The sequence below is a fragment of the Oryctolagus cuniculus genome, chromosome 14 (genome assembly GCF_051225735.1).
Source record: "Oryctolagus cuniculus isolate XC-2025 breed Fujian yellow rabbit chromosome 14, ASM5122573v1, whole genome shotgun sequence".
Classification (NCBI taxonomy): domain Eukaryota; kingdom Metazoa; phylum Chordata; class Mammalia; order Lagomorpha; family Leporidae; genus Oryctolagus; species Oryctolagus cuniculus.
Window position 1 is genome coordinate 43,297,683 of NC_142880.1, and position 569,871 is coordinate 43,867,553.

General features: G+C 44.2%; 2 protein-coding genes, 2 long non-coding RNA genes and 1 pseudogene across 11 annotated transcripts; 3 read left to right on the forward strand and 2 right to left on the reverse strand.

The window, feature by feature from the left end:
- Positions 1–77,739: 77,739 nt before the first annotated feature.
- Positions 77,740–452,989, forward strand: TRIO (trio Rho guanine nucleotide exchange factor). Of its 4 annotated transcripts, none has more exons than XM_070056594.2 (57): positions 77,740–78,413; positions 206,270–206,344; positions 222,850–222,964; positions 228,917–229,109; positions 231,430–231,942; positions 233,376–233,498; positions 237,706–237,897; positions 248,519–248,650; positions 262,608–262,838; positions 275,564–275,686; positions 290,111–290,302; positions 310,456–310,625; positions 311,586–311,760; positions 316,178–316,373; positions 317,078–317,244; positions 319,012–319,131; positions 320,792–320,983; positions 321,448–321,597; positions 324,581–324,695; positions 330,570–330,685; positions 333,992–334,114; positions 338,993–339,187; positions 339,284–339,399; positions 340,162–340,228; positions 340,842–340,951; positions 341,814–341,883; positions 343,156–343,245; positions 345,883–345,975; positions 347,983–348,094; positions 349,752–349,942; positions 351,886–351,987; positions 355,888–356,030; positions 356,603–356,702; positions 369,888–370,131; positions 405,823–406,115; positions 407,847–408,017; positions 410,616–410,711; positions 415,635–415,783; positions 417,741–417,807; positions 420,080–420,183; positions 421,124–421,193; positions 423,328–423,417; positions 424,002–424,094; positions 425,146–425,196; positions 425,458–425,535; positions 426,507–426,698; positions 430,268–430,445; positions 432,288–433,030; positions 436,563–436,810; positions 438,219–438,357; positions 439,139–439,166; positions 439,352–439,514; positions 439,763–439,884; positions 444,130–444,208; positions 446,654–446,854; positions 449,928–450,066; positions 450,678–452,989. In XM_070056594.2, exons 1-57 carry the CDS (start codon positions 78,257–78,259, stop codon positions 451,218–451,220), a joined length of 9,240 nt encoding a protein of 3,079 aa, XP_069912695.1. In that variant the 5' UTR covers positions 77,740–78,256; the 3' UTR covers positions 451,221–452,989. The 4 variants fall into 4 exon arrangements, with proteins under 4 accessions (XP_069912695.1, XP_069912696.1, XP_069912699.1 ...); XM_070056595.2 differs by having other exon boundaries at positions 438,219–438,345; XM_051853565.3 differs by lacking the exon at positions 77,740–78,413 and adding an exon at positions 79,207–79,362.
- On the reverse strand, positions 87,493–88,080 carry LOC149122309 (cytochrome c oxidase subunit 6A1, mitochondrial pseudogene; annotated as a pseudogene).
- Positions 97,244–100,928, reverse strand: LOC149122310 (uncharacterized). Its single transcript, XR_016220094.1, has 3 exons — positions 100,798–100,928; positions 97,998–98,086; positions 97,244–97,353 (listed from the first exon to the last, which is right to left on the reverse strand). It is a non-coding gene; the product is annotated as an uncharacterized LOC149122310 (long non-coding RNA).
- A 47,732-nt stretch (positions 452,990–500,721) lies between the features above and the next one.
- OTULINL (OTU deubiquitinase with linear linkage specificity like) lies at positions 500,722–530,289 on the forward strand. 5 transcript variants are annotated; one of them, XR_016220096.1, is made up of 10 exons: positions 500,722–500,896; positions 516,294–516,379; positions 521,315–521,474; positions 521,562–521,593; positions 521,701–521,792; positions 522,553–522,702; positions 526,619–526,747; positions 528,028–528,297; positions 528,726–528,861; positions 529,363–530,289. XR_016220096.1 is itself a non-coding variant. In XM_051853559.3 (9 exons), the coding sequence occupies exons 3-9, from the start codon at positions 521,395–521,397 to the stop codon at positions 529,534–529,536; spliced, it is 927 nt and encodes a 308-aa protein (XP_051709519.1). In that variant the 5' UTR covers positions 500,722–500,896; positions 516,166–516,379; positions 521,315–521,394; the 3' UTR covers positions 529,537–530,289. The 5 variants fall into 5 exon arrangements, 3 of the variants coding, with proteins under 3 accessions (XP_051709519.1, XP_051709518.1, XP_008260297.4); XR_016220095.1 differs by lacking the exon at positions 516,294–516,379; XM_051853559.3 differs by lacking the exon at positions 528,726–528,861 and having other exon boundaries at positions 516,166–516,379.
- A 2,865-nt stretch (positions 530,290–533,154) lies between these two features.
- On the forward strand, positions 533,155–537,846 carry LOC103349585 (uncharacterized). The gene is made up of 2 exons (XR_011381974.2): positions 533,155–535,583; positions 536,454–537,846. It is a non-coding gene; the product is annotated as an uncharacterized LOC103349585 (long non-coding RNA).
- Positions 537,847–569,871: the final 32,025 nt, after the last annotated feature.

Consider the following 569,871-nt stretch of genomic DNA (forward strand, 5'->3'; position numbering starts at 1 on the left):
GTGTACTTATTGGACCTCTGATATGAACTACTTATCTTTCTAGGCACTGGTGATACAGCACTGAGCAACAAATACATTCCCTGTGGAAAGCTCATATTCAAGCATAAACAAAACACATTAGATGGATAATAGCAAACTTTTACCAAGCAGATGCCCTGTGCCAAGCCTATTCTAAGCCAGGAGTTGTAAACTGCTCTTCGTGGGCCAAATATGGCCCACCACCTACTTCTGTAAATAAAGCCACTCATTTACATGTTATTTCAATGGCTGCTTTTGTGCTACATAAAAATTGAGACTGAGACCACATGACTCACAAGCCCTAAAGTATTTACTAGCTGGCCCTTGACAGGAAAGGTATGCTGACCCCTGCTCTAAGCATACCTTTGACAAAGATGCAATATATCTCAGCGCCAATTTTCTAGATGAGGAAGCTAAGGCACAGAACATGAAGTTAGCTTGTTCAAGGTCACACATATAAGAAATAAAGGAATCAGACCCATGGTACAAGGTGGCTATAAAACTCATGTTTTTACAAGCTGTGCCATTCTGCCTAGCCAGCCAAACCTAGGGTCATTTCATTACAACTGTAAACAGTGCAGAGAAGAAGTGAAGAGCCCTTCACTGAATTGCGAAGCTAGGGCTGAAATTTGAAGGACCTGGAAACGTTGGCTGGATGAAAATGGGACATAGTGCTGGCAAGGAACAGTAAATGAGGGCCTTGCAACAGTAAAGAGCTGGCCATTTGCAGAATAATGTAGTTGAGATGGATCTGGTTCTGGGCTGAGTTTCCAGGAAGAACTCCCTAGTGAAAATAGCAAGGACACCCCAGCATAGTGCCACCTGTGCACACACCTGCAGCAGTGAAATGGAGATTCTCTGTCCTCCTGCATTCCTGCCCTATGCAAAATCAAAGTCCCATGCTGGTGCATCCACCAAGGACTCTGAGTCATAGTTCTGCATCCTACCAGCAAAGGAGACCGGGAAATGTAGTCAGCTTTTGTTTCATGCCTGGGCTTCTAAGCTAGGGAGAAACCAAATGTGGAGAAGGTGTTCTAAGGTCCTGGGCTGCTTCAAAGGGCACAGACCTGCTACAGCAGATGGCAGGGGATTAGGGTTAGGGTCATCAGAAGGAAATACAAAAGGAGGGGTTGGTTGGAGAGGAAAATGGGGATTTGTTCTGGACCCATTGAATGTGCAGAGCCTGTGACATCCACGAGGTAGTTGGAGAGATCTTGTTTAATCCTTCAGGGGAATTTACAATTAGCATTCTGATCCCCTATCCATAGAATTACTCGGTAAGAAAGTGGGGAAAACAGGACACAATTCCAGGACATTTCGGCTCCAATGCCAAATTTAGCTCTAATTTTTTTGTGTGGCTCACAAACATTGCCTGCCAACTTTATCATTGTCCTTTTAGCATCTACCTAGCTTTGATTCATCATGAATATTTTTAATTCTGTTTTTAATATATTCTCATCACTCCCTAAGCTGACAAACACTGTGGAAGTCTCACCATTTGTCCCTGACAAACCCCAAGTTCATGCTAAGGTCACAAACGTGTGCTCCTTTGTTTCTGTGTAACTGGGTGGGGACAGTGTGCCCCATGAGAAGAGATCTTCTGAATAGTGCCCTTCAAAACAAAATGAGGGGGACATTGTTTATTTTGGCACTCCCCCTCCCCCAACATCCCCATTTATATGGTTCTTTCCACTTCTAGAGTCCCAATTTCTTTAAAAACTCAGTACATTTACTTGATACCAAAGTAGCTAGAAGCATTCTTAGGAAAGGTTGCAACTTTAATGTGCTGCCCCTTTTAAGGATTTGTATATCCACAAATATTAACTCATGAATGTAAGGATGCAATAGGAAAGACCGCTTTGGGGAATTCTGTTCCTTTTTCTTTCCTACTTTTGTTTTCTGTTCACCATTTAAATCACAACCAAACTTTCTCAGTCTTTCAAAGAATTTGGCCTGACAGCCTTATTCATGCTCAAGAGAGTCCATCCCACCAGACTTTTCTGTAGAAAAGTCAACTTGATTCTATAGTTTATATAAAAATGCAAATGATTTATCATTTAACCAAAACAGTTTAAAAAAAAAAAAGGAAAGAAATGGGAATACATTAAAGTGCCTGGATTTCAAGACTTACTACAAAGCCCTAGTTGTCAACACAATGCACATTGGCAAAGGATAGTTGTAAATGAATGGAAAAGGAGGGTCCAGATATAGGCTCACACATACATAGTCAGTTAATGTTCAACAAAGGTGCCAGGGTGATTCAGGGTGAAAGGTGAGGTTTTTTTTCAGCAAAGGCTGCGTGACCACCTAGATCTCATTTTAAAAAAAGAAAAAGACAAAAAGAAACTGTACCCTCACCTCACGCCATGTACAAAAACTAACTCAAAATGGATTACAGACCTAAATGTAAAAGCCAAAACTATCAGACACATAAAAACAAACAGAAGACAATCTGTGCAACTCTGGGGTAGACAAAAATGATTAGGACACAAAAAAACCACCAACCGTAAAGAAAATATTGATAAAGTGGGCCTCATCAAAACTGAAAGCTTTTGTTATTTGAAAGACAGTGTTAGGGCAATGAAAAGAAAAAATTACACCCCAGAATAAAAATATATGTGTTTCTGTCAATGGACTTGTACTGAGAACAAACAGAAAGGCTTGCAACTCAATCATAAGAAAACATATCCCTCAATAATATTTTTAATGGGCAAAATATTTCAACCAGCTTCATTAAAAAGGATATAAAAATTGCCAACAAGCACATGAAAAAATTCTCAACATCATTAGTCACCAGAAAAATGCAAATTGAAAGCACAATGAAATAGCACCACACACCCACCAGAATGGCTAAAATTAAAGAGACTGGTAATACCATACTGGCAAGGAAGTAGAGCGACTAAGGGTGTAAAACTGTGCTGTGGAAAACAGTTTGGCAGTTTCTTTAAAAGTTAAACACACACTTAACATATGACCCAGAAATTCTGCATCTAGTTATCTACCCAAGAAAAATGAAAACATATGTATTCAAAAGATTTACTATGAGCCTTCATATACAACTCTCTTCAGAGAAATTGTGTTACATCCCTACACTAAAATAGTTCTCAGAAAATTGACACGGTGATTTATGCAGCAACAGTGATGAGCCTTGGAAATGTTATTACTAGTGTCTCAGTAATTGTTTATGGTGCCCCTAAGCCAAAAGAAATACCATAACAGTTCCTTCTATGAAGTCATTGGGTCATAGTGGTTCCTATAGTGTTCAACAGATGTCTTTGTGTTTCTCTCACAAATGTAAAACATCCGTGGTACTGTGAGTTTGCTGTTAGTGTCTCAGGGCAATTTGGCATGATTTGGGACCATGCGGCTAAATTAATCAACAGTAACTGAAAGGAGAACTATGGTTGCCTGGGGCTGGGGAAAGGAAGATTTCAGAACTTTCTGGAATGATGGAATTTCCCTAAATTTTATTTGTGGCTAGGCATATGTATATTCACCAAAGTGTATGAGGTGTTCCTCAAAAAAGTTAATAGAAAAATGCATATTATGAAAAACTATGAGTGAATTTCAAAATTATTTTGCATCAAACTTTTCTTTTATTGCCACTTTTCCATGAACTTTTTTGAAATCCCCTCATCTACCTAGAATATATGCATTTATTGTATATAAATTATACCTCAATAAAAGTAAATTAAAGGTCAAAGATTCCTTTCCTTGGTATAAAAATATATTTTGTGTGTATATACCCATGTGAACATATACATACACACTCTTATTTCTGCCTGCTCATAAAATGACAGAACTAGACTTGGTTACTTTGTGATTAACCCTATTAATTGCCTCTTAGACTCAATTTTACTTTTTTGAAAGGCAGAGTGACAGAGAGAGACACACACACAGAGAGAGAGAGAGATAGAGAGAGGAAGAGATCTTCCATTCATCCACTGATCTACTCCCCAAATGTCTGCAACAGCTAGATCTGTGCCCAGCCAAAGGCCAGGAGCCAGGAACTCCAAACTGGGTGGCAGGGGCCCAATCCATTCCTTTTCCAAGACATGAACAGGAAGCTGGATTGGCTATGGAGTAACTGGGACTCAAATGTGCACTCCACCGAGGGGTGCTGGCATTGCAGGTGGCAGCTTAACCTGTTGTACCACCACACTGACTCCCTAGACTCGGTCTCTAACTCCCTTTTTCCTCTGCCCTTACTCTACTTCTGGCAATTGAAAATACTTTGGTTTTATGTGCTTGTTAAATGTCTCTTGTCTTGGATTTGTTGAGACTTGAAGTTTTGAGACATTTTATTATTATTAAATAATAATTTGAAAAACCTCCTATATGGCTATTCTAAATGATACTGTGTAATTAATGTTTTACAGTTGTGTTTTATGAAACTCGCCAATTCCTGAGATAGATATTATTATATATTATCTAGTATTAGCCATATTATACGGATCAATAAACTGAGGCTCAGAGAGATTCAGTGAGTTGATCTTGCACACAGGCACCAAGTAGAGACACTGGGACTTACATCTGGATAGGTCTATCAGAGGTGCTCAGAGCTACTATGCCTCCCTGACTCACTGCATGCTTCTGGTCTAATTATTTTAAGAGTAGAATCTTTCTGTGGGAAGCTATACCTCTTCCTATGGCAGCCTGGAGTGTACAGTGTGTATGGTGCCCCTCCATTTACTCCTGATGAGTGATGGGTAAGCAAAAATCCTGTTTGGATGTCCTTCTGATGTTACTCTTACAAAGTATGGTCCTGAAAGATTTTCCTGCATGGAAAAATCTAGAACCTTATACCTTTCTGAGTGCCCACTGTTAGACATCCTAATGCATTCTTTTTATCATTGTATTTTTAGCTGAATGATAACTACATTAAAACTATTTAAATAAGATCAACAATTTGCATTTTCATGTTGTGTAACCATTTCCTAAGAGTTTACCCCATGGCATCTTTCCAGTCACTATAAGACAACATTGAGTGGTCACTACTGCTGATTCCATGTCATCTGTTCCAATCCAGATGGTATATCTGTACCCCTTCCTCAGGCCATGATTCAGAGGTACACAAGTGACCCAGCCTATGCAATGAAACATGAAGAAACATCTTAAGGGAGATCCTAGAGAAGCCACAGGAAGGAGTCCCTTTTCCCTGGATGTGATCCTGTTGACTTAACACCTGGAATTACCACAGCTGTCTTGGTTTCACCCCCCAGCTACGGATGACAATGAATGAGGATGACAGAACTGAGAGTCAGAGGGCTCTCAGCCCTTCATGATTCTGTCAGCCTCCCTAGAGAACATGATGTCTCTAGCTCTCCTCTTAGGCAAGATAGCATAAACCAGTTTGATTTGTTTTTCTAAGAATCCTAATGCCTTTGCCCTACCTGGGACTCCAAGAGCTTAGTTGCTTTTTTCATATTGTTAGTATGACCACAGTGGAAACCAGAATCCCAGCCTCCTATCAGCTGGGTTGTCTTTCATTCTCCAGCTGTGAAAAATGGGCTGAGATGATTTTGCCTAGTTTGGCTTGATGAATATCAGCTGAATACTGAAAACACCTTTTTCTGGTTGTTGTAAAAGATGAAAATCTTTGCCAATTTTGAGGGATAATTCAGGAACATAAATGTCTGTTGATAAGATATAGATGTCTGCTTCAGTATAACTTTGTCAAATTAATTTTTATGATAACCTTAATTGTAGCTGAGGACATATGGTTTAATGCAATACATGCAATTGCATCATTGCCTTCAATATCCCTATATACTCAAGAAAAACTATAGCCTTTTTAAAAAAATTTGCGTGAGAAACTGCTGGGAAAGTTTTTTTTTTTTTTTTAATCATTCTTAAGTGCTAGGTAAACAAAATAGGAGAATCATTTCTTCCTACAATGCCAATAGCTAGTAAATGTGTGTTGAGTTTTTTTCTTATTTTGCTCAAGATTTGGGCTTTAACAACAGAAATGTTTGCAATAATTTTTGTCTTGCTAGAACTTCTTGTTCATCTTTGGAACATTTCCTACAAACACTAGTTTCATCTCACCTTGGACTCTAGAACTAGAAGGGAGCCTCAAACATCTGTCTGCCTTCCTTGTACCAGGTAGTCCTCCGCCTGAACTGAATCAATGCTCCTTATAAAGCTCCCTGAAGGTGCAGGCACACCTGCCTCAGACATGCCTTCTTAGCATGAGGAACTCAGCTTGAGCCTGACATAAATCTCACATTTTCCAACTTAAGGTCATTTCCTCTATTCTCTGTTTCCACAGTTTATCAGAGTTTGTGGACTTTGCCCAGGTGCCCCTAGCTGCCTGTCAGTGCTTTTGTTCAGATGTCTTCCAGCTCTCTGGGTGCCCACTGGCCACCCAGGCCTACCTGGTGACTCCCCCAGTTTCCTCTGATGGGAGTCTCTTTATGATTAGAGTGACCACCCATCCTGCTCTACTGAATGCCAGTTGTATATACAATTATTAAGAGCCGGCTTCACTGTCAACAGTGCTTGCTTTACTTAATAAATTACATAAATCCCTTACTTATGAAGTAAGTTTATGAAGATTCAGAGTGAACCCCCTGAATCTCCCAGCTGAAGGTAAGGTGCACTACTCTATGGCAATGACAGACAGTGCACCGTGCAAGATGGCCACCAACAACCACACGCGGCTTCTGAGCACCTGATATGGAGCCAGCCCTAACTGAAATGTGTAGAATGTATAAAATACACTTCAGATTTCAAGGATTTAGTACCAAAATAAAATGTAAAATATCTCAATGTTTATATTAAAATTATATTTAACTGTTGGGTAAAATAAAACATATCCATTAATGTATCACTAAAACTAAAACATTATTCAAATTAATTTGTTTTTAATGGAGCTATTGAAACAATTTTTAAAGTTTTTTTCATTTATTTTACTTTTTTGAAAAGCAGACAGTGCTACAGGGATCTCCCATCTACTGGTTCACTCCCCAAAAGCCTGCAATAGTGAGAGATAGGTCAGGCATTCTGAAATTATGACCACCTGACCTGTGGCCAGGTTAAAAAAGAACAGTGTGGGGGAGGGAATGGTGGCAGGGAGGGAAATAGCAACAATGAGAAGAAAGTGAAAGGAAACAAGAGGGCAGGGTTAGGCATTTAGCCTAAAAGTTAAGACACCTGTTTGCCACATTCCCACTTTGGTTTGACTCTGCTCAAGTTGTCAATCCAGGCTTCCTGCTTATGCACTCAATGGGAGGCAGCAGGTGATAACTTGCCACCGCCACCCACGTGGAAGACTTGGATTGCATTCCCAACACCTGGCTTCAGCCCCTGGCTATTGCAGCTATTTGGGGAGTGGACCAGTGGATGGGAGTGCTTACTCTCATTCTCTCAATCTCTCTCCCTCTTTAAAAAAATTAAAAAGAAATAAAGGAGGAAACAGGAAAAGAAAACAGGTTGGAAATGAGAGCGACGGAGACAGAAAGAGCAGAGAGGCAGGGAGGGAGAGCCTCAGCAGGCCCTCGAGTGGGTATCAGTTGGAGTAAGCAGTTCTAGTCACAGCTTGTCTTTAATATGGGAAGACCAGGCTTTGAACCCTTGTTCCCCTCCAAGGGAAATAGGCTACTTCCAGGAAGGGAGTATAACTCTGCATAAAGCAGCTCCCTCTGGCCTGAATCTATGAGCTCAGCAACTGGAGAAACGCAGGCTCTGCCTAGGAAAGTTGGCAAGTAACGTGTTTAATTAGCTAGCTTGCAGCCACAAGGCACCACTGTAGAGAATCACATGGCATCTGCAAAAAGATCATGCACTCAGATACACAGAGCAGCAATGACAGCAAAAGTGAGAAGCCTTAAAGTACTCATAGGAAAATGGGTCCATAGGTTGTGACATATTCAAGGGATACAACACTTTACTGCAGTTGTGAGGATTGGGCTAAATTTATAACCATCAGTGTGGGTAGGTCCCAAACACAGGGGCTACTTGACTTACAATGCATTTTCATCCTGATGAAGCCACTGTAAACTGAAGACAGAAAGCACTGTAAGTGGAAAACTCATGGAAGACACTTAAACTCCCAAACATCCTGGCTTAGCATCCAGCACACTGCAGAGTGTAGGAGGTTTCCCCTCATGATCACAGGCCAGCATTGCCAGAGAGTATCAGACCACATAATTCCAGCCTGGGATAAGATCCAAACTTGAAATTCCAAAAGGCGGCTTCAACTGAAGGTGCGCCACTCTCACACAATCAGAAGTAACAAAAATTCTGAGTCAAATTGTCCTTAAGTCAGGGATCATCTGTCTAACATTACTGGATTTTTTGGGAGTTTTTGGGAGGTACACACAGTAAACTGGTATTTATTTCATCTTAAATACAATGTAAAATGCATATTTATATGTGGGTCCTGCTGTAGGAACACATTTAGGAAAGTGGTGACTGTGGCAGGAAAACCTTAGCAGGGAAACTGTGAACACATGGAAACTTCAACATTATCCATAATAACCAATCTCTCGTTTAAAAAAAAAAAAAACTATGAAGCAAGATCCACAATGTCAGCATTTATTAGTTCTCTGTAGATGGTAGGTACACTAGTTTATGGGTTCTTAACTGAGAGTTTTTAACTCTTCAAGAGTGTTTAAGGCTAGCACTGTGGCATAGCAGGGTAAGTCACCACTGAGATGCTGGCATCCCATATGGGAATGCTAGTATTGATCCCAGCGCCCCTAGTTCTTATCCAGTTTCCTGATAATGCACACCCTGGAAGGCAGAAGGTGATGGGTCAGCTACTGGTAGAGTTCCTGTCTCCTGACTTTGGCCTGGTCCATCCAGCCTTGGCTGTTGTAGCCATCTGGAGAGTAAACCAGTGGATGGAAGCTTTCTTCTCTCTCTCTCTCTCTCTCTCTCTCTCTCTTCTTCCTCTTCTTCTTCTCTCTCTCTCTCCTCCCCCCTCCCTCACTCCCTCTCTCTCTCTCTTTCTTGCTGTTTTTCTGCCTTTAAATTGGTAAATGAAGTTTTTTAAAAAATAAAAGGACCCAATCTGAACTCTGAACTCTTGGCCTGGTAGCTTCATCAAGACAATAAAAGATCTCTGATGTGAAGAATCACGCTGAACCAAAGAATCCCTAGAATTCCCTGTTGCCAACCGTGCACACACACAGGCATGCACACAGCAGGCAGGCCCAGGCAGATGCTAGCTCTTTCAGTCTCTTGGTATGCCCAGGCACGTGCAGCCTGACGGAAGAGCTCAGAAATCTTCCAGGTCTTCCTGTAACAGATTAGTTGCAAAGTGTTTGTGAAAGCAAGGACCAACCATGATGTGAACCCCCCAGTCCTGAAAGGCTAAGACATGACTTGGCTGTCACTGATGGCAAATGGACAAGAGCGGATCCCAGACCTCAACCAGTAGGGCCCCCTTGACCTCCTATAGTCAGGGAAGCATAAGTTGCTCTTAGAATAAATTTCACAGATACCTTTAAACTTGGACTACCAGTTAAACATTATGCTGGAAGCTGAGATATAAAAATTAAAGCACTAACATTGGCCTCAAGGTGCTCACTTTTTAGCAAAACATCTGCTCATATACAACAGATTCTGAGGTGACACAAACAGAAGCTATTAACTTTGGTAGAGTACAGATAAAACACAACAAGAACAAGGGACATTGGGAAAGACTTCTCAGGGAAAAATGACATGAGCGAGGCATTAATGGGATGTGATTTCTCCTCATAAAAAAAGAAAAAGAAGGGGCTGGCGCCGCAGCTCAATAGGCTAATCCTCTGCCTGCAGCGCTGGCACACCGGGTTCTAGTCCCAGTCGGGGCGCCAGATTCTGTCCCAGTTGCTCCTCTTCCAGTCCAGCTCTCTGCTGTGACCCGGGAAGGCAGTGGAGGATGGCCCAGGTCCTTGGGCCCTGCACCCGCATGGGAGACCAGGAGGAAGCACCTGGCCCCTGGCTTCAGATCAGCGCAGCGTGCCAGCCACAACACACCGGCCGTAGCGGCCACTTGGGGGGGGTGAGCCAACTGAAAAAAGGAAGACCTTTCTCTCTGTCTCTGTCTCTCTCTCACTGTTTAACACTGCATGTCAAAAAAAAAAAAAAAGAAAGAAAGAAAAAAGAAAAGAAAAGAAAAGAAAAGAAGGAGCCAGTGCTGTAGCTCAGCATGTTAAGGCTGTGGCCTGCAGCACTGCCATCCCATAGGGGCACCAGTTTAAGTCTCAGATGTTCTACTTCCCATCCAGCTCTCTCCTAATGCTCCTGGGAAAGCAGCAGAGGATGGCCCAAGTTCTTGGGCCCATACACCCACGTGGGAGACCTAGAAGAGCCTCCTGGCTCCTAGCATCAGCCTGGCCCATCCCTGGCTGTTGAAGCCATTTGGGGAGTGAACCAGAGGATGAAAGATCTCTCTATGTCTCTCCTTCTCTCTCTCTGTCTCTCTTTCTCTCTCTCTGTAACTCTACCTTTCAAATAAATATATCTTTAAAAAAAAAAAAAAAACAACAACAAAGAACATTCTAGACACAGCAACCCACAGCAAATCCAGAGGCCTGAGTGTAACCGGACAATAGAGTGGTAAAGAGATGATGTGGGAAGGTGGGTTGGAGCCTACCAACAAAGGCACTTACGCTGTGTCAGGACAAGCAGGGTAGGATGAGCTGTAGTAGTGCCGGCCTCTTCATCTCTGTGGCTTACCGCATATGGCTTTCTCACTGACGCTAAGCCTGAGCTAGCGGGCAGCCCCCTCCCTGCAGAAACAGCTCCACATCACACCCTATTATTCTAGGGCTGCTAAAACAAAGAAGCACAAACTTGGTAGTTTAGAACCACAGGGATTTGTTGTCTCATAGTTCTGGAGGCTGGCAGCCTACAAGCAAGGTGTTGGCAGAGCTCCGTTCTCAGTCACTGGAGGGGGACCTCCCTTGCTTCTTCCAGCTTCTGATGTCCCCAACCATTCTTTGTCTTGTGGAAGCATCACTCCCATCTAATGCCTCCACATGGCCTCTTCCCTCTGTCTGTGTCCACGTTCCCCACTGCTTATGAGATTACAGCCCACTCTGTCAAGTTTATCTTAACCTGATTAACTCTGCAAAGACCCTATTTCCAAATAAGGCCATGTTCACAGACATGAGGGATTAGGATTTCAGTACAACTCTTAGGGGTCATAATTCATCCTACAGTGCGCGTGCACACACACACACACACACACACAGCCTTAAATGTCCCTACAGAAGAATAAGAGAGAGCTAGGGGCTACCATGGGTTGTTTGTAAGGACCAGCCCTGGAAATGACTTTTGTCACTCTTGTCCAACCATTGACCATTGACCAAAATCTGGCCCTGGTCTCAGCCAAAAATTGCAAGGGAGGCAAATAACTGTAGAAGAGTACATGGCTATTCAGTGAGCATCCAGTGATAACTGACCTCCGAGTTCAAGTTCCGGGAGCCCAGCATCAGGGCAACAGGATGCCGCAGAGTGTGGGAGGGAGAGGGGAAGGAGCTGAGTAGTGAGCAGCAGGAATGGAGAGATTAGAAGGAGCCACTTGGGAAGCTAGAACCATTCATATCTGTAGAAGTTCTAGAGCATCAGCATGGGTGTGCATTGCTAAGAAGGAAGAAGAGCTTCGAGGGCACCTTCAAGGGCAGAATGGGATGAGCAGACAGAAAAGAAGGAATGTTTCTGGCTTACAGTCCCTTCACATCAGACTGTGTTAAGAGTTTGAGCCAAGGGAATACATTTCACTTTGGAGGAACTCTTCTGGATATTTGCAGTTTCACAAAACTAAATCTCCAAAACCAGATCATTCTGCTAAAATTGCCTATGCCATAGACACCACCAGAGCTAATACAGACTTTCATGTAGCAAAGCCTGGAAAATAGACAAAGGGGCAAACTCAAACCAGAAGTGTCTCTTTGGGGACTTTTCCCTTTTGCAAGAGGGAGTCGCAGAGAAAGGAGTGGATTTCAGAAAACACACTGATGGGTTTGCGTTTCCACTCTGATGCCAGTCCTCCAGGATTGTGCCCAAAGTGTAACACTCCTCCCAGAAGAGAGAAAGAGGAGAGTCCTGGGTGAGTAAATGCCACCCCAGACCACAGCTGGAGGGCCAACTGCCCATGGCCTTGTGTTTGAGTTCCCTGCTCCCCACAAAAACTTCCTGCAGGACATCCCTGCCCTGCGAGGTCAACAGCTCTCCAGGAGAAGGGAGCTCCATCCTGCATGCAGCATGGCCACACTCTTTCCTGGGGGCACTAAGCATGCTTGCTTCCCATTCTACCGTGTGCCTTCAGTGAGCATCCGCCTGTTACTTAGGACTCTGGGGGTTTTTAAAAACATGATGCTGAAAGGAATCCTTTCAAGAGGAGTCTTGTGGCCCCTGAAAGCAGGCAAGGCTGTGGATCCCTTCCAGACACAAAGCTTCCTGGGAGGCAGGCAGCAGAGCACAGCTGTGTGCAAGGGCCTGTGGGCTGTGTGTGGCTGAGAGCTGGGCTCTGTGTGTGGTGGCTGCACGCTGGCATGCTCATTCTTTGTCTCCCAGTCATGCTGCAATCCTGAAAGTCAGCGTTCACCTCAGCATGGCATTGCCCGTAGTACAATTCTCTGTTTTCTCACTCCTGCCTGGTGGAAATGCAATGTGCTGAGCTCTGCTTCCTGAGACAAACTCTCACTTCCCCACCCACCCTGTTAAACACCATTTCCTATACTCACAAGAAGCCCCTGGAGTCAGAACAACAAGGCAAGTTTGGGAACTTCACTGTTGTACTCTGAACCCGTGGGAAATGATGGCTCAGCCAGAATGCTTGGCTCCTGTTTCCTCCCTGCTGCCCACACTTATACCTTCCTCCTCACTCCCCTTAGGCTCTGCTGGATCCACCCTCCAGAGCAGATCAAGGCCAGGAGCTCTTTTGCAGAATACAGCAGGGTTAGGTCAAGGCAAGCCAGAAGAAGAGCAGGATGGGCACCATTCGCTCCTTGAAAGCAGATTGGGCTCTGCCCTCTTCCACTCTAGACTTTCCAAAGTAAGGAGCCTTCTAATCTTTCTCAGGTGCTCTCCATCAGCTCAAACACTACAAAGTACCTTGTGGCTATTTGCTGAGTGGCTTGTGACCAACTGGATGCACTCAATATGCTTCGGATGACTTGGACACAGTTCACTGAAGACCGAGAAGGGAAACCTCACTTATCACAGAGCTCAGCAATGTGTGCACCTGCTGGTGAGAGCAGCCAAGTAGGCAGTTCTCTCCAGCATGGGCTGCTGGAGGACGCTGGAAATGCCCCATTAGGATCCATTCACCTCCACAGCTGCAGAAGTTCATAATGTATTTGAATCCCACACAAACATGCATGCAAGGTTAATGATTTTTAAGATTTGTTTTGACTTAGAATTCACCTGCTTAAAACTCTCCAGTGGTTCCTCACTGCATTGGTGAGAATACTTGAAATGCTGCAATCGTCCCTATCTTTATAGCAGCAGTCCTCAAATATTTTAATCTCAGAACTCATTTACCTTTGTAAAAGACACGGAGCACCTCCAAGAATTTCTGTGTATGCAGGCCATAGACAGAATGTCTAGCAACATTCACTATGTTAGAAATTTGAATTTATAATTTTTTAGTCATAAGCTCATTTTTAAAATAACAGTAAAACAAGTTTTAGTTTGATAATTTTTATTGTAGAAACAATAATGAAGCCATCATTTAGCATAATTAGCATAATAACAGTAATACAACTAACATTTCTGAAACATTTTTCAAAACAAAAATTTTAGCATTTTTACAACACTTAATTTAATTAATGTCTGACTTCATAGAAGGCAACTGGATTCTCATTTCTGCATTCAGTCTGCTGTGATACATTCGATCATTGAACCTGAAAAGAAGCTGGCTTCACACAGATATGCAGGAAGGGTGTTTAATCGACATTTCAAATAATTGTGGATACTCTCTTCTGGTACTTCACCAAGTCTGAGCATATGGTAATTTCTTAAAGGTTGATTGCCATGTGTAATCTAAAACCATATCATGACTATTTCAGACTCAATTACATTAAAACCCACTGCATTATTTTGTCCTTCAAATGGGCCTTTCGCATACACATGTGACTTTGTACCATTATACATTGGTCGCTTGGGAAATACGTGTTCAGTGAGTGAGGCAGATCTTCCAAATGCTGTCACAGTACACTTATACAACATAAAAAAAATCACATTTGTTAATATCACCACCCACATCATTAGAAAGTCTTTAAGTATTAGGAGACTATCAAACTAACCATGATACATACAAGTCTTCCAAAATTCTAGTTTTCATTTGGGAACTCAAATTTTATTATTGGCAACAAATAATGTCTATAGTGTCTCTTAAAGAGACAAGCTCACTTTGCTCATTTTTGAGAAAATGTCTGGCTAGTATCCAGTCTGAAGAGTCGTGATCTGATTGTCTGCCAGTCATTCTTTCAAGTAATGTTATGTTCCATGAAGAGTCAAATCCAGCTCACAGTGCAGGTGCTTTTCCCTGACACAACACTGGAGTTTGGGGTGCAGTAGAGTATTTTGTGTGTACATACTTCCTACTTCATCATGCAGAATTTTTTTCAAATCTGCTCAAGGCATGAGATTGAATAAAAATGCATCATTTTTCCAGCTTCATCAAGGACATTCTCAAGTGCAACTGGCAATTTTTTGTTCTGCAAGTGCAGATGGTGAAGAGCACCATAACTCCTAGTAGAACCTTCATTCATCTTTAAAGCTCCATTGTTCCTAACTATCTTTGTTTGCATTTTGACAGTGAAATAGTGAAAAGGGCAGATGCCATCTCATTAATACTATGAAAATCAATTTGAATTCTCATACTCCCTAAAAGGGTGTCTGGCAACAATGGAGTTCTGCAGACTGTGCTTTGAGAACTGTAGCCCTCCATGCTCTGACTTGTGCCTGCCTTTCAGCCTCCTCCCGATTCATAGCTCCCCTTGGGCTCCTCCAAGGGCAGGCTAGGAGACAAGGACTCAAATGGTTTGTTTGTTAGATGACCTCAGGAAGTGCTGGGAGAAGAGCAGGGATGATATGAAAAGGAGGAGGAAGGCAATGCACAACGTATTCATGAGCAGGTTATCGCTTCAGAAAACGGGAGCTCAATCCTGCAGGAGATGGAGCGCGACAATCCTCCCTGAAGGGTGAGAAAGTTGGGGACATTTATCCTCTAATTGTCATCACCATTGACCAAAGGCTACTCATGGAGACCTTCCCCACCCAGAAATTCCCATGATGCATACGCCAGAGAAATGGTCTCCTGGGGAGATGCAGATGCATGCTGTAGGATGCCAAAGCAGGCCCAGGATCAAGGAGCTCGGGAGGATTGGAGGAGCCACCAACAGCATCTGCTCCCTTGATTGTTCTCCCATCACACTCATCTTCACTCATGTGGCTCACAGTCCTCTGACATGCTGTTCCTTCTACTCTGAACCTTCTCTGGCCCAACTGTTGGCCTGGTCAAAGCCCTAGTGTTCTGCAGGTCTCAGCATGCATATCACTACCGACCCAGCATCCTAAAACAGGTTCCCCTGCAGTCACACTATGCACCCAGGTTTGCTTCTCTGAGAACCCTTCCATGGTTTGGAATCATATATTTGTATTGTTCTTTATCTGTTGTCTTCCTGCTCTCTCACACAGCATCTCTGTAGTGGGAGGATAAGGACCATGTCTCCATGTGTTTTCCAGGACTGTGTCTCCAACACCTGGAGCCTTCCTGGCACGTGGTACATACTCAGTCAACACCTGTCAAGTAGATGGATGGACAATAAGTCTCAAAGTACATAAATGGTAGAGAGCTAGAATCCCCAATGGCAATCATTCTTGAAAATCCACATAGTCTACTGATGATGCCCCTTCATAGCTGAAGATTGCGTCAAAGTGCCTGAAGGGATCATGATTTGTCCTATGTGAGATCACAGCCAGATGGCAAGTGTCAGGACTCAGTCTGCTCTTGCCTCCCACTTTCTCCCCAGCACACTGCAAATCTCTCTACTAGGATGCTGATCCTAAAAACACATGAGCCTGTGCACACATGATCCTAAAATGATAAGAGAAGAAATACCAGAGAGAGATGCTCATTGTGTCCTGCCAGATGCTGACAAATCCCATCATGGACTATAATTAATACTACACCTCCCATGGAAAGTGACAGTGAAATCCAGAATAAATATATGAGTGATGCATAAGAAAAGGCATGGGGTGCTGGAGGGAACTGTTCTTCTAAGATTTCACACAGATTACATTTTATTTTTTCAGCAAGCCACTAAGACTTTTTTTTGCACTGCTGTGTACAATTCCAGACAAATAGCATAAGCCAGAAGAAAAACTTCACAGAAGAAACCACACAAATCATCTCATGACACAGAATTCGTTTCTCTGTCTGTTAAAAATCTCAGATACCTTGTCAGTAGAGCAGGATTCTCCCTGATAAAATCTAATTCCCTTATATGATGGTTTTAAAACAACCACACTGCATGATGGACAGCAGGGTGCACAAACACCTCTTCAGGGTTATTAAGTCTGCTGCTTAGAAAATGCTAATTCCTCAAGGGCTTTTTCCAAACTCAGACCTGTAGGAGACTCAATCCCAAATTTAAATGCCCAGGTGCGCAATTTCATATGTGCTTTGAATAATGGTATCTGCTCTCAGAAAATCAAATAGAATTAGGAAAAGCAATTGCTTGTGGGGATTTTCATTTTGCATGAGTGACGTGAGATCACTCACACACACCATTTTAGCAATTCAGCTTTGTGGAGGCCTTTCCACAAATCCACCACAGAATGCAAAGTGTTCGTTTTCTTCCTTATACACTAGGTGAAGGATGTAGGTGTTCTGAAATACAAGCAGCATCCAGGTAAATGTGGTAGCCATTTTCTTAGTGGGAAATACATGTCTCTTTTTTCCTAACACGTGAGAGACAATATTTGATTGTACTTACACAGCGTCAGAGTTGTTGGGTCTAGGCCAAGGAAACCAAGTACTAAAACAAAATGCATTCAAGCATTATCAAAGAGAAGCCAACAAATATAAACATGGAAATGGAAAGAGAGTAGATGAAACACCAAAACCTGCTTTCAGGTTTCTTCAAATGTCAGGGACCCCAGTATCACAGAAGTAGCCTCCAAAGGCAGGCCATCATTGCAAGACTCCCAGCAACCAAGGAAATAAACACATGAAAAATCAACAGGGCTTGACTGCTGGCCAGAGGCAGCCCAGACCATACTGGGTGCCACTTTCCCTTTCATGGCTCTTGGATTGAAGTCTGCATTTGGCTGCCCAGGACCCACAAGAGATGTCAAATGAGCCCATGTCTTGGGCAGTGCAGGGCAAGATATCATGAGACTCTCTAAAGGGAGATTATCAAAGGCTAATAGGTGGGAGAGGCTCCTTTCTAAAGCAGCCTGGAGACTCGCTTCCCTTGTCAAGTGACACCCTGGCATCTGCCCACTGCCCACTTAAGCCTGGCCCAAGCTCCCAACCGCAACTGACAGTCTCTCTCCACTTCCACCACAGCCTACCATTTGGCTCCTTGGTCCTCCTTCCTAATCACTGCCCTCCCCTGATCCAGGATGCCGTGCCACCTAACTCACCTTACTTCTGTGTGGGCAGAAGCTGTATCTACCATAGCCATGGGGAATTCTGAGACCCAATGGGAGGGAACTCCCATCCATAAACCATAAACTCAGCCCAGAAATATTGCTAAGCCCCATAGTGCAAATTTAGCTCTCTCCCCACCTCTACAATCAGTAGTACTCCCAAAGCCAAGTCCTTGGTTGGAGCCTGTACATGTGCTCACAGCACAACTCAAAGCCTAACCCACTGCTCACTACTGGGGCCTGCCACACTTAATTCATATCAACTGCTTCAAGCCTCATATTAATGTTGTGCTCATTTTATTTTATTTTTTAAAGATTTATTTATTTCATTTACTTTAAAGGCAGAGTTACAGAGAGGCAGAGGTAGAGAGAGGTCTCCCATCCTCTGGTTCACTCTCTAGATGGCCACAATGGCAGGAGCTGTGCCGATCTGAAGCCAGGAGCCAGGAGCTTCTTCCAGGTCTCCCACTTGGGTGCAGGGGCCCAAGAACTTGGGCCATCTTCTACTGCTTTCTCAGGCCATGGTAGAGAGCTGGATTTGAAGAGGAGCAGCCGGGACTCGAACTGGCACCCATATGGGATGCTGGCATTGCAGGCAGTAGCTTTACCCACTACACTACAGCAGCAGCCTCTGTGCTCATTTTAAAGATGAGGAAATGGAAGCTGAGGAAGGGTGAGAAATGTGACAAACAACATAGCCAGAAAATGTCAAGGCTAGGATTCCACTGAGCAGGGTGTCTGGAGCCTAGGTGCCAGAGCTGGCCCCTAGAGAGAAGATAATGAGATGAGCAAACCGAAGAGTCAGATTTCTGGTTTATATCAGCCACAATTTCTTTTTGTGAAAAGTTCCAATTCCAGCTTGAATCACTCACTTAAATGATTAAGCAAGGATTAAGCACTTATGGCTTGAAGTTAAGCCATCAGAAAGTTAATCAGTTATATATGTGCTATATTATAGAACCATGAACAAGACATTAATTCAGAGAGGAGGTATCCATGAGCCCCTGAAGAACCTTCCCTCTTCCCAAGAATGGATGATTGGGGCTTGCAGTTGGCCTAGCTGTTAAGACACTACTTGGGACACCACATCCCATATCAGAGTGCCTGGGTTTGAGTCCCAACTTGGCTCCTGAATCCAGCTTCCTGCTAATGTGATCTGGGGAGGTAGCTCTGTCGCTCCCCCTCTTCGTGGAGGAACGACACAGGACCCTGCGCTGTTCTTTCGTCTGCTCGGCCCTCCCCGGGTTTGCTGCTGGTTCTTCCCGGGTTGGCTACTATCCCTTCCACCTCCGTGGAAGGGCAGTTCCCCCTGGCCACATTCCCCACTTCCGCAGGGGAGCGGCACACCGCCGGCCGGCTCTTCTCGGGGGCTGCACAGGTGTTCCTTCAGCTAGATGTTCCCCATAGATGTTCCTCATAGATGTTCCTGGTGCATGCCGTCTCTCTCCTCCTTTATAGTCCTCCTCCGCCAATCCCAACTCGGCTGCCCACACGCCGAGTACGCTGCTCTCCTCCAATCAGGAGCAAGTCCTACAGTTTATTAGTTGAACTGGAGGCAGCTGTGCGGAAGCTGTTTACTTCTCTCCCAGCGCCATATTGTGGGAGAGCAGATGCATAGAATAAGTCTTAATTCCAGTAACTCAGTCCAGTCCGGGCTGCTCCCCACAAGCTCAAGTAATCGAGTCCCTACTACCATGTGGGACCCCTGGATTGAGTTCCTAGCTACTGTCTTTAGCCTGGCTTTGCCCTGGCTCAGTCCCAGCTGTTATAGGCACTTAGAGGAAAAACCACTGTCCAAGAGACCTCATCTCTCTCTCTCTCCCTCTCTCTCACTGTCTCTTTGTGCCTCTAAAAGAAATAAATTTTTTATAAAAGAATCCATGGGTCCATGGTGCCTCAGGCCTGCACCATGAGTAGCTTGGGCCACTGCCCCTCACTTGTTTAGCAACAACTCCTCATCACCTTTCTTAGAGCAACATAATTAGTCATGAGCCATAGGGTCTTAGCTGGAGTGTTGCCTGTTTAAAAAGAAATGCTTGTGAAGAAAATGTAAAACTGCAGATGAACACAGCTGCTGCATAACTGGAGCCTGGGGACAAAGGAGATAGTCAAATTTCAGGTCAACAAATAATCTATTGAGTGCTCTGTTCATGTAACGACTCTAAGAGTTGCAGAAAGATCAGCTAGAAATACCCCTTTCTAAAAGGAGCTAAGACAAGTATATAAATGACAACAGTGCAAATTAAATGGATCATATGGTAACAATTGCAGATGAAGGATTGTGACCTAAAATGTGTCTCAGGGAACACCAAGAGGGAGTGGTCTCATATAGTTTGGGACTTGAGACTGGTCTGTGGTATTTTTAGCGACTTTTATGGGCACAGAAAGGGGGTTGTGTGCTTGAACTCTCTCTGTTCCAAACCAGGTTGCAAGTTCAAGTCCATACTCACCATCAGGGACATGGTTGAACAATGTTGATGGAGTCACCCTTCCCCTGGAATTCTCTGCTGTTCCTGGCTCTGTCCAATTACTTCTGTCTGCCTGGGGAGTTTGGGAAAGGGTACATCATTGCTACTAGAAGGGTACTGGCCTTGCAGAAACCTAAAAAAGTCAGCCTTTGTTAGAGAAGCCAGAAGCCCCAGGGAGGTGAGATGAAGAGAGGTGCTGTGTTTAACATCCATGGGCTGTAAACAGGATGCTCGCATAGAAAGGAGGGCAAGTGGAAGTTAGGAGAAAATCAATTCATCAATGACTAATCTATTTCCTACCCAGACTGCACCATGAAAGGACTGTTGTGTTAGAGGGAGGGTTGAAGAGATTAGGGGTACCTACTGTGTTCCTGACTGTGTACAGCTGCTTCTGTTCACTGAAGTTTGCAAGTGACATCTAGACAGACAAGGGAATGTACAGATTCTTCACTGTATTTGCTTGTGATTTTAAACAACAAACAAACATTGATAGGTGCTGTGCAATCTTTTTAATGTACAAAGATAACAGCAAATATGGGACTTAATGACTTCTCTGTCTCACTATTTATTTGCAGTTTCCTTCCTGGGGAAAAAAATCTTCCAGAAATAAAGAACAATTATGTGATATGATGTAACTGTTTTTGTTTTGTGCAGAATCTGCATCTTTCATGTTATAACAAATACTGTTTAAAGGATTTGACGTGGTCAGCTAATGAATCATGCAGCTTTTTCGCCGTAGTCACTTTTGCAAATTATATTTTATAATATCACCCACTTGGAACTCTTAGGTAAGAGTCAGTTGAACATGACAGTATCAAGTTCCTCAAGGCACTCATGATATTGTCACTAAACCTGAGTTACTGAGTGTATGGGCTACATTGCCTTCTGAATTGATATGATTCCTCTTGAAAGCAAAAGAATATATTAAACCAAGGTTCCTTGGAGAAATGGCTAATTCCAGGAATACAGCAAGAAAGTACATTAGGGGGGTGGTGCTGTGGCATAGAGGGTTAAGTCATCTCCTGAAGTGCCAACATCCCACATGGGCACCATTTCAAGTTGCAGCTGCTCCTCTGCTCCTATTCTGACCCATATCCCTGCTAATGTGTCTGGAAAAACAAAGGCAAGTCTGGGCTAGGCTGATGCCAGGAGACTGGAACTCCATCTAGGTCTCCTACGTGGATGGCAGGAGCCCAAGCACTAGGGCCTTCTTCCACTACTTTCCCCGGCATATTGGCTGAGAGCTGGATTGGAACTAGAGAACCAGGACACAAACTGCCACCCATAAGGGATGTGAGGGTGTTGCATGTGGCAGCTTAACCCATTGGGCCACAATGTTGGCACCAAGAGCAAATTCTGTAAGGAAAAAGCATCTAGAATAGAGAGTTGTGGCACAGTGGTTACAAGTTGATTTTGTAGCCATTAATTCTATTATGCAACCATGCCTGGATCATTCAGTAGATTAGCTTTGAGCTAAGCAGTGACAAATTTCTGGTAAAAGTAATGGCTACTGGGGCTGGCGCTATGGCATAGTGGGTAAAGCCGCTGCCTGCAGTGCCAGCATCCCATATGAGCACTGGTTCGATTCTTGACTGCTCCACTCCCAATCCAGCTCCCTGCTATGGCCTGGGAAAGCAGTAGAAGATGGTCCAAGTCTTTGGGCCCCTGCATCCACATGGGAGACCCAAAAGAAGCTCCTGGCTCCTAGCTCAGCACCAGCTGTCATGGCCAATTGGGAAGTGAACCAGCAGATGGAAGACCTCTCTCTCTCTCTCTCTCTCTCTCTCTCTCTCTCTCTCTCACCTCTGCCTCTCTGTAACTCTGCCTTTCAAATAAATAAATCTTCTTTTTAAAAAAAAGTAATGGCTACTATCAATTCTCCAATATGCTCCATCAATTCTCCAGTGCTCTCAATATCCATTCAAATGAGATGATTTGGTAAAGCAAAGATCTTAAAGAGCAAGAATTATAAAGTTAATGCTCCATCACTAATATGCTACTGCATGCATTCTCAGTGTAGGAAATTTCGTCTTATACTATAATTTGACTTTTTACTCCTTTACAATATTTTACAAATATTCATAAAGATTAACTCCCTAAAACACAAACATTTTGTAAAAAATGAATGTTTCCTCCTATGAGAGAAAGATTATTTGAAGAAATGTTTAAAATAGCTCTAGTGATATTGTCTACAAAGCTGAAAGCTTTTTTAAATTTCCTGTTCTCATCAAAGAGAGAAGGCAAAACTATGTACCATAAAGGGTGAGAAAACACTCCTGCTAAAAGAACAGTATGCCACACCTCTCCCACTACTTCTGAAAAGGTAAATAAAGGAGATATTAGCTAATTTCAGAACAATGAAGCCACAGCAAGTACTAAACAGATGTAATTTCTTTTTAACGGGTAGGTGGCATAGTCTCCTCTTATGCTCTCATGAAAAATAGATGTTCTTCTGCTATTTTATCTGATTAAAAAGAACCCCTGATCAAAAGATTGAAACAAAGCAGTTGATCAGGGGCTGGGGAAATTCTAAAGGATGTCCTGTCGCTTCCCATCCTGAATTTGTCTTGGCAGTATGTGCAGCAATTTCAACTTAATGATAAAGTTCTGATCCTGGTAAAAGACCTTGAGTTTTTTCTTAGTAAGACACAGGGTCATTTTGGCTTTTAAGAAAGGACGTCCATACTCGATTTTACAACCATTGCCAAGGAATACCATTTACCAAATGATGAAACTTCAAATGAGTTGAAAACCATATCAGAAGTGATGAGGCATCAAACATACATCTGCAGACTGCCCTGTGAAGCAAGGCAAGGGTCTCATTAAAAAATCAAAAATTCCTAATTATCCTACAAAAATTATTAGAAAAAAATCATCAACAAACCAGTGGAACTAATGTTAGACAAATTATTTTCAGAGTCCTTTGTCATCGAAGAAGTCATAAAAACATGTTTAAGAGGGAGAATTCATTATGCCATCTGGAATTCAGGTTTCTAGTTGCAAACCAATCTTTTTAGAGGAAAAAACCCACTGTGGTATGATGGATTAATAACAAAATATGAAATAGTATTTACATACATAATATGGAAAACAGATGCCCATATATAATATTCTGGTTATTATCATAGTTACCTAGAAAATGAATATAAGTGGTATGTGAATATAAGTGGTATGTGAATTTACAGACATTTTTGGACTCTAATAAATGCTGCATATTACATTTGTCATACACTATAAATGTGTGCAGGTTAAGGATCTACCCCTAACATTTTTAAGATTCTCTTCCCTGTTTGAATTATGATTTTTTTTATTTGACAGGTAGAGTTACAAACAGTGAGAGAGAGACAGAGAGAAAGGTCTTCCTTCCGTTGGTTCACCCCCCAAATGGCCGCTACGGCCAGCACTGAGCCAATCCGAAGCCAGGAGCCAGATGCCTCTTCCTGGTCTCCCATGCGGGTGCAGGGCCCAAGCACTTGGGCCATCCTCCACTGCCTTCCTGGGCCACAGCAGAGAGCTGGACTGGAAGAGGAGCAGCTGGGACTAGAACGCAGCACCCATATGGGATGGTGGCGCCGCAGGCAGAGGATTAACCAAGTGAGCCACAGCATCGGTCCCTGAATTTTGATTTTAAAATGGTGAGACATTGCACTTCCCTTATTTAAAGAGACAAGGCTGCATTCTCTACACTTCTAAGAACAGGTGTTGTTTTCTGAGCACTTCTTCCATGCCAGGCAGTAGGTTGAGATGGCAGAGCCAGGATTGAGCTGAGCAGTCTTCCTTCACAGCTCATTCACTTGAGCAAAATGACTGGAAGCATCTCAAACACACATCTAGAGCACGTGACTTCAGAGCTTTCCCCCTGCAATCTCTTCATATGCACGACTCTGGCTAGCAGTGAGAAAGTTTTATCCCTTTGCTATGGTTCCCATGTTTGTCCCCTCCAAAACTCACGTGCCAACAGGATTAAGACGTGAGATCTTTAAAGTGAAATGAATGCCATTGAAAAAGCACAAGTCCTCCCACCCTCTTTTATTTAAGAATTTTTTTTATATATTTCTTCGAGAGGTGGGGGTGGGTAGGAGGGAGAGAGCTCTCATCCACTGATTCACTCGCCAACACCCCACGACAGCTGGGACCAGACCAGAGCCAAAGCTGGAAGTCAGGAACTCACCCAGGTATACCATGTGGGTGGCAGGATGCTTCTTACTGCTGTCTCCCAGGGTTTCCATCTGCAGAAATTTGCAGTTGGGAGCGGGGGTTGGATATCAAACCCAAGCACTCCAAGGTGGGATGTGGGCATCCTAACTGGTGTCTTAGCTGCTGGACTAAAGCACCCACGCCACGGCCTCCTTTTGCCTCTTAATTTTCTTTCTGTTTGTTTGCTCTAAGATTTATTTGTTGGGACCAGCACTGTGGTGTAGTAGGTTACACCTCTGCATGTGGCATTGGCATCAATTAAAAAAAAAAAAAGATTTATTTGTTTATTTGAAAGTCAGAGTTACAGAGAGAGAGAGAGAGAGAGAGACAGAGAGAATCTTCTAGTCACTACTTCAATCCCCAAATGGCTGCAGTAGCCAGGGAGAAACCAGGCCTAAGCCAGGAGCCAGGAGCCTCTTCCAGGTCTCCCACGAGGGTGCAGGGGCCCAAGGACTTGAGCAATTCTGTATTGCTTTCCCTTTTTCAGCAGGGAGCTGGATTGGAAGTGGAGTAGCCAGGACACAAACTGGCGCCCATATGGGATGCGAGCATCACAGGTAGAGATTTTACCTACTATGCCAGAACGCCGGCCCTGCCTCCTATGCCTCTTACTTTTCTCACCGTCTCTTCCACATAATGTTTATAGCAGTATTATTTATAATAGCCAAAATGTGGAAACAATCTAAATGCCAATCAATTGATAAATTAAAATGTGAGGGTTTTTCCAATGAAATATTATCTGGCAATTAAAAAAAGAATGATACCCACTCCAATGGGTATCATTGAAAACATTTTGTTACGTACAAAAAGCCTGTCACAAAGATCATAAGTTATATGACTCCTCTGATGTGAAATGTCCAAAATCAACAAGTCCACAGGGGCAGAAAGTAGTAAGTGGCTTCCTGGGGCTAAGGTAGAGGGAAAGGAGAAGGAAAGGGTAGTTAAGATTAATACATATGTGGTTTATTTTTTAAAAATTATTTTCATTCATTTGAGAGATGAACCTGCAACCACTGAGATTGGGCCAGGATGAAGCCAGGAGATGAGAACTCAGACCAGGTCTCCCAGGTGGGTCCCAGGAAGCCAGCTACTTGAGCCATCACCACTGCATCCCAGGATCTGCATTAGCAGGAGCTGGTGTCAGGAGCTGGATCCAGGTGTCAAGCCCAGGCACTTCAACTCAGGATGCGTGCATCCTCACTGGCAGCTTAACTGATAGTCAAATGCCCACCCCGCAGTTTCTTTTTAAGGTGATAAAAATATTCTTTTTTTTTTTTTAAAGACTTACTTATTTAATTGAAAGGCAAAGTTACAGAGGGAGGGAGAGACATAGAGAGAGAGGTCTTCCATCCACTGGTTCATTCCCCAAATGCCCACAGCAGCTGGAGCTGGGCCAATCTGAAGCCAGGAGCCAGGAACTTCTTTCAGGTCTTCCACACAGGTGCAGGCACCCAAGCACCTGGGCCATCTTCCACTGCTTTCCCAGGTCATCAGCAGGGAGCTAGATTGGAAGTGGAGCAGCCGGAACCTGAAGCAAGGGCCATATAGGATGCTGGTGCCACAGGCAGAGGCTTAACTTACTACACCACAGTGCCATCCCTGAAAATATTCTTTTTTTAAAAGAAGCAAAAAAGATTTATTTATTCACTTAAAAGTTAGAGTTACAGAGAGAGGGAGAGACAGAGAGAGTAAGATCTTCCATCCACTGGTTCACTCCCCAGGTGGCTGATATGACCAAGGCTGGGCCTGGCCAAAGCTAGAAGCCAGGAGCTTCATCCAGGTCTCACACATGGGTGGCAGGGGGTCCAAGCATTTGAGGAATCCTCCACTACTTTTCCCAGACCATTTGCAGAGAGCTGGATAGAAGATAGAGCAGCCAAGACATGAACCCGTACCCATATGGGATGCTGGCTTCACAGGTGGAAACTTTACCCATTATATCACAACACTGTCCCCAGGGCAAGGAAACCATTCTCAAACTAGGTGCCAGTGATGATGGTATGACTGGGAATATGCTGAAACCCACTGTACCCTTTAAATTGGAGGGTTTTGTGGTATGTGAAATGCATCTCAATGAATTTTTTGAAAAATCATACTTATAACACAGGATCTATTAGAAAAAAAAAGCACAGTCTATCACAGAGCTTGATTTTCAAATCTCAGTTATTTTGGTAGCCACTGTGAGCTGACTACCAACCACCAGCCACCTTTTGCTTTGGAGAGAAGAACCCTAATTTTGTATAGTAAAGAAGCAACAGAGGGGCCAGTGCTGTGGCGCAACGGGTTAAAGCCTTGGCCTGAAGTGCCAGCATCCCATAAGGGTGCCAGTTCTATGGGTGCCAATTCTATGGGTGCCAGTCCTGGCTGCTCCTCTTCTGATCCATCTCTGCTATGACCTGGGATAGCAGTGGAGGATGACCCAAGTCCTTGGGCCCCTGCACCTGCATGGGAGACCAGGAAGAAGCTTCTGGCTCCTGACTTTGGATCGGTACAGCTCTGGCCATTGCAGCCATCTGGGGAGTGAACCAGCAGATGGAAGACCTCTCTCTGTGTCTCTACCTCTCTCTGTAACTCTCTATTTCAAATAAATAAAGTAAATATTTTTAAAAAAGAAGCAACAGTGTGACCCAACTGTTGAGTAGTAATTAATGTAACTCAAAACAGCATGGCAGGGCCGACACTGTGGGTTAAAGCCCTGGCCTGCAGTGCCAGCATCCCATATGGGCACCGGTTCAAGTCCTGGCTGCTCCGCTATCAATCCAGCTTCCTGCTAATGCACCTGGGAAAGCAGTGGAGGTTGGCCCAGGTCCTTGGGCCCCTGTACACACATGGGAGGCCCAGAAGAAGCTCCTAGCTCTTGGCTTCAGATTGACTCAGCTCCAGCCATTGTGGCCATTTGGGGAGTGAACCAGAAGATGGAAGACCTGTCTCTCTACCTCTCTCTCTGTAACTCTGTCCTTCGAATAAATGAAATAAATCTTAAAAAAAAAAAAATGGCATCTTCACTGTGACCCAGTCCCAGCCATTGATACAAAAGAGGAGTCTTTGGCTATTAGTCTTTGTGGGCTAAGAAGATGTGGATTAAAGGGGAAAACCCCCGTATGCCCTGACTTTAGACTTTACTGCATGAGGAAGTATAACTCTGGGTGCCTTGGTCAAGAGATAATTATGAGGACAGAGATGCTGTCCACCCCTTGCGTTAGCCATCCCTGAAACCACCTGCTTAGACTTCTCATTATCGATAAGCCCCATTGCTGCTTACTGCAGCTGATTGATACATTCTCTCTCTCTCTCTATTTTTTTTTTTTTGACAGGCAGAGTGGACAGTGAGAGAGAGAGAGAGAGAGAGAGAGAGAGAAAGGTCTTCCTTTTGCCGTTGGTTCACCCTCCAATGGGCGCTGCGGCTGGCGCGCTGCGGCCGGCGCACCATGTTGATCCGAAGGCAGGAGCCAGGTGCTTCTCCTCGTCTCCCATGCGGGTGCAGGGCCCAAGGACTTGGGCCATCCTCCACTGCACTCCCGGGCCACAGCAGAGAGCTGGCCTGGAAGAGGAGCAACCAGCAACCGGGACAGAATCTGGCGCCCCAATCAGGACTAGAACCCGGTGTGCCGGCGCCGCAAGGTGGAGGATTAGCCTAGTGAGCCACGGCACCAGCTCTCTCTCTCTCTCTCTCTCTCTCTCTCTCTCTCTCTCAAGATTTAATTATTTGGGGGCCAGTGCCACGGCCCAATAGGCTAATCCTCCACATAGCGGAGCCGGCACACCGGGTTCTAGTCCCGGTCGGAGCGCCAGATTCTGTCCCGGTTGCCTCTCTTCCAGGCCAGCTCTCTGCTGTGGCCAGGGAGTGCAGTGGAGGATGGCCCAGGTGCTTGGGCCCTGCACCCCATGGGAGACCAGGAAAAGCACCTGGCTCCTGCCATCGGATCAGCGCGGTGCGCCAGCTGCAGCGCACCGGCTGTGGCGGCCATTGGAGGGTGAACCAACGGCAAAGGAAGACCTTTCTCTCTGTCTCTCTCACTATCCACTCTGCCTGTCAAAAAAAAAAAAAGGATTTAATTATTTGAAAGTCAGATGGGTCTGGGCCAGAGCAAAGCCAGGAGCCAGGAGTTTCTTCCAGGTCCCCCACATGGGTGCAGGGACCCAAATACTTGAGCCATCTTCTGCTGCTTTTCCTAAGGCACATTAGCAGGTAGCTGGATCAGAATTGGAACAGCCAGAATTAGAACCACTGCCTGAATGGGATGCCGGCACTTCAGATGGTAGCTTTATCCACTACACCACAGTGCTGGCTCCAGTACATTTTCTCTTCAATGGACTGACTTGTAAATTCTCATAAAATTACATGCTCAGTCTTGTTCCAACATTCCTCTTTAGAAGACAAGGTGATATTAATCTGGAGTTTTTTAAAGACAAGCCTAGCACTTGTCAGTGAAGAGTATTAGAAGGCAGCACCTTGCTCAATGAGAGAAACAACCTCTTCTATGTGAAGTGAATTAGAAGGTTGCCCAGCCCTTATGTGGAAGCAGAAGTGGCAAGGTATCAAGTGGAGCCCTGACTAGGCAGTTCAGAAAATTCCAAATTCTACATGCTTTTTAATTTTTACACAAAGATCATAAACTCATTCTCACACAGAAGATGAATTCCAGCAGCTCTACTTCCAGATGTTAATATTTTATTATTTTGTTCCCTTGGGTTCAAACTAACAACCAGAAGTCAGCACTTAACTAGTTTTGCCTATTCTTTGTGAAAACTTTAATGGTATCTTACCATTCACCATGTAAAAAATTTGAGAAGTTATTTTAGAAGTGAGCAAGAAATAAATCATGGTACAAAAACAGATATAATAATTCTGAAAGAAAATCACCATTTTTCTTCTTTAAAGGTTTTGTCTTTGTAGAAACCAAGAAGTGCTTGGAAATACATATGATTGTTTACTGAGTCTGTAAAGCTATAGGCGTGGGATTTACACTTGCCTCATAATCGTTATATAAGTCTTTATATATATAATATATAACTGTTTTAAATATGATTTGACTTAAATTGTGCAAAATTTAGCTAGGAAACAATAATGCAATCTCAAATTGTGTTCAGGGCCTGAATTAACACTGTTACCATTGTTGTTGTTTAATGTTCACAAGGAGGAAATGAAGAACCATGTATCCAATGCAGCTATTTGATTTTGGCAACGACAGCATGAATTTGTGGTGCTTAAACTGGTCTGCTCCCTATGTCCAGCATAGCACGACGGAGGCTCTGTTTCAGATGGTTGTGTGAGGAGATGGGCCTCACCCCTCCCAGTCGATGGGAGGAGTAGGCCTCCAGCATTTCCCATTTCTGACCCCAGAGTCTGTGTTGCAAAGGCTAACTTCCAAGTACCAATAGCTGAGAGGTCCAGGTTCCTTCCTCCCGTATAACCGCATTCGTGGGTCAGAAGTCTGGTCCACAGTGCAACAGGCTGAGCATACAGGAGCTCCCTTTGCCCTTACTCTAGTTCACACACGGGTCAGAGGTCCACACCAAGACAGGCCAACTGAGAAGAACCAAGCCTAGCATCTCCGCCCAGCTCCTAAATCAGGGGAGTTACTCCGCTGTTCATGCCTTCAGCTCTGGAACCACCCAGGAGGAGGGGTTTACCCAAAAGATCTGATTTTATTTGAAACAAAACATGGGAAAGTTCATAGGTTCCTCCCAAAAACAATGGATATCTTGGTGGTAAGCAATTAAGAGGAAGCTAGAAGCTTCATGAGAGTGAAAAGTGAAATATAGGCCAACTTGTTTCCCAGAGAAAACCAGGGACAGAGAAGTTAACAACAGCATAACTGGGGTCAGAGCAAACTTCAAAGCCTGGCCTCAAAAACTACTCCTGGGGGCAGGTGTCCTGGCGCAGTGGGCTAAGCTGCTACTTGGGAGATCCACAGCCCATATGGCAGAACCAGTTCAAGCCTCAGCTCCTCTGCTTCTGATCCAGTTCTTGTAAATGCATCTGAGAATATAATTGCCCAAGTACTTAGGTCTCTTCCACCCATATGGGAAACCCACGGTGGAGTTCCAGGGTCCTGGCTTCTGCCTGGCCATGCTCTAATTGTTGTGGGCGTTTGAGGAATGAGCCAGTGGATGGAACATCTCCCTCTCTCTCTTTCAAATAAATACATAAATAAAACATTTTTAAGCATCTCAGTAAGGGGCCAGCGTGGTGACGCAGTAGGTTATCCTCTGCCTGTGGCGTCGGCATCCTATATGGGCACCGGTTCTAGTCTGGCTGCTCCTCTTCCAATCCAGCTCTCTGCTATGATGTGCGACAGCAGTAGAAGATGGCCCAAGTCCTTGGGCCCCTGCACCCATGTGGGATACTGGAAGAAGCTCCTGGCTCCTGGCTTCGGATGGGCGCAGCTCTGGCCGTTCGGGAAATGAACCAACAGAAGACCTTTCTCTCTGTCTCTCCCTCTCACTGTCTGAAAATCTCTCTCAAATAAATAAATAAAATTTTTTTAAAATCTCAGTAAAATATATGTCTTTAAAACAACCATCCCCCAAAAGAGGTCTGAATTTAATTGGATCAGACTGTGGAGCAATTTATGCTCCAGGCATTGTCAAAACAGTAAAGCAATCAGCAGGCAATTGTGGAGCCCAACAGTTAGGTGTGATACCAGTATAGGCAGACAGCTTAACTAAGCAATCAGGAGAAATGACAGAGACAGCCCTGGTAAAACTACTGTCACTCCAAGGTAACAATGTACATGTCCAAGGCTGTGCCCTCTCCCATCATAGGGTTCTCACTCCAGTGACATAGAACTCAACAAATATCTAGCCATGACACTTAACAAATAAACAACTACAACAAGCCCTGAGCCATCCAGAATTGCTACAAAACATTAACTACAAAGTTCTTATTTTCAACAAGGAATTGTCAGATATGTGAAGAATTAGGAAAGTGTAAGCCTGGTAAAATATAAGCAGCAAAAACTGCCTGTGAGAGGACCATGTGATACCCAGTCATTACAAACAGGCTCAAAGACCTACAGGAATCCATGCTTAAAGAAGTAAAGGAAAGTATGATGACAATGTTTTGTCAAACAGAAATTACCAATGAATGAATTACTTTTAAAAAGTTAAGTGAATACAAATTCTGGAGTTGAAAAGTACAACTTAAGTGGCCAGCACTGTGGCTCAGCAGGTTAACGCCCTGGCCTGCAGCATCAGTATCCCATATGGGCACCAGTTCGAGTGCTGGCTGCTCCACTTCCTATCCTGCTTCCTGTTAATGCACCTTGGAAAACATAAGAGGATGGCCCAAGTCCTTGGGCCCCTGCACCCACGTGGAAGGCCCAGAAGAGTGGCCACTGAGGGAGTGAAATAGCGGATGGAAGATCTCTCTCTCTCTCTATCTCTACCTCTCTCTGTAACTCTGCCTTTCAAATAAATAAAATGAATCTTTAAGAAAAGTACAACCTTAATGAAAAATTCATGACAGAGGCTCAACAGTAAATTTGAACTAGCAGAAAGAAGTATCAGTGAGCTTAGGGATAAGTCAATTTTTATTTATGCAATATTATGCAATATGAAGAAAAAAGAACAAAGCCTAGGAGAAATATGAGATGGCAACATACATACAATGGGAGTATGAGAAGAACAGAGGTGGGAGCAGGAAAAATACATTTTTTATATTTTATTTTGTTCATACATTCTGAAGAAATATTAGCTGAAAATATCCTACATTTGGTGGAAATCATCACATCTAGGAAGCTCAAGGAACGCCAACCAGGATAAAATCAGAGATCTGTACCCTGGCAGACACATCATGGTAAAAATGTTGCAAGACAAAAAAAGAGAAAAAGCTAGAGAGCAGCAAGAGAAAAAATGACTTGTCACATAAAAGGGGACCCCAATAATGTTACCAACCGACTTCTCATCAGAAACAAGGGAACTGAAGTCAGTGAGATGACATATCCACAGTGCTGAACAGAAGAACTGTCAACTGAATATGTAACATTCAGCAAAACTATCTCGCAAAACATGAAGGCAAAATAAAGACATCCCAGGATAAACAAAAACTGAGAGAATTCACTGCTAGCAGAAATACTAAAGGAAGTGCTTCAAGCTGAAAGATCCCCGATGGTAACTTGAATTTGCCACTCCCACTCCTGCCCTCATCCACCACACAGATAAACATAATTATGTCATTATAAAAGGCATTATAGGGATCAGCTTTTAGGCAAGTGGTTAAGCCGCCATGTGCCATATTGGAGTGGCTGGGTTAGATACCCGGCTCCTGTCCTGACTCCAGCTTCCTGCTAATGTGGACCCTGGAAGGCAGTGGAGATGGCTCAAATATTTGGATTCCTGCCACCCACATGGGAGACCTGGGTTGAGTTCCCAACTCCTGGCTTCAGCCACCCAGATCTAGCGAGTGAGCCAAAAGAAGAGAGCTCTCTCTTGCTGTCTGTCTCCTAAATGATAATAATTTTAAGATGAAAGTATATGTGCACATTTCTTCTCCTTTCTTCACTTAACAAACTTTAAAAGCAATTACAGAAAAATATTTTTTGTATCGTTGGATCTGAAACACATAGACTTTAGCATGTTTAGTAATAATAACAACATAAAAGAAGTAGCTGAGAGCAAAGTTGTGTTGGAGTAAGGAAATGACACCAGATAATAGCACAAACCCACAGAAACAAAGAACTAGAACCAATAAACAAGAAGGGAAATATAACAAACTCTATAAATATATCTAAAGATATACCTATTCCTTTTTCTCTAAGTTTCTTTAAAAGACATAAAATTAAGTAATAATTTTATTATTATATTATTAGGTTTTTAACATATATATAGAACATATGTGTGTATATATAAACACTATAAAATAATAATATCCCCCCAAAAAAGGGAAGAGGGACTAGGGCTATATGGAAGTAACATTTGTGTGTATCTAAGTGGAATTAAATTAGTACAAATCTGAAGCAGACTCTGAAAATTTAAGATGTTTATAGTAATCGCTAAAGAAATCAATTTTTACAACTCAAAACAATAGTAAAAGACTTATTTTTTAAAAAGATTTTTATTTATTTGAAAGGCAAAGTTTCAGGGCAGGAGGGGAGAGATAGAAAGAGAGAGAGATCTTCCATTCACTGGGTCACTCCCCCAAATGGCTGCAATGGCCTGGGCTGTGCCACACTGAAGCCAGGAGCGAAGAGCTTCTTCTGGGTCTCCCACATGGGTGCAGGGGCCCAAATACTTGGGCCATCTTTCACTGCTTTCCCAGGCACATTAGCAGGGAGCTGGATCAGAAGTGGAGCAGCAGGACTTGAACTTATACCCACATGGAATGCTGGAGGCTTCGCAAGCAGAGGTTTTACCCCACCACAATTATTGAAGGAATTAAAATGTTAAGCTAAAAATATTCTCTTAATGCGAAGGAAGGAAGGAAGGAAGGAAGGAAGGAAGGAAGGAAGGAGAGGAGAGGAGAGGAGAGGAGAGGAGAGGAGAGGAGAGGAGAGGAGAGGAGAGGAGAGGAGAGGAGAGGAGAGGAGAGGAGAGGAAACAGATTGCTACATCGCTGATACAAGTAGACTTTGAGCAACCCAAAGGCTAAAAAGTGAAAAGGAATTGAGAGGAGGGCTCCTAAAAAGATTCCAGTAACTTCAAGAATATGTTTATAGTAGAAGGAAAATACTTTTAGAGTTTACCCTTAAACCCTTTAAGGGTTTATCCACAATTTATTCTTTTTTTTTTTTTTCTACCAAGGGGATAATAAAACTACATACATTTCTCACATTTCTGACGGGTGAGCACTGGAGTGGAATTATGAGTTGGAAGTAAACAAAATAAACTCAAGAATCTGTGAGAATGTGCAGTCTCCGGGTTTGTCCACACAGGGCACAGAGGTCCCCTTCATGTGCATCCCATGTGTCTGGAGGCAAGCTGCTCTTTTCAGGAAAGAAAAAGAAACTGCGTCCTTTGGTGGAAAGTTTCACCAGTTCCAAGTCGGGTGGTTTCCTGAAGCTCTCGTGGTCCTGAGGAAAGGAAACAGGAGTCTCTAAGATCTGCCCAATGCCCTTGACGGGCACACTGACCTCGGCAGAGCTTTGGAACCTAAGAATGGAAAGTACCACGTTTCTCCCAGATGAGCCATAACCACAATCCCTTCTTGGAGTCATCAGGAAGGAATTTGCTTGATAACTGAACCTGCGGTCTCCAGGCTCCCTCAATTTTGTCAGTTTATTTTTAATTTCCATAAAAATCCCTAGTGTTCCTTATTTTCCTGTGGTAATTTAAACCTGTGAATGAAGATGAGCATTCTTTCTTAGCCAGTCTGTGTTGAGCTTTGTGTGCCTTGTAGATTTGGTTCTTTCATAAATTCTGGAAAATTCCCCAATCCCTATTTCTTTCTTTGAACATTTTCTTCACTTCCTTCTTCCATTTGCTCCTTCGGGAAACATAAGAAAGTGCCTCACTTAATCCACTAGGGTCTCTCTTTTGTTCCCTAAGTAAAATCACAATTCTTTATTAGAGCAGATTTATGCATTTATTTATTTTACTAAAGTAAACTGTGTTTTAGCTATTGGCACAAATTAGATATGACCAATTGAAAAGTACCTTGCCTTCCATACTAACTTTATATGCTTTATCAACTCTAATTTTAAGTAAACTTTATTACAGTATAATTTTTCAATGAAATTTATAAATTCTAAGTGGAAATGGATACATTCTGACCAATGTATTCATCCTTGTAGTCGATGCTCAACTTGAGATATAGAATATCACCCCAGAAAGTTTCTCACCTGAAGTCAATCAGCATCAACCGGGGCCAGTGTTGTAGTGTCGCCTGTTCCGCTGTGGCTTGCAATGCAGAATCCCATTATCATCAGCTGGAGTCCTGGCAATGGCACAGTTGATCCAGCTCCCTGCTAATGTGCCTGGGAAGGCAGCAGAAGATGGCCCAAGTAGAAGACCCTAATGGAGTTCCTGGGTCCAGGCTTTGGCCTGACCCAGATATGCTGTTGTGCCCATTTAGGGAATAAACCGGCAGATGGAAGCTGGCTCGCTCTCTCTAGCTCCCTCTTGCTCACTCGCTCTCTTTCTCCCTCTCTGCCTTTCAAATAAATATATCTTAAAAAAAAAAAAAAAGGCAACCACTTCTCCTTCTCTGATTTATGTCGATTTACCTTCCTTTGCCTGATCCAGAATCTCCATATATGAATAGAATCATATGATCTTCCCTCTTTTGCCTCTAGTTTCTCTTGTTCAGAATAATGTCTGGGAGGTTCATATTATTTTTGTTTTTTTAATATTGGTTGATTTGAAAGAGTGACACAGAGTAAGAGAGAAAGAGAGAGAGAAAAGATCTTTCACCTACTGGTTCACTCTCCAAATGTTCACAACAGGCAGGATGGGCCAGGCTACCCCAGGAGCCAACAACTCCATCCTGGTCTCCCACAAGGGTGACAGGGATGGAAATGCTTGAGCCATCTTCTGCTGGTTTCCCAGACTCATTAGCAGAAAGCAATATCAAAAGCAGAGAAGCCAGACCTGGAATCAGTACTCCAGTATGGGATGCCAACATTGCAAGTGGTGGTTTAACCCACTGTACCACAACAGCAGCCCCAATTCATCTTATTGTTGCATGAATCATTTGTTCATTCTTTTTTATAACTGAATAGCATTTCATCATCTAATTATACCACAATTTACTGTCTGCATACATTCCATACATATAAATCGTATAAACTGTCACATTTGTAAAATTGCACATATGATATGATAAACCAAAGATTTTGGTAGCCCTTAACTGGTTATTCTTACCCTACTCAGCAATACAGTCTCACTGCCAAGATCAGTCTTCCTCTCCTTGGATCATCTGTTACACTTTGTCCTAGTCCACTATTGGCCACGGTCCTTCTAGCCTCCCAGTTTTCTCTCATGCAACATCCCAATTTCTACTTTGCTTTATGGTTATCCATATACAGATCTAATGTCAGCTACTAGACTCTAAGCTGGATCCGAGATCAGGATCCAAGTAATACTTACCTTTGCCTGGTACACAGCACTTTACGAATGACTGACAGTGGGAAGTGCTCAGCAAACATCACTGAGTAGATAAGCAAGTGAATTGCTTCATTCAAAAGCAGCTTCAGCAGCTCCCCATCACTAAGCTTGTCATTCCAAATCTTGCACAACCTCGCCAGCTCCAACCTAGCTTCCTAGCTGTGTATCTGTGATTCTTCATACACAGTACCTCTACTCCAGTCAAATGCATCTATTTGTTGGCTTGCATGCCTCCTTTGTGAAGTCGTTCCTGCCTGAAATAACATACACACACCCTAACTATGTTTATTCTGAACAAGGGTTAGAATCTCAAGGTTTCTCTTTCCAGGGATCCATCCACACACCATTCAGTTACAGATTATGTCCAGTAGGGGGAGACGTCCCCATAATCTCCCATTAAATCCAAGGCCTTCCCATAGACATGGAGATTTTAGGGAAGGCTCATGTGCTGAAGGAGACCTCTCATAGATTCAAGAAATAATCAGCAGTCAGCATTCCCCTTCCTCTAATCATTCACAAACTATGAGAAATCTCCACTCACCTGAGCCCAGTTATTTACACCCAAATCCAAATAGCTAAAACCAATCCACCATTTTTAATCTCTGATCCTCATTAATTACAACAAAAATTAATAAAATGTGCTCATAGAAAGAGTGTGAAATCTGTTTCAGGAACCAGGAATGGAAAGTTAAATATCTTTCTTTTGTTAAACAAATTAGTTTTTTTTAAAATGTGCACTGCCCTCTTCCTTTATCTCCCCACTCCTTCCCTCCATTGAGGTTTTAAAAGTGTGTTTTGTAAGAGTTTACCACGTGGTAGTTATTTTTTATGTGCTAGGTTTAAGATGCATGGAATTTAGTTTGCCTTGAGTGCTAATCATTGGTTCACACTGGTCACAAAGCAGCCATGAACAGTCTCACACCAACAGTGTGGCACCCCAAGGGACAAAGAGCTGGGCCCACCTGTTCTCACCCTGGGGCAGGGATCTCACCAGGACTCTGTGAAGTTCAGTGTTTCCTCCACTTATCCACTAAAAATGCTAGAGAAGATCAGTGTCTCACAGAGGAGAAAGTGGTGAGAAATCAGGGGAACAGAGCCACAAAACAGACACCGGAATCTGACGCCTTGCACCTGTTTTCACACAGGATGTTATCTTCAAACACTGCTTATTGCTCTTCCTTGCAGTGTCAGCAATTGATGCTATCTTGGGGTGGGAGGAGTGTCAGCATTTAAGTCCCGCCTCTGCCTCTGATCCAGCTCCCTGCTAATGTGCTGGTGAGGCAGCAGATGATGTCCCAAGTACTTGGATCCCTGTCAGCCATGGAGGGAGACCCAGATGGAGTGCCTTTCTCCTGACTTCAGCCTGTCAGGAGCCAGCCCTGGCTTTTCCAAGTATTTGGGGAGTGAACAAGTAGATGGAAACTCTCTCTCTCTCTCTCTCTCTCTCTCTGCCTTTCTAACTAAAATAAATAAACAAGGTGAGGGGAGAGATGCTTTTTGCTATCTACTAAGAAAACAGCACAGAGATCAGGTCAGCTTGAACAAGGCTTCTCCAAGAAACCAGTCAGACCTTCAGCTCAAGACTGCCACATTGGCACCTTTTCAAAAGTACTTGTGAGAGGCGTCATCAAGGAAGAAAACCAGCTCCGCCCACCCTGCGGATTGCACGTGTCAGCACACATCCGGTTCGTTTCTCCTGGAATTATTTTTGGGTGGAGTAAGCAACCCAAACATGTTATTATACTAGGCAGTTATTTGTCCCTTGTATCCTCCAATTGTGCCTACAGCTTCCCTGCGATCAGATGTGCCATCAGATGTATATTTTAACAGCTATTCTCAGTGACAGTGCCTAATAACAATGATACCTGAGGCTTACAACACTGGTCATGGAGGATCTCAAAGCACTTGGCAAACATTCTTGACATTTCAACACTAAAGTAGTGTAGTGTGATTTCCTTAAGTTGGAGAACAGAAAGACAATTGACTTTATTTATTTTATTTTTTATTTTTTTTGACAGGCAGAGTGGACAGTGAGAGAGAGAGAGAGACAGAGAGAAAGGTCTTCCTTTGCCGTTGGTTCACCCTCCAATGGCCGCCGCGGCCAGCGCGCTGCAGCCGGCGCACCGCGCTGATCCGATGGCAGGAGCCAGGTACTTATCCTGGTCTCCCATGGGGTGCAGGGCCCAAGCACTTGGGCCATCCTCCACTGCACTCCCTGGCCACAGCAGAGAGCTGGCCTGGAAGAGGGGCAACCAGAACAGAATCCGGCGCCCCGACCGGGACTAGAACCTGGTGTGCCAGCGCCGCAAGGCGGAGGATTAGCCTAGTGAGCCGCGGCGCCGGCCCAACAATTGCCTTTTAAAACCTGTCTGGCAAGTTTGCTTTCCAGTCCTAACATTTTTAGTTTTGATCACACCTAATTTTGTAAATTAGCTTAAAAACCTCCAGGGAATAAGTTTATATAAATTCTAATTAAATAAAGTGATTTGACCTCATGAAAAGTCCTATGCTCATTCAGAGGCAGTACTAACTTTTCTGGCTTTCAACATGAAATTCATCTAAAAAACTTTCCTTAAAGCATCTCCAGGGGTGCAGGGTGTGACTTAAAAAGAAACAAATACAGAGGCTAACATTGCCTTCCCTGAACAAGCACTATTAAAAATTAAACCAGGAATGCAAGTTTGGGATGAAGTGGGAGGATGGGTGGGAGGCAACGAGGAAGGAAGAAGAAAGCAGAGAAAGGCTGTTCAAATATTTATGACTTTCACTTGAAATCAGAGAAAGATTCCCCACTTTCAAGACCTGAAGTGTCATGATAATTAGGCACTTCAGATATTTTATATTAAATCTGATGGGTTTTGACTTCAAAGGAACTCAGAGGGCAAAGCATCAGCTGACACAACCTTTCTCCCCTAGGAAGCATTCAGCCCTGCAGCAGGGGGTTCAGGCTACTCTTCCCCAAAGCAGTGCATCAGCCTAGGAGCACAGGTTCTCAACTCTAAAGTCATCAGTGAGATGTAAGTGGAACTTGTTGGAGAGGGCCACTGGCAAAGTTCCTCAAAGAAGACTATGAAAGGCCCTCTTGTGCTGTTCTACCCATTTCTCCTTCCTGCTCGAAATGTGAATATGATGGCTGGAGACAGAGCAGCCATTTCATATCTTGAGGTAGACCTTGAGAAGGGAAACTGGACTCTAAGGGTGGCGGAAGAAAGATCAAAGGCACCCTCACACTTGCATTCCTGATTACCACATGATGTCATCACCACCTTGAAGAGCCTAATGGGATCTCTGACATAATAGAAGCCTTCTTATTTGAGTTTTTCGTTGTTTATTCACTGACACAGGCAACTCAATGGCCCTTATGGCTTAACAAACCTCCTTTCTCTTTGAAACTGCCCTTGAGTCTTGAGGAAGCACAATCACTACAGCTGTCTTTGGCTTCCTCAGAAAAACTCACCAAGGCATCCAGAGAGCACCATGTACACCACAGATGGAAGTGTGAGTGGGGCCTTGGGCCCTGTGGTGCTAGCTGACCCTACTTTCATGGAACTCCTAGAGCAAGTAAAAATGTTTTTTCACATGCAGATATTGGCTAGTACAATCTGTGGTGGGTTTTGTGTGTGTGTGATTTTTTTTTTTTAGATTTATTTATTTATTTGAAAGGAATATTTACAGAGAGGTAGAGTCAAAGGTCTTCCATCCACTGGTTCACGCCCCCAGATGGCCACAACGGCCAGAGCTGATCTGAAGCCAGGAGCCAGGGAGCTTCTTCCAGGTCTCCCACACAGGTGCAGGGGCCCAAGCACTGGGGCCATCTTCCACTGCTTTCCCAGGCCATAACAGAGAGCTGGATCAGAAATGGAGCAGCCAGGACTCGAACCAGTACCGACCTAACACTGCAGGTGGTGGTTTTGCCTGCTACGCCACAGAGCCAGCCCCACCAATCTGTGGTTTTATAATCTTGCTACTTAATCTAGATATGTCGAACTTGCGACCCATGGGCCACTGTGGCAAATAATGAATCCCATGAACCATACTTCTTTCCACTGAGAGAAAGCCAAGGGGAAGAGGAAGAAAGAAGGAAAAGAAAAAAGAAGGAAGGGAAAAGCTCCACATTGAACAGAATGAAAAGCATGTTTCTGATCATAACACAAGAAGGAATGTAGGCAAACTGTGTGCTACCAGAGGAAAACAGTAACTGCATAATGCTTATTGTGACCCAGCTTGCTTTGCGCCATCATTGTTCCGAGTGCTTCACGTGTATGAACTCATCTGAGCCTCACACCAAGCCTCTGAAGCTGGTGTTACTACCATAACAGATGAAGAAAGTGAGTGGCAGAATGCTGAAGTGACTTGTCCAAACTCTCATGGTGCCTTCCTGGTGGAGTGAGGATGTGAAACCAGGTCTGCTAGACCCCTTCTCCCCCAATGTAAACAACTAACAACCACACCCTCCTGCTCCCAGCAGTTTAAATTGGGGGTGTCCCCCTATGACGCCGAGCGCCAGCATATGAAGATTAAGCTCCAGGAGGGAACGAGTATTTGCGTTTTGTACATTGCTCTATGCCCAGAGCCTAGAGCACTACTGGGCATGTAATTGGTACTTGAGTGATTTTTGAATGAATGAAGAAATGAATGAATGAGTCAAATGTCTCAGTACTCCCAGACTGGGGGGACGGGACTATGATTGTGAATGCTTTTTGGAATTGCCATGAGCGGTCCAGTCCAAGGAAAAACACACTCACGATAAAGCTGCATGGAATGTGCTACCTTCTGATACTAATAAATTGTTAGCATTCAGCCATAAACTACTCTCAATTACACTATTTCATTTAAACTTCATAACCACCTCAGAGGTTTTATTTCCACTTCATGAATAAGAAAACTGAGGCTCCAGTGACAGCGACAACCCAGTCTCATGCCCTCTCACCCACCCCTGCGCCGTGAGTATTTACCCAGGCCCCTGACCACTCATCTTCCACTGCCCCATGCCCTTCATGACTATGGTCCTGCATTTACAGCTATTCTTGGCCCACAACCCAACTTTTTTTTTTTTTCTTAGACAGGCAGAGTGGACAGTGTGAGAGAGAGAGACAGAGAGAAAGGTCTTCCTTTGCCGTTGGTTCACCCTCCATTGGCCACCACAGCTGGTGCGCTGCGGCTGGTGCACCGCGCTGATCTGAAGGCAGGAGCCAGGTGCTTCTCCTGGTCTCCCATGCGGGTGCTTGGGCCATCCTCCACTGCACTCCCGGGCCACAGCAGAGAGCTGGCCTGGAAGAGGGGCAACCGGGACAGAATCTGGCGCCCCAACTGGGACTAGAACCCGGTGTGCCGGCGCCGCAAGGTGGAGGATTAGCCTATTGAGCCGCGGTGCCGGCCTCCAACTTCTAAACTTGGTGTCCCAGATATTTACTGTGGAATAGCAAGGCACCAACAAACTTCACAACTTAAACAGCAACAATTTATTAACTCATAGTTCTGTGGGTTGACCAGGCTCAACCCAGTGGTTCTGACTCAACCCTCCTTGTGTGATACAGCATGACATCTTGGTGGCTGGTGCTGCTGTGATATGAAGGCTCGAGTAGGAGGCCCACTCACACGGCCTACAGCGCATGACCCCTCAGCTGGAGCTGTTGGCCTGCATGCGCCACTCTCTGTGTCCTGGGCTTCTCACGCCCATTTCTGGGGTTCCCGCAGAGCATTCCAGCAGCACAGAAGCTGCTGGGCCAGAGATGTCACAGCATTATTTTCTTCACATTGATCAAAGTAACCACGGGGCCCACCCGGATTTCGGGGTGTGGAGAAGTCAATTCCCCCTCTTGATGGCAGAGTGGGAAGGTCCTATGACCGTAAAGCACATGGGTTGGGAGAGATTGTTATTCCATTTTTGGAAAATATGATCCATGGCTTCATTATTAACCTGCAACTAAACCCTCCAGCTGTGGGTAAATTTCCATTTCCACCCAGCTATTCCGTGTTAATTGGGCACTGAATAATGTCCAACTTATTTTTTCAACTGTTGCCAAGGTTACATTTTGGGGCTAATTGTTATTACCTCATGCTTTTTTATACCTTCCAAGACTATTTTAATTCAAACAGGTATTTAAGCCCAATGATAAGAGAACTCATGGGGGTTAGTGCTTGGCTGAAACTACCACCATTTGATTGACATTCACAATAATCATATGCACCCCTTGCCAGTTCTCAGCCTCTCAGAAAGGACCAGACAAGAACACGTAATCAGATTAGTTCAAGTTCATCACAGTAATGAAAAGCTTCACTTTTTTAAGTTCATAGCATCTCTCAGTCCAACCTTTCCTTCTGAGAGTTCTCACCAGTCCCCATGTTCCAACCAAACCACGCTTCTCCCCTTACACTATCCAACCTTGTTTGCTTTACTTTCTCAACATTTGCCTCCCCCACCCCAGCTCAGATTACACTTCCACATCCCTGTTTGTTGAAATATTACTCTCCCATGGAAAGTTCCAACACACCTCCTATATATTGTCTTTCCTAATAATGTCCCTGCCTGACCAGTGTCCTTGCTCTCCTTCAAAACTTTGAAGCTCCTCCCTGCTTGGAGTCAAGTCCTGTTTGGGCTTGTCTAATTCCTTCCCATACCTTTGCATTCATTCCCTACACAACTCAGCACAGCACCTCCCACACGAAAAGCATTCCATGGATCTGCATGGAATTGGAGCCTCCAGGAATGTTCTCAATATGCTGCATTGCCTGTAGTGGCCCAGGCCTTGTTCACTCACAGGGAGCTTCATTCACTTTTATCCCTTCATCACTCACCAAGTCAACAAATAATGAGTAGGCTAAATCAGTCCATGTGTTAAACCAAGAGGATGTTTGGACATAGCTCTAGATTTTCACTAAATTGTTCTATTTCTACAACTGAAAGTATTTTACCAAAAGAAACAAGCATCACATGTCACATGCTTACTCCAATTCTGGCCCCTTACAGACTAAAACAGACATCCCTTGGAGCTAGACCAAACTGTCCACAAAGACCTGAATGCAGCTTGTGCAGGAAGATCCATTTTCCTATCTTCTTTATTTATTTAAGAGGCAGAAAGAGAGGGACAGACAGCGAGTGTTCCCATCCACTGGTTACTGCCCAAATGTCTGAAACATTCAGGAGCCAGAAACTCAACCCAGGTCACCCACATGGGTGTCAGGGACCAAAGTACTTGAACTCTCACCACTGGCTCTTAAGGTGTGATTAGCAGGAAACTGGATCAGAAGTAGAGGTGAGACGTGAATCCAAGCATTCAGATACATGGTGCTGGCATCCCAGTTGGCATGGTAACTGCTAGATTGAATGCCTATCTCTTTTTTTCCTTCTACTCAACATGCCCTTGGCAGGCCAGACCCTGGGAGGCCTGACAAATATCCTTCCAATCACATATACAAATTATGGACAGCATTGTTGACTCTTCATGATTCTGCTTTTGCTCCATCAATGCTGGGCCACAGAGACTCACCCATGCTTCTTATAGGACTGCCAACCTATCCCACTCTCTGAGTTAGTTTTTCTACTTTCTTATAGGTCTGTTTTTACACCAGGAGAAAAGATACAAGAGGAGTCCCAGTTCCTGATTCTCCAGAGAAACAGAATCAATAAGCTCAAATATAGATTCACTGGAGATTTGTTATAGAAATTGGCTCACATGGTTATGGAAGCCAAGGAGTCCCAGGACCTGCCAGTCACAAACTTTCAGGTCAAGATGGCTGGTGGTGAATTCAGTCTGAGTGCAAGTGCTCCAAAGCCCATGGAGGAGAGAAAATAGGTGGTCCCACTCCAGAAGAACACACAATGGAGAAAAGTAAAATCATTGAAACAGAAGCAAGAAAATGAATCACACTTCTGCTACCTTTTTGTTCTTTCCAGGCCCCAACAGAGGAAAGGATATTGTCCACAATGGTGAAGATGAGTTTTTTGTTTTTGTAAAATTCACTGATTCAAATACTAGTATTTTCCACCAACACTCTCACAATCACACCCAGAAATAATGTTTCAGCAGCTATGTGATACCCCTTAAGCCACTCAAGTTGGTGTGTGGAATTAACCATCAGAGGCAAAGACAGTCATAAGCAGTCAGTTTAGGGTGAGACTAAATATCCAAAGGTTTAGGGTAAGCCACAATATCACTCTTAAACTTCCCTTTCCTCCAGAGAATGTGGGGCTAATGAGAGCCCCTCTTCCATACAGTCGTGGAGAGTGTTCAGTGACAGAACATACTAATGCATTATAACTATGCCTTTTTTTAAAAAAAGATTTATTTGAAAGGCAGAGTGATGGGGGGGGTGGAGAGAGAGAGAGAGAAAGAGAGAGAGAGAGAGAGATCTTCCATCTGCTGGTTTATTCTCCAAGTTGTCACAACAGCCAGATTTGGGCCAGGTTGAAGCCAGGAGCAGAAACTCCACCCTGGTCTCCCACATGGGTGGCAGGGACCCAAGCACTTGGGCTCTATTCCACTGCCTTCTTTTGAACATTAATGGAGAACTGGATCAGAAGCAGAGTAGCCAGAACTTGAGACAGCAGTCGGATATGGGATGCTGCACACGTGGCAGCTTAACCCAGTGTGCCACAGCACCCTTGGGCATAGAAAGCAGTATGTAAGTGCTAGGTGTTCTTGTTAAGTGATTGTTTGGGGTCTGTTAGATAATTGGACTGGGTCACAGCAGACCAGACCAAAAACACAAAGGGAGTCACTCAAAATTCATCCAAACCAATACTAAGTTATCTAATCTGAGAAATTAGGAGACAGATAATAGCCAAATTAACCAAACAGACCAGTTGGCATGACAATGAAGTTCCCCTCTGCTTTAATCCTTACCAAAAAAAAAATAAAATAAAATAAAATAAAAGTAACCCAGTGTTAACTAACCAGTTACTGTTTGATTTTCCTATTCCTGCCTTATAAGGACAGTAACTCTGAAAGGCCCAATCCACTGTTGCTCTCTGCTTCTGCTTTCTTCAGCCCTTTTCTGCCTGTAAAACCAGCCTCCCCTGCTCAGCCCATTGGAATACTCATTCTGTTTTGTGGAATGAAATGTTGTCTGATTCTAGAGTTGCAAAGAAAGCCAACTAAGGCGCACAAACTACGTTGTGATAACGTCGTCTTTGAAAGGTCCTGTTCCTCAGACATAGACCCTGGGACAGAAATGGCAGGTGTGGTCTAATCCCGTGGGGAAACTCGCAAGTGTGGGGCTCCCTGGGACAGAGAATTCCCTGGCACTGCCAGCTCTCTTCCTGGAGCTCCAGTGGCCCAAGGGCAGTCCTTGGGGGTGGTGCACGGGAGGTGGGGAGGGGAGTGGGGGCAAACAGAGGGGAGAGTGGCAGGTGTGGACCTTGAAAGGCAAAAGCATACTGGAACCAGGGAGGGGTGAGCAGGCCTGCAGAGGGGGCTGAAGGGAGCAGCTGGAAGCCTTGCAGTGGCATCCCAGTTGTCACTTGCGAAACATTCCCAGGAATTCTCTTCTCAGACTGCTCTTTTGCTGCATACCCTCCATTCTCTGTTCCACATTCTGGCCCCTTTTACCATCTACAGTCTGTTCATTCATTCAGCAACTATTGACTGAGTCCTATTGTGTGCCAAGAACTACGTTTGGACCTGGAAATGCATCCTTGTTTAAAAAAAAAAAAAAAAAAAAAGCTGAGCCTTGGTGGAAATATCTGGTGGTGGCAAAGTCTACCACTTTTCAAAGTAGGCCTGAGTTTCCTAAGTAGCCAAAAGTCATATTATTTCCATGATAGCAATTTATACCCACAGTAAGCTGAAATTCTAAGTCATTTTCTTCAAAGTCAATTAAACGAGTCCCTCTGAGGCAATAATTTTCACAGGACTTTTTAAAAATTATACATTTTCTACATTACATGGGCATGTAATCACACTGCTAAAAACTTGGAAAACAGAAAAAAGGAAATTAGTCACCGATCCTTCCACTGGCTTACCACAACTACTGTTAGCATTTTCTCCCCATCTTTCTCTTGTGCCTGCTTTACTTTTTCTAGTTCTGGAGTCACTCACATATATTCATGTATTCCGTTCTCACTTCATATTTCACAATAGTCCCACAGTCCTTAGGAACAGTATGCCAATGACCACAGAATGTGCCTCTCTTTCCTTACCCCACTGCCTGTTATTGGTCCTTTGTTGTTGGCAGCCTTTTCACTATTACTCCTTGACTTGACTAAGAGAACAATTCCCCAAGGGGGGTGGGGGGTGGGCTCCACTTGTGTGTGAAGTGGTGAAGCCATCCTTGAAATGAGTCACCACTTCCCGGGTGCTCTTGCTGGGCAGCTGTGATCTGGACATAGCAGGCTGGTCACCTTGGGTCAAGAAAACAATACTCTGGCTGGCGCCGCGGCTCACTAGGCTAATCCTCCGCCTTACGGTGCCAGCACACCAGGTTCTAGTCCCGGTCGGGGTGCCGGATTCTGTCCCGGTTGCCCCTCTTCCAGGCCAGCTCTCTGCTGTGGCCAGGGAGTGCAGTGGAGGATGGCCCAAGTCCTTGGGCCCTGCACCCCATGGGAGACCAGGATAAGTACCTGGCTCCTGCCATCGGATCAGCGCGGTGCGCCGGCCGCAGCGTGCGGGCCGCGGCGGCCATTGGAGGGTGAACCAACGGCAAAGGAAGACCTTTCTCTCTGTCTCTCTCTTTCACTGTCCACTCTGCCTGTCAAAAAATAAAAAAAAAGAAAAATAAAGAAAACAATACTCTGAACACGGCGGTTTCCTATCTCACCTGCTTGAGGAGGCCTCCAACAGAGGCGTTCTTGGAATTTGGTTTTTATCTCCACCCGATGGCACCTTTTCATTCTCCCTTAACTTTCTCTGCAACCCTCCGAGGAAAAAGACACAGAGAGGCCAGTGACGTCCTTCGACCTGCCAAAGCTACTGAAGCCCAGGCCCCAGCTACCCACCAAGGGGCCCTCACTGCAGACTTCCGGGAAAGGCCCCCAGGGTCAAGCTGTCGCTGATGTTTCCGAAGGCTCCTCCAAGGCCACAGACATCTGCTAGACACGAATGAAGACGGAGACAGCTGGGAAAACCCATGAGGAAGGAAATCTCACTGTGACAGGAGCTGCCTCAAGCTCCTTTGAAAGCTGCGCTGAACCATTGTTCAGTCACAAAAGCCTCGAGTTGAAAGCTGCTGCTGATTCCGGGTCAGTCTCTCAGCCTGTGGAAGGAAAGGGACACAGAAGCGCCTGTGTCCCTGAGAGGGGCTGCCAGCGGCTGACGGAGCAGCTGAGAGGCCACAGCCAAGAGCCAGGGCTCTGTTTTGAAAGGGCCTGGCCCCAGGGGACCATGACAGCCACAGACAATGGGTGATTAGCTCTCTCTCTACCCGGCCTTGGCATTTACTCCCAGGTCCAGGACTCCCTGGAAACTGAGTAAACCGTAGGGAAAACTTTTCAGCAGCCACCTACAGGCACTCCTGGGGTGAACAAATTAGCCAAGAGTCTGACTTTGTTTGTGTCCCCTCTGTAAGGCCCGAGCCATGGAGAACATGTTTCAGGAGTCTTGAACTGGGCACATGTTTTCATGGTTGGATACGCTCCCTTTCTTTGATAAGTAGGAGTATTTGACATCAATATGCAGAATATTCAGGAGGAAGAGAGCACGAATTTGCTGGAGAGAGACAGGCATCGCAGGAATGTTAGAAAAGAAAAATCGTCCCCAGGCTCTGTCTACAGCTTTCCCTACAGTTTCTGCAGCTCGTCACATGTCTTCCCATGACAAGTGATACAGGCGCTGAAGTGGGCCACTAGGGCAAGAGAGCAAGTCTCGAAGTTGGCATGGAGAAGGGTCCAGTTCACGCTCTCCAGGTTTAAAATTGGGAATGACCTCATGCTTGATGATGGGCTAAGCCTAATGCTTTTTATTTTTATTTGGGGTTGAGGGAGAGGGCAGTTCCTAAAATAACGCCTCCTAAAAAGAGATGAGGGAAATCAGGTTGAAACAAACACTAACACATAAACCTTTCCCATACCGACTGTAGGTGGAAACCTCAGGCCCATGCATCTGAACACCGCCTCCAGGGAGAAGGAGCTAACAGCACCCCGAGGACCTCGTGATGAGGTCTAATCTGAAAGCAGAAGGCCACCTTAAGTGAAAGGAAGCTCTGGTGTCCACAACGTAAGAAATTACAAATGCACAGAGGACGCTTCACGTGGAAGAGTCTCGGAAGGCGTTTTTGATGTTTTGAGAGCGTGCTGTGGTGAAGTTACTTCTGCAACTGAGATGATGACATGTTTCTGGGCTGGCTGGCAGGCTGCAAACCCGCTGCTACTGCTCCCCCTTTCTCCACCGCTTCCAACCCTCCCAGTGCTAAAGCCAAGGGTGTCATCTCCAAGGGCCAGCCTGGCACCTGCCTGCCTGGGAGAGGGGCACCCGCAGATTCACAAGAACTGCCACACCCAAGGCCCATCCTTGCATGCCCCCTCAACCTGGCCTCCCAGAGAGCAAGCATGGCCCAGACAACCTATGCAGTGCCTGCAGCGCAAGTGTTCTCCTGAGGTACCCTATGGTACCATGCAGCCCCTATGGTGTATCATCAAGTCATTCTTATCTATCAACCCTACCTTTATACCTACTCTTAATGGCAGGACTTTATATATCGTTTAAGACTTCCTTGGGCTGGCGCCACAGCTCGCTAGGCTAATCCTCCGCCTTGCGGCGCCAGCACACTGGGTTCTAGTCCCAGTTGGGGTGCCGGATTCTGTCCCGGTTGCCCCTCTTCCTGTCTAGCTCTCTGCTATGGCCCAGGAGAGGAGTGGAGGATGGCCCAAGTGCTTGGGCCCTGCACCCCATGGGAGACCAGGAGAAGCACCTGGCTCCTGCCATCAGATCAGCGCGGTACGCTGGCCACAGCGCGCCAGCTGCGGCGGCCGTTGGAGGGTGAACCAACGGCAAAAGGAAGACCTTTCTCTCTGTCTCTCTCTCTCACTGTCCACTCTGCCTGTCAAAAAGAAAAAAAGACTTTCTTGGATCCAAAAGTTACCAAAGAGTGGACAGCTACTCATAGTACACTTTTTGCTGGGTAAAGAAAAGTCTGTGGTGTAGAACATTCAAGTAACATTCATAGAAAAGGTGGTAGGATCAACATGATTTGAGGTGGAGCCAAGGAAAACCCCAAGGTCCTTCAAATTCATTGGGAAGAACTGGATCTTCAAAAGGAAGAGCTTTTTGGAAAATGTCCTTTTTAGGATATCATTATTCCTTATTAGATTGCTTAGCTGTGCAGGGATTGAAGTTTTTGTCACTGATCAAAGAAGGTATGGGAGAAATAGTGTTTCCACATGGATGTGTCAGTCTCAGTATAACAGTTTTTTTTTTTTTTTTTTTGACAGGCAGAGTGGACAGTGAGAGAGAGAGACAGAGAGAAAGGTCTTCCTTTTGCCGTTGGTTCACCCTCCAATGGCCGCTGCGGCCCGCGCGCTGCGGCCGGCGCACCGCGCTGATCCGATGGCAGGAGCCAGGAGCCAGGTGCTTTTCCTGGTCTCCCATGGGGTGCAGGGCCCAAGCACCTGGGCCATCCTCCACTGCACTCCCTGGCCACAGCAGAGGGCTGGCCTGGAAGAGGGGCAACCGGGACAGAATCCGGCGCCCCGACCGGGACTAGAACCCGGTGTGCCGGCGCCGCTAGGTGGAGGATTAGCCTAGTGAGCCGCGGTGCCAGCCAACAGTTTTTTTTTTTAACTTTTATTTAATGAATATAAATTTCCAAAGTACAGCTTATGGATTACAATGGCTTTTCCCCCCCATAACTTCCCTCCCACCCGCAACCCTCCCCTCTCCCTCTCCCTCTCCCTCTCCCTCTCCCCTTCCTTTCACATCAAGATTCATTTTCAATTACCTTTATATACAGAAGATCAGTTTAGCATATATTAAGTAAAGCTTTCAACAGTTTGCACCCACACAGAAACACAAAGTGAAAAATACTGTTTGAGTACTAGTTATAGCATTAAATCACAATGTACAGCACATTAAGAACAGAGATCCTACATGAGGAGTAAATGCACAGTGACTCCTGTTGTTGACTTAACAAATTGACACTCTTGTTTATGGCATCAGTAATCACCCTAGGCTCTTGTCATGAGTTTCCAAGGCTATGGAAGCCTTTTGAGTTCACCGACTCTGATCATATTTAGACAAGGTCATAGTCAGAGTGGAAGTTCTCTCCTCCCTTCAGAGAAAGGTACCTCCTTCTTTGATGACCTGTTCTTTCCACTGGGATCTCACTTGCAGAGATCTTTCATTTAGGTGTTTTTGTTGTTGTTGTTGTTGTTTTTTGTTGGTTTTTTTTTTTTTTTTTTTTTTTTTTTTTTTTTGCCAGAGTGTCTTGGCTTTCCATGCCTGAAATACTCTCATGTGCTTTTCAGCTGGATCCGAATGCCTTAAGGGCTGATTCTGAGGCCAGAGTGCTGTTTAGGACATCTTCCATTCTATGAGTCTGCTGTGTATCCCACTTCCCATGTTGGATCGTTCTCTCCCTTTTTATAACATGTTTTATACCCTGCATTGGAAAGGAAAAGTTTTCTCACATCTGCAACAAGATTATCAAGTGACAGTGATCAATAAAAGCAGAACTGGCCTCCATCATGCCCTGTTAGCAGTTTGAATGTGTGCCATATGAAGCATGTGTTGGAAACTTAATCCTCAAGGCACTGGTGTTGGGAGGCAGGGCGTAATAGGAGGTATTTAGTCATGAGAATGCACTTTCTTGAGTGGCTTAACAGTGATTATGAGAGGACTTGAAGCTTTTAATCTTGCTCTCTCTCTCTCTCACTCCTTCTGCTTTCCACCACAAGATGTTGGAGTGGGGCTGGCACTGTGGAATAGTGGGTAAAAAAGCCACCACCTACAGTACCGGTATACCATATGGGAGCCGGTTCAAGTCCCGGCTGCTCCACTTCCAATCCAGCTCTCTGCTATGACCTGGGAAAGCAGTGGAAGATGGCCCAGGTCCTTGGAGCCCCTGCACCCATGTGGGAGACCTAGAAGAAGCTTCTGGCTCCTGGCTTTGGATCAGCGCAGCTCCAGCCATTGCGGCCAATTGGGGAGCAAACCAGCACATGGAAGACCTCTCTCTCTCTCTCTCTCTCTCTCTCTCCCCCTCTCTCTCTCTGCCTCTCCCCTCTCTGTGTAACTCTGACTTTCAAATAAATAAATAAATCTTAAAAAAAAAAGTTGTTGCAGCAAGAAGGCCCTCACCAGAAATATGCCTCTTGACCATGGACGTCAGCCTCCAGAACTAAAAGAAATAAGTTTATTCTCTTTATAAATTACCCAGTTCCAATAATTCTATTAGAGTAACTGAAACAGACATACTCCATAAGTACAATGATTTTTTTCTTGAAAGTCTTCCATTTCTTTTTTTTTTTAACTTTTATTTAATGAATATAAATTTCCAAAGTACGACTTATGGATTACAATGGCTTCCCCCCCATACCGTCCTTCCCACCCACAACCCTCCCCTTTCCCACTCCCTCTCCCCTTCCATTCACATCAAGATTCATTTTCGATTATTTTAATATACAGAAGATCAGCTTAATATACATCAAGTATGGATTTCAACAGTTTGCTCCCACACAGAAACATAAAGTGAAAAATAATAGATGATTTTTTTTTAAATGATGATGAAATCAGAGCAGACCTATTGTCATGTTTAATCCCAGTGAGAGTCAAGTTGGGAATTGATAATTTCTTTTTTTTTTTTTTTACAGAGGATCAGTTTAGTATGCATTAAGTAAGGATTTCAACAGTTTGCACCCCCATAGAAACACAAAGTGAAATATATTGTTTGAGTACTCGTTATAGCATTAGATCTCAATGTACAGCACATTAAGGATAGAGATCCTACATGAGGAGTAAGTGCACAGTGACTCCTGTTGTTGACTTTACCAATTGACACTCCTGTCTATGGCATCAGTAATCTCCCTATGCTCCAGTCATGAGTTTCCAAGGCTATGGAAGCCCTCTGAGTTCTCCGACTCTTATCTTGTTTAGACAAGGTCATAGTCAAAGTGGAGGTTCTCTCCTCCCTTCAGAGAAAGGTACCTCCTTCTTTGATGACCTGTTCTTTCCACTGGGATCTCACTCGCAGAGATCTTTTGCCAGAGTGTCTTGGCTTTCCATGCCTGAAATACTCTCATGAGCTTTTCAGCCAGCTCTGAATGCCTTTAGGGCTGATTCTGAGGCCAGAGTGCTATTTAGGACATCTGCCATTCTATGAGTCTGCTGAGTATCTCACTTCCCATGTTGGATCACTCTCCCCTTTATTTACTCCATTGGTTAGCGTTAGCAGGTACTAGACTTGTCTATGTGCTCCCTTTGACTCCCAGTCCCTCCACCATGACCAACTGTGAACTGAAACTGATCACCTGGAACAGTGAGATGGCATTGGTACATGCCACCTCGATGGGATTGAATTGGAATCCCCTGGTATGCTTCCAACTCCACCACTTGGGGCAAGTCAGCCTCAGCATGTCCATTTCTAACATATTTTTCTTTTAATAATAATCAGGCATATTGTCATATTGCCACCTAAAGTATTTACTTCATACAGGAAGTTCTCAGATTGTACCTTTTATTTTAAAAAAGATTTATTTATTTATTTGAAAAGCAAAGTTGCATAGAGAGAAGGGGAGAGAGAGAGAGAGTGAGAGAGAGAGAGAGAGAGAGATCTACGATTTGTTGGTTCCCTCCCCAAATGGCAGCAATAGCCAGGGCTGGGCCAAGGTGAAGCCAGGAGCCAGGAGCTTCATCCAGGTCTCCCATGTAGATGCTGCTTTCCTAGGCACATTAGCAAGGAGCTGGATTGGAAGTGGAGCAGCTGGGACTTGAATCAGTGCCCATATAGGATGCTGGCATCACAGGTAGCAGTTTACACACTACGCCACAAGGCTGGTCCCCAGATTGTAACTAATGAAATTCCAACCCTAGCGGCTGGCACTGTGGTGCAGTAGGCAGCACTGGCATCCCATACAGGTGCCAGTTCATGTCTTGGCTGCTCCTGTTCTGATCCAGCTCTCTGCTTATGGCCTGGGAAAGCGGTTAAGATGGCACAATTGCTTGGGCCCCTGCACCTGGCTCCTGGCTTCAGATTGGCCCAACTCTAGCTGTTAACAGCCATTTAGGGAGTGAACCAGCAGATGGAAGACCTTTCTCTCTGTCCTCTCTCTGTAACTCTAGCTCTCAACAAACTAAATAAAATCTCTAAAAAAAAAATCCAACCCTGAGTAAAGTACAGTCTTTGCCCTCAGCATTTATATTGTTTTCCAACTTTGAATAATCATTCCTGGTTTTCATTTTGTTTGTATTTCAATTGGGAGAAACTTGTTACTTTTTTAAAAGACCTGAGTTCAAATCAAAGCATCACTCTTAATGTGCCATAGCTGTTAATTAATTAACTGATAGTGTTCTGAGTGTACTCATTATCTGCAAGTCTGAAAAATAAAGCCAATCAGTTCAGCCACATCGGCGATGGTGTTTAAGTAAAATAGCTGTCAGCAGCCCTAGACTAGTCATGGACATGTGCCAAAACAAAATACTTAGAGTGGACAGTCTTTCCCTGTCCTGAAGCTAGCTTGCTGCATAATGGGAGAACAGGTATTGTTTAGTGCAGACTTAACTTTACCTAATTTAGGATGATTATTGCAATACAAATAGTTTTTTTATTTCTATCTTGCTGCCTTATAATCCAAAGAGAATGACCCTTTGATTGAGAGTGAATGACATTGTCCATCTGTTCCTCTTTTTTTTTTTAATAACATGAAACACTGTCAGATATTTATCAGCTGTGAGGCAGGCCCAAGAACAGCCTTGGCCAAACTCAGTAGTCCATCAGAGTCATCCTAAATTTTGCTGAAATGGCAAGGCCTCACACTCCTGAGTCAATCTTCATGTAGGCTACCCTGGGAGTGGTTATGGTCTCAGATAGGAGGAGGCAGGTCCTGAAGAGGGTGACAGCTGGAGGCTGTCTGCTGACAGTGCTGCCAGCAACTGGGGCAACACAGAGTCCACCATCGATGCATGTGAATACAGAGGCCATCATAACACACAATGATGAGAGTAGAATAGAGTTAAATACAGCGCCTATAGGGACAGCTAAGGAACTTAGTGTATACAGTTTGGGGGGGCGGTGAGGAAGCTTCTTGAGAAAGTCTCATATAACTGGGCTGTGAAGGGTACTGTGGGTTGCAGCAACAGTGCATGTAAAAAGAGATGCACACGCGAAAGGTCAAAAAGTATGGAGCTCAAGATGATGGAGGAGACAAGGAAAGGCTGCAGGGGAAATATGGATCAGGTGTTGCCTGCCATAGTGAAGATTCAAACCACTGAAGGAGTCTAAGCAAGGCAGTGGCATGAATCAAAGTGCACTTTGGAAGGGTTGTAGTCGTTGTAGTGTGGTGAATAAAGTGGAGGCTGTAACTCCAGGAGAAGCCTAAGGATTTTGAGTGTTGTAGTAACTCGGTTAAGAAATGATGGTGGCTTGTAGGGATGGAAGGATGTGGAAAGATGAAAAGGGTATTTAAGTGGTAATATCAAGAGAATCACAAGGCAGACAAGATGTAGGAGCTGTAGCTGAGGGAGAGGGCATGATGATGGCCAGATGTCTTGGTGAGTGATCATGGCACTCACTGAAATGGAGGCAGATTAGAGTGAAAAAAAGGGTGATAACTTAGATATGTTGAGTTTAGACACCTGCCAGTTGCCCACTGAGCAGCTGGCTGCTTTGTGCATCTGAAGCTCAGGTTTAGTGCAGTGATCCCTACACTAAAACCAATATCTATATTGGAAGAGACGTGTCAGACAGGGAAGAAGTTGCTTATATATTTATGTAAGCAGTAAGCAGAGATAGGGTCTAGAATTATCAGAATTAAGGAGGCATAGATGTTTAAGGAATGGTTGTAGGGAGAGGAGAAAAGAGTCTGTGAAGACTTGAAAATGTTAGGAGGAAACCAAGAATGTTTAGGGTAACACAAGCCAAGAGAAGAAAGCAATGATCAAGAGAGGTTGGTAAACCATACCAGGGTATGTGGGGGCTCAACAAATGTTTGCTGCTTTCCCTAATTGCACTCTAGACTGATTAAGAGAGAAGTAAGGGAGTAGACAGTTGGAGCACTGACCTAGCACCTTCATTACTGATAAAGTGATAATGGAGGCTTTGGCTTGAGTGTATGGCAGTAATGAGAGTAATGAGAGTCTTTCATGCTGAAACCTGGATTCCTTACTCGCCCTGGCACAAGCAGTGCTGGACCAAGGCAGACCTCCTCACATGAGGGAAGGAGGAAGGCAGGGCAGAATACCAGCTCCTCGTAGCTGCTGCTACCAACAGAAAAAGGGGGGAAGGGCAAGACTGCACCTGCCCAGTTCCTCCTCCCAAAAGCATCAAGAAGGTTAAGTTGACATCCATGGGAGGAAACACTAGGACTGGGGAACAAGTCCCCCCACCCCTCTCATTCACACACACACACACACACACATGTACATTGAGGACTGGGGAATGTCCTTTAGGTGATGCCGGTGATAGTGAGCGCCATAGAGTTGCAGGAAGGGGAGCTGGATTGTAGAGGGCTGCAGAGAGAAGCAGAGGTAAGGGAGGGAGGCAAGTTATGCAGCTCTTTCAAAGAGCTCTGTCATGAGGACCACTCCTTCAGGGTAGAGCTGGTGTCTGCAGAGGTCCACTTAATCCCACTCGCACATTTTAGGAATATCCAAGCTTGAGGAGCTGCAATAAGTTCCTGACAAACTTCCTAGGGAAAGACACAAGACATGAAAATGGGCATTGTGTGGACTGGGGCCAGCACACCAATGAGGAAACCACCTGAGGTCAAGTCAATAAAGAGTTGGGGAAGAGCACTGGGGACTAATGCACGTGTGTACCTTCCTGAGATGCTTCCTTGTACCACATTCATGGAAGGGGGAAAGAGGACACAGAGCCCTTCAGGATGAATTTAAACCAACCAACCAACCAACCAACCAAACAAGCAAACCAAATAATTGGACTGAATTGAAGACTATAGATTGGTCAAAATGCCATGCTAGCAAATAGACTCCCAAATTTCATGACTTCACAAAAATAAAAGTCCATCCATTTGTGTAATAGTCTGTTGCAAGTTGGGTGACTTTACCCTAGAACATGTGGCCAGTGAGGCTGATGTGAATGAGGAAGGGAAAATGAGATGCATATACCACAGCAGACAGAATAGAGTCACAGGGCCCCACTTGACTGCATGGGAGGCTGGGAATTGAAGTCTATGGGGCCTTCAAAGAGGATAAAAATGGATATGGTGAGAACCAAGTAGATTCACTTTAGAATGAAAATTTAGGGGCCAACGCTGTGGTGTAGTAGGTTAAGTCTCCACCTGTGGTGCCAGTATCCCATAGTGGTGCTGGTTTGAGTCCCAGCTGCTCCACTTCCAATCCAGCTCTCTGCTATGGCCTGGGAAAGCAGTGGAAGATGGCCCAAGTCCTTGGGCCCCTGCACCCATGTGGGAGACCTGGAAGAAGCTATGGGCTCCTGGCTTCAGATCGGCCCAGTTCTGGCCGTCTGGGGAGTGAACCAGCAGATGGAAGACCTCTCTCTCTCTCTCTCCCTCCCTCTCTCTCTCTCTTCCTCTCTGTAATGTTGCCTCTCAAATAAATAAATAAATAAATCTTTTAAAAAATGAAAATTTTACATAGATAAGCTGATTTACTTTTACTGGCCTTAAGGAGTTTTTTTTTTTTCCAGTAGGTATAAAGAAATCAACGCCCCCAAAGTGGGTATTATCCACAGTATAAGATCACTAGCAGCACCTTACTTTGCACAAAGGGTTCAGTGACTATCCCAATCAATTTAGCTAATACTTGGTAAAGTCTAACCTTGAACAGAGAGAGGGGGAAACAAAGAAGCAACAACAGAAGGCTTTTTCCCACCAAAGGCAAAAAACATTCTGGTTTTGCTCTCTGGCTCCAATTCTCCCACATCCTCTATTTTTGGCTGCTGGTCTGGAGGCCATAATCAGGGGCAAGGGAGAGAGAGGCTTAGAAAAGCAGGATGGTTGGTCTGGGTTAAAACTGGCTGCTAACAAGTCTTGTTTTGGTAGGTTTGACCTTGCTCTTTGACCTTTCTCTTTGGAAGGAAGGAATGTGGGTTCTCTGGGCTCTGAGCAGGGCTTCCAAAGCTGCTGAGACCTCCTCAGCGCCTGCTAATGTGGGAAACCTCCTTAAAACATTCTGTTGCATAATTGGAGAAAAGTAATTAAGGAAAAAGTTGAAAACGTCTTATGGGAAGCAAGAGCTTGACTAACATTCCTGCTTAAAAATAAACGATGAAAATCAAATTTTGAATTCATGATTTCAAACAGCATTCACTGAACATTTACTAAATTTGCAAAGCATTGTACCAGATACAGTGGAGGTTATAAGAAAAGAGTGGGCTACTCCAAGTTCTCAAGGAGCTGGTGGAAAACGCAGCTATTTACACGTTTCATTAAATTCTAAATGAAAAGGATGAGAAAAGGTAGCATGGATTTTACTCAGACCATCAAGTGCAGAGATCCTGTGGTCAGCACAGGTTTGGTGGAAGACTACAGGATAGGGTGTGCTCCTTGGCTGCACCTCATCTATCTGCCTATCTGCATAAATGGTGGAGGTCCTATACTGACCGGCTCTGGCATAGTGGCCAGATCCCACACCAGATATGGATAAAGGCCTTGGAACTGCAGGGTGCCTGGAACATCATCAGACAGTCTGGCGTGGGCTCCAGAATGTAGATTTAAAATAAAGGCCCCCCAAAGATCCTGAGGTTCGCAACATTGACAAGCTGGACTTTTAATGTCAGGCTGAGGAGTCTGAAGGTCATTCTGAAGGGCAGAGTGTGAGTCAAAGAGAAAGAATTCACAGTCTAACCTGTCCTTCGAGAAGCTCATCAGGCTTGGGATCAAACGGTTAGGGAAGACCAGAGTATGGAGAGAGGAATGGGCCTCTCCTCAGAGTCAGGTGCTATCTATCTTACCCCCATGTGATTTCCCCTAAATTTTCCTGGCCCCAGGCACCTGCAGAGACAAACTATGTCACCTGATGGTGAATATCGACCTTTCATTGGCTGGTTAGCCCATCACTGCAGTGCAGTCTCCCATGTTCTTTAAAGCAGCCCTCTGCCCCTAGTACTCAGGAAAGTTCCAGGGGTGTGCAGGTGCACCAAGCTTGGCGAGCCCTGCCTCTGTCCAGTGCACCTCACCTGCTGCCATGGTCCCTCCTGAAGCTCCACCCCTTGAGCAACCAGTCCATGCCCTTGGGAGGACAAACCCAGGCTGCGGGCTACAGTAGAGTGAGGACAGATGACCACTTTCTATTTGCGCTAAGAGTTCTCACACCCACACATATTGAACTCACCTGCGACAGATTTGGTGCTCGGCTCCCTCACTTTTCACTTATGATCCTCTCTGCCCTTGGAATCCAGGACTGCACCCAGGAGACCTCACTGCAGCTCATTCTCTTCTTTAACTCTTTAACCTCTTGGTCCAAGCTCATCACACCTGGACCTTTCTGCCCTGTGGGTGAGTTCTGGTACTGGAGGATTCTTAGATACTCTTTACCAGTAGGTTACCTCATGTTTGTCAGAAGTCTCTTAGCAGTGGGCACAGGTTGAGTTCACTTCCCAGGTTGTTTGTTAAATATTTAAAGTTCTCAGTGGTTCAGCAGATACACCTTGATTTAGCTAAGCCACTGGTGTGCTGAAATCCATATCATATGACTGTGTCACTGTAGGCATGAAGTTCTCTTGTCAAGCCTCTGTCTATACAAAATGGGAGTATTGAATTAGGTAATGTCTTTCAGCTATAAGAGTTTAAATGCCAAGACAAACTAGAAGGCCACTTCAATAGTCCACATGAGATGTACCTGGAAAGGGAGACATCAGAGAAGGTTATAGGAAGGTCACCTAACTGAATAATCGTAATAACCAATATCCACTGTGCCTTTACCATGTGCTAGACAGATCATATGAGGCTATTTACAATATCATGCAAAACTATATGATGTAGGAAATGCTGTTATTCTCATTTTACACATGAGGAAATGGAAGGTAAATTTCTTATGTTCTTACAGAGAAAGTAATTAGTTTTTTAAAAAATTTTATTTATTTATTTGAGAGGCAGAGTTACATACAGAGAGAGAGAGAGAGAGACAGAAAAAAGTCCTTCATCCTCTGGTTTGCTCCCCAAATGGCTGCAACAGCCTGAGCTGGACTGATCTGAAGCCAGGAGCCAGGAGCTTCTTCCAGGTCTCCCATGTAGGTACAGGGGCCCATGGACTTGGGCCATGCTCCACTGCTTTCCCAGGCCATTAGCAGAGAGCTGGATCGGAAAAGGAGCACTTGGGAAATGAACCAGTGCCCGTATGGGATGCCAGCGCCTCAGGCAGAGGCTTAGTCTACTAAGCCACAACACTAGCCCCAAGTAACTAAGGTAAAACTTGAACCTGACTCTCATTCTTAGTTACTAAGCTACACAGCCTCTCAAGATTTTGGTGAAAATGGGAAGAACCAGATCCTTGAAAGACAAGGTAGGTCCATGACAAAAAGGAAGATCAGAAAGAAGAGGAACTCTATTCCTTTGCTACAGTTGTGTCCAATTGGTTGGCCTATCTGTCTGTCTATCACCTAACTATCCATCCATCCATCCATTCCTAACCATCTTCAGGAAAGAACTCAAGGAAATCTAGGATAAACAGAGAAGTAAAACCTTTAAAAATAAAGATAGAAGAATAAAAGGGAAGTAGATTATTGTAAACTGATGGAAATATGCACATAAATTAATTCTGAGCATCTTGACTTCCAAGGTATAAAAAGAAACACAGAGAGTTGCATAGTTTGCATTAGCTCATAAAAGGAAGCACAACCATCTGTCAGCAGAGATACACTTTCCCTACTACCAATGTCTGAAACAGCTAACACATGGGTCTTTATTTAATAAAGGAAAATTAAATAACATAAGGCCAACATCTTCAATGCAAATGAGCTCCATAAAGGCAGTGTGCATATTGTTAAATTATCATTATTTCTGTAGGATTTCAGGGTAATATAATCTGGATAGGTTCTAAGGTAGTTTCTAGAGTTTGGATTGAAGATATCTAGCAATGTATGATCTTCTGCTACCCTGTTGTTCAATACAGTCTCATCTTCCACCTTATTATTAGCATAGCATTCATTTGACTTATCGTGGAAAAGAGAAACCATCAAAGAGTGAAGAGACAGAAAGGCTATACAATCAGGGGCCCAGGAAGATGGCAGTAATATGGAGATGGGTGTAGGGGAACAAGTGAATGAATGAAAGAATATGGCTTTTTGGCCAGTGCCGCAGCTCAATAGGCTAATCCTTCGCCTAGCGGCACCGGCACACCGGGTTCTAGTCCCGGTTGGGGCGCCGGATTCTGTCCCGGTTGCCCCTCTTCCAGGCCAGCTCTCTGCTGTGGCCCAGGAGTGCAGTGGAGGATGGCCCAAGTGCTTGGGCCCTGCACCCACATGGGAGACCAAGAGAAGCACCTGGCTCCTGCCTTCAGATCAGCGTGGTGTGCCGGCCGTGGCGGCCATTGGAGGGTGAACCAACAGCAAAGGAAGACCTTTCTCTCTGTCTCTCTCTCTCTCACTATCCACTCTGCCTGTCAAAAAAAAAAAAAAAAAAGGAAAGAAATTATATGGCTTTTTAAAAAATGTTTTTATTTGAGAGGCAGAAAGAGAGAGAGATGTACACACACAGAGACATGCACATACACACACACACAGAAGGAGAGACAGGGAGATGATAGGGGAAAGAGAGAGAGAAAGAGAGAATACCCATATACTGGTTCACTCCCCAAATGCCCAGAATGTCTGGGGATAGGACATAGCCAAATCTAGATTGAGCTGAGGATTCAATCCTGGTCTCCTGTGGGTGGCAGGAACCCAATTACTTGAGCCATCACCACTGCCTCCCAAGGTCTGCATTAGTAAAAAGCTGAAGAGCCAGAAATTGAACCCAGGTCCGCCAGTATGGGATGGGGGCATCCTAACCAGTATCTCAAGCACTAGGCCAAACACTTGTCTCCAGAAGTCCAGTTTCTCTTATCCTACAAAGAAAGTTTTCATCTTCATAGTTTATTAATAAGATTGTATATTCTTTTTATTGTGAGTCTTGGCCTTTGAACAAAAGCAACTAAACTCTGACCTAGGAACTTTCCTCTCATCAACCCACTGCAAGAAGGATTTCTCCCTTCTCTGAGTTTTCTTTTGGCATTTATTGTATCATCTGCTCATTTGAACATATACTCTGTTTTGTAATCATAATTGCCTTGTCAAGTGACTGGCCTTATCTTTCCAACTCTGTCTGGCCACTTAAGGGTTCCATGCACAGTGTCATGCTCAAAGAGGTGCCGAGTGTCTGTTGACTGGGCACAGAAGAGGTCTGGGTATTCAGTGCCCTGGATTGTCGCTTACAAGCTGTACATTCTCCTGGCTAAACCACTGTATCCAAAAATTCTATTAAGAGTCATTCCAAGAGTCATTTATTGGCTTCATATATTCCACAGCATTTGGGAATACACACTCCTCTCCTCCTTAGGTGGCATTATGCAACTCCTGTTATTTTGCAACTTCTTCAACACTGGAGTGAAGAGTGAACGCCACACCAGCTGCACACCCTTCACCAAACTGCAGAGCTCAGTGGAACAACTGACACTTATTTCTCCTTTAGGAAAATGGATGAAGGATCCCCATACACTTTCTGGCTATAGGAGGGAAGCTCCACACACTGCGGCTGGTCAAGGACAGCACATGCCACAGGAGATTCCCAGCTGGCCCTAGGAGGCCTGTCCTTTGATGCTGTTGAAGTACATGTTTGGCTCAAGTACATGATTGTTGCCATGTTTTGCCTACCGGGAGGAAATCTTGAAGATAGCTTCTGCTACCACATCAGTCCATTTCTGGCTATTTTGACCTTTTTATCTTTTATGTTAGGGCCTGAGAATTTCCTGAAATGTCATGACATTCTGCTGCCTTGCTTTGAATTAGCCACTGCTGTCACCTGATTGGATTTTTATTTACTCATATTTCAATAGCAAGATTGAGACATAATTCATATGCCATTCAATTCATCCATTTAAAATATGCAGTTCAATGCTTCTTAGTATATATATGGGGTTGTACAACCCTCACCACTATTTAATTTGAGAATAATTTTGCCCTTCTCATAGAAAGAATCTGTACCCATTAAGCATTATTCCCCTTTCTTCCCTCCGCAGTCCTTAACATCCATTAATCTATTTTCTATCTTGATAGGTTTGCCTATTCTCAAAATTTAATATTTATGAAACCATGCACTATGGTCTTTTGTGTTTGATTCTTTCACTTAGCATAATGCTTTCATGATTCATGCATGTTATAGTATGTGTCAATACTTCATTCCTTTTTATTATTGAACAGTATTCCATTGCATGGACATACAACATTTCCTTTTAAAAATATTTATCTTAATATACATATTTATGGGGTACAGTGTGACATTTCAATACATGTATGTTACATGTAATGATCAGATCAGGGTGACTAGTATATCTGTTATTTCAGATGTACACCATTTTATTTGTATTGAGAACACTCAAAATTCTCTATTTGCTATTTGAAATATTCAATGAATCAACATTTCTTTATATGCTTATCAGGTGAAAGATTTCCATATTGTTTCCATTTTTTGTTTATTATGAACCATGCTGCTATGAACACTTATAGGCTTTTTTAAAAATAAAGATTTATTTATTTATTTGAAAGGCAGAGTTGGAGAGAGAGGAGGAGAGACAGAGAGAGAGATCCTCCATCCACTGGTTCACTCTCCAGATGGCTGCAATGGCTGGAGCTGGGCTGATCCAAAGCCAGGAGTGAGGAGTTCTTCCAGGTCTCATATATGGGTGCATGGACCCAAGTTCTTGGGCCATCTTCCATTGCTTTCCCAGGCTTTTAGCAGAGAGCTGGATCAGAAGCGGAACAGCCAGGACATGAATTGGCACCCACATAGGATAGGTGTGGCAGGTGGCAGCTTTACCTGCTATGCCACAGTGCCAGCCCCACGTGCAGGCTTTTGTATAAACATATTTTCATATCTCTTGGGTAAACAGCTAAAAGTGGAATAGCTAGATCATACCGCAACTCTGTTAAACTTTGCAAGAACTTCCAAACTAATTTCTAAAGTGGCTGCACTATTTACATTCCCAACATCAATGAACAAGGCTTCCCGTTTCTCTACACCCTTGTTGCCTGTTACTGGTTCTCTTTATTTCAACAATTCTAGTGCACAGGGAATGGTATCTCAGTGTGGTTAGGCTTGAATTTCCCTGGTAGCTTTGATGTCAAGCATCTTTTCATGTATTATGGGTCACAGGTATATAATTTGTATGTCCTGAATTCTCTATCCAAAGTCTTAGGAATCAGATAGATTTCAGAATCCTCACTCTTTCTGAAGTTCGTTAACATTTTAAAAATTCTGGTGGGTGGACATTGTAGTTCAGCAATTAAGTTGCTGGTTGGGACATCAATATCCCATGTAAGAGAGCCTGATTCAAGTCCTGGATATTCTGCTTCCAATCCAGCTTCCTGCTAAGATGTACCCTGGGAGGCAACAGGTGATGGCTCAAGTGCTTGGTATCTGCCACCTACATGGGAGACCTAGATGGAGTTCTTGGTTCCTGACTTCACCGTGGCCCAGCTCTGGCTGTTGTAGGTACATAGGGAGTGAACCAATAGGTGGAAAACTCTTTCTCTCTCTCTCTTTCTTCTGAATAAATATAACGCTTAAGACTTTTTCAGACACGGAAAGATAACAGTGGGTATACTCTAAAATGCTTAATGCCCCCAATAGGCTCTGGAGTACCCAAAACCACATTCTCCAAGGTTTCTGCTACAAAAATACAATGCTTCAACTCAAATGGGATAAAACATACAGCTTCATGTGATGTGAAGTCAGTTTTTACCAGCCCATGAGCTACACAAAACTATCGGCTAGTAGAACCTTTGGATTTTGGAACTATAAAGAAGGGACTGAGCACCTGTATGTGGTCTTGGATTCCAGATAAGACTGGTTTGGGCAACCATCCCCGCTCCTCCATGATTCCCTGTCCTCTCTAGTGTGATTCCTCAGGGACCCTCCCCAGGCCCCGTGGGGAGCAGTTTGCAAGAACCTAAGCCACCTCTCCTCCCTGCTCCGGTTTTGCCTGCATCCTCCCCAGACCTGAGTGGTATTCTTAGCCTAGTCCCATGGTTGCCTCAGAAATGGTTGAGATCACCTTGTTTCAAAGAAAGAGGTGCAGCTGGCAGTGTTTTCAGGACAGTGAGGGAGCCAGGGTGCAGGAAGAGTTCCATACAGTGAGGTGGTAGTAGTAGTGTTAATTCCTACAGTAACTTCCAGATATCCATTGCACTCTCCAGAATCTTTAACTATAGTTGTAGAAGCAAAAAAAGATAGATAATCCAGCTGACGCTGAAATTTGGTAAATCAACAGTGTACAAAACAGGGCTATAAGGAGGGTGATTCAAACGCACAGCCATCCTCACTTTCGTTATTTCCTTTAAGTTGCTCCTGGTGTGAATCTCCCTGTTGGCCTCAGGGCCAGTCCGTATGAAAACACAAGTGATAAAAAGCTCATTAGCTCTCTCTAAACTGCTGACTATGAGCAACACAAGTTCTGTCCCAGGATATGGTAAGGGGCTGTCTGCCCTCTCCCCAGTCCTGTTCCTAGGCCATAGCCATTGGCTCAGTAAGAGTCTGTTGCATGCAACAAGGAAATCCATTCTCTTTCTAGTTAGGAGCTAATTTCCTTTCTGGTAAGGTGCTTTAGGCTAGAAATCCCCTGACTACTTCCAAGTGATCTCAGGAAGGGGATTGGTACATAGGCAGTGCTCAGTCTCCACCTCCCCACTCCCATTTGTTCCAGGGACTGGAGCAGGACTCACTGCCGCCATGCTGCCCAACTCCTTGCATCCAATCTCCATACCTTTAAAAATATTCATTTGTTTATTTGAAAGGCAAGTTGACAGAAAAACAGAGAGAAGGGAAAGAAGAGAGACAGAGAGAGAGAGAGAGAGAGACTCTTCCATCTGCTGGCTAACTCTCCAAATGCCCACAACAGCTAGGGCTGGGCCAGGTCAAAGCCGAGAGCCAGGAGGAAGTCCATTGGTGTCTCCTGCATGGGTGGCAGAGACTCAAGTACTTGAGCCATCATCTGTTGCCTCCCAGGGTGTGCTGAAATGAAATGGAGGTGGGACTCAATCTCAGGAATTCTTGTATGGGATGTGGTCATCCCGAGTGGTGGCTTCATCCATTGTGCCTCAATATTCTCCCTCTTTCCACATGGGAGTGAGTTCAGTCTAGTTTATATTAAAGAGATCCTGGGATCAAGTCCTGCTTCTGTTTCTGATCCAGCTTCCTGCTGATGTACAGGAGGCAACTGATGATGGCTCAGGTACTTGGGTCCCTGCCTCCACATGGGAAACCTGGTAGAGTTCCTGGCTCCTGGCTTTGGCCTGACCCAGTCCCAGCTATTGTGGGCCTTTGAACAATGAAACCTTTGATAGAAGTTTTCTCAGCCGGCGCCGTGGCTCAATAGGCTAATCCTCCACCTTGCGGCGCCGGCACACCGGGTTCTAGTCCCGGTCGGGGCGCCGGATTCTGTCCCGGTTGCCCCTCTTCCAGGCCAGCTCTCTGCTATGGCCAGGGAGTGCAGTGGAGGATGGCCCAGGTGCTTGGGCCCTGCACCCCATGGGAGACCAGGAAAAGCACCTGGATCCTGGCTCCTGCCAACAGATCAGCGCGGTGCGCCGGCTGCAGCGGCGGCCATTGGAGGGTGAACCAACGGCAAAGGAAGACCTTTCTCTCTCTGTCTCTCTCTCACTGTCCACTCTGCCTGTCAAAAATAAAAAATAAAAAATAAAAAAAAAAAAAAGAAGTTTTCTCTCTCTTCTCTCTGTTGCTCTGCTTTTCAAATAAATAAACATAAACACATAAACTTAAAAAATCAACATATAATAGTTGTGATCACAGGGTACAGTATTATAATTCATGTATATGATATATAATGATCAAATCTGGGTAATTAGCATTTCCATCTCTTCAAATGTTATCCTTTTTATGTATTAAGAACCCGGTCGGGGTGCCGGATTCTGTCCCGGTTGCCCCTCTTCCAGGCCAGCTCTCTGCTGTGGCCAGGGAGTGCAGTGGAGGATGGCCCAAGTACTTGGGCCCTGCACCCCATGGGAGACCAGGATAAGCACCTGGCTCCTGCCATCGGATCAGCGCGGTGCGCCGGCCGCAGCGGCCATTGGAGGGTGAACCAATGGCAAAGGAAGACCTTTCTCTCTGTCTCTCTCTTTCTCACTGTCCACTCTGCCTGTAAAAAAAAAAAAAACCTTCAAATTCTTCTCTAGTTTTTAAATGTATAAGGTATTACAGATTAGTTTCCCCAGTGTGCTACAGACTATTAGAACTAATTCCTCCATCTAACTGCACTTTGGTACCTGGGGTTCAACCTGTCCTGTCTCACTTCTTCCCTTCCTTCCTTGCTGTCGGAGGTTTCTTTTCTGCTCTCTACTCCTACATGACCAACTTTTTTGTCTCCACAGCATTTGTCTTTTTGTTCCTGACTTACTTCACTTACTATCACATCCTCAGTTATATTCCTCTTGCCACAAATGACTAGATTTCTTCCTTTTTTATGGCTGAATAATATTCTATGGTGTCTATATTCTGAGTTTTTATTCATTCATCTATTGATGGATTCTATACCTTTGTTTGTGTGAAAAGTGCTGGAACAAGCAGGGGGGTGCAGGTATCACTTGAATGTAATTGTTCCATTTGCTTTGGCTATATACCTAGTAGTGGGATTGATGGATCCTATGGTGGTTCTATTTTCAGTTTTTTGAGGAATTTCCACAGTTTCCCATAATGGGTATGCTAATTCACATCTCCACCAACAGGGTACAGGGTTCCCCTTTCTCTGTCTCCTCACCAGTGTTTGTCATTTTGGTAACAGCCATTCTTTCCTGTCCCTTGATAGAAAGAGGTAAGAGGTAGGTAGAGGAGGGGCTGGCGGGGCTGCCTGGTCTGACTGATGATGGCAAAGGCAGGCCTCAGACATGTGATCCATTTCCCCACTTCCCCTGCCTGGGTCACCCAGCTGGGCAGTGTCAGGGCCAGGATTGACAACCAGCTTTTGTTGGGGATTCTTTTCCCTCTGGAAAAGGTCTGCCCTGGTGCCTCCAGAAGAAGAAAGTCAACTACTCTGGGTTTGAGAGAAATCCAGTCCCCTAATTAGGTTGCCTTGTTGCTTCCTATAGTCCATGATTTTGCCCTGAGGCCATGTGATAGATGAACAAAAAGTAAAAAGAGTCTGGAGGTGCTTTCTAAGAGGTGATTTTCCTGTGGGGCCTATGTTCTGCCTTCTAGTCCCTGAAACCTGGCACGTGAGGGGGGTGGGGACAGGAGGTTCATAGGCAGGTCTCCTTTGCTTCTGAAGGAAGACCTTGGGTGTGGCTGCAGAAGGCTTGGGATCAGCTCTGGGGTGGTCAGCAGTGATGGGACTGGGTCCCATGGGGCAGACTCAGCATCACCTCCAATGCGGAATCCCTGTTCTCCTGGTTTTCTGTGCCTGGTGGGACCCCTGGGTGTGTGTGGCTGTCCTCAACTATCTTTTTTTTTTTTTTTAATATGTATTTATTTATTTGAAAGGCTGATTTACAGAGAGAGAGAGAGAGAGAGACCTTCCATCCCTTGGTTTATCCCTCCCTGCCGTGGCTAGAGCTGAAACCAGTAGCTTCATCTGGGTCTTCCATGTGGGTGCAGGGGCACAAGGATTGATTTGGGGCATCTTCTGCTGCTTTCTTGTAGCATTAGCAGGGAGCTGGGTTGGAAGAGGAGCAGCCGGGGCTCAAACCGGATGCTGGCACTGCAGGCCAGGGCTTAACCTGCTGTGCTGCAGCACCAGCCCCAGACTTCAAATATCCTACTAAGCCTTCTCCAAGAGAGATGACTGCAGTGGGGTTCTGGTGAAAACTTCACCTCCATTTTTCCAAAGCTTTTAACAAATTTCTGCTTTCTTTTTAAAAGATTAATTTGAAAGTCGTAGTTACAGAGAGAGATTTTCCATCTTCTCATTCACCCCCCAGATCGCTACAATGGCTAGGGCTAGGCCAGGCCACATCCAGGAGCCTGGAACCTGAAACTCCATCAGAATCTCTTGGATGACAGTGGCCCAAGCACTTGGGCCATCTACTGCTGCTTTCCCAGGCACATTAGCAGGGAGCTGGACTGAAAGTGGAGTAGCCAGGGCTCCAATAGGCATTCATATAGGATGCTGGTGATGCTGTTGGCAACTTAACCCATGGCACCATAACATCGGCCTCAAATTTCTGCTTTATTTTCTAATATTCTGATGAGTCCACATCATGTTCTACTTTCATTCTAAAACTACTTAGAATTTTTCCCATGTAGCAATCTACATCCACAATCTCATTCTGATTAAAAGACAGAGTCTTTGCAAGGTACCCAGGAGGTTTCACACAATGAAGTTCCCATTTCTCTCCATCTGCATTTCTTCCTTCTTTCCTTTCTTTCTCTCGCTCTCTTACTTTTTTTTTTTTTTTTTAGATTTATTTATTTATTTGAAAGGCAGAGTTACAGAGAGGCAGAGACAGAGAGAGAAAGAGATCTTCCATCCGCTGGTTCACTCTCCAAATGGCTGCAATGGCTGGAGCTGCAGATCTGAGGCCAGGAGCCAGGAGCTTCTTCCAAGTCTCCTACTTGGATGCAGGGGCCCAAGGACTTGGGCCATCTTCTACTGTTTCCCCAGGCCATAGCAGAGAGCTGGATCAGAAGTGGAGCAGCCAGGATCTGAACTGGTGTCCATATAGGATGCTGGCGCTGCAGGCCAGGGCTTTAACCTGCTGCGCCACAGTGCTTGCCCCTCCATCTGCATTTCTTACTTTTCCCCCTACCCACACCAGTGGCATGCCTCATGTTCTCCAAACAGCATTCTTTGGCTTTTGCCACAGGGCCTTTGCTTTTGCTGTTTCTGCTCCCTGAAGTCCCCTCCCTAGATATACTCTTTCATTTTCTCACCCTTTACTTATCTTTGGTCAAATGTCACATCTAGTGATATACTCTGCCCCAGATTTCTCCTCCCCTTTCCTGCCTTAGTCTCCTTAGTCTTTTGTATTGCACTTAATATGATTTGGCCATGACACCTTCTACTTACTTGTTAATTGTCTGTCATGACCCACCCTACAGGGAAGTAAGCTTTGCAAGGGCTAGGATTTTGGCTTGTTTTGTTCAGTCTTGTGACCTTACCACTTAAGGAGTGCCTGCCACAAACTAGGGGCTCAATAAATGTTTACACAATAAATAAATCAATACTGTAGAACAGCCCAAAGCTGGATGGTGGCATCTTCACATAACTCTCTGCGTGTAATGGGAGGTCTGAAGATTCACTGAATAGCCAGTAACCCTTACATATAAAAATCCTTACCACTTCTGCAAATGGACCAGAGTAGACCTTTCTTGGGTTCTGCAATGGACAGAAGCTGTGGAGCCAGCTCTGTGTAAAAGCAACAGAGGTGCTATTTTTATGGGTGCCTTATGTTAATCTTTTCCTTCTTCTATCCTGCATTACCCTGAGCTCAGCTAATCCACTAATCTTTTCTCCATGGTATTAAGAGGCAAAGGTTTAAGGTGTTAGCACTTCCAGAGTATCCGTTAAAGAGAAATCTTGAAGACCGAAAGTTGGTCAGGATCAGAATGAATGACTCTCATCAGGTAGAATTTTAGAGCCTGATTTTAGGAGCTGGAACAGAAAGTCAGGAGTCCTTAAGAAACAGGACTGGGCTATTGATCTGTTTGAAGACACGGCAGCAAATATAGATCTTTTCACTCTCCTATACACCTCTCCCATTTATGTACTAGCAACGAAACCTTGCAAATCCAAGTTTAAGTTCATTTCAAAGCCAAATCTACCTCTTTCTTGGTTCCACCCCACCACTCCCACCCCTGCCCAGTATTGGTTGGGTTTCCCTGCTACCAGATCAGGATCTTCATCAACTCCAACCTCAAATGCAAGCAAGCAAAGCACACACACACACACACACACACACACACATCTACGCTACCTATCCATCTCAAATGCTCCTGAATTCCACCCTCCCTCTTCCTTTCCTAGGTTCCTCCTACCCACTTCCCTCTTCCACCTCTCACTGAGTCCTCTCTGCTTGGTTTGTTTGCTCAGAGCTACTACATGGCTGGGAAAATACTGGTGTGAAGAAGCTCAGAGGAGTCTTTATGGGGAGGACATTTGGTTCTCTGGTTAAGATGTTGCTTGGGTGGCCGGCGCCGTGGCTCACTAGGCTAATCCTCCGCCTTGCGGCGCCGGCACATCGGGTTCTAGTCCCGGTCAGGGCACTGGATTCTGTCCCGGTTGCCCCTCTTCCAGGCCAGCTCTCTGCTGTGGCCAGGGAGTGCAGTGGAGGATGGCCCAAGTCCTTGGGCCCTGCACCCCATGGGAGACCAGGATAAGTACCTGGCTCCTGCCATCGGATCAGCGTGGTGCGCTGGCCACAGCGTGCCGGCCGCGGTGGCCATTGGAGGGTGAACCAACGGCAAAGGAAGACCTTTCTCTCTGTCTCTCTCTCTCTCACTGTTCACTCTGCCTGTCAAAAATAAATTAAAAAAAAAAAAAAAAAAGATGTTGCTTGGGATGCTGACATCCCATATTGAAGTGCCTGTGTTCAAGTTCCAGCTCTGTTCCCCATTCCAGCTTCCTGCTAATGTGCACCCTGGGAACAGCAGGTAACAGCTTAAGTATTTTGGTCCACACCACTCACATGGGAGACCTGGAATGAGTGCCCAGTTCCTTGGCTTTGGTCTGGCCCAGAACATGTTGTTGTAGGCATTTGGCAAGTGAACCAGCAGATGAAAAATCTCTCTGCCTTTCAAATAAATAAGAGAGTAGATTAACTTTTAAAAATGGCTCTTTGCCAAACAACACTGAGGGCCTCATACCTGTGAATAGGAACTCAGAATGGGGGTAAGGTTTTGGCCTTGTGGCTTAGGGGTCACCCCAAATCAAAGAAATCCAGTGTCATCATCTGGGCTTTAGGAGATGCCCTGGCCCCCCAGGGCATGCCCTTCTCTTCCAGATGCTCCCTAATCTGGCCCTGGCCCAGGACAAATAAAGGGCCCATGGAATATTTCAAGTTAGATCTATTCCTATTACTACACAATGTATGGCTTAAAGACTCCGCCTTTGATCTCAGTTTTTATATTCATCTTCTTGGTAAACTAGATCAAGTTTAGATGCTCCAGGTATTTTTATGTGTTTGAGTTCAATTTAGAGGCAGAGTTCCAACCTCCAGTCAGAGGTCAGGCCCCAAATCTCAAGCTAACATCTGGATATTTCCATGGTATGTTCTCATCCACATCTGTTTACTCCAACAGCCACTCAAGCCAGAATTCTCCATATTCCTCTGGATGCTTATTTTATCTAGAGCACCCATAAAATATTGTCCACAAAAACAATAATCTCTCCCTAGAATGACAGTTTCACTCAGAAATTTGTACTAGATAAGTATATTTGCTTCTGTATTAGTTGTCTAGGGCTGGTGTAACTATAAGTATTGGAAATGGGTGGCTTCTGAAAAAGAGAAATTTATGGACTCAGAGTTCTGGATGCTGGAAGTCTGACACCAAGATGCCTGCAGGGTCACGGTCCCTCTGAAACTTGTAAGGAAATCCCTTGCTTCCTCTTTGCTTCTAGCAGCAATCTTTGGTGTCCCTTGACTTTCAGATGCAAGGCTCTGATCTTCCATCTGCATGTGACATTTTCTCAGTGTGTCTCTTTGCCCTCACTTGGTTGTCTTCTTATAAGGACACCAGTCGTAATGGATACCAGCATGGCCTTTGTCTTAACTAATTACACCTGAAATGACCCTTTTCCAAAATACCATTTTAAGATACTGGAGGTTAGGATTTCAACAATTTTTTTTAAGGAGAGAGAGGTCACAATTCAACCTATAACAACTGGTAAATGAGTTAAGAAGCTATTTTTTATATTTTAAAATTACTACAGACCTATGTGGAGAAGAAAGGAATTCATGTGCATTTCTAAAAAAAAAAGCCAGGAATGTCAAAGACAGGTTCCTCCTATGGTGGCTGTTTGGGAAACCCCTCCCAGGCACTCACGCGCATAATTTTCACCTGCTTCTTCGCTTGCCTCCATCTTTGTGGTTTTGTTGGTAGTGAAGAGAAGCGCTGATGAAGAACAGTGACTGACAAATTAGGTGGGAGCAGTTTTGGCTGTATACAACCGAACACCCAACCTAGAGGATCATAACTAAATCAGATTCTTCTGATGGACCAAGCAGTCTGCAGGTGGGCTGCTCATGAAGCCTCCGTGCTGTGTGCTCTGTCCTCATCTAGGCAGTATCCCTTCACCTCCAGCATCTTGTGTGTGTTCCAGGGAGGACAGGACAAAGGCAAAAAGGCATGTGTATGCTGTCTGTCCCCTTTCCTGTAAGCCCTGCCCAACTCTTTCCACTTATATCTCATTGGCCAACACCTTGTCACAAGACCAGCTGGACTAGAAGACATGGCTTTGAAGCTGGACATGGGCTCTGGCTCAAAAGAGGGAAAGGATATTGAGTAGACAACTTGCAGATCTTGCTTCACACCACTGGGTCTGGTGAGGTTCTAGGAACATTGGAGGCACACCCACACTTGGGTTTTGATTGCAAAGGATCTCCCCCTGTTGTACAGATGACACTGAACACAAAGCATGTGAATAATATGATGCAGTACATGATCACATGCCCAAATGCCTGGTGCTATAGAATCCAGGGAAGGCAGAAAGTAATCTGAGTTATGTAGGAGCTTCACGAAAGGGGACGAAATTCGAGCTCAATTTTGAGGGTTGGGTAGGATCAACAGCAGCTGTCATGAAACCCTGTTTAGATCCCCCTACACATGCTCAGATGGCAGAAAGGAAAAAAAACCTGTGTGCAGCCTCTTTCTCTTACTGCAATCTGGGTGAGCTGCATGCACATCCCACACTCAGATACAAGTCTTCCATATCACTTTCTTGGCATAGACTCTACCAGAAGATGGGAGAACAGGCCAATATGTAGGTCTTGACCCTAGAGAGATCTTATTGCTGAAACACACAGCAACCTTTCCATGCCTACCCCATTCATCACCTCTCACATTCTTTTCAGGCCGACTCCTAACACCCAAGAACTTGGGGCCCCCAAGAATCTTCCAACATGAGTTATTAGCCTTTTGCAATGCCAGCTGCAAGGCACTGCCAATCTTTCTGTGGTTGCATGGTATTATTTGATCTGGTGTTCCCTGCCAGCAATTTTTAGCTTTTCAAATTCTCCACCTTTCTCCACCATTTTGCCAGCAGGGACGGGGCTCTGTACAATCACCATCTGCAAGGTGTGCTTATTATGTGAGGGATGCAGTGAGAAAGAAGGAAACCTGACCTCGGTTATAGAATTTTAAGAGACACTTCTAGAATGTATGGCACAAAAAAATAACTAAGGGGAAAAAGTTGTTGAATATTGAATTAAATCTCCCAAGAACAGAAAAGTTCTGTCAAAAACAACAGATTGGAAAGAAAGCATGACAAAACTGAAGCTTTCTTTATAGAGAGGCAGTAAGTATTGCTCAATTTGGGCAAAAGGAGATGGAACACATTAAGCCTGGATGTGTCTGAGGAAATAACCTGTGCCCAGCAGACTTGAGGGATCTGAGAGCAGAGATCCTGGTCTCGCTTTCTGGGGCTGGGCAGTGGAGGGGAGTGTGAGCCTCCAGTGAGCAGCTATTTTCCTGTGTGGCTGGGAGTAGATGGGGAGTTTGGGGAGCACTCACTGGCAGCAAACCTGGAGAGTTCTCATAGTTGGGTGAGGAGGAAGCAAAAGCAGAAGGCAAAGCCTTAGCAATTCCTGTAATCCATGCAGGATAAAGGGGCACTCATCTGCATTGGTGCCAGCATGAACCCATGATGAGCAAGGACCAGCTACAACTCCACTGTTCCCACTCTGTTGCCTCAAGGAGCTGGGAAACAACCCTGGGAAGAAGACAGGGGGAAAAGCATTCAACAGAGAAAACCCTCAGAGGATGGGTTTTCCCTGAACTGGGATTAAGTTTTGTTCCATGAGGGAGATAGGGGGCTGGGGATAGAAATTAACTGAGAAAGATATAAGGAAACTAAACATTGTTAGCACACCTGAGCAGGTCATCAGCTACTGTGTTGTAAACTGTTTTTCCATTTGCTGGTTCGCTCCTCAAATGGCCAGAATCCTGGAACTTCATCCTGTTTTCCCTGTGTGTGACAGGAGTCCAAGCACTTGGACCATCCTTTGCTGTTTCCCCAGGTGCATTAGCACAGAGCTGGATCAGAAGTGCAGCAGCAGGAACTCCAACCAGTGCTCATGTAAGATGCAGGCTGTGTGACTATGCCCAGACCCTGTAACCTTTTTTTTTTTTTCCTTTGAGATAAAGCACATCCATTAAAAAAACAAAAAAAAAAAACAAAAAAAAAAAAACAAAACAAAACTTTAGAAAACATTTTAGAATGGAAGGGCATTTATAAAAAACATTGTGAAAATAGCAGAGGATTTCTATACACTCCCACACAGTCCACCCTGTTGTCAGCATCTTTTCTTAGTTGGGAATATTTCTCACTATTAAGGAAGCAGCAATTGTCACTAACAAATCCATAATACTACTCAGATTTTCTGTTTTTACCTCATGTATTTTTTGGTTCCAGGATCACATCAAGGAACCACTTTTATATATATATATATATATATATATATATATATATATACAGAAGATCAGTTTAGTATACATTAAGTAAAGATTTCAACAGTTTGCACCCACATAGAAACACAAAGTGGAAAATACTGTTTGAGTACTCGTTATAGCATTAAATCACAATGTACAGCACATTAAGGACAGAGATCCTACATGAGGAGTAAGTGCACAGTGACTCCTGTTGTTGACTTTACAAATTGACACTCATCAAGGAACCATTTTGCAATTAGTTGCCGTGTCTCTTGGGGATCCACTTGGCTTGGGTAGTTTCCCAGACTCTCCTTATTTTTGATGACCTTGACAGTTTGAGGGAGTACTGGTCAGGTAATTTGTTGAATGTCTTTCAACTGGGATTCATCTGATGTCTTTCTCATAATGGGACTGAAGTTACAGTTTGGGAGAGGTAAGATGGCTTTGCTGGTGCATCTCATCAAGTGAACACACTACTAAATGATCCACCACTGTTTCTGATGTTCCCTGTGGCCACCAGGTTGAAGCAGTGCTTGGCAGGTTTCTCCAGGGGTTACTATGTCAGGCCCCAGTTAAGCGGATGGAGGTTCCCTTCCATCTCCTTGAGAGAAAAACGTCTGTATCTATTATTCAGAATTCTGCATGGGTGTTTCATCTCTTTTCTCCATTTAATAATTTATTGATATCAGTATTGGACTTGTGGGTATTTTTATTTTATAATTTCAGTTATAATCAAATAGTGCTTTATTTATTTTCTTGCTCCATTTGTTCCAGTTTTGGACTTTGGGAGCATTGGCGATGGGTTCCTGTATGCCTTTTTTTTTTTTTTGACAGGCAGAGTAGACAGTGAGAGAGAGAGACAGAGAGAAAGGTCTTCCTTTGCCGTTGGTTCACCCTCCAATGGCCGCCGCGGCCGGCGCACCGCGCTGATCCGATGGCAGGAGCCAGGAGCCAGGTGCTTTTCCTGGTCTCCCATGGGGTGCAGGGCCCAAGCACCTGGGCCATCCTCCACTGCACTCCCTGGCCACAGCAGAGAGCTGGCCTGGAAGAGGGGCAACCGGGACAGAATCCGGCGCCCCCACCGGGACTAGAACCTGGTGTGCCGGCGCCGCTAGGCGGAGGATTAGCCTAGTGAGCCGCGGCGCCGGCCCTCCTGTATGCCTTTGACACACTCTCATCATGGTTGTGATTGTTTTTTAAAATTATTTTTTAAAGGGCTTATTTTATTTGAAAGGCAGAGTTACAGAGAGAGGGGGAGACTGAGAGAGAAAGATCTTACATCTACTTGGTCAATCCCCAAATGGTTGCAAAGGCTGGGATAGGTCAGATAGAAACCAGGAGCCAAGAACTCCATTCTGATCTGTGGCTGGCAGGGGTCCAAGTACTTGGGCCGTCTTCTGCAGCTTTTCCTGGAGCATTAGCAGGGAGTTAGATCGGAAGCGGAATAGCCGGGACTCCAACCAGCATTCATATGGCATGAATGGTCCCTGCCGGGCCACAATGCAGGTCCTATTGTTGCTTTAAAAAAAAAAAGTGGGGGTGGGGGAGAGGCACTTCCTTATCTTCTGGCACCACAGGATGCTTTAGCTTCTGATTAAATCTTTCCGGTCCCAGTCCTAGAATCAGCCATTTCCCCAAGAAGCCCTGATTTCTTTTATTGGAGAATGGTATTTAAAACATGCGAGCGCTGGGCACGTTTGCCGCCACCCGGGCTGCTTCTACAGTGTACTGGCTGACACAGCAAGGAGACGGATGTATTTGTTCTGCCCTGCGTCGACACACACACACACACACACCCACCCCCATAAATCTGCTCAAGTACCCACCTGCAAGTGGCTAAGCCAGACGGGAGCTGGTATAATGTCTTCACCTCTCATCCAGTAGTACCACGTGGCTGGCTCTAGCCTCCTCCCCTTGCTCCTCTGTAACCTGCCACTCAACAGTGACAGGCGTGCCGGCGACCGTCCACCAACCTCTTATTTAATTGTTCGCATCCAGGCTACACATATTTTCTTCTACATCTCCGGTTCCTCTGCGTTTGCTCTTTAACCTCTGACCCCTCCCCCCTCCGGCACTCGGCCGTCGCCAGGGCACAGGCGCCTTGCACCTGCACGTTAGAGCAAGGACTGGTCTGACCTGGGTTTTCGTTACGGTCCCCATCCTTTCCCCTCACACATGTGGCGGGGTCAGGACTGGGGAGTTGGAAGTCCGAGAGGAGTCTCGTTTGACTGCCGAGGGGACTGGACAGATCGCCCACGTCGACGACCCCTCGGCTACCTCGGCGACTATTGCGGAGCCAGTGCCCGCGAGGCGCCGGAGCTGGTCCCCTCAGCGCTGTCCGGGCCAGTCACCCGCGGGCACGCCATCGAGAAGGGAATGGCCCCGGCGCTCGCGCCCAACTGGGGCGCCATGCGAGAACGGCCAGTCAGAGCTCTCCGGCCGCTTTCCGGCCCGGAGCTGCCCGGCTGACAGCACCGCCAGGCTGCGCACTCCGCGGCTGCCCGCCGGCCCCGCCCCTCCAGCAGGCCCCGCCCACCCGCCGAACCCATGCTCGGCCCCTGACGAGGCTCGCCGGAAATTCCCGAAGCCCCTCTTTTTCCTTCCTCTCCTTTCCCTGCTCTCCCTTTTCCTTTCACCCGGGTTCCCTCAGCCGTGATTTACCCCCTCCCCCTCCTTCCTTCCCCATTTGAAATCAAGATGGAGGCTCGTGGCTGCCGCCGGCGTCCGTGATCCCGGAGCTCCCGCCGGCCACGGGCCCCCCGCCTCGCGACTGCGTGTCCGGCGCGGCGCGCGCTGCTGCCCGCGCTCCGGCCGGCGCCGCCGAGGCCGTGGCTCCGCGCCCCCGCCGCGCGGTCGGCTCGCGACTCCCGGGTGGAGTCCTCGTCTATGTGGGCGCGCTCCTCGGGCCGAGCCGTCGCCGCCGCCGCCCGCCGCCGCCCCGGGGCTCTGCGTCCGCGCGCCGGGCGCGGGCAGCTGGGCGCTCGGCGCCGCCAGATCCGGCGCGGAACGGGCGGCGCTCGGCGCTAGGGGCGCGGGGCCTGAGGCGGGCGCGGCCGCGGGCGCTGCCGCAGCCATGAGCGGCAGCAGCGGCGGTGCCGCCGCCCCCGCCGCGTCCTCTGGCCCCGCCGCCGCGGCCAGCGCGGCCGGCTCGGGCTGCGGGGGCGGCGCCGGCGAGGGGGCTGAGGAGGCGGCCAAGGACCTGGCCGACATCGCGGCCTTCTTCCGATCCGGTGAGTGTTACCGCGGCCGGCCGCCTGCCCTGGCGGCGCTGCCCAGCGCGGTAGGCGGCCCCGGGCGCACCCGGTGCCTGCCCGCCCTCCGGGCCCCGCGCGCTCCCGCCCGGGCACTGCACCTTCGCGCCGGGACTCCAGATCCGACCCGCCCGGCGTCCTGCTCGCTGCCCACGCCGCCCCGCTCGCGGGCTCGCTTTCCTCGCTCCCTCCCCAGGTCCTGGGTTAAATCCCCCCTTTTCTGCCGGCGGCGGCGGCAGCTCCGCGAGCTGGGGCGCCGGCTCTTTGTCTCTTTTTGCGGGAGGGCCAGGGAGACGGCGGCGTGGACGGCGTGGGCGGAGGCCCCTGCCCTGGGGCCGAGCAGACCCGGTCAGGGTCACTCCGGGTCCGGGAAACCGGCGCTCCTCTGTGCGTGTGTCTGGCGAATTCAACCGGGTTCTCGTGCTCGGTCCTTGAGCCTGTCATCCCCGGCCTCAATCTACCCTTCTGTGAAATGGGGCAGCCGTGGTACCCCGTCACCTAGGGAGGGCGTCAGGGGGCTTGGTGAGCCATTGTCTCGGGGGCGGCCCGGGAGAGGCATGTGGGGCTTCGGGGGCCGAGGCTCGCGCGGCCCTGCGTGGGTGGCCCCGGGTCCGCCCAGGCGAGGAGGGGTGGCCGCGGGAGAGGCGAGCGCCGTGACCGGCTGCGGGAGGGGCGTGGGTGTGCGGCGCAGGGGGCGTGACAGGGCGTCCCCGGGATCCCGGCGGCGGCGCCGCCTCCAGCCCAGCGCAGATCCCGCGCGAGCGGGGCCCGCGGCCCCGCGCCCCCGCGCCCAGCCCCGTCTGCTCGCGCGTGCGGGCGTTTGCCGAGCGGCGGGAGGCGGCCGAGCTGTCCGCGGCCCGGAGCGCAGTCTCCGGCGGGGCGGGGAGGATGCAGAGCCGGCGCTGGAGAGCAGAGGAGGGCGCGCCAGGTCGGTACCGGGCGGTGCGGGGTGCTGGCCTTGGTCCCCGTAAGCGCGGCCGGGTCGGGGATCCCGAGGAGCCGGGAGGCGCGGGGGAGGTCGGCGGCTCGCGTTTCTTTCTCCGTGGCTTCTTTCAGAACCAGAGCTTAAGATCTGGGGAGAACCTCTCGGCACCCGGGGTGGCGAGGAGCAGCCGCAGGGGAGGGCAGTGTCGGAGGCAGAAGTTGCTGTGCGGGTGAAACCTAGTTCAGCGCTGGCTGCCCTGTCTTCTGGGTCTGCCAGGCGGGGTTATTTTCGACTCAGTTTTAACAGGTTGGTTGTGCCTAGGAGTGACACTCTTGGCTCTGCAGTGTCAGTTCAGGGTTAATAGACTTACCAGTGCTCCTCCGGAGAGGTCCCCGCAGAAAGCAAAGGTTTAGGACACCCTGGGCTCCTTGGAAGGAAAGCCTCTTTTTGCGTGTGTGCGACCAGCCTGGTAAGGCAACCCCGTCTTACCTCTTATAGCAGAACTGGGACGTATTTCCTTCATGCCCTGAAGCTAAAGTCTAGCCTGTCTCCTTTCTGTCTCTACCACCTGTCACAGAATAATAGAATCCGTGCAGAATTGAACTCCACTCTGTCAGAAAGGCTGTTGTGCCCCGGGAATGGAATTTTTGGTGCTCGTGAGACCGATTTTACCGATTTTATTCCAGCTCTATTATGCATACTACAGAATTTGCTTCCTTTTCTGCCAAGCGCCCCAGAAGACATCAGGTCGAACTGGACTGGCACAGAAAACTTGTTCCCTGTCTAGCGGCTCTTGAGGGGTTAGCATTTGCTCTTTCTTTGCCTAGGCCTGGCTGTACCTGTCCGCCCAGGCTCCTGTTAGCGTTCAGTTTGAGGCAGAACCAGGTAATGCTGCTCCCTGGCTTGGTGCTGACTTCACAGACTTCCCCTTTAGTTGTTTGATTTGGAACCAGGAGTGGGGCAGCCAGGTTTTTGGTAGGATCAGTTGCAGCGGCCCATCCCAGGGATAGAATGGAATCTCTTTTAAAAGTGCTTCTCCTGGGATGGGCTTGGGGCACAGAGGGTTCAACCACTGCCCAGACACCTGCATCCCCTGTCAGAGTGCTGATCGAGGCCCAGCCACCCTGCACTTTTGATCCAGCTTCTTGCTGATGGACCTGGGAAAGAAGTGCTGATGGCTCAAGTACTTGGGTTCCTGACACCCACCTGGGATACCCATTTGGCTTTCCTGGCTCCTGAGTTTGGCCTGGTCCAGGTGCAACTGTTGGAGGGTATTTGGGGAGCGAACAAGTGGATGGAAGTTCTCACTCTGCCTCTGCTCTCTCTCTGTCACTCTTTCAAATATATCTTAATTTTTTTTCCACTGCTCTGAATTCCTGTCCTAGATCTTGCTTCTAGCATCTAGGCCAGTGGTATCTAGCAGAGGGTGGAGAGGGGCTTTTCCCTTGGTGGGGTGTGGTGGGGAGGGGTTTGCACAGTCAGGACCAATCAATCAGGGGGACCCTGGGTGGGGAGTTCATCTGTGAGGGAAGCAACCAAAGGGACCCTCCTGGGCACTTTAGATTGAATGTGATGGCTGAGGAGAATGAAGCAACCAAATCTGTCCTACAGTCTTTTCTAAGATGTGGAAATGTGGAAAATAGGTTCTCTTTGATCAGGGTGTAAACATTTTTCCGGAGTGTTTTTAAACTAAGATGACATAGACAAAGGCTTTTTGATGGTTTTCTTTCTCTTCTCAGCTCTGACACCATGTTTGCTTGTCTGTCTTATTTTCTTCTTGTTATCCTTCTCATGGCTTCTGTAATCAACTTTATGTTCCTAGCCACAGGTTGAAAACTGGTACCCATGGTTGAATGAAAGGAAAAAAAAATTTGGCTTGTTAAAACTTTTTAGCAATTACAGCAGTTCAGAAGTAGAATGAGCTGCTGTGGATTTCTCCATTACTGCAGGTGTTCAAGGAGAGGCACTGCCCCTTGCCAAGGTTTGGAGTTGGTCGCTGGGGACTGAACACCTTCCCTGGAGAGGGGTCAAGAAGGTAGATGGTACTGGGGAATACTTCCCTTTCACTCTGCACTTTATTCCCCACTTTTCTTTGAATAGGTTAGGGCTCCGGAGCCATGGCTGCCCTTCTGAGGGCTCTGCGGTGTCCACCTTGCTCAAGGTCTCACCCTGTATGCTGTTGTCTCATTTTCCCCCAGGACCTCTGCACAGAAGCTCCCTATTCATTTCGATGATCCTGAACACCCATATACAGACCTGGAGCATAGCAGGCAGGCCAATTTGTGTTCAAGTGGCTGGAATTGAAATGTGTGTGACTGTGTGTTAAAGGGCAGCTAAGAGATTTTTTCTGCAAGTGTTAGTGAATTTTAGACTTCACTTTTCTCCTTTGTACAGAGCTCAGCACTGGAAAAGAGAAAGTAAATTTCTAGTTTTCAAAGCCAAAGGAGAAAAAAGGGAGAATCACAGAAATGAGCTAGTCCAGTTTTCTCAGTTTTATGGATGAGGAATCAGATTTCTAGGGAGGTTCCATTACTTACCCCCCCATCCTCACCCCCCCACCCCACCCCTGGAATGGGACCCAGGTAGAGGTGGGGTCAGGGCCAGGAAGCTTGCCCTGGATGCTCTTTCTCAGATGACTCTCATGGCCAGGATGTTGCTTACATTAGTTCTCAGCCCCACTGGGACCAATCACTTTTATTGCCAATCTATTTTGGGGCCCTGTTCTTGTGGCAATAAATCGTTCTTTCAGAGCTCCCTATTTAACCTTGCAGCCATGTGGGGGGAGGGGTGCTTACATAAATGCATTATTTTTAACCTGCCTGGCATGCGTTAGGTTGGCGTTAAATGAATGTGGAGAATAAAGGTTTATGCTTGTTCCGGAGCCATGATCTGCCATGCTGGGTTTCTTTCGTCATTAAATCTCGTTCTGGACTCGTGGCCACAAGCCCCTCTCTTTCCAAGCAATGTTGAAGAACATGGAGTCTGTTGCTTGGTGAGGGAGCGGCTTGGGACCTTCCTATGTGTTGATGTGAGGCTTTCCACCTGGAGTGCAAGGGGAGCTTTTCTTGCTGTTTGTGTTTCCATACGACTTAGGCGTGGGCCCCCAAGCTCACCATGCTATCTGTATCTGTTGCAGTCGGGACCTGGCGGCTCTGGACATTGTGAATACCAATAATAATGGCTGTGAGGTGTGTCTTCATTACCTTTGGTATTTTGAAAAGGGAGGCTGGAGAAAATGTGGTTTGTTGGTGAATGTAGGCTTCTCCTTCTTAGGTGGTACAGTCACACTCAGTTTTAGAGAAAAGCCAGATTTCTCAAACAACTCCTGTAAGTGACATTCAAAAAACCAAAGAATAATAGGAAAGTAATCATTGTAAACTGTCTTGACTGATGTAGGATATTGTATTTTCCTTTTTGCAGCTTAGCAATCTGGGACTCAAATGGAGATTTGTATGAGGCTATTTTAACTCTTTAAATAACTAACCCAGGATTTAAATGAGGTCAGTGCTGGGGTTCAAAATGGAGCATGTTTTAGATATGTTCTTGAAATGGATGTTAACAATATGTCATTAGGATGGTCTTTTTAGGCATTTTAAATGTGATAGATTTGGGATCTGTTCATAACTGAAAGTGAAAGATGTTTTGGAGCTTTATAATCAAAATAGGTTATATCTGATATCTATTTGATGACTCCTCTGAGAAAGTAAGTTTTAATCTCACATCCTTGGCAGAATTCCAGAGAAAAGTCAAACTCCTAATCAACAGCCACACTTGACCGCGTGTAAAATCACTTGTGTTGATGTGAATGAGCTGTGCTTTACTATAAAAAGAAGTTCCATCACCACTCTCTCCTCAGTTCTATAATGAATTAGGTTTGATTTCCTTAAGTGCATTGTCTTGACACATTTTTAATAGTGCCATTGGCAGGAGGTGGTAGCTACTGCATGGAAGTGGGGCAGTGGGTTTAGTGACTGTCAACTGGTCTCTGGTGGAAGGCAGTGGTCTATACTGACCACTTTTCCCTCATTTCTTCCTCTTCCAAGTTTCTGGTCCCGTAGGCTTAGGTGAACTGTTAGGGGTGATTCTGCATGGATATGCTGTGTTCCTTATCTTCTCACCCCCATTTAAGCTGATGGGGCCGCAATGGGAGCAAGGTATAAGCAGGTGTACATGGTGCAGCCACAGAGCTCTCTGGTCCTGTTCCAGATTCTGTTGACAGCTCCTCAGCAGGGCGGTGGGAAAGGGAATGAGCAGGCCCTGGGAGACTTCTCAGTGACCCTCGCATTTCTGACAGCAGTGTCATTCAGCTGGAGCCGTTCTGGGAATGCTCCCTGCTGAACCTCTGAACTGGGGGACAAGGAGCACACAGGAGTGGAAAAGGCCCTGGGAGGCCTTCTTGCTCCCCTGCCCTGTGCCTCCAGTACTGACTAGGGCTCCTCACTCACCCCAGGGTCTAGCCTCCGGAATTTAAAAGAAGTGGGGATTTCTGTCTGGTCTTCCCAGTGTGGTCTCCTAGCTTGTTGTGGATATTAAGCCTCACAGACAGACATGCTTGTTTATTGGAAATCTTGCTTTCACATTTAATGGTTAGTAAGTGCCTGATTACTGGTTTTCACTTCTTATTCACCAATGGAAACAATTTCCTTACTGAATAGTTGTGTTGTTACTTTAATTTCCTCTTTTTTGTTTCTTCTCCTTGTAAGGAAGTCCCTTGAAACCCAACTTTTAACAACCACTTGTCCCCTGGGAAAAATTATCTGTCAGTGAGGGATACAAAGTATGTGCAGAGGTGGGGGGAGTTGAGCTGCAGGAGTGGGAGGGTTCCTGAGGTTTCTCCCTGGGGCACCTGGGACGCCTTGGTAGTGAGCCGCCTATTTGGTCTGATGGCAGGTGTGCTATGGAAATGTAACACCTGCTTTTGATGATAAATGTACTTGAGTTTTAGATTCTTATTTTTATTTTAGTGAGCCACGTGTCTGTTCTTGCTGGTGAAGGTGAGGGAATAGAGCAAACCTGGTGTTGGGGAAGCATCACTTTGGGCATTGTCATAAATGAACACATTTTAGCCATTGATTGATACCAGAACATTGCATGAAAGTTAGCCAACACAAAGACTATGTTCTAGGTCTGTGGTGCATTAATTTAGCACTGTCCATGGGAGTTTATCAGGCTTGTTTCCTTGGTATGTGGCCCTCTTATGGATAGGTATGAATCGCACATGTTTTCCCATTTAAGAGGGTTTCTGGAATGGCTGTCCTCCCTCAGTTGCAGCAGAGACCTGTCTGCTGTGCTGTTCCATCATGGCCCTGCTGCTAGGAAAGGCTGGGGCCCTTTGCCATCTGTCTCCTTACCTGACTGCTCTTAGCACTAAAACAACAAAGGTGTGAGCAGGTAAATTGTAGTACATCCATGACAGCAGTCTCAAAAGGCTATCTATTGCATAGTTCCATTTCTATGTGATGTGTGACATTCACAAAAAGGTACAGCTGTAGTAACAGATCCGTGGCTGGTCTCCTGGAGTTGGGATGGGGAATGTGACCACAGAGGGATAATGGGAAGAGGAGATGGGGGACCATGGAGTTATTTTGTGTCCTGGTTGTGGTGCCGGTTACAGATGTTAAAGTTCATAGACCTATACACACACATAGACACAAATCAAAAAACCACAACAGTTAACTGTAGTTACTTTAAAATACAATATTAAAAAAGGCTGATAACAAACTGGAAGAAAATCATTCTTACAAAGAGTTACATATATGCACAGTTAACAAAAGCCTTTCTCAAATTAGCAAGAAAAATAGGCAAGCAGACAATCAGAGAAGTGTGAATGGCCAACAGAATACTCAGCCACACTACTAATCGGAGAAATTCAAATAAAAACAAAATACCTACAGAAACCGAAGCCAGTGTAAGTTGTTTCTCCAAGTAAACTGTAACAAAATTGAGTCATTTTGGAAAGATTTTTTTGTGGATTTGGGAGAGAGTAATAGTTGCTCAGTCTGCACTATGAGGTCTAAGCCTCCTATAACTGCTAAGGCTACTCTAGGGGAACCCTAAGACAGATAAGGGCAAATAAAATCTCTCCCTGTGATTCTGTGAAAAGTGTTCCCTTGGCAGTTCATTGGGTGCGTAAGTCAAGTCCACTGAGTTAAAACACTCATTCGGCATGGACAGTCACCATTTTTTTCTGCTGCAAAATATCCCATTTCAGTGATTTTTGCTGCTGTCCAAATAGAAAATGAAAAGCGCACATGCTCTGGTTCTGCAGTGGCTCAACAGTCCTGGTGTTAAACGAGGAATTTCCAGGGCTACGCTTCATTTGGTGGGAGGAGTGGTTCCTGCATTAGTTGCAGGGGCTGGGTGGTAGTGGTAGTGGTGGTCATTTGCCCTCAGCTCCTAGACCTTAACATATGTTGAGGACTCATGAATTAGTTTGTAAGGTATTAGTCTCCTCCCTATTTAAGACTCATAACCATAAAATAAACTCTTCTTCAGCTTGAGAGAAACATTTCACATAAATGTAGAAACCTCAGTATTTCAGACAGGGTTTGTGGGGTGTGTGTGTGTGTGTGTATGTATGAGTATGTATCTTGGAACAATCATAAAATAACCCACTTTGGAATTCGGTGGAGTAGGTAGTTTAGTGCAAGAAGAAATAGCCATATCGGAGACTAATATCTGAAATCTATATTAGAAGAGCTAATATTCCCTAGTATATATGAAGTAACATGTAAAGTGATATATCTTAGAGAAAAATGTTTTAATTGTAATTTGAAAATAATGCATATGAATTGTCCAAGGTGTTGGTGAGAACTGTGTATGTGTGTATATGAAAATTGTTTTCTTTGATTTCATTTCTCATGTCCATTTGACATTATCTCCATGGTCACAGATTCCTTTCTTTGCTGCTGTTCCGCTGAAGCTCGTGAGGGTGCTGCTGGGTCAAATGGATTCTGAAAGTTTTTCCTTATTTATCAGATGTGCTAGGATCTGAAGGAATACATAAAACATTTATTGTTTTTTAAAATTGTTTTTGGATAGCTGAACTGATAAGGGCCATAAAATACAATTTCTGTGATATTTATTCAGAAGCTCCCACACAGGTATTGGGAAACAACACTTTGATTAGAGTGTTATAAATACTTTCACTTAACCCTGTCTCCCTTACCCAATAAAATCTCTAAAGCTTGAATCACCTGTATTTTGACATCCAAATAACTGGAATAATTCCTTCATTAATCGCATGCTAAACAAATAGGTTTTTCTTGTGTGTAGGTAACATTTTAGAAATATAAGTTTATGACTATGAGAAATTTTTTTCAGCACTCACTTTCCTTTTGCGTCCCACATGATGGTGGCTGGCATGCCAGGAGGGAGCACTGATTGCTCGGAAATATAGCTTGTGCAGGATATGTCTCGTATTTTGATTTTAGTGTCTTTATGCCTTTGTCTCAATTTTGTTGCAACTTTCCTAATATATCTTGGGTCCAGGAGCCTACAGAATCATGTTAATTTGTTGGTTTTCAGGTCATACCTCTACCCTGTGTCAGTTCAGATCAGTATACCTTGATAAATTGCTGCTCCCCATGGAGAGGCCTCATTGTAGTCATTTAAATCCAGCATTTTGTTAGTTGTTGGTGTCTTTGTTTCCCAGCATTTAATCGCAAAATTTGCTTGATTGATTGTTGGGCATTTTTTCCATATGTCTTGGCATTTTTAGGTCCAATTTCAACTCTGCTGGTTGCTGATTTCGTAGTAGACTTGAGCCTGTTTGGGAGATGGGACCTAGGTCCTGAACCAAAGAGCTGGAAACTTCCGTGTTTGGGCCCATGCAGAACTGGGGTGTAAACCTGTAGATCTCCTGAGAAATGAGTGCGTCCAGAGGCAGTAACCTGCTTGTGGTTCATAGGAGGATACAGTATCTTTACTTCCTTTTCTCCAAAAGCCATTAATGCCATCCTCTTAAGGAAGTCTAGAAAAATCTTTCTCACAATTATTACTCAGACTACTGCCACCACTGGTTACCACCATTCAAGTGCCGGTGGCTACCAGGTACTGTGCAAGGTGTGTTATATACCTTTTTTGTTTGTTTAGTTTAAATTATTTATTTAAGCCATCTCCTGCCTTAAGCAAAGAGATGGAAGATCAGTATAATGGTCATCATTTGATACAAGTAAGGAAGGTGAGCTTAAGGTCCCAGACACCTTTCTGGTCTGCTTGTTGAGTGGTGGTCCAAACCAGAGCTGTGGTCCCCAGTGGCTATAAGGGTCCAGGTTCTCATTATTCATCTTCATAGGCAGTTGGAAGTAGATTCACATGAGGGTTATGGAATAGAGTATATTTCCCATTTACCCATGGAAAAGGCTTGGACCTGAAGTGGAGATGGGGGTAGGCTATGAACTTGGGTCCCTTGGGTCTCTTGTGCCTTTCGTGGTACGACTTCAGGTAGACATTTAGCATGCTCTCGCCCATGCCAGGGAGTGTGAGGAAGCAAGTGAGGGCCTTCCCTCTGTGAGCTGATCCCTCCTCGCCGTGGGTGCAGGTGGGACTGACCTAAAAGTCTAGAAACCCTGGACCCAGCTGCCGCCGCTGGCATTTTCCTCCTGGACCCTGTTGTATACTTTTATGGATGCAAATACCCATCAGCAGGTGGATGATGCTCTTTCGTGACACATGAGGATGTCAGTGTCAGTTCTCACTGAGGGTAAATGACCTGCCTTAGTGTGCTCTTTAAGGGCTGGACTTTACACCAAGTGCTGTCCAGTCACAAAGCTGTCCGGGCCTTTACCTCCCTAGTGGAGGGAGAGAATAGAAGTGGCTCTCTTCTCTTTACAGCATCCACAAGATTCTGCATTGTCATTTTAAAGTCTAAACTGAATGTGTATGTCCTTGTGTGTGGAGAATCAAAGCTATAATTTACAAGTCTCACACCAAATAAAAGTTGAGTGAAAGATTCCAGCATAGACCAAGTATTTTTCTTCTTTTGGTTTGGGCCCTGTAATTTAGTTTCTGTTCCTTTCCTCTTCTCACCTACTTAAAATTGGTGTTGCTTTTTACATAAATAACTCTAGTAGCCCCAGCTTTCCAGTTGAGGTGTGTTAGCTATGTTGAGATTTACTGGCTGGAAGCTGCCTCATAGCCTGGGGAGACATCCTGGCTGAAATGTGGGTCCTCTGTTTTCTTGGCTGCCTGGACTTGGACTTCGGTGCTGGGGTGGTAATTTAGGGGTGGGGTGGCAGTGTGGACAGGGTGGGCGTGGTTAGCCACCAGGGGAGCTGGGTCAACCCTCTGCTTTGTGTGACATTGTAACCATTCCCAGTCTTCCTCCCTCACAAAGGAAAGAATAGGCCTGGGGAGTGAGATTGCAGGAGGCTTTTGAGATGCTTTTTTGGGAATTGTTTTTTTTTTTTTTTTTTTAAAGGGGTACAGAACTCTTTATAGCTGCCTTGTTGCAGATATTCTTGTTGTTGCTATTGATGTTCATCAAAATGTGCAGGGGGTAATGTGATGCTTTACTTGGTTGAGAGCAGGGTTACTTCCCACTGTACTTTTTTTGTGAAATAACTGAGGCATGCATTCTGGACTTTTCTGTTTGTGGGGTCTGGTTCCCTTCACAATTGATAGCCGATTTTATGGGGTGCTTGCTTAAGTTTATACCACATACAGCATCTAAGCGTTAGTTCCCCTGCATCGTTTCTACACTGGGGACATGTTTTTGTTGTTCTGTGTGTCTGTGTGACTCCACATTTGCCGGAAGTCTTAGTATTTCAGTTAGAGGATGATTGACATGCTGGTTGCTTGAGGGCAAACATTATCTAACCAGAAGGTATATAAGGCCCTGTAAAAACTTAGAGGTTTCCATTTTTCTTGGTTTCAGGTTCTTTGATTTTTGTTTACTTTTTTTTTTTTGAAACTGTTTAAAATTTAAAAAAAAAAAAAAAAAAAGCAGAATTGGCCTGGCATTTGATGTACAGTTATGGGTTGCTTTGTCTTTTTTTTTTTTTTTTTTTTTTTGGGTAAGATTTATTTATTTATTTGAAAGGCAGAGTTACAGAGGCAGAGAGAGAGAGAGAGAAAGAGAGAGGTTGGTCTTCCATCTGCTGATTCACTCCCCAAATGGCTTCAATGGCTGGAGCTGAGCTGATCTGAAGCTAGGAGCTGGAACTTCTTCCAGGTCTCCCATGTGGGTGCAAGGGCCCATAAACTTGAGCCATCTTCTGCTGCATTCCCAGGTACATTAGCAGGAAGCTGGATCAGCCAGGACTCAAACCAGTGCTCATACGGGATGCCAGTGGCACTGCAGGTGGCGGCTTTACCTGTTTTGAGTGCCGGCCCCCCCCCTTTTTTTTTTTTAAACAAATAAACATAGTACAAAACTCAGATTCATATCAGCCTAGGTGAATTGTCATTTTACTCAGTGTTCCGCTATTGGTTCATGTCCTCATTGTTGACTACATTTAAATAATTTTATTTGCTTGTTTTTTGGAAGGGAAAGACTTTATTTTGGAAACCAGAAGTCATAACTCAAGCAGAAACACAGACTAGATCTCTGCTTGTTTCTATTTCACTATGTTGCTTTGTCTTCCTGTCACTCTTTCTGAATATAGATGCAGTGTACATATTATTTTTTATCTGAATCATTTGTGAGTGAGTTGCAGATGTGATGATGGTCTTTACCTCTAAATGGTTCAGTATGTATTTTCTAAGAGCCAGGATATGCTCTTACATAATAATCAAGATCAGGAAATTACTTTTGATATAATATCATTATATAAATCCACTGTCTTTAATAAAATTTCCCCAAATGTCCCAAAAATGTCCTTTTTGGCAATTAAAAAATTATCCAGGATCCCATTCAGGACCAATATTGCATTTCATTTTTGTGTCTCTGGTTTCCTTTAATTTGGAACATCTCTGTAGCCTGTCTCCCTTGTTAACATTGGGATTTTTGAAGGTCACAGGGCAGTTATTTTGAAGACTAGCCCTCAGTTCCATGATTCCTCACAATTAGATTTTGGCAGAGGGCAGTGTCCTCTATGAGCATTGCATCTGGGAATGTGTGATGCCTGCCAACCACTGCAGTGATCCTCAGATCAGTTGGTTCAGGTAGTGACTATCAGTCTGCACTGTATTTGTCTCTGTAATTAGGGTTTTGTGGGGAGACAGTTTGAGGTTTTGTAAAGTCCTCTTTCTCCATCCTTTCATTTGCTGTTTGTAGCATTCACTGATGATCTGTACCTTAATCACATTAATTGTGACTTTCCTAATTTCTTTCTTCCATTTTTTTTTTTAGGTGGCTTTCTATTGAAGGAGGAGCTTTTCCTTCTCAGTTTATTTATTTGTATGTGTAAGTCCTCTTGGTTCCCTGTTTTATGCAGTGAGTTAAAATTCCTTGCTATCATTATTTTGTTTGATGCGATGAAATTGAACAAGACCCTCTAAAATTTACCTTGAAATGTGGCCCCTTAAAGTTCCATAGAAATGCTATCCGGGGTGCCACATGCGCTACTGGAATTTGGGGTGCCTTATGATTTCACCACGGGCTTATTACTAAATCCCCGATATTAATAAGCCCAAGAGGGTTCTTGCCTAATATTTAGAGAAGAATTCTAAATACCGGCACAGATAAACGAGGCAGCATGGTACGTTTTAAGCTTTTATTTAGTGAGAAAGATGCATAGAAGGGTGAGAGCTTATTTGGGGGGAGAGAGGTGAATAGGGGTTCATACCAAGCACCAGGAACCAGCCAAGTGGAACAGCATCTAGGCCAGGAAGCCTAGAGCACATGGCCCAAAGGCCATGCACCCTGGAGGCACAGGGCTATAGCAAGCCTTGTCCTGGCAAGAGGCCAGGGAAGAAGAGCAGAGCTCAGGCACATTGTGCCCTAAGTTTTTAACCCACTTCAAAGGGGAGTGGTTAATTAACCTGATTGGCTGGTGGGCACCCCGGTGTGGCCAGGTAGGGGAATGAGGCCACACAGGGGCGTGGCAAAGGCATCAGGTAGGAGCATGAGGTCACACGGGGGCGTGGTCTTCCAGTTCACAAATCTGATCAATTTTAACCTGTATGTCTGCCTACTTCAAAATGATCTTAGGTTTGACTGGAGGTGGAGGTGGTGGATCCCTTCATGCTGGCTCCTTTATCTTTTGTGACCTATCTCCTTCCCTTCTTCCTTTTTCTCTTCCCATTTCCTCTCTTTGATTTGACCCAGCTCTGGGATCAGCCATTTATTTCTCTGGTTCATTTTAGAAGAGAACAGTATTTTGACACACAATCTGTGAACTAGGTGTGTTCATTACTACAGAGCTATTGCTGCTTCTAGACTGTCACAGTGGAGAAAGCTGGGAAATGCATGTGTGTATGTGTACATGCATGCGTGTATACAAGGATTACACATGTGTACACAGATTGATCACATTCTGCACCTGTCTAGTTCAATAAAAGCCATGTGTTTATGCCCATGCCTTCAGTTTCAGTCTTCTTTCCAGGTTTGTAATTCTCTTCTCTGACAGTGAAAAATCTGGCTTTCTTTATGTTCAACATCTTTACCTCTTGACACAGTTATTGAATATTCAGAAAGTACTTTCAGAATGCTAACCTCCATCTTCAAGTTTAAACTGTTCAGATCAGCAGTTAGTGGTCAGCTTCTGTTCAGCTCAGGGCCTTGTCAGTTAGTCATCCAAACAAAACAGATGAAGTCATGCTCTGCACTCCCCAGAGGCATGTTTAAGAAAAGAGCTGCCAGACTCCTTCAACAGCTTACTTTCTGCTGGTGTTGAAGCACAAAACTGAAAAACAGGGAGTTGCCAGAAGAGAGATGGCAGATTAATTTCTAATAGAGACTGTTTATGAGAATGACACTTGTTGTGGGAAAGGCAGGTTTATCATCTTCATCTCAACTTATTAATTGCTAAAGAGAAGCAATACAAAAGAAGGTGTTGAGCTAATAAGAACAAGGTATCTGCAGGTAAGACCTGGATGAACATGGGTGTGTGATCCATGATGATGGGCTGGGCCCAAGCTCCTCTCAGGAATCCAGTACATTCTTTGAGCAGGGAGGGAAAGAAGCCAAGTTCATATGTTGGGAGTAAGTCATGACTCATGACTTGAAAGAGTGTTGCTTGCTACCCTTCATTGACTAAGTATTTCTTCCCAGAAACCACCTGCAGTAAATTTAATGCAGCTATGTTTATGCTTCAGTACGGCATTTCTGGGAAGAGTGTGTGTGTGTGTGTGTGCACTTAGTTCCAGAAATCATGCAACAGTGGATGAGATCTCACGTTACTGGCAAAGTATTTGCCATTCTCTGTTTTTCTGCATTAAGTGATGACATGAAACCTGATTTGTGGAGACAGTCTCAGTTTCGTGTTGTGTTCTGTGCTTTGCATAAGTGTTCTCATAGTTACCTGATTGTGTTCTGGAAAGTTTGGTCTCTGTAATTCTAGAAGCCCTTCCTACTACTAGGCATTTTAGCAAGAAAGAAGAATCATAATTCATTTGTTAATGTTCTAAGAGGGAAGGCTTTTGACATTTAGAAAATTTGGAGAGTCATGACTCAGGGGAGTGGGAATGATTGCTAATGGGTCAGCTATGTTTGGGAAAGCTTTTGGGGTAATGGATGTGTTCTGGAATTAAGATATTGGTGATGGTTGCACAACTTTGAAAAGATAGTAAAATCATTGAATTTTACATCCTTGAAAGGGAGTGAATTTGTAGTGTGAAGTTGCATATCAATAAAAAAAGGAGAAAATCGTCATGGCTAGATTTGTAGTACATTCCAGATTATTCAGTTGCTTCCGTTATTTAGTGCTTACTGTGTACCAGCTGCTTGGTTTCCACTGCACCTACAAGGTAGGCAGTGATACTGCAGTTTTATACCTCAAAGAAATGGAGCTCAGAGTTTTTTTTTTTTTTTTTTTTTTTTTTTTTTTAAGATTTATTTATTTTATGTGAAATGCAGAGTTATATATAGAAGGGGGAGGGGAGAGAGAGAGATATCTTCCATTCTCTGGTTCACTCTGCAAATGGCCACAATGGCCAGAGCTGGGCTACATCGAAGCCAGGCCTTGCTACTGACCCAGTGGCTGTTAGGGACAGATGCTTGACTGACCACACTCACTGGTGCTTCAATAAAGGCTACTCAGAGCCTGACTGGAAGTAGGAGTTTGCTGATGGTTTCTTCTACCTGACAAGTATCACATACTGAGGTGTTTCACTCTACTTTGGGAGTTTTCTATGTCTGTGTTTTTGGTATCAGAGGATAATAATGAAATAGTTTTTACTTGAAGAAGGGATTGTGGATAAGATCTAATCAGGCTTCAGTTGTGATTTGATGGCATATTAGGAAATTTTGTAGGACACCTTGGATTAACTTTTTAATTTTTATTAACATGCTTTTTATTTATTTGAGAAGCATATCTTCTATCTGTTGGTTTACTCCCCAAATGTCTGCAACAGCCAGGGCTAGGTCAGGCTGAAATCAGGAGCCAGAAAATTCAATCCAGGTCTCACATTTGGTTGGTAAGGACCCCACCTACTTAAGCCATGACTGCTGCCTTCCAGGATGTGCATTAGCAGGAAACCGGTGTCAGGAGCCACAGCAGGACTTGGATCTAGGCATTCTGATAGGGACATGGGTTCAGCCACCATGCCAAACACTGTCCCTTGGGTGTTAACTTTTTAGGAAGTGTTAGTCAAAAGGAAAAGGCAGGACTTTGCTTCTTTACAGACTGTTTCAGAACTCGTGGGATATTTTGGGATAGTGAAGGGCATAGCTGAGAAAGTTGAAACTGATGATGATTTAGTTTTTTTAATGAGCATTCTGGGAAGTTGAAGGGAGAGGCAGCTTTCTGTCTAGATCCTGCTGAAAATGATCTTATATATTACAAATTGTAGCCAGTATTTTCCTGCTATGTTAGGTTTTGTATTCCTGACTATTGGAGGCACCTTTACTCACTAGAATATGGGTACTGAGACATACAGTACATTGTTAGACTAAAAAACAGGAGCTATTAATTTCGTACCACATACACTGATTTGCAAGGATTTTCACTGTGCCTCTCTTTTTAAAATTTTTTTTAAGATTTATTTATTTATTTGAAAGAGTTACACAGAGAAGGAGAGGGAGAGGGAGAGAGAGAGAGAGAGAGAGAGAGAGGTCTTCCATCCATTGGTTCACTCTCCAATTGGCCGCAATGGACGGAGCTGTGCCGATCCAGGAGCCAGGAGCTTCCTCCAGGTCTCCCACGTGGGTGCAGGGGCTCAAGGCGTTGGGCCATCTTCTGCTGCTTTCCCAGGCCATAGCAGAGAGCTGGATTGGAAATGGAGCAGCCTGGCGCCCATATGGGATCCCGGCACTGCAAGCGGCAGCTTTACCTGCTATGCCATACCGCTGACCCCAACTATGCCTGTTTTAGAACTGAGTTGACACTTCATAGCAAGTATTTTAGCTTCACTTGAAAGAAGATACCTCAAGAGGAAGACAAATTTGTTTGGCTTTGAAATTACTTTTGAATATAGTCCCTGAAAGAAATGAACTGCTGAAGACTTTGTGTTTTGCAGCATTTTGAAACCTTCTTCCCTGATTATGTACATTAAACACATGTGAAGCAGGCTGGGGTTTGCCTTCTGTATAGAATGTCTGCAAAGGGACTTGAGCCTCTGAGGGTAGTGCCTCCTGCTGTGTGGTGACCTTTTTTTATGATGTTTGGTCTGTCATCTTTATACTCATCTTTATGGCTCAGAATTAGCGCTTGAAGTAGTTTTCATCTTCAAAGGACTTTATGGGCATTATTTAATATACATGACACTGTGTGATGAATGAGTTGTTTATCCCTTGAGCCAAGTCAATATGCCAGGTGCCATGCAGCAAGCGAGGACACAAATAATACCACATCCAATGGGAGTTCATGGTCTAAAGAGGCAAGATGGTTAGGCAGATTCTCCTCTGGCCTCTATTAAAAATGTGTTAGGGAATAGTATAGAAATTAAAGTTATCAGAAGTGATCAACTACCCAGGTTGAAATTGTCTTCAAGGTGAAAATAAAATGAAGTTCATCTGAATTTTGAGATGTTCTTGAAAAGACAGTGTATCCGTTCCCATTTATCACATGTCACTTATCAATACGTGTGCTATTTCTGCTGTTACGGTGAAGATTTCAGTGAAGCCAGAGACAGAATCATTCTGAGTTCTCTTTCCCTGTTCATCCCTTTTTACCACTGAATTGCCTCTTTTAGTTTGCATGGTCTAGGTTGGTGCTTTGTAACCAGGGACATTCAGGAGCACCAGACACATTTCTGGCACTGTGGGTAGAACTGGATTCTAGTACTGTCTCCTTTGAGTTGAAATTATTCCTTCACTTGTGAGTGTCCGCTGCTGGGGCCTGCAGCCCAGCGCTGGCCCAGTGCAAGTTTCTATTAGAAGAAGCACAGTGAATGCTTGTGATTTGTGATTTAGGCCTGTGGTTGCTTAGCTTAGGCTGATAGAATCACCTGGGAAGTTTGTGTGTGTGTGTGTGTGATTGCTTTAAATATAGAATCTTCTAGAGATTCTGATTTAGTTGCTGTAGAATATGATCCTGGAACCTGTAGTTTGCAAAGGTCCTATTGGTAATTCAGATGCACAGCTAGTTTAGAAACCACACATGTTAGTTGTAGAGTATGGAACTATGGCCAGTGTTGAGTAAGGTGTGATAACTGCAGTTCATTCATTTTCTTATCTGGAGGTATGGAGAAAATTGATACAGTCCAGTTATGGAAGGGGACGTGCTTTGTGATGGAGAAGGTCCTGGCTCATTGAGGAGCCTTCTGCTATGTGAACAGACTGAAGGCACAATTGGCCCTCCAAATTCTCATTTGAAGTTACTGTGTTGCTATAGAGATGCTGTCTAGTGTTGAAGGAGATTAGAGAAATCACATCGTAAATTATCAGAGCAGATGGCATGTAATTTTAACACTCTCCTAGTCCATATTTTTATACTGATAGTTGAGAACACTGAAAATATCAGTTCCTACTTTGTTCTGTTACCTGTAAAGATGGCAGAGTTCATATACAGTAAGATATGTAGGTATGATAAATGCCACATACACAGTAAAAGGTGGTGGTTAAGTAAGGAGGGGGAGAATATTTGAAATATTTTAAGAATGACCTTTTTTTTAACTTTTATCTTAGAACCCAAATGTAATTTGTTACTTAAAACAATTGAAGGATCTATTTATTTATTTCAGAGTGACAGAGGTACAGAGAAAGCAAGCTAGGGCACTTCAGTCCTCTGATTCACTACCCAAATGCCACAACACCTGGAGATGGACCAGCCTAAAGCCAGGAGCCCAGAACTTCATCCAAGTCTCACATGCATAGCAAGGACCCAAGTACTTGGGCCTTCATATTCTGCCTCCCAGGCATAGGAAGCAGAGGAACTAGGACTGGAGCTGGCACTCTGATAGGGATTCAGGAGTCCCAAGCAGTGGTTCAACCCACTGTGTTATAATGCCACAATTGTTGTTTTTTTTTCTTTAAGTTCTACTTACAGATTTCATGCTCTCTTGTATTATTTTAATAACACCAATCTGTGATAACTTTTATCTACAAGGTTTACAGCAATTGAAATGAGAGATCACAGCTTTGCTCACAAAGGAGTACTTAAACATTATTTAAAATTTTTATTTTATTTTATTTGAAAGGCAGAGAGAAGGGAGAGAGAGATTGAGGATCTTTCATCTGCTGAGAGAAACACTGAGGTCTTCCATTTGCTGCTTCAATCCCCAAAATGCCCGCAAGAGTTGGGACTAGGCCAGGCTGATGCTAGAAGCTGGGAATTCTTTCCAGGACTCCCACTTGGGAGGCAGAGCCCCAAATACTTGAGTTATCACCTCTTTCCTCCCAGGGTGCACATGAGCAGGAAGCTGGAATTGGAAATGAAGCTGGAACTTTATTCAAGGCAGTCTGATACAGATGTCTCAAGGGTGTCTTGACTGCTGTGCCAAAGCCCAGTCCTGTTCACAAAGTATTATAAGATCATGAAGATAAAGGGTATTTTCCATATGGATACCTCTTTGCAATATTTTCTTTTCTCTTCTAGCCTGGCCTGGTAGTGAGGAACAACTGCTAAAGATGGTAAACACTGTAGGGCAGTTATTGCCTCTTGCGAGGTGCTGCAGCTTGACTGGAGTTCAGGAAAATTCAGACACACATGCAAACTGTTGCTTACTGTTTACTCTGTAGGTGGCCAGGGTGGCCATGCACTTGAAACACATCAAATTACTGAAATGATAATCCTATTGGTCTAATTTTAAAAATCTAATAAAAAGTTCTTTGGTGAGCATGTCACACCACACAGTAAAGTGGCTCCATCTCCTGGTCACTGTCTTGGAGCAAAGTAGATAAATATCAGATGGAATGAATGGGGATGAAATTGGCCCATTTTTGAAATGCATGGTTTGAGGAGGAGCTAGTTGTGAGGCAAGACAAAAGTATCTGCCCAAGAATCCTAGTGGTACCAGAGCAGAAGGGCTCGCTTATGCCCAGGCCCAGGACCTTGTTTTTCTGAGATTGTTTCTGACTACGGTGCCACCTGGATTTAGAGTCAGGGGTAGCTGTCCATGATCTTAATTCTCAGTAGGGAAGTATAAACTTTTACCTTTGACAGAGTTTTGTCCGTCTAAGCTAATCCGCTGGTCTGGATGCGCTGTCTTTTCCCGCCATCAGTCCCTTGTTTGTCAGTGACCTCTGTGGGAAGAATTTCCTCATTGAAATGTCTGTATGTTTAAGTCAAGTCCAGTTTTTCGCAGATAGGTCCTTTTGCCAATTGAGTTGTTTTAAAATCACCAGAGGCACATAAAGCCTGTGAGAAGCAGGGGCCTGGACCGCACAACGGCAGCAGAACGGATGTGCCTTTCCAGTTGGTCCTTGGGTGCACTGGTTGTGGAGCTGAGCCCTGCCGCTAAGTGAAGGAAGGGCTCTGTCAAGGAAACATGGGGATCCTTGCAGTCTCCTCCCACCTCGTGCTGCCCCTTTAAGATTCTCAGGAGCTAAGTTTTTCTTTTATTCTTCCTCTTGACACCCATCTTTCTTTCTGAGGTTCAGTGTTTCTGTGTACCCCTCCAAGGGACTCTCTCTTTTGGAGAGTGACTTGCCCAGCCCTTCCCAAACAGAGCCCCATCTGCTTGGAAGCAGGCTTAAAAATCCTATACATAGCAGTCATACAGCCCTCCTTCAGAGCGTTTTTAACTCTAACTGTGAAGCCTACAATTTATTTATTTACTTATTTGAAAGGCAGAGATCTTCCATCCACTGGTTTACTTCTCAAATGCCTCTAACAGTTGGGGCTGGGCCAGGCTGAAGCCAGGTGCCCAGAATTCAGACTTGAATTAGGCACTGGGCTATGGGATGCCGGCATCCCTGGTGGTGTCTTAACCACTGCGCCAAACCTACCCTCTAGTGGATCCTTCTTAACCTTGAGTTTCTGGGTTTCCCAGCCTCCAGAGATAGTGATGGCAACCCGAATGGAACCTCTGAGGGCTGCTTTGAGTGCATGCACTGAATCCAGATTTGCTGAATTAACGAACAGCTTTCTTTTCTAAATGAACTGGCCTTCTATTTTAACCTCCTACCCCTACCTGACTTCCATCCCTTTTCCTGCATTTCTCTTGTCTCTTCTTTAACAGTGCCACTTTTGGCCATTGTTCACCATTGCAAGGGACAGTCAGAGATAAGAATTTGATTTTAGAAGACGTCATATGGGGAGAGGCTCTTGGGTTCTTTGATCTATAACTTTAGTGTGAAGTTTCGAGTAGAGTGGTACCAGGGAGGTGCCCTCTTTTCCCTCTGCCCCAGGCCCCTGGGCCAAGCCCAGTCTTCCACATTCCCTTTCCTGTCTCTGCTCAGCTGCCTCTTTGCCTGATGGCATCTCCTGATTCTCTTTCTGCTTGACCTCACTCTGCTTGAATTCACCTCAGTTATATCTAATTTAAAATTTGCATGTGTGATGATTCTGATAAACTTGCTTAGCAAATAAACCTGATGGTTCTTATTTTGGTGGTCCTGGTAATTATTCCTAAAAAATAGATTTGGCTCACAGTTGTCCTACCATAATGTAATTTCTTCCTGATTTTTTTTGAGCTGTAATTTACATTGAGGCTTAATCTTACTTATATTGTGCACCCAGTGCCCAGCATACAGTCAGTGCTTGTAAATGTTTGCCGAATGAATGAACAAGTGATGGCTCCATGCACAAATGCAGTGGCCCGCTTTCATTTCTGTGGTAGGGGGCTGATGGCAGGCATTCACTGCTGAGTCAACAAACTTGGGCTGGATGCCTAGACATTTTTATGATGCAATGTATTCTCCAGGAGAAATCTGTGAGAGGATAGAAAGGAGAAAGGGAGACAATGAGTTCTTGCAGATGGGGAGTGGAGGTGTGTACATGCATATGCATGTTTGTGTGTACTCACAGGTATGTGCATTTGAAAGGCAGAGAGAGAGAGAAAGAGAGAGAGATCTCGAGATCTTCCATCCACTAGTTCCTTCCCTAAATGACTGCAATGACTGGGGCTGGACCAGGCCATATTCAGTAGTCTGGAACTTCATCCAAGTCTGCCATGTGGGTGGAAGGGGCTCTTCTTTGAGATTTAGGATCTAGTTGCTCAGGCTGAGGCTAGTGCGTGGTGTAGTGGGTAAAGTTGTCACCTGCAATGCTGGCATTCCATATAGGTGCCAGTTCTAGTCCTAGCTTCTTCAATTTCAATCCAGCTCCTTGCTAATGTGCCTGGGAAAACAGCATGAGGTGGCCAAAGTTCTTGGGCCCCTGCATCCAAGTGGGAGACCCCAGTGAAGCTCCTGGTTCCTGTCTTCCGTCTGACCCAGCCCTGGACATTCTGGTCATTTGGGAAATGAACCAGTGGATGGAAGATTTCTGTGTCTGTCTCCTCTCCCTCTCTTTCTGTATCTTTGCCTTTCAAATAAATAAATCTTTTTTAAGATCTAGTTGCCTCTGAACATTTTTATTTTAGTGAGTTGATTTCCTGACAAGTAGATTGTGGAAAAGTAACTTTGGAGGAAGATTGCATGGTAAGATTTTCTAAGCCCCTGCGGGTATTTTTATAGGAATGTTTTCTATAACCTGTTTAGAATGTTCTAGGCCCTTCTTTGTCTCCCCTTTTCTGTGTTTCACTTCCATTTTTGGTGCTTCTCCCCACCTACCACCCCTTCAAAGCTTTATTTACATGAACCTGAAAGAAGGCCACAGGGCCTTTTAAAATTATACACATCAGTATGAGGCCAACCCAGTTTTCATAAATAGGTCAACTTGTTTCTACAAAGTAGGATTTCAAAAACACTGTCTTCCTTTTAAGGAAAGATGACCATTGTTGAAATCTTAACCCTGCTGCTTGGGTTTGTCAGAATGCCAGCGTTAGAAAAGGCTGATTTCTGGGACCTACCTTGGAGGAACCAAAATGTGGCAAAGGCTTTATTGAGGGAGAGCCTTCCGAGGGCCAGACTTGGTGTGAGGCCTCAGATGGGTGGACTGAGAAGGCCTAGAAGGAGCTCCCGGTCTCCTAGAAGCAGCTGGATTCATTGTGGGCACCAAGAGGAGTCATTACTAGCAGCATTTGCCTCAAACAGGTAACAGATTTTTCTTCCCAGTGGAACACGTGCTCTTGCTTTACTTAAATGCTGAACATTGATTTCTTAGTTAACAGAGTGACTTAAATCCCCCTCTAAGTTCCTTTTGCTAATCATTGTGCTTTTTATCTGCTTATCTGAATCAAATAACAGTATTGCAATACTGAGTAGATTTTCCCACCATCATACATCAGGAAGGGAAGACATTAAGGTGAAATTTGCAAGGTCGTTCTTCAGAGTTATCTGAGAATAGATACTTTTAAAGAATGGTAGTAACTTCTGGCATCATTGGCAGAAAAGTTTCCAGAACTCTGTCTTCCTTTTGTGAAATTGAGAAGAATCCAGATTAGCCATGGAAACAGTGCTCACAGGTGTAAATATTTACAGCCTTACAACCAGGTGTGCCATCCCCAGATTAGTGCAGTTGTTCATGGGCCTTACAATCCACCAGAAGATGCACGCATTTAATTTTGTGTGCTGTTTACATAGGATAGTATAAGAAATACTCTTTATAGACAGTGAGAGAGACAGAGAGAAAGGTCTTCCTTCCGTTGGTTCACTCCCCTAATGGCCTCTATAGCTGGCACTGCACTGATCCGAAGCCAGGGGCTGGGTACTTCCTCCTGGTCTCCCATGCGGGTGCAGGGACCCAAGCACTTTGGCCATCCTCCACTGCCTTCCCGGGCCACAGCAGAGAGTTGGACTAGAAGAGGAGCAACTGGGACTAGAACTCCAGGGTGCCAGCGCAGCAGGTGGAGGATTAGCCAATTGAGCTACGGCACCGGCCGAAATACTCTTTTCTTAAAAGATTACTCTAAAGTCTTCCAAATAGAGAGGCTTCGCATAGGTGAACTAAATAGACTTTTTACACATATTGTACTCATGTTTTTAAGCATTTCCCAAATAAATCTGAACATTGACACCAGAATGGGACTTATGCCGCCTGTAGTATAAATCTGTTCATTTTTCCTTGTCATTGATTTTTCAGGAGGGTTGGTGTCCAAGTTCTTGTTTCTGTGTAAAAGAATAACTTGATTTTGGATTGTTTTGGGTTTTCTTTTATAGTGTTGGAAGTTTATGTGCATGTTTTCTTCCTCTTCCTCTGATCTGGAATTCTGCCCTTTTAGCTTCATTAGACTTCTTTGACTTGTTGATGGGTGCCATGGTTTGTGGGTTATGTTATCATTTACCATTTCAATTATTTAAATGACTTTTATTTATTTTCATTTTACTTGAAAGGTAGACAGAGATCTTCTGTCTGCTGCCTGCATCTTCCACCCCAGATGCCTGTAACAGCTGAGGCTGGGCCAGACTGAAGCCAGGAGCCAAGACCTTAGTTCAGGTCTCCTGCATGGGTAGCAGGGACCCAGGTACTTGAGGCATCACCTGCTGCCTGCCAGGATGCACATTAGCAGGAAGCTGGGTCTGAAGTAGAGGAGCTGGGACACAGATAAGGCACTGAGATGTTATGTGACTCTTGTGATGAGCGGACATCCCAGGTGGTGGCTTAACTTCTGAGCCAAATGCTTACCCTATTTAAATACTTGAATTCCTGTTACTACTTGAACATCTGTGGCTATCCTTTGTGTGTTAATTACTGATCTGTGTTTGGAATAACCTGTGTTGAAATTCAAGTATGTTGTTGGAAGTGTTACTAAGAAACACAGAAACCAAGTCTGCCTGGAGTATCTCTGGGGGTGGGGGTCAGAGGGGAAATTGTCATCCTTGTCCTTGGGGAGGGGAGGGCGCCTTGGAGCTGGGAGGCCTTGCCAGCTTTCCCACTCACCTCTGAAGTCAGTTTCCTCAGAGTGTCTCCTTGGAGAGTTAGTATTTTGACTGCTACTATGTGTTTTTTTTTTGCTTTATGCTTGAGTTATTTGAGTTGAACAGATGGTTTAAATTTGTGTTGGGCAGTAAGACATCTCGGTTTACTTTTTGTCACCTCCACTCCGTTCTTCATGGGCAACAAAACTGCCTCTTTTCTGTCTTTTAGATGTTCTTTGTCATGAGTTTTCTTTGAAAATGTGAGTTGTATTTTTAAGAAAGTGTTCTCACGTTTCCATTTCCTTTCCTTTTGAAGGACAGTGTCATTTCTGATGCTCACTGGTTGATATACAAAGTAGCTTCCCTTTGATTACAGGTGTAATTAATAGTGATTGATGTGATTTTGTTTCAAGCTGGAAAATTGGGATTGCTTTTCCAACTTTACCACGAAGTTCCAGAGATTGGCTTGTTCAGTTTCACAAATTCTTAATGGTTTCTCTTGTGGGTGATTATCATTCTCTGTTGTTTTATTCCACTGGACTGCTTGAGTTACCATAAAATGCATATTTATGTAATGCAGTATATTCCGAGCAGTAGTGATAATGAGGCAGTTTTAAAAACCTCTTAATTATGATTTCCCATATTGGATTTCATGAGTTCTTAAAGGGTATCCTGCAGAAGATGCAGCCTGTGAAAGATTAAATGCAGTGAGCAATTACTGATATTTTAGGATTACTTTGAAAATATTTGCAAATTGTTAGTACTTGAGTCAGTTGTACAGTTACATAGTGACCATGCTATAGAGTGACTTGGGCATTAGACAAAGTATTTTAGAAGGAATTTCTTTTAATTTTTTTTTATTAGAAGCAAATGGTAACCTGTCTTCATAGGCAATGACAAAGTCATTTAGAAGAGTTGGAGTCCAGGTGGTTTAAAGGAATGCAGATGAAATTGGGGAATAACAAGGCAAAGAAAGGAGCTAGGCTGTTTGCTGACTTAGAGAACTCATTGGTACTACTGGATGAATTTTCTGCATTTTATCCAAACCAGTTATTTCTGTTTTTGTAACAGATTTGGAAGGCTTTTTATTTTTAAGGTTTTCATTAGCCATAAAGGAAAGAATAATAGAAAAATTCTTTAATAGCTTTATAATGTGGATAATATTTACCTTTTTTTAATTAGTAAAAAAAAAACAAACTTCAGTTGAGAGGCTGTAGTAGTTTACATATACTGTGGTTAGAAAGCTTTGATACATGTGTTTTGCTTTCAGTAATCTTTAGTCACTGAACCCTTTACCCGTCAATTAAACTGTGATTTATAACAATCTTTGATGTTCATTCATGCATCAAAGCTAACATTTATTAAGTATCCACTATTTGCTAAGCAGTCACTAAAAGTAAAACTTATAAAGATGATTTCAGGTTCTTGAAGGAGGAAAAAAAATGCATAAATATATGTAGAATATATTTTATCACTTTATTCAATAATTACCATTGAAAATATTAAATAATTTAAGGACTATCTGTTTTTTTGTGTGTTTGTTTGTTTTTACAGGCAGAGTGGATAGTGAGAGAGAGAGAGAGAGAGAGAGAGAGAGACAGAGAGAAAGGTCTTCCTTTGCCGTTGGTTCACCCTCCAATGGCCGCCGCGGCCGGCACGCTGCGGCCGGCGCACTGCACTGATCCGAAGGCAGGAGCCAGGTGCTTCTCCTGGTCTCCCATGCGGGTGCAGGGCCCAAGCACTTGAGCCATCCTCCACTGCACTTCCGGGCCATAGCAGAGAGCTGGCCTGGAAGAGGGGCAACCAGCAACCGGGACAGAATCCGGCGCCCCGACCAGGACTAGAACCTGGTGTGCCGGCACCACAAGGCGGAGAATTAGCCTATTGAGCCGCGGCGCCGGAGGGACTGTTTTTAACAATAAATAATTTCCTGGTTACATGAGATAGGTAAAGATAGGATATTAGTAATTATAAATAATGAGAAATTATTGAAATTTGACCCTATTTCAGGATCTTAATTCTTAAATTCTGTCATCCAGTCTTATCCTAAAATCCAAATATCATGACGATATTGAGGGAGAATTGGATATTCTTACAGTCCTAGATTATTAAAGATACTAAGAATGTTTAAAGGAGCCCACCCAATGCTCAGCTGCCTAAGAGAACAAGTAAATACAACATCTGGTTTGTTACCACTTCAGTGTGCATGATCACAAAGAACTGATTTATATTCAGCAACAATTGTATGTACAGAAAATTATTGTTAAAGAAAAATATATTTTATGATCATTTACCAAAAACAGTGCCATTATAAGAAAAGCCTGTTGGCTAAGTCTCTCATTGATCATTATAAGTAGTTGGTACTTTTGACCCAACTTGCAGAAATGCAAATCTAAACTTTTTCTGTTTGAAAGACTCTAAAATTGTACCATTTGCAGTAATACTGGCAAATGAAACTTTGTAACATTTTATTGTAGACCATAAACTGAAAAGCCTAAGGTCAAATTTAGCCAACTCTAAATTATTTGGGATGATAAGAGCCAAAGGAAAAGTTCAGCCATTAACTGTTCTTATGTCTGTCACTTGGTGGAGGTACAGTAGAAATCACCACAGAGATGTAGGTGAACTACCACAGAATAATTTGTTTTTAAAAGATTTATTTATTTACTTGAAAGAAAGTTACAGAGTGAGGGAGAAACAGAGAGAGAGGTCTTTTGTTTGCTGATTTATTCCCAAAATAGCCACAATGACTGGAGCTGGACCTGTCTGACGCCAGGAGCCAGGAGCTAGGAGCTTCTTCTGGATCTCCCATGTGGGTGCAGGTGCCCAAACACTTGGGCCATTCTCTGCTGCTTTACTGGGCACATTAGCAGGGAGCCAGATTGGAAGTGGAGCAGCTGGGATTCAAACTGGTACTCATATGGGATGCTGGCACCACAGACGGTGGATTTCCCCGCTATGCCATAGTGCTAGCCCCACAGAATAATTTTTAGTAGATCATTAAGTAGTTGGGTATCTGAAGCTAGACTGTGTTTAAAGGATGATTTAGTTGTTCCTGGGTATTTTTCAGTCAGGCTTCTTCTCTGGTAAAACAAGAAATAGGGATGGGTTTGTGGTGGGGGAACAAGATAATTGGCCGTAAATAGATGTGTGGACTCGAGTAGACTTTCACCCATCTGGATTGTGGGCATTTCCATGCCAAGTTCTGCAGTTACACAATTATAAATGTACATACCTTACATTTTACAAAAGTAAGAAAAGATTTTTTTGTAAACAAGGTGTAATAGTCATGTTCCTCTAACTTGTGTTTTGAAGAAAAAAAAATCACACGTACAGAAAAGTTGAAATAATACAGTGAGCACTGCCTGCCATTTACTTAGTTAGCAACTGTTAACTTTTTGCCAACCAGTCTTCTTTCTTGTATTCATCATGATAATAACCATAGCACCATAAGCAAACTGTGAATTACTTTAAGTGAATGTCAGTCATGATTAAAAATGATCGTGCATATTTTTTCTTTTTTTTTTTTTTTTTTTGGACAGGTAGAGTGGACAGTGAGAGAGAGAGAGAGACAGAGAGAAAGTCTTCCTTTGCCATTGGTCACCCTCCAATGGCCGCTGCGGCCGGCTCATCGTGCTGATCCGAAGCCAGGAGCCAGGTGCTTTTCCTGGTCTCCCATGCGGGTGCAGGGCCCAAGTACTTGGGCCATCCTCCACTGCACTCCCGGGCCACAGCAGAGAGCTGGCCTGGAAGAGGGGCAACCGGGACAGAATCCGGCGCCCCGACCGGGACTGGAACCCGGTGTGCCGGCGCCACTAGGCGGAGGATTAGCCTATTGAGCCACGGCGCCGGCCCATATTTTTGTTTCAAGGATTGATTTTGAGCTTTAAAAATACATTAATAAATGGATAGCCAGGCAACATTTGCTTGTGAGAAGAAGGAAATGAAACAACTTTGGGAGTAGAAATGCATGGATAAAATCTATCATTGTTAAGTCCCAAGATAACTAAACGGTGAACAGAGAGAGATCCTTGATCACAGATGAAGTGACTCTTGTCTTCTGGGTGACAGCTACACTCAACTGGTGACTAAGTGTGCAGAATAAAGCTGCTTTTATTGAAGAACTGGTTTAATGGAGTATGATAGGCAAACAACAGTTAATGAAGCCAAAATACAACTGACTGGGCAGAAATGGGAGAAGCCACAATAAAGGAGCAATGATACCAGAGCTGAGTGATGTGACTACACAGAGAAGTGCAGAATTAGAGATGAAGCACTTCTCTGAGTCCCTGAGGGCAAGGGCATTTGAAGACCACTGGATTCAGTTAAGCAAATGGGTTTTAGACCAGAGTCAGTGGAGGGATAAGAAGGTTCCAGCCTTAAAGGGTGGGGATATTTTGGGAGTTGGAGTATTGATACAGCAAAATGCAATATATAGCAATGATGGGGGTTCTAAACTGAGGTTAAGTGTCACATTCTTGAGCCTGCTGAAGGTATCAAGGGACTCTGGGCGAACTGCCTTTGAGTGGGATCTAGAAGGATCAGCTGTGGCATGGAAGGTCTCCAGCCTGCATTTCTAGGAGGAAAGAGGTGGCCCACCTGTCAGTACCTCTAGTGGCTTCCAAACCTGTACGAGCAACAGACCCTTTTAAAAATACTTGTTTTAGGTACAGCCCCTCATTATGTATTGTTAGGAATGTTATGATCGCGTTGTGGCAGGACCTCTGCCTCCTGTCTCGTTGGCTCTTAGGAGAAACTGAAACATGCTTTGAATCACGGAGCAGTCATCTCACTGGTTATATCGACCATGCTCTTTCTTCCCTAGTTCTGTGAACCACTAGTAAAAATCACCTTCATTCAATAGAAGAAATCAAAGTACTACTTAGAGGATGTTAGGAGGATTATTAAGAATAGTTAGATAAGAGCTGGGAACATCATTCATTTCAGTAGGAACAAAATCGTAGAGCTCTGCATTTGTGACAAATTAAGAGACTAGCTTCATGCACTCACACTAATAGTGTAATTCTGGTTTTCTAGGTTTGCTTATTGCTAATTAAAATTATTACCTCTAATATAAAAGCTCTGAGGTCTGGTTTTGTTTTCCATATGTAAATTAGAAGATTTTGTGTTTATTATTCTTGTCCTGCTATAGTGGTCAGTATAATTATAGGGCCATATGCTAACTGTAAGTCTTGGTTGTGCTCTTAAAATAAAACATAATGCTGTCAAAATCACTAGCAGTGTACACCAAGGGTTCCAAGAGAGCTGATGTGTGGCTGTTGTAGGAAAGTAAGACAAAGGAGTATGTCAGCTGATATTTCAGCATCACTGAAGTGCAGATTCTTCATGTGCTTTTTAGAAGACTGCTATATAGTGCTGCTGATTTAAGGACAAATGAATTCCAGTTGCCATCAGTCTGTAGTTGTGGTTGTTAATGGTTCTTGTGTTGAATAGATATACACAGAGTTTGTCCCACACTTTTTGGTGCCTGAATGTATTCTCAATGCAGAGGGGCCACCTGGTTAATCTGAGGGAGGAAGGTGGTGTCACCTTGCTTCACCCAGAGGAACTGCTGTGAGTGGGACCTGCTTGCAGAATTGCTGTTTCCTGTTTTTCCCCAGGGATCTACTTTATGCCTGCCTGCCTGTTTGCCTGGGCAGATCTACCTTTCTTGGGAAGGTGAAGAAGGGATTGGCTAGCACTCTGAAAAGTTTCATATTTCTGAGGTCACATTTTGGGTCAAGTGTCCATCTGGTCAGCTGTTGGGGTATTCGAAGCACACATAGCGTTGCTTGGCTTTTATCCAGGAGAAGATTCTGCTGCAGAGTTGGTGGTACCCTGGTTAAGATTTTGTTTTTTGGTGACTTTCTTAGGACATTCCCTTCAACAATAGAGATCAAAAAGCCAAATAAATAGCAAAGTATTTAAAGTAAGGGATTTTAGTCTGGAGTCTAGACCTATGAATTTGGATGAGAATTAGTTAAAGACATCTTTATTTTCATGCATTGCTAACAAAATATATTATTTTCATCAATTAACAATGTAATGAAGTAGTTCTGGTAGTATCTCTGGATATTTTCAAATTATACGCATTAATGCAGAACTTTCAAAATATGCGTATTCATCACCACTTCAAAATTATGGTCATTCTTCCGTGTACAGCTACTTCAAAATCTCTTTGATTATTTTTAAAGCCATATTGGTTTTCTCTATACATTTTTCTCATTTATGCTCCTAGCAGTATGCTGAGAAGGGGTCCCTACATTACACAGACTGTCACAAGTTAGGAATATGCACTATTCCCAGAAAATTGCTATTTGGAATTGAGATTATGGTTTTTTACCTTATGTCTATCAGGATTCAAATGTGTTGTAGAAGTTTTCCAATTTCCTTCCCATTTTTCCACTCTTTATTTAGAACTCCCTTGTCCCATTCCACAATTCCTGTTTCATTTTATGTTTCAGTATCTAGAAATGAGTTCTACTTCTTGTTGTCCTTTGCACAAAATGTACACTTTAGAGCCGAAGATTACAGATTGTATAGTATTCAGATTTAGAGATATACTTGTGTAAAATTAGATCTTACAGCTCCCCTCAGGCTGCGGAGGTGCAGTGTGTTTGCAAGGCTGGGAATGAATGAGCCTGGGATAAAAGCTCACTTAAGTATGACTAGGCATTTTAAATAAAACAAATTTAACTCAGTAAAAATTATGCATATCTTCTAACCTCCTCTATGCTAGTGCAGCCCATTTCTACCACTGTGCTTTATAAAGCCTTATAGTACCCTCAGCAAAACCTGCTGGAGTCACTACTGTGCTGGGGTGGGAAGACATGCGTTATGATGGAAAGTTCATAAATTGTCACGCTCAGGACTAAGAGTGTCCTTTCCATCAAAAATTCTGAAGAATTTCTGGAGAGGAACCAGCATTGTAGCATATTGGGTTAAGCCAATGGCATCCCATATCAGAGTGTCATTTTGAGCCCCAGGTGCTCCACTTAACAGCCAGCTGCCTGCTAATGTGCCTGGTAAAGCAGTAGTTGTTGGCCCAAGTACGTGCGTCCCTGCTACCCATGTGGAAGACCCAGATGGAGTTCCCTGGCTCCTGGTTTCTACTTGGCCCCGCTCCAGATATTGTAGGCATTTGGGAGCGAACCAGCAGATGGAAGATCTGCCTCCTTTTCTCTTTTTGTCACTTTGCCTTTCAGATAAGTTAATAAGTAAATCTTAAAAAAAAAAAATTCTGGAGGTTCATACATTTTGGGATAACAAATATCAAACATAATTCTTTTTAAAAATTCATCCTATGCCAGTTCTTCATATAAAAGGGCCTAATGCCAGTTCATGCTTTAAAAATGATTTTAAAATTTAGAAACATTCAACTTTTCAAAAGTAATAGTTTTTGCTTATTGCCAAGTAAATGGAGAGAGCCCAGCTGTTTAATATTGCTTCTTTAAAGCATAGTCACTTGAACATTTGGCTTTAGCTTCTGTCTTTATGGCCATTGCATATGTTAGGCAAACATTTACAGAGTTGATTTTAGATAGTTCATTTGAGAATTGGAGTAATTGAGTATTTAACTTTTATAGAAATATTTTTAGATAATAACCATCCTGTTTACAGATACTTTATGCCCTATGATACACCCATTGGTTATGTCCCAGGGCCTCTGCCCTAAGGTTTTTAAGCAGTGGCACTCACAGTTTGAGAATCACAAGTATCCATGAAGCCAGTGTGGGACAGATGTTTTATTCTGGGATTCACTTGAGTTGAAAACAAATTAATATTCATGTTAAATACTTGAAGAAAACTTTTAGCTAAATTTATGAAGTGTAAGCCAAGCCAAGCTTATATTTCATAAATTTAAAGGCTTCATTTTTATTTATGTATCTATTTTTAAAGATTTATTTTTTATTTATTTGGAAGGCAGAGTTAGAGAGAGAAGGGGAAATTCAGAGATACAGAGATCTTCTATCCTCTGGTTCACTCCACAAATGGCCACAATGGCCAGGACTGGGCTAGGCCAAAGCCAGGAGCCAGGAGCTTCATCCAGGTCACCTATATGGGTGCAGGGGCCCAAGGACCCAGATCATCTTCTGCTGCTACCTCAGCAACATAAGCAGGGAGCTGGATCAGAAGTGGAGCAGCCAGGGTTCGAACTGGTGCCCATATGAGATGCCAGCATTACAGGTGGCTGCTTAACCCATTACGCCACAGTGCTGGCCCCTAAACATTTCATTTTAATTTGTCTTGGTAATAACTGGGGTATGAGCAGATATTGTGGACGTTTCCTGATTATTAGGAGAGGAAGAATCCAACTTGTCATCCTAGGCCCCTGGAAGTGTTTCTCCTGACTTCCTTATCCATTGGCAGCAGGAAGGAGCAGCTGCTTTGCGTCTTTATGCAAATAGACTTTCTTGGAATTTCCACAGGCGCATTATTGCAGATTAAAGAAACTAGCAACAACAACAAAACCCTAAAAGTAGCCTTTACCTTACCACAGCTTGGCTCTGTTTCTAATGTACTGCATGTGTTTTTATCAACATTGTCTACTTTTTTTATTTTAGGTGATTATTTTGTGTTTGTTTATTCTTCAATATCATAGACTACTGTTTGTTGAATGTATGGCTTATTTTTTTTTTTTTTTTTTTTTTTTTTTGACAGGCAGAGTGGACAGTGAGAGAGAGAGACAGAGAGAAAGGTCTTCCTTTTCCGTTGGTTCACCCCCCAGTGGCTGCTGCAGCCAGCGCATTGCGCTGATCCGAAGGCAGGAGCCAGGTGCTTCTCCTGGTCTCCCATGCGGGTGCAGGGCCCAAGCACTTGGGCCATCCTCCACTCCTCTCCTGGGCCATAGCAGAGAGCTAGACAGGAAGAGGAGCGACCGGGACAGAATCCGATGCCCTGACCGGGACTAGAACCCGGTGTACCGGCGCTGCAGGTGGAGGATTATCCTAGTGAGCCGCAGCGCCGGCTGCTATTCTTTCTTAAAAATGCCTCTTTTAAGTCAGGGATTGCCTTTAGCCCTTACTGTTGTAGGTTCACCCAACAGAAGTGAGTTGTGCGTGTGGTGCTGATACCAAATGGCCAGGGTTTTTGGAATGGTCATGAATTCTGGGATGCTGTCCAAAGAGAAAATGAATCATGTCCAAGTTTACTGATGTAGAGATGTTTGCTGATGTTCAACTTGAGGAGCTGGGACTGTTAGTCTTGGGTTTGGGCAAGGCTGTGGTGTTGGGAAGGTGACAGGTTGATGCTGAATTTTCTTGCTAATAGCCTGACATTTATTGTCTACACAGAGAAGCTCCTGAGAGTGAATGAGGGTATGTCTTGGGAGCATCCCATCAAGCCAGGATAGTATGGGAACTGGGCTTGTCATAGTTTTATAATCTTCAGTCTATAGAGGTGGGGAATCATGTGAAGATACTCTAACTCCTTTTGATAAATGTCTGTGGCTCATCCCTCACTTGGATAAAATGCTGTTCCATTCAATTCTGGACGTATGGAAGTAGGGACAATTGGCCAAGAGTGGTGGGGGAGTCAGAGCTTCTGTTAATAGTGTTCTGTTTAAAAGCAGACCTGCGCCGGTGGGTGCCATGGCTCAATAGGCTAATTCTCCGCCTAGTGGCGCCGGCACACCGGGTTCTAGTCCCGGTCGGGGCGCCGGATTCTGTCCTGGTTGCCCCCCTTCCAGGCCAGCTCTCTGCTATGGCCCAGGAGTGCAGTGGAGGATGGCCCAAGTGCTTGGGCCCTGCACCCCATGGGAGACCAGGAGAAGCACCTGGCTCCCGCTTTCGGATCAGCGCGGTGCGGCAGCCATTGGAGGGTGAACCAACAGCAAAGGAAGACCTTTCTCTCTCTCTCTCTTACTGTCCACTCTGCCTGTTAAAAAAAAAAAAAAAAAAAAGCAGACCTGCAGTGCAGTCAAAGAAACCCCCTCCTCTCAGTGCCTGTGGTGGCTGACTCACTCATTTTGTGTGTGAGCTAAGTGTGACTTGGAGCCCTGAATCAGGATTTGTCAGCACTGGGACCTGGCTTGCATCCTGACCTTCTTTAGAGAGCTCAGAAGGGGGTCTTTGTACCTCCCCTACCCCCACAGGATCGCCGAAGAGGGTGGTGAAATAGGCTTTTTCACTGTCTTCCGTTTGGCATGAAGGAATAGTTATTTTGGTCACAGTCCCCTCCTGCTCCTGGCCAGCAGGTCTACGTTCCTGCCCATCCCTGGAGTGGGCCTGCTGTTCCAGAATGAGGAATAAACCCTGTAGGGCCAGATCCCCTGAATAAAACTCTGTGTCAGAAGACCTGTTCTGTAATGGTTAATTGTTCTGTAATGCTATGCTGCACTTTAAAAACTATTACAATCTTTCAATAATGTTTTCTGCTCTTAATTCTTTGGTAGTGTAAGCACTTGAACAAATCAAAAGCAGTATGTTTTGAAACATCTTTTTTTCATAATGTGGATTTTTATACATATTTTAAATACACTTGATTTTCCAAGAGGTATTGGTAAATCAGTGACCAGCTGTAATCCGTGGCAAAGCCTATGTATTGCTTATATTCCCTGGTTTTCTGGCACAACTTCTTGAAATAACCTAGATAAAAGCTGGTTATGCTGATATTCCAGTCTATGTGGCCTGAATTTCCAGCAGATCGTTACATGCTGCCTGCAGCTTCCTATTCTCACTGGATTACAAAAAGATTATTTTGAAGCGAATGGGGCAAAAAAGGATAACTAGCTTTACCATTCTTTTTTTTTAAATTATGCTAAGAGTATTGTTCAATGAAAGCTGTCAGTATTTTATCTAACTAGGGCATGTTTGCTTTCTAAAAATGTAACCTAAATTGTACTTTTATAAGTCTATCATTTTTAGCTTTGAAAAAATTGTAAAGGTAGAATATGCATCAGAACTGTCTTAAATTTGGCTATGAAAATAAAAATAGTTTTAATTTTCCCTTGAAATTTATAATTTGAGCTAGCTTATTTTTCTGCATATGTTAAAATACTAAATTTTGTCCAGTGAAATCCTTCAGAAAGAAGGCGTAAAGAACATGCAAGAAAATGGTTTTAATACATATTTACTTTTAGAATTCTCCTTGGTTCTGTTAAATGGATTATAAAAACTCATCAACAATGTATTACAAGACTTTTTTTAAAATGAATTTTCTGTTTGCTCTGTTTCTCAGCCTCTTTGTAGACTAGCATGATACCCTTTTTATAATAAAAGATATGTAAGGGGTATGCAATGAATGTTGGATGTTTTCTATAGATGCCCTATTATTCTTAGTTGCCTTACAATGTAGCAGAAGAGTATTGAAAAGGAAAAGTCTTCCCAGATACTGGCCCAATTGAAATGTGTTAGTGCCTTTCTGGTTTTTTTGGTGTCTTTTGGAGCCAAAGTTGGAATGGGTTTTTCCCATACAGAGCAACCTGTGCCACTGGTTGTCTTCCTCCATCCCTGGGACTCAGCCTGCCCAGGCGATTCCTGAACCAGAATTCTTCAGTTTCTTGTCTCAGAATCTAGGGTGGGTCTCCGGCAGGCTACTAAAGCCTGTGGTGGGAGTGGGTGTTTCTGGAGGCGGGCTGTCTTATGTGACTGCTGCCAGCAAGACCACTTATCCACCACACATGTCTGCAGCTGCCCCTGGGCACTTACAAAGCTGGAACGCCATGATGAGGCCCTCTCAGAGCCCCCTAAAGTACCCTAGCCCCCCTTCTCATTTGCTCTTCGACCAGTGTTTGGTATGTAAAGACAGATTAGAGGATTGTGGCCGAGTTCAGAGTTTGAATGGATGGCAGGAGAAGTCGCTGGGCACAGTGGAAAAAAGAGATCAGAGGAGAGCGTTTCATGTTATGGCTGTGTTACTGAAGTGTTGCGTGGGGCTGCACTTGGCACGGGAACTGCTGTTTACCAAGCCTGCTTTGCCTGGTGAGAGAGAGAAGTCAGTGTCCAGGTTTCCAGCCCTGGGGAATCCACTCCTGAGCCTTTTCTGTGCATGATCTAATTGGATTCCCCACTGTTTCTGATGTATGGGGTTTGCTCTCCCATTATACAGGTGAACAAACTAAGGCATTCACCCTCTTAGTTTGCTGGTAATTTTTGGGGTCTGGGTCTGGCTCCAACTTTGAAGCTTATTGTGTTTAGTTTGGTATTGTATTTCTTTTTGAAGTTTGTGTTCCTTCCAGCTCAGCTTTCAAACTTGGAGTGTGTGTGGAGAGGTGTGATTGAGGTATATAAAACAACAAATAGAGACCTGGAGCTTCCAGCATGGTTAATATGGCACAGAAAGGAGAGGTCCTGAGAAGCAGGCAGACTGTTAGAGGGGGGAGTAGTGGTTCAGCCTGGGAATGGAAGGCAGTGCCTGAGGACCTAGTGCGGGGGACCCCCACTAGCCAGAGTGCATCTGTGCAGGCCCTGCGAGCTGGTTGGTGTGTATGATTGTCAGAGGGAGGCAGTGCCAGGCAAGGAACACAGGCAGTCTGCTAGGCTAGCACCATTTCTTAGTGATGCCCGTGACTACCCATTTTATCTATGTTTACCCTGAGGGGGACAAGGGAGGAGCGTGGGTCCATCGCCCCCGCATGGAGTCTGAGACACCAGTTGTATGACACATGTGAAGAATGCTGAAGTTGAACTCCTTTTTGGGAATTAGCTTATTGTTCTTCATGTGTATTAGTGGTGGCTGATATTGCCAGAAGTGTATTTTGGTCCATGAACTTTGGACTGTGTATAAATTTTTGTGATTACAGCCTTTTAGGGAAAGCTATCCAAGTTTGGCTTTGTTTCCAATAAGTAATGTGGTTTTCTCTTCCAGCCATATCTTTAACACTTTCTAGGGCTCATGGCAGTTATACAGTGTAAAGAGTTGGTAGCTGGAACAGGTGAGCTTAATTTTCATGAGAAAAGACTTTGGTAGGTCTTACGGCAACAGAAAAGGTGGGTAGAAATGATTGCTGGAGTCACTTTGTAGACTGCAGTACTTAGCAGTTTCTTTAGCCCCCAGAAGAGAGCACACTGGAGAACTGGGTCACCTTGTTCTTCGTTCCTCGGCTTAAAACTTCAGGGCTGTACATTGTCTCTTATCCCCTGAAATCATGCCAACACTATGTATATGTGGACATTTTCTGAGGCAAAGGTTGAAAGCGTTCATTATGACGATGGGGAAAGGCATTAAAAATGCCACAGGCTGAGGAGACACCTCGGCCTAGAAGGGGAAGAAATTCCTAAAGATAAGTATAACTGCTTATTGTGATCACCTTGTTCCTTATATTCAATCTCTTCCTTTATCCCAACATTATTAGAGCTTGAAGAGTCTTTCTGTAAAACTTTATCAGTTAATTCCAGCTTTGGCCGTTTGTACCAAGTGTGCACAATTGGAAAAGCTGTTTCCATTGAGCTTTTGGAAAAATGGAAGGTGGTGCCTCCTGGCCTAAGCTCTGTAATGCCCGGCTTTCCCCTGTCCTCTGTTGATGTCCACACTTCACTCGGATGTGGATCCTCCTTGCAGAACTCTTCAGAGTGCCCAGTACTCTTTTTTCCTCTTAATCTTTTTTTTTCTACCTAGGTTCTTTCTGACTTGTATTTAAGAATCTAATATTTTGAATATAAACATGACTTATAACATTTGTTGAATTTTATTTCCGTTCTTCCTGTTTAAATCCTTGGGCTTTTTTTTTTCCCCTCCACCCAACACAGTAATAATTTCTCTGAGCTCTGTGGCCTAAGGCTCAGGAGACATTCATCTGTGCAGTGTGTAGGGCCCCAGTGCTTCACTGTCTCTTGTCCTGTGTGTTGGGCTCAGTGACAGAGGGCTCTACCTTCATCAGATGACTTCCTGTTACTTCTTTAGGTCCTGTCTTTCACGGAGACAGCCCTTGGTCCCCCAGGTCTCCATATCAGTCCTTGGACTGCTTGACAGAGATGCTTCAACCTTGGGTCCCACAGGTACCTGACAGAAGCTGTTGTTAGAGTGTGACTGAATAGCTGTTTTAGAAAGGATTGGCATAGCAAATACAGTGGGTAGTTTCTTCTCACTTGCCATAGACATGGCCAAAAGGTCTCCCCTGTGATAATAGAGGCATGATTGGTAGTTTAAACATTGTGCTGCAATTGACTTGGGAATTGAAGTATAAAGATTACTTAGTAGTTTACATGTAGATGTTTGGTCTGTGAGGAAATTATCATTAAAAATGATAGTATTTGCAGGTACTTTATGTGCTTCTGCCTGATTAAACATGAGAACATGAGGTTTTTTTTTTTTTTTTTTTTTTGTATTTTGTTTCTTAAGTCATTACCTAGCCCTTCTGAGCTCACTCACTTTTTCCTGATGGGTGAGGTTAAGTGTGGATTTGAGTTTCTGTTGATGTTTTTCAGTCCTTCCCTGATGCTGTTAGAGAGTTGTTAAGGAAAATGGGACTGGATACTGCGAGAACCTTCTCTTTGCCCTGTACCTGGTTCTGGAGCAGGCATGGCAAACACAGGCCCCGATGTTCTTCCTGCCAGTCCTGGCTGCTGTGAGTTTGGACCTTTACCTCTCAGTCAAGGCTGTCTCCTAGTCCTTCTTGCAGGCCTCCAGGCTGTGCTGGGGTTGATGAGAGTGGGCCTCAAGGGTGATTGCCTCAGGGTTGATGAGAGTGGGCCTCCTTGCGTGAGCTGAGGATGTGAGGCGTATTCGGTAGGGTTCAGAGGTCTTCGCTCCCTCTTCTTTCTGTGGATTAACCTCTGTCATGCCCAGATTTGCTGCCACTCCCCTGGACTTTGTTTCAGGGAATTGGCAGTATTGCTGAAGCCAGCCTGATTCCCTCTGCTGGCAGCTGTTGCTCAGGTCCCCGAGCTGCTGTGGCTCTATGGTGTGTATAGGTGTGCAGTGTATCATGTGTGGTAGTCACTTTCTGTGACCAGATGGTGACTTGAACAGAGGTGTTCTCTCTCCCCTTCCTTTAATAGGTGTCTAGTAAATATAAGTAATGAGAGAATATGTCCTTAGAGACTTGTTTTTTTTTTTTTAATTGTTATTTATTTGAAAGAAAGGGAAGAAAGACAGTAACAGAGCTTCCATCTGCTACTTTACTCTCCAGACTCCTGCAACAGCTAGGAATGATGCCAAGTCAAAGCCAAGAGCCTAGAACTCCACACCTGGCTCCTGGCTTTGGATCAGCGCGGTGCACTGGCTGCAGCGGCCATTGGGGGGGTGAACCAATGTAAAAGGAAGACCTTTCTCTCTGTCTCTCTCTCTCACTGTCCACTCTGCCTGCCAAAAAAAAAAAAAAAAAGTTTTTAAAAAAGCTGTTTGAAGCGAAAAAATACTTTCAGAATAAGTAATACATCCACTAAAAGTTTAAAAAATTACTTGTTAAATATTTTTCTTTAACCCAAAACAAACAAAAATCCCTCCCTTAACAACAAAACTCATAATTATTTAAAAAGAGGAAAAAAATAAACTCTGCTACTTAACTGTCAGAGTCTCTCTTTTTCCTTCCTCCGTAATAGGCTTAGTTTCTTTCTTTCTTTCTTTTTTTTTTTTTTTTGGACAGGCAGAATTAGACAATGAAAGAGAGAAACAGAGAGAAAGGTCTTCCTTCTGTTGGTTCACCCCCCAGATGGCCGCCACAGTTGGCGCGCTGCACCTCTGAAGCCAGGAGCCAGGTGCTTCCTCCTGGTCTCCCATGTTGGTGCAGGGCCCAAGCACTTGGGCCATTCTCCACTGCACTCCTGGGCCACAGCAGAGAGCTGGGCTGGAAGAGGAGCCCCAACAGGGACTAGAACCCGGAGTACCAGTGCCACAGGCGGAGGATTAGCCTAGTGAGCTGCAGTGCTGGCCAATAGGCTTAGTTTCAAAACAGTCTCTACTTTCTGCCTGTCCTGTTTGCCATTGCCAGGAAGGCATGGACATGAGGACACTCGCCACATGTTACAGGATCTCTGAACATTGTTTGTTGGTGTCCTGGACTCCAGAGGGACACTGCCAATGAGGAATCATTGACTATTTTACATTGAATTTATTTTACTGGTAAACATTTGTTTTTCAAAAATATTATGCTAGAGAACATGGCTTCTAATGGAAAAATGGATCGCAGACTTAGAAAATATGCCGTTGTAATTCCAACTCTCTGATGTGGCTAATGGGTTTATTTAGGAGGACTGCCGATTGACTGCTTCTGCAGAGTTCCTAGGCTGAGAGAGAAGCTGTGCTGGAGGAAGCAGCCTGTTCAGATAGCTTGGTTCCATAACTACTGGAAGTACAGCAGTTTAGGGTTAGTGACTACATACCTTGCAGTTTATCCTGTGGAGATTTTGCAGCATTTTTGTTAAAAGAGCTTTGCTTGGTCACAGAGCTTCAGTACTGGAAGGTGCCTGTCCCTGTCCTGTAATCTACCACAGAGCTTGATAATTCTGTTGAAGATTTGAACTTGAGTCCCCCCCCCCTTTTTTTTAACATTGAAATTGTTTAACATTGAAAAAATTATAGTTCAGTGTGCCAGAAATGTTCACATTTGCTTTCTATTCTATTACAATTCAGGACTTCATTGGAGTTGGGTAGTCTTATTTCCCTTGCTAATTAATTATTTATATCCTCCTGTGATCAACACATGTACTTTTACAGAAAAGAATGCATGTTAGTCTCTTGTAAATGCTCCTGAATCAAAGTCTTAAAATACCTGTCTTATGGGCCGGCACTGTGGCTCACTAGCCTAATCCTCCACCTGCGGCGCCAGCACTCTGGGTTCTAGTCCTGGTTGGGGCGCCGGTTTTGTCCCGGTTGCTCTTCTTCCAGTCCTGCTCTCTGCTGTGACCCCAGAAGGCAGTGGAGGATGGCCCAAGTGCGTAGGCCCTGCACCCGCATGGGAGATCGGGAGGAAGCACCTGCCTCCTGGCTTTGGATTGGCACAGCGCGCTGGCCCTGGCAGTCATTTGGGGAGTGAACCAATGGAAGGAAGACCTTTCTCTCTGTCTCTCTCTCTCACTGTCTAACTCTGCCTGTCAAATAAATAAATAAAAAAGATACCTGTCTTATGGTGTTTCCTTTCAGTACATGTTGAATATGGGTGTTTTTGGTGTTTCAGGAAAAACATTAGGTTAGTGGGAGCAAGAGCCTGCACTTCTGGGTTCAGAGTTCACACAGAGTGTCAGTGGTTGTGGGCCCTTGCCGCCCTGAGGGGTTTTCACTCTGTTCTTCATGAATGCAGTCTTATTGTTCATGAATCACTTTTGCTGTTCTGAACCCTAACCCCAAATGGGACTTACCTTTTGAGCAGCCCCCTTTTGTTGAGCTTTGTATGGAGTGCAATACCTGTAACAGGCTGTGGGGGCATTGTCCCCACCTCTCTATGAGGTTCCACTCCAACCCTCCAGTCTCATGGACAAGCCAATGTTGTAGGTTGTGTTGGTTGTAGGTAGGCCCCCATATGGAGTAAGGCACATTATAATCCGTTTGTGTGATTATAACCCAGTAGCATTCGATGGTTCAACAGTTTTCTTTTAATAAGACTTGTTTATAACTTAAAATATTATTCATCTCTTGTTGACTGTTGGGTTCCACTTTGTGTGTGTGTGTGCACACACACAGAAAACACTTTAGGAGTCTTGGATATATTAGATTTTGTCCTATTGGTGAGTATGGTTAAATGACGTATACAGATGTTTGGAAGAAAGATCATTTATTTAAAACCATTTGTGATCTGGTCTTATCTGAACTTACTTGTGGTAAACTTGCCATGAGTTTAGTCATGATTTTAAAATTATGAACTGCTTCTGCTCCATGTGCTTAAGAGTTTTTGCCCAGCACATGGGATTTTTCTACCCAGGATTCCTGTGGTTTGACTTTCATGGCTGTGGTCTGTAGGTCACTGCCTATGAATTCCATTGATTTGAAAACTTACTCTGAAGATTTATCAGTGCTGTAGTGACTCCAGTATTGAATCTGTCTTCATCAGTATCTGAGAGTAACTACAGATACTGTAACTTTCTGAGATCTTTGTGTATCCTTCAATGAGGCTATTCATTTGGTGTTACTTTCTCTACCCTCCAGTATAAAGCTGTTAGTTAAATCTTCAATGTGTTTTACAATCTGTAGTATCCTGAGTCAATAAAATTAAAAAAAAAATGATTTGTTGAAGTGCTTTAGAGAAAAATTGAGCAGATTTTTAAAATGCAGCTTTGGAAATGATTCTTAGGCAAATGATCAGTAGAAGCCAGCGTGGGTGGGTGGGTGTAAGAGAGATTACAAGAGACAGACATGCTCAGGTGGCTGATTTCCCTAATATTTAAGTGGACTGCTCTGTCCCAAAGGCATTTTTAGTCATTTTTAGTCTGAATCATGAAACCTGGGCCTCTCTGCTTTGCCTGTCAAGTTAGGGTCCTTGTCCCCTCCTCTCCCTCTCTTTTCCTTTCCTTCCTTTTGTTTTTAGAAATCATTAGTGAGTTTTCACATATGAAACCAAAACCGTTATAGAGCATTAAAAGAGAACTTGGTCCTATGTGATTTGCCCAAATTGAGTCCTGACAACTGATCCATAGAGGCCCTTGGTTGTCCTGAATAGGGTGGGCATTCTGTGTGTGGTTGGCTAGCTCTGATGAACAACTGAAGGACATAACCATGTAAGGTTATTTAACATGTGGAAGCAACAACATTTGTGGGTCTCTGAGTGTGCTGCCAGACTCAGAGTGGCCACCAGAGCCTGGCAAGAGCCCCCTGCGCGTCTGTCTCCTGAACTCATGCAGAGATGGCTCCTTGGCTTAGGAGCAGGGAGAAATTAGGGTGACTGCTGTTCTCTGCCGTAATGCCTAGGAAGGGGGAAAGGGTGTGTATGTGAAAGAGAAATGGAAATAATGATTGAGAAAAACACAGGAGAAAGGCAACATTGGTGGGAAGGTGGTAGGTGAATGACTTCTGACATGTAGCTAGGAAAGTTGAAACATATTTGAAGTTGATTGATGAGAAGCAAGCCTCTTTGAATTTGAATAATTTATGATGTGAGTTTGTGTAGCAGAAACATGTAAATGAAATATTTTCTTACTGCCAATTGGAAAAAAAAAGATGTCTGTTTGGACTTTGCTTTTCTTTGGTCAGTTTTTAAGCCTTGCATTATCACTGAGTTTTATATTGTCTTGCCTGAAATTATGTGTGTGTGTCAAAGAGTTTGTGGCTAGCGATATAACTTTAATAAGAGATTTGTCTCTGATGTTTATTTGATTTGTTATATGGGTCTTGTCCAAAGCTGTTTTTTGAATTGAATTGCTTTTTACTACAGGGGATTTAATTTAACAGAAGGCGAGCTGGTGTTGCATTTGTATTTCACATACTGTGTTTGGAATACTTTGGATAGTCAATAGTCTACAGTGTGTACACCTGTAGACATGTCACTGCAGTGTTCAGATCTGTCTTGCTCCTCTTTCAAATGGGTTGGTTTCTCTCATTTGTAAAGTGAAATAGAAACCGTTACTTTCTTGGTGACTCATTCAAACTTCTCAAAACCTCCCTCAATGACCAGGACTGGTTAGGGGATGGGGAATGTGGAATTTTTTTCATCTTCCAATCGGAGAAGACTATTCAGCTCTTTTGAGCACCTCAATCTGTGAAGAACTGCTGGAAAGACTGATTCCTAGTTATGCCCTGGTAAGTATTTTCAGAATATTTTTCTAGGCAGCTTGGTACCACGGTTTTTTGAATAGCTTGTAAAACAGACTTTTAAGAGGTAGACCCAATTAGCACTCCCGAGTAGTGTTTAAACATTGACTAGATTCATGAGACTATGCTGGAAAATAAACTGCAAACTTGAGTCAAGTGAGGCATTTTAAACTGGCCCTCCGTCCTTACAACTACTTTTCCTGAGCTGGACACCCCCTGCTTCTCCCTGTTTTTCTTGCCTCATCACCAAGCCTTTGAGCTCTGGGCTGGTGTCCCTAATGCTCACATGTAGTCCTTTTTTAGAAATAAAAGTACCTGGCCTCTATGATACATAACCATGAGTCACCCAGTGGATATTAAAGAACTGCAAAAACAGGCTTCAAGATAGTTTTTCACTTGTTCCAGAGCATAGTCTAAATTTGGACTCATTTGAAAATGAAGTAAAAGGCCATCTCCTTGGTGCCCCAACGGAATGTTCTGGGTGATACTGTCTTTGAGCTGCCGAGGTGGGGGGCAGGTCGGCTTCACCTGGTCAGGGACTCAAACAGGGTTTGTGTGAGGGCACTTCTGAATGAGACAGGCTCTTGCTCCTGCATCAAGAACCAGTTTCTGATAGTGGAGAATCTTGAGCACAGTGCCCCATGATTGTGTCTTGTCAGTGTGAACTCTTACCCTGTTTTCATGGTGGATAAATCCAGACTTATTTAAAGTTCTATATTAACATTTAGTAACATGTGGGCAACTTTCAGTGTGAGTGCTTGGTCATATCAACGTGATAAAGGTAGGAAACTTGTAAGATGATGAGATGTTGGTCACAGCAGCCTCAAGTGATGAGTGAGAACTTGATGGTAGTATTTTATGGACTGTTGGTTTTGATCTGTCTTTCCTGTGGCTAATTGTATTGGTAAATACAACAAGTCAGTAAGTACTGGTGTGTGTCACATGCTTTTCTTCCCCCACTATCTCAAAATGTAGTGTATAATATTAACAAAATGTGCAAGTCTAATGCCTGGCCAGCAGTTAGCAGAGGCAATGAGGGCTTTAAAGAAAAAGCAAAAGTTACCAGTTGGTTTTGTTGTTTGTTTTGTTTGTTCTGTGTTTGGAACTCTAAGCTATAAAGAAAACTGCTGTTCCCCCCATGTTACTGTGGAATTGTAAACATTTGCAGAGTGGGCTCTGTTTGACTCAGTTGTATTCCCTGCAATCCGAAGCACGACAGCTGGTCTGTGACTCTGTCAGGCCATACCTTTGAATGCAGGTTTCTGAAAATCATTGTCCCAAGGAGTGTGCATGCAGTCACAACCATTCCAGTTAAATCTTTAGTTGTATTTCTTCTTTTATTAGGATTTTTGAATTTATGAGCAAAAGTGAACATTTGCACTAGGATTTGACATTTGAATCTTTGTCTGAAATACATTCCACATAGAATTCCAGTTGAGTAAAAGGTGACATGAATGTTCTATATTGATTGCTTTGAAGGATTTTTTTAAGTTGTATTTTATAAGGTCTCTTGATTATTAGAGTGATATATTTGTAAAACAATGACAGAATGACACATACTGGGGTCAAGAATTAATGAAACAGTAAAAGAAAGGCTTATGCCTTTCTCACAGGAGTAAATGTCTTATCATTTTTGTTTGTTCTGCTGCCAACCTAGTCCCCATTGAGTTGAGAGCAGACACTGTTAGATTTGCTGGTAGAAAGCATGGATTGTCTTTGCTTTTTTCATGATCATAACCTCACTTTCTCCTTGCCAACTGAGAAGTTAGCTTGGAACATCATCAAGATGGACTGGAACTTTTGGTCTGTTAATGCACATTTTGTAAAACATTTGTGTTTCATTTGTGATATCTACCAAGTTACCCAAAATAAAAGTTTTGAGAAACATTTTTGTGAAGAAGACATTTGTTGGAGTAAATATTTTGAGATGTTTAAGTGATCTTAGAAGAATCACAGTGCTAGCTAACTGTCCTTGAGCCAACTCAGCAACATGTACTACTTTCATTGACTGTATTACTTATTTAATAAATGTAATAATATCCCCATTTCACAGATAAGGAAGTACAAGTACAAAAAGATAGTACTAAATAGGTAGTACTAAGTAGCCCAAGATCTAGAATTAGTTAAGGGTTAGAATGGTTTGAAACTAGCTCTTAACCACTAAACTTGTTATTAAATAGCCACAAAGTTGTTAACTAAGTAACAGTAGACATGAGTATACATTATTAAAGAACTTATTGGCCGGCACCGCGGCTCACTAGGCTAATCCTCCACCTTGCGGCGCCGGCACACCGGGTTCTAGTCCCGGTCAGGGTGCTGGATTCTGTCCCGGTTGCCCCTCTTCCAGGCCAGCTCTCTGCTGTGGCCCGGGAGTGCAGTGGAGGATGGCCCAAGTGCTTGGGCCCTGCACCCCATGGGAGACCAGGATAAGTACCTGGCTCTTGCCATCGGATCAGCGCGGTGCGCCGGCTGCAGCGGCGGCCATTGGAGAGTGAACCAACGACAAAGGAAGACCTTTCTCTCTGTCTCTCTCTCTCACTGTCCACTCTGCCTGTAAAAAAAAAAAAAAAAAAAAAAAAAAAAAAAAAAAAAAAAAAAAACTTATTTATTTGAATGGCAGAGTGACAGAGAGAGAGGAAGGGAGGGGAAGAGACACATTCCATCTGCTGGTTCACTCCCCAGATGACTGCAACAGCTCTGTCTGGGCTGGGCCAGTCCAAAGACAGGAGCCAGGAACTCCATCCTGGTCTCCCAGGTAGGTGACAGGGGCCCAAGTACTTGGGCTATTTTTCTCTGCTTTTCCAGGCACATTTGCTGGAAGCTGGATTTGAAGCACAATAGCTGGGACTTGAACCAGCACTCCAATATGGGGTGCCTATGTTGTAAGTGGTATCTTAACTCACTAGGCCACAGTGACATCCACAGACATGAGTCAAAATTCATGCAATTTGATTTTTGTATGACTTTTAAAATTTAGGTAATTTTCCAGGCCTTAGAGTCTAATGTTATGAAATGTGCTTTTAATTTTGAATGATTATTATTTTCATCATTTTCCTGTGCAGCATTATTGGTAACCTATACACCAAGGCCATAAAGGACAGAGACAGGCCCAGCAGTTGTAACTTTGGGTTCTGTGCTGTTTTCCTCCTTCCCCCATTAGTACTTTCCCATTTTCCCACCATGAGGTGTCAGGTGTTTCTAGATTTGTCTTGTGGACCAAATGCTATGTTTCAATGTTGTTTATGCTTGAGATAGCCTTGGAACTTTTTGGTGGGGAGAACCTGGTGATGTAATTCCAGCCAGAATACCATGAAATGAATACTTTCATAAGCTGATGCACTTGTGTGCACTTTAAATATATTTTTAGCAGTTGAGCATTGGCTCATTATAAAAATGTTTTTCCATGAATAATTCTTTAATGTTGGTCTGGGATTTTTACTACAGATGTTACAAGTCTGGGTATGGTTTTCCCTTGAAAAAACTCATACAAATTCCTAGTTTGGTGTGAGAGTTGTGGAATCACATTACTTTTGAATTATACTTTTTCTATTTTTAGTGTTGGTGTTATTTCTTCATATTGTAGTAGTATTATAGAAATGTGTCTACATGTAAAACTAATCTATATTCAGCCCAAGCTTTAAGAAGATACTGACATGTGACTGCCCTTTACTTTGTAGTATGAGTCTGCTTTTGTGTATGTGCAGAGCTGCAATACCTATGGTTTGCTAAAGCATCTAACACCCTTCATGCTTTATTTATCATCAAATTTGGAATGAAGATTAGTAGCCCACGTATGAGTAAAATGTTTCAAAAATTTAATCACCTCCAAACTTCCCAGCATTTCTTTTGTTTTTAAACATTTATTTATTTTATTTCCACCTGCTGGTTTGATCCCCAGATGGCCTCAGTGTCTGGGGCTGGGCCAGGCTGGAGCCAGGAGCTTTATCCAGGTCTCTCATTTGGGTGGCAGAGACACAAACACTTGGGCCATCTCCTGCTGTTTTTCAAAGGGCATTAGCAAGGAACTGGATCAGAAGTGGAGCAACTGAGACTAAAACTGGCGCCAATGTGGGATGCTGGCATTGCAGGTAGCAACTTAACCCACTGCACCACAATGCCAGAGTATCTAGTGTTTCTGTTGGATTGCAGGAGGGTGATAGAAGGATTAATCCTGAAAAACAGAACAATAACAGGTCTTTTTTATCACAGTAAGTTTGTGGTATGGAGAATGTGTTGGGTAATTCTCATCTTAGGACCAAGGAGCTGGAGAAAGCACCTGTGAGTGTAGACCATTTTAATGCTCCTAGAAGTGTACTTTGTACTAAAGGGGGACCTGAGGAGCTGACCTTCTGAATGTCTTGAGAAGATTATAGGCATTGGGTATAGACCATTCAGTTGCCAGAACTAGTTTACATGGTAGATGGCAAATGGATATGGTGGAGAGAGAAAGTTACAGCTTCGAGTTTTAAAAAAGATTTTCTTCTAGTTAGGTTTGGGGGAGGCTATATTAGAACCCCTTGAATTAATAATTATTTCAAAATAAAAGGTTAACATGAAAAACAGATTTTATTTATTTGAAAGGCAGACAGACACTGATCTTCCACCCGCTGAATCACTTCCCAAATGGCCACAATAGCCAGGGCCGGCCCAGGCTGAAGCCAGGAGCCAGTAACTCCCTCTGGGTCTGTCAACATGGTGGCAGGAACTCCGATAGTTGAGCCATCATCTGATACTTCCCAGGCACATTAGCAAGAAGCTGGGTTGGTAGTGGAATTGCAGGGCCTTGAATTGGAGCTCTGGTATGGGGATGTGGGGATTGCAATTTGTGGCTTAACCTGCTGCGCCACAATGCTTGCCTCAGGTGTGATCTTACATAGACTACTAGCAGAGGGGAAAAGCCTGTTCCAAAGGGATTGCTTCCTTCATCCTCAGTGGCCGCGGCTAACATGTGACCCTACTGGGATACCTGATGAGAGCAAGGGCTGCCGGTGCACCATCCAGCAGAGCCATCCAGTAGAGGCAGATTCATCCAGTAGAGCAGAGTTGGTGATGCTTCTCTTCCTATAAGGCAATTTGAGTCTGACCAGTAGAGAGTGGATGGGCTCTGGGCTTGAGACTCTACAAACTCACCAGCTTCTTTGTTGGTAGGGGCTGGCATTTTACCAGCTCCTGCTTGGGTAAGTGATTCAGGCACTTGAAATTACAGTAGAAATGCTGTTCTAATTTGCTTCTCTGCCTGCCCTTATTTATTCATTTGAAGACTGAATCAGATGCCAGGGATAGTGAATTGTAGCACTTCTAATTCTTTGCAGATACCTGGCTCTTCCATGAAAAAAACTCACTAATGTCTTAAAAATCCTGGAGTGGTTGGCCTAGTCTACTCGAAGTGTCTCAGGACAGATTTACATACACACCCCTTCATTTGACACCTAAGGCCTTTAAAAGAAGCCAGATAACATTGTTGCATAGTCATTTAATCAGTTTGTATCCACACAAGTGATTCTAGGATTTCCCTCACACAGGAGGTAACAATACCCTTCCCCTGTGATTGACACCCATATCATTACTTAGGTAGCTCAGTAAAGGGGCAGAGAAAGCACCACAGCTTCTGTCTGCAGTCATGCTAGGAGCCTTCTTAGTCTTCTCGAAGGTTTCAGTAGGAAGGATGTGGGGGACACTGTTGCAGCCCAATGTGTTCATCATGACTGAGGCTGGATCCCTCCCAGTGGGATAATAAGGCTGGCATGTTAAAGTTTGATATTATTTATCAAAAGCCCAATTTGACCTTTTTGTTATCCATATCTATCTGGCATTCCATCTGGCACTCCATCTTCCCCAACTTTTAAATGGGTTTTCTGGGAATTCATAAGAATTCATTATTGCTCACAGAGAACTCTCTGGGCTTTCTTTGTACATTTAATGTTTAGTTATCATTGCTTTTAGAAAGGGCATGGCCACTGTCCTCTTCTCATGTTATCATTAATATTTAGAATAGAAGCTGTGAAATTTTCTTAGAGCAATGACTAAACTCATAGGTGAGTGATAGGGAAATTTGTTTTAATGATACAATGGCTAATGATCAGGACTTTGAGAAGTAAAGCAGTCAGGAAAGTTGCAGAAGATAAAGGTGATTATTAGTTCAGTTCTCATGGTTCCTTTTCTCCCTGAACCCATGGTGTTGCTCGTTCACCGTGAAACACTGTTTTGGTTGATTAGCCTTTTTGTGTTCAAGAACAACCTTAAATAAAATCGCTCATTTATTGTCCTCCCTCTCTCCAAACATATTAGAAGATGTTGTCATATCAAACATTTGAAAAAGTCAAAGGAAATTAGAGAGGGTAATACATCAGATCTTCAGGAGATAATATGTTGCACTGGCTTCATCGTAAAGAAGGGGAACATATGCGGGTACTTCAAAAAGTTCATGGAAAATGGAATTGAAAGATAAGTTCATTTTGCAGCAAAAATTTTGGAATCTGCATGGAGGGGCTTTTGATATGGGAAATATGTTTATTATTTTTGGTACTTATATAATATTTTAATCCTATTTTCTACAAACTTTTTGAAGTACCCTTATATTTAGTGTTGATAATAATAGTAGCTGGGGCAGGCACTGTTGCACGCACAACAGATGAAGCCACTGCTTGGTACACCTACATTCCATACTGGAGTGCCTGGGATCCAGTCCTCTGTTTCCAATCCAGTTTCCTGCTAATGCACTTGGGAGGCAGCAAATGATGACCCCAGTACTTAGGTTTCTGCCACCCACATGGGAGACCCAGATGGAGTTCCTGGCCCCTGGCTTTGGCTTGGCTCAGCTCTGGCTTTTGCAGCCATTTGGGGAGTGAACCAGCAGATGGAAGAGCTCTCTGTCTTTATGCCACTCTGCCTTTCAAATAAATAAGTGTATTTAAAAATACCATTAATTAATGACAGTGATGTTGACTTGAATTCATTGAGTGATATATACATCATCTTATTTGAATAGAATGGAAGTGTTTCAGTAATTTCTTGGCATCCTAGTGTAGGTCACCAAATAATTTGTTGTGCAAACCAGAATACTTTTAAGAATGGGGAGGGGTGCACTATTAATTACTATGCTGGGGCTACAAGTATAGATCAGAACACAGAGCAGAATATAGGAGGACCTTACTCACTGAACAGGTGTCAAAGTGTGCTTAATGAAGGACTCACATCAGTGCCCTGACTTTATCTGGGTTGCTATGAAATTGATTGAGTTCACATTCTGAATACCACATCCTCAGATTACCCATCCTCAGAGCCCAATTGGGACCACCCTTAAAATCAAAGTTCTTAAATTTTAGTGTGGTATCAGTTTATTTTCACAATTATTTACAAGTTGGAAAAGATCCCTTTGCAAGACACAGTTTATTTTGAAGATGAAGAACTGATTTTTGTTACAGAAAAATGCCACTTGCGGTATTGTTCTATTGTTAACAGCTGATGAGATTTGGAGAACTCTGGGTTGTCGCTCCCCCACTTGCGGAGGAACGACACCGGACCCTGCGCTGTTCTCTTTGCCCAGCCCTTCCCGGGTTTGCTGCCACCGCCCCCCCAACCTCCGCCTCCACGGAGGGGTGGCACCCCCGCTGCTTTCCCCGCTTCCGCAGAGGAGCGGCACACCGCTGGCCGGCTCTCTCAGGGGTTGCTCAGATTTTTCTCAGATGTTCCTGGTGCATGTTGTCTCTCTCCTCCTTTATAGTCCTCTTCCACCAATCCCAAACTCTGCTGGCGTTCTCTCCCCACGCGCTGAGCACGCTGCTCTCCTCCAATCAGGAGCAGGATCAGCTCCTGCAGCTTGTTAGTCGAATTGGTGAGGCAGCTGTGTGGAAGTTGCTTATTCTCTCTCAGTGCCATATGGTGGGAGATCAGATGCATAGAATTAGTCTTAGCAGTTCCAGTAATTTAGTCTAGTCTCGATTGCTCCCCACACTGGGTATTTTTGAAAGCTTTCTGTTGGTGGCTAGAATGAAGTGCACACCTTGCTGGAAGCGGTCTCAGAAATCTGTCAGTAATTGCTTCTATTATGAGAGTTCAGATTTGGAAAATTTGTTTAGAAAACTGCATTTCTCTGCAACTTTTATTAGTCATGTTTTGAATTATTGTTTAGGATGTGGGACATATTTTTGTTTAAAATATTCTTATACAGTCATTAAAATGATATATGTAGTAGAGAAATACTATAACAATACCGTGACACAAAGTAATGTTCCCTATGAATAAATGAAGCAGTTTACAAAACAGTTTCGTTATTTGCTTCCATGTTCTGTTTTAGGAAAAATGCACTTGTGGGCACATGTATGCAGATGAGAGTGCCCAGATTTGTTAATAAATTCAGTTGCTTATTTGAAGATTTGCAGAATTAATTTCCTTCTAATTGATGATGAATTGATTAAATTTTTTAAAGATTTACTTATTTATTTGAAAGGCAGTCCTGATTTCATATTTTAAAATATGCATAAACAGAAAATCTAGAGGCCATTGCTGCAACACAGAAGGCTTAGCCTCTGCCTGCAGCACCGGCATCCCATAAGGGCACTGGTTGGATTCTCAGCTGATCCACTTCCAATCCAGCTCCCTGCTAATGCACCTAGGAAAGCAGAGAAAAATGGCCCAAGTCCTTGGGCCCCTGCACTCATGTGGGAGACCTGGAAAAAGCTCCTGGTTCCTGGCTTTGGCCTGGGCCAGCCCTGGCCGTTCTGGCTATTTGGGGAGTGAACCAGCAGATGGAAGATCTTTTTCCTTCTCTGTCTCTGATTTTCTCTCTTTGTAGCTGCCTTTCAAATAAATAAATAAAAACGTTAAATAAAATAAAATATGAAACCATAAAAATTAACCTCTATCTATCCCTTCATAAAAGTGAAGATATGTGTTCAGAAACTGATTTGTTCTTTATGTTAAAGATAGTACTTTCAGATAATGGAATAATTCACTGTTGTCTCATTCTCATGGCCAAACCAACAGAGAAGTCACTATATGTCATGCAAAGAATGCTTTGTAAGCAGTTAGGAATTCATATGGTTGCCGAATGTTAATGTCCAGGTTCATCACTGACACTCAGCTCCCAGAGTGTGTCCCATTGGACAGGCTCCTTTTGATTACTTCCACATACATTTATTTGATTCATTGGTTTGAAACTAGTTAATAAGACCTCACATACATTATTTCAGCCTCCACAAATCTATACTTAATGGTGATGAGGATGCTGATGTTACTGAAAATAGTAGTGACTATTTACCGTGTGTTTTTATAGTAATGTGCCTGGTAAAGACCCAAACACCTATCTTCATAAGCTCCGTTTTGCACCGAAGAGCCTGTCTTATCTTCCTCAGGCCATCTCAGTATTCTCAGAAGGACGGTTTGCTCAGCAGTTCTTCTGTCTGTCCAGTCCCAGATTCAGCAGGCCCTCTTGAGGTTCAGGTTGAGCATATCTTCATCCCTGCATTGTCAAAGCCAGAAAGTACTACCTGTTATTTCTACCTATCGAAGTTCCTTGAAATATAAGTTTGTGTGTTAACTTCACGGCTTGTAATTTTACAAATGCATCTGATTCATATTGTTCCTGTTATACAGTTTGATGTCTCTATGTTTAAACAGGTGGAGGTAGTTTTTCTTTTGTATTTCTACTCTCCCTCTTTTCTCTTCAAAATTTGTATCTGGAAGTTGAAATAAGACATGTGTTATGTAATTTATTATTAGCAGTATAAAAAGGTTTTTTTCTCTTTAAATTTTATTTTGTTTTATTTTTTCCCCTAAAGAAAAATTTTATTTAAAGAATACAAACTTCATGCATTTCGTAAGTACAACTTTAGGAATACAGTGATTCTTCCCACCATACTCCCCTCCCCCCAACCCCCCCCCCCCCCACTTTCCCATGCATTTCGTAAGTACAACTTTAGGAATACAGTGATTCTTCCCACCATTCTCCCCCCCCCCACTTTCCCATGCATTTCATAAGTACAACTTTAGGAATACAGTGATTCTTCCCACCATATTCCCCCCCCCCCCATTCCCAATCCCATTCTCCACTAAGATCCACTTTCAATTAACTTTATACACAGAAGACCAACTCTTTTTTTTTTTTTTTTTTTTTGACAGAGTGGACAGTGAGAGAGAGAGACAGAGAGAAAGGTCTTCCTTTTGCCGTTGGTTCACCCTCCAATGGCCGCCGTGGCCAGCGTGCTGCGGCCAGCGCACCACGCTGATCCGATGGCAGGAGCCAGGTACTTATCCTGGTCTCCCATGCGGGTGCAGGGCCCAAGCACTTGGGCCATCCTTCACTGCACTCCCGGGCCACAGCAGAGAGCTGTCCTGGAAGAGGGGCAACCGGGACAGAATCCGGTTCCCTGACCGGGACTAGAACCCGGTGTGCCAGCGCCGCAAGGCGGAGGATTAGCCTAGTGAGCCGCAGTGCCGGCCAGAAGACCAACTCTTATACAATGTACAGTTCAACAGTTTGCATGAACAACAGCAACAACAAAAAAATAAAAAAACTGTTTCTCAACAGTAAAGACAAGGGCTGATCAAAGTCCTCGCATCTTAAAGTTAATTTCACTTTTTTTTTTTTTGAAACTTAATTAACTTTAAAGAAGCACCCAAGAATGATACATCTTTTGGGAGCACTTAGACATAATTATAATGCAACTCTTTGTGGACAGAGGTCCTGCATGGGAAATGACTCTTGTTATTAATTTAACAATTAATACTCTTATATATGATATCAGTGATAACCCAAAGCTCTTGATATGAGCTGCCTAGGGATGGAAGCCTTTTGAATCCACAATCTCTGTCAGTATTTAGCCAAGGCAAGGTGGAAGTTCTCTCCTACCTTCTGAGAAAAGTACCTCCTTCTTTGATGACCACTTTTTTCCACTGGGATCTCACCCACTAAGGTCCTTCATGTTGACATTGTTTTGCCACAGTGTCTTGGCTTTCCAGGCCTGAAATGCTCTCATGGACCAGAATGCTTTAAGGGCTGATTCTGAGTTCAGAATGCCATTTAAGCTATTGCCATTCATCCATGTAATTGTCCTTTAACGGATGCAGATCTCTTCCAAGATCATAGCTGCATTTAGTTGCATGTCTCTGCATGTCTTTTTTTTTTATTTAAAGAGTTTCTTATTTATTTGAAAGGCAGAGTTACAGAAGGGAAGGAGAGAGAGAGTGAGAGAAAGAGAGAAAGAAAAAGAGAAAGAAAGAAAGGGAGAGAGAAATAGAGAAAGCGAGAAAGAGAAAGCAAGAAAAAGAAAAAAAGCAAGAAAGGAAGGAAGGAAGAAAAGAAAGGAAGGAAGAAAGGAGGAAAAAGGAAAAGAAGGAAGGAAGGAAGAAAGAGGAAGGAAGAAAGGAATAAAGGAAGAAAGAAAGGAAAAAAGGAAGAAAGGAAGGAAGAAAGAGAGAGAGAAAGAGATTCTTACATTCGCTGGCTGATCTGAAGCCAACAGCTTGGAGCTTCTTCCAGGTGCACACACAGATTCAGGGGCCCAAGGACTTGGGCCATATTCTACTGCTTTCCCAGCCATAGCAGAGAGCTGGATTGGAAGTGGAGCAGCTGGGACTACAACCGGTGCCAAAATGGGATGCTGCCACTGCAGGCGACATCTTTACCCGCTGCACCACAGCGCAACCCCTCTGTATGTCTCTCTCTCTCTCTTTTTAAAGATTTATTTTATTCTTTTGAATGTTAGAGTTACACAGCAAGACGAGAAGCAGAGAGAAGGAGAGAGAGAGGTCTTCCATCCGTTGGTTCACTCCCCAGTTGGCCGCAACAGACGGAGCTGTGCCAATCTGAAGCCAGGAACCAGAAGCTTCTTCCGAGTCTCCCACGTCGTTGTAGGGGCCCAAGGACTTGAGCCATCTTCTGCTGCTTTCCCAGGCCATAGCAGAGATCCGTATTGGAAGTGGAGCAGCTGGGTCTCAAACCAGTGCCTATATGGGATGCTGGCGCTTCAGTCCAGGGTATTAACCCACTGCACCACAGTGCTGGCCCCAACTCTTTTTTTTTTTTTTTTTTTTTTTAAACTGTCAGGACCTTGACAGTTTGGAAGAACTCAAGTTAGTTAATTACAGCTAATTTGGATTAGTGTCCTGCATCCTTGTGGTCTTGTGGTTAGATTCAGAGTGCTAAAGAAGTGGTGGTGTATTCTTGGTGCATTTTATCAGGAGTCCCAGGACTGGTGACGTTAACTTTGGTTATTTTTAGTAGTTTGATTCTGCCATATAAAAAAGCTTTCCTTTCTCATCGACTTATTTGTTCCAGAATAAGTTCATTGATCCTTCTTTTATCCTACTAATTGTAATTTATTATTGTCATTTTCTTGTTCAAGTTATTCTAGGGTAGCCAGTGAGAGCCTGTTCATTCAAGTTTCAACTTGCCCTGAATACGTCTTGTCTGTTGTTTCTAATCATTTCCTTTTTGTCCATTTTATTTCCACGGGTGTGGGTGGTTTGTAGAATGATTGTTTTACTAGATTTTATTTATATACATTTCTAAAACTCTGAAGTTGGCATTATTTAAATGTTTATGATGATTGCCTTTGGTGTGTAAGACTACTGGTTAATCTATTTTTGTTTCTTTTAAATTGGCCATCTAGCATGTACTTCTGTCGGGGAAGAAAGTTCTTTTAAAACACAGCAGATTTCTTGTAATTGGAAATCGTGCAAATGTAAGCCTAACTGAAATTATCTTACATTTTTGCCCATTATTTGGGAGCATTCATGTTTTTTAGGACAGTTACATGTGACATGGGTCATTGACACTAAATCATTGTAATGACTTGAAATAATTACCTTTAGAAGTTAACAGGTCATAATAGCCTGCACATGTAACTCTTTCTTATGACTGAGTCATCTTTGCCCACAGTCACACACAGTAAATTTAGCAGACGGTCTAACTCTGAAGGTAGTGTTCTTAGACAACCCATAATGTGACTTTTCTCTGTGTCTGTTAAGTGCTTTGTAACTACAGGGTACAGGATGAGGTGTTAAAAGAGTCTTAAGTTTAAATTTACACATGCCATTCATTGAATGATATTTCTAAAGTTTATATCCAAAAGTTATCAAAGTCCTTTTGGCTATAGTTGATGATTAACTTCAAGTGACTTTAAATTGAGTTATTCATAGACCAAAGTTGTGAAATGCTGTGATAGGTCTCCTGCCTAGTAATTACATTGCTATACTGTAACTGTAAAATCATAGTTGGATTAAAAGACTGGAGGCCTGATTACTTTGTACTGGTAATTTAAATTTACAGACTTTCTCTGGAGTGAAGATTGCCGGAAGAAAGTCCACTTGCGCATCATTAAGTGGTCTCTGTAGAACACCAAGGAAGCCCTCCTGAACCCTCCAGCTCTCTTTGAGTTTCCTCTCCTGCCCTGTCAGAGCACCTTGTACTGGTTTGTTGCACCTACTGTGGCAGTAGTCACATAAAATATGATTTACTGAGGTGCTTTCCATCTGTCTTGTCCCAGCTGTGTCCTTAGTTCTGGCATGGTACCTTGCTCACAACAGGAGTGCATGGAAAATGAGAATGCCCTTTGCCCTGTCTTATAAAGGTAGGGCTCCTTTTGATTCCTTTCCCCTTCTTTTGTTTTCTAAGAAAATTTAACAGTTGGAGCTTTTGGATATAAGAAATAGAAACTGTCCTTAGCCAATTATAAGCATCTCAGATGGCAGCATTACACATGGGTAAAGAACCGTGAAGGATATGAGTGTCTTTTTTATTTTATTTTTTTAGATTTATTTATTTTATTTGAAAGTCAAAGTTACAGTGGTGGGGGAGGCAGGGGAAGAGAACTTTCATCCACTGGTTCACCCTCCAGGTGGCTACAACGGCCAAGACTGGGCCAGATGGAAGTGAGGAGCTTCTCCTGAATCTTCCATGTGAGTGACAGGGGCCCAAGCACTTGGGCCATCTTCTGCTGCTTTCTTAGGCCTTAGCAGGGAGCTGGATTGGAAGTGGAGCAGCCGTATGGGATGCAGGCATTACAGGAGGTGGCTTTACCTACTAAAATGCAACACCAGCCTTAGGATATGAGCTTTTATACCTTGTTTTCATCCTGCCTGGAAATTTAGCCCATCTCATTTTCCTGGCAAAAGACATAAGACTCCTGGGTCAGAGACAGAAGACTTTATTACCCATACCAGTAACTGCAGTCATGGTATCCGCTTTGTTGTTGTTGTTGCAGTTCAGGTAGCCCAGATTCCTACAGGGCAACACACAGAAGGACAGTTGACACAAACATAGTTGTGTTATAGGAAAGGAACCCCAGATGTAGGGTTCCCAGATCTTTTATATTGGACTGTAAGCATGTCTGCTTTTTGTTCTGAAGATACTATCTCATCTTCCAAGGTAAGCAAATCTGCCCATAGTTCTGGAAGAAGGAACCATCTCTGTCTCTAAGTCAGTTTGCTGAAAAAGTGTCTTTGTACTGATAGTCCATGGCCAAGACTTCTGCTTCTGCTTGAAGGATGCGGAAAATCAGAAGAGACCCCTGGAGAATTGCCCAGCAACAACTTGCGTTGTGAAAATTTAGAAAACAAATGAAGAATACGTCAGTCCAGTCCTACTACTATCACTGCTGATACTTTAAAATACACATTCAGTTTTATCTCCATAAATATAATGTTTGTATAAAGCATTCCACTTTATAACATGATTATTTTCACCTGCCACTGTGTCATGCTTACTCCCCTCTCTTTGGTGAAGTGTCTTTGCCCTTTCTTCTCTTCTTTTGGATTCTGCTCTCTATCTATCACTTAACCATGCAAAGTAAAGAATTGGAGTTTTAGAGATTGAGGGTGGAGATTTCAGATTCTGTGGTCTAGCCATTTCATTTAATGTATTCACTCTCTCATTTAACATAATCACATTTCACTAGAACCTTCTGGAAGCAATATAAAACCTTATTGTGGAACTTACATGGTGGGAATTTGGGGCATTGTAAGAAGTTGCTGAGCTACTACATTACTTGGGCAGTTCTCTTAACATTCACCATGAGTATGAGGACCTTTGCAGTGTCTAAACCTGGGGTCTTGATGTTGCCCAGCCAAACCCATAGTTGATTGTAGTGGACTGAACTCCAAGGCCCACTTTGGCTTAGAGCTGTAACATAAGAGACTTACAGATTCAGAATGGTCATCCTGGGGCTAATTGGCATAAAGTGCCATAGGAAGTACTTGCTCAAACAGGAGGTGGTTTTTAGAATTATTCATCCAATCAGATTCAAATCCTTGTGAATGGTAATGAGATAATTCCTTTCCAGATATGTACTTTCTTGCAATTTATTAAAAATGATTGAGGGCCGGCGCCGCAGCTCAATAGGGTAATCCTCCACCTGTGGCACCGGCACACCGGGTTCTAGTCCCAGTCAGGGCGCCGGATTCTGTCCTGGTTGCCCCTCTTCCAGGCCAGCTCTCTGCTGTGGCCCAGGAGTGCAGTGGAGGATGGCCCAAGTCCTTGGGCCCTGCACCCGCATGGGAGACCAGGATAAGTACCTGGCTCCTGCTTTCGGATCAGCGCGATGCGCCGGCCGCAGCGTGCTGGCCGCGGCGGCCATTGGAGGGTGAACCAAAGGCAAAAGGAAGACCTTTCTCTGTCTCTCTCTGTCTCTCTCTCTCACACTGTCCACTCTGCCTGTCAAAAAAAAAAAAAAAATCTTACCTTGAAGACTGTATCCTAAACCTCCTACTCAAAGTGTAAAGTACTCATATTTCTATAATCCATTAAAGGTAGTTGTGTGGCATTTATTTTAATAGACTTTACATTGCTTTAAAAGAAATTAAGTACTATTAGATTTTGGATTATGGCAGAATTGCTAATGTCTTTGAACAATATCTTTCTTTTGAGAGGCACAAAGATGTCTTGTGTTCAAGAAAATATTCTTTGTTGAATGATTTGATGTTATTAGTTCTGGACAAACTAAAAGGGTATGCAGGCCATCAAACAGTAAAACAAATTCTTGCCCTTGTACACAGAGAAGATGCTTGTTCTGTTGATGGCACTTCTGTGGCATTCTGAGTGCTCATGACTTTCTCTTTTCTCTTGCTTGTCACGTCTTCCCCTGTTACTCCAGAGCAGGAGATTTATAGAGTGATGGCATTTTCACTACCAGAGTTTGCAGGCCTTGAAGAGAGTCTGATTTCCAGATGGCATCTTGTGATGATTCTTTTCTAGGGTCTGCCACTCACTGGGCTAGACCCTGTTTTCTTAAGCTGGAGGTAGTGCTGTGCTTATGCTAAGACAGAGAGTTGGAGAGGAGGAATTGGAGCCAGGTCTGTCATCTATCAGGAAGAGTCAAGATAAGACTAGAAGAAGAGACTGTAGTCCGGCCTTGGAGGTTGGCTGTGACGGCATTGAGGGGTGGCCATGAAGTGCCTAAGGTATATGGTTTTGAGTAGGAGGCCCTGCTAAAGGAGTGCTGGCCGGGGGTCTAGGCATAGTTCTCTGCTGACAGCAGAGTCGTGGTAGCAGTGCCTTTGCCACTAGAAAGGGACTTGGACTCGGACAGGAGAACCAGCCATGATAACAGTATCCTCTGCGTGCCAGGCATTGTGTGCCAGGAGCTTAGCAGAGTGAGTCATTCCTTCAGATGGCCCTGCGTTGCCTGTGCCTGCTCTGAGGTCCTTCAGGCCTCCCTTCTGTTTAGGAAAGATGGTTCTTCCCTTCTCAGGGTCCTGCCTCGCTTCACCTTCCCATTAGCCCCATGCTTAGGTGACAACTTTATTGTCACTTGGACCTGGGGGACTTTTCTGACCCCTCAGATTAGGTAACTCACCCTTGGACACTTCACAGGTTCCTGTCCCTAATTGTTAATTGTGTTTGTCACTTAATACTAACTGTGCTGATTATTTAATTTCATTCCCCCCTATAAACCAGGTATATGCTTCTTGTGACAGGGATTAATTGTCTGTCACTCACATCTGTGCTCCTTGTGCCCAGTACGTGTTGGTGCTGTGGATTGGACTTAGTATTTTTCTGACGTGGAAATTAGAGAGCTGGACCTGGCGGTAGATGACATAAAGAACCTATAGCTGCACTGTTTCTGGGGCAGCAGATGTAAGTTTAATAAGGGAGAGCCTTAAGTGAAAATACCAGGTTTTTGGGTCCCTAATACAGAATAAAGTCACTCTTCAACTAAGAGTATTCCTCCATTTATTTTCTGCTAGTTCTCCTTTCTGGTGTTGGGTGATATTTTCAGTTCCAGTGTATGAGTGAATTATTCATTTAGTGGACTAATATTTCTTTTGTTAAACATTATTTTTTTGCTATTTTCAGAGTTAGCTGTTTACATGATATTTTAGAAAATCAGTATTCTTTCAAAAATGATTGTATCTAAAAACATTCTGGTCTTTTAATCTTTTTTAGAGTAAGAAGTGTCTGCTGCTGCTTTTACCTTATAACAAAAGTATAGTAGGAGTTAAAATTATACCTGAGTCATAGCAGTTTTATTTTTTAAACTAAAACACAATAGGACTTCTGACACTAAGCTGATTGGAGAATACATTGCATTTAAAGTATAGTACTTTGCTCAGGTTATACCCTGTAGTTTTTATTATTGTTTTTTGTTTGCTTTTATTTTTGGTTTTGTTTGAAAGACAGAGGGAGAGAGAGCATGCTCTATCCTCAGGTTTACTTAACAGCTGGTGGTGTGGGGAGGAAGGCAGGAGCCAGCGCAGTCCAGGTCTCCCAGCTGGATGATAGGAGTCTGATTACTTGAGCTGTCAGCACTGTCTCCTCACGGTCACATTAGCAGGAAACTGGAGTCCTTAGCTAGAGCCGGAACTGGAACCCAGATACTTGGATGTGGGATATGGATATCTTAACTGGTGACTGAACTGCTAGTTCAATACTCTTCCCCTGTTGTGTAGTTTTAAAGACTGCTTGACATTTAATTCTCATTTTTTCTTAAATGAATAAGTTGTTTGCAAATCCAAGGCCTACATTTGAATAAAAGCAAAAACATAGAAGTGATTGACAATCTGGCCCAGATATTCAAGTGGACCTTAAGTGGTTACCGTATTTACTTTGCTTTGACAATTTCAGGGAAAAAGGTAGAAAATGAAAGGGCTACATTCATGCTGTGAAAGTAGTATAGAGATAGCCCAGCAATTTTAGGCAATTCTAAGGACCGGTACTGTACCCACCTTGCTGTAATTTTTACATAGCATAGCTCCTTTTTAGCCACTTGTAAGTTTTATTTCTAATTTTATTTAGAATTTTTAAGAACTACTCAGTCAACTGAAATGTTTATGAGAAATTGTAAGCCCTCATTGTGTTGAGCCACTGAATTTTGGGGTAGTTTTTTTTTTTTTTAATTAATTTATTTTTTTATTTTTTGACAGGCAGAGTGGACAGTGAGAGAGAGAGACAGAGAGAAAGGTCTTCCTTTGCCGTTGGTTCACCCTCCAATGGCCGCTGCGGCTGGCGCGCTGTGGCCGGCGCGCTGCAGCTGGCGCACTGCGCTGATCTGATGGCAGGAGCCGGGTACTTATCCTGGTCTCCCATGGGGTGAAGGGCCCAAGTACTTGGGCCATCCTCCACTGCACTCCCGGGCCATAGCAGAGAGCTGGCCTGGAAGAGGGGCAACCGGGACAGAATCTGGCGCCCCAACCGGGACTAGAACCCGGTGTGCCGGCGCCGCAAGGTGGAGGATTACCCTAGTGAGCCGCGGCGCCGGCCCTTGGGGTAGTTTTTAATGTAAAAATTAGATACTCAATGGAGGCCCATGCTGTGGCGTAGCAGGTAAAGGCACTGCCTTCAGGGCTGGCATCCCATATGGGCTCTGGTTTGAGTCCCAGCTGTTCCACTTCTGATCCAGCTCTCTGCTATGGCCTGGAAAAGCAGTGGAAGATGGCCCAAGTTAAATAAATAAATCTTTTAAAAAAATTGGATACCCGACACACTAGATATCTTTTTTTTTTTTTTTTTAAGATTTATTTATTTACTTGAGAAGCAGAGTTACAGAAAGGCAGAGGCAGAGAGATAGAGAAGTCTTCCATTCCGCTGGTTCACTCCCCAAATGGCTGCAACGCTGGAGCTGGGCCAATCTGAAGCCAGGAGCCTCCTCCAGTCTCTCACATGGGCACAGGGGCCCAGGGACTTGGGCCATCTTCCACTGCTTTCCCAGGCCATAGCAGAGAGCTGGATCGGAAGTGGAGCAGCCAGGACTCAAATCGGCGTCCATATAGGATGCTGGCACTGCAGAGGGCATCTTTACCAACCATGCCACAGTGCTTCCCCTAGATAGCTTAATAACTTAAGAAAAAAACCAGAGTAACCAAGTTCAATTCTGTTCACCTGTACATGGCATTGAATAATTTACTTATTTTCCGAGTTCTAATCTGTTCTAGGGTAACTGTTGCTGCATGGAGGACTTTCTAGAGAAGGTATCACAGGCTGTATTTCAGACTGCCCTGTATATATATATATATGTGCAGTTTGAAATGAGAGATTTCCAGATGGCTTTGAGTTCTGGCTGCATTCCTGAAGTGTGCATTGAAAGTGGTATAGAGCATCCCAAGGTGATTATTTAGGGTAACCCAAGCCAGAGTTCTTTTGGTATCTTTGTAACAAAAATGCAAAGGAAAGAAAATATAAACAGATCCCTTCCTTGTTTTCAGAAACACTTCTCCAAATAACGCAAAGGCCTTCTAAATCTTACTTTGATTCTCAGTTTCTGTGGAGCCAGATGGGAAGGTGATTTCCAACAGAGCATGCTTTCTGGTCAGAGATTTCTGATTTAATACTAATGGAAGAAGCATATTCACACAGAGCTCTTAGGTTCCTCTGTGAGTTTTATTGCAGTTAACTTTTTATATTCTTAGAATAAAATGTAATAGATTCTAAGAATCTTTAACTTTGTGTGTGTGTGTGTGTGTGTGTGTGTGAACAAGGAAAATCAGGTGATGTTTGGTGTCCTCAAGCCTAGGAGTGAGCCCTTGCCATGTTTTTGTGACTTACCCCCTAGGACAGGCACATCCCTGCCCTCTGCAGTGAGCTGCCAAGGGACTGGTAGGCTTTTCTTTATTGTTTTGTTGTGGTTACCTTGCACCTCTGACAATGTTTGGTGCTTTTACAAAGCAAAAGCAACACTTGGAGGAAGAATTGCAGCTTTCTTTTTAGGACCTTGATGGATAGCTCACATATTTCTAGACTTTGATAAAAATATTTGACCCTGTCAATAGCTTTAGACTTTAAAAGCTTAAGCTTTGATTCTTGGGAATCGCTTGTTTGGAATTGCATGTCTTGTTTTAAGCCAAACAAGGGTCATCTATGGTTGTGCTGCTGTTACATCTCTCCTTGACTTCACTATAAAATATTGATTTTGAAAGCACCAACCTGTCTTTACTGCAGACGTAACTTAGTAGCGGCAAGGTGGGCACAAGGAGAGTGGGGTTCTGTGTTGCCAGCCTAAAGTGGGGTACATGAGAGGAAAGGGACCACATTTCTCCTTGTTCAGTGGCACAGAGGAGCAGTGTGACCTTACTTCTTTGCAGATTATTTTTTGTCTTCATGACTGTTGGCAGCTCGGTGAGAAGCAAGGTTCTGGTAGCCCAGTTTCTATGAGTGGACCAACTTTGTATGGTCAGTGTAGGTGGCATGTCATATGGCAAGTATATTTGAGTGCAGTAAAAAAAAAAATCTCTCCGTAGAGAAATGGATGACAGACTGATTATTTCAAACAAATACTTTGGAAAAATGGATGCCAGAAACCAGACTATAGTGTGTCACAGTCCGTTCTCAGCATCTGTGGTTCTGTGTTGCAGATTCAACCAACCATGGTCTGCAAATATTTTTGGGAAGATACATCTGTACTGAATATGGAAGTCTCTTTTTTGTCTTAATCCCTTAAACAATACATTAAAACAACTATTTACATGACATTGACACTATTTATTGTAAGTATAGCAATAATTTAATGTATATGGAAGGATATGCATATGTTATATGCAAATGCTACTTCACTTAAAATTTTTGTTTATATATTTATTTGAGGAACAGGGAGACACACAAAAACAGAGAGACAAAGAGAGAACTCCCATCCACTGATTCATTCTCCCAATGCATGTAACAGCTAGAGTGAAGCCAGGAGCTCAAATTGGGTTTCCCACATAGCAGGTAGGAACCCAATTACTTAGGCTATCTTCTGTTCCCTCCCTGGGTACACATTAGCAGCAATTTGGAATCTAGAGTGGAGCCAGGACTTGAACCCAGGCCCTGTGATAAGGGATGAGACAGCCTACGTGACAACTTGGCTGTTAGATCAAACACCTGCCTTATAGATTCTATAACCAATTCCTGCATGAGTCCTCAGGGGTGACTGTAGTCTGTGGAGTCCTGAACCCTATCTCTCATTGAAATGCCACTCATATTTTTGGGGACAAAAATGTTGTGTAACATGAAAGGTTAACCTGAGAGTATACTGCTGTAGTGACCCTGGCCTGGGAAAGTCACTTCACTTCTCTTTGCCTTGGTTTTCTCCCTATAAAATGGAGATAATAGGAATATTTGTTCCTAGGTTTGTTTTGCTGTTTCAGTAAATATTTGTAAAGTTAATATTTGTAATGTGCTTGGAATAGGTCCTGCTGCTGCATAAGCCCTATATACATGTTAGTAATAATACTTGCTAGGGGGCATCCATCAGACGTGAGGGAAACATAGGGACCATGGCATTGCTCCTTTTTCAGTTTTTCACTTCTGCTGTCTCTCCATGGCTGTAGTGACCACAGATGCCAGTGTTTGTGGTGCAAAGGGAAATGCCTACAGATTAAGGAGAGTGCAGGATTTTGTTGTCTTAAATCATCAGCTGTTACCAGAAAAGTTAAAACAACATGCTTGTGTCAACGGTAGCTACAGGGAGTGAGTGCTGTGGCCTGGGCCTGGGGTAGGGGGTTGAGATGGGGGAGCTGACTGAGCACACCTTTGCATATCTGCTTTGCTTTTTCTTTTGTGGATTGGAAGTTGTGTGGAAAATAGATCCGGATAAACAGGAGTTAAAAGTACATCAGCATAATGAAGCAGTTGTGACTTTGAGAAGTACTCACAGCAGGAAGCAGAAGCTACTCAGCTTTTGGTCTAACCTTATAGTAAATAAGCTGTGGGTTACCTCTGGTTGACAGTCAACCAATTATGTGTCATTGGTCAAGGATGGAAGCCTCTGGTGAGATTCAGAGTCTGACAGCTATAGTCTTAATTTGAGTTAATTTATGAAAAGCTGCATGCCACATTACATAATAATTTACTATTTTAAAAAAATTATTTGGCTACTGTATTGTTAAAAACACAACATATAAAAATCACTACTGTTCTAGAACAGACTAATTTTTCCATTTAAAATGTGCTGTTGGGAAGAAGGAACCTCTTTAAAAAACTAAGTGTTCGACTGAATTCATCTAGACTCTTGGTCTAGTTTTAAGGACTTTGTATTCTCTCAACTCATCCTGCAGCCAAATTCTCCAGCTGTGTGTCATTATCGGGAGTTCAGCTCAGCTCTTCTCTCATGAGACTCTGAGGACCTGGTAGCTCTGTTCTGCTATCCCCACTATTGTGACACTCTCATCACTTGACAATTAGCTGCCTTGTGCCTGAGATTTGTCATCCTGCTTTATCATATCTCTGTAAACTGTGCATGAGTAAAGTATATATTCATTGTCTGGGTGAACCAGATTAAAGCTCAGAATGTAGCACTTTTTAAAATTTATTTTATTTGAAAGAGTTACACAGAGAGAAGAGAGACAGAGAGAGAGAGAGAGAGAGGGAGAGAGATCATCCATCCGTTGGTTCACTCCCCAATTGGCTGCAACAGCTGGAGCTGCGCCGATCCGAAGCCAGGAGTCAGAATCTTCTTCCAGGTCTCCCACATGGGTGCAGGAGCCCAAGGACTTAGGCCATCTTCTGCTGCTTTCCCAGGCCATAGCAGAGATCTGGATCAGAAGTGGAGCAGCTGGGACTCGAACTGGTGCCCATATGGGATGCCAGCACTGCAGGCGGCAGCTTTACCACTGCATTACAGCGCTGGCTGCTGGGTCTCGAACTGGTACCCATATGGGATGCCAGCGCTTCAGGCCAGGGCGTTAATCCGCTGCGCCACAGCGCCGGCTCCAGAGTGTAGCATTTTAAAACCACTTTATTATATGTTATTCCTGTGTAATGCCAAAAAAGAAGGGCAAAAACCTTCCTGGAATATAACTGCCTATCTGCTATTTTGTTTTTTGACCACTTAGGCTTTTCTCTATTTGTATTTGTATATCTCAAATCACACATAAGCAGATATATACTTAATTATGCTTTACATATTTTTAAAATAGATCATTTTGCAAGGCTTGGGATAGTTTTTTTCTCCATTAAGGAACATATTATTGACACAGAACTTCTAGAAGAAAGCAAAGGAGAAAATCTTTGTGGTTTTGGGTTAAGCAAACAAATCATAAGTAACAAAAAGTTGATAAAGTGAGTATTAATGATTTTAAGTTTTGCTTTTCAAAATATGCCATTAAGAAAATTAAAATACAATTCATAGACCAGGAGAAAATATTTGTAAATAATATATCCAGATTTTATGTATCCGGAATAAATAAAGAACTTATACAACTCAGTAATAAGAAAACTACCAAATTTTATAAAAAATGAGTACAAGATTTGAATAGAAAATCTCTGAAGAAGGTTCATGGAGGGTAAATAAACACATCTAACAATGTTTGCTATTATTAGTCCTTAGGAGAGTACAAGTATGAAACATAGTAAAATATCACAACTTACCTCTTGGAGTCCCTATAATAATAAAAGACTGATGGGCTGGTGTTGTGGTGCACTGGGTTAAGCCATTGCCTGTGATGTCAGCTTCCCGTATGAGTGCCTGTTCAAGTCCTAGGTGTTCCACACCTGGTACAGCTCCATGCAAAACACCTGGAAAAGCAGTAAGCACTTGGGCTCCTGCCACCCATGTGGGAGGCCTGGATTGAGTTCCAGGCTTCTAGCTTCAGCCTGGCCAGCCCCAGTCAACCTAGTCAATTGGGAAAGTGAACCAGAGGATGGAAGATCTGTTCCCCCTCACCCCTTCCTTTCTCTTTGTGACTCTGTTTCAAGTAAACAAACCTTTTTTTTTTTTTAATTTATGCTGACAGGTGTTGATGAGAATATGGAGAAACTCAACCCTCATTAAAGTGCTGATGAGAATACAAATTTTCCAGTCACTTCGGAAAACAATTTGCAGTTTGTTTAAAAGTCCAACATAAACTTACCATATGAACCAGAAGTTCCACCCCTTGATACCTGTCTCAAAAGAAAAGGAAAATTGTGTCCACACAAAAAGACTTTTATAGTAATGTTCAGCAGTTTTACTCCTAATAGCCAAAAGTGATCTTGATATCCATCAAATAGAATGAATAAACAAGATGTGGTGTATCACGTCCATACAGTTTAATACTATTCAGCAATGAGGAACAACCTTCTGACATGTGTCACATCCTGGGTAAGCCTCAATAACATCATGCTGAGTCAAGAAGCCAGATATAATATACTAAGTATTGTGTGATTCCATTTCTGTGAAATTTCTACAGAAGTCAAAACTGCAGGTCATCCGTTCCCTTGTGCTAGGTACAGGAGAGAGGATTGGCTGCAAGTAGACACAAGGGGAATTTTGGGAGTGATGTGAGCCTTAAACTACAGTCAGCCTGAGGATGCTTCCTCACTTGAGTATGGAGTTGGATTGGAAGTGGAGCAGCCAGGACAGGAACTTGCGCCCTTAATGGGATGTTGGCACTGCAGGCGGTAGCCCCATCCGCTATGCCTCAATGCAGTCCCTTAAGCTCTGTTCTTTAGCCACAAGAACAACTCTTGGGTTGGTCGTCTTTTGTCTAAATTTGCATACAGACATCAACAGATTGTTATTAAGAAACAGAAATGCCTTTTAAATCAGTACTATGAAGGAAAAAACTCTGAGTGAAATAAGGTATAAGAAATATTTAAAAGTAAAAATAGTGGTTTGAATGTATTATTTTCACTGAATGTAGAATGCTGATAAAGGTTAGAACTGTAAATAGGTGGCTTGGAGCAGCTTCCATCCCTTCAAGTATCTTCAGCAGGTTTCTGAGGACCAGGCCTTCCAGCTCATGAAGGTGTGTTGATGGGTGCCTGGGTGGTTGACTCCCTCAGAAGTCACGCCCCAGCCCAGCCACCTGGGCTCCTGCTGCACCACCCTTCTCTGCACCTGATGAGTCTCCCTGTTGGCTCACTTGTTCATGACCTCAGGGTTGGAGTTGGACAAGGCTTTATCCCTAAGTGCCTGCTCTCCGTCGGCAATTCTCTGTTGAATGCTGGTTAGAGTGTATTTGCGGAGGGGAAACACTGCATGCAATTCTTGGAATGAAAAACAAATTATCAGGAAACACAGAAAAGTGCTTTTGTTATCTTTTTCTGTACTGTCAAATAAACTATTAATAATGTATCTTTTCTGCAAGAAGCAGCTTGATACTATCAGTCTGGTCCTTAGTCCTTGGCAGGAAAAGGAGAAACACCCTGTTCTTCCTAATTGGATACAGCCTTCAGATGTATTCTTTAGGACGTAACTAAGTGTTTAAACTGGAATGCACAGAAGTCAGTTACTTACACAGGAGGAAGAGCAAATCCATCTTTTGGCTAGAAGATTGCTATTAAAATAGAATATTAAAATGTTAAATATTTGGAAAAACGGCAGTTTTGAGTTGCATGTTCTAAAATGTTTTGCTTCCTAAAATATGCTCTTGTTTTAATGTGCTTATAATGCCACTTGAAAGATGACCTTCCTTCTTAAAATTATTTTTCAATGTTCTTGATCTTGTCCCTTGATTTGTGTTCCTCCTTCCATCTCCTTGAATGGAAACCAACTGCTGTTTCTGAGAGTTGTGTCTGCAGTTCTGAGAGTCCCCAAAGATGAGTCATTTGGGCACTGACTTGCAGAAGGTCCTGGCATGGCTTTTCCTTTCCCATCCAGACACACACACATGCTCAGCCATGTGCCTGTGTTGCTTTCATTGAGCCTCCATTTCTCAGGGATGTGGTATGTTTTACAAAACCTGTCTAAAGTTTAAATACCAGCCTGGGCAGATAACAATAGCAGGAGTGTCTGAGGAAGAGATTAAAATGAGAAATTAATTTTGGATGAAGATTATCTTTTACATAATTTTTACTGTATATAATTTTTAAAAAAGATTTATTTGTTTATTTGAAAGGCAGAGTTACAGAGATTCAGAGGCAGAGAGACGGAGAGAGGGAGAGAGAGCTTTTCCATCTGCCGGTTCACTCCCTAGATGGCTACAATAGCTGGAGCTACGCCAATCCAAAGCCAGGAGCCAGGAGCTTCTTCCAGGTCTCCCACATGGGTGCAGGGGCACTTGGGCCATCATTACTGCTTTTCCAGGCCATAGCAGAGAGCTGGATCAGAAGTGGAGCAGCTGGGACAAGAATCGGCGCCCATATGGGATGCCAGCACTGTAGGCGGCAGCTTTACCATTGCATTACAGCGCTGGCCACTACTGTATATAATTTTAAAAAGAACTACAATGCCTAATTCAATAATTAGTATGAAAAAGTGAATTTAGTTAAGTAATCTAGATTTTCTGTGCTTCTACATTGGACAAGAGAATTTGAAGTTTGTTTTACTAGCTTTTTAATTTTGGGATCTCAAATCTTTATAATTATTTTAAGCTAAATATTGTTAACTGGAAGGCATGAATCTTTCTTATATACTGTTAATTAAGAAAGTGATAATCCCTGCTAATATGTCTGGGAAAACAGCAGAAGATGATCCAAGTGCCTGGGCCCATGTGGGAGATCTGGACGGAGTTCTGGGCTCTTGTCTTCAGCCTGACGCAGCCCCAGCTTCTGCAGCCATTTAGGAGGTTGAACCAGTGAATAGAAGATCTCTGTGTCTCTCACTGACTGTTGTTCTAACTCTGGCTTTCAAATAAATAAATCTTTTTTTTTTTTTTTTTTTTGACAGGCAGAGTGGACAGTGAGAGAGAGAGACAGAGAGAGAAAGGTCTTCCTTTGCCGTTGGTTCACCCTCCAATGGCCGCCGCTGCAGCCGGCGCACCGCGCTGATCCGATGGCAGGAGCCAGGATCCAGGTGCTTTTCCTGGTCTCCCATGGGGTGCAGGGCCCAAGCACCTGGGCCATCCTCCACTGCACTCCCTGGCCATAGCAGAGAGCTGGCCTGGAAGAGGGGCAACCGGGACAGAATCCGGCACCCCGACCGGGACTAGAACCCGGTGTGCCGGCGCCGCAAGGTGGAGGATTAGCCTATTGAGCTACGGCGCCGGCCTTCAAATAAATAAATCTTAAAAGAGTGCTAAACTGTAGCTTTTGTTTTTACCACATTTCTTTTATAGTGAATTTGCTGTGAATATTTGCTGATATACCCTGTTAGTGCTTATAGCTATATAATGAGAAATCTTTATTATGACCTGGAAGCATATAACACTGTATCGTAAACTTTTGAATAGTAGTGAACATGCTTAGTGATAAAAACTTGCTCTTTTTCTCCCTTTGATTTTCTTTGTGTAGATCTCCATATTTTTTTCCTCCATGTGACCCTGAGGGTGTTATTTAACTTCTCTGAACTTTGATTTTCCATCTATAAAATAACTTTGTACTGAGTGATCTCTAAAGTCTCTTTAGTTTCATGATCTTATGATTTCCTGAAATATGTGATTTTGCTTGCGTGTTCAGCTCTTTAGTTGCAAATTCACCAGTGACACAGAGTACATATAAATGAGGAAGCCAGTTTCTGAGTTTTTGTTCTTTCTAACTAAACTGAGTTTTGAAAATAGAAGCTAGTAGTGAGACATGGTCATTGAGTTATGATGATTTGGTTATTTTTAATTTGTTCACATTTTAGTAAGGTCTTGTGTTCTGGAGCCATCTTTGAACCCCATCCCCTCCACACTGTGCCTTCTTTTTTGGTTTGTTTCTTTATTTTTTTTTAAGGAATACAATTTTACAATTTTCATAGTACAACTTTAGGAATATAGTTATTCTTCCCACCGTACCTGCCCTTCACCCACACTCCTACCCCTCTTCCTCCTCCCTTTCCCCTTGCCAGTCCCATTCTCTATTAAGATTAATTTTCAATTAACTTTGTACACAGAAGACCAACTCTATACTAAGTAAAGATTTCAACAATTTGCAACCACACCCACACAAAAGAACTGAGAACTAGTTTTACAGTTAACTCTCATAATACAACTCATTGGGGCAGAGGTCCTACGTGGGGAGTTAGTGCACAGTGACTTCTGTTGTTAATTTGATAATTAACACTCTTATCTAAGACATCAGTGACCACCTAAGGCTCTTGACATGAGCTTCCTAGGTTATGGAAGCCTTTTAAATCTTCAAACTCCTTCAGTATTTAGACAAAGTCATAAGCAAAGTGGAAGTTCTGTCCTCCATTTAGAGAAAAGTTCATCCTTCTTTGATGACCACTTCTTTCTGCTGGGGTTTCACAGAGACCCTTCACTTAGAACATTTTTTTCACTGTGTCTTGGCTTTTCATGCCTGAAATGCTCTCACTTGCTTTTCAGCCAGACCAGGAAGCCTTAAGGGCTGATTCTGAGGTCAGTGTTACTTAAAGCAATTGTCATTCTATGAGACACTGTGACTTCTTGATCTTGGACATCTTATTTCCCTTCTCTGTCCTTCAATTTTATCATCTGCACAAGATGTATCATACTGGTTTTTCCTCCTTACAGTTATCATGAGCATTCAGGGAGATAATTCACACCAAGCTTGGTTGGCTTCTTGGGTTGTGGTCAGCACTCTCTTGTGGTGGCAGCAAGTCTGCATGGACCACTTTCCTTCCCTAAGTTTGTCAGAGTCATGTCTGCCCACAGCATGTAGCCCTAATAAGTAGTTTGTGCAGACTCATACTTAACTGTTTTCTCTTAGGGAGTTTATGTATAGGCAAGATACCCCTAGAGTTGACACTTGTCTATCATTGTTAGTTTTGCCTGCCCATTTATTTATTTGCTTGTTTGAAAAAATAAGTGGTGTTTGAAACAGGTAGGTGGTTTTTATCTTCTTCCTTGAGCTGACTTCACCTTTGTTTTGACTGTTGGAGTTAGCTTTTGAGTACCCAGTCATCTGGAGAAGACTAAGTGGTTAATTGGAGTGTTGATTTATTTTATGTTTTATTTATTTTTTTAAAAAGTTTTTTTAGTCATTTATTTGAAAATCAGAGTTACATATAGAGAGGGAGAAATGGAGAGAGCAGAGGATCTTTGATCCGCTGATTTAGTCTCCAAATGGCCACAATGACCAGGGCTGGGCCAGACTGAAGCAGGAGCCAGGACTTTCATCCAGGTCTCCCAAGTGGATGCAATCCTCTGCTGCTTTCTCAGGCACATTAGCAGGGAGCTGGATTGGATATGGGACAGCCTGGACCTGAACTGGTGCCTATATGGGATGCTAGTGCTGCAGATGGTGGCCCAACCCACAGTGCCACAGTGCTGGCCCCTGATTTTTAATTTTTTTTTTAAATAAATGACTTTGCTCTAGTATTATCCTTACATTGCCAACATCAGTGTATCTTGTTCCTGTGCATATTGTAAACATCTGTACTGTGAATCTCAGTCATACCTTTTGGTTTTTTAAGATGCTCGGCATCATATTATTATTGTCTGAGTAATTCCATTTGGCAAGTGCTAATAGGACCAGCATTTTAAAAAAAGATTTATTTATTTTTTATAGAAAGCTTTTATTTAATAAATATAAATTTCACAGGTACAACTTTTGGATTATAGCAGTTCTTCCCCCCATACCCGCCCTCCCACCCCCAAACCGTCCCACCTCCTATTCCCTCTCCCATCCCATTCTTCATTAAGATTCATTTTTAATTATCTTTATATACAGGAGACCAACTCTATACTAAGTAAAGACTTCAACAAATTGCACCCACACAGACACACAAAGTATAAAGTACTGTTTGAATATTAGTTTTACCATTAATTCTCATAGTTAAACACATTAAGGACGGAGGTCCTATACGGGGAGCAAGTGCGTAGTGATTCCTGTTGTTGATTTAACATTTGAAACTTATTTATGTCAGTGATCACCCAGTGTGGGGAGCAGCCCGGACTGGACTGAGTTACTGGAATTAAGACTTATTCTATGCATCTGCTCTCCCACAATATGGCGCTGGGAGAGAAGAAAACAGCTTCTACACAGCTGCCTCCAGTTCAACCAATAAACTGTAGGACTTGCTCCTGATTGGAGGAGAGCAGCGTGCTCGGCGTGTGGGCGGCCGAGTTGGGATTGGCGGAGGAGGACTATAAAGGAGGAGAGAGACGGCATGCACGAGGAACATCTAAGGGGAACATCTAAGGGGAACACCTGTGCAGCCCCCGAGAGAGCCGGCCGGCAGTGTGCCGCTCCCCTGCGGAAGTGGGGAATGTGGCCAGGGGGAACTGCCCTTCCACGGAGGTGGAAGGGACAGTAGCCAACCCGGGAAGAACCAGCAGCAAACCCGGGGAGGGCCGAGCAGACGAAAGAACAGCGCAGGGTCCTGTGTCGTTCCTCCATGAAGACAGGGAGCAACATATTGGTGCCGTGACTTGGATATGAAGCCTAGGCAGGGTTTAGTGTCGTTCCTCCACGAAGAGGGGGAGCGACATAATGGTGCCGTGACTCGGATATGAAGCCTAGGCAGGACTTAGTGTCGTTCCTCCACAAAGAGGGGGAGCGACAACCCAGGCTTAAATATTTATTTATTTATTTATTTGAGATACAATTTCTTATTAAAAATATTTTTAATGAGCTGACTTTCAATAGGTAAGAGCCTACTTCTCAAAACAGGCTGGATTATGTGTTTAAAAATTTTATTTATTTGGAATCAGAGAGACAGAAAGATAGAGACAGAAATATCGCTCATCCCCTGGTTCATTTGCCAAGTATCCACAGCAGCGAACACTGAACTAGGTCAAAATCAGGAGCTAGGAACTCAATCCCAATCTCCCACATAGACATTAGGGACCCAAATAATTGAGACATCACCTGCTGCCTCCCAGAATTTACATTAGCAGGAAGCTGGAATTGGGAGTGGATTCAGGACTTGAGCCCAGGCACTCCAGTATGGGATGAGGACATCTGAAACAGCATCTTAACCTGTGTGGCAAACACCTGCCTCCCAGGTTGGATTTTATTTGAATTTTTAATTTTGTTTATTAATATAAAGAGAACAAATTTCATGTATTTTATATGAATAATTCTAAGAAGATAACTATACTTCCCTCCCTCCCTCCCTCTCTCCCTCAATACCCGTACTTCCTTTCTTTTTTTTCTCTTAATTTTTGCAAAAACACAATTTCAATCCATTCTGTAATCACTGGCTTAATGCACCACTAACCATGATATTCAATGAATCAAAAGTAGTAAGACCACAGTTCCACAGGAATATAAACAAGGGCTAAAAACAACAATCAAATCATAAGATGTCTGTTTTATTCCTATGCATTTTTTGGTATTCTATATTAACTACCACATATCAGAGAAAACACATGAAATTTATCTTTTGGGACTGGTTTATTGCACTAAAGATAATGGTTTCCAGTTGCATCCATTTTGTTGCAAAAGACAGGATTTCATCCTTTTTTATGGCTGAATAGTATTCCATAGTGTATAGATACTACATTTTCTTTATCCAGTCATCAGCTAACGGATACCTGGGTTGATTCCATGTCTTAGCTATTGTGAATTGAGCTGCAGTAGACATGGGGGTCTTGATAACTCTTTCATTTAATTTCATTTAATTTGGATAAATTCCCAGAGTGGGATGGCTGGGTCATATGGTAAATCTATTTTCAGTTTTCTGAGGCATTTCCAGGCTGTCTTCCATAATGGTTGTACTTGCTTACTTTCCCATTAGCAGTGTATTAGGGTACCTTTCCCCCAATATCTTTTCTACCAGTTATTTATTTTTATTATTTTTGGTGATACCATTCTAACTGGGATGAGGTGAAACTTCATTGTGGTTTTTATTTGTGTTTCTTCAATGGCTAGTGATCCTGAGCATTTTTTCATGTGCAAGTTGGATTTTAAAATGTAAATTCACTGTGGGGACATGTTTTCTCCTTAGCAGAAATCATCAACTTCATTTTTATTGATTTATTGATTTATTTATTTATTTTGACAGGCAGAGTTAGATAGTGAGAGAGAGAGAGAGAGAGAGAGAAAGGTCTTCCTTTTCCATTGGTTCACCCCTCAATGGCTACTGCGGCCAGCGCACCACGCTGCTCCAAAGCCAGGAGCCAGGTGCTTATCCTGGTCTCCCATGCGGGTGCAGGGCCCAAGCACTTGGGCCATCCTCCACTGCCTCCCCAGGCCACAGCAGAGAGCTGGACTGTAAGAGGAGCAACCGGAACAGAACCGGTGCCCCAACTGGGACTAGAACCCAGAGTACCGGCGCCTCAGGTGGAGGATTATCCTAGTGAGCCGCAGCACCGGCCTAGCTTCATATTTTAATAAAAGGTACTGGGCATTTTTCTCTTAGCAGAGACAAATAGAGTTTTACAAATGCAGAGGAATCAACAAGAAGCAAAGAACCCAGTGTACTAAGTGTGCAGAGGGCAAGTGTGGACTTGGACTGCTTTCTGCTGTGTGATCCAGGGCAACCTCGTGTCCTCTCTGTGCCTTAGATGGCAGCTGACTCATCTTGGCAGGTTGATCTAGTGAAGCTGATTGTGTAGAGATTAGGGTGGTACCTGGGACAGAATAAGTATCCAGTGATCATTAAAGTTAACGTCCTTAGTTTTGTTATGAGACCATACTGACCCACATAGAAGGCTGGTATTAAAACCACAGAAGAAATACTGTTCCAACATTCTAGTGCCATTTAACTTGAAGAAAAAAATCTCAAGTTTTTCAACAATTAGCATCCAAAGACCTGAGCTAACTGGATTTATGAGAGTCAGCTGTAACACAACATTGATTCTGAAATTAAATAAATAGGTAAATAAGAGTAGTTTGTAAGGGAAAAGAATATCTCAGTCAAGACTGAAAAAATAGGAGATGAGGGCAGGCAGGCTGTGTGTTTTGTGTGTGTTCTGGGCAGAGCTTTGCCTGGGTGTGACAGCAGCGGCGTATTTGACCCGGCACCTGCTCTCCGCTTGGCATGAGTTCCTGAATGCCTCACAAGGGCACACAACTGTTACAGCCAGAGTTCAAGCCTTGGGCCACGTGGGCTCCCTAGCCACCATCCGCCACTACCCTCTCTCCTGTTCTGCATTAGAGAGAACACCAATTAGTGCTAAAACCTGACAGGTTGTCACTTACAAAAACCAATGAACTTTCTGAGATCACTAAAATCCTGTAAACAGGACCTAAGCCATGAAGTAGGACCCTAAAGAGTGCAGCAGCACAGCTACAGCTTGGCATTCTTCTTGGTGTTAGAATTTTCAAGCCCACTGTGGCACTGCACAGCTGCCTCCCTGTTGCTTCGCACCTTCTTGATTAGTTTACATGATTTGAAAGTCAAATGCCTCCATTTCTGATGCTGTCGGAGGTGAAGTGAGGGACTCTCTTCTTGGTGTCTTTGGGACAAGGCTGCATTTTATGTAATTGCCCATAGGATTCTGAGGCAGATGTTTGTGAGACCACCTTGTTAGAAATATTGGCCTACCCTGTGCAGCATTTTTGATGTTAAATTTTGAACCTTGAAACTGTTCTGTGAGTTGATTCCCTGCTCCCCATTTTGCAAATAAGGATGCTACAGTCCCAGCTGATTAGATTCGTTGACTGTAGCATCCCAGAGATTGTAAGGGGAGGGCCTGGGCTCCAGTGCAGGTCAGTATGAGTTCCTCAAGCCCTACCTCCTTAGAGGGCAGCAGATGGCAACTATGGTACAAGGTACTTGTTCCTGATTGAGGTAGTCTCCCTAATTAGGGGAAATAAAAAAACAAAACAAACAAACAAACAAAAAAAACAGGATGTTTGAAGTGACAGCTGTAGAGAAAAGCCTTCAGTTTTGGGAACAAAGTATTTACTTCTGCTTTTGATACCTGTCCCCTCCTGAGTGCACCTGGAGATAGGGAACAGGATGATGGCCTCTATGAGTGCTGTGTGGGAAATTTAGTCCCAGCTCTATCCCCAGCTTTGGAGGCTTAGTCAGTGGCTTCTGTAGTTGGGCCCTGACTGCCTCCTTCATAAAATGAAAGGGTTATATAATGTCATCTATCCTTACAAGTTCTTCCAGATGTCAAATTCTGTGATTTTGTCTTTTGAAAAAGTAATATTTCCTGTCTCTTACCTCGACAGATACTGAGTGGCTAAACAAAACACATGCAAATCCTTTGAGCTCCTCCAGGAAAATGATGTAACAGAATCATAGCTAGCGCCTTCAGTGTATTTTAGATTGTGTGCTGGTGCTGCAGGTCTCAGGGCACACTGTGCGCTCTGAGAGGCCTCCCAGGAGCAAGCTCTGCTTTGGGTTAGCTGGTATGAATTGCATTACAGCCATTGCCTTGACCTCCTTGTCGTCAGAGGAAGGCTCTGGAACAGTAGCGCTTCTAGCTCCTTGGTGACCCTGTTTGGCCTCCAGTTAATCTCATTATGTAAAGAGAGGGAGAATGATTTTCTTTCAAAACTAGGCAATCCCTTCTGATAGTGTGTAGGCAGAAAGTCATATCCAGTGGGATTTGTGCAAACAAAAGGAAATCGCCACATTTCCCGGAAGCTGGGCTGGTGTGCAGCTGTGTATTTTGTGGCCTTGAAGAGGTACTTTATTTTTGACTTGAAGGTTATTGTCTTTCTCTGCCACATGTGCTTATTTCCCGTTTAAAATGTGTAACATTATTTTTAATTTCCCATCTAATTTTAGTCTTAATCTAACTTGGATTATAGAGGTACATGCCCTGTTAATATAATACTTTACAGATATTCGATGATTGGTATTCCCAAAGACTTGACTTGGATGCACAAGTGATTAAATTTGTTGTGCTCAATATCCTGAAAGGGTATGAAGTGAAAACTCAATGACACCTTCAGCTTAGCCATGTATGTGCTGTCTGAATCTTATTTCTAGCACTTCACTTTGTTTTCTAAGATTCACTTATTTATGTTGAAAATCAGAGTTAGAGAGAGAAAGAGAGCGAGAGAGAGCGAGAGATAATCTTCCATCCACTGGTTCATTCCCCAGATGGCCACAGCGGAGCAGGAACTTCATCCAGGTCTCCCATGTGTGTGGCAGGGTCCCAAATACTTGGGCCATCTTTTGCTGCTTTTCTCAGGGAGCTAGATCAGAAGTAAAGCAGCCGGGACTTGAATTGGCGGGACCCATATGGGATGACATTGCAGTTGGTGGCTTCACCTGCTATACAACAATTCCAGACCTTTCTTTTTTGTAGCCTCTAAGGTGAAGCAAAGCTGATCATTTACAAGCTAGTTGAGAATTTTAGGTTACTCCTGGAATAATAAGGAGATTTTCTCCTGGTTGAGAAGATATAACTGAGTCAACCTGTGGTCTTCTGGTGAAGATGGGACAAAGTAATGAAAGAATTTGCTAAAGGCTATCTGAGGGCAACACAGTTGGCATTAGTATCACCTTCTTGGGTCATTTTTATTTGATGCGGTTTCTTTTCTTTTCTTTTTCTTTTTTTTTTTTTTTTTTTGACAGGTAGAGTGGACAGTGAGAGAGAGAGACAGAGAGAAAGGTCTTCCTTTGCCATTGGTTCACCCTCCAATGGCCGCCGCGGCCGGCGCACTGCGCTGATCCGATGGCAGGAGCCAGGTACTTATCCTGGTCTCCCATGGGGTGCAGGGCCCAAGTACTTGGGCCATCTTCCACTGCACTCCTGGGCCACAGCAGAGAGCTAGCCTGGATGAGGAGCAACCGGGACAGAATCCGGCGCCCCGACCGGGACTAGAACCCGGTGTGCCGGCGCCGCAAGGTGGAGGATTAGCCTAGTGAGCTGTGGTGCCGGCTCGATTTGATGCGGTTTCTAAAAACTGCACAGTAATACTGGAAGGGTGAATGGTGATTTGCTTTCATGGATGAGTTATCAGGGATGATCCTGAGTTATTAGCAGTATATTTAAAATAAATACTAATAAAGAGAACCTTCCTATAGAACAGAGTAGAAGAACTCAGTAACTAAAGTATATTTCAGCTTTAAAAAATACATATATTTCATCTGAGAAAAATTATCTTTTAGTTTGTTTTTATGTAGCTAGGCATGGACATGGAAATTATGCATATAGAAGAATAACAATAAACTGAGAAATGGACCTAGCCACCAATTTTTTGGTAAAGGTTTAATTATTTATTTTTGAAAAAGAGTTGCAGAGAGAGAGTAGTATTCCATCTGCTGGTTCACTCCCCAAATGGCTGCCTTGGCTGGAGCTATGCTGATCCAAAGCCAGGAGCCAGGAGCTTCTTCCAGGTTTCCCACATGGATGTAGGGGGCCCAAGGATTTGGGCTGTCTTCTACTTCTTTTCCAGGCTATAGCAAAGAGCTGAACTGGAAGAGCCGGGACTTGAACCGGCACCTATATGGGATGGGATCAGAGTCCATATGGGATGCTGGCACTACATGCAGCAGCTTTAGCTGATATATTATAGCACTGTTTCCCAGTTTTCATGTTTTAAAATTTTAATTTACATATATAAGAGGGAATGAGAGAGAGAGAGAGAACTCCTACCTGAGTGTTTACTTTCCAAATGCCTGCAATGGCCAAGGCTGGCCTGGGGCAAAACCTGAAAACTGTGAACTCAGTTCTGGTCTCCCAAATGGGTGGCAGGAACCCAACTAACTTGAGAGATAGCCAGTGCCTCCCAGATCTGCATTGGCAGGAAGTTGAAGTCAGGAATTGGAGCTGGTCATTGAACCCAGGTACTCCGGTGTGGGAAGTGAGCATCTTAATTGCTAGGCTAAAGTTAGCTGCTCCTTCCTGTTTTAGAAAGCATAATGGAGATGACATGTGTCTTGTGACAGGACCTCATAGGCCGCCAAACACTGTGCTTCCTGAAGTTTTAAGGAATCAGGGTAGCATTGTAGGCTGTAACATCCTGACCAAAAGTGTTAATTGGCTGTTGTGTGGATCCAGGATGAGGTGAGTGATATAGACAGGAAGGAAGATATTTGATACAGTTCTGAAAAAAATAAATAAAAAGCAGATGGGATAAAATACTATGAAACCACAAACCAATTAAGTTCTTGTATTAGTTCCTATTGCTGCCCAACAACCACAGTCTCAGCTTAAAATAATATTCTCTGCTTATCTCACAGTTTCTTTAGGGCAGGTGTCTGCACACAGCATGGCTGTATTCTCTCTGGTCTCCAAAAGTCATCCATGTTGCCCTCTTACCTGGAGCTCAGAGTCCTCTTGAGGACCATTCCAGCTGTTGGCAGATATACTTCCTTGTGAGCACAGGGTTGAGGTCCTGTTTTCCTGCCTGGCTGTTGGCAGGGATGACTCTCATCTCCTAGAGGTCACTCTTGGGTTCTTGCCACATGGCCCATTGTACCAAAAGGCAGTTTGCTCTTTAGGAGTCAGCAGATCAGTCTGTCTGACACTTCATCCGCTTTTAAGGGCCCTGCCCAGGATAATCTCCCATTACCTGAACTCAGAGTCAGCTCATTAATGACCCAGTCACAGGAGTGGACGTTATATTTACTGGACCCACACATCTTCAAGAGGAGAGGATTATATGGGGGAATGCCACATAGGGTAGATGCCATGGGCCATGCTAGAGTTCTGCCTACCACAGTGCTCGGAACACATTGATCTGAATGGAAGGAAAAAGAGGGAAATGGAAGTCAGTGTTGAGTTCTTCAGTGTTGGAGCCCATACTTCATGTCCTTTTACCTCCATGTTGCTGAGCACAGTACATTTGACTGAGTGGGAGGAGTGGGTGTCTCAGTGATGGCAGCTGGTAAATGCAAGGGTCACACACAAGGATAAGGAGGTAGGCTTTGGGCAGAGTTCCTGTAGACTGTAGCTGGGTACCTCCTGATGGGTGAGTCGTTGTGACCAGCATGGAAGTTTCTAGTCTGTCTTATAATTTGATGATGGTGGTGCTGTTCCTGCCTGTCTGATCAGTGTCATAAAATTAGAGGAAGAGAACTTATAGTCCTTTTTTTCCTGTAAAATCCAAGCCTTGCCAGCCCCATGAGTGCAGTTGTGTTTTAAGAAGACTCTATGGAGGCCAGTGTTGTGGTGCAGAGGTGTTAAGCCAATGCCTATGATGCCAGCAACCCATATCAGATTGCCAGTTCAAGTCCTGGCTGCTCCACTTCCAATTCAGCTCCCTTTTAATGTGCCTGGGAAAGCAACAGAAGATGGCCTGTAAGTATTTGGGCCCCTGCCACCCAGTGGGAGACATGGACACTGTTCCAGGCTCCTGGCTTTGGCCCAGCCCTGTGACCATTTGGGGAGTGAACCAGTGGATGGAAGATTGTCTTTCTCTCTCTTTCTCTATCCCCCTCCCCCACCCCTTCAAATAAACAAATCTTTTTAAAGAAAAGAACCTGTGGGAGTTGAGAACTAGGGTGTTGCCAGCTTTATAGCGCTTTCTGTCACGTACAAGAGTCCTATGGGGGCTGGGACACAGCAGAATAATTTTATTTAAAAGCCTCAAGTTAAAAAACCAGGAATCTGATTGTCAATTCTGAAGCTAAGGGTAATTTAGATGTAAGAGTGTATATAAATAGCTTTCTTTTACATAATAAGGTTATTTTCCAAATTGTTTATAAGAGTCTGTGTCTATAAAATATGGAATTCCTGATAATCACAATGTCATAGTGTGATGAGACAGTGTCTTCTTTCTCTTCAGTGAGTAACCTGCTAGTCATTTGCCATGGTGGTCCAGTATTGTGAAAAACTGAGGCTCGCTGTTGAGGTGCCATGGGGAGTGGTTTGCAGATCTTCCCAGGGCTCAACCATGCATAGCTGAGTGACCAGGCTGGGGAGGGCAGTGGGTGGCCTCTGAAGCCCCCTCTTCTGGTATCTGTATTGCCCTGTGCTTAGTGTTAGAGTCATGAGGGGGAGTGCAGTGGCAAAGCTAAGTGTCCTCTGAACAGGAAAGATAATAGGAAATGTTTTAGTGAACTCACAGCTCCTGAGATGTGAGGAGTCCAGGCAGAGCATTAGGGAAAATGTGTAGAAATGGGAAATGCTGTGTAATTCTACAAACTTGTTTACTCTCAGGTTTGCTTTGTTTTGCACCCTTGGATCCTTGAGGTATTTCGTTGTGGTTGTTTGCCTCTTCATAGCCTTCTGGTGGTGCCTGGATAACAGCAGCTCAATCACTAATGCTAAGGGGTTGACACTGAGGTCACCACCTGGAAGTTTTCTAGCAGCAGTACAAAGTGGAGAAATAGCACACAGGACACATGACAGGGGTATCCTCCTGTGCCTTCTGAAAGTCAATCTGCCTAAGAGTAGCCGCTAGAGTGTAGTGTAGGCATCTGCCTGATTTGTGGTGGTTGAATGGAAGTTTATCTAAGTTTACTCCAGTTTTTGTATTTAATGTAGTCAGTGAGAAGAGGACTTTTCTTATCTGTTGTGATCTTGGGGCTATGTATATCTAAACTCTGTAGGAGATGGCTGATAACAGATAACCAGATGTTGGAAGAATTTGGTTAGGAGACTTGTGTGTAACAGACACAGTCCAGTCCTTGAGTTCATGATATACAAGAAAGTAAAGTGCCTTGTGTTGGCTGTAATGAAATCCTATTGGGAAGGTTAAGCCATCTGATAAGGATTAAACTGCTACTTAATTTAGATAGGAAATCTAAGCAAATAGCTTTGTGTTCCTCAATCCCAACTGAGAGGTTGTGGTATAGGAATAAAGTGAGTTTTTCTGTGTGATGGAAAAGTCTCTTAACAGTAAAATCTGAATCTAGTTTTGCTATTGTCATACTTGTTATATACTTGAAGTTCACAATGAGCACATTTCATTGTTAAAATCCAGCGGAGTATTCTGTAATAGAAATCTCTGAGATGTAACAAGGGGTCTTCAAAAATTTCATGGAAATGCTTATGATGAAAAGTAACATTCATGCATCTCAATATTTTGGGCACCAAAATAACCTTATTTAATTCAATTTTCCATGAGCTTTAAAAAACAAGTTTATTTATTTTATTTATTTGAAAGGCAAACCAACAGAGAGAGTAGGAAAGAGAGAGACCTTCCTTCTTCTGGTTTACTCCTCAAAAGGGTGCAACAGCTTGGTCTGGGTCAGGCTGAAACCAGGAGCCAGGAAGTCTGTCCTGGTCTCTCACATGGATAGCAGGGGCCCAGGCACGTGGAGCAACCACTGCTCCCTTTCCAAGCACAGTAGCAGGGAGCTGGATCAGAAGCAGAGCAGCTGGACTTGAATCAGCACTCTAATATGGGATGTTAGCAGCACCCATGTCACCACAACACCAGCCCCTCCATGAACTTTTTGAAGTCCTCTTGTATATCTGAGCTCTCTGAGCCCTATCTTAGAGTTTGTTGGAGGAAGGTTGTAGGGACCTGTGGTGGGAGGTGGCCAGTGACCTGGGCCCTGTCATGGTTTCTGGCCCCTTTCCCAGTGGAGGAAACCACACCCCTGCAACCTCCAGTAAAGAAAAACAAAGAAAAGATTTGTTTTCATTGCTGCCTGGTTAGGTTTTTGTTTGTGTTTCAGTGGAGTTTTCTACACCTAGAGCTTTCCTTCTGGCATGTTTTGCGGGGGGCGGGGGGGGGGGGCTGTATATCAAGGACAGAAATCCATTTGTAATAGCTGTGGCAATGAGAAAATGGGCCAGAGTTTGAGACATTTCCTGCTTGATGTTTCTGGTGTCGTCAACCTCATTGGTGAGCTTAAGCTATTTTTGAAGTGGACAGAATGATCATCTTCAGCAGCAAACATGGGAGAAAGTATCTCAGGCGTTTGGGAGTGTGTATAGGAGATGGGAGGACAAATGGTTTGGGAATGTTGGAGAGAAAGTACACAGCATAATTGAGGAGTACAAGACCATGAACTTGCTGGGCTTAAGAGCTGTTGAGGAGTAGACAAACCTCACTGTGCCTACCTCATTCTTGGCAGTCATGTGAACCTTTAAGGCTGGCACATTACATCACAGGGACTGACTGGGGATTTAAACAAATAATTTGCATAAGAAAGAGACATCATTTTTACTAATTCTTTAGAATGAAATTAATTTCTGCTTTATTGTATGACTTTATAAGAATTGGTAGGAAAAAAGCTTTTTCTCTTACTAATGTTGTTTGACTCTGTAACATTGTAATTGGTGGGATCAGACCATTCTCATTGTTGGTTGTGACAAACTAAAACGAGGCAGAGAATTTTAGATACGTGTTCACAAATTGAAAGACACTAAGATTTAGGGGTGTTTACGGAAGCTCAAACTATCCTGCTAATCTCATAGTATCTAAATTTATAATGTTTATGATGTATAGATTTTATATATTTAAAATGAAAATAGATATAAAACAAACTAAGAGTTGAAGCTCAGAAGCAGCCACGTGGTAGCCTGGAAGCAGCTTACATAAAGACAGACAGGGCTGCCTTCAGTGAAACTCTGTTGACCAATGCTGGCAGAGTCCCTGTGGCTGGCCAGTTCTCACTTGCCACTCCCTTCTGCAGGCTTGTTTTAAGTTTCCAGAGATGAGAAGTCTTTTTCTATACCGCTTTTGAATGAACTGAAAGTAGAATACTAGCAAATAGTCTCCAGAATCTATCATAGGAGTTTAATTCATGTTAAGGTTGGTATAATTTGCTCACCTTAGAACAGTACAGGTGATCATGCCCCTTCTGTTGGTGTTCCTTTGCATTACATTAGGAACACAGCTTTCAAGGCTGGAGCCAGGCAGATCTCCTGTTTGTTCATAGTAGTGGTAACTGTAAAACCCACCTCCCCTGTAGTGTTCAGTGTACTACTGTCCTGAAATGTAATTAACACATACTAGAAAAATAAAAATTTTGTTTTAACAAAGAAGGGAAATATAATTTATAAACATTGATGAATAAGGATACTTCAAATAATTAATGGGAAAGTGGAAATAAAATATTAGTTTATTTGGTGTGAAAACTTGAAATCCATGCATAGCTTTCTCATAATACACACTTTACACTAACATTCTGGAGACCCCTGGTTTCTGAATGCTTAGGTATGACTGTATACCAGAACAGTGGCACTGGAGGTGCTGCTTTGATGGGGTGGGGGGCATCTAATCTATAATCACCTAGTAACTTCCTTCCTTAATAATTTTTATTTAGGAAACAGATGAAGCAACAACCTGGGTTAAAGAGGTACAAACTCCTCCTCTAACCTCAGACAGTTACTGACCAATCTGTGGACTCTTGGCCAGCCTTTGGATCACACTTTGGGAACTCAACTATAAGAAAGGCATTGATGTTTTCAGCTGCTTGTCCCCACGGCCATGAGATCCACAGGGCCAGGCAGCTACCTCTGTGTCATATTGTGACTCAGCATGAGCTGCACTGCTGTTAGTGACATGATTTTCTGAAGTGGTTAATGGCCCTGGGTGCATTTCCAAACTGAAGTAGAAATTTCCTCCATTTATGTGTTAGTTGTTGTCCTGAAAAATGTACCATATAAGAACTGTGCCTCTGTATACTTGGTTTCTGTTTATATATAAAGTGTAATTAGGTCTAGGCTCAGGATTTTTCCTTGGTTGGGAGTGTCTGGTAGGACATTGGAAAGTCAGGCAGGATGATTACAGAGATGTGGAGGTCAAAAGAGGGGCCGTGGACCCATCACTGTGATTACTACTGATGCCCACACAGATTTCCAAACATGAAATAGGTCAAGGAACGCATAGGTAAGGATGGATGAGGAGTGCTCATCACCAGAATGGGATGAGCTGCAGAGAACTCATGAAAGCAGGTGATGCTGTGCCCTTGCTGCCTCAGAGCTTCTGAGTTGTCTCCTCGAGGAGTCTCTTCTGTTTATCTTTTATGTTTCCCTTTTCCATCCCGGATCCCTTTCCCCAGTGTTGCCCACTGTGGTCATCCCTCTTTTGTGTCATTCTCTAGGGTAGAATTTCTTGTCTTGTTCCAACATACTGTGAGTCTCAGTCATTTGTAAGGTATTTTGAAAAGAATATTTTACCAATTGTTAACTGAAGCACTGAAGTTTACAGATGTACCTTTTCATTGTGTGTGTAAAATTTTAAAAAGTTTGAATGAAAAAATTAATAACATTTTTATTTCAAAACATTTAATTTCTGCATTTATGCTGAGGCTTTTCCATGTACTCATGTATTTACATGTAGGTCTAATAAAAATGTATTTTTCTTTACTATTAGAAAGCAGCATATTTACTCAGAATGTGCCACCTTTTCTAATATCACTTGCTTGCTTCCTTTTTTTTTTTTTTTAAGCTTTGAAAGAAAGTGACTGAGTTTTGGCTCATGCTTAGTTAATTCTATGGATAGAATACCTTTCATTCCTTTTCACATAGGATAGTTTGAAAATTAAATTTGCAATATAGGGGCTGACATTGTGGTGTAGTGGGTTAAACTGTCACCTCTGATGCTGGCATTCGTTATGGTACCAGTTCTAATCCCAGCTGCTCCACTTCTGATCCAGCTCCTGCTAATGTGCCTGAAAAAGCAGCAAATACTTGGGCCCCCTGCACTCATATGGGAGACCTGGATGGAGTTCCAGGCTCCTGGCTTCCGACTGGCACAACTGCAGCTGTTGCAGTCATTTGGGAATTGAACCAGCAGATGGAGGATATCTCCCCACGTCCCCACCCTTCCTCTCCCCTTCTCTATACCTCTGCCTTTCAAACAAATAAATAAATTCTTTTTTTTTTTTGACAGGCAGAGTGGACAGTGAGAGAGAGAGAGAGAGAGAGAAAGGTCTTCCTTTGCCGTTGGTTCACCCTCCAATGGCCGCCGCGGCCGGTGCGCTGCGGCCGGCACATCGTGCTGATCCGAAGCCAGGAGCCAGGTGCTTCTCCTGGTCTCCCATGCGGGTACAGGGCCCAAGCACTTGGGCCATCCTCCACGGCACTCCCGGGCCATAGCAGAGAGCTGGCCTGGAAGGGGGGCAACCGGGACAGAATCCAGCGCCGCTACCGGGACTAGAACCCGGTGTGCCGGCGCTGCAAGGCGGAGGATTAGCCTATTGAGCCACGGCGCCAGCTTACATTCAGTATTACTGAGCAAGTCCATTTTGAAATGATGGATCTATGACAGTCAGCCCCCACTTTACCCCCACCTCCCCAGGCCGTAGGACAGGCTTTCTAGTGGTCCCTGGATGTGAGTTACTGAAGCTTTTGTTGAAAGGGGTTGGTGGCACTACTGCTGTGTCTGAAGCAAGAGACAAGACGATTTCATGAAGCAGTTTTGGCTATTTTCAACAAATGTTGCCAGTTGACTTTTATGGATTTTACAGTTCAGTACTAAAGAGTCATAATCACTGTTTTCTTAGTCCAGGGAGTAGACAGAGGCATTTTGTTCTTGCACCCTCCAGGCTGTCCATAAAGAGAAAAAATATTTCACTGGGTTAAGACTGAAAAACACCTCTTGCCCAGCCAACCTTTGTCCCCTGAGTGGATCTAATTCTAGGATCTCTGCCCCCATCATCTGGACTGAAAGCGTAGAATTGTTTGCCAGCTTCATTTTTACCTTTATGAGTTTAATTTAATAATGTGGTTAGAATACACAAAATATGCATGAATAAGATGAGTGACATAGTTATTTAAAACTTTGACTAAGCAGAATTAAAGACATTTTATTGTAGATGAGTGATCCATTCTGGTGCTGCCATTGTGGTGCAATGTGTTGAGCTGCCACTTGGACACCTGCATCTCATAATGGAGTGCTGGTTTCAGTCCCTGCTATTCTGCTTCTGATCCAGCTCCCTGCTAATTCACCTGGGAAAGCAGTAGATGATGGCGCAGATGCTTGGGTTCCTGCCACCCAGGTGGGAAACCTGGCTGGAGTTCCAGGCTTCTGGCTTTGTCCTTGCCCAGCCCTGGCTTTTTCAGGCCTTTGGGGAATTAACCATTGGATGGAAGTTCTCTCTCTCTCTCTCTCTGCCTTTCAAATAGATAGGGGAAAGACATCCTTTCTGATCTTGAGAACGTCCTGTATTTCCTTGGAGAATCTTTTATAGGCATCACAGTTGTTGAGTTTTTTCTTCCGATTCTTTCCTCGTATTCTCATAAGTCATTTGAGAGGAGAAAAGCAAATACTTGTTGAGAATTTATATGTATAAGATCATCCAGGTAAAGATTCTGGCCTTGCAGGTGCTGAAGTCTAGCAGAGAATATAATGACTTAATTATAGCAGCAGTGGCAACTTCTACATCTGGTCCATGATAAGAGCAATGCATGTAGGTGTTTCTTCAAGGGTTGGTTTTGTTACCTGTATTTTATAGCTCTAGAGACTGAAGATAAAGAGACAAGTGGTTGCTTAAGGTCATGTGGCTGGTAGAGGCAAGCTTGTCATTTTGCTTCTGTCTTTCTGGAGTTTGTACTTCCATTGTCCTTGGCTTCTCTGTTCCTTGACTGAGTCATGCACCTGCCTCAGCCTCTGCCTCTGCTGGATTCAATGAGCCTGCCTTCCATTCCCACCCTCTCACCCTCTTAGCTAAGTTATCCACATCATTTAAGTTGTATCTTAAATTTTATTTTGCAGACAGGCACTTCCTGGCCCCCATGACAACTCCAGTATTTACTGTGATTGCATTTGTAGTATTTATTGTTTTATATGTATCTGCTCTCCTGGACTGTGAGCTCCATGAGGGCAGGAACTGTCTCTCCGATCCAAGTACTAACTAGGCCCGACCCTATTTAGCTTCTGAGCTCAGATGAGATTGGGTGCGTTCAGATCAGAGTGGTGTGGCTGTAGACAGGAACTGTTTCTCATCATTGCCTAGCATGGTGCATGACACACAGTGGATGTACAAAAAATAGTTATTATTAAATGAAAAAATGAGCGAACATTCACACTTTTGTTCTGCATATTTGATGTTATATATGTTGCAGCCATTTGGGAATTGAACCAGCAAATGGAAGATATCTCCCCACCTCCCTGCCCTTCCATACATAAAGTGGAAATTGAGAAATGCTTCAAGAGAAAGATGAATCTTTCCAACTGTGGAAAACAAACTTTTAAAAAGTTGCACACTGAATCATAAAAAGAAAGCTTATATATTTTTAATGTGTGTGCTAGTTTATGTAATATACATATATAATATAAAATGTGGAAAGTAGAATAAAAAGTTGAATATATTTTGGTGCAAAATATTTTGAAATCCAGGTATAGTTTTTTCAAACTTCTTGAGGACTTCTTGTATACATGAATTTCAGGTTTTTTACACCAAAAATAACTTCTTTAAGTTCCATTTTCCATGAACTTTTTGAAGTATGCTGATATATATATATATATATATATATATATATATATTTGACAGGCAGAGTTAGACAGTGAGAGAGAGAGAGAGAAAGGTCTTCCTTCCGTTGGTTCACCCCTCAAATGGCCACTATGGCCCGCGCACTGTGCCGATCCAAAGCCAGGAGCCAGGTGCTTCCTCCTGGTCTCCCATGCGGGTACAGGGCCCAAGCACTTGGGCCATCCTCCACTGCCTTCCCAGGCCACAGCAGAGAGCTGGACTGGAAGAGGAGCAACCGGGACAGAACCGGTGCCCCGACTGGGACTAGAACCCAGTGTGCCGGCGCCGCAGGTGGAGGATTAGCCTAGTGAGCCGCAGCGCTGGCTGCTGATATGTTTTTAATGAAAAAAGTTAAAAGTATACATTCAACCAATTGGCATTAGCTGGCTAGGTAGGTCACCTGTTTAATACCTATCATGGTAGGAACCAAGCTAGTTTTAATTGAACTATTATTTCTCAGAGTGATAGTCCAAATGCTGTGGAGTGGTGGTAGCTTGACCCCCAAGGGGGAGGCAGTTTAAAGCTTTCTTCCAGAGTGTCAGAGGTCTTCCCGAGGAAAAAAACTTATCGTTCCAGGGATTCACAAAAATATTTTATTTAAAAAATTGTCCCAATTTAAAAATCTCATGTGTTTATTTTTTAGGGCTTAATTTCATAGTTAACTGCTTGCTAAAGTGAAGGTAATGAATATTTCTGTACATATCTTTCTGTTCAGTGGGTGGGCTCAGAAATAGTTAGAATATATGCACTTATTTCTCCAGAGTAGAATTTTTTTAAAAGATTTATTTATCTGTTTGAAGGCGGAGTTAGAGAGGGAGAGAGGAAGAGAGAGGGAGGGAGGGAGAGGGAGAGGGAGAGAGAGAAAGAGAGAGAGAAAGAGAGAGAGAAAGAGAGAGAGAAAGAGAGAGAGAAAGAGAAAGAGAAAGTCTTCCACCCACTGGTTCACTCTCCAGATGGCCACAACGGCCAGAGCTGTGCAATCGGAAGCCAGGAGCCAGGAGCCTCTCCTTGGTCTCCCACGTGAGTGCAGGGGCCCAAGCACTTGAACCATCCTCCATTGCTTTCCCAGGCAATAGCAGAGAGCTGGATTGGAAGAGGAGCAGCTGGGACTCAAACCGGTGCTCATATTGGATACTGGCACTGCAGGCAGTGACTTTACCCACTATGCCACAGTGCCAGCAGCCAGAGTAGTATGTGACAAAGGTATGAAACATTTACTTCTATTTTAGTTATTGTACATGCCAAAACTGTGTGCTTTTAGGAGAGAAGAAGTAATACCATATTTATTTAAAAGGACTTCTCCCACGGACCATATGTATGTTTCTGATAATCAATTGCAGGATAAAATTTTACATGCAATGTCATATTAACATTTTCAAACAACCTGTTTTTATCTAGCTTTATTAAGGTGTACTTCACAAAGCATGCAATCTGCCCATTTAAAGTGTACACTTAAGTGGCTTTTAGTATACTCATCCACATAGTTGTGTAACCAGCATCACAGTTAGTTTTGAACATTCTCAACAATGAAAAAACCCCAGTTATCCTTAGCCCTCATCCCACCTTTCTGTTTCTGTGGAGGTACCTACGAAACAACTTGTTTTCTCACCCTGAGAAAGGTATCACCAGAAAAGTTTCCTGGCCTTTCCTGTTGCATTACGTAGTAATCTGCTGCATCTTTATAAGCCCCTACATGGAATGGGACCTGCTTGGTCAGCATTAGAGTTACTTTTCCCTGTACAGTAGCTGAGAGGTGTTTTCCTGAAGGTACTAATGTGTTTTTCAGTGCAGTTGATTAAGGACAGGGACAGTGATACTGTGCGGGAGGTGGGGGGTGGGGCTCTAAAAGGTGTGGTATGATTGGGGTTCATAAGATATGGCTGTATGTTGCCTTGGATGTCAGAGAATGGGGACTAGTGAAGGCAGACTGCCCTGGCATGTGTGCCCACATGCTTTTGGACATGCAGTGTGCATACACCTGCTACTACCAGCTGTTGTTGGATGGAAATAACAGTTGTAGCCTTGACACAGATGGAGTGAACGTGGACCCAGTTAAATTTGAGGCATAAAACCTTCTGCATAGTTACTGGATTCATTGACTAGTGGGTGCTTAAAATGCCTTTACTGATGCCCAGACTTAGCTATTTCTTCTGCCTACCTCCAAATAGATCCTGTGATAGATAATTAATTGGTTGATAATATTGGTCAAGATTTGATGGCTAGATATGGGAAAGAGAAATGGGTTACAGGTTGAGCCAAACTTTCTTGCCTTGTTTTAATTTGGAGGTCACTGCTATCTGAAGTAGAATTCATTACCCAATAAATTCTTTTCTTTCTCTAAAATTTGCATGATCTATTGAACCAATTTACCTTAAAAAATGTTACTCTTCAGATGTTCTATAACCACTATCCCTATTCTGCTGGCCTGTAATGCATTTGAATGTGTGGGAAGAGACATCTAAGATACATTTCCCCTTTTAATTTTGTGTGAATTAAAGACTGATTATAATGGGGGCTGACACTGTGGCATAGCAGGGAAAGCCACTGCCTGTTGTGTTGGCATCCCATGTGGGCACTAGTTCAAGTCCTGGCTGTTCCACTTCTGATCCATCTCCCTGCTAATGTGCCTGGGAAACCAGTGGAAGGTGGCCCAAGTGCTTGGACCCCTGAACCCACATGGGAGACTCAGAAGAAGCTCCTGGCTCCTGACTTCAGATTGGCCCAGCTCTGGCTGTTGTAATCATTTGGGGAGTATACTAGCAGATGGGAGATTTCTCCCTCTCTCTTTCTCTCGCTCTCTCTCCCTCCCTCCCTCCTCCTCTCTCTAACTCTGCCTTTCAAATAAATAAATAAAAACTAATTATGTTCAGATGAAGTTAGACATATAGAAGAGATTTATACATGTGAAAATGAAGTCTATGTCAAATGTCTTGAAATAGTAGGAATGGAGTAGATTTCAGTAGAAATAAGAATTAAGAAAAGATAGAAGTGACTACTGCGTGCCAGGAAGGACTTTCTGCAGCTGAGAAGGTAATTAATTAGGTGGTGAAGATAAGCATCTCATTGTTTTCTTTGATGCCAGTTTGAACTTGGTCATTCGTTTGCTCATTACTTTAAAAAACATTTGAAATGTCAAAGATGGGGTCTCTTCCCTAGGCAGAATGGAGGGATAAGTAATGCAAAAGCCATAAAAATCTGCTGGCCCATCCTTGTGACCAGTCCTGCCACAATTCCTGCAGTTCTTAGTTGGGATGCCTGAGAACATTAGAGCTGTGGATCAGTTCAGACCCTTTCTTCTTTATGTTCTGTTTGTACTTAATTCCAGACTGTATTAAAGAAACCATTCAGTGTTCATAGTTTTAATGTCCATTTTTAAAAAACGAATTTGTATAGTACTCCTCTAAGTTAAAATTGTACAATGTAGGATCTAAATGGATGGTACTTTATAAATGGAAAATAATTTTCTAATGTTTTCTGTTTGATCTTAATAATATTGCACAGAGCAAAGAGGTACCTGATTTCATATGCTGTCTTTTTGGTACCTGGCTATCTTGTACCTGTGCAAGTTAATTCACTGCTGTAAATGTCTACTTTTCTCATAGAGAGTCAGTATAAAACAAGTACTTCATAGGATTGCCCCTGCTGTCACTGCAGTGTATGCTGACGCTGATGATTATGGTAATGATACTCTTGTTTTTGGGCTGGCTTTTCACACAAGGTGGTAAGAGGTTATACATAAGCCAAAATTATTGGCTGTAGACTTGAGATACAGAGCAGAATGCCCAGGTGTTTTGTATAACCATTCTTCAAAATATCAAATATTCAAATGCCAAGGGGCCCTGTGCTGTGGTACAGTAGGTTAATCCTTTGCTTGCTGAGCCAGCATCCCATATGGGCTCAGGTTCTAGTCCCAGCTGCTCCTTTTCCAATCCAGCTCTCTGCTGTGTCCTGGGAAAGCAGAAGATGGCCCAAGTGCTAGGGCACCTGCACCTGTGTGGGAGACCAGAAGAAGCTCCTAACTGCTGGCTTCAGATTGACACAGCTCTGTTGTGGCCATTTAGGGAGTGAGCCAGCAGAAGAAAGATCTTTCTCTCTGTCTATCCCTCTCACTAACTGTAAGTCTACCTCTCAAATAAATAAAATCTTAAAACAAAAAACCACGCGAAAAATAACAGAATATATAAGTGGTTTTCTGAAATATTACACATAAATACTTGTTTCTGATAGCAAGTGCAATAATTATGTTGTAATTGCAGGACCCCCCCCCCCCCCAGCTAATATCAGTGGTTTTCAAAATACAACTAGTTATTCTTCTGTACTTGTTGAAATGTACAGGATTAATGATTGCATGCAGCACTTCAGTCTAAGCTGTCAACTTTATGTATGAAGGAGTTTGAATCTTTGGTCTTTTAGTGAAAATAAATTTGAAAGTGTGACAGTGTGGGGGCCAGGGCATTCAGCCCACTCTCTCCAGTCCCTAGAGATGTCATTCACATGGCTGGTATTCATTGGCCACTGGTTTGGGAGTGATTGATTTCCTCTGGTGCTGCCACCCAGTTTTACAGTCTGAGGCAGGAGACTTACTAGCCTGCCAGGGCAGCTTAATTGCAGAACTGAATTCTGATCAGCTTGAGCCAACTCAAAAAGCCACATTGTTTCCACCATTGTCTGTGTTTCTGGAGCAGAGGGACAGCATAGAAACATGAATGGGGTACCAGATTCAATTCGACAAGAAAGAGTGGACAGAGACCATATAGAGTCCAAGCCTATTCATTTTTGATTACCAGTAAAGGCTGCGTGAAGTTTGAGACTGGCCTTGAAAGAAGAGTCGTTTCGGGGAAGGGAGCAGCAACACAGCAGAAGGAATAGTTGCTTGATTTCCATGTATTCACATATAATTTAGAAATTGAGGATGGGCCGGCGCCGCGGCTCACTAGGCTAATCCTCCGCCTTGCGGCGCCGGCACACCGGGTTCTAGTCCTGGTCAGGGCGCCGGATTCTGTCCCGGTTGCCCCTCTTCCAGGCCAGCCCTCTGCTGTGGCCAGGGAGTGCAGTGGAGGATGGCCCAGGTGCTTGGGCCCTGCACCCCATGGGAGACCAGGAAAAGCACCTGGCTCCTGGCTCCTGCCATCGGATCAGCGCGGTGCGCCGGTCGCAGCGCGCCGGCCGCGGCGGCCATTGGAGGGTGAACCAACGGCAAAAGGAAGACCTTTCTCTCTGTCTCTCTCTCTCACTGTCCACTCTGCCTGTCAAAAAAAAAAAAAAAAAAAAAAAAAAAAAAAAAAAAAAAAAAAGAAATTGAGGATGTCCCATTTTCCTCATCTAGAATGTTCCCTGGGTTTTCCTGTCTTTTTAAACTATTGCTTCTCAAACTCTACTTTGCTTTCCTTATTTTACAACCTAGGTATTGCTGTTTTTCAGGATTTTAGTTTATGACTAATAAGTTTTCAAATAATAATAAGATGGTTATGGGAACCCTATAGGTTTCTGGAATAAGGCTTTAGAAACTAAGTGAGGCATGAAGTTTATTTGCTTTTATGAATTCAATGTGCTTACATTGCTTTATTCTAACAGATAAGCTTACTCTAAAAATGGAGTAAGTTATCTACTAAACGCAGTTCAGTAGAGAGAGTCTTTCCAATTATCAGCTTCACAGTGGAGGTAATTGAAGAAATGGAGTTCTTGGTGGTGAAAATAGGGGGCTCTTAGTTGGGAAGGACTGATGTTTTCTTCGGTGAAAATCCCTGTAAAGTTGTAACTAAGATATTATGCCAGGCCGTTCTTCCCCTTTGACTTAATGATAGATTTTCATTCATCTCCGCCTGTCCCTTGCTGTGAACAGTTGCATTTAAGCATTATCAGCATTAAAAACATATTTGGAAGGAAATCCAAGCCAAGCATCTGTTAACCAGCGGGCCAGTTCCCAAAACCCTCTCAGCTGCAGGGGTGGGCATCCTTCCCTGTGTGGGGAGCATGGCCTGCTGTCGGCATTCTCTGGAGGGTCACTTCTGTTCCTGGACCCCTTGTTTGTGGTTCACTGAAGTTCCAAGTCACAGAAATCAAGACCTCAGTTACTGGTGTCTAATGAGATTCTGCAAATCTGCTAATTGGTTTCTATTTTTAAGGGTAATAAATCTGGATTTTCTACCTTACTGGCTTTAAAAAAATTTTTCCTTTTTACCGTTAGATGGGATTTCTTCTTCATTAAAGCTATTGCCAAAACCCATTTTGGAATATAATATAAGTATGTTAGAGATTTATATTATTTTCTTGTGGATTGTGAAAAAAGTTTTTAAGAGTAGTTTTTGGGTCCCTAGAGTGAGTGATTAAGGTACTAGTGGTAGCTTTTTAGGGAAATAGCATGGCATCTCCATGTGTTGAAAGAAGCAAAAATGCCACTTTGAGTCCCCTTTTTGTTATTTATCAGTGTTAGGACTGGGCATTTTAAAATTCTGATGTTGTTTTCGTGAGATTGTTGAAACAAATTGAGGGTTTTATTCAAAAAAGAATGCTTTCCAAATACCTTTCTTCCATATTAACCACAAATGTAGGCCTCTTTGATCATTTATATTCAAATTCATAGTTAGTGTGTCCATTGAGCATCATAAATTTGCCTTATATCATGAGAGTGAATTAAATGATACTGGTTTAGGGAAATTAGAAATTATGGAGTAAACTGAAGCTTTAATTTTTAAAAAAGATTTATTTTTATTTTAAAAGCAGAGAGAGCGAGAATCTTCCATCTGCTGGTTCATTCTCCAAATGACCACAACAGCTAGGTGGAGCCAGGGTCTCCCACATGGATTGCAGGGGCTCAGGTACTTGGGCCTTCTTCTGATGCCTTCCCAGGGCATCAGCAGGGAGCTGAAACACAAGTGGAGCAGACAAGACTTGTACTGGCACCCATATGGGATGCTGGCATTGCAGCTGGTAGCTTAACCCCTTACACCACAGTGCCAGCCCCAGCTTTCATACTCTAATCATCATTTGTTTAACTAATCTGTATACAGTAGGACAAGCTACTGAATCAGGCTTTTCAACATCAGATGTGTGGGAACAGTCAGAGAAGAATAGAATCAGCTGTTGGTCCCCACTTAATGTAGTAATGTGAAGTTCTTAGAACCTTTTGTTTCATTGAAATTTGATTCTACTATAAGCTAAATTTTATATTGTGGGTATAGACACATTTTCAGCTCTAAAATTCTGATTTTAGAATGTTTTGTGTTTTATGTCATCATTTTAAATAGCACAGTTTTGAAGAAGGCAAAACAGTTACAAGTCAAACATGAATTTGTTCACTTTGGATTCTTGTTTCTCTTCTCTTCCCTCAGACACTTTATAATTGGATTTGCTTCTAGTTTTACATGTTAGGATATGCCACTTATATTAGCAGGGCAGTCTGCTAATGCCAAAGATGGGGATGAATTATATTTTGCTGGAAGTGTGGAACATTTAGTTGTAGTAGTTCAATAATTTGAGTGCTATAATTTTTAACAAAATTAAAAGTAAATTATTTTATTCCAGTAGCACTGTCACTAATGGGACTTACCATGTACCAAGCACTGGTCCAAACTCTAATTCTCCTGCATTGCCAGTAGCCCAGCAAGCTATCTTACAGAAGTGGAAACTGAGTCACAGACAAATTGAGTAACTTATCTAAGCCACTCAGCCCCTAAGTAGCAAAGCCAGGCCTAGAATTCGAGGAGGGTGGTCATTCTCCTGTGCTGTTACTTTCTAGGTGTTCTGCTCTCCTTGATGTTTTTAGTTGACAGAAAGTTCTGTTACTTTAGTATGGTATTAAATATGAAAAAAAAAACATATAAAACATGCTAAATTGTCTTCTTAAGGTTTTGTTTGTTCACTTTCATTTCATTTGAAAAGCAGAGGGACAGAGTTTTATTTTTTGAAAGGCAGAGTTAGAGAAAGATTTCCCATCTGCTGGTTCACTCCTGAAATGCCAGCAACAGCTGGTCCTGGGGCTGGTCCAGGCTGAAACCAGGAGCCAGGAATTCCATCTGGGTCTTCCACATATGTGGCAGAAACCCAAGTGCTTTAAGCCATCATCTGTTGCCTCCCAACCAAATTAGCAGTAAGTCGGATTGGAGGTAGAGGTGGAGGTGGGACTTGATCTCAGTCACTCTGCTGTGGGATACGGACATCTCAAGTAGCAGCTTAACTGCCTGGACCACAATGCCCACCCCATGAAATCTTGTCAGCTCATTTTTTTTTTTTTTTTTAAAGATTTATTTATTTGAAAGACAGAGTTACAGAGAGAGGTAGAGACAGAGAGAAAGGTCTTTCATCCACTGCTTCACTCCCCAGATGGCCACAATAGCTGGAGCTGTGCCAATCCAAAGCCAGGAACTTTTTCCGGGTCTCCCACGTGGGTGCAGGGGCCCAAGGACGTGGGCCATCTACCACTGCTATCCCAGGCCATACTTCTGGATCAGAAGTAGAACAGCTGGGACTAAAACCGGCACCTCTATGGAATTCCGGCACTTCAGGCCAGGGCTTTAACCCGCTGTGCCACAGTGCCAGCTCCTTGTTAGTTCTTATGTTAAAAAATATTATTGGGGCTGGTGTTGCATAGTAGCCTGTGATGCCAGCATCCCATATGAGTGCCGGTTCATGTCCCTGCTTTTCCATTTCCAATCCAGTTTCCTGTTGATGTGCCTGGGAAAACAGCAAAAGATGACCCAAGTGGTTGGGGCCCTGCCACCCAAATTGGAGACTTGGATGAAGCTCCTGGCTTCGGCCTGGCCCAGCCCTGGCTGTTGTGGCCATTTGGGGAGTGAGCCAGAGGATGAGAGATCTCTCTTCCTCCCTCCCTCCCTCCCTCCCTGTCTCTCTATCTGTAACTGCCTTTCAAATAAATATGTAAATCTTTAAAAAAAAAGTATTATTAAAGTTGATAACTTTTCTTTATAGCTTTTCCTTAGGGAATCTTCATAAGAAGAAAAGTGTTATCTGCCAGGTATAGAGGTGTTCTTAGTTTTATTTTCATACTCTTTCACACAAATATGTATTTTGAGGAAATTATGTCTGTTTTCTGTTACTATATTGAAATGCCTGAGACACATTAACTATATTAAAAAAAAAAAGGTTTATTTAGGTCACAATTTTGGAGGTAAAAGTCCAAACAGCATATCCCTGGTTCTGGTGAGGGCCCTCAGGGCAGATCACAGTGGCAGTAGTGCATGTGAGAAAGAGAGATCGTGTTAGGAAACCAGAGAGAGCAATTCAGGGTTGGGGCCCACTCCTACCTCAACCTGCTCTCATAAGAACTAATTCAGGATCCAATGAAAAAGATCTTAATCCCTTCCAAGGGAGATGCCCACATAGGCCTTTTAGACTTCTCACTAGGTTCACCACCTCTCAGATCCTCATACTAGGGACTGAGCCTCTACCATAGGAACCCTTGGGAAACACAAGTCGTATCCAAACCATAGCAGATGGTAGCATTGATCTGTTATTCTCTTATTTGATTAAATTACTTCTGAGCTCTGCATTATTGAAGGATTAACCAGAATCAGGAAACGAAGTCTCACCTCCTGTCAGTGCCCTCTCTTCTGAGGAAGGTAAATGACAGGTGAATCCTGAAACAGGATGCTATTCAGTTCTGGCAGAGAGAACTTTCAAGATGACCCTGACAGTGGCTAGTGAGCCAGCGGGGACCATCCCTCTCCGCCTAGCCACACCAGTGGCAGAAAGCCAGCAGGTCCTGGCTGGAGCCCACCTTGTTGCTGAATGAGCAAGTGAAGAGTTGGGCACTGTTGCCACTGCCATTGTGCTTCTTTTCCTCCTGCTTCTGTCTCCTGTAGTCTTTGGGGGTGTGTTGGTCGCTCCCTGTTTCATCTTCATTCAAGCATATTCTTCCTCTAAATGTTTGGTCCATACCTTAGAAATGAGATGTGTTTTAAAAAGTTAAGCTTGATTAGAGGTTAGGTTATGTTCCCTGATGCTTATAAATATCCCCTCTCCTCACCAAGTAGTTTTTGACTTTATAATATGCTTGGTTGATTTTTAGGTTTGTGGTACTAGATTAAAATGAGTTTCCATATATCTACTCTTAATGATCACTTTTTACTACTTTTGAATTAATTAAAAAATGGTTTTTGGAAGTATATATTTCAAATGAGATACTAATGACTGAACATTGTGCCTTATGATGAAATCTGTGTCAGAAAATTTATTCAGCAGAAGGATGGAAGTTAAACTAGTGCTTTCCCAGTATTTTCTTTTCTCATACACTTATAAGGCAAACATGCCATGAAAATGATTAGATGCATTGAAAGACCATATTGAATTGTATGTGCTGGCAATATTTTCTTTTCCTGTGTATACTTTTCATTAGTTTTGGTCTAGTGTGATTAGTTTTGGGGGCAGGGATGCCTGAGCCTATAGCTTCCTAATTCATCAAATAGAGGGTATTTCTAGAAAAGTAGCAAAGGTCTCATCAGAGCTTTTACTTTCTGTTTAGCTAACCAGCTTTTGCAATAGCAATGCCATATGCAGGGCCATGCCTGGCAGAAGGGTTCCTCCCGGGTAGGAGTGACCTGGATCCTGAACCTGGGTTGTGCTGGTTGTGCTGTTCCACTGCTGCTGGGTTAAGGGGAAGCACCTGGGAATGCTATACTTTAGGTCTGTTATTTAAAATAAGGAAAGAAAACACCACAGGAGCATTTTGAGGTCCTTAGTGGGAACACTTTAACACAAGGATTGTTGTTTCGTTCAAGTGGGCTCTAATAGTGGTATTAACCTGTTTTTTGTAAAGATGTTTACAACATTGTGCATCTAAAGTTGCCAGTTTTAGGCATACACTATAAGGTATGATTTCATTTCAATTTACAGCATTCAACACAGAACTTCTGGTCTATGCTTCTATGTTGTTTGCGATAAACAGGGCAAATATTATAGAAAAGTCTGACCCACCACTTGAAGTTGTAGAGAATAGAGAAATCAAATGCTTTCCTTTAAGGCTCTTGGAGATGCTGGGGTTTCAGAGTGGTATATAGCATACTTACAGCACCATGGCCATTTTTTCTGAAATTATATTCTAGGATGTGATGAATCATTATCAATACTGGTTAGACCCTTAAGTCAGCACTAGAAATTGCTCTATGTTGTAATGTAGTTGAACTGTAGAACTAAGATTGTTAGAGAAAAGGAGCATTAATGATCACAAGAGCTTGGAAGTTCTGATGGGCTTATGGGACCACATTTTCTCATTGCCCTTGCCCCCATGTGACAAGAGGCAGCACCCTTCACCCTAGCCCTCAAACCCCACAGTGCTCTTTGTCATCTGCCTGGGGGGCACTGGGTCCCTGGGGGTTTAGGTGGAGGCATTGAGGATTGGGTGAAGCTCTCATAGGGAGGTTACAGTCGCTAGAACTGGGAGTACAGGGGAATGAGGTTTGGGACATTCAGGGGTCTTGGGCAGGAGTGGTGTATAAGGGCATCAGGGGAATGAGAGCCCAGGAACAGAGGATCTGAGATGGCCAAGGGGGGTGGGAGCTCCAACTGAGTTCTTTAGCTTTGGTAGCTATCCATGTAAAACTACAGCAAACAGGGAAATATTGTTGACATAAAGGCTGCCAAAAACCAATGAATATTTTGAGTCAGGGAGAAGATAGCATTTGCTGTGGTAAGCGTCTCTGATATTGTTCCTATGTGACTGTCTCACCATTCTCAACTTTGAACATGTATTCCCGTCTTGTGGTCTATCCATTTGTTCCCACTATTTAAATTAGGTTATTGTGAAAGCTCAGCTGCACCTGTTGAAATGCTGGCACAATTTCTTCATTAGTAAACCCCAGAAATTTGAGTCCTTCTTTCACTGAGGTTTCCTATTTCAACTGGAGCATTCTTTGCGAGTGTGTGATTGGATCAGGGTACAGTTTTCAAATTGTTCAGTCCTTTTCTGTAGCCACAAAGTTTCTTATTCAGGGAGTACTTGCAGTTCTTTTCGCTGCCCGCCTCCTCGTTTGAATTGAGAAAAGGCAGGCTTATATTATGTTTGAGGCAGCTGCAAACAGAAATCTTGTTTTCTTAAGAGCTGTGCTTGTCATTGCTTAATGATAGTGTATGTCAGACCAAGCTGGTGACAATTTTTAAATGAATTGGAGATGCCTCGGTGTGAAGAGCCTTCTGTGTGCGGGTCAGTGCCTGTATGCTCAGCATACTCTTCCTTATCGCATCTGTACCCTCAGTGCACTCACTGTGAAGCTCCGTCCACCTGTGCACACAGGACACTGAGAACAAGGGGCGATTTAGTAGAGCTCAGAGTGATTTACTCAAGCTAAACTAGCGGAGAATTGTCAGGTTAGCATTATGCTGATGTAGGAGGCCCTCCTGTTTCTGGCACTGATTGTCCTTAAGTGGCAGCCTATCACTAAAGTCATGCAGTCGGTTGACTGAATGAATGGGATGCAGGAAGGCATGACCAAGAATGGGTCTTGTTTGTCCCTGCCTAGCTGTACCTATTGATAACTTCCCAGGCAGGTCCCATAGCTGTCTGTTATTGTCTGGATGTTAGGACTCTTAGGCTCTAGGGATTAAGAGCCCAAACCACCAGTCTGCTCCAAAATGTAGCCTTTTCATCTATCCAAAGTACTGTCTTTTCAAGTTCAAACCCACCCCCCTTTTTTCTCCCAGACCATAGCAGAGAGCTGGCTCAGAAGAGGAGCAGCTGGGACTCAAACTGGCACCCATATGGGATGACCAGTGCCACAGTTGGAGGTGTATCCTACTGCACCACAGCACTTGCCCCTATTAAAGCTTTTTTTTTTTTAAAGCAATTCATTCTTATAGATTAACTCAGAAATTTAAGTTATATTGAAGAAATTCTTTATTATTTAAACTTGATTTTTGGAAAATTCATTGAATTTTGTGGAAGATTTCTTATGGGACTTTCATGCACACTTTATATGAGGATACTTCAAAAAGTTGGAAGAAAATCGAATTTAAAGATAGTTTATTTTGTTAAAATTTTTTTGAAGGGCCAGTGCTGTGGCATAGCAGGTAAAGCTGCCATCTTCAGTGCTGGCATCCTATACAAGTGCCAGTTCATGACTCAGCTGCTCCACTTCCAATCCAGCTCTCTGTTGTAGCCTGTGAAAGTGGTGGAGGATGGCCCAAGTGCTTGGGCCCCTGCATCCAAGTGGAAGCCCTGGAAGAAGCTCCTGGCTTCGGATCGACCCAGCTCTGGCCATTGCTGCCATTTGGGGGAATGAACCAGCAGATGGAAGACCCCTCTTTCTCTGGCTCTGCCTCTCTATAACTCTGCCTTTCAAATAAATAAATCTTCAAAAAATTTTTTGCAATCCATATATAGTTTTTTTCTTATTATGCAGTTTTCACCAACTTTTTAAATTGTCCTTGCATCTATAGCCTAAATAAGAAATTAAAATGCATCCCCCCCCCCACCACCGAGGCTTCATGATCTGAGTTTGACAGCACAATATTTTGACAATCAAGTTCATATGTTAAGATCTGTGGACCTAGACATATTAATTGGAAAGATGAACTATTTGCTGCCTTTTTGCCTTACTTTGTTTTTAGTTTATAAACATGGACATTTTTGGGGGCCGGCTCTGTGGTATAGTAGGTTAAACCTCTGCCTTAGGTGCCAGCATCCTATATGGGCACCAGTTTATGTTCCAGCTGTTCCTCTTCCGATCCAACTCTCTGCTATGGCCTAGGAAAGTAGAAAATGGCCCAGGTGCTTGGGCACCTGCACCCACATGAGAGACCTGGAAGAAGCTCCAGGACTCTGGCTTCAGATTAGCCTAACTCCAGCCTTTGTGGCCATTTGGAGAGTGAACCAGCAGATGGAAGACCTTTCCATCTGTCTTTCCTTCTCTCTGTCTATATCTCCACCTCTCAAGTAAATAAGTAAATAAATATTAAGCATGGGCATTTTTAATGGAGTTTGTACATCATTGGTGTATTAGGATTTCAAGGCTAGAAACTGGTAATATGCCAAGTTGAATTTCAAAGGGATTGTGCCTTCCAGCATTTAAAAAAGTTAGAAATAAAATGTCAAACCTTAGGTAACTTAAATTCTGTTTATAACCCTTTTGTTAAGACTGTTGCTGTTGTGAAGTTTGTTAGATGTATAATATCTACTAATTTGAAATGTGGCATTGATTAGGAAAGTAAAATCAACTTGAACCATTCATTAATGGTCAGTTTTATGTTACTGTATCCTTGTACTAGCTAGTATTGTAAGTAGGAGAATATAGGAGCCCTAAATCATGCCTGGAACAGAAGACAGCTTGGTGCTTGTGAGTCAGTCCTGAGGGTGAGCGCCTTGTTAGTGCCGTGCTGGGCTCTGCTCCTGAACAAATGTTCATCTTTAGAACTGGCGTTGTTGGATACTGTGGTGTAGGCATACCCAGCACTGTGCTCAGTGCTTGACATACGTTGTCTTTAATTTTCAGATTAAGCATGTAGATAAAAAATTCTTATCCCTATTTGATAGACAACAGCCCAGAAGTTCTAAGGACTATATTAACAGTACTCTTGTGATTTGGTTCCCAGCCTGGTAACTTCATGAAGGTAGTGATCTTTCTCACATGATTGAGCACCCCACAGAGATGAGGTGCACATGCAGCCCAGGTTTCTGTCCTGTGGTGTTGGCTCACAGGCTGGGAAGACAGTCTTAGGGATGCTGTCCTTGGCTAGCTGCAGGTCGGCCAGTTGATTGTTTCTCAGAGACAAGTGGTTTCTTTCTTTTTAAAGATTTATTTATTTATTTGAAAGTTAGAGTTAATAAAGAGGCAGAGAGAGGTCTTCCATCTGCTGGTTCACTCCCCAAATGGCTGCAACGGCTGGAGCTGAGCCAGTCCAAAGCTAGGAGCTTCCTCTGGGTCTCCCACACAGGTGCAGGGGTCCAAGGACTTAGGCCATCTTCTACTGCTTTCCCAGGCCATAGCAGAGAGCTGGATTGGAAGTGGAGTAGCTGGGACTTGAACCGGTGCCCATATGGGATGCTGGCACAGCAAGCAGCGACTTTACCCACTATGCCATAGCCCCACCCAATGCGTGGTTTCTTCCTAGAAGTCAGCAGACATGTGCAAGAGAGGTAGAAGTGGAGTCTGGCTGGTAAAGCAGATTTGGAAATGCTGAAAATGAACTCTGATTTGGTTGAATTCTGGGTTCTGAGAGAGACTGGGTGTGAAACCAAGATAGTCAACCACTGGTTGAGATTACCTGTTTGCTGACTACCCCCACTGTTTAGCAAATGCTAAATGTGATTCATTTTATAGGGAAAGAACATGGAGTTTGGGTATGAATACCCTCACACAGCATGGAAAGCTGAAGTAGGTCTGGAATGAAAATAAGTGTTCTGCTGATTTTTTCTTACCCACATAAAGACTGACTTTTCCATCTTTTTAGTTACAAAGTAGGGGGGAGGGGAAGACTGACACCCTTGATCATTATCTCAGCTTGGAGGATAGCTGAACTTTTGGGTTTCGGCAGAAGGAATTGCTGGTTGCCAGTGGACAGCATATTCATATGGTTCAGGCCTCATTTATTCCTTTATATGAGTTGAATTTGTGTATGTTGAGGTCAGATAGCTGGACAGACCTCTTAGCACAGATACTGTGTTGTTGAGGCTGGACAGTGAAGTTTAAGTCCCTGTAAAGGGCAGGTGTGTTTGCTCACAGGACACGTTTTGTAACAGGTTTCTTAGTGATGCAACTTCATTTTGAGCTGACTCTTGGCTTACTCATTTAGTAGAATCATTTTAAAAAGAGCAGAACTGTGAACATCCCGGACCCAGCAGCAGCAGACCTGCAGGAGGACTTGTTTAAAAACCTGTGTGCTTGAGCTGGGCTCCCTGACACTCCTGTGATTCATTTTATAGGGAAAGAACGTGGAGTTTGGGTATGAATCCCCTCGCCCAGCATGGAAAACTCAAGTAGATCTGGAATGAGAATGAGTGTTCTGCTGATTTTTTCTTACCTACAGAAAGACTTATTTTTCCATCTTTTTAGTTTTAGCAATTGTCATGTTAAGAAACAGGGACATAATGAATGTGAATTTACCAAAATCCAAGCTGCTTGATTGTATCTTCTTTGGGGCATGTTTTATTTTTGACACAAAGGAGAAGTAAGGACGATTTACACCCACAGAAGCTGCAGCGTCTGTAGCACAACTTTGTGGTGCTTAAGCCAGGGAGCACTTGCTCCTCCCACAGTCAGGCTTTGCACAAAGGAGATGATGTAATCTCTTTAGCGGTGGCCACGTGGCCAGCATGCCGTCACTGTCTTCATGCAGACACCTCTGCACTGCCAATGCTGTGTTGGCTCCAACGACTGTGCATTTGTAATTAAATTGTCTCCTCTGGCTGTGCCTGCTCCCCTGGCTAGGGACGTCCTTCACCTCAGAACACATGTGTGTTAATGAGGGCAGTGTGGCTTCGCCGCCAAATTGCACCTGTGACTTTTATGCACAGAAATAACCAGTGCAGCCTGTTATACAGAGATATGGAGACTGCATGCCCACATATTAACACTGGGGGTGGTGACACTCTGTTGCCATTAGCAACCACTTGCCTATTTGTTAGAGCAGTGAAATGATGGAAGCTCAGGCTGTTCATTCCTTCCTCTGCTTTCTTGTGAGATTTGAGAGTAGCCCAACCAAGTCCTGTACCGGGGAGAGGGATAAAGAAGATTGTACTGTGCATGGCTAGGCATAGACAGAAGACATTCTTTTCAACCCCCGATGCCACCTTTGGTTTTGCCTTCCTGTGTGGTCGTCATTCTGTTCTTTAGATTTAGGGTGGTCACAGCCGTATGACAGCTGCCAGGGATTGTGTCTGGATTGGCTTGGCACTAGAATCAACACTGTACTTGGATTTTTCTCATTGAATTCTCCATCAGTCTTCCAAAATATGGGAAGAAACTACAGCAAGAAGAGGAGGAACAGGTCTGCTCAAGCTGTTGTGCCTAAAAGGCCTCCCCAAATACTGGGCAGGGCTGGGGGAACACTTTGAATTTGATCGGTAATTTTTTTCCTTAGAGGAAGCACTGGGTTTGAACTTTCCTTCTCCTCAGGAGATGAAGCTGTTTTGGGTCCCTGGGTGTGTGAGGCCCTGGCCACTGAAGCTTAGTAAAGGGGAGGCAGCCTGGCTTTCTTGGGGTGTTATTTTAGTGATTAGTTGCTATTTCCTGAATTTTAGGGTTAATGATTTTTGAAGTAAAGGTGTCTTGATCAGTCAATGCAACAACCCTTTAGAAACCCAATGGGCCAGGCTTTGGGCTCCCTTCCTCTGGCAACCTCTCTGTTGTGTCAGGACTAATTTTGATTAGCACTTGCAGGCTGCACACAAAGGTGACAGAACATAACTCCGATATAATTAAGAGTCATAGTGCCTGAATCCCAGATTCTTAAAGTGCCTTTTCTTTGGAGAATTTGATGATGGTGGGAATTGGAAATGGCAGGGAGCAGCTGTCCTTATCGCCACCTTCACGCCTGGCCTTTGTGTCTCTTTGTCCCTCTCCATGGCCACATTCCATCCTGCGGTGCCAGAGGCCAGCAGCCTCTCTGAAAAAGGTCCCCTCTTTCTTCCTCAGGACAGTGTGGTCCTCCAGTTTCCTGAGTCCTTGCCACTGCAGAGGCTTTGGTGGTCTCTTTGTGTCACCTCACTGCTGTCCCAGGAAAGGGGACAGCTGGGTTCTTGAGTTCCCAAGGGTGGGGTGGCCTTAATTAACATACAGAGCAGTTGCCAAGGGAATCCGGGGGATCAGGGACAGGTTATTGGAGGAAAAACACATCTGTTTCCTCTCTAAAATCAGAAAGAAAGAAAGCCTTAGAAGAATTGAGATGTGGAAGGGGAGGAAATGAAGTGAGTTAGAACCTGGAAACTTTGGTTTTCTTGGTGGCGTAGGATGTGAAGGCTAAGGTAAGGTTGAGGGCTTGAGGAGTTTGGAAGAACTGCTGAGATTAAAGCGCCCCAGAGGGCTAGTTATCCTCTGCGCTTGACTCTTTGCTGTGTGTGTGGTTTTGTTTGTGGGGATGGTCCATCCAGACCCCCAATTGCATTTGGCCTACCAGGGAGATGACAGCAAAGCCTTTCCACATGACTGAAAGGGGCAACCTTTCAAAGAGGTCCTTCCTGGCCCATCATATCTTTAGCCTTAATCAGATCCTGGAAAATGAGACATTGAAATAAAAATGGTTAGGTTGGCTTTGTTTATACTTGTTTATATAGTGGGAAAAGGTTACTTATTGTGTAAACTTCTGGTAATTTTTGTGTTTTCAAGATTTTGTCTTGTAAAAAATTAGGCATCTTTTGTGCAAGACTTTTAGGAACATTTTCAGTATGCCAGTGCATTTGCTTTACACGTCATTTCTATTGACAGATGTGATTACTTTTCCTTCATGATAATTTTACTTAGATTCCTTTCTCACCATCTTTCCAGCCACAGACTAACTGAGCTCCCAGCTACTGTCTTGCTCATGGGCTCTCCACCTTCTGTATGATTTTTAGAGTGTTAGTTACTCGCTGAGAGCCAGGTGTTGTGACTGGCTTGCCCTGGGATGCCAGGGTGGTAGGACTGTTTCCTCAGGCTGCCTTGAGCTGCTTCAGGTGGTCTCACCTGCATTCCTGAGAACTTCACCTGTGTCCTGATGTGGGGCCTGTTCCAAGGTGCAGCTTTCAAATTGTGCTCTGTGCTTTCTGCTGCCACTCCTCTTAAAAAGATCAAAGGATGGCAGAGAAAACCCAAGAAACTATTAAAGCCATTTCTCAGACATTTTAAAAACTGACCCTTCAAGACCAGAGTTAATTTCTTCCAGTTGGATTGCTTATATAGGTTTTAAGTTATTTCTAAGCCAGACACAACACCCCTGGAGCAGGCTGACCCTGGCTGTTCCTGCAGCACATTACCAGGGAACAGAGGGAAAGTTGTGCAGTCTTCTCTGCCTTAGCCAAATTCCTTGAGTGTTGCTCATAGTGGGGAGTGGGAAGCTGCCATGGCTTACTCAAGACTCTGGGGCTCAAAGATGTGCCATGCTTATTGCCATCATTCACATTTGCTCAGTGAAACATCCTTTGTAGCAGCACAGTCTTTAGTCACTGGTGCAGATTATCCTGTTCGTACCATGTCTTTCAGCTGTAGTTAAGAGGAACTTACTGCAGAAAAGGAAATGCTGATTCCAGGGAGTTCTGCCTTCTCATGAGTGGTGTGTGTGTGCCTTGACCTCTTGGATGTGAGAAGAAAGTATCAAAACCTTTCTAAAAATATTTACTTATTTGCAGATGTCTGTCTGGAGGACATATGTGTCATTACTTAGATAATGTTCTAGTATAATAGTTCATTTTTAACTTAGAATTGAGGGATATGTAGCAAAATTCTTTAGTAATGGGATTCTTAATCAAAAGCATTTGAAGACTATTGACTTAGAGCAGCAGTTCTCAAAGCACAGTCGCAGAACCTTTGGGCTCCCCAAGATCTTTTCAGGGAATCTATGAATTAAAGCTCTTTTCACTGTAGGCAAATAAAGTCTTGGCTTTTTTTTTTTTTCATTGCCATTCTCTCTGAAATATGTATTGAGGTCTTCCAGAAGTGACCTGGCATGTAACATCACAACAGAATGAAGACAGAAGCATACATGGAAATTTAGATGTGTTCTATTAAGCCAGACACTAAAGGGAGTCTCAAAAATGTGAAACAATGCCAACATTGTTTCTTTCATTTTTTTAAAAAAATCAGTTGTGGTTCTGTTTTTTAAAATATTTATTATTTATTTCAACAGTAGAGTGAAAGGAGCGGGTGGAGAATGAGATCAAGAGAAAGAGAGATCTTCCATCTCCTGGTTCACTCCCCAAATGCTCGAAAAAGCTGGAGCTGAGAACTCACAATCTAGCTCTCCAATGTGAATGGCAGGAACTCAACTACTTTAGCCATCACTGGCTGTTTCCTAGGAAGTGCATCAGCAGAAAGCTAGAATACAAAGTGAAGCTAGGACTCAAACCCAGTTGCTTCAGTATGGGATGTGAGCATCCCAACCAGTAGATTAACCATTAGACCAAATGCCCACCCCTAAAAATATAGATATTTCTCATAAAAATATTTGTTATCGGATAATGGATTTATTGTAATTTTAGAAGTAGATATTCTGTTAAATTTTTCTCACTTATTTTCTAATTAAGTAAATATCTAGATTAGATCTCTAGATATTACCTGAGTAGAACGATAGATAATGGAGCCCACATAAAGCAAAGCCTTTGAGATCTTCAAGGATTTTTAAGTGTACAAAAAGTCTTTACCAGACCTTTGGGCACTGCTTGCTGTGTTGAGGCTGTGAGAGCTGTATCTGGGGAATACAGTCCAGTAAGGTGCCTGGGAAGGAGGATGCGGAATTGTGGGGAGTGCTGTGGGAGGAGTAGTGGCCTTCTAGGAGCAGGTAGAAAGACTATTAACTTCTGGTCTCCACTGTTCCCTCTGCCCTGTATGCTCCAACCTGTAGGACCAGTAGCATAGGTGGGTTATTATGAATTGAACAGTGTTTATGGGCTCCCCTAAACCAAAATAGCAATTTCCAGTGTTATTCTGTTCAAAAATCCATTCTTGAAATTGAGAAACAACGAACTTAGCAAGTTTTAGATCTGAGGCCATTGGAGGCTGACTTTATGCAGCAGTTCCTTCTTGGCCCTTACTTTCAGGGACTCTTAAAAATGGGAGGAACTGTTAGGGGAATTCAGTTGAGATAGAAATAGAAAGGGAAACATCTGGGATATCCTGTACTTTTGAGTCTCACATTTTTACAGTGAAATTAAAAAAAAAGAAATCTAGAATCTAGCTTACTATTCTGTTAGCTTAGAGAGTTTAGAGCCCAAAATTGACTTCAGATTGATCTCTTGTTCACTGATGTACTTGTTTTTCTTTGATTTTTCAAGTCATTTTGGTAAAAAGTAGCAAATGATTATATCCTTAAAACATAGACTCATTTTACATACAATATAGGCCTTAGAAAGGATGTTGTACAACCATTTAGGAAAACAGTTTACTATTAACTTATAAACTTGAAAAGGTTTGTAAACTGTGACCTAACAGTTATACTCCCAGGCATATCCCTGGGTCTAGACATACTGTGGCAGTGTGTTCTGAGATCTGGGGACAAGGTTGTTCATGGTCTCTTCATTTATTATTGCAAAAATGGGAGACAGTTCAAACATCCACTAAGATTACATAAATAAGTTTAGTGCAGTCAGAATGAACACTGCAGCAGTGAGACTGCACTGAGTAGGCACAGCATGCACACGAGTATAGACCAACTGTCCAAAAGGGGACAAGTGGCAGGTGACAGCAGGTGGTCTGATGGCATTTGGTAAATGAAGCAACACTTGTGTATTATGTAGCAACAGATTCATAAGTGACCAAACTAAAGAAAAGCAAGGGAGTGAATGGCTATCCTAAAAAGTCCGCATAGTGGTCACATCTAGAGTTAGGCATTGGGCTCCATTAAGAAGGTGCCTGGGGAAGACTCCTAAAGTATTAGCCATGTTCTGGTTCTTAAACAAGCTGGTGATGCCAAACATAGATGCACACCTTCATTTAGGTCGGTCCAGAATTCTCCTCCAAGTCTGAGGCCTATTTTGTTGAAGCTTTCATTTTAGTAGTTAAGAGAATTATAAGAATTGATTGAAAAGCCTTTTTGTTTTACCATAAAGTGAATAATTGAGTATTTAAAACCACCAGAGCCCTGAAAAGTTACTTACTATAACAGCAAGTACTCGGCACTCCTGTTTTGAGGTTTAGAAGGTGGTACGGTGTTTTGAATGCCGAGTTTACTGATGTCATGCTGTTAGCTTCCACAGAACCATCTGGTCTGGCTTTTACAAGGAGTAAAGAAGGTAAACTGAGTGTGGTTTTTCATCACTTAAAAAATTATTTTCTCATGAGGCCTGGTTTCAACAGAGGGACAGAGGGCGTGCTGCTGAAGGCAGTGTGTGTACTAAGGTCAACACCTTGTCTGTACAGGTTCAGCCAGCCTCTTGTTTGCTCTTTCTTGAGGCAGACTGGAAAGATCCTGTTTCTTTTGATCATCTGTTAAAATGAGAGATGATTGTCTATTGAGAAGGGTCACCAAAGGTGGAAGCAGACCATGTTTGTGCCGTTTGGCCTTAGGCCTGAGCCAGGGAGCTTCTCAGGGAGAGCACCACCTCCTGCTGTCTGAATAGAGGTTTCCCACAGGCAGGGCAGGTGCATGGGGAGGCATATGGGAACCAGGTGTCTTCTCCATGGGTTCCAAACAACTCACCTTGGCACCTCCACGAGACTCAGGGGACACCAGCAAGATCGAGGACCAGCTGCTGAAGCAACCGTAACAGTACCTGCTATTATCCCTCATATACCATCCTTCAGGAGAGGTGGAATTCTTAACACCATTTCACCAGCTCCTAAGAGAAGGCTCAGAAGGGAAAAGATGGCAGAGAGGGGGAAGGCCCCTTGAGGTTATTACAGTTTTTGTTGCCACCATTTTAGTGACAGGTAGTGGTCTCTTCCAAAAAATGAACTTTGTTCTGTTTAGGCAATTTTTGGGTTCATCTGTTTCCATGTTTAATTGTGTTCAGGTTTGCCTTTTCCACAGATAGGATCTAGGGTAAACAGGACTCCAGATAGGATCTAGGGTAAACAGGACTCCAGGAATGCTCAGATGCAAGTGGAGTTGGGACCAGGGATGTGCAACGAAGGGGCTGCTGATATAGAACGCTTTCTGACTTTTGAATTCCTTATGGTCTCTTAAATTATTTATAATCAATCCTGGGAGGAAAATTGCTGAGGTTAATTTACCAGGACAGAACTGATTTTTCAAAATCTATTTTTTGTGGCTTCTGATAACAACTACACATTTCAGTCATATTCTTTTTTAAAGGAAGATACATCCTTATAGAATGCAGGAAAATGAATAAAACTTTTACAAATCCAGGTATTTCAAGCACTTAGCCAAACTTGCCTGAAGTGTCCTTATTGCATTGCTAGTTTGTTACTGTTCATATGTTTGTGATATGCTTCCTATTGGATAAGTTTGGAACATAACAATTAGCTTAGAAAAAGAACAGATTTGTTAGTTTATAAGGCCTTCAGCTCAGAAGCTGTTTGGTTTTTACCTTCCTTGGATTTTGCAGGGCAAAAGCCTAAAGATGTAAACTTGAGAGAGAGTTTGACCTCCCATCCAGCTCCCTCCCCTCTCCAGTGTTCAGGAGGCTGTGTGTCTCCACCCTGCCCCGCTGCCAAAATCGACTCAGCCTCCTGCTCTTCATTAGTGGGATAGAGTTAGACTTACGCAGTCGGTGTTCCTTCTGTGGTAAAACAGAAGGTGAAACATTTTGTGGTAACTCAATTAGTTGTCCCCAGCCATTTGAAGACAGAGGATTACCCTGGCTGATGAGGGACTCCCTGACTGGCAGGGGTCAGTGCATCATGAGGATTCTTGGTGTATTCCTCTGAGCCTTTGCTGGCTTCTGTGACTGAGTTCCAGTGAACCAAGATGGGAAGCCCACTATGTGTGAGCTTGTCATTCCCCAGGGTCACCTGGGTCCCCCAAGCAGGACTTATTTCCTACTGGTGTTCCCTGAGATTCTCTGCATTTCTCTTGGCACTTCTGTCCTCTGCTTTGTACTTCTGCATCTTTCTTTCTTGGTCAGTGATAAGTGTAAAAACATCAAGAGGGATGGAGATGAGTCAGTCCATACATAGTAAGTAATTTTTACATCTGAAATTGTTTTTCAATCAGTAAAATTATTGGGCCTTATAAACTCATTTTAAACCAGGACTAAAATAAACTCTACTTTTTTTAAGTATGCAGAAGGGTAGGAGGAGAGGTTAGGTAGAAAATTGAAATGAATTTTTTGTTTTTTACATTAGCAGATGCATCACTTTTCTCAATCCTCTGTAATTTCTTACCTTTCAATTTAGGAACCCATCCACTTATTCTTCCCTCCCTCCCTTCCTTCCTGCTTAAAAATGGAGGTGAGCATGATTCTAAGCACCTGAGTTACAAAACATTAAACCATCAAAGTCAGGGAATCCTTAAAGATGTAGGTTGCCTGCATTGGTATAATCTTGAGACAGTTGGACAGGAACATTATCTGTGACCAAAATCAGGCTGGCTCTGCTCCTTGCATTGGAACCTACTGCCTAGTGTCATAGTCTGAGGGCTAACGTGCTTGCTGAACAGATAAATTTTTCCACCAAATAGGACCTAGAAGAAAACACTTAACTTAATTGTAGATTGCTTTCAGAATTCAGCCTAGAAACAGGGTACAAAGTACCACTTATTTTGAGTTGTCTTAATGGTAACATAACTGCTCCTACTAGGTTTTATACAGGATGCTTGGGTCTGTTGCCAGCCCTGATCAGCAGACCTCTGGAGGATGGCTCCGTTGGCTCCTGAGCAATCCTCAGTCCTCCTGGGTACAGCCAGTACATTCAGAGAGAAGGAACGAGGTTGTCGGTGCAATGCAGGTTAACTGAAGTAAGCAGGTGTGTAAAAGCCAGGAGGTTTCTAATGATAAGGCATCACAGTATTCATCTTTGAACATGTTACTTATTCTGTGCTTTGTGTTCTTAATACCTACAGCAAGGGTAGGACTTAGTTTTAGTGCCAGTAATTGTTACAATGTTTCAGTGACAAGTAATACTTTTAAATGAATTTGTCTATAATTAATAACAGCTATCTGTATATCTTTTATAAATATTTGTCAGATTTTTCTTGTGTACACAGAGTTAAGGCTGCTGTTTGGCTTAATGTGTCTTTTATTTTGTTTTAGATTATAAGCTTAAATCAGGAATGGGCCTTTTTGGGGGGGGAAATCTTTACGGCTTAGGAGAGCACTGTGTGTAAATATGTCCTTTTTTGAAAGCTAAGTTATTAAAAACACAGTTCTAAGCTTTGTCATGGATTGGCTGATAGAAATTTCAGCCAAATTCTTGGATATTATTAAAGATAACATCTTTCTAGTGAATTCTGTGTTGGAATTATGTCAATGCTTATTGAAGTAGAAATAACTTTTTAATTCTTCAGTTAAATTATGTTTCTTTTGTGGTGGTTGCCTTATATGATAAATTAATAAGGTTTAAATTTTTTTTAAAAGGTCTATTTATTTATTTGAAAGGCTGAGTTAGAGAGAGAGAAAGAGAGAGATTCTTCCATGTGCTGGTGTACTCCCCAAATGTCTGTAACAGCCAGAGCTGGGCTGATCTGAAGCCAGAAGCCAGGAGCATCTTCTGGGTTACTCAAGTAGGTGCAGGGGCCCAAGTACTTGGGCTATTTTCTACTGCTTTCCCAGGTGCATTAGCAGGGAGCTGGATTGAAAGTGGAGTAGCTGGGACTCAAACCATCACCCATATGGGTTGCTGGGGCCACAGGCAGCAGCTTTACCCTTTACGCCACAGGCTAGCCCCATAAGGGTTTCAAAATAATTGAAGATTTTTGAAGCAGAAATGGATCAGTATCCTAGCTGTGCTCAGTCTGTTAGGAGAAACTTTGATCTGCATATGAGATTTAATTTCTAAATACTATATTTTAATTTAGATATAGTTACTAGTCACTCAGTTTAATGGTTGCATATTAAGATACTCAACCTTGAGCTGTATTTCCCCAGGGAAAAGTAAAAGGGATGATAGGCATTTGTTGATGAGCCCATGAAGCCAGGGAGAAAGTCCCCTGTGGCTTCAGTGAATGATCCAGCACTTGCACCTCCCTCTCTGTACCCTCCCTATTTTCTCCCTGGATAGGAAGAAATACTCAGAATCAGGTCTTTGTTTTAGTGTGAGCAAGAGGTAAGACTACAGTAGGGGATGTTAATATGGAGATAAGCTGGAATAAACCAAAGTTTAAACCCAAATCTTGGTTCAGTCTGGACACTCATACACTAGTTACAAAACTTTGGCCCAGCCCTCCTTCTTTGTGTGTGTTCTAGGCTTTTCTTACTCCTGATCAGCACCAAGATTTTGTAGGTAAAGTTATACAAGGTGTCACTGTGACATGTGACACAGAGGCTTAACTTGTGTTCAGTTGATATATCAAGAAACACAGTCATATGAGTGTTCAGTAGACTGCCTCAGGTTGTACTTGTACAAGTCCCTTCTGGTGCCAAGGGACTTGAGACACCATTATGAGCAGACCTGCCCAAAGAACGAAAGGAAGATATTCAGTTTTATGTTGTGTGGACCTGAGCTACTTTGCTGGTTCTGACATGCCTGGTCTGTTTATAAAATATCATAATTAACATACTTTGATGTAACCTTCCATTCTTAGCTGAAAACACTACTGATTACAAAAGGGCAATGCTGTGAGGCATATTTAGAAACTTTTCCCTGAAGTTATTAGGATGCTGCCCTTTCCAGCAGAGAAATTTGTGTGTTTTCCCTCCTTCCTTTTCCTCTTTTCAATTACATTGTAAAACCTTAAGGTGAAACTTTTGTATATTATATATGTCACGTATATTATATATGTTACATATAATATATAATATATAATGAGAACATGTAAACATTATTCTGTGTAGTAGTTGGTTACTAGTTATACTAGACAGAGAAAGGATTTAGTCACTTCATTCGCTCGAAGGAGTTTGTGGGTTAGTTGTCTGCTTTGGCACCTGTTGCTAACTTCCTGCTAGATGGATACTGTGAGCTCAGAGCTCCACATTGTGGATGATCATTTAAAATTTATTGTGTGGGACAGATGCCCATGTCCCATATTGAAGTACCTGGGTTCAGTACTTGACTCTGACTTCAGCTTCCTGCTAACGTAGACTCTGAGAGGCAGTGGTGAAGTCTCAAGTATTTGAGCTCTTGCCATCCATGTGGGAATGCATTGAGTTCTTGGCTCCTGGCTTAGACTGCAGTGCAGTCTGGCCCTTGTGAACATTTGGAGAGTGAACCAGCACACCTGCCCCTCCCACCCCTCTTACCTCCTGTGTCTCTGTCTGCCTATAAATACCACCCCCCCACCCCAGTTGCATTGTGTGTCTCCAGGTCTGAGCATCTGGGTGTTGAGTTCTTGCTCTGCATTGTGGCAATCTGCAGCTCACTGACTTGGAACCACACACAGGACACAAAGCAGTCCCTGCTCATGGGGACATGACAAGTATTTGGATAATTACTGTACAGTGTGGTAAGGTTTGGGATTGTGGAAATACAGAATTCCGGGTATGTGATCTAGCAGTGGGGGACTCAGGAAGGTGAGGAAGTATGTAGGAGTTGTGTTGGGGATGGGGAGGGAAGAGGGTGTTTTAGGCAAGTGGAGGAGCAGCACATGTTGAAGGGAGTGTGTGTGTGAGAGAGAGAGAGATTGAAAGAATGAGCGAGCGCTCTGGCGAGTTTGTGAGGCTGCAGAGATTGCATCCTGAAGGTTACTGTGTCAGATCAGGGAGTTTGGACTTTATTTATTTGAGGTTACTGAGAAGCCACTGACAACTTTTGCAGGAGTGAAATGATGAGATGCTTGTTTTAGAAAGATCTTTCTGGGGACAGTGGCAGAATGGATTAGAGGGAATCCTGAACACCAGTTAAGAAATGGCAGGAACAGTCCACATGAGAGAGATGCTGGCTGGGGTAGTGTGGGGTAGGAAGTTGAACCATGAAGTCCATGGAGTGCAGGTTGTGAGAGGGTGAAGGGCAGAAGTGTGGATTCTGGGTTTGGACTGGAGTGGATGGTTTGCCAGGCAGGTACTGCTCTGGTACCCACACAGTAGGGAGAAGATTTGGGGTTTAGAAATGAGGGTTAGAAACTCAGAGGAGCAGGGCCAACACTGCGTAGTGGGCTGCTGCCTGCAGTGCAGGCATTCCATATGGGTGCCGGTTCGAGTCCTGGCTGCTCCACTTCCAATCCGGCTCTCTGCTATGGCCTGGGAAAGCAGTAGGAGATGTTCCAAGTCCTTGGGCCCCTGCACCCACGTGGGAGACCTGGAAGAAGCTCCAGCCAGCTTCAGATCAGCCCAGCTCCTGCCACTGGAGTGAACCATTGGATAAAATTCTCTCCCTCTCTCCCTCTCCCCCTCTCCCCCTCTCCCCCTCTCCCCCCTCCCTCTCCGCCTCTGCCTCTGCCTCTGTAACTCTGCCCTTCAAATAAATAAATAAATCTGAGAGAAAGAAACCCAGAGGTTTATTTAAAAAAAAAAAAAAAAAAAAACTCAGAGGAGCATGGCTGCCCCATAGGCATGCAGGGCCCTCTTCTCAGTGCTCTTTGTTCTGGTGATGCAAGGTTTCCTGCCTGTCAGGAGGCAGGAATAACCCAGTCTCCATTACCTTCTCTGTTCTGTGTTTTTCTCTCTGCTTCTGCTGAAGCTGTTTGGCTTCTCTTCTGCCCTTGGCCTGCTATGGACATCTCTCTCTTCCACACTGCACAATCCTTCACCTGTCAGAACATTGTCTATTCTTACACCCCTGGCCCTTGTTTTTGAGACCCAGTGGCTGTGCATACCACATAGCTGACCCCCCAGGATGTTGCTTTACCACACAGACTGAGTTCCACAAGGGCTCTCCATGACACTCCTGCCCCTTGCGGGGCTAATCCATGTTCTCTGAGTGCAGTTTTTAACCTTCCTCTGAAGTTGACAGCTTATCTACCCCCCTATTCCTTACATAATAACCAAAAATGATACTATGTAAAGGAAAAGTAGAATTAATAACTTTATTTTCCAGAACCTTTTACAGAATATGATTGTGCCCTGTAGTTTTATAAAAATGAATGTAGCCACGAATTTTTTTCTTTTCTGATTTCACAGAGGTTAAAGGTGTGAAAATATTTGAAATGTTTGGTATTGTGATTTAACAGGATTTTTAGGTTAGTCAACCTTTATTGATTTGCTAGATTATGACATCATTTGGCTACAATGATCAAATTATGTCAGCTGTATCACTCATTCATCTGATTAAAACTAAATTTCTAAACAGTTTCCTGAGAGACTTCTTATGCAGAACAGGTCTTTGTAGTAGGTCAGCATCACAGAACCCTGTATATGCACATAAATGCATGTGCCTGTGTGTATGTGTATGTAGACTAGGGTGGGGGTGATCAGGGTCCCAGAATACCCAGCCTTGGGGAGCTTCACCAACAGACAAATGTGTATGTGTTCTTTATTCTGGCACAAGACAAACAGGAGGTTAACTTTCCTCTGTAAATAGCTGCTGGTCCCTGGGGATGCAAAGATGATACATGATTCCTCTTTGATTTTTGGGATTATAACAAGGTAATCTCCTTTTGTATTAGCACTACTTTGATTATTGAAGTATCCCCTTCTGTTGGTTTATTATGCTTTTTAACTAACTTGCAGTTCACAGTTAATGAAGGTTTAAATTTTAAAAACATTTATTTTAATAGATATGTATTAACTTAAAAACATTTTGGTTACAATCTTTTTGGTTATTTTAGCTTGTTCTTGGTATTCTGTTGATAAGACATTAAAAGCCAAAGCTGTTTTAAGTTGAAATTCCTTTACTGCCCTGCAAACATATGCTACCATTTCTTTCTTAAAAGTAAGACTGTTGGTTCTTAAATCATGTGAAGTAATAATTAATCCATCAGAAGGTTATTATAGCCATAAAGGTTATAAGTAAAAGTTAAAATGCTATGCCATGAAACCTATCCATATTCTTGTGTGATGGTGAACATGTGTATATTCCTCATATAAGTACTTTATTCATTTTATATGTGTGTTATAAGTGCATGTTATGGTTATATATTTATATAAAAATAATACAAGCATTGCAATATGTTTATTTTTTAAAACACATAGTAGTAAAAATGACAGTTATAGCCTTGACTCTATAACCTTGCATCACTCCTCCCTTTATCATGTTTGTAGAAGATCAAGGCTAAAGTTCTTCCTTCCCACGCATCCCTCGTCTCCATGCTTGCACAACTGAAGAGCTTCACAGTGCGAACCCGGAGCAGCCGGGTGCTGCCGCTCCCAAGCGTTGAGCAGAATCCTGCGGGCTGCATCGAAGCGCCGACCTGAGAGGGTGACGTCACCCCTCTGCGCCTGCGCATGCAGGGCGCGGGCCATGCGAGGGCGGCGCCGGCACCTTGGTTGCAGATTTATCGCCTGGCTCTTTGTGCTTTGAGTGCGTGTGTGCTCCGTTTCCCCAAATTAGCTAATGAGTACAATTTGGTAATTACCACCAAGACAGTACTGGTAGGAAGCCAGCTTACTGTCTACTGTTTTTTCTGGTTTCAAAGCACTTTCCTTTTTCATGAACACATTTTTATTACTGCTGCAACCTGTGTTTTTCTAAGTATAGGTCCCCCCCCCCCCCTTCAGTCTCTCTTTGGAACAGTCTCTCATTAGTAAATAGTTAAATGTGGCAGCTGACAGCCCCGTGAGAGCTCGGAGTGCGTGCAAGGGGCACGGTGGTCTGCGGAGGTGAGACAGGCAGCGTGGGCAGCGCAGAGTGCTGCTCTAACACCGTTTTCACTAAGAAACCCACGTGACGAGTTTATCTGAGCATTATGTGCAATTTCAAATTACTACTGCCTGCCTGGGACAGATGTGGATTAAAACACTAACCTGTATATTAGCTTAACATTTAAACCTTTAATTTATTTTTAAAGTCGTCTGATTTTTTTTTTTTTTCCACTTCTGTAAAACAGACCTTTGGGATGATATGTAGCCTGAAGCCTTTTCTCATGGTGAAAATATTTCTATGGCACTTTGTTTCCTTTTAAATAAGTGTGTATGTGTGTGTGTGTGTGTGTGTGTGTGATATCTTTTTTCTTTTAAATGTAATACCATGGAAATGACTAAAATGAGTGACCATTCTGATCCTTGTGACTAAATTAGAAAGGTATTTGTCACCATAGCAATGCAGCATCTCCTTGGAGAGTCTCAGGAAAAAAAATGAGTAATTGATTTGACCAGTAGGGTATTAGTAGTTGAAGTTCCAGACCATTGATTCAACCAAAAGGTTTCCACTGCTGAATAACTCCTCTTAGGGCAGAAAGGTTGGTTTTCTTTTCTTTCTTTTTTTTTTTTTAATAAGTATAAATCATAACAGTTTTTACAAATCTAAAATAGAAAATGCCAAAGAATTTGGGAGTGCTTAAGTGGGGGTCAGGGGCAAAAGATTGGAGTAGTTGGTTTGTTCGTTCACTCATTCATTTCTCTACCTTGCCATTCCATATTAATTGAACACCCTGTGCATTAACCTGTCATAGGCTTCTGGAATACAGCTTGGAACAAAACAGACGTGTCCTCTGGCAAATTGGTTAATTTGGAGAGATTAAGACAGTCCACTTGATGGGCAACACAATGTTTATTGTCTTAGGAAATTGGATGTTGTAGTGCAGTGAGTTAAGCCATTACTTGAGGTGCTCCTATCTCATAACCAGGTGTCTGGTTCCAGTCCCGGCTGCTTGCTCAGCCTCCGATCCAGCTTCCTCCTGGTACCTTGGAAGGCAGAGGATGATGACTGGAATATTTGGGTCTCTGCCGCCAGGTGGGAGACTCTGGTGTAGTTCTTAGCTCCTGGTTCCAGATGGCTTAGGCATTTAGGGAGTGAATCAGCAGGTGGAAGATATCTCTGTCTGTCTCTCTGTCACTCTGCCTTTCAGGAATGATTTGAGAGCAGGGGCTTAACATTCTCAGATTAACATGCTACTTCATATTATTGTATATGCTGACTTTGGGGTTGGGATGTTTTTAATATAAATATACTGAAATCTTCAAATTTATTTCTTTTAGGGAAAGGTGATTTCGTGTGTGTGTGTGTGTGTGTTGACACATTTCTTTTCAGTTAATAATTATAGAAATCCTATTTTTTAGAATCCAAGTCTGATTTCCCCAATAGCATTTTACAAATATTGGTATAAAGATCTGAAGAGTAATGGCAGATATTATCTGTGAGTGTTCAAAACACATTCACTGTAGCCTTGACTAACTCCATTCTGTGCTGTGCTCATTGTCCCCTGAAGCTAGCATTTCATTAAAATCTTCACTGGTTTCTCCATCTCATGTAGTGAAATTTATTTTCAATTATAAAAGAATTCACTCTTTCTGCATGCTTTACTATGAGCTCTATATAATTAAAAATTTTGCAATTAAGAAAATGGGTACAGCTAAATATTCCCTATTGTTGGTTGTTTACTGTTATCTCCTTTCAAGTTGCCCTTTTTTCTACCCTTTGTCTGCATCCTCTTCTAATTTTACCAACATTCTCTTTCTGGCACCTGCATCTACCTATTAATATAATGATAACCCCACTTGGAATCACTTAGATGCCTGGTCTGTGGCCCAAAGGCAAGGTTTGGAACCTTGGAAGCAACTCTCCAAGATGCAGTTCACTGTTCTTTAACTTCTGTGTGCTCATGGGCAGAGTGAGTGCTTCCAGGCAACAGTCATGCAGAGCACCATGTGCTTGCTGTCGTTCTAACAGGAACCACAGCTAGATCCTTTAATGCAGAACCCAGAAAGCATTAGGAGTTGAGTCTTATCTGCTGTGTAATCTGAAATCACTGGAATAGCACAGAAGCCATTTATTTTTAACTTTGAAAAACATTTTTTATAGCCACATATTCTGTTTTATAAATAACTCTCCAGGGCATGGAACAGAACCTGCCTTTTTAATCTGAGGAACTTTCATGGTGGGGTTCTTCCTGCTTTTCATCGAAAGTTACATGATATATTTAATCTGGTTTTAGTATTTAAATGTGCTTACTGAGTCCTCTGCTTATTGGCTAAGTTTTTTAAACTTAGGTGACCATTATAGCCACAAATTCTAATTTTTTTGTGTGCCTTTATATTTCTGCTATCTTTTTTGTATTTTAGAAGTTTTATTGACAATTTAAATCAAGTTACATCTCTTTTATTGTGCTAGATTCAACAAAAACATTGCATTGAAACTGTTGAGAATTTATGTTCTAGTCCATATTTGGACATATTTATGTCACCATAAAAAAGCAACACCTTTCCATACTAATTTGTCATTGATCCATGCCTTTCCTGCTCTAAAAAGACTGTTACTTGATTTGGAGAGGAAATTGAAGAACTGGTAGGCTAGAAGAACTTCAGATGTAAGAGAGCAAAGGTAAGGCCACATGTGTCTGTGGCTCATAGAGGGCATAGAAAATTGAGGTTTTCATCGTTAAGTTTTGTTTTCAAGTAAGTATGATAGCCTTCCTGAAAGGTGGCTTGCAGTATGGCAACCCTAACTTGGGTCATCCACCATCATGGGTATCAGTAAAGAGGAATGATTCACAAAGTCAGCTGTGATAATCAAGAATAGTTTTGGAATTCTTGTGACTCAAGCCACATACTAACGGTACTATGATTAGGACATTCTTTTTGGTCAGAGTTGTGTAACTCACAGATGGAATTCTGTTTCTGCAGTGTAGGAGCCTAGGACTGCAGTTAGTGATGACTGTTCTCTGGCCAGGGCACATGTAGGCATGGACTTGTGTGAATCACATGTATTTTTGTCATCTGAGCAAGAAAAGAGGAATCTTTTCAAATACCTGTAGATTTGATACCTTATGTATCTATAGCTTCTAGTATTTCTATTATGTCTCCTCCTCATTTGTCATAATCCTATAGCACTTTCTGCTATTTATTTATTTTTATTTATTTATTATTATTTTTTTTGACAAGCAGAGTGGACAGTGAGAGATAGAGAGAAAGGTCTTCATTTACCATTGGTTCACCCTCCAACGGCCGTTGCGCCCGGTGCACTGCCCTGATCCGAAGCCAAGAGCCAGGTGCTTCTCCAGGTCTCCCATGCGGGTGCATGGCCCAAGCACTTGGGCCATCCTCCACTGCACTCCTGAGCCACAGCAGAGAGATGGACTGGAAGAGGGGCATCTGGGACAGAATCTGGCGCCCCGACCGGGACTAGAACCCTGTGTGCTGGCACCACAGGCAGAGGATTAGCCTATTGAGCTGCGGTGCCGGCCACTTTCTGCTATTTATAAAACTTCCCATAGGGGTGGTGAAGATTTTTTTTAAGATTTATTTTTATTTATTTGAAAGGCAGAGTTAGAGAGGAGGAGAAAGAGAGAGAGAGAGAGAGAGAGAGAGAGAGAGAGAGATCTTCTATCTGCTATTTATTCCTCAGATGGCTGTAACAGCCAGGGCTGGGACAGGCCACAGCCAGGAGCCCAGAGCTTCTACCAGGTCTTCCACATGGATGTAGGTGTCGCTCCCCGTCTTTGTGGAGGAACGACACAGGACCCTGCGTTGTTCTTTCGTCTGCTCGGCCCTCCCTGGGTTTGCTGCTGGTTCTTCCCGGGTTGGCTACCGTCCCTTCCACCTCCGTGGAAGGGCGGTTCCCCCTAGCCACTTTCCCCACTTCCGCAGGGGAGCGGCACACCGCCGACCGGCTCTCTCGGGGGCTGCACAGGTGTTCCTCTTAGATGTTCCTGGTGCATGCCGTCTCTCTCCTCCTTTATAGTCCTCTTCCACCAATCCCAACTCTGCTACCCACACGCCGAGTACGCTGCTCTCCTCCAATCAGGAGCAGGTCCTGCTGTTTATTGGTTGAACTGGAGGCAGCTGTGCGGAAGCTGTTTACTTCTCTCCCAGCGCCATATTGTGGGAGAGCAGATGCATAGAATAAGTCTTAATTCCAGTAACTTAGTCTAGTCCGAGTTGCTCCCCACAGTAGGGGTCCAGAGACTTGGACCATCTTTCTCTGCTTTCCCAGGTGCATTAGCAGGGAGCTGGATCAGAACTGGAGCAGCCAGGTCTTGAACTAGCCCCTATGTGGAATGCTAGTGTAGTAGAGGCTTGACCCACTATGCCACAATGCCAGCTCCAGGAGTGAGTGCTTAACCTAGAAGTTAAGACACCTGATTCTTACATCAGAGTACTTGGGTTTGATTCCATGCCCAGTTTCTGACTCTAGCTTCCTGCTAATGTGCACCCTGAGAGGCAGTTGTGATAGCTCAAGTAATTGGTTTTCTGCTATTTTCCTCAGTGATTATATCGTGTTCCTGTCTCTTAGCATCGGCCCCAGCACAGCCCCATCTATTGTGGCCATTTAGGTACTAAACCATATATGAAAGTTCACTCTCTTCCCAAATAAATAAATAAAATTTCCATAATATGCCTTGTTTTATAGGTATTTCTTTTTATTTTATTTTAGATTTATCTTATTTATTTGAAAGAGTTACAAAGAGAGAGAGATCTATCATAAACCAGCTCACTCCCCAAATGACTGCAGTGGCCAGGCCGAAGCCAGAAGCCAAGAACCTCATCTGGATATCCCACACGCTTATAGGAACCCAAGGATTTGGGCTATCTTCTACCTTCCCAGTGCATTGGAAGGGAGCTGGATTGGGAGTGAAGCAGCCAGAACTCAACTCGGTGCCCAAATAGGATGCCTGTGTTGCAGGTGGCAGCTTAACCTGTCATGCCATAGCCCCTATAGGCGTTTATGGGTCTTTGAGGGCCTCTGAGGAGCATTTTTCCTCTGCATTTAACAAGTGCCATTCATCTCAGATGAAATCAGCATGGACTCAGTCTTTGTAGGCACATCCAGTGAATTATCATGACTGACGGTGAATTGGTGAGACTGGATTGCCTCCATTCAAGAGTTTTGAAGGAACTTGAGGATGAAATTGCAGAATTCCTGGCTCAGACGTTTGGCCTTTTATAAATAGCTACTGATTTCAAAGCTTGGTGGGTTGCCAGTGCAAAGCATGGTGCATTGGAAAGGAAGTGGCCTGGTGATCTGAGCTTTCTCGAGTGCATCTGTAACCTGACAAGGCACTGCCACTCAGCACTGCAGAACCTCAGGGCCTTCAACAGAATGTGTTTTGCTGCAAAGTCTGTGATAATTGTCAGCGTCATAGTTAAATCTCATTAAACTGGGTTCTTTGTACACATAAAGGAAAGATTTACTTAAATCACACCATTACCTCACTAATTCTTTGCTTCTATGAATGATATGACATAGAGATTGGATTCTGTTATATTCTTCCCAGAGGTATTGATTTTACTGTTTATTTGTTTGCTTTAGCAGACAACTACTGATCCCAAACTACAAACTCTGTGGTATGAGCAGCAACTAGAATCTTGGTTCAGATGGTTAATCCATTAGCCCGGCTGCTGGAGCTTGCCGTGCATTTTCAGGCTTGGGGGATAGCAGAGATTTGGGCCAAGGTGATACACAAAATATGAGTCTCTTTTTCATTTCCAAGATTTCTCCTCTCCGTTTCAGCTGTTGAGGTAGCCTTGAGTGTGTCTTGCTTTTTCAACAACTCCATGTTGTTAACCTCAGCCTACAGCCCTAACAACAGCAAGTATACCCAGTATTATTTCCTTTTTCCAGGACTGTCTCCTTGCTTTTGGTCACTTTCCAGTGCTTTGAGAGGGTCATTGTGTTATCTGGGGTGAGGCTGGTGCAGGGGAAACTGCTTAGTGACACCAGGAGTAGATGACCACTGGTTTACTTTCAGTACTTTTCTTACTTTCTCACTCTGAGTTTATTTGTTGAATTTGTTGTGTTACCAAGCTCACAGTTAGGATGCTTTTCTTATACTATTTTGGGAAAAATAAAACAAAAACAAAAAAACCAGAAGAATGGGGATAGGGAAGTAGTCATTTATTTTTTTCTCTAGAGTTTGTTCTGCTGACAATAGTTTGGATGAGTGTCCCTGCATCTCTGTTAGAGGCCTTCAAGAGAAATATTGTCACTTAATTATGAGTATGAACATTTTTGAACCCAGATTCCCTTATAGATAATTAGCTTGGTGAACTGGACAGAACTTGATTGGGCTGCAAGAATTCTGTGTGCATAGGTGGACATTGACTTGGCCAAAATTGCCTGCTGCATGCTTTCTTTCCCACTGTAGTCCTGCTTGGTCTTCTGAGATATTGTGGGGCTTGGGGAGAGTTTGGTATTTGGTAAGAACAGGTCCTTGGCCACCGTGGAAGGTGGAGCAATACCCGACTGTCTTACCACATCAGCAATGATATTCCTCCTGGGGGCTTGACCCAGAAAGCCTAGAAGGAGAGATCCAAAGAGAGTGGTGGCCAGTCGCTGGCTATTTATAATCCCTTCCCTGTACTCAACTTCTGCTTATTTTTAACCACACTCTGAAGGCTGATAGGAGGAGGCATTGAGCTCCCCCTAGAGGGTTTAATGTGCCACAAATAGCAGTTTTCACAAAGCAGTGTTGCCGTTTTCTTTGCCAGTGTCTAAATTAATCTGCAAGATTAAAATGAAGATTTGGTAAATGATCTGGACTGATTTCATATCCTGTTTTGTTGAGAATGAATCTTTGTGGCTAGAAATGGCTGGGAGCCTTTTGGGGACACCAGGCTGTGCGTTTGTGCATACCTCATCACTCAGCACTAAAATAAAAGAGTTCTGTGATGAGAGACTGTTCTTCATAAGCTCTTAACGTTTTCATGTGGTGAGTCAGTCATTTAAGCTGACTGAATGGGTGTGAAGAAAGTTGGTGTGTTGGCATCTGATAGAATGGTTAAGAAATCCAGTGTCACTCAAGCAACTCAGTAATTTTATTTTCTCCTTATATTTTTCAGGGTTTCGAAAAAATGATGAAATGAAAGCTATGGATGTGTTGCCAATTCTGAAGGAAAAAGTTGCATACCTTTCAGGTAAACTTTCTAATCTGCTTTATCTTCCTGCTGCGACACAGTGTCAGAGTTTGACATACTATACCAGCTCCTCTGCCACCACATAGAACATTTCATTAGATTTTACCTGCTTTATTGTTATGGCATTTTCCTGACAAGTTGGTGTCTAGTCATAAGTTAGGTAGATTTGGTGATGAAAATGTGTCACTCATTCAGCATTTAGCTATTTTGCACTAATGAGTTAAGTAAAACAATTGGCTTTTAGAATTCAATCATCTTAAGCAAAGATGGTGAACATATGACCGAATATGATTGTGCCCTGCCTCTTGTCCTGTAGTTCCTGTTGCCTCCTCTCTGGGGAGGGGAAGAAGCCTGCTTACCTTTGAGTAAGCCCCTGCTTAGGGGCTGTCTGGTCCTGGGGTTACCAGAACCCATGCATGAACCATAAAGTCCTAGAGGTAGCAACAAAGCTGAGTCCTTACTTCCTTGTAAAACCCACGCGTGGACCCTGTTCCTTTGCAGCACAGACACAGGTAGCCATGGGCTGTGGGGCACCTACCTACCTACTCCTCCTCTGTGCACAGGCACTTGGGTTTAGGCCTCACTTTCGGCTCCCTCCTTTAGAACTCCCACCCACAAGTGCACAAGCACACACAGCTACTGGTATTAATGACACCTTTTGGGCATGAGTCCACTGATTCCAAAACAAAGGTTTACAGAACTTTCCGCTGTGTTTTAGCAGGAAGTAAATCTATAGATTGCCCCATGCTTTTAGACAGTCTTCCTAGATGTGTTTCCCTTGATAAATTTTTATCTCTCTCAGGCGGGCATAATATTACTGATCTGACGCATCCTCTTGAACACATTTCATCTTAATTTGTAACACTGTTAGCTGCTTTTATATGTTTTATATGTCCTTTGGGCATGGGTTACTGGTATATATTTAGGATGTCGTTTCCTAGGTGTTTTGCTAATCTTGATATGCTTCTTGTCCAGCAGTGTTTCTTGGCCCCTAGCAAATAATATTTGATGAATTTGCAGAAGTAAATCTAATTTGCCACACATTTGGAAGGTAACTAGTATAATAGAAGAGTCTAAGAAGTACATGATAAGAAGAAAGTGCTTTAAATTATTGGAAATGCATGGTAAAGATTAAAAAAATAAATAACCTCCTGCCTTATAACATACTGAGTTGTTTTTTGTTTTAAGATTTATTTATTTGAAAGACAGAGTACAGAGAGGCAGAAGCAGAGAGAGACAGATATTCCATCTGCTGATCCACTCACCAAATGGCCACAATGGCCAGAGCTGGGCCCATCTGAAGCTGGGAGCCTGGAGCCTCCTCCGGGTCTCCCACATGGGTGCAGGGGCACCAAGACTTGGGCCATCTTCTACTGCTTTCCCAGGCCACAGCAGAAAGCTAGATTATAAGTGGAGCAGCCAGAACTCAGAACTGGCACTCACATCAGATGCCAGCACTGTAGGTGTGGCTTTACCCAGTACGCCACAGCTTCAGCCTGATACACTGAGTTTTAAAAGTACATTTATTTGTTGTTTTGTAATCATTTACTCGCAAACTGTGTAATAGGGACTTGTGTCAATATTGTGAACTCCTGATTTCATGGTTTATGATAAATTTAAAGTTAATATCATTAGAAAGCTCTACTTTTACATATTAGAATTTTCTGTAAGGAAGGCTTAAAAAATGCTGATTCCACATGTTTATCAATTTTTAAAAAAAAGATTTATTTATTTATTTGAAAGAGTTACACAGAGAGGAGAGGCAGAGTAAGAGAAAGGGAGAGAGAAAAAGAGAGAGGTCTTCCATCCGCTGATTGACTCCCCAACTGGCCACAATGGCTGGAGCTGTGCTGATCCAAAGCCAGGAGCCAGGAGCTTCTTCTGGGTCTCCCATGCGGGTGCAGGGGTCCAAGGACTTTGGCCATCTTCCACTGCTTTCCCAGGCCATAGCAGAGAGCTGGATCAGAAGTGGAGCAGCCAGTCTTCAACTGGCGCCCATATGGGATGCTGGCATTGCAGGAGCTGTCACAGCGCCGGTCCTGTTTATCAGTTTTTATTTTAATGTTGGGTCTGTGATGAGAGCACCATTCCTTCCATTTCCTCTTGTGTTTCTAAACCTCTTGTTCTATTTCTTAATGTGAGCACTTGTAGAAGAACACATAAAGAGAAGTGAAGGTTAAATTTGCTATTTTTTATTTGTGTCCATTCTTTTATTAGGCAGTAATACAGGCTTTATTAGCAATAATATTTTAATCTGTCACAACTAAAACTCTCTACATCCTAACTAACCAGAGAAATAAAATCAGTCTTTCACAGTTTTTCATACATCTTTTAAAAACCTTAAATTTTGCAGAGTTAATTAGAGTTGGATACCTTTGATGGGAAGGGAAGTTTTTCAGTTGCTGCAAATTAAAATGCAACTGTTTTAAAATACTAGTAATAGTAGTATTCCACCAGCTGTATTGGCCATGTGATGTGAGTAGATGCTGCCACACTTCTGTTCTCTTGCCTCATTTACCACCAGAATTGGCAAGCTGAATTAGCATGAGCTCATTACTGATTATCTTAGGCTTATTGTTGTCTTCATTAGGAATGGAAAAGGAGGGAAAAAACATAAAATTAAGAAGAAATTGATTACATGGGTTTTTTTTGAAAAAAGTTATGAAGAAATTCATTATTTGGTTTTTTTTGAGAGGTAATTTTTAACCTCTGACTCCATTTTTCTTTGTCTTTATTATTAAGATATAATTCACATAACATAGAATCTGCCTTTGCAGAATGTGTTGACTGAGTGGATTTTAGCATATTTACAAGGTTGCACAGCCATCACTCCTAATTCCAGAATGCTTCATTACCTGTCAGAGAACCCCATACCTGCTCCCCCTTCCCCCAGCCCAGGAAACCACTAATGCGCTTTCTGCTCTGACCTCATTTAGAGAACACTGGGGTACCTTTAGAAAGCTCTCCATGGGAATGGCTTGTAGTAATTAAATCTGAGTGGAATAGCAGATCAAAAGATTCGTGATTCTAAGAGATATCTGTTAGGTGAAGATGTCTTAAAAAAACAGAATTGCTTCAATTTAATATTACTAATCCTTTGTTCCACCTCTAGGTATTTTAAAAAGTAATCTTTGCAGTTAAGATAACAACAGACTAATTCTTCCATTTAGTATGCATTGGATGAGGTTAGATGGCACCTCTGACGCCATGATTGAAGCCCGAGGATGCTATGGTTTGAATGTGTCTTCTCCTGTGTGAACCTCTGGGATGGTGGTGAGGATTGGAGCTGTTAAGGGGTGGTTGGGTGATGAGGGCTCTTCTATTGTGAAGGGCATTAAGCTGCTTTAAAGGAGCTTCACACTGCCCTTTCTTCCGTGTGAGAAGGACACTGCATTCTTGTCTTCTCTCTGGAGGATGCAAGCCTCCCTAGGGAATGGAGCCTGCCAGTGCCTTGACCTTGCGCTTCCAGCCTCCAGCACCATGGCAAATACATTATCCAATCTGTGGTATCCTGTTACGGCAGCATGAATGGGCTAAGAGGGTCAGTAATACAAGTGTCCTGAGGTTTGCATTCAATAGCAGTTGTATATAATGTCCACTACTACATGTGGTCCTATGCTACAAAGGTTTGGGTCAGACAGAACTCCAAAACAACCACCAGAATTCAGAACACTGTCATTTTTGGGAAACAGTTTTTGGAGGCACATTTGAGCATGCAGAAGGAAAGAGAGCATTGTGAGGATTTCCTTAGCCCTAGCTCACTTTAGAAGTCTTGGTTCTTCTACCCTCCTGCTTACTCTTCTTTGCTCTGGATAATTTTGAAGTAAATTCCAGATCCTATGCCATTTCTTTTATAAGTATTTGGAATATATCTCAAAAAGATTTAAAAAAAAACTCACAATACCATTAACAGTACCAAGATATTGTGTAGTGGCTCTTTAATATCATAAAAAGCCAGTCAATATTCACATTTCACTACTTAGCTCTCTCTTTTTTTAAAAACAGGTTATCATTGCACTTGATTGAGATGGTTGATAAGTCTCTTTTTTCCCCAAAGAAACCTTTTATTTAATGAATACAAATTTCATAAGTACAACTTTAGGAATATAGTTATTCTTCCCACCATACCCACCCTGTCATCCATACTTCCACCTTTCTTCCTCCCTCCCTCTCCCTTTCCCAGTCCCATTTTCCATTAAGATTCATTTTCAATAACTTTGTGCATAGAAGACCAACTCTATACTAAGCAAAGATTTCAACATTTTACACACATACATACATACCCCACTTATTTGAGAACAAGTTGTACAGTTAACTCTCATAATACTACTCATTAAGGACAGAGGTCCTGCATGGGAAATTAGTGCACAGTGACTCTTGTTAATTTAACAATTAACACTCTTATGTATGATGTCAGTGGTCTTCCAAGGCTCTTGACATGAGCTGCCTAGGCAATGGAAGCCTTTTGAATCCACAAACTCCATCAGTATTTAGACAAGGCCGTAAGCAAAGTGGTAGTTCTCTCTTCCCTTCAGAGAAAAGTACATCCTTCTTTGATGGCCACTTCCTTCCACTGGGGTCTCACTCACAGAGATCTTTCATGTAGGACATTTTTTTTGCTGCAGTGTCTTGGCTTTCCATGCCTGAAATGCGCTCATGGGCTTTTCAGCCAGACCAGGGAGACTTAAAGGATTCTGAGGTCAGAGTGCTACTTAAAGTGATTGTCATTCTGTAAGTCTGCTGTGTGGACTGTTTCCCAGGTTAGAACATTGTCTCCTTTTAAATTCTATATATTATTATTACCAGACGCTTGATCCTATTTATATCATCACTTTAACACTTAATCCTATCTATATATTCACTTTAACACTTAAGATGGCATTTTTACCACCAAGCTTAATGGGATTTAGGGTCCCATGGAAAGTTTTTAATCTGCACACTTAGAAGTAAGTTTGGGGCTGGCGCTGTGGTGTAGCAGGTGAGGCAGCCATCTGCAATACTGGCATCCCATATGGGCGCCGGTTCGAGTCCCGCCAGCTCCACTTCCAATCCAGCTCTCTGCTATGGCCTGGGAAAGCAGTGGAAGATGACCCAAGTTGTTGGGCCCCTGCATGCATGTGGGAGACCCAGAGGAAGCTCCTAGCTTTGGATCAGTGCAGCTGCAGCTGTTGTGGCCATCTGGGGAGTGAACCAGAGGATGGAAGACCTCCCTCTTTCTCTCTGCCTCTGCGTCTCTGTAACTCTGCCTTTCAAATAAATAAATAAATATTTTTTTTAAAAAGAAGTCTGTAAGAATGTATGCAGAACTATACAGCTTTACAGTCGACTCTTCCTCCTTGCTGTTGTTAGATGAGGAAGCCAATTATTTTCTGTAGATTACCCTATGTTCTGATTTTTACTGTTTATGTCCCTGGGTGGTCATTTAACATGCACTGAGTAGCTCCTGAACACTCTTAAAGTTTGATCAGACTGGGCTTAACTTCCAGGGAATGGGGTAGAGTATGAATGGGCAGTGTTTTTTGCCTCTGGCGGGGAGTGTTACTGGGAGAGTCTGGCTGTCTTTTTTTACCACATGAAGCAGTTACTCATGGTCATTGCTCAGATCTGGTATTTTATTAGGGCTGTAAAATGGTGATAATCTATTTATATCCTTTTTCTGTCATTTATTGACTTGGGTATTTGATGGAGAAAAATGCCCCCTTCTCACTTCCTTAGTTACTCTGAGAATACGGTTAGTGTAGGCAAAGCAAGATAACTGATGTACTCTTATCCTTTACAGACCAGTGAAAAGTGACCACTAAGTTTTTTTTTTAATATATCATTTAAAACTCATGCTTTTAAATATATCTAAAGTGTTTTGATTCATTGCACACTTTTTTCTCTTTGGAGATTAAGATTTTTCTGATCTCTGGCCAATGAACACTTCTTCAAATTGGTTCCTGAGTCCTTTGGGGCACCATAGTAATCCAACTTCCTTGTTTGCTGTTGTGACAAAATATTTCAGGACTATAGTTTATGTGTCCTGCTCCCTATCTGAAACCAGCATTTCTGTAAAAAAAAAAAGTGAGGAACTTTTTTTCTGCCATAGGCTGTTTGGATATTTATAATATCATTTGTAGGCGATATAAAATTATCAACTTAAAAAATTATCTGGCTGTAGATTTATTGAATTTCAAGGACTGCCTGTGGTTTCCCTGGTGGGACCAGACCAGATGATTTTGTGGGCCTTATATGGCCTGGAGGCTGGATGTTCCCCAGCCCTGCTCTAAAGAGACCTGGTTCTTTTGAATGAGAAATGGTGCAGGTTGCTAGGGATGCACATTGTTTCTGTGCCTCTGCAGTGGGCAGATTGACAGTATGTATAAGAGGAAACTTCAAAAAAATCTGTGAGAAATGGAATTAAAAGACAAGTTTATTATACAAAAAGTTTTGAAATCCATGCATATAAAGAAAATGTGTATTCTGCAAACATTATAGGTTTCAAGAATTTTGCACCAAAATAGTTTACTTTTTAATTTCATTTTTCCATAAGACTTTTTGAAGTACTTTTCTGTTGGTGTTATATGATGTGTGTGTGTGTGTGTGTGTGTGTGTATGTAAGATTTATTTATTTATTTGAAAGTGACAGTTAGAGGGATCTTCTATTTGCTTGTTCATTCCACAGTTGGCTGTAATGGCCAGAGCAGAGGCAGGCCACAGCCAGGAGCCAGGGGCTTCATCTAGGTCTCTCACATGGGTGGCAGGGGCCAAATGCTTGGGCCATCTTCCCTGCTTTTCCCTAGGCCACTCTTAGGAAGCTGAATCAGAAGTGGAACAGCTGAAATATCAGTCATTGCCCATGTAAGATGCTGGCATCACAGACTGCAGCTTTATCCACTTTGCCACAACGCTGGCCCCATACACTTTTTTAAATGAGAACTGATACCAGGACTTCATCTAAAATTTACAGTTCAAATTTAGAATTTATAGCTATTTTATTGTAAATCTTTGGTTTTATATTTTATCTTTTTCCTTAAGCTACAAATCTTAATTTCTATTCTTCGCAATGTAATTATTAACTTGGAATATTAATGTTATTATCATGGTATAGTTATAAAATATAATTTATATAGATACAAATGTGTGTGGTTTTTTGAGAGGACATCTGGGTGTATATCTTCACTCGGGTCATACAGTCTTAGTAGTAAATGTTAAAGCCACATGAAACAATTTCTCTCCATGTGCTACCAATATGGAACTCGGGTTCATTGGTTTCATGTTGCTTTACATTTTTAAGGTTTTTTTTTGTTGAGATTTATTTATTTATTTGAAAGGCAGAGTTACACAGAGAAGGAGAGGCAGAGAGAGAGAGAGAGACACAGAGAGAGAGAGAGAAAGAGAGAGGAAGGGAGGCATCTTCTATCCGCTGGTTCACTCCCCAGTTGGCCACAACGGCTGGAGCTGCACCGATCCGAAGCCAGGAGCTAGGAGCTTTTTCTGGGTCTCCCATGTGGGTGCAGGGGCCCAAGCACTTGGGCCATCTTCCACTGCTTTCCCAGGCCACAGCAGAGAGCTGGATGGGAAGTGGAACAGCTGGGACATGAACCAGCACCCATACGGGATGCCAGCACTGCAGGCAGCAGCTTTACCTGCTATACCACAGCGCTGGCCCCTACATTTTTAAGGTTTTTAAGAAAAAAAAAATTCCCTAATTTTGCTTCAGTATTAAGTAAAACACACTACTCTAGGATAGTAACAGAAAAAATTAAAAGATATGGTTAAAATTAAAAGGTATGGTTTAAAAAAGTAGTTTCTATTCTTGTGTTCTCTACCCTGTGCCTTCCTTCTCCTTTAGTAAACCTTTATTATAAATAAAAAAAGTTTCTGGTTTATTTCTTTTGCTTTTAAAAGGTGAGCAACTCTGTTGATTGATTTATCTGCTTTTTTTTGGCTATGAATTATTTATTTCCTGGGAAATTCCATCCATCACTGAATAAAAGATATCCAACATCTAACTCCAGAATCAATTTCAAACCCAGAAATCACATTCCTTTTATCTCTCATTTTAAATACTTCCACGTGCCTACTTCATTCAATAAATCTCCTTTTATACAAAGAATTTCAAAATAGAATGACCAGTCACTGGTTAGATGTGAGCTATGTAACCTGGGAGAATTTCCTATGCCCATCAATCTGTTGGGGTCTTTATACTCTCTGTAAAATTTCAGTTGAGTTGTTTTTTTAAGCTGTGTTGGTTCTTTGGCCCATTTAACCTCTAACTCTGACTCAGTTTTGGAAACATGGGACTGGAGTTCGGATGTTCCTCCTAAGTCGCAGTCCAATTGTTGCAGACAGGCAAAAGATAGAGGTTTCAGATTGTTCTTAACAGCCTCTCAAAAGCAGAAACCTGGGGTGTGCATTTGGTCTGATCCCACATCAGAGAACTTGGGTTCAAATCCCAGCTCTGGCTCCTGATTCCAGTACTCAGCTAACGTGGACCCTGGAGGCAGTGGTGGTAGCCCAAGTAATTGAGTTCCTGCCACCCACTATTGAGTTCCTAGTTCCCAGCTTCAGCCCAGCCTAGTCCAAGCTTTTGCAGGCATTCGGGAAGCGAACCAGCAAATGTGAGCTCTCTCTGTGTGTCTCTCTGCTTCTCAAAATAAATACTTTTTTAAAAAGTAAAAAACACAAAGCTGCAAACTCCGATTACTAGCCAGTGACTTCCCAGCTTAAATTCACTCCATATACTTGCCTCAGATTATGCCACAAAGTAGAAAAACTAAAATATACTCAGATTGTAACAAATGCTGCTTTCATTTGAAATCTAGATACTTGAAACTAAAAAACTATTTTGGTTATTTTCTATTTTCCCCTTTTCTCTGACTTTGCTGGCATAATTGTAAATGCTTACAACCAGTGAGCTTTCAGATGAGTGGAGTTCATTGGATAGTAGGGTACCATTGTCTTGGTTTTAGTTTAGTTAATGTATTTGCAAATGACTCACGATATTTGGGATAGACCCAATCCCTTTAAAACACAGATTAAATGACAGTGTATGACAACTATCTGTGTACTCAGTCAGGTTAGGTCATGGCACTGTGTGCGGGTGGTGAGTGGGGGAAATCTGTCACAATGCCTTCTGGAAAGTTTTTCCCCCTTCTGTACCTTCTAGCACATGAGCTAAAATGAGCAAGCATCAGCTCCTTTTGGATACGGTCAGCATCTAAGTCCAGGAGCACATGTGTTCACGCTCTTCTGCACAGGGCTGGTCTATGGGTTTTGTCATTGCAGAGGACCAAATGTCCATCCCATGCTTTAGGGAGATGTTGTGGAGGACACAAGCCAAGATGAAATGACTGGACTTCTTTGGCAAGTACTGCAGTGCCCTCTTGGGGCCATCCAGGCAGTGGAAGTGGGAGCAGCAGGATCAGAAGGTTTTCTTGATAACCATGTGCGTTGTAGAATGGGCCATATTATAGCAATATTTGCCTGATGTTTCAGGAATATGAAGTGGGGTCATGAGCCAGGTGCAGAGAAAGAAGGAGCTGTCACCAGGAATCTAGCTATCTTTCTGCATCCCAGCTTCAAACTGACTATTAGAGAAGACTGCTGCAGCCCAGCCTAGTCCTGTGGACTGCCTGGCCAGTTCATCTCCATGGTCGTCAGTGCCCCTCTGATGTCACACACCATCAGCAAGTTTAAAGAATGCAGATCATTGTGGTTCATGTAGGAGAGGTCTTCGGCATTGGGTGCCTTGATTGCCACATGGATACAGTCAACTACTCCTGTTACCCCTGGCATCCCTGCGAGCTGGTAGAATTCATCCTTCAGAGCTTTCACAGAGGCTTCATCAGCTGGAAAGCAAATGAACTGTGAGGTCCTTTCCAGAAGCCTTTCGGCAACATTGACAATGCAACGACTCATAGAGAATCATAGACTGATTCCAATAGCATCTCCCATCCAAGTCTGGAAGGACCCTGAGGCATGAAAGCCCAGTGCTGCATGGATCTGTGTTTTTGGGCTAATAACCCTGGATCGCTGAATAGATCTAGAAAGACTTGCTCCCAAGAGCCGTACTAAGTAATAAATGAACTGCTGAGGAAAACCATACATGGACATCAAGTATTCACCAGTAACATTATCCAGCTTAAAACAGCCCACTGTCCAGTGACCTCGGCCATAGAGCAAGAGATCAGAGTCCAGCACCATTATGGGTTTAGCCATGGAACACATGAGTGTAGTCTCTCCTATCTGCTACTTTTTCTGAACTCTTCCCAATGAAGATGTTGGTGCAAGAAGGTATTTAAGGTATTTAACTACCAGTTAAATGGTTCTGGCATTTATAAACCTCTCTGAGGATGCTGGGTTACCAGCCAACTCTTACCCATCTACTTTCATGCCCCCTTCTGTGAGGCATAATGTATTCCGTACCATTTTCTCAACCTTGTTGAGCTCATGTCAGAGACTGTTGTAGCCCTCAGCACACATAGTCCTGGCTTCTTTTCATGAAGTTGCGTATTACTCTGCTGTGTAAATAGAACACAGTTCACTGTTGATGGACATTTATGTTCCTCTTTTATAGTAGCATTTTAGGGAGCAAGATGAAAACCCACCCTTAATAACTGAGGCTGTGGACAATAAGGTGGGGTTTGGTACATGGAGATTTCCTGTCATAACTGACTGCTAACCTTAGTTCTTTTTTTTTTTTTTAACTTTTATTTAATGAATATAAATTTCCAAAGTATGGCTTATGGATTACAATGGCTTCCCCCCCATAACATCCCTCCCACCCGCAACCCTCCCCTTTCCCACTCCCTCTCCCCTTCCATTCATATCAAGATTCATTTTCGATTATCTTTACATACAGAAGATCAGCTTAGTATACATTAAGGATTTCAACAGTTTGCTCCCACACAGAAACATAAAGTGAAAAATAATAGATGATTTTTTAAATGATGATGAAATCAGATCAGACCTATTGTCATGTTTAATCCCAGTGAGAGTCAAGTTGGGAATTGCTAATTTATTTATTTATTTTTTTTACAGAAGATCAGTTTAGTATACATTAAGTAAAGATTTCAACAGTTTGCACCCCCATAGAAACACAAAGTGAAATATACTGTTTGAGTACTCGTTATAGCATTAAGTCTCAATGTACAGCACGCTAAGGACAGAGATCCTACATGAGGAGTAAGTGCACAGTGACTCCTGTTGTTGACTTAACAAATTGACACTCTTGTTTATGGCATCAGTAATCTCCCTATGCACCAGTCATGAGTTTCCAAGGCTATGGAAGCCTTTTGAGTTCTCCGACTCTTATCTTGTTTAGACAAGGTCATAGTCAAAGTGGAGGTTCTCTCCTCCCTTCAGAGAAAGGTACCTCCTTCTTTGAAGACCTGTTCTTTCCACTGGGATCTCACTCACAGAGATCTTTCATTTAGGTTTTTTTTTTTTTTTTCTTTTTTTTTTGCCAGAGTGTCTTGGCTTTCCATGCCTATGTGCTTTTCAGCCGGATCCGAATGGCTTTAGGGCTGATTCTGAGGCCAGAGTGCTGTTTAACCTTAGTTCTTTTTGTTTCCATTTTGCCAAGTGCTGCACCTTGTGGGAAGGGAACAGGGTACTTTCTGTCCATCTTTCACGTTCTCCTTAGCATCTAGCGCAGTGTGAGACACCAGACTGAGAAGCAGGGCCTGCTGGGGCCTTCCCATCAGGCCATCAAGAGTTCTTTTGGCATCTTCATGAGAAACATTCTGTGAGCCAATTTCTGGTTCTCAGGACCAGGCAAAGAGGAGAGCACATGAAAGAATGGGCTGGCCAGGTGTTTGGTTACTCTTGGAGTGGAAGGCTGGTGGGCATCCTCCTGACATAGTTGTATTATTTGATTGCACTCTTAGTAGACAATAGGCATCATTTCTCTCCAGAGCTTTCATCCGTAAGAGGTGCTTTTCATGGTCAGTGGGAGATGGACTGTGCCTGAAGGGTTGTTAGGAATAGTTCTTGGTGGTGCTTTACTCCACACACTGACCCTGGGGCCACAGAGAGAAAAGTAGAATTGGTGCATTAAAATCTTCATTGTACTCCTCAAAGTGCCTTCCTGCAAGTTCATTCTAACTAGAAGAAAGGTAGAGTTCTTAATTCATTCAAAGAAAAAGAGGTGACTGGATCAGACAGGGCCACATGGCTCAAGAAAGTCATCTGAAGCTTTCCATTTATTTAAGAGGAGGGAAATGGGGGTGGCACAGCAGTAACGATGCCCACCTCCAATATGGGACTGCCTGGGTTTGAATCCCAGCTCCCCTTCCAATTTCAGCTTTCTGTTGATGTACTTTCTGGGAGGTAGCAGGTGGCAGCTCAAGTAGTTGGGTTCCTGCCACTCATGTGAGAGACTCAATTAGAGCTCCTAGCTCTGGGCTTTGACTTAGGCCAGCCCTGTCCTTGCAGACATTTTGCTGAGAGAGAGAATACATTTCTACCTTTCAAATAAATCTTAAAAAATTACCAAGAGAAATGAGATAATTGGTTTTAAGACATCAATGTCAAAATAGGCATTTGTGGCCATAATGTAGGTCCTTTTCAGCCTTCTTTCTATTATCAAAATAAGCCTCAGTTCATTCAGTATCTGGTTTATTAGAATACTCATCAAGCACTTCCATGTTGAAGTTAACAAATACATAATAGTAGGTATTTTAGTTAATGTTTGGACTATGGAAGAAGAATGCATTCAGCAAATATTGAGTGCCTTTTACATACCAGTCTCCTAGTTGGCATTGAGGGAGAGCACAAGAGGACTTCAAAGAATTCATGGAAGAAGGAAATCATAAGTTTATTTTGGTATAAAACATTTTGAAATTAGTTTTTCAAAATAGACATTTTACATGAATTTTTGGAGGACCTCCTCATATACTAACATCAACAAATGAAACCAAAGTGCCTGCTCTAACAGAGCTTACTTTCTAAGCAGAGGAAACAGGCACACAAAAAGAATATATAAATTATATCATTTTCTAGTTGTTGAGAAGTGTTTTAGAGAAATAAAATGGGCTATTGAAGAGGGAATGTAGAAGTGATGCAATATTTATATGAATTGAGAGAGACAGAGCAAAAGGTCTTCCTTCCGTTGGTTCACCCCCAAAATGGCCGCTACAGCCGGGGTGTTGCGCTGATCCGAAGCCAGGAGTCAGGTGCTTCCTCCTGGTCTCCCATGCGGGTGCAGGGCCCAAGCACTTGGGCCATCCTCCACTGCCTTCCCGGGCCACAGCAGAGAGCTGGACTGGAAGAGGGGCAGCTGGGACAGAACCGGCGCCCCAACCAGGACTAGAACCCGGTGTGCTGGCGCCGCAGGCAGAGGATTAGCCTAGTGAGCCACGGTGCTGGCCGAAGAGAGCAACCTTTACCCTCCCCACACTGGCTCACTCCACAAGTACCTGCAACAGATGGGGCTGGACTAGGGCCAAAGCAGGGCACCAGGTCACAGTACAGATCTCCCATATGGATAGTAGGTACCCCCACCATCACTGCTGCCTCCCAAATTCTGTATTAGCAGGAAGCTAGACTCAGGAGCCAGAGGCAGATATCCATCCCAGGCACTCTAATTTGGGATGTTGTCTTAACTAATGTCATAACTGCTAGCTCATCCCTCTTCCTGCTTTTTCATCAAGGCAGCATTTGGCTAGGGGATAATTTTACTGAGCTGTGTTAGAATATAGATACAGGGGCCAGCACTGTGGCTCACTTGGCTAATTCTCTGCCTGCAGCGCTGGCACCCCGGGTTCCAGTCTCAGTTGGGGCGCCGAGTACTAGTCCCAGTTGCTTCTTTTCCAGTCCAGCTCTCTGCTGTGGCCTGGGAGGGCAGTGGAGGATGGCCCAAGTGTTTGGGTCCCTGCACCCACATGGGAAACCAAGAGGAAGTACCCAGCTCCTGGCTTCGGATTGGCGCAGCACCGGCCATGGCGGCCATTAAGGGGAGTGAACCAACGGAAGGAAGACCTTTCTGTCTGTCTCTTTCTCACTGTCTATAACTCTCTCTCTGTCTCTGTCTCTCACTGTCTAACTCTGCCTGGCAAAAAATAAATTAAAAGAATATAGATATAGAAGATAGAATATATAGAATATGTATAGAAGATAGAGGTCACATGCCTAGATTTCTTGTAACATTGGCAGGTAAGGAAATGCATTTCCTGCCCTTTTCTTTGCATTTTGGAAACCAAGATGCTGAGTTTCCCATCTATGAAACTGGGCTGACTTCTATCTTAACTGCCTCACTGTGAGGCTAGGGTTTGACATCAGATACACATGGGCAGGATGTCTAACATGGCTCATTGGCATTTCATTTTTCCTGTGGAATCAAACATGATGTTGCATTTCAGAAACATTTGTTCTTCAGAATGGTTGTCCAGAAAAAATGTTGGTCTTGTCTTTTCCAAAACTGGGAAATGCTTTAATCCAAAAATCATATACTATAGTTTTTTAAGAAATCAAGGTGTCTATAATATGTCTATAATTTGTATTGATCTATGGTTTTTTTTAATAAAAGAGATCGACTCTTAGAATAAAAGATCTTGGAAAATGGGAAATATTGAAACCATTGTTTGTCTTGGAGAAAATAGTATTCTAAAAAAAATGGAATAATTTAGCATAATTTCCATTATCCTAAAAATAGCACTAGATATTTAAGATGACGACTGGCGCTGATCTAACAGCCATTATGGCAATACTGATTATTATTTTTAATTGTACTTTTCATTGAGAAACATTGCCTCCAACAAAGGCCTTCAAAGCCCATTATTTAATTTTCAGACATTTGTGTTACTTAAACAAAAACCTCAAACTCAAGACCTTAGTGTGAAAGATTACATTGGTCCTTGTCGGACAAAGGGATTGGCTGTGAGAATATGGCATAAGTACCTTTTCATTATTTTAGCTCTCAGAGGCTACATGTCTTTGTACATAAGCTGGAGTGTAAAGCTCATTAACATAAGAGTTGTTGTAAGGACCACATCATAAGGTAAATGTGGAGCACATGCTACCTACCTGTATCTATCTATTGGTTCCTATGACTTTTCCCATTTTATACTTGAATTACTGGATTTACAAACGATTTAAGACTTGACTAAATTGTATAACTGGCCAGTACTCATGGAATGTTTTTAGTAGTTGCAATCAGACTTAGGTTTCAGTACTGTTTAGAATGTGAGGGTGTACTCAGTCATTGTAGGAAACTGTAAAATCTGTATTGGTAAAATATGTTTCTAAATTACTAGCTTTCCTGCATTTTTTTTGTTTTCCTAAAGGAAATAATTTTTTTAAAGATTTATTTATTTATTTGAAAGACAAAGTTAGAGAGAGGCAGAGAGAGAGGTCTTCCATCCACTGGTTTACTCCCGGATGGCGACAATGACACGCCAGAGCTGTGCCGATCTGAAACCAGGAGCCAGGAGCTTTTTCCGGGTCTTGAATGTAGGTGACTTGGACCACCTTCTACTGCTTTCCCAGGCCATAGCAGACAGCTGGAACGAAGTGGAGCAGCTGGAACTTGAACACTGCAGACAGCAGCTTTTACTGCTGAGCCACACCACTGGCCCTGTTTGTTTCTTTAGTTGCTTGCTTTTCTGTTTTTATCTTTCCTGACAATTTTTCATGCACAAAAGATAATTGAGCTTTATACTATTGCTTGAATTCTGAGATCCAAGTAACATGGTCAGAGTTGTAAAAGTACTTCAGATGTCCACTTGAAAAGGTGAAATTTTCTTTCTGTATTTTCCTGAGAGTCCTGATGACAGTAATAAATGTGAGTTTTGCAAAAAGTGTTCAATGATCCCAGGCTGACTTCATTAGCACTTTATGTATGTGTAAAGTTTGAAAAACACTCTTTTTTTCCTCTTAAGACTGAGAACTCAGGGCTGGCGCCGGCATCCCATATGGGCACCGGGTTCTCCTGGTTGCTCCTCTTCCAGTCCAACTCTCTGCTGTGGCCTGGGAAGGCAGTGGAGGATGGCCCAAGTGCTTGGGCCCCTGCACCCACATGGGAGACCAGGCTCCTGGCTTCAGATCAGCACAGCGCCAGCTGTAGCAGCCATTGGTTGGGTGAACCAATGGAAGGAAAACCTTTCTCTCTATCTCTCTCACTAACTCTGCCTGTAAAAAAAAAAAAAAAAAAAAAAAGAAAGAAAAAGAAAAGACTGAGAACTCGGTATACAAAGCACAGTGTACCTGGAATTATATATATATATATATATTATATATATTTTTTTATCGCCAAACATGAAATGGAAGAGTTTATTCCAACATGTTGGAAGAAAAAGGCATGTGGCTTGCACAATTCAGATTTCCTTTGAATCCCTTGGGGGATAAATAACCTCACCCTATCTCAGATGAAAGAATTCTTGCCTTTGGATAGCCCTTCCTTCCTGACTGTGTAGCTGGTTTAAGTGGGGTTTCTGCAGAGTGAGTTGACAATGGTGCTAGACTTCTGATGGCATGTCCCAGCTTGCCTGTTTCTTAGTGTGTTCCCAATATTTTCATTTTAGGTGGTAGAGATAAACGTGGAGGTCCCATCTTAACATTCCCGGCACGCAGCAATCATGACAGAATACGACAGGAGGATCTCAGGAGACTCATTTCATATCTAGCCTGTATTCCTAGGTAAGTTCTGTGTTGCTTATGATTTGTCACTTTTTTCTTAAAGAGATGTGCTAATGTATTCTTTAGAAAACAGCTGAATGGAAGCCTACATTCCAAGCCAACAAAGCAGTCAACTATGATCTTTGTCCTTATTTCCATTTTATTGTCTAGTTTAAAACATACTGGGTGCAGGGACAAGAAGGCAGGTGTTTTGTAGGGAAGCGCTTTGTGTGTTAATGGTGAAGTTGAGATACTCACTAAGCTGGGATTTTAGGATGTGAAGCCTAAGTTAGAAATCAAGCAGAGTAATTGCTGGTATTTCTGATAAAAGACAGTGGACTGAATGATCAGACATGAGGTACTGTTTTTGATAATAGATTACTGTCTCTGTGCTGAGTTTCTCTTGATTTGTAGCATGAAGTAGGTGGGGCATCAGAGGTCCTTATTGGCTTACACACTGGCATCAAATTTGAGACTACATTAGTGATAGTCTGGGAGATTTTTAGTGTGAATGCTGAAGAACACCAAGATCAAGCAATGTTTCATTTTCCAGAGAGACCTCAAGGAGAGGAGCAGTGCATCCTTGGCACGATCTTATTTAGACAAAGTCATAGTCAAAGTGGAAGTTCTCTCTTCCCTTCAGAGAAAGGTACCTCCTCCTTTGATGGCCCGTTCTTTCCACTGGGATCTCGCAGAGATCTTTCATTTAGGTGTTTTTTTTTTTTTTCCCCCAGAGCGTCATGGCTTTCCATGCCTTAAAATACCCTCATGGGCTCTTCAGCCAGATCGGAATGCCTTAAGGGCTGATTCTGAGGTCAGAGTGCTGTTTAGGACATCTGCCATTCTATGAGTCTGCTGTGTATCCCACTTCCCATGTTGGATCGTTCTCTCCTTTTTAATTCTATCAGTTAGTATTTTCAGACACTAGTCTTATTTATGTGATCCCTTTGACTCTTAGACCTATCATTATGATCAATTGTGAACTGAAACTGGAAGATCAGCTTTTGTTCTGGCTGCTTTGACCTGCTGAGGTATCCCTGGATTTTTCTGTGAGGATATCCTTTACAAGGAAGGAAGTTTGCCTTTTCCTCTGATTCTGGTGTTTTCTTGGGCTGCTGAACTATTGGAACCATAGATTTAGAAAGGAATTGAGAAGGTTTTTTTTTAAGCACTCACCAGCCTTTATGAATAGCAGTCTCTTTTATGGTTACTGCTTACCAAGTTTGGGTGTGTCACATTCTGTGCTGATGATGGAAAAAGAAATAGGGAAATACATAGGACAATGTAAAAATTTAAAAAATCCCTGCCAACTGAACTGATATTTGTCATATAGTTTGATTTTAAAAAAATGAATTTGGTATTCAGGTGACTTAAAAAAAAATTTAGAATACTATATACACATGTAACTGTGAGAGCTTGCCTTCTGTTTTTGAAACAGTGCTTGCCCAGCCTCAGCATTGGTCAGATTCTGCCAGTCTTGTTTTTCTCTCATTTTCCCCTGGAATATTTTATAACAAATCCCAAGATAAAAGTTTGCTCATAAACACTCAAGTATGTAGGATGTTCCTTCATTGACTGAACAGTCACTTCATCTCGTTACCTAGACTTGCTTTTGTATTTACAGTTTCAGATGCCGGTTTGCTTGTCCTTGGTTCATGAGCAAGTGAGAGAGGTGGAGTTAAGTTGCAAATGATGCATTGGCTAAATGGTAATGGAGACGGTTTCATGGGGGTTCAGAGAGAAGTAGAGATAAAATGAGTCCCCTTGCTGCCCACCCATGGTCCTGCAGGTTCGCATTCTCTAGGCAGCCCTCAGCAGACCTGTGCTGTTTGGTTTTAGTCAAATGATAGGGTCAGAAACAGCAGCAGCCAGTTAATGGTGTGTGGTGTGTTTTTGGACAAGCTCTGTTTGTGTGTAATTTGTGAATCAGATTGCTTGTTGTGGTTTCAGAGTAGTATAAACCCAGCTTCCCAGTGGGATTTATGACCTGGGGGTCTGTGAGATCTTTTTATCTGTCCATTACTCCGGACCTTCTACCTCCTTTCCAGATTTGAAGGTTGCCCTCTGGCTGTCCCACAGCCAAGTGGTCACAGGGCTCTGCATTCCATTTGCTACCAAACAAAAGTGTGCTATGGGAGCATGGGGCTCAGAGTCAGATTATCTGGGACCTGGAATGAGTTAATTACCTTTATTGGTTTTCTGGTCTATGAAATGTGATGATAATCTGTGCATTGTGGTATCCTTGAGAATATTGAGTGAGGTTATTTATGTGCTTCTGCTCATCTCAGAAGGCATACAGTAGTTTCCTTCTTTCTGTTCATTCTTCTCCTTTCCTTCAGTTGCTTCCTTGTGCATGCTTTCTAGAGGTAGGTTTCCCTGTTTTCTTGTACATGCCCTGCCGACTGTCTGTGCCTCTCATGGTTGAACATAGTGAAACCTGAATAGCTATGAGTAGTTTAGGTATTAAGCTTGGGTCACCTCCCCCTTCCTTTTTAAAAAACAAACATGCACATGAACAGCTGGAGGAATAGGGTGATTAATCCATTGGCTTAATTTGCAAAGAAACATTCTATTCTCTGTTTAGCAGAAACAAGTCATGGCAGCAGTTTTTGATGCTATCATTGGAATTCCTGCTGTGATGGAAACAGCAAGGCTTGAAATGTCTTTAGGTAGTTACTACTCTATCTGCTTGGATTATATTTTATGCTAATTATGTTCTAAAACATGTTGCCTTCTTTAGAATGATTTATAGTAGTAGCTAACTGAATAAACCACTCTGAGGCTATTGTCACTAATGAAATAATGTGAGGTTTCTAGTTGATTCATGAACATTGCCATAGAAAGGTACTTTTTTTTTTTTTTTAAGATTTATTTATTTTTATTTGAAAGTCAGATTTACACAGAGAGAGGAGAGGCAGAAAGAGAGAGAGGCCTTCCATCGATGGTTCTTTCCCCAGTGGCCGCAGCGGCCGGAACTGCACTGATCCAAAGCCAGGAGCCTGGAGCTTCTTCCGGGTCTCCCACGAGGGTGCAGGGGCCCAAGGACTTGGGCCGTCTTTCACTGCTATCCCAGGCCATAGTAGAGAGCTGGATCGGAAGAGGAGCAGCCGGGACTAGAACCGTTGCCCATACAGGATGCCGGTGCTTCTGGCCAGGGCATTAACCCACTGCGCCACAATTCCGGCCCCGAAGGTACTTTCTTCATTCAGGAACTCAGGACAGTAGACTTCCTCTTTATTGGAGACTGTGTAGAGAAGAGGATTTCAGTTTTATGTAGATTTTCTTGATCTCACCAATGACATGAGGTTCTTAGTTTATACAACTAAAATAGCCAGGCAGTCAGTCACATTTTCCAAAGAGGCACCCTGTTTCCTTCCTGTCTTCCAGGTAGAGTAGAGGCTTGGAGGCCTTCTCCTGTAGGCAGCTGAACATGTTCATTAGCTACTCACAAAAAGGAGCCAGCTTCAGGGCTGTTTGTAAGTCCCTGCTCTGTTCATAGTGATGGCTTTTAGCTTGATGAAGACAGATGGCTGAAAGGCTGTGCACTCGCAGCCCAGCGCATGTGCTGTTTTCCTTACTGGGCGGTGACAGTTTGATCCTGGAGGAAGAATTAGTTAATCCTCCTGTAAACCACGGGAACCAAGCACATTTTTTTGGTTTTGTTGCTTTACCTCTCATTCATGTTGTTAAGCCTGGGGTCATCTGGGATCTCTTTTAAGCCCCTTTTAAAGCAGGGGGTCTTTGTAGTTTGTGGAGGAAAACATGGGAATTTTGTCTTGATGTGGTGAAGACTGATGCTGAAAGTGCATGCTACCATACAGTGACTAATAAAACAAACAAAACACAGTGCTTCAGTTTTATAGTGTGGCTGTGGTATAGGGTGGCAGAATGTCTGGGTCTGGGGTAGAAGGTGCATCTTTGCAGCCCTGGAGTTTCTGTGGAGTAGACTCTTGCAGGGTCACAAACCCCATTAGAGCCCAAGAAAGTCCAGAATACTTAATTTCCAGGATTTGAGAGACTTTAGAAGACATGTCATCCCTGTTGACTCTAGGTTTGTGAAGGAGGACGGCAAACAAAGGATGTCCCTGCCTGTGATGTTACCTGGTTTGTGGTCTAGGACCTTCTTGGGATGGGGAGATGTAGTAGCACAAAGTGTGGCACATTTGGGCCAAATGTTAGCTCATTTTCAGTTTTGCATTCATATGGAGGTAGTCAGAAGTTAGTTTTCCACTTTTGAGTGGTAAGCTGGGCTGCTGCATCAGTTGGTTTTCCCTCCATGGCCTTAGCACCATGTTCCTATCCCTGTGAGCTGCTTATCTGGTAGGGGTTTATGCCACAGAGATTTTGGGATCTTTATGTAATGCCCCTTCTCATATTGATGTCAGTGTCACTTTATATCAGTGAAACTTGGAATGCCACCTACTCTGATGTTGGGACTCAAGATAAGGAAGAGAATGGGATATGTGAGAAAAGTGGGAGGAATAGTAGGGAGCAAACATAAAAATTGGTTTTAATTTTGACTTGACTTTTTAAGAGAAAATACTAAGTCAAGAAAACATGATACTGGTTTTAATTTTGACTTTATTTTTCTTTCTAATATTACTTAGTGATTATAATTAATGTTCTGGGTTTTTAAAATGTGGTATTAATATAAAGATTTAATGAAGTACATAAATATAATTCTAAGAATATAATGATACTTCCTTCACACTCTTTTTCCCTCCCTCCCTTCCTTCTTTCTTTTCTTTTTGAGAGAAGTGTTCTGGGTTTTTAGTGGAAGCTGATTTTTCAGGATGATTTCCTGAAGGAGAAAAGTGTCAAATGTCTCACCCATTGTGGCAATGTGTTCACACTAAGTGAAAACTTCACATTCTCATTGAGTACTCATAAGATCCTAAGTTTATTTCCAGAGACCTTGCAGGCATTCACACCTGGTTAGTGTCTGGCGCTGGCATCAACAGCCTGGACTGTTGGAGCCCACCATAACAGTGCAGGTGACAGTTGTTCCTTAGCTGCAGGGCCTGTTTGACAGCCAGCACAAAACGTCCACCTGTATTGTTGATGTTACCACCTAGTAAGACTGTATTTAAGAACGTCTTGACTCTTGTTGTGTATATATATATATATATATTTTTTTTTTTGCCAAAGTGCCTTGCATGTACTTTCCATATATACAGAGGTTGAATGTTAATAGGATTAGACATGAAGAGAAGAATACAAAGCCTCGTAACACCATCTTAATTTGTGCCAAGGGCCAGTCATTGCTTGTGCATCAGTATAACTAAGTTAAAAAGGTCAATCCAGTCTTTGTACCACTCTGAGACTAGATTTGCCCCCAAAGAGCTCCCATGAGAGCTCCTAGTGTAGCTAGACTGCCCTTGGAGACTTACTGAAATAGCATAAGAGCCAAGGGCGCGATAAAGGGAACAAAATAGGACATTGGAAAACTCTTACCATGTCAGCTTCATAAGGGGGGGGGTCGTTTTCAGAGCTTGTGTTTCTGGGAATCCTGGGGTAACGGCTGTCCTCACATGGGCTCTGCCTCCCCCAGGGGCTCAGTGCTCCAGTGTTCCCCAGAGACCTTTCCCCTTGGTACCTATGGGCAAGAATGTTCATTCAGGCAATACCCCAGAGAGCAGAGAAATGGGCACAGTGGATATCATTTTGCCCAGGACAGGGTACAAAAACCATAAAAACAGAATTAAAATTATAAAGCCTTTTGAAGTTCAGCCCTGTTTAGATACATCTGTGTTCTTGAATGCTTCTATTCCCAGCCCAGTTCTGTTCCTTTATGGCATGAGGGAGTGGGGGTTGAAGCAGAGCTGGCAGGAGCCTCTGGCTGTCTGCTTCTCAATGTCAGGGGTGTCTGTGCTCCTTCCCACATGTCAGGCTGGGGAGGGGAGTGGAGTCCCACCCTCCCTGGGACTCTGGTGGACAGAGCCTGTCCTCAGCCTGTGTGTTCTTGCTCCGCAGTGAGGAGGTATGCAAGCGAGGCTTCACAGTGATCGTGGACATGCGTGGGTCCAAGTGGGACTCAATCAAGCCCCTGCTGAAGATTCTGCAGGAGTCCTTCCCCTGCTGCATCCACGTCGCCCTCATCATCAAGCCAGACAACTTCTGGCAGAAACAGAGGACAAATTTTGGCAGTTCTAAATTTGAATTTGAGGTAACTTCCCCTGCGTGGCCATACTCGCTAAGCCAGTAGTTGTGGTTTATTAAAAGCTGTTGTAGCCTCATCATTTTAGGCTGCCAATAGATTTTTAAATAGGAACTGAATATCTTATGCACATATGACATGTGAAATCAGTTGTGCAGAACATGATACGGTTGTGTTCCTTATCCAAGTGGGTTGTCTTATGCAAGGGGGTTGGGCTTTATTTCTCTTGGTGGGGGAGATGGGGCTGTGGAGTTGGGGGTGTCTGCCTTAGGGAGAGGCATGTTTCTTGAACTTCACCTGATGGAACAGCTTCACCAGCCAGCACACAAGTGGTTTTGCCTGGCTCCAGATTCATCCTTGTGTCTCAGTCCTGGGATGAGAAAGCAGCATTTGGGAAGAACACCCAACTTCAGATTTCCTGAGGAAAAAATAGGGTGACACAAAGGCCTATCTACCACTGATTATGGGGAGAGTGGTGTGAAATTTGTGTGTCATTTGTTTCATATCTCTTGTTTATGAAATGTTTTCCCACATTGTGCTACTTGGATTTCTAAATCCCTTTCCATGGTACTGATTTCTCTATCTGAAATCTGAATTTGGTTTTAACTTAAATTTGAAGCTACACATTAGGTTTAGGTGAAAGATGAAACCAGTAAGTCTTTTTGTCACACACAGTAAGAAGTGATTTTGGAGGACAGTTTGTTGGGCCTTAGTGATTTTTTTTGATGCAGAATTTTGAAGTGATTTAATTACATATTTTAAGTAAAAGTAATGGTTTGGCAATATAGTTCATGCAAGTTTTCTTGTCTAGTTTCACCGTCTCCCTCTGGGCACATAAAGATACCTATACCTGTCTCCTGTTGTTGCCAGCCTCCCCAACAGTTACTGAGTCCAACAGGTGTGATAATAATGAGCTTACAGGAGCATTGCTGGCAACAACACTGGGTTAGGAGCCAGCCTGTCTTTTTTTAACCCTGCTGCTTTTTGCTGTTTCTTATGCCAGACAACTCAGAGATGCCAGTGTTAGGTTTCTATAAGGCTGAAGGTGACGGAGGCCAAACCAGCCCTTCTCTGTTTTGTCTTTTTTATTTACTTTTATTTTTGCATTTGGTTACCTGTCCCATGTTTTACTTGAAGCATCATACTAGTATTAATCTGTTTTATATTTTGTAGGGCAAAATTTCCTGTTTAGACTGTAACTGACTAAAACTTTGTTCCTGTTAAATTAGAAAGTAGGGCAGATCATGTCCAACATTAATGCTGCTCACAGGCACAGCAGATTATTACAATGAGTAAAATATTACTTGTGACTTCAGCACTGTGGAAAGAGACTTTGCCAGCTTCCTTGCTAACCCATGGATCTTTTTTTTTTTTTAATTTTTAAAAAGATTTTATTTATTTAAGAAGCAGAGTTATACAGATGGAGAGACACAGAGAAAGGTTTTCTATCTGCTGGTTCACTCCCTAAATGGCTGCAGTGGCCAGAGCTAGGCCTATCCAAGGCCAGAAGCTGGGAACTTCTATCAGGTCTCCCAAGTGGGTGCAGGGTCCAATCACTTGGGTCATCTCCCACTGCTTTCGCAGTCCTGAAGCAGAAAGCTGGATCAAAAGAGGAGCAGCTGGGATGCTGGAGCTACAGGTGGAGGCTAACTACTATGCCATAGCACCGATCCCAACCCTTGGATGTTTATTAAATTTTTAAGAAGTCTCATTTACTATGACCTGTTAACTTAATGGGAAGTGGAGAAAGCACAAGATAAATAATATGGGTGATCTTGTAGGAGTTGCAATTATCATTTAATAAGCAGCATACAAGTAAGTCTGTGTATAAGGAGGTAGTACTAAAAAGAATTTTGAAGCCCTTGAGCAGACTGTTAGTGTGACAGCAGATAGTAGGGAGCCTCTCAGAGTGTTCTGTTGGGAATGTGATGATGGAATGTCATGGACAGAGGAAAGACGGTGTAGAAGGATGCATTGATGAAAGTAAAATTTCTGAATTGTCTGCTCTGAATTTGCAGTTTAACATATTCTCTGCTTTGATGCACCTGAGAGAGTAGGTTAATATTCATGGTCTTGGAAAGAAAACTAATTCTTTTACCTCTTGTGAAATACACATGACTCTAACATGTATGTGTTACTGTCCTGGATTTCTCTTTCTTTGTGTTCATAATGCTTATTTCATCTACATTCATTTTTAAGGGGCCAGAACCAGGTATGTTGTGTTTCCTATGAATAGATTAACTGTGAGAATCTGACTAAACACTGCATATTGCATTATGGTAAGACCCGCTAAGACTGGCTCATCTCATATGTGATTTTTTTCCTTAAGACAAGCATGGTCTCTTTAGAAGGCCTCACCAAAGTAGTTGACCCTTCTCAGCTCACTCCCGAGTTTGATGGCTGCCTGGAATACAACCATGAGGAATGGATTGAAATCAGAGTTGCTTTTGAAGACTATATTAGCAATGCAACCCACATGCTCTCCCGACTAGAGGAACTTCAGGACATGCTAGCCAAGAAGGAGTTGCCTCAGGATTTAGAGGGGGCACGTAATATGATTGAAGAACATTCCCAGTTGAAAAAGAAGGTGATTAAGGCCCCCATTGAGGACTTGGATTTGGAGGGGCAGAAGCTGCTTCAGAGGATTCAGAGCAGTGATAGCTTTCCCAAAAAGAACTCGGGGTCAGGCAACGCAGACCTGCAGAACCTCTTGCCCAAGGTGTCCACCATGCTGGACCGGCTGCATTCGACCCGGCAGCATCTGCATCAGATGTGGCACGTGAGGAAACTGAAGCTGGACCAGTGCTTTCAGCTAAGGCTGTTTGAACAGGATGCTGAGAAGGTAAAGGGGGGAGATGAGTGGGACATGGAGGGAAGCTTCTGAGTCAGGGGCTCTGTGTGGACAGGTGAAGGAAAGAGAGAGTGGGTGGAGACTGGCTGGCCTCCACCCACTGCGTTTGCTCTAAACAAGCAAGAGCCACTTCAGAGATAGCACTTCTTTCTGGTTTGCAGCTTTTATCATTGTGGAGAATGGTGCTACTTTAGAAATTTCAAGTTTAAATTACTGTTGACTTGGTCCAGATAGACAAGATGCCTGACAATATTGTGAGATTGTGTTATTGAAAACAATACAGTGTGTATGAATTTTGCACATTCCTGCTTTTTTACTTTTACAAATCCAGTGACAGAACACTATTCAGATCCATTATGTTTTAAAAATAAAAGGTAAGTATGCATTAAAAATAATATATTCTTTCTGAGCAGTACAGGCAGTAGTTATGTGTGTCTTGTACTCATCTGCACTGGACTAACCAGCTGGTCAAAGTGAATTCTTGTCAGTTACTGGCTAATTCACTTTTAGAGTGTGAAAACAGGGCACTTGCAAACAAGAAAGCATCGCAAACTTGAACTTGGGCTAATTTTAAATTCTTAATTTGAGCTCATTGATTGTACATGTACAGAAGAATCTTTTGTAAAGTAAAAAGCTGCATTAGGGATCTTTGACATAAAAGGACCTATTGAAAGATGAAAATCCATGATTATTATTTGGTAAGCTTTAAACATATCTGTCAGTGTACTTTTGTCTTAAGTAGTACATTGTCAATGACGTTAGACAAATTTTCCTTCTAGTTACTAGAAAATCAGGTTACTGTCTCTGGGATTCTGGTTCAAGTCATGGTAACAAAGCTGATTGATAGTTCTATTTCCTTAATAGACATCCTTATCTAAGTACCATTGTTATTGAACTTTAATATGTGTGTGTGTGTATCATTGTTAAATTTTTCCCCAAGTTCCTTTTATTTTTATAGTAAATTTTATTGTTTGCATTTTCACAGGCTTCTGTATACCTTTTGCATTAAAAAGCATAACATTTCAGTCAACTGGTGTTGCTGTCAGTGTTCTGTAGTCAGAGCAAAACCCATCCAGAGGCCTGTAAATCCCTGGTATCACTGAACAGGCCTTAAATATGAGTAGTTTGGCAAATGAAGCTGTTTAGCTTACGGGGCGGCTGGGTTGAGAGTTACCAAGCAGTCCTAGGGATTTGATTCTTAAATCCTCCTCTATAAGAGGACCACTAGGTAAGATTTTCTTGTACATTTTGCAAGTTCAGAACTGCTGGCCTTTTAGAAGTAAAGACTGTTCCACGCGTAATCCCTGAGACATCAGAAAGGGAGGGAATCACTCTTTTTTGGGATGGCCATCCATCATTCTCTTTCTGGAGTGATGCTAACTTGTTTTGTTTTGTTTTGTTTTGTTTTGTTTTCCTTCTGGTAGATGTTTGACTGGATCACACACAACAAAGGCCTGTTTTTAAACAGCTACACGGAGATCGGGACCAGCCATCCTCATGCTATGGAGCTTCAGACACAGCACAATCACTTTGCCATGAATTGTATGGTAAGAGAGCATCAGAGCAGTGCCCCTGTCTGGGAGCTGTGGCAGCTGATGGGAGGCATAAGTGGATCAGGCAGGGTGCTTGGAGTCCTGACTGCAGCAGTGTAGCTCTGTGTGTAGGGAGTTCTCTACTGTTTGAAGATCTGTGCAGCTTGTTTGAAACTGAACAAATATATATTTTTTTAATTTTATTTATTTGAAAGACAGAGTTACAGAGAGAGATAGAGCCAGAGAGAGAGATGTCTTCCTTCCGCTGGTTTGCTCCCCCAGTGACCCCAGTGGCCACAGCTGAGCTGATCCAAAGCCAAAGCCAGGAGCTAGGAGCTTCTTCCGGATCTCACTAGGGTGCAGGGGCCCAAGACCTTGGGCCATCTTCTTTTTTTTTTTTTTTTTTTTTTTTTTTAATAGGCAGAGTGGACAGTGAGAGAGAGAGAGAGAAAGGTCTTCCTTTTTGCCGTTGGTTCACCCTCCAATGGCCGCCACGGCCGGTGCGCTACGGCCGGCGCATCGCGCTGATCTGAAGCCAGGAGCCAGGTGCTTCTCCTGGTCTCCCATGCGGGTACAGGGCCCAAGGACTTGGGCCATCCTCCACTGTACTCCCAGGCCACAGCAGAGAGCTGGCCTGGAAGAGGGGCAACCGGGACAGAATCCGGCACCCCGACCGGGACTAGAACCCGGTGTGCCGGCGCCGCAGGCAGAGGATTAGCCTATTGAGCCGCGGTGCTGGCCGGACCATCTTCTATTATTTTCCCAGGCATAGCAGAGAGCTGGATTGAAGAGGAGCAGCCAGGACTCAAACTGTCACCCATATGGGATGCCAGCACTGCAGGCTGGGACTTTAACCTTCTGTACCACAGCACCGGTTTTTAAAAAGCAAACCACCTGATCAGTGAAGCCTGAACCTGTTCATCCTGGAGGTTTGGTGCCACCTCCTGGGCTTGATTTCACAGGGGATTGCAGGGGCTCTAGGAAGGCCTTCTTGGCTCACAGTGAGTCTCTGTAATGGCCCTGCTCTTTTGCTTACACCATGCATGACCACAAAAGAGGCCAGCTGCTGTTTACCCCAAGGGCACACTCCAATTCTCCTAAAACAGATTTCCTTCCCTGTTGAATGGCAGCATGGGAGTCCTTCAGTTGGGCTTGGAACCCCCAGCCATCTGAGGCTGATGCATCTGATACCTTCAGGTTTCAGGATTCTGTAGACCAGGCAGGGTTGCCCTAAGACTGCATGCGAGACAAAATCAACAAAACAACATTGGATCTTTGAATGGCACTTCTGTCACATTTTTAGTTAATGTTACTAAAATAAAAGCGTATGTTGGTTCTAGAGGACATGTGCTTCTTTAGACAGTCAAGGTTCTGGAAAGTTCCTTTTCAGGGACAAGCAATTTTGTTTTGGATTCTAAGCCATCCTTGTGATAATGAACTGCTTTTAGGCCTTGTGACATGTTACGAGCACTGAAGCAGTAGAGTGGGGTCAATATCAACTGTACATGGTGTTGCATTGGTTATTGGCTCTGTCCCTGTAAAGTAGTAAACACTCTGCATGCTGCATAGTGAGTGCTCAGTAAATGCTGTGATTATTTTATCAGCGTGGTTTACAATATAATTAAAGCAGGTAAGAAAGCCTTAAAATTATGGGTAATGTCATTTTTTTTAGATTATCTGTATTTTCTTTCTGTAATATACTATCATTTTTCTAAGTTAAAATTTTCATTTGAGAATGTGAGCTCTGTAGTGTGCTAGGTGAGGGCTGCTGAGGGGGCTTTTCATGTCCACCCTTGTTCTGAACATTTCCATTAATTCTTAGTATCCATTTATTTATGTAGAGTGATGCCTATCAACCTTCAGCCCTTTTCTTGCTATCTGTAGTTTTTTGAAGATTTTTTTTAAAATAAAAATACTAAATATGAAAAGTTGACAGTCTTTAAAAAAGCATTTTAAGGAATACCAACAATTATGCTGTTTCTGCTATATCAGACATTTATAAAAGCTCTGATGGTAAGAATCTGTGATTGTTACTTTTCACGTAGAGGACTGTATATTCTATATTCATGTACAGGCTGTTTATTTAGGTTGTGTGCCACCATACTCCTTTGTGTGTGCTGCTAGTGACTGGTATAGTCTGTTTGGAATATAAAAGTATCTCAGGAAATTGTGACTCTAACACTTAAAAACTGAAGTATAAATGAGTACAGTCAGTGGTTCCCCCAGTAGAGCCATCCAAAAACACACTGTTTTCCAGATCCTAACAAAGAGTGTCTTCTGGTGCTTTTTATAACAGAGCTTTTGGATTGCTGTTTCCTCTTTAAGGATACAGAGACAGCAAAATTAGCAAATCTAGTCACCATCCACTTTACTAGGAGGGGCAAAAAAGAGAAAGTGCAGGAGAATGTATAGGCATTGCTTTTAACTTAAAGGACACAGGTAGAGCATGAGTACCACAAAAGTCACTGGGGTCTTCTCAGATGATCTCGATCTTGACTGTCACAGCCTCTCAAAAGGGCCCTCTCCCCTGCTACTTCCAGACGTGTGACGTCTGTTTGCTGACTGTAGCCTTCAGATAGAGTCCAGTAAAGTAACATAGACTCATTCTGTAGCTCCTTAATCCCTGACTAGTATAGCTTCCATTTCTGATTTGGGTTGGAAATAGAGGGAAAGGGTGAATAAAAGAATGTGCAAAGAAACAGTAGACAGGTGAGTTCTTCAGAAGGTTCACTTGGATGAACTGCAGACCCCTCGACACCCCAGGCAGTGAGGAAACTGTTCCAAGGTCCATATTTGGGAGAAAGATCCAGGGAGGAAGAGAGGGAAGGGAGGAAAATGTAGAAGAGGTTGGACAGATCGGGTAAAACTAGATTAGGGGCAAGATTGGAGGGGCCAGAGACATGTATGTGATGTTGGGAGACCCATTGAGAGGAACTATGTAGGGACAATATCACAAAAATAATGAATGCAAGTGTATGAAGAACAAGAGGATCTGTTGAAGGTGTGCAACCTCCCCACTCCTCTACTGCCTTAGCCCATTTTCCACTGCTGTAATGAAAAACCTTTATAAAGAAAAGAGGTTTGTTTAGCACGGAGTTCTGGAGGATCCTGCCTCAGCTGAACTCTGGTGAGGGCTTTGTTGTAGGACAGCATGATAGGCAGGAGAATATATGAGGGTGAGAGATCATCACGTGGCAGGCAGGAAGCAGAGAACAACTCCAGGGGACAGTCTAGTTCTTTCAAAACAAGTTGTTTTGAAAGAGGTAACAAGGGCCCCACGAGAACTACATCTGTTCTTAGGGCCATGTCTCACCTTTACCTTCTCACTCATTACCTTCACCAGGCCCAGCCTACTAAAGGTCCCACCACCTCTCAAATGGCTGCATTGGAACACATGAACCCTTGGGATCCAATCACATGCAAACCATCCCAGCCACCTGAGATAGAAAACTGAGCCTTAGAGGAGATTGGAATAGGACAAGGAAATGCCACAGTGAAAAAGTGTTTTTCAGAAAGATTGGTAGTTTTGTTGCTGTTTACTGAAAGCTTCCTGTCTTTGTGTGTGTGTGTATGTGTGTGTGTGTGTGTTGCAGTAAACTGGTAGACTTGAAGATAGGAATTTCAACAGGGTAAAAAAGCTTTATTTAAAATTTGAATACAGCATTGTTATGTTTCTACCTCAGTTCATTTTCCTGGGAGAAAGTGGGTCCATTTACAGAAGATTTTTTATTGGCACCAAAAAAAATGACTTGGGCTCTTGTAGAAAGGAGAGCTTGTTTTCACACAAATAGCCTTTGGTTGCTAAGTACATATTTTTCAGTTTCTGGGTTCTAGCTAAAACTGAAACGCCGGGTCCCTTCAGTTCTGCGTGACTGCCTGTCAGTTGGCTTGCCATCTGGACCCTTTTCAGTTTTTGAAGCCAAGAAGTGAGTAATAGTATATTTGTGTGTACCCACTTGTGTATTTGATTGCTTTGTGCTTAACAATTATGCCTTTCAGCTAGTTGATTTGTAATTTTATAATTTTAAAAATAGAAATTGGAGCCAATACCCAGTTTCTGGAAATCCAAGGAGTGAACATGTAGATTAGGGTATATCAGGTGATTCTACTGTTAACAACATGATGACTTTTACTAGACTGTGTTTTGCAAAGAGCAGTCCAGATTTCTTAGAAAGGAGCCCCCTTGTGCTTTCCCCTAACACAGGCTCTTCCATTCTTGCAGAACGTGTATGTAAATATAAACCGCATCATGTCGGTGGCAAACCGCCTTGTGGAGTCCGGCCACTATGCCTCTCAGCAGATTAAGCAGATTGCCAATCAGCTTGAGCAGGAGTGGAAGGCGTTTGCGGCTGCACTGGATGAGCGGAGCACCTTGCTGGACATGTCCTCCATTTTCCACCAGAAGGCTGAAAAGGTTAGTACTTGGAACCTGCAGCCCAGAATGGGGTAACCAGAGTGTCTCCTCCCTTAGGAATCTTTGTATGTACCAAATCCTTGGAGAGCTTTCGTGTCACACTTACTATGAGCTCTGAAGTCCTTCAGCTCTGCGTTCCAATCCCAGCTGGCTTACTCTTATTTATGAAACCTTAGGCAAGTTATTTAACTCTTTCTATTCTTTCATTTTTTTATTTGTAAAGTAGAGATAACAGCATCTGCTTGAGAGGGTTGGTTTATTATATAAACAGCATTTGTGTTGGGTGCATATAATGTATACAGAGTCATGCTTGCAACCAGAAATGTTTCAGATTTTGCAGTTTTTCAGATTCTGGAGTATTTGTGTGGACTTTACAGATCAAGGATCCCTAATCTAAAATCCAAAACTTCGAGTGCCTCTATGATCTCAAAAGTTTAGGGTTGCTCAGTCTGGACTTATGAATGGTGGTTACTATTCTTTCTCCACTCCTCCTCCTCTCTCTTACCCCTTCCTTATCATCACTTCCCTTTATTATTCCTGTTAGGATGCTTAGATTGAGGAACAGAACCAATGGAATGCCTGCCTGTGGTTTAGCACAGGGGCTTGCTGAGGTTTAGTCACTTCTGGCTGTATAACAGCATCAGCTGGGGTGCTCTGGGGTTTGCCTGGCCTCCCATCATAGTTATAACACGTATGCCCCTGCTCCTCAATGGCAGTGAGAGAAGGCAGAGATGAAGACAGTATCCTCACCTGTCGCTCCCCCTCTTCGTGGAGGAACGACACTAAACCCTGCGCTGTTCTTTCATCTGCTCGGCCCTCCCCGGGTTTGCTGCTGGTTCTTCCCGGGTTGGCTACTATCCCTTCCACCTCCGTGGAAGGGCAGTTCCCCCTGGCCACATTCCCCACTTCCGCAGGGGAGCGGCACACCGCCGGCCGGCTTTCTCTGGGGGCTGCACAGGTGTTCCTTCAGCTAGATGTTCCCCTTAGATGTTCCCTATAGATGTTCCTGGTGCGTGCCGTCTCTCTCCTCCTTTATAGTCCTCTTCCGCCAATCCTAACTCGGCTGCCCACACGCCGAGTACGCTGCTCTCCAATCAGGAGCAAGTCCTACAGTTAATTGGTTGAACTGGAGGCAGCTGTGCGGAAGCTGTTTACTTCTCTCCCAGCGCCATATTGTGGGAGAGCAGATGCATAGAATAAGTCTTAATTCCAGTAACTCAGTCTAGTCCGGGTTGCTCCCCACACTCACCCATCACTGGATGTCAGGGAAATGTTTCCAGCAGGCCCAGCATACCTCCCTCGGTTCCCACTGGCCAGGCTTGGGCTCTGTGCCCATGTCCACTGCAGTGGAAGGAAAAGGGCAGATCTGGCCCTTCAACCTCTCCAGCCACAGGCAAGTCTCAACCAGCAAGGGTTAAGGTGGAAAGTGGCTTCTGGGCAGGCAGTTTGAGTGTCTGTTCACAGTTGTTAAGTTATCTATATGGATCCTGACTTCCCGTGGATTCCTTCTGCTGGTGTATTGTTTCAGAGCATCTTGTTTACCAGGTACAGTATGTTATATGCCTGTAACACTCCCCACACCTCCACACACCTCTGCTCAAACTCCTTGCTTAAACCAGTAGTGCAGGCAGCAAGGGATGTGCTTGTGACTCAGACTGCATGGCGGAATGCCTGTCAGATGTGGAGAGAGCACAAGGACTTTTGACTGCTAGCAGCATATGTATGTATGAATGAGGCAAATGGTTGCTTTATTTAAAGGGAAAGATCTTTAGTCTAACTTTCTTAGGGATGGTTTTAGGGGGTGCAAATCTGCGTTCATAAGGATTTACACTTCCAAAAGGCAGTAGAATCTGTATAATTTGGAAGCAATCTCTAATAAAAGTAAGTCAGAGGCCCTGTGTACCTGGAATTTCAGCAAGGCATTCAGAGTGTTGCACAAGATGCAGATTAGCAGCAATATCAGCTTTAGAAACCTTTAAAGTGTGAAGCATGAAAGGAAACTGAGCAGAATATAAAGAGAAAAGAGTCGTAATAGCATCACATAAAGGACTTGAGCTTTTCAGTGGTAAGGATACTTCTACTCACCAACCTTATGCATTGGTCTAATTTCATCATAAAAGACAAAAACCCAAACATGAAACAATTTTTTAACAGAACCCTTCCTTATAGTTCCTTTTTTTTCTTTTATTTATTTATTTATTTATTTAGGCAGGCAGAGTGGACAGTGAGAGAGAGAGACAGAGAGAAAGGTCTTCCTTTACTGTTGGTTCACCTTCCAATGGCCGCTGCGGCTGGCGCGCTGCGGCCGGCACACCGCGCTGATCCGAAGTCAGGATCCAGGTGCTTCTCCTGGTCTCCCAGGTGGGTGCAGGGCCCAAGGACTTGGGCCATCCTCCACTGCACTCCCGGGCCACAGCAGAGAGCTGGCCTGGAAGAGGGGCAACCGGGACAGAATCTGGTGTGCCAGTGCCGCAGGCAGAGGATTAGCCTATTGAGCCGCGGTGCCAGCCCAACAGTTACTTTTTTAACAGAACCTGTTCTCAGTATAGCACTGTCTTCATGACTCTGTCCACCTCTGATCCTATTGTATTACCGTTCAGAGTATGATGTACTTAATCATTTGACGTTGTTGTCAGTGGAAAGATGAGCTGTGTACCTGTACATGTGTGTCTTCTGTAATGGTAAAATGGGAGACGTGTGAATTGGTAGTGGACCCAGAGCAGTACAAGACAATAGGAATCAATCTGATGCAGGACAGCCTTGAGTGAAAGGCGGACTTAAGCATAACCCAGAAGGAAAACCACTTTCACAGACATGACGGGATTCAGAATTATAAATAAACCCAGAGGACTACTTGCTGCTCTGATGTGCCTGAAAATCATTTAGAAATGTGGGTGCCATGGGGCATTTCACTTCCAATGTGTTATTATCAAGAATCTCAAACATGTAGCAAACAAAGTTGAAAGAGCCCAAGGTGTTTTTATTTGGATAACATGAATGGTGTAATTTATGTTTTTGAAGGAAGCTGAAGTAGATGAATACATCAGTGAACAGCATTTCATGGGCTCCTGAATACTGTAAAGGTGCCTGGGGTTTCTCCACACACGAAGTGGCCAGAGACGCTGAATAGGAGTTTACAGAGAAGGAGTCCTGCACATGTTCTAGGCATGCACCTGGACACAGAAATGTGCAGAAAGTGTTTCCTTACTCAGAAATGTATATGTCTCCTGGCTCGCTGAACAGAAGCAAGATCCTTGGATTCTAATGCTTGGAAGCAGATCTTGTCTTCTGACGTCACTTCCTCTTCCAGGAGAACAGTCACGGGAGGAGCACAGTTTCATTCCCATTAGAGTAGTCACAGGAAGAGCTCTTTCTAAATCCTTTGCCTTCTGGTTATGCTTAATCCCAGCTCCATCTGGGAAGGCAACTCAGATGTCAAAACTTAGGTTTCCATTTTAGCCACCTGTCTGGACCCCATCCAGAGTTGCCATGAGGGATTTAAACCTGATTATGGGAACATCAGGCTCAATTATGTGAGCTCACAACTGATGGTCTTACTAATGGAAGCAGCCTTCTCTGCAAGGGTTCAACTGCCAGCCTTGTACCTCCATCTCTATGGATGTTTTTATGTTAGTGTTTGCTTATGACTTTAGAAACATAAAGCTTGGGGATAAAACAGAGGAGAAAGATATGTCACAGCTCTGAGACCTTCCAAAGATGGCAGCGCCATTCTCTCTCACGCTTTCATCTCCCCCATGTTCTCTCACCCCCAGTTTAGGATGAGAATATCAGTTTGCAAATAGCGGTTAAGAGATTTCACTCTTGGCCATTTCACTGGTAATCCTTTTATACTAAGAAGCTTTCACAATGCAAGTTATTAGCATATTTTTGTAACAATAAAGAACTAAAGTGACTTGATATCTCTGTACCTTAAAATCTCCAGTTTTTTCTGTTAAAAGCAATAAAGTAGAGCTGTACTGTCCAAGGTAGTAGCCAATCACCATCTCTGGCTATTGAAACTACTCGAGGTTAAAAAAATTTCATTAATAATTAAATAATTTTAAAAGATAAAATTAAAACCAGTTCCTTACAGCATCCACATTTCCTATGCTCAGCAATAACAGGTGGCCAGCAGCTACTGCAATAGACAGCAAGGACACATTTGTGTCACTCGGCATCTGGGCTGCTCATAGAGGCACTTCACTGTGAGTCAGAACCATGACCACCTATTTTATCTATGACTCCAACGGCTTCTGTACTTTGAGAACCCCAAATAAAATGGCATCTAGTGTTTGTATAGCTATTTTAACATTTATAGAGCTCTTTAACATGGAATCTTATTTCATCCTCAAATCAGCCTAGTGGGGGCCGACCTTGCGGCAGAACTGGTTAAGCTGCCTCTGTGATGCCAGCTGTGGGGAGCAACTCGGACTAGACTAAGTTACTGGAATTAAGACTTATTCTATGCATCTGCTCTCCCACAATATGGTGCTGGGAGAGGAGAAAACAGCTTCTACACAGCTGCCTCCAGTTCAGCCAATAAACTGTAGGACTTGCTCCTGATTGGAGGAGAGCAGCGTACTTGGCGTGTGGGCAGCCGAGTTGGGATTGGCGGAAGAGGACTATAAAGGAGGAGAGAGACGGCATGCACCAGGAACATCTAAGGGGAACATCTGAGGGAACACCTGTGCAGCCCCCGAGAGAGCCGGCCGGTGGTGTGCCGCTCCCCTGCGGAAGTGGGGAAAGTGGCCAGGGGGAACCGCCCTTCCACGGAGGTGGAAGGGACGGTAGCCAACCCGGGAAGAACCAGCAGCAAACCCGGGGAGGGCCGAGCAGATGAAAGAACAGCGCAGGGTTTAGTGTCGTTCCTCCACGAAGAGGGGGAGCGACACCAGCATCTCATATGGGCACCAGTTCACATGCCAGCTGCACCACTTCCAATCCAGCTTCTGGTTAATGCTCCTGGGAAAGCATTAACCAGAAGAGGATGGCCTAAGCGCTTGAGACCCTGCTGCCCACTTGGGGTACCCATATGAAACTCTTGGCCCCTGGCTTCAGCCTGGCATTGCCCTGGTCATTGCAGCCATTTGGGGAGTGAATTAGTGGATGGAAGATCTCTCTCTCTTTTCCTCTATCTCTCTGTGTCTCTCCGTCTTTCTGTAAATCTGAATTTCAAATAAATAAATCTTACAAAAAGTAATTCCCTGGCCAGCGCCATGGCTCACTAGGCTAATCCTCCACCTGTGGCACCGGCACACCGGGTTCTAGTCCCGGTCGGGGCACTGGATTCTGTCCCGGTTGCCCTTTTTCCAGTCCAGCTCTCTGCTGTGGCCCAGGAGTACCTTGGAGGATGGCCCAAGTCCTTGGGCCCTGCACCCACATGGGAGACCAGGAGGAAGCACCTGGCTCCTGGCTTTGGATTGGCATAGTGCCACCGGCTGTAGTGGCCATTTGTGGGGGTGAACCAACGGAAGGAAGACCTTTCTCTCTCTCACTCTCTCACTCTCACTCTCTCACTCTCTCTCACTGTCTAACTCTGCCTGTCCAAAAAAAAAAAAAAAAAAAAAAGTAATCCCCTGGGGATAGATAGGGCTAGTGCTATTACGCTCTAACTGGGAACTGATAGGATCTTTTACTGAGGTCTATGACTGTGTCATTCAGTTTCTGATATAATAACAAGCCACTTTGCATTTATGTTAATATTGTTAGGAAAATTTACTTTCCATAAATTTTAGAAGTAATATTTACTATCAGTATGCCTTATAGGTGATAGCTGTCATTTGGACAATTTTATCGTAGTTTGAAAATTCATAGCAAAATAAGAATGCTATGGTATTTCCTTTGACTCTCTAAGACATGTAGCACATGTGTAATCATTCCCATTTTAACCTTATTTCACTTTATACTTTGGACTATGCCTTTGATAAAAGCTTTTGTGAACAAATTCTTAACTTTTGATAAAAATAAAAATGTGGGAAAGGAATTGGGATTAAAAAATATATGCCCCAACAAGAAGACAAGTTTGATTACTGAGATTGATCATTGACACATTTTGGCTCAAATTGAATCTTTCTTTGAGTTTCTCTATTGGGGATGTCAGAGCTGCTTTCTTGCTTCACAAGTGGAGATGCTTCATCCAGCAGGTGATTTCCCTGGACAGAGGAGGGGCCCAGGAGAGGGAGAGGCATGGTGAAAGAACAAAAGTAGGGTAATACTTTCTAGAAATGGGAAAGAAGATGATTAAAAGTAAAAACGAACTCTGAAGGTTGAAGTCCTGTGTGTGTGTGTGTGTGTGTGTATGAGAGAGAGAAAGAAATTTTTCAGCCAATGTCAGTTTTTCCAAAGAGGATAAAATATTTCTATATAAATATATTATATATATATATATATTATATATAAATATATAAATATATTTCTATATATGTTAAAATTTGTATTTTACGAAGTTTCTATTTTCTAATTACCTGTGCAGTGCTAAAGGTTTGTCATGTGTTGGGGTGAGAGATGATGGGTACAAGTGAAATTCACCAGCCCAGAACATTCCAGGAATTGGCAGGTCAAGTGGCTCCCAGACTGGAGCCTCCTACCCCCAAAGCAAATTGAGATTAGTGGAGTAGTTGAATATGAAAAGTAGTCTGCTAATCAATCATCCTCTTTTTAAAACATTTTTTAAAAAGAGTTACTTATTTATTTGAGAGACAGTTACAGAGAGAGAGAGCGCTACCATCTGCTGGTTTACTCCCCAGATGGCCACAGTGGCCAAGGCTGGGTCAGGCCAAAGCGTAGCCTGGATCTCCATCTGAGTTTCTCTTGTGGGTACAGTGGCCCAAGCAGTTAGGCCATCCTCTGGTGCTTTCCCAGGCACATTAGCAGGGAGCTGGATCTGAAGTGGAGCAACCAGGACTGGAACTGCAGGCTGTATGGTATGCATGTGACTTAGTGCACTATGCCATGGTGTTGGCCCCCTCAGGTTCTCTTTAAAGCAGCATCCCTCATCTGCTCATCTCAGTTTTGCAAACTGACTAACCCAAACTACTTTTTTTTTTTTTAAAGATTTATTTGTTTACTTGAAAGTCAGGGTTACACAGAGAAGGAGAGGCAGAAATAGAGAAAGAGAGAGGGAGGGAGGGAGGTCTTCCATCCACTGATTCACTCCCCAGTTGGCCACAACAGCCAGAGCTGTGCTGATCCAAAGCCAGGAGCCAGGAACTTCTTCTGGATCTCCCATGTGGGTGCAGAGGCCCAAACACTTGTGCCATTTTCTGCTGCTTTCCCAGGCCACATCAGAGAGCTGGATCAGAAGTAGAGCAACAGGGTCTCGAACTGGTGCCCATATGGGATGCTGGCACTGCAGGTGGTGTCTTTACCCGCTAAGCCACAGTGCCAGCCCCACCCAAACTACTTTTATCTTTCATTTAGCAGTGTTTTAAAAAAGGAAATCGCTATTCTTCCTAGCATCAAATCCCCAGTTCTGAAGCAGGCACTTGGTCTGAACTCAGAAAGCAAAGTTTAATATTCTTTGACTCTTCTATCTTTGTTCTCATTCTAGCCAGATGCTATATGTTCATCTATTTATTTCCCGAGTTTTTAAAGCATCAGACACTTAAGTGGGATGCTCTGATCTCATTAGGCTATATTAGCCATCTTTTGACATTGCTGTTTACTGTGTTATCAGGCTCTGTGATAGATATATGCCCCCCAGTGAAGGTGATCTGGGTTCTTGTCTCACATTGAAGAAGAATTTCCACGTGGATAGGGACAGTGAACAAAAGCAAGATTTATTGTAGTGGGAAGCCTCCTGCTGCAGGAGTCAGGAAAAGAGGCTTCCAGGAGGGAGTTGCTCCAGGAAACTTGCCAGTGCTGGGTCTTTTCATACAAAAAAGTGGCTACCTAGATGTAACCCATCAGGGGAGAAACAGAATAACAGCTAACAATCAGAGGGCTGGGATAACAGCCAGTCAGAGGCAAGGAAAAAAAAAAAAACATCAGAGGAGTGGGGATTTGTAATCTTGTCTAACTTGCTCATGATAAAAAACCTAAATGTTGCTACAGGCAGCCTCTGGGAGGAGGCAAGCACCTTGTCCACTTTTAACCTGCTGTGCCACAACGCCAATAGCAGCCCCACTTTGTCCACTCTGTTACAGAGAGACTCTGTCCTTTTTCTCATTCCAACAGGGACCTGACCTAACTGCCAGTACATCTAACTCCTCACATTGCCATCCCAAACTATCAAAGGGGTGTGTTTGTGTAGGTGTTGGAGGGTTTGGAAGATGTGTATTCTAGAGCGGTTTGGGAAAAGACATACCAGCCCCCCAGTCAGAATGCATGTTATCATTTTAAAAGGCTTTCAGAGGTTCTCTTACATAGGTATTTTAATTTGACACCAAACCTGAGATAAGGATGCATTTTCCTTGTGGAATTCATTTTACCACCCTCTTCTCTGCTGGGTCTTTGAGTGAAGATTGCTGCACTGGTGGCAATGAGTCTAGACTTTTTTGCTCATCCCTTCAGAGCAGTCAAGGCATGTGGCTTGCCCTTTGGTGTCTAGTGTTGTACCTTATAAATAAAGGACTGAGAAACAGTGCTTGAGCACAAGTCCTCATAGCACACAGGCTGGGGTTATTTCTGTCTTTGGGCTATGTTAACCCAGTGAATTTAGATGGGCAGAATCCCCTTTCCTTATGATTTCTATGTGGCAAGCCATCTTTCCTGTATATTTAGACCAGACTACAGTTTTTCCAAATGTGTTTGATCAGTACCCTCTAAGGACTAAGTCACTCACTTCTAATTATAGGCATGTGTGTGATTTTGATACAGTGATAGATTATAGTCTGACACCTGTGCTCATTATAGTATGAAATACTGTATAGCTAACACCCATTTTCACGTTGTTCTATAAGAAGCTTTTTTATCTCTTTTTAGGAATGTGTTGTGACTTTTCTTTGTTTTGCAATGGCCACTGTCCAGGAGAAGCATTTAATTGCTGAGGTGGACCTAATGATTTATTAATAATGATTGTTAACCTCTGTCAATTCACATTTGAAAAAGGTTCACTGTAATTTAATAATCCATGTTAAATGCAAGAATCAAAGAAGATAGAGTGAAATAGAGCTTAAGAACTCTTAGAGTCATCCAACTGACCTAATTGACATTTATAGAACACTGTACCCAAGAAATACTTAGAAATATGCATTAGTGGCCTTGTATGTATGTATGTGAGCAGAGGAGAGGTGTAGGTAATTGTGTTAGTACTTACATCACCTTGAGGGTGTCTGGAAGACATCATAAAAGAGGACAATATAAATACCTGGAGCTTATGGTGGTTTAGTCCTATTTGAAGTCATTGCTATCAAGTGGTACTTAATGCCATATGAATTGGATTCAAGTCCAGAGACTTGCATGCAAGTATTTTTCTGAACCAATACTTTAATAATAAAGTTATTTACATAGTTATTATTTGGGTGACTGGTCTATTTTAAGGTCCTAAAAACACCAGAAGTAACTGGGAGAATGTTCTCATTAAACATTGAAAGAATTAGCACACTGCTGTCTGGAATTTTAAGTAGCCATTTTCTGTAATCTCTACTGTGTAGACTCGAGAAGAACTGAGGTGAAAAAGGCTAAAGTCCAGGGAAATGTATTACATCTATCTGGAATAATTGAATTAGCTTCTTTAATTGGGCCTCCTGTGCTTGCCTTTGACACTTAACCGTGATTTATTCTGGATTTGGATAGGATCTCCCTAGGAAATTTGGCAGTGATTTGTCAGCTATTGATGAGTCCCCGTGTTGTGGGTGGTAATGAAGACTTGAAGCCAGCTTGGAATGGCTAACAGCAGCCAGAAGCCTGGCTGGTGTGGTTCAGAGTCATCTCGTTCGCATACAGATTGGGAAAGACCTCAAAGATTCCGATGATGCCTGTAGCCACTACTCATAAGCCTTTGCTCAGGTTCACAGCTGAGGAGCTTAGCTTCTGTTCCATGGTTTACTTTTAATTTCTATGTGAATTTCTGTTTGAAAGGGTAGGAAAATGGGCTGGCTTCTCTTCCTAATGTTAGGTAAATGATTTCAGATACCTCAGTCCTTGCATTAACATTTTAATGTAAGAGGGAAGAAGTAAGGCTGGGAAGCAGCTCCCCAGCAAGCTACATCCTCAGAGACCTGATGCTGAGCTGTGGTTGAACTAACAGGGATGTGTGCAGTGACGTTTATGCTTGCATTGCTGGAGCGGGGGCAGCTAGAAATGTGGCTTCAGAGATGGGCTGGGAAGACTTAGGAGGATACCCACACAATGAAGACAGTGTTGCTACAGAGGTTAGCCAGCCCAAGGTTAGACTAACCCAGGGTTAGACTGGGCCACAGTCCCCTGAGGCTTTCATATCAAAGCAGGTTCCTAGGCCCCAGGCCAACCCTGCCAGAACCTAATCTTTGAGGGTGGGATGGGCAATCTAACAATCAAGTTTGAGAATTGACTATTGTTGCTACCTGGTATGGATGCTTGACATTCTTAGACTCTCCCTTACTTCCTGAATTTCAAACCCATGTTTAAAAAATACCCACTTTTCAATGTAAGTTGTCCTTGGTAGAAATATCTTTTTTTTCCCCTTTTTCTAACCTTCAAGTATATGAGCAACGTGGACTCGTGGTGCAAAGCCTGCGGTGAGGTCGACCTGCCCTCAGAGCTGCAGGACCTAGAAGATGCCATTCATCACCACCAGGGCATATACGAGCACATCACTCTCGCCTACTCAGAGGTATGGGGCTGTTCTACTTGAATTATAAGGAAGCTGTACTTCTGAGTCACAGCACTGGAAACTTGAAAAGTTTGTAGATAAAACTGCAATTTAACCATTTAACATTTAAACTCCCATGTGTGTATTGAATGAAGCAGAGGGGTGGGCAGCCAGCGTACTTTTCATGGCCCTGTGACATTTGTAGATTTCCTTCAGAATGCTTATATTTTCATCTGCAAAAATGAAATTCCAATCTTGTTGACATATCTTTAGGGGTCCTATATTTTGTGTGCTCTTCAGTCTAGTTGAATTCAGCTTATTCTTCCTGAATGGAACTTTTTAGGAAACAGAGGAAGTGTACTTTAGCCTCCTGGTCTGGATTGCAGGGAACACGCTGGTTTTTAAGCATGTTGCAGAAACCTCAGTGTAGCATTTTATTTATGATTTTAGGGTATGTTACATTACTTAATGCACCCCTGTTTTATTTTCTGCTACCTCCTCTATGCCAGGCCCAGCTGTCAGGACTTTGTGTCATAACTCACTTAATGCTCACAACTTGGAAGCACATCCTGTATGGTCTCTGCCATCACAAGTGAGGAAACCGAAGCTCAGAGATGAAGGGAGGTGTGCCAGGGCAGCAGTTGGCGGAGCAGGATGTGAGCCCCAGTGGGCAGCTCCACCCTTTCAGTCACTGCTCAGCTGCTTCTGTGCCATGCCAGTGGTAGCCATGGTGGTGACCACAGCTACAAATGAGTTGACAGTTGTCATTTCTGCCCATGTCATGTTCATGTGGCCCTGCAGACCAGTCTACCTCTATGGTAATGGTTACATTCCTGGAGGTGAGAAGGGGCTGGGCGGGAGTTCTGTGTGGAACTTTCCCCTGAAGTTTCCTTTTTTTCTCTTTTAATAGGAAGCATCTGTAACATTTCATGTTGATATGAGCAGTAACTATGAGACTGCAGTTAAGGGTACTTTTGTTTCTTTTTATTTTTTTTTTTTAAGATTTGTTTATTTATTTGAAAGGCAGAATTGGGGGTGGGATGGGGGAGAAATCGTCCATCCACTGGTTCATGCCCTAAATGGCCACAATTGCCAAGGCTGTATCAGACTGAAGCCAGGAGCCTGGAACTTCTTCCAGGAATTTCACATGGGTGGCAAGGGCCTAAGCACTTGGGCCATCCTCCGCTGCTTTCTGAGGCACCTTAGCAGGGAGCTGGAGCAGAAGTGGAGCAGCTGGGTCTTGAAGCAGTGCTCATATGGGATGCCAGCGTTGAGGTGGCAGCCTAACCCACTACACCACAACTCTGCCTCCAAGGGTACTTTTCAAAGCACCTAGCAGAGGGCTGGGTGTTAATAAAGGCATAATGTATTCGAATCTAAATCTCCTTGCCCTGAACCATCTCCACACTTGTCAAAGCTGTGGGGAGAATTAGCCATTTGCATTTCAGTCTGGCAGTTCCTGTCGAGCTTCACTGAGCATCTGTCACTCTGATGTTGTTGGCCCCGGGTCTCCTGACCCTCTGGTGTCCATGTATGTGCTACACTGCTGTATTTGTTCAGAACATGCTCAGTCCTTCCTCCCCATGTACATGGATATCTAATTATCTGTTCCCCAAGTCACTTTTTTTTGCCTGACAAGACTCCTTTTCTTCCAGCACTGTTTTACATAGCTTATGGAATTTAGAAGGTTCTTGATTTTGCATCTACTGTTTCTTAACTAATTTGGTTATCTAGTTTATTAGAAACTGTTGAAGTGATAGCCTTTTCCATTGTAGCCTGAAATGGAACAGATTTGTAATATTTTTTTATCACATTGATTCACGATGACTATGTGATCCTTAAGTTCCTTCTCCTAGTGCACCCTCTCTTTGCATTGTCCAATTTGACATAATATGAAAAGTGAACAACCTTATTATTTTCTCAGGTAATGGGGCCTTCACTCATCTACTTACCGAATCCTTTTCTCCGGGGCTGCTTTTTGCACATCCTTGCCAGGCCAAGAAGGGACTGAGTAGCCTTTATTCACAAGGTTATTGGCAAGAACTGGATTACAGTTCCTGTGGGACCAACCGAGAAAATGCTTGACTTACATTGGAATTACCTTGACCTGACTGGTGTCATCTCAGACCCTGCTGGCCTGTCCAGCCTGCTGGTGGACCTTGGCACTTCTGACTAAGCACATAATCTCTGATTATCCACTGCATTCTGTAAAGATGAGCATTTTGATGTGGGAACTTATGTTTACCTATGGTATAGCTGCGCTTAATTTACATTGATATTAATAATTGAAAGTAACTTGATGAGAAGTAACCACCTCCTAGGCTGAAATCTTTGACCACCAATTTTTAGCCTAAGGACTGAGCCATACACCCTAGGAGATAATAATTTGAACTGGATGAATTGAAATGATTTTCTGTAGAACATAATTAATTTCTTGCCTTTTAAATTACTTTAATTTTTAAATAGTTGCAGACCTACAGAAAAGTGATAAAATAGTACAGGAAACTCTCACATTCCTTTACCAGAATTTCTGAATTTTTAACGCTTTTCATGTTTGCTTCATCCTCTGTCCTACCCACAAGATCCCTTTCATATCCCCACAACTGCTCCAACAGGACCCTTTCCTGCTCATGGATGCTGTCCAGCACCTTGCATTACAGTTTGTCAACATATCTTGCCAGTCTCCTTCCAACCAGGACATTCGTAGTCTTTCCTCATCTGACCCCTCACAGCCTTCATCTCCACTGAGGATTTTTTCCCATCAGCTACCACACAGACTGCTGGAGAGGATCACCTCCTCCTATCATTCCTTCTTTACATGCATTTGGTGGCTTTCCTCCATAAAGAGTTTTATTTCTTTTCTCCCTTATTTGTTTATTACTGTATAGATTATGAAATCTTACCATATTCATTGGGATTATTTACTGAGACTCTAATTTGATGCCTGTGCTCTTGATATGTCCTTACCATCTTTTAGGTGCTGCTTTACCTTCTGATGTAACAAGATTGTCCAGGCTCAGCTGGTACTATTGCCCACTCCTGGGATCAGCTGTCTCACAGTGAGATGGTTCCTTGCAGTGCAGTATGGCATTCACAAATTGAGTCCTGGGTGCTCAGAATGTATTGTTTGCTTGTGAAGTGTCAATGCCTCTAGGCTCTCTAAGCAGAGTCAGGAAGCATTTATATGGATGTGTACCCACCCACCCATCTACCTGTCTGCCCACTGCATCTGCCCACCCAGTGATCCATTCTTCTAGTTATATATCCATCCATCGATCCACCCACACATTGGCCTACTTACCCATCCATCCATCCATCCACACATCCATCCTTGTACATACACACCTGCTGTATCTGTCTCAACAAATTTTTTAAAAAGATTTTATTTATTTGAGAGGTAGTTGCATCCTTGTACATACACACCTGCTGTATCTGTCTCTACAAATTTTTTTAAAAGATTTTATTTATTTATTTGAGAGGTAGAGTTACAGACAGTGAGAGAGAGAGAGACAAAGAGAAAGGGCTTCCATCCACTGATTCACTCCCCAAATGGTTCCAGCAGCTGGAGCTGTGCCTATCCAAAGCCAGGAACCAGGAGCTTCTTGCGGGTCTCCCATGCAGATGCAGGGACCCAAGTGTCTGGGCCATCTTCTGCTTTCCCAGGCCATAGCAGAGAGCTGGATTGGAAGAGAAGCTGCTGGGACTAGAACCTGCACCCACATGGGATTCCGGTGCCGCAGCCAGAAGATTAACCTACTGAGCCACAGCGCCACCCCCTATACATATTTTTAAAACATACGTGTTCATATTGGTTCTTCTATTTATTCCAGTATCTCTGGCATTTCCAATGTTTCATTTCCATGTTTATAAATCCTTTCTCAGACAACAAAAAGCTTGGCTTCCTTTGTCTGAACTTCCTTGCGCAATAGGCAGATTTTGCCGTCTTCCAACCATTCTGTCTGGTTCTTCTGCCCCTCAGGCCTCTCCTTCTCATTTTTTCAAGCCAGGAGAGGAGCTCGGGAGAGAAGACAGGAGGGAAAGACTGCTTTGATTTTCTAATTTTTTTTTCTTTCCGTAAACCAGTGTTTTTCTTTCTTTCTTTCTTTCTTTTTTTAAAGATTTATTTATTTATTTGAAAGAGTTATATAGAGTGGTAGAGAGAAAGAGAGAGAAAGAGGTCTTCCATCTGCTGGTTCACTCCCCAAATGGTCGCAACAGCCAGAGCTGAGCCGATCTGAAGCCAGGAGCCAAGAGCTTCCTTTGGGTCTCCCATGTGGGTGCAGGGGCCCAACGACTTAGGCCATCTTCCACTGCTTTCCCAGGACATAGCAGAGAGCTGGATAGGAAGTGAACTTGAACTGCTGCCAATATGGGATGCCAGCACTGCAGGCTGGGGCTGTACCCCACTGTGCCACAGCGCCGGGCCCATGCATGTTTTTCGAACTTGAGTGTGCCAGTTGAAAATACCCTTAGCCCTAGAGACATTGCATCTCCATTTTCAGCAGCTTCCCTAGCAGCCCAGGGACTGTGTGTGCTGCAGGTACTTACCAAGCACACACGGAGAAACTCCTATCCTGTTTCTGAAGAGTGTGGCCAGCGGAAGTCTTGTTCATCCCCCAGATGCTGAGCACTGCTGTGCTGTGGACCTCATTGTGGATGCAGGCTCAATTTGGGGGACTAGAATCTAAACAGGTCTTGCTCTTCCTTTCCCTGCCTTCTTCCTTCCCCTTCCTTCCCTTTCCACCCTTGCTTGCCTTTTTCCGCAGTTCTTTTTCTGTGAACCATGTCTATAGTTCCTGTTCTCTGTCGACATACATTTGCTGTGGGAGATCTGCCCAGCATTTTGTTTTTCAAGACACATACACCTGCCTTACTATTTTAATTAGACCTGTTCTGCGTTGCTGCTTTTGGTGTTTTAGCAACAGGCACATACCTGTGCGTTGTAAACGTGTGCTTGCTTCAGCTTGCCAGGTTTGGGGCCAACACTGTAGTTCACAGGAGCATGACGCTATGTGCAGATGCCTGACATGAGATGCAGGTTTAGAATCGGTATGCAGAGTATTCTTTTTTCACATTTTAAGTAAGCCATCCTGTCGACTCATTTCTCCATAAACTAAATCTCTACATGCTTGTGTTGCATTATTGGAAATGTGAGGGAAACTGCATAGTATGCATACATTGCAGCCTTGGAACAGGAGGAAGAGGCTACCACATGGCCTTGACTTGGTTTCTGCGCCAGTTTCTCAGTATCACAAATGTGCTGTTTAGTGTGTCCATCCACAGGGCCTCTGAAAGTGACTGATTTGCTGCCTGTGAAGTTGGTTGATCTCCTTTGTAAGGCACTGTATTAATGAATGATAGTATGATCAGTGTTATTAGCATGAAAAGAAGCAATCAGCAAAATAAATCTCTTGGATAGGAAACTCACTGAGACCCTCTCTCTGACATGTGTGGAGCTCAGCTGCCTACTGCGGAGTCAATCACTTGTTTCCAAGCCTCACTGAGGGCACGATGCTGGCACCTGCCACAGTCATCTTCTGCCACAGCACCAGGGCAGCTATCCCAGCAGCAGCTCTCTCTTCCTAACCCCAAACTCAGCTTCAGCCTTGCAAGTGCTTGATATAGAGGAGCAACGAAAGTCAAGCTGGAGTGCATTCCACAGAACGCTGTTGTTAGGCGCACACACCTGACTCACTGCGGTGGGCTGCCCCAGCACTTTCTTGACTTGGACTTGTTTCCCAAGTGAAGTATCCAAGTGTCAAACAAGATTAGATTGATCTGGTTTTGAGCAGGAATCTGAATAGCTGAATCAGGTTCGTCCTGAAAAGAGTCAGTCTCCCCTCTACTGGGTGGCTTCGCGGGGCGGCGCAGACGCCAGCTGCCAGGATCCAAGGCGCTGCTCTTCAGGAAGGATTCTTGGTGTCTTCTTGCACCATTCATGTCTGGTTTGATTTCCTTCCTCAGAGGCAAAGGTGACATCTGAGCCAGTGGCTGAAGAGTATCAGGCTGGGTGCTCACCTGCCAGCCTTTCCTTTCTTTTCTGCTGTGTTGACTCAAGGACAATTTCAGCAAGAATTGGAGGATGGTGACGTCACTCCCGGGCTTCCTGTGGAGGTCTGTGCTCTGAGGTCACGTGGTTAAAGCCTGCTGAGATTGACGCAAGCACTGCTGGCTTTGAGGCAGTGCAGCTAGTGCAGTTCCTTTCATAAGAGTTTGAGGGACTGCCATTTCTAATGATAAGCCAGGTGACTTTGTGTATGTCCCTGATTTTGTTACATCTTGGGAATATCCTTTCCCAGGACTTTTATGTCATTGTTGTATCCATAGGTCATATTTATCTGTTTGGACAGCTGTTGCTTTTGCTGTGTTGAGCAATGATGTCCAGATACTATTTGCTTTTCTTCCATCTGAATGACATTCTTACTTTGTTCAGTGAAGAATATTCCTACTAAAGACTATTAGGTCTAATCTCATTTAATGTCAAATGTAGACATGCAGGTACCAGAAGTATGAATAAGCAAGTCTCTCTGAAATCTTAAGGAACTTTTCTTTTTTAGGGTGGCATGCAAAAATCCAAGTCTCAAATCTTATGTGTAGTTTTGATTAAAAGTAAACATTGAAGAACCAGGCTAAGGAAGGTCTCTGCATGAGGCACCAGCATCTCATATCATAGTGTCTGAATTCCAGTTCTGGTTCCACTTCCAGGTGTAGGTTCCTGCTAGTGCAACCTGGGAGACAGCAGGTGATGATTCATGTCCTTGTTACTGCCATCATATGGGAGACCTGTGAGTTCCTGGCTCTTGGCTTTGGCCTTGACAGTTGCAGGCATTTGGGGAAAGAACCAACAGATGGAGGCTCTCTCTGTTGTTCTCACTGTTTGCCTTTCAGTTACAAATGAAAATAAAATTTTTTAAAAAATGAATTGGGGAGCCAGCGCTGTGGTGTAGTGGGTAAAGCTGTTGCCTGCTGTGCCGGGTTCGAGTCCTAGCTGCTCCACTTCCGATCCAGCTCTCTGCTGTGGCCTGGGAAAGCAGTAGAAGATGGCCCAAGTCCTTGGACCCCTGCACCTGAATGGGAGACCTGGAGGAAGCTCCTGGCTCCTGGCTTTGGATTGGCGCAGCTCTGGCTGTTGCGGCCAATTGGGGAGTGAACCAGTGGATGGAAGACCTCTCTCTCTTTACCTCTCCTTCTCTCTCTCTGTGTGTAACTCCGACTTTCAAATAAATAAATAAATCTTTAAAAAATAAAAAATGAACTGGGCCATTGTTGTAGATGTTAAACAGTTAAGTTTCCTCATAAAGATTAAGGAGAAACATACATTTGATATGGTGAAATTTTAAGTCTATCTTTAGCTAATATTTTTCCTTTAGTTGGTACCTGTATTTTTTTCTCAATTTATCTAGATAATAAAGCATATTAATTCATGTATTTATAAAATCTGATTCTTTATAAGCTGTAATTTTGATTGCAAGTCTCCCAGTCCTATATTCCAGGAAAAATAAATACCAGGCTGAAAAATTAGCTGATTTTATTAATAAATTATGGAAAATAATTTTTATAATGAAGTTTCTTTTTATCCCTTTGTGGGACAGAGTTTGCCTGGAAGCTAGAAAAATTGTATTCAACAATATTGAAATCAGTGCATGTACCTGATTCTTAAGGTAAAGAAATCCAAAACTATATCACATACCATAAACTCGTGTTACTTGTTTAACTTCTTAAACTATGTATTAATTTTTTTGATATTATAAACTTTATAATAATCTTCATTGATTTTCTTCTGATTATTTTTCACCTAAAAATCTTCATTTATGTACAATAGAACAACTTGTCTTTTTAGAATTATAGCATGTTTTAGCTAGTATTAGAGAAAGACATTTTGCTAAAACTTAATAAAATATGCATTGCATCCTTCATATTTATATATATGTATATATATATATATATATATATGTATACATACATACACATACTTTGCTTAACAGAAGCTTTCCTGAAATAAAGTAGAATCATTTCTGAAAGGGGTGTATTGGTGAATGTGCGATAGGTCCCATGATGCTTGGTTTTAGTGCATGCAAGAGCTGTTTTCTTTTTTTAAAGAATGATTTATTTATTTGAGTTACCTAACAGAAGGAGAGAGAGAGAGGAAAAAGAAAGATCTTCCATCTGCTAGTTCACTCCTCAGATGGCTGCAGTGTCCAGGAGCTTCTTCTAGGTCTCCCATGTGGGTAGCAGAGGCCCAGACCATTTTCAGCTGCTTTTTCCAGGCCAGTAGCAGGAAGCTGGGTTGGAAGTGGAGCAGCCAGCCAGAATACGAACTGGCAGTCATATAAGATGCCAACATTGCAAATAGTGACTTAACCCACTACACCGTGGTGCCAGCCCCATCAGCTCTTTTTTTAACCAGGCTCTTTACTGCTACTGTCACTGCTGTTGTAGTCATCACTTAAATGACAGTGGCAGTACAGACATTAATCCTTGGTGATAAAGTCCCGGAAAGTCAGCTTTGCTTTCTGTGTGTATGTGTGTGTGTGTGTGTTTATCTATCTATATGCATATATAAATATGTAAATGTATATGTATATATGTAAGATTTATTTTTTTATTTGAAAGTGTTAACAGAGAGAAGGAGGGAGAGAGAGAATGAGAGTGAGAGAGAGAGAGAGAATCTTCCATATATATGGCTGCAGGAGTTAGGAGCTTCATCTGGGGGCTGGTGCTGTGGTGTAGAAGGTTAAGCCTCCACCTGCAGCTCCAGTATCCCATATGGGCTCCTGGCTTCAGCCTGGCCCAGCCCCAGCTATTGTGGCCATTTGGGGAGTGAACCAGCAGATGGAAGATATCTCTCTCTCTCTCTCTCTCTCTCTCTCTCTCTGTATCTGTGCTTTTCAAGTAAATAAATAAATCTTAAAAAAAAAAAAAAAAAAGAGCTTCATCTGGATCTCCTATGTAATGGGCCCAAGCACTTGGACCATCTTGTACTTCTTAACCCATGCCAATAGCAGGGAGCTGGGTTGGAAGTGGAGCAGCTAGGACAGGAACTGGTGCCTATATGGGTTGCCTGCATTGCAGATGGCAACTTTACTCAGTATGCCACGCACTAATGCCATGTCCCCTTATGTTAACGTGGTTGTTCATTCACTAACGTAGCAAGTGCTCCCTACCACCCACTTCCCCCATGAGGGAGTATGAGTCTAAATCCAGTCAGGATATGTGTTCTTGAGATCTGTTAAGCAGATACTGAAGAAAAGAGGGGCTGGTGCTGTGGCAGAGCAGGTAAAGCTGCTGTCTTCAGTGCCTGCATCCCACATGGGCATTGGTTTTAGTCCCAGCTGCTCCACTTCCAATCCAGCTCCCTGCTGATGCTCCTAGGAAAGCAGCAGAAGATGGTCCAAGTCCTTGTGCCCCTGTACCCCCATGGGAGACCCGGAAGAAGCTCCTGGCTTCAGATCAGCCCAGCTCTGGCTGTTGCAATCATTTGGGGTGGTGACCAGCAGGTGGAAGATTCTCTCTCTGTCTCTGCCTCTGCCTCTCTGTAACTCTGCCTTTCAAATAAAAAAATAAATCTTAAAAAAAGAGGGTCATTGAGATAGTGCTTCTCAGTAGAATTTGAACAGTGTCACATGGATGCCTTTTAAAAACTTGGTGAGGGCTAGGAACCCATTTTTTATTTTGCATTGATGGTTTAAGTTACAAAACAATGATAGACTGACTTTCTGCCTGTGTAAAAGAAGTCTAAAGGCTTGCATTTCAGGGCTTTATGGTAGCTCTCTTATTAAGAGAATCTCTAGATTCTTCTTTCTGTGTATGTTGCCTTTGTTAGCAGGCAGGCTGTTGTTTTTCAAGTTGCCTCAATCTCATCAATGGTTGCTGAAGCTACAGCCATCTCATCCAAGTTCTTGACATCAGATAGGGGCTAGGGGAGGAGTGAACATATTTCCAACTTAGTATCCTGACAGCTTTCCTGTAATTTCCATTCAGCATTTTTTACCTGTGTACATTCGCACTCTCATATAAGCAAGGCTGGAAAATGCAGCTTTGTAGCCTGGAGCTCTGCTGTTCCTGGCTTTAGGGGTTTAGTTGTCAAGGAGCTGTGAGTGGACTTGGTGGGGACAGCAGTCAGTTTCTGCCACCTCTTCTGATTTGTATCTTCCTGACAAATCTTGACTAAGTCTTATTGTCTGGTGTGCCTTGTGGGTATTATAAGGAGTAAAACTTTGTGGGGATATTTATAAGTACTCTTCCTGGAGTCTGTACAATATGAAATGCGTAACTCGGATCAGTGATTCTCAGTTCTAAGAGGTGCAGCGCATTCTCCATTGTGCAATAGATTTTATGATCCTGAAACAGAATGTATAGGTAGTTTAATCTATGTTCACATATAATTTTTACATGAACATGTAAGTCATGGACTGCAGCAATGTATTTATGAAAAAATACATGTCAGTCCATAAAGTCTCAAGTACATCTACACCAGAAAATAAAGTAGGAGATACTCAAACGCTGGCCATATATGTAATACCCCTGTGAACATAGCAATTGTAGATGTACTGTAGACCTGTGTTATATTGACAACACAAATGCCAAGAATGGCATCATTATGGCAAATTTCCAAAGAAAACCAAGCTCTGACTTCCCATGATTGACATGGTCATTGCATTCCTGAAAAAAAAATCAGTGATGTTTACAGTAGGCAAAAAAACAAAAAAAAGTTGTGTTTATATGTTAAATATAGCTTAGCACAGATGATTAGAGGATTCAAGACAGTTCTTCTTTATGTGGTAATATCCTGCTCATTTCAGAGCGCCAGGCCTCTTTTCATTTCATCACAATGAATCCCTTCTGCAAATTGGTCATTGTGCCTCCCCCACAAAAAAAATCGTTTTATTAACAGTCCCCACACAAAATCAGCGACTTCAGGGGCAAATGGGAGCCTGTGTTTTAGAGAACTATTTTTTTTAAAGATTTATTTATTTATTTGAAAGAGTTACACAGAGAAGGAGAGGCATAGAGAGAGGTCTTCCATCAGCTGGTTCATTCCCCAGATGGACGCAGTGGCCGGAGCTATGCCGATCCGAAGCCAGGAGCCAGGAGCTTCTTCTGGGTCTCCCATGTGGATGCAGGGGCCCAAGGACTTGGGCCATCTTCTACTGCTTTCCCAGGCCACAGCAGAGAGCTGGATCGGAAGTGGAACACCTGGGTGTCGAACTGGCGCCCATATGGGATTCCTGAGCTTAAAGCCAGGGTGTTAACCTGCTGCGCCACAGCGCTGGCCCCTAGAGAACTCTTGAGTTTCCCATCTTTGAGCGTACTTTGTTTTAGCTGAACTAACTCAGTGGTAACTTGATACTTTTTTTATACTACTATATTTGATTTTGTCAGCTGACCTTGTTTCATCTTGAATTAGATGAGTTTTAAACTTAGAAGCCTTCAAAAGAGATTACCAAACCTTCCAATAAATTCTCAAAATCAGATGTTGAAAAATGAACGTCATGTGGTGTGGCAGGTTAAGATACTGCTTGGGACACCTGTACCCACATGAGAGTGCTGGTTCAAGGCCTGAACTTCCATCCCAGCTCCCTGCTAATGCACACCCTAGGGGGCAGCAGATGATGGCTCCAGTTCTTGGGCCCCTCACACACACATCCAGGAGACCAGAACTTCTTGGCTTTGACCTGGCCCTAGCCCTGCCTGTAGCAGGCATTTGGGGAGTGAATTGGAAAATGGAAGATCTCTCTCTGACTCTGTCTCTGTCTCTGTCTCTGGTTCTCTCTTTCTCTCTCTCTCTCTCTCTCTCTCTCTCTCTCTGTGTGTGTGTGTGTGCGTTCTGCTTTTCAATTAGATAAAAGTAAATTCACTTTTCTTTAAGAAAAAAAAAAACAATATGTTGCATTCCAGCAAAATTACAGTCCATAAGAAGATTAAAGGAAAAGTTGGCCAGCACCGCGGCTCACTAGGCTAATCCTCTGCTTGCGGTGCTGGGACCCTGGGTTCTAGTCCTGGTTGGGGCACCGGGTACTAGTCCCGGTTGCTCCTCTTCCAGTCCAGCTCTCTGCTGTGGCTGTCTAGGCTATGGAAGCCCCTTGAGTTCACCAACTCTGAACTTGTTTAGTCAAGGCTGTATCACAGTGGAGTTTCCTTCCTCCCTTCAGAGAAAGGCGCCTCCCTCCTTGATGGCCTGTTCCTTCTGCTGAGGTCTTGTTCACCAGGATCTTTCATTTAGGTTGTTTTTGCCACCATGTCATGGCTTTCCATGGGCCTTTTAGTGAGATCCAAATGCCCCAAGGGTTGATAATGAGGCTGGAGTGCTGTTTGGGACGTTTGCCATTCTATGAGTCTGCTGTGTGTCCTGCTTCCCCCGCAGGATCATTCTCTCCCTTTTAATACTATCCTTCATTATTTGCATACATTGGTCTTATTTGTGAAATCTCTTCGGCACTTACCCTATCTTTTTGATCAGTTATGTACTTATACTTATCACTTTACCAAGTGTGCTGGCATTGTGTACATGCCTCCTTGGTCAGATTGAGTTGAAATCCCCTGGCACATTTCTAGCTCTACCATTGGAGGTAAGTCCGAGTGAGCATGTGCCAACCTATATATCTCCTCCCTCTCTTATTCCCACTCCTATATTTAAAAGAGATAACTTTTCTGCTAATTTTAAGCGCCTAAAAATGATTGTGCATTGATTACAGAGTTCAACCAGTGGTATTAAGTAGAACAAACAGAGCAACAACAACAAAAAATACTAAAAGGAATAAAATAGTAAGTTGTTCCTCAACAGTCTAGACAAGGGCTGATCATGTCATTGTCTCTCATAGTGTCCATTTCACTTCAATGGGTTTCCTTTTAGATGCTCATTTAGTTGCCATAAAATGATAGTATCTTAATTACATGTACTTTTTAAAGTCAGTGTATGAAATAAATCAACATTTTAAATTTCATTTTTTTAAAGATTTATTTATTTTACTTGAAAGTCACAGTTACACTGAGAGAGGAGAGGCGGCGGTGGCGGGGGGTGGGGGGTGGGTTTCCATCCATTGGTTCACTCCTCAGATGGCTGCAACAGCAGGAGCTGCGTCAATCTGAAGCCAGGATCCAGGAGCTTCTTCCGGGTCTCCCACATGGGTGCGGGGTCCCAAGAACTTGGGCCATCTTCCACTGCTTTCCTAGGCCATAGCAGAGAGCTGGATCAAAAGTGGAGCATCCAGGTCTCGAACTAGTGTTCATATGGGATGCCGGCACTGCAGGCACTACAGGCAGCAGCTTTAGCCACTACGCCAGAGCGTCGGCCCCTTAAATTTCCTTGTAATATTGTGAAGTAAAATTGTGGCCCATCCAAATCAAAAAGTTCATATTCCTTGCCTAGATTGTTGACTTTTTTTTAAATGGAGGCTTTAAGATTCAGTGCTAAAATTGTGCTCATCTGTTATAGTCTAACGTGATACCTCAAACGAAAATTATTAGTTTTAAAGTTTAATTTGTAGATATCCTAACATTGCAATTTATATTAGCTAATTTATGTCATTTAAGACAAATGGACACATACTTATATTAGTTCTTTTTCCATTACCATAATGAAATAACTGAGGCTGGGTCATTTGTAAAGTAAAAGGTTTATTTAGCTCATGATTTTGGAGTTTCAAAGGCATAAGGCCAGCATCAACCTGGCTCTGGTGAAGGCTCATGGCAGGTGCCATGAGGTCAGGAGTGCCTGCAAGAGGGAAAGATACCAGGTCAAGACAAGAAGTCGGAGCTTGACCAGGTCCCATGAGCTCTCTTAATGCTTTCCCTTCCAAGGCTGTGCCCTGCCCCCACTGATCTAATGATTGACCCATCTTCACAGCGCCAGACTGAGGACCAAGCTTCTAGAACATGAACCTTTTGGGGGACACTCTCAAACCATATTCACACTGTGGCAGCACAGCCAAGACAAAGCCATAAGTCTGGAATAATCACACATTTATTTTGTGGGCAGGTGAGTCAAGATGGGAAGTCACTCCTTGACAAGCTCCAGCGGCCCTTGACTCCTGGCAGCTCTGATTCCCTAACTGCCTCTGCCAACTACTCCAAGGCTGTGCACCACGTTTTGGATGTCATCCACGAGGTGCTGCATCACCAGCGGCAGCTCGAGAACATCTGGCAGCACCGCAAGGTCCGGCTCCACCAGAGGCTGCAGCTCTGCGTTTTCCAGCAGGATGTCCAGCAGGTGAGTTTTGTGTTGTGCCCTTCATGCGAGGTGGCTGGAGGCAAATTCAAAGATCATGGTGAGTGCTGTGCCGTTGAAATACTTGTGCAGTGAGTGAGCCTCAGACAAGAATGGAGCTCCCTTGCTGACTATGACTGAAAGAAGGCTCTGAGAATGTGTGTTTAGGATGCACAGCCATTAACTCCTGTGCGGTGAACATTTGAGAAGATGGGGGACACAGGGTACCCTGAGTGCCTGAGGTGATGGAGGAACCACGTGGGAGAGGCTGTGCATTTTGTTCTCACAGGTCATTCCCAGGTATATTTATTTGTGGGGAGGATGCTGGTGATACTTCTACCAGTGTGTTAGAATTTCAGATTTTTGTGCTTTCCATTTGCTTCATGAGCTACTCATGCTCCTCTCCCTAGCTGTTGGACCACAGTCTGTGGTACATAGTAGGAACTTAATCATTAATCATTATCTCACTGATGAAAAGTAGACTTTAATGTCTATTTCTTTCTTTTTAAGGGTTTTTATTGAAAGGCAGAGTTATAGAGAGATGGATAGAGACATCTTCCATCTCTGGTTCATTCCCCAAATGGCCACAGAAGTTAGGGTTGGACCAGGCCAAAGTAGGAGCCCGGAACTCCATCCTGGCCTCTCACATGAGTACAGAGGCCCAAGATTTGGAGCATCCTCTGCTGCTTTCCCAGGTGCATTAGCAGGGAGCTGATTCGGAAGTGGAGCATCTGAGACTTGAACCATCCCCCATATGGGATGCTGGTGTCTTAGGTGGTGGCTTAACTCATTGTGTCACAGCACAGACGCCAATGTTTGTTTATTTCTAAGCAGTTGACATCTCTCTTGCTGCCATTGTTGTTGACAGAAATAAGAGCAAATATGAATGAATTTTCCCATATTTTTCCTTATTGTACAATGGGATTTTAAGGATAAAAGCTGTTGGGAGCATAGAATGCATGACATAACCTTAGTAACAAATAAGGCGGTAGTCATTTTTTTGCCCAAAATAGAGGAAAAACAGGGGCCAGCATTATAGTGCAATGAGCTAAGCCCATATTGGAGTACCATTTCCAGTCCCAGTTACTACACTTTTTATCGAGATCCCTGATAATGCACATGGGAAGGCAGCGGAAGATAGCTCAAGTACTTGGGGCCCCTGGCACCTATGTGGAAAACCAGGATGGAATTCCTGGCTCGGGACTTCAACTTGGACCAGCCCTGGCTGTTGCAACCATTTGAGGAGTGAATCAATCGGTGGAAGGTCTCTCTTTCCTGTCTCTTTTGCTCTCTGCTCCCCCTCCCACCCCACACTTTCATTGCTCTTCTAAATAAAAAAACAAATCTTAATAAAGAAAACAAAAAGAAAAGCAAAGGAATGTGCAGGGTGATGTTGCTGGAGATCTGAGATTCTGGACTCTGCAGGGAAGGAAGCCCCCGACACCTAGGAAGTTGGCCTGGAGCCACAGTGATGTGTCTGTTGCAGAACCCTCTCTGCTCCAGGCATCGTTGAGCCTGTGCATTGTTGAGGCATGTGGCTCTAAGATTTCCATCTCCCTGAGAGTCGTCTGGAGGTGAGGGGCTGGGATTTGGAGACTCAAACTGTTTCCTGATGAGTGCAAGCTTCTGCATGTGTCATTGACCAAAGGTCTTCACTTAGTGTGACTCTGGTAAGTTCAGAATATCTTTAGTGATTTTGTACCTTTTAATTTATTCTTTGACTTTGAGTTTATATTTTCAGTCCTAGGAAGGTTACATATACAGAGTGCCTGAGGAACGATCATTTTGGTAGGATTCATGCTTCTTCACAGTGTTCTTTAGTCCAAGGGAGGAAGACAGAGCAGGGAGAGGGGAGGGTGGAGCCAATGCTGAGGAGTCCTGAAGAGGACGATTTATAAGGTAGGAAGCTCAGATGCTTATTCTCTTTTCATTGTCTCCAACTTTTATAGACCACTAGATGTTAATAGTTTACATGTAATTATTAACCTACCTCATGTCCCTTGGTTCCTTGAACCAAGATTCATTACACCTGTGGACTGATAACACTTTCTAAGGAACAACTCATTTCCTTACCTGAGGGAGCGGTGGTGTGGGTTACCCTCACCTCATTTCACAAGGCTCTTTGGGGGCATTTACAAAGAAGCCATTGGACTGTATAGGTGTGCAGGTTGAGGAGAGGCATGTGAAAAGAAGTCCTTTGGGGAGTTCAGCCACCTGATTTGGCACTAAGTTTTTTGCTTGCATTTGAAAACAGCAAACGTCATGTAGAAGGGTTGTTATAATTATGAAACCAGTTCTTTAAGCCAGGTTTTTTTCCCCTCAAGAACAGGATATTGCATTGGCGGTCAGCAGGAGAAAGTGTTTCGCAATATACACACTGCATATATTGCCCTATGGACATTCCATAGAAAATACTGTTCATTAAGGCTCATGTTTTAGTTAATGATCTGGAATGATTTGAACTTTGAATGCAAACAAGGGACTCTAGGTTGGCTTGACTTGTGAAGCAAGGAACAAAGCTCGATGCGATTAACCAAAGAAACACTCCGACAATAGGAAATCATAACCATACACGTGCTTCTGCAGTTCAAGAAATTAATAACACATAGGGGAATTTTTGCCATGTTAAGTGTAGAGTAGGAGAATTAAGATGAGAATAAATGAGGAAAAACATTACTTTTTGGCTCCTGCCATCGGATCAGCGTGGTGCGTCGGCCGCAGCGCGGCGGCCGCGGCGGCCATTGGAGGGTGCACCAACGGCAAAGGAAGACCTTTCTCTCTGTCTCTCTCTCTCACTGTCCACTCTGCCTGTCAAAAAAAAAAAAAAAAAAAAAAAAAGAAAAGAAAAAGAAAAACCTTACTTTTGAAGGGCATTACCAGCACAAGATAAAATTGTAAAAACAAAAACGGTCTAAATCCACCAGAACATAATGAGCAATTAGATAAACCATAAGTATTTTTCGTTCGATTGTTTGGGATGATGAAAAAGAATCCTGTAAATATTGTTGAAAGAGAAGGGAGTGAGCAACTTGCTGAACAATAGGTGTGGGATGGTTACAGCTTTATGAAAACAACCCTCCAAAAGTGTGTGCTGTTTGTTGAGCAATACTTGAAAGAACGTGTGCTGTTAACAGCACACCCCTGAAGAGCAGAGCGTGGGAGAGTGGCATAGGGAGTTTGAGTTCTAAAAACATGTTTAATTTAAGGTTGTTTTTTTTTCTTCATAAAGCATGACCATTTCGTAATTTCCGTATGGAAGGTATCAGGGATGTTAGTAGGGGTGTGGTGGCATGGTCTCACTACTATTGCAGAGTGCTTACCACCTGTCTGAGGTAAGCCCTGGTGGTGTGTGGGGAGACCACTTAAGATGGCCCTGTGTTGGCTGCTGGCAAATACTGGCTTTAGCCATTGTTAACTTAGAATACAAACTCTGTGTCACATCTCCTGATGATCATATAATGTCTTTGCATTGCCTTAGGTTTGTTTCACCATTTTGTTGAGTTAATAAATGGGTGATTGCATCATGCTAAGTGGTTCTGTATACTAGTTTAGCATATACATTAGTGTTCTGTAAGAAAAAGCTTTTTGTTATTCGTGTTCAAATGGGGTAATATGAGGGGGTCTTCAAAGAGTTTGTGAAAGGTATGTATCGTGAAAGAATCTTTTCACGGATTTCACCTATTTTCCTCCCACCAAAATAAACTTACCGTTCAGTTCCATCTTACCTGAACTTTTTGAAGCTCCCTCCTGGTGGTAGGAGGAGTCCAAAGCAGCATGCAGTTGGACTTGTTTTTCTTCCTTCTCTCCCAGTCCCCATCAGTTTGCCTGGGTCTTGGATTGTTGGGGGTCAGTTACTCCAGCAGTAAATCTGCTTTGCTGTAGCAGACTGGCACCCCTGAGAGAAGTCCCTTGGGCAGGAGACCTTCTTCTCAAAAGGCCACCCATTTTCCCCAGCAGCCCTTGTGTGTAAATGGCACCCAAGGAAGGATCTCTTGGGAGAACTCCCTCTGGGAATGAACAAACAAATCTAGTCTTCTCAGATTCTTCTTGTCCACACATCCTTCTTCATTTCAGAATATCCTAATTGAATGTGTGATGCTCTGAGAGTACTGAAGGAAATATGTTGAACAGTGTCAAGTTCCTTTTGAGGAATTCATAATCTAGTAAGAGCATATTTTTTAAGCAGATGGTTTAGTAGCTCAATAAAATAGAACATAACCATGCTCAGATGTAGCATGCATGTCTTTGGTTATTGTCAGATGTAATTTTGCTAAGGAATAAATTTGAATCATGCCTCTTAAGGTGCTGTCAGCCGTCAGGTGATCAGTGAAGCCAGCTGCCATATCCGTGTAACCTACGTACCTTCTGTACAGCATAGCTGTTGCAGTGATTTTTGTAAAGTGGGTGTTCCTAACTACTTTGTATTCTTTTCAAATGGCAAGGGACGTGTACTCAAGGCAAAGTTAAAAGGTTAGTTTCAGTGCAGGGAGGTTTTGGAAGTGTGGTGAAACCCTTAGTAAAGCTTTTGGTCGTTTAAATGCAAAACCAGGGTTTTTGTGCTAAGTTTCAGTTGTAGGAGGGAAGTCAGGAGATGCCTAAAAAGGAAAGAAAACAGGGCTCTGTTCCATAGAGAAACTATTTGAGTTTGACCTTGGGTCCCAGGCTGCTGCCCTTCAAGACAGTAAAAACCTATTCTCTAGGATGCTTGACTCACAAGTTCTAGGTTAGTACTGTCTACATTAGACTGAGTTTTTAAGAGAATTTTGGATTCCTGAGTTTCCTCTGCTCATTTTTGAGTGGGGGAATTTTTCTCATCCCACTCAACGGGATCATTAGGGAGCCCTAGCTAGTTAACTCCCTCTCCTGTTTACATTCCCACACTTGTGGTTTTGATTGTGCCTCCTGATAAGACTGCTGCAGGACTTGGAATTAGGGAACATAGGAGCCCTGGAGGGAGGGAGGAAGGGACTGACTTGGCTTGGGAGTGGGAGGATGCTGGGATCAGAGGGCAGTTGGAAGTACTCCTAATTTCCCTCCACAAAGGAGAAGCTACGCTGTGATCCAGTAACTTAGGGACCAGAACAGAAGGCTCAGGAAGTTAAACAGTGGAAAGATGAAGAGTCGGAAAAGCAAAAAGTATCCCCACCAGCTCATAATGGATGTTAAAAAAAAAAAAAAAATGTAGAGTGTAACCTTGGGCCAGGAAGATAAGAGCACTTAGGACCAGAGCAAATGAGAGTGAACAGGGAGCTGAGGCCCAGCAAGCCTTTGAGGAGGCCAAGGGACAGGAGTGGGCAAAGCCAAGGAGTTTGGGGGCTTCCTTAGATTGAGCACCAGCGCATGGCCAGGGTCACCTAGAATGACAATGCCTAGGGATTAGCTGGAAAGGGAATACTGTAAGCATGTTTGCATCCATGCATGTGTATATTGTTTGTGAGCCCATATATGTGCATAAACATATAAATAAATATTTATGTAGCTCGATGACTAGATATAAAGCTATACATAATAGATTCCCAGATAATATTGAAGCCATTTTTCTTGTCAGTATTTCCGAAATTAATAAGCTGCGTGGGTTCTCGCCACGAATTCAGAGAAGAATTCTGAATACTGGCTCAAATAAACCAGACAACATGGTAAGTTTTAAGGATTTTATTCAGTCAGAGAAATGCATAGGAGAGTGAGAGCTATATCTGAGGGAGAAAGGGAAGTCTAGATCCATACTAAGCAGAGAGCAGGCCAGGAGCCGCAATAGTAAGCAAATGCTTATGAGCAGCTACAAGCAGCTTAGCATGGGTGATGAAGCGAAGGCAGAGAGAGATTTTGGGGCGCTCCTTGCATTTTATATACTTTCCAAAGGGGAGTGGTAACATAGTCTAGTGGGCAGGTGAGCATTCAGGGGAGATCAGGTAGGGGGCATGAGATCACACAGGGAATGTGGTGGAGGGCGTGGTCTCCAGCTTACAGACCTAATAGGTTTTATTCTGTCTGCCTGCCTATATCAACATCTGGACATTTGAAGAGTTTTTGGACAGCTTTGGGCTATTTTATGCTTACTTCCAAACTAAGAATGCAAAAAATATCATTTTTTAAAGTTTGGAACATTACTGAAAAAAGCTAACTAGTGATGAGAGAGGGTTGGTTTAGCTCAGGGTTAATAAGAATATCCAAGATGAGACTCTGCAAATAATAACTTTCTGCCCCGCCCACCACCCCTCATTAAGCCACTGTGTTTTTGTGAAGAGATTTCACATATATATGTATATAATTAAACCTGGAGTAATAAACAGGAGAACTGGTGAATTATATTTGTTTTAGAAGTAAAGTGTGTGGGGCCAGTGCTGTGGCATAGCGGGTAAAGCCACTGGTTCAAGTCCTGGCTGCTCCGCTTTTGATCCAGCTCTCTGCTATGGCCTGGGAAAGCAGTGAAAGATGGTCCAAGTCTATGTGCCCCTGCACCTGCATGGGAGACCTGGAGGAAGCTCCTGGCTCCTAGCTTTGGGTTGGTGCAGCTCCGGCCATTGTGGCCATCTGGGGAGTGAACCAGCAGATGGAAGACCTCTCTGTCTCTCTGCCTCTGCCTCTCTATAAATCTGCCTTTCAAATAAATATATAAATCTTTAAAAAAAAAAAAAGTAAAGTAGATGGGTAGATGATGTGAAGTTGGAAGGCGTGTCTTCCTCATTATGAACCCCTCTCTGATTTCTTACACCCCCTTCCTGTCCAGGAAGTGTGCATGGAGCGATTGCCTGGCGTTTCCCATTCCCTTAGTTGAGCAGAACCAGCTCTCATGTGCAGGGCATGGCGGGGGTCTGCATCATACCCTTGTTGTGCGTGACTTACCTCAGGTATTGTTTAAATGACTTGCCCCCAGTTGTGAGCACTGGGCTTGATATGCTATGGCATGTTTTAGAAACTATTCTTTCTGTATTAAAAATCAGTGTGTATTTTAAGAGCAGACTTAATTCTGATTTTGAAATATAATGAATGAAGAAACACAGAGTTTGGGGTGCTAGCGGGGAGAAAGAAAGGGTGATGGAGTGAGTATCTTACTGTAGGTCCTCAAGAGTCCACAGATGGGGCTTGAATTCTGCTTCTGAGAGGTTTCATTTTATATATATATATATATATATAAAGTCAGAGTCACAGAGAGGTAGGGACAGAGTGAGAGAGGTCTTCCATCCGCTGGTTCACTTCCCAGATGGCCGCAACGACCGGAGCTAAGCTGATCCAAAGCCAGGAGCTTCCTCCTGGTCTCCCACGTGGGTGCAGGGGCCCAAGGACGTGGGCCATCCTCCACTGCTATCCCAGGCCATAGCAGAGAGCTGGATTGGAAGAGGAGCAGCCAGGACTAGAACCAGCATCCAGATGGGATGCTGGCGCCGCAGGCCAGGGCTTTAACCCGCTGCACCACAGCGCCGGCCCCCGAGGTTTCACTTTTAAGAGTTATGTCTTGCACATCATAGAATTTGGAGTCAGAGCCCCTCATCTTCCAGGTAATAAAACTAAGCCTTGGATAAGATGAAGAAGTTGGCTCAAGTTCCAAGAAGCTTCATTGTGTTTGCTAGTTCACCGTCCTGGATGCTGAACTACTGATGAGTTAATCAAAGAGTAAGGTGAATTTGATGCTCAAGAAGTATATCTGGAAGTATATCAGGTAGAAGTATATCAGGTAGAAAAGGGCTTTTTCTGAAGCTGCAGCTGCCTCTGTGCAGGAAGTAGCTGCTTAAGAAGAGCGGTGGTGTTTGTTTTGTTTTTTAATGTCTTCAGAGGATTTTGGTCTTCTAGGAATTGATCAGTGAGAAGTGCTTGCCCGTGCTGACCCCTGGCCCAGCTCTTCACAGCTGCCTTGAGTTTAGCTTGCCTCTCAGTACAGGGATCAGTAGCTTGGCATGAATAATGTGATTTCAGACCCTAAAAACTTGGCCTTTGCTAGAAAGGGAAGACCATGACGCAGACACTGGTTTTAGCAGCTCTAGGAAAAAGAGTATCAGCCAGCTTGAGATGGGATGAGTATATGGATTCCAGTAATTTAAACTCGTTTGTAATTTTTAACTTCATAGGTAAATTCCATTAATGTGTAGCACAATATTGAATAGCCTTCAGCAATGCTAAACACCAGCTAGCCTTTGATAAAAATTAACAGCAAGTGAAAATTATCCTCCTTTTTTTGGTCACCTACTTATAGATAGCCATAAAATTAAAAAAAATTGTTCCTTTTTTGAGAAAGATAGCTCATACTCACTGGATCACTCCTCAGATGAATACAACAGCTGAGGCTGGGCTGGCCAGAGCCTAGAACTCAGTGCAGCTTTCCCACATGGGTGGCAGGGACCCAAGTAGTTAAGCGGTACCTACTGCCTTCCACAGTGTACATTGGCAGGAAGCTGGAAATGGGAATGGAGGTAGGACTTGAAACCAGATGCTCCAATATAGAAATGAGTGTGCCAAGTGGCATCCTAACTGCTAGGCCAAATATGACTGCTCCTGTTTACCAAATTTGAAATGATATTGCTTTGTCAAATGTCTTGATCCATTTACTGTTGCTATAACAGAATGAGCCTGAAAGTGGTTAATTATAAAGAAAGGAGGTTTATTTTGGTTCATGGATTCAAAGGCTGGGAAGTCCAAGAGTATGATATTGGCATTTACTTGGCTTTTAAAATTTTTTTTAGAATGATTATTTATTGTATTTGAAAGGCAGAGTGACAGAAAGAGATCTTCTGTCTGCTAATTCACTCCCCAAATGTCTGCAACTGCTGGGGTTGGTCTAGGCCTAGGCTAAAGTCAGGAGCCAGAAACTATCCTTGTCGCCCATGTAGGTGGCAGGGCTCAAGTATGTGAGCCATCTTTCACTACCTTCCCAGGCATATTAACAGGGAGCTGGGTTGGAAGTATATCAGCCAGAACTCAAGTCAGCACTCCAGAATGGGATGCCAGTGTCACAAGCTGAGACTTAACCAACTGCAACCCACTGCTTCACAACACCAGCCCCTTCCTTACTTTCCAGTGAGGACCTCTTGCTGCTTCATCTTGTGGAAGAAAGCAGAAAGGCAAGCAGATGTTAGTGAAGGAGACAAAATGTGAGGGGCAGCCTCCTCCAACTGCAAAACCTTCAGAGGGAACTACTGCATCCACAAAGGCATCGATCCCTCTTAGTGACCTAACCGCCTCTTAAGCACCCCAGCATCTCTCAATATTGTTACATTGGGAATCAAGTTACAGAAGGGGTTTTGTAAATCCCCAAATGCCATTGGTTTCAGAGTCAGAAGCTCTTGACATGCAACACTCACACATAGATTTCCAGATTGGTTTCTGTAGTGACTTAAATAAGAGGCATTGGTGTTTGAACAAGAAAGAAACTAAAAATATATGAAACCAGATGATTGATTTTGATTTCACAGAGAATGCAGGGTAGGAAGGAAGGAAATTTATGTTATACAACAGGAAAAAAATTTGATTTGTATAAAAAGAACAAATTTAAAATATTTTAGAGTGTTATGTTTAGTTTTTATTTGCTTTATGTATTTATTAAACTGATTTTAGACTCAAAAGAGCAATTGTTTTCAATTTTGTGGCTATAAAATGTGACTTATAAGGAGCTCTTAATATGACATAAACATGCATAACTTACTATGTATTGTCTCTTAAAATGGTCACTACCCCCAGCGCCTGGAATGTGGTATAGCAAATTAAGCCTCTGTCTGCAGTGCCTGCATCCCATATGGGTGCCAGTTTGAGTCCTGGCTGTTCCATTTCTGATCCAAGTCCTTGAGCCCCTACACCCACATGGCAGACTCAGATGAAGCTCTTGGCTGCTGGCTTCATCCTGGTCCAGCCCTGGCCATTGCGGCCATTTGGGGAGTGAACCAGTGGATGGAAGATTCGTTCTCTGATTCAAAGGTTGAGACATTTTCTTTAGGAGAAGAAGAGGACCTGTGCTTTATAATATATACTAAGGGGCTGTCATGCACGCAACTCAGGGGCTTTCCATCTGCCTTGAAGTGAGGTGGCAAATGCAGCAGTGCCTTAAAGAGCATCTTTCTCTCCAGAAAAATGGTGAAATAGTCCACTAAGCTCACTGGCTCAAAAGCAGTGAAATATTTTTCAAGGTGATTAAAATAAGATGGAAGCCTGCCTTGGATTCTTGTTTATGGGTGGGGTCAGCACAGGTGCTAAGATGCTGTGCACAGATGATGATTGAATACTCACCACTCCCCGTGATGTTCCCCACTGAGCAGGGAGTCAGGAGGACTGAGGAACTTGCCCAAAAGCACACAGCCAGATCTTGTGTCTGTGTGGAGGGGTCTGGCAATGAAGGGGTTGAGTGAAAGAGCTCTTAGAAAGAGAGTCAGGAGAACTAAGTGATGGAGGAAGCTGAGTTACAGAATATAGATGGACCCACTAATAGTTTCCTTGTTTTGCTAATAATGATTGGGAGGGAGAGTGTATTGCTAGAAAGATTCAGAAATGAAATATAGTTATAAAGCAGATATGTGGCCATGGTCTGAGCACCTTTGGCCAGGCTTTGCCCCCTCCCCACAGTGCCCACACTTCTGATCTCAGCTGCTACCAATTCTACATGACTTTGCGGAGGACCGTAGGTTTGTAAAGGATCACAACAACTTTATTTTTGCCTAATAACCAACTTTGCTAATGCAGAAAGGATATTCAGGCCAGCCTTCAGCTTGAGAGTCACTGGTTTGGGTCAATGGAGAACAGGTTGAGTCTGGCCCAGCCAGCTGCCTCTCTTTTCTCTGGTACCTGTCAGCATATCTCTCTGTAGTGTAGCTACTAAAGAGCAAACGATGCTTGCTTAGCAGTGAACCACAAGTTAACAAGTTGTTTTATTTTATCATTAGTGGAATGCTATAACTGGTCTACTGCCCTGTAGATCCATCTTTCCTGGGCATGTGCTTTTATTCCAAAACTGTTTAGATCTGTTTACTTAGGTATCCTGATGTGGACTCTTGTGTTTCTGTCCCTCAGAATCCAAAAGTTGAAATGTAATCCACAATGTGGTGGTACTAAGAAGCGGGGTTTTAGAGAGATGACTAGATCTCGAGGCCTCAGCTTCATGAATGGAATTAGTGCCCTCATAGAAGAGGCCTGAGGTAGCTTGTTCCATCTTCCACCCTGGAGGATGTATAAAAGGCTGTCTGGGATGAGCAAGCCCTCACCAGACAGCACACCTTCCAGCACCTTGATCTTGGACTTGCCAGCCTCTGGGAATTGTAAGCAGTAAATTTGTGTTGTTGATTAATTACTGATCCTGTGGTATTTTTTTATGGCAGCTGGAATGGACTAAGGTGGTATCATGGTTGCAAACATGCAGAATATGAATGAACCTTCAGTATGTTAGCAGCATATTAACAGCTATATTTAAATATTTAAATAACTTCTTTAGAAATTTTTAATAGGCGCCGAGTTCTAGTCCCAGCTGCTCCTCTTCCAGTCCAGTTCTCTGCTGTGGCCTGGGAAGGCAGTGGAGGATGGCCCAGGTGCTTGGGCGCTTGCACCTGCATGGGAGACCTGGAGGAGGCACCTGGCTCCTGGCTTCAGATCAGCCTAGCTCCCGCCATAGCGGCCATTTGGGGGGTGAACCTACGGAAGGAAGACCTTTCTCTCTGTCTCTCTCTCTCACTAACTCCATCTGTCAAAAAAAAAAAAGTTTTTAGTTGAAGACAGCACTGACCTAGTTTGTTGCTGTTTTTCCCCTTTCCATCAAAGAGAGACAGAGCGTACATTGGATATAGTGTAAATGTTTTGTTAGATATTGGCAGTGTTCTCTGTTTTCTTAAGTACTTGAACCAGTGAACCACTGAGTTGCAACTGTGAACTTTAAAACATCAGATTGCACTCACTTGTTTTACTCTTTTTCCCCACTGAATTGGATTTCAGCTACCAAGAACTTTTAAATCATTACACTCATGGAATGCTTAGCTTTTGCAACATTGTAGTTTATGGGATAAATTACCTTCAAAGACCAGGATGGAGATGTATTAAATGTTTATTTCTTAGCTTTATGTTTTGCTTGTGTGTTTTCATTATTCTGAAGAAGAGATACAAAAAAATTAATGCCGTAGTTAAATTTAAAATGCCTGAGTTGTGAAGCATTGAACCTGATTAAAAGTTAAAGTGGTGCCCTGACTCAATCACCAGCACCTTTCATAAAAGTCCATCAGCTTGGTGGCTCAATTGTGCATAAAATGAGGCAAGATTTAATTTAATGATTATTACATGTAACATTTGTACACAGAAAGATGTACACTTTCTTAAAAAAGATTCATGTAGTTGTCTCTCTGCCTCTCTTTTTCTCTCTGTGTAACTCTGACTTTCAAATAAAATAAATCTTTTAAAAAATTTTTAAAAAAGACTCATGTATTTGAAAGAGTGACAGAAAAGTGGGGAGAAAGTGAGATCCATCTTCCATCCTGTGGTTAATCCCTAAATGGCCATAATACACAGATTTGGGCCAGGCTAAAACCAGAAGCAAGGAACTCCGTTTGGTCTCCCATTTTGGTGGCAGGAGTCCGAACACTTGGGCCATCTTCCACTGCCTTCCCAAGTGCATTAACAATAAGCTGGATCTAAAGTGGAGGAGCTGAGACCCAAACCCGCACTCCAATATGGGATGCCAAAGTCCCAAGTGTCTTCATTGGACAGAGCTAGACACCGCACAAGGCAGGACATTGTTTTATGGCCTATGTGGGTATGTTTCATTGTAGGTGCTGGACTGGATCGAGAACCATGGAGAGGCGTTCCTGAGCAAACATACAGGTGTAGGGAAATCTCTTCATCGGGCCAGAGCTTTGCAGAAGCGTCATGAAGATTTTGAAGAAGTAGCACAGGTAAAACAATAACTTTCATTGTTTTCTCCCCTAAAGATCTGTGTGACTGCTTTTGAATTAAAATGTTAACTGCAACTGAGGTGAGTTTGTCTTAGCTGGAAGTGTTTGAGGTGACTCAGATAAAGTCAAATACTCAGATTCCAGAGTGAAATTGTCATTGCGTAGGCAGAAACATGATTTAGTCCATTGACTCTTTTGTAAAATATGGTGTTCAGGAATCAGAAATACATCTTGGATGCTTTTGTCATATTTATTGTACCAGTGTCTGCTGACTAGTTTGTGGAATTTCAAATCATATTCAGAGAATAGCAGTCCTTCTTGCATGTCTTTAAAGATGGGACAGCATTTGTTGTCCTGTTTCATTTCAATTAAATGTGTTTCCTTAGGGACCAGGAACTTCTAGTCTAGTTTGTTTAGAGCCTTGGATTTGTGGAGTTTGAACACTGGCTATAATCAAAGAAGGAGGCACCTTTCTCTGAAGGGAGGAAGGAAACTCCACTGTGATATGGCCTTGACTAAACAAGTTCAGAGTTGGTGAACTCAAGGGGCTTCCATAGCCTTGACAGCTCGTGGCAAGAGCCTCGGGTGATTACTGACATCATAAATAAGGGTGTCAATTGCTAAATCAACAACAGGAGTCACTGGGCACATGCTCCCCATGTAGGGTCTCTGTCCTTAGTGTGTTTTACTATGAGAGTTTAAGACAACACTACTAGTCCAACAATACTCTATATCTTGTGCGGTTATGTGAGTGCAGTCTGTTGAAATCTTTGCTTAGTATATACTAAGTTGATCTTCTGTATATAAGGATAATTGAAAATGAAACTCGATGAAGGGTGGGATGGGAGAGGGAGTGGGAGAGGGGAGGGCTGGGGGAGGGAGAGAGGTTACGGGGGGGAAGCCACAATAATACAAAAGTTGCACTTTGTAAATTCACATTTATTAAATTAAAAAAATGGAAAAAAAAACATTGGCTGTATTATAAGTGTGTGACTTTGGATACATTAAAAGTGCTCTAAAGTTAACTTTCTGATCTGAAAAATCCTACACACAACACAAAGAGGGAAAGATGAAGGGTGAGAGAGAGAAAAAGAGAACCAGAGTAAAAGAGAACCAAAAGGGAGGCAGAGAAAAGGAAACCATCTAAGTAGGACAAAACCAATCTCACCTTATGGTAAACTGAGGAACATAAAAAAAAATTCTTAAGAACACAGAAATTATAAAATGACACCGTGAGAATGACTATTTGAAGAAAAACCTGTGTTTCATCAGTAATGATAGATTTCAGAAAACAGTGGAATGGAGAATGAGGGAGGGTAACTCTAAACCTTGAATTCTGTACCTAGCTCAACTGTCATTCAATAGTGAGGATAAACTGTAGACCAAAACCGAGACTATTTCATCAGAAAAACTGAAGTGTTTACTAAGAATAATTAAGTGTCCCATGTAATTTACACTCTACAAGAACAGAGGCTTTGTTTAATCCTGTATCACTAGCATGTAGGGCAATGTCTGGCATATTTTAAGTATTTGGCAAAATTTTTCCATGAATTAATTCAATGAATAAAATGGGGGTATGACAAGAAAGGACTGGAATTAACAAGAGCAAAGAAATTGGGACATATGGCTGTAGATAAAGGACTGACCAATTAAACTTTGAGAGGTAGCTAAAACAAATGAAAACCACAGTGCCAGCTGCCCTGCTGTGAGAGGGAGAAGTGTGTTCTGAAGAGGATGGCAGGAGCCACTGTGTCCATCCTGGATGAATAAGTCAGCTGTGCCTGTTAACATTTCTGAATGTCCACTGAAAGTACAGATAGAAAACATTGCTTCCAAATAAATTTAAAAGGTAGAGAAATATAAAAAACCAGGAATCAAAGCCGCTAAAATGGATCTGGAGGAAGCAAAAGAAATAACAAAAATCATGGTAGAAATCACAAAGTAAATAATCTGTCCAAAAATATCAGTAATTACAGTAAATGGAAAGTAGATTATACTCATCAAAAACAGATTCTCAGTTTGAATAGCTCTTAAAGCTATGCTATTTGTTGGTTTTAAAGGGTATACCTAAAGCATAGATACCCAAGAAGTTTGAAAGTACGTTAAATATTAGAAAATGATCCACCAGGAAAATATTGAACAAAAGAAAGTTGGTAAAAGAATATTAATACTAGAGCATAGACTTGAAAACATGAAAAGTTTATCATAAAAAGAAGAGTTATCAATATAGCTCTAACAACGTAGCCTCATAATCTGTTTTAAAAATGTGCGTTAAACCATGACTTTGTGATCAGTACATTTTACGTGATGAAAGGTTCAATTGCACACTAAAATATGGGCTGGAATTATAGGATAATAAGCAAATTACACTTAAGTCTGATTCCATGAAAATTCCTGTAAACAATGACATTCCTTGAATATCTTCATTTTGTAAAGTAAAAATGCAAGTCTCAACCTTGTGCTTTATCAGTCTCAAGAAACGAGTAGGGAAGATTGAATTCCACAGCTTTGGCACATTCACTTCATTTATCTTTGGGGCCCTTCTCTTGTTCACATTACATGTGGCCTCTCTATGTTCACTTGCTAGGAAATATTTTGCCTTCCTGTAGCAGAAAAAAATGTGGGAAATGTGCTCTTATCTCTCCTTCACTTTTTTCCTAAGATAAACTGATGCTGTAATTACTGTGATTTGAGGATGAATGTGGAATTTGGGTTATATGACCAAAGATTTAAGGCACCAAAGAATTTAGAGGCAGAACTGCAAACAGCCAAGCTCTGGAGATGTGGAGGCTCTTGCCTTGGGCAGCATATTTAAAATGACTACCAGTGGGGTCACCCTCACCTCTGCCTCACACATTTCTGTGCATCTTCTAATGTGACGGACCAAAGTAATGAAGTCCCCTCCTTCCAGTTCCTGTGGTCCTGTCCATTCTAAATGAAGACAGTGTCTTCTGTGGTTGATCTTCCCCTGTCATCTCATGTCTAACACAGCCTCAAGTCTTAGACAATCATCAGCTGTCAGCAAGCTCTCAGCAAATAGCAAGAGTAGGGAACAGTCTTTCCTGGAAACATTTCTGCCTTCAGGTTTGGGGGCAGGCAAAGAGTAATGTAGTACCTGCTCCGTGGTCATCTTTTAAATACCTGCTCCTTCTGCTACTCCTCTGAGTTTCAGTCCTTTCTCATTGCTCTTGCTCATTGTCCCTGGGATTCAAAGGAATGCCTGACTCTTGCCCAAATTCCAAGTGCTTTAGCCCTAATCTGAACTGTGCATCAAAGTTATAAACACATTTTGTTCATTTGACCAATCTGTGCACCTTTTATCTAGTTTTTCAAAGAATCATCTATTATGTGTCAGATATTCTGCCAGGCAAGGGGAGCCACAGCATGTGGCTGTAAACCTGGACCTCCTTAGCAGGCATGGCTAGCTGTCAGGGGGCTTTCCAGTGTAGTTCTTGACATTTAAGCCAAGACATGACTATTAATAAAACCCAGCAAGTGTCAAAGGAAGAAGAGGATTTTAGAAGTGAGCAATGGGGGCAACAGGTGGGACCTGAGCAGCAGGACGTGTGGCCTGCAAGGCAAGTATGTGGATCTGGTCTTCCAGGGCTAGGACCTGCATGGACACTAGGCTCTCCCCCTCTGTACCACTCTCCCCTGCAAGTCTCCATCAGGTGTGCACCCCAGCATGTGGCTTTGCCTGTGATCTCTTGATGTCTCACCTCAGCACCACCTCTTTCCCTACCCTCTCCTCAAATCCAGTGGCTGATGCTGGTCCCATCAGTTATAACCTCTTTGCCCAGCATCTTCAACTTCTCCCTCATGTACTTCTTTCCCTTCTGGCATTGAATGCCCACAGGCCCACTCCTCTCTCTCCCTGATGAATGTGACTTGCTTCTGTTATATTTTTGAGACAGTTATTGGTTTCAGAAGCAGCCACTGCTGACTTTAGACCTCTCTTTTGGAGCTGCCAGGCAGACCTAGATGCTTTGCTTGGAGGAGACATTCAGCGATTAGTTGTTGTTAATGGGGACCTGGGACCCAGTTGTTAATATAATACCCCTCTTCTTGCCAGCATCCCATACGGGCTCCAGTTTGAGCCTTGGCTGCCCCACTTCCAATCCAACTCCCTGCTAATGTGCCTTGGAAAGCAGTGGAAGACAGCACAAGTGCTTAGGCCCCTGCACCCACATGGGAGTCCTGGAAGAAGCTCCTGGCTCCTGGCTTTGTCCTGGCCCAGCCCTAGCTATAGTGTGACCCAGTGGATGGAAGATGGATCTCTTTCTCCTTCTCTCTCTGAATTTATGCCTTTCAAATAAGTAAATAAAATCTTTAAGAAAAAGATTTATTTTGAAAAGTGGAGTGACAGAGAGATGGGGAGAGAAACAGAAGGAGACAGACCTTCTATCAACTGGTTCACTCCCCACGTGGCTATAACAGCTCAGGGATCACCCAGGTTTAAGCCAGGAGCCAAGAACTCCATGCAGGTCTCTTGTATGGGTGGCAGGTGCCCAAGCACTAGGGCCATGTTCCTCTGACTTCCCAGGCACATTAGCAGGGAGCTGAATAGGAAATGGAGCAGCTGGAACTTGAATCTGCACTCTGATACAGGATGCCAATGTCCTAAGTGTTGGTTTAACCCATTGTACCACAACACTAGCCCCCATTTCAGACTCATTCTAAAAGGATTTGGCTCTGCCACAAAAATGACACCATCAGGTATTGTAAACAGAGGGACCGCCCTGTAGGAGAGGAAATAACCATAATTAAATGTGGTAAGGTAGCCATGGAGCTATGAGACATGAAGAAATATGGTGGACTCTTTCTCTGCCACTCAACCTTGTTTAATCTGAGCTCTCTAGTAACATTTTTAAAAAAAGATTTATTTTATTTATTTGAAGGGTAGAATTACAAAGAGAGGTAGGGACAGAGAGGTCTTCCATCCACTAGTTCATTCCACAAATGGTCACAATGGCTGGGGCTGGGCCAGGCCAAAGCCAGGAGCCAGGAGCTTCTTCCAGGTCTACCACATGAGTGTAGGGGACCAAACACTTGGGCCATCCTTCACTGCTTTCAGGCACATTAGCAGGGAGCTGCATTGGAAATAGAGCAGCCGGGACTTGAACCAGCACACATATGAGATGCCAGCACTGCAGGCCAGAACTTTAACCCCCTGTACCACAGCACCAGCCCCTCTAGTAACATTTTCAGCCAGAAGAATCATGGCTGTTAGGGGGCTCCATAAGGAACCTGGCTTTATGAAGACCACATGTAGTTAGGTATAGTCTGCATGGACTGTAAAAGTGCACTATGCATTTTTCACTTCCTTCCTGCAAGCCCTCTAGCCCTTCATAAAGAAGACAGGACTGGAGTTTTACTTTAGCCCACAAGGATGGGGCCCACCAAGATCAATGAATTACCTTGGCCACCTTCCCCCTTCTGCCCTCCCTACTTTTGCCTGCCTTCTGTCATAACAAGTTGCAGTAGACATCCTCCTGGCAAGTGTCAGTCTTCCTATTTTAGAATTTTTTTCTGGAGGGGCAGAATAGTCTTTGGAGACACCTCATAAATGGAAACAGAGGGATCTTTAGTGCTTACTGAGGGGAGGGGTCTTACTTAATTTTCTGTAATGTATTCACAAAGGTACAACAAAGTTTGACACAAATTTCTTTTTCTTTTTACTTATAAGTTATTTCTGGATTGATCAATTTGTTCTGGGGATTGTGTTTTGAAGCTTCCTTTATAAAATTAGTTATAAATTGTTTTCAGTTTAGAGATATTAAATAAGCAGTTTACTTAACAAAATTTTTCTAGGTGTAGTGTTGTGGTGTGGTGGGTTAAGTTGCTGCCAGCATCCGGTATAGGCTATGGTTTCTCTCCCAACTGCTCCACTTCTGATCCGGCTCCCTGCTAATGGCCTGGGAAAAGCAGTGGAAGATGGCCCAAGTTTTTGAGCCCCTTCCACCCACGTTGGGTGAAGCTCCTGGCTCCTGACTTCAGCTTAGGCAGCCTAGGCTGTTGCGGCCATTTGGGGAGTGAACTGGTAGATACAAGATCTCTCTCTCTCTCTCTCTCTCTCTCTCTCTCTCTCTCTCTCTCTCTCTCTTTCTGTGTGTGTGTGTGTGTGTGTGTGTCTCCTTCTCTGTAACTCTTTTAAATAAATGAATCTTGAAAAAATAAAATTTAGTGAACTTCTTTAAAATAGTAAGCTGTGGCATGCTGAAGTAACGTAACAGATTCAAAAAGGAAGTGGTGAAAGTCTATGGTTGAATTCATAGAAAATGTGCTAAACACAGATTTGCTATATAAAACAATCCTAGTGTTCTGGGAAGGAGGAACCCAGAGGAACGTCATGTTTACTTGGTGAATGTGAGCCCTGCAGCACAGCATAACTTCTGCAGGCATGAGGCCTTGCTCCAGGGCCTAGATTTCAGGATTCATTTCAGACACAACTGTAGCCACTAAGAAAGCTCTTGAATCATTTTTGCACCCAATTATAGAGCTGAGAACTACCTTGTGACTAATCTGAAGGTCCATTCCTTTATCCTGTACAGTGATGTGTGTAGATGGAGCCTACTGAATAAATCCATGCTGATCGACTTAAAGTGTGATGTGTGTAGCATAGTGCATTTTCATGTAGTAGCAAAAAAAAAAAAAAAAAAAAAAAAAAAAAAAAAAAAAAACAACTTAAAGCAAATGATTAGTGCAAAGAAGATGTTCTTTAACAATGATTGTTTACTTTCAAATAGTTACCTAAGTTAAAATTCCTTTTTACCTTTAAAAAGCTGTGATTACAACAGTTAGTAAGCCCAGAAAATTCTGGTTCATGGAAGAAATTGGCTTAGGGAGTACAGTAGATCCCTTAAATTTTGCCAGTAAATCTCTGGCAAGAACATCTTTCCACATGCCCTGGTTTTTGCATGCTTAAACTGCCTTTTATTCTCTGGGACTCAAATTACCACCCAAAGATGTAGCCTTTTGTGAAGTTACTCTCCATGAAAGCGTTTCTGTCAACCACTTTTTATATGAGCCAAGTAATTATCTTGCTTTCTTGGACAGAAGAATGTGTTCTTTAGGAAAGCAGGAGACCTTACATTCGTTTGAGAAATGCTCCAGAAGATAAGCTGGCCCTCTAACTCCCTGGTCTCTGAACTCATTCATCTTTTGCAAGGAGGAGTCTATATCCCACCACATGCACCTACGGAAATCTTCCCCGTTGTTAGCACACTCTTCATTTCTGTATTACAGATCCTAGAGCCATGCATATATACAGCAGGCTGCCAGTTAAGTTTTTAACATAAGTCATGTTGTTTTTTAGTCTAAATAAATTGATAGTGGAAGATTCAGGGCAAATTATTTGCTACCAAGAATTTCCTTTAGGTTGATGTGAATTTAACAGATACCATCAAATTCTCTCTCCTGCTTTTTTGTTTTCCTTATTAAAAGCACTTCTAAAACTTAGTAATATGACTCCACTGTTTTATGATTGTCTGACCAGAAGCAAGGTACTTGATTTCTATGAGCCTCAGTTTTTCCTAGTTGTAAAATAATATCTACTATCTCTCCTTATCAGGTTGCAATCATAAGAATACATATGAAAATATCTGACACTTTGCAGGTACTCAGGATGCCAAGTCCCTAGCCTAGAACATTTGGATCATTCACATTGTCCAGATACCTCGATGAATACTAACCTTGTGTTTTCAGACTACCCAACAGCATGTGGGAATCACTCCAGGAGGTGTTGCAGGTGCTTTACCTCTGACCCACCCTACCTTGCTGGACCCCCATGCGCCCCTCAGAATGAACGTGTATCCATGGTAAATGCTTACATACATAGATAGTAGGCAGTATGTTGCTGGACCCAAATCTGTTGTTCACGTGTTCAATTTTACCATGCTGTACCTAAGCTGAAGTTGTCACCTCTGTTACGTGTATGTGAATACTGTGTTTTCTCTTCATGGATGAAAAGATAATCTGAGAATTTCTGTGTCTTTTAATTGACAATTCAGATGATCTTGGGCTTTTAATTTGTACTGTGGAATTGGCTATCATTCATTTTCATGACATTTATTGATTTATTTGAGGGAGACACAGAAATCCCATCTACTGGCTTATACCCCCCACGTTCCCTCAGTGGCCCCCTGGCTGAGGCTCTCCCAACCAGGAGCCAGGAACCTAATCCAGGTTTCCTGATTGGGCAACTGGTACCTGACCACATGAACCATCACCTGCCGTCTCCCAGGGTGCTGGGATTGGGAGCAGAGCCAGGGCTTGAACCAAGGCACTCCAGTATGGGATGGGTATAACCAAGTAGCCTGTTAACTGCCAGTTCTGCCTTCCCCCATTACATTTCTACCATGTTAAGATGCTTGGTTGTTTCTTATTTACAGGCTTTGATTTGCTTGTTGTCATTTTACTATGAGAAATAGAACAGAAATAAATTTTCAGCCCTATCAGTGTTTGTCTTTCCTATCTGCTTCAAGATCCTCTAGGTTCTAAATGTAGCCTCTGGCTGTCACTGGTAAGAAATACTCTCCAGATAAATAGTATTTCCCTGAGTCCTCCTAGTTAGGTGGTTTTAATCACTCAATAAAAAGGAGACTATCAGGATCCCTACCTTGGCCAGGCCCTTGCCTTATCTTCCTTAGCCCTCCTGGCAAGGATGACTCCCACCCCTCAGACAAGGAAATGGGCCTAGAGAGAGAAGCCTGAGGCACTGTCTAGTTTCTTCAGACTTTAAAGTATGCTTTTACCTGAAAACCCTCCTGCCCCAAGTCAAGTGACTAAGTTTCCCCTTCTAAGAGAAATCCTGGCCCAGGCATGGGCTGTTTTAACCATCTTAGCTCCACTGGCTGACTCAGGCAAGTTACTTTACCTCTCTGTGTGTCAGTTTCCTCTGCTGTGGAATGGGAATGAAGTAGCAGCCATGTGATAGGGCTATTGTGAGGCATAGAGCAAGTGCTCAAAAGTTAGCATGTTTGATCAGCAGGGTTTAGTAGCAGCATGTGCAAATCTCTGTTCTTCATTGCAGAGTCCAGGTTAGGCCTGTTCTTGGGAAAGCCTGGCCCGGGGTCAGGCATGCAGGTGCTGACACACCCCACTAGCACCTGGCACTGTGCTGAGGGAAGCCCCTGGCACTTTTGTGTTACTTCATTTTCTTTCTTTCTTTTTTTTTTTTTTTTTAAGGTTTGTCCATTTATTATGGCCAATTCATTTTTTTCTTTTCAATTTGTTCAGGTGAATTAATTAAAGGCATTTCATATATACAGATTTAGGAGCCTAGTAATATTTTTCACCCTACCCTCCCTCCTGCCCATGCTTCTGCTACTTCATTTTCTTTAAGTGTAAGATAAGAAGTGGGATGCACCCCATGGGAGACCAGGAGAAGCACCTGGCTCCTGCCATCGGATCAGCATGGTGCGCCGGTTGCAGCGCGCCGGCCGTGGCGGCCATTGGAGGGTGAACCAACGGCAAAAGGAAGACCTTCCTCTCTGTCTCTCTCTCTCACTGTCCACTCTGCCTGTCAAAAAAAAAAAAAAAAGTTAAAAAAAAAGAAGTGGTATGCATAATTGCTGTTTAGTGCCCCAGGCCATTTAAAAATGTGAGTGTTCCTTGGGGCATTTATGTTGTAAATGTCTTTGTGTGGCATCAGAGAGACGGGGAAACTTTCAGAAATGTCGGGGAAGCTGTCATCTGAAGATTGTGTATGCTACGTGGGAAGCAGAGGACTGCAAAGCTATGGTGATAGTCAGTGTGTGTCCACAGCACTCTGCTCTGCACACAGCCCCTCCACTGTTGGCTCTGAGGCCCTTATGTGTCCATCTTGGGGACACAGACTGGGACTCTGAGGTGAGGCTCTGAGGGGAGCTGGGTCTCCATAACTCATCATCTTGGTAGAGTCACCTTGGGGAACTTGGGGAACCTTGGTGGCCAAGTGTTTGTACAACTCCATCCTGACCCTAGCAGGCAGGAGAAGCCTCTCCTGGGGCCGGAGGCCATGCTTCTCCAGGTTGCCCCGAGTGCTAGCCCAGGAGGGGAAGGTCTGGATGAGATGTGCTGGAAATGGTCAAGTATTGTTTATATGTGAAAACTCATTTTCAAATCTGTTCCATCCTTCAGTCCATCTATCCACACACAAGGATACTTCAAAAAGTTTGTGGAAAATGGACTCAAAACTTGGGTACAAAAATGTTTTGAAGTTCAAGCATTTTTTAAATATGCGTTTTCCATGAACTTTTTGAAAACAGCTTATAAACTTATACACTTATACATACATATGTACACATGTATTTTAAAATAAATATTGTTTTTTAGGATAATCTTAGATTGAAAGAAAAACTTCAAGGATAATATAGAGAGTTCCTGTATCTTATCCCAAGTTTGCTCTATAAATATCTTTTATTAATATGGTGAATTTGTTGTAATTAGTGAACCAGTATTGTCTTATTAACTACAGTCCATCCACTGTCCAGAATTCCTTAGTCTTTCCCTGACATCCCTTTTCTCTTCCAGGACCTCATACTGCATTTAGTTGACCTATCCCCTTAGCTTTCTCTTGACTTGGAGACTATCTTCATTATTTTTTTATTCTAAATGGCATTCTGTCCTTCCTACCATGTTCTCATCCCTGGTCTGTGGAGGAAGGGTACACCACATGGACTGGGGCCTGCTCTGTGCATTATCTGATTTACCAACCACCTTGACTCACCTATAAGGTGGGCTAGTCGCGAGCAGGGGAGGCTCAGAGGGTGAGCCTACCCATAGTCACAGAGCTCAGTGACAAAACGTGTTGCAGTGCTGGCTCTGCCAGTGTCCCCTGGCCATCACTCAGGCACTGTGGTGGTTTGATACAGCTCTGGATCTTCAGGTCCCAACTCTGAGGGCTTCTTATCACCACAGCCCCTGCTGACAAGTTGCCAGACTGCATGGTGGGGGACAGGCCTGGAGTTGCACAGGTTGGAGGGTGGACATGTATTTGCCCTGGAGCATTGATAACAGATGTTTATAGGACATTGCCTTGCTGTCACAGATGCCTTTGAAGTGGGAAATTTTTCTGTTTGCTCTATGCAAGAGTTACTGTTACATATTATGTTAAGGTCTCACAAGCCCTTTAATTGTGCTTTTTTTTTATTTTATTTTTTTATTTTTTGACAGGCAGAGTGGACAGAGAGAGACAGAGAGGAAGGTCTTCCTTTTTCCGTTGGTTCACCCCTCAGTGGCCGCTGTGGCCAGCGCATTGCGCTGATGCGAAGGCAGGAGCCAGGTGCTTCTCCTGGTCTCCCATGCGGGTGCAGACCCCAAGGACTTGGGCCATCCTCCACTGCACTCCCGGGCCACAGCAGAGAACTGGACAGGAAGAGGAGCGACCGGAACAGAATCCGGCGCCCCGACTGGGACTAGAACCTGGTGTGCCAGCGCCGCAGGCGGAGGATTAGCCTAGTGAGCTGCGGCGCTAGCCTAATTGTGCTTTTAAGGTCTATACCCAGACTAGGAAACAGCTATACTTTTCTGGCTATTTCAAATAATTTGATTCCAAATAATATATAAATGTATATATGGATATCTACTTTTCAAGTCTGGTTGTTGTTAATTAAGAAATTTTGAGGGATTCTTTGACATCTCCTCATACATTTATAAAGAGTTTTGAAAGATCTTTTGCTAATTATGCACTCAGTATCATGCTGAATGTTTCAGAACTTTCTCATGAGATATTGGATAGCACCAGAAGAGAAGTCTACTGCAAATGGTTCTCGAGATTGACAGGGAGGAAAAGTGAACTGTGTGCCTTGTTTCCCAGGTGACCAGGGCCCTGTGATGCACTGTTTCATAGCCCAACAGGCCTACGTGTCAGAGAGACCTGGATTTGAATCTACTTCTACCACCCGCAAGCTTTGTCGCCTAGGGTTAACAACGGCCCTCTAGCCCTCATTTTTTTACCTGTAAAATAGGCTGTGGTAAAATGGTCTAGTACAAGAAGGCCACTTGGATGACAACACACAGTGCAATGATCTTTTCACACCCCGGGGGATGGGGTGAGGCAAGGGCTGGCTTTCAGCCTGTGGTGGTGGGAGGAGCAGACTGATGGTAAAATCCTCAGTAGACATACAGCCCCTTACCAGCTGCACCTGATGTATGCCACTTGCTCTAGGTATTAGTGCCCTTCTTATTACTATATCAAAATACCTGAGGCAACCTGCCTTATCTAGGGGTTTGTTTTAGTTCATCTGGAGGTGCAAGGTCTAGGGCTTCATCTAGCAATGGCCCTCTTACCAGCAGAGCCCTGAGGTGGCACCGAACATGATGTGGCGAGAGACAGGGAGTGCCTGTATCTGCTCTGTAAACGTGAATCCTTACCACCGTTATTGAGTCACTCTCTCCTGTCATGCTGTGTTCAGTTATTTTTTAATTTGTTGGAAGTACAGCACAAGAACTTCTCCTTGAACCTTTTCCGTTAGTGTATATTTCCTACCAAGAAAGGACATTATCCTGTGGAAACTTAATGCTGCTATTGAAGTCAGAAAACTGACATTGACACACCTACTAACTAGGCCCTGTAATGCCCTTTATAGCAAAGGCTGTCATTCAGAATCACCTGTGCTACTTCATTGTCACAGTTCTCAGTGTCCCTGAGCAGTGCCTTGGTTTGCCCTTGACCACAGTCTGCCACTGGGCACGATTTCAGAGTGGCCAATGTAGTAGCCTGTCAGGTGACTCATGACTTTCATCTGTGTTATTACTTGTGTGTTCACTTTGGTCCTGGGTTAATGTGCCTGCTAGGCTTCTCTCCTTTTTAACTGAAAAGTACTTTGTGGGGAGGTACTTATTCATCTGTGTCAGCATCCATGCTGATTTTGTTGTATTCAGCCGATGACTATGTGACACCCCTCATTCCCTGTGATGCTGATTTTGTCCCTGATGTGGTCAGGGAGCCTCCTCAGACTGGCTTCTATGTCCTGACCTGTCCACATTGTCCTTGAGCACTTCTTTACTCTGGGGACAGTAAGATGTTTCAGGCTCCTGTCATCCTCAGTCCCACCCCAGGCCTGTAGGTAGCCATTCCTCCATGGAGCCCTGATTGCTTTGAGAGGAGGGAGATGCTGAGAAGTAAAAATCTGCTTTGGGGCCAGTGCTTCTCCCCAGCCCTTTCTGCACATGGAGGGAAGGAGAGGAATGTGAGCGAGCATACTGTGCATGCATACTCATTTATGTCTGCCTGGGGAAGACTATTACCTCCAGTTTCAACTCAAGTGTCCCCTTTTCTGTACTTATAATAATTCCCTTCTCTGAAATGAAAAATCCAGATCTCATTATCCTTAATGTGTTGACTTAGTTAATTAAGTCCTTTGGATATACCCCATCTCCAGACTTGGAGGCCACCCCCTTCCCAGGTGGACTCTCATCATTCGTGTTTGGTTGAACCTTCACTTCTCGTACCAGGCTGCCCAGTGCAAGGGCACCCTCATCACCTTACTTGGCTCTGACTCCCCATGGGGGCACTCTGTCACACGTGTGGCCGCCTCCCATCCTCATGGAAGAAACACCTACCCTGCTCGGCTTCTGGGCTTAGTTGAGGAGGAGAAGGCAGCTCACATTGTTTTTTAAGGGGGAATAGGCTGTTCTGCTGCTGCACTGACTCCTGCAGCCTGTCTGAGCAATCCCCCCTCCAGATCAGAAACTGTCCTCACTGGCAGTTTCCTATAACACTATCGAGTCCCTAAAGCATTTCTGTTTATTTGAGGAGCCCATTTGTAGTGTCAGATTTATGAAGAATAAAATATCACTTTTAAAATATCTTAGATACATATTTGCACTTAACTTTCAGCTCTTTGAAACTCTGTGTACGTTTTAGCCATTACAGATTCTTTTCCTTTTTCTTAAAAAAAAAAAAAAAAGTGTGCTCCTAAACAGAAAAAAGATAAGCACAGAAGCACCAATATTCATAGAAACATGAAAAGAGACAGCAACTTAAATTTGCTTGGAACTTCACCTTTAATTTGCAGGGAATGAGTTATGAGAGCAGTGTCTCATACTGAAAGACACAGGACGGAGACTTTCCACCCTGTCTTAAAACCAGGAGAAAAGTGAAGCGGGCATTTGTGGCTATAGACTGTCTCCTGGCTTCTCCTTGGCAAAAATCCAAAAGTCTTTTCTGAGTCACAAGACAGCAACTGCCTGTAAATACCACCGTCCTTTCAGATGTCGGTGCTTTGCCGTGAGGGCCAAGGATCGACTATCTAAAATGATAATGGAAAAGGCTGCTGACAGGGATGGGTAGGACTCCTAATATCATCTCTGCCAATCATATTTTTTCTGTTGGTTTATGTGAATGGTCAGAAATAGCATCAGCTGACTCCGTGTCACTGTGCATTGTGACTGTGCGATCTGTTTCTCACCTTCTGCTTCTCTGGATGTTCTCTTATGCAGAACACATACACCAATGCAGACAAATTACTAGAAGCAGCAGAACAGCTGGCTCAGACCGGGGAATGTGATCCAGAAGAGATCTACCAAGCTGCTCACCAGCTTGAAGACCGGATACAAGATTTTGTTCGACGAGTTGAGCAACGCAAGATCCTACTGGACATGTCGGTGTCCTTTCACACCCATGTGAAAGAGGTAGGCACGAGGAGGCAAAAGCATAATTGTTGTCTGGAAAGATCTTTGGATTCCTCGGAAGGAATTTGAATTTGGTTGTGAGAAAGTGGACCAGATTGGCAAGTCACGAGATGTAGCCTGGTGTGGATAGTTAAGAAGCGAGCTTCTTGTGCCAGCCCTCCTTGTCATATGACTGTGTGCTGCCTTTGCAGGGGTGGCTACAGGAGAGGACTCATGAGGGCTGGGGAAAAGAAACTGAATGAGATCCCTTCAACTTTGAATGAGATCCCTTTAATTTTGGAGAATTTGAGCATGCTCAGTTAGCATAAACAAGGGACCAGCATGTGGTAGTCAGAGTTGTGAGGTTTCTGTCTGGTAGTAGCCTGTCATGTGGCTGAGTCATGTTGCCTTCTGACTTTGTTAGGTCACTCTCACATACTTAAAAAAGTGAGTATTATGTACTGCTGAATCTGAATGCCCCAAGGCCAACATAGTACAAGTAATATTGATGCTAATATATGAAGTATGTTCTCGTTAAAGAACTTTCTCATGGTGAGAGAAAGTGTGTTATTCGCTGTATGAAAAATGGGTAGATACTAAATATGCCTTATATATATTTGTATATGCTTTTCTTGGTAGAAATCGTAGAAAGTTATGTTAAAGTAGAGAGAGAAAAAGAGAGATCTTCCATCTGCTGGTTCCCTCCCCAGATGGCCACAATGGGCCAGTGCTAGACCAGGCCGAAATCAGAAGCCAGGAGCTTCATCCAGTCTCCTAATGTGGGTGGCAGGGGCCCAAAACACCTGGGCTATCCTCAGCTGCTTTTCACAGTCCATTAACAGGGAACTGGATCAAAAGAGGAGCAGCCGGGACTCAAATTGGCAGCCATATAGGATGCCAGCATCATAGGAAGTGATTTTACCTGCTGTGCCACAACGCTGGTTCCTGATTAGTTTTTAAAGCAAAATTAAAAGTGAGACACGGAGCGGGAGGGGGGGGGGGCCGATCTGTGGCGTAGCGGGTAAGGGCACTGGTTCGAGTCACGGCTATCCCACTTCCAATCCAGCTCTCTGGGAAAGTGATGGAGAATGGCCCAGGTTCTTGAACCCCCGAACCCATCTGGGAGATCCTGAAGAGGCTCCTGGCTCCTGACTTCAGATTGGTGCAGCTCTGACTGTTGTGGCTGTCTAGGGAGTGGGCCAGCAGATAGAACCTTCTCTCTCTCTCTGCCTCTGACTCACTGTAGCTCTTTCAAATAAATCTTTAAACAACAAAAAAAGTGAGGCAAAGGACTAAGGGGAAGAAATAATTCTATTCTCATGAGTGCATGAAGTCACTAATATATCAGATGAATGAAAACTTTCTAAGAGATATACATTATCTGAATCAGTTCTTAAGCAGATCATACTATTTTTAAAGACTTTATTTATTTTAGAGGTAGGGTTACAGATAGAGGGGGAAAAAGGGAGAGAGAGAAAGAGACGGGGTGGGGGGGCGGGGAGAGAGCTTCCATCTGCTGGTTCACTGCCCAAATTGCTGCAATGGCTGGAGCTGGGCCAGGCTGAAGCCAGGAGCTAGGAGCCAGGAGCTTTTTCCGGGTCTCCCATGTGGGTGCAGGGGCCCAAGCACTTAGGCCATCTTCTGCTGCTTTCCCAGGTCCCTGCAGAGAGCTAGATCTGAAAAGGGGCACCTGGAACACAAATCAGCACCTATAAGGGATGCTGTACCACAGATGGAGGCATAGCCCCCTGTACCACAGCACTGGCCCCAGCAGATAATACAACTTAAAATTACATGGTGGAAGATAGAAATGGAAGCACTTCTGTTTAGGTAAATTCGCGAAGCTTTTTAGAGGTACCCAGTACACAAGTCATTCTTCTTCATGGCCAGATGGCGTAGTGTTCCTGTGTCTTCCTCTGAGTGTGATGGTTGTCCTCTCATCTTGCAGTAAATTTCTGGCTCTCTGATGAACAAGTGAAACAAAGGCGATCCCAAAATAACTCATGTTAAACAGGTCCTGGATCAAGGTGATGTCCACTTTCTGATAGCTTAGGGGTCTCTCTAGGAATTTGGAACAAGGTTGGTGCTTGGAAGTCTCATTGCAGACCTTTCATTTACACTGCAAACCAAGACCTCTGGACTCTTAACTGTCCAGAGGACAGAGGATGGAATAGAGGTCACCTGCTCTGGGGAAGAGAGAAGAGACATTCTCATAGTGAACAGATGCTTTGTGCCCTGAGGTTAGATGCAGCAGGTTGTTGGTAGAGATCTCAGCCTCAGCTTCTCCTCAAACTTAGATTTGGATGCATTCTAGGGCCCTGTTTCCTCTAGAAAGAATCATATAATGCTTAGCCTACTTTCAAAAAGCTTCCCTACTAATTCTTTGTCCTATTTTTTCACAGCGTCTTTGACTATTTAGAAGGAATCTTGATTGGCCCAACATGACTTTTGGCTTTATTTTGGGAAGATTATTATTCCCCTACATTTTGTCTTCCATCTCTTACTCTTACTGTTCCTTGCAGTGTTATTCATGGCATTTACTCACATTTGTCTGATTACTGTCTGCCCTCCTTCCCATTTACATGCACTTTTTCACTTGTTTTTCATTCACTTATTCTGGTTTTTTTTTTTTTTTTTTTTTTTTTTTGGACAGGCAGAGTGGACAGTGAGAGAGACAGACAGAAAGAAAGGTCTTCCTTTGCTGTTGGTTCACCCTCCAATGGCCGCCGCTGCTGGCGCGCTGCAGCTGGCGCACCACGCTGATCCGATGGCAGGAGCCAGGTACTTCTCCTGGTCTCCCATGGGGTGCAAGGCCCAAGTATTTGGGGCCATCCTCCACTGCACTCCCTGGCCACAGCAGAGAGCTGGCCTGGAAGAGGGGCAACCGGGACAGAATCCGGCGCCCCGACTGGGACTAGAATCCGGTGTGCCGGCGCCGCAAGGCGGTGGTGGATTAGCCTAGTGAGCCACAGTGCTGGCCGCATTCACTTATTCTTTTCTCTCATTCCTTCCAAAGTGCTTTCCAAGTCCAATGTCATGTGCAAGAAGGTGATACCAAAATGAATGACCAAAGGAGCAACATGTACCTGTTCTTTTGCATGTCTCACGTTGTAGACCTCTGTATTTTGTTTCTCTGGATAGATTTGAAGTTTCTGGAAGGCTGGGACCTTCCTCATTCCCACAGATTAGCCCACCCCCAGAACTTAGTAGATGCTCCGTAAAAGCCAGTGGAATAAAAAGTGTTTATTTCTTGCACATCATTCTGAGATTTAGTGATAGATTTAGTGTTTGGATGTCATTTCCATTTTCAAATATAGCAAAACCAAAATTATTTCCATCCATTCTCACTCATTCAACATCATTCTCAATGTTGGGACCTGGGTTAATTTGTAATTACTTTTGCAGTTTTTGGGTTATCTGAGGCAACCAGGTGGTAACATGGAACTCTGGCCACAGTTTGCTTCTGGACCTGGCTCAGGGGCCTTGCATTGATTTTTGTTCTCAGAATCCATGGTTTCCTAGGAAAGCTCACTCCCCTTTGAGTTGGGCTGTGACTCTTGCCGGGTTAAGTGAAGAAGCCTTTTGATTCTGCTTTTGCAAACTTAGAGATGGAACTGGGACAGGTTTTTGTTTTGAGTAATGCCTGGAAAAAGAGGAACTTTTCATTTTATTCAGAATTTAAAACTAAAGGCCTCCCAACCACCTGGAGATTTTTATTTATTTATTCAATTATTTATCAGCAAAGCAGTGTGACTTGATTTTTTATGCCTGACAGTTGAGCAGTCAGACTTCTTTCTTGGTTGGGGCCTGTGCTCAGCCTTCCTAGGGACAGCAGGGAAAGAGCCAGCAGGCACCTTTTACTGGGTCCAGGGTGGCGGGGGTGGGCTTGTTAGAGCCAGTGCTCCTGTTAGCTGTCAAGGCTTCTCAACAGCAGGTGGAGCTTTCTGAGCTGCCGTCTGTCTGCACTTGCTGCCTTTGCTGCAGGAGTATGCTGAAGGTAGATCCGGTGGTTTCTCAAGCAACCACCCTTTCACAGACACACATTTCTTCTCTCTTCTTGTGGAGCTGGAGAACTCACTGGGCATCTGATGATTAAACCAAAACAGAAACACCGGCTAAAGGTACCTAGGGCTCATTGTGTAGATAGCTATCCTCCAGTGAATTATAATTATTTGAGGTTGCAGAGCAGAACCTGTTTGGGAAGCCTGGCTTCCTTCCCTGGTGTATTCACGGAGAATGTGAGTCTCTCTGTTCTTCAGAAAAATAACTGCAGGCCATAGAACACTGTTGTCTGAGTTATCCCAGCTTCTCTCAAGCATCTGATTCTTCAAGATCCCTGTGTCTCCTGTGAGAGTTCTCAGAAATTTGGTTCTCAGCTTCTGAGCCTTTCTTCTCCTTCTCAAGGATATTTTGAAGAGAAGTCATCTGCCTAAATTCTCCCCAGTGACAACTTTCTTCAATTTATTTCATTCTTATATGTACCCATCTACATAACTACAAAAATTAGTGCCATAGCTTTAAATGTATTCCCAGCTTTTAGAAAAACCTTTTGTATTAAAACTAAAGTTGCCACCACCCCCCCCCCCCCCACAGAAATGAACAAGGAGGTGCCAGGAACCTTCACCCAGTCTCCTGCACTGGCAACATCTTCTATGACGGTGGTAACTGTCAAACCAGGAAGAAGGCTGTGCTACAACCCACAGAGCTGATTCATTCCAATTTTACTCAGTTTAAGTTCACCTATGTGTGCACATACATAGTTAGTTCCATGTGCTTTCATCACTTTTAGGTTCATGTAACACCAACATTTTTTTTTTTTAATTTATTTATTTATTTGGAAGAGTTACACAGAGGAAAGGCAGAGAGAGGGAGAGAGAGAGAAGGAAGTCTTCCAACCGATCGTTCACTCCCCAGTTGACTGCAACGGCCGGAGCTGTACCAGTCCAAAGCCAGGAGCCAGGAGCTTCCTCCAGGTCTCCCACACGGGTGCAGGGGCCCAAGGACTTGGGCCATCTTCTGCTTTCCCAGGACACACCAGAGAGCTGCATCGGAAGTGGAGTAGCTGGGTCTCAAACTGGTGCCCATATGGGATGCTGGCACTCCAGACCAGGGCGTTAACCCGCAGCGCCATAGCGCAGGCCCCACCAACACTTTCAAAATACAGACTTCTACAGAATTATCTTATCACCACAAAGCTCCATTGTACTATATTCTTATAGTCCTATACATGCCCTACCCCATCTCTAACCCCTGGCAACCACTGCTCTGTTGTTCCATGTCTATTATTTTATTTCAGAAGTGTTACATAAATGAAATCATATGCTCTGTAACTTTTGAGATTGGCGTTTTTTACTCAGCATGATTTCCTTGAGATCTGTCCACTTTTGTGCATGTGTGACTTGTTCTTTCCTCCTTAATGCTGACCAGTATTTCATAACATTGATGCAACATTGTTTGCTTAACCATTTATCCATTGAAAGCCATATCAGTTCTTGGCTATCATAAGAAAGAAAAGCTATGAACAATCATGTTAGGGGGTTTTGTTTAACAAAAGCTTTCATTCCTTCAGGATAAATGCCCAAGAATGTCATTGTGCTTGGTCTTTGGTTAAGTACATGTTTAGTTTTAAAAGAAACTTCCCAACTGTTTTCCAGAATGAGTATGCTGTGTTATACTACCACCAGTGATGCATGCATTATCTCTAGTGTTTTTCTGTTTTTTTAAAGATTTATTTATTTGAAAGACAAAGTTACAGAGAGAGAAGGTGAGACAGATATAGAGAGGTGTTCTATCTGCTGTTCACTCGTCAAATGTCCACAACAGCAAGAACTGAGCCAGCCTGAAGCCAGGAGCCAGCAACTCCATCTAGGTCTCCCACATGGGTTGCAGGGGCCCAAGTAATTGGGCCGTTTTCCTCTGCTTTCCCAGGTACATTGTCAGGGAGCTGGATCAGAAGGGGAGCAGACAGGGTTTGAACCAGTGCTCATATAGGGCACCAGTGTTGCAGGCTGTGGCTTAACCTGCTGTGTCACAATGCCAGCATCTCCATTGTTTTAACATCTCAGAAATCCAGGATTTCTTTAAGAAATTTGTCAATGAGCAAAGTTAATCTCCAATGCCTGGTATTTTAGGGTAGAAAGTTTATATAATCAAATCATAGTAATTCACGTTTACCATTACTTTCCATAGGTGCATTCTTTAGTGTATCAGATTCTCTATGTGCATCTTAAACTTTTATCTGATGTAGGTACAAATGAATGATTGGCAACAAGCAAGTAAAGCCAAAGGATTGTGAAATTGCAGAACCATCTATTGCATCATAGCCCTTGTGTGACTGAGCATTGGATTTGACTGGGGCATCACTTGCCTCCTGCTCCTGTAGCACTGTGTCTTTATATGGACTGTGGTTTCTGGTTTGGCATACTGATAAAAAAATGTGGAACCACCCATATATGTAGTTATTTATAATTTCTTTCCATAAGAATATAAACTATTAAAATCAGTGAGAACATATGTATAGTATAACATATCCCCTTAACTGGCTGGGTGAGCTGCAACAGGTTACTCTGAAGTACGTAAGCATGTACAACTACAAAATGGGATAAGAAAGTCTCTAAGGGATGTGAGATAGTTAAGAAATGGCAGATATGAAGCAGTTACCATAATGCTTTTCCTGTAGTTGCTGCCAATAAATGACTCTCTTTTTCCTCCTGACCCCTATTTTAACTTACTCAATATAGATAAAATAATACAAATTTGAAAATAAGTTGTAAAAATGTAACTATGTAGTTGAATCTGGTCTGTGACTCATTAGTTTTTTGTTTTTTTAAAAAGCAAAGAGAGAGAAAAATACATATATCCCATCTATTAATTCACTCCCCAAAGGCCTACAAAGGCCAGAACTGGCCCAGGTGATAACCAGGAACCAGGAAATGAGTCTGGGTCTCCCACATGAGTGTCCTGCTGCTTCCCCGCGTATACATGCAGGAAGCTGGAATTGGGAGCAGAGCTGGGACTTGAACCCTAGTATTCAAACATGGGATGCAGTTGCTTAAATGGGCATTTTAACCAATAGACCAAATGCCCACCCCTGCCTCACTAATCACCTAAGATTAACTGCTTAATCTACTTCTGTTGCCTTTTCTCAGTCATGTGACTCTGTTCTTAACAAAATTGAAAACCTATCTTGGTATTTACACAAGCCAGTTCTGTCTCCACCCTCAGTCACTCAGAGCAAAGCCATCTGTTAGAATCCTTACTTGTGGGCTGGTGCCACAGCTCGCTTGTCTAATCCTCCGCCTGCGGCGCCGGCACCCCAGGTTCTAGTCCCGGTTGGGGTGCCGGATTCTGTCCCGGTTGCCCCTCTTCCAGTCCAGCTCTCTGCTGTGGCCCGGGAGAGCAGTGGAGGATGGCCCAAGTCCTTGGGTCCTGCACCCTCATGGGAGACCAGGAAGAAGCACCTGGCTCCTGGTTTCGGATCGGCACAGTGCGCTGGCTGTGGCGGCCATTTTGGGGGTAAACCAACAGCAAAAGGAAGACCTTTCTCTCTCTAACTCTGTCTGTCCAAAAAAAAAAAAAGAATCCTTACTTGTGGTTCCATTCATATTGGCATAAATTATTTTATACGTATAAATAAATACTGTCAATCCTAGCAAGAACTTAAAAATAAATGAATATTTTTTCCTCCACCAAATAAATAGGTATGAATATTTTGTGTTGATTAGTAGGAAAACTGTGATGTTATGTTGTTACACAAAAGGAAAGTCCTTTTGTAAAAGTAATTTATATTAGAGGTTGGCATTATTGTGCAGTGGGTTAAGCCACCACCTATGACACTGGCATCCCATGTTGGAGCACATGAAATTTCTGTTTGTTTTCAGGTAGAGAAAATTTATATGTCCAAGAGAGAAATTAGAAATAATTGTAGAAAATCATAGAGCACTCTAACTTATTTCATACATTATAGTTACTTAGTGTATGATTATTGGATGAATGAGTTTCATATATTTTCATTTTTAACTCAGGATTACAATAGGGATTGAAAATATATTGTTGTTCATTGACTCCATATTTTATAGTTTCTTTGTTGAAAGATCATCTCTAAAAGGAGATTCCCAAATATATCTTTATCTGTTTGATTAGTGTGGTATAAAAGGTGAGATTCTTCAACACAAGGTTGAGAATTGCAGTTATAGACCTTAAAATGCACAAATGGAAATGGATATACCTAGATAGTCTTGTTTACTTATTTATGTTTCTTTTTAAAGGACATTTTAATAGTCTTGATATTTTGATACAAGACTTCATTTTATTATGAAGGAATCACGGTCTTGGTCCATTGGAAGGAATTAAACTATTTGGGTGTCTTCCTCACTTGTATTGTTTGTGTTGATTGTTGCTCTCACCAGCCATTTATTAGCTAGAGTTTTACCTGGACACTTTGAAAGCGTCATATAAGTTAGACTTGTAGAGACTGATAAGGCTTTTCGGGTTCTATAATGTCTGATTTCTCTTACTTTTTAAAAGTAGAATATTCAGGCTGGTGCCGCAGCTCAATAGGCTAATCCTCCGCCTGCGGCGCTGGCATCCTGAGTTCTAGTCCCCGTCAGGGTACCGGATTCTGTCCTGGTTGCTCCTCTTCCAGTCCAGCTCTCTGCTGTGGCCCGGGAGTGCAGTGGAGGATGGCCCAAGTCCTTGGGCCCTGCACCCACATGGGAGACCAGGAGAAACACCTGGCTCCTGGCTTTGGATCAGTGTGGTGCGCCGGCGGCAGCGCACTGGCCACAGCAGCCATTGAGGGGTGAACTAATGGAAAAGGAAGACCTTTCTCTATGTCTGTCTCTCTCACTGTCCACTCTGCCTGTCCAAAAAAGAAAAAAAAGTAGAATATTCAGAAAGAAAAGATCAGGAAGGAACTGGCCTTCTTTGTTTGGGCCTGCAGATGGCAGTGGGCCAGCAGAAAGTAGACTTAGCCACCCTCCTGCTGCTGCTGGCTCTCCCCTGGGAGGCTGTTCTTGTATGTGGCTTCAGGGAGTCCACAGCCAAAATTGGTGAAGGTTTTATAGGAGAGGACTCATGTCTTCTAAGTGTGTTGTATTTATTTAATAATTTTTACTCAATAGGCAAAGAGACAGATTCAGAAAGAGAGAAATCTTCCATCTACTGGTTTACTACCCAAAAATGCCCACAGCAACAAAGGCTAGACCAGGCCAAAGCCAGAAGCCTGAAACCTGATTTGGATTTGCCACATGGGTGGCAGGGACCAAATACTTGTGCCATCATTACCTGCTGCCTCCCATGCTACACATTAGCAAGAAGCTGGAATCAGAAGCAGAGCTGGGACTCAAATCCAGGCACCCTTGATATAGAATACAAGTGTCCCAAGTGGTGTCTTAACTGCTGAGCCAACGCCTGCCCCTGACATGTACACCTTTCAGGGACTATGAGAAATGAAAGATACCAGAGGCTGCTTTAGTGAAAGGATAGATTTCACCATGCTCAATTGAGATTGGTCTTAAGTACAAGTGTAGAGAAGCTGATTTTTAAACTGCTAGTAAAGAAAGAAGTGAATGAACATGTTACAATGTGCTAACTGTATTTCATTCCTTATTAGGTTTCTGGTTTGATAAAAGGCATCTAGTGCAATTAGTGGGTGCGTATTTGACCAAGGCTTTCACTACTTAGTGTGTAGGCAAGACAGGAAAATGCAGGCTGTCTGTTAGTGCAGTTACTAGAATTAGATGGTTGATTGCCTATAAAAAAAATCAGCTTGGGTATGAGGGCAAGGCCAAGGCTCTTCATATCCCCTGGTACTGCTCTTTGAGCCAAATGCAGCAGAAAGAAAGTATCCAATAGTAAGAGACTGCTTATGTGCAGTATTTGAACAAGGGACTGATTGCCAGTTCTGAGCTATGGCATGTCAGATTTGCTGGCTAAGGGGATGTCAGAGATGACAGACTAGTCATCATCCTAGGTGGGCAGGAGGCCCAATGGGGCAGGATGCATAATCATGTGGTCTCACCTTCTGTATAGAGAAGCCCTGCAGCCACATCTTGGCACTTACTCCTACCCATTTGCAACTTTTGTCCATAGGTGGCAACTAGAGGCACTGCTCCTCCCCGTTCAGGCTTCCTGAATGCTTTGTAATGTTGACTGTCACAAAGAGGGGGCAGACTTGGTACCATAACAGAAGTCATCATTGCTGCGTTAAAACCCTTGCAAGTGAGACTGTCAGTGGAATGTTGCAGACCTGTCTGCACACAGAAGACTTGTCGCTCCCCCTCTTCGTGGAGGAACGACACAGGACCCTGCGCTGTTCTTTCGTCTGCTCGGCCCTCCCCGGGTTTGCTGCTGGTTCTTCCCGGGTTGGCTACCGTCCCTTCCACCTCCGTGGAAGGGCGGTTCCCCCTAGCCACTTTCCCCACTTCCGCAGGAGAGTGGCACACCGCCGGCCGGCTCTCTCGGGGGCTGCACAGGTGTTCCTTCAGATAGATGTTCCTGGTGCATGTTGTCTCTCTCCTCCTTTATAGTCCTCTTCCACCAATCCCAACTCTGCTACCCACACGCCGAGTACGCTGCTCTCCTCCAATCAGGAGCAAGTCCTACAGTTTATTGGTTGAACTGGAGGCAGCTGTGTAGAAGCTGTTTCTCCTTTCTCAGCGCCATATTGTGGGAGAGCAGATGCATAGAATAAGTCTTAATTCCAGTAACTTAGTCTAGTACGAGTTGCTCCCCACAAAGACTGCCATTGGCTGGGCTGATGGGGATGGCCTGTGTCCCCAACTCTAGGGGAGGGTCTGTCAAATGTGTCCACGGTAGAATTGGGATCGCAGCAGATATCAGCAGGAATAAGTTAAAATTTATCACAGAAATTTCACACAGGTTTTAATACATCATTTTGTTTTGAATTATAACAGAATAAGGTCACATGGGTGGCAGTAGCATGTGTTTTAACAAAGAAATGATGTTACATAGGTTAATTGACATGTCACACCCACAAGTAACTCTCTGGTCTGTTATTAAGGATAAGGCTTGTGACAAAGGGAAGCAGTCATCTTGTTCTCTGCCTGTTGTTTGGATCACCTGGTACTGCATTCGGCCCCCACATTGAGACACAAAAGGGGTGCTGAGTGCTCTGATGTCAAAGGAGCTCCAGGTCATGCCGTGCCTGTGGAGTTCACAGAGTAAAATGTTAGCCTAGGAAATGCCAGGCAGACTGCAGGGGCATATGCACCCTCTTCAGGGACCCAGAGGTGTGGTGAGAGGAATTGTACTCTGATGAGCTGCCAAGTGTTCCAGGGACACTAGAGGGTGGTCATTCTCCACATGACCCAGTGACATACAGCAACTTTTCCTGAACCTGGCACCACTTCCAAGTAGCAACTCTTGCTGAAGACAGTGTCTAACCCAATGGGGTTGTGGGGGAATGAAAGGAAATCAGAAATTCCTAATGTCAAACCGTTTTAAGCAGTGTTGGACTTTATGTAAATCTGAATAGTGGGAAGTCCCTCTCACTTCCACACTAATCTTTAGCTCTGTGTCAGTCACATCGTGTCTCTTGTCTCTTCCTGTGTCACATAGTCCTCACCTTATCCTTCTCCTTACTTATGCAACTCTGCAGGGCGTCCATCTCACATGCTAGTAGGTCACATGCTGCCCCCTCCTCACAGGTGGAGCTGCCATGAACACAGCTCATCATTTCAGGCAGGATGTGCTGTGCACGTGGCAACAGTTCCCTCTTTGTCCTTGTTTGCTGCACCTGAAACTGAACCATATCTTAGTCACACAGTGGTTGCCCTCCAAGATTCCACTTACAGGTTGCTAGATTGAAACTGCCCACTTCTGCCTCTGGCTTGCAGCAGCTACGGGCAACTGTGGCTTTGATACTTCCTGTGCTGGACTTGACTGTGTGCCCATCACCATGTACCTGAGTGCAAAAGTAGGGAAACGGGTACCGACTATGTAGCTTCTGTTACACGGGGCTTGTGATAAGTAGCACTTCCTTATGTCAGTGGTCGTCTTCACTGGAGTTTCAGATTGGCTTTACGACTTAGGAAAGATAGCATTTCATACAGGAGAAACTGAAGATAGAGCCTACCTACCATGTATTCCCCAAAGTCAAATGTGGGATAGAGACCACGTCCTGTCCCCCCAGCCCCCTGCCACAGTGAGTGTGTGTGCTTCTCCTTACATATCCTACCTTTAGATGGACATCACCTTGTATCCTGCATTCAAACTGAATCAGATCTTCGCCCTCAGGAGCACAGAGGGGTCACACCCACAGCCTTTGCCAGGTCTCAGGGTTCTGATCCTAATATGCGCTTAATCAGCTAGAAGCTTGCTGCTTTCCAGGGTCCCATAGCCCCAGTGAGTTCTTCCCCAGGTGGTGAGGAAGGGGCTTGCTCTTCTTGATGCATTTTTAAAAGCTTCAGATGGAATCCTGTGGAGGAGGGGCTGCGGCAAGGCATGGTTGTCCTCTTTGATCAGACCGTGCATGATAGGACCCTCCCATGTCTTTATCACAAGGGTTGACTCCACAGAAGCCTATTTCGGTCGCTAAACCAGCCTTCTCTGTGGATCCTTCTCCATGAACCAGGTGTATACATGCCAGCAACCCAGTTATGAGCTGTTCAGTTTCTCCTGCAGAGAATGCTCTGGACATCTCCAAGCTGAGACTGTTAGCAACAGCTCAGATGGCCTGTAGGGGGCAGCATTGCTTAAGCCTGTGGCTGCCTGACCAGCCCATGGATCTCAAAACTGGAATCCAGGTTCCTGCTTCTTCTCTTGCCATTGGGCAAGGATTTATCATTATATTGTAAGTCAGCCACATGCACAGAAGTTTTAGGTTGTTGTTTTGTTTCTTGCCCTTATTTTGTGGTAAGAAATTTACAGACATCCCAGAGACTTTCTTGTTTCTTTGTTCAGGGATATTTTAGGCATTCCATATACCCTTTTACATGTTTAAAAATATACTCTGATTGAATCATGTTGCATTCTGATGTTTGTTGCTTCATCCCCAGTTGACATTGGAAATGACTTTTATGACTCTTTTTCTCCAAATCAAATGAGAAAATTTCCTGTAGGAGCATACGAATTGTACACTGGCAAAGAAGTTACAGGCATCAGGCACCATGGTTTTAATATAAATAGCCTTGCCTCTTCTGCCTCATTTGGTTTTTTCCTTTGTTATTTGCTTGATCCCAAGACCATTTCCTATGTAGTCTCCCCCCGCCTTGTGACTCTTTCCTGGTTTCTCGGGCCAGCCAGGTGGGCTGAATGAATTCTGCCGAGGATGTTACTGGTTGCAGAGGGGAGGGCAGTTGCCAGAGCAAGTCTTCATGCGTTCTTTCCCTCCATTTAGTATAGAATTAAAAAGCTGGGAAACAATTTGCAAAGAGGCATAAACTTCTATTAGACAGAAAAGGAACTTATATTTGCTTGGCAAGTGACAGAAAAAGTGTCTGGTCTGAGAGGAGACCAGGCAGAGTGCCTGAGCGGGACAATAGCTTTTAGGAAGTGTCCTGGGATTTTAAGTCATTACTGTCTGTTCATTGGGTCATTCTGTGGGGATGCCATTGGACAGGTATTTCATATACTGTACTTGATTGGCTTGGGCTCATGGAGATAGCAGGGATCTCCTGGAGATGGCCTATCTCCCCCTTAGGGGCTGAGTCCCCTCTTCTGCTAGGAGTCAGTCTGGGTGGAAGATTGCAGCTAACTTGAAGGCATGATTTAAAAGACAAGGGTCACACAAGATAGCTGGGATCTCCTAGAGTCAGTCCAACTCTCCTCAGGGGCTCAGCCCCTTCTGCCAGCGCTTGGTTAAAGATTGCAACCACCCTGGAGGTGTGTTTTAAAGCCACAAGGTCACACATACAGCACAAGAAGCTACAGTGGGGGAGATGCCAACTGGTCTAGAGACAGGCTTTCCAGCCACAGCTGGCAGCCCACTTGTGAAGGACATTCTGCCTATGTCTGAGGGGCCCATATGCCCCCAGCCCCACTGGACAGCCTCAGGGGACACATGTTGGAATGTCTAGGATGTCCTGGGGAGAAGGTAGTTAAAAATAATAATAATAATACCAGATAGAATGGAAACGGTTTGACCCCAAAATCTTCATGCTACTTCCCTAAAACCTGACAGAAGCATTTTCTATAGAATCCAGATGGACTGCTTCTGATACCTTTTTCTCATACTCTGCTGTTTCTAGGAGTAAAAGGGCTTAAATGTGGTATGATGTTAAGTTTACCAGACTAAGTGACATATATTGAACAACTGGTAGGAACCTGGATATGTTGTGAAAAATACCTTGAGAAAGAAGGTTCTTAAACTTTGTAATATTTCTGTTTGTAAGATTTCTTAGAACAAATATATTATAATAGTAGCTGCCACATATTTATTTCTTTACTCTATGTGTCTATCATCCTGCTTAATCTTCAGAGCAACTTTTTAGGCAGGCATTGTCACCATGCCTATTTTAGAGATGTAAAAACAGAAATGGGGCCAGCATTGTGGCATAGCAGGTAAAGCCGCTGCCTGCGATGCCATATGAATACCGGTTTGAGTCCTGGCTGCTGCACTTCAAATCTAGCTATCTGCTAATGCACCTGGGAAAGCAGAGGAAGATGGCCCAAGTAGTTGTGCCCCTGCACCCACATGGGAGACCTGGAAAAAGCTCCCATCTCCTGACTTGGGCCTGGCCCAGCCCAGGCCATTTGTGGTCGTCTGGGGTATAAACCAGCATATGGAAGATCTTTCTCTGTCTCTCCTTCTCTGTCTGTAACTCTGCCTTTCAAATAAATAAATAAATATGTAAAAAAATTTTTTGAGACATGCATCGAAATAAATGACTCATCAGGGCTAGAATGTTATCAGAATTTGAATCCAAGCATTTTTGCTTCAGAACCTACACTCTTTTTTTTTTTTTTTTTTTTTAACATTTATTTATTTTACTTGAAAGAGTTGCATGGGGGGTAGGGTGGGGGGAGAAGTCTTCTATCCACTGGTTCACTCCCCAATTGGCTGCAACAGCTGTAGCTGTGCTGATCTGAAGCCAGGAGCCAGGAGCTTCTTCCAGGTCTCCCACGTGGGTACAGGGGCCCAAAGACTTGGGCCATCTTCTACTGCTTTCCCAGGCCATAGCAGAGAGCTGGATGGGAAATGGAGCAGCCGGGACTCGAACCGGCGTCCATATGGAGGTAGACCCACAACTACACATTGGCCATCACATGAGTTATAAGAGTTACCTTTGGTCTTCTCTTCAGTAGTATGTAAAGATGAGTTAACATGGTTTCATAACTTAAATGGTATTTTTGTCAAATGTGCTGGAAAAGCAGAGTTTTGCAGACATCTCCACCCAGACAGGCAGCCTGCCCTTTCCTGCCCTGCAGGCAAGGGTCCTAACTTGAGTCTGCTCAAGGCTCACGTTCCTTTTCCTGGGTTCCAGTAAAAAGGTGGGGGGTGGGGTAGGGGTGGGCACAGCCTCATCAGGCAAGGATGCAGTTGAATCTTGGGAGAAGGGAGTGAAGGAAACGGTTTTTGTATTGTTTCCCAGCAACATAAAGGCAGTTGCAAAGGGCTACTTTTTTTTTTTTTTTTTTTTTTTTTTTTTTTTTTTTTTTTACAGGCAGAGTGGACAGTGAGAGAGAAAGAGACAGAGAGAAAGGTCTTCCTTTGCCGTTGGTTCACCCTCCAGTGGCCGCCGCGGCCGGCGCGCTGCGGCCGGCGCACCGCGCTGATCCGATGGCAGGAACCAGGAGCCAGGTGCTTTTCCTGGTCTCCCATGGGGTGCAGGGCCCAAGCACCTGGGCCATCCTCCACTGCACTCCCTGGCCACAGCAGAGAGCTGTCCTGGAAGAAGGGCAACTGGGACAGAATCCGGCGCCCCAACCGGGACTAGAACCCGGTGTGCCGGGGCCGCTAGGCGGAGGATTAGCCTAGTGAGCCGCGGCGCCGGCCGCAAAGGGCTACTTTTTCACATATGTTCCTCTAGGAGATCAGTCAGCCAGAGGCAGGGCTGAATGGCCACATGCTGTGGAAGGAGTTTTTCTTAATGGGAAGCTAGTGGGTGGCTCTTGCGTGTGTCGAATCACCTGCTTTCACCCTGCCCCCTGGCATGTGGAAGGCAGGTTACCATGTTAAGTAGAAAAGTGACTGATGAGGTGATATGTCAGGGATGTTTTTGGTTAAATATTTTACTCTTAATATATTCTGTTAAAATATTACAGTCTTCTTTTGGTAAATTATTCATTATTATCAGAGCAGCCTAACTGACGGGTATTTGGTTTCAATCAGTGAGTCTTGCCTACTCTGTCAATTTTAGTCCATCCCTGTAATTAGGGTAATTAACATGTGTCTAGAGCCCTCCTACTGCTCCTCTTTCATCTACTCCTATTAGGAGCTCCTTGTGGAAGTGTTGAGGCTCTCAGGATCAGTGTTCTAGAAACTGAGCATTAGAGAAGTTAAGTAATCTCCTGGGTCACAGAGCTAATACTTTCCCCAGTGCTTCTCAGGTCCACAGAGCCTTACTCCATGTCATAGTACTGGTACTGCTGTGCCGTGTGACTGACGCACCTGTCCGAATGCTGGTACTACTGTTCAGTTTGACTCACTGCATATGTCAGAATGCTGGTATTGCTCTCCAGTGTAACCTAGAGCAATGGAATATTTCTCATGGGAGATGTTTGAGTAAGTTGGAAGTATTCAGAACGTCATGATGCTATCATCCTTCCTGTTATTATGAATGTCACTGCCGTGCTCAGGAGAATTTAGAGGAAAGTTAAAAAAAAAAAAAAAAAAAAAAAAACAACCCAGGAAAGAAAGAATGGATCTTGCTGATTATCAGCCCTTTACAAATCGTGCAGAGCATCAGCCAGTATTTGGTGACTTGTACAGCATCTTCCACGGTGAGGTAAAATAGACACCACATGTACCAGTTCCTGGTCTGTGCCTCTCACTGTGTTACTCCAGGACCTGGGGCCTCCTTTACTCAGCGAGAGGTTGACCAGTAAAATTAATCCATAGAACTCATAGAACCTGGGCAAAAATAAGTCCTTTGCCAGCACTTTTCATATTTTTAGATTGACCTGCCATATTTAAAATGTTTGTTGACCTGCAAATAACAATAAAAGTGTGTTTTTATGTGTTTAGATTTGCTCAGTGAATAAACTATAGTGTGAAATTGATGTTTCAAGGTTTTCTGTATTAAAAAGTAGAAGCAAGTTCTTTGTGCATATTTGGGAGAAATAAAAGCCACATAATGATACTGTGTTTTCAGCTAAAGATTCGCTTAGTAATGAAAGCACTCTGAAAAGCTTAGATTGGCTTTAGTCATTAGAGAATTGCAAATTGAAATTACAGTCAGATATTACTCGTTTAAAATGGCTAAAGTTAAAAAAACTGACCGGTCCAATTATTGGTGAGGATGTAGAATAGAGAATAGAATTCTCATACATGGTAGGAATGTAAAAAATGGTAGCGCACTTTGGAAAAGATTGGCAATTTCTTAAAAAGTTAAACACATACCCAGAATAAGATCTAGCAACTCTTCACCTAGGTATTTCCCTAAAAGAAAATGTAACTTCATCAGAGACTGTGCACAAATGTACATAGAAGCTTTATTTGTAAGGGTCCCAAACTGGAAATTAGTCAAAAGCCCATTAGCTGATTAATGGGCAAATTATGGTTTATACATACAGGGGTATGCTTTCAACAATAAAAGGAACAAGCTATTGATATACACAATAGCCTAGATGAATCTTGGAGTAATTTGTCTGAAAGAAGTCAGACAGGGGCCAGTATTGCAATGTAGTGGGTAAAGCTACCTCTTGTGACACAGGCATTTCACATGGGTGCTGGTTTATGTCCTGGCCTCTCCACTTCTGATCTAGCTACTTGCTAATGACCTGGAAAAGCAGCAAAGGATGGCTCAAATGCTTGGGACCCTGCACCCATTTGGAAAACCTGGAAGAAGTTCCTGGCTACTGGCTTCAGGCCAGCCCAGCCCTGGCTATTGCAGTCATTGGAGGAGTAAACCAGTGGATGAAAGACCTTTCTCTTCCCCTCTTTTTCTAATGACTAAAGCCAATCTAAGCTTTTCAGAGTGCTTTCATTACTAAGCGAATCTTTAGCTGAAAACACAGTATCATTTTCTTTTTTTGTGTATGTGACAACTTTTTCCAGGGTTCTCGTTGCTTTTATGGGGAAGTAAATTTTTAAAAAATATTTATTTTACTTGAAAGGTGGAATTACAGAAAGGGAGAGGCAGAGGGAGAGAGAGAAAGACAGAAAAAGATCTTCCATCCTCTAGTTCACTCCCAAAATGGCCACCATGGCTAGAGCTGGGCCAGTTGGAAGCCACGAGCCTCTTCCGGGTCTCCCATGTGGGCGCAGGGTCCCAAGGACTTGGGCCATCTTTCACTGTTTTCCCAGGCACATTAGCAGGGAGCTGGATCAGAAGTGGAGCATCTGGAACTTAAACCCATATGGGATGCCGGTGCTGCAGGCGGCAGCTTAACCTGCTGGCCACAGCACTGGCCCCTCGAACTCTGACTTTCAAGTACATAATAATTTTTAAAATATGTATTTATTTGAGAGGCAAAGTTACAGAGAAAGGAGTGGGGCAGCCAGGACTCAAACCGGCACACACAGGCTTAATCTACACCACAGTGCTAGCCCCTAAATAAATCTTTAAAAAGTCAGATAAAAAGAGCGTACATCTGGTATGATTCAGTTTCCATACATCTTTTTAAATGTGCAAGCTAATGTCTAGTGACTAAAAGCAGATCAGTGACCCCAGGGTGGGAGGATGACAGAGAGCCTAGGCAAGCTTTTGGAGTGAGGGAGCTGCCCACCATCTCCATAACTGTGAACTTTTCAGGAGTTCAGACATAGGCTTCAAAAGATTGTGGAAAATGCACATTATCCTTTAATTCTGAATTTCTGTGGACTTTTGGAGGCATACATCCAAACTTACTACAGTAGACACTTTATTTTTTTTTTAAGATTTATTTATTTATTTATTTATTTATTCGAGAGGCAGAATTATAGACAGAGAAAGAGAGAAACAGGGAGATCTTCCATCTACTGGTTCACTCCCCAAATGGCCGGAACTGGGTGGATCCAAAGCCAGGAGCCAGGAGCATCTTCTGGGTCTCCCACATGGGTGCAGGGGCCCAAGCACTTGGGCCATCTTCCACTGCATTCCCAGGCACATTAGCAGATAGCTGGATTGGAAGAGGAAGTGCAGTTTCAACTTAAGGACCCTAAAGGTGAGGACTGTTGGCCAAAATGTCAAGGAGGAGATCCCTTGATGGGAGCAGCTCTCTTAATAGGCACTTGCAAGATGACATTTCCATCCCCTAGGAAGCTGGAAGCATTTTCTCCGCGTACAGACCACTGCCAGCCACCAGGGTCCATTCAGTTTCATTAATTGCTCTTTTTCAGTTCCCTGAATGGTACCCCAGAGATCTTAAGGAGTTAATGGACTTCCAGGAAGCGGGCAGGGCTCTTTCCCTGGCTCCTGCGAGGCCTGAAGTAGACCTTGCTTCTCCTCTGCCACACTGTCTGTTTTCTCCTAGGCCTCTGGTGATGTTTCACGGTCGTGGCGGTGAAGGAGTGTCAGTGTTTTCAGTGCTGAGGGGGGACACACTCTCCTTGGAAGGACTGGGCTATGCTGGCTGTCTCTGGGGGGGCTGGCTTGGGTGTGATTGCATCAGGGTACCACCTCTGGGTCTTCCTGGGCTTGGAACTGAGTTTTTTTCACCATGTTGCACGCTTCCTTCTGTTCTGAGTGTTGTAAATCACAGTTTGCTGATTAATAATGGATTGTAGTGTCTCTGCTAAAAATAAACTGAAACTCTCTCCCTACTGACTGAGATTCAGAAGATGTTCCTGTTGCCTGAGGGGGTCCTGTCCTATTTCCATCTCGCTCCGGATAGTGCCTCGGAGGAAGGGGAAAGACCGGCTTCCCTTCCCTTTCCTCCTCCTCTTTTGTGACCGTCCCTCCGCCTGGTTGCCTGTTTATTTTTCTCCACTCAGCAGCCGGGCTGTCGGGCTGTTTAGGATGCTTCTCCCTCCTCCCTCTCTGCCTGCCTTCCCTTCCTGCCGTGCCTCCCTCTCTCTCTGGGAGCAGCCGCCTGGCGCCCCGGCTCACAGTGCCCTCTCCCCTGCCCAGCTGTGGACATGGCTGGAGGAGCTGCAGAAGGAGCTGCTGGACGACGTGTACGCCGAGTCAGTGGAGGCCGTGCAGGACCTCATCAAGCGCTTCGGGCAGCAGCAGCAGACCACCCTGCAGGTGACGGTCAACGTGATCAAGGAAGGCGAGGACCTCATCCAGCAGCTGAGGTGGGAACATGGACCTCCTGAGGACCTGCTGGGTGTGACCCCCTTGCTGTACCTCTGCCCCGGGGTGGGAGGCAGCCCTCCTTTCCTGCCTCTCTCCCTTCTCCCTCTTCCCTTACAGTGTTTTTAACTCCATAGTTTTTCTCACCACAACCTTGATTAATAAACCTCAGAATCTAGCTTTTGTCAATGCTTCCTCTTAACACTTTTAACCTTGAAAATTTATTGTAAACAAATTAATTGGAACCTCCTGGGGTTGGGTCCTGAGGTGCTGAGGCACCTGCCTGGCTAGCGGATGGTACAGGCCATCTCTCAGAGACCAGGCCAGGATGTGGTGGGACACTCATCCTAGAGTGCTCCTCTGGCTGCGGCTATTTGGGATGCTTTTGTTGCCTGCGTAAGCAGATTCCTTCTACTAGGTTGCGGGTACCATTTACATAAATTTAATCCCCAAACCTATCATTCAGAGGGCAGTTTATCAAATGATTGACAGATAACCATGCCTAAGGTTACCTTTGGTAAAAGAGAGCCAGGCAGAAGTGTCTTAATCAAGACTTAAGTGATTGCACCAAAGTTTAATCTCATAACCAATGTGTGACTGCAGTTGTACTAAATGGGTTTTGTCTGTTTTCTCTACTTAAGGAGAAAAGTGACTAAAATTAAACTCTAGTAAGTAATGACCTGTAATTATTAGGCTTCTTGCACAAGTGAAGTACAGAAAATGCCAAAGGAATTCTTCAGTGCGTCCTCAGATGGACAGCACGCCGTGCTTAGAGGAAGAGCCTAAATTGTTTTGCCGGAGGGGCAGCAGTTTCCATTTCTGAGACAAAGTCCAACTTCCTGCCAGCTCTCTTCCTCCTGAAGACTTGAGTTGCTGGATCTGCTGTCTGACAATGTGTGACTTTCTCACTCAATTCCTGTTTGTCTTGTTAAAATCCCGTTTCCCTCATGTGCCCTCCTCAGGGACTCCGCCATCTCCAGTAACAAGACCCCCCACAACAGCTCCATCAGCCACATCGAGACGGTGTTGCAGCAGCTGGACGAGGCGCAGGCGCAGATGGAGGAGCTCTTCCAGGAGCGCAAGGTCAAGCTTGAGCTCTTCCTGCAGCTGCGCGTGTTCGAGAGGGACGCCATTGACGTGAGTCCCCCACACCCCCAGCCTCCCTAGAAGGGTTGAGGGGAGAAGAATCAAGAAGGCCCAGGTGCGCTCAGAGCTTCCTCAGCATGGACTCTGAGGTGGGATCCTGCTGTGGAGGCAGCACAAGGGCAACAGCTTCAGTGGCAGGAGTGGAGCAGAGTGAGGGCTGAGAGTGTGATGGAAGACGGGGCTCTTAGAAAGCGGGCCTTGGTCTGGTGCGCCTCCACCTTCCTTGGGTGGCTGCATAGCACTGTCCTGTCCTGATGCAGAGACAGGAACAAAAGGCACTGAGCCCTCCTCCTCCCTGCCCCCCTTTTCCTCTCTCTCCCCACCTCTCCACTTCCTCCCTTTCTCTTTCCATCCCCCTCTCTCCTGTTCTTCCCACCAGGAGAGTGGCTAAGCTGAGCCTGTAGGGATAACATTCTAGACGGTAGGAAACCCCACAGAGGTGCTCTCCCATTATCTAAATTCTGACCTTTGCTTCTCATATGTGAGCAGGAGTAGGAAGTACAGGCCTCCTTTTATTTTTCTTCAACATAAAGAGAGTGGTTCTGAGATGAGTGCTAGGGAAGATTAGGTCTTTTTTAATTTTACATAGTGCACGCAAAGGTAAGTATAATTGGATGAGACTGAATCTGTGAAACACGAAACCAGAACTCTCTTGGGCGTGTGTGAGATGGCATGCTGGTGGCCATGAGTGACCGTAGGCCTGCTTGGAGCACCTCTGAGTGGAATCTGCAGAGCGCACCCTCTCAACACTCATTACTTGTCCTGGTTTTGAACTTGCCAACAGTGCTTAGAGGACATCAGGCAGGCCCTGACTCTCAAGTGCCACAAAAATCAGGGTTGACAGGGCTGGGCATTGACTGCCCTGGATAACTTGATTCAGGGGGACTTTGCTTGTGGTAGCCCTGTTGCTCTTCCCAGCCTGACCGCATACTCCACCTGCATGGCATGTGGGACAGGGGCAGCACAGGGCTGGCCGTTCTAGGCACCTTTGGTTGACTGCCAGTCTAGACTTCCAGCACTGTTTGCATTACAGGAAGACCTTCTTGATTCTTCTCATTGTCATCCTCAGTTAAAAACAACAAAGAAGTTACCTCCTCAATACAGTGCCTTATTGAGTTCTGTCAAGAGTCTTGACCTTTGGATCTGCTTGAAGGCAAGGAGATAAAAGGCACACCTACTAGTCCCTGCCCACCAGGGACCGACAAGGCCTGAGCCTACACCCAGCTTGAAGCAGTGGCACAGTATAAACAGGAGACTTTGCAGGCCTGCTTTCTCCTCTGACGTCAAATGACTTGATTTTGTAAAACTTAGCTGCTCACTGAGTATTTTCAGTTAAGAAGCACAGCAATCAGAAGCATAATTGAAGTTCTTCCAGGACATTTGCATTAATGATACTTTAAAGGGAAAATTTTTTTTAAATTATATTTTCATTTTCATTAAGTCAGTTCAGGAAACAAAGCATTCTCATGCCTTTTCCCCACCCTGGAGCCACAAATTTGCAAGTGCCCAGATAAAACCTGTGTGCCAAGCCCCTGGTAAGTGTGTTTCAGAGAGCCCAGGAAATTAAATCTGCAGTTAGTCTTAGAGGCCAGCATCAAATGTAGTTTAAAAGCTTTTAAAAGGTCATAGCCCAAGAACCTCCACCCTCTAATAAACCTGAAACGTGAACAATCTGAGCAGTGAGGGATTTGGGATCTCCTCTCTGATTTCCCTGAGATGCACCGGGTTAAGCTTATGGTAGGAATTCATCTGTTGTCGCCTAATTTTCAAAAAACCAACGTCATCATCTCCCTTCTTCCCATTGGTGTGGCCATCACCATTTCTCAGTGGCATATAGAGGTTTTCTATGGCTTTGTGGAATCCTCTTTTTAGAATATTGACATTTCAGCGTACAGATATTCCAAATAAAATCTTATTTAATCTAGACTAACAAAATCATTAATGTAGTATGCTATGGCAGTTTGATTAAAAAAAAAAATAAAGAGTCATAATTACCTGTAAATTCAGGAAGAGAAGTTTAGACTTTCTACAAATTCTAATATATTTTTTTAAAAAGTCAGTTCAAACACTGACTTTCACTTTTTTGAGTTTTGTTATTTTCATTGATTTCTTTGCTGAGCTGTCAACAAGCTGTAGTGCTAGACTTTAGAGCAAGATCTTCTGATGACCCTTTGATCATGGGCGTCCTCGGGGTTTCTTTCTGCTCCATGAGTGTTTGTAGATCCTGCTGGCTTCAGCACCTTGATCTTTGTTTATTATCCATTAGGTGCATGCATGTTGTCTGACACTGGTGTCCCTGGGAGAATTACTCATGTTGTCTGAGTATGGTGTCCCCATGAGAGTTATTGCTAGCCCGTAGCAACCTGAATTTCTTCTCCTTCAGTGCCAGAAAACAATGCCAAGGAAATGAAAATTCTCCTTAGAGGAGAAATAAAGATTAAAGTTACAGTGTGGTTTTTTTCTTCTTTTCTCTCAGTTACTTCATGTGTATGTATGACTTGGCATTACTTAACTTGCTTAATTTTATAAAACAGTGCAATTCAATAGCACACATTGGATGCCCCAGTAATAAAAGTAAATCAGGAAGATTTGTGCATTAGGAGTTTTGGGTCTTCACACTTGATCCTAGCCAGAAGGATGAGAAGTGATGGGAGTTTTAGGTCTTTATTGTTGAAGTTTTTTGCATCTTTTACCTGAATCTTTATGTAAAGTCCCTCACATTCCCAATTTCTGTACTAACTTGATCAATGTTCATGTGAGTAAATAAACTGGGATCCACGGGTTATACTATTCCATTAGAGTATATAGTATGCTTTCACAAGGAGTATTTTTCCTCCTTTCTTGATTCTATAATTTTATTCTTAATTTTTTTTTGACAGGCAAAGTTAGACAGAAAGAGACAGAGAGAAAGGTCTTCCTTTTCCTTTGGTTCACCCCCCAAATGGCCGCTACGGCTGGCGCGCTGCGGCCCGTGCGTTGCACTGATCCAAAGCCAGGAGCCAGGTGCTTCTTCCTGGTCTCCCATGCGGGTGCAGGGCCCAAGCACTTGGGCCATCTTCCACTGCCTTCCTGGGCCACAGCAGAGAGCTGGACTGGAAGAGGAGCAACCCAAACAGAACCAGCGCCCCAACCAGGACTAGAACCTGGGGTGCCGGCGCCAAAGGCGGAGGATTAGCCAAGTGAGCCGTGGTGCTGGCTGTATTCTTAATTTTAAAAAATCATATTATATAAGTTTTCAAACCTGTCCAGAAATGGTACAATGAAACGTGCATATGCTTGTTCTCCAAATTCAACAAGATTTGACCTCCTTTGCTTCAAATATCCCTTCTTTTGTTACTATTGAGGTATAATGTTTTAAAGAAAATCTTTGCCAGTTAATCATTTCACTCCTAAAGACTTTCCTAAGTGTCTAAAAGATTTGTGTACTTACCCATAGAGCACCCAGCCTCCCCAACTAGGCAGTCACTTCTGACTGTCTTCTGATACCCAGCTCATGTTCAGATTCATGTAGGTGCCTGCATTGGATGGCTAATTCCCTTCCCAGAACTGTCTGTCTTTCTGCTCCACTCCCTTTTGTCATGCCATGACTTGTCAGGATAACTGGATCAATTGGTAAAGGAACAAGTCCCACATTCTGCGTTTGCTCACAGGATGTCCCTAAGTTGCTAAACTGTTTTTCTTTGATATTTCCCTTAACTTAGCAGTTAGATACAAAACTTGTTCATACTGAAGTTCCATTTTTGTGCAGAGAGACTCCAGGAGCTCTCTATCAGCACTGCTCAGCAGGGAGACTGAGACTGATGTGGTGCTGGGGCACTGGCATTCCAAGCCTTTGCCATCACAGTTGACTGCATGGGTGATCATTGCCTGAGGCAGTTATTTTATAACAACTTGGAAGTAGATCATTTTCTAAATTTATTATTCTGTGCACATTTAATAGTTGGATTTACCTATAAGAAGGTACTTTCTTTCATCATGAATTGCTTAAATAATCATGTCTCCTTTAATTACTAATTTGCATAATAAAGACTAGGCTCCAAAGAGTTTTTCATTTATTTTTTGGCTTTTTAAGCTCTTCTTCCTTTATTTAAAGACACCATTAGAAATCAGTGGATTTTTGTGTATTTACCATATTCAGTTGTAATTTTTTGGGGGGATGGCTAATTGTCCCAGCTTTGATTAGTGAGAACTCCTTCAACTGGCTTCTGTATACATTTATTTTAAAATATCTTTGAAAACAGCAACTTTATTGAGCTATAATTTATGTGTCACACAACCCACCCATCTCCAGTGCACACTTTCTGTGTCCTTTTGGCACATTTAGTCCTTTCTTGCTTGGCACGGTGAGATATAGCAGTGCATGTTTATTTTTCTGCTCCTGATCTTATACGGTACTTCCTTCTTTCAGATCATCTCAGACCTGGAGTCTTGGAACGATGAGCTTTCTCAGCAAATGAATGACTTCGACACAGAAGACCTCACCATTGCAGAACAACGGCTCCAGCACCACGCAGACAAAGCCTTGACAATGAACAACCTGACTTTTGATGTCATCCACCAAGGGCAAGATCTTTTGCAATACGTCAACGAAGTCCAGGCCTCTGGTAAGAAGGGTCATTCTGTCCCAGGTCAGCCAAGGTTTTTCTAAACAACACTTCTCCCCTCCTGTCCCAAGCCAGAATTCAGTTTATTTCAATGTGATGCCTGCCAAGTCCCTTTGGACCTTCTGATATAGATGTTATAGATATCTATTCTTTGCAAGGAAATGTTTTGCATTTTTCCTGCAATAATACAGTCACATTACAGTTACAGTACTTGCCGTTTATATTCCCACATATTATTTCAAGTAGCATGAACTTACAAAGTGATACGTTGTAGCTCTATGAATGAAATGTAAATCCCAAGAAAATGTTTCCTACTCTTCATTTTTTCTTAGTTTACATTTTACCAGCAGATGTCACTATAGTCTCAGAATTGTATTAGAGGCAGCAATAACATGTATACTGTGTTATTCATTTTGCACAAAGTAAACTAAATGCTTCAGTAGAAGAATAAACTGCTTATATTGAAGATAACAGTGAAAGGAAAACTGAGTTCACTCATTTGTAAAGATGCTGCATTTTCACTAGTTATTAAGGTAGGAGTAGATAGGGATGGGTTTTGTTGGCTTATACACCCTCTCAGGTGTACATGTTCCCCTATGCCCTCCTTGAACCTGACCTTCAGTGCAGCAGGTTATAACCCAAGCAGGTTGTGTGCCATCCAGTGTTTGAGAACAGGAGGTTGAAGGGCTGGTTGATGTCTGCAGGTGTGGAACTGCTGTGTGATAGAGATGTGGATATGGCAACTCGGGTCCAGGACCTGCTGGAGTTTCTTCATGAGAAGCAGCAGGAGTTGGACTTGGCTGCAGAACAGCATCGTAAGCACCTGGAGCAGTGTGTGCAGCTGCGCCACCTGCAGGCAGAAGTGAAGCAGGTGAGCCAAGGGCGCTGGGAGGTTGGGATGGGCCTTGTCAGGAGGGAATTCCATCTTTTTCTGTAAGTACCAGGGAAGATTGTCCCTGAGTAGAATCACTGCTGTCCTGATAGACGAGGTTCTCCTAACCCGGTATAGGTGTGTCTCGTGTAGAATCAGAGCCTGTGGCCTGGCACTGTCTGCTCTATAGTGCCCAGCAGGGTAGCACTTGAGAATAATACCCTTAGCTTGTGTAGCTGTTGGTGGAGCCTTGTTTGAACCCCTGACCAACTTGCTTCCTGGTTTAATTAACTTTGATTTTTAATCTCAGATCACATATGGCTGGGACTCCCTTCTTGTGTTAGCAAGATACTGTAAAGGACATGCTGGGTGGCATGGTAAGATAAAAAGTAGACATGTAGAAGGGATTCCCTGCATGGATATGGCATTTTATCCAGTGGGCAGGCAGTCTGCTTCTGTGAAACTGGCTTGGTGGCAGCAAATAGGGCTCACGGTGCTCTGGTGGGCGCACGGACAGCAAATGCTGGTTTGATTAGAGCAATCTTGAGAGCCTCTGGAGCCAGGTGTAGTGCAGAGGCAGGCAGCTCGTGGCATCAGTTCAGAAGCGTTCTTACTGAAAGGGCTCCCACTGGCTCCCCTGTGCCATCAGTAGCATGTATTTACAAAACATTGAAGTGAAGTTTTGTGACCTGCTGATAAAACAGTTCTTTCTTGCCAAAAACAAAATAATTCATTTAAGAAATAAAGGAACAAACTAGTATTTCCCTTAGGAATTGGCTTTACTTGTGAGTAGCAGAGACTGAAAAATGCTGGCTTAGATCAAGCGTTTGCCCTAGCTAACAGGTCAGGGGATAGTAGGTTGCTGGTGTCTGTTTAGCGGCCTCATTGTATGTTAGGCTGAGATCTTGGTGATAGATGGCCTCTCCTTTATCAATGCTGAATAGCTGATATAACTCAGCCCATCACCCCCACATCCTAGGCCTTGGCAAGGAGAAGGCACCTGTTTCCGAAAAGAAGTAGTTTCACAAACTCCTCCAGGAGACTGCTGCTTTGAAGCTAGAATCATGTCATAGCTATAATGAAGCTGTAAAATGAGCTAGAGGGTCTTTTTCTTAAGCAGTCCTCAAAAGGATTTCTGAGGGAACAAGAAGAGAAGCGTTATCATGTAGGTAACTGGAGGTTTCTGCTACAAATAACTTTCCAGAATGATTTTTCCATGATTTCTTTCACCATTGAAATTGGCTCCCCCTTTTGTTCGTGTGTGAAGCTGAGAATCTCAGTCTGACCTTGAACATTGTGTACAAATTAGTTAGCACTTTTGGTTATCATGCCGTTTGATGTGCAAAATAAATTGGAGAATAGATTAGTGAAGTGAATTAATTCTCCTTTGTCAGGCAGTTTGCCAGTCTTGCTTGTTCATTGGGACTGAAAGAGAATAAAAACAGTTCTGTTGATTATCAGGGAATTCTTTGTCAGTAGGCTTTCCAATATGTGATCCTCAAACTATTTTGACCTGTGGATTCATTGACAATTCAGTGAGCCCTCCACCTTGCATCTCCCATTCATTACTAAAATAACAGAATCAATTAAAAATAGGCAGGTACCACTCTAGGAGAGTATGCCATTAGTGTTAGAACTGTTAAGAAATCAGTCCTTCACACCTGCCAGAAGCCGCTAGACCACCTTGCAGGCTCATTTCTCATTCCTGATGGCCTGCAGGGTGCACTGAGAAACCTCTGCTCGGAGTTACCCTGTGCCATTTTTCAGGTGCTGGGTTGGATCCGCAATGGAGAGTCCATGCTCAATGCCGGGCTCATCACCGCCAGCTCACTACAGGAAGCCGAGCAGCTCCAGCGTGAGCATGAGCAGTTCCAGCACGCCATTGAGGTAGGAGCCTGGCCCTGTCTTGAGCAGGGTCTCTATCCACAGGACAAGCCTGCTAAACCCTGACATGCCAATGACTGTGGGACCACAGGAGGCTCGGCTTTAGGTAATGCAGTGCTTATCAAACAGCAGTTGGCCTACAGGGGAGGAAACAATGAAGTGAGGATACCCACCCCCGCCAGGAGCCTCACTGTAGGGGTCCCAGAGGTCAGGGACCTGTGAGGGCCCTGGCAGGATGCACTTCCTGCCGTCAAGAACAGTCAGAAACACCTCGAGACCAGGGAGAACAAAGTGCAGTCTCTGCTAGAGGTTTTTTTAAACATCTTTCTGATCTTGTAGGCGTTTCCTGCTATGTGTACTACTCCCTCCACAAAGCAGAGTGCTGGGGACTCACCAAGACCATACGCAAGCCGTAAATACCCTGTTATCAGTAGGTCGTGCTGACACAGTCCTCAGAGCCATGCTTATAAGCAGCTTTGTTCACCACGGCCAGGGGTGTTGCCCTGTTGAAAGTGCTACCGCAGAATAGCTTGGGCCAGTCTAGCCACACTCCCCTTCATGCTCAGCCTTGGACTGGCTGCTTTTATGTTGGTTTTTTGGGGGAGGGAGTTGAGGGGATAGGGGGGAGGTTGCTATAATAATTGTGTATGGTGGCCTCAAGGAGACTGGAGCTTTGGTGACTGAACACTTGTGTCTTACTCTCCTTACATTCATCTTATTAGCCAGAGATGAAAGCCATAGCAGGCACCACTCATTTATTCCCAGATAATTTATTTCCAACTGCACGGTAGACCGTGAATACCTCTTAACACTTCTTCATGAGGTGCCAACTCCAGCAGCTTCTAAGAACCTATAACTTGCTGGGCAAGTGACTTTTAGTGGGCACATTGCCGACATCAAATCTCTGGGTCTGGGTCAAGGATGGGGCTGAATTTTCAAGGGTATATTGTTTTCTGGGACCATTTGCACTCTTCAAATGAAATGTACAATTTTTCTATTTAAAACAAACAAGCAAACAAACTTGTGTCCATAGAGATCCAAGTGCCGCTCTGGCCGCTTTTCAGTTTCTGGGGAGACTGTGACCTCAGCCCCTCACAGAACTTCTAGGGTGATACACTGGATTCACCCTAAGCTTTCATGTGTTTCTCATATGGCATGGGCCTCAGAACACAGTTGGTTCATCCTTAATTACCAGTCATTTTTGTGTGTCCTTTTTAAAATCAGTAGATTTTGAAAACTTTTCACTAGGGTCGAGAGTTTAAGTAGAAAATAGCATTCCCTCTGGCCACCCTTTCTCCACATGTTTTTTTGCTTCCAGCAGCTGTTAGGGGAAGGGCCAATGGGAATAATAGGTGGGGGACATTTCAATAGCCTTTTTAGCATATTGGCCATTAAGGGTCTTTCTTGAGATTTCTCGAACTGAGAACCCCACGATTGAGACCCATCTGGCAAGTTGGAATGCTTTTCATCCTTTGTTAGTTGACTTAGACATAATTCAGTTGTTGCTGGGCATAGAAGCATGTTACTTAACTGCCTGCCATGCTTTTAGAAGCAACCTAATGAGCATTAACTGAAGTTGTGTCTGTGAAGTCACCAAGAATAGAGTTACCGTAGCCATCCTGCGTGACCCCTGCTCATCAGCCTTCCCTTGCCGTCTGACCAGAAAACGCACCAGAGTGCGCTGCAGGTGCAGCAGAAGGCAGAGGCCATGCTGCAGGCCAACCACTACGACATGGACCTGATCCGCGACTGTGCCGAGAAGGTGGCTTCGCACTGGCAGCAGCTCATGCTCAAGATGGAAGACCGCCTCAAGCTCGTCAATGCATCCGTGGCCTTCTATAAGACCTCAGAGCAGGTGGGAGAGCCGTTCCGACCCGTGGGCTCCCAACTGGTGTTTGATGGAACAACTATGTCATTATTAACATGTCTGTCGTTATTGAACCAGTCAGATCCAAGTCAAGCAAAAAGAAAGGCACATTCTGGAAATTATTAAAAATTTTAATTAATATAATTATTTTCACTACCTTAGGCAGCAAAAAATAGTAGGTTTGAAAGTAGCTGAGAGGATACCACTTTTCTTCTCCTAAAATTTGTGATGGAAACATGTCACAAGGAAACAGGAAATGCAGCTTGGGTTTTGTTTTTGTTCTGAAAGTCCTGCCTGCCTAGACCCCACATTTGCCCTCAGACCAAGGAAAGCCTATGACTCCTTAGCTTGTTTGGTCCCTCCAGTGGTGCCTTCTTCCCCACAGCCAAACTGAAAGTGTTTCCCAGAGAGGCCAGGTGGGTACTGAGTCTTTAATTTTCTTCCACTCCCAGGTCTGCAGTGTCCTTGAGAGCTTGGAACAGGAATACAAGAGAGAGGAAGACTGGTGTGGTGGAGCCGACAAGCTGGGCCCCAACTCTGAGACGGATCATGTCACTCCCATGATCAGCAAGCACCTTGAGCAGAAGGAAGCATTCCTGAAGGTAGGCAGCTGGCTTTGTTGGGTGCTGCTGTATCACTGTACCCTGCAGAAATCCAGAGGGTCCACTTTCAGATGGTAGAGGATGTCAGGACCGTAAGTTGAGAGTAAAACCTGTAGATTGCAGGTGCCCCTGCTGGCCCTACACAGGTGCATGACCTATGCTTTCCAAAGGAGACCTTCATACCTCACAGCTCTTATCCTGGGTGAAAAGTGATTGGGGTGACAACTTCAGAGATAAGTTAGTTCATTAAAGAAAATGTTAGGTCTTTGTCATGTGTGATGTACACTATCTTTGTAGTTTTCACAGAGAAAAAGCTAGAAATATGTGTGAATAGGCTTGGTTGGAAGTCATATCTGATTCTGGAGACAGTGAACAAGATGGATGGATTGATTTGGTGAAACACACTGCCTATAAAATAATCTTTGGAATAATAAATAATAAGATAATCTTTAAAGTCCACTTATTTAGGAAAGAAGATTGTATGTCAGAAGACAAGCACAGCCCAGACACAAAGCCTGGGCACCTTGTGGCATTTGGGACCAGTCACTAACGCCCTTCTCAGGGAACAATTCCTGTGAGAGAAGTCACATCTCATTCAGACTGAGATGGGAATTTTCTCTTTGAGAAGGTTTGAGTAAGAAAGGTTGCCTTGTTTTTAGTATGTTGTTAGTTGTATGTAACTCACAGATGTGCTTTGAACCAAATTTCAAAGGTGACAATGGTTAGAAACACTTGATACCGAATGCTCTTGTCTTGTGTTCTTGGACTCTTCAAACAGAATTTCAAAGACTACTTGTTATCGCCAGTCAGATCTGTTAAAAACGGGCAGGGTGATTACTTCTTGTTACCTGATGGAGTTTTCTCATTGCTTTTACATTCTGACCCATTCTGGCCCCGATGGCACTATTTCCTGCTACATTGGCAGTCATCCCACAGAGCTATCATTTAGTGGGGGGTGGGGGGGGGCAGGAAATGTAACTCTTTGAATATTGTATCTGGCAACTTGTCTTGAGTGTCTACCACAGCATTTTGTTTTTAAGTGAATCAGGGTGGGAAAACCATTGTAGCCTCCACTTCTATCCACTATTTTACTCCTCAAATGGCAGCAATGGCTGGGTCTGGGCCAGGCCAAAGCTAGGAGCCTGGGACTCCATCCAGGTATCTCTGGTAGGTGGCAGAGGCCCAAGCACTTGGGCCATTTTCTGCTGCCTACTCAGACATATTAGCCAAAGAGCTGGATCAGAAGTAGAGCAGCTGAGACTCAAACCAGTACCCATATGGGGTGTTGGTGTTACAGTCAGTGGCTTGACCCACTGCACTACACTGCTGGCTCCTAAAATCCGTTTTAATCTGACAGTATTTATTAACTAAAGAAATAGATTATTCATACTATTTGATTTTCCCTATTCTGGATTTTCCTAATTGCATTTGGTGAGTGATTTAGCACCATCTACAACCCTTTACATTTCTGCCAGATTGAGACCCTTTATCAGATTCAGGTTTGAGAGAGAGGGAGAAAGTGAGATAGGGAGGAAGCCAGGGAGAAAGCTTGTTGGTGAACTAAGAATACTTCGTGAGTGCTTGCTGTGTGCTTCCATTTGGATTATATCAAGAGACATAATTAATGTGCTTTTTTTTGGTCTCTGCAATATAAGATATTTTGGTGGTTCAGATGTGGTGAGTGCAACTCATCCATTATATCAGCCTTTCCTCTGAAGGGTGTAGTAGCTGGTGGTGATATTGTTTCATGGGGAGTTGTACTTCTGTCATTCCTTTGGCCTTGATTAGCTGTTTGGTTACTCTACAATGGAGTTTGTCCAGAAAAGGCTTAGCTGCTTGTTTCTTTCTGTTTGCTTGCCATATTCATAATAATGAATTGTCCTATCAACTTCTATGTATTTTTTCGTATCATCATGGATTTTAATGTATTTCTTGTGTTTCAAGCAGTTGTCATATATCTTTTAATATTCAACTTGTCTTGCCCATGGGAGCCCCTTCAAGTTAGGTTGGCTTGAACGTCCTTTAGGTGTGCCATAGCAGTCTTCACTGTCATTCATGCTGTGACAGCTTGAAATTTCATAATGATCAGTAGGGACTCATGATTTATTTTACTTTAAAAAATAATTCTAGCTCCATCTACTGGAAAAGCCTAGAAACAGTGGCCAACCCAGTGGTACGGAGCACCCCTAGTGCCAGTTGTGATCTCTAAATACCATAATACAGAATTCCTTAAACTAAATATTAATCTAAGATCTGGGCAGGAAAAGTGGAAGATTGTTAAATATGACACTTTTAGTTTTATATTTGTAGCCTTTTCTGTTGCATAAACTTTTTTCTAAACCACGTTGATTAAATTATTTGTTTAGCCTACTACAGAAATGTGTAATATCAATTATCTAGTACTACAAAAATACACCACCCCAAAACTCTGATGGCTTAAAGCCAGAGGTTGGCAAACCACTACCCGAGGGTGAAATCTAGCCATACCACTGATTCACAGATCCAACAGAGTTGGTTTCATCTATAATGGTTGGGTTGAATACTTGTTATTGAGAGACAGTATGATGACCCCTAAAGCTGAAAGTATTTTCTGTTTGGCCTTCACATAAATGTAAGTCCAGCTTAGCTGGATCTTGTGGCTCAGATTTCTCATAAGACTAGTTGAGAGGCTGGCCAGGGATGCAGATTTCTCAAAGTTCTACTGGGGAAGTGCTCTGCCTCCTCTCTGGCTATACAACAGTGCTGCCCGTGGTCCTACCTTGTAAGCCTGTGTGTTGAGCAGCTCATTCATAGCAGCTGGCATCATCAGAGCAAGGGCTCAGAGAGACAGATTTCTTTTAAATGAAACAGGGTTTAACCCATGGATTTTCACTATCACAAGCCAGTCAGATGTGTGTTTTAGGGGAAGAGGTACGTCAAGGCCACACAGTGTTGATTTTATTAAGTCCAATTAACAAACACAGCGCTCTCCATTGTTCCTTAGGCTTGCACACTTGCTAGGAGGAATGCAGATGTCTTCCTGAAGTACCTGCACAGGAACAGCGTGAACATGCCAGGAATGGTGACGCATATCAAAGCTCCTGAGCAGCAAGTGAAAAGTGAGTACAGCTGGGAACCAGCAGGGTCGGCCGGGGGTGCCTGGCGCCCAGTGGTGGGAGCTTACCAGGTTCTGAACTCTTGATGTTCTGAACTCATGCTCAATGTCCATTTCATATCAGTGAGATCCTCACTAATTATCTCAGTTTAGTGATAAAAATAATAAATGAATAAACTGGTAATATAGTGAATGGATGGAAAATTCATTGGATAGCTTGAAGAATATTAACAAGAAGAAAATCAACAATTAAGATAATTTTATTGCCTTTGGCTATTTTGTTCAAAAATATTATGAATAATACATTAAAACCAGAGTTACCTACATGCAAAATACTTTCAAAAATTCAAATAAATTTGGTACCAATGTAATTGCTATGAAGTCTTAATTATATACCTAAGATATACTTAATAAAAGCAAATGACAAAGTAATATTATATAGTGTAATATCACTCTAGTATAAAATCTATGTGAAACCATGTTTATACATACATTATCTGTAAGTGCATAGAAAAAGGTGTAATATACTGAACTGTGGAGAGTGAGACTGACATAGATGGGAAGGTAAACACCTTGAACGTGGTCACACAGCCAAAGTTGAGATTTATAGGGAAAAAATAATAATCAATTAACAAAAGATTGTCACATTTTTAAAAAATGATCGACAAAAACTCCATTACATCCTATTCTCCATACATCTGATTCATCTGTAGCTGTCCCAAAATCATGTTCTCTTAATGTACTATGAGTATAATCCTCCCAAGTTCTATTTTAATTCCATTTTACTATTAAACTTCCTGATGTACCCTTTTATTTATTAATTGTTAGGCTTTTCCTTATGGAAAATGAGCAATCAATAAGTGAGCAGTTTCTCAGCACAAATGTGAACAATCTTTGTTGACAGCAAGTTGCACAGACCCAGTTCACCTGGCCCATTTCACATGAAATAATTTCCTTTCTCCCACCGCTCAGCATTGCATTTGTTTATTGGTCATATTGCTCTTTGTCTTATCAGAGGTGTAGTGGTCCTTTCTAATGCTGGTGTCACGTGTGTTTGTTCACTTACTGGCCCTTCTTCATGCGTTTGCTGCAGGGTATTGTAATTCTAATCTGATTCTGTGGATAATTAGAAATGTCCTGCTTCCCTTACCAGCTGCTTGTGGGCGAGAGGTGTGTGCACGAGGCAGTGCGGTGAATCCTTGTAAGGGTGAAAGTGACAGAAAAGACTGTCAAACTGCAGAGGTCATAGCCAAGGAGGAGTGAGACCACGTGGTCACAAAGTCCTCAGGAGTGTAAGGAAGCCCCAGATGAGGATTGGAGGCCCAGGATCTGGGGACTTAGACTGTGCTTGGCTGCCCACTGGCCAAAAATTAACACAGGCTCAGGCAGATACTGTGGCAAGCAGAGATTAGAAGACACCCTTTGGTTTACATTCATTTTCTTGCAAGTTATTTGTTTAACTGGTAGCTCAATTATTTGACCTCAAATTTCAAATCTTAATTTACTTCATTAAAATAGTTCACATTTTCAGGGATGGAAAGAAAACATAGCATGACTGCAGAGCATGTGTGGAAATGCAGCTGTTAGTTCTTGTTCCTCACAGAGCACACAGCCTACTAAGAATTCAAGAAATGCTTATGGGAAACTTACTGTATTTAAGTTTTTCAATATAATGAAGTTATATCCTTGACCCCACCTATTTCATTTGCAATTTTGGTCTTGGGAATTTTTTTCTAAAGATATTTTGTTTTATAAACTTCTGAAGTAAAGCATACCTACTGCAAAAAAAAAATTCAAAAAGCGCATGTAAATTGCCTGATTTCTTTGCCTCTGGCATCTATTTTTGGGACTTTATTTGTGTATCCTGTCTATGCATATAAATGTGTATATGTACAGAAATAATTTTCCACTTACCTCTCCTTTTTTTTTTTTTTTTTTTTTTTTTTTTTTTTTTTTTACAAAATGGGACTCTGTTGCCCTGCATCTTGTTCCTTTGACTTTTTTTTTTGGACAGGCAGAGTGGACAGTGAGAGAGAGAGACAGAGAGAAAGGTCTTCCTTTGCCATTGGTTCACCCTCCAATGGCCGCCGCGGCTGGCGCACTGCGGCCGGTGCACTGCGCTGATCCGATGGCAGGAGCCAGGTGTTTCTCCTGGTCTCCCATGGGGTGCAGGGCCCAAGCACTTGGGCCATCCTCCACTGCACTCCCTGGCCACAGCAGAGAGCTGGCCTGGAAGAGGGGCAACCGGGACAGAATCCGGCGCCCTGACCAGGACTAGAACCCGGTGTGCCGGCGCCGCAAGGTGGAGGATTAGCCTAGTGAGCCGCGGCGCCGGCCGTTCCTTTGACTTTAATACCACATCCTAATTGTCTTTCGAGATCAGAATTTAAGATCTGCTCTCTTTTGGGTATCTGTCATAGCGTAGTTGTCATGGAATCTTCCCCCACTAATGGGTTCACATGTTGGTACCTGTTTTTCACCCTTTAACACAGCACTGTGCATCTTAGTACAGATAGCTTTGAGTACTTGTATAAGTACTGTTTGTCTTACAGATAAATTCCTGGTTCAAAGGTATGCACACTTTCAGTGTCATCACTGTCGCTCCCCCTCTTCGTGGAGGAACGACACAGGACCCTGCGCTGTTCTTTCTGTCTGCTCGGCCCTCCCCGGGTTCGCCGCTGGTTCCTCCCGGGTTGGCTACTATCCCTTCCACCTCCGTGGAAGGGCAGTTCCCCCTGGCCACATTCCCCACTTCCGCAGGGGAGCGGCACACCGCCGGCCGGCTCTCTCGGGGGCTGCACAGGTGTTCCCCTTAGATGTTCCCTCAGATGTTCCCGGTGCATGCCGTCTCTCTCCTCCTTTATAGTCCTCCTCCGCCAATCCCAACTCGGCTGCCCACACGCCGAGTACGCTGCTCTCCTCCAATCAGGAGCAAGTCCTACAGTTTATTGGTTGAACTGGAGGCAGCTGTGCAGAAGCTGTTTACTTCTCTCCCAGCGCCATATTGTGGGAGAGCAGATGCATAGAATAAGTCTTAATTCCAGTAACTCAGTCTAGTCCGGTTGCTCCCCACAGATCCCCCTTTCTTTTTATTTTTGGCGTTGATACGCGCCTGCCTTTGGTGCCCCGTGGCACACACTCTGCTCCGCTTGCTAGAGTTGCCACAGGTTCTTACAAGTCCTATCAATCAGGCAAACCGAATCCGGGTCCTCTCTTCGCCATGTTGTGAGGAGGTTTTTAGGCGCTGATGCGTGCCTGTATTCGGTGCCCTGCAGCGCATGCTCTGCTCTGCCCGCAGGGGCTTACAAGCCCTAACAATCAGGCAAACCGAATCCAAGCCTTCTCATTGCCGTATTGTGGGGGAGACTTATTAGTGTTGGTTCATGCCTATCTTCGGTGACCTGCAGCTCATACTCTGGTCGAGCTGCTTGCTGGTGCTTACCGCCTTAATCAGGCAGACCGAATCCAAGCCTCCTAATTGCTGTATTGTGGGGAGGCCTTACTGATGTTAATTCGTGCCTGTCTTCGGTGACCTGCGGCGCATAAGCTGCTAGCCGCCCGCAGGTGCTCATCGCCTCACTTAATCAGGCAGACCGAATCCAAGCTTTCTCATTACAGTGTTGTGGGGAGGCCTTATTGATGTTAATTCGTGCCTGTCTTCGGTGACCTGCGGCGCATAAGCTGCTAGCCGCCGCAGGTGCTCATCGCCTCACTAATCCGGCAGACCGAATCCAAGCCTTCTAATTGCAGTATTGTAGGGAGGCCTTTCTATTTCTCTATTTCTCTATCTCCGGGCATTCCTATTTCTCCCATTTTACTTCTATCTTCCAGCATTCCTATTTCTCTCATTTTACTTCTGAACTTCTGTTTCTCTTATCCCCGCAACTTCCCGCTCTCATTTTACTTCTAAACTTCTGTTTCTCTTATCCCTGCGGCTTCCTGGTGCCTCGCCCTGCCGGCAGGCTCCGCCCCGAGGCTACTTCTCGGCGCCTCGCCGGCTCTGAGCCGCTTCAGCCCGCGCCTCTCATCTGCGCGGCTTGGCTTCGCGTGCTCCGCGGTCTCCACGCCCTTCGCGTCTGCACCACGGCCTCGCGCCAGCCCCACGTTCCCTATCTATTCACGCCCCGTGCTCTCTCTGCACGCGGCGGCTTCCGCGAGTCACACAGCGTAGCTTGCGTCTCCACCACTAGCATTCAATCCAAGTTCCCCGGGCTAGCCTGGCGAATTCAACCCAGCTTACGTCTCCGCCCCACGGTTTGGCTTCCCGTCCTTTGCTCCCCGGGCTAATCAGACGGATCCCAACCAGGCTTACGTTTCAGCTTCTGGTTTAAACTTTTCGCCCCCTATTCCCGGGCTAACTTGAGAATCCCAAAGTGGCTTTCGTTTCCGCCTCGGCCTGCCCCCCGCGGCTTCAATTTCCCTAACATTTTTCTCTACCCGGTATGTTTCCCCAAGCTTTCCTCCAACAATACTCCTCCCTCATTTCTCCTGGCCTCTCCCCACAGTCCGCATCCGAGTCTGTTTGTTCTAGCTTTCACTTTCGACCTTAGAGATTTCTCCCAGCTTCCCCCCGTAGTCCGTATCTGAGTCTATGCCTAGGCTTTCAATAGCTCCTTCCGGCACCTTTATCGTCCGGCTTTTCCCTAGGCTGTTTGCTAGTCTCTTTCTCTGGTATTTTCCACTTCTTCCCGTTTCTTCCCTCCTAAGTTTCCTATCCGAGTCACGGCACCACTATGTCGCTCCCCCTCTTCGTGGAGGAACGACACTAAGCCCTGCCTAGGCTTCATATCCGAGTCACGGCACCATTATGTCGCTCCCCCTCTTCGTGGAGGAACGACACAGGACCCTGCGCTGTTCTTTCTGTCTGCTCGGCCCTCCCCGGGTTCGCCGCTGGTTCCTCCCGGGTTGGCTACTATCCCTTCCACCTCCGTGGAAGGGCAGTTCCCCCTGGCCACATTCCCCACTTCCGCAGGGGAGCGGTGCACCGCCGGCCGGCTCTCTCGGGGGCTGCACAGGTGTTCCCCTTAGATGTTCCCTCAGATGTTCCCGGTGCATGCCGTCTCTCTCCTCCTTTATAGTCCTCCTCCGCCAATCCCAACTCGGCTGCCCACACGCCGAGTACGCTGCTCTCCTCCAATCAGGAGCAAGTCCTACAGTTTATTGGTTGAACTGGAGGCAGCTGTGCAGAAGCTGTTTACTTCTCTCCCAGCGCCATATTGTGGGAGAGCAGATGCATAGAATAAGTCTTAATTCCAGTAACTCAGTCTAGTCCGGGCTGCTCCCCACAATCACCTGTTACCAAATTGCCCCCTGCAAGAGTTATACTCCATTGTTCTCCCCCAGAATGCTAGGCTCATGAGTGCCTGTTTCCCTTACCACTTCTAGCACCAGATGGTATCAGTCTTGCCAGGAAAAAAGGGAAGAACACAGTCAAAAACAGTGAAAGATGGTCTCATTGAGGTTGAGCATGTTTCCATATATTTAGTGGTCATATTTTTTAAATTGTGAACTTCATGTTTGTGTACTTTATTCTAATGGGTTATTCACATTTGTCCAGTTGATTGTTAACATAAATTAGGTCTACATCCTACCTGTTGCTGAAGTTCTTCCTGGCTTTTATTTTGTGTAATAATTTTATGGTGGTTATTATGTGGCTGTGATATTTTTAGTTTTTGTGTGATTGTGATGTTTTGCTTGTATAGCTCTTCTTTTTTCCCTTTTTCTCTATGTCACGTCCTTCCCTCTCCTAAGGTTTTATGGCGTTTTTTAAAATTTGTATTGATTTTTTTTTCATTGTATTGTAATAAAAACTGGTGGGATTTTACAGGTGTTTACCTGGTTGCAAGCATCAACGTATGTGTTGTCCTTTTTCTCTCAGATATCTTGAATGAACTCTTCCAGCGGGAGAACAGGGTGTTGCATTACTGGACCATGAGGAAGAGACGTCTGGATCAATGCCAGCAGTACGTGGTCTTCGAGAGGAGTGCCAAGCAGGTCAGACTCACACCTGATCTTCACACCACCACCACTATCAGGCAGACTTTGACATTTCAGCCACCTTGACAACTTTCTAAAGAACAAAGCAGTCTTGCCTTTTAATGATCAGTTTGATGCAAAGGGGAAATCCCCACAGCCTGGTAAAGGTGTGTCACTCAGTGACCTTGACTTTTCACAAGTGGACCATTCTGCTACCTACAAATAATTATGATAGTTGTTTCATAGTCACTGTGGAATCTTGATTCTGTGCTTATGTATAGTTTTTTTATATTGCTGTTCCATCTTTGACAAATTTAACTAAAATTAAGAAACATGACAGGGATGGGCATTTGGCCTAGTGGTTAAGATGCCGGTTGGGATACCCACATCTCTTATTAGATTGCTACCGATTCTATCTTCCTGCTAATGCATAATTTGCCTCTTAAAATAAAACTAGAGAAGAAATAAGACATAATTTCTAATAATTCAGTATAATTAAAGGGGAAAAAAAGTTCTGCCTTTTGCCAAGAGACATGAAGGGGAATACATTGGGAGTGTTCCCACCTTAAGTCACTTTGGCTTGAAGTTATCCTACCTATATTATCAGTCATGGAAAATTGCTGTAAGGAAAAGTTTATCCCTGTCTTAAACATTAAGATTTTTATCCCTTCCCTTTCATCTTAGTAGCATAAGAATTCACAAGCTGTCTAGAATCCAGGGTTGAGGAGGAAAACATGGGAGAGAAGACAGACAGATTCTCTGAACACCTGTGTGTGGCCAGGCCCCAGCTGGGCTTGATGTGCGTTACCTGCCTAGAGTCACTGGGACCCTCAGTGCAGTGGGTTGGTGGTGACCCCCGTCCTGATGTCAGCTCAGTCCCAGGCTATCTTCTGCATCTACCTGGTAACTTGGCACAGAGTAGGCATTTCAAAAAACCTTTTTAGCCCAAGAAAAATTAAATTTTCCTCAGCATAGGTTTCCCACTTAGGGAACAGATTTTGTTCCTGGGTTGCAAATGTTGTCATTGTAATTGGCGGCCTGGACCCAGAACTCCTCAGTTCCTCAGAGTTCCATAAACTGAGCTTCAGGCGTCCTGGATCCAGCCCCTGACTCCACCCTTTTCTCACCTTGACTGACTTCACCCGGTCGTACCATCACATTCCCAATAGCAAGGTTGCAAGCAGTGCCGTTGTCTACTGTTAACTTACATTTCCTTCACTTTATTTAAAGAAAGCTCAACCGTACCTCAGAATCATTAGCAGCTTACTTTGATTTCTAGTTAGAGATGGTTTCATACTCATTACATCTGAGTATCTTTATTATCTGTGGGTTGAAAGATAAGGGATCATTCAGCTACCAAGAAGGAAAATTAAAATAGTATCATTGGACATGGAAGATAAATTTGTCCCATTGCAGATAGTGTAAATTTACGCTGGCAGCCCTACTGCCCTATAGAGTTTTGTCCCATTCCAGAACCACAGTGCTGCGGATTTCACTTGTCTGTGCAGTATAATGAGATTCCAAAATGGATGCCGCTGACGGTTGCCTTTCTCTGGGCACAGTTCACACTTGTTCCTGTCTCTCTTTCCTCATTTTTATCTGTCTTTCTGGTGTTGCCCAGCCCTGACCTCCATTTCTGGTTTCCGGATTTATAAATCTAGGGTCTCTCCTTGATACCTCTCAATGTGGCCTCCCCAAAGCAAACCAGCATGCAGGATTACCAGTGTCCCCAGCCCCGCTCATCTCAGTCCTCTCAGGACGACCAGGCGACTTTTCTTGATCCCTGCCTTTCCCTCACCTTCTCACCTGCATTCCTTCTGATCTAGTAGTGCTGAGCTCCCAGCCCCTCTTCACCCAGTGGAACTCCAGCTGTGTGGGGCCTGCGGACCTGCACTCCAGGCTGCTGACTGCTGTTGCTCTCCGCCTCAATTCCTTTCCACATGGCAGCCACTTTAGTGTTAGGATAAAAGGGCTAGCTGTGTCTGTGACCCACCAGAGCCTCTCCTTGACCTCTCCTCGGCCTCACCCATCTGACTGTCCTGCAGCAGGCCGACTTGGGCCCATTCAGGTCCACTCAGGTCCAGCCTTCCTTGATGTCCCTTGTGACAAATCTCCCGACAGTCACTGCCGCTGTCCCTTGTGAGTTTTCCTCTGTGTCCTCCTTCCCCGCCCACAGGCGGAAGGTCTGGACTTCTCACTCCTCTGGGCTTTATAGCAGTGACTCCACTGTGAACACTTGGAAACAATGTGCTTCAAGAGTGGAGAAAGTGGGTACTTGGAATAGATTTAGGGAAATGGCCTTCATTTGGAAGCAGTGTTAGCATTGTTTCAGGGACAGGGTAGCCAAACTCAGGCAGCATGGAAACAAATTCCCAGCCAGTAAGCTGAAGATTTACAGGGGTCAAGGTTTCCTTTTCTGTTTTCCCCGCAAAAATGCCACAGATGTTAGGATCTATCTAACAGAGACAGTCTGTGTTTCTCTAAAAACAGCAAATTACGATAGGTGACTCAGAGATTACCAAGGGCAAATACAAACACTTGTCCTTTTTTTGTGCTTCTTTCTATAACTTGATTATTTTATGCTCATATGTTTAAAGAAGTCTGATTTCACTTCAGATATATAAAAACAGAAAAAAGTCAGCTTCCACATAAAAATGTGAGAGAATAATGATTTAGAACTAGCATTCCAATGCAGTCTGCACCCCTTCTTTCCAGATGAGAAAATTTCTGTCCTACAACCAGAAGGGTTAAGTTGCATCTCTTGCCAGCCCCTCCTCTCTGCACTGCCAGTGGTGTATTTATGCATAATGTTTGAGGGGTCCTCTGCAGGAGCCCTCAAAAGCAAGTGAAGTGGGTACATGCCCAGGCACCCCAGATGGACACAGGAGTAGACAGAAAGGCCTGAGAGCTGGAAATGCACATTTGTTTTCCTTTTTCAATTAAAATGCCCCAGTAAGGTTCTTAGGTGTTGGTGATGTGAATGTCTGGGTACCTCACCATATGAGGCATTCAGACTGCCCCTGTGCCCACAGCTTCTCAGCATTCTTGGGAAAAAATATTTGTTAAGGCCTTTTATTGTGCCTTTTGCTGCACAGTGGTAAGAACTTGTTATTGTTGCTATATAAGTGACATGCTTAGAACTTTCTAGAATGCTTCTGTTTTTTGGAATTGTGATTTTCATTTCAGAAATGCTTCTCTCTTTGAGGGATTATTTCTTGATCAGGCCAGCCTTGCTTGTAATTGACATTTAGCGCAGCTCCTTGGAGACAGAGCTTCCTTCACAGGGGTTTCAAGGTGGATACTTCCTACCTCCTCCCTCCACAGGCTTTGGAGTGGATCCATGACAACGGGGAGTTCTACCTTTCCACACACACTTCCACGGGTTCCAGTATCCAGCACACCCAGGAGTTGCTGAAGGAACATGAGGAGTTTCAGATAACAGCAAAGGTGAGTACAAAGTTGGAGTGGACTTAAAACTGGAGCAGGATGCTTCAGATCAGTGAAGCAACACCCAAAAGTGTCACTGAGAAGTGCCTACTGAGAATGGAGACACGGGCTGTGCCAGTGCCAGTGGGCAGCTGCACATTACGTAACTCAGATGATGCTTCCTACTGCTTTCCTTGCCTGTCCCTGGCTTCTCCTCTTCATCACCCACTTTAGGTACCTGTGTCCTCTTGTCCCTTGAGTTTCTGTAAACAGTGGAACATCTCCTCCCTTTCTTTTTCTTTGTCTTTTCCATTGTTCCTTCCCTGCCTTTTCTCTCTCTTTTTTCTTTTCCAAGGCATTTTTTGAGTTCTTGCTACTTCTGTGACACACTCGCCAGTGTTGCCAGCTAGACTCTCAGGTATCCTGTGACTGCTTCTTTCCTTGTCCTTAGTGGAACACATGAAGGGTGGTGCTCACACTTGGCCTAGTCTTAAGCTTGTCTGTGTGTGGTTGGCAGCATGCATGTCAGCATCCTGCTAGTGCGTTTGCCCTTTGATCCTGAAGCTCAAAATAGAAGTAAGTACATCTTTTGGTGTATGCAGTATACATGAGTAAATCTGAGTTTTTAAGGTAATAGGTGAGAACCCACACCCTGGTGTGACTGTTTTCCAGGTCAAAGCATGTTCCCACAGAGGCTGATTCTCCTTCTTTGACTCAGAATGGTCTGGGAATTCTTAGAGTTATGCTCACAACCTGTGGAGTTCTTTGTTCAGAGGTTTTGAGTATACATCCTTGGCAGTATTTTCAGAAGTGCCATTCTTTTTCATGATACAATGTCTTTTTAGGAAAAGTCAAAGGTTATTTCAAATTTAAGAATAGAAAAATAAGTGATCCAGCTGGATATTTTCCTCTAAAGCAACAAGATTGTCAAACTGTCTTTGACAGCCTATCAAAGAGCAATTTCAAAGTCATTGAGTGACAACACTACTTTGTAACATTGTGAGTCTACTTTCTGTAACCATTTCTGACTCCTCCCATTGTTCTTGGCCTCCTTCCTTTCCCCTCAGCCCTAGAGGGTACTAGGCCCCTCTGCAGAACCAGTGGGCTCTGTTCTTCAGGATTGTGCAGTTCAGTGGGGCTGCAGAGGGGCCTAGGCTGGGGCACCACAAGAGGACCTGGCCTTGGGTGGATGCTAGAACCCTGAGGCGGGGGTGGGGGCGTTCAGGGAAGCTGGGTGGATGGCTGGCCTCTGGAGGCGATGAGCGCTCAAGAGCTGCCCTGTCCTGCCTCTCCAGGTAAGGATCATGGCTCTTCCATCCTGCAGATGCACCACAACTTTGGCTGTGTGCTTCTCATTATTGTGACTATTTAGCTAGTAAATCATAGTCATTATATGCAGTACATGAGCTCTGTTTTTTCTAGGGTTCAATTATGAAGGTATTCAGAAAATGCGCGACGGAGTACTCTGAAGGAGATTTAAGATTTGCTTTTTTCACTACGGCTGCACAATGAGCCTGTGGCCTTAAGAATTCAGTTTGTTTTTATTTTTTTCTATTTCTTTGATTATGCCTATAGATGACATTGTTCAATTATAATTTTATATAATCTTAAGTAAAAATTTGCTTTTATAACAATCTCTAGAATTAACAAATAGAATAAATTTGAAAACCCTTATTGTATTTCTCTTTAAAAGACAGGAATTCTCTTTAATAGTGTTGGGTAGCCTTTTGAAAACAAAAATTAAGTTGGATTTATATATCAACAGTGAAAACCTAGAAGTACTAGTAGAGATAACAGAGTTTTTAAATATATGTATATATCCTTATGTAGTGAAGTTTGTCTCAGTAATCCAAAATCAAAAAAAAGAAAAAGATTAGAAAATTTACCTATACAAAAAATATGAAAATTTCTAAAGGGCAGTCCACCACAAACCAAAAGCAAGTAAGGAAAAATGCTTGCACTCATATCACAAAGGGCTTAGTAAGAACATTTACAAATGAGTAAGAGAAAAAAAGACCAAGAAAATCGACAAAAGATATTATAGATGGCTTGCAGGAAAGGAATCTTGAGTGGCTTTTAAGCATGTGAGATTGCCAGCTTTACTTGAAATAAGGAAAGTGAAAATCAAGGCTACACTGAGTTCATTTTCACCCAGTAGGTTGGCCAAGATCAAAAAGTTAAATCACACCAGTGGAAAAGAGTCTATTCCCTGAAGGGTGGGACAGATGTGAATTGGGTTGACCTCTGTGGGGGTCTCTGGCAGCATCTCGTAGCATAATGCACACAGAAAACTTCTGTCTGCCCCAGCAATTACACACCTTGAAACGTGTGCTCCAGCCTCATGCTCAGACACATGTCAAAGCACAGGTGCTAAGGATCACTCTTACATGACTGCTGTCAGCAGTGGGAGATTAGAAGCCACAATAAAGCCCACTGGTGGGGGGTTGTTAGCTTATGAATCTTCCATAACAAAGGTGGCTTCAAACATGAGCAAGGGTGCTGCTTTTGTTCTGGTAAGAGCATAGTTTATTGTAGGAAACATTAATATACATGTAAGCGAGAAAAATACATGCATTTTTACATGCGTGCACTTGCTTGCACATGTGTATGCAAGTATGTAGGGTGACCCTGATATTGGGGCTGGTGACAGCAGGTGGGGTGAGAAGAGTGATTATTTTGTATCCTTTTTTGCCTTTAGAATTTTGAACCCCATGAGTATATCTTTAAAATGTCAGGTTTGTAGTTTAGCAAATTCTTGAGTTTTAAGTACTTAAGTTTAGTTACAATCAGTTGTTTATGGAGCCCCAACCCTGTCCTCAGAACTGGTGCTGGGCACATGGAGGACCTGCTAAGGTAGACAGACAGTAGCACGGTAAGTAGATAAAAGGTATCTACATAGACATGACAAGTAGGAAGAAAAATAAAGGCATGGTGGAAGAAAAGGCTACCTGCACTCTTCTGCAGAGCCAAGGAAGGCCTTCTGGAGAAGTGTTTTGTCCTCATCTGAACAGCAGACTTTCTTTAAATGTGTGAATGAAGTTTGCTTCTGGAAGACTTACTCCCCCAGGCTTGGCTTGTGGGAAATCTCTGTGTTTCATCTACATTCAGTGTCAGCATGCTGGTGCCACCTCTGGCGCCACCTGCTGGCACCTGGTATGTTTCCTAGTGTGTGTCCTTCATAGACAAACACCTTCCTCAAGCCTCCTGCTGATGAGTGTTTTCTGTTTTATGGGCAGGCTGCATTATCTTTTCTATATTATCTTCCATGTCCCCAGCACTTAGAACACCACATGCCTTTCTTAGTCCCCTAAAAACACACACATACAGCTCTGCAGTGCCCTCTGCAAGTGGCACTTGTGATAGACAATAGAGATAAATGAGTAAAACAAGCAGATATCCCTGGGCCATGGAGGTGACATTCTCACAAGAGAGACAGACAGGTTAACAGATACACAACTATGCCCTCTGATAGAGGGCTGGAAGACAGTTTCTAGGTGCTCCAGGGTGGGCCGGTGTTTGAGAGCAAATGTGAAGCAGCCATGGAGATACCATGCAGACGGACGAGGGTGCAAGCCTCATGAACCAGAAGTATCCTCACAGCCAACTTCACAAGTTGTCCAGTAAACTCTAGCTCAAAACTTGCATTTTACAAACAGATAATTTTTCTGGGTTTTGAACTCTTTCTCTTTTAGGGATTTTTAAGCCAATTTCCTGAGTATTCATCATAAAGAATTCCTAGTAAAACCTGAGAAAGGCAAATTTCATAGTAGAAGAGTAGTTTACTTAACTGGAAATGGCAGGGAGCCTGGTACCACAGTAATTAGTGAAATGGGTGTGAGGAGAAGGTCTGTTGTGAAAAAAATCGATGCCAAATATATCCATATAACCATTGCTGTATAGTCCTCCTTAACTTTGTAAAAAAAGTCATGGTTATCCTACTAAAAGATCTTTTCCATGTACATAGAGAATAATCTTTTTGAGGCAGAGTTCTCACATAGGCATGAAATATAAAGTACCTTTGGCTGGTACACTTCTCTCCTTTACTGAGAATCATTATTTTAAAAATTTTTTTAAAGATTTTTTTTTTTTTTTTTTGAGAGAAAGAGTTACAGACAGAGAGAGGGAGAGACAGAGAGAAAGGTCTTTCAGCTGCTGGTTCACTCCCCAAATGGCCGCAAGGCTGGAGCTGAGCTGATCCGAAGTCAGGAGCTTCTTCCAGGTCTCCCACGTGCTTGCAGGGGCCCAAGCACTGCTTTACCAGGGCAAAGCAAAGAGCTGGATCAGAATACAAGCAGCTGGAATGTGGATTGGAGCCCGTATGGGTTGCAGGCACCACAGGTTTAGCCTACTATGCTGATGCGCTGACCCCTCCATTGAGAATTTAAAAAACGAAGGGGTGTGTGATACAGACACTTCCTCAGGGATGCTGTAGAGTCCCAGCCATGGGGACAGTCTTTGCCACTCAGACTTTAGGCAGACTGAGAAATCAGGTGGCTGCTTGCCCTGGGCACATAGAATACACTTGCCTGCAGCCAGGACCTCCCTGGCACAGCTGAATACCCTGCATTCTTCAGAAGAAGAGAGCAGCTGAAAGGTAACAAGCACATTCTGAATGGATATTTGCTCCTCTTGCTGAGCACCTGATGTAGACATTGTTGAAAGGTGGTCTAGTTTTCTTCTCTGAGGTCATAAAACTGCCATTCATTTTGAAAGAGCTGAAGAAAAAGCAGTCTAGGATCTGAGTCATGCGCCGAAGGGACATGGGCCTTCCCTTTAAGTTTCCACTACCAAAATCTCCTCCTGTCCAGCCCTCAGAGTTGAAGGCAGGTCACCTCTGTGTTTGGATTTGTAGCAGTCAAGTTCATTTGCTTCACAATACTTTCCTGTTGTTTTTTGCAGCAAACCAAAGAGAGAGTGAAGCTATTGATACAGCTGGCTGATGGCTTTTGTGAAAAGGGGCATGCCCATGCAGCAGAGATAAAAAAATGTGTCACTGCTGTGGATAAGAGGTACAGAGATTTCTCTCTGCGCATGGAGAAGTACAGGACCTCTTTGGAAAAAGCCCTGGGGATTTCTTCAGATTCCAACAAATCGGTGAATTGCTTTGTGCAAACTGAATAATCACAGTCTTCTTCCTCCTGTCCTCTTTGCTACTTAATTAACGGTGTTCATTGCTCTCCTGTTCCACAGAGTAAAAGCCTTCAGCTCGATATCATTCCAGCCAGCATCCCTGGGTCAGAGGTGAAACTTCGAGATGCCGCTCATGAGCTGAATGAAGAAAAACGAAAATCTGCCCGCAGGAAAGAGTAAGCCAGCTTTTAAGAATGAAGGGAAGGAAACGCCATTTGGACAAATGGACTTCTCTGCCTGCTTTGAAATTAGAGGCACTGGCACGCTCTGTTGCTCTGGCTTACTTTCTGCAGCATGGACTGTGTTGTGACCGTAGTCGTCTTGCCACCTGGTTTAGAGAAGGGTTTTGTGGTTTTATTTTTGTGCCTCCATTCCATATGGGTTTGACAAATTGCTTGTCATTGATAGATGGTAAGACTAAAGAGAGGACATTTAATAACACAAATCTGGGAGTTTAGAAGTTGCCAATTAGTAATCTTTACTATGTCTAAATAAAGACAAAAGGCTGCTCTAACCCAGTAGTTCTCAGCTGCGAATGGTTTTGTCCCCAGGGACATTTGGCAGTGTGAGGACACATTTGGGTTGTCAGACAGTGGGGAGCAGGGAGAGAGCTGCTGGCATCTGATGGGTGGAGACCAGGGAAGCTGCTGAGCATCCTACACTGCACAGGACAGACCCCTACCACCCGAGTCTCCTGGCCCAGGTGCCTGCTGGCATGGGAACCTCCGATATGTAGGTACCTCTGTGAAAAGTTTTCCAAAGTCCTTTTTTTCTTTTTGAGTTAGTGGCTGGATAACAGTTCTTTCTGTTCTTGATTTAATTCTTCAAAACCATTACTTTAGTACCAATGCATTTAGACCCTGCTCCTTATTTTATAAATCCATAAAAGCAGATAATATAATAACCACGCCTCCTGATTATACGTTACTGTGTTTCAGGTTCATAATGGCTGAGCTAATTCAAACTGAGAAGGCTTATGTAAGAGACCTGCGGGAGTGTATGGATGTAAGTAAGTTTTTTTGTTTTTGTTTTGTTTTTTGCTTTTTTATTTATATAGAGTATAACCTTGCTATTTTATTTTTACTGACTGGTTATTATTAGCATAATCACAATGTTTTTGTTATTTTGAAATTTAAAGTGTGCTTAAGCAGCCAGTTTAGTGTTTCTACATTTCTGTGACGTTCTAGGCTTCTTTTCGCTCATGACAGGGATGATGCAGCAGTAATCCTCTCAGCCCGTTTATCACATGACGCCCTGGCCTGTGCTCTCTGTGGAGGGAGTTTTTCAGCAGCTGCCCAGAAATGCGCCTACTAATTATGATTGGCAACATATGCATAGTGGTTCATGAATATTTATTGGACCTTGTGGAGTAGTGTCATTCCAAAATATGAGGCTAGGAATAACTTGAGAGCTAAAATGTGTAGAAACTCCTTAAAGGTTTGGTAGCAACTGAAGGGCTTTTTCAAAAAGAATCTTTTAATGTTCTATACAAGGTTCCATCCTTCATATTTTCATTTACACGTTAACTCTGAGTGTGTGTTTACACATGTCAGAGGTAGCTGTTTCTGGAACATGCGGTGTTGTTTTTTGTCTGATCCCCCTGTTCCCTTCTGGCCAGACCTACCTGTGGGAGATGACCAGCGGCGTGGAGGAGATCCCACCTGGCATTGTCAACAAGGAGCTCATTATCTTCGGAAACATGCAGGAGATCTATGAGTTCCATCATAAGTGAGTGGCTTTCCCTTTGGGGAGTGGTTACTCTTAAAACCCAGGTACTGTGCCCAAATTTCATGGTGAGAAATTCAAGTCTGATGCAAATTTCTTTCAGTGATTATGTTGAAATCTGAAGGGAGCTTACCAGTCTTTGAAAAACTGACATTCTAGAGACTTTGCACAGACTCAGCTTTGTATTTGGACTTTTTTTCTGCAGAAATAAAGCTAGGAAAGTGTTTTTGTAGGAATTCTACCTTCTCTCCAGCTAAGTCATTAGCTGCCATGTCAGTTACTTCTTAGGGATAAAAGAAAGAAGAGTCCCCGATGGGACCACAGAACAGTGTTATTTCTTCTTTCAGAGTAAGAGGGAAACAGAAACTGAGGAAGGATCAGATGTGTAGTCTGACCAAGATAAAATGCACTTTCCAAAAGTGCAAAAGGAGGCACATAATTTTACTTTAAGATCTTAAAAACAGCAGTGTCAGGAGCTCCTGTAGGTTGAGCTTGGGCAGCCCAGTAGCTGATGGTATGAAGACACAGAAGCCAGAGCTGGTGGGGTCTCCTCAGTTCTCTGGCCCCAGCCCAGCAAAAGGCATAAAGATGCTAAGTGGATTTTCCTCCTACTGAACATTAGTGTTCCTGAATTTGATCCTTGGCTTCTAAACTCTAGCCTTTTCCTAGAGCGAAGCTGCTCTAGTGTTTGAAGGCATAAACTGGTTAGAAGCTTCAAAATCTCAATAACTTAGCCCTAGATAAGAGCTACTTATTTTAATTCTTAAAATCTACAGGGTACACACCTTTTTTCAGTTTCTGACATATCCCCTAGTAAATGCTTTAAAACATCCTCCCTGTATGACAATGTTTTTGTTTTCTGCAGCATTTTCCTGAAGGAGCTGGAAAAATACGAACAGTTGCCAGAGGATGTTGGACACTGCTTTGTCACTTGGGTAATGATGCCTCACATGCTTGTTCTGTGTTATGTGGATGCACTGACAACAGGGGTGATATTCATTTCTTTTCAGTCAGATAACAGACTTAACCTCAAAGAATGGCTTTCTCCAACTCATTGTTAGGTTGAGATTTTTTTTTTTTTGGAAGATTTATTTATTTATTTGAAAAAATTAGAGGGAGAGAGAGAAAGAGGTATCTTCCATCTTCTGGTTCACTCCCAAAATGGCCATAATGGCAAGAGCTGGACCAGACAAAAGCCAGGAACCAGGCACTTCCTCTGGGTCTCCCATGTGGGTACAGGGGCCCAAGGACTTAGGCCATCCTCCACTGCCTTTCCAGGCACATTAACAGGGAGCTTGATCAGAAGTAGGGCAGCCAGGACTCAAACTGGCACCCATATGGGGTGCTGGATGGCAGTTCAACCCACTACACCACAATGCCAGCCCCATGGATGGGTTTTTATTGGCCATAGTGATGGCTGAAATAGAACACTGAGTGTGCCAGGCTTCTGTGTGACCTGGGGGACTGATCAATAGGTAAGTGCTTAGTCTTGCCAGAGGGTCACCCAGTCCAAAATGGAGGCAGATGAGTAGAGCAAAGATTGTGCTGCCAAAAGCCTACAGCTGAGGTTTGCCCCTGTGGGAGCAGAGGGACAGTTGCCCAGCCCAATTGCCTGAGGAAGAGACTTCTGGGAATGTGTGGTATATGCAGGATATTTCTCATTTCAAAAACTTTCCTTTTTTTTTATTTTTAAAGATTTATTTTTTTTTAAGATTTATTTATTTATTTGAAAGTCGGAGTTACACAGAGAGAGAAGGAGAGGCAGAGAGAGAGATTGGTCTTCCATCTACTGGTTCACTCCCCAAATGGCCACAAGGCCGGAGCTGAGCTGATCCGAAGTCAGGAACAAGGAACTTCCGGGTCTCCCACAAGGGTGGGTGCAGGGCCCCAAGAACTTGAGCCGCCATCTGCTGCTTTCCCAGGCCATAGCAGAGAGCTAGATCGGAAGAGGAGCACATGGGACTAGAACCAGCGCCCATATGCGATGCTGACACTTGCAGACCAGGGCTTTAACCCACTGCGCCATAGTGCAGGGCCACCCCAAATTTTCTTCTTAAGATAGAGTTTCTTTGGTTTAAGTCTGAAATTTTCTTTATCCACACAGCATCTTTCCTGTATGAAAGTTTGTCATGCTGTGATTTGTGGTGGTTTGAAAGAGATATTCTAATTAATGGAGTTTTGTTTTTCATTTTTTGTTTTGTTTATAGGCAGACAAGTTTCAGATGTATGTCACCTATTGCAAAAATAAGCCTGATTCTACTCAGCTGATACTGGAGCATGCGGGGTCCTACTTTGACGTAAGTAATTGATTACTAAAGACGCTGTGACATTTTCCAGTTCTGTTTAGTATATATAAGATACGACGTTACTCACAGCTTTCACCCAGTTGTCAGTGTGGCATTTTATTTTTGTGTTTATCATGTTTATGTTATATTTTCTTCTGTTTTTATAAGATCCTACTCAAGTACAGAAATGTTTGTATGTGTGTATACAAGAGTACTTTGATTAGTTTCTGGAAAATAGAATTAAAAATGATTATTTTGATACAAAATTTTTTTTTGGAAATCCATGTAGTTTTTTTCCTATTCTTCCATGAATTTTTTAAAGACCCTCTCATATGAATAGATTTAAAATTTTTTTGCCCCAAGATAAACTTAAATTTTTAAAATTCTATTTTCCATGAAATTTTGAAGTACCTTTCTGTATGTCATTACTTACTATTTATATGTAATCATTAAGATTTTTCCATGTACCATATGCATATAAGTGTACACTACTGAACTGAGCCTACTTTCTTCTGTACTTCATGTACTTTTCCTATTTTAATTCTGTGATGGTATGACTTTCCAAAGGTGAGCTAGTAAAATTTTACAAATGGCTCTGTTAACACCTGGTACCCATAAGAAGATTCAATAATTTACGTTCTCATTGGAGGAAATGATGCTTCAGGTCGGTTACTTTTTGAGAAATGTTGCAGGGAGGTTATTTTTTGAAAGGCAGAGTTACAGAGAGAGAGAGGTCTTCCATCCACTGGTTCACTCCCCAGATGGCTGCAATGGCCAAAGCTGTGCCAATCAGAAGCTAGGAGCCAGGAGCTTCTCCTGGGTCTCCCACATGGTGCAGGGGCCCAAGGACTTAGGCCATATTCTACTGCTTTCCCAGACATAGCAGAGAGCTGGATCAAAAGTGGAGCGGCTAGGACTCAAACAGGCACCCAATTGGGATGCCGGCACTGCACGTGGTGGCTTTACCCGCTATGCCGCAGTGCCGGCCTCATGAGGCACTTTTGAATGGTGTGTATGCTGTGCTGCATGAAGCTTTGAGGATGTTGGACTTGCTCCTGTCTTTAGATTAGGAGTTGACAAGTGTGATAACCCGTTCTCTGAGAGTCTGGAAAATTAGAACAGACTTCAGTTTCCATCTTTAAGAGGAAGCCCTCCAGGGAGATGACTCTTTGTGGTTGTTATTCTCATGAGCGGCAAAGATGCACCATTGCCTGTGTGAATGCGGAGCCCACTCCCTGCCCAATACTGCCTTTCCCTTTTAATATTCCCCATGGCCCTGGATCTTGGACACCAACTGAAACCCACACCACACAGTGTTAGACTTCTTAAGGATTAAGCAGCGAGAAATGTATGTCACATTTAATGTTCAGATTCAAAGCCATTTTTAAAATCCTAAAACCTATCTTTAAGAATAAAGGAGGCCGGCGCCACGGCTCACTAGGCTAATCCTCTGCCTCGCAGCGCCGGCACACCAGGTTCTAGTCCCGGTTGGGGCGCTGGATTCTTTCCCGGTCGCCCCTCTTCCAGGCCAGCTCTCTGCTGTGGCCAGGGAGTGCAGTGCAGGATGGCCCAAGTACTTGGGCCCTGCACCCCATGGGAGACCAGGATAAGTACCTGGCTCCTGCCATTGGATCAGCGCAGTGCGCTGGCCACGGCGGCCTTTGGAGCATGAACCAACAGCAAAAGGAAGACCTTTCTCTCTGTCTCTCTCACTCTCCACTCTGCCTATCAAAAAAAAAAAAAAAAAAAAAAAGAATAAAGGAAATCACACTTTTCAGAGATTTTAGAAGTTGTGTGCCCTCAATATTTATTGTCAGTGATTTAATTTTTTATAGGCTTCCAGTTACAACTTCCTGTCTGAGATGTCTGTTAACAATCAGTTATAGGCAGCGTTGAACATCTACCAGTTGCTCATTTCACTCTCTGAGCTCTGTTGCAGGTGCTTAACATGGAGTGGTGAGTAGCGCCACTCCATGGACAAGGTGGACAGGGCACCCACCTTCAGTGTGGGGAATGCTGACAGCCAGCAGCTGTTGCCTGTTGATGACATCATTGCAGAATTCCAAGTGGTGATCATATCATTAAATGTGACCAGTACTGTGGGTCCTCCCCTTCACCCTGCTTTTTCACAGCCCAGGGTAAAGTTTTAGAAGCGAAGGAGTTTTAGCTAATGGATTAACAGCCTTTTGAGAAAACAGATCTTCATTATTTCAGTTGGATTAAACACTTTTCAGTTATTTGGAATAGAAATGCAGTCTTAGAGCCATTTTTTAAAAATAGTGCTACTGGGGCTGGCATTGCAGCATAGCAAAGTCACTGTCTACAATGCCCACACCCCAGATGGGTACTGATTCAAGTCCCAGCTGCTCTACTTCTGATCTAGCTTTCTGCTAACGCACCTGGGAAAGCAGCTGAAGATAACCCAAATCCCTGGGCTCCTACCACCCATGTGGGAGACCTGGATGGAGTTCCTGACTCCTCGTCTCAGCTTGGCACAGCCCCAGCCATTGCTGCCATTTGGGGAGTGAACCAGTGGATGAAAGATCTCTGTGCCTGTCTCTTTGTAAATTTCTGCCTTTTAAATAACTAAATAAGTCTTTAAAATAAAGTAGTGCAGCTATATGATAAAAGTTTGTCTTTTAAATACAGGAGATCCAGCAGCGGCATGGATTAGCCAATTCCATCTCTTCCTACCTTATCAAACCAGTTCAGCGAATAACAAAGTATCAGCTCCTTTTAAAAGTATGTATGAAATGTCTTCAGCCTGCAAAAGTTTATGAATTATGCATTACTATTTTGACTTTTTCCTTATAGTTATGTGTATTACCCTGAATTTTAATAACACTTGGAAGTTTTCATTTTTATCTTTTTTTGATTCATTGCCATTTCTTGCTTTGCCTTATTTGTCATTGTAGCAGTTATATCAGCTGATATCCCTTGTTTTTCACCTGAACTGCCCTGATGGACCCAAGTCCATCATGAGATAGGAACTAGATGTTGTCAGTGCTTGTGACTTTAATACCTGGTTCCCAGTAATGGCTTACTGACTGTGGGCCAGCTGTTGTCTGCTTTCCATATGTTACTGTCATATCACTGCTAGTCTATGGACAGGTGTGGCAGCCAGCCTCAGAGGGTGAGGAGTGTGCCCAGAATGATCACTGATGCATTTTCTTGGCTGGGCTTTGAGTCCACATCCGGCAGATGCTCAGGTTTTCCGATGAATCTACAAAGACCCTGCATCCATGCAGTTGGTCCATTACCCCAAGCACCTTATGGAGCATGTCACACGCACAAGTCATAGGTATTTAAGTCAAACTGGCGTCTACTTTTTCTTTGTTGCAATTATCATTAAAATCACGCTTGTAAAATCTAAGAATTTGTGCTAACACTTGTCCTAAAGGCATTATTTGTCATTAGTACACATTTTCATTGCCTTGACTGGTGATGTTTACTCAGCATCAGGATGTAGACTTCCTCCCTTCGTCCCACAGCAGTGTTTCCTGAGTCCTGCTATGCTGTAGGTGTTGTCTCAGGCACTGCATCAGGAGGATGTGATGTGATTTTCCTTTTTTTTAAAATTTATATGATTTCTCTGAATGCAAAAGACATTCAAAGGCAAAGTTAACTAAAAAATCTTTATTTCTGTTAGGAAAATCGAGAAGCGGTATGAAATGGCTATGTTGTTTTGTGAAAGTGGTACTGTTAGGAACAAGCTCTCCTGTATCATTGATTCTATGTTCATCCCTGCAAACATGAGTAGCTGCTGTGAATATAAAATAAGGAGGCTAATCTGTCATATTCAGATCTGCCCTTTGCTTTCAATTCTACAAAGGCGTTTTGTATCTTGGTGTCTGAAGATTCAAATATATCGTTTCTAATGTGGTTCCACTAAGCTGAGCCTCAATTTATAAAACCTACCATACTCTGCCCAGAGGTGCTTCAGGGAACAATGATAAGTTGGGTTGAACCTCCCAGTGAGGAAGGTTTCCTGCAAGTGAAGTCAGTCTCAACACAATTGCATTTTGCCACGCTGCTTAGAATCATAGATCAACACCATCTAGTTATGAGTCAAGGTGCTCAGCAGGTCACTGAGTTACTTGAATCATCCAGGAAGAAGCCAGCACTGACTGCAAGGTCATGTCCCTCTTTGTTGAACACAAAGACACGAAAGACTATTGTTCCTGACTGATATTATTAGTAAAAAATTAATAAGAAAATACCTTAGAGACACCAGCATGTGAACTTACTTCTGTCTTTTCTTTAGTAATGGGTATCACTCCAAATAGCTCTGAAATGTAGGCGTACTCTTAGAGCTTCCTGGGTAAGTGTAGTCCAGCCACCTGCTGCATGGCTTTGACTGCTCCAGGTTAGATAGGGCTCTGCATTCCTGGCACCAGAGTTCATGCTGATGCCCAGATCGTGTGGTGAACATGACAATTGCACTGTAGTGTGGCTGTCAGCTCTAACCAGTGCTGATGATCATTGCTGTCCTAATCACATATTTTTATGTATTGTTTTTGAGGCATAGTAGTTGAAAGGTCTACTTATTTCATCTTAAAGTATGATCACATCTAGTTTACCTGATGCCATCCACAGTCTTTCATTTTCTCTGAGACTATATGCCCAGTTGACCATAGTCTATTTTCATCTTGAAAACTGTGGATGTCATAGGTACCTTCATTTCTGCAAAGATAGTGTTGGCAGACATTTCACAGTCTTCCCCTGGTTCACAGTATTGGTCTTTTACAGGAGCTGCTGACGTGCTGTGAGGAAGGGAAAGGGGAGATCAAAGATGGCCTTGAGGTGATGCTCAGTGTACCCAAGCGAGCCAACGATGCCATGCACCTCAGCATGCTGGAAGGTACAGCACTCAGGATTTCCATCAGTGCTGTTTGTAAAAGGATTTCTCAAACCCTAAAAATCTTGGCTTCACACCTCCCTCTTTAGTTAGTGGTTAAGAGTTTAGATATGAATATCTTCTTTTTTAAAAAATTGCGCTTATTGCTTTTCTTGAGGACCACGTAAAATGCTTTTACCTCTACCTGTTTAAAAGCCTTTAAATAGCTTCTCCCTGCTCTGAACTCCAAAAGAACTTGGTGCCTCTTGCTTAAGCCATCTGGTCTCTGTTGATTGGATGGTGGAAGGATGGACAGATTGACCTCCAAGACTAGGAACTCCTCCAAAGAACTTCATCTATGTCTATGTCCATTTCAGTACTTGTTAGAGCCTTGGGCATAGTGGGTATCAGATACCTGCTCACGCACCTGAATTCTGTATGTAACACAGTAAAGAGAAAATTAGATAAATGTGTTTTAAAAATTACTATGTCAGTTGTAGTTTACATGGATGTTTCTTTTAAAGAAAGCCATTCGGTGTTGCAAAACTTACTCTTACACAGCTTCTATACACAGAATTATTTCTAAAAAATCTTCTGCTTCAAATACTTTCACTAGCCTGTGTCATGATCATGGGTAACACTGAGCAATATGTTAGAGCATACCTGCTCTGGCGAATGAGTGACAGACTAAAATGCAGAGGCCAGGCAAGACTGATTGTTTTTTGATCAAAAATGTGGAGCTAGTTTGGCAGCTCTCATGATATCATCAAAGACTCAGACTGTGCTCTGTCCTTGATGTCACCCTGTTGGCTCCATCCAGCGTGTTTTAGGACAACATTACCATTCCATCTAGTGGGAAGTGAGGGAGAAGGACAGGAGGGAGCCCCCAGACAAACAAGAGACTACCAGTGCCACATACTGTCCTACTCACTTACCCAGGATGGGGGTATGAGGAGGGCTGGGTGTGAAGAGCCCTAGAGGGAGCTTATGCAGTAGAGAAAGAGGTAGGGTAGAAGTTGGGATCTGTAGCAGCTTCACCTAGATATGTCTTTGCTAAGCCTTTGCAGTGATAAAGCAGGCTGCCTCCACCAGGACAGGAGGAGCCTGAAGACCAGCAAGTGGCCGGAGCGAGAGTGACTCAGTGCAGAGGTCTCCAAACTCTCAGAGGATGAGCTGGGAAGAGCCCCAAGAAGGCAGACCACATCAAGCCCTTGAAGGCTGTGACTTGAGCAGACTCACTGGGAAGGGTGTCCTGGGTTGAGGAAGCAGAAAGTCAATACCCAGGGTGGAACATAGATCCAGAGGAGAGTGGTGAACCCTTCTGGACAGAAAAGGGGCTTACATGGAGGAACCCTGAGGCCATGTTGGGGCAGAGAGAATTAGGGAGTTCAAGCAGGTCTCAAGTGGATGAATGCCAGCTGTAGGGGACAGAGCTTAAAGGATAAAGCTATGAGGAATCCCTGAGTTTTTTGAGCAAGGGAACATATGTGTAGTATGTAGTTTGAGAAAGAATCTTCTTAAGGGCAGGTCAGCGATGAAAAGTCAGGGGATAGTAGGGAAAACTCTTCTCCAAGGCCCATTTAATGGGCATTTTACAAACATTGAAAGAGTACTGATGCTTTCTTGTGTATCATTTTTTTGTCTTTTCAATTGACTTGGCTTCCTTTTTCTCATGTTGTAGGATTTGATGAAAACATTGAGTCTCAGGGAGAACTCATCCTGCAGGAATCCTTCCAAGTGTGGGACCCAAAAACCTTAATTCGAAAGGGTCGAGAACGACATCTCTTCCTTTTTGAAATGTCCTTAGTATTTAGTAAAGAAGTGAAAGATTCCAGTGGGAGAAGCAAGTATCTTTACAAAAGCAAATTGTTTGTAAGTATAGGTGTTCAAACTTGTAAGTCTAAAGGAAACACAGTTTTAACCTTTTTGTATGTAGAGAAAAGTTACTGTTTATGGCCTTCAGTTTAACCTCCCAAACTGTCTTAAAACGTTTGAACTGTGAAAACATTTCCATCTTGTTATGTGAAATTCTCTGCTACCCCGGAGTTCACTAGAGGGAGCACTGGAGTCTCATTGACTTAAGAGGCTTGGTCCTTTCTAAATCCCATAGCATCCACCAGCAGGATAAAAAAAACATTTTCTAAGTAAACTTAAGCCGTTTGTCTCCTCTGTGACTCAGCTAGCCTTATCAATAAATTGACTGTGATTAAGCTCTCCTACATGATCATTTTTTACCCATCAACGTTGGAATATATTCAAACAGTCTTAATGGGTGGTTCACTGTAACTTAATGATGGAACTTGAGTTTTTTCATTAAAATCAAATGCACCAATAAATTTGTTTTTTTACAATAGCAAAATATCAGAGAAATATTGATAAGCAGAAGTGAAGTTTGAATGACCCACAGCCCTACTTGTGTGGAAATAGCACCCTTGAGCTCTGGCAGATCCAGTGTGCAATTTAGTTCTTAATTTAACCTATTGATGTATTCTTGGCAGTGGAAATATCCTTGGCACCATTTTGTTTCTCCACTGTGCCAGCTTTCCCAGATGGCCTCCATAAAACCGCGTGTCTATTCCCAGAAAAGACTGAGGCCAGGCTGTTCCCTGCACTTGCCTGTTCCCTTAGTGGGGCATCTCCACCCGGGGGTGGGGGGTGGGGGGGTGTTAATGCAGACCTGCTGAGCAGGGCCAGGGAGTCAGGCTGAGGAGAAATAACCACCTGAGAAAGAAGAGAAAATGCTATCAGGTTCTTTATGGCAGATGCCTTGTAAATGTGGGTAGATGCTTAGAATTTGGACAGCTTAGGCACTGTTCATTTTTACATCTGTATATTAATCTAACTCTCAAAGTAATAAATACTCCTAAGTACAGAAATCATCTTAATAATCTGAAATTTGCAAGTTCAAACAAATGGTGGTTGTACCTACCCGTTTCTCTGGCTGACCCCCTGTTGGAGATTATCTTTTGGATCAGAGCTTGCCTTACATCATTTTAGATCACATTCTAACTGCAAAGAAAAAATGCAACACTGCTGGCTGGTAATTTTACAAGCTGGCTTTATCCTGCCTCTGGAGACCAAGCTGGTCTGTTTTAGGAGCTGATCCATCTTCACTTAATTTATCTTCTAAAAGTTAAGAATCCCTCAGGGACCACCTCTGGAGCTGGAGATTGTGAATCACTTCCTTGGCTGGAGGGAGAATGCCCTGGGGCTGCTCTGGAGGTGGGGGATGGGGGTGCTGAAGTGTGGGCCTCCTGCTCTCCCCTGTGGTCTGCATGTGTCACAAGAAGGATTCTGTCTCCTTGCCTTCAATGTTACCAGTGAAATACTAAAAGTTAATGCCATTGACAAAGAAATTGGAAAATAACCTAGCTGTTAAAACATGCTCTGTTTTCTGTGAAGCTAAGTCATTCATGCTGAAAGCTTACAGTCACTGCACCATTCTGGAATGCATAGTAGGCTTGCTTAACAAAGCAACAGCTTTGAAGATGATGAGACTGAAGATGGCCAGCCTTTGGTTGTTCAGGCTTTCAGATCTTTTGGCTTTCCTTCCTCTGAGTCTTCTGCTTGTTGACCTGCATTGTTGGCATTTGCAGTAGAGGAGCTCGGAGGAAGCAAATGAAACCTAACACACATAGTCTGAGAAGAGAATTTTCTCATTTTAGCTAAAATATGGTTACCTACCAGTGTAAAGGAACTATGTTTCTTAAAACCTAGCATGGCCACTAGTCTCCAAAAACTATTTTCTGGGGCTCTGTTGTACATCCTGCCATAAGTTTACTGTCACCTAATTACATAATTATCTTTTTATCCAGACATCAGAGTTGGGTGTCACAGAACATGTTGAAGGAGATCCTTGCAAATTTGCACTGTGGGTGGGGAGGACGCCAACTTCGGATAATAAAATTGTCCTTAAGGTACGTTCATTTGAAGCTGGGGATGCGCTGTGCAAAACTCCTACTGTGCCTCTCTTTGCTTTATCTTCCTGCCCATGTCCACATTGTTTTCTTTGTTCTTGATGTGTTCTGTTGGGGTTGGTGACTGCTGGAACAAATTGTCTGGTGGTAAACAGTCTTGACCTAAACTTCCAAATGCCTCCTAAAGGAACAAATGAAAGGTGGCCTCTTAAGACTTACTCCATTTGTCCAGTCTTAGACATAATTGATTGTGTAATACATTCAGGAAGTGGAGGTACAGGAGGAATGAAATGCAAGCCAACAACTCTTTCTGTACACTTGAGTTTCCAAAGGAAAAAAAAAAATTGGGTGCACTTGAGGGACTAAGACATGCCCACAGCCTCTGCAGATCCCTGGTACTTTGTAGTTTGAGGTGAGAGTGTCGGTACTGATAGCATTTGCAGATCACAGACACTAAGGATTTTTTAGGTGTTACAGCCTTTAGGGGAAGACAATATTTTTGAACATTTGATTTGAACTCATTATCTTAACCTCTCCCAGGAATGGTGAAGAGCCCAAGGATGTCTTCCCTCCTTCTGTGGTTGAGAAAGTGCAGATAGAACCTGCTGTCTGGAAAGACCATAAAAGCTTTGGGCTGCTGTGGGGAAGTGGAGCTGAGGATGTGTAGGATACTGAGCAATGAGCCGAGGGCATAATAGGACACTCTGGTGTGTGAACCTGCATGTCGGCTATTGTCTCTTGCATGCCTTTTCATTGCCTCAGAAGTTCCAGCATTCTGAGCTATTCATCTGAACTTTGCTTGCTCAGAGCCCAATCTTTAATGGCTGCTGGCTGTGGAAGCCATCATGTTTCTGAGGTCTTCACTTATGAACAGTGGGGTGTTTTGCAGTGAATGTATGAGTACCAAGCCAATGTGTTCTTTTTAATACTGCCATAAAGGCCTATTGTGCAGAGATTACCTTGATAGCTACATTTTAGGTAACTGAATTTTTCTGAGGAGTAAAAATTTTAAGGTTCAGGACCTTAAAACTTCCAGCTTACCAGCTGGACTCTGCTGTGTCCTCATGGTCAGTGTCTGGGTCTACCCTAACCCTAGGCTAAGTACCTCTGGCCTCCTAGGTTGAGGAAGCAAACTGGAACCCGTGGCAATAATGGGAGAGAATCCAGGCTGGGCCCCTCTTCCTAGTCCTCCTACTGTTTGCAGGATGATAAATGGAACTATGGCTTAAAAAAATGAAAAAAACTTCCATCTTACGTATGTTATGTATTTATCCAAATTAGCTTCAGTGGCAGATGCTGAAATGTGCTTCTGAGAAGTAGTGCCAGGTGTTTTAGCCAGCAATGGACTGTGTCCATTTAGGACATAATAAAGTGCTCATGTGACAGCTGACAAGTAATACTTCCTGTGGGCTTCTCCAGTTGAACATTTTCTAGGCCGTTTGATATAATCTTCTGACTTCCAAGGAGAGACCAAAGGGAATGATATCCTCCTTAATTTCAGGGATGGCTCTGTGGTGGTGATGGTGAGATGTGATAGTGGAGGCAATGGTGATAGTACAGTTGGTAGTGTAATGATATAGAAGAAAGTAAGGGTATAAATTTTGCTGGTGGTAGTGGTATAGATGTTGGTGGTGACGGTTTAGGTAATGGTGATAGTGTGGCATAAGTGATGTTGAGGGTGGGGTGGTGATGGTATAGATGGTGAAGGTGGTGATACAGATGGTGGTGGTGGTCCCAATGTAGATGGTAGTAGAAGTAGTAGTAAGGGTGTAGATGGAGGTGTGGTGGTAATGGTGGTGGTGGTGAAGACGATGGTATTAGTTAACTGCAGCAATGGTAATGGCCTTGTAGTTGTAAAACAAAATTTTGGTCTTTTTTACTTTTATTGTCTGGAAGGGAGAGTTTTATTTCTAAGTCCTTACAGGTCAAGACTTCCAACAGTGTGAAACAGATTTTTCTCTTGCCTTAACCAAGTCAGACTTTTTACTTTACTTTACTTTTTACTGTAGACACCTTTCTCTTACTGTTGTGAAAATTTGACATTTTTTCCTTGTTTAATTTCTTTAAGGTTAAGAAAATTATTGCCCATCAGCATAGTGATCAATTCACATGCCATTTTCTGTTTCTGAACCACATGAGCAGTTTTCCTCCATTATTTACAAACTCTGCCAAATGTTATTTGTCAGATACTTCTCATGTAACCTCTCAAATGTTTGTATCAGGTATTTAAATTCTGGTGACAGTTCTGCAGCTTTCAAACTTTTCTTTCCTAAGACACTTGTGTACATAGCATCTCTGTTCCCTAACCACCTTTCTGCCTCCTCCCTCAGAACTGGGAGAAGGGAGAGTAGGCTGCCCTGATCTGACATTCACTTCCCTGGTATAACCTCTAAGTAACTCTATAGACCTGGTCTCTGGTTTGAACGTTTTACATAGGAAAGAATGTTATCAATTTTAAATTCCTTTCCCAGCATGGGCTCAGATTTTCTGTTTTAAAAACACAGAATACACAATGAGAAATGTTGGGCTCCCCTCCCTTCGTGATCTCATCTATGATCCCACTGACAATTACATTAATCATTTACAGGGAATTATGCTTATATCATAGGGAGTTGGTGTTTTCTGTGAGGAAATCAGAAAATTGTTACCAAGGCCCAGAACATGTGAAAAGAGATGATACTTCCTTTGAGGCAAAGTGAAAAAAAAAAAATGCCTGGAAAATGTGCTGCCAATGTGTGCAGGCAGCAGATGTGTGTTGAACCATTTCCAGAGAACTGTTCTCCAAAGCTTTATCAAATTCATGCAACTCCACCATGGATGATTGGGCAGTTGGTGACCTTGGGCACATTTCTTAGTGTCCGCATCTCATTTGTCTTTTTACAAGGATGTTTCAGAAAGTTCATGGAAAATTGAATTAAAAGATGTTTATTTTGGTGCAAGAAATTTTTCATATTTGTACATATGAGCAACCTTCAAAATGTTCATGGAAAATGCACATTATGAAAAAACTGTGCATAGATTTCAAAAAAATTTGCAGTGAAGTAAGATTTCATTTTTTTTTAAGATTTATTTATTTATTTGAAAGAGTTACAGAAAGAGGCAGAGACACAGAGAGAGAGAGAGAGAGAGGTCTTCCATTCACTGGTTCACTCCTCAAATGGCTACAATGGCCAGAGCTGAGCTAATCCGAAGCCAGGAGCCAGGAGCTTCTTCCAGGTCTCCCATATGTATGCAAAGTCCCAAGCACTTGGGCCATCTTCCACTGCTTTCCCAGGAATATTAGCAGGGAGCTGGATTGGAAATGGAGCAGTTGGAACTCAAACCGGCACCCACATTGGGTGCTGCAGGCCAGGACTTTAACCCACTGCACCGCAGCACTAGCCCTGTAAGCTTTCTTTTAATTCTGTTTTCCACAAACTTTTGAAGTCCTAGCATTAAACAAGCATGACCAAGGGCACTACTCCTTGGAGCCCTTGCCGGGTGATGGAGAGAGTGTACCTGAAGACCTCATCTGGCATTGGGGAAAGGTGTTCTGCTGCTGCTTGATGAGGCCAGTGGACAAGGCAGCAGGTGTCACTGACCAACGCTTGGTCTCTGCCCAGTTAGGCTCAGAGACAGTTTGGTTTGGGGGTGACTCTATTTTCACATTTACCCAAGGCTGCTGTAGATCTTGGATTTGAGAGTGATTGATTGGTAGAATAGTCAGAGATCCAGAAAATAAAAAATTCAATTTAAAAAAATTTTATTATTTGTTGGCACATTAACCATGGGATGTGGTTGCTTTTCTGCTAGTGTCCTTTTGAGAATTTGAAACTCAAAGAATGTGGGAGACCTGCGTGTGGTTGGTACAGGTAGTAGCAAGGGCGTTCTGTCTCCTGAATGATCTGACACCTTGTTAAGGCTTCCAGCATAGAGAACAAGCAAGACTGGATAAAACACATCCGTGAAGTGATCCAGGAGCGGACAATCCACCTGAAGGGAGCCCTGAAGGAACCCATCCACATCCCCAAAACAGCTCCCACTACAAGGCAGAAGGGAAGGAGGTGAGTATTCAGGGGGACTCTTTTGTAAGTTTGTTTACTTGGTTGAGAGTGAACAAGGCAGCTTTAACTTACCATTCTTCAAGAATCAGTTTCATAAAGCACGTTTTTTAAAGATACCGATTGTGTTTAACATTCTTAGTAATGAAACTGCTGTGTCAAGACAATAAACTCCATTGGCTCAAAGGCTGTGTGTGTCCCTCACTGGGTTCCCCTTTGTGCCCCAAGCAAGATTGATTGTGCCTGTGTGAATCATGCGAGTGACCTTGACCAAGTTACAGAGCATGTAGATGTTGCTGTTTTCTCATTTCTAAAATGCAGATAACCAAATCACTCATATTTTATTGTGCTGAGTATCCACTGGAATGATATGTGTTAGATGGTTAACACAACAAGTAGCAAAAAGCTTGCGCTTAATGGAGTGTGATTTATTGTCTTTAATGTAGCAGTGGTAGTGTGCAGTCACACAGGCCAGTGTGCACTGCTTTCAGCAATTCAATTATTTATCTAGCAACTGATAGATGCTCTTTCCCAGTCTAGCAGTGTCAAGAATTGAAAGTTTCTTTGTACTGCAGGGATGGAGAGGACCTGGACAGCCAAGGGGATGGCAGCAGCCAGCCTGATACGATTTCAATTGCTTCCCGCACCTCTCAGAACACCCTGGACAGTGATAAGGTGAGCTGTCACCAGCACTTTCAACAGAGAGGTGAATGGCCTCTCTCAATCAGTAAATGACAATTCATTAGCAGCATTTCTGAATAGTCACTCTGTGTGAGACTGGTGCCTAGACCTCATGGCAGGGGCAGAGACTGTGTGGGCCAGGCTGAGAGGATTTAAACTCTGAGGATTCAAGAGAAATTGCTCCACTCTTTCCATCTCCCATTCCTAGTACAGTCACATGGCTTCCTATCAGCATCCTTTGTGGCAGCCCTGTGGTACCCTGCCAGCACCTGAATGCAGCAAGGCACAGAGAACCTGCCCTGGCCTCGGCCTGCAACAGTGATGACCCCCAATGGTCAAGCTGGCTGTATCAATACTGTTTGTGTGGGTGTGCCTTCTTCAGAAGTGGCCCAATTTCCCATGATTTTATCTTGGTAGAATTTAAAAACCCACAGAAGAGACTGACAGTAAAATTTGGAATCCTGGGTTTAACTGATGGCAGACCTTAAGAAACTTGTCAAAGCCAGTGGAGGCACTGATGGCGATGAAATGTCCTCTTCCCACAGAGATAAGTATTTCTGGAATGCTGGGAGCAAATTCTTCATTTAAAACTTTGGGCAATAAGTAGGGGTTTTATTGACGTCACCATCAAATCAGAATCCCAAGTTTCTCGCCCTGCATTGCATGGGACCCTGGTCCTGGTGCTCGCTGAAGGAGTGTGCTGTTGGCCAGGACTGCCATAGCACATTTGCTCTTGGGAAGGAACAGTGTCTGGGGACATAATGGCTGGCAGAGAACAGAGTCCAGGCTTTAGGAGGTTATTTCAGATGACACCTCTTAGAATCCTAGCCTTCAGTTTCTTCTCACTTGGTTTGTGGAAGAATCCATAGTATTAAATGTTCTGTAGTTTCCAGGACAATCAAGAAGTGTAAAATATTGCTCTGCTATGACGATTTCATTTTTAAATCCTTCTAGTTTGAGTAACTAGATTTTTTTCATGCTACTTTTTGAGTTCACCAAATAATAATGCCTAGAACTTAGAGTACTTAGCATGTCAGAGCTGGAGAGTAAAAAGATTATCTTATTTTGTTCAGCACTCTGTGCTCTTATTAGTGTCTAGCAGATATTTCTTGCCAGGAATAATAATAAGAAATAAGATAAATGACATGTTCAGACATTGGGTCTAATAGCATTTCTCTGGGGCCCTACTTCATGGCCATTTATTTTAGAAATTGAAGTTTGAACTTGGGAACATTTTGTTATAGTAATGCTTATTAGTTTTACTTTCTGAAAAAATAATCAGAGTGATTGAGTTCCTAGTCAGTTTACATGAGTGCCACTTAAAAGAACAGTCAGAAATGATAGTTGCTGGAGTGTGAAGGGGAATGGCCAGCCTCATTCAGATTGTTCACACACCCTTCTAAAGAATCTCCATCAAGTCCCAAATTCAGTCTTGCAAGGCATACTCTCAAGGATCTGTTCTGGGCTTGCCCTAGATATACATTTAAAGATTTATAAAAAAAATTAAATACATCATTTGGATGGAATCACCAAAGAGATGAACATAAGAAGTTACCTCTTTGGGGGCTGGTGTGGTAGCGTAGCAGGTGAAGCTGCAGCCTGTGAGGGAGACCCAGAGGAAGCTCCTGGCTCCTGGCTCCCATCTTGCCCAGCCCTGGCCATTGCAGCCATTTGGGGAGTGACTCAGTAGATGGAAGTTCTCTCTCTGTGTCTCCCTCTCTATAACTGTGCCTTTCAAATAGATAAAATAAATCTTACAAAAGAAATTACCTCTTCAGGGGTTCGTGAAGACTCTTCTGGGGTTTATCTAAGAAGCAGGTGTGACTGCACTTTCAGGCAGTTTGCAGGAAAGGTGGGCCATTGCACCAAGGAAACGCCCCCTCTGTCCTGGATAGGGCCTCCATTTCTAGTTTGTCAGTCTGAGATGGAATCGCCTCTGGCCTAGTGGGGCCTCTCTGGCTTAAACCCTACTGCTCTCACCCTGTGCAGCCCTGGGCTGTGAGGCAGGTGGCTCATTGGCCTTCACAGGGGCTTCCACAAAAATGAGATTCTACCCTGGTAGTAGCAATGGTGAGATGAGCAGAGTGGGGCACACATGAACTTGGAATGCAGATTTTATTTGTTCCCGTTGAGAAAGAAAGAATCCATCACCAACAGGAAAGTCTGTGTTTGCAGAAATGAATCATTTTACCCTAAAAGTCTACTGGAAATTTTTAAAGATCTACCTATTAAGTGTTTTTTATCAGAGCAGGTAATTCACCAATGTGTTTATTTCAGCTAATGTGTTATTTTTAAGTTCATTCCTGAGCGCAGAAATCCCATGAGTTTTTTTTTTTTAAGATTTATTTATTTATTTGAGAGAATTAGACAGAGGAGATGCAGAGACAGAGGCAAAGAGAGAGAGAAGTATTCCATCCGCCGGTTCACTCCTCAGATGGCTGCAATGGTCAGAGTTGCGGCAGTCCAAAGCCAGGAGCAAGGAGCTTCCTCTGGGTCTCCCACACAGGTGCAGGGCCCAAGGAGTTGGGCCATCTTCTACTGCTTTCCCAGGCCGTAGCAGAGAGCTAGATTGGAAGTGGAGCAGCCAGGACTCGAACCGGTGCCCATATGGGATGCCGGCACTACAAGCGACAGCTTTACCCACTACGCCACAGCTCTGGCCCCCTCAGTGGATCTCAAAAATTATATATCATCAATGGTGGGTTGATGACTGTTCAGGAGAGAAAACGGCGCACATATGGGGTGCCTGCACTGCAGGCGGTGGCTTTACCCTGTACACCTTCTGCCTGTGCAGGCCTGGCTCCTTCTGCCTGGGCCTCTGGGTTCATTTCTTTCTGATGCCTTGGGTGAAGCATGTGGCAGTGACAGCCTCGTGCTCAGCAGCACCCGTCCTGATGTCCCCATTCCTAACCCTCTTGAAGCAGTAATGCACCAGACTTGCACTGTGTAAGCACACGTGGCGTACATTTCCTTCAGTGCCCATTGCTGAGACCAGGTCTGCGATGTCCTCCAGAGTACAAAAAGGGCAGGAAGTGTCTCTCTGCGGTGATAGAACTGCCGTGATTGGCTGCCTGTGTCCTTGGGACCCATGTTTGGGTTTAGGGGACATACTGAGTAGGCCTTACCGTGAAAGAGTTGCTTGCTGTACTCTTGTGCCCTTTGCTTTTGAAAGGTTTTCTTTCAGCCATGTCCCTTTTTATGCTTCTCTGATAGAGCATTTCAGGGTCACTGGATGACTCTCAAGAGACTATGTTATGAAAATTAGGGAACTACATCCTTCCTTGAGTCAGTTTGCCAAATGCACTGTTTCTGTGACCTCCTCTTAACCAGCGACCCCCTGTCTCCTGTGACAGTAACTTCTCATGTGTCTCATGGTTTTTCCCACCCTGCATATTTCAAGCAGCCCCTGATGACTCCGGCAGATGGGTCTGGCAGGAGAAAGCACTTAACAACGTTCTGCTATTCAACTTAATTTATGATGTCTGTTATGAGTTAGTTGTTATCATGGAATTTGGTTCCATTTCAGAAACTGGGTGGGGAGATGTTTTTGACTCAGCCTTTTGGAGAATTCTTAAGGAAAAAGTTATCTGCCAGGGCTGTTAGTAATTCTCAGATGAGGCACAAAAGGGTTAGGAAAAGAGTCGGCTAGGGAGAGCCTCTGAGACAACCTCTTTCCAGGGAGCTCGGTCAGCAGAGCCCTGTCGGGCTGGTCACAGACACTGCCCCATGCCTCTGCAGGCTCACTTCCTGCTGGGAAAACATCAGTTTTAAAATATGCCATCTGTTTGTTCCAAAAGTGAGTTAGCATCGATTATTGCTGATATTTGTGGCTGACAAAAAGATCTTATGAAAATATAATTTGAGTTGCAGAGGAATCAGATGCTTTCCAGATTCTTACCTCATTTGTCCTGAGCTGTGTCCCTGAGGTAGGGAGGGGATCAGGCTTGATGACCCCTGCAGAGCCAGAAGCAGGCGATGTGGAGTTCATCACCTCTCGTTTTCTAGACCTTATTTCACACTAGAGCTGAATTTGGAGGTAATTACTTTTAATGTATTAAAGAAACACTTTTTAGATCATTGTCACCACTCTCTGTCTTGTTGGTCTGTGATATATTTCCTTTAACTAAATAAAGGAATCAGACACAATAGCCAAGGCAAGATGAGGTGTCCCATGGAAGAGCCCGTCTGGGCTGCAGAGCTCAGCTGTGTGCTGGCCAGAGGCTCTAAGGTAGCAGGTTTTTGCTTCTAGTGAGACTGGCAGTCTTCATGAGCTCTCCCAAGCTTAGAACATGAATATATGAATCCACATGTTTTAAAAACAGTAAGTGGTTGCAGATATCCATAATGATACAATAGCACTGTGCTGGGAATGTGATATTCTATGTAGTTTGGAAAGTCTATCAGCATTTTTTTCAGGAGAACTTCTACATGCAGGAACTTTGTGGCACATAGGTAAACTGCAGAGTCCAGGTAGTGTGTAAAGCAGCTAATGCCAGTCCATTTTAATGCATGGTTTACATCAGTCTCGAGAAGGGAAATATTTCTATAAAATGCTTGCATTCAACCCACTGAGGGACAACTGAGTTTTCCCAAATTCTGCCCCAATTCATTGGTTGCATTCCTGGCCCAGAAAAAAAATTTGCCTGGATGAGGATGCATCCTGGGCACTGCACACCCTCCCCTCTGGCCGGAGGTGCTTAAGAGAGTTGGTGCTGGTCTGTCCAGAGTTCTGAGTTTGCCAGGACCTTGTGTAGGCTTTGCCTTCTCAAACCCTCTGAAGCATGAAATTGAGTTATTTAGTGCAGAAGCCTTTCTAAGGAATCGTGCATGGTTTTCATGTCCTCAGAGCACTCTGGACTTGGGTTTTTCTCTGCTCCAGGTTCAGCACTAGTAGTGTCAGGCATATCTAGGTCAAAGAAGGTTGTGCTGGCCTCTGGGCCTCAATAGCTGGTGATCTTGGGCAAGTAACTTAACCTCTCTGTGCCTCAATCTCCTCATCTGTATATGGCGACAAAAATACTACACCCTTCATAGAGCCATGAGCTTTGGAAGTGTGTTATGTATTTGGAACAGTGCCTAGCAAGTACTGAACCTGAAATAAATGTTAGCTATTTCTGTGTCTTCATTATAAAAATGGCTTTCTGCTGCCTCAGTCTTGGGCCGTTGACTTCTATTATGCTGCTGCAGATTACTGCCTCCCTTTGCTCTGTCTGGGTACCTGTGGCACCCGTGGCTTTAGAGTGTAAATGTACTCTGGAGAAGCCAGAAGCTGTCCTAAGAACAGGTTGCTGAGCCTTACTGCCTGGCCTCATGCATATACAATGACTTTGTGGCATTTACTGGGGAGATGCATTCATTCACAGGTATTTACTGATGGCCCATGCCCATGCTGTCTGTGGTAGGTGCCTAGGGCACAGCACAGGCATGAACAAAGGAGACAGAACCCCCTGTTCTCTGGTAGGCTGTGAGATGGCTTACTCTGGATGTTTCTTTTCTTCTTTTACTAATCTTCATTTTCTATTTTTCTCTGTGACCATGGCCTTCTGAAGTATTTTCTTTGAGGAGTTTTTAAAGTACTGTCATGAAACCACAAGTTGAATGTGATCTTTGATAACTTGACCCAATCAGGAAAACAAAATCTGACAGTAAAGTAGAAAACCTCATTTCCAAGAAAATACAGATTTTTAGAAAATAAAATTTGGCTAGAAATTTAACAAACTATTTATGAAATTGATGGAACACTGGGAGGTACTTAACATAAACTTTACAGGATATGGTCAAATTTACTGTTGAGGATGGCGATGAACTTTCATCCAGACTTGAGGCAGGTGGTTTATTTTCACTGTTTTTCTTCCCTTTTGAATCACCCAATCAGCTGGTTAACATTAGCTGTTTAAGGACAGTTCTTCAGAGTGTGTTGCTCCATTAAAGACAAAAAGCCAATTCAAATTAAGTTTTCTTAATAATGGTCACTCGGGAAATGGAGCAAGCCAGGTATCTTTGGGTTAAATTGTCCTGAGCAGGGTCTCATTTTTCAAGGCACTGAAGTGCACTGAAAGTGAGACAGGTGGTTTTCAGCTTTTTTCTCATTTTGCTTTCAGCCCAGCCAACAAAGCTTTCAGTTTACAGGCTCCAGTACTGCCTGCAGGACCCATTCTAATGCCTGAATGTGAGGGGGAAACCAGCATGGGTCCAGCTCGGCTGATACAGACTGTCCTTGCTGATTTGCCCAACCTTTTAGATTTAAATTTTACCTTACCTTTGTAGTTATATTTTTTCAGTGTAGCCATTTTTCATCGCATGCCCTTCCAGCTCATGTATATGACACACTCAGGAAGCCTTCCAGGCCTCCACATCTGGAAACAGATGTGTGATCTGTTAGTAGAGAGGGGGTGACGTCCCTGAGAGCTGCACTGATTCCTTTCTGGATGAAATGATGAACGTGGGCAACCACTGCTTTTGAAGGGTATTTTCTCACTTTTTTTTTTTTAATTCTGACAAAAGCACATAACAAACTTTACCATCATAACCATTTTTCAGTTCTCACAGATTTCTTTTTGTGCCCCCAGTGTGTCAGAGCCCATCAGTTGCCCTCTTTGAAACTCCAAGCTGCAGAGTTAAGCAAATGCTTCTCTGCTGAGCTTGGCCCTGTGCACATCAGCCTCGGCGTTGGTGTGAGTGTGGGAAGCCTGTTGTTCCTGTTGTTAAGAGGGCCGCTAATAAGCCCCAGTTTCTGGGAAGTTGCCCAGCGGAGAAGCCTGGGCGGTGAGAACCTGGGGCGTAAGAGCGTTTATTTGGGGGATTGTTCTGGCTGCCTGCGGTTGCCGGGTTTTTTATGTAACCATTGCCAATAACAGAGCTGTGTTCTCTAATCCTGTTTAACCAAGGAATCATTTTTTGGTCTACTCTGTGTGAAACCTTCATGAAGCCACAAGACCCTTTTGTGAGGTTTCTGAGTGACTGAACTGTAGTGGGCTGCAGGATGTGACTGTTCACAAGAGTCGATACACTTTGTTCTTCAGGGGGAAATGGCTTTTATTAGACCACATTCCCCTTTTCCTTTTGAATTGCTCTCAAAATACTAGCCAGATACCCACCCGCAGTTGATCTTTAACACATTAGTTTTGGGTCCTTGAAGTAGAACCATCTGCCACCTCATGTTCCATGAATCCTGTCTTCCCTGGTGGAACCAGCCCAGAACTCCCCTCTGCACTTGCTCATTCAAACCAGGTGTTTGCTGTTGTCTGTCAAGGACTGGATGGTCTGGTAACACACAACTCCCTAATAACAGTATACCAGGGTGTGGCGGGTGTGTACTGTTGACCTCTGAAGAGCGAGGGAAGACTATATGGCCCAAGCTGCAGCGGGAGAAATGCCCAGCAATGGGTCTGCTTCATTACTAATGGCAGCCAGTTTCAGGGAAAGCAAGCATGTGGTGTGGTTTCTTCAGAAAACAAGAAAGTAAATTCTCTTCTGTGTGGTTCATGTGCCTGTGATCAGAAAGGAATATTTCCTTCTTTTGGGTAAAACATAGCAGTGATTTATTTTCAAGGAGGGAATGCAGGCAAAGTCTCCTTGGTGTGATCTGGCTAATTATCCATGTGTCTGCGTAATGAGTGTCTCCTTGGTAGCCCTTTTCAGAGGGGCATGCTATGTTCTCTGGCAGAGACACAGCAACGGATGCTGCCAGTGGCCCATGGTCTTATTTTAATGTCATGTTTGTTAGTTGCCACATTAATTTTTTAAAGGCGAAAGCTGAAAGATCTCTTAAAAATCTGTCTTCTGGTGCGAATTTTACAAATGTGAGTGTGAGTCATGGAAATTGAAATTTTTCACAAAATTTGCAATCCTAAAGTAAATGCATGTGGTTAGAAGCCCAGGATAGAAGTCTCTGAAAACTTCCACAAAATATGGATGGAAAGAACAGTGTTTTTTTTTTTTAACTAAATAAGTGAAATATTTGACTGTTTCAATATAGTAATGACATTAGTTCACTGGACATGCAGCTGTTAAGAATTCAACCATACTTAATGATGTGCAGTTATCTGAACTTTTTCTAGTTCAAAGTTTAATTCTTTTTCAAAGACAATGTACAAGTTGAATATCCCTTTTCTGAAATGCTTAGGACCAGATGTGTTTCAAATTTCTGATTTTGGAGGGATTGGGGAAGACTTTCATATACAGAGTGAGATAGCTTAGAGATAGGACCCATGTCTCAATCATGGATCCATTGATCCAAGGATTTCATGTATACCTTATACACAGCCTGCAGGTAATTCCATATCGTATTTCTAATTCACCTTTGATTTGACTGGGACCTGACATGTGAGATCCAGGAGAGGAGTTTTCCTCTCGTAGCATCGTATCAGAGCTCCAAAAGGCTTAGATTTTGGAGTAGTTTGGATTTTGGGATTATTGATGCTCATCCTATAATGATTTGCATTGCTTCCCTGAAATAGTTAATACAGTATTTTTATACAAAAAGAAAAAGATTTTCTTTTACATAGATAGATCTGATTTTTAAGAGGCATTTTGTAGTTAAAAAGTTTAAGATGTTCAAGTGTGTGCACTGAGACGGAATCCACAGGACAGCTTTTCTGTGATCTAGAAAACACCCATTTGGTTCTTCCCTTAATGATAGGTTTCTTACCTATTCTTAGAGGTAAAAATCAGTTGTTTAATTGGGAAGATTTTTTTAATGATAATTTTAACACTGTTTGAAATATTATTCTGGTTCTGGGTTTTCTTATATTCTCAAAAGTCTTTAAAAGAGATTTTTAATATAGTAAATGATTCTTTGTGAGGACAGGATGGATTTCTTTATGCTCTGTCAAGGACACAGATGTTTCCAATATTTTTTGATTACTCTGTAAGGGGCTAGAAAAATGAATGCCAGAAGTAAAGTCTAACTTAATTCTCATTCCCGGACAGCCCCATGCTCCCCTTCCCACCCTTCCCCCATCACAGAGCTGAAAAGTGAGTGAGACTGTGGAGGATAAGGCAAGCAGAGGCTGGGCTGTGAGGGAAACCTGGCAAGGTCGGGCTGGGGGCTCCTCACACTCTGCACAAGCTGTATGAAGGAACTAAGTGGCTGGGCCACAGGCTCCAGAGAAGGGCAGAGTCCTGGGGCCCCTGGGCAAGCGGCACTGTGTGGCCAGTCGTTGCTTGGCACTGGTTCCCTGGAGTGGGAAGGTTCTCCCTCTGTGTTTCAAGGATTTGTCACTTCCACAGCATGGGGCTGTACAAGCATGAGGCTATAGAGGGAGGTTCTTTCCAGCCCACACCTCCACTTTTGCTTTTGTTTGTTTTTAAGTTTATTTAAAAATCAGAGCAACAGAGAAAGAGGGAGAGTGAACCATCTGCCTGGTTCACCACCCATATATCCGCAACAGCCAGGGCTGGCCCATACCGAAACCAGGAGCCTGGAACTTCATCTGGGTCTCTCACATAGATGGTAGGGACCCAAGTACTTGAGCCATCATCTGGTGCCTCCCAAATTGCATATTAGCAGGAAGCTGGATTAGAAGCAGAGGTAGGATTGGATACCAGGCATTTTTTTTAAGATCTATTTATTCATTTATTTGAAAGGCAGAGTTATACAGAGCAGAGGCAGAGAGAGAGACAGAGACAGAGACAGAGACAGAGAAAGAGAAAGAAAGGTCTTCCATCCACTGGTTCACTCCCCAGATGGCTGCAATGGCCAGAGCTGTGTCAATCTGAAGCCAGGAGCTTCTTCTGAGTCTCCCATGCTGGTGCAGAGGCCCAAGGACTTGGGCCATCTTCTACTGCTTTCCCAGGCAATAGCAAAGAACTGGGTAGAAATGAAGCAGCCGGTGCTGCAGCTCACTTGACTAATCCTCGACCTGCGGCGCCGGCACCCTGGGTTCTAGTCCCAGTTGGGGCACCAGGTTCTGTCCCTGTTGCTCCTCTTCCAGTCCAGCGCTCTGCTGTGGCCCGGGAAGGCAGTGGAGGATGGCCCAAGTGCTTGGGCCCTGCACCCGCATGGGAGACCAGGAGGAAGCACCTGGCTCCTGGCTTCGGATCAGCGCAGTGCGCTGGCCATAGTGACCATTTAGGGGGTGAACCAACGGAAGGAAGACCTTTCTCTCTGTCTCTCTGCCTAACTCTGCCTGTCCAAAAAAAAAAAAAAAAAAAAAAAAGAAAGAAATGAAGCAGCCTGGATCTCAAACCAGCACCTATATGGGATGCCAGCACTGCAGGTGGAGGCTTTACCCACTACACCACAGCGCCGGCTCCCCAGGCATTCTAATATGGGATGCAGTGGTCCCAGTGATTCAACCCACTGGGCCACATCTCTCACCCCTCTACTTTGGACCTTTGAATGTTAGCGTCTTTCCTTGTTCATAGAGATCTATGTAAAATTATCATGGTTCCCTACGAGGAAGTTTATATAATTTACAAGGGGATTAAACATTTGTAGAAGTTTTCTTTGTGGCTTTGCAAAAATGCTTCATTTTGTTGACATTAGAGCTTCATTGTGGAAGAGTTTTGTTTTGTTTTCTCTGTGGTTGTCATGTTTCCCCCCCCCCCCCCCCAACTATCTAAACTTTCTCTTTAAAAGTCACCACTTAGATTGGGAGGGTTATGGACAGCACAGACTTGACAGTTCTCAGCATGGCGGGTGGCCCCCGAGCACACTCAGGAGTGGAAGCCATTGGAGCACACCCAGATCTCCCATTCTCTGCATGTGGATTTGTGCCCAGTGGGCTGTCTGGGACAAGGGTGTTCCCAGTGTGAGCCAGTTCTTTCCTCCCCCACCTCAGGGACAATTTCTCCCACTCACCACAAGGATGGTCTCCAGCACTGTGGCAGCCCAGCTGCACCCTCTGTCTTTGTGGGCTGCCTGTGCTGATGCCCTTAGGTGGCTGCACCACCAGGCCTGGCCTAGCTCGAACCCAGGCACAGTCAGAGAGAAGGAGCCATGGTTTAAGTTTTTCAAATGCAAGACCTTCATTACTACAGAAAACCTGTTTTATCTTTTTCACTTAGCAAATGCTTGAGTTCTTACTAGATACCAACACTGTGCAAGGCAGGCTTCAGGGGAATCTAGATTGTCCATCAACTGCTGGTACAAGCTGTGAGCCTACTGTTGGCCCTAGGGTCTTGGTGGTAACAGCTGACCCTGTCCTGTCTTTAGGGTTCAGGTATGGGAAGTTCAAGGAAGTGATACAAACCCATTTTCTGGTGATGAGGGCAAGCAGACACACACACAGAACACATTCACACAAATACAGACACACCCCCGATGTGGCTTATTTCAAAACTGAATATTAGTTGCTGAAAACTGGTTGGTAAGAGACTTTCCAGAGGGATTTTTTTTTTAAAGATTAATTTATTTATTTGAAAGACAGAGTTACAGGGATGGAGAGGGGAGATCTTCCATCTACTCATTCACTCCCCAAATGGCTACACAGCTGAAGCTTGGCCAATCCAAAGCCAGTAGCCAGGAGTTTCCTCTGGATCTCCCTCATGGATGCGGGAGCCCAAGCACTTAGGCTATCTTCCAGTGCTTTCCTAGGCGCATTAGCAGGGAGCTGGATCTAAAATGGAGCAGCCAGCACTCCAGCCAGCAGACGTATGGGATGCCAGCCCCTCCAGAGGGATTTGATGAAGAGCTTAGAATAAACAGAGTAGGAGCATGGGGGCTCCAGGTATAGGGATAGCGTGGGCCAGGGGCGTTCAGGATCCATCTCAGAAGTGAGAGATGGGTAATTCCAGCTGTCAGCAAATGAGCCCAGGAAGGTGAGGGACACACACCCATGGGAACGTGAGTCCTGTGCTAAGGAGGTTGTGTCTGAGGGTTTTGGAAAGGAGGATGATGTGTCTGGATCACAGGATCTACATCCTAAGGAGTCACCTGGGGCCAGTGCTGTGGCTTAGTGGGTAAAGCTGCCGCCTGCAGTGCCGGCATCCCATATAGGTGCTGGTTTGAGACCCAGCTGTTCACTTCTGATCCAGCTCTCTACTATGGCCTAGCAGTAAAAGATGGCCCAAATCCTTGGGCCCCTGCACCCGTGTGGGAGTCCCAGAGGAAGCTCCTGGTTCCTGGCTTTGGATCAGCACAGCTCCAGCCGTTGTGGCCATCTGGGGAGTGAACCAGTGGATGGAAGACTGCTATCTCTCTCCCTCTCTCACTCTCTCCCTCTCCCCACCGCCACTGCTTGTGCCCTTACCTCTCTATAATTCTGCCTTTCAAATAATAAATAAATAAATCTTTAAAAAAAAGTAGTCACCTGATGACAGTAGAGTTTAGATGGTTTGGAAGAAGATTGTGGGGTCAGTCAAACCTCTTAGGAGGCCACTGCAGAAACCCAAGTGAACACCTTCGGAAAGCTGCCTGACTGACAGCCCCTGGAGGGGAAGAGTGAGGCTTGTTTAACGGGGGTGTCTTTATGGTGATTCTCTTACTCAAAAGACAAGACCAGAAGAGAACAGGTAGGAGTGGAGGCATATGCAGACATGGAAGTGTAGAAGGTATGCTGCACGTTCGAAATGAGCTATGGCCATGGAGCTTCTGAGTGGTTCATGGAAGGCCCAGTGGGAATTGAGCCCTAGGATGGGGAAATGGGAGTGGCACCAAAGAGAACCCTCAGCAGTGGGGAGGGGGCTTGCTAAGGATGCCAAGATGAGATGGTGCCCTTACCTGGGTTACCAGCCCATGTCGCTCCAACCTCCTGCTCTGGGGGCTGCTACTTTCCTGTTCCAAGTGATACTCAGAGAGACTGAATGCTCCACTAGGGGAGGGCAGTTGGGAGCAGAACTTGAGCTCATTTATCACCAAAGTTCCCAGTCGTCCCCCCAGGTAGCCTTTACACAGAATTTGTTAATGTACCATAGTTGAGAACTAAAGCTACAGCCTTTAGTGAGGAAGATGGAATGTCTCAGGTGCAGAAGGATTTGGAGGCTTACATGAGAAGTTACATCTGATTCCAACGTGAAACCATTATAAAATTGTAGTCACGGGTGAGAACTTGGGCTAGTACAGGGCTCTGCAGTGGATGCATTGAGATACAAAAGGGCAGCACAGCCACAGGGCTCTCACCAGCACAGTGATACCTTGACTGGAAACTGGAATTCCTGGTTTTGCTCACAGCTCCCCTTGGGGTGGGCCACTGGCTCTTGCTCACTGACCTGTTCCTCTTCCTCTGTCCCTCCCAGCTCTCTGGTGGCTGTGAGCTGACAGTGGTGATCCACGACTTCACAGCTTGCAACAGCAACGAGCTGACTATCCGGCGTGGCCAGACTGTGGAGGTCCTGGAGCGGCCGCATGACAAGCCTGACTGGTGCCTGGTGCGAACCACCGACCGGTCCCCTGCAGCAGAAGGCCTGGTCCCCTGTGGCTCTCTGTGCATCGCCCACTCCAGAAGCAGCATGGAGATGGAGGGCATCTTCAACCACAAAGGTAAATCATCAGGGCCCAGGCAGCAAAGCTTGCAGGAAGAGGGTGTTGAGCTGGACCCTGAGAAAGTTGGGGGCCCAGTCAGACTGTTGAAAGAAAGGCTTTTAAAGTGAGATAACTGGGCATTTGAACAAAGCAACATTGGCATTCTCAGGCAGCTGCTTTAGATAATGGTAACTGGAGCAAGACTGCTTCTCCCTGGGTCTGGATGAATCTTCCTATAGAGTGTATATGTTTACCTTTTGTGTTCTCTGTGGCAGCGGTATACAGATGTGGCTTTTGAGCATTTGAAAGACGGTTGGGGTGGGGGTGTTCTGCATGTGGAAAGTATACACCATATGTCAGTGCAAAGAAGAATGCATGGTTACTTCATAGTCTTTATGTGTGAAATACTAATGTATTTCATAGAGTTAAATGTGTTATTAGGATTAATCATAGATTTCTTGCTACTTTTTGAAATATGGCTACTAGAAAGTTTTAAACTACATGTGCAGCTTGCATTCTATTTTTGTTGTACAGTGCATGTTTAATCTTTTATCTTAGTAAAAAGTTAACTTAAGACTTTACAAACTTTTAAGAAATGATCTGCAGCTTCCAGAAGTGCAGAAAGGGTGGAGTGTGTGTTCTGTGAGCCACACAATGTTACCAGATCATCACTGGTCTAGACTTTTGCATAGTGGCCAGTTCTTCCTGGTTTGGGTGCTTGTAGTTTCATTTCCATTCCTGAGAAAACATTTCTATACCGTGCTTTATTTAATTGCTTTTCTATTAGCCTTGGAACATTCTAGTTGCTTCCTTTGTTTATCACCTGTTCATCATGACACGTCCTGGAGGCCATCCCCTAGCTCCATTGGCCCCAGTGACACATGCACAGAACATGGCAACTGCTCAGCTCAGCTCATTAATTATAGGCCCAACCACGTTCCAGGTTTCTGGGCACCCAAATAGGAATTTGTCACCTCAGTAAGCAATGGGAAGAATTAAGCTATTATTTCTCCAGAGATCTGAAGAGAAAGGCAGAGATTTTTCTGATTTTGACCAGAAACTGACGTGTCCACTTTGGTCAAGTTGTCTGTGTGTGAAGAGCATCATTGGACTTCCCCTGTACTCTTAGTTCAGACAGAGACCCATGCTGTGCCGTCTCAGCCCATTGTAGAGCGTTTCCAGAGTTACATCATACAGTTGTCCTTGAGTTTGAGTTGAAAATAAAGCACAACTTTTCCCCTAGAGTTAATCTGTTCTCCAGAGGAGCCCTGGTAAAGCATACTACAAATAACGCTTGTTCTGAAAACTTTCTCTCTGTACAGCCTGTCCTGCAGTGTACTCTTACTTGCTGGTGTTCACAGCTGCTGGCTAACAGAGGAGAAAGAACCAAGCGCTAGTCACAGTTGATTTTTCTCCTGAAAACTTCTGTGGGAGGTTGGGCTCCCACTTTTCTTTGAGTGACAGTTCCATCTTGTGTTCTCTGATTCTCTGACCTGAAAGTCTGTTCCCTGTCCTTCCCAAACCTTCTAGGGCGCTCTCTTCACTGAGGTGCTGTTTCTCTGGTGAGCAAGACTTGAGGGAACCAACAGCCATCAGTGGTTCATTCCAGGGGACCTGGAACTGTCTTCTTTTCCCCCTACTTCCTTAGTTTTGTTTATTTTTCTTGGAATGTAAGGAAGCAGTGAAGATTAGCTGTTCCATTGCAATGTTAGGACCAGGGCGGTAACAGACTATAGGTCGGGGGAGGGAAAATTACCTCTGGGCTCTATGACAAGTCTCTGGCAGAGAATACTGTCCAGGTTCAAGTCCAGGAAATCAGGCAGCATTGAGCAACAAGGGATAAAGATCCTGGAATGGAGCCCAAGCAGACCCTGGGAGCAAGAGGCCTCTGCCACCTTGGGCCCACACCTTCCTCTGCCTGTCTTCCCTCTGTGTGGAAGGGGTGCATGCCCTTTTGATTGTTAATACGTTGGTGTGTGCCAGGCTGTTGGCCATCCACTTGAATCTGCTCATCTAATATCGCATTCTGAACCCCTTGTCATTTTAAGAACATTCTGGGCTTGACAAATGTGACATTGAGCAAATTAACTTGCAGAAGTCAATGTGTATCCTCCTTGTGGCTGGGCCAGACCTTCTCAACAAAGTCAGATCAGCAAGGTGTCTTGCCTTCCACACTTCAAAACATACAAACTTTAAGGCACTGCCGTTACATGTTTGTCTCTTGTCACTTGTTATTAATCTCTAAAGATGTTTTCTTAAATGTCTCTTATTCTTTCTGCTGTGAAAACATAGGAGGAAGGAGCACATTCCTTAGTATCTATGTCCAAAACTTTCTCAGCCTTAGTGCCTCAGTAATTGTTCCATAACTTTCTTGTCTAAACAATTTAAGAATATGTAAATTTTAAATGGAAAAATATACCTATTAAGATCAAATGTGTATTTACTTGCTTGGAAATGTGAAGCTGTTTTAAGGATTTTAATGAGTATAAATACATCAGCCAAGAAGGGCCCAATACTCAGTGTAAGTGGTGCCTAGCCTGCGCTGCTGTTTGTGGCTGTGGGCTGAAGGGCCATGTGCTTGGCATTCATGGCACCAGGTTCCTTTGGTTCAGCCACACAGTGTATCCTAAAGGTGACCTGAAAAGAGAATGAAAATGTAATTTATTTAAAATGAACAAGAAATTTAATTACACAATTTGTTTTTGGGGAGATATTTTTGTGTTTGAAACTAGACTCCACCGTGAACATTGCTCCGTTGAGAAACATCCTCTATTTTGTGGGAAAAGCTCGTTTTAGAAGACTGCTGTCCAAGCCCGGCATCCTTTATAGATAGGCAGCCTTAAGGTCTGATGGCCCCTACTGGTCTCATTCCAGCTGCCATTCCTCTTTCTCACAGCATCTTAGTCGTGACTAAGCAGACACTGCAGTTTGCAACCAGAGCCCGCATTCAGCACCACTCACCACTCGTGCACAGCCAGTCTCATTTGTGTTGTCTTGATACTGTCCATGTGACCTCGCATGCTCTGGGCTTGGGACCCAGGAAGGGATTTGTGGCTGTGCCTCAGTGAGTCTCACGTGCAGCTGAGCTGAGAACCACTGCCCTCCAAGCACTCCCTGGAGAAGAAGCCTTGATTGGCCAGGGAAATGTGTGTCAGGTAATCAGCTCTAATCTCCCAGTAAGCCCCAGAGGATTCACCCTGTCCATGTCTCAGCACGTGAAATCTGCCACGTCGATCTGTCCCAGAGAGTAACCAAAATGTCATAAATGTTGATATTTCTGACATGGCAAATTCAAAGCATCTCCTTTCCATTAAGCCCCTTTATTGGAGTCATTGCTCTCCCCAGCTTCCTTCACATCCCAAAGATGCCGTGCACAGTGGTGTTCATGCACTCAGCTCCAGGGCCATTCAGGAGGAGCTCAGGAGCATGTGCTGGGCAGCAGTGCCTAGAGCTGGTGGTGATTGGAGTTGAAAATATTCAGTAAAAATAGAATGGTGTGTGTCACTCACCAAGGCAAGTCAGAGTCACTTTCTGCAGGGTACACGTCTGGGCGCCAGGCAGGAATCTTCTTAACTGTTAGCTTTTTTACAGTATGATGAGGACCCAGTGTTAGTGGTGGGAGATCCTTTCATAGTGCCTCACCAGCCCCCATGTCTGGCAGACCCCTGAATGTCCTCTCGCTGCCTGCCTGTGTGCGTGGCCTCACGTGTACCACTCAGCAACAGTCTTCTGCTACCCGGAACAGCATATTTGAATGACTTGAGTCTGGAAGGTCACTTGCAGCCCTCACAGAATTGAGGAAGAGAAGACTTTCTGGTGGTAAAGCTGGCGTTTGTGGTGAGAGCTTTAGGAAGGGGCCCTGTCAAGCTGGCAGGGTGTGATTCTCTCGTCAGGAGGCCTGAGTTTGGATTCTGTCTCTGTCTTTGGTGATTGTGCAACCTGGGCCTGAGGTTGGGCAAAAATGGGTGAACTCTGAGCTCTCTGCCATTCTGAGCTTGTATTTCTTAGGAAGCCTCTCAGTGTGCAGTCTAATTCCAAACCTCCCACCTTTCATTGTGTGGTGTCTCAGTGAGACAGCAGGTGGTCTTTTTGCCAGTGCTTTGGTATGTCTAGAAGAAAGCACTCATAGAACTCACCTTTTCTCTAAAAGTTGTTCAGAATGATGGGTTTTCCCCTTTGGGTCTTGGTAGTTCGGTACCTGCATCTTACAGTGAAAGAGTTACAAGCATGGTTTATTTACAGTGATTGAGAACAGAGGACAACATTATGAGAAATAAAACCTCTTGCTTGTTGGTTACTTGAACCAGTAAAGCCAGGGGCTGTAACTCAGCATACTGCACTTACTATGAAACATGTACCAAAATCTAACCCGCACAGGCAAGTGGGGACCCTCAGAGTCAATCTCTTGATTAGGCTGCCTGCAGTCCTCCAAGATAAGAAGGAGGGCTTTTTCCTATGTGTCGCTCCCCCTCTTCGTGGAGGAACGACACAGGACCCTGCGCTGTTCTTTCGTCTGCTCGGCCCTCCCCGGGTTTGCTGCTGGTTCTTCCCGGGTTGGCTACTATCCCTTCCACCTCCGTGGAAGGGCAGTTCCCCCTGGCCACATTCCCCACTTCCGCAGGGGAGCGGCACACCGCCGGCCGGCTCTTCTCGGGGGCTGCACAGGTGTTCCTTCAGCTAGATGTTCCCCATAGATGTTCCAGGTGCATGTTGTCTCTCCTCCTTTATAGTCCTTTTCCACCAATCCCAACTCTGCTACCCACACGCCGAGCACGCTGCTCTCCTCCAATCAGGAGCAGGATCAGCTCCTGCAGGTTATTGGTCAAACTGGAGGCAGCTGTGAAGTTGTTTACTCCTCTCCCAGCGCCATATTGTGGGAGAGCAGATGCATAGAATAAGTCTTAATTCCAGTAACTTAGCCTAGTCCCAGTTGCTCCCCACACCTATGCACCCACCCCTCCCTGACACTCTTTATCCCATCTCACTAGATAAATTTAAAAAATGAAACATTCTAAAAGGAAAATATTTATCCAGAATAACCTTGATCAAGTTACTGAGTGTTTTAACACCAATGCTGACACCAGAAAAACCTGAAAGGGACCATCCCAATGAGATGCACTCCAGCAACAGGCCCTGAACAGGAGGTACTGTAATCAGCTTTTAACAGGGGTAAGGACTTCTGGTCCAGTGCTGAATTTAGAAGTGAGATGCAGGAACCCCAGATCACATAGGTTCTAAGTTGCAGGATTAATGATAGAAGCAAAGAACCTTGTAGAGTGAGCACCGAGAGCTTGGCAACAAACTGAGGAAATGGGCCCTGGAATGGGAACCCCGGGAGAGTATTTCCAGCTGTGGGCTGTGAGCATGGGGGCTCCACAGCAGGACTGGTGTCTGAGCAGAGAGGTAAATGCGAAACATGAGTACAGGTCACTTGTAACCCTACTGTCAGATTGAATGGGGATTGCTTTTGCTTTTTTAACCTAAAAGTCATATGCTTTATATAGATTTGTTCACTGAGTTCATCACTTGGAATTCAGAGACATGGTGATACTATTTACTTCAGGGGTTACTCCTTAGAATCAGCTGTAATTTCCCTAAAATGAATGAATGAACGAGTGAATGAGTCCAGACTCCATGCGTGGAGGTTATGAGCTTCCCCATTTGATTCCAGTGCAGAAACACTGGTATCACTACTATGTGAATACGAAATCCAGAACCTGTTGCTGGGTCATCCCTCCAGGGTAGATGCTTTGCACTCTCTTCTGAGGTCTCCCTGTCTACTGTCGGGACTGTGAGGTCGTAACTCTGCCTGGTTGCTGGTGTCTACCCTCCCTATCACTCCCCTCCAGATGTGGAAAGAGGCCAGGTCTCTCTCCTTAGCCTCTATGTCCCCTACATCCCCATGTCATCCAGATGAGGTCTATAAGTTATGGAAGTGAGGACTCAGGGCCACCAGATGTGTCCCTTCTGATGAACTCTAGCCCAGCCTCACTCCTTGCACCCCCAGCTAACCCCCAACATGGACAGTGCACCAAGACTGTGTCCCTCCTCAGAATACAAGCAGTTACCAAAGGTACTTCACCACCACTTACCCAGTTCCCAGAATGGCATCAGCTCTGCCATTGACAGAGGGATGTCCTCCTTGGAGAGGCAGCCTCACATCTATTCCCAGAACTGCAGAGTCATCCTCTGCCCTTTCCTGGCAGCCAGTTCATCGTGAAGGTGCCCAGCATCAGTGAATTCTCTGAGTTGGGGATGTTGAGTCTGAAATGACACATTGATCCAGGCTGGGCCACCAACGACAGATCAGGTCCCCTCCTCTGATCAGAAGTGGATTGGGCTGCAGAACTGCCTTCTCATGCTTCTATGGGAGCAGCCACTCACGTGTGGCCACTCAGACAGGAATGGGCCCATTCTGAGCAAGGGCACTTCTCATCCCCCCACCCACAAAAGCACCTGGTCTGCAGAAGCCAAGGCACTTCTCTGCCTCTCTAGAAGTCTTTGACCATCTCCCAGTCTGAGGCCTCCAGCAGCTCCCCAGAGTATTTGTTTACTCCTAATGTGGTCTTAGCCTCTCCTGAAGTGACCTGCCCCCCGGGAATCTGCGTCTCCAGCCTCAGAGGAGACGCAGACTGCTGTGACTTTCACGTGACCTGTTAAGTTTTCAAACAGTGTCAGGTATTAAAAAGGCTTTAGTGCCGTTAAAAACTTTGGTTGAATATATCGTAATTCTGATCTAGTTAGACATTTTGCTTCATGCCAAATTGCCACTGTTATCAGGAAACACACCCCAGGCACACTAATGCTTAGACATTTTAAACCCATACCTGCCCACATATTCTTAAAATATATAGATACAATGGAAGATCTCTATATAGAGTTTTGAAAATCAGCTGGGAAAGAGCTGTGTTATTCAGTTTGAACAGCTGCTGATGTAAATCCCTGTGGGAAGAAGGGGAACATGGAGGTGCCCCCAGAATGAAAAACAAAGCTGTTATCCCTCTCCTGAGCACTAAGTGATCGGTCCCAGACCTGTGATTAGGGAACACTTCCTATGGAGCGTATAATTATGGATCCACACAAGTGGGCCATTATCTCTGTTGAATGCTTCGGGTTTGAGGCATTTTCACATTCCGGCTTTACATGAGAGTGTTTATTAAAACAGGAGCAAGCCATGAGCAGGTATTGACACCATCCGTATTAGATCATCACAAAATTATATGTATGGTAGTCATAAACAATGAATGAGAAATTGTCTTCCCACACTTGCTTGAAATGGCCATGACACAGTGATAGGGAAAGCAATAGCAACAGCAGCAGTGCAGGAGCTTACAAGGGTTCCTGGAGTGGGCGCTGCAGAGGGCTCGAAGGCCGGCTGCAGGTGTGGGACCAAGGCGTGACCCTTGCCCCTCACCCTCTGAGGACTGGAGTTTTCATTTCTGACACTTTGTAGATATCAGACCTTGTTAGTCAGACAAACTAGGAATTCCCTTTTAAATGCATTCACTCTAAGTAGCCTTTGTAGGAGCTGAGAAAAATTAATTGCTCTTTAAAATTATTAATCAAAATTAAATCATGAGTCTCTGAGTAACTCACCTGGGGTGAAATTTTTGTGGAAATTTTACCACAGAACTTTAGACAGGAGCATATGCCATGAAATATTTCTGTCAATAATATTTCTACTCAAGTTCTCCATTTTTATTTTAGATGTAGTCAAGGGATACAAATGAGTCCTCCACTCACTTGGAAGTCAGTGGCAAGACCTTGCAAGGGACTGAAGAGGGTGTAGAGAGCTGGCAGTCAGTGACAAGGAGCAGATAGCTACTCTTCCTCCTTGTGCTCTGTGTGGATTCAGGCTGAGCTACCTTAGAATCATGGGAGATCCTTCACAGAATGCACCTTTACACTGTGGTCTGACCAGTGGTACCCGGAATACTTGAGATCGTTCAGTCACTTCACATTCCTAGTTATTCAGGCATTTTCCCAGAACTTGTCTAGTCCAGCATGGGACAGGGGACCCAGAGTGTTTACTGTTTGAAGGCCTTTCAGACATTTTTTGAGAGGACAGCAAGCAGCTCATTTATCTTGTCTGCATTGCAAAGCAGCCTGGAATTCTTTATTATTTTAAACTGTTGGAAATGAAGCTTTGTGTATTTGGTCACATCCCCCTCCACCCCTAAAACCACCCCCTGCCCCTGTTCCTGCATCTGTAGAACTTAGAATTTTCTAGAAGGAAAGAATATTAAAGTTCTGTTCCTAGACACAAATCAATTTCCTATTGACTCAGAATTAGAAGGCCATTTCAGTCTGGGTTATGGAGCAGATTGTTAGCAGTGTGGAAAGGAGGGCACGTTAGGCTGTGGGGCTGCCCTAACAGACTCCCACAGGCTGGGGCTTACATGACAGAAATTCATTCTCTCAGAGTTCTGGGGCCAGAAGTCCAACATCAAGGAGTCCACAGGGCTGATTCCTTGTGAGGCCGCTGTCCTTGACTTGCAACCCAGCCTCCTACAACTTCTATCTAATCATCCCTTTCTGTGCACCCCTGGTATCTGTGTCCAGTTCTCCTAGGAGGACAGGAGTCAGAGTGGATCAGGACCCACTCTATGAGTCTTGTTTTCATTTAATCGCCTCTTTAAAGACCTTATTGCCAAATTCAGTTACATTCTGAGGTGGGAAGGATTGCCCTTCGGCCTAAGAATTAGGGGAGCGGAAAGAGGATGAAGGGGTGGTGAGGCACAGTTCAGCCCCTGACCAAGGAGCTGCTGAACCCTTAAAAAAATGAATGATAGAAAGAGGTAGGATGTGTTGAGGACTTGCAGGTGCCAACACTATGGCTGCTTTTTACTTCTTTTCATCCTCAGGAAACCCACATAGCCGTGTGTGTGTGTGTGTGTGTGTTCACCAGCATCATCACCATCAGTAACCTTACTACGCCTAGCAGGGAATGTGAAATGAAGTTTTACGAGCAGCCATCAACCTCCAAACCTCCAGGCTCCAATTCTGCCCACAGTGCTTTGCTGCAGGGAGGAACCTGGGAGCTGTATAGACAAGCTCAGTTACCCCAGGCCTGAGGTTGCTATAGAGGAGCTGATTATAGAAACTGGAGTCCAAAGTCCACTACACTGCAGACCCACTGCCCCTCTGTGGCCCTCCAACAGCCTCCTCTAGGAACAGGAACAATGTATAGCTCTCTGCCTTGAAAAAGGATATGTTATGATCATCCCAAATGCTTTCCACTGCCTGAAAAGGTCTTCCTTTTAAAAAAATATTTATTTTTATTTGAAAGAGATTTTGGTTCACTCCCCACATGGCCTCAAAGGCCAAAGCTGGGCTATGCCAAAGTCAGGAGCCAGGAGCTTCTTCTGGGTATCCATGTAGGTGGCAAGGACTCAAGTACTTAGGCCATCTTCTGCTGCTTTTCTCAGGCCATTAGCTGGAAACTGAGTAGGAAGTGGAGCAGCCAGGACACAAACCAGCACCCTTTATGGGATGCTGGCACCAGGGGCAAAGACTTTACCCACTATGCCACAGTGCCCCCCCCCCCAGCCCCCAATTCCAAAGAGGTCCTCTTACTGCAAATCTGTCTTTCCTTCTCTTTGGGTAGTGTCTCTACCCCACTCTCCCCCACGCCACCCCCTGCCATCCCACCCCAGTGATTCACAGTACTTCCCTGGCAGTGGGCTTGTGAGTAAATGAATGGGAGAAGCCACTCACAAAGTAGTAACCTTTTTGTAGGAATCAAAAAGGTTTTTGCTCCAAAACTCCTATCTGCCTCTTTTCCCAAAATCAAAATCAGCTGCTTGGTCCTTCTTGAAAGAGCTGAGAAATTAAACTTCCTGTTAGGTCTCCCCTACCCCCATCCCCAGGGAATGTGTGGCCTGCCTCTGGTCACTCAATGAAGTTTCACAGAATTAGGACATCACAAGCACATAAGCACATATTGGCTACCCAGGGTTGGCCACACTGCTCTGATTTTTGGAATACTATTGTTTGTGTTATTTTTTTAGAGAGAATACAATTTGTGAGGTGACTGTCTCATATTGCAATTCAGCAACTAATCCACAATGCTGATGCAAACAGAGAATGTCACATCTGAGTTACAGTGAGATGTAAAAAAGAAGTATCTGAATGTTTGTTTTGTTAAAAAGAAAAATGCACATAGTTTGTGAACAGATAGTAAATAAAGCCATGAAAAGGAGCCTATCGAATTCTTGGCACCCAAATGAAGTGTTTGAGTCCCTCCATAAAGGTGCTTTTGTGGGGTGACAACTGCTAGAAAGCAGCAGGAACTCACGTGCTGAATGGAGCTCTGAGAAGCAGGGGTTTCGTCATCCTGTCCCTCCAGAGCAGGAGGAATTATCTGCAGGGTAGAGAAACTGGAGAAAACTTCATCCGAACAGGAGTATCTTTGTGCAAGGAACATGAGAGACTCCACCGTGATGGCGCAGCTGTGCCCCGGCCAGCACTGTGGACATATTGTGCAGGGCGGAAACGCACCGGGGAAAAAGAGGGCAGGAGGCAGTGAAAGGAAACCAGTCCAGGATTGACACTTTCCTGGAAGGGAGTTATCTTTCAAAGGCCAGCAAGTCCCAGCCACTGCACTGGGTGCTCCTTTTGATAACTGCAGTTTGATGACTGACTGGAAGGCAGAAACCTGGAAATACAGCAGTATAATTGTTAACGTGTTCAGGTCACAAGAAAACATAAGCTGGTTTGCTTTTTAGAGGAAATTATAGTTACATCATTATAGTTATATCATCCCAACAGTTATATCATTCAAGATCTAATCTCAGACATTGTGTTAGGTTGTTTCATATACTGGAACTTTTGCTTTCAATTTTGGAGGTCTTCTTTTTTTAAAAATATTTATTTATTTGAAAGGCAGAGTTACAGAGAGTGGGAGAGATCTTCTGTCTGCTGGTTCACTCCTTAAATGGCAGCAACTGCCAGCGCAGGGCAATACAGGACCAAGCCGAAGCCAGGATACTGGAAATCCATCCTGGTCTCCCACTCGGGTAGCAGGAAATCCAAGTACCTGGGCCATCTTCCACTGCTTTCCCAGGTGCATGAGCAGGTAGCTGTATTGGAAGGAGAGCAGCTGGGACTCAAACCGGGACTCATATGGGAATGCTGGTGACAAAGGTGGCAGCTTAACCTGCTGCACCACAATGTGGCCCCTGGAGGTCTTTCCATCCTACCTTAACTGTGTGATTATGAATATGTTTCTTCTTCAAAAAGCAGTATATAAGTGGGAAGATCAGATCCTGTAGCTCATCTTAGTTTTAGCTCTCTTTTAAGTATACTTCCAGTTCTCATTTTGAAAGCACCATGTGGATTTTGAGCCCTTTTACTGTTTCCTATTTTAAGACCTCTTTTGGAAACCATGATAATGTCTCATTTATTTATGGGCAGATTAATAATGGTTAAAATGGAGCTTGAATAATAGTTGGAATGGTGCTTGAATACCAAAGTCCTAATTTTAATTTTTAAAATATTGGGGCCAGCATTGTGGCATAACAGGTTAAGTTGCCACCTGTAAAGCCAGCATCCAATATGGGTACCAGTTTGAGTCCCGGCTGCTGCCTGCTAATATGCCTGGGAAAGCAGCAGAGGGTGGCCCAAGGGCTTGGGCCCCTGCACTCATGTGAGAGACCCAGAATAAGCTTAAGGCTCCTGGCTTTGTCCTGGCCCAGCCTAGACTGTTGTGGCCATTTGAAGAGTGAACCAGCAGATGATGAAATCTCTCTCTCTCTCTCTCTTTTACTCTTTCAAATAAGTAAAATAAGTCTTTAAAAAAAAAATCTGACTTAAAAAAATTGAGAGAGAGACAGACAGCTCCCATCTGCTGGTCACTCCGCGGATGTCTGTAATAGTCATGTCAGGGCTAAGGCAGAAGCTGGAACTAAGAACTCAGTGTAGGTCTCTCACACAGATGGCAGGGATTCAACCTCCTGAGCCATCTCTGCTGCTGCCACATTAGCAGGAAGCTAGAATCAGGGGCATAGCCAGGACTGAAACCCATTTGCTCTGACACAGGATGTGGGTATCTTTTTTTTTTTTTTTTTTTTTTTTTTTTGGTGACAGGCAGAGTGGACAGTGAGAGAGAGAGAGAAAGGTCTTCCTTTGCCGTTGGTTCACCCCCCAGTGGCCGCTGCAGCCAGCACACCGCGATGATCCGAAGCCAGGAGCCAGGTGCTTCCTCCTGGTCTCCCATGTGGGTGCAGGGCCCAATCACTTGGGCCATCCTCCACTATACTCCCTGGCCACAGCAGAGAGCTGGACTGGAAGAGGAGCAACCGGGACAGAATCTGGTGCCCCGACCGGGACTAGAACCCGGTGTGCCGGCACCGCAGGTGGAGGATTAGCCTATTGAGCCACGGCGCTGGCCAAATGTCCATCCTTGAAGTCTTAGTTTTAAATATTCAAGGAATAAATATCACAAGAGAAGTTTATATGAGAAAAAATGAAACTTTATGCCATTGATTTTAACCATGACCATTTGAGTTTCTTTTTGACTAATCTAAGCAAAACTGTCTTTATTTTCAAAAACTTTTTATTTTGAAACGACTTTTGGCTTACAAAAATGTTGGAAAAGTAGCACAGAGAATTTCAGTGCACTGTGTAGCTGGCTCCCCAATAGTAGCATCTCAGTTAACCACAGTAAAATGTTCACAGCAGACCAGAGATCCTGACACAATGCTGTTAACTAAGCCCTAGGCCTTATCTCTGGCTTTTGTGCTCATGTCCTCTTTCTGGCTCAGTATCCAATCCTCTAATTAGTGGTAGTACTCAACGGTGTTTTTTTGTTTTTTATGACCTTGCTGCTTTTTAGATATACTGGTTCTTTTTGTTATGGGATATTCCCCAATTTGAATTTGATGTTTTCTCATATTTGGCATATGCATTTTGAGGAAGAACACAACTCAGGTACTTCTCAGTGCATTGCATCAGGGGGCACAGGAAGGGGCCACTATGTCTTTTTGCTGGAGGGTTGACCTTGATATTTGGTTAAAGTAGTGTGTAGTATTTCTCCACTGTAATGTTTTTGGTTGTCTTTTTACAATTAATAAATGCCTTGTGGAAAGATATTTTTAAACAATGCTAGTATTCCATTTCACATCATATTTTCCCATACTAATTTTAGCATCTCTCCATAGTTCTTGCTGCAACAGTTATTACTGTATTATTTGCTTAATAGTATTTTATAATTTTGTCATTCTTTATAAATTTATCAGTTGAAATTAATCTGTAAGGGAGTTATCCCTCTGCCTCAGTTTTTAAATTTATTAAATTATATCAGTTGGAGACATGCATATTTATTTTACTCCATGGTTCATAATCTAATGTTGTCAGTATTATTGATGTTATCATCATCATCAATATTTTGCTCAACTTGTTCCAGCTTTGGCCATTAGGAGCTGTTGATCTGCTTCCCTCATTTTTTGAGCAATCCCTTTTCTGATGCTGCAAGATGTGACAGGCTCATCTGTGTTTTTCCTACCACAGCACAAAATTCCACTATTTCTCTAAGAAGCCGTTCTGGTTCTGTTTATCATAGAATGATTTTAAAAAATAAGACCTTTGCGCTAGATGTGATCACTGTGTGGTCCCAGACTTGGACACCCCCAGCAGACATGTATGTGTTCCCACCCATGTGCATAAACATCTACTCTTCTACTCTGTCTCCCTCCTCCCCTCTCTGCCTCTATTTGTCCCTGTGAGTATTTGTATTCATGTAGATAAAAGTTCATACCACTCTGGAACATCCAACTGGAATCACCCTGCAAAGGGTTCATTCTAAACTTCCTCCTTATTTGTAACCTTTTGTTGACAGTGAGACAACTGGATCTCATTATCCAAAGTATTCTTATTTGTTCAATCATAGTCTAAAAGTTTTTTTTCTCCTAGTTAGAAATTTAATGTTTTCTTTATTAATTATGACTTTAAAACTCAACACCACCTAGTCTCACTAGAGTAGTTTCAGAATTGCTAACCTATACTCTCATGAGGAGCAAATTTACAATTCTTTTTGTGTTTGACTTTATAGTATACACAAAGGTACTTCCAAAATTTCATGAAAAAAATGGAATTAAAAGATGAGTTTGTTTTGGTCCCAAAAAAAGCCTCGAAAACCATGCATAATTTTTTCATAGTACATGTTCTCCATTAACTTTTTTGAAAACCCTTCATAGAATAAAAGTGTCACTTTTCAAAGCCATTTCTTCCTTATCTACTTCAATGTGGATCTGTTTCTCAGCTACGTTCATTTGCTACTGCATCTGTATTCCATTTTGAGCACACACATATCACACAGTTTGTTAGGGCTACCATAACAAAGCACTACACAATACCTGGCTTAAACAACAGAAATGTATTTTCTTACAAAAATAATAAATAAATAAAATAATAAATAAATATCTGTTTTCTGGAGACTACTAGTTAAAGCTGAAGGTCTTGGCAGGTTTGGTCTCTTCTTAGGCCTCTCTCCATGGTTTGCAGTTGGCCGTCTTCTCTCTTTGTCTCCACATGGCCCTTCCTCTGTGTGTCCTAGTCTCCTCCTCTTATAAGGATCCCAGCCATCTTGGATTAGAGCCCACCCTAATGACCTTGTTGTTACTTAATGACTTCTTTGAAGACCCTGCCTCCAAATACAGTCATGCTCTGAGGTCCTGAGGGATTGGAACTTCAACATAGGAATTGGAGAGATACAATTCAAGCTGTAACTTCCCATATCCTGGTTGATTTTAATATTTATTTTGAGAGTCTGTAGAATATAAACATGATTCTAAGAGTTGACATCCAGTTTTCTTAATACAGATATTTACTAACTTAATCCCATTGTAAGTTGAAAATGTCATACTTTTAAAATGTACTTAATATACCCAGTCTACTCCCAAACATCAATTCAGTCTGTCTTACCTTAAACATACAAAGAATACTTAATATTAGCCTAGAGTTGGGGCTAAATAATGTAACACTTATTTTAAAATAAAGTATTAAATACTTCACAATTTATTGAATACTGAAAGTAAAAAATGATGGTTGCATAGGTATACTTTGGCACCATCATAAAGTCAAGAAATCTCAGTTGAACGATCTTAAGTCAGGGATGATTGTACTGATATTTGTATCTTCCCAGCCTCTCATAATTTTGGTCCATATAGGCAAACACTGTGTCCTCAAAGCTCTGTCTTAGTGGGTTTTCTCTTCTCTTTGTGACATTTTTAATTATATGTCCAGCCATCAAATTAGAATGTCAAAAACTTTTCAAAAATACCAAGCAAGAGAATTTGTTCTCTTTCACAAACTCTACTTTTTAATTTCTATTTTACATAACTCCTATTCTGCCAAGTGCCAAAAATGTTTGCTTGAGCCTATCTCATGTAATTAGTTTTCATTTCTGTCTGCTTTCTTTGCAGAACTCAGCACTATCTGTTCTGATCTGGTCTCACTGTTCTATTCCTTTTCTAGGTTATGGTCACATTGTCGTCATTTCCTGACCACCCTTCCTACTTGATAATGTGCTCACACTGCAAGTGGACGCACTGCAGACAGAATGAGATTATAGACTCTAAGCTTTCACCTCGTTCTACCTCAAGGCCCTCAATAACTTCTCCATTCCTTCCCAGTCACATCACATAGTCACCTCTTCTAAAACTTGCTCCCAGTTAACTGGAGTCGACCCTACTCTGTTCTCCCTGCTGAGGTTACCCAGGATACTGCTGTGTCTCCTTTCCTGAATTCGGTCTGTTTAGGTGCTTAGAGCAAGTTAGTAGCCGTGCCACCATGAGAGAAATAAGCCTTGGAGCCCAAAACCTGCCTCCAGGTGGCTTTTGCCAATTGTGTTGGACTACTTTCCTTACCCATCCCTTTCATGTACTAACTGTGGCATTGCTTCTGGCTCCATGTTTCTCAGTCAAGTAGATTAGGTCTCGCTCTTCAAGGTAGGGTCGTGTGGCAACTTTAACTGGTGAAGTGTATCTTGTCTTCTGCTGCATAAAGTGCCATGCCATATGTGAACCACTATGCAGCCTCCAACTTCTATGCACAGGAGAAAGGAAGTGAAGAGAAAAGTGCATTCTTTCACTACCTCATTTCTTACATGCTGAATCCTTCTGACAGATGTGAACTTGAAACTCCAAGTGGTCAGTCACTGGGGAAATTTCCTATACATCATTATCCAGAATCATTTCTTTCATTTTTATGCTTAAGCCCATCCTCTTTCATAGAGAACTTACACTACATATAAAATGATTAATTTCCCTGACAGCTCATTTTTTATTTTTAATTAATGCCTCTTGTTTGGCAGTCTGTATTTTTGGACAGCGACAAAGTAAATGATTTAATAAAGGTTGTCATAAATGAAACCTTAGAATGTCAATTAAGCTGATTTCCTTTAGGTCATAATTTGTAGTGTGTTTTGCCAACAAAAGAGGAGGTTATTTATTTGGTAATAAAGTTTTCTTTTCTTGTATAAAAAGTGCTCTGTGCTGAATTCTGCCTCTTCCATGGTCCTGGCATAAGTACACCATCTGGCTCTGTCATGGGACCATTTATAGGGAAAACAGCCTTATGCTTTACTTTTGGTCTTTTAAGAATATGAGGCCTAATGTGGGCCCATAAATGCCAAATCCCATCTTGTGGCAGCTTGTGGTCGAAAAGTATTACAGTATCTGAGACAGTTTTCTGGGAGAGCCCTGGATATATCATCTTGTGTTTTATAACTATTCGTTGTCTTAAATGCACAGGGAACTGAAAGTCCATGATGTTTTCACATTCTTTTTCCTTGGAGAATTTTTAAAATTTTCTTTGTGCCAAATGCAAGGAGTGGGTAGGAACCAAAATTTAACCCTTTTTTAACTGAGAAAGTTAAAAGGAGAACATTCTTTTTAGTACAGCAATAGAACAAATAAACAAAAGGCTAGGTAAAGCAGACATGAGAGGAATTGTTAATATAAAGAATTCATGAAGACAGGGCATGAAGTTAAGTGCAGGGGTCAGCAAATAAACACACCCCCAAAAAATGTTTAAGAATCCAAGGGCTGGGCCGGCGCCGTGGCTCAATAGGCTAATCCTCCACCTTGCGGCGCCGGCACACCGGGTTCTAGTCCCGGTCGGGGCGCCGGATTCTGTCCCGGTTGCCCCTCTTCCAGGCCAGCTCTCTGCTATGGCCAGGGAGTGCAGTGGAGGATGGCCCAGGTGCTTGGGCCCTGCACCCCATGGGAGACCAGGAAAAGCACCTGGATCCTGGCTCCTGCCATCGGATCAGCGCGGTGCGCCGGCTGCAGCGGCGGCCATTGGAGGGTGAACCAACGGCAAAGGAAGACCTTTCTTTCTCTGTCTCTCTCTCTCACTGTCCACTCTGCCTGTCAAAAAAAAAAAAAAAAAAGAATCCAAGGGCCGCACTGTGGTGTTAGATGTGTGGAGAACGTTCCAGGTGACACCAGGGCAAGAGCAGGGCCATCAGAGTGCAGCGCAGAGATGCGCTTGGAGACTTAGTGAGGGATGGCAGGCTCACGCAGCCTGGAAACTGAGAAGTTGGGGTTTCTGTGTGAGCCTCACGCAGTGGCTCTTCTCCATGGAAACCATCGTGAAACAAGGCAGAGAACACAAGGAAGCTTTCAAATTGAGAGAATTTGTAGAAACCGAGAAAAGTACTGTGTTTTTGAAGCAGACAAAAATGAGCTTCTATGATACACTTTACTAACAACTCCCTTCCAGATCACATGGAAGTGTACTTCTTTTTGCTTGTGTGGCTCTCCCTGAGAGCAGAAAAGAAGGTATGTTTTTAATAAGTGAGGAGTGGCGTTGTAGCACAGTGATGTAACCAGTTGGCTCTCAGAGCACCATTGCCTTCCTCTTTTTTATCATGTCCCATCAGGAGGCACTGTCTCTGAGAGGGCCCCCCTCCAGATGTACACAAAGCCTGAGTCCCTGAAGCTGCCCCGAAAGCCTAGTGTGGGGAGGGCATCTGCCTGTCACTTCACATCTCACTGAGTAAGGAAATCGCAGCTCTGGCTCGTGCAGGAGAGGAGAGACATCTGGTTTCCAGGGAGCCTCAAGAATTTCCTTGAGCTCCAATTAGAGTCAGTGTGGTAAAATGTAATTCTCCACGTCTGGATATTCCCACATGTGAAACCCAACTGCGCACAGAGCTCAGAGCAGAGGGAGAGGAGGAGATTGGCTGCTCAGCTCTGCTGGCGCTGGCAGAGCTGCACGACTCCGTCTTTGTGCCTGTCCCTGTGGTGTTCCCAGTCTGTGGCTGCCTGTTTACTGAGCTGTTCTCTGGTTGTGCCACCAAGTGAGCAGCTCTGGCTGCCGTGTAGGGAGGAGTAGCATCGGCGATCTGAGCCATTACCCTTCGGTCAGCTCCCTACTCACCATGCCGAACGGAATTAAGCCTATCGACTCCCTGGACCCGCTTTCTTCTGTCAGCTCAGCCTACTGCAGCGGCGGGCAGACAGGCACCTGCAAGTACTGGATCCTCGACCTAGGTACATGGCTCGCGCTGAGCTTCTTGTTCTGCTTCTGTGCTTTCAGGTGCCCACCGCATGATTGACATGGGCTTTAAACCAAAACTGTTTGGTGCTTTGAGGTTGAAGTGTGTTGCATGCTGACTACCTGAATGTGAGAGGGAAACTGAGAGCAGTGCTCCCTGCTCAGCTGCGGGATGTGGAGGAGCAGCTTTCCTATCTGGCCACTGCATCTGATTAGCCCTAGTTTCTGGTAGATTGAGTATAAAGAGCCTGAAGTGATCTGTGCTGTCAGTTGCATTCTTACCACTTTACGTGATTTGAGGCCTATTTCAGGTTTAATTTTTTGTTGGGGGCTTTTCAGATTACCTGAGAAAATGGCAGTGTCACGGCATCAATAATGCAGGTTGTCTGGTTCGTTTTCCAAAGATAAGAGAATATGAAGACAGATGGGGCAGAAGGGTTTTTCCAGCATCACTGTTGTACTTCTAGGAGCATATGTGCAGACTCTGACTGTATATACAAAACCAGTGGAAAAGAAAGGGAAATGTGATTCCTGCAAAGGCTGTACTTTGATGAAAATGCAACAGGATGCAAAAGAACCAAAATACAGGAAGAGCTGGGTCTGAGGCTCCCCTTAGGTCTCTGCCTGTGTTGCACTAGGTGTGGCCAGCTTTCTGTCAGGAACCTTTGACATCTGTCCAGACCATGGCAGCTAGTAAAATGCATTTCTCACAGGCCTTACCTGCAGACCAGCAGGGATGGTTTCTAGCAGAATTTCAGCCCTGACCTGGTTCACATTTGTAATGTTTGCCCTCACTTTCTTGCCAACTGCTGTTCATCATATACACTTCAGAAGTGGGCAGTGAGACATGGAGAGCCAGGAGGAGCTGGGGAGGTAGGGGAACGGGGGTGTTCAGGCACTTCCAGTCCATGGTGAACTCCACTGTGGTTGGGATGGAGAGACCCACTGGAGAAAATTGTGTTCAGCGTCTCAGGGGCAAGTGGCCCTGCTCCCTCTATGTGTTGCAAAGAACACCAAAGAAAAAAAATTATCTTTGAATCATGGGCCCTTCAGAAGGTAAGTGTTGGCTGTGTGGATATTGAATTTGTTGTTAAACAACAGTTTTCAATAATATTCCTCATATTTTTGTTCACAAAACTATCAAAACATTTTTAAATGTCACTGTTCATAGGTTTTAAAGTCATATTTATGTTAATTGTTCTAGAATTGTCTTGTGAGAAGTGTGCCCAAGCTGGGTAGGTGCATCAGGGCTTCTGGGCACTAGGAATTCCTGAACTGGGCCAGTTAGGGTAGAGGAGGCCTAAGATTTCTTCATTGGAAATAATTTCTGTGCGGTGGAAAGAACAGTTGGTAACATCAAAAGTCTGCTTTAGAGTATCAGCCAATAGCCAGCTCTGGGTCTCAAGTACATCACCTACTCTGACTGAACTTTGTCTGCAGAATGGGAGTAGTAATAGTGCACCCTTCCTGAGTGTCATAAGCATCCCCAAAGTTTACACCAAGTTGTTGTAGTGAGCAATTTTGCTAAGGAATGAGGGATCTTAAGATATTTAGAAGACATGAAATGTTGAGCACAAGGAGCATTTTAGCTATTTTGGAATACTTCTGAGGGAACATTACCTTAAACTTGCTTTATTGGAGGAAAATTGTGCTGTTAGGTATTAATGTTCTCTAAATATGTCCTCCCCCCCCCCCCCCCGGTAGTTCTCTGTTAGGAAACTAATGTTCTTCAAAGTGCCACCACAAAATTTTTAAGCGAACACAGATTTGCAAAGAGATGGATTACCCGTGCAATTTCAGGGAGAGAGCCATTATCACTTTACAGTTAAAGACCGATGAAAGAAAAACTAGTTAGGTGGGGATTCTTTTGTTGTGTGAGTATGAGTGTGTGTGTGTGTGTGTGTGTGTGTGCGTCCACACGCGTGCTCATGTACAGAAAACTGAGTGTCCATCCCTTTCTGAACCTTATAGTAATTCCAAGATAATTTCCTGAATACTGTATTGGAGTGACAGTTTAATATACTCTGATTCCACCTATTTAATTGATAATGGGGAAATACACACACACACACAAATACACACACATCAGACTTGAAAAGGAAAAATGATTTGGGTAATATCCAACAAATAAATCTCAAAGTCACTTTACAATGCTCATCAGATCAAATAGTGACTACAAAAACTTTTTTTATGCCTGCAAACAATCCAGGCCTTCATTTATTGGAGCGCTTTGGGTAAAAGCTGTTTTTCGGCTTCCTGGCCTGTTCAGTGGGGCATCTGCCTTTCCAAAAACTGAACCAGTCTTGCTTGGAGCAATGTGCATGCAAGCCTGTCTTACTTGCTGACATTGCCATCATCAAAACCTGCTCAGCCATAATCCAGGAGAGTTTCCTTGCACATTAATTTTCAGGAAAAGAACTCCAGAGAAGGCAAGGTCAAGAAAAACTATAAATTATCTTTCATGAAGGTTCCAGTGGGAGAGGCTGGTTGCACTGATAAGATAGTGGAGCTATTGAATTGGGTCTCGTTCTGAAGTAAGCACAGCCTTTCTAGGACTGATGAAATCCAAAGTGCTGTCCATGTTCCCTGACTTACACTAAGGAAAAATGAAGTAGAGTGACCCTCATTAACACTGAACAGATCCATAGTCACAGTGAACTGTGTGCTTTAGAATTCTTGAATTCTCTCCAAGCCTTCTTTGTTTTTGCTTTTTGCTGTTGGGAGGGTGGATTCTCACCAATGCAGTTTCCATTTTTATACATTAAAGGAAAGGAAAACTCCCAAAAACTAAATACAGGTATGGGATAAAGACCATTCTTTGCTGACTCATGTTATGTGGACCTGTTCTGAAAGCATCCAAGGACATTGATGTCCCTAATCACATTAAGGATGTCATTGCCTACTATGTCAGGTTTCGTATGAATGAACAAAAACCACAGAACTCATCATGGTACTGTGTTGTTTTACACTAGTTACCATGCAGACTAAATTCTATTCTCAAGTCTTCTTTGTCCTTTAAGTGTCTTTCCATGAATCACAATTGAAGATAGGGTGTGCATTATGGCACCGTGAGAATCACTGATTACTGCAGAAGGCCAAACTCCAGTGTTCCTGTCCCTGCTCACCCCGGCCTGAGTGACCTTTGTTGCACTGAATGTGGTTTCCTCATCTGCCCGAAAATAAGAGTGTGCTTGCTGCTGTGGTTAGTGTAGCTTTGGGCTACATTAAAGATTTTTTTTAAGTAAAGTGCATTTTACAATTTTGTTTTCTCATATTTATGAAAAAATTAATCTTCCACATTGAGTTTGTGTATTTTCCAGTCAAAGAGCAAAGAAATTTAAAATAATTTGGTAGTATAATACAGCCTTTTTTAGAGTGAATAATTTGGAAATAGTAAAACTTTTTGAAGTTAACACTGAAAACAGACTGGAGGGTAACCATCCCCCAAAGCACCCAGGAGACCTGCGGATCCCAGGTTAGGAGCAATTCCGGCCTCTCCAGACAGGGAGGGGGCACCCTCCCCCACAGCCACACTGTCTCTTTGGTATGGGCGCTTTTGCTAACTAAATCCCTTCAGCCAGGGCTCCCAGGGACTCAAATTTATGGCTTTTCATTCTGAAGAATTTCCTCCAGGTGCTCAGAGCTGGCCTCTGGGGCAAGCGAGGGGTCCATAAACACAGTGCAGTCCTCCGGGTGCGTGGGGTAATGAGCCATGGAGTTCCTCCGTGGAGGCTTTCTCCATTTCCTCTTCCTGTCTGCAAGGAATGGTGGTAGGGGCTGGGAAGCCACAGCCCAGATGGGCCCATTAATTTTGCACAGTTCTCACATAAAACCATACAAGTGTGAGTAAGTGTATCACCCCAAGATACCTAGTCTCTCTGAAACGAAATGTGCTAATGGTAAAAAAAAAAAAAAAAAAATTGGAAAACTCAGAGATATATACTGAGCAGCAGAGAGGGAATTAGCATGATGGGCCGACCCCTGATGACGTGTGGACACATTTTCTTCTAATGTTGCCTCTTATTGGCACTTTAAATATTTGACTGTAAGAAATCATATCTGTTGTCCATCTTCTCAGATGCAAAGTTGAAAAAAGTTTCCGTTTGTTGCGTCTTGTTGCAGTGAACTATTTGTACTATAGTGGAAATGAACTGCTACCTATGAGTAGATCTTACATCTTACAGATGAGGACACAGCCACAGAAAAACTTCTGAGACAAGGTCAATTAGCAACTTCTCCCTGCATTCTCTCTTAAAGCTGCTGGATTATTTTAAGAGGTGGTCCAAGGATTCAGAATCTCACGTGAAGTTGAATAAGGGCTCTAATGGCAAAAAGGGAATGTACTTATTATGATGCAGGAACTAAAAATTGAATGTGGCTCCCTTTGTCTTCCCAGCTGAAAAAGAAAGACGGCATACAGTGCCTGCCTCAGTCATTTTCCATCCTGCCCACTCAGAGTGGTTGCTTCCTGTGACTGCCTGCCTCCCGCCGTTGGTGGCAGTCCCATTCTATACGTGGGGCACTAATTTAAGCCCAGGGCAGGATGAGCACGTTAATTGGTGTTCCTAGCGGAGGCGTCCTTTTCATTCCCTTTGTTTCTGAGGCTGCTTTGTTTCTTCCTGGAATAACTCCAGCCTCCCTTCCTTCCTCCCTTCTCACTGCAGTTATTCAGTGGCCTGGATAACAGACAAGCAGGGAAGGACTTACTGACAAGAAGGTGTGGGAGATTCTTAGAAAGCTGCCTATTCCTGAGGCACGAGGAGATAGAGCTTTCAACCCCCATGCCGGAAACGGGGTAACTCCCATGCAGACCTTCCAACCCTCTTGTTGGCATTCTTTTTCCTTAATTGCTGTTGTTTTAGTAGGTGATTTCCTAAAAAAAGTGGGGCTCTAGTCCTCAAGAAATTACAAAATGGTAATGTGCAAAATAAAATTCAGTGCCATTCAGTACTTGTAGAGGAGTGAGGGGCGCAAGATGTCATAAAATCCACCTGGATGAAGTTATGAGCTTGTGGCCTTTAACGCTTTGTGTGCTTGGGAATAGATTGGTATGTGGTGCAGAATGCCTGCACACACACCAGGATTTTTGCCCCCTCCAATCTGTGGTTAGTATTTTAATCCTATGTTTTCAAGAGCTTATTAGCTTTAATTGGAGCAGCATCTTGCTTTTAGAAGAGGTGTTACTAAAATACAGTTTTAGAAAGAGTTCCTAATTGGTTAGGACTTTTGTTTCTTTGGCTTTGAACTAAACAACCAGGGACTGTAGAATGTAATGCACTAAATGTTTGCTTTATAATCTGGGGGAGAAAAAGTCATCTGGTCCCTCATTCTGCACAGCTGTAACTCTTTCTAAATTAATCTTCCACCCCTTGAGACTGAGGCCTTGGCGAACCTGCCCCGTGGACGATGTGGGAAGTTGATAGTGCTTGGCAAGCTGCTTGCAGAGCATTCCAAGGCCAGTTTTTTCCCCCTAATGTTGTATAAAAATGAGTGTATTGTTACGTGGCTGTATGAGAACATGGTTTATAGCACAGTTTGGTTATCTGTGTTCTTCAGCAATTCATACACTTTCTGGAGTGTAGGTACCAGACTTTTCCATGCTGAGATTCTGAATCTGGTCTTAATTTAAAAAAAAAAATAATAATAAATGTATGTATGTATGTCACCACTGAAGTAAATCAATCATGCAGTTAAACCACTAACTGAAGAATGTTCTTTTAAACCCATTTGTATGGGAGGATCTTTGTGAGGTTCCTGATTTGTTTAAAGATGTATTTCAACTTGAAAAATCGACAATCAGGCAGCCTGCATTATTTAACTTTTTCAGCCAGTAATAAGAAAATGTGAACCAAAGGTATAAATACTCATTATGTAGAACGTTGTTCCAAATGAAGATCTTCTTTAGGTAAGATTCAGTCTTTCAGTCTCAAGACTGTTAAATATCAGGAGCTGTTATGCCCCTGAGTTAAACATTCATGTTTCTTACCAGCATTAGGAACTCTGAAAGGCAGAATCAGCTGGCTGGAATGGTGCATGAGCAGCCTGCTATGGCCTATTTCCCATAATTAACTTTCTGTTCCCTCAAATGATAATTGTCTATTTAAGGCAATAATAAATACTGTATTGCCTTGGGAATCACTTCCCAAACAGAGAAATTAAGAATCAAGAACCCGTTATTTTATAACAGAGAATCTCATTATCTCTAAGTTAAGCAGCACACTAAATTCTACGTAGTGTGGTCAACACACTGAATTTGCTTTCCTAATAATCTTTTATTAATTTTAACTAATTTGAACTAAAATTTTTTTAAAAATTGGACTTTTTGGAAACAAAGAAGCTCTCAACATCTGAAAAGGCCAAAAGGCACAAGGAGCATTCAGAAGGTCCTAGGTCCAGGACATTTCAACAGACCAGAGCCGGGAACAACACAGTGCTGCAATGTGTCACCACCATTGCCTGTATGGCTGTGCCTGGGTGGACATGGGGTCTCCTGCACCTCCCCAGAGCAGCCCTTGTCAGGAGCTTCTATATGTTGCTCTATGGTAGGAGGGGATGGCACCTGTTCTCCCAGGAGCAGTGCCTCGCCAGCTGATATGGGCAGGGCAGCTGCTTGTTGGCTGGAGAAGGTCCTGCGTAGTAAGGGCCAGTTTGGGTCACCTTTCCCCTCCTCACTTCTCCCCAGACTTGCTGGGGAAGTATACACTGCACAGGATGATGAGGATGGGGCCAGGTTAGAAGGTGTGGCCGAAATGTGTACCTTTCTGATCCTGTTTCTGTGTGGTTTTAGGGGTTGGTTGTGTTTTGGGAAAGTACCTTCCATCAAGGGAGGCTATCCTGAAGTGTCTGCTATTATCTTTGTGCAAAGGTTGGGAATGGCTACAAATCCCCACCTGGTCATCACTGACCAGATTCTTGCTCAGGGATTTTTTTTTCCTGTCTGTGATAGCTCAGACTTTGGTGGCAGAAAAAGCCTGCTGCTCATTCTCCCTAAGAATGTATTTAGGGGCTGGCTACCATGAAGAAAAGCAGTGAGAATTACCCTATCTCTCCAAGGAGACAGGAATACAGACTGGAACCTCTCCCAGATAAAGTCCAGAGCAGAGAAGGAGCACAGTAAAAAGTAAGCTCCAACATAAAAGCAGGGTTTAAAAGGAAAAAGAAGTAATGTTTACAACACAATTCTTTTCATAACAGTATGATTTGAACAGTGTTTGGGTGTCTGCCAGAAGAGCAGTCTCCCCTTGGAGTCTCCCGCCTGGTTCTGGCTGTCCCACCTGTGGAGGAGCTGTGAGAGAGGCAGGACCAGCCATACAGGCAGCAGGTCTGAGTGGACTGTGGCCTCTGTCCAGTATCCAGAGGATGCAGAGAAAGTCCAGAGTTGGCTCAAATTTTATACTGGCCTGTTTATACTGGCCTGTTGCCCTCTCCAGCGCTCTAGCCACAAGATAAAACCATCACCAAGGTCTTATTTTTAGGATGCCAGCAGCCTGATGATCACTGTCCTCCCTCTGCAGCCCTATTTGTACCCAGAGCCTTGCTGATCCATTAGATGAGCTGGTAGGTCGAGTCCTGTGAGGTTGCCCCAGGCTAACCCATCCTCTTTGTCATCCACCATCATTCATGATTGCCTGCATTATTTCATTTCCAAGGTATTAGTAAATGTCCACTTTGCCAGTAGGTTGGGGTCCTGTTCATCTGAGTGGCCAAGCACAGTATTCTGCCATCTGTGTTTCCTGCTATTCAAACTCATCGCTTCTCTTTATGGGAAACTCCAGTGCTGAACATAAAAAGATAAGCTTTAAAAAGATATGGTTTGCTGATTAAAATGCCAAAGGTATGCATTCTCTGCAGGATTAAGTGTGAGAGGGAAACTGATGCTGGAAGTTTTGCATTTGACAGAGCCAAGCTTTCTTATTCTTCTGTAATTTTTTTTAAAGATTTATTTATTTCCTTGAAAGTCAGTTACAGAGAGGCAGAGGCAGAGAAAGAGAAAGAAAGTCTTCCATCCACGGTTCACTCCCCAAATGGTTTCAGCAGCTGGAACTGGGCCGATCCAAAGCCAGGAGCCAGGAGCTTCTTCCTGGTCTCCCACATGGGTGCACTTGGGCCATCTTCTGCTCTCCCAGCCCATAGCAGAGAACTGGATTGGAAGTGGAGCAGCTGGGTCTCAAACTGGCTTCCATATAGGATGCCGACACTGCAGGCAACAGCTTTACCCACTACACCACAGCATTGCCCCTTTTGTAATGTTTTAAGTGGTTTCAGAAACAGCACTTACACAGTCTCCCAGAGTCAGAAGGATACTTTTGCACATGCAGCTTCTCTTGGGTGGGTGGACACAACAGGCCTTGCAGCCAGAGCCCTCTGCATGCAGGGAGTTGAGTGGGAGGCTGCTGTCTGCAAGACATGACTGGCGGAGACTAGAACACAGAGCAGTGTGTGTGTGTGTGTGTGTGTGTTCACTTTCAATCTTCCCAAAGAAACAGGTAGAGCAGTTGTATTTTACCAAGTTGGTTTCAGTTGATGCCAAGGTTACACTGTGGGCATTCAGGGGTCACCCAGGGGGTGGCTGCTGTGAATGCTCTGTGTGAATGCCTGGGAGAGGCTGTGCAGGGGACAAGGATGTGTTGGTCATTTATGTGTATTTTCTCAGGCAGCAAAGACCATGTGTTCTTCATTATAGTGTGACCCCCAGCGATGCTGTGCTGGGCCCCTGGTTGAATCTAGGGATTATGAGGGGAAAAAAAAAAGCTGAGAAATTTATCTTTCTCCTTTGTGTTTTCTGTGTTCACATCATATTTGACAGTGGACACGAAGTTCACATTTTTTTACATTAGGAACCCATTCTGCAGCAAATGGTAAAATATAAATATAATTGGCTTTTAATATTCTCTTGCCTTCTTTCAGTCACTACCATCCCCCAGAGTTGTACTCAGTGCTGTTCGACAGCTTCTGGTGTTTTAAAAGATTGTTTCCTGTCCTGACACGATATCAGCATGGCAATTGCAGCCCTGCGGAGAAGCAGAGAAGTCCCTGGGAATCAGGGTCCAGGACCCGCATGGTGTTTGGGCCCCAGTGGCTCCTTGTCTTGCTGAGGAACAAAGTCAGTCTCAGCAGCACTCGCACACGAACAGTAGTGAAGCCCATGGAAGAGCAAGGTAACTGGAGTGAGAGGACAGAAGTCATCCAGAAAGCTTTCAGACATTCACAGACAGAATACAGATCTAGATTTGGAGAAATCCTATAAAAATACTTGCTCTGTATCCCAAACCACCTAACAGGAAACTTTATCTCTAGCAGGTCAGTTTCCTCCTCCTTTCCTAAAATTCTCCAGGTAGTACCCCAGCTTTGTCTCATTTGTCATCTTTGTAAGTTAATATTCATGACCTGTGAGATGATTGAAATCCCTGCACAAAACAGAGAAAATGGGTCCTTAGGACATGCATCTGGAGGAAGAACTTAGCTTAGCTCACTTTCCCTGTGATCTGTGAGACAGTTGCCAGTTCACTTCAGTCTTTTTTTTTTTTTAAGAAAAAGAAAACTTATCTTGATTTTAAAAGCCAAAAATTCAACTTCCATTCAGAGTATAGCAGTGAAAATCATTTACTCAAATTTTGCTCCAGAGTATTTGAACCAACTCACAGTCATATGCTGTCAACTTGCCTATCGCTTGTGAATTTAAAACCTGATTTTCATGTGCACATTACAACCTCCCTGGGATAGAAGATCCTTATTGAACAAGAATGCCAGTTGCTACATTGAATTCTTGATGAGACAGAGATTTGAGAAACTGGCATGAGCTGGGTACATCTGGCTAAACCCAGCCCATTCTCAAATAGTCTGTTGGAATTATTTTCACACATTAGAAGCAGCTGCCCCAAAGGGTCTTTGAATTCTCTTTCTTGAGCACATGGCAGTAACTGCTAAATGGACATTTAAGTCCTTAAAACCAGAATTGCAGAATAGCCTTTTGCTTTGGGACTTTTTTAAAAGATGTATTTATTTTTATTTGAAAGGCAGAATTAGAGGGGATAAGAGAGAGAGAGATCGATCAGTCTTCCATCGACTGGTTCACTCCTTAAATGGCCACAACAACCAGGGCTGGGCTAGGCCAAATCCAGGAGCCTTAGAACGCCATCTGGGTCTCCTGCTTTGGTGCAGGACCCAAATACTTGGACAATCTTCTGCTCCTTTCCCCGGCACATAAGCAGGGAGCTGGATTGTAGGCGAGCACCCGGGAATAGAACTACTACCCATATGGGATTGTTGGGATTGTCGGCATCACAGCAGCAACTTGACCTGCTCGGCCACAACACAAACCCCACTTTGGGACTTCACCTCTGAGTCGTGCTTAACCTGGTCAGATTTTATCAAGCATTGCATTGTTCATTTGACAGGTATTTTTTAACACCTGCAATGGACAGAAAGATGAAATTATCTTCAAAACAAATCAGCTAAAGTCATTTGGGGAGACTGTGGAGGGAGAATTTGGAATGTGAGACACATGTTTATTGGAAAGTCTCCCAACGTTGAATGCATGTGTCTACATGGTGGCCGTGCCTCATGGGACACGACATGACTGTCAGCATCCATCCTGTGGCTTACACTTTGTTGGCATGGTGAAGTGAAGGGGTGCTTGTCACCACATCTGCATGGTGCCCATGCCATTGTAAAACCTGTGACCCCAGTAGTCCAGAGAGGCCAGGCATTCCCCATCCCTGCAGGGCCTGGGGTGCTCGTCCCTCTGATGGGACATCTCCTTGCTCCATGTTGTCCTACTTCCTTTTTGGCCTTTTGCAATTTTTCTTTTCTAAGTGAAAAACAAAGTTGTTAAATTTACAAAGACCTTTTTGTACTTCTTCCCCTCAGCAGCCTGGGAAAGCAAGAGGAGTCACTGTCATTTACATATCAGGAAACTGAAGCAAAAGACAGCCATTGGCTTGTCAGATGTCCATGCCCCTGGAGCCCTGGCCCCATGGCCTTGACTGCCATCTGTCAGGTGCTCACTCAGCAAATCCTGCACACCTGCATGAGCAAAGGAGACTTTAAACTCCAGCTACACGGTGTGAACCGGTCAGCCAAAATCCCTGCCTCCTGAGCTTACCTGCTACGCAGAGTGTGAAGTAGACGAAATGCAGAGGGAGAACCACTTTGAAATTCGGGGGCTGGGGTTTCCAGTTCAGTTAGGCACCATACCCAGCAGTTCAGTCACACTCGACAGCACTTGGCACCGTTAAGACTCTTCCAGCATGAAAACGAGAGAGTTAAAATGGAATGTGATCCTTCTTAGTCTGCAACTAGCAAGACACAGTCCTTTTTCCTTTTTTTCTTAAATTAAAAAAAAAGTGCTTTTATTAATCACAGATGTCCCAAGTTTACAGACTTGGGCTAGAAGGAGATTTCTCTTCTCCCAGCAGTTCTGGCATTGTGTGTGTTCACGTGGGGAAACTCTTTCCTGTATGGGGCTAAAGGTCAGAACTCTTGCTTTCTTTCCTCTTTTTTCTTTCTTTATTTTAAAAAGAAACCTAGCATGGACTTTGTGTGAACCCTGATTTAAGTGGAGAAGCCATCTATGTGAGGATTTTCCCCTCCATTTAAGAGAGAATCTTGAATTGGTTTTTGCTGCTTTGGGCACCAAGCAGATCACGAATGGCTTCCTCGTGTGGACACTTGAACATCTCTAAGTGACTGATGTGCTGATGGTTTGTGTTAATGCTGTGTCTGCTTCATCCACTTAATAAGGGACAGCTTTCTTTTTTAAAAAATGAAGTGACTCGTCCAGGTTTATTTAATTCATCCTTCATCTAAAAATGATCGTTAATACATCCTAGACACTATCCTAGGCGTATTATTATAAAACTCACTCATAGTCTGGGTACTCGGAGTTGACCCTAATTCAGTGTACTGAGTTCTGACCTACTGTCATCCTGGTGGCACAGCCACCTTAGAGTGCCTAAGGTCCATTCATTCCCTTCACTTCCTTTGGTCCTGTTAACAGCCACATGAAATGGGGGAACTCACATGCCCATTGTTTTGCTGCCGAGTGGGAGGGTCAGAGCCAGATACAGACCCTCCAAGGATCCAGGGTTCTTCCTGACGTCCCTGATTGATCTTCCTCTGGGCCTGCCAACAGTGGGTTTCCCAGCACACTGGTACCAGTGTGAATGAAGGTATTCCCATACAGGAAAGTTGGAGGGAAGGGGGAGCATGGAGAATCAGGATTGAGAGTTAACTTTTTCTTCCAAGAAGGTCATTGTTAAGAGGAAGACAAAAGTAACTGGAAATGGGAAGCAAGAACAAACATAGTTTGAGCCACAAATGAGTTTCATGGTGCTTCTTTGGTCGTGCAGTTTTATCTGCCACTGCTGCCTCAAATGGTGGGCACCTACCTGGGCTCTTCCTTGGGAGAAGGCAAGCGTGAGGCAGGGAGGGAGGACAGGTTACAGGAGGATGGCCTTGGTGTGCTCGGAATAATTGTCTTAGAAGTGTGTAATTAACAAACTCTTGAGTTTGCCTACAATTTAGATATCACTTGTGGTTCATCTCCAGCCTGATCCGGTTATTCCACTAACTCAGGACATCACTGTTCACAGTGATTGACCCAAATGATCAATAGTGAGCTTAGGCTGGGGAAGGGAAACTGAGAAATAGTTTGTAGCTGGTTGGTTCACTCACCTGTTTGTCATTTATTCAACATATACCCACTTACTAAGCTCTAATGCTATTCCAGGCAGCCTGTTAGCAGCTGGGCGTGTCCCTGTAAACAAGCCAGACATGGTGCCCACCCACACGAAACCTGGAGCCTAAGGGTCATGGTTGACTTCCTCTCCAGGCAGACGCTACCCCAGTAGGAAGATGGATTCGTGGGCTGGTTGTGCAGACATTCTGCTTCTAGGGAGTCCCCTCCTTGCACAGATCCCCAGGGAAAAGGTGAGGGCACTGTGCTGGAGGGCAGGAGCTTGCATGCCCTGTGCAAGGCTAATGTCTGCACTGTGTGCTCTGGCTCCAGTGTGGACAGCCCATTCCTGTGTCAGCCGCTACCAGGGCCTCTTCTGGGAAACACATGTGTGTGCTGCCAGTGACTCAAGATCTTTCCCAAGAGAGCAAACAGTTCTAAAGCTGTGTGCTTATTTTATGCCCACTGCTATTGGAGGCCTTAATTCCACTAGCAATACCAGAACTTGTGATTTAATTCAAAATTTGCAGCAGAGCAGGTCTGGTCCAATGGGCAAAGTCTGTTCTTCATGGTAACAGGCATAGTGATTGTACTAAGTTGAAAAAGTTTGAGGGGCCAGCGCTGTGGTACAACAGGTTAATGCCCTGGCCTGAAGCACTGGCATCCCATATGGATGCCGGTTCAAGGCCCGGCTGCTCCACTTCCGATCCGGCTCTCTGCCCTGGCCTGGGAAAGCAGTAGAAGATGTCCCAAGTCCTTGGGCCCCTGCACCTGCATGGGAGACCCAGAAGAAGCTCCTGGCTCCTGGCTTCAGGTCGGCACAGCTCTGGCCATTGAAGCCAATTGGGGACTGAGCTGACGGAGGGAAGACCTCTCTCTCCCTCTTTCTCTCTCTCCCTCTGCCTCTGCCTCTCCTCTCTGTGTAACTCTGACTTTCAAATAAATAAATAAATCTTTAAAAAATTTTTTGAAGCTTTTTAAACTTCTAATTTATGGCACAACCCAGCAAAGAGCACATTTGCAGTTATAATCTATTGATTCATGCAAAAGGAATTGCTATAGAGAAAAGAAAAAATATAATTTATTTTTTCAGAGTCTAGTCGCATGAAAAATTGAGCATTACTAAAAACAAACAATAATTAGATTTTTTTACTTTTGTTTTGCTTGTTTTTTTATTGCTGATCACCAAAATTATGACATGCATCAGATTTGCACCAGACAGAATCTCCGTCAAGCTCAGAGACATACAAGGACATTTTCTGCCTGCATTTTCAGACTTCTGAAACAAGATGTTTTTCAAAGTGAAATAATTCTACAAAACATTTTTGTTTGTGACTGCTGCTGGCATCTTTCTAATAGAATATTCCATTGACATGAAATAACATCACCTCCATGACTTGCTCCGTAGGAAATCAGGAAGAGAACTGCTCACTGGCTCCCCAGGAGCAGTGCGCAGAATTGTTCATGTTCATCTGAGGCACTGCATCGGGCATCTCAGTTCCTTCCTGGTTCTAGGATGGACTGTTGAGGCTGCAGCCATGTTTCTAATGCTTGACTTGTCAGGGGAGCAGGAAATCGCTTTTGAACCTGCTTCCCAAAGGGCAGAGAACCAAATCCTGCACAGCTGAGCTCACAGAAAGAAGCTGGGAAGTGACGTGTCTCATTTCTTTTTCTTTTTGAGCCATTTGTACAACCACCAACTCCTTTCCCAGGCTAGGCTAAAGTGCCCTGAGAATCATCCTTGTATGGCCAGCTGGGTCCACAAAGCATTATTAATTGACTGTGGTTCGTGCTATGCTGCATGCAGAGGCCCACAGGGTCTGCTGAACAGTGGAAGGATCTGTATGCATCAGGGCTTCCCTGCCTACACTGCACGTACCCTCTTCCATCACTGCCAGTCTGGGTGGACAAAGGGACCATGTCACAGTTCCCCACCTTGTCTCACTTAGGGTTCCTAGTCTGTGCTGTGTTGCTCCCATGCCAAATCCCCTCAGAGTCTCACTTTTAGGCTCAGAAACATCTGTGGATTGATTTATTGGCGTGGAGGTTTTCCTGTTCTCATGAACGTGATTAAAGTAAACGGGCCTGGGTCTTTTTCTTGCCCCCTTCATTTCATCTGAGAAACAACAGGGATCTATTGGTGAGACCTCACATCTCAAGCCTGACAGGTTGTCTCTGCCTCTACCATATGCCACCTCCATGGTTCTTTGTCCTGTGTAGCTATTCAGCCTCGCGAGTATTTGCCAAAGCAATAGCTGTTCTTAAACTATGGGCTGTGACTCAGCTTGCCCTGTTTCTTTAAGCTGGTGATTTCTGATTCTGCAGCTCAGTTCTTAACGTACATGTACTATATGCCAGGCACTGTGAGCATATCAGGTCACAGGGCAGAGGGGGCCCCCTGCCTTGTGGAGCTTACTTCCTCTTGATCTCATACTATGGGATTCGCTCAGAGGCAGCACTGGGGCTTCCTCCGGGAAGTCTTCCGTGATCCGCCCCCTCCTGTGTCTCCATCTTCTTAACCCCTATCTAGGTTTGTACCTTGCCTGTAGTATCTGATAATCCTGCGATCCAGAAAACACTCTGTGGTAGGTCTCATGGCTGAAGAAACAAGTGGTTATTTATCTCTGTCCAGTGCAAGTGCTGTGCTTGGCACTGAGTCACAACCCGGTAAAACGACTCTGAAATCTGCCACCTGCTGCAGAGCACAGTGTCCTGCTAATAGTTGATGCTAAAAATAAAATACTAGTTGAATAAATTACCATCTGCCTGTGATTATCCAAACCCTCACTTTCATTTGTCCTTCCTGTTGTCACTACATCAAGAGTGCCTGAGGCTGGGGACTGTGTCTCCCTCACTTGCCCTTTAACCCAAGCGAGCACCCAAGAAGGTTCCTAGGAATAAGGTTGACTTGATGATGTCATTCTATCCTACCTCATCCAGATTGTTCCTAGGAAAAATGAGACTGGTGTGGAAATGTTTAATAACTCTTCATTTAAAAGTAAATTTAAAGTATTGTGAAAAAAATATACTTAAATGTACCATACACACATGTAACATACATGCATCCATGGGGGAAGAGCACAGTGGTGGTGATTACTCTTTAACAGATACTGGTTTGTTTTGAACCAAAGTCTGCCTCTGAGAAAATAAATACATTTCTAAGAATGACTGATTTCTCCTGAAAACACATTATCTATTTACGAAAATTATACCCTGTACCAACCTGCACCGTGGGTGGAGGAAAGTGTGGGATGGCAGTTAGACGGGCACCACTGTCTAATCCTGGCGTCTGGAGCATGTAGTGGGCACCTGCTGGTTACTGGACATTGCGTCATGGCCCCAGGCGTGGGCTCTGCTGAAACTTCTGACCGCAGTACCCGGTGGTCTCCAGTGCCGCAGAGGGGAATCTGCTTCATTAGTCCTGTGTCTGAGTGAAAGACTGTTTCCAAAGGTTCGTTTTAGTGTATTTTTAAGACTAAAAAAGATTTAAGAAAATAGCAAGCATAGTGGCTGACTGTGACCTTCCTCATTCCAACTAAAGCATTTTGGTCCCTGTCACGGTGCTGGAGCCTTTCCTCACGTTCTTGGGAAGGGGGCCGCACAGTGTGCGCGGCTGTTTTCAGGTTGGGAAGCAGCACCTCGCATATCTCCGTGAGTCTGTCAGGTCTGCTGTTGCAGAGCAGTCATCAACCCAGCGTGGACTGCATTTAATTTTTAAGATCCACTGAGAAGCTTGGTTTGGATATGATTTCTGTAAGATATTTTGACTGTTTGAGGAAGACTCCTTCTCCTCTGATTGATTTTAAAACATGCTGTTGCTTTGTGTCCCTCTTTGATGTGTCTGTCCCAACATGACAGATGACTTTGTGGAGGCTGCAGGTGAAGCCGCCATGGACCTGTGTGGTCCAGCTGCTGACCTGGCTCTCCAGGTGACCACCCTGCTGTGCCTTCTTCCATGGCTACTGGTGTCTCCAGCTGGGTGTTGTATGTGACAAAGTCTGGCCAGGGCAAATCTGTGCTATTTTTTATAGTTGCAATTACAACGTTGTATTTGCTGGCTATGGGTCAAATGAACACATTTTTCAAACAGATAAGTATGTCTGTTTATGTAGCTAAAACATATTTTTCTTTAAAATTGTCTTCTTGGCTTTTACTGATCAAGGAAATGGGCAAAGATAATTTTATGAGTGTGTCCTTTAGTGTCTGTGATACTGTAAATGATTTGTGACACTTCTATCACGATGGTGCTGCTGGCACTCAGGATTGGTGATTCAGATGTCTCTGGAGGCACAGTGCATCTTGAGAAAACTCGTATCTGGCAAAAACCCAGGTTTGATAAACTTTAAGAAGTGTGTCTGTGAGAGAGAAGGATTGGCTCAATCTTGTAAAGCCAACAGGCAAAGCTTCTGGGATCCAACTGAGCTTCCCACACAATGTGGGGGACTAACACGGGCAGCAGATGGCATGACCTTTGGCCCCGGGAGTGACTGCACATCATTAGTAAAGCTCCCTCTTTGTTCTCATCCCACCAGACTCGTTGTCCGTGTCCAGTAACGATGCCAGTCCTCCTGCTTCCGTCGCATCCCTGCAGCCCCACATGATCGGGGTCCAGAGTTCACCAGGCCCCAAGCGGCCAGGAAACACCCTGCGCAAGTGGCTCACCAGCCCTGTGCGGCGGCTCAGCAGCGGCAAGGCCGATGGGCACGTAAAGAAGCTGGCTCACAAGCACAAGAAGAGCAGGGAGGTCCGCAAGAGCGCCGACGCTGGCTCACAGAAGGACTCCGACGACAGCGCCGCCACTCCGCAGGACGAGACCGTGGAAGAGGTATGTCCCTAAACCAGGGGAGGCCAAAGGATGCTCCCAACATGTGCTTTTCTGAGTTTTCTTTCAAGTTGCAGGACTAGCTGCTTGTCTTAGGAACGGACTAATCTTGTGCTGTTCTCTGTGTTTCGCTGGACACAGCAGCATCAGATGTCCTCATTCACGTCTTTGCTTAGCATGCTGTGCAGTTAAGCGAGAACAGCTTAAAAGATGACTGGACAGCTGCTCCTCAGTGAACCTGGTCAGATCACACAGGGCTTCTGCACTCTCCCAGGCTGCTGAGTAGGAAGTTCTGGGCTGCAGCCCTCTCTGCTCACTCCACCTCGTGGCAAGGCCCCAGGCCCTGGGTTGTGTTGCAGAAGATGGGAGCAGGCCCTGAGGTTAGTGCTAAACACTAGAAGATTTCACATAGAAAGCCCAGTCTTAATCTGGCAAGATTTATAGTAGATTTACATCCTCCAGTTATTTTTCCCCAAGATTTACACTTATACTTATCCTGAGCGGAAAACATCAGGTTAACCTGCCTTGCCGACCAAGTAACACTGGGTTGTTCCCATGTCACCAAAGGTACAATGCTGTAGGTAAGCCAGAAATTTTTTTCTATTTCCTTTTCTCCAGACGGGTTTTAAATTACACTGCAGAAAACAGAATTCTTTGGTGATCCTCCAGATAGCCTTTAGCACAGGAGGTGTCAGAGGCCTCCAGAGTTTTAACTTGGACCCCCCACACCCAAATCCCACACAAGCTCAAACAGCAGAGCAAGGAGAGACAGGACTAGCTTTGTGTCATTTCATGTACCGGACAGATGTGTGTTTTCTCCATTTTCACTGTGCTGTGTGGGCCCTTAGGCCCGAAAGAGTCTGTTTTGTAAATCTGTGTCCTCTGGGTGGAACAGTTATTCCCCTAAAAGCAAGAACAGAGGTAAATGAATAGGATGCTTAAAATGCAGATTCATGGCCGGCGCCGCAGCTCAATAGGCTAATCCTCCGCCTAATGGCGCCGGCACACCGCGTTCTAGTCCCATTCGGGGCACCGGATTCTGTCCCGGTTGCCCCTCTTCCAGGCCAGCTCTCTGCTGTGGCCCGGGAGGGCAGTGGAGGATGGCCTAAGTGCTTGGGCCCTGCACCCAATGGGAGACCAGGAGAAGCACCCGGCTCCTGGCTCCTGCCTTCAGATAGGCGCGGTGCACCGGCCACAGCGCACCGGCCACGGCGGCCATTGGAGGGTGAACCAACGGCAAAAGGAAGACCTTTCTCTCTCTCTCTCTCTCTCTCTCTGTCCACTCTGCCTGTAAAATAAAATAAAATAAAATAAAATAAAATAAAATAAAATACAGATTCATAAAATGCATCTCAGTTTGCATTTTTCTTTATGCCCTCATTTTCTCAGTGATTTTTCCTTTAGCAAGGTACCAATCCTGAAACCAGCTTGACCTAAGGAAGTGAATGAACATGAGGGGCATAGTGCAAGTTTTCAAACTGTTTTGTTGTTGTTGGTTTCTTGAAGATGAGGTGTGTTCAGAGCCTCGTGGGTGATTGGCAGCACCTCAAAGAACACCTTCATGGCTGTGTCTCATCTAGTGAGCAGGCTGGGAATGAAAAGTTGCCATTAAGGTCAAAAAGAACTTTTCCTGGTTTCTGCCATCCCACTGTCCATCCTCATCAGGGTCTAGGGCCCATGCCATTGGCAGTCAGTGGTCTGGAATGCAACGAGCAAATGTTGACTTGATTTCAGAGGGGCCGGAACGAGGGTCTCAGCAGTGGCACACTCTCGAAATCCTCCTCCTCGGGCATGCAGAGCTGCGGCGAAGAAGAAGGGGAGGAGGGGGCTGATGCCGTGCCCCTGCCCCCGCCCATGGCCATCCAGCAGCACAGCCTCCTCCAGCCAGACTCGCAGGATGACAAGGTAAGGGGGCCTGGGATGCCTGTGCCAGGGCAGTCACCCTTTCAGGAACTGCTCCACTCCAGCCACATCGCAGAAGATAGGAGACTCTATGGGACAGACAGTCTCTGGGTGGCCTGGTGCTTTCGCAGGCACAGGCAGCCGTTCTACCCAAAAGTATGAATGACAAATCCTTTGAGAATAAGCAGTAGGCCAATATGTGCAGTCTTTTGCATATAATTATATTGAATGTATTTTTAATAGTGCTTCAGTAATTGCTACTTTTAATGTAATTTTTAGTTTCCTAATATATTGATTAGAGTCCTTCAGAGAACAATCAGAAAAACCCCAGAAGTTTGCCTGCATGTGGCAGAAGATGAATAGTAGGCCCTCTGGCTCCCTCTGTGAGATGGTTTTACACACAGTTTTTGTTTTAAAGCAAGACTTAGTTGTGGTCCAGTTACCTTGTCCAGCGTGACGTACATTAGTTTGTAGGATCAGGACAGGGCATAGTTATCCGAGCATAGCAATCTCTTGAATGCTGAGAGCCTCCTCTTAGGATACAGACACCAGCTTCAAGCCAACCAATTATTTTTTCTTGAGTTCTTATAATCTAAAATCGTTTTGTACATCCCAATTGTAAGACCCTAAAAGTAAAATATCAGAATGGAAACCTGATAAATGAGCTTGCAGTCCTCTCTAACATTCTGGTCCCACTGTGCCCCCTGAAAATTGTAAGGTGTTGGAAATCATGCTAGAAATTATCATTGGTGGCTTTTTTTTTTTTTTTTTGCAGTAACTAGGTTTTCTGACTAAAATAGATGTGTTTTCAACATTTTTTTCTTCCATTCTTTGCCTTTTTTCCTTCACTAACTCCCTTGTAATTTTAGACACAGTAACTTAGTAGGTCAGTTTTCCTGTGTTTTATGACCCAGGACCTGCCACAGCTGCAAGGTCACGCCCCATCTCACATTAGTCTTTGCACTCAGCATGCATTGCCACAGCACTCTTGTGTCTCTTTGTGACACAAGAGTGCTGTCCACGCAGTCCACAGTAAGAGTGCTGTGAGCTACAGAACCTAGCATAGAGGTTGCATCCCAGCATCTCATGTGTATATGATGTGCAGGCACCACACTGAGGGGAGAGGAAAAGCAGCAGGAACCTGAGCTGAGGGGGCCTCAGCCCCCTCACATGCAGTAACAAGCCAGGAAATAGGGGCTGTGTGGTTTTCCCAACTCCTGAGCTGTTTGGTCACCCTCTAAACTATACTGTTTTTCAAAGCAGAAAATTGAAATTTATTAGATCTGGGTGTTTATGCTGAGAGTAAGGGACTGGGCCCTATTGACTTACTCATCAGACAAGGACATATTTTTTCCCATTGAAAGTATGAATTGCATATATTCTTCTGATTGCTGGAGTCATTTATTGGTAATTGTGTTATGTCATTGGGTATTATGTTATCTCACTGGGTATCAATGGCGATTCTTCATTTACAAAAATCTGTAGTGATGTTCCATGACAGTATATTATCTTGTGACTAATTTTTTGTTTTGTTTTGTTTTCTCTTTCTGTGAACTCCGCTGCAGCATTATGTTGATTTGTGCTCTGTGTCTGTTTTGGCTCAGTTTCCATACCTTTCCATTTGACTTTTCTTTTCCTTTGCTTTCTTCACCCCATATTCCAAATTTCATTAGACAAACGTTTGTTTTGCAAAGTACATATTTTGACCCACATTTGTAACAGCCTTGTTGTAAACATATGAATCTGTACCTGTCTGTCGTGAGAAATGCATCACGAGAACAGCTGGCCATGTGTCGCATGCATGTCTGCTGTCCCTAATATGAAACAAGGTTCATATTACACCCCCTTCTAATTCCCAGTTAATTAATGGTGCAAGTAATCTGCAAACACACTGTTTGCTAATTACTGAAACTTGAACTCAGTAGCCCCTCCCCCAGATTTCCTTATTGTCAACCCCTTTACGCCCTTGATTCTAGCCATAAGTGGCATCTGATAGCTTGTGAGGCCTCAGCTCTTCCGTACTCTGCACTAATCATTGGGGAAATGGATGGCACAGAAAATGGTGAGCTTGTCCCCCTCTCCTCCCTGTCTGGTCACCGTACCCTGGCTCCTTTCCTTTTCTTTCTCATTTCTTACTTTCTTAATCCCATAAACACAGTAAGCCATTTTTAGTATCTTGTTTTGTTTCCTGATTATTTAAGGACTCGCTGTTGAGCCCTCCAGCCTCTCATTCTTCTGTTGATCAGATTCTGTTTTTTTCTCCTTGACCTAGAGCCTAGCCAGCAGTTGGGAAAGTTACGGTTAGGATACCCCTGCCCAGTCACCTCTCTGAGAAACATGGTGATGTTACTTGACTGCGGATTGAAAACAGACACTGTCTGCTTTCCACATGTATCCCAGACAGGTTTTATTTAATGTTTCATGTCAGAATATTGTAAATTTAAAAGGACGATTTTAAATAAATTCAAACAAAGACAAACTTGTGGTCTTTCTGTCTGGAATTACTTTTTAAAAAGAGACGGAGCTTGCAGAGGAATTTTCTAAGTGTCCACTTACTAACAGGAGGCCTCCCCTCCCCCCTCTTTTTCTTCACTTCCACAGGCCTCATCTCGGTTGTTAGTGCGTCCAACCAGCTCCGAAACACCGAGTGCGGCTGAGCTTGTCAGTGCAATCGAGGAGCTCGTGAAAAGCAAGATGGTAAGGCTTCCCACACCAAGTCTTGGGCTTGGAAGGTGTTCACATGTGCTCCTTGCTGGCGGCCTTGCCCCTGGTCGTGTATTACTCTGACCTGCAGAATGTGGCTTTGGTATACGCATCAACTTCAGGTTCACTAACTTGTTTGAAGGACTCAGAGAACTCAGAAAAGCTGTCACTCCCACAGTTGTGGGTTATTACATGAAAGGCCACAGATTCAAGTCAGCCAAGGGAAGAGGTGCGTACTGCAGGGTTCAGGCATCAGTTTCCTCTCCCAGTGGAGTCAACGCAGGCAGTGCTGACTTCTCTCAGCGGTGATGCGTGATGATGCATGCGGAGAATGGCCAACTGTGGCCACTCAACCTGAGCCTCTGTGGCAGAGTTTCTATTTGGGCTCGGCCACTAACAGTTGGTCCACTGCTTACCTGGCTGACGCTAGTGGCTTGCCTCTACAAAGAGCAAGCCACTGCATGCCCCAGAGTCCCCACCCCAGGTCTCAGTCATAGCTCAGGCAGGATATTCCAGAGGTTTCCTCTCTCCCTGGAGCTGAGGGTACCCCTCTCTTGGGGCAAGGCGATTGCAGGCATAGCCAAGTGTGGTCATCAGCAGTCCTGTCAAAGGTGCCTCCAGAGTCGTTGTATTCACAGACACATTCACAGCTTTCTTTTGCTGGCTCTCCAATCTTTTGTTTATTATTTAATGGTTTTATTTTCTTAATGGCCTTTGTTTTGCTGGTTAGTCAACATGAATTCACTCAATAAAAGCCTCAAAACAAATATTGATTCTTTGAAGTTAGACGGGCATGCATTGCTTCTAATGGATTTAAATCAATTAATTTGTTTCTTTGGTTTTCCTATGCAATGGAAATGACACTGATTGTAACAAGTTTTTAGGCTAGAGTGTCCTACTGCCCCTGTACAGGTGTTGGATCTTTTAAAAGCCACCCTCCCAAAGGAAAACTCAGAGGCAACCACTGAGAACAGCTTGATATGTTTTCCTACAGGCTCCTTGCTGGGGCACCCTTATGTGGAGGGTGTGTACGTGTTCGTGCTCTGTGTCTGACTCAGACAACATAGGATCTTCTCATGTCAGGACATGAGATTACCTCTTTTCTCTTAATAACTGTGTATCATTTCATCAATTAACTGTGTATTTCATTATGTGATAATAATACCACTGAGGACTTACTCTAAATCAACCACTATTCTAAGTGTTGAGCATGCATTAATTTATATACTCCTACAACATCCCCGTGAGGGAGCATGTGCTTTCTTTTATTATCCTACTTTACAGATTAAGAAACTGAGGCACACAGGAAGCTATGATTATACTATAATATATTTAAACAGGCCGGCGCCACGGCTCACTAGGCTAATCCTCCGCCTGCGGCGCTGGCACCACAGGTTCTAGTCCCGGTTGGGGCACCAGTCCTGTCCCAGTTGTTCCTCTTCTAGTCCAGCTCTCTGCTGTGGCCCGAGAAGGCAGTTGAGGATGGCCCAAGTGCCTGGGCCCTGCTCCTGCATGGGACACCAGGAGGAAGCACCTGGCTCCTGACTTCTGGCTTCAGATTGGCGCAGCGTGGCAGCCATTTGTGGGGTGAACCAACAGAAGGAAGACCTTTCTCTCTGTCTCTCTCTCTCTTACTGTCTAACTCTGCCTGACAAACCCTTACTATATATATTTGTTTCCAGTTTTTCACTATTATAAGTGTCCATGTATATGATTATGTCTGTAGAATAAATTTGCAGTATTGGATTTGATCAAATTGTATTCTTTTTTATTTTTAAGGATTTGTTAATTTGAAAGTCAGAGTCAGAGAGAGAGAGGCAGACAGAGATCTCTTATCTGCTGGTTCACTCTCCTAATGGCAACCACAGTGGGGACTAGGTGAGGCAGGAGCAAGGAGCTTCATCCAAGTCTCCCAAGTGGGTGCAGGTGCCCAAGTACTTGGACCATCTTCTGCTGCTGTCTCTAGCACATTAGCAGGGAGCCGGACTTGAAGTGGAGCAACTGGGACTGGCCAGTGCTCAAATGGAGTGCCAGCATTGCAGGTGGCAGCTTAACCCACTGCACCACAATGCCAGCCCCTCAAATGCTATTCTTTTTTTTTTTTTTTTTTTTGAATGGCTGAGATATAAAGAAAGAGAAGGAAAGAGAAAGAGATCTTCCATCTGCTGATTCACTCCCCAAATGGCCTCAATGGCTGGGGCTGGGCCAGGCTGAAGCCAAGCTGTAGCACCTTTATAATTATATATTATAATTAGATTTGAACACTGAATTGTTTATTGGAAGTTACATATTAATTTTTTGGATTGGCAAAGAGAGGGAAAGGGATGTTCAACTGTTAGGTATTGTTTTATACAAGGAACTGAACCTATCTTCCTGTAAAAGCTAAGAATTCAGTGTAACAAACAAAAGCCACACTAAAGCCTGTCTCCTGGAAGTTTTTCCCATCCTACCTCCATATTTTTAGTGAAACTGGATATTTTAAAGGTTGTTCATCTTTTCTGGGCATTGGCAATAGATAGAGTAATAGTAGCCTCTTGCCACAGTGACTATTTGAACTTAGCTTTGGGGTTTTCTTCTCTTCATTGACCAAGATATAAAGGGAGATACAAGAAACAATGAAAATCAGAGTAACATATAATTACAGATATAATAAGAACAACAAAATAAACCAAAGAAAAATAAGGCATTAATTGTAGGGATGAAAGCAGAAAGTAGTGAGTTAGAAAACAATAGAATAGTACATACAACCAAAAATTTGTGTTTTTTTTTTTTTTTAATTTATTTGACAGATAGAGTTAGACAGTGAGGGAGAGACAGAGAGAAAGGTCTTCCTTCATTGGTTCATCCCCCAAATGGCCACCACGGCCGGAGCTATGCTGATCTGAAGCCAGGAGCCAGGTACTTCTTCCTGGTCTCCGACATGGGTGCAGGGGCCAAAGCACTTGAGCCATCCTCCACTGCCTTCCCAGGCCACAGCAGAGAGCTAGACTGGAAGAGGAGCAACCAGGACTAGAACCCGGTGCCCATATGGGATGCCAGCACCGCAGGCAGAGGATTAACCAAGTGAGCTACGGTGCCAGCCCCCAAAAATTTGTTTTTTAAATAAATACAGGTACTAGACAACCTTTTCAAGAGAATGGAAAGCACAAATCACACAATAAAGCATAAGGGAGGAATGAACAGATGAAATTCAAACATTTTTGAACTCTTTGAAATCTGGGTAAAAATGGGCAGTTTCCTAAGATAGTACGAGTTAATGAAACTAACCTCAGAAAAAATAGAGTATCTGTGCAGAACTATCCTCATAAAAGGAATAGAGAAAATTGGAAAGGACCTACCCACGAAAGATAACCAAACCCGGAGAGTTTGGCAAATACAAATAATCATCCTCATTCTGCCAAGTCCCAGTACAGGTGTCTAGCGGCAGTATTTTCCTGGTGAGAGCCTTTTCACTTAAACACATTTGTGTAATAGGCACTTGGGCAGCATGGAGAGAGAGTGAATGGCATGACTGGAACAAGAACGTGTGGCTGTGGTCAGGACTGCATTCTTGTCAGTGCATCTGTCCCCACCTTGGTCAGGACACATCATGTCTGAGCACAAGCATCCAAGGGAGCCTTGAGACACCATTGTTTCCCGTCCAGCCAGCCATTCCTGGGTGTAGAAGACAGGACCCCCAGGGACATCCAACCAGCCATAACATTACTGCCTCACTCCTTCCTCTGCCTAAGGGGAACATCTGGAACCTTTTTCTTTCTTTTCTTTCTGTTCTCACTGTTCAAGTGAACAGAATTCAATCTAACAAGCGTCAGCTGGCCAGATGGGAGACAGCCTCACTCCTCCCCTCACTCCCAGCCTGGAGCCCCTCTGTCAAACAATGACCTGATCGGAGCAGCACAAAGCACTCTGTGCTATTTATGGCAGAATGTTTGCTTCCAGTAAAGGTCAATAGCTATTTGTTTATTTTTAAAAATGCAGTTTTTTGGATCAAACTCTGGTCCTCAACTAACTTAATGCCCTGTTTCTCATAAATGAGAGCAGCAGTTGATGTGTTTTACAGCTCTGTGCGGTTTAACAAAACTGCATGTCATGTACAGACTTGGTGTCCCCAAAGCTCTGCTGAAGTCACAGTCAGTCCGTTACCATGAGGGAGAGCAGAGGACAAGTGTTAGAGAAACAAAGTTAATACATGCCAAGTAGAAAGTAATCTCACAGTAATCCAGAGAGGGGGTTATCAATATTCAACTCATAGATTAATTAAACAATGAAAACACTGGCCTGCAGAAACCGAAGTCCAGGTCCAGTGTGGGAGAGAGTTTTGGAGAAACAATGAGACTAGCATTATAAGTACTTCCTATATGAGAGAGAGAAAGGAAATTTTAGGAGGGAGATTAATTTCAGCTAGACTCCACAGATAATCAAAAGGCAAACCAAACTTGTTTATAGATTGTTGATGTGGCCACAGTACTCAGCAACAAGGGGCAGACACACTGTGTCCAGGGACTATACTGACCTGATCCAGACATTTGTGAAAATGCTCTTGCTTTTATTTGGCCAGAATGTAATCAGAATGCAAGATTTGAAATATGTAGGACCTTCAGAAATGGGGGCATGCTCTGACACAAGCAAATTGTTTCATGTCTAATTATTTGATAATAGGGAAAAGAAAATACTAATGTAATGTAGTTTTACTCTCCTCATCATTCTGCCTTTCCTCTTGTATCCAGGTCTTCTAACTTTTTTTATTAATAGTAAAATTGTCATGTCATTAAATATTATCTAATTTCACAATCATGCTGATTTTATAATTTAACAAACACATCTTCTGTGTTTTCTGGCCTAGAAGTTTTCTTACCCAGTTCCAGTCTATCGTGGATCATGGGCAGTGAGCATTCTTGCCAATCTCATTTCTTCCAGGCACTGGAGGATCGTCCTAGCTCACTCCTTGTTGACCAAGGAGACAGCAGCAGCCCTTCCTTCAACCCTTCGGACAACTCCCTTCTCTCTTCCTCCTCGCCCATTGATGAGATGGAAGAACGGAAATCCAGCTCTTTAAAGAGAAGGCAGTAAGACTAACATGCTCTCATGCTCTCTGGCATCCCTCCTTTATCACCTTCCAAAACGTGAATGGGACTCGTCGCTGAATTCACCCAATGAGGAGAGACTCGAGGTCTCTTGTTGGAAAACTGTATGTGGGAGGAGTGGAAGGTAGCGGGGAGGGCCCCACTCAGAACCTCTGAAGGCCTCAGTAAGTCATACATGCAATTGCTGTTGTGTCATTGGTATATTATACTTTATAAACAAGAATGTCTTCTGTCACTAGTGGTGAGAAGTGCCTTTACTTCCTATTGTATACATATTTGTGAAAGTAAAAGAAGGTAACATAAAATCAGAATCAGGCCAGCGCTGCAGCTCAATAGGTTAATCTTCCGCCTTCAGTGTCAGCACACCGGGTTCTAGTCCCGGTCAGGGCACTGGATTCTGTCCCGGTTGCCCCTCTTCCAGTCCAGCTCTCTGCTATGGCCCGGGAGTACAGTGGAGGATGGCCCAAGTGCTTGGGCCCTGCACCCGCATGGGAGACCAGGATAAGCACCTGGCTCCTGCCTTCAGATCATTGCAGTGTGCCAGCCGCAGCGCACTGGCTGCAGCAGCCATGGGAGGGTGAACCAACGGTAAAGGAAGACCTTTCCCTCTGTTCTCTCTCACTGTCCACTCTGCCTGTAAAAAAAATTTTTTTAAATCAGAATCAGTACCAGAAAGTTACATACTTTTGTAGCATAACTTTAGTTGTAGGGTTTGTCAATTCCTGAGAAGAAAGCCTCCTGAAAAATACTGTGGAAAGTTTAAACTTGCCTTTGGGGAGAAGAGGGAAAATTGTCAGCCAATGAGAGTGGAGAGCAGGTTTCATTCAGTGCTGGGCACAGGGGAAGTACAACGTGGATGTTGGTCAGATGAACGGCTGGATGGCTGGATGGGTGAGCGAGTAAATGAATGAAACGTTTCAGACCAATTGAGATTATTTGCTGTACTGAGCAAATGATTATATTCTGTAGTCTGAATGGCCTTAAATAGTTACTAAACTTCACAACATAAAAACTCCCAAGTGAAGGGTTCAGAACCAAGATTTTAAACATCTGAATTAAAATGTTTTCTTGGGTGTCCAGTTGCACTTCAAACAACTTAATTATTTTAACAAAAGAAAACTACTTCTTGTAATGTCCTGCATTTGTAACAAACACAGTTACATAAAAGCTCCCCTTTGCTGCCATATATTCATCAGAATACAGTTCACCCTGATGGCACCCATGTGTTCCAGTATCTTTTGCCTTGTGGAGAGTTCATGGGTCATTCATTTGAACTTGTGATTTGGGACCATGAGGAATTTAAGGCCCAGATGCACCAACTTGTTACTATATTGTGGGGAGCAAACCGGACTAGACTGAGTTACTGGAATTAAGACTTATTCTATGCATCTGCTCTCCCACAATATGGCGCTGGGAGAGAAGTAAACAGCTTCCGCACAGCTGCCTCCAGTTCAACCAATTAACTGTAGGACTTGCTCCTGATTGGAGAGCAGCGTACTCGGCGTGTGGGCAGCCGAGTTGGGATTGGCGGAGGAGGACTATAAAGGAGGAGAGAGACGGCATGCACCAGGAACATCTATGGGGAACATCTATGGGGAACATCTAGCTGAAGGAACACCCGTGCAGCCCCCGAGAGAGCCGGCCGGCGGTGTGCCGCTCCCCTGCGGAAGTGGGGAATGTGGCCAGGGGGAACTGCCCTTCCACGGAGGTGGAAGGGATAGTAGCCAACCCGGGAAGAACCAGCAGCAAACCCGGGGAGGGCCGAGCAGACGAAAGAACAGCGCAGGGTCCTGTGTCGTTCCTCCACGAAGAGGGGGAGCGACACTATATTACTGTGTAGTCCCAGGAATCTGTTTTGACAAAAGACAAGTACAAAAAGAATTCATTTAGAAAACAGAGTTTATATGATAAACTCTGTGTTTTTTTTTTCTCTTTCCAGCTACGTTTTGCAAGAATTAGTGGAGACAGAGCGTGACTATGTACGAGACCTTGGCTATGTGGTAGAGGTACGTATTATCAGAGACTAAATAACCTTGTATCTCCCCAAGAATTGTCCCAAAGAAATATCAGTTTAGACAGCTTAATACTGATACCTTCTCAGAAACTTTAAAAAACATTTTGAGGGGGCAGATGTTTGATACAACAATTAAGACAACACTTGGGGTGCCCATAACCCATATTGACCAGCCTGGTTCAAGTCACAGCTCCTCCACTTTTGATCCAGGTTGCACACCTGGGTGGCAGCATTTGATGGCTCAAGTACTTGGACCCCTGCCATCCACATGAGAGTCCTAGATTGAATTCCAAACTCCTGGCTTCTGCCTAGCCGAGCTTTGGCTATTGTAAGCATCTGGGGAGTGAACCAGCAGATGGAAGATATGCCTCTCTCTCTGCCTTTCAAATAAAATGAAAATAAATAAAAGCTTAAAAGGAAACCCAAGGAAGTATTTCTAAGAAATAAAATTTAGCCATTTATCTTAATAATCTGTATTTAGTTCTAAATAGTTCTTTTTTTTGCATAGTGCATCTTGACGTACTTTTTTTTTAACCAGTGAGTTTTTAACGATTATATCCAATCATAATATTTATTAGATTGGAACCTTGCCTTTAATTATTTCACAAGTGTGGCATCACTACAGAAATGAAAACATTACTGGCTGAAAAAGTCCATGAATTCCAGCTGCAGATTCAGCACCATTCTGAGTTTACTTGAAGTCAGACTTTGTCATGTGGTGACAGCAGATCATTTTCTGATGGCTTTGCCCAGGTGAAATGCATCACTATTTTCATTGACTGGAAGTTGCCAGGTATGGCGTAGGCATAACCAGGTCACTGCCTTTTGTACTGAATCAGGAACCATTTCCAGACTTATCCCTACAGTTAAGTTCAGGACATATTAATAAAGTCAACTCATCAAAAAGCTGTTTCATAGTATAAAATGTTATTTAATATTTCAGCTTTACAAATATGAGTAAGGCAATAGCTTTGAAGTATACATCCCATTAAAAGTAATAAGTGTACAAAAAATTGTGTAGTGTAAGAGATTCAACACACTTGATTGTCTGCAGGCATCTTTGGCAACACAATAAGTAACTTGAATGCTTAAGAGATTCTTTTACAGCAGAGTTTAATAGAAGTTTTCTTTTAAGACTTATTTTTTACTTATTTTGAAAGAGTTACAGAGAGAGGTAGAGAGTAGAGAGAGGGAGGTCTTCTATCTGCTGGTTCACTCCCCAAATCGCCGTAACAGCAGGAGCAGAGCCGATCTGAAGCCAGAAGCCAGGAGGTTCTTCTGGGTCTTCCACATGGGTTAAGAGGCCCAAACACTTGGGCCATCCTCTGCTGCTTTCCCAGGCACATTATCAGGGACCTAGACCAGAAGTGGAGCAGCCAGGTCTCAAACTGGCACCCATAAGGGATGCCGGTGCTGCAGGCTGGGGTTTTAACCTGCTATGCCACAGCATTGGCCCCTAATAGAAGTTTTAAACCATACTTTAAAGACATATTTAATCAGCAGTTCTTAAAACTAATTTATAAAAAAATTGGGGGCCAGCGCTGTGGCTCACTTGGTTAATCCTCCGCCTGCGGTGCCAGCATCCTATATGGGTGCCGTGTTCTAGTCCCAGTTGCTCCTCTTCCAGTCCAGCTCTCTGCTATGGCCCAGGAGTGCAGTGGAGGATGGCCCAAGTGCTTGGGCCCCTGCACCCGCATGGGAGACCAGGAAGAAGCACCTGGCTCCTAGCTTCGGATCAGCACAGCGCCAGCCGTGGCAGCCATTTAGGGATTGAACCAATGGAAGGAAGACCTTTCTCTCTGTCTCTTACTGTCTATAACTCTATCTGTCAAAAAAAAATTGGTGAATCCTTATGATTTTATAAATAATCCAAAGCAAAAAGAAAATCTGTTTATATGAGATAAATAGTGAAAACTGAGGAAATCCATTTCAGACCAAATATTTACTATTTACTAGCTGGTAAGATTATTTGTCATATGAATCCGTTTATATTTATGTAAACTGTTTCATTTGCTTAGAAGAATTTTGATCTATGAATGTGGAATGTTTCAGGGAGAGAAAATTAGAGCAATGAATGTAACCATATATTTCAAGAATCAGAAAGGCCATTTTTCTTGGAGGAATTTTTGTTTGCTTTTAAATAAAAAGCTGATTACAAGACAGTGTGTATTTCTCTATTGTCCTTTGTAACTATTAGTCACTAAGCCTCTCCTTAATTCAAACCTATTCCATGAAATAAATCTATTTTTCATGTTCAACTGTAGGGCTACATGGCACTTATGAAAGAAGATGGTGTTCCCGATGACATGAAAGGAAAAGACAAGATTGTGTTTGGCAACATCCATCAGATCTATGACTGGCACAGAGAGTACGTAAAATCCATGTCGTGCTTGATCGTGTGCAAAGCCTCAGCACTTGCTGAAGCACCTCAGGTCAGGCCAGCAGTGAAGGAGACTGTTGGTTCGTTTTGTCGTACCTCCTGTGTGGCCTTGGGAGCAGCAGAAACACTGATGTACCCGGACATTTTGTGGTAGCATTTCATGGTGTGGAGAAGTCTCTTCCCTTTCTCAGTCTGGTCTCTGACAGACCAGAGATTCTGTCTGTCACAGTGGGGCAGAGCTGGGGCGGGTAGCAAAACCTCACATGCTACACAATTCAACAGAACATTAATTGGCATGCCAATCTGCAGGCTAATAAAATATTAAACAGATTCAAGTGATAATTATGGAAGACAAACATCTTAAAGACAACTAGAACCCAGAAGAAATGAAGAGCAGGTGTCCCACAGCTGTTTTGTTCCCTTTATGGTACCTAATTTTAATCTTAACAGATGGATGACTGGAAGGTTTAAGAAACCTTTAAAGAGCTTCCACAACTAACATTTTTAGTATTTTATTTCTGATAGCCAGTTTGAGCCTCTAAATAAAGTATCATAAAATAAATATGAAACTCACAAGTATAAAGACCAAGTTTTCAGAAATAAATGATCAGTTGCTTTGAAACATTGAAATTCACTCAGTATTCAGCTAAGGATATTAGTGCTTGTATCCTTCAAAACAACAAGATGAAATGTTAATTATCTGAAGGAAGGGCAAGTTGCCAGTCAAGGAACACTCTTTCTCCTTTGTATTTTTAAATTCAGAATCTTTTTGCTTTATAGCCTAACAGAATTGTTTCTGTGTTTCTTTTATTTGTTAACAATATATCAATTGCTCATGTAAAAATAGATTATTTTGAAAATGTATACCCGCATCTAAAATTAGAAAGCAAATTGGAAGTGGTTCTGATATCTCCCCCTCTCTTTTCAGCTTTTTTTTAGGAGAGTTAGAGAAGTGCCTTGAAGATCCAGAAAAACTAGGATCCCTTTTTGTTAAACACGTAAGCACAATAGCATTATCTCTATTCTGTTCTGATACTATCATATTTAGTCATTAGTTTGTCAGATTCAAGAAGAAAATCACTTGTGTGCAGGAGTGCATCTGTTAGGAATGAAATCAGATTGTACCCTGTTACATGGAACTTTGCTCCTCTGTGTGCAGATGATCTCTCCTGGTCACTAGCCCCTCCCAGCTGGCTCCTTTGCTGGCAGTACAGTACAGGTCAACCAGAGGGCACTAGACCCCAGCCTGAAGCAGAAAACTTTGGGTTATCTGTGGGCAGACAAGTATTTGGTGAAGATGTACCTATAATGCAGTGGGTTTAACAAAGTAGCCAAATGCATGTGCATATCTAAGTGTATTAATATTAAAGTCTGTGATTATTTTTAGAAAAATTAATGTATTTTTAAAAATTCATGGTAAGGATTTTTGCATTTTTGCATATCTTTCATGCCTTCCTTAATAGAGGATATCTAGATTTTCATATCTGCTTACGCACTCAGCCTATTTTGATGTTTCTTCTGGTTAAAGTATATGAAAAGGAATCCATCCTTAACATATGTGTAGTTGCAAAGGTACCAGTGTTTTCATAGCCGCTTCTAATCATTACAGATAGCTTAGATACTATACCAAAACTGGTAAGTGATAGTTTCTTAAAAGCTAGTTGCTCTGTAACCCTTTCGGATGAATAAATCTTTAAAAAAAAAAAAAAAAAAAACTAGTTGCAACATGGAATCTGAAAACCTTTCAGTGAACTCTCTTGCTGTCACATTGAGCTGTCTCGCCTCAAGGCCTGTCTCCCCACAGGTCTTGTGCTGCCCTGTGTTGGGAAATTAGAAAGACAGCAGTTCGCTGACTTAGGCAGGTCTTCTATACCTTGACACATTTCATCACACAATGTCCAAGAGTCAAATTTTTTCCTATCATCATCCATCTCTTCAGCAAATTTTAAGTTTGTCATGTTCATCGTGGCAGATATGAGGCTATCTCAAAAAGTTTATAGAAGAAAACACTTGAAGTCCTTGCATAGTTCTTTCATAGTATGCATTTTCTATTAGTTTTTAACAATCCCTCCTATGCACAGAAAATTTTGCAGCAAAATAAACATTACTTTTAATTCCGTCTTACGTGAACTTTCCGAAGTACCATTATACATGTTTCCAAAATTTTAGTTTTTACTTGAAAGCTAGAATTTTCATTATTAACATGCACATCCAGTTTCTTGTACCAAAATGGCAGACTTTTTTCTTTCATATTCCAGAATATGTCTGCTAGATTTACAAGTGTACTAAGTATAGTTTTTGTCCCCATCATTCTTTTCATAGATCAGTTGATTTGAGTTCACACTACGCAGTTGCACAAGTGTGTTTCCCTTGACACAATTATTATATAAGCCAAAAGGTTATACAGAATTCTGTGTTGCCACCAGAATAGCAGTAAACCTATGATTAGGTTTGAATAAAATGAATTATTTTATTAATTCACAGGCATCTTCTTAAGTGAAACTGGCATTTTTTTTTTAACTGCAAAATTGTAGCATTGAATTCTTGCCATGGGGTTAGGAGTTTCACCCAGCTTTGGTTTGCACATTAGCATGGGGTCAGCACCTGAGAAAGGCATGCACTCTCTTAGTGTTATTTGGAGAACAGCTGTGACTGCTGGAACCCCTGCAGGCCTCAGGGAGCCCTGGGAGTTGGCACACTACATTCTAAGGATCAGTGGGTTAAAAAAAAGTCTTGTCCACTTTTCCCCCTCCTGTAGGAGTTGAGATTAAGGAGCTGCTGCTTCCTCACTAGGAGTAGCCAGGTTTACTGGGCTACTGGCAGGATTTGGAAAGACGGCAGTAATTCTGTGTTTAGTAGAAAGTGTTCTTCTACTACCTCTGGTATTTGTTGGCATTTGGTACCATATAGTGAGGGGTTTGGTCTGCAGGAGGGAGAAATAATGGACTGATTTTGGAACCACAAATAAGGCAGCTGAACTATAACATGAATCTGGAATATGTACCCAAGAGCTCCAGCCATGAAGATTTGTTTTAAGATAATTGCCTTTAAAAAGGTGCTGAAATGTCAGTGTGCTCTTACCTTCTAATTGTGCTTCCAGTTGCTTAATCTGTTTGCCTTTTTCATTTTCAGGAGAGAAGGTTGCACATGTACATAGTTTATTGTCAAAATAAGCCAAAGTCTGAGCACATTGTCTCAGAATACATTGATACGTTTTTTGAGGTAAGACCCCCCCCCCAAAATACAGAAAGCATTTGTGAATCTTTTGTTACAGCTGAATTACAAAAATTAAGATGTCTGTTATCCCAGGGGACTAAGCCATCTTCAGGAAATTAGCCTACATGGCAAGAGTTCTGGGCCTGTGTTTCTTTTCTTGAAAATCAGAATTATCAATTTAGTCTATGGTCCTGTCCCCTGCCATCCAGAAGACTGGAGTCCTTGTTAAAAATAAAGAGTTTTATCAGTGCTTAGCTCAGGCCTCATTACAAATTCAGAATAATTTACGATCTAAACTTTTACTTCAAAATAAAAAAATAATGTGTTTGGATGAAGGGATTGAAAGAAGGCCTTTAAACAGGCATAAAAGTCTCCTTTCACAGACAACTCAGAAAGGTGAAAGTGTATTACTTGGAAACTCTGAGAAATTGTAAAATTAGTTAGAGTGCAAAGTGGCCTTTTTTTTTTTTATTATTACTATTACTGACAGTGTTGCATTTAGCCTTCCTGACAATGTCTTTTGAGAACTAAAAGGCTGCCCTGTAATGAACAGCAAGCCTGAACTGTCTTTTTTTCTCTTAAAACCGCAGGACTTAAAGCAGCGGCTTGGCCACAGGTTGCAACTCACAGATCTGTTGATCAAACCAGTGCAGAGAATTATGAAGTACCAGCTGCTGCTGAAGGTGAGGAAGCAGGAGGTGGAGAGTCTTCTATTGGGGCTTCGTTTAGTGAAGAGAACAAGATTAGAGGGTGGGACAGGGGACTTGGCAGGTGAGGGAGCAGAGTCTGTAAAATATACATGGCAATCCCAGTTTTTCTGCTTTTAAATATTTCATTTACACCAAGTTCTGAATCAAAATGTCAGTAACAATACACTTGTACCCTTACCACAGACCATGGAATGCTAATGAATTTTTTTCAGCTCTATTGACCTTAAATTTTTTTTTTTAATTTTTTTTTTTTTTTTTTGACAGGCAGAGTGGACAGTGAGAGAGAGAGAGACAGAGAGAAAGGTCTTCCTTTGCCGTTGGTTCACCCTCCAATGGCCGCCGCGGCCGGCGCGCTGCAGCCGGCGCATCGCGCTGATCCGATGGCAGGAGCCAGGTACTTATCCTGGTCTCCCATGGGGTGCAGGGCCCAAGTACTTGGGCCATCCTCCACTGCACTCCCTGGCCACAGCAGAGAGCTGGCCTGGAAGAGGGGCAACCGGGACAGAATCCGGCACCCCGACCGGGACTAGAACCCGGTGTGCCGGCGCCGCAAGGTGGAGGATTAGCCTAGTGAGCCGCAGCGCTGGCCGACCTTAAATTTTTTCTAATCTTCTTGGCGTCTTTGGTAAAACTAAATATTTAAGCCCTGTGTGTTTCTCTCTATTGGCTCAGCAGTAACCCCTGGCTGATGCTTGAAATTCTTAGGCACATTTAAGGAAACGTCACATGCTTTTCCATGCCACGAATGATTGCTTTATTGCGAATCCTTCACTGGTGAAACATAGGACCTGGATCTGAGGAGGAGCAGAGGCTTGCTTGGAGGGCGGTCAGACCTTTACACAGATCGGGTGTGGCTTTGCTGTCCAGCAGATGGACACCCACACAGGATAGTTTCTTGCTGTGTCACTGGTACAACTTAATGACAATATAGAGCTAAAGCCCTGAACCCTGTGCCTAGAGGGACGTGATCTGCTGTTGCCTTTATCACCCTGATCCTGTTCTCTTCTCTCCATTTCCCTGACAGGACTTCCTCAAGTATTCCAAAAAGGCTAGCCTGGATACATCAGAACTAGAGGTACTTGGCATCACTGGCTCCGCCTTCCCTAATCTCCCCACAGGCTCTCCCAGGCCCTGAGTGTCTCCCAGCACAAGGTGCTGGCCCTGAGAAGGGGTGAGCAGTGAGTGACAGGGATCTATCCAGGGAGTCTCGCTGTGTCCTCTGCACCCTAGAGGGCGGGGAGGGAGAGGAGCTGAACTTGGAGATGCAGTTGAGGATTAGCACACCAGTCTTCCCCAGTGGGTCTTGAACTCTCACTCTGCTTTCTCCCGCCCACAGAGAGCCGTGGAAGTCATGTGCATAGTACCAAAGCGATGCAACGACATGATGAACGTGGGGCGGCTGCAAGGATTTGACGTAATGCAGCTGTTGTTCTTCTAAAGGGCTCTTCCACCTTCCGTTTCTTTTGTCTTGGACTCTTTCTCTCTACATGTAGAAGACTGATCCTTCTTGCTTGGGTTTCAGTTGTCTTTCCCTACTTCAACTTGATTGATATTTCCTTTCAACCTCTTTTCAGTGCATTGGGTTTGCTTTTTTGGGGACCTTCCTCTACTCAAAATCCAGTGCCTCCTGGTAGAAACAAGCAGGCTGTGTTTTGTTTCCTTGGGTCCTCTACTGCCATGAGAGCCGTTTCTTTTCCCCAGCATTCAGAGCTGTGGTAGCTATGGAGATAGGAGGAGCCAGCAGGACCCTGCCCTTCTGTCATCCCAGGGAGCCTGACTTCGGGGTCACTGTGTTCCTCGTGGTCAAGCAGATTTTCATGGAAATTGCCAGACCACTCATGTTACATAGGTGTTCCCTGTTGTGTATCTTGAAGAAGAATTCAGAGATAGAATCTTCCCCCCCCACCACCCAATTTGACTGTTGAGTAAAGAGGATGGGAGACATTTTTATCTTGCCAGCTATTTTGCAAAAGAATTAGTATTGAAAGTCCTAGTGATGGGGTTCTCAGATGCAACCATGCACAGAAGTACTGGGAAGGCTGCTGAGCACACAGCTTGCTGTGCATGCGCCTTTGGTCAGGCAGGTGCTGCTGTTGGTGCTGGCATGAGAACCAGGCCTCCGGAAGTGCTGTTCTGAAAGGTTCCACTGTCACTTTCTAACTGAAGCCAGTGGTTTACACAAAGATTTGCAAGAATTTTATTTATTTAGACAGTTGTTCTGTTTAGGCTCAAGAATCATTACAGGAAAAGAGAAAAAATTAAGTGTAAATTAATAGAAGAAAAATACATTATTCTGTGAGAGAAAACTTTCAGGAAAGAACTTCAGATAATGTAGAATGCAATGTTTTCTTTTCCCCTTCCTTTGTCCCTTTTTTCTTGTTTTAGGGTAAAATTGTTGCCCAGGGTAAGCTGCTCTTGCAGGACACATTCTTGGTCACAGACCAAGATACCGGACTTCTGCCTCGCTGCAAAGAGAGGCGGGTCTTCCTTTTTGAGCAGATCGTCATATTCAGCGAACCACTTGACAAAAAAAAGGGCTTCTCCATGCCTGGATTCCTGTTTAAGAATAGTATCAAGGTAAAGAGAGAGAGAGAGAGTGTGTGTGTGTGTGTGTGTGTGTGTGTGTGTGTCTGTGTGTGTGTGTTCTCATGTACCAGTTATACTGATGAACTGTTTACTTTTTATTGATGACATACTTTGATGTTTAGTTTATTAATATTTAAGGAACCTTCTAGACATTCCAGAACTTTTAAATTCACCCCATTTCTTTTTTTCTTTCTTTTTTTTTTTCTTTTTTTTTTTTTTTTTTTTTTTTTTTGACAGGCAGAGTGGATTGTGAGAGAACAGACAGAGAAAGGTCTTCCTTTTTGCCGTTGGTTCACCCTCCAATGGCCGCCACGGCTGGCGCGCTGCGGCTGGCGCACCGCGCCGATCTGAAGGCAGGAGCCAGGTGCTTATCCTGGTCTCCCATGGGGTGCAGGGCCCAAGCACTTGGGCCATCCTCCACTGCACTCCCGGGCCACAGCAGAGAGCTGGCCTGGAAGAGGGGCAACCGGGAAAGAATCCGGCATTCTATGTAACAACAGCCATTCCTTTTTATGATTGGAAGACCTCATCTTTAGTGATGTGCACCACCCTCTCCTGGACCATATAAGAAAAAGTTCAGGGGGCCAGCACTGTGGCTCACTTGGTTAATCCTCTGCCTGCAGCGCCGGCATCCCATATGGGCACCGGGTTCTAGTCCTGGTTGCTCCTCTTCCAGTCCAGCTCTCTGCTGTGGCCCGGGAAGGCAGTGGAGGATGGCCCAAGTACTTGGGCCCCTGCACCCACATGGAAGACCAGGAGGAAGCACCAGGCTCCTGGCTTTGGATTGGTGCAGTGCTGGCCGTGGCGGCCACTTGGGTGAACCAACAGAAGGAAGACCTTTCTCTCTGTCTCTCTCTCACTGTCTGTAACTCTACCTGTCAAATAAATTTAAAAAAATTTTTTTTTAAATTAAAAAAAAGTTCAGAAGCACACATCTGGAGTATTGCTCTGTGACGAGAAAAAACAACTAACTAGAGTCTTGTTCTTCTTCATTCAACAAAGAGATACTGAGCACTCAAGGCATGCATGGGGCCAGAAGGGAGATGGGCCAGACACCCACCATTAATGGGAGAAAAACCACAAAGAAATGCATAAAGAAAGTTGCACAGGGCTGTAAATCTGTAACGAGAACAAATCAAAGGTGAATCAGAGAATAGCAGAAGAAAAGGCCTGAGGCCCCGGGAGATGCACCTCCCCCATGTTCTTTCTGCCCCTGCAGCTGTACAGGCCAAGGTCAGAAGAGAGATGTGCTTTTCTTTTTTGGTGCCTTCTTTTTTTTTTAATTAATTAATTAATTTTTTAATTTTTGACAGGTAGAGTTAGGCAGTGAGAAAGAGAGACAAAGAAAAAGATCTTCCTTTTTCCATTGGTTCACCCCGCCAAGTGGCCACTATAGCCGGTGTGCTGCGGCCGGCGCTGCGCCGATTGAAGCCAGGAGCCAGGTGCTTCCTCCTGGTCTCCCATGCAGGTGCAGGACCCAAGTACTTGGGCCATCCTCCATTGCATTCCCGGGCCACCGCAGAGAACTGGACTGGAAGAGGAGCAACCAGGACAGAATTCAGCGCCCCAACCAGGACTAGAACCTAGGGTGCTGGCGTCACAGGCAGAGGATTAGCCTAGTGAGCCACTGCCCTAAGTTGCCAGCATCCCCATCAGGGACAGGGAGACTCTGAGGCCCTCTGAGCATCCAGGCCTCACAGCATACTAGGACATGGCATCCTCTTCCACCTGGCTCCCCAAGGCAACTTCTGTTGCATACCTACAGCTGCTCCCATGTGCCTGAACACAAGTGGGTGTATCCATGGCACAGTCATCACAGTGGGAGTCTTCTGTCCACTGGTATCCAGGAAGGTTCAGAGCTGAACAGCTAAGGGAGGAGGCTGCCTTCACTTTAACTGGGACTGCAGGCCCTTGTCTCATGCCACTGCCCAGCTACTTCAGCCTGGCCATCTGAGCCACGGGTCCCAAAATACATCACTGCCTACCCATCCATCCCCTGACCCTCCCACTAATTCTATCCGCAAGTCTCTTTTTTTTTTTTTTTTTTTTTTTTGACAGGCAGAGTGGACAGTGAGAGAGACAGAGAGAGAAAGGTCTTCCCTTGCCGTTGGTTCACCCTCCAATGGCCGCCGCTGCAGCCGGCGCACCGCGCTGATCCGATGGCAGGAGCCAGGATCCAGGTGCTTCTCCTGGTCTCCCATGGGGTGCAGGGCCCAAGCACCTGGGCCATCCTCCACTGCACTCCCTGGCCATAGCAGAGAGCTGGCCTGGAAGAGGGGCAACCGGGACAGAATCCGGCGCCCCGACCGGGACTAGAACCCGGTGTGCCGGCGCCGCAAGGTGGAGGATTAGCCTATTGAGCCACGGCGCCGGCCGTCCGCAAGTCTCTTGATGGGAAACTTCTCCAGCACCACAGAAATTCTCTTCATGTATAGAATTATTCTACAATTTTTAGTCATGATATCACACACACACACACACACACACACACTTCTGCAATGCATTTTACTGATACTTGAGATTTTTTAAAAATGGTATTATATTTTCCTGGGAAAATGAATAAGAAATCAATCCTGGGTCATCACGAAAGAGTTCTGGAAGCAGGTAATCCCAGGCCCACATTTCCAGTTAATTGTTCAAGCTGTTAAACAGATAGTTGCCAAGTCCCTGAGTTGAAAAAGGAATTGAACAGATTCATAATAATGACTTCTGAGGTAGTAAAAACACCAACACAACCAAGAAGTAATTGTTTCAGGGCTTTTAAAATGTTCTTTATTTTGAAAGGCAGAAATAGAAATAGAGCTCCCATCTCCTGGTTAACTGCCCCCCAACAGCCAGGGCTGGGCCAGGCCAATGCTAGGAGCCAGGACCTTCATCCAGGTCTCTCATGTGGGTGGCAGGAACTCAACTATTTGAGCCACCACCTGCTGCCTCCCAGGGTGTGCATTGCCAGGAAGCTGGAATGGGGAGCAAATCCAGGACTCAAACCAAGGCACTTGAATATAAGATGAGGGCATCTCAGCCCATGTCTTAGCGGCTGTGCCAGATGCCTTCCCCCAGTTGTTTCCAGTCTCGACTGAGGATGAATTTCACTTTACACTTGGTCAGTAAGGTTAAATGTACTTTTTTATTGTGGTCCAGTACATTCAACAAATGTTTTCTTAACTATTTCCGTCAGCTGTTCAGTGGCATGAAATGCATTCATGTTACTGTGCAACTGCCAGCACTATCCATCTCCAGATTCTTCATCTTACATAACTGAAGCTAGTACCCCGAGAGCACAAAATCCCCACTCCTCTCCCACAGCTGCTGGCAGCCCCATCCCCCGTTCTGTCTTTATGGTTTTGTCTCTTTTGGACTGGTTTATTTCATTGACCTTGATGTTTCCAAGATTCATCCACGTTGTGGCATGTATCAGAATTTCCCTCTTTTTTTAGAGCTAAATGATATCCCATTGCCCACTTAGATGGCATTTTGTTTATCCATTTGTCAGTCAGTGGGGACACTTGGGTTGCTTCTACCTCTTGGCTATTGTGAATAATGCTTTATTTTTTTTTAAGGTGAGTTGTCTTTGCCTGGAGGAAAACGTGGAAAATGACCCCTGTAAATTTGCTCTGACGTCAAGGGCAGGTGACGTGGTGGAGACCTTCATTTTGCACTCATCCAGTCCAAGTGTCCGGCAAACATGGATCCACGAAATCAACCAAATTCTAGAAAACCAGCGCAATTTTTTAAATGGTAATGTGTGTTCTGTTACTAGATTCGTTTTCTTTCCCTAATTTCTCCTCTCTCTCCCTTTATATGTTAATAGTACTGGCAGAACATGGGCACTGTTCAGAAGCGCTGTCTGTGTATTGCTTCATGTCAAATTCACAACCACTCTGTGTGATAAGTGCTGTTTCAGTTCTCATTTTACACCTAAGGAACCTGAGGCACAGAGTGAAAGAATAAATTTGCCCAGAATCCCACAGGTTGTCGGTGGCACTTGGTATATAGATTAGAACTCTCTCAGCATGCACCTCTCACATCCCTTCTGCTTCATGCACAGAACATGCAGTAGGACCCTGCCCTAGGAAGATGGATGTTGGAGAAGAGAGCACTGGCCAAAGGTGCTGGAGATGTTCTCCAGTGCACTGCATACCCACAACTCCCTTCTTCATTTAAAACCAGGAGATGGTTTCAGCCTTCCTGCCTTCCATGACTTGAGGAATTACAGAGTGGCCATACTACCCTTGCATTGCCTCGTAATAAATGTGACAGCTCCTTGCGACCGCCACCTTCCACTCCAGTTTTAATCCAGAGATGAAGAGCTTTGAGAACTCGACAGATGAATGAATCTGTCTTTTCTGTGTCCTTCATGTCCATATTGTGAGTCTTTGCCCCAGTCCTCGAGTCCAGCTGAATGTCGTAATGTTCTCCATCGCAAAAAACCATCTCCACACTTTCCATGACATTCAGGAGTCAGGCATACAGCACTCACTAGACCATCTAAAGTGGCAGCATTTGCTGACAAAGCCATGATCAGCTGGCTGCCTAGGTGTGCACTCCAGGTTTCTGTCCAACTTGCTGGCTGATGACTGTTTACATCTGCAGTTATGATTGGATCCTATGGCTGTGAACAAGCGCAGGTCTCATAGTATGTTGCTCTCAAGTGGTAATTAAACCCTTGTCCATAGCACAGGATTGGAAAATCTCTAAGCTTTTACTAATGTCTTCAAAATAAAATAAACTGCCCCAAATTTCAAATATAAGGATATGATGTTAAAGTTGACACCCACTCAACCTGGATAGTAGCAGTGACAAGAGCCAGGTGGGAGGCAACTGCACGCTGGCATCCCATGTGGGCGCCAGGTTCCTGTCTCGGTTGTTCCTCTTCCAGTCCAGCTCTCTGCTGTGGCTGGGGAGGGCAGTGGAGAATGGTGCAAGTGATTGGGCCCCTGCACCTGCATGGGAGACCAGGAGGAGGTACCTGGCTCCTGGCTTCCAATCGGCACAGCGCCGGCCGTAGTGGGGGAGTGAACCAATGGAAGGAGGACCTTTCTCTCTGTCTTTCTCACTGTCTATGACACATGAAAAAAAAAATTTGTGCTCATGTTTCCATACACCTGAGTTGGCACAATGCCCACCATGGTCTTCAGATGATTATGGAACTAAACCACTCAGGTCCGGGGCTGGGACAGAGCTCTTTAACTTCCCTTGCCTGGTCTGTCCAACCTGTGTTTACACAGGTGGTCTGTACCAGCTCTCTGCCCACAGGCCGAGGGCTTACCGCCTAACTCTCAGAGGGTTTCTTATCTGCCCAGGGACCCCATGGTTTAACCTTTCCTGCCACAGAGAGCCAGACTCGGAGTTCTTCCCTGCAGTGGGGATGCTGAGGCTCTATCTTTAGCCCCAGGGAGCAGGAGGAGGCATATGGGGCCCATTGCTTTCCTTAACTGGCAGGTAGTGCCAGGAAGCAGACTGTTCCTTGGGCAGGGGGCTTTAGGACATGGCTCTTACAGGGCTAGCCTCCACCCTAGGCCCTGCGGCTTGCTTTTCCCTGGTACCCTGACTTGTCTTGGGCCGTCTCTTGTTTTTCAGCCTTGACATCACCAATCGAGTACCAGAGGAACCACAGCGGGGGCGGCGGCGGCGGGGGCAGCGGCGGTGGGGGCGGGGGCGCAGCCCCCAGCGGCCCAGGGGGCAGCGGCCCAGGCAGTGCCAGCGCCATGGGCGGCCCCAACCAGAGCAGGAGCAGGCCCTCCCGGATCCCGCAGCCCGTCAGACACCACCCCCCCGTGCTGGTCTCCTCTGCAGCCTCCAGCCAGGCAGAGGCAGACAAGATGTCAGGTACGTCTGCACCCGGCCCCCTCCTGCCTCCCCCCAGCAGTGGCGCCCTCGAGGCCAGTCCTGGTCAGGCCGGCAGGCCCCCCGCCAGCAGAGACCCCGAAGGCGCCGCAGAGCCCACGCACAAGACGAAGGTGCTCGACAGTCCCCGGAAGGCCACGGCGAGCCACGATGCCGCTGCCAGGGACGCACGTGCCAGCCTGGGACCCCTGCCCCTGGGCAAGCCCCGGCCTGGGGCAGTGTCGCCGCTGAACTCGCCTCCTGCTTTCGGCAAGGAGCCCTTCCCCCCCAGCAGCCCCCTGCAGAAGGGGGGCTCCTTCTGGGGCTCCATCCCCGCCTCCCCGGCCAGCCGGCCCGGCTCCTTCACCTTCCCCGGGGACAGTGACTCCCTGCAGCGGCAGACGCACCGCCACGCGGGCCCCAGCAAGGACACGGACCGCATGAGCACGTGCTCCTCGGCCAGCGAGCAGTCCGTGCAGTCCACCCAGAGCAATGGGGTAAGAGCGCCCGCCCCGGGGGGCCCGCGCCAGCTCTTCTAAACCTCCTGTGTCGCCGTTGCTCTCCGCTCCGCTCCTCCGTACTAACTCGGCGCCCCGGCGTCGCTGCAGTAATCGCCACCGCCTCCGGTTCTCCTTGCACTCGCCCAGTAGACGCTCTGTGGCCTCTGTGCGCACGCGCGAGTCCGCCCGCGGGCCTGAGCGCAGCCCCAGCCGAGCGCACCTGCGCCCCGACCTGGCCGGACGGACAGCGCCGCGCTCGTCTCTACTAACTCGCTCCCTGCTTTGTTCGTGTCTCCTTAATCAGAGAAAGCAGACCATTAACCTTCTGAATGCAGCATCTTTAAGCCTTCTCAGTTTTCCGACCAGCGCAGTGTCGTGGATCTTCCTTTTAGCGCTGTCTTCCTCAATACGTTTTTGGAGGGGCCCTTTCCCTGCTCTCTACCTCTTATTTCAATTGGAATCTGTACACTTTAAGCTTTTTGCTCATCGCTTGGTTTTGCTCTTTTATGCCTTAAGTTATCTTTGCAGCATTTTTGACTCATCTGCTGGGAAAAAAATTCAAGAAAACTTCCAACAGCAACTCAAAGCAAACTAAGGCGGCCACATGGTGGGAAGGAATCTGTCGGTGGAAGTATTTCCTCCACCCACGTTTTGCTCCGGAGGAGAGAGACTGCCCCGGGGCCACCTGGAGCGCCTGTGCGTCTGCCCAGCAGGGGGCGCCTCTGCGGCGGGGCCTCGACTCATTTTGCTGTCAGTCATGCTGTGTTCCAAGCAGAGGGGTTGCTGTGCTGGGTTTCCCTGGTGTCCTGGCTTCTTCCCTGTCCTCCACACAGGGGGCCTGGCCCGTAACACTTTCCTGAAGGCATGCGAAAGTGAATAGAACTGTTGTCACGAGTGTATGTTTGATCGCTTTATAAATTTTTAAATACATTTCTGAGAAAGGGTCTGTGTCTCTCTTTGTATAAAAACAAATCTGGCTTCTGCATGTCTGTCTCTTTCCTCTGGATTTCTATTAATGCCTTATTTGGATTGATTTGATCTTACCTTTTCTTCCTTTTTTGTTTTTGGTTATATATTATATTGAACTCAATTAAGGAAGAAGTGAAGAAATGGCTCTTGATACCTCTATGTATCTATGTATAAGTCTTATTCTCAAAGATAAGTGCCTGAGGAGGCGTGCTCTGTGGTGACTGTCGCTGGCCCCCTTCTGGGGGCACCCCCGCTGTATCCTGCAGAGCAAGAAGCCTCCCAGCTGGCTAGTCTGGAAGTGCTGAGCAGGCAGTTAGCCTCCCAAACAGATCTCCATGAGAGAAAAGGGTGAGGATACAGACAGCCCAGTGGCAGTCTGTGCCTGCTAGCACCTCGTCGGATACTCAGTGTGCAGGTGTGGCCTTACAGCCGGGGCCCTGTTGGCATCTCCAGCTTATCCTAATGCAGACACTCTCCCGTGAAAACCAGAAGTTTCCAGAGTCTGTGTCAACTCCTAAAAAGGAGCTGGTGCTGGGATTTTCTGGGTGTTCCTGAGTAGACAGGAATAACAGACACAGCCTAGCTGTAGCCCAGGCTGTTTGCCCTGAGGCGAGGGCTCCATCTACAGGCAGTGCCTGTTCAAGTGAGCTTTTGGTTGTGGAAGTTGCCTTTGATTTCTGCCTCCTACTTTTTCTTAGGCAGTATGGAAAGGGAAATTATCAGAGACAGAGGACTTACAGAAATGCCCTGGGAAAATCACCAGCAGCCCAAAGAAGGAATTTGAAGGTGTACTCTGAGACTCAAGCATTCCTGTTCAAATGAGCTGTCCTTCAGCCCCTCCCAGTTTGAGGTTCCAGCCCCCTGGGGGATCAGCAGAGGCCACCTACCTCCCTGCCATTTCTGCCGCTCTGTCTACTTACAGCCAAGCAGCTGTGCCTAAGCCATTGCCTGAGCCCTTATTCCCTCTTTAGATGGACACCTTCTGCAGTGGTGTGCTGAGAGCAGGGGTGGGGTAGGTGTGGATCCACCGTGGCTGTGACTGCTCTGTGCCCTGAGTGGGTGCACACACTGGAATTTCCCCAGCCCTGTCTTCCTCTCCCAGCAGGTCCATGCAAAGTGGCTGACCTCTCTCTAGGGAGTGCATGGTTATGCCCACTGACAGGTAGTTGTAAAGATTCAGTAAGATTGATTGTAAGTGCTTCATACATATCCTAGCACACAGAGAGGTTCATAAAATAGTAATAGCTAGTAGTACTGTGGCAAGATACTCAAATGAGATGTGACCTAATATATACTATATTACGAAAAGCATGTGTGCCATGAAAGTTGGATTTTGTTTACTTTTTCTAGCAAATTTGGCTTTGTGATATCAGAGCTTGGGTGTTGCTGTCTAGTTCAGAATACTAAAGTACATGTGCTAAGTTTAAAGTTACAGAAGTGAGTATTCAGAATCTAAAACCTGACACACCCACTTGTACCTTCTAAGCTTAGGGACCATAGGTGAACAGTGGGCATCCCCAAGGGATGGGAACTGAGAGTGGGGCAGCTTTGTCTTGTTTTATTTTAAATATCCACTCCCCCAGAACAGTTGGTTACTTGTTAAGTGAGAGTGCGGAATGGATACTGCCTTTTGCATTTCCTCCACTCAGGAGCTAGCGCCACTCACTTTGTGGGCCCAAGTTTGTGTTCTTAAGACATCACCTTTGTTCTGCATTTGCTATCTTGCCTTATTGACTAAGGCAGCACATATTGAGTACCTCCGAGCTGACAGTGCCTGTGGCCAGAGATTGGGTGCCACCAGGACTGCAGGATAAGAGTAGGGGAAGCACCTCCTCATGAGGATCTCTTCCTGAAGCTTGAGTCTTAGTGCCAGTGGCGTTCACATGGCAACAGCACCTTGGGGACACTCGCAGAAGGCAAGCTCATGAGAGGACCACCCACCGAGGGACGCATAAAGGGGAAGAGCACCTATCTGCAAGATCAGAATAGTAGTTGATTTACTTCCCAGGTATCCCATGTTCTTTCCGAAGGGAAAAGAGGTAGAAATGGCTAGGCACAACAGCAGCTAAACTGGGTGTATCCTAGAATATATGCCCCTGTTGCACACTTCATCTGGAAGATTTGGGGAGTTTTCCATGATCTCATGTCAGCCAAAGAGCTGCTCTTTCCAGCTTGTAGATTTATACCGTAATTAGAGTGACACTTCAACGCTCGGGGTTAGGTATGGCCCAAGACGGCATCAGCGTGAGGACTCAGTTGTTCCTGGGAGGATCCAAGGAAGATCAGACTGTCCTAATGCCAAGCTTCCAGAAGTCAAGTCATCAGGGTACATTTCTGTTTTTCAGATTGTCCCTAACTTGCTTTCTAGAGAAGTCCTGTTTTTCAGTAATGAAAAAGAGGCACAAGGTTAGCTAGAGAGACTGTGAAGGCAAAGTTGGAAGTGTCTTCTGTCTGCCTGGTGAGCCCTGGTGCCCTGGTGCACACTGGCAAGTGGTTTCGTGTTCCCAGGCTTCCTTTCAGCTCCCCCCTGCCTTTCTTTTCTTGGCCTTTCCCGCTACAGAGTGAAAGTAGCAGCAGTAGCAACATCTCCACCATGCTGGTGACACACGATTACACGGCAGTGAAGGAGGATGAGATCAACGTCTGTCAAGGAGAGGTCGTTCAAATTCTGGCCAGCAACCAGCAGAACATGTTTCTGGTGTTCCGAGCCGCCACTGACCAGTGCCCCGCAGCCGAGGGCTGGATTCCGGGCTTCGTCCTGGGCCACACCAGCGCAGTCATCATGGAGAACCCCGACGGGACTCTCAAGTGAGTGCCCCACGGGAAAACCATCCACAGCAGGGGAGGAGCCCAAGTTAGGCAGAGGTGCTGGCAACGGTGAGGCACGTTGGCAAGAATACTGCTGCCTCTGTCAGTGCGAATGCATCGCGGCAAATGTGTAACCCTAGAGGTTCTTCCAGTAGCCTGTGTTCAGAAGCACGCAGCTGTGTGAGGTCACTGAATAGGGCATGCCACTGTTTAGTCCCTGGAGGCCTTGGTGGGGGCTGAGGACTGTCTGAGCACCCCTAACTCCCCATCAAGTGTACACTAGGAAACGTCTGGGAAAATACTGTGTGACCTGCAGGTACAGGACTACATAAGTCATTACTGTCAGACCTTATGTGTGGGAAGGTTAATTGAGTTAAGAAACTTGAAACCACTTTTGATGCATTAAGCATTATTTTAAAAAATAAAAAAGCCTTGCTATTTTGAGCTCTTCCCTTCCCTGAATGTCATTGAAATGCCCACTGTGGTAGAAGCCAGCCAGATGGTTCTGGGGACTGGCAGCATTATGGGACTTTTTTGTCTTCTGGAGTCCCTGTGAGACCAGACGCAAAGGCACCAGTCAGGTGCTTTGTCTGCGTGTGTGGCCCAGTTGGCAGCAGGAGCTGTGCTGGCATCTCAGCTTCAGCCTCCTCTGGACTCAACACATGACAGACAGGGGTGCTCCCCTCTTCCCAGGACAGTCCTTTGTCCTATTTCTCCTTGATGTGCAAAAATCGTTTATTCTAGTCCATTATTCAAGAATGCTATATCAGTCATACCTCAGTGAAGTGGTTTATAAGGATATCTGAGGGCAAAATCCCACTTTATACCTTATTTCCTCAAACTGTATTCCTAGGCTCCCATTTTGGGTTGTTCAGAGAAAAGCAGTAGGGCATGCCATGTGTTCTGTGTGTATGTGTGTGTAGAAAGATTTGTTAAAGGGGATTGGCTCATGCACTTAGGGAGACTGGCAAGTCCAGATTTACATTGTGGGCCAGCAGGCTTGAGACCCAGGAGAGCTGGCAGATGGTAGAGGATAAAGTCCAAGGCCATGTGCTGGAGAATGCCTTCTTGCTCAAGAGACCATTGACCTGATTGGATGAAGGAGGTCCATCCACACCAGGGAGGACAAACTGCTCTACCAATTAAAACGTTAATCCCACTCAAAAATACCCTCACAGAAACACTCAGGATAGTTAACCACATTGACACACAAATAGCCATCATTAACTCCTTTATATTTTAATCCATAGGATTTGACTTTAGAAATTGTTAGCTTAACTCTTGATTCCTGCGACTCACAGGGAGGTTTTGCATGATGGTATTCAGCTGTTCTCTGAAGCGTTTAGGTAACATTTGCTGAACATTAGAAAAATATAAAATGAAAAGTGTATTCTCTCCCCCCTGCCAGGAAGTCAACATCTTGGCACACAGCACTCCGTTTAAGGAAAAAATCTGAGAAAAAAGATAAAGACGGCAAAAGGGAAGGCAAGTTAGAGAACGGTTACCGGAAATCACGGGAAGGACTCAGCAATAAGGTATCTGTGAAGGTGCGTGTGTCTCTTGCCACCTGTGTCGTCCCTCTGTGAGCAGACTTGTCAGGCAGGGTGGGGTGCTCCACAGACACAGAGCCCGGGCTTCCCTGAGATAATCTCCTGCCCTACCCACAGCATCCTGCAGTCTCATTTGAGGGCTCATCTGGGACTGTGCTGGCTGGTACAGGGATGCACACACCCTCCAGAGAACCAGAAATACACCTGTACACTTCACCAAGTGCACACATGGCACAGAGGCCCTGGATAGGTTCCTGGGTGCAGCACAGTGAAGACTCTCAGTCACGCAGACTGTAAAGAAGCTATGGCTCTGACTTCCTGTTCCTGCTTTGAAATACAGAAGGGACCATGAGGGACACAGGTCCATTCTGACTTCAACCACTTCCCTTGGCAGTAGCTCTCTGTAATCAGATTGCCTCAGCTTCTAAGGGGTCTTGTGGAGATGAAAAGAAAATATCTCCTAAGAGGGAATGTAAGCTCCCTGGGTCAGGGTCTGTGTTAGGAAAGGATCGAGGGACTGCAGGACTGAGCTGGGCCATGGGATGGAAAGTGGGGACATCTCGGAGCTGAAGCAGTGGGTAGGAAGAGAAAGCACCCAAGTTGGCATTACGTAAAGCTTTCAAATGCACCAAAAGGCAGGGAAACTGTGGTCTGTTTTGATCGATACCCAGGCAAGCCAAGTCATGTTTCTGCTCATCATTCTATAGTAACTGTAGCGCTGGAATCAAGAACGTGCCTGCTGTTTTTGGCTAATACGTGTTTGCCTCTTTGATTGCAGCTTCTCAATCCCAACTACATTTATGACGGTAAGTTCTGCTTTTGCGTTTGGTCTTGGAGATTATGGGTATACAGGGCGTGTTCACAACATAGAAGGATAGCTTCTGTTAGTGGGTTTTCAGCAGCTTAGGTCTTAATAGCTTGTTAGAGACAGGTGGTGGGCATCAGGGACAAGAGGAGGGGACTGGCATTTACCAGCTCCTTACTCTTGCAGTTCCCCCAGAATTTGTCATTCCATTGAGTGAGGTCACATGTGAGACAGGGGAGACCGTTGTTCTTAGATGTCGAGTCTGTGGCCGCCCCAAGGCATCAATCACCTGGAAGGGCCCTGAACACAACACCTTGAACAACGATGGTCACTACAGCATCTCCTACAGGTAAGGACCCACCCTGGGGTAGGTTTCATCTGGGAGCACAGTCTTGTTGCATGGTGACTGGGAGCACCTCCTCCACTGTGGCAGACATGACCAGTCTCCTGGTCACCCTCTGTGCCCAGACTCTGAGGGCACCTGCATGTGTGATAGGGGCTGTCAAAAACTCCTCATCCATCTGTGGGCTTCTGACTTGCTGTGACCTGGAAAGGCACTGAGCCTTTCTGATGCCTGGTGTATCCTTGACTCTGCAGTGACTTGGGAGAGGCCGCTCTGAAGATCATTGGTGTGACCACGGAAGACGATGGCATCTACACGTGCATTGCTGTGAACGACATGGGGTCAGCCTCATCTTCAGCCAGTCTGAGGGTTCTAGGTAAGTACCCACGCCAGTGGGGCACACCTTTCATGAGTCTGCTGAAGTCCAAAATGTCCCCCACACTTGGCATGGTCAGTAAGTCACTCACAGGGCCTCCGAAAGAGAGCTGGGGAGGCAGCCAGTCTTGGAGGGAGTGATCTTCCAGCATCTTTCCTAAGCTCCAGGGAGGCCCCTGGGGACTCCGGTACTTTGAGAAGGATGAGGGCCACTTGGCCTGCAGAGGCCAGCCTCTGAGCAGACCATGATGCCTCCTGTGCCCTTTGTACCCAAGGTGTGTCCTTTTATCCAGTTTTCCAGCTGACTCTAGATGTAGTCCAAGTTGGCCTCACACAGAATGTAAGCGAAAAAGGAGAAATGAAAAGGGCCAGGGTTGTGGTGGCACAGTGTGGTTAAGCCACCACTTGGGACATCCACATCTTATATAGAATGCTGATTAGAATTTCAAGTACTCTGCTTCCAATCCAGCTTCCTGCAAATGTGCCTGTGAAGGCAGTGGGTTATGGCCCAATTACTTGGGCCCTGCCATCCATGTAACAGATTGCAATGGAGTTCTGGGCTCCTGACTTTGGCCTGGCCCAGCCAAGCTGTTGTGGCCATTTGGGGAGTAAACCAACAGATTGAAGATATCTCCCTCCCCCCATCCCGCTCCCCTTCTCTCCCTCTCCATCACCCTCTCCCTCTCTGCCATTCAAGTAAATCTTTTTAAAACAAAGTCCAAATTAAGAGGGGGATCGAGTCCTGGAGCACTCTGTGTATACACATTAAACAGCTATGTCTAGAACCTCTATCCCATTTACCTAAATTCCATATATTTCAACCTCAGGAAGGGCATGTTCTGATTTTTGGATCATGACGTAAGAAAGAAAAAAGTGAATCTAAGAGTAAAATGTCATTGAATTTCTAATTTTTAAAGGATAACACAGAAATGGTACAGGTAACTTTTTTTGTTTTAATCACAAATGAAAGTTAAAGGAGTTTAGGAAGATAGAAAATGGTGTGAGTGGGGAAACAAGAAGGAAGCATATGATTATTTTAAACATATACATCCATGCACAGCCCTTATGGGAGCTATTGTACAGACCCTTCTAGGGTTACTGTACTTTGTCCAGATTATGCTCCGTGATAATAATTTAATGTTCTAGTATGTTTGGTAGCCAGATAATTCTGCTGTCAGTGTTTCCTGTGTGGGTACACAAGTTGTCCAGGGCATAGGCCTGAGCTCTTCTGGGCCTTGGCTGCCTCCCAGAGCCCCAGTCGCTTTCCCAGAAGTTTAGGAAGCCAAGCCCCACCCGGGGCCTGTCAGAGGGCCCCTCTCCAGTTCTGGCCGCAGGGGAGAATCTGAGGCTGGAGTCCTCAGCCTTACAGCCCTGAGGACACGTACAGCCCTCCTTACCTGTGCCCCAGAGAACAAAACCAAGAGAGCTCTGTGTGCACAAGTCAGCTGTGGTTCCGTTAGTGAGAAAAGAGGAGGTGTGCTTTGGACAAGTGGAGTGGAGAGGGGACTGCTGGTCATTGTGATGCTCTGCATCTTGCCCATTGACATTTATGTTTTATGCACTTTTCTGTACATCAGTAATCTTTGAATGAAGACATTTCTTTAAAAGAAAATGCGCCCTTTCAGAAAAAGAAGAGCAAGAAAAAACATTGTCTTCATGTAGGTAGAAGTCCAGGATTTCTACTTTTTAATTACTTATTTATTTTCATTTTATCTGAAAGGCAGAGAGACAGGGATCTTTCTTTCTTTTTTTAAGATTTATTTTATTTATTTGAAAGAGAGGGTTACAGAGAGAGGTAGAGACAGAAAGTGAGGTCTTCCACCCACTGGTTCATTCCCCAGATGGCCACAACAGCCGGAGCTAAGCTGATCTGAATCCAGGAGCCAGGAGCTTCTTCCGGGTCTCCCACGTGGGTGCAGGGGCCCAAGGACTTGGGCCATCTTCTACTGCTATCCCAGGGCATAGCAGAGAGCTGGAGTGGAAGAGGAGCAGCCAGGACTAGAACCGGTGCCCATATGGGATGCTGGCTCTTCAGACCAAGGCTTTAACCCACTGCGCCACAGCGCTAGCCCAGAGACAGGGATCTTTCATCCCTTGGTTCACTCACCAAATGCCCAGTAGCCAGGGCCTGGCCAGGCTGAAGCCAGGAGCTCAGAATTCAAACCATTTCTCCCCCAAGGATGACTGGGACCTAAGTATTTGTTTCAATATGTACTGCCTCCTTGGATTCTCGTTAGCAGGAAGCTGGATTATAGGCAGAAGATTTACGTCTTAGACCAGGTACTCTGATATGGAGTGCTGGTGTCCCAAGTGGCAACTTAACAGTACACCAAATGCCCATCCTGAAAATCCAGGATTTTTTGATAGAATCTTGTAGGTGTTACAAAATTGTCTGATCCAATAACTTTTTTTAAAGATTTTTTTTAAAGATTTTATTTATTTATTTGAGTGGTAGAGTTACAGACAGTGAGAGGGAGAGACAGAGAGAAAGGTCTTCCATCCATTGGTTCACTCCCCAAATCGCCTCAATGGCCGGAGCTTCGCTGATCTGAAGCCAGAAGCCAGGAGCTTCTTCCGGGTCTCCCATGAGGGTGCAAGGGCCCAAGGACATGGGCCATCTTCCACTGCCTTCCCAGGCCATAACAGAGAGCTGGATTAGAAGAGGAACAGCTGGGACTAGAACCGGCGCCCATATGGGATGCCAGCGCCACAGGCAGAGGATTAACCTACTGCGCCACAGCCCATATAACTTTATAAGTTCCTAATAACTTTATAAGTCAAATTCTATCAGTAATTTTTCTTTTACACAGTAGAAGCTATGATTGAGAAAGTGTTTGCCTACCACAGGAGTTAGTGGCACTATAAGAATTGCTGACATTACCTTTTATAAAGCTTCAGAAAGGAGTGAGAATGGGCTGTCAGTAATTCAAACACACACAGAGAGTTAAATGTGTCGTTGGTTTAGTGACTGAAGTGAGGTCTTTGCCTCCTGCGTATGCCCTGAGTGAGTGCTTAAGGCTTTTTTGTGGGTAGTGCTGACTTCTGTGATGCTCCAGGACTGGTTCACACATGGCTTCATCTGCAGCCAAGTAAAGGCGCAAGTGCTCCCAGAACAACAGTGCTGGCCGAGGGGCACACAGCACCCCCGGTAAATATCCTGCTCTTGTGTGGTGGCAGAGATGGTTTACCACCATGCGGGACTCTGAGAAGGTACATGGAGAAGGGACCTTGAAGGTGTATCAGATTGGATGGTTGAAGGAAACGCATTCTCAGTGACAACCTGGGCAGAGGTGAGGTAGCTCAGGTGAGAATAGGGAAGAGCAGAGGCTTCAGCTGGGCTGACACATGGGGCAGATGTGTGGGCAGAACGGTATGGGGAGAGATGCCAGATGTATAGAGTCCAGAATGCCAGGCAGTGTGGAAGGCTTGCGGACACCCTGGACACCTACTGCCATTTGGCAGCCAAGTTGTTTGGTTGGGACTCAGGGTCTTAATGATTCTTTTTGCAGGAAGACTATAGAAAGAATACTTTATTCATTGGACATTTGTACTTCTAAGTTCATTACTAACAAGTAATATTCAGTTGACACGTGTATAGTAAAATTCTGCCTACCTGTGATTTGGCAACCGGATAAAGCCCTGTGAATGTTATGTGAAGATAATGAACTGTTTTTCTGGGCTATAGAAGGAGATGTAGCTTTAAGGTGGTGTGGCTAGGTGAATAAGAAAAGGCTGTCTGTAGAGTGCTGTTCATTAGAAACAAAATGGAAGTTGAAATGCAACTTGAAACTTTTCCTAGAAAACATGTTTACAAGCTGAAAGAAACAGGAATTTTAGAACATTTGATTTATTCTTGTATATCCAAAGAATTTAATTACAGCATAAAATCAGGATAAGTACCTGGCTCCTGCCATCGGATCAGCGTGGCACGCCGGCCGTGGCGGCCATTGGAGGGTGAACCAACGGCAAAAAGGAAGACCTTTCTCTCTGTCTCTCTCTCTCACTGTCCACTCTGCCTGTCAAAAAAAAAAAAAAAAATCATTAGTGAAGTGTTTTGCATTCTTTTTTCACACTGAGTCTAGAGTGAGTACTTCTGTCACATCTAGGGCACAAATCTCTCAGGGAAGAAACATTTCAGAGGCTCAGCAGCCGCCATGGCTGCCGTTTGGACAGTGCAGGCTGCAGACCCCGTAGCCACGAATCCCTGCACAGCAGGAGCTCAGGGGAGATGCTGCTCTTCTTGCAGGTCCAGGAAGTGATGGGATCATGGTGACCTGGAAGGACAACTTTGACGCCTTCTACAGTGAAGTGGCTGAGCTTGGCAGGTAGGGCATCCGAGCCCCTTCTGGAAGAGCAAGTGGAAGGTCAGCCCGCTGTAGAGCAGGTTGACACACAGTGTGACTTGCCAGCAGGTGGGAAGGACATGTCTCGTGCAGGGAGTGTAACCCGTGATTAGCTGCCTTTGGTTATAAAGCACTGGGGAGCCACGGAAGCCAGTTTCAGCCAGGGCTCCAGGAGAGAGCTGAGGCCTGGTGGTGGACAGGGCTGACTTCTCCCCTGTGCATCTAGGATGGTACTAGCCACGCACAGACCTGGGATAATGCGAATAGCTGATGCTGCTCAAAGCACTGAATTCTCTCAGGGAGTCCCAGCTGACAGGGGTGAATGTGTCCTTCCCACATCAGCTGTGCACGGAGATTGAAGGGAAGGATACCAGTTAGACGAGTGCCAGGGCCCTCTTGCACAAGCTAAGAGGTTTCAACACAGGGTGGCCGATTTGTCAACAGCATGGGCAGCCAAGGCTGGGGTGGCTCCAGAATGCATCAGAAGCCAGGCTCCCACTGATTTCTGCTTGAGCTGTGTGCTCCACACTGCATTACATATCCCCATCACACCCTGCTGCTGCACATGGCACTCACACTTATATATCATACCCACTCTGCACAGCACTCACCCCCACTCCATACCATACTCCACAAAGCACTCACAGCCCACTACACACAGCACTCACACCCCCACCCACATCACACCCACTCCGCACAGCACTCACACCCACTCCATACCATACTCCACAAAGCACTCACAGCCCACTACACACAGCACTCACACCCCCACCCACATCACACCCACTCCGCACAGCACTCACACCCACTCCACACCACACTCCCACCCCCATATCACACCCCACTCCGCACAGCACTCAAACCCACTCCACACCACACTCACACCCCCACATCACACCCCTCTCCACACAGCACTCACACCCACTCCACACCACACTCACACCCCCACATCACACCCCTCTCCACACAGCACTCACACCCATATCGCACCCACTCCACAAAGCACTCAACACCCTACACATCACACCCACTCTACACAGCACTCACACCCCCACATCACACCCACTCCACACAATGCTCACAGCCAGCATCACACCCACTCCACACAGTACTCACAGCCAGCATCACACCCACTCCACACAGCACTCACATCCCCACACTACACCCACTACACACCACACTCACACCCCCACACCACACCCACTCCACACAGCACTCACACCCCCACATCACACCCACTCTGCGCAGCACTCACACCGCATGTCATATCCACTCCACATAGCACTCTTACACCTACATCACACCCACTATACACAGCAATCACACCCTCACACCACACCCACTCCACACAGTGCTCACACCCCCACACCACACCCACTACACACAGTGCTCACACCTACTCCACACAGCACTCACACCCAGCATCACACCCACTACACACAGCCCGCTTCCCTCCCACCTCGAATCCTGTGTGGCAGGAAGAAGGAGGTCAGAAAGCCCAAGGACAGCTGGGCTGGCCCCTTTAGGAGCTTTCCAAGAATCTCCACCAGTGGTTCCTATTACATTCCAGAGTCCATAGCTGGGTCCTGTGGCTCCTGGGATGTATCTGCCACATGTTGCTGTGTGGCTAGTCCCACCCACACTTGCTGTCTTATAACCACGGTGATGGTTACTGCGCATCTGCTGTGTCTGGGCTCCGCCCACTGGCACGCCCATGCCTCACTGGTGGGAGTGCTGGCCTCCTTCCACATAGATGTCCACTCTGGGCCTCCTCACACACTGGTAAGAGCATTCAAGCAGAGCAGAAGAAACCTGTGCAGCCTCATAAGGCCCAGCCTCAGAAACTAGCAACTGTACTTGTTCTGTTTCCATGGATCAGAACCCGTCACCAGGCTGTCTAGATTCAAGGGGAGAGAGACTTGTTCCGTGGTGAGAGAAGGACAGGTAGGGCCCTGTCTACCCCAGGCTACCCCTGTTCTAGCTCTTTTACAGTCCTTGCATGCATATGATGTACCTACCTCTCCCTCCCAGATCCCATCCTGTTTTGCATTAGACTCAGGCCTGAGGCTCGAGGCCTGGTCATCAGATCGGGTTGAGGTGCAGTGAAGGATAGGAAAGTGGAGGCAGAGGCTTAGCATTCCCCACTTCTGCCACAGTCAGTGGTCAGAAGCAGCAGGACCTGCCAGGCAAGGTGCAGGAAAACCAGGGCTGCCTCTAGGGGAGTGGTGGTGACTCGCCAGGGACCTAGACACGGGCAGGTTTGGGGTTGCCGTGCTCCTGCAGCCTCTCCAGAGAGAGCCCTGTGCACAGGGGATGGGTCCCCACCCAGCAGAGTGGCCCCACGTCCAGTGCAGTTAGAGTAAGTGTCTGTCCTCCCTGACACACCTCAGCATCCTCTGAAAACTACCTTTGGAACCTATTTTACAGGGGCAGATTCTCTGTCGTCAAGAAGTGTGATCAGAAAGGAACCAAACGAGCAGTGGCCACCAAGTTTGTGAACAAGAAGTTGATGAAGCGCGACCAGGTCACCCATGAGCTCGGGATCCTGCAGAACCTCCAGCACCCACTCCTTGTTGGCCTCCTGGACACCTTTGAGACCCCCACCAGTTACATCCTGGTTCTAGAAATGTGCGTGCACACCCAGCTCCCCCATAGCCCCTAGCCTAAGCTTCCAGTGCTTGTGTTGTTTCTGTTTGCTATCTAAGCACAAAAATGGTTTTTTTTTACATTTCACAGAACTTTTTTTTGACAGGCAGAGTTAGACAGTAAGAGAGAGAGAGACAGAGAGAAAGGTCTTCCTTCTGTTGGTTCACCCCCCAAATGGCTGCTACGGCCGGTGCACTACGCTAATCCGAAGCCAGGAGCCAGGTGCTTCCTCCTGGTCTCCCATGCGGGTACAGGGCCCAAGCACTTGGGCCATCCTCAACTGCCTTCCCAGGCCACAGCAGAGAGCTGGACTGGAAGAGGAGCAACCGGGACAGAATCCGGCGCCCCAACCGGATCTAGAACCCGGGGTGCCGGTGCCACAGGCGGAGGATTAGCCTAGTGAGCCACGGTGCCGACCTCACAGAACTTTTTTTTTTTTAAAGATTTATTTTATTTATTTGAAAGAAAGAGTTACAGAGAGAGGTAGAGCCAGAGAGAGAGGTCTTCCATATACTGGTTCACTCCCCAGATGGCTGCAACGGCCAGAGCTGAGCCGATCTGAAATCAGGAGCCAAAAGCTTCTTCTGGGTCTCCCACTTGGTTGCAGGGGCCCAAGGACTTGGGCCATCTTCTACTGCTATCCCAGGGCATAGCAGAGAGCTGGATCAGAAGAGGAGCTGCTGGGACTAGAACCAGCGCCCATATGAGATGCCGGCGCTTTAGGCCAGGGCTTTAACCCGCTTTGCCACAGCACCGGCGCCTTCACAGAACTTCTTAAAAGTATGCTTTACTGTCAGAGACTGCAGGGCTGGAGTCTTCTGGCAACAGCAAAAGAAGGACAGACATCACTGTGTAGTGCCCAATCCAGGACAACCACCACCAGAATCAGACCAGCCCCTGCCACCCAGGCTCTGCTGGGCCTCGGCCAACCTGAAATCCACTGCTTCCCAGAGCTTCAGAGAGGCCAGGCTGTCTCTGAAACTGATGGCTGTCCCCTCTTTTGCTGTCTGCTCAGGGTGGGCAAGCTAGGTGGGGATGGGATGGGCTCCTCGGAGTTGGCCTTTGTGTGTCCTGTGGACGTCAGCTCAGCTCTAGGCAGTCTGTCTTGCAAGACTCCTGCCAGTGGAAGGCCAACGAGGACAGGAGGGTCAGACTGGGATCCAGAAAGTGCTCCAGCACTGTAGCCAGGCCAGCCCTTCTGAGGCCCTTGAACTTGGGCTTCTGTGTAAGGTCTCAGGACGATTCCGTCTTATGAAGACAAAGTTTGACAGCTATGATCTTAGGTGAGAAGCAGTTCTCACCTAGGGGCAGTTTCACACTGACCCCTTCCCGGGGGCGTTGGAAAGTACCTGCAGAGATTTTTGGTTGTCATAGCTGAGGGTGGGTACTGCGAGGCACAGGGCAGCCAAGCCCAGTGGCTGCAATAAGTGCTCGTCTTTAGCTTTTTAGAAAGTCCTTTCCCTCCTCTTTCTGGGGAGTCATGTCAAGGACTGGGATCCTCCCCTTCTTTTTTTCACTGGCAAGGAAGACACCCTTTGCTGCATTTGGAAAGTCTATGTGTGCTCTTGGAGGAAAAGTACAGGATTAGTGGGACAACCAGCACAGCCCAGCGGCTCACTTGTTTATGGTGTTCTGTCTCTCAGAGAAACAGTAAATGCTTACTCCCTTCCCAGGACAGGTCTGCCACAGAGCCCCAAGCAGCCCTTGGTGAGCCTCGCTGCCTTCCGCCAGCAGCCCCAGTGCCCTGGGTGACCGCGGACATCTCAGGAGGGCCTGCCCACCTAGGGCTGTGCGGTTAGAACCTCCCTCTAGGTGTGGGAGGCTTGTTTTCCAGCCCCTCTCCCTGGAATGGAAAATGTATCTCGCGGTAGAAGGGAGCCCACAAGGCCCTGCCTGCACTGAGCTGTGTACACAGGGAGGCTGTGGACTTGCCGCAGCCCTCTGCCTGATTTCTGTCCTGCTCTCCCTCATTGCTCTTTTCTCCACTCTGATGTCCTTTAAAGTCACACGTTCCCTGGAGGAATGATGCAGGGCTAAAATGAGGTGAAGGGTGTGAAAGAGCCTGCCCTGGAGGGCACCTTTCTAGCTCACAAACTTGGTGACCTAGGGCAGCTGTGCCTCTTCCCTGGGGATTTGGGAGGAGCCTGTCACTGGGGTTCCAGCGCAGGGCCATTGGTGCTGATCTAAGTTTGCTGCTTTCAGCTGTCATTTCTTTTCACTGGAAGACCCCATGGCTTGGCCTCACCACACTCTTAATAGGATTTGTTTTCATGCCAAATTACTACCAAATTCTCTCTGATGACACCCCAGCACTAGATCAGGTGGTTCTCGTCCCTCTCAATTTCTGTTCTTAAACAAAGAGGACAGTACAGGTCAGTGGTCAGAGAGGCCCAGGCCAGATCACCCCAGTCCAATTCTCCTCCACTCACAGGCTGCGGGAGACTGGGAAAGTCTCATGCCTTCTCTGTGCCCTAGCTTCCCAATCAATATAGGGGGAGAGTTAACCACTCAGAGACTTCTGAAGATACAGTGAGTTGACAGAAAGTGTTTGCTCCCTGGGCAGCGCCGTGTGATTTTTCAGTATTAAACGTGAAGACTTTGTGAGTCCAGCATGAAGCACTTGCTGAGCTGCCTCATTGGCAGGCTCTTCGCTTCTGTCACCTCGTTCAGTCTTACAGATGAGAAAACCAAGGTCCCAGGAGGTGGGGAGACCCCCTCCCTTCATCAGATCCCTCCAGAGAGCCCGTGTGTGTCAGGCGCCAGCCCGCCACGTCCCTGTCTCTTGCCTGCAGGGGCAGGGTTTGCGTTCCTGACTGCCCTACCCCACAGTTCCCCTCAGGACTGAAATTCCTCATTCTCAGCTCACATCATCACAGTGAGGGTCCAGAAAGTCACCCTCCTTACCTAGTCACACCTTGGGATGGGGGAAGAATCCCGAGATACTCGTGAAACAATTGCGCACACCCGGGAGAGGCCCAGTGTGTTTATTTTACACTAGCTCAGCGTGTATAAGTTGACATCCTTGTGACCCAGCCGCGTGTTCCTGCCCCTGTAGGGCTGACCAGGGTCGCCTCCTGGACTGCGTGGTGCGATGGGGAAGCCTGACGGAAGGGAAGATCAGAGCACACCTCGGGGAGGTTCTGGAAGCCATCCGATACCTTCACAACTGCAGGATCGCACACCTGGACCTAAAGGTGGGTGGGCCTGTGGCTGGATGAGAGCAGGCCCAACCATGCCCCCAGTTCAGCCATGCAGGACATGGAACTCCATCTTCCATAGGCAGGGCAGGAGATGGGCGACTGGGGTCATATAGGCTGTGGGAGATGGGCACACTGACCCCCGACCTCCATTTCTAAGAGTTTGCAGGTAGTGATGTCCACAGCCGGTAAAATACTAGGTAAACATTTCAGATCCCCCAGCGTTTCATGAAACTTTCAGAAAGTTCCCGTGAATTTTGCAGGGCTAGTGGAGGACTGGTTCCACAGTCAGTTAGAAAGGAAGGAAGGACACATTCTACGTGTAGAGCTGGTAGGGAAGATGAACTCCCTGCCTCCCAGACAACGCCTGAGGCCCTAGCTAGCTGCTTTCCACTGAGCTGGGTCAGCGGTCCCTTTGTTGTCAACACTTCTTCCTCTGTTCCCCGGGCTTGAGGGCCAAAGGCTTCGTCCTGATTTGCACCTGAACACTTTGCTGTAGTTGCCTCTGCAGGTGCCTTCTGCCTCCCGCAGGTGCCTGCCGACCATCACAACTGTGCTTCAGCTTGGGGTTCTTTTGGAAATGACAGTTGTCTTGTCCTGTATTCTAGCCTGAAAACATCCTGGTGGATCAGAGTTTAGCCAAGCCAACAATTAAACTGGCTGACTTCGGAGATGCTGTCCAACTCAACACGACCTACTACATCCACCAGTTACTGGGGAACCCCGAGTTCGCAGCCCCCGAAATCATCCTTGGGAACCCTGTCTCCCTGACCTCGGACACATGGAGTGTTGGAGTGCTCACATACGTGCTTCTTAGCGGCGTGTCCCCCTTCCTGGATGACAGCGTGGAGGAGACCTGCCTGAACATTTGCCGATTGGACTTCAGTTTCCCAGATGACTACTTTACAGGAGTTAGCCAGAAGGCCAAGGAGTTCGTGTGCGTCCTCCTGCAGGAGGACCCTGCCAAGCGCCCCTCGGCTGCGCTGGCCCTGCAGGAGCAGTGGCTGCAGGCGGGCAGTGGCAAAGGCTCAGGCGTCCTCGACACATCGAGACTGGCATCCTTCATCGAGCGGCGCAAACACCAGAATGATGTTCGACCTATTCGGAGCATTAAAAACTTCTTACAGAGCAGGCTTCTGCCTCGAGTTTGACCTATCTTGAAGTTCTTTCTCATTCTCTTTCACCTGCCAATCAGCTGTTCATTTGAATTCCGAAGAGAAACAAAAGAAAACAAACCTAGGTGACCAGCTGCCGGTGTGTTGATCGTGTGAAGTTGCATTCCAAGTGAGCTGCCTGGGGTGGAGGACTTCAGTCACGCTCTGCGGAGGCAGAGGTCGCATTGCTGTATCACAGTATTTTATTCAGGTTTCTGCAAAAAAATAAAAAATAAAAATAACTTTTTTAAATGAACATGAATAGAATTTTGCAAATTTAACATTTTCAAGATTTATTCAAGAAAACACAATGCCTATGTTCAACCACTGGTATTAATGAACAAAACAAAGATACTGTACATCTCTGGGGAAGCAGCGCCCAGGTGGTGGCCCTTGGCCAGTGCCCAGTGGCCACCTGGCACTATGCCTTCCCAGCCGCCTTGTCTGCGTGCACCCCGCCACACGCCAGACCTGGCCTCCGAAACATGCATTCAACCTCAAACTTTTGCATAAAATAGAATGAATTGTTTTGCTCTGATGAAATGTAGGCCTTACTTGTATATAAGACTGTTCCTGCCTCCGGTCTGTCATTTCCCCCCCTACCTGCCCTTCCCACCTGCTCCCCAGCCCCGCCTGGGGCTTCTTCCTCAGAGTCTGAGGGTCTGCCCATCAAATGGAGACATCAGGTTGGGTCCTGCCCCACTGCCCCCTCCCCTGTTCCCACCCTAAGCCGTCAATCAGATTGTTGAGCAGTATACAGTCAGATGAAAATACTGTAAATGCACTCATTGGGGGTTTTTTTGTTGTTGTTTTATTTCATATCATGTGCAATGTTGTGGCTTTAACATTTTATGCAACTATTTATGGAGACCTCTGTTGTACCTGTAATAAATATATAGAAAAAGCACATACTTCGTATAGTGAGCTTTATGGTTTTGTGTGTGTGTGGGAGTGGGGGGTGGGGGGAAGGGTCACAGCCCTGTGCCATCGGTTCAAGGAGACTCAACTCCTCGTGAAAATTGTCAGTTTTGAAGATTGTAAAAAGTGATTTCATACTCTGAATATAAAACTGGATAATAGGGTAATGTTTTAAAGTTTATTATGCTATTATTCAGAATGCCAAAGTATTATTTTTTTGTCCCAAAATCAGTCTGGACATTTACTACTTTTTAGACTTTTTGACGTTCAACTTTCTGTACAAAAATTGGCTGGATTTTGAGCTTTTGGTAAGAAATAAAAGCCAATTAAGCACTGGCCCCTCTGAGGCTGGTACCCAATGCCCGAGTCACTGTGGCAGAATCAACGCTGGTGCAGGGAGTCCTTTCCACAAAAGAGGCTGCAATTCTGGGCACACTTGAGTTTTTTGGATGTCTTTTTATCTTTGCTGTGTGACGTACACTAAAAGGAGGCCAGCCTGCTCCCCAAGCCAGCCAGACACCTGGGTCTTTTGAGCCATAAACTGGCATCGTTAAGCTTCACAGCTTCCAATGTATTTTATTTATTCTTTTGTTGGGTTTTTGTTTGTTTCTTCTTGTAAAATTGTACAGAAACTTTTTAAAAGAAATTGGATTCAAAACTGGATGTGTATTCGTAACCTCATAACTTTTATTTGTGTATTGTTTCTTTTATTATTTCAGTTAAATTTTTGCATTATTTTGCATGTATATTTCTTTGTACAGAGACCTTACATGTTTACACAGTATGATGTGATGTAAATATTTTATTTTGCCATCAGTTATTTTAAAAAATTAAACATATTTGCCTGATTTTTGTGTTAGACCTTTTATTTACATTGATCACTATTGAATCAGAACAAGAGATCTGAAGGAGAGGCCTTTTGCGGTGGGAGGGTTCAGAATATTCTACATTTGGAATATGCCGTTGAGGACCAGAAATAGGAGTCAGCCAGGCTCCTGCAGACTGGTTTGCAGAAACAAAACTCAGGACACTGGTGTAATTACCAGAATGTCAGCTGACTGAGGGGCTACAGCACATCCTTGTTAGAATATCTGAGTGTCCCCTCCCCACTGATGAATGCAGAATCTAAGCACAAGGAAGACCTGTTACCTCCAGGCTTCAGAAAGCAAAGTTCATGTCCAGATCAAGACAAGAAAATGAAACAGTCGGGTTCAGGCAACATATAGTGAACAAACCAAAGATCCTGTACATATGGAAAACTCTTCCCCACCCAGCCCCCCTGTGGGTGGCTGTCTCTTAGCCCCTGGCACCAGAGTTCACTGGGTCCTGGGGGACTTGGAGTTCAGGTTTTCCTCTACAGGGCTCTCACCAGTGTGGCTTCTTAGCTCTGCTGGCCCCCTGCTGCTGACAGTTGCTTTTCCTCCTGACCAATAAATATTGTCTCTCTTGTTTTGATTCTGTGTGGCTTTCCTTTCTGGAATGGTGACTTCTTGTTCCATACACCATAAACAGCAGGGTTTTTCCTTTCAACTGTTGGCTGGAATCCTGCATGGAAGACCATTGGGAAAGGATGACATTCGTGCTAAGGCTATAAGTCAGGACATGGAATGCTGACTCCTTGCCGTGTACACTCCCCTCCAGGCCATTCCTGTCATGTGGACTCAGAGGGGAGCAGGAATTCAAGGTGTGTTCAATTCAAGGTGTGGTTTGTTTTTTTGTTTTGTTTGGTTTTGTTTTTAAGATTGATTTATTTTACTTGAAAGAGTTAGAGAGAGAGATCTTCCAACCGCTAGTTCATTCCCCAGATGGCTGCAGTGGCCAGGGCCAGAAGCTGCATCCAGGTCTTCTACATGAGTGACAGGGGTCCAAGGCCTTGGGCCATCCTCTGCTGCTTTTCCCAGGCCTTCAGCAGGTAGCTGCATCGGGAGTGGAGCAGCAGCCAGGACTTGAACCAGAACCCATATGAGATGCCGGCATCACAGACAGTGGCTTCATCTGCTGTACCACAATGCCAGCCCACAAGATGTGTTCTAATGCACCAACTGGGACATCGGACCAAACACAGTTCCAAGCTCAGCAAGAGAGGGAGACGAGGGATCTGCAGTGTTTTACCTTTCACGGGACACTTGCTGGATGAAGTAGTTCACCTATAAGACTGGCAAAAGGAGCTCAGATGTTTCATTTTTCATGGTTACTATCTCAGTTTTTTTCCCTCAAATATCAAATGTCTTGCATTCTGTTTGTTATTCTTTATAGGGTTTTTTTTTTTTTTTAAGTACGTACAATCTCTTTAGTCCGAAGGGTTGGAAAACCACCAGGGTCTCAGCAGTATAAATCATGGGCATACAATCCATCTTAGATCTCTGGGAGAAGATTCTTTCAGCTGTGCATTTTTGAGGGATAATTGTAGAGACAAATTTGTAAAACTGATAGAATGCTTCTCAGACTTATGTATGAGATTATGAAATTAATCTTGCAGGAAATAAACTATGCAAATTATAGGAATATAACACCATAAATATTTACACATGGATTCCTGTGGTGCCACCCAACACAAAATACAGAATATTTCCATCATCTATATCCCTCACAGATTCTCTGCCACAGGTGATCAGTGTTCTGATCGCTGTTGCCCATAGACAAGTTGGTCTTTGAACTTCTTAGAAAGAATCATATGGTGTGGATTTAAGAGTAGGTTAAACTTTTTATTTTGAGATCTGTGGATTCACATGCAAGTGTGTGAAGTGTACCCTCACACAGTCATCGCCTCTGATGAGCTATGACACTGACAAGAGCAGGATATCGGCGTTGATGCAGTCAAGATGCAGAACTTGCCCAGCAGCAGCACGACCTGCCTGCCTTCTGCAGCTCCGCCCTGCTTTAACCCCACCAACCACTCACCTGGTCCTCATTTCTGTGATTCTGTCATCTGGAGGATGTTACATAAAGGAGTGATACAGGATGTAACCCTTTAGAGACAGCTTTTTTCCACTGAGTATAATTCTCTGGAAATTCATCCTGGAGGTTGTGTGTAGTGGCGGATTTTCCTTTCTGTTAATAATTAGTAGTCTGCAGTACAAATGTGCTGTAGTTGAATCATTCTCATTCATCCATTGAAGGACAACAGGTCTCCCAGCTTTTGACTTAGTCGGAAAAAAAAAAAAAGCTATGCACATTCATGTACAGGTTTTTGCAAATGTAAGTTTTAATTTCTCTTGGATAAGATAACTGACAGTTCATGTTGGAACTGAAATTTAATTTTTAAGGAATTATCAGACTACAGACTGTAGCATTTTACATTCCCACAAGCAACATATAAGTAATGCAAGGGCTTTTTGCATCCCACCAGCAGTTAGTGTTACTATTTATTTTAATTTTTTCCCCCAGAAACCTTTTACATAAGGAATATGAACTCCATACATTTCGTAAGTACAACTTCAGGATTCCGCCCACCGTACCCGCCCTCCCACCCACTCTCCCACCCCTCTTTCTCCTCCTCCTTCTATTCCATTCTTATTTTGACTGAGATCTATTTTCAATTAACTTTTTTTTTTTTTTGACAGGCAGAGTGGACAGTGAGAGAGAGACAGAGAGAAAGGTCTTCCTTTGCCGTTGGTTCACCCTCCAATGGCCGCCGCGGCTGGCACTGATCCGATGGCAGGAGCCAGGTACTTTTCCTGGTCTCCCATGGGGTGCAGGGCCCAAGGACTTGGGCCATCCTCCACTGCACTCCCGGGCCACAGCAGAGAGCTGGCCTGGAAGAGGGGCAACCGGGACAGAATCCGGCGCCCTGACTGGGACTAGAACCTGGTGTGCCGGCGCCGCAAGGCGGAGGATTAGACTAGTGAGCCCTGGCGCTGGCCGTTCAATTCACTTTATACATATATGAGTAACATAAAGTAAAGAGTTCAACAAATAGTATGGAAAAAAAAAACTGTTCCTCAACAGTTGAGACAAGGGCTGTCCAAAGTCATTGCTTCTCAGAGTGTCAATTTCACTTGTATAGATGACTTTTTAGGTGCTATATTGGTTATCACAGGCAGAGAGAATATATGATATTTGACCTTTGAGGACTGGCTTATTTCACTAAATATGATGTTTTCCAGTTTCATCATTTTGTTGCAAACGACTGGATTTCATTTTTTTTAACCTCTGTGTAGTATTCCATGGTGTACATGTTCCACAATTTCTTTATCCAGTCTTCAGGTGACAGCCATTTGGGTTGATTCCATATCTTAGCTGTTGTGAACTGAGCTGCAGGAAACATGGGGATACAGATCACTCTTTCATATGCTGATTTCATTTCCTGTGGGTTTTATGTATTTCCGTTTTATTGGAAAGGCACAGAGGCAGAGAAGGATCTTCCAGATATTGTGACTGGGTGAAGGGTACATTTCACACTCTCTTGTGTGAATCTACAATGATCTCAAAGTCTTTCTATGAATTTCAAAGGCTGACTCATCTATGATAGCAATCAGAACACCTGTGGCAGAGAGATCTTCAAGGGATATAGATAATAGAAAAATTCTTTTTGTTCTTTGGATCACATCACAGAAATGTACATGTGTAAATACCTACTGAGCCATATTCTTATGAATTGTGTGCTTTATTTCCCGTAAGTTAAATCTCATATAAGTATATATAAATGTGAGAAGCATTCTATCAGTTCTACACATTTGTCTCTGCAATTAGGTCTCAAAAAACTCATCAGAGTCCTCTGTTGCCTTCATTTTACTGCTTTGAGTGAATTCTAGAAACCTTATTCTAAATCTCATTACAATCCTCTGCTAGTAATTGGGGTTCTGTTTTTAGCGGACAGATAACATTGTATGTTTTTATCATATTGTAATTTTAAAAAATATGTCCTCTATTTACATTTAGAACCACATCATGCAATGCTACAGTTTTTACTTCAAACATGAAATATTTACCTATACTTTTGCATTTGGAGAGTGAACCAGTGAATGGAAGACCACTCCCTCTCCCTCCCACCTCCCTCCTCCATCTGCCACCCTGCCTTTCAAGCAAATAATAACTCTTAAAAAATAGACTGAGTGATTTCTGTGATTCTGTCTCCAAGAGCCCTGATTCTATCCTCTGCCCACTCCAGTCTGCTCTTGAGCCCATCACCAAGTTTCTTTGTTGTGTTTCCAAGTTCTGAAATTTCATTTGGTTGCTCTCCATCTTCTGTTCCTGCACTGAGACTTTCTGTTTTTCATGTATTTCAGGGGTGTTTGCAGCTACTCCTGAAAGGATTTTCTCATGGCTGCTTCCAATAGCTCTCAGGTAATTCAAACATCCCCTGGTGTTTCACAGTGGCTGTCTACTGTTTGTCTTTTCTATTCAGATGGACATTCTACTGGCTGGTAAGACAGATTGATTTTCTCTTCACATGGGGACACCTGGGTGTTGGGAAATGAGGGTCTGGACCTTACCTAGACCTGATTTGGCTGATGTTCTCTGAGGCCACTTCAGCCAGGAAGGGGGTCACTGTCCCATTCATGGTGGTCAGGGCCTCCTGTGACGCCACCCCAGGGGGGAGCAGAAAGGCCCCAGGTTACCACTGTGGGTGAAGGAGGGAAGTGCAGGCACTGCTCCTGGTCTGCACTGGCAGGGATGAAAGTGCTGGCTGCCTGTTTGGTTTCAGCAACAGCACCTTGGCGGGGGCCTGGGCTCCCCCCTGGTCTGCGCTGGTGCCCACAGGGTGTGTGGGGATGGAGGCCGTGGTTTGCTGTGTTTGCGGTGTTTGGCTGGAGAACAGCAGTGACTGTGTACGGATTTGTCTTATGAGGTGACTCCTTTCCTGGTCCTTCAGGAAGAACAGATTTTGTTGGGATTTTTTGGGGGTGGGGGAGGAAAGGGAGGGCTCAATCTACTTGACTTTTTTGGATTGCTGCTTTCTTCAGCTCCAAGGTTGGGACACATGCGGCAAAAACAAATCCCATAATTTCTTTATCCAGTCTACCGTTGGTGGGCATTTAGGTTGGTTCCAGGTCTTGGCTATTGTGAATTGTGCTGCAATAAACATTAGGGTGCAGACCGCTTTTTTGTTTGTCAATTTAAACTCCTTTGGGTAAATTCCAAGGAGTGGGATGGCTGGGTCGAACGGTAGGGTTATATTCAGGTTTCTGAGGAATCTCCAGACTGATTTCCATAGTGGCTTGACCAGTTTGCATTCCCACCAACAGTGGGTTAGTGTCCCTTTTTCCCCACATCCTCGCCAGCATCTGTTGTTGGTAGATTTCTGTATGTGAGCCATTCTAACCGGGGTGAGGTGAAACCTCATTGTGGTTTTGATTTGCATTTCCCTGATTGACAGTGATCTTGAACATTTTTTCATGTGCCTGTTGGCCATTTGGATTTCCTCTTTTGAAAAATGTCTATTGAAGTCCTTGGCCCATCTCTTAAGTGGGTTGTTGGTTTTGTTTTTGGGATATGTATTCTTTAGAATACTATACCGCAGTAAGAAACAACGAAATCCAGTCATTTGCAACAAAATGGAGGAATCTGGAACACATCATGCTGAGTGAAGTAAGCCAGTCCCAAAGGGACAAATACCATATGTTCTCCCTGATCGGTGACAACTGACTGAACACCAAAAAGGAAACCTCCTGAAGTGAAATGGACACTATGAGAAATGGTGACTTGATCAGCATAGCCCTGACTGTTAATGGACAACTTAATACATTATCCCTCTTAGTAGTTTTTTTGTCTGTTCTACTTAATATGACTGATTTAATTCTGTAATTATCACACAGTTATTCTTAAGTGTTGAAAATTAACTGAAATGTGATCCCTGTAAAACATAAGAGTGGGAATAAGAGAGGGAAGAGATGTATAATTTGGGGCATGCTCGGGCTGACTTGCCCCAATTGGTAGAGTTGGAAACATACCAGGGGATTCCAGTTCAATCCCATCAAGGTGGCATGTGCCAATGCCATCTCACTATTCCAAGTGATCAATTTCAGTTCACAATTGATCATAATGAAAGGACTAAGAGTCAAAGGGAGCACATAAACAAGTCTAGTACCTGCTAACACTAACCGATAGAATAAATAAAGGGGAGAGTGATCCAACATGGGAAGTGAGATACTCAGCAAACTCATAGAATGGCGGATGTCCTAAATAGCACTCTGGCCTCAGAATCAGCCCTAAAGGCACTCGGATCTGGTTGAAAAGCCCATGAGAGTATTTCAGGCATGGAAAGCCAAGACACTCTGGCAAAAAGATCTCTGTGAGTGAGATCCCAGTGGAAAGAACAGGTCTTCAAAGAGGGAGGTGCCTTTCTCTGAAGGGAGGAGAGAACCTCCACTTTGACTATGACCGTGTCTAAACAAGATAAGAGTCGGAGAACTCAAGGGGCTTCCATAGCCTTGGAAACTCATGACTGGTGCATAGGGAGATTACTGATGCCATAAACAGGAGTGTCAATTTGTAAAGTCAACAACAGGAGTCACTGTGCACTTACTCCTCATGTAGGATCTCTGTCCTTAATGTGCTGTACACTGAGGCTTAATGCTATAACGAGTACTCAAACAGTATATTTCACTTTGTGTTTCTTTGGGGGTCCAAACGATTGAAATCTTTACTTAATGTACACTAAACTGATCTTCTGTAAAAAAAAAAAAAAAAAAAAAGAAAAAAAAAAAGAAATTATCAATTCCCAACTTGACTCTCACTGGGATTAAACATGACAATAGGTCTGATCTGATTTCATCATCATTTAAAAAAAAAATCATCTATTATTTTTCACTTTATGTTTCTGTGTGGGAGCAAACTGTTGAAATCCTTACTTAAGGTATACTAAGCTGATCTTCTGTATATTAAGATAATCGAAAATGAATCTTGATGTGAATGGAAGGGGAGAGGGAGTGGGAAAGGGGAGGGTTGTGGGTGGGAGGGACGGTATGGGGGGGGAAGCCATTGTAACACATGAGTCGTACTTTGGAAATTTATATTCATTAAATAAAAGATAAAAAAAAAAATCCCAGAGTCTCACTGCTTGGGGCTCCCTAATCCTGAGGTCCCTGGCTCCACTACTTCCGTGTCTTCAGCTCCAGGGTCTTGAGTCTGCTTTGGACAGAAGGTGCGGGGTTCTCACTGCAGCTGGGAGGGGTATGGGAGACTGCACACCTCGAAACAGACGTTTAGTGGTAGTGCTTCTCTTTTGTTTACTAGCTTTCAAACTGCATGATGTTAGTCTCCAGGAACAGGTACAAGAACAACTGCTCGACTTTATTTTCAAAACAGACCAATTTTGTCAGTTAGAGGCGAGAGCACCTGGAGTGGGTGTTTGGCCATATCAGAGTGCCTGGGTTCGATACCTGGCTCTGTTATTAACTCCAGCCTCTTGCTAATGTGCACCTTGGAAGCAGCAGGTGATTGCTCCATTGACTGGGACCCTGTCACCCATGTGGAAAAGCTCTGTTGATTTCCCATCTCCCGGCTCTGCCCTGGCCCAGCCCCACTCATTGGGGTTATTTGGGGAGTGAACCAGTGGATGGAATTTCACTATCTCTCTGCCTATGAAATAAAAAATAATAAAGGGAGGAACCACACAGCCAGGAGCTGTCCCCGTCTGCAGGTTTTGCTGCCATCGACCTCTGGCGCATGCCTATTTCTAATTGAAAAATCCTCATTGCCCAACAGTAGCATTGCATGACTCCCAGTACCCAGACTGGAACACCCAGGAAAGGAGAGCTGATGGAAAGGGGGAGGTGAGGGGTTTGCCAGGGCCTGGACAGACCCTGGCTGCCTGTGTGAGAGGTGCACAAGGCCCTGGGGAGGGGGTTATACAAAACCCCCCTTGCTCTGCAAGCGTCTGCTGGGAGGAAGGGAGAGAATGGGATCACAGAACCTGCTGGAGCGGGGATGCCCCGTAGTCCGGAGCGGTCCCCCAGCACGGGGGGGGGGGGGGGGACCCCCTGCCAAGCCGTGAAAGTGAGCCAAGTCTGCACGGTGACCTCAGGTCGCTCCAGGTGCGCGGGCAAGGCCAGGGGCCCAGGGCAGAGCAAGTGATTCCTGTAACTCGAGGAGACAGAACATTTGCTTCCTAAGTATCTCTTTCTTCCTTTGGTAATTTCTTATTTACAATTCAAATACCTTGTTGGGGTATTTGTTCAGACTGTGGCTCTGCTCCTCTTGAAACCCCAGGGCCGGGACTGCAGCCTTCTCCCTCCCTGCAATAGGACAGCCAGGCCAAGAGTTTCCTTGGCAGAGGCTCTCACAGAAGTCCCAGGAAAATGGAGACTTTCCTAACTGCCTCTTCCAGAGTGGCTGCCCGCGGTGAACATACGCATCTGCCGCACGGTGACCCAGCGCCCCCTTTCTTCATGAGTGCGTCCACGTGCACACGTGGGAAGACTATGACACACAACTGACAGAAATGGGCTTTTCTCAGACACACCTATTGAGAACTTGAGAATTGACACCACTGCTGGATTGTTAAGACAGGGTAATGACCTGATTTCCATATTTATTTTTAAAATGTTTGCACCAAGAGACAAAAGATGCAAAGCAGGGATTTTTTTGCAAACAAGGAAGTGACCTCCTGGCGCCAAACACTCCCAGGCAAGGTGCTTGGGAGCCACAGAGTCCATGTGTCTTGATTTCCTGTCAATTGTATGGCCGAATGAGCAAAATCAGAAATAACTGGACAATAGGCATTATGAGGGGGCTTCAGAAAGTGCATGGAGAATGCATGCTATGAAAACACTATGCTTGGATTTCAGTTTTTTGCACCAAAGTAAACATATTTTAATTCCGTTTTCCAAGCGCTTTTAGAAGTACCCCTGTATATGCTGACTGCAGGCCAGTGGCTCTGCAGGTTTCTATGAGGATATGAGCTGTGAATATTACACTTATGCTTGCATTGTGTAAATCAGTTGCTTCTGTGATTCAAACGCTTGAAATGTTCACTGAAAAAAACTTTCTTGAAGAAATATTTTTTTTCATAGAGCTGGTCCTTGTTTTCCAGGTGCCAGAAAGATAAGAGCATGGTTTATTGATTTAAAAATTCAAGATCCAAGGGCAGGCATTTGGCAGGATGGTTGAAGCAAACATTTGGGAGGCCATATCAGAGTGCGCAGTGAGAGTCCTGGTTACTCCACTTCCAATCCAGCTTCCTGCTAATGTGCACCCTGAGGGTCACTAGATGGTGGTTTAAGTACTTTGGTTCCTTCCACCCATGTGGGGGACTCAGATGCAATTCTGGGCTCTTGGACTCAGCCTGGCCCAGCTCTGGCTGTTGCAGGTATTTGGGGAGCGAACCAGTGGGTGGAAATTCTTAGCCTATCTCTGGGTCTCTCTGACTTTCAAATACAATGAAAATTAAAAAAAAAATCAGTGTTGCAATACCAAGTGGAAGAGACATTTCCTTGCAGTGAATTCCATGTGTGCATTCCTATGCACTGCCACAGCCCTTACTTACATAACATTCAGAATGGATCTACCCAGGATCCTGGAGCCTGGCTTTTTATAGGGAGGTTGGCCATCATTTGTTTTAAGTGAAGTGGCTGCCCTGGGGAGGCTGATAATGAAGATAATACTAGGGAGACAAGCAGAGCAATTGTTAAGAAAAATGGCAGACTCAAATAGCTTAGATCTCTGCATTAGAGACCAGAAGGTAAGTTTCCATCCATTAGCAGTGTGATAGCACCTGCTCGGCTCTTAACCTGTCCCCCTGCACAGGGGTCAGCTGCCATCACCAGCAGTAAGCACTCCCCGCTCTGTGCCATGTCTGAGTGGACAGATTCTGGGCTTGACATCGGGCAGAGTGGTATTGAGGTCTTAACTTGAGGCAAGAGTTCCAAATCTCACACAACTGGTAACCCGTTTGCACTCACATCTGTCTAAAGACAAAACACAACAAATCTGGCTGAGTGGTGGCATTCACTTTTATTTGCAGTTCCTGGACTGGGGACAGAATCTCCTATAAAACAGAAAATTAGCTGAGCAGAAGCCATGGCTCTGTAGACAGAAAAGGGCTGAAGAAGGCAGACACAGGGAGCCAAGTAGGGCTGGGAGAGCAGCAGGCTGTTCTGGATGCTTCCCTTGCTAAGAGTGAGACAACAAGGGCTGCCTTTGCATGCCCACTAGGAGTGGTCTGTTTGGGGATTTGGTTATCTTCTCCCTCCCTCCCTCCCTCTCTTTCTCTCTCTCTCTCCCCTGATTTCACAGAAGATCAAATAAATTTAGTTTCAGTTTGGGGTTGTGGAATTTTCCCATGAGTGATTTTTTTTTTTTTTTTTTTTTTTGCTTTGGTTTACTGGGGCTCAACCCAAATCAACAGTAGGCTATAGAGTTTATTCAACATACCCCAAGTGCTCCCAACTTTGGATATGGGGCAAATCTAAGATGTCTCCGTAGAATATTTTCTGAGAAGGGTTTAAGAAGTTGACAGGGTCAGGAATTGTATATGTTCAGCAGTGTGGTCAGAACCTTCCTGTCCTGTTGTGGACATTTCAGGAGTGACCAGCAGTTAGGAATGTGCCTCTCTCTCCTCTCTCTCCTCTCTCACCTCTCTCTCCTCTCTCTCCTCTCTCTCTCCTCTCTCTCCTCTCTCACCTCTCTCTCCTCTCTCTCCTCTCCTCTCTCTCCCTCTCTCCTCTGTCTCCTCTCTCTCCTCTGTCTCTCAGTTCTCAAATAAATAATATGTTTTTTAAAACTAAAAGAAAAAGGGAACAGAAAGTAGTAAGTGTGGGAGGGAGAGAGAGGGCTGAAGCCATGGGCTTATTGTTCAGAAAGTGATACCACTCTTACTTCAAAAAGATTTCTTCTAAATCTTTCTTTCATTAAGTTCCTCTTAGGGAACTGTATGGTGTGGCCCAACTACAGTAGCACTGTTGTATGTGATGCCGCATGCAAAGAATACTCCAGGGTTCCTCACAAGGCCACACCTGAGGGCCTAGTGAACCCCACTGCCTGCAATGGGCACTGATCATGTAAATGTTTGGTGTGTTCTGAAAGCCAGCAAAGGAAGTGTAAGCTGAACTAAAGGAGCACTCCCATAGGATCAGCTAAAGAAACTAAGGTGTGGCCAGCGCTGTGGCGTAGCAGGTAAAGCCGTGCCTGTGAGCCAGCCTCCCACATGGGCAATGGCTTGAGTCCTAGCTGCACCACTTCCAATCCAGCTCCCTGCTAATGTGCCTAGGAGCACAGCAGAGGATGGCCCAGGTGCTTGTGTATGCGCATCTCTGATGAATACAAATTAAAATATATTTTAGCCTGAAAAAAGGAGCGATGCAGAAGGGCAGGCCCCTCTCAATCGGGACACGCCTTTGAGCAAGGTCCCCAGAGGATGCATGTGCTCGTTTAAGTATGGATGGAAGGCAAACACCATGCGTGTCCACATTGCCTATTAGCTGTTTCATTAGACTCCGAAGACAGACACAAAAATGAAGCCTCACTCAGGAGCAGAGCCTGGGAGGGGCAGAGATAAGAGCACCCCCAGTGCACACGTGCTGAGATAATTGGTTGGAGATTTAGGAGCCGGGGTTCAGAGCTTGGGGAGCAGCAGTGAGTCAGATGGGCTGGGCACCCCTCTCCTCTTTGTCCTGTGTGTTTGTCATATGTCTTCAGGCGAGGTAAACACTCTGTGCTTTGTTAATCTTGCCTGATAAACAGAGCAGAACACTTGTACACAGTGTATCAAACAATGTCCTCAAAAAGGAAAAGAGTTTTTAATCCATAGATTATAACAGCCACTTGGAAGGAATTCAAGTCTCAATACGAGACTGAAAAGTGTGTTAGCAGAGAGCACAACCAGCCAGGGTCTGGGGAGTGATAACCGAGATGCTGGCATTCACATCCCAGAATGCAGCAAAGGGCTCCCCATCCCTTTCTGGATCCCTGCTTGATTGCACTGGTGATAAAATTGCAATTACATGGAGGCCCAGTGCAGAATTAATCCAAACATTTCAGGCTTGAGCATCCCTTTTTCTCAGTGTGCATTATAAAAAGTATCTTTAAGCAAGACAAAATTATACTCTGAGTTTTCTGTTCTGATTGGTGCGAAAGTCCTACCAGTGGCAAGTGTCAGTTGGCAGAGAAAGTTCATTACTGTTAGAGAGTCAAGAAATTAAGAGGCAAAGGAGGCTTTGGCATACTTGATGACATCACAGAGGAGGGTCCAGGGGATGGGATGGGCACAAGTAAATGGGGAGAAATCATTTCTGTCTTAGTGTCATATTAGGGGGACCAGTTCCTCCTGGAACTCCTGGGGGCTTTCCCAATTTTAACACGCGGGGCAAATCAAGACAACTGGTCACCCTACCAATCTGCAGTCTGGGAATAACCAGTAGGTTTGCAGATTGGCATGGGCGCGGCCCCTTCTCCCCAGCGGCTCTGCACAGCCATGGCCAGGTCTGAGTCTGTGGGTCAAGGATGCTGGCCACTCCGGAGTGAGGGTGTCATTTCCAGAACGGCTACTAGTACCTGAGGGAAGTTCCTCCAGCAATGGTGGTGAAGTCGTGCTTGCAGTTGGACGCAGGCTCCCTGTTTCTCATTAAGGACGTCCTGGGGACATTTCCATCCTCTCTCATAGGGATCTCTTTAGCGACCCTATAAAGCCTGGACTTTACAATCCTAATGATTTCAAAGTCTAGACTGCGAGACCTGGTGCCAGACAAAGGGCCCTCCCCAGTACCCAGGCAGGGAGCAGCCCAGCCTCTCTCAGTCCGCCCCTGAAGGGTCTGCATTCTCCATGCCCCCCCCCCCACAGGGAAAGACTCTTCTTTTCTTCTCACACCACATTAAAACCAAAACATCGGCCCCCACCTGCAGGTGTGAGACCTCCATGGCAGAACAGAAGGAGCCCAGCCCTGGCCTCCCAGAGCCACCGGCCAACTGGCCTGCTGTCCCTCCCAGACTCAGCAGAGGCGCTACATCTGACGGAGGGAGCCATGACCATACAGAAGCGTGGGGATCTATGCTGGGGGGCTGAGCCAGCAGCCTCAGGCAGGGGGCCAGCGGTGGACATGGGCCTCGTGGAGACTGGCCCTGGAAGAGCCTGGAGAGCTGCGAGGTCTCAGCTGGAAGACTTTGGAAGCTTCTCCCTGGGTCTCCACCATTAACACAAGGTCCTGAGCCCCACGTGGTTTTCTCTTCCACACGATGGTTGCAGGTTCCGGCACTTGGCCGTACACCACGTCCCAGCAGCTCTTTCCCGACCCTTTAGCCTGCCTCAAAGTGTCAGCCTCACCCCTAGCTCAGCCTCCTGGTGTTAAGGTTCCTGAGTGACAGAGCAGAGGCAGGGAGGGAGAAGGAGAGAGCTGCGGTGACAGGTATACCCCCGTTCACGCACATCCACCTCACAGGCTGCCCTTGCCCAGTACTGCGGGGGTGGGCAGAGGAGGGTGGGGCCGGAGCCCTCCCCTGAGGCTGTAAGGGCCCTGCTCTCAGCCAAGGCTGCAACTGGCACTGGGTTTGCCATATCTGAACTTTTTCACATCTTTGATTTTAGAGCTTGGTTCTCCAGCAACCCCCTCCTCCCACCACCCCAACCAGTTTCATGGTTTCCTAGATGTGAAGGATACATCAGTATCCCCCAGTTGTTTTTCTTCTTTTAAGTTTTTGGGGCTTGGAGAAGCCCCAAGAGTTATTCACAGAAAATAAATAAGCTCACTGCTGTGTAGTCTTGGGCAACAGGGAGTCTCACGGAGCGCTCCCCGCCACTGGGGTTCTATTTGTTATGCCAGCCTCGTTCCCTGGGGCAGTTTCTCAGAGGTGACGTGGAATGATCAGCTCTGTATATGTCCATACATATAAACAAGGTGTGGAATGCAGTGTAGGTCCCTGTTTGTATATAAAGTGGAAAAGGGAGCCCCTGCTCACTTGGGCATTTGAGAGCCTCCAGGAGAAAAATACAGAAACACAGTGTAGAGGAGCCGTCAGGGTGACTGAGTGACAGAGACGTGATGGGGAGACGTTTCACTTTGCCTGCCTCCTGGATTTTATAACACATGAATGCACCCGAAAACTTCATCACTTTTTGGAGTACAGTTGTTCTTGGGCTGGCACTGTGGTGCAGTGGGTTAAAGCCTCTGCCTGCAGTGGTGCATCCCATATGGGTGCTAGTTCAAGTCCCAGCTGCTCCTCTTCCTCTCTGCTATGGCCTGAGAAAGCAGCAGAAGATGGCCCACATCCTTAGGCCCCTTCACCCACTTGGGAGACTCGGAAAAAGCTGCGGGCTCCTGGCTTCAGATTGGCCCAGCTCTAGCCGTTGTAGCCATTTGGGGAGTGAACCAGTGGATGGAAGACTTCGCTCTTTCTCTCTAATTCTGCCTCTCTCTGATTCTGCCTTCAAAGAATAAATAAATCTTTAAAAGAAGAAGACTCATGATTAGGCTGAGTGGCAGGGGGGTCTTTTCTCACCTGTCTGGGACACATGTGACTCAGAGGGCACAAGGGAGTTGCACGCTTCCAGTGAGCTGGAGGTCAAGGCCTGTGAGGTGGCCCAGCACGATGGAAATGAGCCCAAGCTCCACCTGTTTCTAGAAGCTCCAAGTCTACTGTGAGAATAAATGCATCATCTCATGAAAGGCTTTGGAACAGTGTCAGGCGCAGGGTCCCAGCACTACAACCATTGCTATTGTCAGGGAATTCCAGGAACCCTGTCCTGTAAGCCTTGGGCAACGTAAGTTCAAAGGATTTCTGTGTAATGCCCTGGGGATGGAGAAGGACTTCCTCCTCCCGTGTGGCTGGGTGGATTTCCTTGTTGTTTCTGTTATGAGAGTGGACCAAACTAGTTATGTGACTCAGAAAACAAAACAGGTGGCATTTACAGCAGCCAAGTATGGAGGAGCGAGCACATAGTTCTTATATCCACCCATCAATACCTACAGCAACCCCCACTGGCACACACATACAGTGCACTTCAAACTGTGGAAAAGGGAAATTAAGAGAGAAATTAATTTTCCTATAAAAATTTTGAAATCTTATATATGAGCATTCCTCAAAAGTTCACAGAAAATGCATATTATGAAAAAAAACTACACTGGAATTTGCAAGTTCTTTGCACACAAATGCATTTTTCTTTTAATTATATTTTCCATGAATGTTTCCAAGTGCCCTTGTATGTGCCTCCATCTAGGAGCAGATGTTGTTCTTGCACAAGTTCCCTTGAAAGTAGTAGAGGAGAGAAAAGGTTTTGTCACTTACTGTCCTCGCTCTGCATGACTCTAACTTGCTGTTTTTTGAACATGAATTCTGGAGGGGGAAATAGTGGTTGTTCTGCGTTATTGCTCCCCTGGTTCTTTACTGGTTTGCCCTGTGGCAAGGTCACCCCCTTGCCTGCACTCAGCTCCTGATAGATTCAGTGGACGTTGTGGGCGGCCTGGGACCCAGTGGCTACCCACAGTGTTACAAGTATTTCTCTAACAAAATGTGCCATGGGCACTTGGTGCAGTGGTTAAGGCTCTGCTTCGGGTGCCTGGGTTCAAGTCCCAGCTCTGCTCCTGTTCCCAGCTTCCCACTAATGTGCACCCAAGAGGCAGCGAGGGATGGCTCAGGGAGTTGGGTCCCTGCCATCCACACTGGATTGAGTTCCCAGCCCCCAGGCCTCTGGGGAGTCAACCAGCAGATGTGAACTCTTTATGTCCATCTCTCTCTGTTTCTGCCTCTCAAATGTAAGTCAATCAATCAAAGTTATTAAAACCTGCCTTTAGAATGCTAACCATCCAGCTCTGGTAAATTCATAAGTTAAGGATCTCATTTGTCCCAGTGGATTGTAAAGTTGTTTATTTGCATTTTCTGCCATGTGCTAATGGTTTAAAAGCCAGATGCACAGCACTTACAGCACAGGGAAAAGTGAGGCCAGCCAAACCCCAAAGTTCATAGACTGTCTTATTTACGATGCAAGCCTGGTTAGCATAGCCAGGCGGGACTTGATTTCCCCTCATGTCAATAAGGTATTTTATGTGACAACAAGTTACTTACTTCTTGTCATTTGACGTCACTCAGAGCTGTGCTCCTCATTGGGAGATGTTGAGATGTTGCCTCTCCTGTGCCTAGCAGCCCCTGAGCACGCCTGTCTCTTGGGTGACAGCCCAGGTTCCCGATCCCTTTCCCCAGGCCTCTGGAACCTGAGTGAAGTCGCTTGCTTGTCTTCCTGTGCAAAGATGTCCTATGATGTGAGCCCCTCCCCCTCGCTGGGCAGAGCATCCTCTGTATGATCACAGGGATGGCAGGCAGTTTTCCGAGGCGAGCTCCGAGAAGCCTGTGCAATTTCCCGATGTGTCAAAAGGAGCAACATAGGGTTGGCGCTGTGGCCCAGCGGGTTAAGCCACTGCCTGTGATGCTGGCGTCTTATATGGAGTCTAAGTGTATATGTATATACATATACATCTTACACTCATTCCGGCTGCTCCGCTTCTGCCATGGCTCCCTCCTGACGTGCCTGGGGAGGCAACAGAGATGGCCCAGGTGCTTTAGCCCCTGCTCCCCACATCGGAGAACTGGCTCCTGGCTTCAGCCTGGTCCAGCCCCAGTCTTTGTGGCCACTGGGGAAGTGAACCAGCGGATGGAAGGTCTCATTCTCTCTGTCTTTCCCTTTCTGTCTGTCACTCTGCTTTTCAAATAAATAAAACAGATTTTTTTTTTAAAAAAGGAGAGTATAAGTTTATACTTGACAGTCTGCAGCATGGAGAGCTCATAAGTAAATCTCAGACCAGAAAATCTATAACTTTAAGAGAAATTGGAGTGTGATTATTAGTATTTTAAGGTGAGTCTTTATTAAAACTATGTAAAAGCAACACCACTTTATGGAAACTAGGAAAGAACTCTGCTGCCGACATGCCCACTCTTGACATTTGGGATATTTGTGGCTGTCCCCTGTTTGTAACACACATTTTTATATTTGCTCTTTTATTTTCTTCCCTCGGTATAACTGCTTGCCTGCACTTTGCAATGTTGGTATTTATAACTCTAGTGACGGCGTATTACATTGTCAACTGGACTTGCCTGAATCTGTTGCTTGATGGTCCCAGCCCTGGCTGCTGGGAGCTCTTTGTGGTGGTCTCCAGGTCCCTTGGACAGGTGCCCATTCTGTGGCTCTGTGAGCACTTCTTTCCTTTCTGGTTCTGCAAGGTGCTCTCCTCCTATATTCTCCCCTCCCCAGCCCTGGGGTCAGCCACTTCTCTGAGGAAACTTGCTGTAGTGGGCTTCAGCTGGAATGTTGAATACCCCCCAAAGCCCATGTCCGTCCTGGGGGGTAGAACTTTTAGGGTGTGGAACCTGGGAGAGGCCTTTAGGTCACTGGTGGCCATGCCCTGGAAGGGCTGTGACAAAAGCTTGCCCCCAGGCCCAATCTCTCTGCTTCCTGGCTTGTGTTGTGGTCCTCCACGTGTGCTCCACCACTGCCATCCACCGTCCTCACCGGGATCCCAGCTGCTGGGGCTGCTCCATCTCGGACTGGCAGCTCCAAAGCTGCGAGTTGGTGAGCCTTTTCTCTATCAGGTCGGTTGCCGCCAAGATTTCATTAAAGCCATGGAAAGCTGACTTGTACAACTAGCCCCAGCTTCTGGCAGAATGGTATTTAGAGACTAAGGTCTGGCTGCTGGTGTCATTTGTTGTCCTCCAGTGATTTTTTTTTCTACACTAAGCTTTATAGATTCTTTTATTATGTTCTAAAGAACAATTCAGGGGAGATTTGGAAAATTTTCAGCGTCTACTAAAGTTATGTATAGTTATCACCATATGGCACAGTGAGTTAAGTTGCCATTTGTGACACTAGCATCCCATATCAGAGTGCCCCCTGGAGCCCTAGCTGCTCCACTTTCCATCCAGTTTCCTGCCAATGAGCCTCAGAGGCAGCAGCTGATGGTTCAAGTACTTGAGAGCTGGATGGAGTTCCTGGCTCCTGCTTCGTCTTTGCCCAGTCCCACTTGGGGAGTGAGCCAGCAGATAGAAAATCGCTCTGTGTCTCTCCCTCTCTGTTGCTCTGCCTTTCAAATAAATAAATAAATCTTAAAAAAAAAAAAAAGGAGAAGAGGAAGGAAGAGGCTCGTGGCTTGAGTCACTCTACATTTGCTCACTTCTCTCTCGCCCGGGAAAGTTTCCACCGCTGCGAGCTGAGGAGGAAGCTATGGTTGAAACACCTGCTGAGGAATTTTCCTCTCAGTCACTCGTGGGAGCCCCGGCCCAACCCCCGCCCCCTCCTCTGAGAGCGCCTCTGTGAGGCTGAAGCAGGGAAGGAAGGAGACCAAATCCCAGGGCCTGCAGGCACCGAAACCCTGAAGTGGGTCACGCAATCCTTGGGCAGAGGCATGCTTCAGGCTTCCTGAGGGCCACGGGGTGGGCAGACCGACCCTCCTGGGGAGGGTGGGAGTCAGGTCACATCCAACGGGGGCCGGATCAGAATGGCTGAGGCCTTCATGGCCCTCCAAGGGCCTGGTGTGCCATGCTCCCCTCCTCACCCCCCGCAGAGGGGCTGAAGAAAGCCAGACTCCATGGGCTGCTGCTCCACTTCCCACCCTGGGCTGCATGGCATAGGAGCAGAGCTCTGTCACTTTGTCTCTCGAACAAAAAGTAAAAATAGGCTAAATAAAAATGTTTTTAAAATGTAAACACTTGGGGCTGGCATAGTGGGTAAAGTCACTGCCTGCAGGACCGGCATCCTTTACAGGTGCCAATTCCAGTCTTGGCTGCTCCACTTCTGATCCAGCTACCTGCTTGTGGCCTGGGAAAGCAGTGGAAGCTAACACAAGTGTTTGAGCCTCTGCATGCGCGTGGGAGACCTGGATGAAGCTACTGGATCCTGGCCCAGTCTAGGCTGTTACAGCTATCTGGAGAGTGAACCATTGGATGGAAGATTCTTTCTCTCTCTCTCTCTCTCTCTCTCTCTCTTTTTCTCTCTCTCTTTCTCTTTCTCTTTCTCTCTCAACTCTGACTTTCAAAATAAATAGATAAATTAATTTTTTTAAATGTAAACACTTCTAGCCCTCCTGAAGATGAAAATATTCCTCTGGGGGCCGGCGCTGTGGTGCAGCTGGTTAACGCCCTGGCCTAAAGCACCGGCATTCCATATGGGCGCCGGTTTTAGTCCCGGCTGCTCCACTTCTGATCCAGCTCTCTGCTATGGCCTGGGAAAGCAGGAGAAGATGGCCCAAGTCCTTGGGCCCTGCACCCGTGTGGGAGACCCAGAAGAAGCTCCTGGCTCCTGGCTTTGGATCAGCGCAGCTCTGGCCATTGTGGCCATCTGGGGAGTGAACCATTGGATGGAAGACCTCTCTCTCTTTCTCTCTCTGCCTCTCCTCTCTCTGTGTAACTCTGACTTTGAAATAAATAAATAAATCTTAAAAAAAAAGAAAAAGAAAAAGAAAGTAGTCCTCTGGTGGATACTTTTAGAAATGATGACCAATGGTGGGAGAGAGAACATGGAGGCAGGCAGCTCTGAGGATTCTCCTTAATAATAAAGGAGCTACGATGAGAAGAATTGTTTTAACTTGTCTTCCTACCTGCCTATGGTCTCTTTGCAGAGGGCCGGCGACCCTAGAAGCTGTCATGCAACTGGAGTACAACATCCAAACCTTGCTATCCTTAAAGGAATGTGTAGGCTACTGACACAAGGGCACCAGGTAAGGACAGCCAACCGCAGTGCCATGCTAAGTGGGAGTCATAGGAGAGGCAGAGTGAGTGGCAGGTGCAGTCTCCATGGAGGGGGTGGCACCCAGGTGAGTGTAAAGGGCTGCAGATTTCATCAAAATGACATGGGGTGTGGGTGTGCAGGGTCAGGGGCTCAGAAAGTGCATTCCAGATGGAGAGGGTGGGAGAGCCAGGTGGGCCGCATGCTGGGGACAGCGTTGTGTGCCGTGGTCGGGAGCTCGTGTTTCAGTCCTTTGTCCATGGTGCTCATGACATAGCATCTTTGCATTCACCACCAGGCTCAGGGAAGTGCCCTTGAGGTCAGTGTCACAGGCACACTCTCTGCATTGTTCCATGGTGTTTCTCTTGCGATATCTGTTATCTTGGATCATGTTGTCAAGTGTGTTTGTGCAGCAAACAAGCTTAGAAGCTCTAGTGTCTCCTATCGTGTCAGAGAGAAGATTTGTTCCCTGAGCAGGAAATAAAGATGACATCTACCTCAGACCCCACAGTGCTGTGAGTACTGAAGTCCTGGCTCCCTGACCCGGCAGTATCCTGTGTTCTGCCAACATCTGTGACACTGTGGCAAGCTAACTTGTCAGCCTACAAACAGCGTAAAATCTCAGACCCTGCATGCTTCCTGACACGCATATTTAGCTATATGTATAGTACCAATAAATAATAATTATCCATTGAGATTACTGGTAATCATTAATGCTTAATAATAGATGGCTGAATTTTTTTAACTTTTATTTAATGAATATAAATTTCCAAAGTACAGCTTATGGATTACAATGGCTTCGGCCCCACATAACTTCCCTCCCACCTGCAACCTTCCCCTTTCCTGCTCCCTCTCCCCTTCCATTCACATCAAGATTCATTTTCAATTCTCTTTATATACAGAAGATCAGTTTAGTATATGTTAAGTAAAGATTTCAACAGTTTGCACCCACATAGAAACACAAAGTGAAAAATACTGTTTGAGTACTAGTTATAGCATTAAATCACAATGTACAGCACATTAAGGAAAAGAGATCCTACATGAGGAGTAAGTACACAGTGACTCCTGTTGTTGACTCAACAAATTGACACTCTTGTTTATGGCATCAGTAATCACCCTAGGCTCTTGTCATGATTTGCCAAGGCTATGGAAGCCTTTTGAGTTCACCGAATCTGATCATATTTAGACAAGGTCATAATTAAAGTAGAAGTTCTCTCCTCCCTTCAGAGGAATGTACCTCCTTCTTTGATGACCTATTCTTTCCACAGGGATCTCACTCGCAGAGATCTTTCATCTAGGTCATTTTTTTTTTTTGACAGTGTCTTGGCTTTCCATGCCAGAAATACACTCATGGGCTTTTCAGCCAGATCCGAATGCCTTAAGGGCTGATTCCAAGGCCAGAGTGCTACTTAGGACATATGCCATTCTATGAGTCTGCTGTGTATCCCTCTTCCCATGTTGGATCATTCCCTCCCTTTTTTATTCTATCAGTTAGTATTTGCAGACACTAGTCTTGTTTATGTGCTCCCTTTGACTCTTAGTCCTATCATTATGATCAATTGTGAACAGAAATTGATCACTTGGACTAGTGAGATGCATTAGTACATGCCACCTTGATGGGATTGAATTGGAATCCCCCTGGTATGTTTCTAACTCTACCATTTGGGGCAAGTCAGCTTGAGCATGTCCCAAATTGTACATCTCTTCCCTCTCTTATTCCCACTCTTATATTTAACAGAGACCAGTTTTCAGTTAAGTTTCAACACTTAAGAATAACTGTGTATTAATTACAGAATTCAACCAATAGTATTAAGTAGAACAAACAAACAAAAAATACTAGGAAGGATAAAGTATTAAGTTGTTCATCAACAGGGCAAGGGCTGATCAAGTCACCGTTTCTCATAGTGTCCATTTCACTTCAACAGGTTTCCTTTTTGGTGCTTGGCTAGTTGTCACCGATCAGGGAGAACATATATTTGTCCCTTTTGGACTGGCTTATTTCACTCAGGATAATGTTTTCCAGATTCCTCCATTTTGTTGCAAATGACTGGATTTCGTTGTTTTTGACTGCTGTATAGTATTCTATAGAGTACATGTCCCATAATTTCTTTATCCAGTCTACTATTGATGGGCATTTGGGTTGGTTCCAGGTCTTAGCTATTGTGAATTGAGCTGCAATAAACATTAAGGTACAGACCGCTTTTTTGTTTCCCAATTTAATTTCCTTTGGGTAAATTCCAAGGAGTGGGATGGCTGGGTTGAATGGTAGGGTTATATTCAGGTTTCTGAGGAATCTCCAGATTGACTTCCATAGTGGCTTGACCAGTTTACATTCCCACCAACAGTGGGTTAGTGTCCCTTTTTCCCCACATCCTCGCCAGCATCTGTTGTTGGTAGATTTCTGCATGTGAGCCATTCTAACCGGGGTGAGGTGAAACCTCATTGTGGTTTTGATTTGCATTTCCCTGATTGACAGTGATCTTGAACATTTTTTCATGTGCCTGTTGGCCATTTGGATTTCCTCTTTTGAAAAATGTCTATTGAAGTTCTTGGCCCATCTCTTAAGTGGGTTGTTTGTTTCGCTGTTGTTGTGGAGTTTCTTGATCTCTTTGTAGATTCTGGTTATTAACCCTTTATCTGTTGCATAGTTTGCAAATATTTTTCCCATTCTGTTGGTTGCCTCTTCACTCACCTGACTGTTTCCTTTGTAGTACATAAACATCTCAATTTGGTGCAATCCCAATAGTTAATTTTGTCTTTGACTGCCTGCGCCTCTAGGGTCTTTTCCAGGAAGTCTTTGCCTGTGCCAATATCTTGAAGGGTTTCTCCAATGTTCTCTAATAATTTGATGGTGTCAGGTCGTAGATTTAGGTCTTTAATCCACGTTGAGTGGATTTTTGTGTAAGGTGTAAGGTAGGGGTCTTGCTTCATGCTTCTGCATGTGGAAATCCAGTTTTCCCAGCACCATTTATTGAATAGACTGTCCTTGCTCCAGGAATTGGTTTTAGATCCTTGATCAAATATAAGTTGGCTGTAGGTATTTGGGTTGATTTCTGGTGTTTCTATTCTATTCCATTGGTCTGTCCATCTGTTTCTGTACCAGTACCATGCTGTTTTGATTACAACTGCCCTGTAGTATGTCCTGAAATCTGGTATTGTGATGCCTCCGGCTTTGTTTTTGTTGTACAAGATTGCTTTAGCTATTCGAGGTCTCCTGTGTCTCCATATGAATTTCAGCATCATTTTTTCTAGATCTGAGAAGAATGTCTTTGGTATCTTGATTGGGATTGCATTGAATCTATAAATTGCTTTTGGGAGAATGGACATTTTGATGATGTTGATTCTTCCAATCCATGAGCATGGAAGATTTTTCTATTTTTAGTATCCTCTTCTATTTCTTTCTTTAAGATTTTGTAATTCTCATCGTAGAGATCTTTAACGTCCTTGGTTAAGTTTATTCCAAGGTATTTGATTGTTTTTGTAGCTATTGTGAATGGGATTGATCTTAGCAGTTCTTTTCCAGCCATGGCATTGCCTGTGTATACAAAGGCTATTGATTTTTGTGCATTGATTTTATATCCTGCTACTTTGCCAAACTCTTCTATGAGTTCCAATAGTCTTTTAGTAGAGTTCTTTGGATCCCCTAAATAAAGAATCATATCATCTACAAAGAGGGATAGTTTGAGTTCTTCCTTCCCAATTTGTATCCCTTTAATTTCTTTTTCTTGCCTGATGGCTCTGGCTAAGACTTCCAGAACTATGTTGAATAGCAATGGTGAGAGTGGGCATCCCTGTCTGGTACCAGATCTCAGTGGAAATGCTTCCAACTTTTCCCCATTCAATAGGATGCTGGCAATGGGTTTTTCATAAATTGCTTTGATTGTATTGAGGAATGTTCATTCTATACCCAATTTACTTAGAGTTTTCATCATGAAAGGGTGTTGAATTTTATCGAATGCTTTCTCTGCATCTATTGAGATAATCGTATGGTTTTTCTTCTGCAGTCTGTTAATGTGGTGTATCACATTGATTGTTTTGCGCACATTAAACCATCCCTGCATACTAGGGATAAATCCCACTTGGTCTGGGTGGATGATCTTTCTGATGTGTTGTTGTATTCTATTGGTGAGCATTTTATTGAGGATTTTTGCGTCTATGTTCATCAGGGATATTGGTCTGTAATTTTCTTTCAATGCTGCATATTTCTCTTGCTTAGGGATTAAGGTGATGCTGGCTTCATAGAAAGAATTTCGGGGGATTCCATCTTTTTTGATTGTTCTGAATAATTTGAGAAGAAATGGAGTTAGTTCTTCTTTAAATGTCTGATAGAATTCAGCAGTGAATCCATCTGGTCCTGGGCTTTTCTTTGTTGTGAGGGCCTTTATTACGGTTTCAATTTCTGTTTCAGTTATGGGTCTATTTAGGTTTTCTATGTCTTCATGGTTCAATTTAGGTAGGTTGCATGTGTCCAGGAATCTATCCATTTCTGATAGATTTTCCTGTTTGCTGGCATACAGGTCCTTGTTAATTTCTGATGATTCTTTTTATTTCTGTGGTGTCTGTTGTTACATTTCCTTTTTCATCTCTGATTTTATTCATTTGGGTCTTTTCTTTTTTTAGTTAGTTGAGCCAATGATGTGTCAATTTTATTCTTTTTTTTTTTTCAAAAAACCAGCTCCTCGCTTGGCTGATTTTTTGTAATTTTTTTTTTTTGGATTCAATCCTGTTGATTTCTTCTCTGATTTTAATTATTTCTCTTCTCTTACTAGATTTGGGTCTGGTTTTCTGGTTTTTTTTTTGGGTGCAGTTTTTCTAGATCCTTGAGATGCGTTGAAAGCTCATTTATTTGGTGCCTTTCCAGTTTCTTAATGTAGGCACCTATTGCTATAAACTTTCCTCTCAACACTGCTTTTGCCATATCCCATAGTTTTTATATGTTGTGTTGTTATCCTCATTTACTTCCAGAAAGTTTTTGATTTCTCTTTTGATTTCTTCTATGACCCAGTGTTCATTCAGGAGCATGTTGTTCAGTCTCCATGTGTTTGCATACTCTCTAGGGATTCCTGAATTGCTAATTTCCACCTTCATTCCACTGTGGTCCGAGAAGCTGCATGGTATGATTCTAATTCTTTTAAATTTACTGAGACTTGCTTTATGGTCTAGTATGTGGTCTATCCTAGAGAAGGTTCCATGCACTGCTGAGAAGAATGTAAAATCTTTAAATGTGGGTTGAAAGTTCTGTAGATATCTGTTAGATCCATTTGGGCAATAGTGTCGATTAAATCTGCTGTTTCCTTGTTGATCTTCTGTCCGGATGATCTGTTTATTTCTGAGAGTGGAGTATTGAAGTCCCGCAGTACTATTGTATTGGAATCTAAGTCTCCCTTTAAGTCCTTTAACATACCTTTTAAATAAACCCGTGCCCTGTAATTAGGTGCATATATATTTATAATAGTTACATCTTCCTGTTGAATTGAACCCTTAATCATTATATAGTGTCCCTCTTTGTCTCGCTTAACAGTTTTTGTGTTAAAGTTTATTTTGTCTGATATTAATATGGCTACACCTGCTTTTTTTTTCATTTCTGTTGACATGGAATATCCTTTTCCAACCTTTCACTTTCAGTCTGCATGCATCTTTGTTGGAAAGATGTGTTTCTTGTAGGCAGCAAATAGATGGGTTTTGTTCCTTAATCCATTCAGCCAGTCTGTGCCTTTTAACTGGAGAGTTGAGGCCATTAACGTTGAATGTGACTATTGATAAGTGTGACTTTGCCCTGCCATTTTCCCAAAGATATTTTTTAGTATATGCTTTGAGCTTCCCATGCTCTTTTACTGGTAGGTTTTCTTCATTTACCTTCTTTCATATTGATGGCCATGTTCCTGTGTTTCTGTGTGTAGCACATCTTTAAGCATTTTTTGCAGGGCTGGACAAAAGGCGACAAATTCTTTCAATTTCTGTTTGCTATGAAAGGTCTTAATTTCACTTTCATTCACAAATGAGAGCTTTGCAGGATATAATATTCTGGGCTGGCAGTTTTTCTCTGTTAGTACCTGGGCTATATCTCGCCATTCCCTCCTAGCCTGTAGGGTTTCTGATGAGAAGTCTGCTGTGAGTCTAATTGGAGATCCTCTGAGAGTAATCTGACATTTCTCTCTTGCACATTTTAAGATCTTTTCTTTCTGTTTCACTGTGGTGAGTTTAATTACAATGTGTCGTGGTGAGGATCTCTTTTGGTCATGTTTATTAGGGGTTCTATGAGCTTCCTGTACTAGATTGTCTCTGTCCTTCTCCAAACCTGGGAAATTTTCTGCTAGTATCTCACTAAAAAGGCCTTCTAATCCTTTCTCTCTCTCCATGCCTTCAGGAACTCCTAGAACTCGAATGTTGTGTTTTTTAATAGTATCCTGTAGATTCCCGACAATATTTTTTAGATTTCTAATTTCCTCTTCTTTTCTTTGGTTTGACTGTATGTTTTCCTGTTCTCTGTCTTCTAAGTCTGATATTCTCTCTTCTGCTTCACTCATTCTGTTTTTAAGGCTCTCTAACGTGTTTGTCATTTGATCTATTGAATTCTTCATTTCCTTATGATTTCTCATCACTATCACAGTTTCATGTTCTACTAGTTGCTTCATTTCATCTTGATTCCTCCTTAATATTTCATTTTTGTGAGAGAGATTTTCTATCCTGTCCATTAAGGATTTCTGTAGTTCAAGAATTTGTTTTTGAGAACTTCTTAATGTTCTTATCAATTTTTTGAGATCCACTTCTTGCATTTCTTCTATCTCATCATCTTCATAATCTTGAATTGGGGTGTCTTTTTCATTTTGTGGTGTCATAGTGTCTTCCTTGTTCTTGTTACCTCGATTTCTGCATTTGTTGTTTGGCATTGTGGGGATATTCTTTTGTTTCTTTGCTGTGGTGTTTTTTCTCGTTATACTATGACTCTAGATTAAGTGGAGTGTCTGCTTTTGATGGTTCCTTAGAGGCTGTGATGGGTGTGGCCAGAGAGCTCTGTTTGGTTCTTCAGGGTTAAGGGTGTGCCAAAGGTGACTCACCCAGGTTGTTCTCTCTCTCTCTCTCTCTCTCTCTCTCTCTCTCCCTCTCTCTCTCTCCTTCCTCAGAAGGGAAGCAATTCCTCACAGCTGAGTGGAATTGAGGGTAGTTGATGTATGAAATCTGGCCTCTGTGGGTATTAGTCTGCTCTACAACAAGGACCACACAAAGGGTCTATGCAGCCCTCAGTGTGGTCTCAAATTTCTCCGCAGTCTCACCGGGTTGCCAAGGTTACCGAGTTTGTGTACTCGGTGAGTTCTCTCGCCCACCCTTAGATTTTCACAGTCTCAGTTCGTTAGCTCCACACTTTCACTAGGTTCTAACCTCCAGTTATTTCTCCCCACCAGAGTCAGGTTTTTCTGCTTGGCTGATGGCGGGTGCCACTTTACGTATGTCCAAAATGGCACCTGCTCCTTGTCTTGCTCAGCTTTGTAAGGTGAGTGGAGAGAGAGGCTAGTGTCCATGCCGGGTCCCTTTATTTATTCATTTTTTTTCTCTCCTCCAGTCAGGATGGCTGAATTAATTATTGATAATTAATGATCATTATGATAAGTGACCTATATTAGAGACTGCCCGTGTGCGGGATACCACTGGGCATTTCTCTCATGCCACTCCGTTTAATGTCCACAAGAGTACTCTGAAGTAGGCAGTGTTATTACTCCCATTCTCCTGATGAAAATGAGATTTGCAGACATGAATGAACTACCCAAGCTATGCGGCTGAGAGTGATGGGAGCCCCTGCTGTCTGACTGTAAGAAGACAACTAGTAAGCACCACGTCCCATTCAACAAGACAACTGCGAACCACCTGCCTCCCATTCAGCCAGGTAACTAAGTACCCACTTCCCATTCAGCCTAGTAAGTAGTTAGCCTAGGAAAGGACTTCAGTTGTTGGAAATGCCAAACTAGAGATCAGGGGAGAGCAGAGCCGGAGAAGAGCCTTAGAACCTGCTATTCGCTCAGTGTCTGTGTCCTCCCCAACTTCATACACTGATGTTCAACCCTCAGTGTAAGGGTGTCAGAAGGTGTGGTCTTTGACGGCTGATTAGGCTTTCAAGCTGCAGCCTTTTGCAGGGGACCCCAGGGGCAGACATTTGGCCCAGCAGTTAAGACACATGCATCCCACATTGGAGCGCTTGGGTTCTATGCCAGACTCTGGCTCCTGACTCCAACATCCCACTGATGTGCACTCTGGGAGGCAGCAGGTGATGACTCAAGTAGTTGGACCCCTGCAAGCCACATGGACTATTGGGACTGAGTTCCAGGTTCCTGACTGTTGCAGGCCTTTGAGGAATCAGCAAATGGGAGCACACTCTCTCTATTTGGTTGTCTCTGTCTCCCTGCTTTTTGAATAAATAAATAAAGATTTAAACTGAATGAATAAAAGAGGGGCCGGTGCTGTGGTGCAGTAGGTTAAAGCCCTGGCCTATAGCACCAGTATCCCATATGGACACTGTTCAAGTCCCAGCTGCTCCACTTCCAATCAAGCTCCCTGCTATGGCCTGGGAAAGCAGTAGAAGGTGGCCCAAGTCCTTGGGCCCTTGCACCCGGAAGAAGCTCCTGGCTCCTGGCTTCGGATCAGCTCAGCTCTGGCCATTGCAGTCATTTGGGGAGTGAACCAGTGGATGGAAGACCTCTCTCTCTGGCTTGGCCGCTCTCTGTAACTCTTTCTTTCAAATAAATAAAATAAATCTTTTTTAAAAGAAACCTAAATGAATAAAAGATGACAGAGAAGTTCCTCACCCCCTCTACCATGTGAGGATGTAGGGAAGACATATCTGTGGACCAGGAAGCAGGCCCTCACCAGACACCTAACCTGCTGGCACCTTGATCTTGGACGTTCCTGCCCCCAGAACTGTAAAAGATATATGTTCTCATTTATAAGCCACCCAGGCTTTGTGTTCTGTGGCAGCAGCCCAAGTGGACTGAGGTGGGCCCCAAGAACAGCATCAATTAGAAAAGCTAGCTAAAGCAGAGAACTGGGGGGCAAACACACCTGCTGCTGACACATTAATGTTATCCAGAGCGTGCAAGTGTCCATTCATTCTCCCATTTTTTTAAACACCTGGTACCACCTCACTTATTTTCTTTTTATTATAGTTATTTATTTATTTGAAAGGTAGAGCAACAGAAAGAGGGAGAGACACAGAGACAGATCTTAACATCTGCTGATTCACTCCCCAAGTGGCTGTAATGACCAATGCTAAGCCAGGCTGGAGCCAGGAGCCTGGAACTCCATCTGGGTCTTCTACATGGGGAACAGGGGCCCAAACACTTGGACCATCTCACACTGCCTTTCCAGGCACATTAGCAAGAAGCTGGATTGGAAGTGAGGCTTCGGGGACCTGAAATACTCTTCAGTATGGGGGTGCTAGTTATTGAGGTGGTAGCTTAGCTCACTATACCACAATGCCAGCTCTATTTACCTTTTTTATTTTTTGGTGTGAGACTAAGGCTTAATCCTTGTACTTGCATCTGCCGTGTTCAGCCTTTCTCTCTCAGCAGAGTCAGAACTCACCAAGCAGTCTGGGTTCAGCATTTCCATGGATTCACTGGGCTCTCTACTCATTCCCTTCATCATTGCCTTGTTCAGCCCTAATTAATAGCCCTGTCAACTAATTCATTTATTTACAGCAACAGCATTTGACCAAGCCTTCATAGAGGCAACCCTCTATTGTAATTACTGCTTGGTGGCTTAGGTAATATGATTATTTCATCATAAATTTGCAATAATTGGGGCCGGTGCCGTGGCTCACTTGGTTAATCCTCCACCTGCAGCACTGGCATCCCATATGGGCACCAGATTGTAGTCCCAGCTGCTCCTCTTCCAGTCCAGCTCTCTGCTGTGGCCCGGGAAGGCAGTGGAGGATGGCCCAAGTGCTTGGGCCCCTGCACCCGCATGGGAGAACAGGAGGAAGCACCTGGCTCCTGGCTTCAGATCGGCGCAGCACACCGGCTATAACGGCCATTTGGGGAGTGAACCAACAGAAGGAAGACCTTTCTCTCTGTCTCTCTCTCTCTCTCACTGTCTAACTCTGTCAAATAAAATAATAAAAACATTTTGCAATAATCAGGCTGAGGCTGACAACACTGATTTGTAGGAAGGGTGCAACTCAACTCAGCAGACAGAGGGAGAACTATGCAAGACGCTGAGGCTGGTGAGCTGCTGGGCCTGTGCACATCCAGTGAACAGCCGCTGTGTGCCTGAAGGTAAGCAAAGACCCTGGCTGCTCCAGCCCATCACTTACAGGAAAGCCTGGGTTGTTCCCAGCTACCTTTGGCCCCTGAATGCACTGAGACCACCAGGAGGAGGGAGGGCAAATTTCCCAGCCCTCATCTTAAAATTCTCTCCATCTTGCCAGGGATGCTTCCACGGAGCATAACCTATTAGGATCTAGATGATGCTGGTAGAGTGCGTGTATGATGAGCAGTGCCAGCCTGCCTTCAAAAGAAAAATGCATTAGCCAAGAATATTTAACTTGTATTTATGTATTTGAAAACTTGGGGCCAGTGCTGTGGCATAGCAGGTTAAGCCTCCACTGTTGACACCAGCACCCCAGATGGGTGCTGGTTTGAGATCCAGCTACTCCACATCTGATCCAGCTCCCTCCTAATGCACATGGGAAAGCAGTGGAAGATGGCCTAAGTCCGTGGGCCCCTGTACCCATGTGGGAGGCCTGGAGGCAGCTCCTGGCTCCTGTCTTCAGACCAGCTCAGCTGTAGCCATTGTGGCCATTGGGGAGTGAACCAGCAGATGGAAGATTCTCTCTGTCTCCCTCTTTCCTCCCCTCTCTGTAACTCTGCCTTTCAAGTAAATAAAAAATAAATATTTTTAAAAAAGAAAACTCACTTAGATAACGTGGAAATTAAGGAGAACATTCTAAAAAACTAAACAAAAAACAGTGAACTTCTGTTAAACAGAAAGTCCCTGGTCCCTTGGGACCTCACTCCCACAGTCCTTGCTGCCTACTGCATGGGAAGGAGGTGGGCTGGGCTCCTCTCCCCCTCCCCATAATCATACTTAATAAACATTTTATTGCTTCTTTGAACTCTAATTTTTGGAAAACTGACATCTGGCACGGAATTGGATACATGATTTTCTGCTTCATTGCGAAGGTTTGCCCTTTAGACACACTGATGTCTCATCTTCCCGGCTGCTATGACAAACACAGCTGGTGCCAGACTGAAGATCCCTACCTTTTTAGGAGGAATATCTCCCCCTGAAAGATGAACTTTAAACTCCTTGCACATAACTGCTTTTATTTATGGGAACAAAGTTAATGCCCAGATGTCATACCCCAACTTAATAAAACCTTCTACTTGAAGATACTCTTATTTATTGCACATTAGGTCTGTAATTTCTGGCCAAAAAAAAAAATGCTTACTTATGAGGGCTCATCATTGCATTTTACTGTTGTGCTGAGGAGCAAACCATAGTCCTGGCAGGGGTGACAGTCCGGTGGGGGTGGTAAAGGAGACAGCCTAGGTGAGCAGGTGTCCCTGGCTGGTTCGTTTTCCCAACAAGCCCAGTTTGTGTGCAGAGTTTTGTTAACAAGTATGTATATGATCATCCCGGAAATGTTGGCCTGCTCAGGAGGAACATTCCCTGATTGACATTCACTCCCTGCCGCCCTGCTGCCAAACTGACAACCTACAGAATATGAATGGTCTCTCAGCTTTCGTGACACCTTCTTGACACACAGTCTGCCCATCAGAACTACCTGGAAGCTCAAAGCCACAGAAATCCCAACCCCACTCCAACCTCTGCCCTAGAATCACAGAGGCTGGTGGCCTGGGATCTGGCTCTGGGTTTCCAAAGGTCCCCAGGTGGTTCCAATTTGGGAAGCATTTCAATTGGAAGACTCTAAAACAGTGGGCCAGTCCTGCTGGGGTCACTCTTCAGTAGATAGTATTTAAATATGGCTTCTCTGTAACACAAGAACTACAGCTGGGCCTGACTTGAGGGTTTTTGTATTTATGATGCTGTGAAAGTGACATGCATTCAGCAGCAACTGCCCTTGGAGTTTTGAATGTGGATCTCTGCCTGGGCTGGTGCTGTGCCCCATGAAACTGGTGATGGAGGGCCTTGGCTGTCAGAGCAGCACACCGTGAGCCCCTTGGCCCCAAGGGAGACCACGGACCCTCCGCATTTCCTGGGTTGCTACACCATAATGTTCAGTAGGTTGGGTGGATGGGATGCATTTTCTTTTCTTGCTTCTGTCTACAGTGCTGTTTGTTAGCATAGTAACAAATGTGGACTTAACTAGTACACGACATAACCAAGCCACTGAGCAACTCCTGTTCCATGCCAGGTCCTGATTCAGACTTTTTTTTTTTTTTTTTTTTTTTTTTTGACAGGCAGAGTGGACAGTGAGAGAGAGAGACAGAGAGAAAGGTCTTACTTTGCCGTTGGTTCACCCTCCAATGGCCGCCACGGCCGGCGCACCGCGCTGATCCGAAGGCAGGAGCCAGGTGCTTCTTCTGGTCTCCCATGGGGTGCAGGGCCCAAGCACTTGGGCCATCCTCCACTGCACTCCCTGGCCACAGCAGAGAGCTGGCCTGGAAGAGGGGCAACCAGGACAGAATCCAGCGCCCCGAACGGGACTAGAACCTGGTGTGCTGGCGCCGCGGGCGGAGGATTAGCCTATTGAGCCATGGCGCCACCCCAAATTCCAGTTTTTTAAAACAAAGAAAATACGTGGCCACAGAGAGATATTATACCAGTGGCCATGTGCATAACCTGTACAAACTTAAATTGTTTTACAGACTACAAGCAAGCACACCCGCATGGCTAGATGTATGTTCTTTTCTATATTTCAGCTAATACTGTGAAACTAATGACAATTTTAAAAGTTGCAGTTATCAGTTGTGTCTACTATAGCAAGATACCTTTAGTTACAACAAAATATTCAGAAATAAAACCTAGAAATATCTGTTATAGAAATACCCTACTGTTTACCAACTCCCACCCTCTCCCATCCCTGCAAAATCATAAGCAGTGGGACCAGTGCTGTAGTATAGCAGATAAAGCCACCACCTGTGGTGCCAGCATCCCATATGGGTACTGGTTCGAGACCCAGCTGCTCCACTTCCCATCCAGCTCTCTGCTATGGCCTGGGAAAGCAGCAGAAGATGGCCCAAGTCCTTGGGCCCCTGCACCCACGTGGGAGACCTGGAAGAAGCTCCTGGCTCCTGGCTTTGGATCAGCGCAGCTCTGGCCATTGTGGCCATCTGGGGAGTGAACCAGCAGATGGAAGACCCTTCTCTCTCTGCCTCTCCTCTCTCTGTGTAACTGTGACTTGCAAATAAAATAAATAAGTCTTTAAAAAAAATCATAAGCAGCTCTCTTCCATGACAAATAGTGTAAGAACTGTGGACACCCGAGTTATGGAGTGTATCTCTTGGTCCACTGGGGGGCCTTCCTGGCAGGAGTTGAGCAGATGGAAAGGAGGGCTTGCTTTAGAGATGGCTGGTGCTGCACTCCAGTGATCATTCATTCTTCCTTTTTTAAAGATTTATTTACTTTTTAAAAAAATTATTTATTATTTGTGAGGCAGAGTTACAGAGGGAGAGACAGAGAGGACAGTCTTCCATCCACTGGTTCACTCCTCAAATAGCAGCAATAACTGGAGCTGGGCCATTCTGAAGCCGGGAGCCAGAAGCTTTTTTTCAGTCTCCCATGCGGGTGCAGGGGCCCAAGTGCCTGGGCCGTCTTCCACTGTTTTCCCAGGCCATAAGCAGGGAGCTGGGTCAGAAGAGGAACAGCTGGGACATGAACTGGCACCCATATGGGATGCTGGCGCGACAGACAGAATCCTAGCCTACTAAACCACAGCTCCAGTCCCCTATCTACTTACTTGAAAGGCACAGTTTACAGAGAGGAGAAAGATCCTCCATGTGTTAATTCACTCCCCAAAATGGGTGCAACAGCTGGAACTGGTCCAGTTTGAAGCCAGGAGCCAGGAATCTCCTCTAGGTCTCCCATATGGCCACAGGAGTCCCAGGACTCGGGACATCCTCTCTGCCTTCTCAGGCACATCAGCAGGAAGCTGGATGGGAAGTGAGGCAGCCAGGACTCAATACAGGATGCCGGCATTGCAGGCAGCAGCTTTACCTGCTACACCACAATGCTGACCCCTCCAGTTATTTCTGTGTGTCCAGTCAGGTAACTCCTTGATTGTTAATATTGCAGCCAGAGATTTGTCTCTGGAATGTAACCTATGGAGGGAGGCATTAAGATTGGATATTCTGGTGTCAGAATGACATGGAGGAAGGAGATGCCCCCCTCACACATGGCTCCTGCAGGCCCTAGAGTGCTTGCTCTGCCCTCTGGATGTTACCACCTATGAGAGCAGCAGTGCAGTTGGGTGAGCGGCTACAATGACGACGTCTGCCCATTCTTGCTGAGAGCTCTGGGTGCTGCAGAAGAAAATTTGGAGTTTTTGTTCATGTTGACTTTACTCTCCTTCTCAGTTTGCTGGTTAAGATAAAGATGAGGAGGAGCTGCTGTTGGCCCTGGAATCGTCTGTTATAGCAAACTCCCAGCCAGCCTGCCAACAGCCGTCTTTCTGTATGTGTGGCAGCTGCTGCCATGGCTGTGGCTGGGCCTGACCACTGATGTCTCGCTCTCACTGGGAGAGCAGAGGTGCAGCCACAGCATTTTTTTGGTATGCCATTTTTCACTTGCTGGATTTTCAACCCAGGAAGTAACTGCATCTTCCTTAAAAAAAAAAAAAAAAGATTATTTATTTGAAAGGTGGACATACAGAGAAAGAAGTAGGAAGAGAGATCAGTCTTACATCCGCTGGTTCACACCCCCAAATGGCTGCAATGGCCAGAGCTGGGTCAGGCCAAAGCCAGGAGCCAGGAGCTTCTTCTGGATCTCCCATGAGGGTGCAGGTACTTGGGCCATCTTCCACTGCTTTCCCAGGCACATTAGCAGGGACCTGGGTCAGAAGTAGAGCAGCTGGCACTCCAAACAGTGCCCATATGGGATGCTGGCACTGCAGGTGGAGGCTTAACTTTCTATATCCTGGCACAGATCTCAACTTCACCATACTTATCACCCAGTGGGCGTTGCTGACTCCTGAAAGACAGGCTGAAGATGAACCCAGGCACCCAAAGGGCACAGGGAAGACAGCATCGCCTTGGGCGATTCCTGGCAGGACCCTCTGCCGTCTTCACTTGGGTCTCCTTCCACCTCAGGGGCGTTAAGGCAGCTGCTGGAGGAACAGCCCTGTAGAGGGACACAGCAGCCCACACAGCCCCATCATTCTGCAGGTGGGGCGGGTCCTGTCTTCCCTACTCCAGCCTCACTTTGCCCCTTGAGATTCCCTCTCCCCTTAGCCCCCAGCATATTCTGATTAGTGGCACTTTTGGAGGGAGAGGGGACCCACATGCCAGACCTGCCCGAGCCCGGGCTGAAGGGCCTGGCACCCAGCTGCTCCTCCCCTTTCTGCTCCTGGGGGCAGGACCGACACCCGGCTGAAGCGGAAGGCGTGGGCTCATCGGGAACCCCAGCCCCGTGAGAACTGATGTGAGTCTTGGGCTCTCTCTCATGCCTGGAAAATGGCCAGATATCTTGGTAGCTGCCTGTGTGGGTTCTCACCTTCAAAGTTGGCAAACGTGGGGCGGTCACTGTGGTCCCCCCGGAATGTGCTGATCCTCAGTGGGGCAGAGGGGTGCAGGAAAAAGGTGGCGGCACAGACACAGTAGCGATCCTGCCCACAAGCCGCAAAGCCGCCCCAGTACCAGAGCTGTTTCTGTGGTCACTAAGACCTGCCTTTTTTTTTCTTCTTTTAAGGAAGCAAAGAAAGAAAAAAAATTAAAAGCTCCATGCAGCACCAGAGGACGTGCAAGAACAGATCATGTTGCCCTGTTCCTACTTTCTGCCCTTTGAGTCCCCGGCTGAAATGGCTCACGGGTCTCTGCTTCCTGGGGAATCTTGACAGCCAAAGCATGAACTGGGTGAGGGCAGCCCCCCTCTGGCCCCCGTTGGCCCTGTAGGCTGAGACTCCTGTCACTTCTGTCCCTTCCCCCACGCCTGCCTCAAGGCCTTCATCCTGGCCCTGTGTTTCCTAAGGAAGGGGGGCCAGGTATCGAGCTTATTACTGCCCCACCTGCCCAAGCAGCTCTCCAGGCCAGCAGTAGACGGTGCAGGACCAGGACAACGGCGGCGGCACGCTACACAGGTTGGGAGAAGTCTGAATGGACTGAACCATGGCACACTCACAGAAAGTTAAAGGTCATGCTGCCAACCTTAGCATGAAAACCACGTGAGGGGCCGGCGCTGTGGCGTAGCAGGTAAAGCCGCCACCTGCAGTGCCGGCATCCCCTATGGGCGCTGGTTCGAGTCCCGGCTGCTTCACTTCCTGCTATGGCCTGGGAAAGCAGTAGAAGATGACCCAAGTGCTTGGGCCCCTGCACCTGCATGGGAGACCCAAAAGAAGCTCCTGGCTTTGGATCGGCACAGCTCTGGCTGTTGCGGCCAATTGGGTAGTGAACCAGTGGATGGAAGACCTCTCTCTCTCTGCCTCTCCTTCTCTCTCTGTGTAACTCTCTGATTTCCAAGTAAATAAATAAATTAAAAACAAAAACAAAAACAAGTGAAGCTCCAGTTCTGCTCCTTGCCTGCTCAGGGGAATGCCCGTGTGGGAGGGGTGGCGCACCATCCACATCTGCCCACATGGCTAGGACCAGGGCCTCTACCTGCTGAGTGGCTGGCAACACCTTGCCCTCTAGGTGGCTCGGGAAAGTCAGGACCTGACTTACATTTCCCCTCAGTTCTTTGGCCAGGAAGAAGAACTGTGGGAAAGTTGGAAGGAAGGAAGAAGGGGGTGAGTGGTGCGAGCCCAGAGGGGAGTGGGGAAGACGAGGGGCTCAACTGTGGGGGCCTCACCTCTTTAGACGTCAAGGCTCTGCATTTCTTTGAGTCTTGTTTATGTTATGTAGCACCGATTTAGATATCATGGTTGTTTATATGTAACTTTTTATTGTTTTGAAATTATTGAATGGAAAGATGTGTGATTCAAGTCCATTCTGATTTTCACAAGGGAGCCAAGCATTGAGACTGCAGAATTGTGGAGTTTAGCTACAGTACCTGGGAGGATAGTAAGACATTCTTTTTAAAAACATTGACATGAAAGAGTGACAGAGAGGGAAGGAGAGACAGAGAAAGAGATCTTCCATGTGCTGGTTCACTCCCCAGATAGTTGTACTTGCCAGGGTACGGTCAAGAAGAAGCTAGGAGCCAGGAACTCCATACTGGTCTCCCATGTGGGTGGCAGGGGCCCAAGTTCTTGGGCCATCGTCTGCTGCCTCCCTAGGTACATTAGCAAGAAGCTAGGTTGAAGTGGAGTAGCCAGGACTTGAACTGGTGCTCTGTTATGGGATACCAGCTTTGCAGTCAGTGGCTTAACCCACTGTGCCACAATGCTAACCCTGACATTAACTATTTCTGAAATATCTTGGATTCATAGCTCTAAAATGGAAGCTAGCATGACACCCTCATTACCCACATCTTCAGTCTTTTTGCTGAGAGTGTGTGTGCTGAGAGTCACATATGACAGTGACAGTGACATGGAGAGATGGAGTTGGGAGGGAATGATATGACATTGTCTCAACTATTGGAAAACAGTTGTGTTGGGAACCAGGCTACCCCCTGGACTTCTAGTCTATTGAGTCAGTGAGCTCCCTAGCTAACTTACTCTAATTCCAGCTGGGATACTGCCACTCGTGACCCTGAGGTCCTGCCCTACCCATTCATGTACAAGAAGCACTCCACAGGGTGGGTCCCACCATTCTCATTCACATTTTTGGCTGTCAGGAAGGTGTCCCAGGTTGAAAATCCCCTCCAGGTGTAGAGAGGCAGTCTAGACCACCGGGTTCCTAAATCCTACCCCTGGAGTTCAGCTGAGCACAAAGACATGCAGTAATCCTGTGGTTTTCTTAGCCTTCAGGACTAAACAGGCAGAGTTGCAGATGTCCCTTGCATTGCCAGCAGGATTTGAAAAGCTGGGGTCATAGACAAAAGCTCAGGGAATTGTGGCGAGAAGAGAAGATGTGAGAATCACAGGCATTTTGTTTTTCTCTGCTGCAGGCTCAGGCACTCACATTTATGACTATTATTTGTATGGTATTTAAAATTTTATGTTCTGAGATTTCAGTGCTGCCTTGAACATGATGTGCTGCAGGGTGATAGGTGGAACCCGGCTCCTGGCAGCCCACAGGCTGCTTCGCTGTTTGTTGAAAGCTGTAGGCTCACCACTGTGATAAAGGCCTCTCCTTGCACTTCTAGGCCATTTTGCCCAGAAGAGGTGCTTTTAATAGAAACTCTGTTTTCTTCCTTTCTCCTCCTCTCATATTTTTATGTTTCACTGTATTTGGTTCTTGTGCTATTTTCTGACTCATTTTAATGAAATAAGAGAATTTACACACTCTTCACATCGTGACCACCACCCACATGGGTTCCCAGGGCAACTGTGCTACATTTCCAAAATACATAGCCTTTTGACATTTATGCACATATACATATACACATATAAAGTACCATATTTATATATACACATATATATAATTACATATAAAATAATAGTACATGATTTTATAAACCATATAATGTTTAAAAAGATACAGTGTAATGATAGAACCCTTGAGTCTTTTTGCTCTAAAATTTCAATTTTTACCTAATTCTTGTGTATTTCTTTTCATATTTCTGAGTAATATACCTTGACTACTCATTATCACCTTAGACACTGTCTTCGGCTTCTGGTTAACAGCAGATGAAGATTTGCCTCTGTTACTCTCCCTCCCACATTTTCCCTCCCCGTAACCTATCAGTATAGTATGTCCTAATTTTTCGGACCTTTTTATGATTCTGTCACTGTCACTCATTGCTGAGCCAAGAGGTACAATGTAATGTATGTTTCACTTCTTGTATAACTCTTAGTTCTTCCTGGAGTTCATGTCTCATTCTGTTCCCGTGCCAGGTTTCCTGTGTACCACATTTGATTTTGTTTCCAAGGGTGGCATCAGATCTATCAGGGACCCAGAACATTATTTTGCCAAGGCTCACATGCATTAGTAAATAACCAGTTCCATATTTTTCTCCCTGGTGCCCTCTCTTCCAGACCCCTCAGGCTTCCTGTGCCAGCCTGGACTGATTGCTCCCTCGGCCTGTTGTGCAGTTGCTATCCATGAATTTCCCTTGCTCACACTCAGTGGTGTCACCAAGTTCATGTGCTTCTTTCTCAATTGCCTGGGTCTTTCTGGCATCACACTTCATAGAGTATGGTTTATTTTGTGTTTTGGCCAAAGCAATCATAGCAAAACGTGACCCATCTCTACTAATGTCCATACCCCACCCTCAGCGAAGGTTCTGCCTGGCTCTAGGTAGCTTGCTGTTCCCTTCCTGACCTGAAGAGATGGGAGCATTCTGATGGCCTCTGTGACTGGCATCCCCTTTTATGAAGACATGAAACTAAAAGGAGGGGGCTGAGCAGACGCACTGTACATGCCCACTGAAGGCATGAACCAAGACAGACAGATGGGAGCACATTGACTTGGGAGCCAGGGCACCAGGGTTCTACTCTTGGTTGTACTTGGTAAATAGTTCCATGACTCCAGGCCCACGAATTGGCCTCTCTTCACATCAGTGTCCATTCTTTTCAAAGGAAAGATCTAGATTCAAGTTTGTAAGATAATCTAAGACTACAATTCTTACCCTCTGTCTGATAAAGGGTGCTCTGACTTGGACCTTGGGGCAGAATACAGAACAATAAAGGAAAATAAATGGACCCAGAGAGAAATGGTCTAAAACAACAATTAACATTGATTAGACTTTTACCATGGATGGACCAGATACTGTTGAATGCATTCTGTGTATAATTTAATTTCCAAAAACTCTTCCATGTTTTCTGATTAATTTCAAAATAACCTTTTACATCTTAGTTTCACCTGTGAAGTAGGAATCATAACTGTATCTACTGAGAAGTGCCAGGAATGCACTCCTCTCATAAGCATTATAAATGTAATTATCAGCTGTTCTTCTTGTTGGTTTTCTCCATAGTGAGGTAAGCTTTCTCTTTCTGCTAATTCAGTTATCCCTTCTTCATCTACTTTGTCAAAACTGTATTGTAGTTTTTGACCTATTGATATTTCTTTGCTTTTCCATGTTCTTTTTTTAAAAAACAAACAAGATTTATTTTATTTATTTGAAAGAGTTACAGAGAGAGAGAGACAGAGAGACAGAGAGAGAGAGAGACAGAGAGAGAGAGAGAGAGAGGTCTTCCATCCACTAGTTCAATCCCCAAATGACTACAATTGCCATAACTGAGCTGATCAAAAGCCAGGGGCCAGGAGCTTCTTCCAGGTCTCCTATGTAGGTGCAGGGTCCCAAGGACTTGGGCCATCCTCCATTGCTTTCCCAGGCACATTAGTAGGAAGCTGGATTGAAAGAGGAGCACAGGCGCCCATATGGCATGCCAGTGCTGCAGGCCAGGGCTTTAACCTGCTGCCCCACAGTGCCAGCCCCCATGTCATTGTCATTCTTTTATAATTGTGTTTGTTTTAGGGTAGAGAGGGTGATGGATACACTCAGGAAGTCTGCCACTGTTAACCACCCCCTACCAGTTTCTAACTTTTGGTAATAACAGTTATTCTTTTCTTTTTTTTTAAAAAAGATTTATTTATTTATTTGAAAGTCAGAGTTACACAGAAAGAGGAGGAGAGGCAGAAAGAGAGAGAAGTTCTCCATCTGCTGGCTCACTCCCCAGATGGCCACAATGGCCAGGAGCTTCTTCCAAGTCTCCCATGCAGGTGCAAGAGCCCAAGGAACTGGGCCATCCTTCACTGCTTTCCCAGGCCATAGCAGAGAGCTGGATCAGAAGTGGGGCAGCCGGGACTCGAACCAGCACCCATATGGGAGGCAGGCACTGCAGGCAGCGGCCCCACCTGCTATGCCACAGTGCCCCCCAATAACAGCTTTTCAAATCTCATTTTATTTCACCTATGACATTTCTAAAGGACTCAGACTTCATCATGTGAGCTCTTTCATTCTCCTCAGTAACATGTGAATAATCCTATACAAATTCTCTACCATGCTGTCTGGGATGTAGAGAGTGCTCATGTATATTTGTGGTGTGTCCTCTCATCTTTATCCTGATCTTAATCTAGCTCACAATTTCTGGCTTTAAGTAGCCACTAAATCAGCTTCATTCCAAGCTGGGCAAGGGGATGGAAACAGTGCCTCTCCTCTCACATGCCAAGAAAGACATCAATGAATGGGCAGCATTTCAGCAGGTTTTAAACCTAGGGCCAGAGTCAGCTGGCAGGACTGCATCTACGGGTATCTGTTATATGGTATGATGTCAAACCATGTTTGGGGTGGGAGGTGGGTGAGTGAACCAAAGGGTTCTTTCTTTGCTGTGCATTGTACAAGAAGGGTAGATCACACCATGACCCGGTAATTTCCAACAGTGAGCTTCCAAGAGCTCATGTTTTTGACACACTCACTCATTCATTATGCAAATATTTATTGAGCTATTGGAAAGTGCCAGGAGCTGGAGTAGCTCAATGGCCAAGACAGATGTAGTCTGTGCTTGCATGAGTGCCGTTCCACTGGTGTGGGGTAAGAGCTTTGCCTGACTTTAGGAATTCTACTCAGTGTCATGTGAATGTTACACCAGCTCTATTGAGCTCTATTGAGCTCTATTGAGCTCTTCTGGGCTCCCTTCTCTAGTTTCACTCTCCCCACCACTGCCACAAAGGTTGACAAAATGAGATTGTTATCCCAGCTTCCTCTGCACCATTCTGTGTGTGTTACGTAAGCAGCCATCTTTTGGAGGCTTCTGGGAAAACTGTGCTTTTTCTGATGGAAAGGGTGCATGTGGTGGGTGCTCCCAGTTCCCAAGGCCAGGAAGTCCACAGCCAAGGAGCCAGCAGGTCTGGAGCTTGGTCAGGGCTCACTCTCGGCTTTGCAGATGGCATCTTGTTGCTGTGTTGTCACATGGCAGAAGGGGCTAAAAGGGCTGGGGTGCTCCCTTCAATCCCCCTGACAATGATGAACCCCAATTATGAGGGAAGAGCCCTCATGACCCAGACGCCTCCAGATGGCCCCATCTCCTAAATCTGCTGCAGTGGAGATTAAGGTTCAACTTTGGAAACCTGAGAGGACGCCAGCATTCAGACCATAGCCAATGCCATTCAATATTTTTGAGACAGTAAGTTTTCATTGCTGCCTGGTAATTACTCATTTAAATGTACCCCATGTGCTTAAGCCAAGTTATTTGAGGAGATTTTCATCTTGAAATTGTAACTGTTGCATTAGATGGGGTCTGAGAAATCATTCAGTATATCCTATTCTTTCTACAGTTAAGGATAAGTGATTTCCCATTGCCTTTCAAGTAGTGGCTGTTGAGAGCCAGAACTAGAAGCTTCCAAAACTTACTCCCCTCCACCAGCTGGTATCTCCTAAATATCAGCCCTGAAGCAGAATTAGGCCAGAAAATCAGTCAACTAACAGAATGTGCCAGCCCCAGGGATCCTCAAAAGTAAGAGAAAAAGAACAACCTGGATTTCTTTCCCACTCCTGTATTTACTTTAAAAAATACAGCAGGGTGGGAGTAGACAAAGCCACAAAGGCTGCTGTTTGTTCCTCTTTGACTAAACACACACACAAAATGCATTGTTGGTTCACTGGACCTTTAAGCCCATTAATGTATCTCCAAAATTTTCAAAGTGACAGCTGACCACACAGTTCTACTTGATCGCTGCCAGGTTAGTTGCCAAAATCGTCTCTTCCTTTGTACATTTCATGCAGCAAGGGTCCTGTTGCCCCTGCCGTCTTAACAAGCTTGCCAGACATGAAAGGGGAAGTGACATCACCATGGGAAGGCAACTTTGTCCACAGGGACATCTGAGTGCTGAGTCGGAAGGAAGGTGTTCGCAGACTCTGGGCCGTGAGCCCTTGCAGAGAGGCCAGATTCCCATATTCAGTAAGTGCCCACTAAGTGCCCACACACATTTTGCAAGAGACTGAGATCTTTGTCCCTTCCCTCTAGGGGCTCAGAGTCAAGAGTGGTGAGAGAAGGACTTGGACAAGTATCCTGCCAGGTACTGGGGGCAGTGGAAATATTGGAAAGACCTGGGAGGGTAGAGAAGCCAGCGTGGGCACTTATCTTGGATGGTCCCCAAGTGCCTCTCAAAGACGGGCAGATCAATCAGAGTCCACAAACACCTGTGGGGGTGAGCCGGGGATAGAGAGCAGAAAGCCCGGCCAGGCAGTACGAGCAGCAGCATCAAGGCCAGAGATGGTGAGAGAGCAGAGGTCCATGCAGACTGCAGGCGTGGCAGGTGGCAGGGGTCAGGGAAAGAGCCAAACCATCTAATCTACTCAAAGTTAAAAACGTTTAGAGGCTGGCGCTGTACTACAGTGGGCTAAACCTCCGCCTGCGGCACCAGCATCCCATATGGGCACCAGTTTGTGTCCCAGCTGCTCCTCCAGCTCTCTGCTATGGCCTGGGAAAGCAGAAGATGGCCCAAGTATTTGGGACCCTGCATCCGAGTGGGACACCTGGAAGAAGCTCCAGGCTCCTGGCTTTGGATTGGCCCAGCTCCGGCTGTTGCAGCCATCTGGGGAGTGAACCAGCAGATGGAAGACCTCTCTCTCTGTCTCTCCCTCTGTCTGTGGCTATACCTCTCAAATAAATAAATACAGGAAAAAAGTTTGAGGAAATGCTTGGCTCTGGTCTGGACCTACACAAAATCATAAAGTTCTTCTCCACACACACCACCCCCACATCTTTTGGCACCTTGTGCTGTTCTGATCTTTATCCTGCTAGACAGCATTTAAGCTCTTAGTGCTCCCTGTCAACATCAGCTTTTAGAAAGGACCAGAACTTGTTGATACTAAAGTATAAATGACCAATAGGCTGGCATTGTCATACAGTTGACTGATTATATTATACATTCAAAATACGTTTTGCAATTATTTTATTAACAATAAAATTCAAAACATATACTACACTTTGTCTTAGTTTACTTTGTGCTGCCATAGCAGAATACCTGAGGTTGGATAATTTATAAACAGAGATTTGATGGTTCTGGAGACCAGGAAGTCCAAGATCAAGGGACCTGCATCTGGTAAGGGTCTTCTTGCTGTGTTATCCCTTGGCAGAAGACAGAAGAGCAAGAGAGGGTGAAAGGAAGGGGAGGAGGGAGGGAGGGAGGGAGGGAGGGAAAGGGAGAGAGAGAGAGAGAGAGAGAGAGAGAGAGAGACCAGAAGGCTGAATTTACTTTTATGACAAATCCACTGTTGCAATAATGAACCCACTCCCATGATAGTGACATTAATCCATTCATGAGGCATTAATGAGGTACCTAGAATGGTTAAACTCATAGAAACTAAAAGTAGAATGGTGGTTGTCAGGGCCTGGGGGAAGGTTTAATGTGTATGGAGTTTACAACTGTGAAGATGAATATATTTAATGCTATTGAGGTGCACACTTTAAAATGGCTGAAATGGTCAATTTATGTTATCTGTATTTCAGTTTACATTGCACACAATAAAAAACAAGGAATCTGGGGGCCGGCACTGTGGCGTAGTGGGTAAAGCTGTGGCCTGCAATGCCGGCATTTCATATGGGCAACAGTTCAAGTCCCAGCTGCTCCACTTCCCATCCAGCTCTCTGCTATGGCCTGGGAAAGCAGTAGAAGATGGCCCAAGTCCTTGTGGGAGACCTGGAAGAAGCTCCTGGCTCCTGGTTTCAGATCAGCACAGTTCCAGTCATTGTGGCCAACCGGGGTAGTGAACCAGTGGATGGAAGACCCTTCTCGCTCTCTCTGCCTCTCCTTCTCTCTCTGTGTAACTCTTCAAATAAATAATCTTTTAAAAAAATAAAAAGACAAGGAGTTTGGATAAGGACTGTTGGAAGTGAGAAGAGGCTGGGAAGTCTCATGTCATTGTCTTCACTCAAGTACAGAGTCCTGGTCTCATAGGTGAGTTCCATGTGTAAGGCGCCATTCACGGTATGCAAATTATAGCAAGCGACGCAGCCGCTCCCTTTGCAAATTTCCTGTTAGAGGAGGATGGTTCACTGAAAGTCAGTTTCCCAAGGAAGCTCTCAATGGAAATGAAGATAGCAATTCTAGATCAGACAAGATGTAGTGGGCTGCAATACTCTCAGGACCACTGTCAACTTGTTCTAGCCTGACCCAGAAATCACTGAGTGACCCTGGCATAAAAGGAAAGGTTTGACCCAGCAATGGAAAATGCATTTTGCAATGTCTTCTTCAATGGTTTTGGATGCTCGCATTTCATTTTTTAGAGCTCAAACGCTCAAAAAAACTTCATGAAAACAAAAACTATAATTAAATACTTGCTGGGAACTATTGATTGATTTTCTTTTCTTTCTTCTGATTTGGACCGTAACACAACTTTCCATGCAACTAACCAGAGTGGCCCTTGCCCCTGGCCATGCTCTGAAGTGTCCAGAGTCGCATCAGGAGGCTTCTGGACATTGCTTAGTTTTTGGTTGCTCAAGCTGGGTACTTGTATGGTGAGACTGTTACTACAGAAGTCTTCATTGAGCTCTAGCTGGCTTCACGCCATATTTTGTCCATTTACCTATTCACAGATATTCACAGATAGGGATCCTAGGTGACGGTGTTTTCAAGTGGCTCAGGGCCCAGCCAGATATTTAAGAAAAAAAAAAAAGGGCTGAGTGTTTGGCCTAGTGATAATGATGTCAGTTGGGATGCCCGTATCCCATACTGGAGTGCCTGGGTTTGAATCCTGGCTCTCTCCCAATGCCAGTGCCCTGCTAATGTGCCTCTGGAAAGCTGCAGTGAAAGCTCAAGGACTTGGGTCTTTTGCCACTCACTCGGGAAACCCAGTTTCTGGCTCCTGGCCCTGGCCTCAGCCCAGCCTTTGCTATTAGAGGCATTTGGGGAAGTAAACAGCAGATGGGAGCTCTCTGTCAGTCTCTCCCTCTTCCCCCATCTCCCAATACAGTAAAAAAATAATTTAAGAAATCGGTAACTTCATAATTGTTAAGACATGTGGTAAATCACACTATAGACCAGGTAGCCAAGGAGAAATCTCTGCTTACATTCATGTCTTTTATTTATTTGATGCTTACATGCCAAGCAGTATTCTAAGGTTTTGCACGTTAGTCATTTAATTCCCAATAAGTCCCCTTTGAGGTAGATAACTCTTACAAGCCCCATTTTACAGCTGAGAAAACTGAAGCATACAAAGAAAGGTTAAACAACTTGTGCGTAACCACATGGCTAGCATGCAGGCAAGCCAGGCAGCCTGGTCCCGAGGTTTGGGTCTTTCAAAGTACCACACAAAAAGGCTGCTTACTTAGCCTTCGGAGTAACAATGAACATTACAGCCAACCACAGAATCTTAAATGTGAATTAATGGAAAGGATTTTAGGCCAAGCTCTAACAGCTGTGTTCATAAATATTATGTTGTGGGAGGAGGGGGCGGGAACTGCCTGATTTGTTTTGTGGCTCATGGGCTTAAGTAAATTTTATTATACTGCAAGAAATTAGCCCTGGCATTTTATTTTCTAGAATAGACAGTTTGTACTTGTCCCTGCTCATAACCTTGTTTAGATTCAATTAGGCACAGCATTTTAGTTTGAGTAACACGGTTCTATACACGCAAGCGGCAGTTTACGGCTGAAGAACATGACCCCTCGATGTTAAAGATCTGATTTGGATAAAAGTGATTTTTTTTCTAAACATGCAGCAGAGTTTGGGAACATTTTTATTATCTTCTGTGAATCACGGGTCACTGAAGGAGAGTAGTTGAGAGGTCAGCCCTAGGTTCAAGCTCTGCCCTGGAACTGACCCAGCCTGTTTCCTGGCTGCAGACGGGATGACAGCAGGCCCTGCCTCCTGCGCAAGTGTGAGCACTACCTGAATACCAAAGCACACGCCCCGCAGTGCCAGTGGTTGCTGCTGCTGCTCTCCCTGGAGTGGCCGGAGACCTGTGGCCCCCTGATCCTTTGTGCGGAGACTCAACAAAGGGAGGAAAGCGAATGTGATTCCATTGCTTGTAGACACTGCAAAGCGCAGCGGCCTAAAATTCCAGGCGTTTTCCACATCTTTGTCTCGTTAGGGAACTTCGCTTTCAAAGGGCGCCAGAACATTCACACGCAAGTCTGTTTGTCTTTGGATGGCGCAATTGCAGAAAGGGGAAGTGTTCCCCAGGACATCTTCCTTTTTCTTCTGAAAAGATTCTCCTTCTGCCCAGGGATCCCAGAGCGAAGAGTCTTAACTGTGAGCGCCTTTTTCCTTTTGAGCCGCTTTGTGGTTTTACTGTTCGGTACCCCGCAATGTTTTTCCCTTTGATACATCATTTTTAAGAGGGTTAGTTCTGTCAATAACTCCTAGGGTGAATCGCCAGTTCTAAGTCAGCATAACTCCGTACTGCTGACCCTGGAGAAAGAAACACGAGGAAACGCGCCCGTCCTAGACGGACAGACGCGGCGCCCACAGCGGCAGCCGAACTCCAGCCTGGCGCTCCCGGGCCCCGGGAGGTGTCTGGCGCCGAGGGAAGGCTGCCGTGACAGAAAAAAGGGAACGGCCCCCTCCCCCTTCGGCCCACGCCCCAGGGCTCTACTTCCCACTCCAGGAGCCTTAGAGAAAAAAGCACCAAAGAGGCCGCAGGACCGTCCCGGTGGAGTCCTCAGGACGTTTCCCGAGGGCCAGACCCAGGAGACCCAACAGCCACTTCCAGCAGAGCCACAGAGCCCTGGCCGCCCCCGCGCGTCCCCGCCAGCGACCCCGACGGCCCGCGGAGGCTCCGCCCGCCTCTTCTCTCTAGGCCCCGCCCCATCCTACCGTGGCCCCTGATTGGCTGCGCGGCGCGTCAGTTGGCGTCCGAGGCGGGAGCGCGGATGCCCGTCCCCGCCCTGTGCCTCCCGCGCGAGGCAGCCCGTGGCTGAGGGGAAAGCGAACCCGGGCGCCGGCGGGCGGCCGCCGCGTCTGACAGACCCACGGGCGGAGGCTGGGCGCCTGTGCGCAGCGTGTGGCTGGCATGGCGGGGCCGAGGAGTTCCCCGCGGGCGCGGGCGCGGGAGCGGGAGCAGCCTCTTGCCCCCGCCGCAGGTGGGCGCCAGTCGGGGCGGGGCGGGGGGCGCGGCCGGGACTGTCGGGGCGGGCGGGGACCCCGGACGGCTTCGGGAGGTTCAGGCAGTCCCGGGAGCCGGCGTGCCTCCGGGACCGGGCTGGGGAGTCAGGCGCCGGGACGGGCGTGGGGACTGCCCCTTACCCTCGGTCACCCTCGGGGTCTCAGCGGCGGGCGTTTGAGGAAGAAACAGCCCCCGCGGCAGGCCCAGCTGTGGGGGACGCCCAGGAGGCGGCGAAGGCAGTTTCCTGGGAGGAGAAGGGCGGCCTTACGGGGTGGGGTGGGGTGGAGAGGTTGCTCTGAGCCGCGCGGGTGGCCGTCGGCGGCGGGGACGGCTCCGCGGCGTGGGAGTGGCTCCGGGGCGCGTGGCCCAGCCGGGCCGCGGTGCTCGTCGCTAGTGCCGTTGTTGTTGGAGGGAAGTTGCGGCGTTTCGCGCCTCGCAGGCAGAGGATGTGGTCCACACCTTCTCAGTGATCGAGACCTGCTGAACAACAAAGAAAACTCCGGCTTGGGTGGGTAGGGTCGGGGGAACAAACCCCACAAAGTCCCGAGGACGAAGCCGCAGCGTAGGATGGCCGCAGGTCCCTGTGTCCCCGCGCCCTGACTCGGTCCCTGACCGTCCCCTCCACCCCCCGCCCCGCCGGGTGCAGGGTGTCTTTCTCCCCTTGACCCCCAACTCCAGAGAAGCTCAGCGGAGGAGCTCAGCTTCCGTAGAATGGAGCGCATTCCCGATCCTCCGTTTGGCTGCCCCGTTAGGGCTGAGCCCACGAGTGAATTTTGGGAGCGTGCCTGCTCACACACACCCAGTTTGGCTTGCGGGTATTGCAGCGCTGCTTATGGGCAGTTGACAGGTGCTATAAATGCCTCTTAATTGCCGTTGGTGTTCTCAGCAAGAGTTTTTAATTCCTAGGGCAGGCTGTTAGGGGTGCCAAGCCTGCTGATCCGCTGGGCCCTCCCAATCTAGAATTCTGGGATTGACTTACCTCCCACTCTCAGAAGTTTGGAGAATGAATGAACTCATTTTTTTTAACCTTTCTGCACCTTGGTTTATTGTAGAATTAGCTAAATATTTCCCGTGGGTGTATCCATTTGAACTTTTTATTATGTTATTTTCTTCTCTCTGCCTTTCTTTGGCAGAGAAAGTTGTAAATAAATGTCAGGGCACAACTGGAGAAAACTGGTTTGGGAGGCTCAAAAGCACCTACTTTGGGCTTAACATAATCGCCAGGAATTTTTCCTTTCTCTGCACCAAGTTCAAGGTGTGCCAGTGCTGGAAGGCTAGAGAGAGAGTTCTTTCCTGTGCTCCAGCCTGTGGGGTCTGCAGTTGGTGTGCAGCCGAGGAAGAATGTGATTCAAGAATCAGATTATGGAAAACTTTGTCCTCCAAAACATTACCTCTGAGGACTTGAGAGCCTCATTTCTCTTTGCCAGTTAGTTTGGCAAACACCCACACCCACACACACACACACTAAAAACATTTTTAAAGTCAATTGCCATTGCGAGGTTGGGGATGGCTTTTTAAAATCTACCCGTTTTTTAAGACTAAGATTAGCTTTTGAGATAACAGCAAGTAAATACCAAGTAACACTTGACAATAAACGACAGACAACAGAAGAAAACTCACAGAACAGGTAGGGATAGAGTGTTTTGGTAGTCATTTTAACTATTTCTTGTTAAAAGTGTCTAAACAACTATGCACAACATTACTGGAAAGATACTGTCAGAGCTGAATGTGGACAGGGAAGAGTAAGGTGCTTTATAGCCATGCCCCTGAGCCCAGAGCAGACACTGTCACTTACTAGGAAGACAGAGGAGACATGGTCATACTGTTGAATAAGCTCACAGTTCTCATCACCTTTGGTGAACCTGTGTATTTGAGGAGGAATGTGTGTGCCTCACACATGTCCTAGAGCCTCTTGTCTCTGGCCAGTGTAAGGGTCAGTAATGGTCCTGATTGGCTCAGGCCCTGTGCTGTTCTCTCCAGTACCGCCATCTTCCTTTGTTGAATGGTAACATTAGCCTTCACCCATGGTGAAGAGAAAGGAAAAGTTCCTGGCAATTACTGTTAGCCCAGAATAGGCTTTAGTTTTCACCCATGCTCTCAGGAGCCACAGGATTCCTTGATGGTTGTACTGGGAGACTGGAATGCCCAGTGTGGAATGGGGGCCCCTACTCCAGCTAATCTTGGAGTACCTCTGCTTTTGCCTGTTTTATACTGCTGTTCTGAGTAAGATTTTGTATATATGTTGGGGGAGGTCTAATACTAACTGAAAAATTTAATAATAGTAACAGCTAGTATTTAAAAATTTACTTTTTTATTTGAGAGGCAGAGAGAGAGTGAGCGAGCTCCCATCCACAAATGCCTGCAGTGATCAGAACTAGGAATGTAGTACAGGTCTCCTGCATCAATGCCAGAAATCCAGCTATTTGAGTTATCACCACTGCCTCCCAGACTCTACTTTAGCAGGAAACTGGAGTCCATAGCCAAGGGTCAAACCCAGGTACTCTGATGGGATGCCTGTGTACTAACTGCTAGAGTAAGTGCCCCCTCCCAGCTGCTGCTGTTATCATTGCCTTACACTATGAGGTATTTGTTATTTTTTCTATTTTAAAAAACTGAATTACACACTTATACAAGGTTACCCATCTCCTATGTAGTCTTTTCTGCTAATTAAAAGGTATACTCTGGGGCAGACATGGTGCAGCAGACTAAACCACAGCTTGGGATGCCCACATCGAATTTCAGAATGCCTGGGGTTGAGTTCCTTCCCTGCTTCCTGTCCAGCTTCCTGCTAATGCAAATCTTGGGAGGTGGCAGGAGATGGCTCAAGTGCTTGAGTCCTGTCACCCTTATGGGAGACTGGGATTGAGTTCCTGGCTCTGGACCTTAACCTGGCCCAGCCTTAGCTATTGTGGGCATTTGGAGAGTGAAGCAGCAGGTATAAGGTCTCTTGCTCTCTTGCTCTCTCTCATATTCTGCTGTTCAAGTAAATAAAATAAACTTAAGAATAACAAACGTTCTTCAATGTCATGGATTTTATTATTCCAAAGTCATTCAAGGATGACTGACTTTATATATGATGCAGATATTTCTGACCCACCATAAACAATCTTTGATTTGTTCCCATGGGTGATCACAGGTAATCGTTAGGCAAGCTGATTAATTCATCTGGTGGGCACTAATGCATTCACAGAAAGAGTAGGAAAATGGGGAAAAGTAATGATTGGGTGGCTGGTTGGGTATGAGAAGAAATGATCATAGGGCCCATGCACATCCTCCTCAACATGGGCTGCAAAGGTGTGCTGAGAATTGTGAGCTTATTCTACAATACGTTCTCTCAAGGCTTTTGCTCTCAAGGAGCTTAAATGAGGAACACTGGCAATGGACAGTGTGTGCCAAAGAGAAATGGAGTGAGTGGCTGTGTTTTTCTGTGTGCTAGCTATGACCTCAAAGAGAACTATTTTCCTTCTTTAAAAAATAATTTGAGGGCTTAAGGGAGACAAAAGCCACTGCAATTAATAACACAACAGAATACTTAAAACCTAGTGATCCATAGTTGATATTGTTTGGCTACCAGTTGGGCCCTAATTTTTTCTTTCTAATCTGAATTTCTATGAGATGGTTAAGTACCAAAATTGCTTTTTCTAAGTAGGAATTCTTTTAAAATTTTATTTCTTTTATTTATTATTTTTGAAAGGGAGAGAGAGAGAGGCCTTCTGCTGATTCACTTGCCAAATGCTCACAACAGCCAGGGCTGGGCCAAGATCCTGGAGCTCAAACATGATGAAATCAGAAGTAAATCCAGAACCCAGACCTAGGCACCCTGATTTGGGATGCAGGGCATCCCACATGGCATCTTAACCACTGGGCCAAACACCTGTCCTTAAGTAGAAAATCTTGATTGGTACAAGCATTAACTTGAAAATGACCTTTCCTGTGACTCTGGTCCCAAAATAGACTTGGCTTCATCTGGAAGGCTTTATTGGGTCTATGAGTGGAATGGGTGCTTTGCTATGTGCCTGTAGCACCAGAGCTTTTTATTCTTGTCACAGTAACAGTAGGTGTAGGTGTTCTCTTGCTGGTGCTGGACACACACTGACCTTAGGCAGTCTTAGATGATCTTTGCAGCCACTATTCCATGATGCTCATGATGGTTTTAGTTTGCTCAGGGTTTTAAGCTAGTAAATGATGACCAGGATTTAAATGCCAATATGGGGCTCAACTTATAACCCATCTGTCTGCTTCTGTATCCAGAAACAAGAGCTTCTAGCTTTGACCTGAGAACATGCCATATTTTTCAAGTTACCTTATTGCATTTAAGTGATTCTGAATTAAAGTCAATTTACCATTTTTATACTATTTTTGTAGCACAAGATAACTCTCACAGATCTGGGGTGCAGAACAGGGACAATGAAAAGTTTTTCATAACTGAACTAGGACTTCATGTATGTATGTGTGGCTCTCTATACTTGACTGTTAAAGTCTTTTCTGAACTTTTAGAGACATTGTTGGGCCAAAATATTTGGCTAGGAAATCTTTTCTTCTCCTGTCCATGTGAGTTCTCTGATAAATGATGGGTTACTTTGTAAGACAATTTGTTTTCTAAATTGAAGTTGTAGACAGGCTTACTTGATTTGTACTTAACTCAACAGAAGAACATTCATATGTTTCTTCACAGTAAATCAACAGAGGAAAGTTTTTGCATGTGTTCTCATTTTCCAATAACCTATTGTTCTAGACACATTCCATTTTCCACTCGCCCATTTAGTTGGAGCCAGAATGGACAGGTGGCATCATGTTTAAATTAAGAGATGATAAAATTTTGATGTTCATTTCTAAGAGACAAAGGGCTATTATTGTCAGTACTGTTGCTGGTATTCCTAGGTACCAAACTAAAATCCCAGAAACTGCAGCACATAAAATGCTGTGTTCAATAAATCTCTAAATTGAGAATTGAATAGTTAATTTTGTATTGAATTAACTATGTCACTGTGATGCTGAGTCTGTGGAATTGTTGGATAAGTAGACACATAGTAATTACTTCATTAGCTCTTTCTCCTCTTGCTCTGTTGTTGCTTAATTAATGAGTATTAGGGTTAGTCTTTTAGCAGAGGGACTAATCATGCAATTGGTAGTGCATTTCTCAAGAGAATCCTCCTCCAATCAGAGATAGGTGGAATCTTATTAAACTTAAAGAGTTGGCTTTCAAGAAAAGAGAAACATTCTACCCTCTCTTGTAACTGTCATGGTGGCAATGAGTTCCCTGCCCCCTCTAGGCTTGGGCAGGCTTTAGTGGATAGCTCCTGAAAGGCTCAGGATGAGCAGTGGAGCTGGTGATGGAAACTCATTGGAGGCGGTGCTTTGAACAACTGGTGTCCTCTAAGCCACTGCATAGAATGTTCTCTGTACCATTTCACCTCTAAAGTTAGATTCTTTCTTTCTTGGGATTAAGATAATCTCTCCCTAGGTCTTACAATAGCATCTGGTGTATCAGGGGTGTATATTTTGATCTGTGCCAAGAAGTTCTCAACTTGTTTATGAGCTGTCTGTAAAAATCTGAGCGCTCTGTGACCTCCAAATGCGCCACTGGGACAGTTGGAATGAGAAGCTGGGGTGGGGTGGGCAGCATGGCTGGCAGGAAAGGGGAAGTGGAAGAAGTGGTAAGCCAGTACCAGCAGAGGAGGCTGAATGTAATCAGCCACCATCTAGATGTGAAGGACTGAGTGTCCCTGATGTCAGTGATAAGGTCAGCTCCTTGTCATTTTACTTGGCATTTGCAAAATGAATATAAGTGTATAGTTGTAGCCGAGGATTATGTTGACTGCTCAACTTGAAATGGAAACATGGCCAACAAATTACTAGTATAAATGTTGGGTCCCTCCGTTTTACAGCTGAAACAATGCAAGACTTGGGTGTATCTGTTCCTTCCTCTGAAGTCTGGAAACAAATTACTTGAATTAGAAGAGGGCTTATTAGATCAGTTTTATCCATGACATATCCCTCTGTTTTGTTTTTTAAATATTTGCTAAACTCAGTTTGGGGTACTTAGCTGATTGCCATGATAGATTTGTACAGCCTGTGCTTTCTGGTCTGTCTGCTGCCATTTGGTCTTCATGTTTTAATATTCCAGTGTCTTTTCCAATATATACTTCATTGATTCATTTATTCTCATTGTGGAATATGAAGGTATAGTTCTTCCTTTCCCTCTCCCTGGCTCCTCCTCCTCCCCGCCCCCTTCTCCTTCTCCTTTTTCCTTTGTTTCATGTTGCTGTATTTTACAAAGAATCTGGTCACCCCCTTGGGAACCCCTGTAGAAAGGGCTGTGTACTAGAGGTGTACTTTCAGGTCAGTTGGTTTAATGTACCTTTAAGGTCTGGGATGTCTGCTGGCGTTTGTCAAGATCTTCTGGGTCTTCCATACATGCTTAGGGCATCTTTCTTGCTCTAAGCTTTGTTTTGAGTTTAGTTGGACGTCAGTTGTTTCACACTTAGTTAAAATTCTGTGTTTTGTGTCCCTCACAGTGACTGTTTGGCCAGCATAACTCAGAAACACATTAAAATCAGGAGGCCTTTGGAGAAGGAAGGGAAGTGGTGGTAAATGGCCTGGCCTCCCTTTGTTTGTTTTTAGGGGAGGAAGTTGAGGTCCAGAGTGGCTCAGCTCTGTAGAACCAGACCCTGAGTTCCTCCCCATTCCACTACCTTGAAACCATCCTGTGAGGTGGCTGCTTCAGTCTCACTTCCTGCTTTTTAACTGCATGTTGTGATTAAAGGAAGAGAGAATACACTGGTGGTTCAGTGTTTCTGAGATGCATTTTAAAAATCAGAAGGAGACTCCCAATATAGAGACTTTTACTTAAGTTTAGGTACCGTGGACTAAAACAAAAATATCTAAATAAGTGAATAAGTGTATTTCATTCAGCTTGAAGTTCAGAGATGGTGCCCCAGGACTGGGATGGGCTCCATGGAATCAGGCACCCAGCCTTCCACTTTGCTTCTCTTAGTGCTTGGCTTCCATGCACACAGTCACTTTTTGGCCCAGAATATCTTCTGGATCATCAGGCATCATGCTTACTTTTCAGCTATTAGGGAGGCGGGAAGGCAAGGGATTCACCTCTCTTGATGGATCTTTCTGAAGGTGTACTTCCCTTTTTACTCCAGAATTCATGCACACAGGTACTGAGAGAGGTTGGAATGAACCTTTTCCAAGTAGCCACTTGTCCAGCTGCAGATCAGGCTCCTGTCTCTGTGGAAGGAGCAGAGAACAGACCCTCGGTGAAGCTGGCAGCCTCTGCCATGGAGCCACATGGACTGGATCCTGACTACATGAATTCATTGTATGCATTCATCCAATGTTTATTGGCTGTCTCCTCTGTGCCTAGGCACTGAGTGAGCAGAGAGAAAACAGAGCCAGTCCTTCAGATGTTTACTGTCTACCTAGGGAGATGGACACTAATCAGACACAAACATGATTGTGTAAACTGTGACAAGTGCTGGGAAAAGAACACCATGTGCTTTGAAAGAGGAATATAAGAGGAATACTGGGATTTACTCAAGCTTGGGGGAGAGAAATTTGTGATGAGAAGTCCAAGAAGTAATATTTGAGATGAGAGCTGGAAAATAAACGAAATGAAGTAGGCTATGAGAGAGCAGTAGGTTCTAGACAGAAGGAAGAGCACAGACAACACAAGGCCAGGAGGCAGGATTGGGCTCTGGGAGGAGTTAAAGGTAGCAATCATCTTGGAGCAAGAGGGAGGGATCAGGTCACATCACAAGGGACACTGGTGATCAGTGTCCACCATTTGGCTTGCCTGGGTTTGAGGGATACCCTGGACATGAAATTTTCAGCATTAAAGCTAGGACAGTATTGAGCAAACCAGAATGAAAGAGCTACTTTCCCTAGAGACCATGTCAAATGTCTCATTCCTTCATTAATTTCAGAAAGGTGGTTTTCTTGATTAGCTCTCAGCCATTGACAAACAACAGTAATGAGTACAAGTTGCCCAAACTTAAAGGGGCACAAAACAGAAGTGATGCTTACTTGTAGTTGGGTTACTTGACCGGTGAGATAGCCTGGCATGATTCCTTGTAATGGTAGGTAACTTTGGAAATTACCTGACATCTGATGATACAATTGAGATAAAAGAAAGGGCTAAGGATAGGGGAAGCCTTTCCTCCATAGCAGCGTTTCTCAACATTGGCAAATCATCTAGGAACTTAAAAGAAGGGTAGATGTCTGGCCGGGGCCCAGCCCAACAAATGAGACAATCCACAGGTGGAGCCAGAAAGGTTCTCTGTTCCACAGCCCTCTCAGTCTTCAGTGTGCAGACAGAACACCTGGGCAACCCAATGGAATGCAGATTCAGCAGCAGGGGGCTGGGCAAGAGATCTCTAGGTGGTATTGATGTTGCTGCTCCCTGGGTCTTGAGTAACAATGCTCAGTGACATTTGATGAGTTTGTTTTTGGAGCTACTGGTTTCTTCTTAGAAAAACAGATCTACTGGCCCATGTAAACATAGCTATGTCCTTGAGTAGAGAGGTGCTTGTGAAAGAGATGGGGAACCTTCTGCCTGTGTTCCATTGGTCAGACCACACTGAATCCCAGTGGACACAGATATCAACTTCTTAGTTGGCCCCCGAGGCTGGTTGGGAGGTTCAGGGTGAGACGTGGCTTGTAGTGCTGACAGATACGAGAGTCAGTAGTGGCTACAGAAGCACCAGCTCCTGGGGCTCCTGGCTGGGAGGGTACATTCTTTAAAGCTTTCTCACACTTGTTTAGGGGCATTTCCAGCTGTCTTCACTGGCTGCCAAGATGTGGGTCTTTCTGACAAATAAGAAAAACCGTGGAAAATGTTTTAAATAGGACTGATACGTGCATGCTTTCAACACACACACACACACACACACTACACTACACTAACCATAGAGTGGAAAACCGAATTAGGGAAGGCAAGACAGTGAAGAGGATTAGTAACCATTACTGACAGCACCCAACTGATTCTGATTAATGGGAAAATTACCACTGGGCAAAAATAAAGTGTTACTCATCTAAAGAGTGGACCTCCATCAGAGCATTCACAAATGGTTTGTATTCGGATGGAGATGTCTCCCATTAGGGGCCTGAGAGTTGAGCCAGAGCACAGCCACAGAAGCCCTGGCAGGTGGGTACATTCTCATGAGGTCCAGCAGGTCCCTGCCTGGGTCCAAATGCACAGAATCTGTACCCATCCCCTGGATAACCCTTGCTTGCCTTTTCATGTTCTGAACTGAAAAGTAGGCATGGGAGGGAGTCCAAGATGAAAGAAATCTTTAAACGTCAGGCCAACGTCTGATAAAATCTTAGATGTGTGGCAAAATGGGCTTGTTTGGCTTGTGCCCAAACTGAATTCACCCTGAAGTGCCAGGATTTTCTACCAAGGAGAGAGCAGTCCTCTATACCTTCCATCAGCTCAGTCTCTCACCCTCAGGAGGAACAGAGCTGAGGAAAGCCCCTGGAAACTTGAGGGCAGTGGGATACAAGCTCCGACCCCCTTTCCCTTTCAGAAAATGAGAGACATGCCCAGCATGGGTCCAAAGGCTTGCAAGTTGATAGCAAAGCTAATGTGAGTCAGTGGCTTCTTGGTTTCTGTTTGCAGCTGTGTACTACCAATACAGACCTAGGCTGCATTGATTTCAGTGTGATATCCAGAATAGGGCTCAGCATGCTGCCCATCTTTTTGGTTTGTCTGTTTTAATTGTTTGAAAGACAAAGTGATGGATCTTTTTGTTCATTCTTTTATTCCCTAAATGCTGGCAATAGCTGGGGCTAGACTAATATGAAACCAAGAGCCCAAAACTCCATCTGGATCTCCCACATAGGTTTCAGAGACCCAAGTATTTGAGCCATTATCTTGTGCCTTCCCAGGGTATACATTAGCAGGATCCAAAGCTGAGTAACTGATACATGAACCATGCACTGCCTATATGGGACGCAGGTGTCCCAAGTGATGACTTAATTGCTTTGCCAAATGCTTGCACCATGCTGTTTATTTTTAAATGACTGTGACCCAAAAATAATTTTTACATTTTTAAGTGGTTGGGAGAAAATCAAAAGAAAAATGCTGTTTCCTGATACACCTTAAATTTCAGTGTCTATAAGTCTAGTTTTATTGGGGCACGGCCCATAATATATTGTCTGTGGCAGCTTTCCCTGTGTGAAGGAAAAGTTGAATTATTGAGACAGAGACCACATGGCTGATGGAGGCTCCCTGGACCATTACAGAAAACTTGCTGACTCATGATTGAGAACAAAGAAGTTGGTCACCTCATTGAATTCTATCCACGTGGCATTACAGCCAGGATGGGTGTTCCAATTTGAAGTGTGGAGTGAGTTCAGAGAAGAGTGAGCAGAATGCTGAAGAGAGTCCTCAATCCCTATCTTGTTTTGGGTGAGAAAATTGAGAATTTCTAACCTAGAAGAAGATGCCACATGGAAAACGTAGAACTTCAAGTCTGTGTGAATTGTTTGCATTCTTGGAAGAGAATTACTGAAGGAGGGCAATAATGCTGGTAGATCAAAGGGCTCCTTCCTACCCAAGCCAGAACACTGGATTCAAGTTCAGACTTCTCCTTGGTTTTCTCCGAACTTCAGTTTGTTCAGCTCAGAAATGAAGCATTTGTCTGCCAGCTCATCAGATGACCAGATGCATAGTGAATAATGATACAGCATTCATCATCAAGTTATGTGCAAGCATGGAGAAAACAGGCACAAATACACAGATGCAGTGTGGACAGAGTGCTGAGGACGTGCCCAGGAAGTGTCAGTTCTACCTAGCACTGGTTGGAACCCAAGCCTATGAGAAGTGGAATCCAATCTCTCTGGCTCAGAGTGTGAGGAAAGTCTATGGAGGAGTTGAAAGGTTGTCCTATGAGAGAGGAACGAGGCTGGAGCTTCATGATCCCAAGCAATAACAGTTTGAACTGTGGTCACAAATCCGAATGTATCAACCTCTTACTTGAAACCCTTCATGGCCTTTGCCTGCTCTTCAATTGAATGCTGGCATCTCACTCAGGATCCACAGGCCCCATTGATCTGGCCTCAAGGCTGGTGTTCCTGGGCTCACCTTGTTTTCTTTGCCTCTGGAGTTTGTGGTCCATCCTCTGTCCTCAGCTCAGCCTTACATCCTGAAGAATCCTCCCCAGCCTGCTGAAGGTCACAGCCCCACATCGCAGCTCTTGCTGAGCAATGTTCCTTTCCCATGGCATTGTGGCCCCCGTGGTGTTCCACTGCCACAAACAGGGACATCTGTGGATCTGTACCAGGAGCAGATGTTCTACTGCCTTCCAAACAGTGGCATCAGCTTGCTGAACAGGGCCTGGCCCATCGCAGCAGCTCAAGCTATGTTCATAGAATTATGATAGACTTTGACTTAAAAAAGAGAAAACATTCCAGAAGAGGAAATGGGCTCCCAGAGGAGTGAGGCAGTTCCCAGCTAGAAGGAATACAAGCACTGGTTGGGTGACAAATGGTGGAGTGGTTGTAATGGGAGTGGAGCTAGATAGTTCACACTAGATAGGGCTTTCTCCCTCAGCCATGTGTGATTCCCGCATATTGACCATTAGGGTGACTTCTTGGTGTCAGGGAGGCCCTGAAACTACAAAATGGGAGTGAAGCCAGGCTCTTTGCTCACTGCACCTAAACAGTTGTCTCTCCTGGATCAATGAGGCCTGCAGGATGGACAAGGCATTCTGTGATTCCACAAATACGGAGTTACAGCTTACTCTTTGATAGTAGGCTGTCCCACCTATGGCGTTGTGCTTTTATAGCCGAATGGGTTTTAAAAACCCCATGTGCAGGGCCAGGGTGTGGCACAATGGATTAAGCTGCTGCCTGCTATGCCGGCATCCCATATGAGCACTGGTTCATATCCTGGCTACTCCCCTTCTGATCCAGTGCCCTGCTAATGAGCCTGGGAAAGCAGCAGAAGATGGCCCGAGTGCCACTTAACATGGGAGATCTGACTTCAGGCTGGCCCAACACTGTTGTTGGAGCCATCTGGGAAGTGGACTCGCTGGTGGCAGATCTTTCTGTCTCTCCTTCTCACTATAATTCTGATTTTCAAACAAAAAACACACATGCAGTTAGAAAAATTAAACTTGCCTTTAAAATGGTAAGTTTTGTTTAACACTCCTGTGAGATGAAATCAAGCTCTGACTTGTGATGTTCTTAAAACCACACACACACACACACACACACACACACAAATCCTCTTGGTGTTTGGCAGTTTCCTGTGTTGGTGATGTTGTTTTTAATTTAACAGGAGCCTTGCGTGAATGTGTCTGATCCTGTGGGGTCCCACAGCTCCCAGCTGGAGTAGCTGCATGACAGGCTGCACTTGAATGTCTTGCTGGCCATGACCTGTACGATAAAAACCCTCCACTGGGTGTGGTTTTCCTCAGTGATAGCAATCTTGTAGTTGTGATATTGCTTGACTAAATGGAAGACCATCATTTCTTATTTGACCAGAATTAATACACCAAACAGAAAAGTCTTTGGTCTCACTGTTTCAAAGGTGTATTAATGTATTATTTATTTTTCTAGCCATATTAGTTAACAATATGTACTGTGTTTATTAAAGGTAGTGCTTTTAACTTAAATTTTTAAACAAAGTGATTTTACTGTTTCTTTACTACCTCAAACATGTAGATGAAAAAGACTTTTCGGCCAGTGCCGTGGCTCACTAGGCTAATCCTCCGCCTTGCGGCGCCAGCACACCGGGTTCTAGTCCCGGTTGGGGCGCCGGATTCTGTCCCGGTTGCCCCTCTTCCAGGCCAGCTCTCTGCTGTGGCCAGGGAGTGCAGTGGAGGATGGCCCAAGTGCTTGGGCCCTGCACCCCATGGGAGACCAGGATAAGCACCTGGCTCCTGCCTTTGGATCAGCGCGGTGTGCTGGCCACAGCGGCCATTGGAGGGTGAACCAACGGCAAAGGAAGACCTTTCTCTCTGTCTCTCTCTCTCACTGTCCACTCTGCCTGTCAAAAAAAAAAAAAAAAAAAAAAAAACAAACCCGAAAAAGACTTTTCTCTCCATCTAGCCCAGGCCTGAGGTAAGCCCTCCCCAACCATGTAGGAGCTCTTGATAAGCCCTCTCTTGCTTGAGAAGCAACTTAGCAGGCCACACACAGTTGATGGCATCAAGTGTGTGCAGAGAGAAAGCTCCATGGTACTGGGGCTGAACCTGGATAAGATTAGGAAAGGAAGTAGATGGGGTTGAAGATGTGTGACTAGTTCATGGGGAAGTGGACAGTAAAGAATTAACCATCTGAGACCTGGAACAGCCAGCAAGTGTTGGAGGCAAAGCAGATGCTGCTGAGTTTGCATGAGAGGGAGCGGGCGGCCGGGCACTGGCAACCTCAGGTCCTGGGTGTAGACCTGCTGTCTGCATAATCTCTTGGTTTCTGGCTCTTCAGTGCCTTTTAGTTTTGTTTTTAGGGTTTTGTTTTTTTTCCTTTTTCTCTTTGGTTTCCTGTTTCAGTGTTTGAATTACTTTAGCTTTGGTACATTGTACAGAATGGAAAAAAAAAAAAATACACACTGAGTAGAATTTTACCACCAAAAAAATAGTTGGCCTCCACTTTTTTTTTTTTTGGAGTTCCTCTTGGTGGTCTTGCCTGCCATATGTAGTCTGAGTGATCACAGATTGGATCTTAATTTCAGGTATTCACACTGTTGCTTTTAGGAGGTCCTAGCATTGTAACTCCTCAAGGTCATGCTAACTGTTGCAGCATGGCTTCTGATTGTGTGGGTTAGAGTCTTGGCTTGCTTTAATGCTGATGGTTGGGGGCATGCATGAAGTCTAATCAATAAAATATACTTCCTAATAGAACAGAAATATCTAGCTCCATTTCAGCTGCTGCCCAAGTGGTTCATGCCAGAGGATTAAAAAATTTCAGGGATAGGTATCGTGGTACAGTGAGTTAAGCCACCACTTGGGTTGGCTACATCCTGTATCGGAGTGCCTGGTTCCAGTTCCAGCTACTCCACACTTTGGTTCTAGCTTCCTATTAATGTACATGGGAAGTACCTGGACTTCTGCACCTCACTTGAGAGATTCTGGCTCCTGGCTTTAGCAAGGCCTAACCCTAGCTGTTGCAGGCATTTGGGGAGTGAACCAGCAGAAAGCATGTACTCTCTATGCTTCTGCCTTTCAAATAAAATAAAAACTTTTTTTATAAAGATTTATTTGTTCATTTGAAAGTGTTACAGAGAGAAAGAGAGAGATAAAGAGAGAGAAAGAGAAGAGTGGCAGATCTTCTATCCACTGGTTCACTCCTCAAATGGCCACAGTGGCCAGGGCTGGATCAGGCTGAAGCCAGGAGCCTTTTTTGGGTCTCCTATGTAGGTGCGAAGGCCCAAGGACTTGGATCATTTTCAGCTGCTTTCTCATGCTATTAGCAGGGAGCTGGATCATAAGTGGTGCAACCAATACTGGAACCCGTGCCCATATGGGATGCTGGTAGTGCAGATGATGGCTTAATTTGCCGTGCCACAGTACTGGCCCTAGTACAAACTTTTTTTTTTTTTTAAAAAGAGAATTTTACTTTTTGCATCTTGGCAGGCATGATAGAAGATCAAATCCATGATCCCTAGCAGTACTTCTCTTTTGCAGCCTACACTTCCCAGGGATTCTTTGCCAGCACTTGCCCCCATCCATACTCCATTTTACTTACTTATTTATTTATTTTTATTGCATAGAAGGTCAGATTCTCTCATCTTCTTCCTCCAAGTCCTGATTACCATGCACCAGGACCTCGTTAGGCAGGTTCCCACTTCTCTGGTGGAAGAGGGAGATAGGCAGGTGGCACATAGGGGATCCCTGTGAACCTTCTGAGGTTATCAGAATTGTCCTCAAGATGCTCTTCTGCAAAGTGTCTCGTCACTGTGTTTTCTTCTTTGTCATTTTGGAGTTGTCATCCAGTTATTGGGCTAGGCAGGAGATAAATTTTTTAAAACTGTTTGCAAGGAGTTTCCATTCTGCTCGCTATGACAACACTGACTAGAAGGTTACCTGGCTCCATGATTCATAAGCAGGACAGTAGAGTGGTCAGGGAGCTCTGTTCAGAGCTCTAGCTTTGCTGCTTACCAGCCAGGATAGTTTCCCCTCATAGTTTTCTCATCTGCACAATTAGGTGCTGATCAGAGTAATAACAGTATTCATTGTTTGCTTGTGGTGTATCAGACAGCATACTAAGTGCTTTTCCTACATTTCCTTTAAGCCTCACAAGCGCTTAGAGAGGTGGATGTGGCTGTGCCTCCTGTTTTGCTATGTGGTGGTGATGAGAAGCGGCGTACATTGAGCACCTGCTGCATACCAGACAATGTCATGTACTGTCTTCATTCCCAGTTTCAGAAATGGAAGCTTAGACTGGTGAAGTCCATTGCCCCACATCATGTGCTGCTGTGTTCAAGGCCTCTACTGACTGCTCTGAGGTATGGTGCTGGGAGTGAATGAGGTGACTGTGAAGAAATTCACACTGAGGCTGGAGTAGAGAAGAAGCTGAAGTTGCATCGATTTTAGTGATTAGCAAAGCCTACCAAGTCATTATATTTCTCCTTTAACTTAGAAGTTCTGTTCCTAATAACATCAGGGAGTGGCTTGTAGGGATCTTACGCATTTCTGTGTGGCAATGGCCATCTTGTAAGTGACTTCGTGAGTCCCACCAACTCCCCTCCCACCAATACCCCATCATTGTGCTCCTTAGCTCTTCTTCCTCCTCCCCTCCTCCTCCTCCTCCCCTCCTCCTCCTCTTCGTCATCGTCCTCCTCCTCCTTCTTACTTTTCCTCTTTCTCTTCCTCTTCTATTTATTTATTTATTTGAAAGGCAAAGTGACAGAAAGATATTCCATCTGCTGGTTCATGCTCCAAATGTCTGCAATGATTGGGGCTGGGCAAGGCCAAAGCCAAGAGCCAGGAACTCCATCCTGTCTCCCACATAGGTGGCAGGGACCAAGTACTTGGGCCATCTTCTGCCTTCCCAGGCTCATTAGCAAGGAGGTGGATTGGAAGCAGTGCAGCCAGGACTTGAACAGGTCCTCTAATTTGGGATCTGGTGTCACAGGCAGCAGCTTAACCCACTGTGCCACAACACCAGCTCTTTTGGTCCTTCTTGGCATGAATTACTTAACCAACCAAACTATACGGGCATGTTGGGAAGTACAGGCTTGTGTGCTAGGGTTGCTAAGTTGATTATATCACCATTTCTTGGATTGTAGGTAGGGTTTGATTTTAAGGATAACGTATGTATGTGTGTGTATGTGTGTAAGTGGTGGGGAGGGAGAGTGTGTGTGTCTTGGGAGAGCCATAATGTAGTCAGTTCCCAGGAAGGGACCAGCAGCTGTAGAAGAGGCCTTATGCTCAGGAGAGGTGACCTTGGCTCAGGGATCTTATATCTAGTGCCCCAAAGGGTAGTTGGCAAGTTAAGTGAATGCAGCAGGTTAGATGGAGTCTGTGACAGATGAGTGCACATGCCTATGGGGCAGGGCAGTAGCATCCCCACTTCAGTAACACAAACCCTTCGCACTCACTCCCAGGTGACAAACAGCAGGTGCTCTCAGAGAAGAAGGACCGTGGCTGGGTAGTCCACAGCTCTCAGCCTCCTGAGCCAGGGCAGCAAGGGCAAAACTGCAGAAAGTGAGAAATCCCAGCCATTACTTAGGGAAGGGAATAGGTGCTCTCATACATGTGGAGGGAGTGTGAATTGGCAAAGTTGTTTTGGAAGGTGTTTTGGTAACATCTGCTGAAACTAAAAATGTTTTGACTCAGACTTTCCTCCTCTTGAAATCTCCCCTAAAAACAGCTGCCCTGACTCCATAAGCATTGTTAGATAAAAAATGTTTGTCACAGCATTGTTTATAAAAGTGAAAAATAGGCAATAATTCAAATGTTTATCCATAATATGCTCATACATAGGACATTCTATACTGAACTATTGTGCATTCATAGAAAAGAATAACAATTATATACTGCTATGGAAAGATATCTAGTTTTTTAGAGCAAAAAATTATAAAATCTGTGTAACATTCCATTTTTAAAGAAATGTTTATAGCTACAAAGGAAATTATCACAATTTTTTTCTTTTTTTGCTTTTCATAAAAACAGCTTTGGAAATAAGTGATTCTTCCCAACATACCTGCCCTCTGGTCCATATTACCACACCTTTCCTCCTCTCTCTACTATTTCCATTCTTATTTTTTGCTAAGTTTTATTTTCTATTAACTTTATTTTTTTAAAGATTTATTTATTTATTTGAAAGTCAGAGTTACACAGAGAAAGAAGGAGAGGCAGAGAGAGAGAGAGATCTTCCATCTGCAGGTTTACTCCCCAGTTGGCCACAATGACTGGAGCTGCGCCAATCCGAAGCCAGGAGCCAGGAGCTTCTTCCATGTCTCCCACTCGAGTGCAGAGGCCCAAGGACCTGGGCCATCTTCCACTGATTTCCCAGGCCATAGCAGAGAGCTGGATCAGAAGTGGAACAGCTGGGACTTGAACCAGCGGCGCCCATATGGGATGCCAGTACTGTAGGCGGCAAATTTTTTACCCACTATGTCACAGTGCCAGTCCCACTGCAACATCTTGTGATGGAAAGCAGAAGGGGGAGGGTGGAGAGAGAACCCTGTTGTGTTCTTTTGGGGGGGTCATGTTGTCTTCTTGTTTCTTGAATTGCTGCATTTATTATTAGCTGTTTGTGGTGATACTTTGATACTCCCCCCCCCCCCCCGTGATGGCTTTTATCTTTGAACTATGTCTCTGAGGCTTAGTGGAGTGTCTGCTCTTTCAGTGAATACCCAGAGGCATGTGCTGGTTGTGGTCAGGGAGCTCTGTTCAGAGCTCCAGGGTGAAGGGAGTGTCTATGGTGACACCCAAATTGGGTATGGTAAATCGCCTGTTTTTTTTTTTTTTTTTTTTAAATCAGAGGGGAGGTTTGTTCCCCTCTGTTGGTATAATCTCATGCTCACCTCTTCTTCTCAAAGGACACCAATGCCTGGGCACTAGCTCTGGTGGGTATAATTTTAATCCACACTGCCACAAAATCCATACAAAGGACCCATGCAATCCTCAGTGTGAACACGGATCTTGCAACAATTACCCTCACCAGAGAATCAGAGAGCCCTTAGCATGTGGAACTGCCCACAGTGACTGCCCAAAGTCCCAGCCATACCCTGCACACTCCCATGCAACCAGAGTGTTTCCGCAGACCTGGCATACAAGACTCCCACAGTCACGAGCTCCCAGCCCCCTGTCAATTCTCCCATCCAGACTCAGGCATCTCCTCTCAGCAGATTGCTGGGCACATGGAGCTGGCACAGCTGTTACATATGTCCAAAATGGTGCCTGCCCACTCTCCACAAGTTTCAGGATGCTGGTACTGGATTGTCAGGAAGAGAGAAACATGCCCTCCTTTTTTTCTCTCTAGGTTGGCAGTCCCCCACAGGGCTCCAAGCCAGACTCACACCAGGCTTTTCCTCGGCTTTATTGCCAGTGGCTGGCTGCAATCTGGTCTCACCTCACTCCAAAGCTGGTGCTGAGGCTCTTGGCGCTGGGGTCCTGAGTTGTACACGTCCACACCCTCCATGTGGGTTCACAGTGTCCCACTAATTTGTGTAGTTTCCTTTTCCATTTTCTTCCTAACTCTTCCTTTAGATTGCACTCTCTCTACTTTTTAAAAATTATCTTCCCTTAGACTAGAGCAGTAAGCTCCCTCCCTATTACACTGTCTTGACTCCTCACAAAATTCTTGTTCTATGAATTTAAGTATTACCATAATTACTTGCATGTATCATAGCTTTCAAAGCTATGAAATAAGTCTGATTTAATGAAGATTAAATTATAAAGGTAAAGGCAGTATAGCTGTTTGTTTTATACATTTATAAAAAGTCTTACTAATTTTCTGAGTGGTGCAAAGATAGAATGGTTTGAATAGCTAATAATTTGTTCTAATTAGATAAGCACTTGTTTTTGAAAATGTCCTTTTATATAATTATAAACTTTATTTGCTAGTAATTTTTTCTTTATTTGCTGGGAAGTTCTTTCTTTGTTGAAAGTGCAGATGTACATCAAATATCCAGATAATCAAAAATCCTAAAGTAGTAGGTTCCACATTGATGAAATTTTTCCTATAGCTAATCACTGGAATTTTATCAGATCCTGTGCTGTGGAGGAAATCATTTCGCAATGAACCCCAGGTGGTTTGGTCATTATTCAGGAGTCCTCTTTCTCATTTGGACTTCAGCATTTTACATGCTCAAATATAACATGATCTGGAATCTTCCAAACAGAAAAATAATGCAAGTGCACCATTTGAGCGCAGCAGTTTTACGTCTTGTCAAATCAGGAATCACAGTGTGTGTTACAAGCAGCATATCTAAATCCATCTCATGACTCTTCTTTTAAGTGGTCCACTTTCTGGAAATGATGTCTATGTGACTGCTGTTTGAGTCACTCATTCTGTGTCATTAAAGTAACTTGTGGCCTATAATGACTCAAAAACACAGTAGTGGGTAGAAGTCAATGCTGGAGCCATCCCCATTTCCATAGGCCACCTGGTTGGATGCCTGTAGTGCACACAAAGCTGTCAGTGCTGAGATACTCAGCAAGGACCAAGTGTACGCCAGGCACTGTGCTAGTGCTTAAAATTTGTATTCTTCTGTAGCAAATCAGGGTTTTCACTCTGATTTTACTCTAAGAAAATTTAGGGTAAGTAAGGAGGGTGCCACAGTCACACAGTTAGGTAAAGTAGTAGAAGAACCTTTTGAATTCAGGTCTCAAAATTGTGAAGCCCATACTCTTTATGTTTATTGTCCCTCTTTAATTTTGTTAAACAAAGATATGTTTATACATGACAGCAATTGTGAGAGACCTAGGTGTTTCTTTAATTTTTGGATTGAATTGTTGAATACTTTAAAAATATACAAATTGGCCGGCGCCGCAGCTCACTAGGCTAATCCTCCGCCTTGCGGCGCCGGCACACCAGGTTCTAGTCCTGGTTGGGGCGCCGGATTCTGTCCCGGTTGCCCCTCTTCCAGGCCAGCTTTCTGCTGTGGCCAGGGAGTGCAGTGGAGGATGGCCCAGGTGCTTGGCCCTGCACCCCATGGGAGACCAGGATAAGCACCTGGCTCCTGCCATCGGATCAGCGCGGAGCGCCAGCTGCAGCGGCCATTGGAGGGTGAACCAATGGCAAAGGAAGACCTTTCTCTCTCTCTCTCTCTCACTGTCCACTCTGCCTGTCAAAAAAAAAAAATAATATATATATATATATATACACAAGTCAAAGATAGCTACTTTATTGGCAAAATTCTCCAATGTGTATGTATTTTTCTCTTAAACCATACTTAATGTAATAGTATTTTGTTTTTAAATTTTTGTAGGAAGTGACCAGGTTCACTCCTGGACACTAGTTACAAATCAAGCCTTGCACACTGCCTGGAGGATAGCCAAGGGCTCTGTGATGTTGGCGGTCTCCTTTCTGGTGGCCACCCTCTGCTACTTCCAGAGAATGCATTTGTATGTAGGACACCGGCTGAAATGGTAGGTCATGTGTCATCTTTAAATTTCAAAAAGTACCCAGGCTGCTTAAAGCAGAGCTTTGATATTTTTGTTCCCTCCATCTTTCAGGTGGATCGGATATCTGCAGAGAAAATTCAAAAGTAAATATTTTCAATCTTATATTTCCTTATTTGTAAGGTGCAGAGGGGGCCCATGATGGGAGAGGAAAAGGAACATTCACTACCTTTTAATTTTTTATTTGGTCCAGGGAACCTCAGCGTGGAGGCCGAAGTTGATTTGCTCAGTTATTGTGCGAGAGAATGGAAAGGAGAGACACCCCGTGCCAAACTAATGAGGAAGGTGTGTCTACTTATAGAGGTGATGGAGGATGTGAAATTTTCTGTCAAAATCAGGAAACATTACATTTTGCATTACCGAATCCAGAAATCATCCACTACCAAGTGGGATGTGAAAAATGGTTATGACTTTTAATTCAGAAGCTAAAGAGTTGCTAGATATTAGCTTGGGGCCTTTCTTATTATAGAGCTCATGCTTTCAAGGTCTATAATTCAGGAAACTTGAGCTATAAGCTCTTCTTGGCTCTAGCCTTGCTGGGCCCATTGAACACTTGCATGTGCACTGGGGATTGTTCTTGAAGGGGTCAGGCACCCTGATATAAATATTTTGAAGATTTTTGGAATTTTTCCATTGAGCCAACCTTGGTAAATATTTCCAGCAGTGCTATCCAGTATTGTTACTAGCAAAAGCCAATAAAAAGGGAGAGGTTTGTTTAAAGTTCTCCTTAGCATAACCATAGAAGTGTGCAGTGTTTTTCACTGTGGTGAGCTTGCATCCATTCCCAGCCCAAAAATGACCTGCCCTGACCCTGAGTATCCAAGATTTGTCATCTAAGATGGCATGACACAGACCCTAATGTCTAAGAGTCATTTTAAAATCACCTGTAGTCGTATTCACAATTTATCCTGGCGTCTGTTGTTCACTTAGCAGTGGGAGGAACACCTCACAAAAATATACTTTTTTGATGTGTCTGCTGAATTTGCTTTCATTATCCTCTTGCGCAGTGGAACTAATAAACAACTTTCTCTCTTTTTGCTAATAGGCTTATGAGGAGCTGTTTTGGAGGCATCATATTAAATGTATTAGACAAGTAAAGAAAGATAACTATGATGCTCTAAGATCAGTGCTGTTTCAGATATTCAGCCAGGGCTTGTCTTTTCCATCTTGGATGAAAGAGAAAGACATTGTTAAGGTATGTCTTCACACTGGCAACTGGAAGTATCATGTTGAGGACACCTGTGACTCCGAAGCTCCTGGTCTTCTCTGGGCAGCTTTGTACTTAAGATCATGAGATTGAAAGAACATTGATTCTCTATCTCTCAGGTCAGTTTGCACATGAACCATTTCAGGAAGATAGATATACTCTATTTTTAACACCCTCATCTTTTCATGAGTTATCTGTCTTTAAAAGTAAAATGGTCTGGTAAAATTCATTTTTTTAAAAATACTTTTATTTGAGAGGCAGAGAAGACAGACAGACACACACACACACACACACACACACACACACAGAAAGAGAATGAGAATGAGAATGAGAATATGAATGCAAGTTTTCCTGTCCACTGGTTCATTCCCCAGGTCCTTGCAGTGGCAAGCCAGGAGCCAGGAACTCAGTCCACATTAGAGGGCGGCAGGAACCCAATCAGTTGAATCATCACTGTTACCTTCCAGAATCTGTATTAGCAGGAAGCTGGAGTCAGGAGCAAGGCATTGAACCCAGGCACTCCAATATGGGATGCAGGCATCTTAACCAGTAAGCTAAATGCCTGCCCCAAATTCATGTTTTTATTCAACAGCTATAGGAATTTTAAAAAAGATTTTATTAATTTATTTGAGAGGTGGAGCTACAGAGAGGGAGAGACAGAGAGGTCTTCCATCCGCTGCTCCACTCCCCAAATGGCCATAATGGCCAGAGCTGGGCCTATCTGAAGCCAGGAGCCAGGAACTTCTGGGTCTCCTACATAGGTGCAGGGTCCCAATGACTTGAACCCTCTTCTCCTGTCTTCCTAGGCCATAGCAGAGCTGGATCAGAAGAGGAGCTGCTGGGACACAGATTGGTTCCTATATGGGATGCCAGTGCCACTGGTGGAGGCTTAGCCTACTGTGCCACAGCACTGGCCCACAGTTATAGGAATTTTAATGAATGCATATAGTGTGTAACCACCACCTCCAAAGAATTTCTTGGATACTTTTGTAGTTAGTTGTTTTTCTCCCAGCTCCTGGCAACCACTGACCCGTGTTCTGTCCCTGTAGTTTTGCTTTTTCCAAAAAGACATATAAATGGGATCATATTATATGTAGTCTTCTTTTATAAAATTTTTATTTATTTCCATTTTATTTGAAAAGCAGATAGAAATAGAGGCAGACAGATGGAGAGATATCTTCCATCTGTTAGTTCACTCCCCAAATGCCCACAACTGCCAGGGGTAGTAGACCAGGCTAATGCCAGGAGTCTGGAACTCAATCTGGGGCTTCCATGTGGGTGGTAGAGATACAAGTAATTGAGTCATTATCTGCTGGCCCCAGGGTGTGCATTAACAGAAAACTTCATCTGAAGCCAAGTAGCCAGGAATTAAACCAGCCACTCTGATATGAGAATCAGGCATCACAAGCAGCAACTTAACCACTGTGCTAAATGCCAGTCCCTATAGCCTTTTGAACCTTGCCTCTTTCCCTTAATATAAAGCATTTGCAATTCATCCATGTTGTCCATGAATTTGTAGCTTATCCTTTTTATTATTGAATGTTTTTTTATATAATTATAACACTGTTTATTAATCAGTCAAAGGACATCTGGATTGTTTCTTGTTTTTGGCAAGTATGAATGAAGCTGTTGTAAATCTTCTTATATAGGAATTTGTATGAACATTCGTTTTCATTCTGTTGGGTAAATACCAAGAGGGAGAATGTCTGGTTGTGTGGCAGGTGTATGTTTAACTTTATAAGAAAGTTCCAACCCGTTTTCCAAAGTGGCTCAGACATCCTGCATCCTCACCAGCAAGATACGAGGGCTCCGGTTGCTCTGCTGTCAGAGGCACTTGGTATTGCAAGGCTTTTTTGTTTGCTTGTTTTTAGCCATTCTAATAGATGTACATTCTCCTAATGAATAATTATGTTGAGCATATTTTAGTGTGTGTATTTGCCATCCATTTTATCTTCTTGGAGAAATGGCTATTCAGGTCTTTGCCCATATTTAAAATAGGGTGTTTATTGTCCTACTATTTTTTTTAACTTTTATTTAATGAATATAGATTTCTAAAGTACAGCTTGTGGATTACATTGGCTTCCCCCCCACCCCGATGACTTCTCTCCCACCCGCAACCCTCCCCTTTCCCGCTCTCTCTCTCCTTCCATTCATATCAAGATTCATTTTCAATTTTCTATATAAACAGAAGATCAGTTTAGTATACATTAAGTAAAGCTTTCAACAGTTTGCACCCCCATAGAAACACAAAGTGAAAAATACTGTTTGAGTACTTGTTATAGCGTTAAATCTCAATGTACAGCACATTAAGGACAGAGATCCTACATGAGGAATAAATGCACAGTGACTCCTGTTGTTGACTTTACAAATTGACACTCCTGTTTATGGCATCAGTAATCTCCCTATGCTCCAGTCATGAGTTTCCAAGGCTATGGAAGCCTTTTGAGTTCACCGACTCTTATCGTATTTAGACAAGGTCATAGTCAAAGTGGAAGTTCTCTCCTCCCTTCAGAGAAAGGTACCTCCTTCTTTTTTTTTTTAACTTTTTATTTATTTATTTATTTATTTTTGACAGGCAGAGTGGACAGTGAGAGAGAGAGACAGAGAGAAAGGTCTTCCTTTGCCGTTGGTTCACCCTCCAATGGCCGCCGCGGCCGGCGCACTGTGGCTGGTGCATCGCGCTGATCCAATGGCAGGAGCCAGGTGCTTATCCTGGTCTCCCATGGGGTGCAGGGCCCAAGCACTTGGGCCATCCTCCACTGCACTCCCTGGCCACAGCAGAGAGCTGGCCTGGAAGAGAGGCAACCGGGACAGAATCCAGCGCCCCGACCGGGACTAGAACCTGGTGTGCCGGCGCCGCAAGGCGGAGGATTAGCCTAGTGAGCCGCGGCGCCGGCCGGTACCTCCTTCTTTGAAGACCTGTTCTTTCCACTGGGATCTCACTCACAGAGATCTTTCATTTAGGTCCTTTTTTTTTTTTTCGCCAGAGTGTCTTGGCTTTCCATGCCTGAAATACTCTCATGGGCTTTTCAGCCGGATCTGAATGCCTTTAGGGCTGATTCTGAGGCCAGAGTGCTGTTTAGGACATCCGCCATTCTATGAGTCTGCTGTGTATCTCACTTCCCATGTTGGATCACTCTCTCCTTTATTTATTCTATCGGTTAGTATTAGCAGGCACTAGACTTGTTTATGTGATCCCTTTGACTCTTAGTCCTTTCATTATGATCAACTGTGAACAGATATTGATCACTTGATATTGTCCTACTATTAAATTTTGAGTATTCATTATATATTCTGAATACAAGCACTCTCAGGTATGTGATTTACAGATTTTTTTCTTGGTTCTGAGGACAGGAATACAAAGAGACCCTGGGCTCAGCAAGTTGAGTAGGGTGGGAGAATGTATTGAACACCTGTGATGCGTTAGTTTTTTACACACAAACATCCTAGTCTTGTTTAATACTGACAAAAGCCCTGTAAATGAACAGTATTACCCTTAATTTATAGTGAAGGTGGGGCTGAGAAGTAAAATAATCCATGCTAGGTCAGTAATTTCTTAGCTGGTAACAGCCAGGTTGGAACCACAGAGTGAGTGCATCATTCTAAAACCCACCTGTTTGCTGACATAATGTATTGTTTGGTTTAAAAAAAATCTAAAGGGCTACATGTAGGGAGTTGGGTAAGTATTTTATCCAAAAAGATTGTTTCTATGGACATAATCCTATATTTAAAGTTTTATCACTTCACTAAATTCACAAATAGAAAACAATGATGATATACTTTAAACTTAACTGTTGTTACAGTCTTTTTAAATGATATGAGATCTTATACTGTGACATATTTCAAATTGTATACAATAAATTTTGAGATACTAATAAATTCTGTCATCTACTTCCTTTTCAAGCTCCCTGAAAAATTGCTATTTTCACAAGGTTGTAATTGGATTCAGCAATACAGTTTTGGTCCTGAGAAGTATACAGGTTCAAATGTGTTTGGGAAATTACGCAAATGTGTGGAATTATTGAAAACTCAGGTGAGTATACAGGAAAAAAAAGACTAGAAATAAAAATATTCATCCCAATTGTAGCCAGTTTTGTCTAATATCAGGCATATCACTGTGTGTTAGGGAGTAAGAAATGAAAACACAAATGCTGCTTCTGGTAATTGGTGGTTTCCTCGTCTTGTTCTTTCTCCTTGCAATAAGGAATGAGTGCGGTACTTTTACCATGATGACAAGGCCCTTTACAGGGTCAGGAGGCTTCCATGGGTGGCCAGGAAACTTTAGCAGTTTCCCCAGAAAAAATGTAGTACAAGTCCCAAAAAAGTGCCCAGAAATGCCCTTCTGGAATGCACACTATCAATTACTTGGGAGTGACATAGATTTAATAATTTAATTTAGAGCTCTTCTTGCCTGTGATTAGTGACACAGATTTGGTGATTGGAATGGGCCCTGAGCCCACACTTACTGGCTGGGTTACCTGGGCACTACCTTACCTTTGTTGGGCTGTAGATTTTTTTTACCTGTAAAAGAGAAGTATGACTAGTATATACTCTGCACAGTTCTTGTGAGTACTGTATGCATTAATATACATAGAGGGGCCTGGTGCACAGTGGATATTAAAGAATGTGAGCACTGTTCACTGGACTGGCCTTTGTAGAACCTGACTGTCCTAAGCCATTTTAGAAATCTGAATTGCTTAATGCTTTACCTAGTAGGGGGTGGGTTTTTTTTAAAGTATTTTATTTAAACTAGTTGTTACTAGGTAGTAAATATTCTTAGTAAGTAAATATTCTTAGGTAGCCCAGGCTACTGTAACAAAAGACTACAAACTGGATGACTTAAATAATGATTTATTTTTCATGTTGTGAAGGTCACAAGTCTGAGACCAGGGTGCCAGCCAAGTAGGGTTTTTGTGAGGGCTCTCTTCCTGGTTTACAGACAGCTGCCTTCTTGCTGTGTCTTCACATGGCAGAAAGAACTAGGTGCTTCTATGGCCTCTTCTCGCAAGGATACCAATGCTATTGATAAGGGCTCCACCCTCATGACCTCATCACTTCCCAAAGACCCCCTACCTCCTAATGCCATCACCTTGGGATTTAGGTTTCAAGTTATGAATTTTGGGGGACACAAACATTTGTTGCATTGCCATATACTTACAGTTATATATGTGCCAAGTAATATAAAATGAAAGGCTTCAGTTCCACTCTTCATTTATTAATCTCTGGCTTAATTCATGAACACTTTAAAAATTATGCTATAATGTATATATTCACCTTTATCCTTCTAAATTTCACTTCTACCTCTGTTTTCAGTGGACTGAATTTAGTGAAATTAAAGATTATCACAAGAGAGGAAGTATGTGCAATGTCCTTTTCTCTGATGCCATTCTGGAATATAAACTGTATGAAGCTTTGAAGTTCATCATGCTGTACCAAGTCACTGAGGTGTATGAACAAATGAAGACTAACAAGGTCATTCCCAGTCTTTTTAGACTGCTGTTTTCCAGGGAGACTTCATCTGACCCTTTGAGCTTCATGATGAATCATCTGAATTCTGTAGGTGACACGTGTGGCCTAGAGCAGGTAAGTGGGTCAGAAGAACCTGGTGGTTTTGACTAAGGGTGATACTGACAGTGTTTGAACACTCAGGGGTTTCCTTTTTAGTGGTGATAAAACCCATTGTGTTTGATGCACTGTATCTCATATAGATGTGCTTGGGTTCCAGTCCTGGCTCTGCTCCTGATTTCAGTTTCCTGCTAATACAGACCTTGGGAAGCAGCAGTGATGGCCCATGTAGTGGGGTCTGTGCAGGAGACCTGGGTTGAGTTCCCAGTTTCTGGGTTTGGTCCTCACCCTAGGACCATTGCAAGCATTTGAGGAGTGAACCAGTGAGGAGGAGCTGCCTCTCAAATAAATAAAATAATGATAACAATAGACCAGTTCTATTAAAAAAAATTTGAAAAACAAAACCAGCTGCACAGAGGTGGTTCTCATTTCAATTGCTCTGAAAGGCAGGAAAGAAGAGCGAGAAGACTCCCTGCTCTGAGCTGGTGGCCCTGTCTCTGCCCACCTGTGGCTGGAAGGCATGAGTCCTAGAGCCTCTGACCCATGGACTGCTTCGCAGAACGGAACAGGTTCTGGGAAGAGGTTAGCTGGGAAAAGTCCATTCAGAAAAGGAGAAAACTGTGGGAAAGCACTTGGTTACCTATTGCAAATAGAGATGAGGAAAAGGCACAGGTCTCAGAACCAGCCCCCTGGATAAGGGTTTCTGCTTTGTGTGGGTTTGCTTTTGCAGAAGGTGAACAAAATTATGTGACATTTTTACACAAAGTGATTTAAAATGATAGAAAACTGGTTGGAAAGCAGTGCAGCATTTAATTGTGAGCATTCCTTTCTCTGTCATCATTTGTATTTTTGTCAAATGGCTTTTTCCTGTGATTTCTTGGCGTTAGGCTAGGGAGATGTTCCTACGCTTCACCCTTCCTTGCACACAATGGACATTTTTTCCTGCCTCTGCCCACTTGGTTGTTTATGGGTGGGTCTGTGAACAAGTCGATTATTTCATGAGCTATAGAACAAGAGCCCCCCTGCGGTGGGAGGCAGGAATTTGAACTTCTATCAGTGACCTCCCTCTCCTCTTGTCCCCAGATTGACATGTTTGTACTTGGATACTCCCTCGAAGTCAAGATAAAAGTGTTCAGACTGTTCAAGTTCAGCTCCAGAGACTTTGCAATCTACTACCCAGAGGAGCCTCTCAGGGAGTGGCCCGAGATCTCCCTGCTGACTGAGAACGACCGCCACTACCACATTCCTGTCTTTTAAGTCTGGCTCTCACTGGTGACAGTGGGCTCACTTGCAAGTGAAATATTCCTGAGAAACCAAAGCTTGAGTTGTAGCAGCAGCAGGAGTTGCATCCTTTTCTCTGGAATTGCAGGTATTCAGGAGGGAGCAAGGCACACGTGTTTTTTTTTTCTTTCTCTCTCGGTGATCTCCAAAGCAGCCTCACTGGGATATTTGGGGGTTTGTGGTTTGACCTTGGGGTCGGGTCTCTTCATCCAATGCCAGGCCTTTAAGAGCACACGAAAGTTTAATACGGACAAGAACAGAAAAAAGAAAGCAAGTAGGGAAAAACCACTCACCTGGAAAGAATGTCTTTATGTTTAACTTTTCCATCATTCTTTAAGAATTTCGTCTTGAACTGGTCTTGAATTGTCATAAACATGGCTTTATTTTATAAGCATTACTTTCCCAGGATCTTGTTTTATATTAATTTTCTAGAATCACCTGACTGACTTTAAAATTATGTATATATTTGTATGTGTATAAAAATATGGTTATGTAGGCAAACGTGTACATGCAGAGTTTTGTGTATATATATATATCTAGATACTCATAAATAATCACTACTTCCTGATATTATATAGTTTGATCTATATCTCTACATTTTTGTTACTGTTTATTGGATCAGCTTAATATGCTCTACTTTGATAAAAATGATAAATTCTATAGGTTGAGGCACGTGAATGACAATTATTAAACTATCACAAGATATTAAACTCTGATGTATTTAATGTATGATTACATGTGTATTTAATGTGTGAAATCTCATTGTAGTAGGCACGATAATATTCCCCCCAATATGTCTGCATTCCTAATCCCAGACACTGTGAATATGTCAGATTAAATGGCAAAGGAGAGTTAAGGTTGTGGGTAGAACTACAGTATTAATCTGCTTACCTTGGAAGAGGGAACTGCTTCTGGATTCTTCAGGTAGGCCCTGTGTCTTCAGAAATGTTCTTAAAAGTGGAAAAGAGAATCAGAAGAGTCAGAAGGAAGTGTGAAATACTGACGAACAGTCAGAGAGAAAGGCACTATTGCTGGCTTTCAAGACAGAAAAAGGGGCCAGAGATCAAGACAGAGAAACTGAATATCTGCTACTGTCTTCTGAGGGATTACAGCTGGGTCCACACACTGACTTCTGTGCAGTGAAATCCAGGTCAAACCTACAGAACGATGAGATAACAGGTTTGTGTTTAAGCTGCTGAGTTTGTGGTCATGTGTTACAGTAGCAACTGAAAACTTATTTTCTTGGGCTGATTAAGTTTTGGTCTCTTTATTTTAGAAACACTTTTCTAGTTTATATTAGTAATCTTTATTTTGGAGATTTGCTAGCATTTTGAGTTTCAATATGGCCGGCGCCGTGGCTCAATAGGCTAATCCTCCGCCTTGCGGTGCCGGCACACTGGGTTCTAGTCCCGGTTGGGGCACCGGATTCTTTCCCGGTTGCCCCTCTTCCAGGCCAGCTCTCTGCTGTGGCCAGGGAAGGCAGTGGAGGATGGCCCAAGTCCTTGGGCCCTGCACCCCATGGGAGACCAGGAGAAGCACCTGACTCCTGCCTTCAGATCAGCGCGGTGCGTCAGCCGCAGCGGCCATTGGAGGTGAACCAACGGCAAAAGGAAGACCTTTCTCTCTGTCTCTCTCTCTCACTGTCCACTCTGCCTGTCAAAAAAAAAAGTTTCAATAAATATAAAATAATTTTTAAAATCTTGCTAATAGCCAGCGCCGTGGCTTACTAGGCTAATCCTCCGCCTGCGGTGCTGGCACGCCGGGTTCTGGTCCTGGTCGGGGTGCCGGATTCTGTCCTGGTTGCTCCTCTTCCAGTCCAGCTCTCTGCTGTGGCCTGGGAGTGCAGTGGAGGATGGCCCAAGTGCTTGGGCCCTGCACCCGCATGGTAGACCAGGAGGAAGCACCTGGCTCCTGGCTCGGATTTGCACAGCACGCAAGCCTTAGCGGCCATTTGGGGGGTGAACCAACGGAAAAAGGAAGACCTTTCTCTCTCTCTCTCTCTCTCTCTCTCTCTCTCTTACTGTCTAACTCTGCTTGTCCAAAAAAAAAAAATCTTGCAAATAATGTGTCACTTTAGGGCCACAAATCTTTTTTATTTAGAAAAATATTTATTTGAAAGGTAGAATGACAGGGAGAGAAAGAGTGAGATCTTCCATCAACTGATTTATTCCCCAAATGGCTATAATAGCAGGTTTGGGCCAGGCTGAAGCCAGGAGCCAAGAACTGTATCCTGATCTTCCAAATGGTTGACAGGGCCACAAGTACTTTGGTGTCTTCTTCTGCCTTCCCAGGTGCACTAGTAGGAAGCTGAAATGGAAGCAGAGGAGTTGGGACTTGAACAAGTGCTCCAACCTGCCATGCACCCCAATTCTTGGTCCAACCTGCTTCACCATGATTTGGGCCCTGCGAATTCTTTTGAAAGGGTGACTTATTTAATAATATGTTTGGTGCTAACATTTTCTCACAACAAATAAAAAAGGTGTGTTTTAAGGGCCCTGTTGTGGCGTAGCAAGTTAAGCCACTGCCTGGGATGCTGATGTCCCATATGGGTGCTGGTTCGTGTCCCGGCTACACTACTCCCAATCTAGTTCCCTTCTAATGTGCCTGGGAAAGCAGTGGAAGTACTTGTGCCCCTGTAGCCACATGGGAGACCTGGAAGAAGCTCCTGGCTTTTGCCTGGCTCAGCCGTGGGCTGCTGTGACCATTTGTGGAATAAACCAATGGATGGAAGATCTCATTGTCTGTCTTTCTGTCTCTCTTTCCGCCTTTCAAATACATAAATAAACCTTTAAGAAGAGAGGTGTTTCAAATGCTATGGTATATGCATTTAACACACAATTTTTTAAAGATTTTATTGGAAAGAAAGAGAGAGAGTGCACGCACACACAAGTTTTCATCTGCTGGTTCACTGGCCAAATGGCTTCGCCAGGGCTGTATCAGACTGGAGCCAGGAGCTTGGAGCTCCATTTTGCAATGGGGACAGTCAGTACTACCTAAGCCAGATGTCCACTGTCATTTTCTAGTTGAAGATTAATCAGCTCAAATCAAATGCATCACCTTGATAGCCACCCTCAACCAGAGTTCTAAATTGACCTCAGAAGCCCCTTGCTGCTTGAAATTTCTATGGTATTGCATAACCATTGGCACTTAGTTGAAATTGTTAGATGTTACCCTGTTGATATTTTACTGTGGCCAAAAAAGCATCAACTCTACCCTTTTTGTTCACTAGTAGACATGGTGACAACCGGCCCCAGGCTGCTGTGACTAATATTTAAAGACTTCTTCTCCAAACTTCTGGCTCCATTTGAGTTGTTCATGTACCTACCTGTCCACGTACCTACCATTTGCCTGGATCTCCTTACCCAATGTAATTATTTCCACATCAACTCAGGACTGAAAGGAAAACTTTCACAAGGCCTGGCAGCCCATAGCCCTGGGACGTCAGCATCCCAGGCAGTGGCTTAACTTGCTACGCCACAGCAGGGCCCTTAAAACACACCTTTTTTATTTGTTGTGAGAAAATGTTAGCACCAAACATATTATTAACCTGTGTGTTGGAGGGCGGGGTGCGGTGGAGCAAGAATTCTTTTTTTTTTTTTTTTTTTTTTTTTTTCTGACAGGCAAAGTGGACAGTGAGAGAGAGAGACAGAGAGAAAGGTCTTCCTTTTGCCGTTGGTTCACCCTCCAATGGCCGCCGCGGCCGGCACGCTGTGGCGAGGCACTGCGCTGATCTGAAGGCAGGAGCCAGGTGCTTCTTCTGGCCTCCAATGGGGTGCAGGGCCCAAGGACTTGGGCCATCCTCCACTGCCTTCCCTGGCCACAGCAGAGAGCTGGCCTGGAAGAGGGGCAACCGGGAAAGAATCCGGCGCCCCAACCGGGACTAGAACCCGGTGTGCCAGCGCCGCTAGGTGGAGGATTAGCCTATTGAGCCACGGTGCCGATCTGCAAGAATTCTTTAAATAGAATTTTGTCAAGACCAAATTCTGGAAAATATTTCAATATAGTGAAAGCAAAAAGAAGACATTTAAATAGTTGCTATATTTTGGGAAAACATCTAAACAAGAATTTTTAGGGTGAAGATATTGAGAAATTTTATTTTGTTTTTATATAGTTGTGTAATGAATATAAGTAGTCAAAAGGAGCTTAGATAAATTAACACATTTAAATGCCAATAATGATTTGAAGATACTGACATTTAAAAATATATATTTTTAAAAAGATTTATTTATTTGAAAGGCAGAGAGAGAGAGAGAGAGAGAGAATGAATCTGTCTTCTGGTTCACCCTCCAAATGGCTGCAACAGCCAGGGTTGGGCCAGGCCACAGCTGGGAGCCAGGAACTCCATCTTGGTCTCCCACATGGGTGGCAGGAGCTCAGGCACTTGGGTCATCTTCTCCTGCCTTCCCGGGCACATTAGCCATAAACTGTGATACAAACTGGTACTCCAGTATGAGATGCTCACCATAATGCAGGCCCCAGTTTTTAAAACATATTTATTATTTAAAAGCTCTTTCTAACTTACAGGTTTTTAAAAAATATTTAGTTTTTGTTTATTTGCAAGGCAGAATTATAGAGAGAAAGTGAAAGAGAAATCTCTTCCATCCACTGGTTCACTCTCAAAATGGCTGGAAGCCAGAAACCTCGAGGCTTTTCTGGGTCTTCCACGTGGGTGCAGGGTCCCAAGCAGTGAGTCACCTTCTGCTGCTTGAGCTGCGTTAGAAGTGGAGCCGCCAGTGCTCAAACCAGCACCCATATGGGATGCCTAACCCACAAAGCCACAGTGTTGACCCTTAACTTACAGGTTTTAAACAAGGGAGCTAGAGCAAAAAGGAAAACATAATGCCCTTTGTCCTTTGCTTATTTTACTCTAAAAAGTATCTCTCTCAAGTTTTGACCATATGTGTTCCTACTAGAGGTGTATGAGTATTAGTTAAAGACATGTTTTTATCATGGTGATACACGTACAATGTGGAGCTTATCATTTTAACCATTTGTAAGTGTACAGTGCAGTGGATCACTCACATTGTGCAGCCATAACTACCACCCATCCTCAGACCATTCTTCAAGACTGGCTTCACTGGAGCCAGCTCCCTTCCTGGTACTTCAATTTCTTTTATTTTCACACTGCCTTTCTTTTAAATCATACCCTTTGAATATGACTATTTCCTCTCTGCTTGAAAGAGAAGTCCAGTATGAAAGAGGTCTAGGTGATTAAATGAATCCAACAACTCATAGATTACTTCATCTCCTGAAAAGAGCAATATTGTGAGTGGCTTGTGAGTTCTAATCATGAACACACATCTGAAAAGTTCCTAAGAAACTGTTAAGTCAGGGTCACTCTGGTGACTTAAATTTCTTGGATATGAGTCTTCATGGTCTTGAATCAAAGATGTTTCCACCCAAAGGGGAGTCAGGTGACAGTCCCAAGGTCTACTCTAGGGCATGACAGACTGCCTGGACGGGCTGTCTCTCTTTTTTTTTTTTTTTTTTTGACAGGCAGTTAGAGAGAGAGACAGAGAAAGGTCTTCCTTTTCCGTTGGTTCACCCCACAATGGTGCTGCGCCGATCCGAAGCCAGAAGCCAGGTGCTTCCTCCTGGTCTCCCATGTGGGTGCAGGGCCCAAGCACTTGGGCCATCCTCCACTGCACTCCCGGGCCACAGCAGAGAGCTGGACTGGAAGAGGAGCAACTGGGACAGAATCCGGCGCCCCGACCAGACTAGAGCCCCAGGTGCTGGCGCCGCAGGTGGAGGATTAGCCAATTGAGCCGAGGCGCCGGGCTGGACGGGCTGTCTCTAAAAGAGAAAGGCAGCCCAGATCAAGAGGCGTTTATGTTCATTTTTCAGGACTTCTCCTGCAATGGATTTTGAATGGAAATGTTTGTTATTGTTCTCAGCCAGTTGATTTTCTCCTTAGTGAGATCCAAGAGATAATTTTAATTCCGTCTAAGATGGTGTTGGGGAGGAAAAAAAAATCTGACCTTTCAGAATATGCTAAATGTGGCAGGAAGTCCACATCAAAGAAGGTAAGTGTTTTTTTTTTTTTTTTTTTTTTGGACAGGCAGAGTGGACAGTGAGAGAGACAGAGAGAAAGGTCTTCCTTTGCCGTTGGTTCACCCTCCAATGGCCGCTGCGGCCGGTGCACCGCGCTGATCCGATGGCAGGAGCCAGGAGCCAGTTGCTTTTCCTGGTCTCCCATGGGGTGCAGGGCCCAAGCACCTGGGCCATCCTCCACTGCACTCCCTGGCCACAGCAGAGAGCTGGCCTGGAAGAGGGGCAACCGGGACAGAATCCGGTGCCCCGACCGGGACTAGAACCCGGTGTGCCGGCGCCGCTAGGCAGAGGATTAGCCTAGTGAGCCTTGGCGCCGGCCGAAGGTAAGTGTTTTTAATTGATACACTAATCCAGTGGGTGGAAATCCATGGATATATGAATAAAGGGATGTCTGATTCAGAAAGCATCAGTTTTCTTTTAAGTAACAAGTTCTTGGAGCTGAATGATTCTCTTTACAAGAACATATTTCATGCTACTTAACAAGACTAATTACTGTGTAATCTTTAAATATATATATACATATAAAATACATGTTTTTCATGAATCTAAAATTTTAACCATTTATAAGGTTGTTTATGATAGTTGAATATTGTTTACCTTACAAATACTATTCATTGTATTTAGGTATACTTTATAGCTATTTATTTGGAGTTTTCATTCGTTTTAATTGACAAATAATAGAGCCACTCACGTCCTTCAGATCCCTTTTTTATCACAAATCCCGATTTTATCTAGACACAAAGTCAAGTGGGTCTGAATTGTGCAATCACTTTTATGTTATTTGTTCAAAATTGGATCTTCCTTTAATTTGTGTTTGTTTTAATTCTGTCATACTCCTTTAGGCCAAAAATACAGGCACTCATCTGGCTCGTCTTGATGCTCAGTGTCCACATGATTTATAAGTGACTGGAGAAAGCCCTCACTCCTACCCTCAGCCACATTGGCCACAAGCGTGCAGCGCACCCTCGGATGGGCCACACGGGACACTCTTGGGATGTGTGTGAGGAGGCCTGAGCTCTGTGGGAGCAGTGGCTCCAGAGCCAGTGAGGACAGGTCCTGGATGAGTGGCCTCCATGTGGAATGGAAAGGTGACCTTCCTAGCTGGCGTCCCTGGGAAAGTGCCCTCCCCTGTATAAAAATCACATTTCTGTGTAGAATTCTTCTGGTTCTGATAGTCACTATCCTCAGGTCTTAGATTGCTACTGAAATCATTTTGCTGCCGCCAGTGAGAGTCACTCACTTATTCATGATGGTTCTTGGCAAATTTAGGCTAGAAGGTTTCTTTAAGTAAAAAAGAGCTTGCTCTGAGTACTTCATTTTAGTCTAGATGGGTTGTAAAACTCTTTTCAAGGGGCCTGCATTGTGATGTAGCAGGTTAAGCTGCCACGTGTGACACAGGCATTGCAGTGGGAGCTGAGGAGAAGCCCTTGGCTTCCAGCTTCAGCCTGGTCCATGCCTGGCTGTTGTGGCCATTTGGGGAATGAATCAGTGGATGAAAGATGAATCTCTTGCTCTCTGCCTGCCCTCCCCACCCCACATACTGACCCCCCCCCCATAACTCTGGCTTTCAAATAAATAAAATGTTAGGAAAAAAACCTCTTATTTCTGCCCAAGTAGTTTATTTAAAACAGGAACCTCCTTCAATAAGCATTCCTGAAGTATGGAAATCTTTTTCCCTATAGAAATAGCCTATTGGTATGCAAAGATCATCCTCTTGTTCCTAATTTATAAAGTCTCAGATGGAAGAGAGTGCTGAAGTTAAGTATCAGCATAGCATCTTATGATTTCGTTTCACTCACAAGTTTGAAAAGGTGGAATGAGGTACAACTCTGACACTGGAATGCTCTATGGGCAGTAGATGACTTTACTGCACTGGGACTTACTGCACATCAACAAGTGAGTTAGATTAAACACAAAAATCTTGGACTCTGTCCCCATTTCTTGTCATTGCTGCCATCCCCAAAGATGAGATCTGTGCACAACTTGGGAACTAGTTCCAGTGTGTGTCAAGTCCAGGCTCTGTCCAGAGCTTCGCCTGCACAGGGACCTCCTCTGGGTACTGACTTTTCTATTCAACTGAGAGCTTGGTGGAAGGGCCCCAGGGGGAATGAGGAGAGGCATCTGCTGCAAACTGACTCCAGATATGGGTGCATAGGGAAAAGCTGCTTGAGTGTTCTGGAAGAGTCTGTATGATGTGATTATAACTCCTTCAGAATAAAAAAGGAACACAGATGATGGGATGGCCTGGTTTGTTGTTGATACTATATTATTGATATTATTGTGGGTAAATTATGAAGAGCCAATGCATCTCCCTCATTGGAAGCTGCCTTTAGCTTTAGTTAACACACTGTATTGCTGAGGAGAAAAACTCATTGCTGGTGTATATTTGATCCATGTGTCATGTGTCTGTCAGCAAATGGTAAATGAGCCAATTTTTTTTTTTGGTAATAATGAAATGCTTAAATCTGCTTGAGAGACAATTTATTTTAATAATTGCATTGTTGGCTGCCTCTTCTGTGTGTCTATAAGGGCAAGGAGTTGGAAAGATACTCTGTGTACAGGAAAAGGAAAAGCTACATGATTTTCTTTTTAAAGCAGGAAGTAAAATTTTTCCTCTTGAAAATTATAGTAAACCAGTAGTTTTATAACTACCCATTGGGAAGGATCAATTTTTAAAATTTGTAATCCTTTGCTGATTAGCACTTTGGTAAATATTAAAAAAAAAAGTGTTGTGCTGAGATCAGACTGCTAGGAATGTTTCCACACTCTCACACTTCTGTACTTCATCTTGCAGATGCATAGAAAAGATCTCAAAAGGTGACCTAAGTGTATCCACCATACTTTAGTAATACTGAAATATGAGTTTGGGGCAAAAATCAACAGGTTCTGATGTGGTTTATCTGGCTGATTAGGATTTGTCTGCAGTGGGAGGTCAGGGGGTTAGGTTAGGTATTTGTGGCTTTTGTTATTGTTATTTGCTATTATTAGTCCAAGCAAAGTCACTATGTGGAGTGCTGCAGTGTGTAACTTGCTCAGAGACAGCTGACTAAGGAGGCAAATGGGGTCTGAGATCTCCTCTCCAAGCCACAGACCCCTTGATGGAGGGAACAGCTGTCACCTGCCCAGAAGTGACTGAATCTGAGATTCAGTCTACTGACCAAGCCCTGTGCCAGTGGGGTCATCTTTTACTAATTTGCATAATTGCCTGTTCGGTAGGAACTCCCAGGATCTGCCTTCACATTGTTCTACTACCAGGGTGCAAATCTGCAGTAAGACTTTAGAAAAGACATTCATAGGTTTGTTTGTTTTTTTTTTTCAAGATTTATTTATTTATTTGAAAGTCAGATTTACAGAGTGAGAGGGAAAGACAGAGATTTATATCTGGAGCACTGGCCAGGGCTGGGCCAGCCAGAAGCCAGCAGCTTCATTGAGGTCTCCCATGTAGGCGGTAAGGGCTCAAACACTGGAGCCATCTTCTACTGCTTTCCCAAGCACATTAGCAGTAAGCTGGATTGGAAGTAGAGCAGCCAAGACACTAACCGGCACCCATATGGGATGTCACTGTTGTAGGCAGAAGTTTTACCTGCTCTGCCACAATACCGGCCTGACATTTGTAGGTTTTTTACAGTCCCTCAGAAGTCGTCAGGAACCTCAATTGGATTTCATTAACTTTTTGCTTAAGAAAACACGTCATCACATTTTCTTTCTTTACTGAACTCGAAGAGATGTGGGTCTTCTATAACTGTGACTAGAACCGTTTACCTATAAATGGAAAAGACATTTCAAATTGCAAGTTGATGAGAGCCAAACTCAACTGTTTCCTTTTTTAAGATTTTATTTATTTATTTATTTATTTGAGAGAGAGAGAGAGAGAGAGAATCTTCCATCCACTGGTTCACTCTTCAAATGGCCACAATGGGCAGAGCTGAGCCGATCCGAAGTCAGGAGCCAGAAGCTTCTTCTGGGTCTCTCATATAGGCGCAGCATCCTAAGGACTTGGGCCTCTTCTACTGCTTTCCCAGGCACATTTTCAGGGAGCTGGATCGGAAGTGGAGCATCTGGGACATAAACCAGAGCACACATGGGATGATGGCACTGCAGGCTGATGGTTTAACCTGCTATGCCACAGTGCTGGCCCCGCTCAGCTGCTTCTTAAAGAGGCAAAGAATCTAACAATGTGATTAATTCCCCCTGAAATTTATTTTTATATAATTTTTAAAATTTTATTTTTGTTTTCATTTGAAAGGCAGAGAAACAGACGGACAGGCAGATGTCCATCTTGCATCATTTGGTTCACTCTCGAGAAGCCCACAATAGCAGCAGCTGGGCTAAGTTGAAGCCAGGAATCTAGAACTCACTTGGTGTCTCCCATGTGGGCACGCGGGCAGCAGGCACCCAATTACTTAGATCATCACCACTGCCTCTCACCATGTGCACTGGCTGGAATTGGAATCTGAGCAGAGACTTGAACCCAGGCACTCTGATATAGCATGGGGACATCTAAAGCGACATCTTAACCACTGTGCAAATGTCCACCCCTGGAGTTCTTTCTACTGGTCCAGGACTTGAAGAGCAACTTTTTAGATGTACTCCTGGGGAAGAGGAGCTTCTGACATGTTCCCGTCTCTGGTGCTATGGAAGGGCCTCAAGAAGTCAAACCAAATTTTGCTAACATTGAATGCCTAGTGAGGTTAAAATTAATCAGGGCCATTGAGTTTACTCAGAAATAGGTTCTATGAATATGACTCAGAAGAGAATATTACTTAGTGGGGCACAGACTCTGAAAAACAGGCATAACCTTATGTCCTGAGAATACATGTGCCACATTCCCTTGCCTATAGAGAAAGCCTAACTCGACCTGTCAGCTGCCCTGACCAAGCTCTGTGGCACCTCCACATAGGCTCCAGGTTGAAGATGCAATGACTGGTAAGGTTGGTGTGGCAGATAGAAAGCAGGAGGCCTGGACACAGCATCATCAGCAGGGCTATGGCAGGGCACTTTAGTGTATCCAGATAGCAATCAATTGGAAGCACAGTAGAACATGGCCAAGGTGTACAGCTAAAATGAGGGCCATAGGAGCTTATCACCAACACAGAGCAAAGCATCTTTCAGTGGCAAAGGAGATAAGAGGGAGTTTTGAACTACAGGTGACTTTGCCAGGTCTCTATCAACCCAGACCCATCCATCATCTATTGGTTCTCCAACAGTCTCGATATTCAATGAAAGACAAACACTGCTGGCCTGGCCATTGCAGGCCTTGTAAATGGTGTGGCTGAAGAGGAGGCCCACATTAAATGCCTACACTAAGATCTTTGAGCAGATTCATGAATTCCAATTCTGTGCGTGTTTTTGTTGTGAATGACAAATGTTGATGAGCTTAAAATTTTTTTTGTGACTAGAAGGAAATATTGCCTGAGTCCTAGGTCAGTCTTGCTAAATACGCAAGAAATATGTGCTTCTAACATACTGTGTGGTCTGCTGAAGCACTTTTGATTGTCGAGTGGGAGGGAGAACCCTACTGACTGCCAGGGCAGGAAACAGCCAATCTTCACTGGAAATTACCTGGGACTTAACAAAATCAAGAATTTAGGTTACAGGCCGGCACCGCAGCTCACCAGGCTAATCCTCCGCCTTGCGGTGCCGGCACACCAGGTTCTAGTCCCGGTCGGGGCACCGGATTCTGTCCCGGTTGCCCCTCTTCCAGGCCAGCTCTCTGCTGTGGCCAGGGAGTGCAGTGGAGGATGGCCCAAGTGCTTGGGCCCTGCACCCCATGGGAGACCAGGATAAGTACCTGGCTCCTGCCATCGGATCAGCGTGGTGCGCCGGCCGCAGCACGCCGGCCACAGCACACCGGCTGTGGCGGCCATTGTTGGGTGAACCAACGGCGAAGGAAGACCTTTCTCTCTGTCTCTCTCTCTCACTGTCCACTCTGCCTGTCAAAAAATAAAAAAAAAATAAATAAATAAAAGAATTTAGGTTACAGTCCACGAAGAGGCTGAGGACTACTCTGTCTCATGCCATACATTGTCCTTCTTCTCTCATCCTTTCTCTGCCTCTGTTTTTCTCTACCCCTATCCACAACTTTCTTGCCTGGCAGGTAATGGTGCTGCTACTTCCTAGTGTAAAGAGTTGCATCTTACTTCTCTAGGTCAAAATCTTGAGCTGTAGAATCTGATTGGGTCAGCCAGCCTATGACCTTTGAACCGTATGCCCATCTCTGTACAAGTCATCTGTAGCCAGGGTGTGGGATGGGAGGCAGACACAAGCAGGACCATGCCTCAAACCAAGTCTGATACACGTTGGGCTTTTCACAGCCCATGTACGCTCAGAGTAACTTTTCATGATAGCACAAGAACTAGTCTAGATCCACACATAATTAAAGCCAATCATCATCCAATCAGCATCTATACTGGTAGAAATGTTAATCAGTTCATTTGAGAAGAACAAAGACAAGTACCTTGTGACATGGAAGTCTTAGGGTAGCAGTCATAGAAGGTTGTCCTTATGAAGTAGTAGCCTCAATGGTTGCAGTAGAAGATGGAAAGAAAGGAAGTTACAGTTGCCCAGAATAATCCCCTTTGTGGCAGTTTTGTTGGTGGTGGTCTGCTTAAATAGCTGAAAAGATACTCATGTGCTATTTTTAAAATGCAGACAAGGGGCCAGCATTGTGGAATAGCAGGTTAAACCTCCACTTGCTACGTTGGCATCCTGTAAAGGTGCTGGTTCATGTCGTGGCTTCTCCACTTCCAGGCCAGCTCCCTGCTAATGTGCCCGGGAAAGCAATGGAGGATGACCCATGTGCTTGGGCCCCTGCATCCATGTTTGGGACTTGGAAGAAGCTCCTGGCACCTGCCTTCAGCCAGGCATTGCCCTGGCCATTGCAGCCATTTGGGGGAATAAACCAATAGATGTAAGATCTCTGTCTCAGTATCTCCCTCTCTCTCCCTCTCTCTGTTTTTCAAATAAATCTTTAAAAAAATTTTTAAAATGCAGACAAAAGCTCTAGAAGCTTTACTACAGTGTTTTGATGGAAAATGGATTACATGTCTCCTTTGTCCTTAAAACCTTATCTAAACACATTTTCAGCCACACTTTTAGCCTGCAGCTGGTTAACTCTGTTTGCAAGGCTTTCTGGCTCCAGTACTTGAACTTCATGTTGCAAACATCCGTCATTGTCAGCTTCCTCCAGGTTCCATGACGACTTCCTTAATTTGTTGTTCTCTTTGTGCCATAGCAGTGGGAAATTGGCTCTTCCACGCTTGAACATGAACACGTAGGTCAAATCTGATGACTTGAAACTTCACGCATGGAATTCCCAACAACGCTGCCATGGGCTAGTTTTATGTTTCCTGTAATGAGATTGTTTCCTCTTTGTCAATTATGGCTTCTACAGGATGTTATATTTGTTGAGGTACATGCTGGGGCCAAGAAACAAAGCAGAGTGCCCAGGCCCTCAGAAAGGTGAACCTGATGGCTTTTCTAGTTGGCTAGAATTTATTTTGTGATTTTCTGGACATTGAAATAAATAACAGCAGAGGAAAATCGTTGAAGGACTGTATAGCAGATATCAGAAAAGATAGTTTTAGGGTGGATGTTTGGTGCAGCAGTTAAGCTTCTATTTGAGATACCCACATCTCTCACCAGAGAGTACCTGGGTTTATCTCTGTTTTCCATTCCGGTTTTCTGCTAATGTGCACTCTGAGAGTCAACAAGTGATATCTCAAGTACTTGGGTCCTTGCTACCCACATGGGATACTTGGATTGAGTTCTAGGCACCTGGCTTCAGCCTGTCTCAGGGCATATTCATTCATCCAGTCATTCATTCTCTGTCTTCCAAATAAATAAACAATAATTTTTTTGACAGGCAGAGTTAGACAGTGAGAGAGACAGAGAGACAGAGAGAAAGGTCTTCCTTCCATTGGTTCACCCTCCAAATGGCCGCTATGGCTGGTGCGCTGCGCCGATCTGAAGCCAGGAGCCAGGTGCTTCCTCCTGGTATCCCATTCAGGTGCAGGGCCCAAGCACTTGGGTCATCCTCCACTGCCTTCCTGGGCCACAGCAGAGAGCTGGACTGGAAGAGGAGCAACCAGGACAGAATCTGGTGCCACGACTGGGACTAGAACCCGGAATGCCGGCGCCGCAGGTAGAGGATTAGCCAAGTGAGCAGTGGCGCTGGCCAAAAAATAATTTTTAAAATATACATAAGAAAGATGGTGTATGATTTTAAAGGGATAATCCCAATAAATCTGTTTCTGAATCAGTCTGTGTTAGAGACATTAAACTTACCTACATTTTAAAGCTTAACAGTGCAGTTAAGATAAGCCAAGTGCCTGGCAGAGATCTGCTTTTAGTTTGCTTTGTTTTCAAAATAAATGCAGAGAAAAGGAAATATTTCCTACAAGCAAGTGATGAGTAATATCTCATGCAGTGGGTAAATGTAACAAACTAACCTAGAGCTTCATTCTAATAGCCTCAGTTGCTAAGTTGAACATCTAAGTGGAAAGGTGAAAGGACATTCACAAACAGATACTGTTGATGTTGTGCCTAAGGTTATTCTAGCAAATACAGTGAAATAATTTGAAGTGGTTCCAAAGCCATTTTCTTTATTTTAAGTCTGTTATTATGTTAACAGGAGTTGGCGATAAGAACATTTTAACCAAATATAGTGTCAAATGGATGAAAAGAAAATATAAATTGGAAAGGAACCTTTCCATATAATGTTACTTAAAGAGGTTTTTAGATATAATTCAAGATGCATAATAATGAGGAAAAACCTCTTAAAAATTCCAACAATATAGGGCTAATGCTTAGTTCAGCAGTTAGGATCCTGGTGAAGAATCCCATGTCCTGCATTACAGTGTCTGGATTTGATGCCCAGCTTTGGCTCCTGACTCCTACTTCCTGCTGGTATACTGGGAGGTAGTGATGATAGCTCAAGTACTTGCCACCTAGATGGGATACCTGCATTGCAATCCTGGGTCTGGGCTTTGGTCCCAATCCAACCCTGGCTGCATTTGAGGAGTAAATCCGTGGATGGGAGATGTCTCTCTTTCTGTCTCTCATCTCTCTGTCTCCCCTGTTCCTCTCCCTTCCCCTCTCAGATAAAACTTAAAGGATTTTTTAAAAATTGTAAAAATGATTTAATGTTCCTCTGTATAGACCAAGGTCCTTATTGGATGTGTACTTAGATTATTGCAGTATTTATTACCCTTGTATCATGACAAGAACCAGGAAGTTCATTATCATCTATGTGGCAGGTTGGAAGACTGTCAAATCCCTGTATATAGAGAGAATCAAGTATCATATTGAATTATCATCTTTGTGATTAATGATTAACGCTATCTGATAACTACTTTTCTTTACAAGGACATTCTATGTCTAGGCATTTAACCATGGTTTTGGTTCTTCTATGCAATGGCAGTCAACCTACCCTTGACTTACAGTAACTGGTCTGAAACTTTAGTGGAGAGAAGATTTGATGACTCTCTTGACAAAGTCAAGCCAGGGAACTTCCATATTTTTCTTTCAATAGGACAAACTTCTAAAGTGACTTTTCAAGAGACCCAGAAAGTTCCCACCTTAGAAGTAGTGACTAAAACTAGAGGCTACTTCCCACCTACCCTTAAAAAGTTTATAAAGTAGTTATGAAAGGATCAAACCAATTTGAGTTTTCAGTAACTTAACTGCTTCCCAGAACAAGCCAGTCTCTAAAGGAAGATAGCAAAGGTCAGATGGCTGAAAGAAAAGGAAACTGAAATACTAAAGCTGCAATATTTGGCATCCCATAAAAATTTACTATGTAAGGCAAGAAGCAGGAAAATGTTTCCCATAACCGGGAGGGGAAAAAATATCAGGCAGAAGAAAAAGATCTACCAGTGGAATTAGTATACCAAGACTTTGAAATAACAGTTACAATGTGCTCAATATGTGTAAGGGTCTTCAAAATAATTTAAATTAATCAGGAGAGACATTGAATGTAGGAACCAAATAGAACTAGAGAATGAAAAATATGATATATGAAATGAAAAGTACATGGAGTAAGATTAGTTGCATCATAGACATTGTAAAAGAAAAGAGTGAACTGGATATTGTAGCAATAGAAAATATTCAAACTGAAATAAAGAAAAAAAGGATGAAGAAAGCAAATGGGGCCTCAGTGACTAGGGGATGATATCATGTGGTTTATTGATGACCAAGAAAAATATACTTGGAGTAAGGGGTACAGGAGAAAGAAGAGAACATTCCAAGAAATAAAAACTGAAAAAAATCAAATTTGATTAAAAATTTTTGAACCCATAAGTCCAACAACCTTAGGGAACTCAAAGTGGAACACAGAAAAAGGCACATTGTAACCAAATTGAAAAACAATGACAAAGAGAAAATAGTATTTTTAAATTTTACTTGTTTTCATTTTATTTAAAAGAAAGAAAAAAAAATTTAGCATATTTCCACCTGCTGGTTCACTCTCCAAATACATGCAGCAGCTGGGGCTGAGCCAAGGCAAAGCCAAAAGACTGTAGCTCAATCCTAGCCTCCTAGGATTGCAGGGACCTAAGTACTTGAGCTGCCTTTCAGGGTTCACATTAGCAAAAAAAGTGGAATTAGAAGTGTATATGGGGGGCTGGCGCTGTGGCAAAGCCAGTAAAGCTGCCGCCTGCAGTGCTGGCATCCCATATGGGTGCCAGTTCGAGTCCCCACTGCTCCAATTCCAATCCAGCTCTCTGCTATGGCCTGGGAAAGCAGTAGAAGATGGTCCAAGTGCTTGGGCCCCTGCACCTGCATGGGAGACCCAGAAGAAGCTCCTGGCTCCTGGCTTTGGATTGGCACAGCTCTGACCGTTGCGGCCAGTTGGGGAGTGAATCATTGGATGGAAGACCTCTCTCTTTCTCTCTCTCTGCCTCTTCTCTCTCTGTGTAACTCTGCCTTTCAGATAAATAAATACATCTTAAAAAAGAAGTATATCTGGGCCTCAAACTTGGGCACTCAGGGAATGCCAAGAGATGCCTTCATTGCTGCACCAAATGCCCCCACCCCGAGAAAATCTTAATATCAGCCAAAGAAAAAGGGGTGTAGCATACTGAAAAACAAAGATAAGAATGAGAACGGATTTCTTTCTAGAAATAATGCATATTAGAAATGATAGTATGGGGCTGGCGCTGTGGCGCAGCAGGTTAACACCCTGGCCTGAAGCGCCGGCATCCCATATGGGTGCCGGTTCTAGTCCTGGCTACTCTACTTCCCATCCAGCACTCTGCTATGGCCTGGGAAAGCAATATGAGGATGGCCCAAGTCCATGGGCCCCTGCACCCATGTGGGAGACATGGAAGAAGCTCCTGGCTCCTGGCTTTGGATCGGCACAGTTCCGGCCGTTGTAGCCAATTGGGGAGTGAACCATTGGATGGACGACCTCTCTCTCTCTCCCTGCCTCTCCTCTCTCTGTGTAACTCTGACTTTGAAGTAAAATAAATAAATATATATATAAAAAAAGAAACGATAGTATGGAACTTCTACATTGCTGAAAATAAAAAGAATACTGCCAACATAGAATTCTGAAGCTAGCAAAAAATGATCCTTTAAAAATTTCACGTTAGGACAAAATAAAGGCTTTTTAAAGACAAAAGCCAAGAGTTTTTGTCACCAACAGATCTGTACTATACACAATGGTAAAGGAAGTTCTTTAGACAGAAGAAAAATAAAACCAGATGGAAACTTTGGATCTATACCAAGGAATGAAGAGCATAAGAAATGATAAATCTATAGGTGTCTGTGAAAGTAATTTCATTTTAAAACTTCTCTGAAAAATGACTAAATAAAGCAAAAACAATAAATGTATGGTGGGGCTCATTACCTAGAAATAAAAAATGTGGGTCCAGTATTGTGGCACAGCAGATAAAGCTGCTGCCTGTAATTCCAGCATCCCATATGGGCACCAGTTTGTGTTGCAGCTGCTCCACTTCCAATCCAGCTCCCTGCTAATGTCCTGGGCAAAGCAGCAGAAGATGGCCCAAGTGTTTGGGCCCATGCTGCCTATGTGGGAGACCCAGATGAAGCTCCTCGTTTCTGGCTTTGGCCTGGCCATTGTGGCCATCTGGGGAGTGAACCAGCAAATTGAAGGTATTCTCTCTCTCTCTCTCGTTCAAATAAATTTTTTAAAAATTTTAGAAAAGATGTAACAATAGCATAAAGGATAGGAGGGAAAAATGGAAGTATACTGGTATAAAATAATGTTCAAATACTATTGTATAGAATAGACTTGATACGTTAAGGGTGTATATTACAACCCAAGCACAACCACTAAAAAGTAAAATGTAGATGTATATCTAACAGACCAATATCAGGAAATAAGGCAAAATGAACAGTGAACAAATAAATGGTAGATTTAATCCCAACCATGTCGTTAAATGTCAGCGATAGAAATCCTCCAGTTAAAAAGAATGAATTGTATTGTGAAGTAGAAAAAGCAGTATGCAGAGTTGTGTATGGAATTTGATTCACTTTTGATACAATATTTAGGAAGCAGAAACTAAAACCTCACCACACTTATATATCTATCTGTATAAATGTATATGTGTATGTATAAGTGTACACATACCCATATCAGAACATAGATTAGGACTAGGAATTGACATGGACAAACAAAAAGATTGATCACCTTAGGGAAAGATTGTTGTTAATTTATTCTTAGATTCTGGAACCTCAACTTACTTTCTATAACAAACTACCAGCATTTAAAGAAATGGAGATCTGAAGATACAGAAAGTTATGTCCTAAATCCCTTTGTCTAGTGTTTTATTATATTTTCTGAACCTCTAGTTTTGTGGGGGTAAAGCAAATACTCTGTGATAATTCTCCAGTGTTCCAGACCTGTTTAAAATACATTAGCATTTTAGCTGGTACTGGCACATGGCACCAGCTATTGTTGTAAAGGGTCATTAAGCATGACAAGAAGCTCCACCCAAAAGTGAGAAGTGAGTTGGTCAGGGTTCTTTGCTTGCAAGCAACAGGAACTGATTTTGACTGAAAGGAAAGGAAATTATTGGGAAAACCAGAAATGTATGTAGTCTTGGAATCCAGACTGCTTCAGAGGAGAGGAAGCAGGAAGCCCAAGAATGGCCGAATGCAATAGTAGTTTGATTTTGTTGCTCCTAGCAGCATTAATGAATTGCAGTCTTACTTCCAAACTTAAACCACTGGCTCAAATGTCAAAGTTTTGGAATAGAGCACTAGACTCATGATATGTCCATTCTCTGTATACCCAAGGGCCTACTGAGAGATGCTCAGGAAACCTTAGAATCCTGGTAGCAAGAGAGCTACTGCCTGTCAATACAGTCCCACCAAGGTTATAGGAGCACAGAGGAGGAAAGGCTATTTCCCAAAGAGAAATAAGGATTCCTTGGAATGTTGGTGGACACTGGTGCCCAAAACACATCTTTTTTGGTACTGAAAAGCAGAAGGAATTAGAGAAATGTGCAGAGTTGAGTGTTACGCCTAGAAATACAGGGTCTGCATGCAGCACCTGATCCACCTGTATCCCTGAGTCTTGGGTGCAAACTGAGAAGAGCAAGGCTTGCAAATGCTTTTTTTTTTTTTTTTTGACAGGCAGAATGGACAGTGAGAGAGAGAGACAGAGAGAAAGGTCTTCCTTTTACCGTTGGTTCACCTCCAATGGGCGCCGCGGCCGGCACACCGCGCTGATCTGAAGCCAGGAGCCAGGTGCTTCTCCTGGTCTCCCATGGGGTGCAGGGCCCAAGCACCTGGGCCATCCTCCACTGCACTCCCGGGCCACAGCAGAGGGCTGGCCTGGAAGAGGGGCAACCGGGACATAATCCAGCGACCTGGCTGGGACTAGAACCCAGTGTGCCGGCGCCGCTAGGTGAAGGATTAGCCTATTGAGCCGCAGTGCCGGCTGCAAATGCTTTTATACTATGAATGTGTGGGAGTTGAATTTATGGTCCCAAATCCATATTATAATAGACATTATGATTTGCCTTTAAAAGCTTGAAGGAAATTGACATAGTAGTGTTTGTGATAATGGCTTATTTACAAGTAATAGATGAATTTTGTAAACAAATTTCAATTTCATTTTCAGTCTCTCTTTTTGAGTGTTCTCATGATGCATGCTTACTGTTTTCTGATAGGACCCTAATACTAACCAGAAATAAATAAGTAAATAAAATTGGGAAAGAAGTTGTTGAAAATGCAATATATGTTGAGGTGAGATGAACTGGAGAAAGATAAGCCAGATTGCCAACCTCGGGAAATCATTAGAGAAGCAGATTGTTGAGATTCTGAGCACTTCCAAAGAATGGCTTCCTTTCAGACAGGCTTAGAATTCCAAAAAGTAGTAATCACTGAAGGGACAGATAAGGAAGAAACTAGAGAATTGTTATGGGGTAGAGATGGAAAGCCTTGGGTTTTTGAAACACTTGGACTCAAGATCCTGCTCCTAACTTCTCAGAATGTCAGGGGCTCCTCTGTGTGCCTCCCCACAGGACAAAAGTGCTATATGCTACTGTTGATCCTTTTATGGTAATGTACCCTGGGATGCTCATGGAAATTCTGAGTGCTTACCCAACATTAGTAAGCCAGAGCAAAGGAAGTAATTGACATTAAGAGGTCCTTTTAAATTTCATCAAATATTTTATGCTTTGTTTTTCCTGTGAAGACAACATCTGGTTTTATGTAAATCGCCAGAGGTAAGCACTCATCTGAAGCAAGCTCAAGAATGTAAGCATGAAGGATTTTAATTGAATTAATGTTAAGCCTGAGTATATCCAGGACACATGCCTTCAATTTTTTTTAAAAAGATTTATTTATTTATTTGAAAGAGTTACACTGAGAGAGGCAGAGGCAGAGAGAGAGAGGTCTTCCATCCGATGGTTCACTCTCCAATTGGCCGCAATGGCCAGAGCTGCGCCGATATGAAACCAGGAGCCAGCAGCTTCCTCCCCGTCTCCCATGTGGGTGCAGGGGTCCAAGGACTTGGGCCATCTTCTATTGCTTTCCCAAGCCATAGCAGGGAGCTAGATCAGAAGAGGAGCAGCCAGGTCTCTAATTGGTGCCCATATGAGATGCCGGTGCTTCAGGCCAGGGTGTTAACCCACTGCACCACAGCGCTGGCTCCTTGCCTTCATTTTTTAATGTCAGAATATTCTGTGCTCCCAGAATAAAATAAATTTCCCAGTAATGCAGTGTGATGACTTGATCAAGAATTCAGTAATAAAGACAACTTTCATGAATACAAGTGATGAGTTATTTCACAGATATCATCTTAGTTTGTCATGTTTGTGTAATTACAGGTTACGGATAAGGAAATGAAACTGAACGGCAAGTGATTTTTCTGTGTCTGGCACATAATAATATATTTTGTTGAATGGACTAATGAGGTGATGTATTATAAAATGTACAAATAAGGTAATCATGGCTCCGCTAACATATACAGTACTGAAAAGAAAAAAAAAATGTTGTAACAGAAATGTCACTTTTAGGTAACTTTTGCAGATCTAGGGGGCCTTTTACATGCTACCTTTGAAAGGATTGCAGTCCCCAGGAACCTGTCCATGGTGCTGAATCTGGTTTGACACAATTAAGTCAGAACGGCTGTCACAAATTGCTCTACACATCTTCTGCGCTTCTATTGCCAGTGACAGTGCTAATAATACAAAATTATTTCATCAAATATTGTTAACTTTTTAAGAATTTGAAGGAGTTTGTTTTTAAAAAATAGAAGCTTTAGTTATGAGGATATCTCAAAATTCACAGAAAATGAAATTGACAAGTGAGTTTATTGCGATGTGAAAAATTAAAACATGTAGTTTTTTAAGGTGATATTCATTTTCATGAAATTTTTGATCCAGCATAATACAAACATTAAATTCTCCTTTTAAAGACATACAACTCAGTTAGGCAGAGCCAAGATGGCGGAATAGTGAGGGTGTGCACCGATAGTCCAGGAAAATTTAGTTTAATAAAAGTGGAGTTACAGTAGCCTCAGAAAAAGGATCAGGAGAAAATTGCAGAGGAAACTCTTCCGGATCTAGTGGCTGTGACTCGGAGGACCTACTGGGAGAGCAAGGTCGCCCACTGCACGGAAGCCGAGCCGTGGGAGCCATAGGGTCTGCGCGCCAGTGCGGGAAGGGAAGTGGATGTGTGGCTCCGAGTCCACACATCGGCGCTGAAAGGGGAGGTGAGCTCAGTAACCGGAGACATTGGCGGGGAAACGACGGACAGAATCTAGAGGGAAGCAGTCTTTGAGGTGGGAAAGTTCACCAGACTGACTACAGGAGAGAAGGAAAAAAAAAAGAAAAAAAAAGGGTGGGGGGGGTACTGGTACAAACAAGTTTCTCTCTCTCCGCCAACCTTGCAAAGGCGAGTAAGAGACAAAGAGCAGGACCCACTCTAGATATACATAACAAAAGGGGAGAGCTAAGGCTACAATTCAGTAGCCTAGGCAACCCAGTGGGAGACCACAGCAGAAACTGAACCGGCACAGACTCTTTGGGTAGAAACCAGAGATCGGAAGCTAAATACCATCAATCCTGCTCAGCTGTGCGGTATTACTTACCTCCTGAATAAAAAATAAATAAATAAATAAATAGATTTACCACGTATAACCTGAGGGTGTCACCTCTGCACACCCGTAACCCAGAAGAACCAAGCAGAGCTCTCAGGCCACACCCATCTCAAGCCTCCAAGGCTCCTCCAACAGCAGACAGTCCACTTAACACAGACATAGCATAAAAAAAAAAACTCACAGTGAGGGAAGAAGAATTAACAATGCCAACGAACAAACACAAAAATTGAGGGAACAAGATCAACGATGACACTATGACACCTCCAAATAAACATAACACCCCAAGCCAAGATTATGAAGATGATAAGATAGAAGAAATGCAAGATACAGATTTCAAAAAATTTATGATAAGAACATTTAGAAGTTTTCAAAAGCAAATCCTTGAACTACAGAAATCCTTAATGGACAGGATAGAAAATCTCTCTCATGAAAATGAAATTTTAAGGAAGAATCAAAATGAAACTCAGAAACTAGTAGAACAGGAAAGTGTGATAGTGAAGAGAAATCAAAATGAAATGAAGAGCTCAATAGATCAAATGACAAACACATTAGAGAGCCTTAAAAACAGAATGGGTGAAGCGGAACAGAGAATATCGGACTTAGAAGACAGAGAACAGGAAAGGATACAGTCAAACCAAAGAAAAGAAGAGGAAGTTAGAAATCTAAAAAATATTGTTGGGAATCTACAGAATACTATTAAAAAAACCAACATTCGAGTTCTAGGAGTTCCTGAAGGCATGGAACGAGAGAAAGGATTAGAAGGCCTTTTTAGTGAGATACTAGCAGAAAACATTCCGGGTTTGGAGGACAGAGACATCCTAGTACAGGAAGCTCATAGAACACACAGTAAACATGACCAAAAGAGATCCTCACCATGACACGTTGTAATTAAACTCACCACAGTGAAACAAAGAAAAGATCCTAAAATGTGCAAGAGAGAAACGTCAGATTACTCTCAGAGGATCTCCAATTAGACTCACAGCTGACTTCTCATCAGAAACCCTACAGGCTAGGAGGGAATGGCGAGATATAGCACAGGTGCTAAGAGAGAAAAATTGCCAGCCCAGAATATTATATCCTGCTAAGCTCTCATTTGTGAATGAAGGTGAAATAAAGACCTTTCATAGCAAACAGAAATTGAAAGACTTTGCCGCCACTTGTCCAGCCCTGCAAAAGATACTTAAAGATGTGCTACACCCAGAAACACAGAAACACGGCCATCAATATGAAAGAAGGTAAAGGAAGAACACCTACCAGTAAAAGATCATAGGAAGCTCAAAGCATATACTAGAAAATATCTTCGGGAAAATGGCAGGGCAAAGTCACTATGTATCAATAGTCACATTAAACGTGAATGGACTTAACTCTTCAGTTAAAAGACACCGATTGGCTGATTGGCTTAAGGAACACAACCCAACTATTTGTTGCCTACAAGAAACACATCTCTCTAACAAAGATGCAGGCAGACTGAAAGTAAAAGGTTGGAAAAAGATATTCCATGCCAACAGAAACCAAAAAAAAAAGCAGGTATAGCCATATTAGTATCAGACAAAATAAACTTTAATACAAAAACTGTTAAGAGAGACAAAGAGGGGCACTATCTAATGATTAAGGGTTCAATTCAACAGGAAGATGTAACTATTATAAATGTATATGCACCTAATTACAGGGCACCAGTCTATTTAAAAGATGTTAAGGGACTTAAAGGGAGACTTAGATTCCAATACGATAGTACTGGGGAACTTCAAAACTCCACTCTCAGAAATAGAAGATCATCCGGACAGAAAATCAACAAGGAAACAGCAGATTTAATCGACACTATTGCCCAAATGGATCTAACAGATATCTACAGAACTTTCAATCCTACATCTAAAGACTTTACATTCTTCTCAGCAGTGCATGGAACCTTCTCTAGGATTGATCACATACTAGGCCATAAAGCAAGTCTCAGCAAATTGAAAAGAATTAGAATCATACCATGCAGCTTCTCAGATCATAGCGGAATGAAGATGGAAATTAGCAACTCAGGAAACCCTAGAAAGTATGCAAACACATGGTGACTGAACAACATGCTCCTGAATGAACACTGGGTCATTCAAGAAATCAAAAGAGAAATCAGAAACTTTATGGAAGTAAATGAGGATAACAACACAACATATCAAAACTATGGGATATGGCAAAAGCAGTATTGAGAGGCAAGTTTATAGCAATAGGTGCCTATATCAAGAAATTGGAAAGGTACCAAATAAATGAGTTCTCAGCGCATCTCAAGGACCTAGAAAAACTGCAGCAAACCAGACCCAAATCTAGTAGGAGAAGAGAAATAATTAAAATCAGAGAAGAAATTAACAGGATTGAATCCAAAAAAAAAAAAATTACAAAAAACCAGCCAAGGGAAGAGCTGGTTTTTTGAAAAAATAAAAAAATTGACACCCCATTGGCCCAACTAACTAAAAAAAGAAGAGAAAAGACCCAAATCAATAAAATCAGAGATGAAAAAGGAAACTTAACAACAGACACCACAGAAATAAAAAGAATCATCAGAAATTACTACAAGGACCTGTATGCCAGCAAACAGGAAAATCTATCAGAAATGGATAGATTCCTGGACACATGCAATCTACCTAAATTGAACCATGAAGACATAGAAAACCTAAATAGACCCATAACTGAGACAGAAATTGAAACAGTAATAAAGGCCCTCCCAACAAAGAAAAGCCCAGGACCAGATGGATTCACTGCTGAATTCTACCAGACATCTAAAGAAGAACTAATTCCATTTCTTCTCAAACTATTCAGAACAATCGAAAAAGATGGAATCTTCCCAAATTCTTTCTATGAAGCCAGCATCACCTTAATCCCTAAGCAAGAGAAAGATGCAGCACTGAAAGAAAATTACAGACCAATATCCCTGATGAACATAGATGCAAAAATCCTCAATAAAATTCCCACCAATAGAATACAACAACACATCAGAAAAATCATCCACCCAGACCAAGTGGGATTTATCCCTGGTATGCAGGGATGGTTCAGCATTCGCAAATCAATCAATGTGATTCACTATATTAACAGACTGCAGAAGAAAAACCATACGATTATCTCAATAGATGCGGAGAATGCATTCGATAAAATTCAACATCCTTTCATGATGAAAACTCTAAGCAAATTGGGTATATAAGGAACATTCCTCAATGTAATCAAAGCAATTTATGAAAAACCCAAGGCCAGCATCCTATTGAATGGGGAAAAGTTGGAAGCATTTCCACTGAGATCAGGCACCAGACAGGGATGCCCACTCTCACCACTGCTATTCAACATAGTTCTGGAAGTTTTATCCAGAGCCATCAGACAAGAAAAAGAAATTAAAGGAATACAAATTGAGAAGGAAGAAGTCAAACTATCTCTCTTTGCAGACTATATGATTCTTTACTTAGAGGATCCAAAGAACTCTACTAAGAGACTATTGGAACTCATAGAAGAGTTTGGCAAAGTGGCAGGATATAAAATCAATGCACAAAAATCAACAGCCTTTGTATACACAAGCAATGCCACGGCTGAGAAAGAACTGCTAAGATGAATCCCATTCACAATAGCTACAAAAACAATCAAATACCTTGGAATAAACTTAACCAAGGACGTTAAAGATCTCTACAATGAGAATTACAAAATCTTGAAGAAAGAAATAGAAGAGGATACTAAAAATAGAAAAATCTTCCATGCTCATGGATTGGAAGAATCAACATCATCAAAATGTCCATTCTCCCAAAAGCAATTTATAGATTCAATGCAATCCCAATCAAGATACCAAAGACATTCTTCTCAGATCTAGAAAAAATGATGCTGAAATTCATATGGAGACACAGGAGACCTCGAATAGCTAAACCAATCTTGTACAACAAAAACAAAGCCGGAGGCATCACAATACCTGATTTCAGGACATACTACAGGGCAGTTGTAATCAAAACAGCATGGTACTGGTACAGAAACAGATGGACAGACCAATGGAATAGAATAGAAACAGCAGAAATCAACCCAAACATCTACAGCCAACTCATATTTGATCAAGGATCTAAAACGAATTCCTGGAGCAAGGACAGTTTATTCAATAAATGGTGCTGGGAAAACTGGATTTCCATGTGCAGAAGCATGAAGCAAGACCCCTACCTTACACCTTACACAAAAATCCACTCAACGTGGATTAAAGACCTAAATCTACGACCTGATACCATCAAGTTATTAGAGAACATTGGAGAAACCCTGCAAGATATTGGCACAGGCAAAGAGTTTCCGGAAAAGACCCGGGAGGCACAGGCAGTCAAAGCCAAAATCAACTATTGGGATTGCATCAAATTGAGAAGTTTCTGTACTGCAAAAGAAACAGTCAGGAGAGTGAAGAGGCAACCGACAGAATGGGAAAAAATATTTGCAAACTATGCAACAGTTAAAGGGTTAATAACCAGAATCTACAAAGAGATCAAGAAACTCCACAAAAACAAAACAAACAGCCCACTTAAGAGATGGGCCAAGGACCTCAATAGACATTTTTCAAAAGAGGAAAGCCAAATGGCCAACAGGCACATGAAAAAATGTTCAAGATCACTAGCAATCAGGGAAATGCAAATCAAAACCACAATGAGGTTTCACCTCACCCCGGTTAGAATGGCTCACATGCAGAAATCTACCAACAACAGATGCTGGCGAGGATGTGGGGAACAAGGGACACTAACCCACTGTTGGTGGGAATGCAAACTGGTCAAGCCACTATGGAAGTCAGTCTGGAGATTCCTCAGAAACCTGAAGATAACCCTACCGTTCGACCCAGCCATCCCACTCCTTGGAATTTACCCAAAGGAATTTAAATTGGCAAACAAAAAAGCGGTCTGCACCCTAATATTTATTGCAGCACAATTCACAGTAGCCAAGACCTGGAACCAACCTAAATGCCCATCAACAGTAGACTGGATAAAGAAATTATGGGATATGTACTCTTTAGAATACTATACCGCAGTAAGAAACAATGAAATCCAGTCATTTGCAACAAAATGGAGGAATCTAGAACACATCATGCTGAGTGAAATAAGCCAGTGCCAAAGGGACAAATATCATATGTTCTCCCTGATCGGTGACAACTGACTGAACACCAAAAAGGAAACCTGTTGAAGTGAAATGGACACTACAAGAAATGCTTACTTGATCAGCATAGCCCTGACTGTTAATGAACAATTTAATACATTATCCCTCTTAGTATTTTTTTGTCTGTTCTACTTAATACTACTGGTTTAATTCTGTAATTAATACACAGTTATTCTTAAGTGTTAAAATTTAACTGAAATGTGATCCCTGTTAAATATAAGAGTGGGAATAAGAGAGGGAAGAGATGTACAATTTGGGACATGCTCAAGCTGACTTGCCCCAAATGGTAGAGTTAGAAACATACCAGGGGATTCCAATTCAATCCCATCAAGGTGGCATGTACCAATGCCATCTCACTAGTCCAAGTGATCAATTTCTGTTCACAATTGATCATAATGAAAGGACTAAGAGTCAAAGGGATCACATAAACAAGTCTAGTGCCTGCTAATACTAACCGATAGAATAAATAAAGGGTAGAGCGATCCAACATGGGAAACGAAATACACAGCAGACTCATAGAATGGCAGATGTCCTAAACAGTACTCTGGCCTCAGAATCAGCCCTAAAGGCATTCGGATCTGGCTGAAAAGCCCATGAGAGTATTTCAGGCATGGAAAGCCAAGACACTCTGGAAAAAAAAAAAAAAAACCCTAAATGAAAGATCTCTGTGAGTGAGATCCCAGTGGAAAGAACAGGTCTTCAAAGAAGGCGGTACCTTTCTCTGAAGGGAGGAGAGAACTTCCACTTTGACTATGAACTCGTCTAAATAAGATAAGAGTCGGAGAACTCAAAAGGCTTCCATAGCCTTAGAAACTCATGACTGGAGCATAGGGAGATTACTGATGCCATAAACAGGAGTGTCAATTTGTAAAGTCAACAACAGGAGTCACTGTGCATTTACTCCTCATGTAGGATCTCTGTCCTTAATGTGCTGTACATTGAGATTTAATGCTATAACGAGTACTCAAACAGTATTTTTCACTTTGTGTTTCTATGTGGGTGCAAACTGTTGAAATCTTTACTTAATGTATACTAAACTGATCTTCTGTTTATATAGAAAATTGAAAATGAATCTTGATATGAATGGAAGGGGAGAGAGAGTGGGAAAGGGGAGGGTTGCATGTGGGAGGGAAGTCATCGGGGTGAGGGGGAAGGCAATGTAGTCCATAAGCTGTACTTTGGAAATCTATATTCATTAAATAAAAGTTAAAAAAAAAGACATACAACTCAGTAGATTTTAGTATATTCACAAAGTTTTGGAATCATCACCAATATCTAACTTGAGATCATTTTCATTACTATAAAAATAAATCCTCTACTAATTATCAAATTCCGCATGACTTAAGCCTCTGGAAACCATTAATCTACTTTTTGTCTCCATAGATTTAACTGTTCTGGACAGTTCTTCCAAGTGGAAATCATATGTGACCTCTTACAACTAGCTTCTTTCATATGGCATGTTACCAAGGACTGTTTATGTAGTAACATGAATCAGTTCTTCATAACTTCTTATTGACATTCCATTGTTTGGATAGGCCATATTTCACTCATCTACTCATCAGTGGATGGACATTTGAGTTGTTTCTACTTTTAGACTCTCACAAGTAGCATTGCTGTGAACTTCCATATACAAGTTTTTGTGCAAACATCCTTTTCAGTTCTCTTGAATAATACCTAAAGTAGACTTGCTGGCTTTGAGATACCCTGATAAGTGGGAAATATCTCATTGTGGTTGCATTTCCCTAATGACTAATTATGTTGAGCATCTTTTCATGTATTTATGGGCCATTTATTTCTGGATAAATGTCTATTCAAATTCTTTGCTCATTTTTTAAAAGATTGGATTAGGGCAGTGCTGTGCCGCAGCGAGTTAACACCCTGGCCTGAAGCACCGGCATCCCATATGGGCGTCAATTAGAGACCTGGCTTCTCCATTTCCAATCCAGCTCTCTACTATGGCCGGCCTGGGAAAGCAGTAGAAGATGGCCCAACTCCTTGGGCCCTTGCACCCGTGTGGGAGACCCAGAAGAAGCTCCTGGCTTCTCGCTTCAGATTGGCGCAGCTCTGGCCGTTGTGGCCAATTGGAGAGTGAACCATCGGATGAAAGACCTCTCTCTCTCGCTCTTTCTCTGCCTCTCCTCTCTCTGTGTAACTCTGACTTTCAAATAAATAAATCTTAAAAAAAGATTGGATTATTTTTTCTTTTATTGTTGAGGTGAAAGACTTCTTTACATATTCTGTATACAAGTCTCATCACATACAGAATTTACAGGTGTTTTAGTCTGTGAGTTGTATTTTCACTTTCTTGATTGTGCATGATGGACTCTTTTGCTTCATATGTTTTGTTTGCTTATTAATCATTGTCCACATTGGGTTATGAAGAATTCTCAGTCTTCAACAAAACCTCTCATATGACTAGGGATAAGAAAAAGGCAGGCTTAAAGAGTCCCCTTTCTGGCTGCTACTGTCCTTTACACTATTTCAAAGAGATGGGGATGTTACAGAAACATGGTTAGCCCCATCTCATGTACTAAATTTTTTTTTTTGACAGGCAGAGTGGACAGTGAGAGAGAGAAAGGTCTTCCTTTTGCCATTGGTTCACCCTCCAATGGCCGCCACGGCACGGCTGCAGCAGGTGCACCGCGCTGATCCGAAGGCAGGAGCCAGGTGCTTCTCCTGGTCTCCCATGGGGTGCAGGGCCCAAGGACTTGGGCCATCCTCCACTGCACTCCCTGGCCACAGCAGAGAGCAGGCCTGGAAGAGGGGCAACCGGGACAGAATCCAGCGCTCCGACCGGGACTAGAACCCAGTGTGCCGGCACCGCTAGGTGGAGGATTAGCCTAGTGAGCCGTGGCGCCGGCTCATGTACTAAAATTGCAGAGCCGGCACAGAACCACCAGTGCTTACCCAGGGCTCACAGAGCTTCTGTGCAGGGCCACTGGGATAATTGTTTCACTCAGGGAACAGAATTTGCTCTCACCTAGTTGTCTGGATAGCCTCATACTTCCAGGCATCTCTTAGGGCAACTGTCTGGATGGCCCTGAAATTCTGCCAGAGCTAGCTTCTGTTAAAGGGAAAAGGAGAAGATTACATTTCAATAAATTCTTTCTAATTTCAAATTGACAAAGCAAATATTTACATGTTACTTACTGTGTACCAGAAACTAGGCTTGATATGGAGACTGAAAAATAATCACACATTCCTTACCCAAGGGAAGGTCACTTGGTAAGGGGAGACTGATGGAAAACAAACAGTGATAAATCCGCTTTATACCAACCTCTTTTTGGAACTAATGGTGATTCAGAAATGTTCATAGGTAGCCAGGGAGTGGTAGAAGTTACAGATTAAAGGCTGAGGTGAGTCTTTTGCCTATCAATTAAAGGACACCCGTGTCTCCCATCAGAATACCTGGGTTGAATTTCCAGCTCCAACTCCTTACTGCAGCTTCCTAATAATGCAGACCCTGACAGACAGCAGGTGATGGCTCAAGTAGTTGGGTTCCTGCCACCCATACGGGAGACCTGAATTGAGTTCCCAGCTCTGGTTTTGGCTGCATTTGAGCCCCAGCCTTTGTGATCACTTGGAGAGTGAAATAGCTAATACAAGCTCTCTCTCTCTCTCTCTCTCTCTCTCAAATAAAGTAAATAAAATTTAAAAATAATAAATTGGGCCAGCGCCGTGGCTCACTTGGTTAATCCTCCGCCTGCGGTGCCGGCATCCCATATGGGCGCCAGGTTCTAGTCCCGGTTGCTCCTCTTCCAGTCCAGCTCTCTGCTGTGGCCCAGGGCTCATAGAGCTTCTGTGCAGGACCACTGGGACCACTGTGCAGACCACTGCCTAGTGGAGGATGGCCCAAGTGCTTGGGCCCCTGCACCCACATGGGAGACCAGGAGGAGGCACCTGGCTCCTGGCTTCTGGCTTCGGATCGATGTAGCTCCGGCCGTGGCAGCCATTTGGAGGGTGAACCAACGGAAAGAAGACCTTTCTGTCTCTCTGTCTCTGTCTCTTTCTCTGTTTCTCTCTGTGTGTCTCTCTGTCTCTCTCTCACTGTGTAACTCTATCTTTAAAAACAAAAACAAAAACAAAAAATAAATAAAAGGCAGGCTGGACCAAATTATGAGGAGACCAGAATGTGACGTCAGTAATAGTCAATGGGGAGCTGTCATTTGAATGTTCAAAGAATGACTCAGAGATAAGTATGGGAGACAGAATGAGGTAGAGGAGGGACACCAGAGGCAGGGAGACCAAGGAGAGGGCCTGGTAACCAGTTGGACATAGATGGAAAAGAATCAAGTAAAATAAAATACAACTTTGAAATGTCTGAGGCCTTCCCTACTAACCTCTTTAAAATAGGATATCTGTCTCTCACTAACCTTTGCTTAAATTTTTCCCATAGAACTTACCACCACCACACAGACATACACACACACACACACACACACACACACATTGTCCAATTCACTAGAATAAAAGAACCAACGAGGAAAGGTCTTTGCTGTGTTTACTGTTATAGGTCCAGGGCTTACCACACAAAACAAATTTCTGAAGCGCTGCATGAAATGGTTCACTTAAGAGATCAATGGATTGCAATATCATCAACTAAGACAGGAACTACGGAAGGAAAGGGCAGTTTGCAAGAATAAATGATGGGTTTCGTTTAAGCATGGGATGCCACTGTGAACATGTAGTCTGGAACCTGGTAGGGTGGGCTGATGATTGACATTGGATCTTGGTGCTTCAGTATTGATAAAAGGAGGAGTTTGTGATCAAGGAGAGGTTGATGCACTGTGTGTTCTCAGAGGGTGGCACAATAGGTGATTAGCTGTGACGTCTGCTGTCAGAACCATTGTCTTTATTATCTCTGTCTCCCTACATTTCAAATAAATTAAATAATTAAAAAAAGAAAAATGAACAGTAGTGTAATTCACTCCATTGGCATTATTAATAGTACTGAGAGTTGAACACAGTGAATATCAAACATAGTATTTGTTGTAGAACTAGAGCCATCAGTCAAGGTTCAAGTCAGATGAATTATGTCATTCAGTTATTCAATGTTGCTGAACTGAAATTAAAATGTGGTTATTGAGTTTATGATTTTTTTAAAAAAGATTTATTTATTTTATTTGAAAGTAAATTACACAAGAGAGAAGGAGAAGCAAAGAGAGAGAGAGAGAGAGAGAGAGAGAGAGAGAGAGGGAGAGAGAGAGATCTTCCATGTGATGGTTCACTCCCCAGTTGGCTGCAATGGCGGGAGCTGCGCCGATCCGAAGCCAGGAACCAGGAGCTTCCTCCAGGTCTTCCACATGGGTGCGGGGCCCAAGGAGTTGGGCCATCTTCTAATGCTTTCCCAGGCCACAGCAGAGAGCTGGATCGGAAGTGGAGCAGCCGAATCTGGAACCAGCGGCCATATGGGATGCTGGCACTTCAGGCCAGGGTGTTAACTCACTGCGCCACAGAGCCAGCCCCTGAGTTTATGATTATTAAAATAGACCTTTCTTTATAGGATTTAATTTTTGCAGGAAATGTTGTCACTTTAGGAGAGCCGATACCATATTGTGATGGAGCAAAAGTAGTTCTGACCCTTCGTACAGATGTCACAAAATCCCCGGGTCAGACGGCCTCTGACTGCTTCCTTCCTTCCCAAGGGGCCACCCACCTCCCAGACGGGCCCCTGACTATCTGTCATTGCAGAACAGCTCAGGCTGGCTGAAGTCATGATTTGCGCCCAACGCAGAACATCACTACCTCACTTGGGCCTGGATGAAAGGCAACAGTAAGCAGAATGGAGTCTGGCTTCCAGAGCGCCCCCTGCAGGACTTTCCCATACCATGCAGAAAGATGGGTGAGTTAGCACTCTGGGGGATGACTTGTGACAAATAAGAAATAGGAGTGCGTGTGGCTCCATGAGCTGCGGTTCTTTGTTGAACCACAGCACATAACATCATTTTGCTTCATCTCTTTCCCTGCCTCAGTGTCCTGGGTTCTCACCTCCCAGAGCACTGCTTTGTAAAGGACCTGCCTTAAGGTGGTAACTTTAAAAGAAGCAGTGGACATTCTTAGTTTAAGGATTTAATCAAGAGTGCAAATTAGGGTGCAAATTTCAGGAGATGAAAGATTTGTCTGTGATATTCAAGATGGGCTGGGTCAGATTTCTCAAGAGTGTGGGGACCCTTCAGTGGGTCTGTGAGATCAAAACCAGTGCCTTAGAAATGCATTTGCCTTTTTCATACCCATAGATGTGTTGTTTCCAGAGGGTGACACTGCAGTTGTGTGAATACTGAAGTGGCCTGAAATCCCAGCTTCGTTCAGTTAAGCAATAAGAGATTTGGCATTAGGAGATTTGCCAAAATGGAGACATTACTACTCTTCTTACCATTTTTTAAGTTTCAGAAAATGTCGCTATCATGTTTCATTTCATTTATGCTAATAGGTTTATTATTATTTTAAAATAACTAGTATATGCCCTTTAAATTTCTTATTTTAATATCCACTGCACTAATATTAATACATAGGACTCACATGAACAAGAGCTTACTGAAGTTTGAAGTTTGTTACTGACAGTTCCCAAGGGCCACACAGGGAAGCACCGGGGCCAGCCAAGAAGGGAAGGAGTGAGAAAAACGATGGGCAAGGTTTGTTGAGATGAGGCAGAATGAGTTTTGGGTTGGCTGGTTTGAATAATCTCAGGGGGCTCTGGTTGTCCCAGCATTGTCACCCCGGTCCTGACTGATTGGGGCAGGACCTGACTGTTGCCTTAAAGTTACAGAGCCCTATGAGAGGCCATAAAGGGAGTAGTGGGGCTGGGGGAGGCCTGGTTGGTTTGTGTGTGGCAGGTGCACCTGTTGACAGGGGGCTTGGGGTACCTTTGGGAGGGATCAGCCAGCCCAGGGAGGGGAAGCCTCTCTGGATTGGCAGAAGCCCAGGCACCAGAACATCAGAATCTGGAAAATAGAGTTAGTGTAGGTCCTTAGTAATTTTTAGGAGTTTATGGAATGTAGAAATGTCCTAAGACCAAAACACGTAAGAATGCCTGCATTGGCTTGTGCGCAGTATCAAAGAAGCCCTAGGTCTCCAGTGAGTAACATGATAAAATGGAAGTTTTTTTTTTAACTGATCTATTTATTTGAAAAGCAGAGTTACAGAGCTGGGGCTGGGGCTGGGGCTGGGGCTGGGGTGTGTGTCTGTTGAGGGGAGTGAGAGATCTTCCATCTGCTGATTCACTCCCCAAATGACCACAACAGCCAGGGCTGGGCCAGGCTGAAGCTAAGAGCCCAGTATTCTATCTGGGTCTCCCACGTGGGAGAGACCCAAGCACTTGGGTTATCTTCTGCTGCTTTCCCAGGCACATTAGCAGGGAGCTAGATCAGAAGTGGAGCATCCAGGATTTGAACTCATGTGAGATACTGGCATCACAGGTGGTAGCTTAACCTGCTGCACCACAATTCTGGCCACGAAAGATTATTCTTTGATCCTCATGCAAAGTCTTCACATTTCTGAAACACAGCTTTAAGAATGTTTAAAATTTTTTATAAGGCACTAATAACTGGACAAAAATCATTTAGAATTAATTATTTTAGCTTAGTGAAAAACTCCATATGTTATTCTCATTTCTCTCCTTTTTTTCATGAATCAGTGAAGTTTCATCACTACTTAGGAAGAGTCGAGGCACTGGTGCTTGGGAATTCCTGACATTTAGGACAATTACGGGTGGGAACTGAAGGGAAGATGAGACATTATTTATAGAATGAAAGAAAGAACCTAGCAGAGAGAGGGAGGCTGAAGATACTGGGAAAGGACTTGATAAAAATCCTGGAGGATGAGAAAGGGAAAGAGGGCATGGCACGGAACCCCAGAACCTGGGTGGAGAAAGGATGGGTGCCTTCCAAGGTGTCAGCCCCGGGACGGGAGAAGCCTAGAGCATGCACTGAAGGGCATTGATCTTACCTGAATCACAGGCAAACTCACTCTTAGAAATGCGGAGGGCAGGGCCGGCACCACTGCCCAATAGGCACCCCAGGTTCTAGTCCCTGTCGGGGCGCCAGATTCTGTCCCGGTTGCCCCTCTTCCAGGCCAGCTCTCCTCTGTGGCCCGGGAAGGCAGTGAAGGATGGCCCAGGTGCTTGGGCCCTGCACCCGCATGGGAGACCAGGAGAAGCACCTGGCTCCTGCCTTCGGATCAGCGTGGTGCGCCAGCTGCAGCGCGCTGGCCACAGCGGCCATTGGGGGATGAACCAACGGAAAAAGGAAGACCTTTCTCTCTGTCTCTCTCTCTCTCACTGTCCACTTTGCCTGTCAAAGAAAGAAAGAAAGAAAGGAAGGAAGGAATGCGGAGGGCAGCAGATGAAGGCCTCAGAGTCCCGCTGCAGGAGTTGGAGAAGGGAGTGCACCAAGAAGAAACACGCCAAGGCCAGGCCAGCTGAATTAGGACAATACATAGCAGGAGCGGGACCACTGGGGAGCCTCACTATTCTAACTGGGCTGTTTCACCCTAGCTCTTGCTGGAGAAGGGTTTTGGGGGGGAGGGTGGGGAAGGTGGTAAGAGTGTGGCCTTTGAGACCATCTGGCCTGGGTTTGAGTCCTCAGTGTGGCAATTTCTTCGTCACTAAAACAAGGTGGATGAGGGTCTTGTGGATGAGTTGTTCTGTGCCGCTGTGTGGAGGAGTAAATGACTTAACACATGCTATGGCGTTTCCTTCCATGTCCCCACTAATGGGTGCTCAAGGGCTCCATGTTAGTTTCCTTGGTTTATGTGCTTATTGGATTCTTGAGGGGTCACACTCAGCTCTGCTCCTCTGCCTGCTCATATCCTTCAAGACATGGCCAGCCCGGGCTCCCCTCCGCTGGCCCTTGTCGTCCTCTGACTTAAGTGGGCAAATGAGGGGCAGGTACACCTGCTCCTCCCTTGTCCTCTTTCCAGACTACCTTCTGGCATAATTGTAAGATCTACTTTCTTTTTCTTTTTTTTAAAGATTTATTTATTTATTTATTTGAAAGTCAGAGTTAAGAGAGAGAAGGAAAGGCAGAGAGAGACAGAGAGGGGTTTTCCATCCGCTGGTTCACTCCCCAGATGGCCCCAACGGCTGGAGCTGCGTTGATCTGAAGCCAGGAGCCAGGGGCTTGCTCCTATCTTCCCATGGGGGTACAGGGGCCCAAGGACTTGAGCCATCCTCTACTGCTTTTCCAGGCCACGGCAGAGAACTGGATTGGAAGTGGAGCAGCCAGGACTGAAACTGGCATCCATATGGGATGCCGGCACCAGAGGCAGCAGCTTTACCCGCTATGCCACAGTGCTGACCCCAAGACCTACTTTCTTCAGGCCTTCGATTTTGAGTCTCAGTTGTCTATTTTAGAAGTAAGGTACAGGGGCCGGTGCAGTGGCACAGTGGGTTAAAGCCCATATGGGCACCAGCTTGAGTCCCGGCTGCTCCACTTCCAATCCAGCTCTCTTCGATGGCCTGGGAAAGCAGTAGAAGATGGCCCAAGTCCTTGGGCCCCTGCACTTGCATGGGAGACCCCAAAGAAGCTCTAGGCTCCTGGCTTCAGATCAGCTCAGCTCTGGCCATTGGGGTCATTTGGGGAGTGAACCAATGGAATGGAAGACCTCTCTCTGGCTTTACCTCTCTCTCTAACTCTGCCTTTCAAATAAATAATATAATTCTTTCTCTCAAAAAAAAGTAAGGTATGTTCTGAAGTTATTTGCATTTTTATTTTCATAATCTCAGCCAATTCATTCATCTGCTTACCCTCCAGAGAGATACCTCCGGGTCACTAGGAAAAATTCACAAGTATGAATGATGGAAAGATAAAAGCAGAGAGATGTGTTTCACTTGGCCAGCATTGTGGCACAGCAGGTTGAGCTGCCGCTTGCAGGGCTGGCAACTGATATCGGAATGCCAGTTGGAGTCTTGGCTACTCTGCTTCCCATCCAGCTTCCTGTTATTGCACCTGGGAAGGCAGTAAAAGATGGCCCAAGTGCTTGGGCCTCTGCCACCCATGTGGGAGACCAGGATGGAGTTCCTTGTTCCTGGCTCTGGCCTGGCCCAGCCCAGACTGTTGCGGCTATTTGGGGAGTGAACCAGCAGATGGGAGATCTCTTTCTGTCTCTCTCACATGCCTCCCTTGCTGCCTTTCAAATAAATAAATGAATCTTTAAAAAAGATATGTCTCATTTGTTCCCTCTCTTAATTCTCCTGTGAGAAGGTGTTGGTACCCCCACATTCACAAGGCTGGGGCTCAGAGGGGTTAATAACCTATTCAGAGTGCAGAGCTGTCTGCTGGCAGAGCAGCAGCTAGACTCTTTGTGCTTTTTTTTTTTTTTTTTTTTTTTGACAAGTAGAGTTAGACAGTGAGAGAGACAGAGAGAAAGGTCTTCCTTCTGTTGGTTCACCCCCCCAAATGGCTGCTACGGCCGGCGTGCTGCGCCAATCTGAAGCCAGAAGCCAGGTGCTTCCTCCTGGTCTCCCATTTGGGTGCAGGGCCCAAGCACTTGGGCCATTCTCCACTGCCTTCCTGGGCCACAGCAGAGAGCTGGACTGGAAGAGGAGCAACCAGGACAGAATCTGGCACCCCGACTGGGACTAGAACCTGCAGTACTGGCACCACAGGCGAGGATTAGCCTAGTGAGCTGCGGTTCCGGCCTACCTGTGCTTTCTACCTCATTGTAATGCATTGGTCCAGAGTGGAACCAGGGTGATGGTGGCACTTGGGGTTAGCAGTTGAGGAGTTGTAGGTTTTGATGAGAGAATCACTTGATTACTGCAAGCAGCATGGGAGAAGGTGAGGGAGTTTGGTGGAGAATGGGCTTAGAAACAGGGAGAGAAAAAGGAGCCGGAAGTCACAATGCAGTTGATGAGCATGTGGGAGACACAAAGGGAAAGATGACTTTTGACAAGGAATGGGATGTGGAGTTGACAATTTTTGGGGGATTGGCTCATGTGCAGATGAGAGTTCTAGGGTGTAGCCACTGGACTGAGTCAATGGAGAGAGGTTGAAACCTGTGAAACCTGCTTGGGACTGTGAGTTTCAGCTGTTTGTCCTGGTAAATGTTGAAATGAATGGATTCATCATTAAAGTCCTTTGTAAGAGTTTGAGCGTAACCTAGAGGAGTCAGAGTAGCCCTGGAGAGTAGCATAAAGGCCACAGCTGGTCCCCAGCAAGAGCCTCCTGGGAAAAAGAATGCTTTAGAAGTGGGAAGAATATTGGGTTTTAATTGCATACTTGACAGTCTCATACAAGAATTCTTTTGGTCCTCCCAGCAATCTAGTGAGACATACCTGGGGCAGACAATAGACTGTTTCTTCAAGAACACCAGCTGTTGAGAGGCAGCTCGGGCCTCTGCTTGCCTGCTGACTTCACCAATGGGAACTGTAGTTTGCCATGAGAGCCTTGTTCCTCTGTGTACTTACTGTTCACAGTAGGAGGTCAATCCTTAAAACAGAAACTTCTTCACAGACTCTTACTACACAGGAAAGGACAATTCCTGCAAGGTTTTTATTTTTATTTTATTTTTATTTTTTCACCTCACACTGAAATGCTAAAGATGTTTAGTCTGTAAATGTGGAGTAAAACCTACTGGGCTAGCTGGCCCAGGAGAGGTTATTATGGGGCCACCTAGTGTCCATGATTGGACTTGTCCCTAAAGCTCTGGTTGTAAATCCTCTGAAAAATAATTTATGTAAGGCAATTGCAAGTAGCAGATGGATTTCACAGAGAATAGCTATAAAAGACTCAATATTCCTCTCTTCCTACCAGGCAAATCTCAGCCTGGGCTCTTGATTACTCTGAGGATCAGACCAATTGGATGAATTTTTTTTTTTGATAAAACAGAAATGATGAATAAAAAATACATAATTTCTGTGATGCCTTGGATCACCTTGTATGGCAGAAAGATCTCTAGGCTTAGTGCCAGACGTGTCAGAGGAGTTCAGGTCTGAACTCACTGGGCTGGTGTATTAAAAGTGTTTCATAAACTGCAAACTGTGGAGCAAGTGTTAGGTGCTGCTGCAGGTTCACAAGCACTGTTCCAGAACCTTGACTTGCACCCTTTCTGAATTCGTCAGCTTCTCAGCACTAGAACTAAAATGCCTGACACGGGCGCTACTGAAGGAAGGTTTATTTTGGCTTGTGGGTTTAGAGGTTCGGAGTCCAACATCAGGCAGCCTCACGGTCTGACTTCTGATGAGAGTGGTGAGTGGTAGAATGAGTGCCGAGGAAGGAAGGTGTGGTAGCTGAGCCAGGAAGCAGAGAGGGGCTGGGGAGCAGACTTATCCAGGTGGCCTCTCCTTTTGAAGCCACCGCGCTTCATTAGGGGCTGCACCCTAGCAACCTTTCCAAAGTTCCCACCATCAGACAGTTTATTTGGATTAAGTTTCTACAATGTATGCTCCATTAACACAAGACTCTGCATGAATTGGGAAGGCAAATTATCTTCAACTCATCACACATTTTAATGCTGACAACATACCTATAAAATAGGATTTATCATCCAGATTTTATATCTGAAGAAATTGAGACTTAAAGAGGTTAAATGACTAGCCCAAGGTCACACAGCTTTCC

Bases quoted from the DNA above. Each gene is read 5' to 3' on its own strand.
- TRIO (XM_070056594.2), top strand. From the start codon at position 78,257: ATGAGCGGCAGCAGCGGCGGTGCCGCCGCCCCCGCCGCGTCCTCTGGC. The intron at 341,884-343,155 runs GTAATGATGCCT...TTTTGTTTATAG, and splicing joins GACACTGCTTTGTCACTTGG to GCAGACAAGTTTCAGATGTA. The intron at 356,703-369,887 runs GTGAGCTGTCAC...TGTCCCTCCCAG, and splicing joins ACACCCTGGACAGTGATAAG to CTCTCTGGTGGCTGTGAGCT.
- OTULINL (XM_008262075.5), top strand. From the start codon at position 500,827: ATGGCGGGGCCGAGGAGTTCCCCGCGGGCGCGGGCGCGGGAGCGGGAG. The intron at 521,594-521,700 runs GTAAATATTTTC...TATTTGGTCCAG, and splicing joins TCTGCAGAGAAAATTCAAAA to GGAACCTCAGCGTGGAGGCC. The intron at 526,748-528,027 runs GTGAGTATACAG...CTCTGTTTTCAG, and splicing joins TGGAATTATTGAAAACTCAG to TGGACTGAATTTAGTGAAAT.